This window comes from Mustela putorius, unplaced genomic scaffold (assembly GCF_011764305.1).
Source record: "Mustela putorius furo isolate JIRA1106 unplaced genomic scaffold, ASM1176430v1.1 tig00003845_pilon_pilon_pilon, whole genome shotgun sequence".
Classification (NCBI taxonomy): Eukaryota; Metazoa; Chordata; class Mammalia; order Carnivora; family Mustelidae; genus Mustela; species Mustela putorius.
The window spans coordinates 92,172,651-92,749,366 of NW_025421998.1; the positions used below are offsets into that span (position 1 = coordinate 92,172,651).

At 45.2% G+C, this 576,716-nt stretch overlaps 8 protein-coding genes, 3 long non-coding RNA genes, 3 other non-coding genes and 2 pseudogenes across 44 annotated transcripts in view; 10 read left to right on the forward strand and 6 right to left on the reverse strand.

The window, feature by feature from the left end:
* Positions 1-6,292: 6,292 nt before the first annotated feature.
* On the forward strand, positions 6,293-92,263 carry UBN2 (ubinuclein 2). 4 transcript variants are annotated; one of them, XM_045063031.1, is made up of 17 exons: positions 6,294-7,091; positions 12,970-13,062; positions 39,974-40,075; positions 44,290-44,427; positions 45,286-45,389; positions 47,645-48,134; positions 53,939-54,009; positions 59,166-59,295; positions 62,195-62,313; positions 63,029-63,142; positions 63,725-63,868; positions 64,617-64,667; positions 66,787-66,829; positions 70,421-71,968; positions 78,471-78,702; positions 79,132-79,221; positions 81,987-92,263. In XM_045063031.1, exons 1-17 carry the CDS (start codon positions 6,621-6,623, stop codon positions 82,034-82,036), a joined length of 3,990 nt encoding a protein of 1,329 aa, XP_044918966.1. In that variant the 5' UTR covers positions 6,294-6,620; the 3' UTR covers positions 82,037-92,263. The 4 variants fall into 4 exon arrangements, with proteins under 4 accessions (XP_044918969.1, XP_044918966.1, XP_044918967.1 ...); XM_045063032.1 differs by having other exon boundaries at positions 12,973-13,062; XM_045063033.1 differs by lacking the exon at positions 63,725-63,868.
* LOC123387112 lies at positions 29,054-29,108 on the forward strand. Its single transcript, XR_006601470.1, has one exon. It is a non-coding gene; the product is annotated as a U7 small nuclear RNA (small nuclear RNA).
* Positions 45,764-46,052, reverse strand: LOC123387051 (annotated as a pseudogene).
* Positions 92,264-97,296: 5,033 nt separating the features above from the next.
* On the reverse strand, positions 97,297-97,714 carry LOC101683892 (NADH dehydrogenase [ubiquinone] 1 beta subcomplex subunit 3). The gene has a single exon (XM_004741671.3). It carries the CDS (start codon positions 97,654-97,656, stop codon positions 97,360-97,362), a length of 297 nt encoding a protein of 98 aa, XP_004741728.1. The 5' UTR covers positions 97,657-97,714; the 3' UTR covers positions 97,297-97,359.
* Positions 97,715-110,846: 13,132 nt separating this feature from the next.
* Positions 110,847-110,919, forward strand: TRNAR-CCU. Its single transcript has one exon. It is a non-coding gene; the product is annotated as a tRNA-Arg (tRNA).
* Positions 110,920-111,449: 530 nt separating this feature from the next.
* FMC1 (formation of mitochondrial complex V assembly factor 1 homolog) lies at positions 111,450-116,626 on the forward strand. 2 transcript variants are annotated; one of them, XM_013049931.2, is made up of 3 exons: positions 111,451-111,684; positions 111,822-111,966; positions 116,128-116,264. In XM_013049931.2, the coding sequence occupies exons 1-3, from the start codon at positions 111,547-111,549 to the stop codon at positions 116,136-116,138; spliced, it is 294 nt and encodes a 97-aa protein (XP_012905385.1). In that variant the 5' UTR covers positions 111,451-111,546; the 3' UTR covers positions 116,139-116,264. The 2 variants fall into 2 exon arrangements, with proteins under 2 accessions (XP_012905367.1, XP_012905385.1); XM_013049913.2 differs by lacking the exon at positions 111,822-111,966 and having other exon boundaries at positions 111,450-111,684; positions 116,128-116,626.
* A 9,515-nt stretch (positions 116,627-126,141) lies between these two features.
* LOC101680623 (putative RNA-binding protein Luc7-like 2) lies at positions 126,142-187,813 on the forward strand. 15 transcript variants are annotated; one of them, XM_004741657.3, is made up of 12 exons: positions 126,142-126,616; positions 140,145-140,215; positions 141,849-141,943; positions 159,925-160,003; positions 161,893-161,991; positions 165,053-165,163; positions 168,385-168,528; positions 173,116-173,292; positions 175,700-175,791; positions 178,553-178,582; positions 183,011-183,202; positions 186,788-187,813. In XM_004741657.3, the coding sequence occupies exons 1-12, from the start codon at positions 126,556-126,558 to the stop codon at positions 186,963-186,965; spliced, it is 1,329 nt and encodes a 442-aa protein (XP_004741714.1). In that variant the 5' UTR covers positions 126,142-126,555; the 3' UTR covers positions 186,966-187,813. The 15 variants fall into 15 exon arrangements, with proteins under 15 accessions (XP_004741714.1, XP_012905322.1, XP_004741717.1 ...); XM_013049868.2 differs by lacking the exon at positions 140,145-140,215 and adding an exon at positions 129,550-129,633 and having other exon boundaries at positions 126,145-126,616; XM_004741660.3 differs by lacking the exon at positions 159,925-160,003 and adding an exon at positions 129,550-129,633 and having other exon boundaries at positions 126,147-126,616.
* A 46-nt stretch (positions 187,814-187,859) lies between these two features.
* KLRG2 (killer cell lectin like receptor G2) lies at positions 187,860-223,674 on the reverse strand. Of its 3 annotated transcripts, XM_045063043.1 has the most exons (5): positions 222,787-223,653; positions 217,120-217,221; positions 216,377-216,522; positions 210,060-210,163; positions 208,338-209,576 (listed from the first exon to the last, which is right to left on the reverse strand). In XM_045063043.1, exons 1-5 carry the CDS (start codon positions 223,541-223,543, stop codon positions 209,456-209,458), a joined length of 1,230 nt encoding a protein of 409 aa, XP_044918978.1. In that variant the 5' UTR covers positions 223,544-223,653; the 3' UTR covers positions 208,338-209,455. The 3 variants fall into 3 exon arrangements, with proteins under 3 accessions (XP_044918979.1, XP_044918978.1, XP_044918980.1); XM_045063044.1 differs by lacking the exons at positions 208,338-209,576; positions 210,060-210,163 and adding an exon at positions 187,860-187,985 and having other exon boundaries at positions 222,787-223,674; XM_045063045.1 differs by lacking the exon at positions 217,120-217,221 and having other exon boundaries at positions 222,787-223,659.
* Positions 223,675-242,710: 19,036 nt separating this feature from the next.
* Positions 242,711-256,432, forward strand: CLEC2L (C-type lectin domain family 2 member L). Its single transcript, XM_013049303.2, has 5 exons — positions 242,711-243,335; positions 250,474-250,548; positions 252,735-252,901; positions 253,739-253,839; positions 255,768-256,432. The coding sequence occupies exons 1-5, from the start codon at positions 243,146-243,148 to the stop codon at positions 255,877-255,879; spliced, it is 645 nt and encodes a 214-aa protein (XP_012904757.2). The 5' UTR covers positions 242,711-243,145; the 3' UTR covers positions 255,880-256,432.
* A 6,548-nt stretch (positions 256,433-262,980) lies between these two features.
* Positions 262,981-263,529, forward strand: LOC123394833 (annotated as a pseudogene).
* A 785-nt stretch (positions 263,530-264,314) lies between these two features.
* On the reverse strand, positions 264,315-265,713 carry LOC123394834. The gene is made up of 3 exons (XR_006609554.1): positions 265,287-265,713; positions 264,971-265,206; positions 264,315-264,512 (listed from the first exon to the last, which is right to left on the reverse strand). It is a non-coding gene; the product is annotated as an uncharacterized LOC123394834 (long non-coding RNA).
* Positions 265,714-267,334: 1,621 nt separating this feature from the next.
* HIPK2 (homeodomain interacting protein kinase 2) lies at positions 267,335-447,619 on the reverse strand. Of its 8 annotated transcripts, none has more exons than XM_045063049.1 (15): positions 447,202-447,619; positions 389,787-390,870; positions 325,713-325,836; positions 325,326-325,445; positions 323,455-323,541; positions 321,371-321,555; positions 316,969-317,131; positions 313,205-313,331; positions 312,160-312,281; positions 303,252-303,391; positions 300,122-300,301; positions 297,265-297,546; positions 286,614-286,858; positions 280,630-280,787; positions 267,335-279,360 (listed from the first exon to the last, which is right to left on the reverse strand). In XM_045063049.1, the coding sequence occupies exons 1-15, from the start codon at positions 447,218-447,220 to the stop codon at positions 278,704-278,706; spliced, it is 3,693 nt and encodes a 1,230-aa protein (XP_044918984.1). In that variant the 5' UTR covers positions 447,221-447,619; the 3' UTR covers positions 267,335-278,703. The 8 variants fall into 8 exon arrangements, with proteins under 8 accessions (XP_044918984.1, XP_044918982.1, XP_044918983.1 ...); XM_045063047.1 differs by having other exon boundaries at positions 313,205-313,412; XM_045063048.1 differs by having other exon boundaries at positions 303,252-303,394; positions 447,202-447,618.
* Positions 306,772-306,878, forward strand: LOC123387091. The gene has a single exon (XR_006601453.1). It is a non-coding gene; the product is annotated as a U6 spliceosomal RNA (small nuclear RNA).
* Positions 447,620-447,843: 224 nt separating the features above from the next.
* Positions 447,844-450,217, forward strand: LOC123394836. 2 transcript variants are annotated; one of them, XR_006609556.1, is made up of 3 exons: positions 447,844-447,890; positions 449,472-449,642; positions 449,730-450,217. It is a non-coding gene; the product is annotated as an uncharacterized LOC123394836 (long non-coding RNA). The 2 variants fall into 2 exon arrangements; XR_006609555.1 differs by lacking the exon at positions 447,844-447,890 and adding an exon at positions 447,898-449,087.
* Positions 450,218-453,018: 2,801 nt separating this feature from the next.
* Positions 453,019-456,983, reverse strand: LOC101679021. The gene is made up of 2 exons (XR_198641.3): positions 456,686-456,983; positions 453,019-453,193 (listed from the first exon to the last, which is right to left on the reverse strand). It is a non-coding gene; the product is annotated as an uncharacterized LOC101679021 (long non-coding RNA).
* A 22,328-nt stretch (positions 456,984-479,311) lies between these two features.
* The window catches only part of TBXAS1 (thromboxane A synthase 1), a 168,439-nt gene continuing 71,034 nt past the window's right edge, over positions 479,312-576,716 (forward strand). For all 3 annotated transcript variants that reach the window (XR_006601425.1, XM_004741650.3, XM_045063056.1), the window contains exons 1-5: positions 479,312-479,464; positions 494,460-494,708; positions 531,777-531,870; positions 534,475-534,527; positions 565,602-565,698. Coding sequence is in view for 2 of the 3 variants with exons in the window: in XM_004741650.3 (XP_004741707.1) it covers positions 494,620-494,708; positions 531,777-531,870; positions 534,475-534,527; positions 565,602-565,698 (333 nt within the window). In the remaining variant the exon portion in view is untranslated. The remainder of the gene's footprint in view (positions 479,465-494,459; positions 494,709-531,776; positions 531,871-534,474; positions 534,528-565,601; positions 565,699-576,716) is intronic.

The following is a 576,716-nucleotide window of genomic DNA, read 5'->3' on the forward strand; positions in this document are numbered from 1 at the left end:
GATTCACTAGAAATGTATCCTTTCGTAAGGTGTGAGATACAATTATCTTCTTCTGTGGATGGCTACCCAGTCGCCTTAAACTCTTCTTTCCTTACTGATTTGAAATTATTGTACATTCAAGAGACAGGAAATGGAAAATGCACAAGTGGAAAATGATTACAAAGAGGTAATTTACAGGAAACTTAAAAAACAGGTTATATGAAGCAATGCTCAACTCCCTTAGTCAAGAGAGGGATGCAAATCAGAATAATAATGACTGGTTGGAGCATCTGGGTGGCTCAGTCAGTTGGGCATCTGCCTTGGGGGCTCAGGTCACGATCCCGGAGTCCAGGAGTCCCAGGATCCAGTCCTGCATCAGGCTCCCTGCTCAGTGGGGAGTCTGCTTCTCCCTTTATCCCTCAACCTGCTCGTGCTCTCTCACTTTTTTCTCAAGTAAATAAATACAATTAAAAAAATAATGACTGGCAAAAATTAAACTGGATTTGATGGTGGTGGTGGAGTAGAGGGCTGATATAACATAGGAAGTCACATGGACTCATGCAGCCATTCTAGAAAGCAGTCCCTTAATGTGTATGTGTGTCCTAGGACTCAGTGGTTCTCACCTGAGCATATGTCTCCCAGGAATTTTCACACAGATCCAAAAGGGGATATGAGTGTGTTCATAGTTGCACTGTGGGGTGGGGGGTGAGGGAGCAAGAGGTATTATGAGTGTTCATCATTAAGAGAATAGGAAAACGTGCTACTATAGATTAGTACTCTAAAGTTGTAAACCAGTGGGGCACCTGGATGGCTCAGTTGGTTGAGCAACCAACTCCTGATTTCAGCTGAGTTCATGATCTCAGGGTCAGGAGACTGAGCCCCTCAAGTTAAGCTCTGTGCTTAAAAGGGAGTTTGCTTGAGATACTCTCTCTCCCTCTGCCCTCCCCCTGCTCTCTCTCTCAAATAAATAAATCTTTAAAAAAAAGTTATAAACTGGTGTATTATTACAGACAGCAAACATGGGTGGATCTTAAAAATACAGTGTTGAGTGAAAAAGAAACAGAATGAGATGTATAATAATAAATTTACTATTAAAAATATTTGCATATAAAAACCACATATTTACAAAGTCACATAGAAACAAAAAATGAAACTTTATAATTCTGTCACTGGAGATAAGGAATGATGATAAGGTGAAATTTCAGAGAGGGGCAGGGGAGAGAGAGAGAGAGAAGAGTCATCAATGATGACAATGGGCCACAAACCAAGTATGAGTAATTCAATCTTCTTTGCCCAAACCAAACCAAACCAAACCAAACTCAAGGTTACCAATAATCCCCGTTTTGCCAAGTTTTGCCAAGTGCGGGAATCATCTCCCTGTCCTCATCATATTAGACTTGGTAGCATTCAACAGATAGTTGACAAGCCACTTTCTAAGATCATATTACTCTTCTACTTAAAATTTTCCAATGGCTCTGGTTTCAAGTATAATAAAATCCCAACTGGTTACAACATTCCATGTAAGCTGATTCCTATCTCCCTCTCAGATTTGTCTCTTCTATCTGTCCCCCTATTCACTCTGACCTTTCTTCTAACTCACCAAGTTTGTTCCCTTCACAAACTTTGCACTTGCTTTTCTTTCTCTGTTATATTCTTCCTTTGGATCTTCCCAAAATATTCTGGTCTTGACTCAAATGTGCCTTCCTCTGACAAGACTTAACATAAGAAGGATTAACATAACATTGAACTGTGGTCCATTTTACCTTTCTATGTTTTCACTGTTATTGCCAATTAAGCTTTCTCCAATTGTTCAACTCCAAAAGGCAACCATCTTACTACATTCATTTTGAGGAAGATGGGAAACAAGAATCTGGGGACAGCCCTGCTGTTCGGTCTCTAGGATAAAACATTAAAGGAGAAGCATTAAACAGTGGGGTTGTTTTTTACCTTTTCTATAAGTATATGTCTCCACAGGTGCAAGATTACCATACCCTGGGTTGAACATTAATCTTCAGCACAAGATTTGAGAGTCTGTAAAATTATAAAATTGTTGTGCTGAAGATGATGTGGATAGTAATTTTTCATGAAAAGGGTATGGAGCAGCTTGATCTCACAGGAGTTTTATATTTGTTGTATGTTTTATATAAGAAAACAAAATGGCTGATCTTATAGAATTATAGTTAAATAATGTGACTATCTTAGATATCTTTGATAATCTAAAATTTAAGGGATGCCTGGGTAGCTCAGTTGGTTAAGCAGCTGCCTTTGGCTCAGGTCATGATCCCATCATCCTGGGATCGAGTCCCACATTAGGCTCCTTGCTCAGCAGGAGCCTCTGCCTCTGCTGCCACTCTGCCTGCCTGTGCTCTCTCTCTCTCTCTGACAAATAAATAAATAAATAAATAAAATCTTTTTAAAAAATCTAAGATTTAAGACAAAGATATTCTGACTTCGCACTCAAGAGGAGTTGACTTTGACCTCTTCACATCCTCCTCAAAGGCCCTTAATATTGAACAAGAGTATTTAGGATTTCTCGAATTCCCAAGGTACAGCATAGATAGATATGCTGTACCCATAAAAAGTCCCTAAAGCAACAGAATTAATTTTTCCTCACCTATTCAGTCTCTAACTGTTATGGTGGCTATCCATTCAAACCGGTGATTGCAACCAGTGAGAAGCTGAAATCAATTTTTTTTTAAATATTTTATTTATTTATTTGACAGAGAGAGAGAGATCACAAGTAGGCAGAGTCAGGCAGAGAGAGAAGGGGAAGCAGGCTCCCCGCTGAGCAGAGAGCCCGATGCGGGGCTTGATCCCAGGACACTGAGATCATGACCCGAGCCAAAGGCAGCGGCTTAATCCACTGAGCCACCCAGGCGCCCCTGAAATCAATTTTAAAGGTCTAAGCAGCATTTTTTAAAAAATGAAATAGGCTACAACAGAATTTAATTGGGTTGAAAGTATCAGGGCACCTCCCTAATTCTTATTCAAGGCTCAAGTCCAGGAGGGAGAGCTAATATACCGGAATTTCTGGGTAGAATTTTTGGGCAGATAACATTGTACAGTCTAATTTTATTTCTCACAACTACTTCTACTTGAGATTTATGAAATTATGTACAGGGGAACTTTATTGCTGATAGAAAAATCCAGACTTTTCAACTGAGTTCCAATGAAGGACTTAAAGTATGTTTGGGGGAAAGGCGTGTCATCATTTATGATGTATGAATGCACTAAACTTATGGTGTGTGTGTTTGTGTGTGTGTGTGTGTTCTATTTATTAATCAAATCAGTGTAAATTGTTCCAAAGAAGTTGCTTTGTTATTAGAAGGAAAAGAAATAATAAAGTGAAAAATACAGGAACTGTGTTCAGGTGTATCTGCTAGATTTGGAAGTGCAGTGAAAAGACTGAGAAAAAAAATCTTCCTTTAATAATCGGAAAATAGGCTTTACATTTCAAAGAAGGAAAAGGTAACGCATTTCTGGCAAAGGAAAGATGAATATCTTCAAAATTAGAGGACATTTGAAAATATAACATTTAAGTCCCTAAACTAAGTTCTTAAAGAAAAAGGCATAAAGTTACTGGCACAATTTCTCAGTTGCTTCACAAATATTAATGAAAAAGACAATCTTTATGTTTAGTTGTGGCAGAAGAAAAATGATTCGCACTAAGTGCTAAGAAACTGCTTCCTCCAATATGTTGGTGCATATGTTTTTGGTGGCAAAGAGGCTGATAAACTCAAAGCTATGATTCCTGGCAATAGCATAGTATCAACTCAATTATCACAGAACACTGAGAAGAATCAATGATTATCATGCAGTTACAGTCCAACTTGATGGGAGTACTAATACTACAAGTTGTAGTTTTACACCAGATATGTGTAGCAAGCCAATTTTATAGAGGAGTTATTTTCTGTATGGAGAAAAACATATTCACAATAAGAGAACAGCACTTAAGTCAATAAAAAAACCATTGTACAGTTTATAATGGATAAAATATGTTATTCATTATATTAATGGATAATAATATAATGCACAAAAACCTTTATAAAATTTGTAATAGAATTGCAAGTGATAGGACAACAAATATGGTCAGGAAATTGTAGAGATACAAAAGAATTATTGAAAACTACTAAAAACAGAAGATAATTTGAAATATGAAATGAAAATCATAGTAAGATTCATTTGGTTTTCAAAACCTTAAGTAATTGAATTAAAGTTGATGTTCTATGAAGAGAATAAATTGTTGTGGTTTAGCACCTCATTTACACAGAAAAATGATTGCCATACATGAAATCTATCATTATGTTGGATTAAGATTAAAGATATTACCGCTAAGAAGAAAGTGGATTCATGTTACTATCCACAATGCCTATGTGAACTAGGATGTTCAATTTGACCCATTTTAAAAATAAAAAAAGATCAGGCTCAAGAGTAGACCAGATGTACATGCGGCATTGTCCTCATGCATTCTAGACTGGAATAAACCTATGAACAGGCAGAGACTTCCATGGCTTTAAATAAAATCTTTACTAATTTGCTTCTGTACCACTTATATTAAGATTGCTTTCCAAATTGTATTATAAAATACCTTTACATTGTATTAATTTTGTTCTTACTTTATTTTACACAGAACGTTTTGTATAGCTTGTATTTCAAGACATGTATGTGTGTGTATACCGGGTTTCAGTGTAGAATCTATCTCTCACTGTGAGTTGTGGTTTAAAAGTCAGAAAAACACTCAATGCTTCAGAAGTTCGAAGAGGACTTTGGAAGAGTAACACACCTGCAGAAGGATCTGGCCCACAGACCACCTCTTTGCTGTCTGAGCTAAACTGTGGGTGATACTGACTATGCATTCTATATGAAGTACAGAATTTATTTTGTAGGTAAGTTGCAGCTAGGACAAATACTGACATGATAAAAAGTGTTTTAGGGACACCTGGGTGGCTCAGTCAGTTAAGTGTCCCACTCCTGATTTCCGCTCAGGTCATGGTCTCAGGACTGTGGGATTGAGCTCGCCGCTTCACACCCCCACCCCAGCTCTGTGCTCAGTGCAGTTTGCTTCAAATTCTCTCGCTGTCTCCCTCCCTCTCAAACAAAATCTTAAAACAAAAACAAAAAACGTGTTTTAGAAGCATTAATATAGACCCACTGCAAGACTGGCAGGAAGAGAATGGGGACAGAAAATTTACTTAAATGCTGCTAAAACAACCTAGAAATGAGGCCACTAGTGCAGAAGCAAAATGGAAGCAACTGCAGAGAAGATAAGGGAGATAAAACGGCGCGCCAAGGAAAAATGATACCAATTTAGAGCTGGGAGGGACCTTTGGAGACATCCATCCCATCAGTATCTTCATACAATTAGTAAAAGTAACAGTAAAAAATTTTGAGAATTTATCTATGACGTCATACTGACCTAATCAAATAGTCCTCAGTACGTGTTAAACACTGTTAATCCGGTTAATGAAATCAGCAGAAGGCATGAGTTCTCTTCAGGATGCAGAGCGCGGGCCCTCGAATTTGCTTTCTATTTAATGGATTAAAATGGGCAATAACTCCGGTCCTTTAAAATCTGAATTCCAATTAGTTTGCCACGGGTGTGCCTACAAGGCTTCCCCCGTCAAGGCTCCCCTCCAGCCCGAAATGGGTCGTGAAAGTTCTACTTTCATAGAGTAGGTTCCCTAAAGTACCACCAAATCCTCCTGAGACGTTTTCTGCTAATTTCGGCAGTTTATGGACGAGCCCAGAACTATTCATTTACTGTACTCGTTCAATCACCCAACTTCAAACCGGTATTGTGCCTTTTACAACCGCGCCCCACACCGTCCCCACCGCGGCCGGGCGAGAAGAACAGGAGCCGGGCTAGGACCGGGAGGCCTGTGGGCGTCAGTGCGGCGCTCTGCGGAGAGAAGCCGCAGGGCGAGTCCGGCTGCAGTTAGCCATTTCCTTTCTTTCCCCGACACTTCACCGGCTGCGGGGCGCCGGGCGGGCAGGCACCGCGGCTGGTCCTCGCGTCCGTCACCCCTTTCTCCGTATCCGCCTCGCATAACCCGCTTGACAACCCCGATTCTCTAGAGCCGAGGGCGGCAGGCGTGAGCTCCAGCGCCATGATTAGGTCAGTCCCAGGCACATCCAGACGCTCGCTCCTAGCTGAGCCCCACATGCGTCGCCGGTTTCCGGGTGCTAGTGGGAAGCTCGGGAAACCCCAGACCCCTCCCTTTTAGGAAGGGCTCAGACGGCGTCTCCGTTTCCAAGGAAACTGGCCCTGCCACAACGTCACTTCCGCTGACCTGTCTGGACTCCAGACTGTTGAGAGGAAAAGAGGAAAACTGAGCCACAGCCACGACGGTGGACGCGAGCGTCTCCTGTCTGCGCATGCGCCCGCTCAGCGGCCTGCTTCTATTTATGTGGGGGATCCAACATGGCGGCTGCGGCGACCCTGGCGATGGCGGTGGAGCCCATCAGAACATAGTGGCGGGGAAGGGGGCACGGTCCGCACTCACGGTGGCGTCGGCAGAGACGACTGAGGGCGGTGGAGGGAAGAAAAGCGACGGAAAGCGAAAGGAAGGGCGGGCAGGCAGACAACTCGGCGTAGAACCGAGCGCCGGCTCGAGCGAAGGCAGAGGGCCAGAACAGTGGGGATGGCGGAGCCACGCAGAGTAGCGTTTATTAGCCTGTCACCGGTGAGGCGGCGCGAGGCCGACTACCCGGGGGCCGAACGCGAGCCCGAATACCCTCGCGAGCCCCCCCGGCTGGAGCCGCAGCCGTACCGCGAGCCGGCCCGGGTGGAGCAGCCGGCCCCGCGGGAGGCTGCCCCCCGGTCGGACGCGCAGCCCCCGCCGCGGGAGAAGCCGCTCCCCCAGCGCGAGGTCAGCCGCGCCGAGCCGCCCATGTCGCTGCAGCGGGAGCCCCCGCGGCCCGAGCCGCCGCCGCCGCCGCTCCCTCAGCTGCACTTGCAGCCGCCCCCGCCACGAGAGTCGGCTTCCCGGGCCGAGCCGCAGCAGAGGCCGCCGAGGGAGACAGTGCGCCTGGAGCTAGTGCTCAAGGATCCCACCGACGAGAGCTGCGTGGAGTTCAGTTACCCGGAGCTGCTGCTGTGCGGAGAACAACGGGTACAGAAGATTCTCCCTCACCCCCCAGACCCTGGGAGCCTCAGGACGCGTCCGTTTCTCCCAGTGGTTCGCACCTTCCGACGCCGGCTTTGCGCGTCTCGGGTCGCCTGGGAGGGTGGGCTGGAGGGGGCAGGGGCCGGACGGGTGGACCAGTGGTTGGTGCTGCTTTTCCCCTGCTCCCCTGGGTTGGCCAAGGCTCCCACCCGGCTCTACACCCCTCGCCCTCCCCCCCCCCCCCGCCCCGCCTCGTGCGCCCGCTCCAGTTGCCGCTCGGAGCCGGTTTTCCTCTGCACCTTTCGAGACCTCCGAATTTACACCTTTCTGCTCCCCGCACAGAATTTGGGGGCTCTGCAAGTTACGTGGCTGGGTTTTCCTTGTGGAGCTCCAGCAGTCGTTCCAGTAGAAAGGAAGAGAAAACCTTGGGGGACACGCCCCCCATCCGAAGCAGGGAGATAGTGTAACCCCTCCATATCCTCCTCCTCTTCATCACTATATGTTATGCTTGGCGCTGAGATGTGCTTAGGAGCGTAGGGTATTTCTCTTAATTTAGAAGTGCATTTGAAAGTAATCTAAAAATTTTCAGACTAAGGATTCCACTCTAGGAATGAAGAAGAAGCGGCTTGGTTATTTGGTTACTTATTTTTCTCTCTCATCTTGGTATTGGTACACCTACTTAGCTTTGTTTTCTCTAGAATTTGTTTTTACTGTAATTGAATGGGAAGGTGTCTCCTGTTTTATTTGGCGCCTGCTGTCATACTGTCTTATTTGAGTGTATATCATTAGTTTATAAGTCTAGGTTGGAGGATGTTGCACTAGCCATTGTAATTTTTGGAGACCGATGAAACACAGCTTTGAATTTTTAGGAACTGGTTGAAAATATATAAGTATGCCTTTGGTGGAACCGGTGAACATCAGTGATAGGAGAGAGGTTTGTTAGTAATTGTAATTTTTATTGTAGGTTTGGTGATCTTTAGAAGTAAACTAGAGAGGGAAATGATAGAGTAACTAATAAAAGAACAGTTTCCTCTGTTGTTTAGAGATTACGCTCTTAGGTTTTGCTCTAGCACAGGTCTAATGGACTCCAGAAGTCATTTGTTTTGTTTTCATTCTCAACTATCTTTGTACTTGGATGATTCTTAAGTTTAAAAATAATCATATTAAACAAGTCACTGGATTTTGTTTATTTTAAGGCCAATTAATCTTTTTTTTTTTTTTAAAGATTTTATTTATTTATTTGACAGAGAGAGATCACAAGTAGGCAGAGAGGCAGGCAGAGAGAGAGGAGGAAGCGGGCTCCCTGCTGAGCAGAGAGCCCGATGCGGGACTCGATCCCAGGATCCCGAGATCATGACCTGAGCCGAAGGCAGCGGCTTAACCCACTGAGCCACCCAGGCGCCCAAGGCCAATTAATCTTTTGATCATTATTTACAAATACTGCTGTGTGGCCAAATCACTACTATATGTTTGCAGCCACAATGAATTGTTAAGGGTAGAGATCATTTTGGCCATTTTCACAAACATTTTGTCCTTCAGACTCACTTTAGTGCCACTACTATTTATAAATGTGATGTTAGTTTTTTTTCCAAAAGCATTTTGAAAATACTAGATTGGAGCATTTTTCAGATTTGATCTAATCCAAGTGAGTGTGCAGTTTTACTCCCTAACTTTCTTTATAAATTACAGATGAAAAGTATCGTATTTGGGTAAAAGTACATTATGGTAGCCAACATCTACTAAATTCTTCCTATGTGTGTGCTAGACACAGTACTAAGTAAGGTGTATGGCTTATATAATTTAGTTCAGCAGTGCTCCTTGAGATTGGAACCATTATATCTCCACTTTACAGATGAGGAGGCTAAGGCACAAAGTGCTTGTACGTAATTTTATTAGTACTTCTTCCTGTACAAGTACCAATTCTTAGTAAAACAAAATTTCTTAAAATTGTATAGTTTAAATTTGGAGGATCCTGCCAAAATGGACTAAAATTAGAGTTACAGTAGAAATACAGAGATTTCTATTATCCTCCTAATGCTATGATATTCATGTCGTGATTAAGAATAGATATGTACCTTTTAATTATGGCAAAAAACTTAAATTTGACACCCTTGCTTGCTAATCTGATAATATCAGAACTACTAGTTTCATATAATAGGAGAAAGATAAATAATTCAGTTTCATTTTTCTGTTTATACTATCAACTTAGAGGTATATTGGTTGAATTTTCTTGTATATTTAGCTATATATCACTTGTATTCTGAACAAAAAAAAACCCCATTGTTTATACAATGCATCTTTGCGACCGAGTTTTGCCAGATTTACTAATGATTACTCCCAGTGAACATTTATTACATGAGGAATTGTAGAAGATATTTCTCTAAATGAAGTTGTCATATTTCCATGAAAGGAAATCCTAGTAGTAGAAACCAACAAAAAGCTAAATGAGATCAACAGAATTGATCTGCAGCGTGGCAATTCCCAAATTTGGTTTTTCTTCCCCTGAAGGAGAGTCTAGTTATTTTTAAGGATGTTATAATATTTTCAAAATAGTCTAAACTTTGAGTTGTTGTAATTGAACAACGTGTTACAGAGTTTGAGTAGAAAGGGGAGAGAAGGAGATGGTATAAAATGAAAGCAAAAAGATTCTGAATTTTGAAATAGCCATCTGTCACTGAATTAAGATTTTAGTTGATAGGTATAAGTATAAATCTGTCGCATGTGAATACCATCTATATTGGGGTGCATTTAAATCACCCCCTTCATAAATATGAGTAGTAAAACCCAGGTTAACTGAATGCAATCAGAATTTTTTGTATACTCTTATTATTTTTTTAATGAGGAAAAGCACAGTTAACTAAGTGTATGCTGGCAAGAACAAAACCCATTCTTGTCAGTTTGTAAGGACACAGGTTAGCTAAACTTTTAATCTTGTTATCTCTCTAAGCTACTAAGCTCTGATTGAGGTAGTTCAAGATGATGACTGGGGCACTGCCATCCTCTCTATCCTCAAAGATTAATTTGTTCACCATTTCTGGCTAAAGAGAAATAGCACAGTTTAGTAATAAGTTCTGGCAGTAATTGATATGCAAATAATTTTTGTTTGACTCATAGTAAATCAGAGAATCAGTTAACCAGAACATCCACTTGTGAATGTGATTAATTGAGCATTTACTATAAAAAGAATAAGTGATTATAGTGTCAGTGTAGTTACACTGTTCGAGAATTCTGTGTTATTCCATTGTTTGTCATACTGCATATTTTTTATAACATCTGAAAGATCTGAAGATGGTGTTAATGAGTTAATATCAAAGGACAAAATTACAATAATGTTATTGCCTATGGGTAGTTGGCAATTTTGATATTTACTGATTTGCAGATTATCTTTTCACATGGAAAACATAAAGCTCACTTAGAGCCTTGATTGTGGGTAGGAGTTTATTTCTTAACTATGAGAGAAAAGTGAGTCATTTTTCTTAACTCTGTTTTTATAGACTGTGAAGAGTAAGAGATTTACTCTTGATTCCTCTATAAAGTCTATACAGAATGTTATATAATGACATTTAAGGTAATTGTTATTAAAAAATATATGTCCGTGTGTTTACACTTCACATATGAAATGGGACAGCTCAGTAATAAGACTTCACAGTGACATGAAGTAACAGTTGATAATGTCAAGGCATGGGGGTTGCACACTGTCCTTTAGTCTTAAGTTAAGGCGATCTCTTGAACATGCCTAGTATTTATTTCATTATCGGTCTCTTCCCCCTAATTTATTTATTCTTTTCATGTCATATATATTCATTCCAAGGGTAACTCCAACTGGGACAAAGGATTTTGTAAATACATTACTTATTACAGTAGTTAATTTAAAACATTGATTCTAAGATTAATTTTTTTTTTAAGATTTTATTTATTTATTTGACAGAGAGAAATCACAAGTAGATGGAGAGGCAGGCAGAGAGAGAGGGAAGCAAGCTCTCTGCTGAGCAGAGAGCCCGATGCGGGACTCGATCCCAGGACTCTGAGATCATGACCTGAGCCGAAGGCAGCGGCTTAACCCACTGAGCCACCCAGGCGCCCCTAAGATTAATTTTTTTAAGCTTTAAGAATATCCCTTTAGGGTGCCTCGGTGGCTCAGTTGGTTGAGCAACTGCTTTCAGCTCAGGTCATGATCCTGGAGTCCTAGGAGGAGTCTTGAGTCCTGCATCGGGCTCCCTGCTCAGCAGGGGGTCTGCTTCTCCCTCTGACCTTCCCTCTCTCATGCTCATTCTCATGCTCTCTCTCTCAAATAAATCAATAAAATCTTCAAAAAAAAAAAAAAAAGAGTATCCCTTTATTCTAATACTTTAGGTCTGATGAATTGTTTTGTATTCATTCAGTTCATATTTTTCTGTCATATTTTTAGACTAATTGTATCTCAGCTTTCATATCCAGGATGAAGTGTGTCATTTCCAAAGTGTGCCGATCTTTGTCCCCTCTGCATTTTTTTTCTTCAGGTTCAGCCAAACCTTTATCCAGTATTTCAGTTTTTTTTTTTTTTTTAAGATTTTATTTATTTATTTGACAGAGAGAGATCACAAGTAGGCAGAGAGGCAGGCAGAGAGAGAGAGGGGGAGGAAGCAGACCCCCTGCTGAACAGAGAGCCCGATTCGGGACTCCATCCCAGGACCCTGAGATCATGACCCGAGCCGAAGGCAATGGCTTAACCCACTGAGCCACCCAGGCGCCCCAGTATTTCAGTTTTAATATTCTTTATTTTTAATTACTTGAAGAAGCTACTTCATAAAAACACCTAGCCAAGATTAACTTTCTAGTCAGTTGTCCATAATTAGACACAGGTAGCATTTTTATTCATATGCAGCTCCTTGTTTTCCCTTTTTTTGTATTGAAAACCTGTGTGTGTATGAAAGGTGTCTGCTAAAATAGTAAACTTGAATAAAGGTTGTGATTTATCTTTTTGTTTGTTTTAGTAAATAGATGGTAAATGTGGGATCCTACCTGTGTGTGTGGTTTTTTAAAACCATGTATTATGATAAATTTTCATTCTCCCCTGCTAGAAGGAAGCCATGGGAATGTAGTCTATTTGCAACTTTCAGTTTTCTAGCTTTGTTTAAAAGAAGTATGTACTCCCTGAAGGAATACTGATGGACAAAAAGGAGGTGATGTAGACTGAGGTGTTGATGCTGGGCCTCAGCAGAAGGCTATAGCAGCTGCAGATAGCCTCGTGGTAGCTAGGGCATATGGTTCAGGGTTGATGTCGGTTAATAACCTGGAGAGCCTTTGAGAAGCATTTCCTGACCAAAGCAGTTATTTTGAGGGGAAAGATCTCAAACCAGAGTTATAAGTGGGATTTTCATTTTTACCTAATTTTTCTTGGGGCATTTTTGGCCTTTTTATTTTGGATGGGGTGTCCATAGATCATTTTGTAGGAGGAGACAATTTGATTTGTTGAGTTATGAACCAACGAAAACCTTGAGAGTGTGTAAGAACCCATTGAAACTGCAAGTATTTTTGCTACGAACCAACATTTCTTTCTAGTTTTAATGTGTCTAACTTATTTGGTTGTTTTTTTTTTTTTTTTAGATTTTATTTATTTATTTGACAGACAGAGATCACATGTAGGCAGAGAGGCAGGTAGAGAGAGGGGGAAGCAGGCTCCCTGCTGAGCAGAGAGCCTGATGTGGGGCTTGATCCTAGGACCCTAGGATCATGACCTGAGCTGAAGGCAGAGGCTTTAACCCACTGAGCCACCCAGGCGCCCACTAACTTATTTGTTAATATTTGGAAAATTTGACTCTAATTATTAAATTTAAGGATGCATTCAACTCTGGTTAAAGTAATATTAATACTCACATTTCTTTTCCTATTTACTTTGAATCAGAAGAAGCCCATTCACACAGAAGACCCATTTAATGATGAGCATCAAGAGAGGCAAGAAGTGGAAATGTTGGCTAAGAAGTTTGAAATGAAATATGTGAGTATAATATATTCTTCATTTAGATAATTTTACCTTACTGATTTTTGTTTTCCCCCCCTCTTGGTGACTGGTTGGGAAGGCTTATAATATCCATTGCCCACCTTGTTTTGCTCTCATAAATTGAACCCAAATAAATGGTTAGACAAAGATTTTGATAGGTTTGTGGTGGCTAAAATAGTAACCGTCATTTATTGTACCCCTTCTAGAGCCCAGGAAGCTTGCTTAACATATGTTATCTTCCATCCTTCCTTCCTAAAACTACATAGTAAGTAATACTGACCACATTTTACAAATGAAGAAACTGAGGCTCTGAGCTCAAGGTCACACAGTGGCAAGAACCAGGCTGCATAGCCAGGTCTGTCTGCCTCTAATCCTTTGCCTTTTCTGCCTTTGAGAAGGCTGCTTTAATTCCTTTGATGTAGTATTTCTTAAGCCTTCCTGCCTCTTTTGAGTTTAAGAAAATGAACATGTATATTTCTAGCATACACATTCTGGGATCGGAATCAATCCGCAGCAGCATGAAATTTCTTTGAAAGTATCTTGTTTACCTTAAACATTCATGTACATTTTATACCCTATACCATAAGTAGATTGATACTTGTTTTAATACAAAAGTGAATTCTAATTACCTGATTGTGAAGTTGCTTAACATTTTTCTCACATTTTCTAGCATAATTGAGTTTATAGGAAAGCTCCCTCTTTCCCCATCTTTATCCTATGGCTTTATTTCGTGGCACTTTACTAAAATACAGCTCATGAAAAGAAAGACAACTTCTGCTTCCTGTCTGAGTAATGCGGAGTATCTCACAGAGATAGGAGGTCAGCTCACACTAGCCCTGTCATTCTTGTTATCTTCCCTGTGCAACTGGGATCTTGGTTGATAGGTGTTGGCTCCTGGTGCTAATGAATCTGTTTGGGGTCGGGGAAATGTATGAGAATACTTTGGAATGGAGGTCAGGTTGTAGGCCATACTTTGCCATCTACAAATTGTTCTTTGGTAAAGTTATTTAACCTTTTTGGGCCCCAGTTTTCTTTTTTTGAAAATGTTTCAAGTTTCCTTCTGCCTTTATATTCTGTGACTATATAAAAATTTTAGGGATGGATTGGTGGGTGTTTTGATGGAAAGAGTAGCAAAAGTTGTTACTTAAATTGTAGTGTTTAATTACAATAAAATGTTTTGCAAGTTCTAAATCCTAACGTACTATGGCTTTTACTTTTTTTTTAAGGACTTTATTTATTTGACAGAGAGAGAGAGAGATCACAAGTAGGCAGAGAGGCAGGCAGAGAGAGAGGGAAGCAGGCTCCCCGCCAAGCAGAAAGCCCAATATGGGGCTCAATCCCAGGACCCTGAGATCATGACCTGAGCCGAAGGCAGAGGCTTTAACCCACTGAGCCACCCAGGTGCCCCACCCGGCTTTTTCTTTTTTAAGATATTTGTTTTTAAGTAATCTGTACACCCAGTGTGGGGTTTGAACTTATGAGCCCAAGATGAAGAGTCACATGTTCTATTAACTGAGCCACCCAGGCACCCCTATAGCTTTTTTATATAAGTTAATAAATACATTGGTTAAATTTAATGTTTTAAGCAGGCAATATATTTTCGTGGTTCAGAACTCAAAAATTAGAGAGGGAAAAATCTTTCATTCTGTTGTTCACCCACATAATCTCACTTCCTAGAGGCATGTAATGTTTTGGGGATCCTTTTAGAAATGTTTAGGTATATCTATGTATATCTCTGTGTATACGTGTATTAACCCAACCCCCATATCTCTTTACACATTACAGAAGATGCAGTTCTGGTCTTTGCTTTTTTTCTGTTACTATAACTTGGAGATTTTTTCATATCAGTACAAAGAGAGCTTTCTTATCTCTCTCTCTCTCTCTTTTTAGGGCTTCATGGTATTCCATAATATGGACATACCACATTTTATTTAACCAGTCCCCAGATGATCCAAGTTTCTAAAAATTGGCTTTTATAAGTAGTGCCACAGTAAATTACTTAGTAGCATGGCATTTCACATATTTGCAAGTTTATCTCTTGGACAGATTCCTAGAAGTGGAATTTTTAGGTCAAAATATTTATGCATTTATTTAGTTTATTTAGTTTGGTTATATTTTGCCAAATTACCAGTTCCTAAGTCACCAGTTTCCATTCCCTCCCGCAGTGCATCAGAGTGCTTATTTTTCTATAGGTTTTAAAACTAAGGATTAGGATTGCCCTTTGCAAATGGAAAAATTCCTATCATATGATCCTATAAGTAATGTGATTCAGTATGTGATCTACTGCCTCAGAGTTAGCATTAAATCATCTTGGGGAGCCCTGGAATCATTCTTGGCATGGAAAAACCAATGTTCTGAAGAAGTTGGTTGATGTGTAAAATGGAGCTCCAAATAACTGTGATATCTCCAGGCACTGCCATTGTGCAGGGAAAGGTGTTGTTCTTGTTATAATTTAAATTAATGGGCTGTAATTCTTCTGTAGATTTTTATTTTGGCTACTCTCTTATTTCCATTCTAAGCAGAGATTTTAGATGTCCTGTGTCATGAAGTCTTTATATGCCATGAGTATTATAGGCATTAAGTGTGTATATTATAACAATTATAGGCATTATATGTAACAAATGATTTGGACCCTTGTAAGAAGGCCATCCAGCTAAAAGTGACTGGGAGACAGATGATGCTTCATCCAGCTCTAGGCTCTGGGGTGTCACAAAAGACAACTCCTAAACAACTAAGGGTTTTTTGGTGTTCTATATGTTTATTTATATTTATGCATATATTATATGTATATTTATATTTTAAGTAAATAGGCTTTTAAATGCTGCATTTAAAATCTTGCAAAATGTGGGATGCCTGGGTGGCTCAGTTGGTTAAGCAGCTGCCTTCGGCTTAGGTCATGATCCCAGCGTCCTGGGATCGAGTCCCACATTGGGCTCCTTGCTCAGCAGGGAGCCTGCTTCTGCCTCTGCCTGCCATTCTGTCTGCCTGTGCTCGCTCTCTCCCCCGCCCCCGATAAATAAATAAAATCTTAAAAAAAAAAAAAAATCTTGCAAAATGTTAACGCACCAAGGTTACATTTCCCTTAGAAATTTTTTTTTTGGCAGTGATAAAAAGAGGACTTCATTCTTGGAGACTTATAAAACATAAAACTAGCCACCTTTTCCTCTTGCTTTTGTTTCCTTCATATTATACTTTAGATGTTCTTATCATTATTTCTGAAAATCACTTAAGGTTGCTTCTAAGTCATTGTTTCTTAGAACAAGAGGTGCAGTTTTTGGTTAAGTTTTGTGTATAAAAAAAGATTTTGAGCATTTACATTGGACACACAAAGGGGCATGATAGTCGCTCTCTCCTGGAACTTTCCAATTAATTGGGAAAATGAGACATACATATGACTCACAAATGTAGTACCAAGCAGTGTCTATGGAATTGAAAGACTCTGGGGATTTGAAAGTGCATAGAAGGGCCAGTTGAGTCTTGAAATTTGAAGGAATTTTGGAGACTTTGGTGCAGAATCGTTGAATGGATTCTTCCAATCTCCTGTGGAACCACATTTCTCTGTAATCCCTGGAATAGTTTTTCTACCCTTTGTAGGCTATCCAGTGGATAAGAGGCAGCAACAATGTATTGTAGTGGAAGGAGCACAGGATTATGAGTTAACATAGCTGGATTCTAATCCTGTCTTTGCCATATTAACTAGCTGGGTGACCTTAGTACAGGCTCTTGGCTTTTTTATGCTTTGGTATCTGAGGGGAGAACACTATCTGCTTAGCCAACTTTATATTTATAGCACAGGGGTTTTGTCAACATCAGATGAAAAAATAGATTTTTAATGTCGGAAATATTTAAAGTGCTATCTGAATATGAAATACTGTTTATTTAAACATATTACTCTTGTAGAGAACTGCTTGTATTCTATACATGTCATAAATTCTTTTTTTTTTTTTAAAGATTTTATTTATTTATTCGACTGACAGATCACAAGTAGGCAGAGAGGCAGGCAGAGAGAGAGTGAGAAGCAGGCTCCCTGCCAAGGAGAGAGCCCGATGCGGGGCTTGATCCCAGGACCCTAGGATCATGACCTGAGCTGAAGGCAGAGGCTTTAACCCACTGAGCCACCCAGGCGCCCGTCATAAATTCTTTTTAACATAAACATGTATGGGATTTTTTTAACCTCTATTAATTGACCACCCCTTTAATTTTGATCTTTTAGTTTAGTTCAGGCATTCTGTTCCAAATGGCCTTTTTTTTTTTTTAGTCCTTCAATCACTATTTACAGGTTCTTCTTAATTATTAGGGTCTTCTTAAAGACCACAGTAAATTACTTGGAATCCTTTAAGAAACTCGTTGGGCCAACAGTGATGTGGGAGAGTACACTTTGTCCAGTGCTAGGCTCTCACAAAAGATCACTCGTAAATAATCACTGACGATCTTTATTGACGATACTTTACTGTCTAATAGTTCCCTTTAGTGTTCTCTAGTTCAGGAGTAGCAAAGTCAAATGACCCCAAGATGCCCACCAAACTACCAGTGAAGCAGGCCAGTTGAACAGTAAAGTTGGGGATTTATTTGAACTAGGGGACAGCTGCTGCCCAGCTCCAGCCTTTGTCACTTCTGAGGGACCGGGCTAGGGTTGCCAAATCTTTACATTTCTCAAAAGAAGGCTGAAATATGGATTTTCTTCTTTTCTTACTTTGAAATGTTGGCTTCTAGGGAGTCACATCCAGCTCTCAAGGTCTAGTTGGAGACATTGGTATACTTGCTTCACTATTTTTTTTCTTATTTAACTCATCAGTCCATCTGTGCCATTCTCTGTCTCTCTCTCTCTTTTTTTAAATTAATATTTATTTATTTATTTAATAAACATGTAATGTATTTTTAGCCCCAGGGGTACAGGTCTGTGAATTGCCAGGTTTACACACTGCACAGCACTCACCATAGCACATACCCTCCCCAATGTCTCTAACCCCACCCCTCCTTCCCCCCTCCCCCCCAGCAACCCTCAGTTTGTTTTCTGAGATTAAGAGTCATTTATGGTTTGTCTCCCTCCCTATCCCATCTTGTTTCATTTATTCTTCTCCTACCCCCTAACCCCCCACGTTGCATCTCCACTTCCTCATATCAGGGAGATCATGTGATAGTTGTCCTTCTCCGATTGACTTATTTCACTAAGCATGATACCTTCTAGTTCCATCCACGTCATCGTAAATGGCAAGATTTAATTTCTTTTTATGGCTGCATAGTATTCCATTGTATATATATACCACATCTTCTTTATCCATTCATCTGTTGATGGACATCTAGGTTCTTTCCGTAGTTTGGCTATTGTGGACATTGCCGCTATAAACATTTGGGTGCACGTGCCCCTTAGAATCACTATGTTTGTATCTTTAGGGTAAATACCCAGTAGTGCAATTGCTGGGTCCTAGGGTAGTTTTTTTTTGTGTTGGTTTTTTTTTTTTTTTCTGAGGAACCTCCATGCTGTTTTCCAGAGTGGTTGCACCAGCTTGCATTCCCACCAACAGTGTAGGAGGGTTCCCCTTTCTCCACATCCTCGCCAGCATCTGTCATTTCTTGACTTGTTAATTTTAGCCATGCTGACTGGTGTGAGGTGGTATCTTATTGTGGTTTTGATTTGTATTTCCCTGATGCCGAGTGGATGTGGAGCACTTTTTCATGTGTCTGTTGGCCATTTGGATGTCGTCTTTGCAGAAATGTCTGTTCATGTTTTCTGCCCATTTCTTAATTGGATTATTTGTTCTTTGGGTGTTGAGTTTGCTAAGTTTGTTACAGATTTTGGACACTAGCCCTTTATCTGATATTTCGTTTGCAAATATGTTCTCCCATTCTGTCAGTTTTATTTTGGTTTTGTTAACTGTTTCCTCTGCTGTGCAAAAGCTTTTGATCTTGATGAAATCCCAATAGTTCATTTTTGCCCTTGCTTCTGTTGCCTTTGGCGGTGTCCTAGGAAGGCACTGCTGCGGCTGAGGTCGAAGAGGCTGCTGCCTGTGTTCTCCTCAAGGATTTTGATGGATTCCTTTCTCACATTGAGGTTCTTCATCTATTTTGAGTCTATTTTTGTGTGTGGTGTAAGGAAATGGTCCAATTTCATTTTTCTGCATGTGGCTGTCCAATTTTCCCAACACCATTTATTGAAGAGGCTGTCTTTTTTCCATTGGACATTCTTTCCTGATTTGTCGAAGATTAGTTGACCATAGAGTTGAGGGTCTATTTCTGGGCTCTATTCTGTTCCATTGATCTATGTGTCTGTTTTTGTGCCAGTACCATGCTGTCTTGATGATGACAGCTTTGTAATAGAGCTTGAAGTCCGGAATTATGATGCCACCAACTTTGGCTTTCTTTTTCAATATTCCTTTGTCTATTTGAGGTCTTTTCTGGTTCCATATAAATTTTAGGATTATTTGTTCCATTTCTTTGAAAAAAATGGGTGGGATTTTGATAGGGATTGCATTAAATGTGTAGATTGCTTTAGGTAGCATAGACATTTTCACAATATTTGTTCTTCCAATCCAGGAGCATGGAACATTTTTCCATTTCTTTTTGTCTTCCTCTGTTTCTTTCATGAGTACTTTATAGTTTTCTGAGTATAGATTCTTAGCCTCTTTGGTTAGGTTTATTCCTAGGTATCTCATAGTTTTGGGTGCAGTTGTAAATGGGATTGACTCCTTAATTTCTCTTTCTTCTGTCTTGTTGGTGGTGTAGAGAAATGCAACTGATTTCTGTGCATTGATTTTATATCCTGCCACTTTACTAAATTCCTGTACAAGTTCTAGCAGTTTTGGAGTGGAGTCTTTTGGGTTTTCCACATGCAGTATCATATCATCTGCGAAGAATGATAGTTTGACTTCTTCTTTGCCGATTTGGATGCTTTTAATTTCCTTTTGTGATTGTCTGATTGCTGAGGCTAGGACTTCTAGTACTATGTTGAATAGCAGTGGTGATAATGGACATCCCTGCCGCGTTCCTGACCTTAGTGGAAAAGCTTTCAGCTTTTCCTCCATTGCGAATGATATTTGCAGTTTTTCATAGATGGCTTTGATAATATTGTGCCTTCTATTTGATAATATGTGCCTTCTATCCCTACACTTTGAAGAGTTTTGATCAGGAAGGGATGCTGTACTTTGTCAAATGCTTTTTCAGCATCTATTGAGAGTATCATATGGTCCTTGTTCTTTCTTTTATTAATGTGTTGTATCACATTGATTGATTTGCAGATGTTGAACCAACCTTGCAGACCTGAATAAATCCCACTTGGTCATGGTGAATAATACTTTTAATGTACTGTTGAATCCTATTGGCTAGTATTTTGGTGAGAATTTTCGCATCTGTGTTCATTAAGGATATTGGTCTGTACTTTTTTGATGGGATCCTTGTCTGGTTTTGGGATCAAGGTGATGCTGGCTTCATAAAATGAGTTTGGAAGTTTTCCTTCCATTTCTATTTTTTGGAACAGTTTCAGGAGAATAGGAATTAGTTCTTCTTTAAATGTTTGGTAGAATTCCCCCGGGAAACCGTCTGGCCCTGGGCTTTTGTTTGTTTGGAGATTTTTGATGACTGTTTCAATCTCCTTACTGGTGAGGGTCTGTTCAGGTTTTCTGTTTCTTCCTAGTTCAGTTGTAGTAGTTTATATGTCTCTAGGAATGCATCCATTTCTTCCAGACTGTCTAATTTGTTTGCATAGAGTTGCTCATAGTATGTTCTTATAGTTGTTTGTATTTCTTTGGTGTTTGTTGTGGTCTTTCCTCTTTCATTCATGATTTTATTTATTTGGGTCCTTTCTCTTTTCTTTTTGATAAGTCTGGCCAGGGGTTTATCAATCTTAGCAATTCTTTCAAAGAACCAGCTCCTAGTTTCATTGATTTGTTCTATTGTTTTTTTGGTTTCTATTTCATTGATTTCTGCTCTGATCTTTATTATTTCTCTTCTCCTGCTGGGTTTAGGGTTTCTTTCTTGTTCTTTCTCCAGCTCCTTTAGGTGTAGGGTTAGGTTCTGTATTTGACACTTTCTTGTTTCTTGAGAAAGGCTTGTACCGCTATATATTTTCCTCCCAGGACTGCCTTTGCTGTGTCCCACAGATTTTGAACCGTTGTGTTTTCATTATCATTTGTTTCCATGAATTTTTTCAATTCTTCTTTAATTTCCTTGGTGACTCATTCATTCTTTAGAAGGATGCTGTTTAGTCTCCATGTATTTGGGTTCTTTCCAAATTTCTTCTTGTGATTAAGTTCTAGCTTCAGATAATTGTGGTCTGAAAATATGCAGGGTATGATCCCAAGCTTTTGATACCAGTTGAGACCTGATTTAGGACCCAGGATGTGATCTATTCTGGAGAATGTTCCATGTGCACTAGAGAAGAATGTGTATTCTGTTGCTTTGGGATGAAATGTTCTGAATATATCTGTGATGTTCATCTGGTCCAGTGTGTCATTTAAAGCCTTTATTTCCTTGTTGATCTTTTGCTTGGATGATCTGTCCATTTCAGTGAGGGGAGTGTTAAAATCCCCGACTATTAGTGTATTATTATCGATGTATTTCTTTGATTTTGTTATTAATTGGTTTATATAGTTGTCTGCTCCCATGTTAGGGGCATAGATATTTAAAATTGTTAGATCTTCTTGTTGGACAGACCCTTTGAATATGATATAGTGTCCTTCCTCATCTCTTATTATAGTCTTTGGCTTAAAATCTAATTGATCTGGTATAAGGATTACCACCCCAGCTTTCTTCTCATGTCCATCAGCATGGTAAATTGTTTTCCACTCCCTCACTTTAAATCTGGAGGTGTCTTTGGGTCTAAAATGAATTTCTTGTAGGCAACATATAGATGGGTTTTGTTTTTTTATCCATTCTGATACCCTGTGTCTTTTGATTGGAGCCTTTAGCCCATTAACATTCAGGGTAACTATTGAGAGATAGGAATTTAGTGCCATTGTATTGCCTGTAAGGTGAATGTTACTGTATATTGTCTCTGTTCCTTTCTGATCTACTACTTTCAGGCTCTCTCTTTGCTTAGAGGACCCCTTCCAATATTTCCTGTAGAGCTGGTTTGGTGTTTGCAAATTCTTTCAGTTTTTGTTTGTCCTGGAAGCTTTTTATCTCTCCTTCTATTTTCAATGATAGTGATAGCCCAGTTGGATATAGTATTCTTGGCTGCATGTTTTTCTCGTTTAGTGCTCTGAATGTATCTTGCCAGTTCTTTCTGGCCTGCCAGGTCTCTGTGGATAAGTCCGCTGCCAATCTAATATTTTTACCATTGTATGTTACAGACTTCTTTTCCCAGGCTGCTTTCAGGATTTTCTCTTTGTTGCTAAGACTTGTAAATTTTACTATTAGGTGACAGAGTGTGGACCTATTCTTGTTGATTTTGAGGGGGGTTCTCTGCACCTCTGGATTTTGATGCTTGTTCCCTTTGCCATATTAGGGAAATTCTCTCCAATAATTCTTTCCAATATACCTTCTGCTCCCCTCTTTCTTGTTCTTCTAGAATCCCAATTATTCTAATGTTGTTTCGTCTTATGGTGTCACTTATCTCTCGAATTCTCCCCTCTTGGTCCAGTAGCTGTTTGTCCCTCTTTTGCTCAGCTTCTTTATTCTCTGTCATTTGGTCTTCTATATCACTAATTCTTTCTTCTGCCTCATTTATCCTAGCAGTAAGAGCCTCCATATTTTATTGCACCTCATTAATAACTTTCTTGTTTCAACTTGGTTAGATTTTAGTTCTTTTATTCCTCCAGAAAGGGCTTTTAACTCTCCAGAGAGGGTTTCTCTAATATCTTCCATGCCTTTTTCAAGCCCTGCTAGAACCTTGAGAATCATCATTCTGAACTCCATATCTGACATATTACCAATGTCTGTATTGATTAGGTCCCTAGCCTTTGGTACTGCCTCTTGTTATTATTTTTGTGGTGAGTTTTTCTGCCTCGTCATTTTGTCCAGATAAGAATATATGACGGTGCAAATAAAATACTGAAAGGATGGCAAAGACCCCAGGAAAATGCGCTTTAACCAAATCAGAAGAGACCCCAAATCGTGGGAGGGAGAAAGGGGATAAAAAGAAGTTCAGGGGGAGAAAAAAAAATTTTAAAAAGGAAACAGATAAAAAAATATAAAAAAGAAAAAAATATATACATATTAGATAAATTAGTTTAAAAACGTTAAAAAAGAAAAGGGTATAAGTTTTAAAAAATTAAGCAGAAGAAAAAAAATTAAAATAATTAAATTAACCACAAGACTAAAGAATCATGGGGAGAAAGCCAGGAGTTCTGTGCTTTGTTTTCTCCTCCATTGGAATTCTGCTGCTCTCCTTGGTAGGTGAACTTTATCTTGGGTGGATTTCTTGTTGATCTTCTGGGGGAGGGACCTGTTGTAGTGATTCTCAAGTGTCTTTGCGCCAGGCGGAATTGCACCGCCCTTACCAGGGGCCTGGCTAATTAATCTGCTTGTGTTCGCTTTCGGGAGCTTTTGTTCCCTGAACACTTTCTGTAGAGTTCAGGAGGACGGGAATGAAAATGGCTGCTTCCCATTCTCTGGCCTAGAGGGGCCGAGAGCTCGGGTCCCCACTCCTCAGTGCACCCTCAGAGAAAAGAGCCCAATCACTCCCGTCTCCCTGGCTTCTAGCCGCACTCTGAGCTCACCCAGCCTGCGACTGGTTCAAGGTAACCCCGAGCTGAGAGCTTACTTCTCGGCTCTGTTTCTGTAGCCGGCTTCCCCACTCTAATACTTGCGACCCCTGCGACACTCAGACACCCCCAATCTTTCTGTGACCCTGCGGGACCTAGGGCCACGCTCGCCCCACGTGGGCTTCACCTCTGTTTAGCCTCTGGAGCGATGTCCCTCAGTGGAGCAGACTTTTGAAAGTCTGGATTTTGTGCTCCATTGCTCTGCCGTTTGTTGGGAGCCAGCCCCTCCCCCTGTGGTCTATCTTCCCCTCGCTTTGGATTCACTTCTCCGCCAGTCCTACCTTTCAGAAAGTGGTCAATTTTCTGTTTCTAGAATTGCTGTTCTTCTTCTCTTTGATCTCCCGTTGAATTTGTAGGTGTTTGCAATGGTTTGATAAGCTATCTAGCTGATCTCCTGCTACCTGATGTAGTCTCAGCCTGCTACTTCTCCGTCATCTTGACTCCTCCCTGTGCCGTTCTCTTCTGTGAGCAGGGTGGTTGGTACAAGTGGGAGGGCATGCCATTTCCAATGTGGAGAAGAATGCATTTTCAGGAAGTTTCAGAGAACTGAGCAAGTTAAACTCCATTGGGGGTTTCCAGATACGGGGACAGATACGGTGCAGTGAGGGGAGCCTGGGTCTATAAGTGATGTTAGCAATGAATTGAGTGGTTTGTTAGAGGGCTGGGAGGCCAGTTTATGGGCTTCTTGTGGTCTCAAGTATGTGTAGCCATTGCTTGTGCTGGAGAGGAGATGTGTGAAGTGGAACAGCCTCCACTTGCGGAGAAGGAAGGAGAACCGTGGAGCTTAGGACATGTCCTTTCTCTTGCAGCAATTGCATGGGGGAGAAGGATTGAGACAGTCCTGGTAGTTGAAATGCAGTAATAGAAATTATTAAAAATAACACCCTGTATCGAATGGGGTTTTTTTGTTTTTGTTTTTGTTTTTTTCTCCCCTCTATCCTGTCCTGTTTTTATTGCCTATGCCTTGTTTCCTCTTATGTTACTGTTCAGGTAATGTGACAGTGCATGTTCACCATCAGTTGCTACATTTTTTCTTGGGAAAAGAGCAGTATAACTATTTGGTACTTAATTTTACCTGGAGCATACTAAATTGGTTTGGGTACATAAATCTTATTACAGAACTAAGTCCAACTTTGGACACTTCTCCATAGGCTCCAAATTGTTCTTGTTGGTTACTGTAGAAAGGAAGCAGGATACAGTTTGTAGAAGCTTGTGTTCTTTTCCTCATTGGCAATTTTAAGGCTCCAAATGTTTAGGCTAAATATTCTACTTTCCTGGATAGCCTGAATTTTCAGCTCAGTTTTTAGGTGATTTCTAGGTTGTGTACCCTTTTTCTGAAGCCGTATACACCATACATAGCTCAGTGTAACAAAAGCTGTTCGCACTTGTTCTCAGCCTTCTAGGGCATAGGGTAACCTGTGGTGGGTGGAAGATTTTTTTTTTTACTGATTTTTCTCACTGTTGCCCAGCCATCTTGAAACCTCATGCTATTCTGGAATTGGATTTAAATTCAGTAATCTCAATGAAAGTGCTTAGCGTAGTATCTGGTGCCTAGCAGTGGCTCAGCTAAGACTGTTTGAATCTGAATGACCTATGGTATAGGAAGACATGTGTTCTGCCAAGCATTTATTAGCATTTCTGAAATCATATTATGACTTTAAAATTCACTTACTTTACCATATAGACTTTGAATACCACATTTAATGCTTAATTCTATGTGATTTTAAACTCTTAGAGCCCTAATAGCTTCATATTTATTTAAAAAGAGAGGGTAAAAGGTATATTTGATGGTATAAAGTAATTCTGAGCAGTCTTCTAAATAAAGCAGTTCAAATGGAGTTATTACTGTTTTAAATCAGAAACAAAGTATATTTATAAAACGTCGATTTTCTTGTTTTTCGGCTTTTAAAATTGATTTTTGTCCTGATAATGTTTTAAAGAATGGCAATATTTTTAAATTTGATTTTATTTCTAGTATAATTAACAGACAGTGTTATGTTAGTTTCAGATGCACAAAATGTGATTCAACAATTCTGTACTTTACTAGGTGCTCATTTTGATAAGTATGCTCTTAATCCCCTTCACCTGTTTCACCCATCTTCCCTCCACCCCCACCTCTGCTCTGGTAATCATTAGTTTGTTCCTTTATGCTTAAGAATCTCTTGGTTTGCCTCTTTTTTCCTTTGTTCATTTCTTTTGTTTCTTAAATTGCACATATAGTGAAATCATACAGTATTTGTCTTTCTCTAACTGACTTTATGTCCTCTAGATCCATCCATGTTGTCCCAAATGGCAAGATTTCATTCTTTTTTTATGGCTAAGTAATATTCCTCTGTGTGTGTGTGTGTGTGTGTGTGTGTGTGTGTGTACATACACCACATCATCTTTATTCATTCATCTACTGATGGACACTTGGGTTTCTTCCATAATTTGGTCATTGTAAATAATATTGCAATAAGAAAATAGCAATATTTGGAATAACTGATAATTTCCAATGAGTGACTTCTTCAAAGTAAATACTACTCAATTGAGTGGAAAGGAAATATGCTTTTACACTTGAAATAATTCTGGGTTGTTTAAAAAGTGTCCTCAAATATGAGACTGACACAAGTGGATGTGAGAAAACATTTATGCGATCTTCCTGGGAGGTTTAAGAATTCTCTGGTTATTTATATTAGATGATCATCTACAGTTGGTGAGGGGTTAGTGCTTCCTTGGGAACTTCCTTGGCTGGTTTTCCTCTGTATGTTTTGGCCTTACGTTAGGTCTGGTCCATAAAGATCAACATGGTAGGACTTCGAGTAAAACAGGTTGGATAAATAGTTGTTAACACCCCCACAAAGTAAATTCTACTTAATGAAGCACAAGTACCAGTGTACTTAGCTTTTATAGGGCAACTACATTACTATATATAGAGTGATACTACACATTCAGCAAAAACATCATGACCTTTTCAAACAAACTGAGGTTAGGGGGTTCTTAAATACAGTACAGGGGAAAATTCTTAAGTAATAGCTTTCTCTTTTGCAGTTATCAGTTGTAATCGCTTGCCATGACATGCCCTTTCAGTTCCTTGCCCTCTTTGAGTTGAATAAATTCTCTTCAACTTCCTTAAATCCATTAGGAACAATCGAGAATCAGCAGTTTTAGAGTATTTGGAAGGAAGGCCCTGTATCCTAACGGGTGATTAAAGAAATCTGTTTATTCTTTATCTGTGCTGTTAAGTCAGCTCTTGGCGCTCTTTTCACTGACTTAAATTTGTCCTCTTTTCCATCGGTAGGTTAAGGAAATCAACGGAAGTGGAGGATAAGGTTGTCACTGGGCTGGGACAAATAAGGAATCTTGATGACCAGGAGATGTTTTCTTCTCAGTTATAGGACTGGAGTCTTAGCATTCAGTATCATGTTTCCCCTGTCTTCCATAGGTGATCAATGAACATTGCTTATTAGTTAGGTTTCTTATTACCTGGAGGCATCTGCTGGGGGAGGGGGTGTCCTATACTAGGAACATCTTGTTTTTCTTTCTCTCCTTCTCTCTTTTCTTCCTTTCTAGATTATTTATTTATTTTAGAGAGAGAGAGAGCAGTGAGTGGGGAAAAGGAAAGAATATTCAAGTGGACTCCAATGAGCATGGGGCTCAGTCTAACAACCCATGAAATCTTGACCTGAGCCTAAATCAAGAGTCGGATGTCCGACTGATTGAACCACTAAGGTGCCCCTTGTTTGTTTTCCAGCTAGTGTTATAGTGCAATCAGGCAGCATTGGCTTGAAACACTGATTATCAGGTTAAACAGGTACTAATGAGTCAGTAAGTCATTTTCTTTTGAGTCATAGTAAACCAGTACCCTAGGGGAATAGATTTAAAGGGGGTTGTTTTAGGTGTAGCAAAACTCAAGGTTTTCTTTTTTAATTTGGAAAATAAGCTTTGTGTTTTTATCAGAGGCATTTATCATGTAAACTGTGGAACATCAACAACTGCATTGGTCCAGGGAATTTATCAAGTTAAGACTGTGATTCTACTGCAGGCAGTCTCCTTGCTAAGGCTGCTGGAAAAGAGACCAGTCCAAAACAGGCCTAGTGGGGAGGACACTATAATACGATCCTTTGCCAGTCCATCTTGAGTTCCTTTAGGTGAAATTTTAATATTTGTGAATAGTCTTTTGGGCAACTCTCCAGCGTCTGGTTCCAGTTCATACCATTTGCATATCACTGGACTTGAGCATAATTGGGAAGCTAGAGAGTGGAGAATAGAAAAAAGGAGGTGCGGCAAAAAGAGCAAGCCAAGGCAGAAGTGTTTTCAAGATGGCCAGGAGATGAGGAGAAGTAAATTGAGGCCAGAAAACTCTACTCTGCTGGCCTCTCTGATGAAGGAAGGGACTGTAATATGCCTGACAGTAAATGCTTTGGCAGAAAGCCATTGATAGGTAGAGGAAAGGCTATTTAACCCTGGCTCTTGGGGAGGAAATTAAGAACGAGCTACTCAGGAATGAGTGTGTCAAGTACAGCTTGTCCAAACCTTTTTCCCCCACCATTGGACTAGGAAGCAGAACCTAATTTGGAGTAGGGACTAGTAAATCCCCAACATGGGTCTAGGAAGCGTAACCTATTTGGGAGTAAAAACCCGAATGGTATTGAACATTTGGTGATCCAGACCTAAGAAAATAAAACCCTTGAATAGGTGATATGTACTTAACAACAACTCAAAAGGTACAGAGGGAATATGATGTGAAGTAAATCTCCCTCCTGTTCCCAACTCCCAGCTAACCAGTTCTGTCCTCAGAGATAATAATCACTGTTGGAGTTTATTTTCCTAGAGATAGATTTATGTAAGGATTTACATATTTCAAAGATTTTGTTCAATATAAAAGAATATATAAATACAGATAAATGGAAGGAAATAAAAATCACCTAATCTGTAATCCCATTGCCAGCCATTAACCACTATTAATGGTTGGATGTATATCCTTTCAGGGTTTTTAAAAATGATTGTATGCTGGGGTGCCTGGGTGGCTCAGTGGGTTAAAGCCTCTGCCTTCGGCTTGGGTCATGATCTCAGGGTCCTGGGATCAAGTCCTGCATCGGGCTCTCTGCTCAGCGGGGAGCCTGCTTCCCTTCCTCTCCCTCTGCCTGTCTCTCTGCCTACTTGTGATCTCTGTCTTTCAAATAAATAAAATCTTAAAAAAAAAAAATGATTGTATGCTTACAGATGTGCTCTCTAGAACTTAAAAAAATTATTTTTAAACATCCCAGTAATACATGGATACATTCCTGTTATTTAAAATGAATTCAAAGTGTTACAGCTCTTTTACAGTTTGTCTAGGAGGTTTCCAGTTCCTGAACCAAAGGGGAAAAAAATCCAAATAATACATATTAAGACAAAATCTTCCTTTACCACTGCCTCCAATTGTATCCCCTTCCCTATTGGTAATAACCATGTGATCTGCTTGTTAGAATTCATTGAGCATTTTATATACATCTATAGGCACATATTGCTATGTTGTGTTTCTCATAAATGAGATCCTTCTGTTTGTATGAGAATTAAAAAAGCAAGATCTTACTATTTTAATATCATCTCCACAATTACCAGTTAAGTTGAACCCTGTCAAATGCTTATTGAATATTACCTTTTCTGTGTCTAGGCTAACTGTACATAGCATTTGGTAATCTGCTTTTGTTGCCTTCTGTATTATTGAATATTCCTCTTCCGCCTTATTTTTAAATGGCTATTAACGTTGAATGCATGTGTCATAGTATATGTAATTTATACCTTCATTATTGTTATGATGCTATAATTGATAGGATGCTTGGTAAAGATCTTAGACCTGTAAGATCCTTTTTTGAAAGAATTATTATTGAGAGTAATACTGTTACTATTAAGTGAAGCTTTAGCCATTTTGTTTACTATCATTGATTCACATTTACTTAATTAGCCATTTCATTGCATATACTAGATTATGGACTCATAACTGTTAATAGCAGCTACACTTTCCAGTGGTAACTGCTGATCACCTTGACTAGACTTAAATGTTCCTGAATCTCTTTAGTTTTGCATTAAGTTATTTGTACTTCTGCGTATGTGTGATTGTGCCCATTCCAAGAGAACCTGTTTGCATTTTAGTTTTCCCTAGGTAAGTCTTACAGGCAGCTAGTTATGCCTAGAAAAAAAAATATGTTAGGAGAGCAGAAAAAGATCATTTTGATTTTAAGTAGAAAGCATCAAGGAGAAAAGGTTTAAAACTTACTAGTTAGGAAAGGTGGGAGAATTCAAAGAGGAGTAAGAAATTATTCACAGTAAGGGGAAGGCAGAGGAAAGATAAGCGTAAGTGTGTTTAGGAGGAGAATGGACGGAGAGATTGAATGGATCAAAGTGTTCAAGTTGGAAAATTGTAAGAAAAAGTTGGAAAGGTAGTTTAAATCAATATGTAGAAGGCATTTAATTAATGCCATATTAAGTGTTTTGGATTTATTTTCTAGTTGAGATGCTTCTGAAGCATTTTGAGCAGGGGAATGATAGGAACTGGTATTTTATGATTATATTATGCAGGATAAGTTAGGATAAATGAAGGAAGAGAGGCTGATTAAGGCATTCATTGCATTTAAGTGAAAAACAATGGCTGACATAGCAATGACAGATGGAATGGAAAGGAAGTTTTAGATGTGAATGTTTACGTGAACAAAGGTTTGTGGGGAGAGAGTTGAAGTAGAAATCATTTTGAGGGGTTCTAAAAATCAGAACTATGGAAGATAATTTAAGTACATACAATTAATTCATTTTAATTGTACAGTTTTATGGATTTTGACAAATGACAGTCGTATAACCACGACTAGAAACATGTAGTACGATTTCATCTTCCCATAAAGTTCCCTTTTGCCTCTCTACAAATAGTTCTCTCCCTTTACCCCTGGTCCCTGGCAATCTTAGATCTCCTTTGTGTCTGTATAGGTTTTTGTTTTCGTTTTGCTGTTTCCAGAGTTTTCTAAAAATGTGAATCTTAAAGTCATTTGTGCCTGGCCCCTTACACTTAGCATGAATCCAGCCTTGTGTTGCATGTTACCAGCAGTTCCTTCCCTTGTATTGCTGCGTAGTAATCCTTTTAAATGGATGTGGCACAGTTTATCTGTTCACTGGATGATGGATATTGGGTTGTTTCTAGTTCTTGGGTGCTATGAATAAAGGTGCTCTGAACATAAGCATACAGGTCTTTGTGTGAACATATGTTGTCATTTTTCTTGACTAAATAATAAGAGTGGAATTGTTAGGTCATATGGGAAGTGTATGTTTAACTTTTAAGAAACTGCCAAACTGTTTTCCAGAATGGCTATTTCCATTTTGCACCAGCCATGTAGGAGAGCTTATTAGCTCCACATCCTTGTTAACATTTGGTATCATCAGTCTTTTTAAATTTTAGCTAATAGTGGAGTAGTAAGGCAGAAAAATAGGATGAATAAAGTCGGAATGTCAAGTGGGAGAAGCTAATTTGGAGGTGACTTATAGTGGGGACACCAGTTTCAGTTTTTGGTATTGAGTTCAGGTGTCTCCAAGTGGGAAAATGACCCCAGAGGTGCTATAACTTCTCTTATAGAACTTAAAAAAAAAAAAAAAAAAGATTGATTTAGAGAGAACAAGTACGAGTAGGGGTGAGGAACACAGGGAGAATCTCAAGCAGACTCCCCATTGACTGCAGAGCTCCCTGCTTGGGGAGCTCAATCCCACCACCCTGAGATCATGACTTGAGTCAACATCAAGAGTCTGACACTCAGCCGACAGAACCACCCAAATACCCTTCTTTTGTAGAACTTTTAATAGAATGACACTTTGAAGTCAGATAGTCATGAGCTTGAAGATTGGCTCAGTTACTGTCCCTATGGTCTTAGGTTATTTGCCCTTTCCACGCTTTAGCTTTTCCCATTTGCCAAATATGAAATAATAGGTAGTTACACTTAGAATAGGTGCTAATGCGGGGCACGTAGGTGGCTCAGTTGGTTAAGCATTTGCCTTCAGCTCAGATCATGATCACAGAGTCCTGGGATCAAGCCCCGGTTGGGCTCCTGGCTCAGCAGGGAGCCTCCTTCTCCCCTCTCCCTGCATTCTTTCTTTCTCTTTCTCTCTCTCTCTCCCTCTCTCAAATAAATAAATAAATAAAATCTTAAAAAAAAATAGGTGCTAATGCAAAGTTAGCACTTGATGAGTAGTAGCTGGCAGCATCATCATCATCGTCATCACTGGTACTTAAGTATACTTTTAATCCCCCTGTAACTTAGGACTTTCTTGCAAATCTCTTGAATCTTTTCCCTGCCTTACTGATTTCCTTCCTGTCTGTGTTCATTCCCCACCACAACAGTGGGATTCATTTTGTCAAGCACAGACCTTGTCAGGTTACTTCGCTGTTCTAATCCTTTCAGTGGCTTCCTCAAGTGATTACTTCCGTTCATCTTTATCTGGGCATCAGCATCTCAGGAAAGCCTTGGTTAAGTCCTCTGTTAAAAAGATCTAGTACTAGCTATATTTTCCTTTCTACAATTTATCATTACTGTAATTATTTGTTTAATCTTTTTCCTGTCTGCAATAATATAAAATCCATGAAGAGTGGCACTTGGTAGGCACTTAGTTAATTTGTTGATTAGGTTGTCTTATTTTAAGTTTCTTCAGGATGGGAATTTCATACTTAAATTTCAATTCTTTTTTCTATCGATATATTATATTTTATTTTTATTTTTCAAATTTGAATTCTCATTAGTTAACATACAGAGTAATATTGATTTCAGCAGTAGAATGTAGTAATTCATCATTTACATACAATACCCAGTGCTCATCACCAGTTCCCTCCTTAATGCCCATCACCCTTTAGCCCACTTCCTACCCACCTCCCTCCATCAACCTGCAGTTTCTCTGTCATTAAGAGTCTCTTACAGTTTGCTTCCCTACATCTTTTTATCTTAAATTTAAATACTTTCTGATATTTAATATATTACTTTTTTTCTTTTAATTTTAGTTATTTAAGTAATCTCTACACTCAGCATGATGCTCAAACTCGTGGCCCCAAGATCAAGAGCCATATACTCTTCTGGCTAAGCTAGCCAGGCACCCCAACATACGACTTTCTGTAGCATAAGTTCTTAACAAATATTGTTGGATCTAAGTAGTGGTTCAAAATAAGCTTACATAGAATTAATCAGGTCAAATAAGGTAAAAGGTTTTAAAAATTATTTTAGTATATTTCCATTATGACATTAGTACTTCATAAGAAGTTTGGAAAATAAAGAAGCAAAAGAAGAACATGTGAGAGTATGGCAGAATTCTTGGCAGATTCTTTCAGATTGCTTTCCAGAAGAGTTTCTGGTATAATGTTAGTAGCAGTACTTGAGCAGCCCTATTTCTTCTCCAATTTACCAGAATTTAAAAAGTTTATAATTTGTTAGATGATACAAATATCTTTAATTCCATTTATTTGATCTATTAATTACTCTGCACTGAGTTGTAATGTTGCCTTTCTCATGTTAAATTCTTACATACTAGGGTAAGTTTCTGAACATTGTTGTGCATCTATGTTTATTCTTATATTCTTGGTATAATGATTTTAACTCCCATAATTTATTTTTAATTTAATTTTTAAATTTTAATTCCAGTATAGTTAACTATATAGTGTTACATTAGTTTCAGGTATACAATATAATGATTCAATAATTCTGTTTACTGTTCAGTGCTCATCAAGATAAGTGTACTCTTAACCCCCTTCACCTATTTCACACCCCTCCCAACTCTCCTCTGGTAACCATCTGTTTGTTTTCTATAGTTAAAAGTCTATTTTTTGGTTTGTCTCTCTCTCTCTTTTTTTTTTTTTACCCCTTTGTTCATTTCTGTTGTTTCTTAAATTCACATACATGTGAAATCTTATGGTTTTCGTCTTTCTCTGACTTATTTCACTTAACATTTTGCTCTCTAGATCCATCCATGTTGTTACAAATGGCAAGACTTCATGCTTTTTTATGGGTGAATAATATCCCTCTGTGTGTGTGTGTGTGTGTGTGTGTGTACACACACGTACGTATACACTACATCTTTATCCATTCATCTACTGATGGACTCTTGGGCTGCTTCCATAATTTGGCTATTATAAATAATACTGCATCAAACATAGGGGTGCATATATCTTTTTGAATTACAGTTTTCATGTTCTTCGGGTAAATACCCAGTAGTGGAATTACTGCATCAAATGGTAATCCTATTATTAATATTTTGAGGAACTTCCATACTGTTTTCCAGAGCGGCTGTAGCAGTTTACATTCCCACCAACAGCGCACAAGGGTTCCTTTTTCTCCACACCCTTGTCAACACTTGTTGTTTCTCATGTTTTTTATTTTAGCCATTTTGACGGGTGTGAGATATACGTCATTGTGGTTTTGATTTGCATTTCCCTGAAGATACATGATGTTGAGCATCTTTTCACATGTCTGTTGGCCATCCCTATGTCTTCATTGGAGAAATGTCTGTTCATGTCTTATCCCTTTTTTTTTTTTCTTATGCCCATTTTTAAATTGGATTATTTGTTTTTTTGGTGTCAGGGTTTATGAGTTCTTCATACATTTTGGATAGTAACCCCTTATTGGGTATGTCATTGCAAATATCTTCTCCCACTCAGTAGGTTTTCTTTTGGTTTTGTTGGTTGTTTCCTTGGCCTTGCAGAAGCTTTCCATTTGGTTGTAATCCCGATAGTTTGTTTTTGCTTTTGTTTTTCTTGCGTCAGGGGATACATCTAGAAAAATGCTGCAGTGGCTGATGTCAGAGAGAATATTGCCTGTGCTCTCTTCTAAGATGTTTATGGTTTTACATCTCAACACTGTCTAATCCATTTTGAGTGTTTGTGTGTGGTATAAGAAATTGGTCCAGTTTCATTCTTTTGCATATTGCTGTCGAGTTTTCCCAGCACTGTTTGTTGAAGAGATTGTTTCCCACTGTATATTCTTGCCTTCTTTGTTGACGATTGACCTTATAACAATGGGGTTTTTTCCTGAGATTTCTATCCTGTTCCATTGATCTATATGTATGTTTTTGTGCCAATACCATACTGTCTTGATCACTAGCAGTACACAGCTTTGTAATATAACTTGAGATCTGGGACTGTGATACTACCAGCTTTGTTTTTCTTTTTCAAGTTTGCTTTGGGGTCTTTTTGGGCTTCTGTACAAATTTTAGAATTATTTTTTCTAGTTCTGTGAAAAATGCTGTTGGTGTTTTGGTAGGGTTTACATTAAATCTGTAGATTGTTTTGGGTAGTATAGATCTTCTAACAGTATTTGTTCTTCCAGTCCATTGTTTATCTTTCCATTTGCATCATCTTCAATTTCTTTCATCAGTGTTTCATAGTTTTCAGAGTATAGGCCTTTCACTTCCTTGGTTAAGTTTATTCCCTGGTATTTTATTATTATTGGTGCAATTGCAAATGAGACTGTTCTCTTAATTTCTCTTCATACTGCTTCATTTTTAGTGTATAGAAATGCAATGAATTGGGGTGCCTGGGTGGCTTACTTGGTTTAGTGTCCAACTCTTGGTTTCAGCTCCAGTGGATTTCATGGGTCACAAAATCAAGCCCCCTGTCAGACTCTTTGCTCAGTGGGGAGTCTGCTTGAAGATTCTCTCCCTCTGCCCCTCCCCCCATTTGTGCCCTTTTCCTCACTCTCTCTCTATCACAAATAAATGAATAAATCTTTTTTAAAAAAGAAACAAAAAAAGGAAATGCAGTAGATTTCTGTAAATTGATTTTATTTCCTGAGATCTGACTGAATTTGTTTATCAGTTCTAATAGTTTTTTGGTAGTCTTCAGGGTTTTCTTTTCTTTTCTTTTTTTTTTTTTTTAAGATTTTATTTATTTATTTGACAGAGAAGCAGGCTCCCCTCTGAGCAGAGAGCCTGATGCAGGGCCTGACCCCAGGACCCTGAGATTATGACCCTAGCCGAAGGCAGAGGCTTAACCTACTGAGCCACCTAGGTGCCCCTTCTTCAGAGCTTTCTATATATAGTATCATGTCATCTACAATAGTGAAAATTTTACATCTTCCTTACCAGTTTGGATGCCTTTTATTCCTTTTTCTTGTCTTAACTGCTGTGGCTAGGACTTCCAGTACTATGTTGAATAAAAGTGGTGAGTGTGAATTTCCTTGTCTTGTTGCTGATTATAGGGGAAAAGCTCTCCGTTCTTCCTGTTGAGGATGATGTTAGCTGTGGGTTTATCACATGTGGCTTTTTTCATGTTGCTAACTCCCATAACTTTAAATATATTTACTATGTGGCAGAGCTAGTATTCTTCATTTGTTTTTGTATTTTTTCATGTGCTAAGATATTTTTGTATTAGTTTTTATGCATCTTTGGGTTTTTGTATTCTTTTTAGAGCTCACTCTCTGTTTTTTGGGTGAAACAGTCTCTCATGTACTTAATTGCTTGTATGTGACTTTTCTCAACAGAATAACTCCTGTCCTAGAAATACCTCTTTCTGTCCCCTGACTTCTGATTTTGGGTTTTGTTGGAAGGTTTCTTGTTTTGTTTTGTTTTGTTTTATTTCTGATTCTAACGGTAGTTCTATAACCTAGTTGTAAGGGTTCCAGTTTGCAGACCTGACAAATGGGAAATATAAGAAAAATTTATTATGTGTGTTGCGTATAGGCACACACATGCTGTGTATATGTGTGTATATGTATATATATTACATATGTGTCTATATGTTTAAGGTTGCCAACTAGTATTTCTTAAGAAGGATTATTGTTGTGAGCTTATGTCTTTAATGACCTTGCTTAGCAAAATGAAACCAGGGTTGTCACCCTGTGTCTGTCTTCAGAATTGTTCTTGAAATGTACCTGACTTGTAAAATCAAAAACATGGGAACCCACTACTTTATCTCACACCATAATGACTTTCTTGGTGGTAATGATCTAGTGTTGTTTTGTCCCCCAGAAAGAATATGATGAAGTCATAGCTTATGGGGGTTAGGTTTTTTAACATCTGTATGTAACACAAATGTAACATGTAGTCTGAAATATTTTTACAAATTATTGAGAAAGGGATGGTTACCATGTTGGTGACATCTCTCAGCAGGTCCAGCATAACCATTTTTTCCATCAAACACTGAAGCAGATTATTTCTTTTCATGGAAAGAAGATAGAGCAGTTCTTTTTCTTTTTAAAAAAGATTTATTTATTTATTTATTTATTTGGCAGAGTGATAGAGAGCACAAGTAGGCAGAGTGGCAGGCAGAGAGAGGGGGAGAAAAACGTTCTCTTCTGAGCAGGGAGCCCAGTGTGGGGCTTGATCCCAGGACCGTGGGATCATGACCTGAGCTGAAGGCAGCCGCTTAACCAACTGAGCCACCCACATGCCCAGAGCAGTTTTTTATTTAAGGGCCGTGTTGCACACAACTTAACCCATCTTTCACCATTAGAAGAAAGACACACTGAGAATTGAAACTGAGTAAGAGATTCACATCTTTCATCCCATGCTTTCTGGTGGACTTACTCTGGTTCCGTGGTGATATGTTGGTAGACAGAATCCTTACAGCTTACTACTGTTTTCTCTCTTTCTGAACATCTTCTTCCCTGTGGCCCACTACTGTGCTAATTTAAAAAAAAAAAAAAAAAGTCAGGGGTCAAGGGGTGTTAGGGAGGAGATGCTTAGAGAGTATAGTTAAATTCAAGTGAGTATATTTGAATATCTACATTAAGTCTTAAAGATAGAACTAAGCACTTGTTTTAGTAGTGCCACAATAATAGTCCTGCTCACTTAAACTACTTATAACAAGCTTATATATAACTTTTAGCCTACGTGTAACATTCATACCTAAGATAAAATGAGTTCTTTGTAAATATTGTAAAGAATTCTAAACTATGACATGAATAGGGGTGCCTGGGTGGCTCAGTTCGTTAAGTGTCTGCCTTCAGCTTAGTTCGTGATCCCAGGGTCCTGGGATCAAGTCCTATGTGGGGCTCCCTACTCAGCGGGAGTCTGCTTCTCCCTCTCCCTTTGCTGCTCACCCTGCTTGTGCTCTCCTGCCTGCAATCTCTCAAATAAAATCTTTAAAAAAAAGTGGGACATGAATAATGGGATGTACCGTAACAGGCTCTTTTTGTTTTGTTGTTGTTTTACTTTATTTTATATATTTATTTATTTAAAGGTTTGCTTATTCATTTGAGAGAGAGAGAAAGAAAGAGTGGGGTGACCAGCGCAGAGGGAGAGAATCCTCACACTCCCTACCGACCATGCAGCCTGTCACAGGGCTCAATTCCATGATCTGTGAGATCACGACCTGACCCAAAAGCAAGAGTCAAACACTTTAAACAACTGAGCCACCCATTCGCCCTTATTTATTTATTTTTTAAGTAGGCTCCATGCCCAGCATGGAACCCAGTGGAGAGTTTGAACTCACAATGGTAAGATCAACACCTGAGCCAAGATCAGGAGTTGGACATGTAACCAACCGAGCCACCTAGACACCCTAAATTGTTGTTTTTTTTTTTTAAAAAGAAAAATTTCTTTTAGTTTTCATTTATTTATTTAAGTACTCTACACTCAGTATGGATCTGGAACCCATGACCGTGAGATTAAGTCACACATTCTACTGACTAAGCCAGCCGAGCGCCCCTAAAATACTTTTATTTAAAGAGATTATAGGGGCACCTGGGTGGCTCAGTGGGTTAAGCCACTGCCTTCGGCTCAGGTCATGATCTCAGGGTCCTGGGATCGAGTCCCGCATTGGGCTCTCTGCTCAGCAGGGAGCCTGCTTCCCTCTCTCTCTCTCTCTCTCTCTGGCTGCCTCTCCATCTACTTGTGATTTCTCTCTGTCAAATTAATAAATAAAATCTTTAAAAAAAAATAAAAAAATAAAAAAAAAATAAAGAGATTATAGACACAGACCTGTACCCCTGGGGATAAAAATATATGTTTATAAAAAATAAAAAATTAAAAAAAAATAAAGAGATTATAGACTCACGTGAAGTTGCACATATGATACAGAGAGGTCCAGGTCCCCTTGTACCAATCACCCAGTTTCTCCCAATATCTTACATAGCTGTTGTAACCAAGAATAGGAAATTGACATTGGTACAATACAGTTAACTAGATTTCAGATCTTATTCACGTATACCATGTACTCATGTTTCATGAGTATATATATACTCGTGTATATACATGTACTCATGTTTCATTTTCTTTTATGTTTAATGTGTATAATTCTGGGAGTTTAAAAAAATTTATGAGTAGTTTGTACAGAAGAGTTACAAAGATAATACAGAGACTTCCCATATATTTCTTACCCACTCTCTCCCATGATATCTTAGGTTTGTATAGTAGATTTGTTACAGCTAACAAAACAACATTGCCATATTACAATTAATTAAACTCCATGTTTTATTTAGATTTTACTGGTTTAGCCCTAATGTTCTTTTTAGGTACTGAATCTCTTTCAGAATACTGTATCACATTCAGTTTTTATGTCTCCTTGAATTCACCTAGACTGTGACAGTTAATCAGCTTTCTCCTTGTTTTTAATTATCCTTATAAGCTTTGAGGAATACTGGTCAGTTATTTGTGCAATGTCCCTCAGTTTAGTTTGCCTGTTTTTTTTTTTTTTTTAAAGATTTTATTTATTTGTTTGACAAACAGAGATCACAAGTAGGCAGAAAGGCAGAGAGGAGGAAGCAGGCTCCCCACTGAGCAGAGAGCCCGGTGTGGGGCTCGATCCCAGGACCCTGAGATCATGACCTGAGCCAAAGGCAGAGGCTTTAACCCACTGAGCCACCCAGGCACCCCTGCCTGTTGTTTTTTTTTTTATGGTTAATTTGTATGATATTTTCTCATGGTTACCTGGGCATGTAGGCTTTTGTGAGAAGACCACAAAGGTGCCATTTTTATCGCAACATACCAAGGGTACAGCGCTATCAACATGACTTACATGATGTTGTTGCACTTGATTACCTTGCCAAGGTCATGTTGGCCAGGTTTTTCATTATAAAGTTACTTTTTCCCTTCCCTTTCATACTCTACTCTTTGAGAGCAAGTCCCTAAGCACAATTTAACATTCAGAGTGTGTGGGGGGGTTAAATTCAACCTCTTGGAGAGGGGGATTATCTATAGAAATTATTTGGAATTCTTCCGACAGTTATTTTTTTAAATTTATGGAAACAGCATGAATACTGATATCAGTCTGACATATCTGTTTTTTGCAGGGTGGGAAACCCCGTAAACATCGGAAGGATCGGCTTCAAGATTTAATTGATATAGGCTTTGGCTATGATGAGACAGATCCATTTATTGATAACTCAGAGGCTGTGAGTAATGTATCTTTAATATAGCAGCAATTCTTTGTTTGGGGTAGAAGTCAAGGATAAAGTTACTAAAATAGTTCAGTATTTGTTTTTACTAACCAGTCCTTTGTTGATGTACATCTGAATTGTTTTCACTTTTATGTGCTTACAAACAGTTGAGCATCTGTGTATGTTTATCTTTGTGTACTTGAGTAAATATGTAAGATTAATTATAGAGTGCAAATATACGTATAGGATAAATTTCTAGCAGTGAGATTTATTGATCGAGGGTATTTACATCTTGAATTTTTATTGATATTCCCAAACTTGGGCAGGTGTATTTTCTTTCTTTTGCGGGGGGCAGGTGTATTTTCAAATGGCTTTTAGATAAGAACCACATGAACTTGAAGATTGGAGCTACTAGGTTGAAGTTAATCTGGCAGACATTTTTAAAATGTACTTCAATTTTGTTGCTGCTGCCAGCCCTTTCTGCACTGGTGCTGATTGAATGCCAGCCTTTATTGCTGTCTGTTTTGATCAAGCCCTACAGCTTTTCCCCTGGAGTCCTCTTTCTCTTACAAAATGAAGAGGAATTTAGGAAAGCATTTAAGGACTGTAGCAGTCCATTGATCACATAGCAAGTGAAAGTAGACGTACTGTGTTTGGGAGTAGATAAGGTATATGTTCTTACATTCTTCTCAATGCACTAGAATAATCTAAATCCTGGACTTATGGTATCCTCTGCATTGTACAGTGATTTCTTAGAATATACAGAAAGTGACACCAGGGTAAGCATTATAGTACTATCCACAAATTAGTATTTCTTTTTCCTGTGACTACACTGCTTGGTTATACAGATGAATACAAGGCATTCAGTAGTAGGAAAGTGATAGGTAGAACTTCCAGCAGGAGACATCATGGGTACCCTATCATATTCATGAGTTACTTTAGTGTCCTGACATAAACTGGTTTACCATACCAGACAGCCTGGTCTATAGGAGTAAAATACTGACAATGCTCTTTGGGGTTGAGAAGTCTTGTTACCAGAAAAGTTGACAAACCTTTTTGTAGGTTGAAGGATGGAATGTTTTTAAGAGTTTTGACCTTGATATGAAACACAAGTCAAAATTCCTAGATTCTAGACCTGACTAGGTTTCTAAAGATTTCTAAGCAGATCTTTTAACATTACCCAATTTTCTCTGCTATGGTCGGAATATTTGAATAAAGTGTTTTTTCAGACTGATTTTTGCAACCCATAATTGGATTATGTATCAATTTATAGAGAGTGTGGCCAGTATTTTTAATGAAAATGAAGTAGACTAGAATAGGAGCTATCATAGCAAATCATAGTAGATTATGTGAGGTTTTTAATGTGTGTGCGTGTGCATGCACTGGGTTTTGATGTGTATTTTCCTCTTGGGTGGTGGTGAAGAGAATTTGAAAGCTACTGCTTTAATAAATAAGGACAAAGTTTGTAGGTATAAGTTGTTTAAAAATTTTAGAATTAATTGTTGACATTTAGAGGACGAGATAGTTTCCTGTTTTGTAAGAGGAAATTGAATTAGAATACAGCCTGTTTATTGACTTGCCAAATAATTTTGTATTGTTATCTTTAACAGATTATTGGGTTCTTTTTATGAGATAATTCAGACAGACAATTATAATCCAACCAAATGATTTTTTTGTTCTTTTCATTGATTGTATTACCAGTAAGCTTTCACTGTTTGTCATTATTTGATAGAGAGTTAAATAATCTGGTTCTAATTAATTGTCAGAATCATGCACTACTTACTGCTATAAATACCTGAAAATAAATTTTTTTGAAGATTATTTTTAGTCTTACAGATATTGCCAGATTCTCTAAAGACTGAAAGAAAATGTTTTTCTTTATTATTTAATAAATTATAATACCAGGCATGAATAACACTTTTATTTAGGTTGTTTCTTTTAAATTTCACTAGAACTTTCTGAAGTAAGTAATGTTGTCACTGTTACTCAACCCCAAAGTATTAATGTTAAATGATTTCCTCTGGGTCACAATTGCCGTTCATTGCCAAAGGATCTAAATCCAGGCCTTCTGATTTTCAAGTTCAGTATTCCATTGCCTCTTAACGCATTCTACTTAAAGGGCTAAATTAAATATGCATAAAGAGCTTGTTCTCCTGAAGAGTGTTCCGATAGGGGAAGCTTAGTAAAACACTGCAGCATACAGATATGGACAACACCATGTTGCCCTTTAATGTAGTGATGAATGTGTTTCCTGTCAGAAAAGCTGCTTGATATAGTGGATAGTTTGAAATACAGCCAGAGTCTCTACTATAAGCTTTAAAAAATTATTCTGGCAAGGTTCTTAACCTCTAAATTTGGTTTTCACTTATAAAATGGGAATAATACTTGTCTTTTTTTGCCTCAAAGGTATTAGGAGGACCAAGTGAAATAATTTATATGAAGAAGCATTATAAATTATAAAGCAGTGTAAACGAAAAGTACAGATGTGTTTGTCGCAATTACACATTTCCAGAAAATAATTACTACAGAGTCATTTCACTTTTCATTCTCTACTCTTCACATCCCTTTTTTGCTTACAGATAGTACTGGACTCTTTCTGAAGGTTTTACCCATAGATCTTTATAGTAGCCCATCAAATGAAGCAATAAGAAAGCAATTCATTCCTTTTTTCCCCCCTGCTTCATTTCTCTTTGATTCAATGTGAGTAACTGGAAATTCTTTCTTTTTCTATTCACTATTTAATTGAAAAGGATACAAGTTAAAAGCAAAATTTTTGTACTTAGCCTTAGGATTCTTAGAGTAACTAGTACATGCTGTATATTCCTTGTCCATGGCAAAGGATTCTCCTTAAAAATCTGACTTTCTTAAAAATACTAAATATGAAGAGCCTGTAAGTAGAGTTTTGGGGTAGCAGGTATGTAGCTCTGTTAGATAAGTAGTTCCTTTTTTCTCAACCACCTAGGACCCCATTATTTGGTGAAGATTGACCTTCATTTAATGTTTGCTTTTGTCCATTTTCATCAGGTGAGAAGTGATAAACTTTAAAATCCAAGCTTAGAGGACATCAGCTTAAGTGATATTTTAGGTCAGACCTTCAGTCTAGTTTAGGTAATTTTCATCTCTTGCTCAAGCCAAGTACCTGGCTCTTTATACTGTATGCTTAATGAACTGGGCAGTTAGTTTTCTCCTTTTTTAAACACATACTCTGCTGTTTTTGTTTTTAAAATTTCTACCTAATAGCTTAGAGCTAAGACACAAGAAGTAACTTTGTTATTCTTTATAATCTTCTTATGAATAAAATTATATACTGATATGTTGGGAAATGAAATTTATTCTTTGCCTGAATGTTTAATCATCTGTTTTAACTTGATTTAATTTCTCATCACAATCATTTGTTCTTGGGGTGCCTCGCTGGCTCGGCTGGTAGATAGAGCATGTGACCCTTAATCTCTGGGTTGTGAGTTTGAGCCCCATTTTGGGTGTAGAGCTCACTTAAAAAATGCATAAGTAGGGTGCCTGGGTGGCTCAGTGGGTAAAGCCTTTGCCTTCGGCTCAGGTCATGATCTCAGGGTTCTGGGATCAAGTCCTGCGTTGGGCTCTCTGCTCAACAGGGAGCCTGCTCTCTGCTCTCTCTCTCTGCCTGCCTCTCTGCCGACTTGTGATCTCTGTCAAATAAATAAATAAAATCTTTTAAATATATATATAAATAAAGATTTATAAAACAAAAAAAGAATAATTTATCATTAAGAATAGTAGTAGTGATCTTTAAATTTTTCTCAGCAGATGATAGAATTTGTGCTGTTATTCCAGAATTTCCATTATTTATAAATACTGAGTAATCCAGGCTCATTTTTATCTCAGATACTAACTTTTTCTCAATTTATTCCACCAACATCCTCATTGTATGCAGTTTTGTAGTTAGGATGTAAGGAAGGTCCTGACAAGTGATTGATTCTTTGATACATTTATAGAATTAATAATAGGATGTATCTGGGGCGCCTGGGTGGCTCAGTGGGTTAGGCCGCTGCCTTCAGCTCAGGTCATGATCTTGGGGTCCTGGGATCGAGTCCCGCATCGGGCTCTCTGCTCAGCGGGAAGCCTGCTTCCCCCTCTCTCTCTCTCTGCCTGCCTCTCCATCTACTTGTGATCTCTCTCTGTCAAATAAATAAATAAAATCTTAAAAAAAAAATAATAGGATGTATCTGAGACCTTTTTTTTTTAAAATACAGTATGACGAGTTAGTTCCTGCTTCTCTAACAACAAAATATGGAGGCTTTTACATCAACACTGGCACACTGCAGTTTCGCCAAGCTTCAGATACTGAAGAAGAAGATAATACAGACAACCAGAAGCACAAGCCACCCAAAGTAAGTTTATCCAGCATTGCAGTAGTAATGAGTGTTCAGTTAATAGGGTGTACTTTTTTATTTACTTGTGAATATAAGGAAAAATCAAATGCTAACCATTGTTTAATGAATCTGTAGTTATTTACATGCTTTAAGGTAAAATTATGTAGTTAAGGGGAAATTGATAATTACATCAAAGGAGAATTGTATTCTTTTAAAACTTCTCTCTCCATATGTGGTCTTATAATCTGCTGTTTGGGGGATAAGAGTAAGTTTCTAGGATAAGTTAAGACTTGGTATAGAAATGATGAAAAGCGAAAACAAAAAAAAAAAAGGAAGAAAAGAAATGGTGAAGAGCTATTACCTTTTCTAAGATGTCTTTTATAAAGCTAATTGTATGGAATGTATACCTTGTTACAGGAAATGAAGAGTGTCCTCAGTTAAGTGTTTTTTTGTTTGTTTGTTTATAAAGATTTTATTTATTTATTTGACAGAGATCACAAGTAGGCAGAGAGGCAGGCAGAGAGAGATGAGAAGCAGGCTCCCTGCCAAGCAGAGAGCCCGATGTGGGGCTCCATCCCGGGACCCTGGGATCATGATCTGAGCTGAAGGCAGAGGCTTTAACCCACTGAGCCACCCAGGCGCCTCTAGTTAAGTGTTTCTTGAAGTGTGATCAAAGGACTTACTTGTACCAGAATGACCAGAATGTTTGTTAAAAACCACACAGTGCTCGTATACCCCAAGAATCTGCATTTATTACAAGCACTTGTAATGTACACTGAACCTTGAGAGAAAACTACCCTGGATGCTATATTGATACCATCAAAAGAGTAAAGCATTGATACTCAGATAAGTGATACATTCTTCTATCATTTGCAGATTCCCAAAATAAAAGAAGATGACATTGAAATGAAGAAGCGGAAGCGGAAAGAGGAGGGGGAAAAGGAGAAGAAGCCAAGGAAAAAAGTACCCAAGCAATTGGGGTATGTAAAATTAAACATCATAGGGTCATAGATGACCAGCTGCCCTTTTAGAAAGATATATTTAGCATTAATTCATTCAGCTTTGCTGGGTCTAATTTAATACTCTATTTATACATGTCAATGATTGTTAACTTATATTTAATAATATTTATATGTATTTGATATAAGTATTAGTAAGTAGAAAGTTTTATCATCTTAGGTTTTGGGGGTGTTTTTGCACATGTATTCTTTACTAAATTTTACTAGTATTCTTTAAGGGGAAACACACAGACAAGTACATTGAAGAAATCTTATTTTTATAAGAGATTTAAGAAGCCTTTAAGATATTTCCAGGTATTTAAAAAAAAAAAAAGAAAGATATTTCCAGGTAATATCTTCAGTGATGCTTCTTATCTTTATTCTTGGACTCCAGGTAATATTCAGCTCCTACAGCTACCACAAATGCAGCAAATCCCCATTTGAATTCTTTTAATAATGCACCAACAAAGGAAACATTGTTTGCAAAAGCACCGGTGTATCTCCAAGCTTCATTGCGGCCCCATGGGTCCGTGCAGCCAGCTTCTCCTGGACAGTTTCTAATGGTCTTCCTTCTGTCCTCCATTGTTTATAATCTGGAAGTTCCAGTTTGCTATGGCCATGTTCCTGCCCATGTCTGTGGGCCATGTCTGACAGCAGTTGGACCTCTCACGACACTCAATATTCAATCTGTCATCTTCAATTTTAGTTAATTAATATTTATTGATTGATAAGTAGAAGGGCTTAGCATTTTAGAGATTCACAGTGCTTTAGATCAGAGTTACACATTCATTTATTAAGTATTTTGCTCATTACAACTTCTTACCAACAAGAATCAGTTTGAAAAGATGGTATAAGCCGTAAACAGTTGTTTTGAACTTTCTGTGCTAAAACTAAGCTTATTAGATGCCTGGGGATTGAGGATTGGCAGTAGTCTTTGTGTGAACAATTTATAGTTGTTTTACTATTTAAAAAGGCATTTGTTTAGCTCTTCATGCTTATAATTTGAGGTAATGATACTATCTCTAAAAATCAAGTAGAATTTCTTAAAAAGACTTAAGTCATAAGAATAAAATGTTTATACTATGCATTCATAAAATTACCATTTGCTCTTGCTTCTCTATGACTCTTTTTGGAGAACTAAGGGACAGAAACTACGAGAGGCTGGATTTTCTTCCCCTCCTTGCCAGGGGAGGTGCATCTGCATTTTGGCCTATCAGTATTCAAAAGATTGATGTAGGGAGGTATTTACCCTCCTGTAAAATGAGATTTTAGTGACTTTGGAGTCATTAAGTAATTAAGGAAAAACATACAGATTACTAGTGAATATATTAAAAGGTCGTTATTTACAAGTAAACTTCTTTGGGAACAAAGTCTATAATGCCTTTTATTGAATTTGTCATTTTCTCAAATTCATAACTTATACATGCAGCAAATCTTTATTAAGTACCTGTTGTATACCAGGTATTGTTCTATTTGTATTTGGAGTATGTAACGGTTAATGAAACATGGGCTTGCCTTGAAAGTACAAATCATCTTTTTGATTCTGTAGTGCATATAGAAGCATATAAGCCATAGAATGTAGGAAAGATTTCTAGAGAGAGTAGTAACTAAACTGAAACCATCTTTTCCCCATGGTTTCTCTAGGGAGAACATTGTCACAGGAAATTACACGTATATGATTGCCTCACATGGCTAATCCCGGAATGGAAAGTGAAAGTGATCAGAACGCAGCAGCAGATAGAATAGGGTCTAGAAAGATTTTGCATTTCTTTGGCAGCTTGTAGCACAAACTACCTGGAGTATCAGTTTGAAGTTGTACTTGTGTGAGCTTCTCTGGTTGTAAGGCAACTCTGTTTTCAGCGAAAGTGCATTTCTTTACTTGGTTTATTTCTTAGGCGACCACTTTATAGAAGTGCTTAAGAATGTGAACATTCCAAAAACAGTAGTAAGTTTAACTTCATATTCTCTAATAAACCTGAGCTACATTCTGATTTGTTTCTTTGGTTAACTTCAGTCCATTCATTTTCTTCACTCTGATGACCATTTACCTGTCGACCTTTCCTCAGTGCCCATCATCCAGATGATGAGAAAGACGCTTTGATAAAAGGATAATTTAATAAGAAATTTGCTCTCCCACATATCAAATGATTGTTTTAATGATCTATGCCTGCTTATTTATATGGGGCTTTCAACTTTAAAATTCTACATAGCTTAATGGATGACTTTTTTCTTCACAGAGTTGTGGCTCTAAATTCCCACAAGTCTGAAAAAAAGAAGAAACGTTATAAAGATTCTCTTTCTCTAGCTGCCATGATACGAAAATTTCAGAAAGAGAAGGATGCATTAAAGAAGGAGCCTAACCCCAAAGTCCCAGTGAACTTAACATCCTCCTCTCTGAATAAACCCCCCTCCACTGCTGTAGCATTGGGAAATGACGTCTCGGACTTAAATCTGAACAGTGCTGATCCGGACCTCCCTATTTTTGTTGGCACAAATGAACATGAACTGTTTCAGGAAGCTGAAAATGCCCTAGAGATGCTAGATGATTTCGACTTTGACAGATTACTGGATGCTGCTTCTGATGGTAGCCCCCTCTCCGAGTCAGGGGGAGAGAATGGAAACACCACCCAGCCAACCTATGCCTCTCAGGTTATGCCCAAGGTGGTGCCTACACTCCCAGAGGGTCTACCTGCTCTTCTTGAAAAACGCATTGACGACCTCCGTGTAGTAAGTGTAATAATGCCCTTGTTTCTTATTTGCCACGTAAACTTAACAATAAATGCTTTCTATAAGACAAAAGTAATAACCCACAATCCCAGCACCCATATAAACAACTTAGAATTTTCTGTATTTCCTTTTAGGCATTGGCTGTATGTATAGGTCTTAGATTTGAAGTAGGAATAGTTACAGCAACATATATGGGTGACTGTTTTATTATTTTATTTCATCTTAAAATTTTTAAAAAGATTTATTTTAGAAAGAGTGAGAGGATGCTTGCAGAATTGAGTGTGAGGGGGAAGGAGCAGAGGAAGAGGGAGAGAATCCTCAAATAGATTCCAACTGACTATCCTGGGGTCATGACCTGAACTAAAATCCAGACTCGGACACTTAGGGGCGCCTGGGTAGCTCAGTGGGTTGAGCCGCTGCCTTCGGCTCAGGTCATGATCTCGGTCCTGGGATCGAGTCTGGCATCGGGCTCTCTGCTCGGCGGGGAGCCTGCTTCCCTTCCTCTCTCTCTGCCTGCCTCTCTGCTTACTTGTGGTCTCTGTCTGTCAAATAAATAAATAAAATCTTTAAAAAAAAAAAAAGAGTCGGACACATAAAGGACTGAGCCACCTAGGTGCCCCTTATCTTATAAATATTTTTCAGCATGGCTTTCATAAATAACAATTTTTATTGTTAAAAAAAAGTCACATAAAGACAATAGAGGGAAGGGAGGAGCAAATAGTAACATTACAAAAGCATACCTGAACTTGGTCCAAACTATCAACATCTAGTTATTTTTTATTTTATTTTTTTTTATTTTTTTTTAAAGATTTTATTTATTGGGACGCCTGGGTGGCTTAGTTGGTTAAGCCGCTGCCTTCGGCTCAGGTCATGATCCCAGCGTCCTGGGATCGAGTCCCCCACATTGGGCTCCTTGCTCCGCAGGGAGCCTGCTTCTCCCTCTGACTCTGCCTTCCACTCTGTCTGCCTGTGCTCGCTCTCGCTCGCTCGCTCTCTCTGACAAATAAATAAAATCTTTAAAAAAAAAAAAGATTTTATTTATTTATTTGACAGAGAGAAATCACAAGCAGACGGAGAGGCAGGCAGAGAGAGAGGAAGGGAAGAGAGCAGAGAGCCTGACGCGGGACTCCATCCCAAGACCCTGAGATCATGACCCGAGCCAAAGGCAGCGGCTTAACCCACTGAGCCACCCAGGCGCCCAACACTAGTTATTTTTTAATTGGTTTTTTCAGCTAATCACATTTAGTAAGCGTGCATTGTGTTCCTATTAGGCCAAACTTGAGGGCTGAACCTTAGCATGTCACATTAGATACCTCTCTAGGTTGACTTGGATTCATAATGTTTCTTTAACTAGCTGCAGATCCAGATAAGTGTCATCACACTTCATTTAATCTCAGGGAGATAGTATTTTGACTTAAAATAACGTGCCAGTGGACGCCCTGGGTGGCTCAGTTGATTAAGTGGTTTGCCTTCAGCTCAGGTTCCTGGGATCAATCCCCACAGCAGGCTTCCTGCTCAGCAGGGAGTCTGCTTCTCCCTTTCCCTCTGTCCCTCCCCCTGCTTATGCTCGCTTGCTTGCTCTCAAATAAATAAAATATTAAAATAATATAACATGCCCAACCTAGCTTAAAAGGCCCTTCTTGAGTACTTTAACATCTTTTTTTGAACCCATGCCATATTTTAGTCCTCATTTTTTTTCTTGACTACAAAAGTAAATTGCACAGTATTAAATGTATTTTAAATGTACATAGGGAAAAATCCCCCATAATCTGACATTCCCCACTCCCAGCGGAAATAACCACTATTAAATTTTTTATTTTTTTGGATTTTAATCCATTCATTTGCAAATGTTATAGCATTATAAAAAATAATTAATGGGATGATAATGTATGGACTATATAGCTTGCTTCTTTCTCATGGGATTGTAGTACCCAACTTATGTCACATTTTAAAATTTACTAATCATCTTTATATTGTATTTATTTTTCATAACTTTTCCTGAAATTTAAATACCTGATTATGGGAATATTAGATTTATCTAATTTTTCTAGTAACTGGCCTACAGATTTTATTTAGTAATTCTATTATTTTTTTCCAAATTTTTTATTCTTTAGCATTTCTTCTGAAGTTGTGACTTAATTTTGGCTCATCTGTATTTTTACTTATTTTAATGTATTTCATGTTGGGTCCATGGTCAAAGGAGCGAGACTGATACAAAGCAAAGGTCAAGCAAAGCTTTATTTCATGCCAAGCATCGAGAAACAAACTGACCAGCCAGGGCTGTCTCTTGCAAAGAGGTGACCTCTCTCTCCTTCACAGTCAAGGCTTTTAAGGGCAAAGGCCATGTGGTTGGGCCTGGCCACGCACAGGTGACCAGTGAGATTGTAACAGAGAAAGCTGCACAGTCCTGCTAGGTCACACATAAGTGACCAATTGAATTACAGTTTACCCTATAGTAGATATTTGAACTAGCCTGTCACCTTGGTCAGAGTTGGCGCCCAAAGGGCGGGGCCCATACTCCTTTGTAGCTAGGGAGACAGTATGCGCCCCCACCGATTGGATACCTCCACCTGGCCTGACCCATGCCTGTATTTGGGCTTTGTTACCTGGGACTGGTTTCTGGAACTTGTTTTTAAGTAAGTTCCCTGAAGGGGGCGGGAGCAGGGGCAGTAAGGAGCAGCTGCTCTGGCTAAATATTAGGCCCTTACATTTCATTAGTATGGAATTTAGAGAAGTGTGTTAAAATATCTTATTGCCAATATTTCTTAGGTTATGAATTGTGTTTACCATCATTTTTGCTTTATTTCCATGCTGTGTTGTTTGACCCATAAAATTCTTGATGGCTAGATCTTCTTTGTGGTGATTATCATTTGAAGGTGACTTTTTGTGCTGTTACTGCATTTTACCTTGAATTTAGTTTTGTCTGACTTATTGTAGACTGTTTTCTCTTTATTTCTACATCGTAGTTTTTTTCATCATTTACCTTCAACCTCTTTGATTTTATTTTAGCTCTTTTTCTTATAGATAGTGTTTAATTTCTTTATTGGCCTCATCTGAGTCCTTTCTCTTTTAACAAATGATTTTATTTTTTTACAGTTGTAATAATTATATAATTGATCTTTGTCATTTTATTTTTTATCCTGTTACTTATCTCTTTTGTTTTCATTGTTCTGCTATTTTCTGTGCTTATTTTTTGAAAAGTATACAGTCTGTAGATTCGGTAGTAAGCAGTTTTTATTTAATCTTCTCAGCTACTCTGCATAGGAAATATAAGTATTATTTCCTTTGTGTGGTTAAGAAACTTGAGGTAGGTTAAATAGCTTGGTCACGTCTGTGCAACTAGTAAGTTGTGGAGCCAGATTTTCGCCACAAGGGTTCACCTAACTTCAAAGTATATGCTTCTTGCTTTCCCACGTTGCCTATCTCTAAAACCTTTAGTTTCTTATATGTTTTAAAAAGTGTTAGTGATGTGATCCACATTTTGCAAGATATTATTAATAATAATAGTTCTTGGGGTGCCTGCATGGCTCAGATGATCTCCAGGTCTTGGGGTCGAGTCTCATATCAGGCTTCCAACTCATTGGGGAGCCTGTAACTCCCTCTCCCTTATCCCTCTCTCTCTGTCTTTCCCCCTGCTTGTGCTCTCTCTGTCTCTCTCTCAAATGAACAAATACAGTCTTTAAAAAAAAAAAATAGCTCTTGTTCATTTAGCAGAAACCTGTACTCTGTATTGAATGCATTGTTTCTGTGTCTCACATAGCATTTACCATTCGGGGGACAGTACCCTGATTGGGTTTAGTGTGCTTTACCTACTGTGTAGTCTGATCCTCCAACAGTCACGTGAAGTAGGTAGTGATCTTCCATTTAATAGATGAGGAAACTACGGTTCAAAAGGTGAAGTGATTTGCCCAAGGCCACATAATTTTTAAATGGCTGAGCCATGATTTAAGGTCAGCATTTAAAGGCAGGACTGTGGAGTTCCATTGTAGGCAGTCTGTCTGCTATGTTATATGCCATTCATTTTTACTTAACTAAGCAAAATTGATTAGTAATGAGTGTGGTACAGTCTTGTAAAAGCTTTGTCATATCTTATATACCAGAACGTATTTCTCTTTCTCTCTCTTTCTTAATAGTCCTGCCAGGGTTAATACAGGTGCTCCTTGACTCCTTGGTAGGAAATCATCAGTAAGAAGTTTGATTTCACTTGCTGGTATCTATGACTTCTCTTTATGTTTTATTTGAAATATGAGTATGGTATTTTTTTCTTTAGGAGGTGAGAAGTCATCCTTAGCTTTAAATGCTTGTGTCTGTGTGAGAAGGAATTGCGTCTTGTGGCTCTTTTCTTAACTTTGTAATATTCTTCCACTGTTCAACCTCTTGACTTTTTATTATTTTTCTTGAAGTTTAGTTTCCCTGTGCCTTTCATATATTTCCACCCCCTACACATACCCAGTTTTCATGCTAAGAAGTACTGAAGCACATCTTAGAAATTTTCTTCTACTTATTACATGTAAAGTCAAGTAACTTGGTGTGATGGCTGAGTCAGCATATGGCTTGCTCAGATTATTAGATCAGGCTTCTTGGTGTTTTATACCTCATGGACCTCAAGTACATTGTTTGTGATTTTCCCAGTATATTTTCCTTTTGGTGGGTTTTGCTGATAACTTGGTTTCCTGTCACCTGGTTGAGGTGACAAACATAGCAATGAAATTAATCTCATTGTATTAATTTTTGCTTATCCCTTGATAATTACCTTGCCTACGTTTTTTGGTTATAAGTAATTAGGTGGAACCTAAACAGGCTGCAGGAAGCCAGGTGTCTGTACAGGGTGACGGTGTTGTGCAGTCGAAGTCAGAAAGCTTGTGTCTGAGTCCTGGATCCACCACTTATTAGTGGTGTGATTTGGGGGCATGTCATGTAACCTCTGACAGATTTAGCTTCCTTGTTTGTAAGTGGGGGCAGTCATGCCAGTGTCATTGGCATGGTATTAACATGGTAATTTAAACATGATAATGAATATAACCTGTAGAATATCAGGTAGATTCTTTGTAGACACTCAGTAGAAAGTGAGACATCTGCTTGTTGTTATCCTGGAGATCACAGCAATAATTAATAAACCTGTGGATGGTCAAGTACACAAGATACCCAAAGCACTAGGAAGTCTTGTATGTATAATTTTGTTAATTTAGTTAGGATTAAGAAAAATTAAATACAGAGGTAATAGGAAACATTGGCATATATGCTAAATTTGTTACACTCTAATTTCCTACTCACGCCATGTACTAAGCTGGGTATTGAGGATACAAAGTGAAGTAAATCACAGTAGCCCCACCCTCAAGAAGCTTATCCTTTAGTAAATAAATATGGAAACAATGTGTTTATTAAAAGTGATTGGTGGGCGCCTGGGTGGCTCAGTGGGTTAGGCCGCTGCCTTCGGCTCAGGTCATGATCTCGGGGTCCTGGGATCGAGTCCCACATTGGGCTCTCTGCTCAGAGGGGGCCTGCTTTCCTCTCTCTCTCTCTGCCTGCCTCTCTGTCTACTTGTGATTTCTCTCTGTCAGATGGATAAATAAAATCTTTAAAAAAAAAAAAAAGTGATTGGCAGGGCACCTGGGTGGCTCACTTCCTTAAAGGTCTGCCTTGGCTCAGGTCATGATCTCAGGGTGTTGGGATCGAGCCCCACAGCCGTCTCTGGCTTTCCCTCTGCCTGCCACTCCCCTTGCTTGTATGTGCACACTCTCTGTCAAATAAGTAAGTAAAATCTTAAAAAAAAAAGTGATATTGACAATCTTGTGTTTCTCTAGGCTGCCAAACTTTTTGATGAAGAAGGAAGGAAAAAATTCTTTACACAGGATATGAATAATATTCTTCTGGAGTAAGTAATTCTCTTCTTTAACTAAAAAGCCTAGAAGTTATTTATACTTTAATTCATTTAAACATACAGTTGGTTACAGCTTTACAGGTTGAATATTACTTTAGATTTAAATGTGGTTTTTTTTTTTGTCACTTTGTATGAAAATGTCTTTCTGGAACAGCTCTGAGTATTCTTATTAAATTGGTATAATTTTCCTTCTATTTTCATTCAGATTTGAGAAGAATAATTCCATTGGCATCTAGCAAAATTATTTCATACAAACATTTTTAACCAAATGGAAAGTATGGTTTAATGAAGAAATTCTGGTTGTGAGGTAGGAGAGAGGCAGTGTGGAGAAAACAAAAGGAAGAATGGAAAGGGGAGGCTGAAGGCTAAAATAGGATACAGATTATTTAAATTAGTGAGTTTTTCCTCTTACCTGGTATTTGATGCTAAGGAAGCTGCAGGTTCTAAGATTGTGGTCCCCTAAGCTGTTCTCGTAAACCTATTGGCTTTTAAATTTTGACCATTGGTTTTAGAAGTGGAGTGTATAATTGGCTGCAGGCAGAACTGGGTAAAAAAGGCAATCCTGGAGAAAGCAACAGATTTTACTCCTCTCACGTAAAAATAATGTGTGCCTGCTCTTGGTGGTTTGATAGTATTATATACAAAGAAACAAGCAGTGTTTCCAATACTGTGTGTTGAGTCCTGTCTTTTAAATGTGTGTTGGGGGTAGTTTCTCATAAGACACAAAGAATGATTAATTGGTTTGCTTTCATAACTATTTTCTTTTTTGTTTGTTTTTTCCCTCTCCCTTTTGATTATTGTTTGAATTAAGTGCAATCTCTCTTTCTCCAGAATACTTAAAAAATCTTTTTGGTCCCCTGGAGACCCATGAAATATTTAACGTAGTATGCTACTGGTTTGGTGACAGAGGAATTTCTTATTCCTATTCTTTATTTTAGCCAGAGATTTTCAGATTGATTCTCTCTGCCTGGAAGCAAGGCAAATGCTTCCTGCCTGCGCCAGCTCCTTTTACACCCCAGATTCAATAAACAGTGTAACCAGAGCTGTCCCAGATTCCCTAATCAGGAATCTGACTGGCTGCTTTTTCTTTCTACCGGGAGAGCCCCAAGTTTACTGGATCAGGTCCTTTTCCTATGATTAAGACAGTGCTTTTTTATTTTACTCTTCTGTAAGAGGGACTGACTTTTGTCCCCTGAGAGAAAGAAAGGACCATCCTTGGGACATAACATCTCAGATAAGCAGAATATCAGCATTCCACTAACAGGCTTCTTTCTTTCTTTTTCTTCTTCTTTCTTCTTTCTTCTTCTTCTTCTTTTCAGTAATCTCCACACCCTACAAGAGTGTTGAACTCATGACCCTCAAATCAAGAGTCACCTGCTCTACTGACTGAGCTGGCCAGTTGCCCCTCCTGCCCTCTAAAAACTGTTTTTATTTTAAAAATTTACTTTATTTATTTTAAAGTAGGCTCCATGCCCAGTGTGAGGCTTGGACTCATGACCCTGAGATCAAGAGTTGGATGTTCTTCCAACTGAGCCAGCCAGGCATCCCTCTGCCCCAGCAGACTTCCCTTAATCTTCCCTATGTCTATCTTAAATCCTTGAGTTTTGTTAGAGCCCATCTATTTTTTATTTCACAGAGTGTGCCTCCAGTACTATAAAGCTGTAGTGTTCAGAGTTTAATGTTTTCCATTTTAATCACTTATCTATGCCCTTAGCCTCCGTTTCCACTTTCCTAAACAAATATTCCTTGTTTCTCTAGACTGAGAGCCCACGGTACATGATTATTTTGGGAAGTAAATTCTTAAAGAAATTATCCAGGTGTATTGGCTCTGCCTCACCACTGCCTCATTATGCTGGGCAGAAAGGGGTGAATTTGTTGGAATAGGAACACTTTCTCTTTTTGCTTAATTGATTTTGACTTGGATCAGCAAATATACAATTTGCCAGCTTAACCTCTTTTCCCTGTTTCCTCCTTTATCTCATGCATACATTGCTAATAAAATCTTGATACTCTTTGCCCATGATCCCAATCCAACCTGAGTTGTGTTCAACAGATACTCTTAAGTTGTTTAGGGTTAGGAGGAATTTACTTCTCTCTTGTGTGTTATCAATCAACAGGGTTTTGAATTCTTGCTATAAAATAAGAACTATTTTGGATTTTGTATTTAGATTACTGCTCCCTAAGTCCTCAGTTACTGATTTTCAGTGGTTCTGTTATGTGGACAGTGTTGGTAAGATATATGGAACACTAGAGGAATAATTCAGGAAATTAAGTATTCACTTGGAGATAGTTGGCTTTTCTTTTGCTAGTATTTTTAAAATGATTGAATGAGATATATATTCTGGGTTTCTTTTTAAGACTTTATATATTTATTTGAGAGACAAGGCATGAGTGGGACTGGGAGGACAGAGGAAGAGGGAGAAGCAGACTCCCCACTGAGCAGGGAGCCTGACTTGGGGCTGTAGCCCAGGATTCCGAGATCATGACCTGAGCCAAAGGCAGACAATCAACTGATCACCCAGGAGCCCCTATATTCTGTTTTTTAAAAAGAGGGAGAAGGGTGCCTGGTTGGCTCAGTTGGTAGAGCATGTGACTTGATCTCAGTGTCATGAGTTCAGGCCCCACGTTGGGTGTAGAGCGTACTTAAAAAAATAATAATAAAAAGAGGGTTGATAGGATAGGAAGATAGTCATATATCAACTGTGGGGAAATGACTGTTTCTGGAATTCTGTGTGAAAATACAAATAAGACTAAGTATTCCTGAGCCAGAAGAATATTGTTTATAAAGTTGACCATTGCTTGAGCTAAGGATTCCTATGTTTCATTTCTTGGAGGCTTCTTCAGAGGCAAGTGAGAGCCTTGTAAAGAGAGAGATATAAAAGTGGGTTTCAGGGGCGCCTGGGTGGCTCAGTGGGTTAAAGCCTCTGCCTTCGGCTCAGGTCATGATCCCAGGATTCTGGGATCGAGCCCCGCATTGGGCTCTCTGCTCAGCAGGGAGCTTGCTTCCTCCTCTCTCTGCCTGCTTCTCTGCCTTCTTGTGATCTCTGTCTGTCAAATAAATAAATAAAATCTTTTAAAAAAAAAAAGTGGGTTTCAGGGTGCCTGGGTAGCTCAGTGGGTTAAGGCCTCTGCCCTTGGCTCAGGTCATGGTCCCAGGGTTCTGGGATCGAGCCCCGCATTGGGCTCTCTGCTCAGCGGAGAGCCTGCTTCTTCCTCTCTCTCTGCCTGTTTCTCTGCCTACTTGTGATCTCTGTCTGTCAAATAAATAAATAAAATATTTTTTTTAAAAAAGTGGGTTTCACATACCCGTTTGTGGGTTACTCAAAACCCAATGTTTGTCCTCTAATGCATTGTCAGCAGATGGTCCCAGTATATTTTTATCTGTTTAGAACGTGTAGCGATCCATGTGTTCATAATTTATTATTAGAGGTTTGAGACCCATCCGTCATAACTTCCATGCATGGATATTTGCTTTGGGGATAGACTTCACTTAAAGAAGTGAAAGAACCTGGTAGATAGAAGGAGACAGGCTCAGGGAAAGTTTGTTGCTTTAGGGGAACCTTTATTTTTTTGAAATGTGAAAATTACTGAAATTCAAACTTTTCATTACCATGTGTTTTAGGTACTTCTTAGACCTTAGAAGATTGGAATTCTTAGTGAGAAAAAAAAAAGTTAAATGTGTGAGGGATGTGTGCTAAAAATATAACTGCTCTCAGGTAGGAATTTGTATATATTTGTGATAGACCAATGTTTTGGTAACCTTCAGGGATAATATGTTTCTCTAATTTTTACCTGGTATTGGCATAGGAGCAGGGAGTCAGCTCTTTGTGTTTTTGAGTTTCCCCTCTCTTTGGAAACCACCGATTTTTATAAGTGTATATTGAGTCACTCTGTTCTTACTTGGAATCTCTTATTACTTGGAGTTTCTATTTTATTTTCAGCCTTAATTAATCTTTAATTATGTCCAAGCCTAGAAAGCCTCCTACCCAGAGTCTAGACTTTTAATAAAGATTCCTCCTTTAATGTTATTTAAACCAAATGTTTATACACAGAATTCATGACCGTAGTGATTGTATCCCATATGATCCTCTGCATTTGACCTTCTGGTTCTTATAGATTCTAAACATGTTTCCATTCATCTATGTGTTTGACTTCTCTAATACCAAGAATTTTTATTGCCAGTGCTAAGAGCATAGTTCTCCACATTTTGTTGTTTCTGAAATTGCAGTGTATATTGTAAGTGATGGATATACTTGATATGGGAGGGCTTCTTTCCTTCCCCAGATGCTGTTAATTGACTCTTTGGATTCATCTTATATTTGTGAAAATTATTTATTAAATATATCTGCACCTTCTCCTATAAAAGAATGGGATGATTTGGACATAGTTTTTGCCAAGAGCCCCAGTTTGGTCTTGGCCTTCCAATCAATATGCGTTCCTACCTTCCTACAATAGCAGCTGCCAGATAGATACAGTGTCTTTCATCTTAGTAGAAACCTCAGTTATTGATTAGTAGACTTGTCCTGCTGAGAATATATATGGTGGCTGTTAAAACTCTTCTCCTTTTCTTATTTTTTATTTTTTAATAACTATTACATTAAATATCCATTTAACAATTTATTTTTGGTCTAAAAAACTAATTTACAAATGGAAACAGGAAATGAAGAATTGGAATAAATTGAACAAACTACTAAATATCTAGCTTATGCAGTGCAGGCATAAAGGAGGAGACAAAGATGGATGAAAAACAGTCTGTATATGTATCCCGAAGGGTTTCACCTCTTCCAAATCTGAAATTTTTTTAAACACCTGTAAGGAAAAAATACTCTAAATTCATCAAAACTGTGTAACTCTCTAGCGTAGCAATTGCAGTGAGGGAGAGAGGATATGAATATCTATCTGAGGGAATAGCTTTTGGTTAATTGAGTTCCTGTGCTTTATCCCAAAATGTAGACTTTACCCCTGTTCATAAAAAAATTATTCACCCGTTTATTGTTGTATAAATTCTTTCTATATTTTCTCCTTGAAAAATACTGTTTAGGAAATCATGGAAAGATAAAACGAGGGAAGAGTTACTGCCTTTGCCTCCTTGCTTGTGTCAGTACCTGAAGGAAGCTCTGTACTATTTATTTGTCATTGTTTTTGTTCAGCATCGAGTTACAGCTACAGGAACTAGGCCCTGTCATCCGTAGTGGTGTCTACTCCCATCTTGAAGCTTTTGTGCCATGCAATAAAGAAACACTGGTAAAACGTCTAAAGAAGTTACATCTCAACGTCCAGGTAAGACAAGGAATAATAATATCCATATCTCAAGTTTTATAACCTATAAAGAGACTGGTTTCTTTTGGGGGCTTTTGTCTGTTAGGTGCTTTATAGTCTTATTGTACATATGGAATAACTATAGGAGTTGTCAAAGGCATATTGGATCTCTTGAAAAAACTTACATTTTTTAACAGTTGATAAGTCTAGATGAGAATGTTTTCTAAGACATAGATTCTTGGACTGGTAAAATAACTTCAGTTCCACAGCTGATACAGTTTTGCCCTCAAGAAATATATGACAGATTTAGAACTCCGTTTTTTCATTACTGAGCTGGATCTATGCAGATATGTTCACACCTACTTTACACAAACCAATGGAAAGAATCCCAGGGTAAACTTAGAGATTTTTTGGTGTAATCATCCATGTTTTGCTTAGAGTCTCCTCCCCTACAACCTCACTAGGTAATTGTCTAAGTTTGAATGCTTCCAGTGGTCAGAAACATATTTCATTGTAATATCAGAAAATTCTTCCATGCACTGAGACAAATCCAGGTGCTTTCTACCCCATTGGTCCTAATTCTACCTTTGAGTCTATTCATAAATATAATTGTCACCTTCACAACTTTCATGTTTTTGAAAGCTTGTATTGTGTCCCCTTCTTCACTTCATGTAAAATGGTTTTTAGTATCTTCATTGCCCTGATTACACTTCCCTTAATGATTTATTTGATTATATATTTTAAAAATATTTATAACTTGCAAGTAAAGGAAAAGAACTTAAATGTAATTTAAGACCAAAAATGACATTTTTTCTATTAATAAAGGTATTTCATGGAATTAAAAATACAGCCAGGAAGGGATGGGAACTAATAATTTAGATTAACTCTTATTTCTCTCTACGTATCTCCCCATGTCTCATTTTTATCCTTGTAAGTCATCTGAAAATAAGATTACTTTTTTTTTTTTTTTAAGATTTTATTTACTTAACTGACAGAGAGAGAACACAAATAGGCAGAACAGCAGGCAGAAGGAGAGGGAGAGGGGGAAGCAGCCTCCCTGGGCCTGATCCCAGGACCCATGGGATCTTGATCTGAGCTGAAGGCAGAAACTTAACTGACAGAGCCATCCAGGTGCCCCTGAAAATAAGATTACTTTAGTCTCAAGGTTTTATATTACAGAAAAGCCACACACAGAGACTGACTTAGCCCTCTCATCCCAATCCAAGTTCTTGGGTCAGAAAATCTGATTATACTATCTTGGGTCAACCAAAACTTTTCTGGCCAGAGGTTGGGAGTCACATAGCACAACATGGCTGTCTAAGGCCCCCCATGGCTCTAATGGGAGAATGAATGTGGTGCCCTGGACCACTTGTAATGTGATCTGAGAGACATAGAACTGTTTATTATAAGTATTATATAACTGTTAATAAAACAGCCTGACTCTTGGTTTTGGCTCATTTCATGATCTCAGTGTTTTGAGATTGAGCCCTTCATCAGGCTCTGAGCTGGGCATGGAACCTGGTCAGGATTCTCTCTCCCTTTCCCTCTGCCCCTCCCCAACTCCCCATATGCATGCGTGTGTGTGCTCTCTCTTTAAAAAAAAAAAAAAAATCTTCTGAATTGGGAAATCTTTCTCAGTTTAAAGCAGAGAAATAAACAAATGAAATGTACTTGAGATCACATATTTTGTGTCTGTGCCTGGCTCCTTCAGACACTGGCAGTTGGAGCTAACTGCCATACATTCACATGACAGAGTGGGTACCAGTAAAAAAATATCTAGAGGCAGGAGAACATTATCAGATGTTTTCTAAGGAACATATCAGATTTGATATTTGATGTTATTTAGTATTCCTCTTGGCTGTAAAAGAAGACATTTATCTTAGCCCTTGCTTTTCTTCATATGGTTTTAGCATGTGTACTTTTACTCCCTAAGTACCATATTGTTTGATTTTATATATTTTTGAGCTTCGTATAAATGGAGTCACACTGTCTCCATACTTTTCTTCTGCGACTGACTTTTTTTACACTGAACATTATGCACCTCAGATTTATCTGTGTCTTTACATGTGGTGAACTCCCATTTTTGGAGTACATTTGCTGTACAGTGTGTTTGGTGTTCCATTCTATAAATACATCCTAATTAATTTATTCATGTTACTGTTGATGGATATTTGGGTTGTTCCAGATAGTCTCAACTACATAATTAAGAAGTGATCACCTAGGATCCATGATACTGGATGTTTCACATTTTTTTTAATGGAATTTTTATAGCAAACAGTGTCATATTGCTGTTATATTTATTAATTGGTATGTATGAAAATAGTAAGAGTCTTCCAGTTTCCTCTTTGGCCTTGACCTTGCATTTTTGCTTGCAGCATAAGTCATATTTAGTAACAATTTTAAATGAAAGAACAGGATGCCAGCATCCTGTTTGTAGTCTCCCAGATCGAATCCTATGTTCCAGTGTTGCAAAGCAATATTTCCACTTATGGTACTGCTTCCTCTTCATAATAGTGATCAACCAGTAGTAGTCTGCATATAGATTTTGATCTGTATTTAATCTTAAAGTGTCCATATAATTTATTGGCTGGGGCATTTTTAAGACTGTAAAGGAATAAATTGTGTGTCAACTAAATTCAAATAAATCTTAAGAAAAAAATGTCAGGAACACTTAATTATGCTGGGGGTACCAAGCAAAAACTGGGATTCTCGTTGGCGGTCTGGGAAGTATGGTCATCCTAATTTTTTATCCGGTGTGCATTATGAAAGGTCAGTGTGGTAGGAGAAGCATCCACATTTAAATATGTTTACATTAAAAAAATGGGTTTTCATTTCAAATCCATAATCAGTGTCTTTTGTGGATCTGCTTTAATTCTCGTAAATGTGTTTTAAAAAAACTTTTAGTATACTTTCTCCTCAGGATGATCGTTTAAGAGAACCTCTGCAAAAACTGAAACTGGCTGTTAGCAACGTGATGCCTGAACAGCTATTTAAATACCAGGAGGACTGCCAAGCTCGTAGTCAAGCTAAGTGTGCCAAGTATGTACCTCTTCTGTTTGGAGCGGCTTTTGCATTTGAGAAATATTTTTAGCTCTGAAGGATTGGTCCTACGTAGATGTTACCACCAAGTAGAAATCCACATGTACCACTGAAGTGGTGTAATTGAGTGTTTTCTAAATGACACAACACTCCCCCATTCAATTGCTTTTGTGTTAAAAGCAAAAGGTCTCTTGATTTAGTGTATGGGAGTGATCAAAGCAAGAGCTGGCACTGGTCACTCATTTCACACATCAGCCAATTTGGCTGAAGTTGGACACAAATATTTTCTGAACTGAAATATAAGTATTCATGGCCTTATGTTACAGTTTGAAAACCTTATATACCAAATCACCTTATAACACATTTCAAAGTATTACATATAAGGTAGATGTCCCCTTCACTTTCCCCTTTGAGTTAATATTCAGTTAAGCAGTTTATTAAGTGTTTCTGGAGCATATCATAGGCACTGTTGGGCTAAAACTCCGCCTCCCAGGACACCTGGGTGGCTCAGTTGGTTAAGTGTCTGCCTTCAGCCCAGGTGGTGATCCCAGGGTCCTGAGAGTGAGTCCTGAGTCGTCTCCTTGCTTTGTGGGGAGCCTGCGTTTCCCTCTGCCTGCTGCTTCCCCTGCTTATATGACTCTCTCTCTCTGACAAATAAATAAAATCTTAAAAAAAAAACAAAAACTCTGCTTCATAAAATCTTTTTCATTTTTAGGTTGCAAACAGATGAAGAACGAGAAAAAAATGGATCCGAGGAAGATGATGATGAGAAACCAGGGAAACGTGTCATAGGACCAAGAAAGAAATTCCACTGGAATGACACCATCAGGTAAAATTTAACCAAAGCCTTCACTTTTAACCAAATAGATAATGCAGAACTAAGGTTTCTAATAAAAAAGAATATATAGTAAATGAAAGAGTAGATTGGAAACAACCAAAGATTAGTCTGTAGGAAAAATTCATTCAAAGGAAGATTGATTTGATCCTAATATTCTTAGAGTGCTCTCACTTTTATTTTCATATCCTACTTTTTATAAGCTAATCTTCTAATAATTAAGTCATACTGGTTTCAGAAGGTGAAGTACTCCATATACTTGTTTAATCAGTCATCTTTTTTACCAGTATTTCTGTACCCAAGTAGAGGGTTTGGCTACAGGACTATCCCTTTCAATCTTTGGTGCCTAGATGAAAGGTATCAAAGGAAATTGTTTCATATTGGGGATTTGGCTGTAGTTGCAATGAGTGATGTGTATTGGAAATTATTTATCTTCATGTCATCTGAATTCTTGAGATAATAGTCTTTATTATTGCTGTCAGATTTATGTGCTTTTAAAAAAATCTGTTTCAAGCTTAATTTTCCACAATTTTGCAGTCAGATTTATATATAAATATATATTTTTAATCTGTTTAGAACTTTGTTATGTAACCTTGTTGAGATCAAATTGGGATGCTATGAGTTAGAGCCAAATAAAAGCCAGTCCGCTGAGGATTATCTTAAATCCTTTATGGAGACAGAGGTGAAACCATTGTGGCCTAAGGGCTGGATGCAGGCAAGGTAAGAAATATGACATCCTAGATTTTACTTTACTTTTCTTATTATTGCTATTATTAACGATACATATATACGTATATACACCCACACACACATATATGACATTCATTTTACAAAGAACCTAGTCATCTCAGATGACCTCTGCTTTGAAAACTTCAAGCACTTAAAAGACAAAATAGTCACATGGATGTGGAGATACAGAGATAGACATGATGGGTGGTTATTTGTTTTTTTTATTTTTTATTTTTTGGCCAACTCCTTTTTCTTTTTTGCACCTAAATTTGCTAATAGAGAAATGGGAGGAGTAGAAGATGGTTAGGAACTTTGGGAGGGGAACTTCACATGGGTATTGTGAAGATCAGGAACTAAATACAAAATGGAGAGTGTAGAAAAGGCAGTCCCAACCTTAGGTTCTGTTGAAAATAGTCAATGTGGAGTGGTATCTCAGAAGTTAAGAGTAGTACAATTTAAAGTTTAAAGAGTTAAGAATGTTGAAATTAATAGATGTGGCTATCTCTGTCATCTTAAAGCATTCCATCTTCAATTTAAAAAAAGGTCTGTTAAAGATTTAAATAAATAACTGTGCTATAAAACTGACCATAAAATAGATTTTTGAATTTACTGTGCCATTATAACTTTCATTTGATAAATAAGCGAGTAATAGACTGCTGAAAAACCGTGTAACTAAAACGACAAATTGGCTATAAAGATCTGTTACACAAAAATAATCATGTCTTTTTAACTTTTGCAGAATGCTTTTTAAGGAGAGCCGGAGTGTACATAATCATCTTACTTCTGCTCCGTGAGTAAAACAGACTCCAGATTTCTTCATTTATTTTTGCTCACCTTATGTGCTTTAGTAAACAAGGGCTGGTGAAATAGTACTTAAATGTACATTTGAATAGTCTCCCATTTTACTACTGCCTTTAAAAAAAAATCATTTTTACTATTTGTGTAAACCTGAGAACACATTTATTATCCAGAAAACTGAATGTGTGCTGGCCCAAGATTTGTTAGGTAGGAGCCATGTAAATAGGAAGGTTCTGATGGTTTCCTTTGTTCCTGGGCCTTCCTCCCTCCAGTTCTGTGGTCCTTTTTCTTTCTCTCTTAGTGACCATTCATGTAGCTAACCTATAGCCTTGTGCATTCCAAGATGGTTTCCTATACATACCTACCCTGCCTTGCCTTGCAGAGTGTTTCATTCCACAAAAAGTAACTTATTCTTCATTTCTTTCCCTTCTCTTCAAAACTGGGTATTTCCTTAGTGATGTGAGTACTAAAGAAAGGTCTCTTAACCTAAGAGGGAAAAGTAAAAAGCTGGAGTTTTCGTGGTTATATTTTTGGGTGAATACTGGTTGACTTCAGGAATTTTATTTTTACCTACAACTTAGAGCTATTTCTCTGTAGCATAGAAGTATAGCAATAGTTAATAAAATATTAAATTAGTAAGTTGCTAAGAATTTATGGATCACTGTATTTCAGTATTCTAAGAGGTCTGGCTAACAGCTGGGTAACCTTACAGAACTCTCCGTCTCCTTGCATACAATCACAATGGAAATGTTTGCAAGGCTTAGGAAGGACACTTTGTTAGCATACTGTCAGGGTTGTATTGGGTTGGTTATGGCTTTCAGTTCTTGCCATTCTTGTTTATTGCTGGTGGTTTAGTTATCCTGGGGCAGGGGATACATATATATTGGTGTGAGTAATATTTCTGGGCTTTAATTTCCCCACTGTTATAAAATCAAATTTATTACAATTCAGGGTAGAAATAATTAATTCCTTTAAACCTAAAACTGATGTTTACGTAGATCCTCTTCCCCAGTTTTTTTTTTTTTTTTTTTAAAGATTTTATTTATTTACTTGAGAGAGAGACAGTGAGAGAGAGCATGAACGAGGAGAAGGTCAGAGAGAGAAGCAGACTCCCCATGGAGCTGGGAGCCCGATGCGGGACTCGATCCCGGGACTCCAGGATCATGACCTGAGGCGAAGGCAGTCGTCCAACCAACTGAGCCACCCAGGCGTCCCCCCAGTTTTTTTTTTTTTAAATAGCTTTATTACTATTACCAACTCGTGTTTTTAATATCAGAAAGTGGAAATCAATGGGATATGTGGGCCCCAAAGGTCTTTATCAAAAAAACTTTGAAAATTACTGTTCCCTTAATGAAGTTGTATATTGACCATTTTAATCATGATATTTGTTAATTTAATGGATGACATTTCAACTCATTTTCAACTCAGTGAAATGGAAGTACTCAGTGTGAGGTATTTTGGCTTGTTAACCCTTTAATTCAACATTGAATACTTCCTCTTATTATGGAACTGTAAGGTTTTTTTTGTCTTCAAACTTTTTCACACTGGTTCCCAAAGGTTTCCAGGCTCCATGGTATTTTTCTTGCCTTTTTTTCCTGTCATTTTGACATTTTTAATTGGAATTTGTATATTAAAATAATTTTCTCTAAAAACAAAGATTTGTTTTGTTTTTAAAATGTCATCTCATTTACAACTTCTTGGCAGTGGTTCTCCTCAAATTATGGTTTAATTTGAACTGAAAGTTTCTTGAGGCTTTATTTTCCTATAAATAATCACAAATTCTTACCAGTTGTTTGAAGTGAGTCTCTTAGGAAGCTTTGTTACCCTGTCTTGAGGGGTTTTGTTTTTGTTTTTGTTTTTAATTTTGAGCATTTACATTTAATTTTTAAAAAACCTTTGTCTATAATTGGTATTTTGCTAAGGGTGTGGCCTTTCTTCCAGTTGACTGAAATTAGAGGAAATGATACTGTATATTCACATATAAACTGAGCATTTAATTATAGTTCCTTCCTTCATAGAGTTTTCCAAATAGCATAAGAAGTTACCCACGTAATGACAAGATTATGTTATAATTTCCTAATGGTGACCTTTTTTTTAATCTCTTGTTTTAGGGCAAAGAAAAAGGTTATTCCTGCACCTAAACCCAAAGTGAAGGTAAATATTGAACCAAATCTTAATTAATCATAATTGGGGAGTGTTGAAATATATTCTTAAAATGCAAAGAATATATGTATTTGGCACAGGTGGATAGATTCCATACTTTTAAGAAGGGTGTTTTTAAACTTTGTAAAACTCCTAGAACCATTGTATTTCAGAGAATTAAATTGTAAGAGTTAACCTAATATAAATTAGAAGTGTTCTGTAAAAACAAATATCCTTTAATATAACAAATATGCTTTAAATGCATAGTTGAGATTACAGAAATGTAAGAGAAATCCCTAAGGCCTGAAACAGAGAAAAAGCTGCTGGAGTGTTAATCTGTCACTGAAACTTCGGTTGCCTTTAGGTGCATTTGCTGATTTTCATCCATCACTTTATGGTTTATTTTTAAATTTCTTCTCAGACCACAGCAGATAGGGGTTTCTTGCCTTGCATAGGTTAGGAATTAGACTGAAACTCTGCATAAACCTGGGACTTTCAAAGGATAACATCTTTAATAAAAGGAAGGACTTGAAAAAAAAAATCCGTTCACCAGCAGAAAGATTAAGAAACTTGGGTGTCTTGGCCCAAGTTCTAGATTAGGGGAAGGAAGTCCTTCCTGAGAATTTTCCCTGGTTTAGGAGTTTAATTTATACTGCTTCTGCAAGATCTGGGGAATCCTCAAGCGTTGAAAAGAATGCAAAGGTATTAGATTAGTTATTAACCCAGGGCAAATGGCTTATCAAATTCTCTCTGGAATAATGCAGTTTCATCCCAGGCCCCAAAGGCTTACCACATATATACCATGTCAAATATGAGTTTAAAATATGAAAACACGAGGAAATAAGTTGCTATGAGTGAGAGCCAGCGGAAACATCTGACAGAATTAGATCCTTGAGAAGGGCAAGTGATGGATTTATTGGGTTTAGAACATAAAGGAATTTAACTTGTTTAATATTTAAAGAAGGAGAAGGGACAAAAATACCAAATAGACAAAGCAGAGTTGAAAAAGAATCATGTATAATCTATAGAAGTGAAAATTATAATCATGTGAAAGTAAAATTGTAAAGAAAGCCAACAGCCTTTAGGTTTTAGACTTTCCCCATAGCTTTCATCTTTTTTGAATAGATGAGTTTCTTGGCTTATGAGGTTATGGCCAGTAGGTCAGTATTCGTTACTCTGTGGCCTTCTTAACTTTTAGCATTAGAGGCTCTTTGAATACAGAGTAAATAGTCTTTTTTCTTACCTACCTCATTTGTCTTCTAATCCAAATAATAATGAGCCAGTATTGCATCACATGTGTTGAGTTCTTGCTTTGCTTTGACACTTTATTTGTACACTCCTAATACTCGCCATAGAGTATTGGTTAAATTTTGATACATCTATTCAAGCATATGTTTATCCGAATTCTGATAATGACTAGGGTGGTGTAGGGGAATTACCTATTTTGTTTGTGTCTTTGTGATTAAATTACTGTCCTTTTTCCCAAATAGAAAAACTATATTGCTGATTCGTGTTTGCCCTACCACCCCTCAAATACCTATTTTAGTTACAAAGGTAATATAAGGAAATACAGTAGAAAATGGAAATACAGAACAGTAAGGAGAAAAGTAAAAGTCTCCAGGAAAAAAAGCTCTTCCTTTCTGGTACACAACCACCATCCCTCCTTCTGGACCTCTGTCCCTGCCAGCCCGCCTTTGAGCCATCCAAACAGTCATTCATTTATTCAGATTTAATTACCATTTTCTAAACGGGATAACCTGCTTTTTAGACTCATTTATATACTCTCTGGACAATTATCTCTGCTAGTATAAATTTATATAGTATTCGTGAGTAGATTTAACATTAGAAGAAAAAAATTAATTTAGGGGCACCTAACTGGCTCAGTCAGAAGAGCATATGATTCTTGATCTCAGGGTTGTGAGTTCAAGCCCCACATTGGGTCTAGAACTTAAAATAAATAAATAAATAGATAGATACATAGAAAGGAAGAAAATTAAAAATGAAACCAGTTTATCCTTAAAAAAAAAATGAAAAGTTACTTTAAAAAGCAGTGTTCTATTGGTAGTGTTACCATTATTATTCCAGGACATTCCCCACCCTCAGTTTCTGTTCTTTCTAAATAAAAATGGTATTTTCACTAATCATAACTTGGATGGATGGCATGTCAAAGCAAACGTGTCTCATATGTATTACCCATTCATCTTAACAGACAATTTTGAACTTAATGCAGTTATACTACAGAATTCTGAGAGGTAGTGGAGTTTTCCATCAGGGCTTTTAGAATAGCAGCTTAGAAAAATTGCTGAGGAAGTTAGAGTTTAACAGCCTTCTTAACAGCTTCTTTACTGTAATACCTTAGAGGGTGATGGTAAAGATACTCCTCTCCATTCTTTCCCCACTATGGTTAAGGTAAGTGCTGTGGTTATATAAACTGATGTGGAATTCAAGACTTTGGGTTTAGGTTTACTTGGATTTCTTTTTAAGAAACTAATCAAAGAAATTTTGAAGTGGTTTTTATGTAATAATTGTATTTCTTCATTATCTTAAAAATGACATGAGTCAAATTTATATTTGCCTTTTAAGGGAGACAACTTTTTTTTTTTTTTTTAAGATTTTATTTATTATTTGAGAGAGACGGAGGATAAGGGAAGGAAGTGCAGAGAGAGGGAGAGCTCTGCTCTGAGCTCGGAGGCCCATGCAGGCCTAATCTGAGGGTTCTGAGATGGGAACCTAAGCTGAAATCAAGAGTTGGAAGTCCATCCAACTGATACATTACTCCCAGGCACCCCGAAAAAGTTACTTTTTAATTCTTTTGCTGTTTGAATATTTTAAACTAGGTTCTAATTCTCTTTTCTCTTCCTTGAAACTTAAATGTTTTGGAAAAAAAAAAAAATTATCTTAGGTATTCAGAATTTTGATTCCCATAACCTTGTTTTCTTAGTGTACAGTGCCTTGCTCATAGTAGATACTTTAGTAAATATATGTTGAATAAATTAAAATGACCATAATGAATAGAAGACATAGTTGAAGTATGCTTGGATTGAGTCCCAGTTTGAATGTACCATTTTCTCTATGTATTGGCTCTGGGTGGCTAGGGCACCCATGGACAGGGCATACAGCGGCAGAAATACAAGGAGCAGAAAATGTGGGTCAGTATCCCAGCAAAAACCATACTACATTAGGAGGATAGAGTCTTAGGATAAAGGCAGAATTTCTCCTAGGTACGAGGAGAATAAAAAGAGTATAGTCCCTGAACAGATGGATTTGGATCAGTATCGGATGCACGCAGGCTGGGGTGAGGAAGGATTTCACCAGTGATGCAAGTAGTATACGAACGTTCCTTTGGCTTGGTTTCACGGCTTCTTAGAAGAGCTCACTAAGGTATGGCAGCTGTGTGCAATGTATCAGATGCTTATGGCCTAAGAGCTCTGTCCTCAAAACCGTTTCGGTTTTTTCAGTCTAAAGATTTCCAGTAGAATTTTAATCATTGTGAGAAGTTCTTTGTCCTTTTAAGACTTACACTTAGTAGTTTATTTAGACTATACTTAGTAGTTTAGTTTATTAATCATTTAATTTGTTCCACTATAATGCTGTTTATGCTAGGAGTATAGTCCAAAAAAGGACCAGAAAACTGCATCCTTGGCGGCTTCCATTGGTGGTCCCTCAGTGAGCTCTAGCACATCTGCGGTGGCCTCTGCCAGCTCTAGCTCTACACCAGCCCAGGAGACCATCTGCCTTGATGACTCACTAGATGAAGACCTTTCTTTCCATCCACCTGCACTGGATCTTGTTTCTGAAGCTTTAGCTGTTATCAACAATGGGAACAAAGGCCCTCCAGCTGGCTCAAGGATAAGCATGCCAACTGCAAAACCTCGCCCAGGACTGAGAGAAGAAAAATTAGCAAGTATCATGAGTAAGTTGCCGCTGGCTGCTCCTAAAAAACTAGATTCTCCTCAGACTGCACATTCATCCAGTCTTATTGCCGGTCACACAGGGCCAGTACCAAAGAAACCCCAGGATTTAGCTCATACTGGCATCTCTTCAGGCCTTATCGCTGGTTCTTCAATTCAGAACCCTAAAGTTTCCTTGGAACCTTTGCCAGCCAGGCTGCTTCAACAAGGACTACAGAGGTCGAGTCAGATTCATGCTGCTTCCTCTTCACAGACCCACGTGTCCTCTTCTTCCCAAGCCCAAGTTGCTGCCTCCTCTCATGCTCTGGGAACACCTGAGGCCCAGGATGCTTCTTCGTTAACACAAGTAACAAAGGTGCACCAGCATTCAGCTGTCCAACAAAACTATGTGTCTCCATTACAAGCAACCATTAGTAAATCACAGACCAACCCAGTGGTGAAATTAAGTAATAATCCCCAACTTGCCTGTTCATCCCCGCTTATTAAGACTTCGGAGAAGCCACTCATGTACCGCCTTCCCTTATCGACTCCCTCACCTGGAAATGGTTCTCAAGGGTCCCATCCCCTGGTTTCTAGGACAGTACCCAGCACCACTACCTCCAGTAACTACTTAGCCAAGGCTATGGTGTCACAGATGTCCACGCAGGGTTTCAAATCTCCCTTCTCAATGGCTGCATCCCCCAAACTTGCCGCATCTCCAAAACCTGCCACATCTCCTAAACCCTTGCCCTCGCCTAAGCCTTCTGCCTCGCCTAAGCCCTCTCTGTCAGCTAAGCCTTCAGTATCAACTAAACTTATTTCGAAATCCAACCCTGCTCCCAAGCCTCCTGTACCCCCAAGCTCTTCCAGTCCAAATGCACTCGTAGCCCAGAGTAGCCACTCCAGCGGTAACAACCCAGTCCACAAACAGCCCAGTGGGATAAACCTCAGCAGACAGTCGCCCACCTTGAATTTGCTGCCCTCCAATCGCACTTCAGGCCTTCCAGCCACAAAAAATCTTCAGGCCCCTTCAAAGCTCACCAACTCCTCGTCCGCTGGAACTGTTGGGAAGAATAGCTTGAGTGGCATCGCAGTGAATGTACCTGCCAGCAGAGGTAGCAGCCTAAACTCAAGCGGAGCGAATAGGACTAGTCTCTCTGGGGGAACAGGAAGTGGAACACAGGGTGCTACTAAACCGTTGTCTACTCCACACAGACCATCCTCTGCCTCAGGGTCTTCAGTGGTAACAGCCAGTGTGCAGGTATGTATGTTACATACGTTCGTGGGATAAAGTGTAAGATTGTGTGATCTTCCCTTTGAGTCTGTTCAATAACTGTGCTTATGGGTTGTCCCTAATAGCTTATTACAGCTTGTGGCCAAGGAATTTCCTGATGTTGACATCACAGTACTGGGGATAGTTGGTGGGTGAGGTTTTTGTTGGGATGTGGATTTTTTTTCCCCCCGGTAAAGTAGCACATACGTACTTCCGCAATTTTTGAAAAACACATAATGCATAGTTAAAATGATATGTTGTCAGAGTCCAGAACAAAGCAGTAACTTACGAAGTTAACATACCCTCACTTTCTTCCTCTCTCTAGTCCCCTTTCCCCTGCCAACTTTTTGATTTTTGTATTTAATCAAATTTGTACATACGGGTTTTTCTTCTTTAGCCATTTGTCTTCAAATAAACTTTTTATTTGTCATGAATTTTGCAGTTACTCATATATAATTCTTTATGTCAAATTACCATCAATAATCCTTTTATTCCACCGTTTCCCCATTTTAATTTGTTTATCTCACAGTTAGAGGGAGTGCCTCACTCAGAGTCTTTTCAAGAAGGCTAACACATACCTATTTTATCTTAGCATTAGCATACCTGATAATTTCTGACTGTCACCCTTAAGTATATTGACTTCTTGGGTTCATTAACTGTCTCCCTCCCTATGTTGTATAAATACTGTTCCACGAACCTTTGCTTAGTATTGAGGATTATAGGAAATCTGAGGCCATTCCAATATTTGTTCCCTTGTTTGTGTTTTCTGTGCCTAAATGCTAGTAAGGTTTTCTCTTTTTCGTTGAATTTCAAGTATTCTCGAATTAGGCTAGATTTTAATCTGTAAGTTTATAGCTGGTGGCTTTTTCAGCTCAAGAATATTTTTTTCAGTGATTGTTTCATTATCATTTCTGATCCGTTTGCCCTAGGTTTGTTGAGAACTCTTTATCCTTCATGTTTTGTCTCTCTCCTTTCCATGTCATCTTCTCTGCCATTGTTTTCATCTTTCTGCCACTCCCTGTATCCTGAGACTTGTCAGATTTGTCCTTCATGTGACCAGTTTTTTTTTTTTTTTTTTTTTTTTTTTTTTTTAAGATTTTTTTATTTATTTATTTGACAGAGAGAAATCACAAGTAGTCGGAGAAGCAGGCAGAGAGAGAGAGGGAAGCAGGCTCCCTGCTGAGCAGAGAGCCCGATGCGGGACTCGATCCCAGGACCCTGAGATCATGACCTGAGCCGAAGGCAGCGGCTTAACCCACTGAGCCACCCAGGCGCCCCCATGTGACCAGTTTGATTCTTAAAGATTCTTCTTCCCTGTCCCCCATCCCAAAAAGTAATACATATTCACGGTAGGCAAATACACAAAAAAGAAAAGTCCCCCATTCCTGGTACTTTTTTGGATTCTTGTCAAGAAAATGGGTTTCACATAATATGCTGTTTCATAACAAGCTTTTAAAAAAAATACATAACATGTTATGATGTGTTCTTACGTTCCAAAGTGTTTTTTGAAAACATGACTTTTGTTGATTTGTGGAATTCCGTTGTCTTAGAAAGTGTTCTTTTTACTGCTTCCTGTTGATGTGGAATAGGAACATCTAATGAAAGAATTTTTACCTTGGTGTTTATAGATGTTTTCTGCTATTGAGTACAAACAAAGCATTAGTATTCATAAATATATGAAACCCAGATCATTACTCTGCCATTACGGTAGGCTTAGTAATGAATTCATTTATTCCAGAACTCTAATATTTTGTTTTTAATATTTTATTTATTTATTTGATAGAGAGAGATCACAAGTAGGCAGAGAGGCAGGCAGAGAGAGAGGGAAGAAGCAGGCTCCCTGCCGAGCAGAGAGCCTGATGCGGGACTCGATCCCAGGACCCTGAGATCATGACCCGAGCTGAAGGCAGAGGCTTTAACCCACTGAGCCACCCAGGCGCCCCTCCAGAACTCTAATATAAAACAAAATTCAGTTAACTGTTACTTTACTAGTTGGAATCTAGTACTCACTGATGTTTTATCTGTGTAATTTTACTTTCATCAAAAATGAAATAAAAAAAAAATACTGATTAGGGATTGTATGTAAAATTTAAGTTATAACTAACGTCTGGAAGTTAGTTCACATTCCTTTTTGTATCACCTTTATTAAAATGTTGACCATGTTTAACGTTAATCCTCAGTTTGAGTAAAGGAGAGAATTATAACAGAAATTCAGAATTATAACATTCCTGCCACATGGGTCCTCCTTCCCAGCATCAGTTACTTCTACAGTCAAATGCTCTACCCCTGAGCTATACCGCCAGGTATATCAGTTACTTCTAATTCTCATAGCTTTTTCTGTGTTTTTAAATAGTAAGAATGAATGGAAGACAATTATTCATTTTACTATTATCTCTTGTCATGATAAAGCTTTTAGCTGTGTTTATACCTTTGCCATTCTCCTAAAAGAATAAAATTACAACTTTCGGTTAAATCCATGACTATGTAAAGTATTATCTCTGTTGAGTTAAACCATAAACTGTGGTTTCATTTGCTTTCTTATTTTAAGTTTTTGGCTTTTTTCCTCAAGAAAAATGCCTTTTTCCCCCCTTCACTTTGAATTGAACGTTAAATCTTTATCCTTTGTCATCTCCAGAGTCTCTGAGTTCTGTTCCCCCCCTCTGCTGCCACCCCTCACCCTTCCCTTTCCTGCCAGTCCTTCTTGTATTTGATCATCTACCCCAGGAGAACCTAGATGCTTAGCATACCAATTCATTTCAGCAGGGAACCTATATGGCAAAATTTGTATTTCCAAAAAGTTAGCTCCTTCCTTCTGGTTTTCATCCTTTACAAAATGACTATGATTTGAAGGCCTTATTGATCCTGCCTTCAGATCTGATCCTTTTTGTTCTGTCTTACTGGTTTGACTGAAGAAAAGATCAGTAATTGAATAAGGTTTTTTATAACTTTGGGAGAACCTGTGGTTTGTTTTTTGTTGTTGTTGTTTTTGTTTTTTTAACATAGCCTCTCATTGAAACCTTTTGGTCTCTAGATCGTGTCTCTCTAGAACTCTAACACTAAAAGAAGATTCCCTGTCTGTGCCGGTAAAACATTCAGCACCTGTCTGAAAGACATCTTCAGCTATCTGTTGTTCATTTGCGGAATGAAAAGGACAGGTTTAACAAGTTAAAATCTTTCCGGGTTCAGATTATTACCTTTCCCTGCTTTGTATTTAATAACTTCCTGCTCAAGGCTTTCCTCTTCTTTCTTGCCCTTCAGCTTAACTGATGTTCTGTGAATCCTGTCTTTGCCACTTTATAATTCCCAAAATAATTCACTCCTTAAGCAAATGTTTCTGAGGTATTTACTATGTGCCAGGCACTCTTCTAGGTGCTGGGGAGCTAGGGTAAACCCCATACTCAAGGTCTCTTCTGTCAGGGAGCATATATTCTAGGTAGAAAGATAAAAACAAATTTTCTTTAAAAATGTTAAGTGTTATGAAAAATTAAAACAATAATATGGTAGAGTGTGATTGCTGCTAACATAGGTAAGGGATTTGGGGACAGCCTCTTTCAGGTGATAACATTTGAGCTGAGAATTGAATAAACAGTCATTTGGAGATAGGAGGGAACAAACAGTCCAGGCTAGAGAGGTGGTAGGTGTGAAAACATGGAGATAGGAAAGAGCCTGACATGTAGGTATGCATGGCTGGACTAGGGAGAGATGGATAGGTGATGGGGTCTGAGATCAATCAGAACCATGTGATGGAGGACCTTGCAGGCCACAATAAAAACTTGGGGTTTTAATCTGTGTGCAGTGGGAAGCCATTGGAGGGTCTTCATAGATTTATATTTCAAAATATCTCCCTGGTTTTTGTAGAGAATGGGGAGGTGGTTTTTTAAAATTCTCTCTCTCTCTCTCTATATATATATATGTACCTGCATATATATATATATACACACACATATACATCCATGCATAGATATGTAGAACACCCACCACAGGAAGAGCATGGTTTTCCTTCATTTTTTTCCCTTGGAAATGAAATATGTAGGTCATGGAAGTATGTTTGATTATGGAGCATTATCCTGAACTGTTTGCCTGTTTTTGGTTGGCAGCTTCTCCTCTAGGCTTCTGGATGATATCAACAGTAGGATACCCGACCGACTTTTGAAAGGTCTCCATCTTATAGGGAGAGAGAAATTTATGAACACTATGTAATATTTAGATAGTCTGATGTTTCATTTTGGATTTATAAACAAAAGTGGACATGGGAGTTTTTTGAAAATACAAACTGTTACACAGTTATGGCATGACATCATTTTTGATTACTCACTTAATTTGGAAAGTTGCCCTAATTTACATTTTCCAGCTATTTTAATACTTCACTTAGCCTTCTCCAGAAAAGCTTGAGTTCTCCTTCTTAGCAGTACTTAATGTTCCTCTGTAGGGGCCTCCACTTGGGGCACATGGTCTTGGAGTGTGTGCTTCATCTTATCCTGAGATTACAAGAGAATTATGATTTAAAAAAAGTTTTAATTCTTAAATTGATGCAGGATCCCTTCTATCTAAGTTGCTTCAAAGTGTCCTTATTTCTAATTTAGTAATTCTTTCCAGTGAATCCATTTTGTATATCATAGTTGGCTCACTAAGGGAAAGACTAGAAAATAGAATAGTGTCCAAGTCTAAGCATAAAGTAATGAAAATTTGTACTTAAGTGTTGGAGGAAGTGGTGGTTAAAAAAAAAAAAAGAAAAAGAATGGGTATGTTGACAGTAAGTTCATCTTGTCCATTTTTTTATGATGTCTAAAAACTAAGGTTTTAAGCCCTGATGCCCAGAAAGAACGAGACTATTAATGATAGCTGTTGAGCTATAAGGTGGGGGTCACATGATTACAGGAGCTGCTGAGTTCAGTTGTTGATGAGTGTTCCATAGCCAAGTGCCATTCCTCCCTGAGCTTTTAGATTTACAGAATTGAAACCGAGATGAGGATATAAATTTGAGAGCTAACAAAGGAAATAAAGGAAGGGAAGGCTATTAGAGAAAGAGTAGTGAAACCAGATTTAAAGCCTTCCGGAAGGTGTTCTTCATTTTTTGTTTAGCAGTGGCATGGACTGTTCAGTATAAGAAATATATATGCTGTGGCATATAGGTACGGGAGGATCACTTAAATTTTTTCTCATATATTAACTAAGAAATAAAATGATAAGCCCTTTACTAGTAATGTTTACTGAAGAGGAGTGAGCACACAAAATAAACCTGATGATAGTTAACATCGATTACTGACTAAAATTCGAAGAATTCAGTATTCTTGACGGAATTTAGAACTGTAAAAATTTCGGCCAGGGAAACTTAGAATTGGTAAAATAAGACTACAAAAGAAAAGTCACAGTTGCACAAACAATCATAGATAATATCTGATACTGAGACAATTTTATTGTAACGTTAGTTGATAAGTACATGTAGAAAAGAAAGTCAAAATGGGAAAAGATTATTGCTGAATAGAAAATTGTTCAAAGAATTAAATTAGCTTAAGGAAGTGTACATAAGTAATTTCTTAGGGAAAGTTAGTTAATGTTAGCGTATTTCTGATTTAAATGTACTTTTCTTACACATGGCATCAAAGCCCAGATAGAGGAGTGTTAAAACACCTTTTACTGTAAGGAGTCTTTATGTTCAGAAAAGTAATAACATGGAAACCAGCTTTCAGGGGTTAAGGAGAAACTAGGTAATGTGGGGAATGGAGGGTATCATTTAGTAAATTTGATTAACAAAAGGAATACAAATAAGGTTGTTTCTAGGGGGTGAGGAACAGCCAGGAGTAACTGTGGTTGTTTAAAAAAAAAAAAATGAGGTCTCTGTGTATGACAAGACAGAGGCAACTTGGAGAAAGGTATAATACTCGATATTTGTACCAGAAAGTTCAGCATAGGAGGATTCATGGCATAGGTCAGATGGTTAGTTTTGGAGGAGAGGCAGTTAGAGCTAATAAAGGAATAGGAAGAACATCTGGATGGCCTCATTTCTTTAAGGTGTTATGATGAAAGCAGTGGGTATTGTGTTACAGGCTCTGAGAGGGTCCTCATCTAGAACACTAACCCCATGAGTTGTATCAGGAAAGATGGTAAAACAAACAGTGAAATTACCAAGCATTTTCAAAGACCAAATTGAAATTGTTATGGAATTAATGACCCATAGTTCAGATGGAGGGCTTAGGAGCAAAAGTGGAAAAGTGGAAGTCTGAGGTGAGGTATGAATGAACGAGTGGTAATACTGGCTTTAAAATAAGGAGTTTAAACTGGCAATGAAGAGCCGAGTAGAGAATGAATTTCTAAACCAATATGGGTAGCTCTTAGAAATGTATTTTTCACCTCAGTCTTCATTTTCTGTCTCCTAACGTTTCTGTTAGATATAGGACACAGTCTTGCGCCCATAAGGATATTAGATAAAATAAATCAATTCAGGTTAAAGATTTGATTTCTTATGTATTTTGACCCCTGGTTTCTGCAGTCCACAGCAGGAGCGTCATTATTGGCTAATGCCTCACCTCTGACTCTCATGACATCACCTTTGTCTGTAACAAATCAAAATGTGACTCCTTTTGGGATGCTGGGTGGCCTTGTTCCAGTGACCATGCCCTTCCAGTTTCCCTTGGAGCTACTTGGCTTTGGAACGGACACAGCTGGAGTGACAACCACCTCGGGATCTACCTCAGCCGCTTTCCACCATAGCCTAACTCAGAGTAAGTGGGGCTCTTGGAGTTACTGGGCTTCCTAGTGTGACAGAGCAGGAAACCTCATGACTATTCCCATTGAGAATAGTCCATGTGGAGTTAGTGAAGATGACAGAATTTTTTTTTTTTTTAAGAAATGCAATTTATTTCATTTATATGTAAGTCAAATTACTGGAATCAGATTTTATTAACAGTTCTTAAACGAACCATCTATACCACATTTCTATCTTAATGAAACTACTAATAAAAGGGAGTCGTAGTTGCTGGGTTATTTGCATACACATATTTTTATACATATAAATTTTTCAGTGTGCTCTAGTTTAAGAAAGACTCTGAAGTCAGGGGCTATATCGTACATTAGATAAATATCTTTATTTTTGATCTAAGAGGGCTCAAATCTTAGGTTGAAGATTACTGACAGGTCTGTTTTTCTCTCAGATTTACTAAAGGGTTTACAGCCAGGAGCTCAGCATGCAGCAACACTTTCCCACTCACCTCTGCCTACACATTTACAGCAAACATTCAATGGTAAGAAAGCCACCTATTTTTTCATCTTTTAATATTTATATAGATTTATAAATCGGATTACATACCTTTTCTGAAAACTGAATGAGATGACAAAGGTTGGAAAAAACAGATTTTCATATGACTAAATCCTTATTAACAACAAACTCCTTATAAGAAAAAGGAAATAGGTATGAGACCTTTCGTTACATGTGGGAAAAAAAAACCTTTTGAAGACATGTGTTTGCTATATGGAAATGAGGACAAAGAAGAGGATTCCTTAAACAGTGTACAAAAGTCATGTCCACTGATTATAATAATTCATATGTATCGAAGGTTTACTAAGTGCCAAGTGGTCCTGTGACTACTTAATGTATTAGCTAATTTAATCCTTCTAACAGGCCTGTGAGTGAGCTAATGACAGCCCCCAGTTTTATAGATCAGGATAATCCTAGGAAGTGAGCTGAAATGCAAATCTGGACAGTCTGACTTGACCGTCTGTATTCTTTTTTTTTTTTTTTTAAGATTTTATTTATTTATTTGCCAGAGAGAGAGAGGGAGAGCGAGTAAGCACAGGCAGACAGAATGGCAGGCAGAGGCAGAGGGAGAAGCAGGCTCCCTGCCGAGCAAGGGCCCGATGTGGGACTCCATCCCAGGACGCTGGGATCATGACCTGAGCCGAAGGCAGCAGCTTAACCAACTGAGCCACCCAGGCGTCCCGATGGGCTGTATTCTTTTTTTTTTTTTTTTTTTTTTTTAAAGATTTTATTTATTTATTTGACAGAGAGAAATCACGAGTAGATGGAGAGGCAGGCAGAGAGAGAGAGAGAGGGAAGCAGGCTCTCTGCTGAGCAGAGAGCCCGATGCGGGACTCGATCCCAGGACCTGAGATCATGACCTGAGCCGAAGGCAGCAGCTTACACCACTGAGCCACCCAGGCGCCCCCGATGGGCTGTATTCTTAACCATTCAACTTTTCTGTCTTTTAGCAGTGATTCAGTCTATATGATCCAAATTGTATGCATTAGATACTTGCCGGCCAGCTAGATCCGTGTAAATCTGAGATTAGGGATTAGACGCTGGACATCACATATTGGCCTCAAGGTTCTTGCTTTCACCAGCAGTTGACCTTGGTGGACTGTTGATACTATTCTTGAAGACTATTTTCAGGATCTTTTGAACAGAAATAACTGTTCAGCTTTGGGGGTTGACTGGGACCTCACTATTCTTTTTGGACACTGCATTTAAAATGATCTTTGAACAAGTTTATGGTTGACCACATGCAGAAGTGGGAGCTGTGTGGCAATCTCAAGGCAGCGGGTTATAATTAATCCTGTAAAAGACCTAAGTGGTAAGCTGCCCCAGACTCAGCCCTTGAAAGAATGACTATAACTTTTATATAGTCTTTTTATATAGCATATAAACTTCTTGTAAAAAGGCCTAAATAGTAAATATTTTAAGCTTTGCAGGTCACGTAGTTTCTATCACAACTGCTTGACTGTGCCATTGTAGTGCAAAAACAGCCGCAGACAAAAACATCAACATAAGTGTGGCTGGGTTCCAGTAAAACTAGAAAGCAGTGGTGGGCCTCATCTGGGCCTTGGGCCAAACCTTGGTCTAAAGAATCTCACAGTTCATTTAATATGAATGTTTTATTTTGCTAATTTACCAATACCTCTTTGAGCATAGTCCTTCCTTGCCATTTTAGGAATTTAATTTTATATGTCAGGTCAAAATTATTGTCTCTACAAACACAGGCACATAATATCTCATTATAAATGGAAAAGCCAATTCCTTAGATGTCACCAAAATTATTTTAATAGTGTTCCATTTATACAGCTTTTGAAACAGTTATCCTGTCTCATTGATCTAGCTTTTCTTCAATAGAGGCAGTTTTTTGTTTTGTTTTACGGGAGTAATTTAGATATCACATGAATGAACCTAGCAATGTGACTTTCATGGTCTCCTCCAGCCTTAGGACAGATCTTACAGTACGGTAATTTATTCTTTCTCACCTGTGTGTTTCAACCATTCATGCCTTCCCCCGACTTTTTCTCTCAAGCCTAGAAGAGGGAGGCTTCATTGTCCTTGCTAAGGCAGGACTTTTTTTTTTTTTTTTAAACATTCTGTTAGCTCTCAAGCTTACTGCGTCCTACTCTCGCCCAGTTTAAAAAGAGTAACCAACATCTTCCCAACAAAAGTTAAAAAGCCGTATGTAAACCTAGAAACCATTGTTCACAGGAGCAGACTTTCCTTATCACTTACAACTCTAGCCCAGTTAGGACCAAAACAAAAGCTCAGCTGGATTTTTGCAGTGTGTTGCATTCATTTATGTAAATAATTGGGAATTCATTATCAAATGCTGTGTCATGGCAAGAAATTTAATTTCACTCACAGGAAAATGGAATTGGCCTTGTCTTCTAAAGGGATTGAAAGATGTGGTAGGTTCCTTAAACATGAGGATTATGTCTTTTATATTCCTTTATAATCCTCACAGCATTTGTCGAAGTTGGCTCCGAGGTCAATTATAAATACTTGTTGAAAATAGTATTTCAGCTGAAAACCAACTAAACCATAGTCACTTGAGATAAGAGGATCATTTTTGTTGAGTTAATTTATCTCCTTTATGTTACGTTTCTCAACCTAATGCTGTACCATGTAAGATATTAAAGGTTATCTTTTTAGCAATGTCCTTCACATGCAGATTAAAAGTTAATTGTTCTCTTTGTTTTATCTTTTTTTTTTTTTATAACATGCCAACCCATGCCAATTAAACACCTCTTTTCTCAGATGGAGGCCAAAGTAAAGGGGACACTAAATTACCACGGAAATCTCAGTGACTTCCCAGCAAGCAATGGAGATGAGACATTCAGCTGGCTGATGGAATCTACCTGATGGGAAAGTCCTCTTGTGGTCATAGGGCTGCTGTTCTGTCGATGTTTACATTCTCTCGTCCCAAGCACTGTGGTGAGGAGGAAAAAAGGAAAGAGAACGTTACTTGAGTAAAGCCAGGTGCAGGAGGAAGAAATGCATTCGTGCAAAGTTAGTGACCTTTGGTCTCCTCTAAAGAAAGACAAAGTTATCATATTAACTGACTTGAAAGAGACTCAGTTGTCAAACCCACAGAAGTACAAATTTGATTTTTTCCCCGGCGGGGGGAGGAAGAAGGAATCTGAGGATTTGGGTATACTCCATCCATCCTGGGGGTTGGATCTGAACACTTGTAGATATAATTGCATAATAAAAGGCAATATATCTGGAATTAGGCCAGTTTGTCAGGAGTAACAATCATGTCTATTTGAGTGGACTATGCAGCAAATGGCCACACAAATTTTAATGACCCTGTGTCTGATACAGACAGTAGCTGAGTAAATATCATACCCTCACACAATCCTGAACAAACTTGAATCTTCTCCAGTGTGTAGCAACTCCCCGTGTAAATCAGTGGACTAAAGAGGCTTCAGGAAAGTTATTCTAGCACAGTGATATATATTATTAAATCATCAAGATTTTTAAAAGTCAAGAAATTGAGCCTGTTGCTCTTAACAGACGAAACTTAGATGCCCCCTTTTTGTAAAAGGGTCAATTTCGTCTTCCATTCAGAAGCAGGTACTTAAGTCTTCTTCAGGTGATTTGTGCATCTGGTATTGACTGGTTAATTCTTATTTCCATTCTTGATGTTAAAATGTGACTTTGTTCACATTTTTCTCTTCAGAAATGGGGATCTTTGACGTAGGGCTGCGACTTTGGTGCTCTTAGCCCTTGCAGGCCTACCGCTCTGAACTGTAGATTTCCCCAGCTTCCCCGCAGTTCACAACTTCTCCTGGTCTTTTAGCTAGTGGTACTTCAGGTGATATAGACAGGTGTAAGTGTGTACTGCACATGCCTCTTCATTGGTCATTCAAATGGCATATATTATATTTTTGGAATTTTTAAGATAGTATTTTAAAGGGAGGAATTACATTAGATCATGTGTACAAGGGATTATTTTTTATAACAATCACAATGTATTTTTACTCCCTGTATCCAGTGTAGTGAAATGGATTTGGAGCATTTGGGATCTTAAAGCTTTATTAATATTTACTGAGAATATTGATACATTAGTAAACCTGCAGACAGTAGTAAGACTGCTTAGTTATCATCGCTTCCTTATGCAAATACATATTCAACAAAGGATGTTAAGGGAGAAATTTATGGTTCTTTTTGGATACATTTGATTTTTTTTTCATCATCATTGGTCTTGTCTCTATCAATCTCTCTCTCTCACTCTTTTTTTCTCCCTATTTAGACTTCTGAATGTCTTTAAACCGTACCCAAGATTGGTGTAAGCTTGATCCATTTATAACAAACTCACCTAAAAAACGGCATCAGATTGGTAGTAGCAAGATTTTCATGTTTTCATTACAAGTCACCCTATACCTTCAGATTTATTTAAATAAGTGCATTAATGTGGCCTTTTTTTCCTTTTTAAACAAAAGTCCCAAATAACCTACAGGACTGAATGAGTTACCACAGATCTGTTCAGATCTGTGTTACCTGTATTTTGACTTCAGAGTCACATTGGCTTGCTTCATAGTAAAAAGTTAATAAGTAACTGAAAACTATTTCCAAAATGTTACAGTAAGGCAGAGGACTGTTTCAGAGAAATCATTGCTATAATTACTTGCCTCTAAGAATTTAGTTTACCAGTAGAACAAATAAGAATGTTGTGTCCACCCCAGAGGATGCTTCCAAAGGATATTGCGATGTTGCCTAGAGGTTTGACTTGAATTGAATATGTTTGATTAAAGATTGTTTGGTTTATTTAATTAGGGAAGCTTACCCAATTCTTGAGTTATTCCAGTGTAGTATACCTGTTGCTCTTACCTAATGTGGGGGAAAAAAAAAGTCTTTGCTAATACTGTCTGTATAGGGAGTTTGCCTTTGGGAAGCTGACCTTGGTCTCACTTCCCGAACCAAGAGTCAGAGTGCATATTAATCTCTCTTCCTGCTGATAGTTGTGCACGTGTTCATCTGTGTGTATAAATAAATTTATTTCTGTATAAAAATGCATCACTAGTTTAGGTCAGGGAATAATTTCAGTTTCTGAAATCCATCAGTTCTGAATCATGCCATGTGAAGATCCCTGATGATTCTTTTGTCTCCGTTAGAGAAGAACAGGATTATCAATTCTTCCCCCAAGTATTATTTTGTAACTAACCAGTAAAAATATCTGAAGGCCCTTGGCTCTGAGAAGTCCATATACAGGGAGGTGATATTCTGTTCTCTTCGGTCTTGATTCCGTGAGGACTGCTGCCAGCTCCTGCCCTCAGCCCCATACCACATTTTCACTAACTTACGTCCATTTCAATCAAGTCTACCCTTTTGTGTTGTACAGATGAAACAAGCATCCTTTTATTTCTAAATAGATAAGTATGATCAGAGAGCTCCTACCTGTAAATACAGAACTATTTCTTTTCTAGATCATAACATTGAAAATGGTGTCCATACTTTACCGGCACCTGTCTTTACAGTTTTTCTTAATAAATACAGACATATAAATTGGTTATTTTTTAGCCCAGAGACTTGTGACCCATACTGTATTTTTGCACTTAAAAGTCAAATTATGTTATTTTTTAAATGGTGAGTAGTCAGAAAGGATATAGAGCAACGTGTATTTCTGAAGAGCATTAGCAACATCCCAATGCAAAAATAATCAGCACACTTGATTATGTCCCACTCGGCGGGACTCTTGATTCAGGAAAATTAAGCTGTTCGTTTTCAACTGTCTTGTATTTAAATTGCCTTCACTGATGTATAAGCTGTTACTGTACATACAAGTTAATCCTCAGTATTCACAAGCAATAACGGTCAGCGGAGTTGTCTTCAGAGACAGCCATGCTGAGCCTCGGTTGGAGACTGTTTGGGAGCAAAGTGTCAAGCTCATTCAGAGCCTCCAGAATCAATGCAAGCAATAATTCCACTATAACTCAATGATAATTCTTTCTCATATGCTTCTGAGATCAGAGGGTAAAAGAAATCAGGGGTTTAAGATCAGCCTGAAGAAAAACGTTTGGGAAAAAGAAGTGAAGTTAATCTGAAGTCGCAGAATCCTGATATTCTGAGGAAATCAGAGGCTCGTGTTCATACATTCTTTTATGCCTGCCACCCCTTTGATGGATGTTGTTAGCCCAAATTACGTTTTTTTTTTAATATCACAGAAGTTGAGTAGGGTTTCTTGCATCACCAAGGTAGGAGGAAGAACCGGGCACATACTTGTTTGGATACTGTGGGTTTGACACCTGTTGAAAACAACTTACTGGAAAAGATTTTTAACCCAGGATTTTTTTTTTTTTTTTTTTTTTTCCCTTCCCAAAGCAGATCTAAATTGTTTACTACCCAGGGTTGGCAAGGGCAGGCCCCTCTAGTCTTTCTTCCCCGGTTGCCCTTACCACACCCCTTCCCTCCTCTACTTGGTTCACGACAGTTTCTGAGATGGAAACTCTACTGTTATTCCAACTGCCATTGATTGTGAGAACTCTCTGTCCCTTGGGACAGTCTCCTAGAACTCCAGTTGTCTATCATATTTGCTGCTACACTTGTATAATGAACTTTGCCTGTATTGGTCGATTATAATCTGATTTACAGTTCTTTATCTCTAGGAGGTTTTGTCATATAACTTGACCCATACATAGAGTTAGGATACTTTATTTTAGGAGTGTACCATAAAAGCACACTGGTCCCGGAATTCTTTTTATTATCATGTAGGTTTTGAATTTGTGTTGGCTTCTTTTCTTGTTTGTTGCTGTTTTGTTTCTCTTTGTTTTAAATTAGAAATAGCAGAGTGAGAAAAATCTATAATCAGGCCGAACTTGAGACCTTTCCCTTGTGCTTCAGCACTGTAGTTTCTGCTGACCGTATGTTCTCAAAAGGGGCTCTTGTACTTTCTATTGTGCATGTATGATTGTTTTGTTTTGTTTTTTTGCTTTTGTAATAATGAAACAGAAATGCAGTAGTGGGTAAATGACCAATTACAAACATGTTATACAGTTTTATTTCATAAAATTGAAGGGGAAAAGTTTAACTCTCTGTAAATCATTTCTTAGCTCTGGTCAAATGCTTATATTACTCCTCTAAAACATGCTCAATTCAGGCCTTTGTCTTTGTTAAGTGCCTTTTTTTTCTTTCTTTTTCCCCCTCTTAAAAGTGTTCTCAGATATCCTAAGTACAGGCTTATAAGTCAGGGGATTCAGGAGGAAGAATCTCAAACTTGCCAACGTCATGTCATGCTGTAATATTCTTCCTTTTCTTTATATGTATAAGGATATATGTGTAAGATACATAATACATATATATGTGTATATATATGTATACATATGTAATATATATATATATATATAACTAGTAGCTGCTGTACCATTGCATCCTTTCCAAACACAGCCCTTTCGATGTTTGCAAAACTTCTGGCTTGTTTATTCCATTGCTTTTAGTCAATTAAAATGGGTAGATTGGGAAATTGTCTTTACACAAGATGCTATCTTCCCCCTTTGAATATCTGTTTGTAGACATTAACAAAAATACATAAATAGAATAAGTCATTTATTTCAATTTAAGTAAATTTAGTGGACTCATTGACTATTCCTGGATGTAACCATCTGCTCTCTGCCCTTCAGACTTGGCATGAGTAATCCTGGAGAAAGCATTGGAATAATAAGAGTCTTTTGAGGGTCAGGTTGATAGAGGTGCACTGTGGCAGGCAAGTGTAAAGACATGGGGGAGCCAGAGTTAGGAGCTCGGTGTTCTATCTGAGTACATTTTGAAGGAAGTTGGATACTGTGGGTTTGACACCTGTTGAAAACAACCAGCTTTGTCCACATTCAATGTGCATCGTATTTGCTTCTGGAAAATGATTTTCGAAGAATTCATACAGCTGCATATCTGTGAAAAGGTTAATAAACAGACTTCAGATACTCACGTAAACATTCACATAACTATAGCATTCTTGAGAGGTCTTCGGTTTTCTTTTCATTTGCCAGATAATTACATTTGGCTTAATCTGATTTTATAGCTATTTAGAGTTCTCCCTGGAGTGGAATAGTGTAATCTTCAGTATCTAAGATTCATCTGTTTCTTGTTGAAAACAGATAGGACACACAAAGGGAGACTAAGCTGAACCAATCCTCAGAGACCAGTACAAATATATCTAGTAAGTGCCCCCTTTTAAAGACATTTTAATTGGGAAGAGGAGACTGGTGGTTAACAGAAAGCAGTGGCTCCTGGTAGAGTCACTGGATAGCAGAAGCACTATCAGGCAGCCTCAGCTCAGACGCGTTACTCTGTAATTACTGTATTTAACAGGGGGAATATCATTTAACCTTCGTGCCTCAGATTACCCATTAGAAAATTGGGTATAATATTCACCTACCTCCCAGGGATATCAGAGACTTTACTATTTCAAAAATACTTTGAGTTTTTCTAAAATGTCCTATGTAATTAAAAAAGTATTACCATCTTTCCACAGAGGCTAAAAAATGTTTCCCTGTGATGGGTATAAAAGTACCATAAGATTTTTAATTTTAAAGAAAAATCACTGGAATTCTACTTTAGATGCATATTATTTAAACATATTTGTGGTGGGATTAAAATGGTTAGTTTCAGGTTAACAAGGGTTCGGGGGAGTAACACTAAGTTTCTTAATTATAAGTAGGTTTGGGGGTTTTTTTTTTAGCCTTTTATGATGTTAATACACGTGTGATTTTTGCCAAGGTTGTGGAGCTACAGCTAGGTAAAGTTTGGATGATTGGCTTTTGGATTGATAAATGATCCTGCAAGTTTTAGCTGCCTCACTTTTCCATCTTCGCAATTTAATTTCCTTATGTCACTTGTCTGGTGATGGACAGCCAAGCTTTTAACCTTCGAGGAATGAATGCGCGTCTCCTCGTCCTTGTACATCAGAGACTGTGCACTAATCCTGTCACTACAGGTTTATCCACCTTTGTGCCGTTGGGGCAAGCACTACACACAGCTGGGGAGATACTAGCTGGTCTACCTTTGTGTAACTCCGGCTTCTTCCACCCCTTAAAGAGTTAGAGCCATCCACTGCTCAGGTTATAGGAAAATAGGAGAGAGGAGGCAGGATTCACTTCTTAGCTGGGACGTGGGCTGGGAAGGGGAAGGGACAGAAGGAAGCGTGTTTTGCCCGTCTCTAAAGAAGAAATGAAGCTCCCCCTCTTGATCCCCCTCTCATCCTGGCATGTTAGGTAGTGATACTTAGAATTTTCCTTTATCGTTTCAACAACAGCAACAGGAAAAAATGGATGCTGTGTTTGTAGTTCGTGCTAAATGCTAAGCAAAAATTATTAGAGAGTGTGTGTAGATTTAAATTATAGCACATATTCAGGGTCAGGAAAGAGAATGTAGAGGATGAGGAACAAATTACCCAGCTCAAGTGAGTCCAGAGAAAGCCCCAGGCCCAAGCAGACAGAGCATCTGTGTTAATTCCCACAATGGGCCAAGGCCCATTTAATCTAGTGATAGGATGTTTTTGTCTTAAAAATCACCTTTTGGCTTTTTATTGCTTTTTTCAAGATAACGCCTTAGTTAGTAACCTCTAAATATCAACTATGCAGATAAACGTACTCTTTATTTTCCACATTTTCCCTCTTTTTCCATTCTTCAAATACAACTGTTAAATGACTTCTACCCAAAGAAATAAGGCATAAGGGTTTATGTGTGTTTGTTCCTCTAGAGAAAATTAACAGAAGCGTAAAACAGATATTTTGTGTGTTCATCTATCCTGAAATGTGAACTTTATATTGAAAAACTTAAGTACAGATCCTTTTACTAGTGCAAAACTGTAGTGAGAATCATGGAATGTCTTTGGGTTGTTAAGAAGAAATCATCCCAATGTTCAGTTCTGAGAAAGTTCTAGATTCTGTGGCACAGTGTTCAGGTTTGTAGAGCTGAACAGTTGGTCAGACTCTAATTAAAAATGGCTTTGAATATTTAATGTTGAATTCCTTTCTTCCTTCTTCTTACCTCTAGTTTGAGCCCTTAAGTTAACCATTTCATCACCCAGTTGCTAAGAGTCCCGAGAGGAAAGACTAGACTTTCACGTCCTTTTCTCACTCACTCTGGCAGTCTTTCCTGGGTCTCCACTGCATTCAGAAGTGAAGACTGCAGGCACAGTCCAGGACAATGTTCCTGTCCTCGCACAGACTCAGACAGGGACTTGATGGAGGCTTATCATCAGACTGCCTTTGAACAACTTTGAAATGAAAACTTAACATTTTTCTCAGATACTCCCAAAGTATCATTGGCTTAAAAGTAGCTATTTGTGATCTTTATTTAATTTCTTCATACTGTTATTCTTTAACTTCTCAATCTTTCTTACATATTGCCATTTATGGTGAACCATTAGCAGTTTTCCAAACTGTATCCCCAACAGGTCAAGGATCCTTTCAGAAACCTCAGTAGTCTAATTAAAGGGGATTCTATGTCCAGGATTTGGCATCAAGTTCACTGGTGACTGGAATTGTTTTTTTTTTTTTTTTCTTCTCCCTTGTATTAAAAACTAGCTTTCTCTACCACTATACCTTGTGGTTGCTACAATTCATGGCTTCCTCTTGATATTTTTCAAGGTCATTCAAATGAGATGCAGACCTTTGTTAAGGGCTCTTATTTCTCATAATACTCTGCCTTGCTTATTTTCATATCCTTCCCCTGGAATAAACCTGCTTTGCAAAGGTCTGCTTCACACGGGCCATATAATTTCCTAGAACCAGTTTTATGTTCCTCAGAAAACTCTGTATGTTATTTGCTCCCATTTTGCTAATGATAATATAATTCTATTTTATCTTAAATCTAGTTTTAAAATATTTTATAATAGAGCGCTAATGGAAACCTAATTGAAATATAAAAAAGATAACTATTACTCAAGATAACTTGGAAATACTTCTGTTTTTGAAGTTAACAACTCCATCTACCCTCTAAGCACATTTAAGAGTCAGCAGTAACCAAGACCAGCCAGTCAGCATGTTTTTCTGTGACAACCTGCCCTTAATTTGTCAGACCTTGCCTATCTTGTATTTTCTGTCCTTGTGGCCATAACCTTTCCTCATTTTTTTGCTGTTTTGTGCTGTTTGCAAGGTTAGTGTGCCCTGGACTGGCACATAAGAGTTTTTCTTTCCCATACCTGCAAAACTACCAAGGATTACCCTGATTTTGGCTAGGGGCACTAAAAGACAAAGAAGTTATTCTCAGCTGATAAAATCTATTGCTGTTTTATATAGTTAGTTAGAAAGTTGGCCATCTTTGGCCGGCTTTTTAAATCCTGGCTCTGCCTACATAATTAATTACATATACCATCTGAGACCTTCCCATAAGCAAGGGGCCTTTTCCACCAGCAGAGGCAGGTTTCCAGCCTACAAATAATTTCCTCTGATCTACATCCAGCCACAGAAAAGATTCAAACTTTGTATTGTCCTTTTGTTGGCTGTCATTAAAAAATTACAGAAAGTATCAAAAATCTCAAATTGTCCTTAAGAAAGGTATGTTATCTGGGGCTTGCCCTTGTGTTTTGCTCACGAAACATTGTCAAGCTTAAAAGGAAAAGGAAAAGAAATCTCTGGCTGGTGAGAATTTTGTGCCCCAAATAATATGCTAATCAGAGTTTACCGAGGTAACTAAGGGATGGGTGTTCTCGCTCTTTATTACAAGCAAGAACGTTTATTTGCAGTTGTAAAATTATTGTGGAACTGCAGATCTTTTTGCTATTACTGATTGGGTATAAGGATTCTGATTTTTAGTCTGGGTGAGCACATATTTCCAACACGTGGGGTATGAATTTTGATAAGGGAAAGACTTTTGTTTGGTAACAGAAGGAAAAACAGGACTTAACCAATACAGTGAACGTTCACTCTCTAGAGGAACTTCCCTCCAGGTACACATCTTCCTCTTTAGCCGCCTCCACACTTGACAGAGATGCCAACAGGTTCCACAACTGATCTCGAAGGAAGGAGCCTAAAGAATTGCAGCTCCTCTGGGTAAAGGGCACTGATTACTGTCTTGCATTTGTTTCTAGGGAGGTGCGTTTTTGCTAACTTGAAGGGATATACTGTATTTTAAATAAGTGTGTGACTTAATATTTTGGGATTTTTTTTTCCTCCTTTAAAACTGGACCTGAACACAGCTTTGAGTTGATATTTGTAATAATCTCAGGACCTGAAAGATTGTAGCATTTAGTGTGTCTTAAAAATTATGTACTGTACCAGCCATGGATTTTTGTAAATATACCTGTCTCCCTTTTTTGTATTATTTTAGTAAAAAAAAAAAATAATAAATTTAAATAAAAGGGGGTGGTGAGGACATGTGAATGGGTGTGGGTATGTATGTGTGTGTGTTTGTATAAGGCTCTTTTGAGACGAACTGGTGCTTGTTTAATTTCCGGCTCTACTTAGAGCAGGAATATGGACAAACTGCTGCTACTGACCCCTGCACTGAGCCGAGGTATTTCCATTTTGTCTTTTCCACGGTGGATTGAATATGGGCTGCCAGGACATGACTGAGAGGTTAAATTCTTCCCACTGCCATCTTGCCTTTGCATTCTCTGTTCTGCACACCCTCTGAACTTGAATGGTAAAGCTTTCCAAACTCTGGGTGGTTTGGTGGTCTCTAGTTTTTAGAGAGTTCTTGTCACTGTTTTCTAAGCAGAAAGAAGGACAGGTAAATTTTTTTAACCAAAAAAATAACCACACATTTCATAAAACCCTGATGAATTTTGGATATGTGAGAGGGCTTAAACATTCCTAAATATGGATCTGTGAATTTAGTAAATTAGCCCTATGGATATACCCCTTCAGTGCAGGGAATTTTTTTTCTTTTTTTTTTCTTTTCTTTTTGTTTTTTTGCAACAGCCTTGCTCATATTCCAGGTATAGCTAGCAAACCCCTGTTTTAAAGCAGGAGCCTTATTTGATTCAGTGTAGATGTTTCCTGTCTATCCTTCTGTGACAGGACCTTTTACATGAGTGTTTTTTTCTTTTTGTATGTGTTATGTGTTGTATTAAATAAAGAGGAATGTACATATTATTCTCGTGTCCGTTGTATTATTTGGTTAACTTGGGTTTTAATACCTCATTCTAACAGTAGGGTTTGAGGATCTGTTGTCTGTATTGTACTGTGCCGGGCGCTATCAGAAACAGAAGTAAAGGGCAGGGTCCCCACGTCAGTGTATTAACAAACACTTTGCTATCTCATGACGAGTTAAAAGATTACAGTTCAAAATTTGTCACAAAGGTGTGATCCATTGCTGCCTGACATATGAGTTTAGAGCAGGGGAGAAACAGGACTGGAGAGAGCTGAGAAGACTTTGTCAGTTGGATGGCACTTGAGCCGGGTCTCGGGATACTGGGATTTGGCTAGGAAGAAGGAAAAAGGAATGTCCTGAGCAGAGTGAGCAGAGTCAGGAAGAAGCAGGAAAGAGACTGGTCTGGTATGAGGTGTGCACTGGGATTAGTAGAAGCCAGGCTGGAAGTCCTAGAACACAGGCCCACTAGGTTCTTCCTTCAGGCTATAGGGCGTGTGCATACATGCATGTGCGTGCGTGTGCGTGTGTGTGTGCGCGCTGCCAGGCTCAAGGTTTGAAATGTAGACGTGAGAATTATCTGCAGAAGTGATCTTCCATGGGGTTGGTTGGCTGGCTGGCTCAGTCGGTACAGCATGTGACTCTTAATCTTGGAGGAGTGGGTTCAAGTCCCACAACGGGTATAGAGATTACTTTAGAATTTTTAAAAAAATAAAGACCAAAAAAAGGAAGCGATCATTTAAATCCTTACTTGTAGAAGACTTCTAAAAAAAGTGCTAGTAAGATAAAGGGTGGAAAAAGAAGTCAACCTTAGAACTCTGGGGAAGGGGTGGGGAAAGGATAAAGAGATAGAAAGGAACTTGGTGGAGAAGCAGTTTGTCATTTGTGTATGTATATACACGTAGAAAATCCGAAAAAGGACATATACTCCAAAATATATAAAGAGTGGTTATATAAGTGCTTTTTTCTTTTTCCTTATACTTACATGTATTTTTGGTGCTTTATCATTAACATGAACTTTTAAAAGGGTTGGTCCTTGTGCATGGAGAATAGGCTGCAGTTGTTTTTACTAAAAACATGTTAAGGACAGACTTGCCAAAGCCAGTTCTTGGGAAGTAATAACCCTAAAGATAATTATTGTTATTTGACTACACTCAACTATGTTGTCACTGTCTTGTAAATGTGTATTAACACGTTAAAGGTGTTATTGTAAGCAAGATTTTTTTTTTTTTTTTTTTTTTTTTTTTTTTTTTTTAATGTAGGCTCCATGCCCAGTATGGAGCCCGATACAGGGCTTGAACTCATGACCCTGAGATCAAGACCTGAGCTGAGGTCAACCAACCAAGCCACCCAGGTGCCCCTGTAAGCAAGATATTTTTAAATCTATAATTTCCCCAAGCTTATTTGACCACGGAATTTTTTTTCATGTAACTCCAATTAACAAATTATGTAAGGCCTGTAAAGCACCCAGCACAGTGACCCAGGAATCCGCACCAGGAAAGCTTAGCTCTTACCATTCAAACTCGTTCTGTTTTATTATGTATTATATTCTGTGGTTTGAAAAGTTTCTAAGAAGATAACCTAGCTCCAAGAGTTAAGGACTTCAGAATAACCTTTAGAGAGCCAGCAAGTAATCAGGTAGAGAAATGCAACCCATCTTCTAGAGTTGAATGAAGGTCAAGTGTCTGGAAGGTAGGGTTTTTCAAGGGAGTATAGAAAGATATATGGAGCAGGAACTATGTTTTACACTGTCCACGTGGGCAGGAAATGGTGTCAGACCTGAGCTTTAGGATGGGAAAGTGGTTGTCTAGGACATGGACACAGAACAACCACTACAGATGGAGCTCTAAGGCCAAATTAATGGGCGGTAGAGTTACTTTCCTTTTATAAGTTGATTCTAAGGGGGAAATGGATTGTACAAAAATTCTGTGCAGGGACCCCTGGGTGGCTCAGTTGGTTGGACGACTGCCTTCGGCTCAGGTCATGATCCCAGAGTCCCGGGATCAAGTCCCGCATCGGGCTCCCAGCTCCACGGGGAGTCTGCTTCTCCCTCTGACTTTCTCCTTGCTCATGCTCTCTCTCACTGTCTCTCTCTCAAAAAAATAAATAAAATCTTAAAAAAAAAAAAATTCTGTGCAATGATGTAAAAGTTTGAAATAGTCTAAGGCCATGTTAGGATTGGTTAAGTAAATTAAAAATATATTAAATAAAATATTTTTAAAATAAGAAATGGCAAAGATGTCCAGGCATTAAGAAAGAGCCATTATATGTGTAAATGCACATAGGCAAGGAAAAATAAATAGAAAAACTTAACACTCCCCAAATTTAAAGAGTGGTGGTATGAGTGCTTTTTCTCCATCCTTTTACCTGAAAGTATTTTCAACAAACATGGATGACATGAGAAAGGGTTTTTTTTCTGTTTGTTTTAAAGAAACAAACAGGTGGCCTTGGATGAAGAAAGGGAGAGAGATGGGAAAGAGGCTCTTCCTTGTGTCATCACTGGGAGAAGGGAAAAGAAAAGACTGTATTTCTTCTACTCAGATCCTATTAGATCCCAAAATTGGATCTGTTTTGGAGAGAAGACAAAATGAACTGCTTGATTTAAGATAAAGAGTTTTGGGGGCACCTGGCTGGCTCGGTAGAGCACTGGGTCACTGATCTCAGGGTCATGAGTTCAAGCCCCACATTGGACATGGAGCCTACTTAATTTAAAAAATAAAATAAAGGGCGCCTGGGTGGCTCAGTTGGTTAAGCGACTGCCTTCGGCTCAGGTCATGATCCTGGAGTCCCGGGATCGAGTCCCGTATCGGCCTCCCTGCTTGGCAGGGAGTCTGCTTCTCCCTCTGACCCTCCCTCTTCTCATACTTTCTCTCTCTCAAATAAATAAAATCTTTAAAAAATAATAAAATAAAATAAAGATTTGGGGGGGGCGGGAAAAGATTATCCTTGCACTTGGGATAGGAAAAAAAAAAAGTACCAAGTACATAGGCATACAGTGAGTACAAAGTATGTCTTTCGAAGCCATGGTTCTATATCCTTTTCTCAGAGGAGCCAGTGCTACCAATTTTTTCAGTTAATAAATATAAATACATACCTGACTCTTAAGCATAAATTTAGCAAATGTACTTTTTTTTTCCCGTTATTTTGGAGGTTATTCCACATCAGTACATGGGGGTCTGTGTCATTCTTTTTGACAGCTCACAGTATTCCAACTTGTGGTGTCATCACTATTTATTGTATCTGTTTTTAACTGATGAGCATTTAGATGACCGTCACAAGGCTGACTGTGATATCTGTGGAGGCATATAGAAGTTCATCCTGGTGTAGGTAATAATGACCTGACGTACTAGAGGTGAAAGTCAGTGTCTCGGATCTTTGACGTTGCTTCTTATCCAAGTAAAGCTTTGAGAAGTACTTGATAAACCATTTTTTTTAAGGGTTTTGAAAATTGGAAAGCGAAGCAGAAAAGCTGATTCTGGGTGCACCAAGGGTTGAATTACATGGCAAGTGAGATCATGTGATTTTTCAAAGGACGGGTCCCTCTGATGCCAGTATGCCCCGGTTTGTCATGAGGATCCTTACCTCGAAAATGATGCTCTCCCCCATCGGTGTGTGCCTTGACGTGGCTTGTTTTTTCTGTCTGTATAATTACCTCTTCTGTGTCTCTGTGTCTGTCCCTCTGCCATTTCCCCACTCTTTTTTCTAATAGGTGGCATAGCATGAAGGAGAACACGCTGACATTAGACAGATGGGTTCCCAAGTCCCTACTATAAAGCCCTAATTTAGACAAGATGCTTAGCTCATTTTAGCCTGTTTCCTTATATGTACAGTGATGATAGCCAATGGTGGGGGCGTGGCTGAGTTAGAGACTAGATAGGGAAAGCACCTAGCATAGTGCCTAGCACATACAAGCTAATGAATGGTGGCTATGTTATTCTCGCTCTCTGCCTTTTTTCTTAAATTCATTTCTTAAACTCATGCTTCCTCTTGTTCTCCTAACTTCCAAAACTGCAGAGGTGAAGCCGTAGTGTTTAAAAAAAAAAAAAAATCTTTCCCTTTTTTAATACTTAAAGTACAGAAGTGGATAAACATCAGAATTCTTTGATCACAGGTGTCAAACCCCTGGCTTAACAAAGAGAATCTTCTCTAAAAACTAGAGTCTGTTAAACAAAACAGTAAAGGGCATCTTTTGGTTCATGTAACTAATAGTCTAGAGGTGAGCGTGGTGTAGGTGAAAGCTTTACCCAGTGGTTCAGTGTCCTCAACACTGTCTCCGCGCGGACAAAGGGTCAGATTCCACACAGTCTGACTTCAGGCTCTCCCTTTGCAGCCACATGGCCACTCCCACTCTAAACAACATGCATGTGCTATGTGTAGTTTATTTTTGCTTTATTGTACCTCAAATGCAAAGCAATGCGTTAATCAGGGGCCTCAATTCATAGCACATGGTCATCACCACTCAGTACAAAAACTCATTCCCTCTCTTTATTATATAAGATTCAGTTTCTCCTTCCTTCCTTAGTCCCCAGTCCCCCGTATCTCATAGGTGCCCACTTGATACATGGCCCTTCCCATCCATGTATACTTCTAAAATAGTGTTATTTTGTGTGTGTACACCTTTAATTCATACAAATGGTCTGAGGCTATAAATCTTGCTGTTTCCTCCTTTTCTCACTTTTCTTAGATTTGTTTGCGTTGCTATGTGGGCATCCTGTGTGTTGCTTATCTCTGCATGGTTTTCCATACTATATATCCACCACAGTTTTCAGAAATTTCTTATTGGCTACGGATAGTCTTCTGCGAGGTGCCTGTTCATCTCTGCTCATCATTCAATTGCATTTTATCTTTTTGTTGCAGATATTAATCTCTTACCAGGTTGAGATGTGTTTGATATTTTCATCTATAATCTCTCTTTTAACTTTGTCCATGACATCCTCTGTTGAACAGAAAATCTTTATTTATTTTTTTTTCATTGTATTCTTACTTTATTAAATCTTATTTGTATTTTTTAAGGGAAAAACACACAGAGTAGGCTACATTGAAGAAAGCTTATTTTTATAAGAGAGTTAAGAAGCCTTTAAGATACTTCCAGGTACTATCTTCAGTGATGCTTCTTTTCTTTATTCTGGGACTCCAGGTAATATTCAGCCCCTACAGCTACCACAAATGCTGCAAATCCCCATTTGAATCCTTTTAATATTGCACCAACAAAGGAAACATTGTGTGCAAAGCCACCCATGTATCTCCAAGCTTCATTGCGGCCCCATGGGTCCCTTAGCCCTCGTGCAGCCAGCCTCTCCTGGACAGTTTCTAATGGCGTCCCTTCTATCTTCCATTGTCTGTAATCTGGAAGTTCCAGTTTACTATGGCCATGTTCATGCCCATGTCCGTGGGCCATGTCTGACAGCAAATCTGACCTCTCACAACACTCAAGAGTCAATCTTCCAGCCGGCGCCAAGCGGAAACCGAAAATCTTTATTTTTAATGGTCAAATTGATCCATTTTTCTACAGATATGTGTCGAGGGGTTTGTTAGGAGATACTTCCCTACCCTTGGGTCACAAAGATCTCCTCTTACACTTTCTTCTATTAACTTTATAGTTTTAAGTTTGATCTATAGAGGTATTGTTCATGCATTGATTCTGGGTACTCTACAATTGCTTTTATGAATGGCACGCTATTCTCCATTATACACTCTAATAGTGTTCACTAGTATCAGGGAATGCTACTGATTTCTGAAAGTTGAGTTTGTGTTCAACAATGTTGCTAAACTCTCTAATTCAAATAACTCGTGATTATTTTATTAGCTTTTCAATGGAGATGATCATATCATCTACAAAAAATGACAGGGGGTGCCTAGCTGGCTCAGTCAATAGAGCGAACAATTCTTGATTTCTAGGTTGTGAATTCAAGCCCCATATTGGGTGTAGAGATTGCTTAAATAGATAGATACATAGATACATAGATAGATAAGCTAGGGGGAGGGGGCAGTATAATTTCCTCTCCCACTTCTTTCACTTTTGTCTTATCTTAGATCATTACACTGGCCCTTCAATACAGTGTTAAAGAGTAGTGGTAAAAGCAACATCTAAAAAAAGAAAACAGTGACATCTTTGTTCCTTACCTCTATTTTCTCCGTTAAGTGTGGTGTTTATTCTAGATTTTTCGTATATAGTTTTTATGAAGTTAAAGTTCTATTCTGGGATGCCTGGGTGGTTTAGCTGGTTAAGTGTCTGCCTTCAGCCCAGATCATGATCCCAGGGTCCTGGGGATCAAGTCCCAATGGGGTTCCTTGCTTGGCAGGGAGTCTGCTTCTCCCTCTGCCTGCCACCTCCCCCTGCTTGTGCTCTCTCTCTCTCTCTCTCCCTCTCTGATAAATAAATAAATAAATAAAATATTTTTTTAAAAAAATCCTAAAAATCGCTACAATAATTCCTAAAGAGCCCTTAAAAAATTCCTATTCCTGGGGCGCCTGGGTGGCTCAGTGGGTTGAGCCGCTGCCTTCAGCTCAGGTCATGATCGCAGGGTCCTGGGATCGAGCCCCACATCGGGCTCTCTGCTCGGCTGGGAGCCTGCTTCCTTCTCTCTCTCTCTGCCTGCCTCTCTGCCTGCTTGTGATCTCTCTCTCTCTGTCAAATAAATAAATAAAATCTTTAAAAAAAAAAATTCCTATTCCTAATTTTCTGGGAATGTTGGTCATAGGTATGAGTTGGATTATATCAGGTGCTTTCCCTATAAGACCAATAACATGATCTACTCCTCCAGAAAATTTCTTAGAAATGTATTCATAATTTTTTTATTCTTATAATCTTTAATGTATCCTTGATTTCCTCTTTCATTCTTGGTTTTGTTTATAAGCATCACTCCCTTTTTCTCCTTAAGTCTTGCCAGTCTTATTCAATCTTCTTCAGTCTAATTTTTCAGGAAACCATGAATTTTATTGGGTACATCCATGTTCATTACGGTTATATCTTTTTGATTTACTGTTTTTTCCACCAATATATAATGTCTCTCATTTTTCTTTATGATGTGTTTGCCCGATTGTTGTTTGATATCCCAGGTATCTATATTCTGAATAATATTCCATTGTATGAATATATCACATTTCTATTTATCCATTTATCAGCTGATAGACACCGAGGCCATTTGCATATTTTGGATAGGATGAATAATGCTGCTATAAACATTTTTGTACCGTAGTTCCCCCTTATCCAAGTGGTATATGTTCCAAGACTCCCAGTGGATGCCTGAAACCACTTTTAGTACTGAGCCCTACATATACTATGTTCCTATCATACATACTTAAGATAAAGGTTAATTTATAAATTATGCACAATAAGAGATTATCAATAATAATGAATAAAATAAAACAATTATAATAATATACTGTGATAGAAATTATGTGAATGTTGTCTCTTCCTCTCAAAATATCTTCTTGTATTGTACTCACCCTTGCCTACAAAATGCCTACATGATGAGATGAAGGCAGGTGAATGACATATGCATTATGATGTAGCATTAGGCTACCACCCACCTTCTAACGCTGTCGGAAGGGAGATCATCTGCTTCCAGACCATGGCTGACCATGGGTAACTGAAATTGTGGGTCAAGGGGACTACTGTACAAGTTTTTGTGTGGATGTATGTTTTCACTTCTCTTAGGTATGTACTAATAATATCTGATTAGGTGTGGAACTGCTGGGCCATATGGAAACTCTCTGTTTAACTTTTTGAGGAACCACAAAACTATTTCCCACAGTAGCTGAAACATTTTGCATTTCTACTAACAATATAGAAGAGCTTAAATTTCTCTGTGTGCTTGTCAACACTTGTTATTTTCCATTTTTTTTATGAGGGCTATTGCAGTAGGTATAAAGTGAAACTCATCCTTTTGATATGCATTTCCCTAATGACTCGTGGTGTTGAGTATATTTTCAAGTGCTTATTAAGTACTTAGTATATTGGTATAATTATAGTAGATAGCTAAGTATATTAAGAATAAAAGTACTTCTTCAAGGAGAGTTTCCAAACTTTGTGACTTTGTACTGTAACCTTTCTCAGGCCTTGCATGTTTGAACTTACCATTTTTACCTCCTCACATTTATAGACTAGTTTAGCTGGATATAATATTCTAAGTTATTTTCCTTCAACATTTAGAAAATATGACTCGATTGCTTTTTTGTCTCCAGTGTTTGTTAGAAAAACTAATGTCAATCAAATTCTTACTCTTTGGTGGACTATCTGCTCCTTCTTTTAGAACTTTGTTTTTGTCTTTGGTGTTCTTTAATTTCACTATAATGTGTCAAAATTTAGTTTTGCCATATTTATTCTGTTTGGTGCTCCATGAGACCTATGTATTAGAATCTTTTTTATCTTTAATTTTTGAAAGCTCTTATGATTTCTGTAAATATTTTCTTCCCTAAATCTATTTTCTCTCTTTCTGGAACACATATTGTACAGATATTTACATCATCATTTCTTCAATGTTCTTTCATATTCCCCATCTCTTTCTAGTACCTTCTGGGAAAATTCCTTGAGCTGATCTGGACCATTATTCATTTTTCAGCTATGTAGCTGTTCTTGTTTTTATCCAATCTATCCGGTTTATTCACTATTACATATATCACACCCAGTATTTCCATTTGGTTCTCTAGAGCTGCTTATTTGTCATTATTGTCCTCCTATCTCAGGAAGGATCTTTACTATGCTATCTTAAATTCTTGATTTGTTCCATTCTGGTTTGTCTAGTACAGTTTGTTCCAGTTATTGTCTCTCTTGGTGTGACTCTACTCCTCAAATATCTGATTATTTTCACTTGTGAGGTTGTTTTTTCCAGGGTTTATAAACAGCTTTCTTAGCTGGGAATGTATACTAAGGACAGAGGCCAAGGTGGGGCCCTAGCATGTGCTTTTAAGAACCAGGATGGGAGCCTCAGAGGGCATTTCTCAAGGCCAAGTCCCAAGCACCAGAGTCAGATCTTGACCCAAACTGTAGGTCCAGTCTTGTTATTGTTTTCTGCTAACTTGTTCACAGTGGCTTATCTTTGTGTTCAGTGATTTTTTATTATATATCTCTGCACTTTTTAGCTTCATCTATGGGCATTCTTTGAGGCCTAGGTTTAAAGTATGTCCCTCTAAAGAGTATTTGAGTTTGCTTTTTCCTCGCTCCTAGGAACATTACCAACCAAGGACCACACCAAACTAAGCGTTAGCTTAAGGATTTCAGGGCCTCAGAGACAGGATGAATTTCAGCCACTAAAGCATGTGACAGGTTATTGCTTTTGGTTAGGAACTCTTACAGAAGGTTCTCCACCCTGCTAGCCTACCCTGAGCTGAGACTAAGACAGAAAGGTCTCGGGGTGTCTGCCTGGTAGAGCATGTGACTCTCAGTTTCAGGGTTGTGAGTTTAAGCCCCATGTTGGGTGAGTGTAGAGATGACTTAAAAAATAAAATCTTGGGGCACCTGGGTGGCTCAGTGGGTTAAAGCCTCTGCCTGCAGCTCAGGTCATGATCCCAGGGTCCTGGGATCGAGCCCCACATCGGGCCCTCTGCTCCGCAAGGAGTCCGCTTCCCTCTCTCTCTCTGCCTGCCTCTCTGCCTATGAATGATCTCTGTCTGTCAAATAAATAAATAAAAATCTTTAAAAAAAAAAATAAAATACAATCAAATCTTAAAAAACAAAAACAAAAACACAAAAGTCTCTTCTTAGTGAGATCAGGGATATTTTTTTCATTCCCACCAATGAGGTCAATGTTGGGGGTTCCATCATTTTGTAAGAGTTTTTTAATAATTCATTTAAAAAAATATTTTATTTATTTATTAGAGAGAGAGCAGAAGCAGAGGGAGGAGTTGGGGGAAGGGTTGAGGGAGGGGTATGGAGGGGCAGGCTCCCCACTGAGCAGGGAGCCTCACACAGGACTCCATTCCAGGACCTTGAGATCATGACCTGAGCCAAACAAAATTGGTGCCCCAATTTTTAAGACTTTTTGATCTGACCTTTCCCATGCTAGTCTGAGGCCTTCTTTGCTTCTGATGGCCTATGGCAAATTGAAATCCAGACTCTAGGCCATCAGGGAATCAACAGATCTCTTCAGGGCAAATGCTGCTTCATACTCACTCTCCTATTCCTCTTCCTTTGCCATCTCTGGCTATTCTGACTCCTTTACTGTCAGCTCTGTCACGCTTTGAAAAAGTGTTTTTTTTGTGTGTGTATTTGTTAAAATCTCACCCAGCGCTTATGGTGTTTTATATTTAGAGAAGTCTCTGCACATCTCATCTTTCATAACGTCAAAAACAAAATCCTATAAATATTTTGTATAAAATAGTTTATATGTAAATATGTAATATGTACGTATTAATATTTAATATAAAATTATATATGCTCTTTAGTATTTAATTCTCTATTAACTGTACCTTCACAGCCCAGTTCATAAGTCAGACTGTTGTCTGTCACCCCCAGTGCATCAGGTCTCCTGAGGAGAGGACAGGCGTTCCATGAGGAGGAGGGGTTGACCATAGCCACTTCACTTACTAAAATAGGACTCTTTCTGTGTCAGTTTCACCAGAAACCCCAAAGGCTGAGAACAAAACAGTAGGCGCCAAGTCTGTCCACATTCTAAAGAGAGGAGGAGCTAGGTCACCTATGCCGCCCGTGCTAAGAGACTGTGAAATGGATCCTGGGAAGCACTAGCTCACTATTGGGAAGGATTAGCTCGGCATCCACCCCAGGAGATGTAAGAGAATGTAAGAGGATTTCTGTGGACATCCTTGTCAGTATGCTGGATGTTTCCCGAAGTCTCCCCAACCAGGAAAGGGTGGGGCTGCTTCCTCTTTGCCTCGTGCCAAATGAGGGGGCACTTCAAGAGGACCGTTTGAAGAGCTTGACACATCCTGTGGAGTCTGAGGGACACAGGGACCGGTGTCTGACTCCCTCCTAAAAGCCTAAAGACAACCCGTCGGTGGCCAGCTCCTTGAGAAGACGAGCCTGGGTTCAGAATGGAATGGCTTGCACGCCCAAAGCTGCTGAGTTCCTGTGGGCCTGATGTAGTTCTCAAGAAAGGAGTGAAGTTCGCTCATTTTAAGAAGGAATCCAGCTGAAGGGAACCTCTGGAGGCTGGAGATGACATCAATGGCGGGGAGCCTGGGGTAGGAATCCGAGTAACTAGAGAAGGTGTGGCCTACAGAGGAACTTCAGGTGAGAGATGGTGGGGTTGGATAGAGTCTGGAGAACCCAGGAGGAAGCACGTGTGAGGAAAGCTCCTCCCAGAGGACACTAGCACCAGATGGCAGGTCTGCCACTTGAGTAGGGACAGCAGGCCCAGAACAGCCGCCGCTGGGAAGAGGAAGTGTGTGTGGCAAATCAGAATGGCGCTGACCGTGACCCCCGCCCTCCCTCAGATGGGCCATGCTGGGGAAGGGGAGAAGTTGGAAATCAACTGACATTTGAAGTTTTACTAGATGACTGGGTGAGACTTGCCAATGCCCAGGAAGAGAGGCTATTTCTGAAATGACGAGGGGAGGCTGGTCTCTTTTGCAGAGGCTGGAAAAGCCGGAGCTGTCATCCAGGCAGAAGGAAAAAACAAAGCATCACAGCAGGCTTGTAGGGGCGCTCTTGAGAGCATAAAGTGGCTGTCTCTTGACCCCTGACAAGTCTAGCTTGTTCCACAAACAGGCCGTGTGTGAGGAGCAAAGAGCAGATCAGGGAGACGGAGAAGCTGGCCGTGTCCTCCACCCTTCTTGGCCCGGGGCAGCCGCAGCCGACAACGGGGAGAAGTTCTATGGGTGAAGTTTGGAATTTTAAATGTCATACAGCTTGGATTTTCTTAAAACCAAAGAAAAACAGCTAATCGTCCTGTTAGCTCTTGGAATAGCTGCGTGAACCATCACAATTTTATGCTGGCGAGGAGGAATTCAGCCAGGAGGTTTGCGAGCCACGGTGGGGAGAGGAATAGATCGCTGCGCTCTGCCTGCATCGAGCATGTCGGCTTGCTTGTTCATAGTCCCACTTACTTCTTTTACAACATACTGCAGCTTGTAGGCGACAGGAGGTGATTGGTTAGGTTAACGTGATGAAAAGTAATACCTTTCAACAGAAGACATTACTATGTAATGCAAAGTAGCCGTGAAAATCCTATAAACTGCCAAGAGACAGTGATTATCTTGTTGGGAAGTATTCACAGGAGTTTTACAACTGAAAAATTAATTGCTATTTTTCTTTTACAAGAGAGGCAAGTGTTTCTTAATTGCCTTCCTTTTCCGTGAGGATGAGACACGATCAGGGGGACGCTCCTGCGGGGTCCCCAGTCTTTTGTTAGCCAGCATTCACCCCCGCAGCTGTGTGTGTGGCTCTCGCTCTCCGTGGTCCAGGGACCGGAATTATGGGAATGATGCCTCCCATACTCCTTTGCCTTCAAGGTTCTGGATGTACTTTCTTTCTGCTGGTATATGCAGGTGAGATTTTTGTAGGTGGGAGGAAAAAGTGGTATTACTTTTTTCTTTGGCAGCACCTAGCAAAATGGGTAGGTCACGGTAGACTTCAAGTTCTCCTCTAGGGTCTAGTTGATCTGTGAGCCCTCATGTTGGCGACTGGGGCAGATCTGATCAGCAGTGGGGGTTCCTTGCATTTTTCTGACCTGGGTGACCGCCCCAACCTCCTAGTAACTGCTTAGACCTGCTGAACCGTGGTGGCAACTTCCCAAAACTCGTCCAGTCCTCCTAAACATGCCCTAAGCTTCTTAATGCCCTGTTTGCTTGGAAGGTCTGCAGCGGGCTCTCTCTTGCTGATGGACCCCTGATGGTCACAGCGTCTAGTAGCTGGTATTGTGAAGGAAATGAAGCTGAATGGGTCCCTTAAGTTAGAAGTCACTTTTTAAAGCTACAAAAGAGGTATTAACTGCTTTTTTTTTTTTTAAAGAAACGTATGAGATGAAGAGAGAAATTTGAAAATTGGTCTTTAGAAATACTTATCACTATGTGATTCTGTTGCCCTAAATGATGTGTTAAACCAACATTTTCAAAATACTGAAAAGTACTGAGTTACATTGTTTTCAATAAAATAAACACTACTCTTTCTTTGCTGAGAGAACGTAGGACTTTTTTTTTTTTACCGTTAGTAAATAAAATAAAAATATTTTCCAACTGTTGTGTATTTCATTTTTAAAAACAGCCTTTTAATTCTATTTTGTGCATATTTTTAACATATGTACTCTATGTCTCAGTAGTGCATGTATATAGTTTAAAAATAAATGCAAACACTTATGGGGTAGATGCAAGATTTTTACCACTGGCCACCTAATCAAAAAAGTTTAGGGGGGCATCTGTCTGGCTCGGTCAGTGAGCTCAAGCCCCATGTTGGGTGTAGAGTTTAAGTGAGTAAATAATGAAATTATCCTCATTAAAAAATGAGATCACCGCTTTCAGACACACATCTAGAGTGTCACAAGGGATGGAACCAGGGCCTTCACGTGTATATTCTCTTAGATATGCCCTCTTTCATTAGTCCTGGCGCTTTCCCACCAAAAACTCCCCCAGATTCCCATGTGACTGGCCAGGTCGCTAAGTAACTGCTGTAGTTGGAGAGTTAAGACTGAATCCTCTGGGTCTGTTCCCTCAGTTTCACTGAGCATAGAACACTTGTCCCAGAGCACCTCCTCTTCCCTTATGGGGCTTGAAGGACAGAATGGTGGTCTTGTGATTGTTGGGAGAGTGGAGACTGGGTATTTCTACTTAAATGTACAGCCACTGTCCCACCCTGACATATGCACACACACAGGCTCAAGACACTGGATCCTTCCATCAGCTGGATCTCTGCCCAAATGTCACCAAATCGGCAAAGACAACCCTGAATGTATATGAAGCAGGAGGTTGCAATCTGCTGCCCTGAACTTTCCTTTTCTCCGTAGCACTCACCACTGGTTGATAAATTTGATGTTTGATCTGATTACTGTCTCTTTCTGAATGGAAACTTCACGAGTATGGAAGTTTCACTTTTGTTTGCTTTTGCTTCCCTAGCATCTAGAAGAGTGCTTGACTCATAGCAGATGCTTAATAAAAATTCACCGTGTGATCAAATAGTTGCTTTCCCAACCACCCTTGACCAAAACCTAGGAATAGGATCCAGGCCATGCTAATGAGAAGTCCTCACCCAGAATGTGGCGCTTAGGTAAAGATGTTATCTGTTGTAGTCCAAGTAAAAGCACAGAAACCACAGGCTATAGCCAGTGTCCTGGAGCAGCAGCTCTGGTGTCCTGGCACCCAGTTCCTGTCCACTGTCATTGTGTCTGACTTGCAAGCTATTATAGCAGTTGTTTTCACTGGATCGGATCGGAAGCAGGATTCTGGGTGAGATCTTTGTCTGTGTGGCTTCTAAGTCTGGTCTCTGGCCTTATCAGGAAATTCTGAAAATTACCCTGCATCGTTTTAATAAAAATCCATTTTTTGCTATAACTTAAAAAATATATTTTTAAAAATACACTTTGGTGTTAGATTGCCTGGAGCCAAACACCAGCTTTCCACAGACAGTTGATCATGCTGACTAAACCACGAAACTATTCTGAGATTGTTCCCACATTTGTAAGTGGATAAAATGAGATACTATCTCATAGGATTGTGGTGAAGGTCAAGTGAAACATTGCCTGTAAAGTGCTCCGGGATGTCATCATTCACACACTTGCAATCCTAGGTTATATAAGGCCAACAGAAGGGTTTTATTTGATAAACTTTTTAAACATGATCAGTAACATTTAAGAGTTAGGGCATTTCATAAAAATGCTGGATTTAGGGGCGCCTGGGTGGCTCAGTGGGTTAAGCCGCTGCCTTCGGCTCAGGTCATGATCTCAGAGTCCTGGGATCGAGTCCCGCATCGGGCTCTCTGCTCAGCGGAGAAGCCTGCTTCCCTCTCTCTCTCTGCCTGCCTCTCCATCTACTTGTGATTTCTCTCTGTCAAATAAATAAATAAAATCTTTAAAATAAAAAAAAAAAATGCTGGATTTACAATTATTGAAAAGTCAGTGGCTCTGGCAACACTTTCCTACTTTGCAACAGAGATTGAGCTGAAAAGCAGCTAGCTCCTTTGCAGGATGTAGGAACCCATCTGGCCAGTTTTACATTTGTATTACCCGCCTGGTCTCTGCTGTAGGGTTTTGAGTTTGTAGCCTTGCAATTAGGAACCTAAAGACTTTCCAAAGCTGCAAAACTGAGAAATTTGGCTAAATTGTTCCCACAAACTTTTTCAGACTGATTTGCTGTTTTGTTGTTACAGAGTACTTTCAAAACTTAGCGGAATCATTCCCAAACAACAGCCTCTTATCACCTTTAATGATTCTTGGAGTTAACGGGGCTTAGCTGGGCAAGTCTCTGCTCTATCTGGCAGAGACTGTGGTCTTTGCAAGTGCTGCTGGATTAGGAAATTCAAGATGGTTTACACATGCCTTTCTTGGGGTGCCTGGGTGGCTCAGTTAGTTAAGCAACTGCTTTTGGCTCAGGTCATGAGCCTGGAGTCCCAGGATTCAGTCCCACATCAGGCTCCTTGCTCGGCAGGGAGTATGCTTCTCTCTCTGACCCTCCCCCTTCTCATGCTCGCTCTCTCAAATAAATAAAATCTAAAACAAAAACAAAAAAACTCAGCAGAGAGCTCACTTGGTGCTATCTCAGTACTCCTCCACAGGCCTTGGGGATCTTGCAGCCTGGTAGCTAGACAAGACGCAGAAGTGAAAGTTGCTAGTTTTAAGGCCTGGTCTTGGATAGATGGCCTAGAATTTCACTTCTGCTGTATTCTGTTGGTCAAAGCTAATCAGAAGGCCAGCTCAGATTCAAGAGGGGGAGGGGTGGGTGGGATGGTAAATAAGCTTTACCTCTTTTTTTTAAACTGGTGAAATTTTTTTTTTTTTTTTTTTTTAGATTTTATCTGTTTATTTGTCAGAGAGAGAGAGTGTGAGCACACAAGTAGGGGGAGCAGCAGCCAGAAGGAGAAGCCTTGCAGGGAGCCCAATGCAGGACTCGATCCCAGGAGATCGTGACCTGAGCAGAAGGCAGACACAACCCACTGAGCCACCCAGGCATCCCAAGCTTCACCTCTTGATGTTAGGAGCAAATTATGTATAAAAAGAGAAGACTCTTGGAAGCCCATCTTTGGAGGCTAGTGGCTACAAATAGCTAACATTTCATGATTATTTACTCTTTGTGTAAGAATGGCTTAGAGCAGAAGAAAAGGGCCTCTTGGCCATTTAGTAAAAAGGAATTGAGAATTAGTAATTACTCTGTACCACAACATATAAAGTTATAGAAGGCCTATTTCCAATAAATTCTTCCACTTCCTCAGAGCTGGCTCAAATTTGCTATATCTTAGCTGGTTAAACAAATTTATAGTTTAATAACAAATATTCAGCTGACTAAATTTGAAAGATTTAATTGGCTTTATTAATCAAGTCATAAAACAGGTAGCATCCCATCCAGCAAGTATAGGGGAGCTCCAAAGGGCTACAGAAAACGAAAGGCTTTTTAAAGATAGAAATAGTTACAAAAAGGGAATTATTAGCTAAGAATCCATTGTTTTAAGCAATGCTGCCTTCCTGAGGGTAATGGAAGGAGTCTATCAATTTCCTAGTGCTGACCAGTAAATTTCCATACTGACTGGTTATAGGTTCAATTCCTTTTCTTTCTTCTTTCTTTTCAAATTTATTTAACACAGAGAGAGAGATCACAAGTAGGCAGAGAGCGAGGCAGAGAGAGAGGGGGGAAGCAGGCTTCCCACTGTGCAGGGAGCCTGATGTGGGGCTGGATTCAAAGACCCTGAGATCATGACCTGAGCCAAAGGCAGAGGCTTAACCCACTGAGCCACCCAGGTGCCCCATAGGTTCAATTTCTGAGGGTTTCTAACTGCAGTCAGGTTAAGTGTTAATTCTTGGTTTACTGACTTGGGGCCTTAATCTAAGTGAGGCCATTTTCAGCCTGTGGTTTTCTAGTTAACAATATTAAGAAATGAATAACTGATAACATTCTCCCCAAACCCTAATTCATTCATATTAAGTCATTCTAGTCTGGTCTCCTCCTATGTTCATGCTGTAAGTGTCAGGATTCTAGCCGGATTATGAACTGTTCCCTCGAAACTGGCCACAGCTAAATCTGGTGAACCCTGACAAGGACCCAAGAGGAGGGAGCTGTTAGAAATGGGAATTCAGGGGCGCCTGGGTGGCTCAGTGGGTTAAGCCACTGCCTTTGGCTCAGGTCTTGATCTCAGGGTCCTAGGATCGAGTCCCGCATCCGGCTCTCTGCTCAGCAGGGAGCCAGCTTCTCTCTGGCTGCCTCTCTGTCTACTTGTGATTTCTCTCTGTCAAATAAATAAATCTTAAAAAAAAAAAAAAAAAAAGTGGGAATTCATTATCTCAGGGGCTGGGATCAATCCCCCCAGTCAGGCTTCCTGCTCAGCGGGGAGCCTGCTTCTCCCTCTTCCTCTGCCCCCTTCCCTCCACGCTCTCCTTCAAATGAATGAATAAAATCTTGGAAAAGGAAGAAAAAAAAAAAAAAGTGGGACTTCAGGAATCTGACCAGTTGCTTCTTGGAGAGGAGACACAGGTATCCTATGTGTAAGAGGTGCGATTCACACACCCTCCAGAAGCGCGGAGGTTTTAACTTGACCATACTACCCACAAAGGCCTAGGGCAGTTCCTGACCTAGACTTGAAAACGAGGAAAACTGGAAGCCCAAAAGGTAAATAGGAATGTTAACACAAAATGGTTCAACCTCCGGCGCAGAGAGCAACAGGAATGGAGGAAAGACAACGAGAGAAGCTGGGGTACCAGGCGCAAAGGCGTGAGGAAACGAGGAGAGATGACGGTTACGACACAGGAAAGGGTCCGAAAGTTTCAGGGGCAGGAGGGAGCCACTGCGAGATTTTAAAAGAGGAGTTAAGGTTGCTGATAATGAGAGGTGACTTGCCCAAGCTGCACAATTAGGACCAGAGCCGGAAAAAAGAGGTCCTAATTATTTCGGATTAGCTAATTTCCAGCGAATTAATAAATCCCCGCTGTCCCACGTTTATCTTACACCCGGCAACTCTAAACGTAACACACACGTCCCCTACTCGCCAATGGCTTTGCGGAAATGGCCTCAGCGCTTCAACCGGAAACAGAAAGTGACCGATGCGGACGCCACCTAACGGCGGGTTGGGGGCAAGCGAAATCCGGAAAGCCGCAACACCGGAAGGGGCCGCCTGTTTCCGGTAAAAATCCGACGCCGGAGAAGCTCAGAGGGCGAGTCTCCGAGCTTCGACCAGTGTACCCAGCGCGCTCTGCTCCGCGACATCGCTTGCCCACTTTTGCGCAGGCGCAGGGGTACGGAGCAGGCAAACGCGGACGCAAAACCGTGCGCGCGCCCGTTCTCCGTCCGGCTCAGCGGTGCTGTTTCGAGGGTAAAGCCTTTGGAGCTGGAACGCGGGCTCTTGTTCGCCGAACTACAACTCCCAGCATGCCTCACCCCTCATGTTGGTACTAGGTGTGGTGTCTTAGGATAGGTTAAAAGGCGTCCTAGATGACGATGACGTACCAAAGAGGAAAAAAGAATTGAATACGTTGCTGGAGCAACTCGTTCACAGAAGCCCCAGTGGCCTAATGGATAAGGCATTGGCCTCCTAAGCCAGGGATTGTGGGTTCGAGTCCCATCTGGGGTGGTTAGCTTTTCGTCCTCAAAATAACTTTTACCGTTTTTAGAGAACTACATCGAAATATGCTAACTTAATTTTACTTTCTTAAAAATGGGAAGGATATGTGTGGTTTTCCTAGGTGATGGGCTACAGTTTGAGAGAATAAGAATATTCCCATTTCCTTCTTCCGAGTCGTATAGTGCCGTGAGATTTCTGGGAAGTCAGTACTTTGAATTCTGCTATCCCCTCTAGGTACCAAAACGTATCTTTCGTGTTATGTTTAAAATCAGCACCCACTCCCACCAGACGCACTTACTCTCGAGACTCAGCGGTCAGCTAATGACGTTTTAAATGACGCAGTCAGCAAAGAACCTTTCCCCTAGCCCAGCCTTTCTCGCTTTTTCTTACGGACCCGGTGAGTCAGTTAAACTCGGCTTTCGTTTGCTTTTCCCTTAACTCCTTAGGATGCCACTCGGTGTTTGATTAGTAAGGCCCCGCAGAGAAGGGAAGTGAGATACTCCACTACTCTGCATTCGATGGGGGGGACCCAGTAGTCAGCGTCCGATTGTACCATTTAGCGGCTGAGCTGGGGGGGGGGGGAGAGTTAGAGGGGGCGTAGGGCGCCATTGGGCATCGCGCTCCGAGGACGGGAAAATGGCGGCCCTGGGGTCCCCTGCGCGCACTTTACGAGGTCTTCTACGGGAATTGCGCTACATGAACGAGGCCACGGGCCGACCCTATCGCGACACCGCGGCCTATCGGTACCTCGTGAAAGCTTTCCGTGCACATCGGGTACGGAAGCCTGAGTCGGGTTCCTGAGTCCAGCGTCCTTTCCACTGGGGGTGGGAGTGGGGCTGGGGGTGGGAGTGGGTGGGGAGTATGGGCAGGGGTTGGGAGCACTGGGGCTCAGCGCCTGCATTTCATGGCAGCGACCCTCCCACCCAGCCCGGGTTCTGGCCAAACAGATCCAGGCCCTAGGCCGGGTCTCCCAGGAACTAACCAAGGACCAGCCGAACAGGAAAGTGGCCGTGGAATGGAGACGTCCCGAGGATTTTATTGGCTGGGCTTCTGCAGGTGCGGAGGAGAAAGATCAGTGAAGTCGGAGAGATGGGGGAAAAGAAGAGACGTACTTGGAGAGTGTAGGGTTACTAGCTACAGCGTTTATCCACCATTCTCCTCGCCCTTCCTCTAGTAGTTATTCTGAAAACCAGTGTTTGATGCAGAAAAGAGAACTGTAATAAGATGAGGAATAGTAGCTCGGCAGACACTGTTGTATCCCGTACCCCATTTAAGGAAATGGTGCCTTGTAGAGCTGAACTAGAAACCTGCCATGAGATTGTGCTGCCCCAACATTAACGTGATTATCTGACCAGATACATTTTTTTCCTTACATAGCAGATAAATTTGAACATATGGGAAGCCATCCTTGGGAAATTCCTTTGTGAATCCCACACTCCATATTCCCCTTAGGCAAGAGCAGGTGGAAGCGATTTTATTTTTCAAGTGGGACAACTGAGGCTCAGGGACACTGACCAGTGAGGGTACGTGCATAGGAACAGCTAGAACCTCCGTTCACAGATAGAGTTCTTTCGTTTAATTGTTGCCTGTGGAGTTTTGGATCAGGCTTCGAAGGAAGTTGAAAGGAATCTCTGAAATATAGGTTAGAGAGTCACTTTGCGCTCTAGGGTAGGTAGCCTACTGTCATTTGAACAATGTGGGGAAAAAGGAGAACCAGCATCTCGCTCAATCTTTTGAGCCATGGAAGTTAGAGTGCAATATTTTATTTTATTTTATTTTTTAAAAAAGATTTTATTTATTTATTTGACAGAGAGATCACAAGTAGGCAGAGAGGCAGGCAGAGTGAGAGGGGAGAAGCAGGCTCGCCACCGAGCAGAGACCCCGATGCGGGGCTGGATCCCAGGACCCTGGGACCACGACCCGAGCTGAAGGCAGAGGCTTTAATCCACTGAGCCACCCAGGCGCCCCTAGAGTGCAATATTTTAGAACTAAAATTCAAAAATTAAAAATAGGCATATATTTATGTGGGTAAACTCTATGCCCAACATGGGACTAAAATTCAAAATTTTCCTTTTTCTTAAGATTTATTAGAGAGAGAGAGTGGGCAAGTGGCAGAGGAAAAGGGAGAGAGCAAGAGTCTCAAGCAGACTCCACGCTAAGTGTGGAGCTGCCACTGGGCTTGATCCCGGGACCCCAAAACCATGACCTGAGCTGAAAAACCAAGTCTAATGCCTAGCTGACTGAGCCACCCAGTCACCTCTAAAATTCAGAAATTTTTAAAAGGCCAAAATGGTAGGGACTTTAGGAACTTGCCTAAAATTATGAATAAGATGCACATGAATCCTGTCTTTTAAGACAAAGCTTGCAGTCCAACTGAGGAGCCTTACAGCAAAGCACTTAATAAACAATAGGAGGTCCTCCTATAAAGAAGTAGTGGGATTTCAGGAGGAAAGTCAAGGGTGGGGTTGCGGGGCAGAAGGAGAGAGAGAGAAAAGAGAGAAGCAGACTCCTCACTGAGCAGGGAGCCGGATTCAGGACTTGATCCCAGGATCCTGGGATCATGACCTGAGCTGAAGTGGATGTTTAACTGACTTGAACCACCCAGGCACCATCATTCTAAGATTTTTAAGGTGACATGATTATAGTTGTACTTTCTGGAGGCAACATTATTCCCTTGAGAGGGGCTTGGTAATGGCTCTCAAATTCCTTGGAAATACATTTGAAATTCATGCCACAAATTCCAGAAATGCATATGAGGCTATGGGGGATGCTTTCTGTTTCTGCTGGCTCAGAGCTAACTCAATAACCATCTACACTCATTTTCTTTATCTTTTCTTAAACTGAAGGGGTTCATTTAGGGAAGAACCTCTGCTTTCTCCTTAGAGAAAATACAGTTTTCTTTTTTTTTTTTAAAGATTTATTTATTGGAGAGCAAGCGAGATGGGACAAGCAGGAGAGGGAGAGAGATCTCAAGCGGCCTCCGCACAGAGCAGCACTCTATCCCAGGACTCTGAGATCATGACCTGAACTGAAACCAAGAGTTGGGTGCTTACCTGACTGAGCCACATAGGCGCCCTGAGTTTTCTTTTTCATTTGGTCTTTTTTGGTCCTTTTTAGTACTGTGTATACTTTTTTTTTTTTAAGACTTTTAAAAATTTATTTTTGAGGGGCGCCTGGGTGGCTCAGTGGGTTAAGCCGCTGCCTTCGGCTCAGGTCATGATCTCAGGGTCCTGGGATCGAGCCCCACATCGGGCTCTCTGCTCAGCAGGGAGCCTGCTTCCCTCTCTCTCTCTCTGCCTGCCTCTCCGTCTACTTGTGATTTCTCTGTCAAATAAATAAAAATAAAATCTTAAAAAAAAAAAACAAAAAAAACCAGAAAGTGGAATGCCGAGGGGGCTTAGTGGGTTGAGTGTCTGCCTTCAGCTCAAGTCTTGATCCCAGGGTCCTCGGACTGAGTCCTGCATCCGGCTCCCTGCTCTGTGAGGAGTCGTCTTCTCTCTCTCAAAAATAAATTTTTATTTTATTTTATTTTTTTTTTTTAAAGATTTTATTTATTTATTTGACAGAGAGAAATTATAAGTAGATGAAGAGGCAGGCAGAGAGAGAGAGGAGGAAGCAGGCTCCCCGCTGAGCAGAGAGCCCGATGCGGGACTCGATCCCAGGACCCTGAGATCATGACCTGAGCCGAAGGCAGCGGCTCAACCCACTGAGCCACCCAGGCGCCCTCCACTTTCTGTTTATATTGTTGACCCTTCACTTCTCACTCATGATTCAAGCTCAGCTGTGTCAAAATCTGTGTTCTCCTACACTAGTGCAGAATTGCTGTTTCAGATCCTATCAGTTGGGCTTATATAATAGACATGGATATTACCATTTGTTGATATTTGACACTGGTGTTGGTTGCTCATAAATTTTTAATTATAAAAAGTTAAATGATTAAAGATGAATTCTTTTCTCGAGCAGTTGGAGTGCCATTTTCACATATGTGATCTGCACATCTCTGTGTGGGCTCTTCAGATCTTAAACCACAACTTTCTAATTTTCAGATTTTAACCCTACATATTCAAATAAAGAAACGTGAAAGACAGGGGTTTGCATAGGCACTGGTGCCCAGAGATTAATCTGCAGTTAGATATACACGGGCCTCAAGTAACTTGAAGCCATGCACACATCTGTTTCACCTTTCCTGCCCTCTGCTCACAACCTCAGAACACAAAACTAGTCAAGTAAAGGACAGTGTACTAAATCGAGATTAATTATGAAGAAGAGAAAACAAGGTTTGGAGTCATTGGGATCTTCTGAAAGGATATAGTTTCCAGCTACTTACGGTCATTGGAATCTGGATTTGGCAGATGGATAAGTATATAGAAAGTATAGAAAGTATATATAGTAAATTATACTATAGTAATATAGTAAATTAAGTAAATATAGTAAATTATAGAAAGTATAATTAAGTGGCACCTGGGTGGCTCAGTGGTTTAAAGCCTCTGCCTTCAGCTCAGGTCATGATCCCAGGGTCCTGGGATCGAGCCCTGCATTGGGCTCTCTGCTCAGCGGGGAGCCTGCTTGCTCCTCTCTTCTTTGCCTGCCTCTCTGCCTGCTTGTGGTCTCTCTCTGTCAAATAAATAAAATCTGAAAAAATAAAAGAATAAGTAATATAAGTATATGCATATTACTTTTATGTATAAAACCTTCATTTTGTTACTGTTGGGGACAAAGCTATTATTTCCAGACAAAATGGTTTTACTTTTCAGTGAAATGAAAGACCTATACCACATTAACCAAAGTCAGAAATATATAAAGTATACTTTCATTTGAAGAGCAGGAAGTTCTATATTTTATTCCTTAGGTGACATTAATGATTATAGTTCCCCATCTCTGCCAGTGGCCAACCATTGAAGTCTCTCTGGGCTTTAGTTTCCTTATTTGTAAAACATTTGCAAGACAAGGGAGTTGAAATAACTTTTTTTGGGTATTAAAATCTGAGGACCTCAAACTCTTCAGTGATACTCCGCGTAAAATTCCTCTTCAATTAATTGGAGGTCAGCTTTCTCAATCAACTACAGGGTGTCTCTACATATGTAATTAGTATACACATACACATGTTGATATTTCCTCTCTGCATTTACTTTCACTCTAGAGAATGCTTATGAAATCTTTGTGGCCATGTATCTTGGCTGGGCTGCTAATAAAGTCTGTGACCTTGCTACTTTCTAGGTTACCAGTGAGAAGCTGTGCAGAGCCCAACATGAGCTTCATTTCCAAGCGGCCACCTATCTCTGCCTCCTACGCAGCATTCGAGAACACGTGGCCCTTCATCAGGAATTTCATGGCAAGGGTGAGCGCTCAGTGGAGGAGTCCGCTGGCTTAGTGGGTCTCAAGTTACCCCAGCAGCCTGGAGGGAAGGGCTGGGAGCCATGAGAATGGAGAGAGTCCTTGGATGCTGCCATCATACAAGAATTTAATCATCTTTCAATATGTATTTATCATTAAATTTTTGTTTAAGTTTAGGGTTTTTCTCTGTAATTTTGGTGACCGAGTGTTTCTTAGGGAGGTTTCATCCTTTCAGTGAGTTTACTGAACTTCTTGTATTAGGCTGATTGATGCTTCTGATCTACATTTAGAACTATTATTTTTATTTTCAAAGTATGCAAACTTACTGTTTTAAGTAACTCAAATGGTACAGAATATAAAATAAAAGGTGTCTTTTTTCTTATCCCTTGTCCCTACGCTGTTGCATCCCCATTACCAGGTGGAAGCTGTTGCTAACAGTTTGGTGTGTATCTTTCCAGATATTTCCTATATACGAGCATACAATTATATACGTACATACATGCATACATACATATATACGCTTTATTTAAAAATACACAAATATATGTTTAAGGTTCCAACAGAAAGGAGTAACAGATAGGGTTACTGCAGGGAGTTAATGAAGGGGTATATATAGAAAAGTGTGGGCTGAATTACAGTCAACAAGTTGTGAAGCCTCCAGGGGCTAGCACCATTTGGGGACTATTACCTCCACAGGGTGACAGAATTGACCCTTGTCAGTATAGGAAGATGGCCACCACTCAGGCGGCGGGGAGGGAGTCTACAGAGAGGGAGATGGACTGAGCGTACTGACTTCTGCCTTCTAATCTGTGAAACTGCTCTTCCTCTTGAATTGTCTGTCAGTGTGAAAGGCTCTACCATGCCCTTGGCTGACCAAGTAAATGCTGACTTCATTCTGTGTTCTTGTCCCCCTCCTCTCCATATCGAATCGGCACTTTCTGCTTCTGCGGTGTCCTACTGTCCTTTCCCCCACCGGTCCTCATTGCCTCTCTCCTAGTTCAAGCACTGATGATCTTTTGGCTGAACTATTACACTGTTCTCCTCAATCTTCTCTTTGCTTCTAACATCCTCAAACAGAAATTACTCTTTCTGTCAATCAGCAGCAGGCTTTGTACCCACTTCGTGGTCCATGTCAGTGTCTCATAGGCATGTCTTAAGACTTCTTTTTCCCTGGACTGCAGGCTGCTAAAGAGTAAGGATCATGTCTGATTCATCACTGTGGTCTCCAAAGCACCTTCCACAGTTGACTGTACACGTAGTATTTTGAATACACGGCTCAGTGAGTACTACTCACACGGAGGCGTCCGATCTGAACGGATCTATTCATAAAGCAGTTCAAAACACCATACGAGATTAAAACGAAAACAGCAGTATTATGAGGTCAAACAAGCATTTATTCAATTAATGGATCAAAAAGATAGAAATACTTAACATTTTTTCACTTGCTTTATTTCATGGGCATGAGTAGAATATTATCTGAAGATGTTTTACTTTGGTAAAATGAAGAAAGCAGGAGGATTAGAGTAGGTTGATGCTTTGATTTCCTTTATTTTTTAAAATTTTATTTATTTATTTGACAGACAGAGATCACAAGTAGGCAGAGAGGCAGGCTCCCTGCCGAGTAGAAAGCCTGATGCCATGCGGGTCTCGACCCCAGGACTCTGAGATCATGACCTGAGCCAAAGGCAGAGGCTTTAACCCACTGGCCACACAGGTGCCCCATATTTCCTTTATTGTTACAATATTATATATACAATAAAGATTTGGAGTGAAATAGCCTAATTGGCATAAGATATCATGGGTCTGAAGTAACAGAGATTTAGGTTTTAATCCACTTTTATAATTTCCCAGCTATATTATCTTGGGCAGGTTAGTTGACATGAGATTATTTGCTCTTCTATAAAATGGGAATGCCAACAAGATGGTTGCAATAAATACATAAATAAGAAAATCTTACTATTTTAATCATTTTACCTCACTTATTTATCTTACTCATTCTTTAATCATGAACCCTTAAACCCTATTGCCATCTGCCTTCTGGATTATAGACAGGTTTTTTTGTTTTGTTTTTATAGTTTAAATAATTTGCTCAAACCATTTTTATTCATATATATTAAAACCTGTGCCTCTTATGAATGGACTTACCAAAAAGAATTAGCTGAACTCAGTTTTAGAAATACAAGGAAATGATTGGGGCACCTGGGTGGCTCAGTCATTAAGCATCTGCCTTTGGCTCAGGTCATGATCCCTAGGCCCTGGGATCAAACCCCACATCAGGCTCCCTGCTCAGCAGGAAGCCTGCTTCTCCCTCTCCCACTCCCCCTGCTTGTATTCCCTCTCTTGGAGTCTCTGTCAAATAAATAAATTAATTTAAAAAAAATAGAAGAAAATGATTTTGGAACATAAACTATTAAAGATAAACTTTCTATACTGGGAAGTTCCGAGAACTAAGGTTTTGGCACTGTATTAACTTACTATAGTTAGTCTTTTTTTTTTAATCCATTTTAGCGAACACAGGTGAGTGAGAGGGGAGAAGGGAGGAGGGAGAGAGAGACTCTCAAACGGGCTTCACACCCAGCGGAGCCTGACAGGTTCCTGAGACCATGACCTGAGCTGAAACCAAAAGTCGGATGCCCAGTCAATTGAGCTACCCAGGTGCCCCTGCTATAGTTTTTGATGTGGCACATGCTTTATCACATTCTTTCATTTGCTGTCTCTTTTACCCTCTTTCCTTTGATTTCAGCTACTTTCTCTTGCTTAATTATAGTAGCATTTAAACAGTCTCAAGGCAGGGCACATGGGTGGCTCAGTGGGTTAAGTCTCTGCCTTCGACTCAGGTCGTGATCTCAGGGTCCTGGGATCGAGCCCCACGTCAGGCTCTCTGCTCAGCGGGGAGCCTGCCTCCCCCTCTCTCTGCCTGCCCCTCTGCCTACTTGTGATCTCTGTCAAATAAGTAAATAAAATCTTAAAAAAAAAATTAACTGGCTCAAGGCTCTTCCATCTCAGTCCCTCGTGCTCAGAGCAGAGAGAATCTGAGTTTCTCTCTCCTTCACCTTCTGCCTCTCCCCACCGTGTTCTCTCTCTCTGGAATAAATCCTCCCCCTGCCTTTTTAAAAAAATATTTTATTTATTTAACAGAGAGAGAGAGAAACAGAGAGAGAGATCACAAGTAGGCAGAGAGGCGGGCAGAGAGAGGGGGAAGTAGGCAGAGAGCCCTCAGGCTCAATCCTAGGATCCTGAGATCATGACCTGAGCTGAAGGCAGAGGTTTAACCCACTGAGCCGCCCAGGTGCCCCCGCCACCGCCTTTTTAAAAGATTTTATTTATTTATTTGAGAGAGGGAGAGGAAGCAGCAGACTCCCTGCTGAGCACAGCACCCAACTTTGGGCTCAGTCCTGGGGCTCCAGGATCATGACCTGAGCTGAAGGCAGACGCTTAATCCACCAGGCCACCCAGGTGCCCCTCTGGAATAAATCTTTTTATAAAAAGATAAAGATGCTTGGGTGGCTCAATTGGTTAAGTGTCTGACTCAGCTCAGGTCACAATCTCATGAGTCATGAGATGGAGCCCCCACACTGGGTTCCATGCTCAGCAGCGAGTCTGTTTAAGGATTCTGTCCCTCTGCCTCTCCCCCACTCTCTCCCAAAATAAATAATAAATCTTAAAAATAAATAAAAACACTCAATTTTTTTACACAAATACCTTTACAGCTACTACCTCTTCACAAATTAAGTCATTTAATAAATTGTACTCATTTTCTACGTTTTCGTGTTTTTTAAAAGTTTTTTATTTAAGTAATCTCTTCACTCAACATGGGGCTTGAACTCAGAACCCCAAGATCAAGAGTCACATGTTTCTCTGACTGAGCCAGCGAGGCACCCCTCATTTTCTGCATTTTAAAACATGAAATAGGCTGTAGTGACGTATAATTTATATAATAAATATACCCATTTTAAATGTGCAGGTTAGTGAATAAAGACAAGTGCATACATCTGTGTAGCAACCCCATTAAAACTATAGAACATTTCCATCAGACCAAAAGTTGCCCTGTGCCCCTCTGTCGTCTATTCCCCTTCCCCACCCCTGGTTGCTGTCAGCATAAATTAGTTTGGCCTGCTTAGGAATTTCATCCAAATGCACTCTATAGTATGTACTCTGGAGTAGACTTCTTTTGCTTAACATACTAATTTTGAGATTAATAATCCGTGTTGCATCATTTTCTGCATTTTTCACTGCCCAATCATCCTCAGTCCACTGTAATCTGGTTTCTGCCCCTCCACTCTACCTGAACTGCTTCGCAAGGTTACAAATGACCTTCAGGTCATTAAACTCAGGGATCATTCCTTACCTTGCTTGATCTCTAGGAAGGATTTTTTGTTTTTGTTTTTTAATAAACTCTACCCCTATGTGGGTCTTGAACTCATGATATCGAGCTCAAGTGTTCAATGCTTTACTTACTGAGCCAATTCGGTGCCACTCTAGGAAGCATTTGACACTACTGACCATTCTTTTTTCTTGGCTTTGATGACATCACATTCTTGTTTTCTTCTCTTGCTCTAGCCATCTGTCTTCAGTTTACGCTCCTGCATGTCCCTAATATGTTTGCATTGTTCAGGTTCAAGTCTAGGTTGTTACCTCACACGTGATATGCTTTCCCTGGGTGAAATCACCTCTACTTCCCAGGCTTCAATTATCATGAACAGGCTACCTCCAGTCCAAGCCCTCCTCTAGCCCTCTATGTCCAGCTGCTTCAAAGACAACACCACTTAGATGATTCAAAGGCATCTCAAATTCAAAGCATCCAAAATGGAACCTCATCATCTTCCCCTATAAGTCTCCTCTGATACTGACACCTGTACTCAGTCGTTCAAAGCAGAAAACAGGGTCATTCTTGACTGCTTTCTCCTTCATACCCTCAGTTAAATAATCACTGAATTAATTAGATTCTACTTCCTAAGAATCCCCTGAATCTCTCTAATACTCTAGTCCAGACCTCTTATCTCTTATTCCTCTTCCTTGAACCACTTGCTTGTCCCTTGTAAATGTAGCACATAAAGGCACAAATTTGGCTTCAGGGCACTTGCCAGTTGTGTAGGTAATAGCTTTGTATTGAAACTGAGCTACACTTTTGGTGGGTTTTTAGGGTTAACACAAAGTCTAGGGCCCACCAGGGTAGGCACTCTAAAAAATCCGCATCCACTTGAATCTAGAACCCTGAAGTTCACCCTCAAAGATGAACTGTAAGTAAAAAAATCCTTGCCAGATTCTCTGCTGATTTTTTTGTCATTTTGATGGTCAAGAGGAATTGAGGCCTTGAACCTGTATTACAGTGGTCCTTGACTAGTAAGGTCTACAGTTACCTATCAGAAAAATAAAAAGCTTTGGAGGAAGATAGCATAATATCCTACCTCGATTTGTATTATTCCTGTATGTAATTTTTAAAAAAGATTTATTTGTTTATTTATTTGACAGAGAGAAATCATAAGTAGGCAGAGAGGCAGGCAAAGGGAGAGGGGGAAGCAGGCTCCCCACTGAGCAGAGAGCCTGATGCGGGGCTTGATCCCAGGACCCTGAGCCCATTACCTGAGGCGAAGACAGAGGCTTAACCCACTGAGCCACCCAGGCACCCCTCTTATATGTAATTTTTCAAAAATATGGCTCAACATATAAAGATAACCAGACATACAAGAAAACAAAGAGTCCATGAGTGAAAACCAGCAGAAACAACAGGCAACAGAAATATAACTACAAAAAACTTCAGATAATTGGATTTAGCAAACTCAGATTACAAAGAAATTATGTTCAATAGCGTCAAAGAATAGCCAGGCTTGGAAATTTTACCAGGGAATCAAAAACTATTAAGAAATGACATAGTAGACTTGAAAAAGAAACCAATAAAAATTCTAGAACTGAAAAAATAAATAATTCAGTTGATCCATTTAACAGCAGACTAGATACAGCTGAAAGGAGACTAATGAACTATCACATTTGTCATAATATCAAGAAGACAGCTTGGCAAGACAAGGTAGAAAATGGAGACTAAAGAGATTACAGTGAAAACCGTCTAATAAACACTTGGAGTTTCAGAAGTGGATGCGTGAGAAACAATATTTAAGAATAGCTAAACATGGGGTGCCTGGGTGGCTCAGTGGGCTAAAGCCTCTGCCTTTGGCTCAGGTCATGATCCCAGGGTCCTGGAGTCAAGCCCCGCATCGGGCTCTCTGCTCAGCAGGGAGCCTGCTTCCCTTCCTCTCTGTCTGCCTCTCTGCCTGCTTGTGATCTCTGTCTGTTGAATGAATAAATAAAATCTTAAAAAAAAAAAAAAAGCTGAATGAACCCTAAAAGCAGAAAAAAAACTAATCCACACCCAGATACACCATAGTAAAATTGCAGGATACCCAGAGTAAAAAGAACAGAATTTTAAAGCAGCCAACTATCTGCAAAGGGGTGACAGACTTCACAGGAGCAATGGAAGGTAAAAGGAAAAAGAAAGGTGGAATGAACCCATTTAAATTCAAACCTAGAATTTTATACCCAATAAAAATACCCACCTAGAATTAAGAAAGGGAAAAGAAAGATAGTTTCTGATCAACAGGAATGGGACAGTTTCCCATTAGCAGACCAATGTAAAAGCAAACTCTGAAGCAGATTAGGCAAACTTCTGTAAAAAGCCAGATAGTAAATATGTCAGTCTTGCTGGCCATACAGTATCTGTCACAACCACTCAATGCTGTGGTAGTGCAACTGCAAAAGCAACTAGAGACAATAGTAAATGAATGAGCCTGGAGGCAGTCCAATGAAACTATTCAGAAAAATGGGCAGTGGGCTGGATTTGGCCTGTGGACTGTAGATTGCTGACTCATGTCCTAAAGTTTAAACTTCAGACAAAAGGGAAGTGATCCCAGATGGAAAGGCAGAGATTCCAGAAGGAATAAAGAGGAAAAAAAAAGTGGCAAATGAACAGTATATGAAGTTGGGTTTTAAAGAACATAGAACTAAAACACATGATAATGGATACATAACTTCAGGAAAGGTTAATTGGAGTTAGTTTTCTAAGTTTTTTGTATTATTTGGGGGAAGTGAAAAGGTACTGGTTAAGAATGCCTATTATAACTTTTAGGGTAACTACTAAAATAAGAATAAAACTTCCAAACTACTAGAAGGGCGGAAAATGGAATGATTAGAAAGCAGACAGGAAAGGAGAGAAAATTGAATTGTTGAGACAAATAGACAAAATGAACTTTAAGCCCAAACATGTGAGTAATTACATGGATATAAATGAATAAATTCAATTATAAGTGAATATCGGATTAAATTAAAAAAAAAGTATGCTGTTTTTAGGAGACCCATTTAAAATGTAAGCAACCAGAAAAGTAGGAAGTAAAAAACTAAATTCTCTTCATTAACACATTATTCAACGTGTGGCTCTGCTTTTCACCTAAGGATATTGTCTCATACTGTATATATGTATATATACTATACCTCTCTCTAGGACAGAATAATCTGTACACTTTTATTTTTATTTATTTTAAGATTTTGTTTGACAGAAACACAGCGAGAGAAGGAACACAAGCAGAGGGAATGGGAGGAGGAGAAGCAGGCTTCCCACGGAGCAGGGAGCCCAATGTGGGACTCAAACCCAGGGCTCTGAGATATGACCTGAGCTGAAGGCAGACGCTTAAGGACTGAGCCACCTAGGAACCCCAGTTTACTGTAAATTGTTTTTAATGATATTAATAGTTTTGGAGTTGTTGGAATTTTGAGTTCTTTGAATAATTGGAGGGAAACTATTTTGTCAGCTACAAAAGACAACGTAGTTTAAGAAATTTTATTGGCCCAATATGCATTTTAGTTATTTACTTTTTTATTTTTCCCCTAGTAATCTCTACACCCAATGTGGGGCTTGAACTCACAGCCCTGAGATCAACCTCTGAGTCAGCCAGGTGCCCCTTGGCCCAATGTGCATTTAAACGGATCTTGGGACTACAACTATTACTTTGTTTTTTTCTTGCTAATAGATTATAAGTTCCAGGTTGATGCACATAAATTTTTTTTTAATATTTTTATTTATCTGACAGCAAGAGAGGGAACACAAGCAGGGGGAGTAGGAGAGGGAAAAGCAGGCTCTAGGCCAACCAGAGAGCCTGATGCCATCCCAGGATCCTAGGATCAGAACCCAAGCCAAAGACAAACGCTTAACGACTGAGCCACCCAGGCGTCCCTGATGCACATAAAAATTTTTTTTTTAAAGATTTTATTTATTTGACAGACAGATCACAAGTAGACAGAGCAGCAGGCAGAGAGGGGGAAGCAGGCTCCCTGCTGAGCAAAGAGCCCAATGCGGGGCTCAATTCCAGGACCCTGAGATCATGACCTCAGCCAAAGGCAGAAGCTGAACCCACTGAGCCACCCAGGCGCTCCGCACATAAATTTTTTTTTTTTTAAAGATTTTATTATTTATTTACTTGAGAGAGAGACAGTGAGAGAGAGCATGAGCGAGGAGAAAGTCAGAGGGAGAAAGCAGACTCTCCATGGAGCCGGGAGCCTGATGCGGGACTCCATCCCGGGATTCCGGGATCATGACCTGAGCCGAATGCAGTTGTCCAACCAACTGAGCCACCCAGGTGTCCCTCCGCGCATAAATTTTTATAGAATTTTTTTTTTTTAAGATTTTATTTATTTATCAGAGAGAGAGGGGGAGAGAGCGAGCACAGGCAGACAGAATGGCAGGCAGAGGCAGAGGGAGAAGCAGGCTCCCCGCCGAGCAAGGAGCCCAGATGTGGGACTCGATCCCAGCACGCTGGGATCATGACCCGAGCCGAAGGCAGCTGCTTAACCAACTGAGCCACCCAGGCGTCCCCGGCACATAAATTTTTAATGAAAAAATGTTACCATTACTTTTCCAAGTATCTAGGAAGTACCTATGTCTTATTTTAAGTAATTAATATTTTATAAAAAAGTCAAAATATCAAGCTCAGCATTTTCTGTTAGCTTATTTAGTCACAACAATGTTATGAGGTATGTGTGTTTAGATCTATAAATACGAGATTAAGGAATAAATTGCTTAAAGTTCTAGTTAGCAATCACTTGACTAAAATTTTAAATCCAAGGTGATGGCAAGCTATGACCACACAGGCTTTTTTCCCCCACTGTCAGTGCTGCCAATACACTGAAAAGGCCTTATTCTTCAAACTTATCTTTTAAGCAGGAAAAAGAAACTTTCTACAAAATCACCTTTCCTGAGGATACTGCTGAATTTTTATAGTTCCAAATTTAGCCCAACAGCTTCCCGTTAAAAATGATCATAATCAGTCTGAATGGGTTAGATCATGTTTCCTAGTGTATTAATTTCAGGTGATATTTCCTGAACTTAATTTATCCTAATGGGGTGGGGAGTGCTGTTAAGCCTCTATGCATAGAGGAAGAGAAATGACCCGGATTTCACAACTCGAGGGCTCCTTTTGGAGGAGGTCAAGGCAGCAGTGAGGAAACGTGGAGCGTCCAGTATTCTGGGTGAGCCCCTGAAAACGAGTTAATTGGGCAGCGAATAATCATTAGAAATACGCCTCTATTAGCTACTAAGACTGCTAACCTCAGTCGAACCAACGGGCAAGGTCTCCACGCACTTTCGACTCGGGATAGCCCTTTGGCACATTTGCTAATCTGGGTCTGTTTCGGCAGCACAGCATAGTGCCGCGCAGCCCTGGCCCACTCGCAGCTGGTAGCGTGAGGTTTGCAGCCTCGGGCGGATCCGGCTCGAGGGTCGTTTGATAACCAGAGTCTCGCGAGATCTGGGGGGAAGGGGCGGGAGAAGTTCGCGTGCACGCGCCCCAGAGCCGTTAGGGTGGAACTCTCTCCTGGGCGGGGCGGGTGGAGCAAATACAGTTGGACGCCAGTTGGTGGAGCCCCCGCGGGAAACAACTAAGCGCGAGGAGCGTGCGCGCTCACGTCCCGACGACGGCGGCGGCGAGCGGCGTCAGAGCTTGAAGGGGGGGCCGACGGCTTCTGGCGGGTGGCGGTGTTGGAGGCGAGAGCTTGCTTAGCACGTACCGCTTCTATCCCAAGAGCCGACGGAGAGTGAGGGAACGAGGGCTGCTTTCGGGGGCTGCTGCCTTCTTCTTACACATCGTCGTGAGGAGCGCAGTCGGGACTCTCCTACAAGCCCTGCGGCTCCCTTTCCACACGCCTTGAGGCGGCGGCGGCGGCGGCAACTGAGACAGCGTCTCACCTTCCCCCACCCCTTCCCCTGTCCCCCCTGCCCGAGAGGGCCCGGTCTGCGCCCCACCCCCGCCCGCTCGCTACGCCGCCGCCATGTCGGCGCAGGCCCAGATGCGCGCAATGCTGGACCAGTTGATGGGCACCTCCCGGGACGGTAAGTGTCTGCCAGTGCCCTGGGGGTGGGGGAGGGGACGGGGAAAGCGAGAGGAAGGGGCTCCTCGGGCGTACCTGGGCTTGCGTGTGTGGCTGAGTAAGGGGCTCCCAGATTGGTAACACGAGGTCCCGGCTCCCGTCCCATCCAATCAGGGCTGGGCAGGCGGGCTTGGGGGGCGGTGACCGAGCGGATTGGCGGGAACCGCTGCCAATGGGGTCAGGCGGGGCCTGGAGGCAGAAAGGAGAGTTTGAGATTCAATGTTGACTTGTCTGGGACGGCAGAGCCCTCGTCTCTCTTGGCGTAGTCGGTCATCCCGTTTTGTGGCTGATTAGGTACCGGTGAACCGCTAAGGCCTCCTCCCCCTGAATTCCTTAAGCCTGAGCTTTGGGATCGTCCCTCGCCGCCGCCCTCCAGAGCATGCGGAGAGAATTGCCCCACCCCATCCCCCCGCCCCTTACCTGGGTCCGGAGAGAAGCTTCACTAGGAACCCAGTCCCAGAAGTGTACTCTCGCTCCCCACAGAAACAATCCTTCTGGAAAAATCTGACCCAAACCATGGTTTCTTGAAGTGGGTGTGTTTGGCCCCATTTTGTGAAAAGAAATGTTACGGCTTGTTTTTTTCCGAGAGACCTCCATTTTGTTAGAGAATTTAATAAAAGCTTTGTTCAGTAAATATTGACAAATCTTGCATGTGCCCCCAAATAGAACCATTTTGAAAATGTGCCCAGTGAAATAGAATTGAGGGAAACAACGGTCCTTTTAGACACTTAGGTTAGAATTTGTGTAGAAAATTACTAATTGCGGATATTTTTGTCTTAAAGAGAATTTCTAAGTAAAAAGATGAAATGCTTTTGCTTTTTTGGTGATGATGACAATGTATTATCAAATTGAGCTCAAATAATGCTAATACAGAGGAAAGGTCTAGTTCAGTACTTTCTTAAAAGCAAAACACTTGCTTATTTTTATGTTGCTTGTTTAGCAGATCGTTTCTTAGCCATTAAACAAATGCTTTTTTCTTGAAAAGTTACTTAAATTGCTTGGCGTAAGAAAAAAGGCACACTTATATTTTTAAGTTGCTCTTGTAATTTTCTTGAATACTTTGCAGCAAAATATGTGAGTAGATTTAAAAAAATGTACTGAATTGAGGTATTTTTCGCAGTGCATACAGAGAATGGCTTTTCAGGATTCACAGTTCAGTTTTCATAAAAGCCCATATTGGGAATTTGTCTTAAATAGGACGTACAGACAAATAGGTGGAGTTGTGGCAAACCTACTTGTGGTTGTGTAGAGAGGAGGGGAAATTGGGAAGGAAATGAATTTTGTGTAGTAAACCCTTGAAAGTTAACATTAATTAAAATTGCCCCTGGAACTTTTTACATGTTCATTTTTCACTGTTAGATATCTAAGAATGGTTATTTTGTAACTACAGCATGTCTTAACATTGCTCCTTTTCCATAATGAAGACCATATTGGGAAGGGACCTAATTCAGGATTTTAGCCGACAGAGTAACTAGTTTTTGTAATAAAAGTAAGAAAATCATTTAAGATTTTACATGAATCTTTTAATCCTAGATGGGTACCATTTTTGGTACCTTCTGCATGGATTGAATTTTCTAATTTCACTGGGAGGGTAGTTGGATCAAAGTAATTGCTGTCACCTGATATCATCTGATACATTTCCAAATGAGGTAGCCAATCTAGTATTGCAAAGCTACATTTAAAAAAAAAACATATATATATAAATATATTCTTGTGTGTGTAGTCAGCAGAAACATGGATTTCTTAAAATCCATTCTGCTTTGTATACAGATAAATTTACTTTTTTTATGTGAATGTTACCGGATTTTTTTTGCCTCCAGACTAAGAGGATTTACCAATGAACTCATGTTAACGAGTCCACGATATTATTTAGCTGAAATGACTGGATTTTCACTGCTGTGTTGGGCCAGAAGTAAGAAACCTACTACTTTGAAGGAAAAGAAATGAATGTTTTTTTAGATACCCATATTAGTTCTTTTATGTATACAAGATAAGAATCAGAACATTCTTTTCCTGACCAGATAATGAGTTTACATATTTCATCTTACGATTCAGGACCTTTAAATAATTAGGATTGTTCTTCTTTAGCATACAGTCAACTTCAAGTTATCCAGGGGTAGGAGAATACGTTCCTGAATAACACCATATAATTTTAAAACCATAAAATGGAAAGCTTTGTATTGGACAAAGGAACAGCTTACAGGGAATGCTGTTGGGTGTCTTTGGCACTAGAGGTGAAAATGGGGATCCAAGAGGTGGGAGAGAGATGGAAAAGGTAGGTAGGGGAGGGTGTGTTTAAGGCAGTTATGCTCCCCCCCCCCCTTTAAAACAATCATTCCAGAGACTGACTATAAAACAGCTACTGTCTTCTGGGACTGTGTGACTCAAGGTTGTAATAACCCCTCCTCAACCTTTAGTGTCCTGTCTCTGAGGGAATCTGAAGTGGCACAAGAGGCCTAGGGCACTGGGAAAACTTTGTTTCCCTTTCACCTTCCCGTCTCCTCCACCAATAAAAATACTTATTCCTTCTTCCCTTCTCCCAACTCAGTTTTTATTAAGTTCTTTTTTAAGCTCTTTGGAGATGTAAGTCTATTAAAAGTACCTTATTTTGAGTTACTTAATTCAGCTAATCCTGTAGATTACCTAATCTTTATTGAAATTCTCAGAAATAGGAATTTTAGTGTCAGGGAAATGGAGAGGTAATTTTGGATCACTGGGCACTCCCAGAAAGGACAGTCTTGGGTGAGTGGTGGAAGTGGGGGGCGTTGGACACCAGAGGGCAGCATGATGGTGCTGGGAGGCTGGGCAGGGGGTTGACCAGGTGGTGGGAGAGGAATGCATAAGGGTGGTGGGAGGGCCAAAGACAAACTTTGCCTTCTTTGCAATTTTGCCTAGGGCCCTGGTGGTGGCAACCGCCTGTGTGCCACTGAAAATCGTGCCGATGCCTGGCATACTGCATAAATGGAAGCAGGGTACCGCGTGAGTTGAAACATTGGTCACACTATATAAAGTTTGTATATGTGAATCAGTGTAACTCATACCCATGTAACTGGGGGTCTGACTGTATTTGGATTTTTCTGATAAGGCATCATGGGCTAAGGAAAAAGAGTCCTGGGCTGAGACTCAGGAGACCTGGTTTCTAGCCCCAGCTGTACCTCTAATTGTAACCTTGGGTAAGTCACTTAACCTTTTTTGCCTCAAGTTAAATCAATAATCTGTTAAATGGGAAACCAAATAATTTCCTATGTTACACTCAAAAAATGTTGAAAAATAAGTATATTTTAAGTTTCTTTAGGAGAGAGGAACCATAAGTAGATATAAATTAGTATGTTATTTTATCTGAAGTTCGAGGTAAATTAAACTTTATAAATACCTTTTTGTTGTAGTTGTTGGCATTAGTAGAAGGGAGAGGGATAATGTTTTTTTTCCCTGAGTATAGTCCATTTGAAAGGAGGGAGGATCAGCAAAGGAGAATTCAAGCAGCAATTTGAGAATTGTCTATGTGACAGTTGGAGGAACTCGTGTCCTTGCATAGACTAGTTATTTTTTCTGAGTTTGGTTAATTGCAGAAATGTCCCTTAGCTAAAACTTTTGCCAGCAAATAGACTTTGGTTATAAGCCTCTGGTCCTGACCCCTAAAAGGCCTGGCAAGGTACAAGGGAGAGGAATTAAACAAAATTGTGGGCATGAATTTAGATTATATCCTAAGTTTAGAAACCAGGGAATTTAGAGAATTAGTTTGAGGACTCCATATTTTTAAATTACTTACAGCCTTTAAATGGCAGAGATCATCTTGGAAAGGTTAAAACAGGCCGGGAATGACAATCATCCCCAGCATCTTCCCTTTCTGTAGTTCATGTCCCAAGCGACCAGTGAATTAATAGAATGTGGAAAACAATAGAATTTTATTGCAGTATTAGTTGCCCATTATGGTTAGGGAATGTCTAGGGCAAGTTAAAGCTTTCAGATAATTGTACCTATTTTTTAGGGTAATCCTTCTAAACATACAGTGATGTGTTTCCTTAGTTAATAGAGTACATTTAGTCATAATTTGTCAGTTACATTGTATAGTAGTTTTATAGAATGTAAAATAAAAGGTACTACTCATCCTAGGAGGTAACCAGGAAAATAAAGTTCAGTAAATCATTTACTTGTTCCTAATATAAGTTTAGTGATACGTAACTTGAACCTGTAGGATAGTATGACATTGCTGCCTTTCTGCAAAATAAATCATTGAATCAAAGATAGCAGTGTTATCTTCAGTGGATTTTCTTCATAAAGTCATCTTTACTGTAATCTGTGTTTCTTGACTTGTCATCAACATTGAGAGCATTTTTTTTTAAATTTTTCTCATTAGCATAATGAGCCATATTTATTTCTTGGTCAGTTGTATACCATTCTATTCCACTTGGATTGTTCATTATAAGTGAAGGAGGCATAGCCTTTAATGTATAAGCACACATTTTAAAAAATAATAATGGGGTATATCTTACTCCAGAGCTTGTAATTCTTTTAACTTAAGAAATTTTGGCAAAAATAAGGTTAAACAGTAGTTAAACATCAGGCTAAATAAGAGTTCTGCTGAATATTTGACTTAGAGGTTCAGGCATATCAAAGCAGTGAAAGCCCTGTTAACATCCATATGGTGAGTCTATTTTAAACAAAGTTTAATTCATTTTACATTTTGAACTCTGAATATTTGTCTGCAAAACAGTCCAGAAAATAGTAATGGTATCATTTCATGTAATCTTGTTTTCTTCTTGGATTCTCTATAGTCATTTAGCTTTCCTCAAGGAAGCCTATGCTTGTGAGGTATTCTTTTGCTTTGGGTAAAGAATAAAGAAATAAATGGAAACCAAAGAAAAATCATTTTGTTTATCACTACATAAGCTCTGTAAGCAACAAATAAATGCTTTGATTTGGATAAGTGTTACATGAGGAAAAATGGTGGTGAGCTGCACGTTCATCATAGGTAGGAAAGGTGTCATGGATCATGGTCTTAATGAGTCAGATAGTGGTGTTGAGTACTCGGTGGTTTATACAGACATTAAAGCTTGAAGTTGCTAAGAGTTCAGGCAAGCAATGGGGTTGCAAAGATAGGTAGATGGCTTAAAACTGAAGGTCACCTAAGTGTGGGCAAAACTAGATCAGTGAGGGAAATGCTCCTCAAGGATGGAATTCTAGAAAGGTACATGAAATGGATTGAATCCTACAAACCTGGGGCTATTAGTATAGTCTACAAGGAAGTACCTTATAAACGAATAAACGATTGTTTTAACCACTCAGTCAGTCAACTAAGAAATTGTAGACAAGTTGAAGAAAGTTGGAACATTTTGCTGGAGAAGGAATGAGGGAGTAAGAGGGTACATTTCTGACAGGAATCTTGTGAATTCACCTGCAGAAAAGTCATTCTGTACCTTTTTGGTTTAAATTCTCATGCAGTAGTAGCCGCTAGGGTAAAAATTGGAAGCAAGGCCAAAATACATCAGTTAATCAGTTTTTGTAAGGTGACTGAGGTTATAGAGTAGTTTTGTAAAAACTGAGTAAATGGGGACGCCTGGGTGGCTCAGTGGGATTAAAGCTTCCACCTTCGGCTCAGGTCATGATCTCAGGGTCCTGGGAGCCTGCTTCCACCTCTTTCTCTCTCTCTGCCTACTTGTGATCTCTGCCTGTCAAATAAATTATAAATAAAATCTTTAAAAAAAAACCTGAGTAAATGTATTTTGCTCTTTTAACATGGGCTAGCGAAAGGGGTCTTTAAAAATTTTTTTTATTAAAAAAACAAGAAAGTTCACTAGATATTGATCCATATGTTCTAATTTAGTTGTGAACCATGTGCATTGATGTTTGACCTGTGTGATTCAACATGAAAAGAATTTAACCAGATGCCCTTGCTGAGTCTTTTGTCATGTCTCTTGAATGCATGGTAAATTGTTTTGTTTTTATCTTCTTGAGACTTCAGTTTTCTCTTTCAGAGTAAAACTTTCCAGAATTTTACCTTTTAATAAAATAAGTTGGATATTAATTGGTTATTATCTATGGGATACTTAACTGTTCACTGCCTCTTTATTTTGTCCTGTTACTAGATTACGCAGTATACCCTTTTTTAGTTATTTGAAGGTATATTTTAGATCAGGATTAGTACTGTGGCCCACCTGCTTTTTGTAAATAAAGTTTTATATGAATACAGCCATGCCCATTTGTGTACCTACTGTCTTTTGCTGCTTTTCCTTGAAACAGCAGAGTTGAGTAGTTGCAAGAGATCTCTATAGCTGGCGAGTTTGAAATGTTTGCTGTCTGGCCCTTTAGGAAAAAGCTTGTTGACCACTGTTTTGGTGAGTGATTCTCAAAATGTGGTCCGCAGACTTTAGCAGTACCTGGAGACTTGTTAGAAATGCAAATTCTTGGGCTGACTCCAGAAATTCTGGGGATTGGAGCCAATAATCTGTGATTTAAACAACCTTCTACCTGATTCTTATGTGCAATAAAAGTTTGAAAAACTCTGTTCTAGATAAGTGTTTCCCAAGTGTTCGTCTCACATACCACCTTGACTGTTTTTTAAACCCTATTTTCTGTTTTTTAATATTTTCTAAACATAAACTCACTTTCTAAAAACTTAATTTTAAAATGAAAATTTATGTCACCAGAAAAATACAAAGAGAACAACATGATATTTTTTAAAATATTTTTTTTCAAGATTTTACTTATTTATTTGACAGAGAGAGGGAATACAAGGAGGGAGAGTAGGAGAGGAAGAAGCAGACTTCCTGCTGAACAAGGAGCCTGAAGCAGGGCTTGATCCCAGGACCCTAAGATCATGACCTGAGCCAAAGGCAGACACTTAACAACTGAGCCACCCAAGCTCCCCAACAATATGATGTTTTAAGAGATAAAACTTAGGCTCAAAAAAATTCAAGAAAAAGCTTAGACTCTGTTGTCACACATGTTAAACATTACCCTATTAGAGGTATGGACTTGATCGTGTACTTCTAAAGTTAATCATGATGATAATCACTAAATAATTCAGTGGTGCTTAAAATGTTGGTGAAATCCTGTTGGTGAAATTGGATAACACCTAAAATCATCTTTTGTATAAATCTCATGCTTTGAAAAATACCGTTCTAGTGAAAGAAAAAGCTGTTTTAACTACATACCCAAGCCCTGAAGTAGAAATGACCAGAAGAAGCACATACCTGTGAGATGGAGCGATCTAGTATCCCTAGAGGTTCGTCTAGTCCTCAAGGGTGAAATTACTTTATTTAGCTTGAATTCTCTCTCCTCAGTAGTGGTTTGGCCAATGGTAGCCAGCAGTTCTGCAGGACTTCACCAACCTGTTTCACAAGGGGCATGTGGAAAGGTGCCTGGCTCTGGGAAAGGCTACTTATAAAAGATTAACCCCTGGACTAGAAACTGTGGGTGAGGTGGCTGTGGTTTTACCTTGCAGATAGGGGAACAGCAGGACAAGCTTGCTAGAATAATAGTTGATTCTGGAAACCATGTGGTCGTATTTTGAGAAATTCCCATGTTATTTTACTTTCCTCATGGTATTAAAAGGATACTTCCCTGGACATAGTGTTCTCTTTATTTACTGGCTGATGTGTTTTAGAGTATAATAATTGTTAATAGGAATAGAATCTTTCTTTCCTGAATATCCCCAGGTTGCTGATTTGCTTTAGTTACTTCTTTTCCTTAGAGATTATGGACACATGGGTTTCTGTTGTCTTTTGTATCTGCAGTAAAGTAGTGATGTAGGACTCTAAACTGACAGGCTAGTGGGAAATGAAGGTTTACACATGAACAATTATGTTTATTTTTAATTGATGAATTCTATGGTGTTGATTGTATGGGTCTTATTTGGCAAAAACTTAAAAAAATGCAGAAGACTATCAGACACCTATAGGAGTGAACAAGTGTTACTTTGTTCAAACTAAAAACAAAATATTGCAAATGAGGTTCTTCTCTCCACTTCACAGTCACAGTTCTTTCCCCAGAGGCCATCCTAGTGAATTTGGTGTGTATTCAGCGTGACACAGTATTTCTGCTGTTGTTTCAGTAGTTGCAAGGCTCAGTCTCCTTCATTGTAATCTGTTTTTCATTTTAACTTCCTTTATCATTGAGTTGTCTGTCACTTCTGTCCTTTGATATTCTCATTTCTTTTCTTATTTCTTTCCTTCACTATTTTTTGATTTGGGGAGGCTAAGCCTTGGGGAGGCTTAGCTTTTATTGCTATAGCCGGCTGACAAGAATTTGTCTTTTTGATAAATCAACCAATCACTTTCTCTTTGGTTCTTTTCAGCTATTTCTTCATAGCCAGAGATAGCTTTCATTACTTCTGGTTTTGTGTATAGAAAGTTCTGGATGATAGAGGGCACCAGATATTCCCAGTATAAGTGTTACTGTATCAGAATTTGCAGCTCTGCAAGTAAGTATCAAAATGGAAAATTTAGCAGGCTGCAGCTTTTTAATGACCATCTTTCCTGTCTGACATATATCATAAAACACATTCTATATAATCTGCTTTTAGAACTTCATTTTTAGGTAACAGTTTATTCAGGCTTTTCTGATATATCTCTTATATCTAAAAGGAGAAACATGTTGATAGGTATCGTAAAGTGCCTTTCCACCACCAGCCCTGCTGTGGCCAAGAGTCTTTGCTTGTGTAATGAGAGAAGATTAGGGGTGGAATAGAACCCTTGGAATGTAGCTACTTTAGTATTCCTGTTCTCACATCTCCATCACCATTGTTAGTTCTTAAATATCCTGTAAGCTTTTTCACCTAATATCCTGGCTGTTCCTCTGTCTCATTGGTTACAGTTCTGTTACATGGTTATTCTTTTCTTTCTTTTTAAGATTTTATTTATTTATTTTTTTGACAGAGAATCACAGCAACAGAGGGAACAGAAGCAGGGGGACTGGGAGAGGGACAAACAGGCTCCCACTGAGCAGGGAGCCCGATGTGGGGCTCCATCCCAGGACCCTGGGATCATGACCTGAGCTGAAGGCAGCCGCTTAATGACTGAACCACCTAGGTGCCCCTACATGGATTTTCATAGATAAGCAGGCTGGTAGATTTAAAAAGTTAACTTTAGCATTATTAATCTTTGATCATATTCAGTAAGAATGAACTTGTTCTAGCAGTTTCTGCAATGGGCATTGCAGCTCTACAGTGGGCATTGCCTGGGTGTGTTTTGGGGGTTCTCATAGGGGTAATAGTAGTACTTATTTGTGATTATAAACCTACAGACCCTATGGAAAGATTAAGAGGGATAGCTTTCTGGACCATATAGTACCCTTATTTTTGCATTTTCTGGGGAGAAAATAAATTTGCTACTAGTTACTTGGTATGGCTTTGTAAGTTCTGTTAGATAGAAGTGACTTAATTTGGAAGGGACAATGCCATAATTGGTTTTTTCCCCTGCCATCTTTGAGTACATAATAAATACATTCCTGAAGAGTTTGATATGTATCACGTTGTGTTAACTGTTTCAAAACCCCTCTAGTCACAATATATTAAGACATGGTAATGAGTCATTTTACAAAACAAATTGTGTACTTTCAACTGTATAAATATTCAGTGAATTAAACTAAGTGTGTAAACAATGCATGGAATAATAGGTTTTTTTAAAAGGATAATTACAGATCATTCTTATAGATGAGCTTTAGGCTGAATTCTAAAGGAACAGCAAAGGTAGGTGAGAGAAGTTAGTGGAATTGATGTGAAACTTTGAGAAGACTATAAAAGTAATCACATGGGTTTTTCAGTGTAGCAGTCATGGTGCAGCAGGAATCTCCTTTCACCCCTGAAGACAAGGGCTTCCTGGGACAGGCTTCCTGCCCTGTATGAGACTAGAAATTGGCCACCAGTCTTTATAGAGTTTCTGTGTTACTAGGTGGACTCAGTAGCCGATATATTACAAGAAGTGGTAATAAGAGGGTGAAACATTTCTCTACATTCGATGATTCCGAGGGCACAGGGAAATGAGAAACTAAGCTATCGGTATATACCTCTTTTTCTTGCTCTCCTTTCCTTTCACTGAGGGGTATGGATTTTATTTCAGAGGGAATGTACCTATCCTGTCTTAACCCAGTGGTGACACTTGGCTCCTAACAATTGTACCTGTGGGGAGGGGTTTGGTTGTCACATTGGAGAATATGGGAGGGCTTTCTCTCTCCTGGCCCCATTTATAAGCTAGGGGTTGCTTCCATTTGCTTTGTGTGCTATTGAGTTTTTCTCTGTTTTCCCTAAGCTAAGTTCTAAGCTAATTCTATACGAAAGAAATACTAATTAGTTGTTTTTATAAATTGCTTGCCTTAATGCCTGATAATATGCAGTAAAATAAGGATTCTGCATACCATTATATATGTCAAATATTACAGAGTTTAAGGTTCTTTTAATTACAATACTAAACTCAGTTCACTTTTGCTTAGCCTTCACAGTTGTTGATCACATAGCATGGTCATCCACTCACAGCTTAAAAAAATACAGGGAGCATCGGAGAGAATGGGTAAAGTAAAATTTTGATGTTTTTAAAATAGCACCTAAATCTATGAAAGTTTATTTGATTTATTGTTTGTATGGGAGGGAGAGGGTGGTGGCACTGGGAGGGGGGTGGGTATTGGGAAAATAGCATGCACCATGTAAAATGATGTCAGATACCATCTAGGCTGAAGTTTTAAGTGTTACTACTACTGTTGAAGTCTAAGTCAGTTTCAAAAGAGACAGGACCATAAAATAACAGTGTTGGGATTTACAGTGGGCTTATTTTTCTCTCCCAACAAACTGAAGAGGATTTTGAGCATAGCAGTATTTGAGTACATTCTGGGCTGGAGCTGCCTTTTCAGAGTGGCCTATCTGTATTCTCCAAGTGAAACTGCTTCAGTACCATGTTAGGCCCTGTTAACTCATGGAGAAACTTTGAGAAGAATAATAGGCATTCCAGTTTTTGTTGGTATACTTGCAACTCAGGTATTCCCAAATACAAATTACAATGTATGAAACTCATGAAGGGGTTGAAGCAAAGAGAGAACTAAAGAAAGTTGTTAGTCTGAAATTAGTTGCTTAGTAGTAAGTATTAAACAGAAATTTTGATGCTTTCAGTCAAATGAAGGACACTTTGCCTACCAAAGTTCCAAATCAAGTTACTAATTCTAAAAACTTGGATTGTAGTTATGTACAAAGCCTAATTAATAATTGTAGAGGTTACAGGGTAGAGAAACCTCCATGTTTTTATGGGTAGGACACTGTATTGCTGTAACTCAAATAACTTGGTTTAATCTCTGTCCTGTTATTTTTAAACTTTTAAAACTTTGTTTACACATTAAACATCTGGATTGAAGAAAAAAATTAAATCAGGTTTTACTCAGAAAATGCTATTCTGGCCCTAGCTTTGCTATTCCTCCACATGTAGCCATTTGCCAAAGCCAAATTTGACTTGGAGTATTTACTATTCCCTAAATCCTTCTGCCTACATAAGGTTTGTTAAAGATAATACTCCAGTTTGAAATGTTCTTCTTCTTTCTTGTGGTCTGAGTCCTCTATCTTTTCTTTAAATTTTGGCTTCTGCTTTTTGTATGAAGCCTTTTCTAACCTCTCCATCCTTGGTGGCCATTCTACTCTTAGAATTCCTGAAGTACTACTGTTAGAGACATCCATTTGGCTCTTGGGTCATGCTACCTTTATTACTTGTTATTTCATTAACTGTCCTGTTTCTCTATCAACATCATGGACTCCTTGAAGGTAGAGAGCTTGTAATTATATGCCTATTTGTAACCCCATTGACTAGCACAGAGGGGGTATGTGCACTAAGAGGTTTGATTCTATCATTTGGATCCAGTGTTAGTGTAAGAGGGTAACTGTTTTTTTTTTTTTTAACTCAGGTTATTTTTATATGAATATGTGCCCAGAAAATCCAAAGATAAAAGATTTGAATTCATAAAGTGATTCTTTTTATTAAAAGATTTGGTTTATAATTATTTTCTATTAATTGTAGTCCCCCCCCTTTTTTTTTTTTTTAAATGGGCACTGCTTTACCTAGTTTCTTTTGAAAAACATGGTTTGGGCCAGATACCTTGATAGAAACCAAAATTACCAGTATTTTTATTTTAAAATTCTTTGTTGGTTTAGCTAAATTAAGCGTTTCATGGCATAAGCCCAAATAAGTTTATTAAGTACTGCATGGTAATGTAGCCAAATTATTTTAGGATGTTAACCTTAAAGTCTCTTAAGTAAAACTTTAAAAATATCATTTACCAGATACTTAGTTGCTAATCCATCTTGGGATATTTCTGTATCTGAAATTATTAGTGGTTTTATTATTTCTTGGTCTTAGAGGTTTTCGTAATATGTAAGCTGATATTTGATAGCTGTATTTATTGTGTTTGCACTTATCAAATGTTTATAGAGCAAGCACTCTTTTTTAAAAAATATATTTTATTTATTTGACAGACAGACGGAGAGAGATCACAAGTAGGCAGAGAGGCAGGCAGAGAAAGAGAGGCCCCGCCAAGCAGAGAGCCCGACTCGGGGCTTGATCCCAGGACCCTGAGATCATGACCTGAGCCAAAGGCAGACGCTTAACCCACTGAGCTACCCAGGCGCCTCTAGAGCAACCACTCTTAACGCTGTGAGAAGTTACTTTAAAATGCTTCTTGACATTTATAGAAATAATGCTTTTTGTAAGAGCTCAGTAGGGATAATGTTTGCTAAATTCGTATTTGGAATTGTTTATATTGTACCTAATAGCTGTGTCTTCAGGGCACATATATCTTAATGTTAGACTTAATGTTGTGATTTCTGAAGCAAAAACAGTCACCCTACTTCATAAAATGTTTGACTAGTAAAACTTCTAAGAACCTTGGTATTATTCTAAGGCCTGGTTTATAATATTACTGAGCCATTAGTTTGACATAGCATTGAAATAATATTGTTGTTGCATGCTAAAAAGCTTAGATATTGTAGTAGTTAGAATCCTAGATATGTAAGGGTTTTTTTTCCCCCTATTTAAAAAAGTTACATCATCTTTAAAATTCTTAACATAATTTGGGTACAGTTTAAAAATAAGACATTTTTTCTTACATACCAGTAAGCAAAAAAAAAAACAAAAAAACCAAGACTCTAATATATAGCATTGCCCTTATGGTGCTACTTATCATAGTACCATTCTAACGTGAACTTACGCCCGGCCCTCACCAAAGTTTTAATGACATAAAATGTTTAAAAATGCATTTTTTTAAAGCCCCTCTTGGCCCAGAGACCATTTCCCAGAGTTTCAGCATTGGACTTTTTCCTATGGTCAGTCATATTCTTATGTAGGGTTACACTTGTTAAGTCAATATTTTGAAAAAACAAAACACCCTGATTTTGTTCACTTTTGTTTTCATATACAAGAATCTTTACAGTCAACATGTACTTCTAGATGCTGTATTGAAATTGCTGGCAGAGTCTATTCTATACAAACTGAACAATCTGGCCCCTTGTTTTATTTGTAAAGGTTCAATGTATCTATGCCTGCCTACTTCAATCTGCAAGGGAGTGTCAGAAAGGCCCCGCATTCGCCGAGCCGTGAGTTATCACTAACTTTTCAGATGTGTTAATGAATGTGGAACAAAAGCAGTTGTGTTTAAAAGGAAAAAAGGACCATCAAAATAACCTTTATTATAGTAGCAGGCGTGAACACTAAATGATTTATTCCAAATTGTGGTGTCAAAAATAACCTACTTTAACTAGAGATTAGCCTCTAGAAAACCTATTGTTGAACTGCTCTGAAGCTATCATTTTAGCTATAAATTACTTTTCTTAAATTTTATATACCGTGATTACAAATGAGAATTTTCTTTAAGTCTTTTTAACGGAGTTAAAACAATTTGAACAAAATCTTACCCCACCTAAAAATGACATATTTAGTTGACTTCGCATTAAGTTCTTCAAAGTAATGTCATGTCCATGTGAAGTAATGTCAAAGTCCATGTGAAAGGGGCAAAGGTTTAACCTTTCTGTTATTCACATGTGAAAAACAAATTGATTTAAATAATTGAATCACTTCTAGATGAGTTTTTGGAGTGCCTCAAGCATCATGTTAAGTACAGAGGTATTTACAATCTCTTTTGGTACCAACAGTTCTCGCTTCAGTAATTCATCAGTAGGTTTTCATTCATCAATGATGATATCAATTTAAGGCTAAAATAAAACACCTACATTTCTTAGGGCTTATCATTCTACATAGAAAAAATGTCCTTAAGAGTTTTTTTTTTTCTTTTTTTCCAAAGAGATTCTAAGCAAAAAAATTGTAACTAACATCTATATATTGTTACTAGAGCTAGTTACCTTTCTTTTTCTTAGACTCTTTAAAGTTTGAGTTAGATAGGCATATTTGACTAGGAGCTTGGATGCTTCTGTTGCTTAGGAGGTGTATTGTGTTACATGAAGACAGAATAAATTTAAATGTACCAGGTTTGGCCATATGTAGCACAGATCACCTAAAATTTGAAGGTATGGTACCTTTGGAGGCATTAAAGTTAACGTTTCATTTGGGCAATGTGCCTTTGTCTGACTGGTGTGTAAGTCCTTCTTCCAGGTTTGTACACTCTTAAACATGCTATTCTACCCTCTCTAACTCATCCCAGCAGCAAAAGGGAGACACTTCAGCTGGAACAAAATAGTGGAAGAAATGGCGTCTGGGGTTCAGTGGGGATTCGCAGTGTGTATGCAATGTTTGCAAGATTACTTTTTATGTTTTTCAATTAATGTAAATAATTACAAAATAAATCTATGCTTAGCGTCAAGTAGGGAACCCTGTATACCAGTAGAAACTTCCTTGTGGGTCTGCTGCAAGTCACTTAACCTCTTGGGGCCTCAGTTTCATCATCTGCAATGTAAAGGAGTTGGACTCCATAATCTTAAAAGTCCATTCCTGCTCTGTATCCTATGCTTTCCTGAAGTACTCTGTTTAACAGAATGCATTGCTTTCCCACTTTGACTATTTGAATTACATGTGCAGTACACATACTGCAACTGCATGTCTAAGATAGTTTTTCTGTAGGATATTATATAAAAAACTAATCCCTCTTGAGCTGATTTATAAATAAATATATGTGTGTATAGCCACACAGAAAAAGCTAGCGATAGTAGGGCTCTCAGAAAATAAGTATTTTCTAGTTGTCTAACCTTGAATGTTATTAACTTTCCTATATTACAGGAGATACTACTCGTCAACGAATCAAATTCAGTGATGACAGAGTATGCAAGAGTCACCTTCTCAACTGTTGTCCCCACGATGTCCTCTCTGGAACTGTACGTATCTATTAAATTATACTGTTTGATTATTGATATCCTACAGAAATGAACTACTTGAAAAAGACTTAATTCCTTGTCACCTTTTAAAAAGGTTTATAGGAGGGATTTGCATCTCTTATATTGTTTATTGAAGTTGATGATTTAAATCTGCAAAAATGGAATTCCTCCAAAAAGTCTTGTTATCCTTTGCTTTATAATTATTTCAATTCTTCAGAGAAATTTTTGAAAAAGCACTTCTTATTTGGAATATAGAGGCAATTTTTATGCTGTAGTTGCACTTTCAGTTCTGAAATTATAGAAACAACTTTTAAAATAGTTTTCTTTACTGTTGATCAGAATAGACTTACGTCTAGCGCATTACATGTTTAGATTTGTGCACATTATATATTGTGGAAGTCAGAGGGGAAAACGTCGCAAATTCATACAACTTAATTTGCTAGTAGTGTCACTTAAAATGCATTTATATTTCTGACTCCTAATAATGTAAAGCTTACTTAGATTCTATATCTAGTGATGTTGGTTGACCTTGGAGTATTGTCATTTTAATTTGAAAGATAAATCACATGGTGATGGACCTATTTAAATGGAAGAGAGGATCTGATTTTCTGACTTTGGGGTTTGGTTGAAATGATTACTCAGTGCAAGAGCTTTCCTTCACAGGCTACATGTGGTGGTGGAGGAAGACTAGTAGGAGCTAAACATTTAGCTGGTTTTATTTCTCATTTGCCTGGAATGACTGAAATGAAGAAAAGATTTCTGGTCCATTTTCAGACATGATGAGTTCCTGTAGTTAAAGTATTCTAAATGAGTGGTTTCTTCTGGATAGGAAAAGTTAAATAGCTCTAACAGAAATCAAGGGCATATACAATAGGAAACACCTCTGTCTTTTTCCAGTAAAACTGTATTAGGTTAAAAGAAAGAAAAGAGGGGCGCCTGGGTGGCTCAGTTGGTTAAGCAGCTGCCTTCGGCTCAGGTCATGATCCCAGCGTCCTGGGATCGAGTCCCACATTGGGCTCCTTGCTCCGCGGGGAGCCTGCTTCTCCCTCTGCCTCTGCTGCCACTCTGCCTGCCTGTGTGTGCTCGCTCGCTTTCTCTCTCTCTCTCTGGCAAATAAATAAATAAAATATTAAAGAAAGAAAACAGCCCTGCATTTAAAAGTATATGTGATAGCTAATTTTTTTTCTAAGTGCAATAACGTAACCCAGATTCTGAGTACTCAGCTTAGAACTATGATAAGATAATTGACCCTAATTTCTACTCTATTAAGAGTGTATTATTGAGTGTCCATAAAGTATTTTCTGCTGTACTTATAAAACATTTGAAATCTGTAAAATGTATAATTATCTGTAGTATACTTTGATTCTCCACATTTACTATTAAATTTAACAGTCATTTTAGTTAATGGCTAAATTATCACTTCAAGTAATTTTTGAGAACAGGATTAATTAACAGAGTGACAAAGTTAGTTTTTTTTTATTTTTTAAAACTATAAAACCAGCCATAGCAAGTGTTATATTCTTCAGATTTGCCATTAATAATAAAAATCTGACATTACAGTAGTGCTTTATGTTTTATAATGTACATATGCATTTATGCTCATTTCTTTCTTTTTTTTTTTTTTTTAAATTTTATTTATTTGAGAGAGAGCACAAGCAGGGGGAGGAGCAAAAAGGGAGAGAGGGACAAGCAGACCCTGCACTGAGCGCTGAGCCCATTGTGGTACTTGATTCTATGACCCTGAAATCATGACCTGAGCCAAAACCAAGAGTCAGGTGTTTAGGGGCACCTGGGTGGCTCAGTTGGTTAAATGTCCAACTCGGGTCATGGCACAGGTCATGATCTCAGGGTCTTAGGATTGAGTGGTGCGTCAGGCCTGGTGCTCAGGGCAGAGTTCGCTCCGGATTCTCTCTCTGCCTGTCCTCCCCACAACCACACTCCTTTGCTTGTGTGTGCGTGCATACTGTCTCTCTAAATAAAATAAATAAAATCTTTTTTTTTTTTCTTTTAAGATTTTTATTTATTTATGACAGAGAGTGGAGGGAGGGAGCATAAGCACAGGGGAGCTACAGAGGGAGAAGTGGGCTTCCCGCTGAGCAGGGAGCCTGATGCAAGGCTTGATCTCAGGATGCTGGGATCATGACTTGAGCTGGAGGCACAAGCGTAATGACTGAGCCACCCAGGTGTCCCAAAACAAATGAAATCTTAAAACTGTTTTGTTTTATGATCCACAGTTAGCTTTAATGATAGTAGATGAGTATTCAAATTCCCATAGTTCTATTGATTTAAAGTTCAATTGGGACCAGACCCAAGTTTTACTCATCATGTTTTCTACTCTGTAGGGAATCCTTAATTCTTTATTCTTTTAAATGAAAAAGGATGAGTGATTGGTCTTAGACTTTCCTTCTTTTAAGTTCTTGCCTGGTGGATTTATAAAATGCACATTTTCTCAAATCTAACATCTCTGAAACACACATTTTAAAATGATAGAAAAACATTAATTGGTAACATTTTCTTATGGTACAGAATTGAATGTTGTGGCTTAAAATTGTCAGTGCTTGGATTATATTAAAAACGGTTATTGAAAACCCTTTTATAGGCACTATGCCAGGGAAACTCTGGATGAAAATACCTCCTTTTGTCAGTGTAATAGACCTGAGATTGCCTTATGTAAAGATGATATTAAGAAGTTATGAACCTCTGTGAGAATTGAAGCAGAGCTTGTAGAGATGGCTGTGGGGCTTTGTTAAGACTTAAGTGTTAGAGAGTGGTCTCCTTGATAACTCAAAACCATACATGTTGTTACTTTCTCATGACCCTTATTAGGAAAAAGCTATAACAGTTCATCCTGTGTACAAATGGTTTATAATTACAGACTTATGACTTAGCAACCAGTCTCTCTAGGACTACTTTTTTGGCACAGTCTAACAGTTCATACCTCTTTATGTTGAAATGTCTGTTTCTCTTTTTCTTTCTTTTTTAACATGATAGATGAAAAGAACTGAATTGTAACTTGATTTTATAATGTTTTTTTCTTTGTTGTATAACTAAAGTTTACCCTTTTCCTGAGATCTGTCACTTCCAGCAGAATATGACTCACCAATACACTAAATTATTTAGCAGAAGAATACACAGAAGTGTATTTTCTGGCATTTTTGGAGATGGAAAGTCTGATTTCTAAAAATGCAGTCATGACTAACTATTGTATGAAGTATTTTTGGAATTCAGTTTGGTGAAAAATGCTCCATAATATTTTACCTTTTCATTAGTCTGATACTCTGGTATAACTGACTCATAAGTTAATAAGTCAGGAGGTTAGATATATTAATAGAGATTGAAAATAATTGTACATATGTATTTTTGGGTTATGGTTTTTATAAGCACGACTTTTCTTGTAACTGAGGAAGCTTCTTTATTTCAAAGGCTTGTGTTATTCCCTTAGTCATTGAGAATATTGTTTTAAGACTCATTCTTCTCCTCCTTTTGGCACACTTAGTTTCTTATTCTAGTCACTGTGCAAAAAGTAGGTAGCACCCCTTTCAGATTTAGCTTCTTGTGATCTGGGAAAAAGGTATGTAGTAGTAATATAGTTATTTATTTATTTATTTATTTATTTTTAAAGATTTTATTTATTTATTTGACAGAGACCGACACAGTGAAAGAGGGAACACAAGCAGGGGGAGTGAGAAAGGGAGAACCAGACTCTCCACTGAGCAGGGAGCCCAATGCAGGGCTCCATCCCAGGACTCTAGGATCATGACCTGAGCCGAAGGCAGACGCCTAGCAACTGAGCCAGGTGCCCCTGTAGCAGTAATAATTTAGAGGCATTAAATATAAAGCAGAGATCGTAACAGAAGCTTGAAATTGAGGTCTGCAGAGGTGAAAATGTATACTCTCATGATGTGCCTGTCCTGAAATCAAAAATGGCCACTACTAATTTTATTACAGCCTTCATCAAGTATAATTGGAGGGTTGACAGACCATCATGTATTGTAATGTAAGGTCATCATTTCATGGGTGGGAAAAATTAAGACTCAGAGAAATTGTGCTTGTCAGATGTCTTACAGAGAATTACAGTATATTATATAACACAGGAATCTTAGAGGTATTTAAATCTAAATACTTTAAAAAATTGTTTTTGTGGCTTTTGTTAGTTTTTTAGATAGCACAGTTACTTAGGTCAGTGACTTTCAAATGTTTCTGATGCATCCTTGGATGTATTTCATGCCTTACGGGGACTGGCCAGTCTTTCCTACTTTAATAGGAATTTTACACATTACAGGTACAGGGATTTTCCATGAAATTTTGTTTAAAAAGAGATTCTGCTGCTCAGAAATTGAATTTGAAGTTTAAAATTGAGGGACACGTGGGTGGTTCAGTCATTAAGCATCTGCCTCTGGCCCAGGTTATGATCCCAGAGCCCAGGGATTGAGTCAGGAAGCCTGCTTCTCACTCTCCCACTCCCCCTACTTGTGTTCTCTCTCTCACTTTGTCTCACACCATCAAATAGCTTAATAAATAATCTAAAAAAAAAAGCTATAAAAAAAATAAAGTTTAAAATTGAGAAATCGAGACAAAGATAAAGTAAAAATTTTTTCTGCCTTTTTGAAGTGATTGAGTAGGAATATTAGTTGTCAAAAATTCTCTGTTGATTTTATGTTGCCCTAAAAGGTTCTAGTTTTTAGCTGAAGTGCAGTTTTTACTAACTGTTCAAAGACTCTTATTGTTTCTCTAAACTATTCTGTTTAAGGGCTGGTCTAAAATCGGTTACTTGGATACATACAAGCCTGAACTTTCAAACTGTTGGAAGTCTCTTTGCTAGTACATATGTAAAAGAGCCGTGGGAGTATGGAGAAGCAGAATAAGTATAAGAAAGAAAGAAACCACAGAATTTTCTCAACCAGACCCTAGAATGTAAGTTTCATAATAAGAGCAGGCATATTTTGTTCAGTGCTAGGTCCTCAGCATCTAGAACAGTGTCCCTCCGTTGTGTTGAATGAGTAATCAGTCCACCCAAAGTAAAACACTAAATAAGTCTGTTATAAAACTAACCTGGGTTTGAAAAATTAACCATTGTTAGTGGGAAATGTGTTACTTTTTTAACACGTAAGGTGCTGGAGAGTGTCTTGGGTTTGTTGAGTTGCTTTTCTAATAATGACAGCAGTAGGGGTGCCTGGGTGGCTCAGGGTTAAAGCCTCTGCCTTTGGCTCAGATCATGATCCCAGGAGTCTGGGATGGAGCCCCACAATCTGGCTCTCTGCTCAGCAGGGAGCCTGCTTCCTCCTCTCTCTCTGCCTGCTTCTCTGCCTACTCGTGATCTCTGTCTGTCAAATAAATTAATAAAATCTTAAAAAAAATAATGACAGCACTAGTTCCACATGAAGATGTGAAAAAATTAGTCTTTAGATACTTTCAACTCAGAATTTCTTTCCCCAAAATGGCTTGTTTCGGGCTAATTTGTTTTTTGTTTTTTAAGATTTTATTGATTTATTTGAGAGGGAGAGAGAGAGAATGAGAGGAGAGATATTAGTGGGAGAAGCAGACTCCCTGCTGAGCAGGGAGCCAGATGTGGAACTCCATCCCAGGACTCCAGGATCATGACCTGAGCCGAAGCCAGTCGCTTAACCAACTGAGCCACCCAGGGCCCCTATTTTTGTATTTTTTAGCAGTTCTTAGCATCAGTCCAGATAACTGGCTTCATTTTTTTTTTCCTTTTCAATTTACATGACAAGTAAATTTCCAGAGCCCCTCAATTTGTAAAAATGCCAGTTTTTGTTTTTTTTTTTAGTGTAACAGTATTCATTGAAAAATGCCAGTTTTAATGCACCCTAAGTTTTACCAGTTTTGGCTTTTTTTTTTTTTTTTAAGATTTTATTGTTTTATTTGTCAAAGGGAGAGAATGTGTAAAAGCAAGGGAGCCCCAGGATGAGGGAGAAGCAGACTCTCCGCTGAGAGTCTATTCTAGGACCCTGAGATCTGACCTGAGGCAAAGGCAGACTCCCAACTCACCGATGCCACCCAAGTGTCCCTAGTTTTGACTTTCGAAGTATATTTTATGTCCTTTTATTAAGCAGATTTTGTAATTTGTGTTTTATTCTTCAGTTACAAAAATGCATTCCTTTAATAAGCATTTCTAGAGATTAATTAAACCCAAACACCTTTGGTGTCTAGGAAGTCGGAGGCACAGAAAAAGCTTCCCAGTGAGTAATTAAACTTTGCTGCTAAATGTTAAAAACCAAGCCCTCAACATTGTTGATAGCATTGTTGGCAAATTGGCACACAAATACCCTGAACTGTTCAACGTAGGGTGCATATGCCTTTGGGAAACTTTTTTCTGCCCTATCAAATAATCTTGTAGTCATTCATTTTATATACTTCAGGCTTATGGAAGTGATATTTTTAAAGGTTTTTTTTTATTTTTTAAGATTTTCTTTGTCAGAGAGAGGGTACGTGCTTAGGGTGCACACAAGCAGGGAGAGTGGCAGAGGGAGAAGCAAGCTCCGTGCTGAACAAGAAGCCTGATGCCAGACTCAGCACCCTGGGATCACGACCTGAGCCAAAGGCAGACCGCTTGATGATTGAGCCACCCAGGCACCCCGAATCTTTAATTTCTGTAATAGAAAGTTTTGACTAGAAGTAGAAGTAGAATTGTATAATGAACTTCATGTACCCATACACCAGCTTCAGTAAATCTTGACCACAAAGCTACCTTATTTATAATCACTTAACCTCCTTGTTTGGTATTTTGAAGCAAATTTTAACTCTTGGATCTGATAGATGAATCTGGAAACAAAATAAAATAGTAAAGACCAATTACTCCCAGGCAAAGTAGAATAAGTTCTGGAAGTCATTGTTATATAAGGCAGATTGTTTTTCATAGTTTGGTACTTCATTAACATATTTTGGTGTCATATTTGTTTTTCTGTACAGTGATTCTCAATAAATGCTCATTACCTGAGAACCTCAGATCGTCCTATGAGTATTCCCAGAACTCTTCAGAACTGTTTTAGAGATGCATACAGTTTTATAAACTGTGTTTTAACAAGGCTGAAGAAACTAGTATGTCTCTGAGGCTATTCAGTGAAAAAGAGAGAGTGGAGTAGTTACAAATGCATCATTTGGAGGATGTAAACAATGAACACAGAGCAAGCACATGATAATAAACGAAACCTTAAAACAAATATTTTTTGTTACTGTACTCAAGCAGAGTCCCAGATTCTCTATCACTGGGAGATTTATTTATTTATTTGACAGATATTTTTAAAAATATTTTATTTATTTATTTGACAGAAATCACAAGTAGGCAGAGAGGCAGGCAGAGAGAGAGGGGGAAGCAGGCTCCCTGCTGAGCAGAGAGCTGGATGTGGGGATTGATCCTAGGACCATGGGATCATGACCTGAGCTGAAGGCAGAGGCTTTAACCCACTGAGTCACCCAGGCGCCCCTGGGTATATTTTTTAAACTGATGAATTTTACCTTGATGTACAGGTGGCAAGACAGATGACTTACTGAAATACTTTTTAGTTTGATGATTCTCACTCATTAAGGAAACTTTTATTTTGACCCATATACAGTAAAACATTGTGAATGTTTATTGTCCCATAGACATTACTAGTCTGTAAGATCAAAAAATATAGGCATTTATATTAATGTATTTGGATAATGTAATTTGTAAAATTTCCACATTTTCGTTTTCATGGTTTTTTTTCCTTTTATGGTATTTATTGTAGTGTTTGGAATAATGAAATTTAAGTAATAACAAAATTAAGAAATTGAAAAAGAAGATGAGGAAGGTAGGCTGAATGGAGAAAGTAAAGAGAATTCACAGTAAAAGTTAACAAAGAATTTTTCTTCAAAAAGTGATTTGTTTGAGGTGCCTGGGTGACTCAGTGGGTTAAGCGGCTGCCTTTGGCTCAGGTCATGATCCCAGGGTCCTGGGATCATCAGGCTCCCTACTCTGCAGAGAGCCTGCTTCCTCTCCCCCTGCCTGACCCCTCTCCCTCTGCCTGCCTCTCTGCCTATTTGTGCTGTCTCTGTCAAATAAATAAAATCATTTTTTTAAAAAAAGGTGATTTAGTTTTTCATCTCTTTGGGAGTGGAACTGATGGTTGAGGTCAGCATTCATTGACTCATTCACTCATTCATTCATTCACTTCACAAGTACTTAGGACCGACTGTGTGCTGTGTTGGGGACACAGAAGTGAACACAGGTTTTTCCTTTAAGTGGTGGGAGCTAGCATTCTGCTGTCAGAGACAAACAACAAAATAATGTGATTTCAGGTCATGATTTAAGTTTCTAGGACCAAAAAAAGCATGGTTAGGTAACTTAGGTAACACCTGAAAGGTGTTAGGTAACACCTGAAAAGGTGGTTCAGGGTGGTTAGACAAAACTTCTGATGAAGTGACATTTGAAACTTAAGCCAGTCACTTCTGAGCAAGAATGAACTTATATGTTGCTTCCTTAAAAAACTTTTGGTGTTTTCCTACTTATTGTACATATGGCCCCAAATCCAAAATCCTTAGTCCATTCTGCCTCTTCCTTGAATGAATAAATCCTTGAAAAATTCCTGTTTTTTACCAGACTGATTTATTCATTGTTATCTCACTGTTTTCCTTCCCTAGCATGATTGTCCCTAGCATGATTGTTGTTTTAGGTTACCTCTTTTTCTCTTGCTGAAGTAACTTTTTTCTTTTTTACACATTTAAATCCTGTCTGGCTTGCTATATGTGATTGTGTGAGCCTATATAGCCTTTTAGCCTCTGAACCCCAGTGTAGCGCCTGCTCTCCGTCCTACTGAATAGGCATTCGTTACTTTTACTTTTTCTTGTTTATATATGTGTTCTCTCTCCTCACTTAGCATTGTCTTTCTAGGGCAAGGACTTTTTTTGTTTTTTTTTAGATTTTATGTATTTGAGAGCATGCAATGGAGAGAGCACAAACTGGGTGGAGGGGGAGAGGGAGGGAGAGAGAGAGAGAGAAGCATACTCCCCACTGAGCAGGGAACCCAATGCTGGGCCTGATCCCAGGACCTTTGAAAGACCAAGCCAGGGGCGCCTGGGTGGCTCAGTGGGTTAAAGCCTCTGCCTTCGGCTCAGGTCATGATCCCAGGGTCCTGGGATCGAGCCCCATGTCGGGCTCTCTGCTCCACAGGGAGCCTGCTTCCTCCCCTCTCTCTCTCTGCCTGCCTCTCTGCCTACTTGTGATTTCTCTCTCTGTGTCAAATAAATAAAATCTTAAAAAAAAAAAAAAAAAAACCAAGCCAAAGGCAGATGCTTAACCAACTGAGCCACCAAGGTGCCCCAGGGACGACTTTTGTTTTAATGTTATCTAGGTATCTTTGCATATCTTGGTTTGGGATGAATAAGAAAATATCTCATGCTGGGCGCCTGGGTAGCTCAGTGGGTTAAGGCCTCTGCCTTCAGCTCAGGTCGTGATCCCAGGGTCCTGAATTGGGCTCTCTGCCAAGCAGGGAGCCTGCTTCCTCCTCTCTTCCTGCTTGTCTGCCTACTTGTGATCTCTGTTTTGTCAAATAAATAAGTAAAATCTTAAAAAGAAAAGAAAAGAAAAGAAAATACCTCATGCTATGTTCTTCAAAAACAATATTAAAAGCTAGAAGAAGAGCTTTATTGTTCTTTATCCACTCAGGGGAAAATGGACTTGGAAGTGGAACATATAAATGGGAATGAGCAGTTAATAAATGGGAAGTGGCAAAAAGCAGGAACTAATCTCTTCATGCCCAGTGTGCCGGTTTTCCTCTTCATCCATCATTTGTGTTGGACTTGTTCATTTGAATGCCAGGATTGGAATTAGGAAAGAAATACCATAATTTCTACTTTAAGACAATGTGGCGGAACTTGAATGCGTACTCAGGTTTTATTATTTCAAGGCTTTTTCCATATTATATTGGGCTTTCTCTTGTTACTGAGCCCCAGGCTTGAATCAAACATTGAACATAGAAGAGAGATTTTACAAATAGGAGGAAAGTTAATGATGGCAATAAGTGAGAATTAAAGTGTGGGTGACTTGTGATTTAGAAAATAGCATTGGCTTTGGAGGGCATGTGGAAGGAGTCGTCGCGTGGTCAGCCAGGGCTTTGTATTTCCCATGCTCTGTCATGTCATTGTTGTCATGTCATTGCTGTCATGTCATTGTTTCACTTTTTCTCCAACTGGTTGCATTCTTTTTAGTACTTCACTAATATTCACTATCCTTCGATTACTTGCTATTTTTGTACTGTGTCTAAATTATTGTTGTATTTTGATGTCTTTCAACCTTTTCTTGAGACTCTTAAAATAGTGTAAGAAAACAATAAAACAGCATATGGGAAGAATGATTCTTTTAAATAAACTAAGCAGTATAAATAAATAAATAAAAGAATTAGGGGCTCTCTGCTCAGCAGGGAGCCTGCTTCCCCTCTCTCTCTGCCTCTCTCTCTCTGCCTACTTGTGATCTCTCTCTCTGTCAAATAAATAAATAAAATCTTAAAAAAAAAAAATTATGGGCGCCTGGTTGGCTCAGTGGGTTAAGCCGCTGCCTTCGGCTCGGGTCATGATCTCAGAGTCCTGGGATCGACTCCCGCATCAGGCTCTCTGCTCAGCGGAGAGCCTGCTTCTCTCTCTCTCTCTGCCTGCCTCTCCATCTACTTGTGATTTCTCTCTGTCAAATAAATTAAAAAAAAAAATTAAAACCAGGTTAGAGAACAGTGAAACTGTTGCTCTAATGAAAGTGGTTTTTAGATTTTAAAATTATGAAGCAGTGGAGTATGTTTTTTGTTTTTTGTTTTTTTGTTTTTGTGGGGTTTGTTTTTAAATCGTAAATATGATAATAGGAATTTATACTGTTCCTCTCAAGTATTCTTCCTCATCTTCACCCTCATTAAATTTCCCTCTGGCAGTACACTGTGATCTTACAGGTGGTACTGTTCTTTAAAAATACTTTTCTATTCTTTCTTTCTTTCTGTCTGTCTTTCTTAGGTTCTGTTTATTTGGGTGACTGGGTGGCTCACTTGGTTAAATGTCTGCCTTCGGCTTGGTCATGATCTCAGGACCGTGGGATGGAACCTCACATGGTGCGGGCGTGGGGGGGGTGGTCTTTGCTCAGCAGGGAGTCGTCTTCTCCTTCTCCCTGACTCTCTGCCTATTTGTGATCTCTCTCTAGGACAAATAAATAAAATCGTTTAGAAAAATACCTTAAAGTATTTCCATTGTTAATAAATTGACTTAGGAAAGTCAGATTTGGGGTTCCTGTATAATTTGTTAAAGAGGGGCTCCTAGAAGAATACTCGAGCTGTAACTCTATAGAGAAATATGTAAAACTGCTTGGAAAACTTAATTGGATAAAGCAAGCCTTTACTGAATGTAATATTATATCTACATATATCTATATATTATATCTATATATAGGATTATATCTACATATATGCCATACTGGACACTGGTGCTTAGATTTCCTGTTGTTACATCACCTTCAGCATGTCCAGAACAAAACATTTCCTTTACAGACCAACTCTTCCATTTGATTTAGTCATTTCTCTTGGTGGTGTCATTGTTTGCTCATGCTTGAAGTACTCCCGATCTTTTTCCCTCTGCACTTCATTTCCAGTTAGTTAATTGGTTAGGCAATAGTTCCATTTAATTAGTTGATTGAGAGGATATTGAACTATATTAAGGACTGGATTTAAATTTTTACTCTGCTCCTGGGTGGCACAGTGGGTTAAGCCTCTGCCTTTAGCTCAGGTCATGATCTCAGGGTCCTGGGATTGAGTCCCACATCGGGCTGTCTGCTAGGCGGGGAGCCTGCTTCCTCCTCTCTCTCTCTACTTGTGATCTCTCTCTGTCAAATAAATAAAATTAAAAAAAAAAAATTTTTTTTAAATAATTTTTACTCTGCTCCTGCCTGCTTATAATCTTAGACTTGTGATCTTATGACTTCTCTGAGCCTTGACTTCCTTGCTGTAGAAAGGTGGTGGAATTAACGATTTCAGAGATCTTCCCATCTTTAAAATGCTTTCATTATTCTGTAGCACTCTGTTTTACCTCCACCTGCTTTCTTTTTTTTTTCTTTTTTTTCTGATTTGACCCTATGACTTTATTTCTGGCTTGTCCTAGTAGCCTGTTCTGCCCTTGACCTCTTTCTTCTTGTCAGTCCATCCAATAATATGGTGTTAATGCTTCTAAAATATAGATTTCATCGTATAGATTTCTGCCCAAATAGTCAAGCATTCTTCTTTGCCTTTAGAGAAAATTCTGCATATTGATACATGTTCAAAATCTTTAACAATCTGGTCAGAATCTGTAATTTGATTGGTGCAGCAGTCCTGAAATATTTGAGAAAAGAGAAGTTCAGAGAAATTAAATGAATTTCTCAGAGTTAAATGGATAATAAGATGTTAAGGGAGGTCTTCTGAGTTGCTAAGTACCCACTCTGTCCTTACTTTATTATTTAGACAATAAAGTTTTCAAGTAAAAGTGGAAAAAGCATAAAACATGAATATTTTCCATTATATATCATCCCCCATCCCAGACATAAAGCCTGTCAACAATTTAATTTACTTTTCTACTCCCCTTTCTGTGTGTGTGTGTGTGTGTGTGCATGTGCAAGTTTTAACAAAGGGTATTATGTTTGATTTTTTTTTTTCACTTGTCTTGGAGAAGTTTCCAAATCAGTGGTTGTTATTATTATTACAAAATAATATTTTGTAATATGGCTGTTTCCTAATTTATTTATTCAGTGACTATTATTGTGTTAACAGTTTTTGGTTTTGGTGCACAGTCTGGCAATAAAATCTTTGCATGTGCATCTGTGTTATGTATTTGCAACTGTTAGTTTAATGTCTCCATTTTTTTCATTGAGAATATAAACTCCTTGATAACAGGGATTATCTTCTTACCCTGTTTTATAATTCCCTTTAGGATCTAGCTCATTGATCTGAGTAAATATAACAAAGCAAGAATATTTGCAATTTTTGAAGTAGTTATAATGCCCAGTTTCTATCATTGCTTTATTCATTAACATACTACTGCCAGTAGTTTATAACTGGCAGTACACTCAAATGTGTAGGTCAAGCTTTTGATTTGGTGTACTCTAATACTTTACTTGTTGATTTTGATTTATAATTTCTGCATGCCGCTGTTCCGTTACTTAATTTTTTTCCCTCCAAAATCAAGTGGCTTTATTGATATTTTTTTTGAGTGTAAGAATAATACGACCAATATCAGACCAGCTTCACAGCAGTGTCTGTGCACGAATCTGAAAATCTGTACCTGAAAAAAATGGCATTTTATTATGTTTTTCTTTACTCTCTATTTTCTCCGTTTAATATCAAGATGATAATTTCTAACGGCTAAATAATGTGTTGTAGGACTATTCCATGATTCAGTTAAAATCCTATGCTCTAAAACATCATTGTTAAAGTTTTGTCCATTTACCTTTGTATACTGTACTTCATTGTTTCTTCACGTTCTTAGAAGTAGAATTCCTTGGGGCGCCTGGGTGGCTCAGTGGATTGGGCCGCTGCCTTCGGCTCAGGTCATGATCTCAGGGTCTTGGGATCGAGTCCCGCATCGGGCTCTCTGCTCGGCGGGGAGCCTGCTTCCCTCTCTCTCTCTCTCTGGCTGCCTCTCTGTCTACTTGTGATTTCTCTCTGTCAAATAAATAAATCTTTAAAAAAAAAAAAAAAAGTAGAATTCCTTAGTTAAATCATCACATTTATTTAGTAGTGATGGGTTGTTTAAACCTGGTCTTTTATGTAGGAGGGAAAAAAATAAGAGAAACTATTTTCCTTATGAAGCTTAAAGTCCAGTTTGAGAAGATAATGTTCATTTTTGAAATTTCAAAAGAACACTTAGAAAAGTGCTTAACAGAATCAGCTTTGTTAAACAGTAAAATGTAATACAAAATGCTAAGAGACTGTAAGAGAAGTTTTCAGAATTAGATGACTTCACAAGGGAAATATATTTAGGATGGAGAAGACAAAAATGCAGAACTGAATTTTTCCAATTAAAAATAAACATTTTTGGGGCACCTGGGTGGCTCAGTGGGTTAACGCCTCTGCCTTCAGTTCAGGTCATGGTCCCAGGGTTCTGGAATCGAGTCCTGAATCAGGCTCTCTGCTCTGCGGGGAGCTTGCTTCCTCCTCTCTCTCTGCCTGCCTCTCTGCCTACTTTTGATCTCTGTTAAATAAATAAATAAGTAAATAATATTTTTAAAAAATAAAAAAATAAACATTTTTGGGGTTCCTGGGTGGCTCAGTGGGTTAAGCCTCTGCCTTCAGTTCAGGTCATGATCTCAGGGTCCTGGGATCGAGCCCCGCATCAGGCTCTCTGCTGAATGGGGAGTCTGCTTCCTGCCCCCCACCTGCCTCTCTGCCTACTTGTGATGTCTCTCTCTCTCTGTCAAATAAATAAGATCTTAAAAATAAATAAATAAATATTTTCCCCATTTACAATCTAAGAATTTAGATGTCTTTTAATTAAAATGCCATAAATAAACTTGTAGGAAGAATGTAATTATGAAGTAAATTCCTTCTTAAATTTAAAAATTCAAAAACTCTCCCTGTGACTTTCATTAGAAATAGAGCCATTATAAGTTAAATAGCCAAACATTGTCTTATGTTCTGTTTGAAGCTCATTTATTTTACAAGAGAAGCAGCAGCAAGTATCTATGCACTGAGTGTTCAAAGCACTACTTAACCGTCAGTGATAAAAGTCAGGATTGATTAGGCTTTTGAGGATTGGTCCATAATTGGTCATAGTGTGGTTCTATCATGGTTCCCTTTGTGGTGGCTTTTTAATTAGATGACCGCAGTCTTGAAGAGCCTTAACACGGACACACTTACCCTTCCCTCACTTTTTACATTGGCAGGTAGTTGTGTTTACTTTGGCTTTCTTGTTCTTTATTTTATTTTATTCTTTTTTTAAAGATTTTTTAAATTTTTTTTTAAAGATTCCATTTATTTATTTGACAGAGATCACAAGTAGGCAGAGAAGCAGGCAGAGCAAGAGGAGGAAGCAGTTCCCCGCCGAGCAGAGAGCCCCATGTGGGGCTCGATCCCAGGACCCTGGGATCATGACCTGAGCCGAAGGCTCAGGCTTTAACCCACTGAGCCACCCAGGCTCCCCATTGTTCTTTATTTTAAATATTCCCTGTGTTTATGACAGTGCCAGAGTATGTGTTTAGTCGCGGTGGTATGGACAGAGAGGAAAATAGATGGATGACCAGTATTTAGAATTCTGAAAATTTGTATATACGTACTGTCCTGCTAAATCCCCAGTGAATAAGCACTGAGGCTATTCCAGGCCAAAAGAAAAAAAAAATTATAGCTAGGCCCTTCCTCCTAGGATTTTGGTGCCCTGCAAATCTACTTTTGTAAACTAGTCTAGACTGGACTGCTGCAGAGCTCATGGCCCAGGGTAGTGTCAAGTCCATGGAGGAGAGTAGCATAAAATACTTAGGAAGGAAAGAAGTCCCAGCAAGATTGATAATCCATGGAGAAGTGAAGAAGACCTTCCCCTCCAGAACTCAGATCAGTTTTGTACTCAGTTGGATCTTGACCACACTTGCTTGTTAACCTCAGGGGCCAGTATGCCACATGTCGTTTGGCCTCTTTTACCAGTTTGAGTCTTTCAGCAAATACGTCTTAAACATCTTGTATACCAGGCAAACTACGCATAGATAAAACAAACAAAAAAAAACACTTTGGTCTTTGTGGAGCTCACATTCTGGTGAGGTAGTAAAACTTTCGCCCTTGTGAAAATTCCTCTCCAAGGCATATATCCACCCTCCCCCTCTAAATTTCATCCTCTTACCAAAACTCCACCCTTAACATTAGTGGTATAATTGTGAGTTGTGTCCTTTTTGGTGTTCATTTTGTTCTTGACCCAAAGAGTTGAATTTTTCCCTTTGGTTGGTTGTATGATGGAAGTTTAATGGTAAAGCAGAGGAAAAGCCTAGAATTCCTGCCAGTATGGGTGGGCAACAGTAATGTTTAGGTTAAACAGACAAGATTTATATATTCCTTTTAGAGTTTTGTTGTTGTTGTTGTTTTAAGGTTTTGTTTATTTATTTGACAGAGACACAGAAAGAGAAGGAACACAAGCAGGGCAAGTGGGAGAGGGAGAAGCAGGCTTCCCGCTGAGCAGCCTGGTGATGGGGCTTGATCTTAGAGGACCCTGGGATCATGACCTGAGCCGAAGGCAGACACTTAATGATTGAGCCACTCAGATGCGCCCCTCCTTTTAGTTATTTTATTATTATTATTTTTAAAGATTTTCTTTCTTTATTTTGACAGAGATCACAAGTAGGCAGAGAGGCAGGCAGAAAGAGAGGAGGAAGCAGTCTCCCCGCTGAGCAGAGAGTGTGATGCAGGGTTTGATCCTAGGACCCTGGGATCATGACCTGAGCCAAAGGCAGAGGCTTTAACCTACTCAGCCACCCAGGTGCCCTCCTTTTAGGTTTTTATTGAGAACAGATTGGAAATCTAGTTAAGCAGGGGATAAAGATAAGGGAGTTAACTGGAGGAAAGGCAGTTAGACAACTGCTTTGGGTATCTATGTGCAGAACAGAAGTCATATCTTGTGTTACACAGAAGGGGCGTTAGACCTAGAAATCAGTGTAAGCAGATTTCCCAGTAAGTATCTGGAATAAGTGTCTTTCTGGGCTTCGGTTCCTTTGTCTGTAGATTAGGAATAAAACTAGATCAGTGAGTGGTTCCTAACACTGTATATTAAAAACACCTGGGAGGCTTTTACAGCTCTGTCTTTGGAGGGTAGGCTTGGATCTATTTCCAGAAGCTTGCATCAATATTATTACCCTGGGTCTAGGTTAAAAACCACTGTATTGGATCAATGGCATTCCCAACTGGCATCATAACATTTTAGGAAATGAGTGTAGCTTCCCATTACCAACTCTAACTATAGAAATACATGTGTAGAGGGAGTTGTTGGAGAGAGTATTAAGATACCAATGAAGAGACACACTTGCTGGGGCTACTGGTTGGCTTCTGTTGGTAGAGTATGTAACTCTTGGTCATGAGGTCATGAGTTTAAACCCCACTTGGGGCATGGAGCCTACTTACACACACACACACACACACACACACACAGGCTGGTAGCAAAGATGGTAACAATGTATTTTGCAACTCTTTCATTACTATCTTATTTTCCTGCATATTTTAGGAGCATTACATTTTAACTTCTTAAAAATGTTGCTTAATAAGCAGTTTTGAATTTCCACACATCAATAGCAAGTTTCACTTGCTGCTTAATGTCACTGGAAGACTTATTTAATCCATAGATTTATGAGAGGAAGGAGTGGGGCCCGAAGGAATCTCAGCATACTCAGCAACAGTGATACGTGAGAGCCATTAGAGGGATGATAACTTATAATACTGGGGAATATTCCTTATTATTCCCAAAGGATAACTTTGAAGACATTGTCTATATTCCCACATTCATTCTTTTATGTGATTAGTAACCCAGGTAGTAGAGTTTAACAGAAAAACTTTTTATTTTTTTTATTTTTTTTAAGATAATCATAAAATGTCAGAGTTGGAAAGAGGAAGCTACTTTAGTAGTTCAGTTCTTTGCTCAGTGTCTTAGAAAAATGGTTGTCTAAACTGTACTGGGATCTTCCAGTTATCTGGGAATTCACTAACTCTCCAGGAAGTGTATTCTGTCTTTGGAAAGCTTTGATCATTAGAAAGTGGGTGGGGGTTTTTTGTTTATGTTTTTAATTTGAGAGAAAGTTAAAATCTGACTTTGAAGTCCCTTGGAACAATATTAAGATCTGTTTCTGCTTCATGTTGAAAAGTTCTTTAGTTAAAAAAGAAAGAAAGAAAGGAAGAAAAGTTCTTTAGTTGTTTGAGGTCTAGGTTCACATTTTGATTTTTCTTGGCTAATTGCATCTGTCCTCCGGCTTTTTTTGTATAGCTTGGTTTTGAAATACTTGGTCTAACTTATTTATATCCCTTTGAAATGTGTAGCACACAGAATGTATCTTTTGGAAGAGAGGTGTTTGCCAGCCTTCAGCAAGAGATTCTTACTTTGTTCATACTATGTCCTGTAAGTTAATTTATCTCAATCATGCCACATTATAACTCTTACTCTTGACTAGTATGTTTTCAAATTTGTCTTAATTTTCTGCTCATAGCTATTTGTAAATTTGTCTTCTTAGATATGACTTCATATTTTTGAGAAATTTGATCTGATCTGTCAATTCTTTTGAATCTTAAAATTTTTTTTGAAGTTTATTAAAGTAATGCCTACATATAACTTGGGTCTCAAACTCACAACCCTGAAATCAAGAGTCACATGCTCTTCCAACTCAGCTAAGATTCTTTTGAATCTTAATCCAGTGAATTCACTTTTTTTTTTTTAAAGCTTGGGATATTGTACAAAATAGACTTTCATATCCTTTGTTGTATCCAGGTTGTTGGCCAAAAAGTTAAGACAGAGTCATTTCTAGGTACTTACATAACAAAGCTTAAGGCCCAGACCTATGTGCCAGTGATTGTCCTATTCTGTTTTTTGCTGCTAGAAACATCCCTCTGCTTGACACTGGCTTTTATTTTTTTTTTTTTTTAAAGAGTAAATCTTCTGTAAAACCTCAAGGATTCTTTTCTTAGCTTTTCCCAAGGTTAGTTTGCTTCCTCACACATCTTAAATCCAGTTTAAATGTATCCTCTTCAGAAAGACCTCCTCTGACCTCCAAGCAGCCTCCCATCATAATGGGAGGGTTCCTGTTTTATTAAACCTCTTAACTGTATTCAGAGACACAATCATGGTTAATTACTTATTTCCCCTCTTCTAAATGTCAACTCCATGAGGTCAGAGACTGTATGTATCTGTGTCAGTTAGCTCTGTGTCCCTACCACATGGCATAAATGGGTACATAGTTAACTGAAGGAATGACTTTACTACTATGTTTGTCGTACTTTATGCATAGTTTGTATAACAAAACCAAAGGCCATATTTACTGTGCCTTTTCAAATTATTGTATTCTCTTTTTACCAACTTTTGAGCAGTTCTGAGACATTCTATTTGATAGGATAGCATACTTGCAGTTGGAAAATCTGTTTTATTTGGATCTCCATTACAGATATCCACATCTGTAAATATCTTTGCATTCAGCCCAATTCCCGCCCCCCCCCCAATTTTCCCCTTAAAGGATTTCCTGAAATATCAGTTGCCCAGATAATGTAAAAATGGGTGGATTTTTAGGAATTTTGGTCTCAGGAGAAAACCTAATTTGGTTAAATAATGTCTAATTGGAATTCTAAGTAGGAGGATCCTAGGTTCAATGGGAGTATATTTTAGATCCCTGATACATGCTTGTAAATAGGATTTTAATTTTTTGTAAAATTATATTGGGTGTTAATAAATTTCTTTTTGCTAGTTCACCTAGAGTCTTATCTGGAATCCTTATCAAGTTTAGTGGTCTTATGTTTGAGAACTCCATCTTTATTTGAAAATCAGAACGTTCAGAGAATATTGATATAATTCAGAAATTTGATTTACATATTCTTTTAGTTAATTTTAAACTAACGTTATCTTTTCTGTGTTAATAGGTTAAGTGAAATTTGATTTGATAAAGAAGCCGGAAGCTTTTTCAGATTTTTAGTTTTTCTTGTCTGTCTGTTCTTGCTGATCTCCGGCTAGCTGAAGTAGTCTCAGCTTGCTACTTCTCCGCCATCTTGACTCTTCCTCCTTGTCTGTCTGTTCTTAAGTACGAAAGTAATCACTGTTGCCATCTGTTGATAGACAGAATTGATGTGGATTTTTTTCTGACATCAGCTTTTATGCTTGTCCATGAAATTTTGTAATTTGAAAGTCCATAAATAAAGAAGCATCTGTAAGACTTAATATGTATTTTGAAGAGAACTGTGGCGATTAATGAAGTTTTGAAAAATGTGTTTACTGTTTCAATAATATGTCTTTTTTCTACCCCCCAGAGAATGGATCTTGGAGAATGTCTGAAAGTTCATGACCTGGCTTTAAGAGCAGATTATGAAATTGCGTCCAAAGAACAAGATTTTTTCTTCGAACTTGATGTATGTAATTTTTCTTTAATGGGTTAGATTATTTTTTTGTAGTAAATGTTTTGAATGTGGATTAATATCTCTATAGGAAAAGGCTCTTAGCAAGTTATCTTCTTTGTGTTTATTTGAAGGACAGTTCTAAAGTAAGATCCTGAATTTTCTTGACTAACAATATTTTTTTTAAAATATAAGGTGAAACTGGGTAGTTTAAAAAAAATGTGTAAAAATCCTTGCAGTGCATATAATCTTTTGAAAAACTGTTCCAGTAAAGTTGTGATGATAAAGGAAACCTCAATTTAAGCACATGTAAACAACAAATTTCTAATGTATTTTAGGCCCTTAAATAATCTACAGAACTTTTATGTTCATTTTTGTTTGTATCTATGAATATGTATAGAGGGAAAGAGGATATTGAGTACAGTGTTTTTTATGTAAAACTGATAGGAGAAATATTAAAAGGTACCACTTACATATCTTAAAGGCCCAAGATCTGATTTATTTATACAAACAGAATCGTTCATTATAAAAATAGGGAAACTTTTTTTATATTTATATAAAACTTACCAATTAGTATTACATAAAAGATACTAATGAACACACATCTTCTGATTGTTTTTACAGTAAGGTATAATAGGTATATTACTTGGTTTGGAAGGTAAAGCAGTCAATAGGCACCTCCATCTACTTCTCTCCTAAGAATTTCTGCTAATAGAAATGAAAATTAGGAGTGCCTGGGTGGCTTAGTCAGTTAAGTGTCCTACTTGGTTTTGGCTCAGATCATGATCTCAGGGTTGTGAGATCAAGTCCTGCATTGGGTTCCATGCTGGGTGTGGAGCCTGCTTAAGATTCTCTCTCCCTCTCATTCTCTCCCTGCCCATGTGCATTCTCTCTCTCTGTCAAACAAAACAAAAAAACAATATCACCTATGTAAACATAATTTAATATGGGACTGGAACAGTTGGGGGAGACATGTTAAATCAACTAGATTGATAAAAAAAAATAAAAAGGCTTAAAATAAAAATAGATTTATTTTATCTGGGCATAAAATAAAGCAGAAACCATCACCTAGATATAGGGATATGGATAATTAAGTCATTTTCCATATTTAACTGTTTTTCTTTAGTGGTTGTGGGCCTTGCAGAATGTTTTTATACTCGTCTCATATATCAGTGCTTTAAAAATTTCTAATGGGTTAATTCAAAAGGGTCTTCCTTGTTCTGAGGTGTTGAGAGTCTCTCATGGTTTCTCCTGGTATTTTTTATGGCTTCATTCTATACACTTAGATCTTTCAAAGAAGTTAAATTAATGCTGGTCTAAGGAATTGAGGTACAGATTTAGCTTTATTTTTCCAGATAGCTACTTGGTTGACCTAACAGTACTGATGAGTACATCTTTTTCCTCTGACTGCTTTCAGATCCCCCTTTAAGCTTCCCATAAATAAATTTTAATAGACCTATCTTGTGAATTTAAAGATGAATTTTAAATTAAAAGAGCTAAATAGGTTTTTGTTTTTTTTTTTTAAGATTTTTATTTATTTGAGAGAGCCTGCACACACATGAGCAGGGTGGGTGGGGAGGGGCGGAGGTGGGTGCTGGTTGTGGAGAAGCAGACTTCCTGCTGAGCAGGGAACCTGACATGGGGCTCTGTCCCAGAACTCAAGGATTATGACCTGACGGCAGGCAGACGCTTAACCAACTGAGCGACCCATTTGTCCCTAAATACCTGTTTCTTTATCATTACAGATAAGAGCTTTTAAATGAACCTGTTGCTTTTTATTTCTAAGAAATTCCTAGAATCTGCTATGTGCTGAGATTTTATTTTTAATTAAACATTTGTATTTTAAATTAGTTCTCTTTCTGTACAGTAAGATATGAAAGTCCAAATTGCTTGACTTGGGAATAAACCTTTAAAGTTTACTTTTAAATAAATTACTATTTTATTATAGACATGCTAATACATGCCTGACAAATGTTTTTAATGTATTTATTGAATTGGATTTTTACAATGTAGATGTTGCTAAAATTCTCAGTGGTTTATTCTTTGAAAAGAAAGCAAGTTTTCCTGATTGTAACATTTTCATTGTGGAAAATCTGAGAAGCATGGAAAAACTAATTATTGAAAATTTTGCATATACTCAAGAAGAATTGCTAAAATTTTATGTATGCTCTCCTTTTTTTCTGTGCTTTTTTTTTTTTTTTTTAAAGATTGTATTTATTTATTTGACAGAGCTCACAAGTAGGCAGAGAGGCAGGTAGAGAAAGAGAGGGAGGCAGGTTCCCTGCTGAGCAGAGAGCCTGATGCAGGATCCCAGGATCCCAAGCTGAGCCGAAGGCAGAGGCTTTAACCCACTGAGCCACCCAAGCGCCCCTTTTTCTGTGCTTTATTTTACAGAGTTGGGATTTTATGGCATATGATACTGTGTAAAATCCTTTTTATTTACAAATCATGAACATTTTCTTGTATCATTAAGTATTAAAACCTTTTTTTATTGGCTGAAGATCAAAATTTCTACATTACCTAGGTATTTAGGGTATTTACAACTTAAAAATAACACTGTGAGGAACATCTTTGAATATTAAGCCTCCTGTATATCGGATTATTTTCTTAAAAGGTATTTCTGGAAGCAAAATTACTAAGTCAGGAGACATTTTTAAGTCTTTTGATACCAGTTACCACGTTGTCTTTTTTAAACACTGCACTGTCTCTTCAGCGGAGTATGAGAGTGGTAGTTTCCTTACAGTTTCACTTTTCTGGGAACTGTTTATGTTTACTCTGCTAATTTAATAGGTGATGAAGTTGTATTTTTGATTCATAATTGAACGTGCTTGCTTTTGTTTTTTTACTACCCTATTAGCACTTCAAAAAATAAAGTATGGGGTCCCTAGGTGGCTCTGTTGGTTAAGTGCCTGGCTCTTGATCTCAGGGTTGTGAGTTCAGGCCTTGTATTGGGCTCCATGCTGGGTTTAGAGCCTCCTTTAAAAAATAAGAAAATTATGTATAATTTTTGAGTGAAGATATTCCTCAATAAAGTTGATTTTTCTAGCAGTAATTTTCTTTTAATTAAATTTTGCAGGCTATGGATCATCTTCAGTCATTCATTGCAGATTGTGATAGAAGAACAGAAGTGGCTAAGAAAAGATTAGCAGAAACTCAAGAAGAGATCAGTGCTGAAGTGGCAGCAAAGGTAAGAATTTCGGTTATTTCATTAGTACTACAAAATACTGTTTCAACTCACTAATTTCTAACTTTTTTTTTTTTTTAAGATTTTTATTTATTTATTTGACAGAGAGAGATCAAAAGTAGGCCGAGAGACAGGCAGAGAGAGAGGAGGAAGCAGGCTCTCCGCTGAGCTGTCTTGTGCAGGGCTCGATCCCAGGACCCTGAGATCATGACCTGAGCCGAAGGCAGAGGCTTAACCCACTGAACCACCCAGGCGTCCCTAATTCTAACTTTTTATTTTGAAATAATTACATCCACAGATTGCAGTCTTTGTAGGGAATTCTCTGAGCTCTTCCTCTAGCCTCCCCTAATGTTCACATTTTTTTCTTTTTTAAAGATTTTATTTATTTACAGACAGAGATCACAAGTAGGCAGAGAGGCAGGGAGAAGAGGAAGCAGGCTCCTCGCTGAGCAGAGAACCCGATGTGGGGGGCTCGATCCCAGGACCCTGGGATCATGACCCAAGCCGAAGGTAGAGGCTTTAACTCACTGAGCCACCCAAGCGCCCCTGATGTTCACATTTTATACGGCTACAGTACACAAGGAATTGATACTGGTCCAATCATGACTTTTTACTCAGATTTTTTTTTTTTTTTAAGATTTTATTTATTTATTTGACAGAGATCACAAGTAGGCAGAGAGGCAGGCAGAGAGAGAGGAGGAAGCTTCCGGCTCCCTGCCAAGCAGAGACCCCGGTGTGGAGCTTGATCCCAGGAGCCCAGGATCATGACCTGAGCCGAAGGCAGAGACTTTAACCCACTGAGCCACCCAGGCGCCCCATTTTACTCAGATTTTGCCATTTGTGCGTGCACTTGCATATGTGTATATATCGCTCGGTGCAGTTTTATTACATTTGTAAGTAACTTGGGTAGTTACCACCATAGTTAAGTTACTTCACTATAACATCATGATGAGAGTCCCTCATATTACCCTTTAGAGCCACATCTATTTCCCCTTTCTCCTGTCTTCTGGAAACCACTAATGTATTCTCTGGCTCTATAATTATGTTATTTTACTGAATATTACATAAATGGAATCAGGTAACCTTTTGAGATGGTTCTTTTCACTCAGCACAGGTTCCTTGATTCATATAAGTTGTTATGTGTATCAGTTCATTCCTTTTTGAGTAATATTTCATGGTATGGCTATGCCACAGTTTAACCACACATTGAAAGATGTTTAGGTTGTTTGCACTTTCTGGTTAACACCAGTAAAACTGCAATAAATATTTCATTTCTTCGGGATTAAAAAAAAAAGGAAGGTAGTTCGGGGTCATGTGGTCATATTATAAGTCCATTTTTAGTTTTGAAAGCAGGTGTCAAACTTTTTTCTAGAGTGGCTGTATGAGATTCTACCAGCAATGTGTTAGTGATTTAGTTTCTTCACATCTGTGCCAGCATTTGGTTTTCATTTTCATTGTAGCCATTCTTAAAGGTGTGCAGTGATATTTCTTGGTTTTAGTTTGCATTTCCCAATGCCTAATGATGCTGAACATATTTTTGATGTGTTTATTTGGCATTTAGGTACCTCTTTAATGAAATGTCTTGTCTTAAACCCATTCTCCAGATGGACTACTCAATTTTTTTTTAATGTTGATTTTTTAGATGTATGTTTTACCCTCTGTTTTTAAAAAGTACTTCTTCATGGGAACATGTGGTGGCCTGAGTTGATTAAGCATGCAAAGGCTGATCGCTCAGCTCAGGTCTTGATCTCAACAAGCCCTGTGTTGTGCTCTATGCTGGGTGTGGAGCCTACTTAAGGAAAAGAAAAAAAATTTTTATATGTGAACTTAAAAACAAAAAGGGGAAACAGGGGTGCCTGACTGACTCAGTTGGTAGAACATTCAATTCTTGATCTCTGGGTTGTGAATTTGAGCCCCATGTTGGGTGTGGGGATTACTTAAATAAATAAATAACGTTTAAAAAGACAAACAGAAAACTGGAAAGAAAAGTACAATAAATCCCAGTGGATTCATAGTTTTTTGCTCTTGTTTCATTGTTCTATTTATTTATTTAAAAATTTTACTTACTTGAGTGAAAGACAGAAATGGAGCAGGGGAAGGCGCTGAGGGAGAAGGAGAAGGAGACTCCTCACTGAGCAGGAAGGCAAACATGGGGCTCAATCCAGAACCCTGGAATCAAGATCTGGGCTGAAGACAGATGCTTAACCAGCTGAGCCACCCAGGCGTCCCTGTTTCATTATTTTAAAAGCAAATTCCAGATGTCACATCGTTTCACCTCTAAAGCATAACCATAATAAATCACATCCAGAAAGTTAATAATTTTTTAACATTATCTAATATCCTGAACGTGTTCATTTTTCCTATATAGAGTTGGTTTGTTCTAATCAGAATCTAAAAAAGTCCATTTATTGCATTTTGTTGATTTGATGACTTAACTACTTTGAAATATTTTGTGCTGTTCAATATAGTTTTTACATTTTTTAAAAGATTTTATTTATTTGACAGAGATCACAAGTAGGCAGAGAGGCAGGCAGAAAGATAGGAGAAAGCAGGCTCCCTGCAGAGCAGAGAGCCCAATGTGGGGCTCAATCCCAGGACCACACACAAACATACACAAGTATGTTCATAAGAGTGTCATTAAAGATAAAAAGATGGCGCAAAGGAAGATTTGGGTCTCTGCTTACGTTTAAGTGGGGGTGAAATTTGGTGACTGATCAAGAATGTTTCACAGAATAGTTGAATCTTGTTGAATGAATATGCATTCATGAGTTCAGACAAGGGAGGTAAGGGACAATGTCCGAGGAAAAGGGATGACATCCCTCTGCAAAGTCACAAATGCAGAAAACAAGAGTAAATATGGGAAACTAGCTATAACTATAGATTGTGTTGTGAAGTGGGGGAACACAAGAGATGGTTTGCCAAGGTAGATAAGGGTAGATAGTGGAAGATAGTGGAAGAAACGGTATTTTATGCTTGGAATACATTGCCAATGCAGAGGTTGTAAAGTAATAGTTAAATTGAGGTCAGTTGTATTTCCTGATCTCCCTGTAATGAGAGGGCAGGTAGGTTTAAACACCCTCATCCCACCAGTTCATTTATGAAATGCTCAGAAAGCATTATTTATCCTCATATTGCCTTGAGTCTTTTTTGAGCATTTATGAAATATTTTGAACTCTGATAATTTATTCTGCTTTTTATTCATGATCTTTTCTGTTTCTTTCTAGGCAGAACGTGTTCATGAGTTAAATGAAGAAATTGGTAAGTTGTTGGCCAAGGTGGAACAACTAGGAGCTGAAGGAAATGTGGAAGAATCTCAGAAAGTAATGGATGAAGTAGAGAAAGCACGGGCAAAGAAAAGAGAAGCGGAGGTAATACAATTTTTAATGGTAATATGTTCAGTCTTACTGTCAAAACATACTTGATTGGAAATTATTGAAAACTTATTGTTAGTACAGGAAATTTAAACTAATTATAAAATTTAATTAGTCTATCCCATAGAGATGGATTATATATCAACATTGGGGGGTTTTTGTTTTTACTTTAGAGGCTTTGATCTGTTGAAGTTTTTAAGTAGAAAATGAAATCAACTAGACTAGCTGGTCATACACAGCAGTCACATACAGAATGCATTTATGCATTTCCTGTGATATCTTCCCTCCCTTGACTTTACCATCATGCAACCATAGCATTCTCTCTTCACTTCACATCTCAGTACAGTTCTGCTAGTACTTCGGGAGCCTTCTCTCATTCTTTCTCTGTAGTAGCACAAATCAAAATCTAATATCCTACAGCCAAAATTCTATTTTGTTTGGCCCACCTCGTGTGTTCTAAAAAATCGGATGCCTTCAGATGGGGTTGTATTCTCCCATTTTGCCATAGTCTCCATTGCTCTTAACTGTATCACACCTCTGTTTAATTTGTTCTTATTCTGCCCTCTTTTAAAATGGAAGCCTAGATAATTGATTTTAGCCCATTTGATGCTACAGATTTTCTTCTGGCACAATTGTAGCTGGATCCCACAGAATTCCATATTTTGTTCTTATTTTCATTCAGTTCAGATATTTTCTAATATTCTTTGTGATTTCTTCTTTGATCTATGAGTTACTTAGGAGTGTGTTTTTATATATTTGGTGTTTTTTCCAAGTAGTTTTCTGATTTTAATTTACTTCTGTTGCAGTTGGGAGAACATTTGTGTGATTTTAGGTCTCTTAGATATTATCAGTACTTATTTTGTGCCCTGCATGTGGTCTTGGTGAAATGTCTGCCTTAAACCCATTCTCCAGATGGACTACTTGTTTTTGTTTTTGTTTTTTTTTTAACATTGATTTGGAAAGATGGAATGGTCCATCTGCATTTGAAAAGAATGATACTCTGCCTTATTAAGTGGAGTGTTCATAAATGTTAATTGAGTCAAGATAGTTGATTGATTAATCAAGTTCTCCATATCAGATTTTCTGTTCTATTTACTGAGAGGGGTATTAAAGTCTCCATCTCTAATTGTGGTAGACTTAAACCCAGTGTACTGGTAATTAAGTTAAATGTAAATGGTCTAAACGTTCCAATTAAAAGGCAGAGATTGTGAGACTGGATTTATTTATTTTTCTTTTTTCTTTTTTTTTTTAAGCAAGACTTAGGGCACTTGGGTGACTCAGTTTGTTAAGCACCTTCTGCTCAGATCTTAAAAAAATAAAAGCAAGACTTTACTATATGTCAGGTACTTTAGGAGCACCTGGGTGGCTCATTAGGTTAAACCTCTGCCTTTGGCTTGGGTCATGATCTCTGGGTCCTGGGATCGAGCCCCACATTAGGCTCTCTGCTCGGGGCGGGGCCTGTTTCCCTCTCTCTGTGCCTGCCTTTCTGCCTACTTGTGATCTCTCTGTGTCTAATTAAAAAAAAAAAAAAAAAGAGCTACTTTAAATACAAAGATGGATCAAAGGTAAAAGGATAGAAAAAGATACACCATGTAGCCAATTCTTGTTAATTTTATTTAATACTTAATACTTAGGATTTCTTTAAATGTAATTAGTATCATTCCAGAAAGTAAACACTATGAATTTTAGTATTTTTAAAAATTTTTAAGACTTTATTTGTTAGAGAGAGCACTAGAGAGAGAGAGAGCAAGCATGAGTAGGGGGGAGAAGGAGTAGTAGGCTCCCTACTGAGTAGGGAGCACAACGTGGAGCTTGGTCCTGGGATCATAATCTAAGCTGAAGGCAGACCCTAATTGACTGAGCCAGCCCTGTGCCCCTAAACCCTATGAATTTTAAAATGCAGTGTATTTTATAGCTAATTTCCTAAAAGACTCAAGTAATGAACCTTAGTAAGCATTATTACTTGCATATTTTGCAGTTTTCATGAAGTTTCATATTTATGTATTTGAAGATTTTCTAGCAGCACACAGTGTCTTAACATTTTTAGCCTGTTACATTTTATTATCAGTTGATTTTTAAGACGGTGCACTAAAAAATTTACTTGCTCATTGTAGATTATGTTCAGGTACACATAATAAAGTCTTAAATGGCTTAACCAAGAAAGGGTTTTCTTTTTTTCATTTATTAAGTAATCGTCATTAGGGAGTCTGGGGCTGGTACAGCAGCTCCATAATTCCATTAAGTACACAGACTCTATTTCTGCCATCCTTACTACATGGATTCATCTTTATACTTACCAATTTGTGTTGGCAGTAGAGCTACCATGTGTAAAGCGTTTTCTTTATACGTAACTAGAAAAAGGAAGAAGAATAACAAGACACTAAAATTGAGTTGACTTGTCTCCTAGTGTCATACATTTGTTTTTCTTTTCCTTTTTTTGTGTGGTTTTATTTGTGAGAGAGCTCAGGAGAGAACATGAGATGGGGGTGTTGGGGGACAAAGGTAGTGGGAGAAACAGAAGCAGATTCCCCATTGAACAGGGAGCCAGTGTGGCTGACCCCAGGACACTGGGTTCATGACCAGAGTCTAAAGGCAGATGCTTAACCCACTGAGTCACCCAGACACCTCTGGTTTTCTTTTTTAAAAACTTTTATTTTGAAGTATCTTCAGAAAGATTTAAGAAATAAAGAATTCCCCTGTATCCTTCACCCAGCCTTGTAGTGTTAACATTTTACCATATTTGCTTTCTCTTTCTCCTCTTGTGTGTTTGTGTGTGTGTATTTGAACTGTTTGATATTAAGTTAGAGATAAGATGCCTCTTTGTCCCCAGATACTCCCATGTGTGTATTCTTTTTTTTTTTTTAAGATTTTATTTATTTATTTGACAGAGGGAGATCACAAGTAGACAGAGAGGCAGGCAGAGAGAGAGAAAGAGGGAAGCAGGCCCTCTGCTGAGCAGAGAGCTCGATGCGGGACTCGATCCCAGGACCCCGAGATCATGACCTGAGCCTAAGGCAGCGGCTTAACCCACTGAGCCACCCAGGAGCCCCCCATGTGTGTTGTCTAAAGACAAGGATATTATATAGCCGCAGCAGAATGATCTGAATCATAAATTAACACTAATACAATACTTTTATGAAGATTTTCCCAATTGCCACAATAATGTCATTTTTATTAAAAAAATTTTTGTTATTTGTTTAAGGCCCAGTTCAGGATCATGTACTGCATTTAGTTGTTAATGTCTTCCTAGGGTCCTTTAATCTGGAACTTCAGTCTTTGTCTGACATGATCTTGACAGTTTTGAAAAGTACAGGCTTCATTTTATAAAATGTCTTCAATTTCTGTTTGTCTGATTTTTCCTCCTGGTTAGATTTTTTTTTTTTAAGAGATTTTATTTATTCATTTGACAGAGATCACAGAGAGGCAATTAGAGAGAGAGGAGGAAGCAGGCTCCTTTGCCGAGCAGAGAGCCCGAATCGGGGCTCAATCCCAGGACTCTGAGATCATGACCTGAGCCACAGGCAGAGAGAGGCCCAATCCACTAAACCACCCAGGTGCCCCCCTGGTTAGATTTTTGACAGTACCGTTCAAGTAATGTCATATCTCATTAGTAGGCACATGTTAGTGATTTGTCCCATTTCTGATGATTGGCCTATTTTTCTACTGTGAAGTTAGAGTGCTTTCTTTTTGTAATTAATAAGTATCTTGGTATTGACATTTTTGAAACTGTAAATATTGTTTCCCATCACTTTCTCATCTGTAGGTGATAGCAGCCATTGGTGATTTTTTTTATTTCAGTCTGTTAACTCCCTTTGAAAGGACTTTCTATAGATTCCATCCAGCAATGTCCACTTGAATATCTCCTTAGCCAAAGGTCTGTGGAGACTTGGGAATGTAATATCTTTTAGCTGGACATACCGCTGGCCTCAAACAAAAGGAGTACAGTGAATCCACAAACCCACTAATACTTGTTATTTCATTACTGAACTTAAAATCGTTTTGTGTAAGACCTCTTTTTCTCATTAAGGCACCTTTCATTGCTTATCTTACAGAACTATTCCTCTCAGTAGAAAGAAAGTCTTATCATTTATATGCCCTGTCCACATTTTCAAAGGAGGAGAAAATGATCTGTGGGAGAGAAGGCAAGGAAACTTAACAGTATCAAAGACATGCATTCTTTCTTTCTCTGCCAGTGTGGGTGACTTCTTCCTTGGTCCTTCACTGATACACAGTTTTGGGGTTGCTGCATCTCATTTTTAACAAAAATCATAGAAAACAAAGCATTGTAGAACACTGAGAAAATTTTTTCCAGAAGTCATATTCTGTGGTAGAAGTCAGAATTCATGGTAGAATTCTTACAGTAGTTCTTCGCAAAATGCACTTGTGTCTTGGATCTTTTACCTCTAGTAGAAGAGGTCCCAAGGACGGAGGATGAGAATATGAGGAGTCCATCATTTTTGTGACAAAAATAGCCGTACTTTAATTATTCATTAGAAAACATTTTTTAATATAAACATAATGTATTTTGTGTAGCGGTATGACTCAGAGATTTATATAAACATTGTTTTTCTCACTCTTATTTAGGAAGTTTATCGGAATTCTATGCCAGCTTCCAGTTTCCAACAGCAGAAACTTCGAGTCTGTGAAGTCTGCTCTGCCTATTTAGGTCTTCATGATAATGATAGACGACTGGCTGATCATTTTGGGGGTAAACTGCACCTGGGATTTATTGAAATAAGAGAGAAGCTTGAAGAATTAAAGGTACATTGGTAAATTAATATCATGTGCTCTAATTTCACCACTCATTGTTTTGATGTATATTGGTTGGCTTTTTGTGTAATTTTCTTAACTATGATTCTGCTAACAGTTCATACTGAATAGTATAGGATTATAAATGGAGATAGTAACTGGTTTAATGGGTGATGTTTGAGAAACAGACTTTTAAATAATGTCCCCCTTATTTTAGGAGGCAGTATTTTGTGTTGAACATGTACGATATTAAATTAGGAGTCTTAAAAACTGGGTTCTTTAGTCTTAAAAACTAATTCTTTCTGGGGTGCTTAGGTGGCTAAGTCATTAATCATCTGCCTTCGGCCCGGCTCATGATCCTGGGGTACTGGGATTGAGCCTTGTGCCAGGCTCCCTACTTCTCCCTCTCCCTCTCCCCTCTTCTTCTTCTCCCTGCTTGTGTTCCCTCTCTAGCTGTCTCTCCCTCTGTCAAGTAAATAAATAGAATCTTTAAAAAAGAATAATAATAAAAACTGGGCGCCTGGGTGGCTCAGTTGGTTAAGTGACCACCTTGGGCTCAGGTCATGATCCCGGAGTCGCAGGATCAAGTCCCGCATTGGGCTCCCAGCTCTGTGGGGAGTCTGCTTCTCCCTCTGACCTTCTCTCCACTCATGCTCTCTCTCTCTCAAATAAGTAAATAAAATTAAAAAAAAAAATTCTTTCATATAAATTCCCCCCAAATTTTTATTTTCTTTGAATTAAAATTAACAGTATTAGTATAATATTATTTTAAAGGAAGATTGAGAAAATGAGACTATTATTTATTTGAAGTATTTTGCAGTTCTTCACTAAATAGCAAGCTTGTATGTAGATCTCTAGTTCTACTTTCTCTTGCTTCCATCTCAGAAAGGAACTAGAATGAAACCTATCTTTTATTTTTTATTTTTTTTAAAGATTTTTATTCATTTTATTTGACAGCGAGATCACAAGTAGGCAGAGAGGCAGGCAGAGACAGAGGGGGAAGCAGGCTCCCCGCTGAGCAGAGAGCCCAACGTGGGGCTCGATCTCAGGACCCTGAGACCATGACCCGAGCTGAAGGCAGCGGCCCAATCCACTGAGCCACCCAGGCGCCCCTGAAACCTATCTTTAAAAAAAAAAAAAACCCACATATGTGGCTATTATAAGAAAGCCAGTATACAGTTCTTACTGTATCATGTGCTGAATTCTTTTGAAAAGATAAGGAAACAGCATAGGGTATTTCTAAAGATGTAAACAGAATTAGTAAATGGATATAACCAGTTCCTTTCCAACAGTCTGATGTGGCCTAATTTTTTAAAAAAATTGCGGCACTGTCGCATTTTGTTGTGAATGAAAGAATGGCTCAGCTATGGCAAACACTAGATAGTGACTTTTATTGCTGAAATTAACCCAAGATCTGTAGTTTGACATTTAAAATAATGAGTCAGAAACACGTAGGGATGTCTCCATATTTATATCAACAGTGAGGTCTTCTAAGAATTCTGAGTAGCTAGGATAATTTTGGGTAAGTTTTTATTTAAAATGACAAAGTAAGGGGTGCCCGGGTGGCTCAGTTGTTAAGCTCTGCCTCCGGCTCAGGTCATAATCCCAGAGTTCTGGGATCACCCTATATCAGGCCCTGCTCAGCAGGAAGCCTGCTTTTCCCTCTCCCACTCTCCGTGCTTGTGTTTCCTCTCTTGATGTGTCTCTTGTCAAATAAATAAAGAAAATCTTAAATAAGTAAATAAAATGACAAAGTAAGTTTCACTTTATCATATGGTTACTGGGCCCTGAATTAAAACTCAAAAATGGTACCTATTTGGGAATCTTTGCAGATATAGACCTAGCAACAAGACTTTTTAGCATCTTCCTGGTATTTTTTGAAGCAGTGGAATTAGGATGGTAATTGGAAATGACAGAAGACATTTTCATTTTGGAAATCAGAGAATAGAAATTTAGAGTGATTTATAATGCTTAATGTCCTTTAAAAAATACAAAATAGGTGCACCTTCCTGGCTCAGTTGTTAGAGCTTGTACCTCTCGTTCTTAGGGTTGTGAGTTGGAGCCCTGCATTGGGTATAGAGATTACTAAAAAAAAAAAACTTGAAAAAATACAAAATAATGTTAGAAAGCATTCATAGGAGAAGATCTTACAGAAATGATTTTGGAATATTAAGTCATGAAGAAATATGAATTTTTACAAGTGTTCCCCAGAAGGGGGAAAGATTTTGGAAATTAGACTTGTAAGTGTAATGATTTTACCCAGCAGAACTTTTAATTAAGTTGTTATTAAATAGATTTTGATGTTTTTTATACTGTATTGGGAACCAGATATGGTAGAGTTTAGAATAATTCTTGTTAATGGGCCCAATAAATAATGCTGCTCATTTTTTATTATTTGGCCTGTCATTGTCTTTTATAGAGAGTTGTAGCTGAAAAACAGGAGAAAAGAAATCAGGAACGCCTGAAACGAAGAGAAGAAAGGGAGAGAGAAGAAAGAGAGAAGCTGAGGAGGTATGGAGTGATTCATTGAATAGTCCAAGTATGTGAAATTGAAGGTCCCTGGCTCTAAAAAGAGATGTGATTGATAGAGGATTCTAGGTGTTAAGAAATCTAGATATGGGAGATTTGTTTGCTTTTGAAAATATTACCAATGTGAAAGTGTTTATACAAATACATTAAGTTATGGCCATTTAAGTCAAGGTGATTTCCTTCAAAATGTATGGAAGGCTAAATAAAGAGTGAGTCACATCCTTATTTTTTGTGAGATTGACTACAAAGCTTTTCTAGCCCTCTGATTTTCATAACAGCTAGATTTGTACTAGATGGGTATAAAACTTCTCATTTTTGTGATGTATTTTATTCTTGATGAAAGATTTGAGTTTTGGGGTACCTCGCTGGCTTAGTTGGTAGAGCATGTGATTCTTAATCTCAAGGCTATGATTTGGATCTCCACACTGAGTGTAAAGATTATTTAAAAATAAAATCTTAGGGATGCCTGCCTGGGTGGCTCAATGGGTTAAGCCTCTGCCTTCAGCTTAGGTCATGATCTCAGGATCCTGGGATCTAGCCCTGCATCGGGCTCTCTGCTCAGCGGGGAGCCTGCTTCCTCCTCTCTCTCTGCCTGCCTCTCTGCCTACTTGTGATCTCTCTCTGTCAGATAAATAAGTAAAATCTTTAAAAAAAAAATAAAATCTTAAGATATTTTAATCATACTTTGATTTTGTAATTCTTCAATTTTAGAAGCTATAAACTATTAAAATTGTATCAATAATAGCCAAATGTATGCAATTCTTTTTATATTGGTATTCATTAGGTGATAAATTTATATTTTTCATATTTAGAATGCTTAAATGTTCTGAGTCACTTTTACCCATTGACAGTAAATTGTATGGCATCATGATGGCAATCTTCTTTGAACTCAAGTACATAACTTTTTTTAACAACCTTACAATGGATAGCTATGCCACAAAAGAATTAACCTGCAGTTCTAATTTATAATGTTCCCTTAATTGTATTCCACATTTCTGAAACTTAAATACTTTATCCCCAGCAGATTTTGTGCTTAGTTAAAACCCTTTATAATATGTGACTTGGTCACACCAGCTTCCCCTAAGATTCGAGCATGTTGTATTTCTTCTATTTCAAAATATTTAAACTAACTTTGTTACATGGCTTGTAGCAGGTAATATTTTTGTAGTATAATGAAAAATTATTTTCATGTGGCTATTTTGCCTTTTTAGGGGAAGTGCTGTCTTACATACATTGATAAATATGTTCTTCATTTACCATAAGTTTTACCTCATAGCTTTATCAGTATTCTCTTTTGTGTACACTGAGTTTCTTTGGGAATAGTGCTCAGCATGGTAATATAAGACCATATAAGGGGCATTAGAAACCTGTTTTTTAAAATTCTGTATGTAGTGCCACTGGTTTATATGATTCAACTGAAGTGATAGTTGAATGAGAAAGAAAAAATTCTTTGCCGTGACTACATTTTCAAATCTATAGGTGACAAGAAAGCATATCACTTTTATTCCTTTGCTGTCAGCTGACAGATTTCTTTTAACATTGGTTATAAATGCAGTGTTATTTCAGAAATGTGTTTAAAATTATTTTTAAACTTGTGAACTTGAGGAAGTAATATAATATAACCAAGAATGAAAGATGAAGAAATTACAAGCAAGTACAGAGTTAAGCAAGGTGGGATTCCAACTATGGTATTGAAAAAGATAGTGATAAAAATCACTGTCACTTATTTAAGTGCCTATTATGTATCAGGCATGGTGCTAAGAATTTACCTACATTAGTTCATCTAATCCTTATAATTGCTTCGTGAAATTTCTGTTACTGTCCTTCTTTGGCAAATGACAGGGAAAGCTTAGAGAAAATTTATAATCTGTCCAGGTCACAGATAGTGGTGCAGCGAGAGTTTTAAAACTTAAATCAGGCAGGGGCGCCTGGGTGGCTTCGTGGGTTAAGCCTTCAGCTCAGGTCATGATCCCAGTGTTCTGGGGTCAAGCCCCACATCGCATGGCTCTCCACTCTCCAGGGAGCCTGCTTCCCTTCCTCTCTATCTGCCTGCCTCCCCGCCTACTTGTGATCTCTGTCAAATAAATAAATAAAATCTTAAAACAACAACAACAAAAGCTTAACGTCAGGCTGAGTCCAGAGCCATCCTTCAGTTGTGCTTTATATTCACCACGGAAGACACCTGTTTCCTAGTACCCATAATGTTAGCCATTACTATTTATTGAGTGTTAATTATGTGCTAGGAAATGTGAAGAATGCTTTAATAAGGGAATCGTGTCTTGTTAAGAAACAGATGTTGTAAGACAGAATTGGGTGTTCTAGGGATTATACTATGAGGTTGCTGTTTGAAAGTGAATACGTGTTTAAAAAAAAAAATACATCTCAGAAAAATTTTTTTCTCTTCCCAGAGGGAAAGAAGAAGTAACAGATAAAAATAACAAATAATCTCTCCCAGGTTGGGAAGTGATTTCTGGAGAATTACTGAGTGGTGATGTACCATGTTCTAGTCTCCTAGGAGCATATTCATTTTTAAGAGCCAGGTATCTTACTTAGGGGGATCTCCTATGCCAATCTGTATCTCCTGGAAATCTGTATAGTTTATGGTGTATTTTGGAAAAATTTGTGTGCATTTATATGTACCTTATATTTATAGAATTAATAAAAGGAAATCAGGAAGAGTAATTTTAACAGTACTTTATCTCACTTAATTCTTTTTTTCTAAAAATAGATATTCTTTTTTTAGGTCTCGATCACATAGCAAGAACCCCAAAAGGTAAGTATACACAAAACATATGAGTAGTGAAGTTGGTTTGTTCTTCAGAGGTAATCTTTATATAAGATTAAATGTCTTTTAAAAATGAATGAGAATTGCTAGTTTAGTACTTTTTAAATTCTTTTGTTGTTCCAAGTTTGGGCATTGTGTGTTAAGATGTAACTGGTTAGAAGGTACTTATGAGGGGCGCCTGGGTGGCTCAGTGGGTTAAGCCTCTGCCCAGAGTCCTGGGATCGAGCCCCATATCAGACTCTCTGCTCAGCAGGGAGCCTGCTTCCTCCTCTCTCTCTGCCTGTCTGTCTGCCACATAAATAAAATCTTAAAAAAAAAAAAAGGTACTTATGACTATATTTTATCAAGGATATATACAGTACTCTGGAGGTAAGGGTAAAACTGAAAATACTGGGGTGCCTAGCTGGCTCAGTTTGTGGAGCATGCAACTTCTTGATCTAGGGGTTGTGAGTTCAAGACCCATGTTGGGTATAGAGCCGACTTAAAAAAAAAAACAAAAAACCCTTAAGAATATTTAAAAAAAAATCTTTAGAAGCACAGGTTAACTATATATAGAATTTATTTATTTATTTATTTATTTATTTATTTTTTAAAAGAATTTATTTTTAAAATCATTTTGGGTGGTGCATGTCAGAGATACAGGTCTAAGAAGTTAATATCTGTTGAAAATATAAATAGGTTAAATAGTTGAATAAGTTTTTGAAAGATTTTATTTATTACAGAGAAAGGGCATTGGGGGGTGGGGCATAGGGCAGAGGCAGAGGGAGAAGCAGAGCCCTCCACTGAGCAGGGAACCAGATGAGGGGCTTGATTCAGGGACTCTGGGATCACAACTTGAGCTGAAGGCAGACATTTAATGACTAACCCCCCCAGGCAGCCCTAGTTAAATACATTTTTGAAAGAGGGATCCATAGTGGGCTGTTGAAGAGAAACTTAAATGTTTGTTAGTTTTACATCTTGATCTTCACTTTCTTTCTTTTTTTAAATTTTAAATTTTAAATTTTTATAAACATATATTTTTATCCCCGGGGTTACAGGTCTGTGAATCGCCAGGTTTACACACTTCACAGCACTCACCAAAGCACATACCCTCCCCAATGTCCATAACCCCACCCCCTTCTCCCAAACCCCCCTCCCCCCAGCAACCCTGGTTGATCTTCACTTTATTTTATTTTATTTTTTTAAAAAGATTTATTTATTTATTTATTTGACAGAGAGAGAGAGAGAGAGAGATCACAAGTAGGCAGAGAGGCAGGCAGAGAGAGAGGAAGGGAAGCAGGCTCCCTGCTGAGCAGAGAGCCCGATGCGGGACTCTATCCCAGAACCCTGAGATCATGACCTGAGCCGAAGGCAGCGGCTTAACCCACTGAACCACCCAGGCGCCCCAAACACGCGGCGGGTGATCTTCACTTTCTATGAGTTTATTACTTTATTCCTTGTACATAGATGACAACTTGAAAGGGGCACTTACAGCCCTAGTGAGGATAGAACAGTTTCTTTTGACTTGTGGCATTAAAATTTGAGGGCTTTTTGAAGATTTTCTTTACAGTTTTTACTAGTTTCTGGTAATTTTTTTCTGAGAAAGTGGGGAGACATGGTGTACGTCATCATTTTTAATATTTCATGTGCAGTTCCCATAAGTCCATCCCCATCTAGAATGTCCTTATTGTCAAGTGCTACCATTTTCCCTGTACAGATCTTTTTGAACCCTTCAAAGTACTCTTACCTCTAAAGAGTATTTATTTCTCAAGAACTTATCCCTATAAAACTAGAGCATTTGTTATGAAAGAAAAACCTGCCCAGTTGTGTCAGCCATTTTATATTGTTGTTTCTGACATCTAGGATGAGAAGTAGAACCATTCGGGCACCTGGGTGGCTCATTTGTTAAAGCTTTTGCCTTAGGCTTAGGTCATGATCCCAGAGTCTTGGGATCGAGCCCCATGTCAGGCTCCCTGCTCAGTGGAGAGCCTGCTTCTCCCTCTCACATTCCCTTTGCTTGGGTTCCTTCTTTCGCTGTCTCATTCTGTCAAATGAATTTTATAAAAAAAAAAAAAAAAGGATACATTAATTGGTGATACTATTCTTATTTACCATTGATTAATACAAATTAGACCCTTTGTTGGTTATTTAAACTGTGTACCTAGAACATATTATTACTATTATTGAGGCCAGAAATCTAATTTCTACCGTTCTGCTCCCAGCCACTTGCCTGGTGATTACAATAGCCTCTTCACTGGTCTCTTAATTTCTGTACTTGCCCAGTTCCCTTCTCCACCTCACTCTGGTTTTTATGCATCCACCAGAATGAGCCCTTTAACAAGTGAAACATTACATCAGCCTTCTGTTCAGACTCTCCAGAGGTATTCCATTTCACTTAGAAGTGGAAATCCTCCCAATAGCTTTTAAGTAGAGTGATGGATCTGAGAGTTGGGGTAGTTACCGGTTTATGTCTTGGGTCAGCATATTAAAGCTTCCCCGTGCTCCTCATGTAATTGATCATTGACAGGATCCTGGTTTGAATTATAAGGTATTTGGTCATCCTGCCTGTAAGACCCCTGAATTATTCCCCTTGTCACTTCATTCCAGCCAAGCAGCTCTCTTTTAGTCCTTCAACATTCTGAACTTTCTTCTATCTCAGGGCCCTTGCATCTGTGCTCCCTCTATCAGAAGCATCCTGTTTTGAGATGGCTGATAGCTGATTACCTTCTCTGTCATCTTCGCTTAAAGGCTGTTTTACCAGAAAAGCCTTTTCTACCTATTCTTTATAAAAATTACCATCTCATTTCTGTCCATTTATAAGATATAATTTCTTAATATATAATATATATTATATATATAATATATGTAATATATAAATTCTTAATATATAATTTCTTTACTAGTTGATCTATCTTTGTTGACTGCCAGCGTATCTGTGGACTTCTTTCTGGAGTGTAACTTTCATGAGGTTAAGGATTTTGCTTTATTAGCTGCTCCGTCTGTTTCTAGTACTGCAGTGTGCACCCAGTAAATACTTAAATTTATTTGAAAGGAGAGTGAGCGAGAGAGCAGGAGGAGGAGGAGAGGGAGAGGCAGATTCCCCGCTGAGTAGGTAGCTGATGAGGGCATGACCTGAGCCACCAACTGAGTCACCCAGGTGCCCCTAAGTACTTTTAAATGAGTAATTGTCTAGAATTTTTAAAAAGATGAATGAAATTACACATTGAAAGACAGATTTATTGTAATTGCTCAAAATGAGTGACTAAACAAAAATACCGTTTAATAAAACTTGAATGAATTTTATGTCTGTTCCTCTGTTGGTTTTCAGAGATACTGTATTCAGTTGTTGAAATACTCAACTGTGCTTGGTGCTGGGCCCACTAATTATGCTTTCTTTGAATATAATGTTGACATAAGCTGAATGCTTTCAAACTTCCTTTAACAAAATCATCACTTGAAAATGAGCTGTTTGTAAATTGTATCACCTGAATATGCTTTTGAATTTATCAGATTATGAGAAAATATCACATTCTTAACATGACTCAAACTTTTTAACAGCTTTATTAAGGCATAATTTACATACCATAAGTTCACCCATTTAAATTGTACAAGTCAATCATTTTTAGTGAATTCAGAGTTATGGAATTATCAAAGTCAAGTTCAACTCATTGCCATCACTCTTAAAATGACCTTGAGAAAAATGTTGCGTTATCTTCTTGTTTTCTCTCAAATGTCTTGTGTCTCTGCAAGTGCCATTCCAACCCTCAGACCACACACACATCGTTAGTTTTGTGACATAGAGGTGGCTAGGCAAGTGTTTTTCACTTGCTGCTGCTGCTGCTTCTTCGGAACGTTTTTCCTTTTCTGTATTCATACTTTTTTCAACTCCAATAAAATTCTCTAAACTGACTTATATTAGTTTTTTCTCCCAAATTAAGGACTGCTTTAATAGAGAATTCTGTGTTGATCATGACTAAGCATATTATGGGTATTCAGACTTACTCTGCTGGTCCTGTCACCTTTTTAATTCAATTAGTCACTTACAAACAATACTCTGTCTTCTGCCTTACTTTTATCCATGTCCATCAGGTACCTACTTTGTTTCTGAAGTATCCCAGAAATATTTGAAGTTTAAATGAAATACAAATCCATAAAACATCTGGAGAAAACAATCCCTAGCATGGAGTAGTGGTATGGATTGTTGTAATTTTTGTAATATTCTTGATGTAAATCTGTGCAATATTGATTGGGCCCTGAGACTAGTGTTTCATTTGTATTTTGGAATTTCAGTATATAGCTAATATGCCAGCATTTTATTTTGCTGTAGGTTGAACTGGCATTAAGTCATGTTACTCAGATACCATAAAAGAGAAGGCTTTAGTAAAGGAGAGTGCATTGCTGAGCAAGCTAAAAACTAAAGCAAATGTTTTGTTGTAGGTCCAGGTCCAGAGAGCATCGCAGACATCGGTCTCGCTCCATGTCACGGGAACGGAAGAGGAGAACTCGATCCAAATCTCGGGAGAAACGCCATCGCCACCGATCGCGCTCCAGCAGCCGCAGCCGCAGCCGCAGCCACCAGCGCAGTGGGCACAGTTCTAGAGACAGGAGCAGAGAGCGATCCAGGAGGAGGTACTGAGGTGTCCATAAGAGGATATGGAACTACCTTTATGGTTTAGAGTTCAAATACTATTGGTTTGAAACTTGCATCTGGTCATATGTACACATTTGTGTGTGAGTGTATAACATTTTTCCCCTGATTATATGGGTAGTTAAAGAATACACTTAGGAGCCAGAGTAAGAAATTGGAACCAATATGTGCTGCAGAGGCTATTGCTTTTTCTCTGCTTAGTGTATTTTGAAAAAAAAGTACTTTGTGGGCAATTTTAGGTACCAGTACTCCATTTTTTCAGTATGTATTGGTGGATTAGGGGTTCTGAGAAGCCCTTTCATTTAAAGAGTTTAGCTTTGCTTGACTTAACTGTTTTCCAAACTTCTTTGAGCTGGTGCACTTTTTCAGAGCAGACACCTTCTGGTATATTGTTTTATCTGCACTATAGGTATACATTGCTACATACAGTTAACTTGGTGGGGCGGATTCAGAATCTTGAGGTTGGACTTTCTCAGCATGAAAATTTGAAAGATGCAAGGAGCGCAGATCTAGGGTGTGGTACATTGCAGGACCTGAATATTTTTTCAGGACAAAGGATTAGAATGTGTGATAGCCTTAGCACTCAAATCTACATTGACCAAGCTCCCAAAACTTCTCAGGTCACAAGATGGTCCTTAAGCCAGTTCATTTCGATGAAACCTATAAACCATGCTTATAATTGCTTTTTTCATTACAACTCTTCTTAAGCATATGTGTAATCTTTTTTGAGTGCCTAGCACCTACTAGTCTTAAATTTTCTATCAATTACTCTCCATAAAGCCCATGATAGAATTCACAGAAAGCTGATAAAAATCTTTTGGCGGGGGTGGGGGAGAGGAGGGAAGCCTTTCCTTGAAACCACGCACACGCAGAGTTGGTGAATAGGGTTTCACTGAGTATTTTCTTTATATTCTTGCCTTGTTCCAAGTAGATCCTTTTCCCTCCCCCAGCTTTACTGAGGTATAATTGACATTTTAAGATATTTAAGGGGTACTTTGTGGTGACTTGATATATATATAGATAGATATATCTATATATATATATGTGTACACACACACACACACACACATTATGAAAAGGTTCCTGCCAGTGGTTAATGAACGTATCTTTCACTTCAGGTGTTTATCATACCCCGCTCCCTGCCCCAGAAAACATTTATGTTCTCTTAGTAGCGAACTAGTTCAAGTAACTCTAGTAAGAATTGTATACTTGCTTCAATACTAGGCCTAGTAAAAAATAACCAAAAAGTATATTATAGTTGAGCAACTTTGTTGTAGTTGAGCAACTTTATTCATGTTAGAACATAAGACTAACATCTTCTATAATAAACAGACTGGTCTAATACTTAAAGTGCTACAATGCACATCCAGAGTAGTATAGAAGTTTAGATGAAGGAAATACCAGAGAAATTAAGAAAGGCTTCAGATAGTAGGTAAAACCAGGTAGTAAAAAGATAATTCAAGGTGGAGTAACTATCACAGACCAATGCAGAGAATGAACAAATTCCCTCTGAGATTTACCTGCACTGTGTATTTTGAGAGAGTCACACTACTGATGAATGGAAGGTATGGAGAGTTTGTTTGTGAACCTGTCCACAGATCATTGTTTCTGGTATCTGTGAACTCTCAAATGTCTTTATTAAATGGTGGTGGGGGTGGAAGGGAGGGGCGTGTCGCCTCACCAGGGTTATGTTATCCTAGTCCCTAATGGTTCCTGCATTTATGAAGTTGTAGAGGAGATACTTCTGTCCTACATGACACACTTAATATTTTCAGCATGTTTATAAGCAGGTTTATTTTTGTAAAACTATTAAAAGTTTTTGCTTTTCTCAAGAGCACTTATAATCTCGACAACTTATTCTCTTTCAAAGCAGCCTTCTGTGTTTTTACCAAAAATAAGTAGGCAATTGCTATATATTTCAGTTTAAATTTCAAGGTAAAGATCCTAGTCACAAGTTTCATGATTTTCTTTTTCCCCAATTGTGAAATATTGGTCTGATATGATTCTGTTGGTGACATTTTTCCTGGCAACAGTTATCTTAATAAATGAGGACTTAACTTGCATTTTTCTACTTCCTGGTATGTTGAAACACCTAGTGGAGTCTTGAGAGTCGGACTACTTGGGTTTAGTGGCCTCGGCCAAGTAATCTCACTATCCTGTCTTTCCCCCCATCTTCGAAGTACCTCTGTTAGGATTAGTGGTAGTTTGAATGACATAGTGTAAGTAAACTGATTGGATGGGACATTGTAATCCCTCACAGAATCGTAGTTGATGCTCATCTCATGGTTATTTTCCAGTTAGTACTGACCTCTGAGACTTACCTGCAATCGTGTCCTTAATTCTTAGGCATCATCTCTCTCCATACTCTATTCTTAAAAAGATTGTGGAGAGGATTACACTGTGATTTTTTTTTTCTCACATCTTTTTAAAATCAGTAGAACATGCTCAAAGCTGATACTAACTTTTGAACCTTTCTGCTTGAATCCTCCTTATTTCTAAAACTGAGTATCATATTTTTTTCCTGCCTTAGAAGTTCAAAGTATTACTTGACCCATGTTCAGAATTAGGATCTGAGGCCTGGTTAAGTGAGATTATATAAAAAGTACCATGTCACTTGTAAAGAACCAAATAAATGTGATATATATTACTGATTCATTCTAGATGTTAAAAGTATAGATTTTATATTCTGATCCCATAATAGCCTTTGATTTTCCTTCTTACTGAATCTCTGCTGTGAGCCTGTTATCACTTAACCTTTCTTAAAGAAACTGGGAATGGAGAGATAGTATCTAGAAACGGTTATGGTTATGGTTAATCAAGATATAGGGTGATGATCATCTTTCTGTGTCTTCCATTCTTATTTTTCTCTGTAAGCTGAATGAGCTCACTCAGGAAGAGTAAAGAGGATTCAAAAATGATAAATGATTATATAAAGCCATGTCATTGACTGGTTCTCTAGTATTTTTAAGTCGTGTGGGCAAACTGTTGCCTGCAGGCCAAATCCGGCCCCATAGCCTGTTCTTTGAATAGCTAGTGAGCTATGGGTGGTTTTTTTCAGTGTTAAAGGGTTGATAAAAAGAAAAGGAAGAAGAATACCCCCTAAGTAATTAGTCTCTGGCCAGACAGCAAAGAAAAAGAGGTTTGCTGACCCCCATTCTAAGTTCTTAATTTCCACCCAATTGGGAACCTGTACTGTTTTTGTTTTTGTTTTTTAAGAAAAATTGAATAACACTTACCCTTTTTAAAGGTATTGTCTATATACTATTTTTTTTATATTAAACACATTTGCCATGAATTGGAAAACCTTTATGATTACCTCTGAGATAATAAGAACATACTCCATTAAGTCATTATTTTAGCTTATGGTTTCTGACCCTTAATTTGTTTTCACCCATCTCCCTTGTCAGATTGGGTAATGCTCTTTTTGGTCAGAAAACTGGCTCCTCTGTCTTCCTTGGATGTATTCTGTATAACTTCAGCTGTCCGTACCTTAATATTTATCCGATTCTTTCATTTGGATATTGGGTTTCCCAACACATTTTGCTCCTCAAATTAATATTTTTCAGATCCTCAAAAGAAAGATTCAGAGACCAAGACTTAGCATCACGTGACAGAGACAGGAATTCAAGAGACAGATCACCTCGTGACAGAGATCGAAAAGATAAGAAGCGGTCCTATGAGAGCGCTAATGGCAGATCAGAAGACAGGAGGAGCTCTGAAGAGCGCGAAGCAGGGGAGATATAATTAGCTGTGTATATATCCTCAATCCTTAAGCTTCCTATGGAGTTACATACTATTGTTTAGTTTACAGCTGTTGGGGGTAACAGTGAGCAGTTCCAGACTCCGATCCAAATAGGCTAGATGCGCAGTATCTAACTTGATCTGAACTGAACTTGTTTCCCCGATGAAGCCTAAAACTACATCCATAGTTTCTGGTGAACCTGTAATGCGATTCTGAAAGTACAGTTTTATATAATAAGATGCTGATATCTTTATTCTTTCTAGTAGGAGTGATAGTGAACGAATTGTGTTGCTTGCCTTGGGATTTTTGGAACATTTGTAAAATGCTGTCTTCCTTTCTAGTCCACAAACAACAGCTTTCAGGATTTTTCTTTTTAATTCTTCTTCCTCTGACTTTTGTATCCCCTAATACCTCCACCCTCTATCAGAGAAAGGGGGAGCAGGGAAGCAATATAACTTCTGTTCTAAGGTTCTGTTCCCATTTATTACTAGCTGATTACAGAGCATTTATACTGGAAAGTGTGCTGGAGAAATTTAAATACTGAGAGTTTTTGTTTTGTTTTACGGTGCCTATTTAGAGTTGGAAGTTGAACAGCTGTTGCATTACCTACTTTGCTTTTTTTATTGAAATTTTGAAATCAAACGTCTTGATTTTTCTGTTCTATTGAATTGCTATGTTCAGGATGTTTTGGAAAGGGGGGTGGGGGCAGGGACTCTTTCATAAGCACTTGTTTTATTTTGTGTGTGTGGAGTATAAAGGCTACAACCTTATTGTAAAAATTAATAAAATGAAACAATCACCACCACCATCATTAAACTGTAACTTGTCTAGTAAATTGTCACTAGAACTATTTGCTGTGGGCATTTCTTCCATTCTGTTTTATCATTATTAGTTCCTTACCGTGCAAGGCACCAAAGGAAATAAACACATACTTCCAAGATGAGCTGTTGCTCCAACGGGCCCCGTGGTGACTGTATTCCAGCTGCTCCAGGGCTAACAACTGCTATGGAGAAGGACCAGACCTGCAAAAGAAATTGGGTTTTTCTGTGTTGATTTTTTTTTTTTCCATTCAGCAAACTTAAAATAAAAACATGGTGTAATCAATGTAACGAGAACAACTTCTCCACTGAAGAACTGTGTACCTACTAGGGATTTTAAATAGTAGTTGGGAGGCATCCCTTTGTGATTCTAGAAAATATAGAAACAAAAATACTGCAGGAAAGTTAGTGTCTGTTTAACTAACATCACCTTCTAAGAATTGTCTTTGGACCCCTGAGTGTGACAACTTTAATATGACTGAGGTACATGGGCCACAGAGGCAAAGAGAAATTAATTCCAAGTCACAAATTTACATCTAAAAAGGGACACTCAGCAAGTTTACTAAGCTGGGTATCATTAACGGAAGGTTTGCTGCCATATTTAGTTCCACACACTCCAGTTTATGCAGAGTTCAGGCTGAGAACCATTACCCTCAGTGGCCCATTTTCTTTTACTCTTGGTTTCTAAGGTTTTTTTGTTTTTTTTTATAAACTCCTTTGGATTTAGTACCTTGGGGTGTGGAGTAAGACCAAACAGGTTAAGTTGGCAGATAAAAGGAGACTGTGACCAAAAACTCCAAAACGTTGGAAAATGTCTTCACATTGTTTAAGTGACGCTCACTACCTCTCTGCCTAATTGCATAAGTACTTATTAGCTGTTAATGCAGTTCTGATTTGTAGGGCAGCACAGGCTACACAACCATCAGCAGGTTAGCAATAGCCAGTGAAGAACATCATCATCTGTGGCTGGGCTACCCTGTTAGAGTGCTTCAGCTGCCTGGCTCTCTAAAAATCTCATTTAAAAAACCCTTTTAGAACAATTCTGTTGCTTAGGTACATCTAGTATTTGGACTTTGGGATAAGCAATCTACATTTTTAATCATCACCCTTAAGCCAGGGCAGCTACTCTGAATTAGAATAACCTTAAAATCTATCTGTAAGAAGGTGGAAGAGTATCTTCTATACTGAGAAGGACTTTATTGTTTAAGGTTTTGTCAGAAGGAAAGTGTGCACAAGCAGAGGAGGGATAGAGGGAGAGAAGCAGGCTCCTGCTAAGCAAGGAGCCAGGTACATTCTGAGAAGGATCTTAAGACCGAAGGTGATCAGGGCATTGTGCAGCTGTCTTCTGCCTCTCTTGTCTAGGCTGTGTTTTCTGCAGCTCTCTGGACCTTAATCCCGGTATCTTCAGGAGCAAGGAGCATGAAGGTGAGGTCACAGCGTAGTTACCTAAAGTAGTACTCCTGGTACGGAGGGGAAGGCAGAGGACCCTGGCTTCCCTCCCCCCACAAATCCGACTATCCATTCATCCTTAATTCCCCCCCCCAAATCAGCCGCAAGACTGGCAGAACAGACTCCACAAATAAATCCAAAGCATAGAGATGGAGTTTGTGGAGAAATGGGTCCTGGCAGCTGCAGAGAGGAGGGAACCCTGGTTATGGAGAAGGCTGAGAAGGAGCGAGAGAGAAAGGAGCACATAGGGGAACGGTAAACGACAAGGTTTCCTCATAGCCGTTGGTTTGGAAAGTGAGAGGAGCTGAATTTGAGTTTGCAGCCAGTGAGAGTTAAAGCCAGAAGTTCTGTTAGCAGGCCGGGCTCCTGCAGAGCCCAGTCTGGAAACATGCAGCTGCTGTTGGAAAGAAGGCAAGCAAACAACCTGGGGACAAATACCTCAATCTCAGCAGTGCTAGCGGAAACGGGGGTGGGGGGGATTATTTTATCTTCTCCGAGTGTGACCAAAGGCAGTATTCACTGTAGATCCCTCTCCAAGAACAAAGAAGCTGGCCCTGCCCTTGTCTGCACTTGCCCTCCCACGTCCCTCAGCATGAACACAGAGCCACCTGCAGGAACTGGCTGCCTAACTTGCTTACAGTAAGCCCCATACCTCTGCCTCAGCAGAACTGCCCTTCTCAGTCAAGCCTGCTCTAGTCCCAAGTGTGGTGAGCCCTCTCATTGAGAAAACCAGCACACACACACACCCACCCCCCGTCCATACCACGTCTCCCAACCAGAGCGTCATTGAAAGTTTCATCTCAAGCATATCAAAGCCCACGCAACTAAAATTCGCCAGCTCAAAACATTTCAGGCCAGGCACCAAACACTGCCCATGGCAGGGAAGGAGAGGTTCTGCAGATGAAGGACTGGAAGGATAGAGGAGCTGAAATAGAACAGCAGAAAACATGCAGCGCACACAGAGACACTCGGGGAAGGACCAGGACCGGGGCACTATAGGACTTCTTCAGACCATTTCTTCGGGAAGCAGGAGACCTAATTGGCTAACCCACAGGAGCAGGCAGAGACTTAGACAACATAAGGCAGGTGAATTTATCCCAAATGAAAGAACAAGATAAGGCCATGAGATCTAAGTGAAATGGAAGTAACATGCCCGATGGAGAATTTAAAGCAATGATTATAAGGATACTCATGGGGCTTGAGAAAAGAATGGAAGACATCAGTGAGACCCTTACCATGGGAGTCCCAGAATAAGAAAAATGGGGACAAAATTTACTTGAAGCAGTAGCTGAAAACTTTCTTACTCTGGGGAAGGAAACAGACATTCAGACACAGGAGACAGAACGGCCAAACAAAACAAAAACAACAAACCCCACAAAAGCAGGCCAACACCAAGACAATTAAATTTACAAAATACAGTCATAACATCTTAAAAGCACTAACACAATATAAGACCATTTCTTATCAGGGGAAACCCATAAGGCTATTGGCAGATTTTTCATCAGAACCCCTGCAAACCAGAAGGGACTGTGGCATGATCTATTCAAAGTGCTGAGAGGGAAGAATCTGCAGCCATCAATACTCTACCCAGCAAAGCTAACATTCAAAGTAAGAGAAAAGAGTTTCCCAGGCAAAAATTAAGGTTCGTGACCATTCAACCATCCCTGCAAGAAATATTAAAGGAGAAACAGAAGAAACAAAAGGTGAGAGTATGGAGGTAGGAAGCAAATGCAGTAAAAATGACTTTATTAAAAAAAAAAAAAAATCCTTCAAGGAACTCAAAAAAGATGCAAAATATGACAACATATACCTAAAATGTGGGGAGGATAGGAGTCAAGGGTCGGTTCAGATTTAAGCAACCATCAACTTAATACAGACTGCTGTATGTAGAAGTTATATGCAAACCTAATGGTATCCACAAATCAAAATAGAAATACGCTAAGAATAATGAGAAATTCAAATTGCTTTAAGAAAACCAGCACACCAAACGACAGATAAAGGGCTAGTATCCAAAATCTATAAAGAACTTAACCAAACTCAACACCCAAATAACAAGTAATCCGATCAAGAAATGGTCAGAAGACATGAATAGACATTTCTGCAAAGAAGACATCCAAATGGCCAACAGACTCATGAAAAAGTTTTCTTCCTCACTCAGCATCAAAGAAATACAAATTAAAACCACAGTGACATTCTACCTCACACCAGTCAGAATAGCTAAAATTAACCAGTCAAGGAACAACAGGTGTTGGAGAGAAAGAGGAATCCTCCTACACTGTTAGTGGGAATGCAGGCTGGTGTACCCACTCTGGAAAACAGCATGGAGGTTCCTCAAAAAGTTGAAAATAGAGCTACCCTATGGCCCAGCAATTGCTCTACAGTATTTATCCCAAAAGTAAAAATGTAATGATCCAAAGGAGTGCCTTCACTCCCAATGTTTATAGCAGCAATGTCCACAATAGCCAAACTGTGCAAAGAGCCCAGATGTCCATCAACAGATGAATGGATAAAAAAAGAGGTGGTGTGTGTGTATGTTTCAAAAAATATTATGTAGCCACCAAAAATGAAATCCTACCATTTCCAGTGACGTGGATAGAACTAGAGGGTGTTATACTAAGTGAAATAAGTCAGAGAAAGACAATTATCATATGATCTCACTGTGGGGTTTGAGAAATAAGGCAGGGGATCATAGGGGAAGAGAGGAAAAAATGAGACAAGAAAATAGACAAACCATAAGAGACTCTGAACTCTGGAAATAAACAGTCATTGGAGTAGAGGGAGGTGGGAGGAATGGGGCAGCTGGGTGATTGCCACGGGGAGAGCATGTGTTGTGGTGAGCACTGTGTAATTGTTTTTAGCTGACTAATCACAGACCTATACCTTTGAAACAAATACATATGTTTAAAAAAAACAAACCAGCAAACCATAAAAGAAAAAGTATCAGAGAAAGTCTCCCACAAATCACCACAAGACAGTAAAATGAAAAGAAATGGTTGTCAATAATTACTTTGAATGTAAATGGGTGACAGAGCGGATTAAAAAACAAACAAAAAAAGCAAGACCCATCTATATATTCCTTCCAAAAGACTCAAAAAATTTTCTAAGATTTTACTTTGAAGTAATCTCTACATCCAACACTGGGGTTGCACTTACTACCCCTATATTAAGAGTCCCATGCTCCACCGAGACAGCCAGATGCCTCAAAAGACTCTTTGAGAACTAAGGACACTTGCAGATTGAAAGTGAGGGGATGGAGAAACACTCAAGAGGATGTCAAAAGAAAGCTGGAGTGCAATATATCGGACCATCTGGGCTTTAAAACAAAGGCTGTAATGAGACCAAGCCACTATATAATAGAGGGGAAAATTCAACAAGAACATAGGACAATTATAGATTTTTATGCATATAACATGGGAGCACTGAAATCTATAAAACAAAGAAAGGAACTAATGAATAACAGTATCAGGTTAGTAGGGGACTTTAACATCCTAGATCAACTGACAGATCATCTGAACAGAAAATCAAGGAAACACTGGCTTTGAATGATACATTGGGCCAGAAGGACTTAACAGATAAATGCAGAACATTCCATCCTACACCAGAATACACATTACTTTTAAGTGTACGTGCAACATTCTTTAGAACAGATCACCTATTAGCCCACCAAACAAACCTCAACAAATTCAAGAAGCTCCGAAGTCCCACCATGCACCTTTGCTGACCACGTTATGAAACAGGAAGTCAACCACAAGAAAAAAGTCTGAAAAGATCACAAAACACATGAAGGTTACCTAGCATGCTACTAAACAATGAAGGGGGAGAGAGGAAGGACAATGAATGGGTCAACCAGGATATAAGAGTACATAGAAACCAAGTAACGTTACACCTGAAGGAGCTAACAAACAAATGAAACCAAAAAACAGCAGAAGAAAGGAAATAATAGAGATGAGAGCCGAAATAAAGGATATAGAAACTTAAAAATCCCAGTAGGACAGATCAGTGAAATGAGGACTTGGTTCTTCTAGAAGAACAACAGAACTGTAAACCTCTAGCCAGACTTAAAAAGACAAAGGGCCCAAATAAAATCATGAAAGAGAGGAGAAATACTAACACCACAGAAATACAAGAGAATACAGTGAAAACTATTCTCATAAGAGAATACAGTGAAAAACTACATGCCAACAAATGGGACAACCCAGAAGAAATGGGTAAGTTTCTAGAAACATCAACTGCCAAAATGGAAATGAAAAAATAGATAACTTACAGAAAACAGACTAATAACCAGCAAAGAAACTGAATCAGTGATCAACTCCCAACAGACAGAAGTCCAGGGCCAGATGGCTTCATAGGCAAATTCTACCAAACACTTTAAAGAAGATTTAATACTTACTCTCAAACTATTTCTAAAAATAGAAAAGGAATAACTTCTACATTCATTCTATAAGGCTAGCATTACCCTGATAGCAAAACCAACACTTAAAAAAAAGAGAGAAAACTACAGGCTGATATCCTTAATGAACATATATACAAAAGTCCTCAATACTAGCAAACCAGATACAACAACGTAGTTTTAAAAGTGACCACAATCAAGTGGGATTTATTCCTGGTTTGTAAGTGTAATTCAATATTCACAAATCAATCAACATAATATACCACATCAGTAAGTTCAAGAACCATATGATTATTTTGATTGGTGCAGAAAAAGCATTTGACAAAGTACAAACATCCATTCATGATAACAACCCTAAACAGAGTAGCTTTATAAAATCCATATATGAAAAACCCACAGTTAATACCTTCTAAATACAGAAAAATTGACAGCTTTTTCTCCTGGGTCAGGAATAAGACAGGGATATCTACCTCCACCACGTTATTCCACAGAGTACTAGAAGTCCTAGGCACAGCAGTCAGATAATAAGAAGTAAAAAGCATACACATTGGTAAGGAAGAAGTCAAACTTTCAATATTTGCAGATGACCTGCTCCACTATGCCGAAACCCGAAAGACTCCTGAAAAACTGCTAGGAATGATAAATGAATTCTGTAAAGTCGCAGGACACAAAAATCAGCGTACAGAAATCTGTTGTAACAAAGAAGCAGAAAGAGAAGGAATTAATCCCATCTACAGTTACACCAAAAATAGTAAGATACCTAGGAATAAACCTAACCAAAGAGGTAAAAGACCTTTACTCTGAAAACTCTAAAAATACTGATGAGACAAACTGAGGCTAACACCAAGAAATGGAAGGACCAGCCCATGCTTACAGGTTGGAACAAATTTTGTTAAAATGTCTATACTGCCGAAAGCATTCAACACATTTAATACAATCCCTGTCATTCAGCATTTTTCATGAAGCTAAAACAATGCTAAAATTTGTATGGAACCACAGAAGAATAGCCAGAGCAATGGTGAGAACAAAGCTGGAGGCATCACAATTCTGGACCCTGAGTTTTGTTTTATTTTTAAAGATTTTATTTATTTGGGAGAGAGCAAAAGTGGCAGAGATCACAGAGGGAGGAGAAACAGGCTCTTCACTGAGCAGGGAGCCTGATACGGGGCTTTATCCCAGGAACCCGGGATCATGACCTGCATTGCGGGCAGATGCTTAACTGACTGAGCCACCCAGGCGCCCCCGGGCTTTGAGTTGTTTTAGAAAGCTGTAGTGATCAAAACAGGATGGTGCTGGCAAAAAAAACCAGACACATAGATCAATAGAACATAATAGAAAGCCCAGAAATAAACCCACAATCCTCTGGTCAGTTAAGCTTCAACAAAGGAGGTGGGAATATTCAGACAGGAAAAAGATGGTCTCTTCAACAAATGATGTTGGGAAACCTGGACCAGCAAGGGGCAAAAGATGAAACTTGACCACTTTCTTAACATCGTACACAAAAACTCAAAATGGGTTAAAGACCTAAATGTGAGACCTGAAGCCATAAAAAGCCTACAAAAGAGCACAGGCAGTAATCACTCTGACACTGGCCATAGATAGCAGTGTTTTTCCAAATAAGTCTCCAGAGGCAAAGAAAAACAAAAGCAGAAATAAACTACTGAGACTATATCAAAATTGAAAACTTCTACACAGCTGAGGAAACAGAACTAAAAGACAACCTACTGAATGCGAGAGGATATGTGCAAATGACCTATCCTATGAGGGGCTAGTATCCAAAATTAATAAATAACTTATTTAACACCCCCAAAATAAATAATCCAATTTAAAAATGGGCAGAGGACATGAAAAGGCATTTCTTCCAAAATGGCCAACAGAGGGGCACCTGGGTGGCTCAGTGGGTTAAGCCTCTGCCTTCGGCTCAGGTCATGATCTCAGGATCCTGGGATCGAGCCCCACATCGGGCTCTCTGCTCAGCGGTGAGCCTGCTTCCTCCTCTCTCTGCCTGCCTCTCTGCCTGCTTATGATCTCTCCCTCTCTCTCTCTGTCAAATAAATAAATAAATGATTTTTTTAAAAAAATGGCCAACAGACACATGGAAAGATGCTGAACATCGCTGTCAAAGAAATGCAAGTCACAGCTACGAGGAGACAGCCCTTCACACCTGCAGAATGGCTACAGTTAACAACACAGGAAACAAGAACTGACAAAGGTGTGGAGAAAAAGGAACCCTCTTGCGCTGTTGGTAGGATTGCAAACCAATGCATTGTGGAAAATACTATGGATGTTCCTCAAGAAAAAAAATAGCACTATCATTGGATCCTGCGATCTCACTACTGGGGATTTTCCCAAAGAATACAAGGACAGTAATTCAGATGGATACATGCACCCGGTGCTTATAGGAGCATTATTTACGAAGGCCCAATTACAGAAAAAGTCTGAGTGGCTATCGATGGATGAATGGATAAACAAGATGTGGGACAATGGAATATTAGCCATAAAAAAAATGTTATCTCCACCACGCGCAATAGCATGGATGGATCCAGAGCGCAATGCCAAGTGACTTAAACGTAGTCCCGGACAAGTACCATGTAACTGCACTTTTACAGAATTTCAGAAATGAACCAAGCAAAGGGAAAAGGCAGGGAGGCAAACCAAGAAGCAGACTCTTAGCTGTAGAGAACAAACTAATGGTTATCGGAAGGGAGTGGGTGTGCGGATGGGGTTAAGCAGTGTACTTGTGAGGAGTACTGGCGGATGTCTGGGAGGGATTATGGAATCACTGTTATTCCATGTGTATGGAAACTAATAGTATACTATGTTCACTGAAATTTAAAGATTGATTTATTTTAGAGAGCAAGCAGGGAGGGAGGGGTGGGTGGAGAGGGAGACTCTTAAGCAGACTCCATGCTGAGCGTGGAGCCTGGGCAGAGCACTTGACCTCATGACCCTGAGATCACCACCAGAGCAGAAACCCAGAGTCGGATGCCTAAGTGACTGCACTACTCAGGCACCCCTAGAATTTATTTATTTATTTTATGAATTAATTTGTTTTAGAGACAGCGCAAGCAGTGGGGAGGGGGAGAGAGAATCTCCAGCACACTCTACACTAAGCCCAGAACCTGATACGAGGCTCGATCTCACAACCCTGAGATCATGTCCTAAGCCAAAACCCAGAGTCAGACACTCAAACTGACTGAGCCACCCAGGCATCCCATGTTAACTGGATTTAAAAACAAAACAAAACAAAACAGTGTTCCTGCCTGTGCGCCAGCAGACAGTGCAAGATGGAAGGCCAAAGATGGAGTCAGTATTGTCAGCACTCCTACACTCCACTCCCAGTATCTTTATGGCCTGTGTAACATCTGTGTGCCATTCTTCTATGACCCAAGAGCCAGCTATGGGGAAATGAGTTCCAGACCTAAGCCACAGCAGCAGTCTGAACAGCAACAGGAGATGCCCCAGCCACCTGATGAAGAGGTCCTCTCCGTACCCACCAGTGGGAGGGACTGTGAACTTCAGCGTTAAGTGGTGATCCATGACAGGAAGATGGTTCCTCATGTGACAGGAAGACGTTTCCTGATGTAAGAGGAAGGAACATCCATGCAAGCCTAGGGACACTAAGACAAATGTCTTACAGGGGTGCCTGGGTGGCTCAGTGGGTTAAGGCCTCTGCCTTCGGCTCGGGTCATGAACCCAGGGTCCTGGGATAGAGCCCTGCATTGGGCTCTCTGCTTAGCAGGGAGCCAGCTTCCCCCTCTCTCTCTGCCTGCCTCGCTGCCTCCTTGTGATCTCTGTCAAATAAATAAATAAAATCTTTAAAAAAAAGACGAATGTCTGAGTCAACAGACCTGGCAAATCTTTCTTGAGCAGCAACACAGTAAGTGTTTGGTCCTCATTAGTGAATACCAGCCCTGGCTTTTCAGCACATTCTTCATTGTTGAGGGGTAGGGGCTATGGCCACTCTCCCTCTGCTGGAAAGGGGCACCCATAGGATTTGACAAGCGAAGCTGCTGCCATCTAATTGCAAACATTCCCTAGTACTAACTTGAAGCCCCAGCCTTCGTGGAGCCATTATTTCGGAACTCTGATGTATAGACTGACCATCTTCTGCATTTCAGAAGGGAAGTCAGTTCCTAGTGGTCTCATTTCCGGAGGCTGTCCTGCCAGTGGGCTTTCAAAGTCCAGCCTGTCATGTGCAACTGGGTAGAAAATTAGCCAGATCTGCAAAGAAACCAGAGGAATTCAGGATCCAGCCTCATTTTATAGGTAATCAATCATTCAGGGATAATCAGAACTAGAATATTTCTCCCATAAAGGCGTTTTACTTTACTCCCACTCTAAACTCTGTCAGAGGTACCTAAATTAAGAATTTCTTATTTGTGAAGCAAATCGTCTTAACAAACTTGGCCCAATTACCTATGGAAGTGCAGCAAGAACAGTAATTGGCCATACAGGTTCCTTTAAATCCAGTTTGCGAGAGCATCTCCTAAAGAATTTCAGATTATGCCTGTAACAGCTTAAGAGCCAAGCCACACACTTGCCGTCAGACTAGCCTATCAGACTTGCCTATGAATACCTATAAAATTGGGTTATATTCTTCTCGAGGTCCCCAAAATATCCTTAAATTCCCGAGCCTGCCAGGAAGTGACAATCTTACTCATCTGGTAGGGCTCCGGGGGGTCTCTGTAATAAGCAAGGTGCCAGACCCATTATTTCCACGGGGCTTTGTGGGTTCCATAAAGTCAACCTTAGTTCCTTCATGCTCTCTGGTCATACTTGAGCCTATGCAGGTCTCTCTCAAATAGGACATTCCAGTCAAAGCCTTGGTCATATAACCAACATTTCTTGTGGTGTCCTTTTATAGAGCGAACATATTCTCATCAGATTTATTCGATTTCCTGTTTGGTCATCACAGCAGGCCCCAACCAAACCCTTCTGGATGTTAAGTTCATGTAATTCACAGCTCACACTGGGCATAAAAGACCCCTAGGGTCTAGTTGTTTGACTACGATTTTTTTCTTCAAGGAAGCCTCTTTTGGGGGGGCGCCTGGCTATCTCAATGAAGCATGGGACTCTTGATCTCAGGGTTTTAAGTTCAAGCCTCACATTGGGTGTAGAGATCGCTTAAAAATAAAATATTTATTTATTTTTAAAGGTGTTATTTATTTGACAGAGAGAGATTACAAGTAAGCAGAGAAGCAGGCAGAGAGAGGGGGAAGCAGGCTCCCTGCTGAGCAGAGAGCCCGATGTGGAGCTTGATCCTAGGACCCTGAGATCATTACTTGAGCCAAAGGCTTAACCCATGAGCCACCCAGGCACCCCTTAAAAAAGCCTCTTGTTTAGCAACCCAATCCAATTGGCTTCCCTTCTTAACGAAGGCATACAAAGATTGAAGATTTTTTATTTATTTATTTATTTATTTATTTTTAAAGATTTATTTATTTATTTGACAGACAGAGAACACAAGTAGGCAGAGAGGCAGACAGAGAGAGAGGAGGAAGCAGGCTCCCTGCTGAGCAGAGAGCCCGATGTGGGGCTCGATCCCAGGACCCTGGGATCATGACCTGAACCGAAAGCAGAGGCTTTAACCCACTGAGCCACCCAGGCGCCCCGAAGATTTTTTATTTTAAAGAATAAAAGTTTTATTTTTTTATTTTATTGAGCTCATGATTCGCATGCTCTACCAACTAAGCCAGCCAGGTCCCCCTTAAAGGCCTTAATAACGGCATCAGCTGGGAAATGCAGGGCCCCAGTAACCCAGCAAGCCAACAAGCCTGCAATCCCTTTATTGTTGAGAGACTGGAAAGGTTTGTATTTTATTGATGACCACCTCAGTCGCACTTTTGCCTTACCCGACCAGGTGATGGTCAGGAGATTGACTGACGCGCCCATCGAATCCTGTCGGTATTTAGCTCCCATCCTAGCAACCAAGTACGCAGCTGCTTGGGACGGAAGATAAGTCAGCACAGGTTAACGTCATCCACATAAGGATGAAGCCCCAAAGCCTGGGCTGTGTGCATTCTTCTTCCTCTCTAGGGAACCAGCGGCTGTATAGCACAGGTTCCCATTTTGCATGACCCACGAGGCTCGATTTCACTACTCAGCTACACAACCAGAATTCACCTGTTGTCTTTAGAGACCGGTCAGGAATGGGGGACATATGTGCAAGAAAGCACGGGGGAGGAAGTCTGCTGATCTTGGAGGTAGAGACTAATTTGTTTGACCTTAATAACTTGTTCCTCCTAACTATCAGTACTCTATTTCTCCCCCAAATTTCGAGGGGTTTCCGTACAGATTAATGTGTATTTAGCCGTATTGTCTATTAGAGCATGGTCTGTTTGTGCTAGACCAATAAATGGTTAATTCATCCTGGGGTCTCTGGCCCACACCTATTTGGGCACCAGAGGACAACGCTAGCCTAATCCATACCTCTAGGGATAGAGGGTTAGCAGAGGGACAACTGGCGACACCCCTGGCTTTTTTGAGCCTTCCTTCTAGGGAGTAAACTACTTTCTTAGGCAGTGTGTCCTGTAGGTGTAGCAAGACTGAATTGGGTTGTATTTTCTCTTGGAGTACCAGATACTAGATCTTGCCACAGTTGTTCACAAGCAACCTGATGGCACTCCTCTCCGCCATTTTGTCATAGGCACACGGTTCTTTTGTTTTCACCCTATTTCCTTTGGGGGTGGGGGATTCTTTCAGTTTCACTTAAGTCAGTCACCACGAAGCTACTGGGAAAAGGCGCTGATTAATCACAGCGGCCAGGGCAGGCGCCGGAGTCCTGTACCATATGTCGCTGGGGCCGACTACCAGACCCAGCCCTCCATGCCAGAGGAACACTCTTCAGCCTCTGAACGCTGGGCGAAAATGGCACGTTGCGTTCCCGCCTCACCTGTCATTGCTTCTTGTAGTTCTAGTGAGCCGGGTTACCTTGATTCTAGTGTTTATCTGAGCAAATTAGCTAAGTGCCTGCAATCCTCACCCATGGCCTGGAGCATGTCTTCCATGTTGCAAGACTGGTTGAGCAGTGACTCGCATTTTTTTTTTTTTTTTTTAACTTGGCAAACCCAGTTAACATACAACCGTCTCCCCCAGGGTCCCACAGTCTGACACCCAAGCTGCCACCCCTTCCCAGCTCTTCTGCCTGCCCCCCATCTCAGGGAGTGTACCTAACAACTCCTTGGGAGTTTTTTTTTTTTTTTAAAGATTTTATTTATTTATTTGACAGAGAGAGATCACGAGTAGGCAGAGAGGCAGGCAGAGAGAGAGAGGAGAGAGAGAGGAGGAAGCAGGCTCCCCGCTGAGCAGAGAGCCCGATGCGGGGCTCGATCCCAGGACCCTGGGATCATGACCTGAGCGGAAGGCAGCGGCTCAACCCACTGAGCCACCCAGGCACCCTCCTTGGGCGTTTTTAAGGTGTCCCCGAACTCATGCGCTGGTCCGAAATGCTCCGAAGACCTGGCCAGGTCGCCCCACGGGGTCGCGGCTGGCCAGCGTGGGATTCTGAACCAGCAGCCAGGCCTCCTCCAACCCCTGCCGGCCCCCGTTCCCCCCGCCCCAAGACAACCGGCTCTCCCCCAGCACAGACCCTTAGCTGAAGCTGGTTTTGTCTTCAGTACCCTGCTGACTAAAAGTGACTTAAAGGTGGAGGAGGGTCACTAACCTAGCCTCCAGCGTCAGAAGACACTGTCAGACCGAATAAACGAAGCAAGCCACCGAGGTTTCCGCAGGCCAACTCAGAGACAGGAGGGCGTGCAGAGGACCACGCAGCTCTCCGCGCGGTACTCCTGCGCTCCAGACCTTAATCGCCAGTGTTTACGGAGCGAGGAACGCGAGGAGCGTGCGGGGGAGGTCCCGGGGCGTGGAGCCACCTGTGCGCCCGAGGGCGCCCCCCCGCCCCGGGAACAAGATGGCGGCCCAAAGATGGCGCCGGTGCTGCCAGCGCGCCCACGCCATCTTCCTCCTCTACAGTTCTCCGCACTGCTGTGTTTTTGTTTTTTTAAGATTTTATTTATTTATTTGACTGACAGAGATCACAAGTAGGCAGAGAGGCAGGCAGAGAGAGAAGGAAGCAGGCTCCCTGCTGAGCAGAGAGCCCGATGCGGGGCTCAATCCCAGGACCCTGGGATCATGACCTGAGCCGAAGGCAGAGGCTTTAACCCACTGAGCCACCCAGGTGCCCCCGCACTGCTGTGTTATCTGGCCCGTGTGGCAGAGGGTGTAAGTTTAGTCACATTCGCAAAAGCCTTCGGTCCTCTGGGGACATCATGCGCAGTGTTTCCTTCCTTAGGCCTTTGTTCTCCTGTCATCAGGCATTTCCTCCAAAGCTGAAGCGCAAAGGGGGAAAAAATCCTCTTATTTCTAAGTAGGCTTGTTTTTTCCAGAAAGACTTCCTCACTCCTCTGATAACCCTAAAACTAAGGTTTACTTTTCTTTATCATTTCCAAGTTCTTTTTTCTCTCGAAGTCTCATTTTAAGCATCTACTTAAAAAAAAAAAATTCTTTATTTTCAGCGTAACAGTATTCATTGTTTTTGCACCACACCCAGTGCTCCATGCAATCCGTGCCCTCCCTAATACCCACCACCTGGTTCCCCAGACCTCCGCCCTCCGCTCCCCCCTCCCCCCTCCCTTCAAAACCCTCAGATTGTTTTTCAGAGTCCATAGTCTCTCATGGTTCACCTCGCCTTCCAATTTCCCTCAACTCCCTTCTCCTCTCCATCTCCCCTTGTCCTCCAGGCTATTTGTTATTAAGCATCTACTTTTATAAACTGTTTAATAACAGCTTCCAGCATTACCCCACTGGGCCTGAGCCAAGTGTGTGCCGCCATTTCAACGCTTCCATCAGTCACTGCTAGTTTGTCCTTCCGGGTGACAAATGAGGTAATTTCTCAGTCTGTGTGGTACCTTGTAAAAATGAGGGTTTTTTTTTTAAGATTTTATTTATTTATTTGACATACAGAGATCATAAGTAGGCAGAGAGGCAGGCAGAGAGAGGAGGAAGCAGGCTCCCCGCTGAGCAGAGAGCCCGATGTGGGGCTCGATCCCAGGACCCTGAGATCATGACCTGAGCTGAAGGCAGAGGCTTTAAGCCACTGAGCCACCCAGGCACCCCAAAATGAGGGTTTTTTTAAAAAAGATTTTATTTATTTGACGGAGATCACAAGTAGGCGGAGCAGCAGGACGGGGCGAGGAGGTGGGGGAGGGGGGGAAGCAGGCTCCCCGCTGAGCAGAGAGCCCAATGTGGGCCTCCATCCCAGGACCCGGAGATCATGACCTGACCTGAAGGCAGAGGCTTAACCTACTGAGCCACCCAGGCACCCCTAAAAGAGACAGTTTTAAGCAATGGCCCATTTTAATGATGGTAAGTTTTTAGACATGTTGGTGACAGTTTTAACAATTAGAATTCTTTATAGGATTTTTAGCATTAAAAATCCAAGTAAAGGGGCACGAGAGGGAGAGTGCCAAGAGAACTGGGTTTTCATGGCAGAGGCGATGCGGGGGGTGGGTGGGGCACCAACCAGGCAAGGCCCACCAGCAGCAGGGTGCAGGGACCTCAGGTAAGAAGGGCCTTGTGGGGTGCTGGCACCAGCGTAAAGGATGTCAGATGTTCTGGATCTACAAGTCCATAAGGAGATCAGACCAAACTCCTGGCCAGCATAGCAGGGCTGAGAGTGAGGCACCCAGCCTCGTGGAACGGGGCTCTCCATCAAGGAACCAGCAGGACGAGGCCACACAGGAGAAGCCAAAGGCTGGCAGCAGCACCAGAGTCTCCTCCAATAGGGTTTTGGAAGAGTGGCTCTCGAGGTCCCCAGTCAGTGCTATCCTGTAGCTGGAGACTACAGACCATCCGTAACATAACATCTGACTCAAATGGGCTTAAACAGGGGTCTCTTGTTGGCTCCTGTGACTGAGTTCCAAGTGACAGCTCCATCCCCGGGTTAGCACGTAAGCCTTACACCCAGATGAAGGGAAACCATTCTATTCTGGACCTCAAAAAGCAAGGCATCTTTTTCTCCCGTTTCTGTTACACAGCCTGGGTTGTGTTTCCACCTGGGATCTAAAGTGAGCAGAGCCAGGACGTCCTTGACTGGCTGGGCTCTGGAACCCAACACTGGCCAGGGGTCTGGGACTGACTCCTTTGCTTGAACATACACTGTGGAGTTGGCAGCCGGATCAAATGCTGGGGTAGAAAACAGACCTTGTTTTCTGTGTCCTCCCATGAGCCCGCTGCAGAGACACAGCCGGTGTGCCATAAACGTGGAATGAATGAAGTGCCTCTTTAACCAACATGATTTCAGTGGATTCATACATCACTTTATCGTATCACTACAGCCATTTTACAGGGTAGGAAGCTCAGCCATGCTAAGTGACTAGTTGAAGTCACAGTGGGAGGCACCTGGGTGGCTCAGTAGGTTAGGCGGGAGACTCTTGCTCTCAGCTCGGATCTTGATCTCTTGTGAGTTTCAAGCCCTGTGTCAGGCTCCATGCAGGTGTGGAGTGTATTTAAAAAAAAAAAAAAAAAAAAGCCGCAACAAAGTTGACACGTTTCTGTTGGTGAGCCTGAGGCTCCTCTTGGCCTAACATGACAGGTATGTCCTGGGCTGGGAGAGGGAAGAGAGGACGAACCAACATCCCAAGAGGGAGCAGAAAAGGCCCAAGCAATCGAAGGTGAAGTAATACACAGCCCTAGGTATAGGACTGTGTCATTTCTGAAACCCTTTTCATAGTGTCATAGTCTTATTTTACTTTGATACTGCCTCCAAAGCTGAGACTAACCAATGACAAGCCAAACTGGGATATACAAATTTGGTCCCCTGAATTTTTTGAGAAAATTTTGGTACAAATTGCTTGAAATCAGTGTTAAAAATCTATCGAGTGATAAATTAAGAAGAACCCAGTGTCACAACCTATTCCTGTCGAAAATGTTTATAGTGAATCTAAGCCTAACTCCTGCAGCTTACAGAAAACGAGAGAAATCCAGAATATCTGTCACTCTACAAGACAACTGGCCTTGTCTATTCAAAAAGTCAGTGTTTCAGAAAACAAGTTCCAGGTTTAAAGAGATTAAAGGGATCAGTAACAGTGCTAAGACCCTGGCTGGATCTTTGTTTAAAATACATTAGTGAAACAAGCAGGACTATTGGAACATGGACTGAATGTGAATTTAACAGTAGTTTCATTAAGTGTAATAATGGTGGAATTACAATTTCACAGAAAAACACACCTATTTTTAGGAGATGCGTGCCGAAGCACATAGGGATGAAGTGTTGAAGTCTACAACTTATTTTCAAATGGTTTAGCCAATTTATACACACACACACACACACACACACACACACACAAAGAGTAAATACGGCAAAACGTTATTTCGTTAGATCTGGGTAGAAAGCATACAGGACTTCATCCTTTTTTCAATACTCCATTTTGAAAATTTTCACAAAGTTGAGGGATATCTTTAGGTTTTCCATTTAAATCATCACTTTAGGGGCGCCTGGGTGGCTCAGTGGGTTAAGCCGCTGCCTTCGGCTCAGGTCATGATCTCAGAGTCCTGGGATCGAGTCCCGCATCGGGCTCTCTGCTCAGCGGAGAACCTGCTTCCCTCTCTCTCTCTCTGGCTGCCTCTCCGTCTACTTGTGATTTCTCTCTGTCAAATTAATAAAAATAAAATCTTTAAAAAAAAATAAATAAATCATCACTTTAAAAATGCTCTGTCCTTCAGGCAGGGTTTTAAAAAATATGGTCTCTCATCATCAATAGGAGAATCACAAAAAGAAAACAGAGAAATGGCCAACAAGCAAATGAAAAGAAGCTCAATGTCAGGCATCCAGCAAAGGCCAATATAATTATAGACTTGTGGTATCACTGCCATGTGCTGAAACTAATGGGACGTGTGTGTCGATGACACTGGATAAAAACAAACGCGAACAGAAACCACACGGAGCCAGCACTACACACCCGCGTGAATGGCCACACCGAAGGAGACTGGCAACCTCGGGGCTGATGAAGGTGTGGAAGGAAGGGCGGGAGCTCAGCTCACACTGTGCCGGGATTATAAAATGGTACAGCTACTTTGGAAAACAATTCAGCAGTTTCTTACAAACATAACCTTACCACACAACCCAGTAATCCTCTTAGGTCCCTAGAGAAAGGAAAACCTACCTCCAAAGACCTGTATGTGAACGTTCATAGCAGCTGTATTCCTAACAGCCCAAACCTGGAGATGACTGTGATATCACCAACCAGAGCAGAGAGAAACTGGGCTCTATACATGCAGAGCAAGCAGCTACGGACCCCTACGGCAACGCAAGCAAGTCTCTGAAACCAAAAATACATACTACACGCCTCTTTTTTTCTACGAAATCCTAGAACAACTTCAGCATACCTGTAGAGACAGGCCACATATTCACCTGGGACTTGAGGTCAGGGAGGATTGGCTGCAGAGGGACACAAGGGAACTTTCTGGGGCCTGTGGGACCTATTCTATATCTTGTTTGGCGGTGGTGACACAGGCAGCTACATTTGTTGGAAGGTACCCCCAAGATCGGTAGATTTTCTTTTGGGCAACTCTATCTCAATAAGTTGATTTATTTTTAACTTTTTAAAAATATTTTTATTTATTTGAGAAACAGAGATCACAAGTAGGCAGAGAGGCAGGCAGAGAGAGAGAGAGAGAGGAGGAAGCAGGCTCCCTGCTGAGCAGAGAGCCCAACGTGGGGCTCGATCCCAGGACCGCAAGATCATGACTTCAGCCAAAGGCAGAGGCTTTAACCCACTGAGTCATCCTGGTGCCCCTCAATAAGTTTTTTTTTTTTTTTAAGATTTAATTTATTTGACAGAGATCACAAGGAGGCAGAGAGGCAGGCAGAGAGAGGGGGAAGCAGGCTTCCTGCTGAGCAGAGAGCCCGATGTGGGGCTTGATCCCAGAACCTTGAGATCATGACCTGAGTCGAAGGCAGAGGCTTAACCCACTGAGCCACCCAGGCGCCCCAATAAGTTGATTTAAAATAGGTTTACAGATCCACCCCCCCCCACCTCCCTGCCCCACCATGGGCTCTTTTAGACAGGGTTTCTCAAAATGTAGCGTCTGGACTATATGCATCAGCATTAAAAATGGTAAATGGTAAAAATCTGATCCACTGAAGCAGAATCTCTTGATGTGGCGGATGAGGAGTCAAATACACCTGACACTGGTGGCTCTTCCACCACTGGATGACCATCTGAATGGACCCCAACCAGTGCCGCCAGTGACACGATGATGTGTGGATTTGACACACTAGCAGCTGGTGGCACCTGGTGGGAAGAGAGACTAGAGAAACTCCTCAGGAGGAATTCCATGCCGTCCAGACTGCTGTGTCATTTCCCCAGCTTCAGTTTTGTACAAAGAGAAAGATGCACTCTGAACGCCTGGCTGGAACCTGTGAGAAGGCCCCTCAGCAAATGAGGTAATGGCAGGCTGCAAAGAATGGTGGCCCCAGGACTCACTTCTGGAGCCAGCAATTCTCAAGCTGGGCTGTGCATCAAGATCTTGTGGACTTTTTAAAAAAGTCTAAATCTTCTTTTCATCATAGTAGTATATAAATACGGGCTCTTAAAACAAACAAGAAAACCAACCAATGAAAACAGCTTTAGTAATACTAAAGTACACATATTTAAACCACAAAGATTGGTCCCTCTGTAATCTTATTCCTGCTCCTTGTAAACACTGGAGTTTCTTAATCTTAAGTATACAGCTTGATGAACATTTATGTCTGTGTCCACCTGACCCTGTCCAGATCCAGACCACTTCCAGCACCCGAGAATGTTCCCTGGGGACCCTTCTCAGTTTATATTTCCCCACATAACTCCTATTCTGACTCCAGGCACTATCAGTTAGTTTTAAGGCAATCACTTTAAATTATTTTTGCCATTTCTTCTAGTACTGTTTCCGTATTTCTTTTTCTTTTCTTTTCTTTTTTCTTTCTTTTAAGATTTTTATTTATTGAGTCACCTGGGTGGCTCAGTTGGTTGAGCGGTTGCCTTTGGCTCGAGTCATGATCCCGACATCCTGGGATGGAGCCCCTTATCCGGCTCCTTGCTCGGCGGGGAGCCTGCTTCTCCCTCTGCCTCTGCCTGCCACTCTGCCTGCTTGTGCACTTGCTCTCGCTCTCTCTCTCTGACAAATAAATAAATAAAATATTTTAAAAAAAGGTTTTTATTTATTGGGTGGGGAGAGGCAGAGGAAGAGGGAGAGAACCTCCACAATGAGTGCGGGGCCCGAGGTGGAACACAATCTCCTGACCCTGAGATCCTGACTTGAGCCAAAACCAAGAGTCAGTCATTTACCTACTGGAGGTGCCTCTCCATATTTCTAAATAATATGGTTACACTGCTGTTTCTTGGTCTGCCTACTTTGGACAGGAACTAGTAGCTTCTTAGGACCTAGGTCAAAAGATCGCTCTTGTTCCAATTCCTCACCAGGTGGAGCCTAAAAACTTTAGGACTTCCAGGCTTTGGCACCACCCACCACACCCTGGCCATCTGTACCCCAGGTGTCCCCCACCTGTGGTTCCTGGCCTTGAGCTAGGAGCAGCCAGACGGCTGCCAGTGTCGGACACACCTAACGAGCCAGGCTCAGGACCTTGCTGAGCGGGACTGTGAGGTGTGAGTGGAACATGTTACCAAGCTCTGGGGTTAAATGGTAGCGGGAGTGAGAAAGCCAGGAGGAACACCAGAGCGTTTCTAAGATTTTTATTGCTTGTCCAGTGTAGGACCCCACCCCTCTCCGCCAGCCAGTCCGTGCGTTCTGTACCAGAGACTGGTGTGAACGGATCAATAAAGGTTTCTGTTCAAGAGGAAGCTGAACGCATGGCCTGCCCCTGACAAGGGAGGTCAGTGGGCCCAGGACAGTCACGTCGAGTGCTTGGCACCAAGGGAACATGCAGGTACCGCCCCGGTCACTGGGAGAGAGATCTGGACAGCCTGCACAGACTAAACCAGTCCTCCGGCCCCCCCGGCCACTCCTTCTGGCCTGAAGGCCCCTCACTGAACCCCAACACAGATATCTTTGGGCTGGTGTCCCCACACCTGTCAGGGGAAGAGCTGCCTCGACCTCCCCACAATTCTGATTTCCTTCCTCTGGACCCTGTGCTTTGCAGCTCCCGGGTTTTCCTGCCCGGGGCCAGGGGTGGGGGTGGGCGCCGGGGGGCGTGCTCTGCATCTTCCCAGCCTTGGGCATCAGCTGCTCAGAGGCCCCGCCAGTGCCACACACTGTGAACCTTACCCTCTGCCAGCTCGGGGCCGGGAAGGACACCCTCCTCTTTCCTCCGGGGACAACCACTTCTCACTTGCCATCTTCCAGCACTGTTGGTCAGCGGTGTCGGCCGTGCACCCAGCTGCCACATTCCAGCCTCGGTCCCTGCGCTCAGGGGAGAACTGCCCGGCAGCACCTGGGATCGCTAAGGCCTCCCGGTCCTCCAAGACTTGGGGGCGGGGGGTGTGCAGATGGAATTTAGCAGGTGAGGGAGAGGATGGGAAATGGGCATTTTAATGAGGGAGAAACCTAGGCTCAAAAAAGCGAAAAAACAAAACCAAAAACAAAACCACACAGCATCCCGAGGTAATCGAACAAATCTGCTCCAGAAGCTGGACGCTCGCAGAAAGCCTCCTTTCCCTTGGACGTGACCCGCCTGAGCCGGAAGTCCAGTCCCTTATGGCTCAGAAAGGGCCCCTGTTGAGCACAGAGCAGGGAGACCTGGAAGTCTGGGTCCAGGGAAGAGGCTACCCCAGCCGGCAACCTGGCTTCCCCTGCGGTGGCTGCAGGCCCCCAAGTCTCAGGATGGGTGGAAGCCAAGTCACTTGGTCCCCTTGGCGCAGACCCACGGTCTTGGAGAGGCACAGTCCAAAGCCACCAGCTTGCCTCCCTCCAGGCCCCCGCACTTGAGATCTGGCTGGTCCTCCTCTTCCTCTGGGAGTCTGGGGAAGGTGAGAAGAGGGGACAGAGCTCAGAGTGACGGCCCCTGCTGGCCTGTGTGCCTGCTGCCAACGCTGGCGTGGGTAACGCTTCATCCCTGTCCCTGCACGAGGTCGGGGGGTCCGGGAAGGGGCCTCAGATGGGAGCCGTGAGGATGCGCCATAGCACACTAGAACCACCCAGATCTCTCTGTGCAGCCCCCTCGTCTACAGAACAGGGCAACGATCCTGCCTGGGTAAGTGCTCTGGGGGCCCGAGCAAGGGATGGGGTGACTGGGACAAGTGAAACTAAGGCTCCAAGCCAGACGGGCCAGGAGGGTGGGGGCAGAACAGGGGGCCGAATCTGGGAACACGTGGAGGCTCCAGATTGGGGTGGGGGGTGTCAGCAGAGAGGAAGGCCCCAGCCCCTCTGTGGCATGTGCTGTGATGTCATTCTGGTCGTACTGGAGACAGAGGGGCCACCCATCCCAGCCCATGGTCACTCACAGCTGGGGCGACAGTGGGGCCCCGTCGATCCACTGCCAGCCCTGGGGGCCTCGCCGGGCTCCTACCCAGGAGTACTTGGGGACTGGGTATCTGCTCAGGAAGTCCTGAAGGAGAAAAGCAGCGGGTCACCCTTCTTCGGACACTAGTAAGAGTCACCTGGGGCTTCTGTGGCCCCTCATCCCCGCCGGACCTCGGGCAAGTTCCCAGCTCACCCAGCTGTCCCCAAACACCAGGAACTGGAAAGCTGTATTGGATGCTTGCCGGTTGCCAGACACTGGGGACGGGAAATGGGGGGATCCCCGCTCAGCCTCAAGGAGAGAGAGCATGATAAGGCCAGTCCCCACCAAGCAGTGTGGGCTGGGTATGGAGGGGACAGAGCAGAGGGCCGGCAGGGCACTGATCAGTGACATTGTATCAGCTCAGCACGTTATTAAGAATATTTTTTAAAAAGATGAGAACAAAGACCATGGAGCCATAAGAAGCAAGTTAAGGGACATCAAGGGTTATGGTGGGTAAAGGTGGCACGAAGGTGGCACGATTACAGTCACGACAAAATGTGTTCGCACAAGAATGCAGATGCACAAGGGGAACGATAAAAACCCCAAGGATGTCCGAGAGCTGTTAGAGATGATCTTCCTCTTCAATATTAGTCCTTGATGTCACACATTAAAGGAAAAAATGGCATTTAAAAATGTTTAACTTGGAAAAAGATGTTTTAATGTTGTACGTCCCGGCACGAGGCCGCGAGGCTGGCGCGGTTTCAGAACTTACTTTGCTGCCACTTTGCACACAAGGTCACACCCTTCTTTCCACTCCCACGAGTGATTCCACTTTGGAGAATAAATCCAAGAACATAAAGGGGAGAAAATGAACTTACTCAAAGATAACACAGTGCGATTTAGAAAGGAAAAATGGAAACCACCCAAATGCTCGGCAATCAGGAAATAACTGGGCCCGTTATGGGATATCAACATGATGGAAAGTTACAATGCTGTTCAGGATGCCAAGTACGTAGAAAATGTAACTATGAAATCACACTGAGTGAAGAAAAGCAGACCGCACCGGGAAGTACACTTTGCTCACAACATCCAGAAGCCTCTATTCATGAGCGAAAATTAGGAGACTGTCCTATGTGAGTTTAGGGTTTGACCAGCTCTTCACAAGAAAACTTGTTTAAGTTGAGAAATCCCAAACCTCGCTATTTAACCCTGGTTCTTAGAAAGTAAGCACGAAAGTAATGCCTGTCCCCTGAAGGGACGTGTGCAGACCCCATGTAAAGTGAGCTGCCCTAACCGGACTCCGGAGTTTGGTGCACAGCGTGTCGCTTTCCCAGAATCTGGCGAGGACGGGGAAGGCACACCCACGGCCACACGTCGGGCTGGACTGCAGGCCGAGGCCCGCCAGCAGGGCCAGGCACAGGGCTGTGCAGGGGAGGACAGGGAACCCGGAGGCGGCTGGGAGCCGAGTCAGTGGGCAGAGTAGCTCTGGGCAATGGCTACAGCAGAGGGGGGCCCCTGCTGGCCGGCACCCTCCTCCTGGGAACGGGGAAGGAACACCGGGGCACAGGGCTTCTCCCAGCACGGGGACACCTCCTATTCAAATTCTGGTCCTGGGGGACCTTAGGCAAGGACACCTTTCTGAGCTTCCATACAGGCCTCTGAAGTCGGGGCACGTTGGGAAGGAGACCCGAGAGGATCTGTATAAAGCCAAGGGCATAGCATACACACTCACTACAGGAGAACTCTGCGGTCTGGGCCGGAGGGTGTGCAAACGCAGCCCCCAACAAGTTGCCAAGAAGCCCCTGTCCTCAGTTCTGGCCCCAGGCCACCTGGCTTGCCCTGATTTCCACCTCTGGGCCTCTCCGAACAGGAGGCACGGCCCGTCCCTGAACACTCACTCCTTTCCACCCTTCCTTCCTCGTAGTGCTGACGCCGTGCACTTGTTCTCACAGCTAGCAAAAACGACGGTATGGGAAAAGCATCATCCACAGATGGAAATTCCAGAAATTCAAGAATCACTTGAGTTCAAATCAATGCTCCCATAATGATGCCGCCGGCATCCCGGGGCCTCCACGGCCTCCAGAGGGCGCTTCTCCAACTTGGCCACGGATGTCGGGGCCCATGGGAATAGGATCCCGAGCAGAATGTACTTGAAATCCCATATCTGGCATCTTCAAGTGGAGGTAAATTATCTGCTCTGTCCTCAAACATTTCTTTTTTTCTAAAGTTGTGGTAAAATACATATCATGGAATTAAGCACTTTCACCATTTTTAAGTGTCCAGGTTGGTGGCATCGCGGTTGTCCACGCTGTTATATGACCATCAGGGCCGTCCGCCCCCGGAACTACCTTCCTCGAGGGAAACTCCCTGTACCTCCAACACCCACCCCCCAACCCTACCAGCCCCACTCTGCTTTCCGCCTGTGTACATTTCCGCTTTCATATGCAAATGATCAATTAGTTAATTGGCTTAATCCTAGGATGGGTATTTCTTCCTGTCTCTTTTCACCTTCCTGCAGTGGGTGCATGAGGCTGACAGTCATGTGCGCACCTGGAGCTCCCTGCACCCCAGGAGACACAGCTGTGTGAGACCAAGGGCACCGACAGCACCTCAATTTTCTCCCTTTTCGCTAATCTGGAGCAAACCCAGCTCTGCAGGAGGATGAGACCTGCTTCTCCAAGGGCTGGGCGAACCACTGGTACCACCAAAATGTCCCCGGGTGTGTGTCCCAGCTCCTGGAGCCTGGCCTTTGCCCACTGCCCCTGCCTGCCTCGCCCTGCCCCAGTGCCTCCTGGAGCGTCTGGCCCTCGTCCAGAGCGCGGAAGGATTCCAGAATTCCGGTCATCGTATTCCAGAATTTAACTGCCTGGGACCCAATCCTCTTTAGTAAGGAACTTACTCAGACACGTATGTCCCAAATAATTGATCCTGAAAGCTTAGTTTTGAAAGACTTCTTTATCTCAAGCTTGCAGTTTGGTTGGGGTAAGCCCATCTGCCCCCTGGAGGGTGCACCTGCCACGGACCAGAGGGCTGAGGTCATTTTGAACTGAACCCGTGTCCTCAGGGGCTGGAGGGCAGAGGCAGGCTTTCCGAGGATGCTTGCTGGGCTCGGTGGGTCCCTGCCAGGCTGGGCCCTCCCCCAGCGCCACCACTGTCCAGGGACCCACCTCTGCTCCCGTTCCCACTGGCTTTCATTTTGCGCACGCCAACAGGGAGGGGCCTGGGAAGGTTCCTCAACGCAGCCGGTTCTTATTGGACAAGTATAAGAACTCCAGGCCTGCCCCAGGCCTCTGGCAAAACCTTTATAAACTGATCTTCTTCATAGGCTACTGTCCCTCTGGCATTTCCTCCAAATTATACACAGCACATATTATTTGCAGAACATTTAGAAAGTTAGAAAAAGAATAATTAAAACTTTAAGGAAGAAGAAGAAAAGACCAGTCATAAATCTTGCCCCCAGGGGTAACCACAATTAGAATAACGAGTATACATATTTCCTTCCTGTGTTTTTTCTTTGCGTGTATCTTTTTATCATACTAAGATCCCAGATTTGGTGTTTTTCAATCTACACTGTATCTTTTTCATTTCCCCATGTTTTTTTGAAACAGAGTGTTATTCCTGATGATCAAATAACTCACTGTATTTCCCCACTCAGTGTTCTATCCACCTCCAGGAACTCTCTCAGAGAGAGAGAAAAAGGCAGGGACCCTCTTCCCTGTTGTATGGTGCAGAGTAGCTTTCAGGTCAGGACTGGGCAGAACAGTCCAAGAAAACCAAATGTCATGTATGAGAAGTCCTAAGTAACATATTAACAAGTCAAATCCAGAAGTCCTGGGGGAAGAAAAAATCCTGGCTAAGTAAACCATCACAAGAGCCCTAGAATATTTAAAAACAACAACAACAATGTAATTCACACAAAAAAGAAATTCGGGAAGGAAACAAAAAGATATCATCTCAACAGACACACAAAAATCCATCCAATGAAATTAAACTCATTCATGTTTAGAACTTTTAAGAAAACAGGAGTAGAAAGGAATTTCTTGAAATGATAACAGAATGGGAAAATAAGATACCAGCACGGGAGATGATAGCAATGAGAAATTTCCAGAGCACTTGGGCATCTGGACAGCCGTGACGGGCTGAGCAGCCCCAAGAAAGTGCTGCGTTTTTTTTTTCAAGGAAAAGGTCAAGTGAGAGGAAGCTGAGAAAGATGCCAGTCTGAATTGAGAAGTCCCCAGATGCTCAAATATTAGAGGCGACAGGTCCTTCTAGAGGCCAAGATACAAGAAAGGGGCCTGGAAAAGTCTGGTGACAAGTCTATAAAAGCAGCAGCGAAGGCCCCTCTCCTACCTCTTCCCACAAAATCCACTCACCCCTCCCATACGGCAGGTCACCAGGAGAACTGAGAGAGAAACCACAGGGGACCAGGGACCCAGAGCACCAAGTCTGGCTGAGGGTTGGAGGAAGTTAGACTAAAAAAGGAGAGGGATTAAGTGCTGCATTCCTCCAAGTGAAACCTTGGCTCTCTTTCCCCACTGCCCCTGGAATGCTGACATCTTAGCACTCACTTAAAAAAAAAAGAAAAAGAAAAAGAATAGTTGAGGCCCAGTGTGATGTCCCCATTGCAAAGCCTGCCCCTGCTAAAGCCCAGTGCAGCCCCTCCCCTCCACCCCCCCACAGAGCTTCTAGCCTGTTCTCTAGTGCCTCACTCTGGATTATAACAGCTAGGGGTTATCAGACATTTCAGGACATTTTCTGACATGAAAAGACAAAAATCCCCCACAACTCAGTACATAGAATAAAAAGTACTGGGACACCTGGGTGGCTCAGTTGGCTAAGCGATTGCCTTCGGCTCGGGTCATGATCTTGGAGTCCCGGGATCGAGTCCCATGTTGGGCTCCCGGCTCAGTGGAGAATCTGCTTCTCCCTCTGACCCTTCCCCTTCTCGTGCTCTCTCTCTCTCTCTCAAATAAATAAATAAAATCTTTAAAAAAAAAAAAAGAATAAAAAGTACTTACAGAAAAAAAAAAAACAGATATAGCACAGGGAGCAGAACAAATTCCAAAACAAAGTTAGCTATATCTATTATCTATAATGAGATAAGAGAGAGGCGCCTGGGTGGCTCAGTGGGTTAAGTGCCTGCCTTCAGCTCAGGTCATGATCCCAGGGTCCTGGGACTGAGTTCCATGTCGTCCGGCGGGCTCCCTGCTCAGCAGTCTGGTTCTCCCTCTCCCTCTGTGTGCATGTGCATTCTCTCTCTCAAATAAATAAATAAATCTTTATAATGAGAAAAAGAAGATATTGCATCCTTGAAACAAATAGGACACCATAAAAAAGGATATTTGAAGAATATCCTTCTTCAAATTTAATTTTGAGTTCTCAAAATTAAAAATAAGGAAGAAATAAAAATGAAGAAAAACACCAACAAAGGGATAGGATTGTTCAATTTCAGGACAGAGGGAGAAGAAAGATGAAAGCCCTGAAATTTGGAGTTGGGGGGAGTTACACACAAAGGATCAGAGATCAGACTTATTAAATGGTAACACTGAACACTGGAAGATAATGAAGCAAAACCAGCACAATGCTAAGGGAAAACTGTTTCCACCCTAAAATTCTATACCCAGCCAAGCTATCAATCAAGTGAGGTTAGAATAAAAGCATCTTCAGACATGACAGGTCTCAAGAAATTTACCAGGCACACACTTTTTTCCAGGAAATTTACTGTGTATGTGCTCCACCAAGAAAAGGCTATAAACCAAGAAAAAGTCTTGAGATCTAGGAACCAGGGATCCCATCTAGGAAAGTGTTAAAAGCATACCAAGGACAGAGACAAGACTCCAAAACAACGTATACCTTGAGCACTGTGCACCTTCCCTCCCGAAGACAGATCAATATAGATTAAACACACATTTCTGTGGTTTCTTGATTAACGCCTGCCGCACTCATGGCTCTGTTGGCCATGTAAAGGTGAGGCCGGGTGTTCCAGCTTGTCCTTAGTCCCCAGTGTCAAACACAGTGTAGGTGCCTGACAAATACTTATGAAAGCACCGGCAGAAGGAATGCTCCCTGTTAACTGCTTGGCCACAGGATGGACAGGACCGTCCCTGCCCCCATCTTCCCTGCTCCGCCTCTACTTCTTGGAGGGAAGAGTAATTTGAAGACCTTGGACCCCTGAGGTCTGGTCCTCTCGCATGTCACGTTATCTCCCCAGGCCTTGGTGATTTTCTCTGTAATGCAGAGATGCACTAGATCTTTGCCAGGAGTCTGTGGTCTGTGACGATACCCACATCCTCCCACTGCCCACCGCCTCCGTCTCACCTGGGTGTGGCTCAGCAGCGGGAGGGTAGCCTGGTGAGCTGAGCAGAAGGCCTGGCTGGCCTCCCAAGCCTGAGCTTCGGCAGAGAGGTAGTAGCAGTTCTCCTCCAACCACATCCAGCCCCGGGGACATGGCCGGCACCTGGTCCCTGCAAGCAGAGAAACCACTATAAAGAACTGAATGTACACACATGAAAAAAGTCAAAATCTCGGGCTCAGTCGGTTAAGCAGCTGCCTTCGGCTCAGGTCCTGATCTCAGGGTCCTGGGATCGAGCCCCCATCAGGCTCCCTGCTGAGTCCTCTCCCTTCCCCCTGTCCCTCTGCTGCTTCCCCTGCTTGTGCTCTCTCTCTCTCTCTGGCTCTCGCTCTCTCTCTCTCATAAATAAATGAAACTCTTTAAAAATATATATAAATAAATAATCAAAACCTAGGCACTGTTTTGAGTGAGAGGGCCAATCTGGAGTGTGGAACGGGTGAGCCCTGGGAGAGCAAGCAGGGTGGGCAGGGTCCCGGGCGGGCTGTGGAGTCTGTGCAGGGCACAGACCACTCCCACAGGTGGGGTTTTGCCAACCCCCTGCTTGTTAGAGCACAGGCTGTGTCCAGCGGGAGGTAGGAGCTCTTTGTCCCTCTCTTTGCTCAACAAGCCCGGTGGGGATGTCATTTTCTAATTCTCACAAAGCTGCCATAAGGAGGAGACGCCCCAGGGGTGGACAGGGGAGGAGAGGGACCGGGAGGAGGCACCACACCTGTTCTAGACGCCAGAGCCACGATGGCGACTGCGGACATGGCCAGGAACACGGCCATGACCGCCAGCGCCCAGCGCAGGGACTTCATGTACATAGGCAGCCCTGGAGGAGCAAACAAGCGGGAGAGACGGGTTAGAAGGAGACGACCCAAGCCACACCCGACTTGGAACCACACTGACTCACATACCAGCACCCAACCCCTTGGCCCAAGACACCACAAAAAAACCCACTCAATTTAGGACAGAACTTCCTATTTGGGAGAAAAATGCTTGAAGATATTCTGCTTCTTAAATAACGAGAAGACCTAAGAGTCTGTTCAAGAAAGGGAACAAATGAGTGGCTGACAACCGTGTGCTGAGCACTGAATGGGCATGAGACACAGGGCACAGACCCCACCAAGAACAGGGCCAGGCCTTTGCACTCATGGAGCTAACGGTACCGGGATCTACCCCTCCAAAGAGAGGGATGCGAGTTCCGTTGCAGCTTGGACAGACCTGGGTTCAGGTCTGGCCTCCACAGGGCCCCCCAATGTGTTTTCAGTTTTTTCTCATTTTGCCAGTGAAATCACCTGCCTCTTCTATCTCCCTAGGTCACTGGAGGCCACAGTGAAACATTGTGCAGGGCGTGCTTTGCAGGCAGGAGAGCAGGAGACAGGTGTGAGGCTGCCCGTAGCTCACCCGAGAAGGGCAGTGAGGCTGCGGGGGGGGGGGGGTTGGGGGGGGGTAGGGGAGGAGCTCCGGAGATGGAGCAGGGAGGGAGGAAAGGCAGTGGCAAAGGCTCGGAGAGAGAACTTGTGCGATTGTCAGATGCTGCCCCGATGACAGAGTGACCGTGGAGACCAGATGGGAAAACGGGAAGAAGAAAACACAGTAAATGGTTAATCACAGCCATCGGCGGTTGTAAGCAGCTTTCCACCCGGAAACATCTAAAGTAACTGAGCGCTCCTGAATTTGATCTCTGCCTGGACACAGAGGTATGAAATCAATTAATGCAAAGAGGCCTCTCTTTAGATGCGAGTTCAATTTAAACTTCCCAATTTAAACACCCAGGTGTCTGGGTGGCTCAGTCGGTTAGGTGTCTGTCTTCAGCTCGGGTCATGATCTGGGGGTCTTGGAATCGAGCCCCACGTCGGGCTCCCTGCTCAGCAGGGATCCTGCTTCTCCCTCTCCCTCTGCCCCTCCTCCTGGCTTGTGCTCCCTCTCTGTCAAACAAATAAAATATTAAAAAAATTTTTTTAAAAAAAGATTTTATTTATTTATTTGTTAGAGAGAGAGCACAAGCAGGCAGAGTGGCAGGCAGAGGCAGAGAGAGAAGCAGACTCCCTGCTGGACAAGGAATCTGATGCGGGACTTGATCCCAGAACTCTGGGATCATGACCTGAGCTGAAGGCAGCAGCTTAACTGACTGAGCCACCCAGGTGTCCCAATAAACAAAATATTTTTTAAAAATTTAAGAAATAAACTTCCCAGACACCTGCTGCCAGGGGCTGGAGGACCCACTCACATCTCGGGGCCAAAGGCTGGGAAATGCCACATGTCCAGGGTAAGAGTCCCAAGAACTCAATCATCATATTTTTGCCAAAACTCAGAACAGCAGAGGTTAATTCTCCAGCAAATATTTTATTATTTTGAAGAGAATGATTCCATTTTTCAAACCATATGCCTATTCATATGTACCTCCATATGAATACACACAACATGTACACAGAGAAAGCTGGGACACATTTCCAAGGTTTTTCATAAAACATGTTTTCAATCATAACTCAACTCTAAAAGCACTTTTGAAGTCCTTGATTTCCAATTTCCATTAGAAAAAAACACTTGCTTCAAAGACTGAAAAGGGAAGTGTGTTACACAGATATATTCCATCTGTGACCTTTTTGGAGTTTGCTTTTTTATTTTTAATTACATAATCTGCTTCTTAAAGGGGTTTGACCCAAATTTTCATCAACTGATAAATGGATAAACAAAATGTGGCATATCCATACAGCAGAACATTCAGCCATAAAAGGCAGGGCTGGTGGGGGCTGGGCTGTGGCTGAACAAGAGAACTTTATGCCAAGTGAAAGAAGCTTGTCCCAGAAGGACACATATGAGTCCATCTATGAAATGTCCAGAATAGGCAAACCCACAGGGACAGAAAGTGGCTCAGCGGTGGCCTGGGAGAGGCTGGGGGTGTTGGCAGCTCAAAGATACAGCGTTTCTTTTTAGAAAACATGCTAAAACCACCTGTGTGATGTGTGATGACTGTGCACATCTGGGAATGTGAAGACCACCAGACCACGCGCTTGGAGTGGACTGTGCGGTTACATGAATTATAACTTGATAAAGCTGTTACCAAAAATTAAAAAAAAAATGACTTGAATATGCTTGGAATCAAAGACACATATAAATTGAGAGTCTTACAATAAAAGCAGAACTAAAAAGCCTGGAGAAGAAAAGGAACACAAATCTACCAGTCCTCTCGGTCAATGCAACAACCGTGACTGTGCGCTCTGGCCTTTCAGAAAAGAATGCGTAAAAGAAATAGAGCAGGTGACACAGACCCACCCACCTTCTGCTCAGGGCTGCATGGCTGCCCTTGGGAATGGCTCCTGACAGAGCCAGAGTCCTCCCAAATTTCCAGACAGAGGAAGTCCCGCCTACCCCTTTCCAAGGCAATTCCTTTCTTTTTTTTAAAAGACTTTATTTATTGGAGAGAGAGAGAGCGAGTCAGAACGAGTGGGGGAGAGGCAGAGGGAGAGGGAGAAGCAGACTCCCCATTGAACAGGGAGCCCCACGCGGGGCTTGATCCCAGGACTCTGGGATCATGACCTGAGCTGAAGGCAGCCGCTTAACTGACTCAGCCACCCAGGTGCCTCTCCAAAGCAATTCCTAATTACACATGTAACCCCCAAACATTCTCCTTACAAAAAAAATGAAAACACACATAAAGCTAAAGCCCCTCTAAACCTGTCTTCACCCCACTTCCAATTCTGGACCCCCTTAAACCGAATCCTCTCGTGTGTGCAAACACACCCAGTCCCACGTGGCAATAACAACACACACTCCTTTCTCTCTGGCACCTTCCCCTCAGCTCCACTCTCTAGCTTCCACCCAATTCCCCTTCCCCCATCCTGGAATGACATCTGTGATGTCACATCCTCTGTTCACTCTCCAACTGTGAGTCCCTCTTAATCTGCCACAGTTCCTACCCGCCGCTGATGCACTGTCTGCTTCCTCCTAGTCAGATCCAGTGGCCTGGGCTGGAACCAGGTTTTGTGGGGCTTAAAGGTTATTCAATTTGAGGGGGAAATCTTAAAAAACAAAACAAAACAAAACAAACAGAAAAGAAAAGAAGAGAATGGAAAAAGAAAACTTCCAAATACAAAGCTCAGAATAGGACTGACTCAGAGGGCTCATGCCCATGAGTGTCCCTTTTGTGTCACTGCTTCAGGTAAAGCTGTTACAAACGTCCCTGCCCCTCCAGCTCGGCCTGACCGTGCTGGGCATCACCCTTCCGGGCCCCATTTCCTCCAGGTCCCCAGCGCCGAGTACATTCTTCCTGCCCATCCCACCAAAATTCGAACTACCTCTGGACTTCCGAGGCCGCCCCACCTTCTCCAAAAGACACCTCCTGGGGCGCCTGGGTGGCTCAGTGGGTTGAACCTCTGCCTTTGGCTCAGGTCGTGATCTCAGGGTCCTGGGATCGAGCCCCGCATCGGGCTCTCTGCTCGGTGGGGAGCCTGCTTCCTCCGCTCTCTCTGCCTGCCTCTCTGCCTACTTGTGATCTCTCTCTCTCTGTGTCAAGTAAATGAATAAAATCTTAAAAAACAAAACAAAACAAAAAAGACACCTCCTCCCCCGGCCTCTGTTCTCTCAGCTCTAGAGTCCTCCCTGCCCAGACCCGTCTGGCTCCAGCCCAGGCTGACCTGTACTTGTACTTTTTTTTAGTCCTAGACTCTTTAATTACTCCGACAAAAAGCTGTAAACTCATTGTGGTGGAGAGAATATCGTCTGTCCTTGCCCCAAAGATGCGCATGACTTAATCCCTGGAACCTGTGAGTAAGTTAGGTTGCATGGCAAAGGGCATTTCAGGTTTTGGTTGGAATTAAGGCTGCTTATTAGCTGACCTTAAGATGAAGAGATTTTCCCGGGTTTTCTGGGCCCAATGTAAACAACAAGGGTCTGTATAAACAAGGAGGCAGAAGAAGAGGAAAGTCAGAGAGGGCAGCAGAAGGAATCAGCCCAACATTGCTTGCGGGCTTGGAATATTCTGAGGGGACTGAACTAAGGCATGCAGCCTCTTCTAGCTCCAAAAGGCAAGGAAACAGAATCCCCCCTTGAGCCCCCAGGAAGGAACACAAGGCTGCTGACAGCTCAGCTTTAGCCCCTCAGACTTCCGACCCACAGAACTGTAAGATAATAAATTTGTGTTGTTTCAAACCACTAAGTTCGAGGCAATTTATTAGGGCAGCGATAGGAAATACATCTTTGGGGAGCCTGGGTGGCTCAGTGGGTTAAGCAGCCGACCCTTGATTTTGGCTCCGGTCATGATCTCAAGGTTGTCAGATGGGCCCCATGTGGGGCTCCACACTGTGCCTCAAGCCTGCTTGGAATTCCCTCTTCCTCTCCCTCTGCCCTACCCCATTTTAAGGGAAAAAAGAAAGAAAGAAAGAAAGACAATAACCATTATTTAGAAAATGTGCTCACGCCAAACTGCAAAATCCCAATCCCGAGTGATTTGTGTCCCTGAACTCTCCCGGATACTAAGATATGGCAGAGCCCCTGAGGCTTTGGGGCCTGTCTAGCTGGCCTGGCCTTCCTCTAACCTGGCCAAACTCTTGGCACACTGCCTCCTGAGCTTTCCAGTTGGAAGGGGCCTTTGCCACCCCTGAATCCTACTCACTTTTCAACGCTTATTCCAGGAAGCTTTCCCATGCTCCCAAGCTCACCAACCACTCCCTCCTAGCTCCTGGTCCAGGATTGTTTATGCTCCTTCATTATTATTATTTTTTTAAGAGAGCGAGGAGAGGGAGGGGAGAGGGAGAAAGAATCCTAAGCAGGCTCTATGCCCAGCACAGAGCTGGGGAAGGGCTCCGTCTCACCACCCCGAGATCACGACCTGAGCTGAAATCCAGAGTCAGGGGCATCACTGACTGAGCCGCCCAGGCGCCCCTCCAGGCTCCTTCTTGTCCCCTGACGAGCCCCCCGCCCCCAAGACGGGCCCCTCTCCGCCACACACCGCCTCCAGCAGTCTGGTCCCCAGTCCCCCCGCAGTAGCTGATGAATGGGGGAGTGTTCGGGGCCCGATGCTCCTCAACAGAGGCGGAGAGAGAAGGGGACCCGACCCGGTTCCCGGTTCCCGCTCGAGCCGCCAGCGCCGTCAGGTGATCCTGGAAGACCTCCCTCTCCGGGAAGCCCTCCCACCTCTGCTTCTCAGCCACGCGGCGCGCACGAAGAGGGCAATGTGGAAGTTCTCGCGCTGGGGAGGCGGAGTAGTGGCGGAAATAGAGGTTTTATTCTCTGGGCGCAGAAGAACGCGGTACAGTTACCTAGCCCCAAATGTTACGGATCCCAGGCCGGACAGGCCAGGTGGGGCCGGGGCAGCGGCCGCAGTGGCCCCGGCGCTGGGCGGCTGTGGGGGGCGCTCAGGCGGCGTCGCCCCCTGCCGGCCGCGCGGGCTTACCTACGAGCTGTATGGCCGGGGGCAGCTTCTCGTCGCCTCCGGTCTCGGCGCGGTGCAGCAGCGCGCCGGCCTCCTCCTTCTCCAGCCCCAGCTCCCGGCAGCGGCCGCGGCACGTGGGGGAGCCCGGGCTCTCCGAGCGCCCGTCGGCGGGGCTCGCCCGGCCCTCGACGTCGAGGCCGCGCTCGGGCCGGGCGGGGGTCCGCGGCAGCAGCGGGTGCGCGGGGAACGCGTGGCGGGAGAAGGCCGGGGACTCGGGCACCGGCACGGTGAGGAAGCGCGGGGACGGCGCCGGCGAGGGCGCGCGGCTGCCGCCCGCTACGCCCACGGACTTCACGCGCACGTCCACCTGCAGCTCCACCGGGGCCCAGGCGCCCTGCGGCGGCTCCCCCGGCACCAGCTCGGCCCCCGGCGCCTCGCCGGCCCGGGGCTGCTCGGCTGAGGCGGGGCCGGGCGACGGCGGCTCGGAGCCCGCGGACACCTGGCGGCGGAAAGCGCCGTAGCCCAGGCTGGGGGGCGGGAGCCGCAGGAGCGCCGGGCGAGGCGCGGGCAGCTTCTTCCCGCCGGAGAGGTCCTGGCCCGCGCCCGCCGCCTCCTTTGCGGCGCGGGCCAGACTCGGGCTGCTCTCGGGACTCTCGAGCTGTCGCTCCTCTGCGGGGACCTGCGGCTGCTCCGGCGCCGCGACCTGGCTCTCCAAGGGCTCCATTGGGACCTCGGCTCCAGGTTGGTCTCCTCCGGACCCTGCTTGGGCCCGATCCATCCGGTGAGCAGAGCGACCGAGAGACGCAGAGCGAGCGCACCTGGGTGCAGGTATGGAGTCGGCTTCACCAACTGGCTCGGGATTGGTCCAGCCTGGTCCCTGAAGTTTTCAGGCCACGCCCCTCTGCCCCGCCCACCCGAAGGGCCCCGCTGGGATTGGCAGTGGTTGGGATTCTGTTGGCCACGCCCGCTCCGCAGGGCTGCGGGAGAAAGGAGCAGAGGACCCGCCCGCGGGGTTACCGAGAAAGAACTGGAAGCAGAGGCAAGGGAGAACCTAGAGTCCCACCTGACTCCTTCCTCCTCTTTGTCCCCAGTTCCACGGTCCTCTGCCATTGCGCTGATTTTGAAAATTACAGTTTGAGCTGAGAGCGGTTGGCCAAGTCTATGAGATGCTGAGACCTCAGGAAATCAAAACAAAACAGCGGGGCCAAAAGAAATTCTGTGGCCTGGGGAAAAGTAGCAGAGCTGGTTGTCCTGCTAGTGTAGTGGGGGAAGAGACACCACACCTAAAAGACTTCCCTACAGCAGAAGTCCCAGGGACAGCCGCTCTGGAGGGATGACTTAGTACCCTAACTCATTAAAAACTGAGGGATGGGGGCGCCAGGGTGGCTCAGTGGGTTAAGCCGCTGCCTTCGGCTCAGGTCATGATCTCAGAGTCCTGGAGTCGAGTCCCGCATCGGGCTCTCTGCTCAGCAGGGAGCCTGCTTCCCTCTCTCTCTCTCTCTCTGCCTGCCTCTCCATCTACTTGTGATTTCTGTCAAATAAATAAATAAAATCTTAAAAAAAAACAACACAAAAAACCTGAGGGATGAATAAGCATGCCCGCTCGTTTTCACAGGGAGAGGAGCCTGGCCCCAGTCAGCCGGTGTGGTGCAGTGCAGGGTTCCCAAACCTGGCTAGTGATCTGAATTCAAATCTCAAATTTGAACCGCCGTTGGCACCAGCATCGACCAGGGCTGAAAGTGCAGCCAGCACTGGCAGCAAGAAGGGGGAGCAGAAGCTGCAGTGGACCCAAAATGTGGCCCTGGCCAGTCCCTCCAACCTGCTTTCTGGATTCTGTCCCCTTTGTGTGCGGTCACACTTTGATTTCACAGACACTTAATGAGCAGGGTCCCTAGCCCGTGGGCACACAACTGGTTCTTTCCCACCATCAGTAAACAGGAGCAGGTGGTAAATGCCTCCTTGGCCTCTCCTCCTCCAGCGGACACTGGTTTCTTCCTTGTACGTCCGACCTACTAGCGCACTTTCTCCACTCCGCCGTCACATCTAAGCCCTCCTTACACCACCGCAGTGTTTCTCGACCCGGCTAGTCGGCCGACATTTGCCTCACCAAGGCCACCACACACCCTCAAATCCCGCACATGTCTTCAGTGCTTGCTTTATCTCGAGGAAGCCACGCATCTGTGGCTCTCCTCACGTGCACTCTGCTGATTTTATCATCTGCTCCCAAAGGCTTCTCACTCCCCATTAGGTCATGGACCGTGCAGCCTCCCTCCAGCCCAGAACTTTCTCTGGACCTGGACCGTATGTAATAGGCCGTGGGGTGAATTTCATCTCTCCACCCTGCCCTGCCCCGAATTCATATGTCCAAGTCTTAATCCCCCAAGCCTCAGAAAGTGACCTTCTTTGGAATTAGGCGGGGACTGTGATGATGTCATCCCAGAGTAGGCGGGTTCATAATCCAACATGACTGGGGTCCTTATAAAAAGGGGATATTTGGACACAAACACACACACACAGGGAGAACACTGTGTGAACATGAAGGTAGAGATCAGGGTGATGTGTCTACTGGCCAGGGAAGGCCAAGGATTGCTGGCAAACCACCAAAGATAGCAGACAGGCCCAGGGCAGATTCTCTTCCCACAGACCTCAGAAGGAACCAACCCTGCTGGCGCCTTAACCTTGGACTTCCTGCCCCCAGAGCTGGGAGTTAATACGTTTCTGTCAGTTAAGCGGCCCAGTGTGTTACCTTGTCACCACAGGCTGCCACAGCAAACAAGTCACCCGTCCAAATGGCTGCCCACCCTGGCAACGGCTCTCTGGACGGATGCAGGTGGTCTCTGTGTCCCCGCTCTGGACCCCTTCCCCCACCGTGGCTGACACAGCTGGGCCAATCCGATTCTCCCTCGCAGGAATTTTGGCACTTGATCTGAGAGACTGAGGGCGGGGAGGTGTCACAACTCCAACAGGGCGGCTCCCTGGAGAGAAGACCCACAAACCCCTCTTCAGGTCCCTGGCGGTTCCCTGGTCTCAGCCCTTCCTGAAGCCTGCTTGTTCATGTGTGTGGACTTCATGATCACACGATCACATGATCCTTCACGGGATCTCTCCCCTCCCTCCCTCCCTTTTTTACCTCAAGTTAGGATATCATTTACCACTCTGACTGCAAGTGGCAGAAAACCCAAATCCTACCACTGGCTGCCTTGGGCTCTGTGGGGCTCCCTTTGGGTGAGAGCTGGGCTCTGTAGCCGTCTCCATTGTGCCTTCCATGGCGAGCCACAGTGGCTCGGTGGTCAGACGGCCACTGACAACTCTGGGAGACGCTAAGGCAGGTGAATTCTCCAGCTGTTTCAAGATTTATCTCCCAGCTGCCCCCAGAGAAGAGCCACTATCTGCTGTCATTTTTCCTTCCATCCTTGTCTCCCACTTTAAATCCTTATTTTTGTTTTCTGCTTATAACAGCCATGCTGTAGAAAGTGATTTCATGCCCCAGACATCCCCGTTGTTAACATTTCAATATAGAGACTTCTGGACTTTCTTCTATGCCTATATTATTTATATTGTTATTATGGGTACATATATTTTATTTCTAAGACTTTACTCATATTATACCCATACCCATACATCACTTACTTAAGCAGTTTCCTGCTGGCCAACACACGGATAGGCAGTCCCCTTTCCACAAAAACCAATTATAATTCAGTGCCATCCTTTTGCCTTGTTTTTAAAAACTCAACTGATGACATCTCTAGAATAGCTTCATCAAAACGGAAATGCTGAGCCAAAGCATGGTCACGATTTCACATTTGATGGACAGTGTCAAAGCACCCCAAATTCTCCATGAGAAGCTGAAGTAACCCCGGCAGAGGGGCCGTTCCCCACAGCACCCCAGGTACCGGATGTCTTTACCAATCTGATGGGTGAAAATACATTTTCCTGCATTTCTTTAGTCATGAATGAAGTTCCATTTGTGACCTGTGTTACTGGGCAGTGTCTTCACCCGTCTCGGGGGCTGTGGAAAGGGCTGCCTCTGGGGCCAGTGCCAGATCCCGGGCTGCTTCCAGAAAGTGTTTCAGCAGGCACCCTTGTCCCGTCTTCCTGCCCCCACGCCATGGAGTTCACTGGTCCAGGGAGAGTGAGGGTATCTGACTTGTCTCAACAGACCCAAGAGTTACAAAAGCATAAACCAGAGCATGGCTGGTTTCTCCCAGGGAGGAAGCAAACACCCTCACCCCCCACCACCCCCAGGCTCTTGGCTGATGTCCCCTCTGGCAACCCGAGCCTTTCCAGGGCTCCTGGCCACACAGGGAGAGGAGGAGGGGTAGTTTCTGCACAGCCGGCCCCCTGGCACAGTCCATGCTCAGCTCACATTCCACCTGCTTAGAGGCTCGGAGGCGCCCCCACCCCCTCGGGTCCCCTGTCCTTCACCTGGGGACTGTCTTCGTAGCACATGAGCACTAGCTTTGGTTACCAAGTTCACATACTTGTTTTGTTGTTTAATGTTTGTCTCTGAATGTTTGTCTCTGAATGTTTGTCTTCTAGAAATCATTGCTATGTCCCCAGAACAGTATCTGGCCTGTTCATCTCTGGTTCTTGGCTGACGTCACCCTCAGTGGCTTAGATAAAGACTGGGGCACAGGCACTGCGTAGGGGACTTGGCCTATCTTCTCATCTATTCCTTTTCTCCCCCATTATCAATGCATTTTATTTTTTTTTATATTTTTAAAAAAGATTTTATTTATTTATATGCCAGAGATCACAAGTAGGCAGAGAGGCAGGCGGGGCTGAGGGGGAAGCAGGCTCCCCGCTGAGCAGAGAGCCCGATGCGATGCGGGGCTCGATCCGAGGATCCTGGGATCATGACCTGGGCTGAACCCACTGAGCCACCCAGGCACTTCTTTGACGCATTTTAAACATTAGGAAGAAACGTTAAGAATAAACCATGAACACGTGCACCCTTTCCTCCTCGCTTCAGCAGTTAGCACTGCACCGTATTTGCTCTTCATCTCCACACACACACACTTTTGGTTGCTGTTTCAGTGCGCTGCAGACCTCAGGAAACACGCCCTCAAACACTGTGCTGCGCGTTTCCTAAGAGTTCAGGTTGTCCTAAATGAGTATACCATTCTCAAACCAGCAAATGAACAGTTAGTCCATACTAGATGATACCAAAGAGATCCTACTTCAATGTCCCCGATTTTTTTCAAAGCAGGATGCAATCAAATTCGTCCGTGGCATTCGGCTGTCGCGTCTGTTCACTTTGTCATCACTGGGAGGGAGGCACCAGAATTCTGACTGTAGTGGTGAAGAACCAGAGTCAGAGAGCTCGAGGAGCTTGTCCAGGAGCCCATGCCTCCTGAGTGGGAAGGCCAGGATGCCGTCACTCGCCCCTGACTCCCAGACTCCTCTTTTCTCCCCCTTTCCTGCATCGGGCTCCCCTAGTCCATCCCTCTAGGTGCCCTGGAGGCTTCACTCCCAGTCTCTAGCTGATCTGGTCCATGCGAGTCATGCGCTGGGCTGAGGTCGAGGTGCCTCCCAGTTACTCAGCAGGCCAGTCCCTCCAGCCACACACCCACTCCGCACCCCTGGGCTTGTCTCCGTCGCTCTCGGAGACCTCAGCCAACAGCTGCGAGTGACAGGCAGTCCTGTCCCTGCCCTCATTCAGTGGCTGATCCACTTGCAGTGGCCTGGGCAGAGGAGAGACCCCCCACGGCTCCCGTGCAGGGACAAAAGGTATGTCGGTACAGCCACAGGAATCAGGAGAACATCCCGCCCGGATGCGTGCAAGCTCATCCGAGGAGACTTCGAGAAGAGCAGACAAACATCTCCCTGAGTCACCCGCTGTTTGCTTTCTGCAAGTCAAGACAGATCCCCTCTTGCCGGGAGCCCCACCCAGAGAACCATTCCTGTGGAGAACAGTGCGCGTGCTGGATGACGAGTAACTAGTGTGTCTGTGCGTGTGTACATATGTGTGTACACGTGTGTGTGGGGGGGGCAATAGACAGACCCAACTTAGTAACATCTGAGGCAGAGCTAGCTCTCCCGTGGATCTCAGCCCCTCCTTAGCTGCTCTCCATGCATCCGGGGCTCAGCATTTGAAACAATCTGCAAGGGGGGCTGGAGGAAGTACCAGGAGACCAGGGGGAGACAAGGCAGGTGGGGGACACGAGACTCAGACAGGCAGCCACCGTCACCTCACATCACAAGCGTGTGGAAGACTCCATCAGGCTGAGGGGAGACCACCATCAGCAGAGTCTGAGCAGCAGATATCCAGGAACACCCTGGTGAGGGGGGCCCCAAATTTGGCCTGGGGGATGGGTCTCTGGCCTGCTGACTACGGATCTTGGGATTTTTTGGCCTCTATCATGGGGGGGGCTACTTCCTTAAAAGATTGTAAATTACAGAGTATCTATCATTCCTTTTAATAGATATAAGGAATTGGCTCACCCGAGTAGAGAGGCTGAGAAATTCTAAGACATCTCCTATTGATTTGATTTCTCTGAAGAACCCAGACTAATTCAGCCTTTGTGTGACAGTCACGGACTCCTCCTCCCGGCTGTCACTCCCCAGCACACCGCACTGAGGCCGCTTCCGCACATCATCTCGTCCCCTCCCCAGTGGGACGTCCTGCCCCTCTTCCTGCCCTTGGGGAGCTGGTCTCTGGCACTGTGGGGACACCGGTCCCTGCCCAGTATCCTCCATCCTTGGGCTGTTCTTTGGACTCAATCCAGAGACCTCCTCTATTCCAGATCTCCTGTGTTATGATTATTTTATAAGCCTCGGCTTTTAAAAATAAAACACTCAACTCTCCCTTGGGGCTAGGAACGCTATCATTTTCAGGACAAAAAGTCCAACTGTCCCGAGAAGAGGAAGAGACACAAAATCCCTCTTTTTCGGTCATGAGTCAGTAGGAGAGGAAGGTGGCTAACTGGGGATCGGGTTAGTCCTACCCACCGGCTTGGTTTCCTCACCATGGTCAAGAGCAGGCCTGACGAGGTGCCCCGCTTGAGGGGGCCTCCATCCTCACTCGAGTTAGAGTTGAGGTGAGCGGAGACCCTGGGCTCAGCCATTCCCAGTCCGCGCTACTGGTGCACAGCCTGGTCAAAGGCCCCGCTGCTGGACCCTGTGCCCGGGGCCCCAGTGGGTGACTCGCTACAGAGAAGAGGTATGGCGTCTTTCCGCAAGACCCCGACTACCCGCTCCAGGCCGGCCTGTGCAGAGCTCAGTGAAGCCAAAGAGCCTGAGGTCCTTTTAACCACATTTGATTCTGGTTCCACCTGGATCTAGAAAATGGGTCCTCCCAGGGAAGATGGGTTGCCTGATGCCAGGCTAGACAGCCGTGCTGGAGCCAAAGAGTGATGCTGGGCTGCTTGGCATGAAGGTCAGACATAAGGCCTTAGCAGCCGCATCGCCAGCTGTGGGTCGGTCTCTCCTGATTGTCCTGGGCCCTGAAATTGGTCTGTCAGAAGTAAACTGACCCGGCTGCCTCTGCCTGTCCAAGGCATGGGGTCACCTGTCTGAGGTGCGACGTTGTCTATCTGAAACGTGGCCCTCCTAGGCCTTGGTCCATCTCAGTCCTGTTCTGCTTCTGTGATGGCTCCCCCTCACCTGCCTCTAACTGTTCCCTCAGCCTCCTCTGCTCACCTCAGTGTAGGTGGGTCTGCTTCCTGAGACCTGCCTCAGAATGTGGAAGGGCCTCGAACACTCAAGGACTTGTCCATGTGAGAGAAAGGAGGGTGCTTCGTGAACACTGTGACTCCCCAGAGATGCCCTCTCCTCTCACAAGGGAACAGCCCCAGACTTCAGGGATTCTCCACACGCTGCTCGTACCTCCCCCCGTCCCTATCATGGCCACTTCCCTGCCAGCCCTGATCTTCCCTCCGGCCTGCATCCAAACCATATGTCCCTCTTCTCTAGGGCCTCAGGAGTCTGACCCCATTTCTCACCCACAGACACAGTCATGCCTCAGGGGCCCCAATGACCCAAGACTGGCAGGAGCAGGGGAAGCCCACAGCTGGGACATTGCTTTACCATGGACATTTGTGCCAGCCTCTCCTACACCCGTTGGGACCGCCCCCAAGGTGTAGTCTCATCCCATCTGACCAAAGATGGCCCAGAAAGAGCCTGAAATCCCCTCACCAACAAAGTGGGAGTTGTAAGAGCCTTCTGTGGCCCACGCTGGCAACACAGGTAATGAGCTTGGCACTTAACGGAGACCAGGAGCACCAGACAGTAACATACACTGATGCTAACACTGCCGCAGGAAGCTTGGCCCGGTCAGGGGTGTCATTAGGCCCCACCCTTGGTGCTCTTGTGCAAACGCTTTCCCAGCAGCAGGAATAATTCCCCAGACGCTATACAGTCCCGCATGGTAATGAGCGTGATTGCCAGACTGTCAAATACAAGGAGAGGGAAGGCCAATGAGAGATGGTCAGAGCACACGGTAAGGTGGGGATCTTCTCGGGGCACTGTAGGTGTGTGATTGAATGACCCACGCTTTCTAGATGACATTAAAGAGAAAATGCAAGCAAGTTGAGAAAAAGAAGCTTCTCTCCCCAAAGTAAAAGCCATGTCCATCAGTTAGTGCAGAAGTGACCTCTACGGGCACCTGGGTGGCTCAGTCATTAAGCGGCTGTCTTCAGCTTCGGTCATGATCCCAGGGTCCTGGGATTGAGGCCCACATTGGGCTCCCTGCTCAGTGGGAAGCCTGCTTCTCCCTCTCTGCTCCCCCCTACTTGTGTTCCCCCTCTCTCTGTGTATTTCTGTCAAATAAATAAATAAAATATTAAAAAAAAAAAAAAAAAAAGAAGTGACCTCTGCAGGGGAGACTACTGATCTCTGGCTGTGAAGGAAATCTACTAAAGAAAATAGTTTTAAACAGTTTGTTAAAACTTCCTATTTTACTTCTGTAAAAGTTGATATCCCATTGTCCTTTTTATAATGCGGACAGAACTTTCCCTACTATGTACCATGACTATTACCCATTATCTCTATCTGTAGATCTATATCTATTCTCTCTGTATGTAATAGGGTAGAGTGGTGGAGGAGGGTCAGACAGATGGGAGCATGACTGAGAGAGAGAGAATATTCGATGAGATTCTGTCCTAATTATAAACAGGTGAATCCTTTGGCCACACAGAAGCCACGTGCCACTCAGCTCTAGCTGACATGAACAAAAACCCTCCACAGAGGGGGAAGGGCCTTCCATCCCTAACAATCTTGGGACCAAGTCCATGGGCTCCATCAAGGTCCCTGCTTCTCCAAAAAGAATAGGCACTTCTATTAGAGGGACCCATCAGAGACTCCAGGCCACAGGGGACCACATCATATGCCAATTCATGGCTATTAGAACCTAGCCTGCACACGCCAAATTATAAGTCCATATATATAACCTTGTGAGGAAATTCAAGGTCCAAACCAGGAGATGGACCACGGTCAAGTTTAAAGGTCTTGCTCCCTTTGCTAAAAATTCTCAATTTCATGATGAACTTCTACATGGTAGAAGAAAACGGAATTTATTGTTTTAGCATAAAGATGTGTGAGAGGAGGAGAGGTCAGTAGCTCTCAATCGGTTTGTATCTAGCTTCCTCTGAGAATGCAACAAAAGCCAGAATCCTTTCCCTTTTGTAGTAAAATACACACATTCTGCAGTTTTCCATTTTAGGGGTTCAGAGATTACAGGCCACCCACAAAGGGCAACGTAAGGACCTCTGGGCTACAGGCTGAAGGTCTGACCAGCGGCTTCCTGATTCTACCACATCTTTGCCCTTGAAGCCTCCCCAGGCCGTCAGTGGCTGGCTCTTCCCCAACTACCTCACCAGAGCCCCAAACTGGGATGACGGATGACTCTGTACGTGACAGATTTAAGTAATTCAAATGCCATGATTGGGATAGCACGACAGCCCCTCCAGCCACAGTGCTGGAGACTTAAACACTGATTTGCAGCCAGAATTAGGACATTTCTGCAAGCAAAACCCATCAACTGAAACAAGCATTTAAGTTATGGTTAACCTTAAGGAGACCTTCACGATGATGATTAAGAGAACTTATGATTTGAAAAGCCAAAGGGGCAAAGGGGCTGTGAGGTCCATGACAGCTTGGGCAGGCCAGGTCTGTGAGGCCCTCTAGGGATGAACATGTCTCTGGCTACCGAGGCCGCTCACAGCCTCTTCTGGTCATTGAAACCTCCCTCTCCCTTATGGTCTGGGAACACATAAGGAAGAGACTGTCTGGCTTATCTGCCTGTCTTGGGGATTTGTTTATCTGGGGATGAGACACAATCCTGATACAAACCTGAGGCAGAAAGAAAAACTTTTTTGCAGCTTTTATGAGCTGAATGTCCCCTCCCTCCCACATCCCTTTTCCTGTCACCAAGGCAGTGGGTAGATGCAGGGGCAGGGGGGCTTTACTGCCATCTTGTTTTTTTTTTTTTTTTAAAGATTTTATTTATTTATTTGACAGCGAGAGATCACAAGCAGGCAGAGAGGCAGGCAGAGAGAACGGAAGGGAAGCAGGCTCCCTGCTGAGCAGAGAGCCAGATGTGGGACTCGATCCCAGGACCCTGAGATCACGACCCGAACCGAAGGCAGCGGCTCAACCCACTGAGCCACCCAGGCGCCCCTTGTTTGGGGTTTTTAATGGTATCAGTTGAATTGTGTCTTCCCAAATTCAGATGTTGAAACCCTAATCCCCAGAAGCTCAGAATGGGACCTTCTCTGGAGACGTCATTAGTCAACGTGAGGCTGTTCTGGGGGCCTAATCCAGTATAACTGGGTGATTATGAAAAGGGGAGATCGGGACACAGACACGCATCCTGGGAGAATGCCACGTGAACACAATGGCAGGTGGGTGTGATGTGTCTACAAGCCAAAACCCACCAGAGATCACCAGCAAAGCCCTGGAAGCTGGGAGAAAGGCCAGGAGAGCCCTCAGAAGGCGCCAGTCCCGATGACTGGTTGATCTTGGACTTCTCGCCTGCCCCCGCATCTACCCACTGCCTTGGTCCACACCACCCAGGCTGTAAGTACTTCCTTGCAGCACCCTGAGGAAATGTGTATGTTTCCCTGGTCCTCTGGTGGGCCAGGATGAAACACCTCACCCTAACCACCTAGATTTTATAGACCAGATGGAAGAAACATAAACCCACCTTTGGGCCCTCCTTAACATTTGTCTGCTGGGATTGTAACGACCTTTCAGTGTAGAGATGTGTCTTTGCACCTAAAGGATTTGGGGAACAAGAGAAACGAGGGCACGCTGTTCACAGCTCGGCTTAAGGAAACAGACCAGAGTCAACAGAACAGTGCAAATACGTGTTTTTTTTTTTTTACCTGAAAAACCTTACAATCAAAAACCAGGCTTCTATAAGTGCACTGGCATTGTGCCCCACCAGTGCCCTGATGGAGACCACAAATACCAGAAAAGGTCTGGCTCTCCCGCTAACACACTGTGGACCTCCAAGGGAGTTTCTACTTGTGGGAGAAGTAGGTGATTGTGGCCCACAGAAACCAAAGAATCCTGGGCTGGGGCTCCACACAGGAGCCTTTTCTCCAAAGACAGCCACCTAACTCCCCAAGGGTTGCAGCCTGCTCCTCTTTGTGCCTGAGAAGGAAAAGGTAGCCCCTGTAGATGGGCTCACGGAGAGCAGGTGAATCTGAAGAGGGCTCCCCTTCCTCTGGGCAGACACAGCCCTTGCCAGGTTGCACGGCTCTGTGATCAGGTAAGAACTGAGCTCCGGATCCCAGTGCCCACCCCTCTACCACCACCAGGTGCCCTTGTGCAGTGAGCAATTTGCACAAACATACATGGCAGCTATGCTTGCTCTCTCTGTTCGTGGTTTGCATCTGCTTCTATTAAGGCACTGATCACATATGGGTGGGAATTTGTCCTGTTGCCCAAGAACGGCAGTGAAGGTCCAACACTGGGGCTAAGAGGTGCTAAATGCCCCATATTCGAAAGCGAAAGAACCCCAGCAGGCCGACCAAGCCAATCTGCAGGGCTCATTGAGTGGTGCCTACTGAGAACTTTCTTTCCCTCCCAATAGAAGATCTTGCAGGGAGGGAGGGCATCCGCCTTTGGGAGTACAGTGCTTGCAGAGAGAAGCTAGTCCCTTAAAGGGGGTGGGTGCCTTTGTAACAGCTGGCCAACCGGTCTTAAGGATTACCTTCCTTCAAGCATATGCCCTCCTTGCTTGCTGACCTAAGTCCCTTGGTCTGTAGTAGGACTAACTTTCTTGGAGATTTGCAAACCACTGGCCTTGGGGATGAAGGACCAGGCTTTCCCAGAAGGTCAGCTGCCGCAGATGCCCACAGGCCTGTTCCAGATCATGCCAACAACAGGACTACACCCCTGCACACCTAGTTTTCCACATGCAGCTCCCTTCTCTCCCCTCCCCTCTTTCTGTCTAAAACCCTCTGGCTTTGCTTGGACGGAGAAGATCATCTTTGAGACATCAGTCCGCCAGCTTTCCAGCTGCTGACTTACCGAATAAAATCACCTTTCTTTTCTTACCATCACTTGTTTTGAGGGTACGGATTTTCCAGTAGCGAGCTCCCCAACCTGAGTTCAGAGCCCGTACTGTCCGGTAAACCTTTCCCTCCACGAAGCCAACCTGGAGGGATGCAAGAAAACCCCTAGTGAAGTTTCGGGGTGATACAAATAGGCGACTGGAGTCTCGTCCCCACTTGTGCTGCAGAGCGCGCTGGTTCCTTGGGTCTGCGGGGCAGCCAGGGCAAGTGGGGGGAGGGGGGAGGCCATTTCAGGAACCTAATTTTGCCCTGAGCTGCCGTCCTCTGGAGGTGGCACTTTGGGAGGGCAGGCCTGTTGGGAGCTGGTGCAGCTAGCGCAGCTAGTGGAACCCCACCTCCGTCCCCTCCGTCCCCCTGAACACCCTTCCCCGCTCCGACAGAGGGTGGGCTTTCCTAAGCCAGACCTACTTGCACACAGGCCGTCTGCCAAGTGTGGGCTCTCGGAGCGAACCTCACTGGCGCCGCGGGCACCTTCTTTTGAAGACCTGTTCACACGGGGCCTTCCTTAGATGTGGCCCAGGCCCCCCCTTCCTCTGCGTTGGGGCCCCGGGCTGCGGGGTGCAGACAGGCGAAGGGCCACCAGTCTGCCTCCCCCCACAGGGCCTGGGAGTGGGTCCAGTCCCCACCCCAAAGCGTTCCCGCACTAACCAGAACGTTCCAAACTTGGAACGTCGGCGGGTTTCCCGTCTGAACGCAGCAGTATACCCTGCTGTCACTAGAGGGCGACCCTGTGTAAAGGGAGCGCGGGAGGTCGCGGCTCCGCGTTCCCGGCCGGGATGCCTGAGGCGGAAAGGGGTAAGCCGGACGCCTTCCCGGCGGCGGGGTCCGCGACTGGGACTGAGCAGGCGCCAGGCGGCTGGGGCGGGCGCCGGCGTGGTCTGGGGCCCCGCCCTCGGAGGCGTGGCTCTGGGGTGCAGCTCCGCCCCCGGGCCCCCATGTGTGCTCCGCCCCTGCCCCTGCGCCGCGCTACCCGGGTGGTAGTCGGGTTTTAGATGAAGCGCTAAGTCCCGGCAGGACGCGAGCCCTGAGAGGAATAGAGAGCAGGTCCCGGCCGAGCAGGGCTCCTGAGGCACAGACCCCGGGCTCAAGGCCACCCCCAAGGCGGGAGCTGTGCATGAACTGCAAGACTCGACCGCAAGAACAGTCTCCTGGAAGCCCCCGAGTGGCTCCCCACCTTGATAGGTTTACTGTCCGTTTACTGTCGGTCCCCACTCCCGCCCCCACGCACACTCCAGCTTACACCGCCCGAGCAGGTGCTCAGTAAATACTTGGACGACGCAGGAAGTTTCCTGTGATTCTCCACACCGGCCCTCACCTGGGGTTTCTCCCTCAATCTCCCTCTGGGTACGACCGCGCTAGAGTCTGCAGTTCTCTGGAAGGGTTCCCTGCAACCACACGCTGCTGCTCCAGAAACCAAGTTCTGGGGTTCTTGTTTGTGGGGCTTCTGGTCCTCCGAGGCCGCTCCCCTTCCATACTGGCTACTCCGTCTGCCCCGTGGTAACTGAATTCAGGCCCCAGGGCAGGATGAGGAAAAATACCAAGTAATAACAAGAGTCCGAAGTGGTTCCTGCGGTCAGGGACAGAGTCCACAGCGGCTGCTTGTCTTCCAGAGAGATACTGCCCAAGAGCTGCTTGAATCTCCAAGAGTTCAAAAATGACAATAGTTCAAGAGACATTAATGATGGTCACAACTGTTTGGGGTTGCTTGTGACATCTAGTGGATAGAAAGTGCGCAGGACCCAACCCTCCAACGCCACCGCCTGACAAGAATCTTCCAGACCAAAAAGTCAACAGTTTGGAAGTTGAAAAACCCTGGACTATAGGGATGTTTATTTGGTTCCTGTGTTGTTCCTTTAAAAAAAAAAAAAAAAAAAAGTCTCAGCCCAGTGCTTTTCCTGTGCTTATTCTCATTCCAGAACCACATTTTCCTTGTCTGCTGTTTTATTTCTTATCTCAGGACCCTCTTCCAAACAGTTGTGTTACCTCCTATCACTTCTGGAACATTGCTGACTATTCAGTGATGTTGGGACAACAGCAAAAGTGCAGTGAGAACTGGCAGCCAGGCTCTGCTCACTAGGTTAGGGGAATGTTCTACACCACTGTCCGAAATTTCACCCGTACACGCCTGCTGACCGTGGACCTTTGGTCACTCACAAGAGGAAAACACTAAGACATACTCAGACTCACTAAGACTCACCCAGAGTCTTATTGTGGTATGTTGTATTAATTTTATTTAAGAAGAGGTTTCGACCGCAGATACTTCTGGGTGAGTTTAAGAATCAGCTAGAAACTGACCACCCCAGCTCATTGCCTAAAGTGGCAGAGAGATCAGTGCCGATGGGTGAGCACAGGTGCTGACATCCAAAGGCCTCCTGGGGGCGCTGTTCTCTCTTCAGAACTGCACTCCCCAGTTGAGGGCTGGTGCTTCCAAGTGTCTCTGGCTCTGTGTGACCCAAACTCACGTGGCATCCACTGATGTGTTCAGTTCATGGCTAATCCTGATGCTGACATCAAAACTTCTCTCACGTTCATGCCAGGGGGACACACCGACTCAGGAATCCGGCTCCGCTGATTTCCTGTCCTAACGAGGAAACCAATTGGAATATTTCCGACCAGGCGGGCCCAACTCCACAAAGCACACCCTTGGGCAAACTTTACAGGTTACTCTGAATTATTAATCCTGTCTATTATTACGCTCTGATCTGCAGACTGTCCGCTTACACAGTGTTCTTCACCTCAAAATCAAGTTGAACCATCTCAGAGAAGTTTTGACCCACTGATTCCACTTCTAGAAATTTCTTGCACAGAAACACTCCTACAAGGGCACAAGATTGTATGTATTAGAATGTTCATTGCAGTGTTGTTTGTACTATTAAAAAATTAGAAACAATTTCAGTGTCCACCAATAGGCAAATAATGAAGTAATAATTTTGATACCTCCATACTTTATGGAATTCTATGTTGCTGTTAAAAAAGAATGCAATAGGGGCACCTGGGTGGCTCAGTGGGTTAAAGCCTCTGCCTTTGGCTAGGGTTGTGATCCCAGGGTCCCGGGATTGAGCCCCACATTGGGCTCTCTGCTCGGTGGGAAGCCTGCTTCCTCCTCTCTCTGCCTGTCTCTCTGCCTACTTGTGAGCTCTGTCTGTGAAATAAATAAATAAAATCTTAAAAAAAAAAAAAGGAATGCAATAGAGCTATATGAAATGACAGAAGAAGCAAGCTGCAGAATATATTAACTCTACTTTTGTAAAAAAAACTATAAGTATTTATTTTACATATATTAAGAAGTACTTAGGAGTACACACTGTATACCAAAGTTTAAAGAAAAGTCATTTTTTAAATGTATACATTGTTTGCATGAAAACATCCTACTTAATCATTTTACAATAGAAAAAGTGTTTATTTTTGTCCTTGTAGGAAAAAAATACAAAATCAGATTTGGTTTTTTTCCCCAGCCTGTACTGGTTTAGTTTTCTGTCACTTGCTGGTTCCTATTACCCTCTAGGGAGCGGGCTAATGCATGAGGCAGTGGTTTTTGGCAGGATCATTATTGAAGACATCATTCCCATCCCAAAGCCCATCTTTTGGCCAAGACCAGCTTTTCTTGACTGCAGACTTTGGTTCCATCAGGCAATACTAAACATAGTTGCCTTGTCACTCTCAGAGCTGGTATCCGGGGCACTCACCCTCGTGGTGAATGAGACCTGGTGGTCTCTCACTCAGGAGTGACCTGAGTCTCTCTAAAGAGAAATAGAGACCACCAAAAGGTCAGCTTCTACCTGCTGGTGGGGCCCTTATCAGGAAGTTCTGAGGGCCAGGACTGGACACACCGTCAACTTCTGTATTCCCAGCCCCCACACAGCTCCCAGTAGGTCACTGATGGTCAATAATTGTTTTTTTAAACCTCACTGAGCAGGAAGCTCAACATGGGGGCTCGATCCCAGGATCCTGGGATCATGACCTGAACTAAAGGCAGATGCTTCACTGACTGACTGAGCCACCTAGGTGCTCCACGGCTCAATAAATGTTGAATGAATTTAAGGAGGAATTTTTTATTCCCGTTGACTTGATTTTCATGTATCATGGGGAAAATGGGTGTCTGTGAATACGGCTGGCAGTTCCTGGATGGCGAATCAAGGTTGTCTCCCCATTTTGTAAAGTTGTGAGCAGGTAGCCTGAGTACCTGAGTGGCACCTGGTGGAGTCAGAACAGAGGAGAGCCCACTGTCCCTGGACTCAGAAACAACACCATGGAGTTGATCTGACACACCTTGGTGATTTGCAGAATGTGCCCGCTACGCATTAACTAGATATAAACAGTAATCGCCCTATACTGATAAGTGGTGTTAATGGCCTAAGCAAACTCCTTGGGACCAGGGTGCCAAAAAAGGGCCCCGGTGGGCTTGCAGCTGCCCTGAAATCCCTCCAAAGACCCTTTGCATCCCAAATCTAGGCCCCCTCTGTTTCCAAAAAGGGGTAAAGTCCCCCGACTTGCGCTCTCAGAGCCAAGCCCTCTGCTTCCCTCTCCTTCTGAAGGTCTTAGCAGCCTCTGCTCCTGACCAAGGCGCATGGAAGTGAGCTCTGCTTTGCCCAGACTGGGCTAGCCCAGGCAATTGCCTCTCAGTCAAAACCTCAGCCAGGTCACAGATTACACGCACGCAGCCATCATCCCATGAGGCAAAAATTCTAACACGGATGCACTGAACGCAACTTAAAGGTGCAACCTTGTTGGTGGGTGTTTAATGAAAATGTGCAGGTACTCAATTAAGCTTTCAGAAGGACAGAAAACAAATAAACAGAGACTTCTTTCCACCATCCACACCCCAGTGCCACTGTACAGAGATAAACACCTGTTCACTGTTTCTCGTGTATTCTTGCAAAAATGTTCACACAAGCACACACTCACACACATCTTGGTAGACGCAAATGAGTTATACATTATACACACTCTCCTGCATACTGCTTTCTTCTAACTTAATTTATCTTGGAAGATTGTTCCCAATCAGCATATGCTGACTGACCTTATTCTTTTTAAACAGCTGTATACTATTCTAAATATACAGCATATAATTGTTTGGTTTTCTTGCCAGCAGGCTCTCCTCTTCCTTCAGGAATATCAGCCTACCTTTCCTTTGGGGAATCATCTCTTCCTCCCTGTCAGTCCTGTGACTTGGATGGGGATGGTTCTGACCCCATCTCTGGCTTGGACATATGGCCTGGACCTTACCGTAATGATTGAGTCAGTGACGGACACGTGACCCTTGTTAGGGCAATGCCAGCCATGGCATGGACTTTATTCAAACTGTTAAGGAAAGAGAAGTCAGTAAGAGACAGAGATAGGACTGTGACTTGAGCAGTAGATGGTTTTGTGACCATTCCACTGCCTTAGAAGCGCCCCCAAATCCCAAGGGAATTGTGTTATCAGAGACACTGGCATGTGACTCGCAGTGGCTGGTGTGAGCTAACCCCCTCCCTCTCCCCTCCCTGCCATCTCCAAGCCCTGCTGCACCAATGAGAAGCAGACTGTGCCTCGGCCCCCCGGGTGCAGAGAAGATGATGTGGGGATTCACCAGCTACCGCCTTGCCCCTCCTTATTGCCGTGGTCACATCCTTTAATTCTCATGGATTCTCATCCTTCCTGAGGACAATCTTTGGAGTAGCTTAGGAAAACCCTGGGCTGTGCCAAAATCTTTGCTGCTTCAAAGATTTATTCACCATTTTTTCACATCTTTTGATGTACGCAGCCTGCGGAGCTAACCAAGGGCGGGCTCATTTCCTGGGCCGTAGTATCATCGGCGGGGTGTCTCACATTCGGCTCTGGGATTGGAAAATCTCTTGCCCAAAGTATTTTGATGATCCCCACTATTTCCCACTCCGAACATTCTATTTGTGTGCTCCACTTGGGGGTCACAGATATGGGCTAGATATTAGGGCATGGCTGAGGATGAAAAAGATTCGAAGTCATCACCTGGCCTGAGAAGGGGCTGGTGGAAGACGCTGGATCACAGGCATCACTGGGAACCTGTTGGTAAAAAAGAGGGGGCAGGGCAGGGGAAGTGGTCCTTTCCTGCTGGGAAGACTTGTTCCAGCAAGATGAGCCATGGGCCAGAGAGAAACACTTGACAGAAGGGAGGCTCTGCCTCAGCAGAGAAACATTGCTTCAGTAGAAAGATACCTGCCCCCCAACCGGGTCCCGCTGCCTTCCTGAACCCAAAGAAGAAGGACCTTGAAGACCCCGTGGCTTGAGCGGAGTAGCAGTGAATCGTACAGCAATACTCACATGGACTTGGCAATGAGAATTTGATTGTTGACAGCCAAGAATAAACTCTGTGAAGGAGACTATGCCAAAATACAACCATGCAACAAAATATGTTCAACTACCAGTATTTAGTTTTTCTTCTTTTTGTGTGGTTTTACAATTTTTCACTTTATTCACTTATGTAAAGTGAAATGATTATAAATAATCCGTTCCTAGCCCTTTTTCTGCCAAGACCTAGGACCTCCCTGGTGTCCCACAGTGATGGGCATTCTGGCTGCAGATCTTAGGTGATTTTGTGGACTTGTGGGCGTGCACCAGTGTGGTGGGAAGGCAATTTGGTTTCTCAAGCCCAATCCAACGGAATAAACCGAGAAACCTACAGCTTGTACACAGATTAAGCTCTCATTCCAATGGAAAAACAGGAGTTGAGGATGAGGAAACAGATGTGGGATTGGGATGGGAGAGGGAACATTCAGGGGAAGGGCCTCAGGTGACTGTTTGTCAGTCAGGGAGGGAGAACAGGTGGAGTGAAGGTCATTGAGGAAGCCTGGGCCTGGGAGTGAGAAAACCCACCGTCCACACACCTGCCCGATGCAGCCTTCAGAAATGCCCTTGACTTCCAATTTTCAACCTAAACCGGGGAGGTGGTCAGCTCATGTCTGTAAAAGTCCCTGGCGCTTGGGGTGCCTGGGTGGCTCAGCGGGTTAAAGCCTCTGCCTTAGGCCCAGGTCATGATCCCAGGACCCTGGGATCAAGCCCCGCATCGGGCTCTCTGCTCAGTGCAGAGCCTGCTTCTCTCTCTCTCTCTCTCTGCCTGCCTCTCTGCCTACTTGTGTTCTCTGTCAAATAAATAAATAAAAAATCTTAAAAAAAAAAAAAAAAAAGTCCCTGACTCTTAACGGATGCTCTCCACCCTGAAATGTTGCCCCACCTGTCCCCATCAGACCTTTGCTCTCTCCTTTGTCTCCTGGGTCAAGGGTCTGGGCCAAGTGACAGCCCTACCCCTCTGCTCCAGCTCCAGGACGCCAGAGGAAAGCCCCTCATTTTCCTGAAGTCTCGCTGCACCATCCCTGTCAACTTTATTTCCTTTTTACAGAGGACAGGCCGGAGGCTGGGAGGGCCAGCCGGCTTAGAGGACAGGTCTCCGGGCTCCAGGATCCGCGCTCCTCTCTCTGCAGCATCTGGCATCCCGCCGAGGGCGCGGGTGGCCGGCGGGGCCGTGGCTGTGGGGCTGTCCCTGCTCCCTGGCGCCTCCTCCCTCCCCGTCCCCCACCCGCACCCCTCCCTCCCTCCCCGCGCCACCCCGCCACCCCCGCTACCGCGCACCTCCACCCGCTCCTCCCCGTGGCCCGGCTCTGCGCGGAAGCTGCGGCTCGGCGAGGGCAGGCGCGGCGCGCACGGCCGGCGGAGGCGACAGCGACCGGACACAGGGCGTCCGGCGCGGGGAACCGGGCTCAGCCCCGGCCTGCGCGAGCCGCGGCCCTCGTCCACCCGAGGCTGGCCTGGGGGGCCCGCAGGGCGCGCGGAGCGCCGAGTGCGCGTCGGGCTGGGCCCCGCACCCCGGCGCAGGAGCGCGGGCGCGGCGCGGCGGAGCGCGGGGCATGGAGCCGGCCCGGGAGCCCCCCGCGCGGACCCGGCCGCCGCCGCCCCCAGCCGCCCGGCCCGCGCCCGCCCCCGCCGCGCCCAGGCCGCGCTCGCCTGCGGAGGTGGAGGGCCGAGGTCCCGAGGGGCTGCTGCGGCGATCCGGGTCGGGTTATGAGGGCAGCACCAGCTGGAAGGCGGCCTTGGAGGGTAAGAGCGGAGCGACCCTCCATCACCCCCCGCGCCCACCCCCGGCCCCTTGGCCTGGGGACCAGGGTACCTGGGGACCTGGGAGGCGGGTCAGAGTCACCTTGGCCAAGCTCCCGGAGGGGAGGGCGGAGCGCCCGGGGGGATTGACTTCAGGGCCCTCAGATGCCACATGGTGGAGGGAGTGGGGGATGTAGCTAGGGACCACCTATGGTTACAACCTTGACCCTACCTAGACAGCTAACTTAGCTTTGACCTTGGGAGCAGGTTTCATGCTCTGAGCCCCAATCTCCTCCAGAACTAAGACGGGGTGTCAGCTACTGAGCGGCTCTCATCTGATGGGCATGTTGAGAGGGCGGCTGAAATCTGTAGTAGTGGAAAGGTTTGGGCAAAGTGACAAAAGCTCTAAGCCCAGAGATGGTGCCCATGCCCCGTGGGAAGTTGGGTGGGGGGAGGGTGCTGGTGGTGATGGGGACACATAGGGAGGGGAGATGTCGAGAACATGCCTTAGGCTCTTCCTTGCAAGGTCATGAGTGCCACATACCCCTTCCAGACAGATGGGCTGAGGGAGTGGCCCCTGGCTAGGGGGTCACTAGTACAGTACAGTTACTAGTACAGTACACTAGTACAGGGAGCAATAACCAAGTGGAAAATGGATTTCAAGTTCATGAGTTCTTCTGGAGAACTTTGTGGCCCCTGGTGGTGTGTGGTGTGGGAGATGCTGCAGCTGGCCTGGGAGAGTGCTGGCCTTCTGGGTCCTCCTGACAGCCCCAGTCCAAAGGCTGAGGATCTGGGCAGTATTAATCAGGGAAGCCCAGAGCCGGCGTCACCCAACCCACAGGGACAAAGTCTTAGAACAGGAAGGCTTCCTGGAGTAGGTGATGTCTTAGGTGTGGAGAGAAGACAGGGTGCGCCAGGCTCAAGGACTGACACGTTCAGGGACCAGGGTCCCGGGACTAGCCTGTCCCTTGTGTCAAACCGAACTCTGGAGTACTAGGATGGGGGGAGGGGTGCGAGGAGATGCATCTGGAGATGCATCTGGAGGGCCCAGACTGTGGATGGCCACCCAGGCTTTGCCAAAGAGTTTGGACTTTGTTCGGCAGGCGGTGTTGAGAGGTTTTAAGCCTAGAGTGAGCCAGTGGGTTTGCCCTTGGAAGAGTGGCCAGGTCGGTGAGGAAGGTGGGGTGGTGGTTGGGGGTGGGGGTGGTCGAGGTGGGCGAGGCCTAGCCATTACTTGCCAGCGCAGGTGCCTTGTCGCAGAGGGAGAGGTGGGCACAGGAATGCCAGCTTTCCACCCAGAGGCTAGAGGGCCAAGGGTGTGGACAAACTCTGCGCTGACTCTGGAGGGAGGGGCAGTCCCACGCCGGGATGGTGATCCCAGACAAAGGAAGCAGAGATGTTGGATCACGGAGTAGAAGAGCCGTTGCAGGCTGGGAAGAGTTGAGCTGAATAAAGGTGGACAAACCCCTCTCTCTGCCGGGCATTGTTGGATCTGCCTGTGATCCCTGCTTCCCTCCCGCCCAAGTTCTTTCTTGAAGTTGCTCACACCTTTTGCCCGTATGTCTTCATTCACTCCTGAGCGCTCCTGCAGGGTCTGCCCTAACCTAACGCCAGCCCCGTGACGGTTAGGACCACTTCAGGGGGGATGTGGCCTCTTTCAATGCCTCTCTGGCTTGCTGGTTCCTATTTTACCTCCTGCCCCGACTTTGACCCATTCTGCTTCCTGCTCCTCACCGGCGCTGGGCCAACCACCTGCAGTTAGGCTGAAGAAGGCAGGAAAATGGCCCAGTGACTGGCTCCTCCACCCCAGCAGAACCTAGCTGCTCCGTGCTTCATGCTACTTGTGTCCAGCCTTCCAGCCTTGTCTTGCCTGTCCCGGTGCGGCTCTTTACCAGGTCTGGCTCTGTGTCTCTTGCCACCTCTGGTTCTCCCCTTGGGCTCCCAGCAGCTGCCCACCCTTGATGCCTGTGGTCCTCGAGGGCTCAGCATCTGAAGCTTATGGACATTTATTTACTTTTTTTTTTTTCTTAAGTAGGGTCCGTGCCCAGCTCAGAGCCCAACATGGGGCTTGAACTCACCACCCTGAGATCAAGACCTGAGCTGGGATCAAGAGCCACCCGGCATGCCACACCCCAGCGCCCCCCAACCATGGGCTTTTTCTACAGTAGTTTTAGCATCTGGGGTCCGAGTCCAGGGTGTTCTCCTCCACTGGTGCTCTGAGGGTCTGCTGGGTGTTCCCTTGACCCTCCCATCTCCTGCCAGAAGAGGGGAGCTCAGGGACCGGGACTGGTCTCTCCAGTGTGTCACCCTGTGGACAGAAATCACAGGACTCGGACCGAGGCAGGTTGGTGAGGTACAAAGAACACAAAGTCTGGAGCTGGGTAAACCCACCTTCCGCCACCATGGGCTAGCAGCTTCTCAAACTCATTTGAGCCTCAGTTTCCTTATGTACCAAACTCGTTAATGATTTCTGCCTCTCAGGGCCACACAGAGGGGTAGGCTGTGCAGGTGACCCCTCTCGCCTGCTCTCTGAGCCTGTGATGAGGGAGCTCAGGTGAAACACTTGGACTTCTGGTCTACCTACCTTGAGTCGGCTTCCCCACTCCAGTCTGAAGTCCGTGTAATGAGCCCGGTCGGCTGACACTGAGAAACACCCGGGTTGGGGTGACGGGTCTGCGGGTCTGGGAATGAACGGCTGTGTGGCCCTTGCTTAGCCAAGTACCTGTCTTGAGACAAGTGGGAGATTTTTGGACTTGACCAAGCTAAACATTAAGGGGCCCTGAGCTCCTTTATTTCCAAGCAGCTGACATCGCAGAAGCATGTGTTACGCCGGAGCCCGGGCCGGGGGCTTTCACGATACTGTCCCATTTAATCCTCACACATACCCTGCTGGGGCTGGTGAGTGTTCTGCAGGTGAGGAAACAGACTCGGAGGGGCCAAGTGTCTTGCCCAAGGACACAGGTTCGTTGCTAAGGTGTGTCTGCCACAAAGGCCCCCTGCCCTGAGAGTTCTTGTTTCATCCCGCGTGGACCAAGGATTCTGGGCTTCGTGAGGCTCGTTGGACAAAACTGAAGTGTGTTTGGAACACGTGTAGCTCTCCTGCCCGTGCTCCCCTGCCATCTCCAGCCTGGACATATTTTCCTTCCTCATGGGTTAAGTGAAATGGAGAACTTCTTCAATTTAAACCGGGATTAGAGCTCAGGACTCCATGACTTTTCTTAGATGAACAATTAGCTCTATAAATAGAAAAACAAACAGAAGTTCTCCTGACCAAGACTTCTCTCCTGGTGGCTGTTCACTTTTCCTTCCACCTGCCCCCCAGCCGAGGGGGAGGGGCTGGGAAAGATGACCCAGCGCTTTGGCCTGGGTTCTAGAAAGACTGGGGTGACTGGAGACGGGGATATTTCTGGTATCAGGGGTGGGATGGAGAAGAGTGGCCTGGAGGCGGGGGGTATGGCAGGGGACAGAGTGATTCTGCATATCGCCAGGCTATAGATTTTCCAGGGCTCACCGATTCTGAATTTTTAATGTTGAAAGTTTCTTGATTAGGCATCAACCCACAACTTCCTGATCAAAACCACACACATGCATTTAGCAAAGTCTTTTAAAAATTTAAAAATTACCAAACTCTACATTTGATAGTTTCAAAGAGTCACGACTATGCTCACCAGACTGTGGCTCTGATAACTGAGAGAGGTCAGTGGTGAGTCTCTTCTGCGCCCTGGATGTGAGGGTGAGGGGTCATCTGTCTGGGTTGGGAGCCAGATTCTCAGCGGGCCCTGCTGACATGACGCTTACATCGCCTACCTTTATAAACACAAGCTACTGCGTCCTCCAAGTCCGACTCTTGTGGACCATTGCCTAGAAGGAATGATAATTGAGTTAGACACATCTTTTAGCTTGAACAGTATCTCCCCCTGCTCTCCCAAAGAGCTGTGTTGAAGAAGCTGAACCACCAGCTCCTGAGAATGGGACCTTATTTGTGAATATGGTCACTGCAGCTGTGACCAGTGAAGACAGGCTCCTGTTGGAGTGGGTATGCTCCTAATCCCACAGGACTAGTGTCCTTATAAGATGACAGTCAGATAAAGACAGAGACACCCAGGGAGAAGGTTGTGGGATGAAGAAGGTGGAACCTGGAATGAGGGGACCGCAAACTGGGATGAGGAAGGTCACCAGCAAACCCTCCGAAGCCGGGAAGAAGCGAGCAAGGACTTCTTTCGTCTTCGGAGGGACTGCGGCCCTGATGGCGCCTTGACTGGGGACTTGTGGCCTCCAGAAGTGGAAGACAAGAAATTTCCGGTGTTGTGAGTCATCTAGTCTGTGGGGTTTGTTACCACAACCCTAGGAAACGAATACGACCTTGTTTTGGATTGTCCGGCCCCACAGCCATCTTCTGCGAGGGCAGCAGTGAGCAACGAGATGGGACTCCCTCGAGTGTCCTTTTTCTGTCCCCGGTGCTGTATCCAGAGCAGTTGTCCCCAGGAAAGAATGAAGAGCTCCTGGGTTCTGGTGGTGTTGGAGAAGCACATGCAGATTCCCAGCACATTTTTCCTCTTTCCTTCCGGAAGCCCGCTGATACGACAGTAAAGGGATTTTTAAAAGGCTGTAAGGACAACAAGAAGAGAGAAGACAATAGCAATACAGTTGGGAGTTAGGCATCGAGGAGGAGTAGCAACTGCTCCCACTGACCTGAGAAGGCTCAGAAAGCCAAGGAGCAACCTGAGTCACATGCAGGGGCCCCCGAAGTATGGAGATGGGGGGCCCCAGTCATCATGGCAGTGAGTGAAGAGAGGTCTGGAACAGGAGGGCTGGTTGAACATTTTAGAAAGGGTTCAGTTGCCAGGTTCTCTTCCCAGTCCTGGTAGGAGCATGGAGCTAAACTTGAGAGAGGGTCTCTAGAGGACAGGACATTTGGGGACAAGAAATTAAGGGGACATTTACATAATGAATGCTTAGGATGACCTCTCAGCCTCTCTTGGTTAAGCCCACACTCTTCAGGAGGGAAACAGAAGAGTCTTCTCCAGGAACTCTGGCCCACCCGAGAAGAAAAACCCCAGAAGGTCAGCACTCACAGCACCTTGAGGACCAGCCCAGCCTGGTCACTCTACTGACACCCCACAGCCGATAAGCCCCTCCCCGGTCTCGGAGGCTCCAATGGACTCTTTCCTCCTGCCTTAACCAGGAGCAAATCACCAAGCATCTCCAGACATCTGAGGAACCTCGATGACATGGAAACTAGAGCCTAAAACAAATGAAGAGAAACAAAACAAAACAAAACAATTTAGAGGGAAAAAGAGACTACGCAGGGAGAAATAAGCTTTCTGCCCACCTTTCCTCTCCTCCCCCTCCAAAAAACCATCAGTAATATCCTCAAAGAGATAAGAGAAAATATGGCATCATTTTTGAAAGAGATTTATTTATTTACTTTAGGGGCAGTGGGGCGGAGAGAGTCCCAGGCAGACTGTGCTGAGCACGAGTGTGGAGCCCGAGGTGAGGCTGTGTCTTACTGCGCTGAGGTCAGGACCTGAGCCCAAACCAAGTCAGACGCACAACTGACTGCACCACCCAGGAGCTCCAGTATGGCGTCATTAGAAGCAGGATGCTGGGGCTGCTGGCAAAGAGAGATTCTAAGGTGGCAGCGAGCTAAGACAAAATCAGACCGTCGCCGCAGAAGGTTCTGGGGGCCGCTGCTTCAAGAACATTGTTATGGACTGGACGTTCATGTCCTGTGTGTCAATCAGCAGATGAATGGATAAACAACAACAGTAAATACACATATATGCATATATACATATGCGTATATTCATACAATGGAATATTACTCAGCCATAAAAAGGAATGTCATTCTGACACACGGTACAACATGGATGAATCTTGGAAACATTAAGGGAAATAAGTCAGACACAAAAGGACAAATATAGTATGATTCCACTCATATGAAATCTCCAGAATAGGCAAATTCACAGAGACTGAAAGTAGATTAGAGGTAACCAGGGGCTGGGGGAGATGGGAACCAGGAGTGAAAGCTTAATCAGCACCGAGTTTCTGTTTGGGTGGGTGGTGAGAAAGTTTTGCAAAGAGACAGTGGGGATAGTCGCACAACATCATTAATGGAATTAATGCCACTAATTGTGCACTTAAAAATGGTTTAAAAAGGGGCGCCTGGGTGGCTCAGTGGGTTAAAGCCTCTGCCTTCGGCTCAGGTCATGATCCCAGGCTCCTGGGATTGAGCCCCACATTGGGCTTTCTGCTCAGCAGGGAGCCTGAATCTCCCCTCCCCGCCGCCTGCCTCTCTGCCTACTTGTGATCTCTGTCTGTCAAATAAATAAATAAAATCTTTAAAAAAATCATTAAAATGGAAACTTTTAAGTTATGTCTATTTTATGACAATAAGAAAAACCTAAATAGGGGCACCTGGGTGGCTCAGTCCATTAAGCGTCTGCCTTCTGCTCAGGTCATGATCTCAGGATCCCGTGGTCAAGGCCTGTGTGGGGCTCCAGGCTCAGCAAGGAGCCTGCCCCTCCCTCTGCCCCTCCCTCTGCTTGTGCTCTGTCTCTCTCTCTCTCTCTCTCTCTCACTTGGTCTCTCTCTTTCAAGCAAATAAAATCTTTTAAAAAGAGAGAGAAACTTAAATAGAGCCAATGTCTAAAATCTAGAAGGGTTCTTCATTAAAAAGAAAATAAAAATTTTCAGTGATAACAAAAAAACATATAAAAATTAAAAAGGGAGAAGGCAAGGGATCGGGGGAGGTTTTGTGAAGAGGATGGAAGGCGGGGGGCGGGGGCGCGTGGATTCCAGGGGTAGCAGTGGAGGAGAAGAGCTCTGGGGGCAAGGACCCAGCCCCTTGGTCTGTGAGGACGGGCCGGGTCATTTCAACGTGAAACCGGGAGCAGGTAGAGAAGCAGCAGGAGGCAAGAACTGGAAAGCTCTTCGGCCCAGAAGGCAGCGAGTGCAGAGGCTCAGGGGAAGGGTTGTAGGCTACAGGGGCATAGATTCTGACCTGCCCCCCCCCCCCCCAGAATGGCGGCCTGGCTTCAGCCAGTGGCAGATTCCCGCGGTATCAGGACCTGGGGCTTGGCAGTGGGGCGTGGTGGTGGGGTGGGTGGCCGGACACTGAACCGCTTCTTTCTCTCCTCAGACACCACCACACGTCTGCTGCTGGGGGCCATCGCGGTCCTTCTGTTCGCCATCCTGGTGGTGATGAGCATCTTGGGTGAGCATGTGCAGGCTGAGAGCACCCACCCCAGCAAACTCGGGTCTCCCTTGGTAAAGAAAGGTTCCAGACATACCACATATTCCGCGGGGCCCAAAGCCTAGAAAACATTGTGCCGTTTCTAGGTGAGAGTTTAGCCTAAGATAATATATTCACATGACAACTCTCTGTGTCCCCTTTACTAAGTCATGTGGGGGCGTGGCTGGGTGGCTTCAGTACCATTCCGTACGTGCTGCGAGGATGCAGAGCCAACTTGAGGTGAGACAGGCCCTGCTTCTTGGAGGAGACGGTTTGGGGACAATGCCGGTAAAGATCACGGTCATTCGTTTAACGCACATTCGTGGAGCCCTGCTGTGTGTTAGGCCCCCTAAATGCAGAGGATAGAAAACAAAAAAAGAAAGGATGAATGGGACACCATCTCCCCTGCCCAGTAAGGAGGTGTCACGGGTAGGGGGCTCCCCATGGGGGGACCGTAAGGGAGAAAGGAATAAAAGAAACGGAACCCTTCAAGGACAGGCAAGGCTCTAGGACTGGGAGATTGGGCTGCTTTTTATGGATTCAAGTCCAAGTGTGTGGTGCATTCCGAAGGGTTTGCAAAGTGGTTTCAGTACCTCTGTCTTTAATCTTTGAGAAGCACCCAGAGGCGGGCGCCGTGGAAGGGGAGAGAAGTCCAGTGGCAGCTTTAGCTCCCACCAAATCCTCCCCTTCGGGCATGCACATTAATCAGAGGATCTATAAGTTTTTCGAAAAGAATATGGTGACCACCGGTGCCAGCTTGGATTCATGTAGAATAATCACGACAAATTAAATGGGTTTCCTTTTGTCCTCACGCTAGGTTGGGGAGGTCAGAGCAATGCGAAGAGAGAGTGTATTGTGATTTTCACAAAGCAGCTGAAATGTACCCATGCCATGGGCAAGACTCCCAGTGGTCTCGCGGCTCACTGAGCAGACAGGCTGGACTGTCGATTATTCGATTGGTGTCGGTGTGGCTATAGGTCTCTCAGGGCTGGGGTACCACGGGCCGGTTCTTGGCTCTGTCCCTGTCTACACTGTAATCAAACACATGTATGGAAACAAAAAGATACCGATGGATTTTGTCGGTGATACAAGGATGCTCAGGGTGACAGATGAAGGGTGCTTAATATGAGAGGTGGGAAAAAAATCAAGACTATAATCTATCTTTCAAAACGCAAATGAGCCAACGTGAATGAGATAAAGGTGGAAGAAATAAAAATAAGACCTTCGGACAGATTTAAAAGGTGACTGATACCTGTTCTGGACACAGGGGAGAGCTGGCTTGGAAACAGATCCCATGAAAACAATCGAAGGGTGTGTTCCGCCCGCCCAGGGAAGTGCACGTCTGCACGTACCCGCCGATTCCTTTCCTGGAAGCGGTCTGCAGACTGGCAAGCCGGCAGCCACTGGAAGGAGTGTGGCCGTCACTGTTGCTGGGCCTGGGGCCACAACTGGCATGTTCCAGTCTGTTCTGGGGGCAGCATTTGGGTGCCGATGTGGACACATCGCAGTGAGCCAGGCAGGATGGAGAAGAGTGTGGACAGTTCCCCTGCAAGAAGCTGTGGAAGAGAGGGTGTCTGTTTAAACCTGGACGAGGGGAGGCTGGTGAAGGTGGGCCGGGCTTGCTCTGGGTCACTCAGAGGCCGATCCTAGGTCTGTATGGCTGCGTCCCAGAGAGGCAGGTAGGACTCAGACCCGAGAAAGAACCTGACAGCAGCGCAGTAGTGGACCAGGTTGAACTGTTAGCTAATGAGGGTGTGGCCAATGAGATCAGACCCTCGGAACCTGCCGAGGGTTCCCACTGTGGAGAGCGTGTACACGTGGCCTCCAGGTCCTTCCTAAATCTGTGTTTCTGGGCTTACATGCCCCCAGGGAGTCTGGGGAGAGAGGGGAGGTCTTGACCCAGGGCTGAAACTGCTGGCACTTCCCCTTGGCGGTCACGCCCCTGCCAATCTCCCCAGTTTCCCTGTTTATTGGGTCACCAACCTTCTCCCCCCGTTGGGCACCGTGAGAGGGGCTCGCCTGGGGAGACGGCTGCACCACGCACCCCCGGAGGGCACCAGCGTTTGGCAGGTGGAGGGAGCGTTGGGTCACCGAGTGGGATTCCTGAGGCGGGAGCCAGGCATGCTGTCAGATTTGAGTCCGTCCCCTCACCCCCGTCTCCCCTTCAGCTTCCAAGGGCTGTATCAAGTGTGAGGCACCCTGCCCGGAGGACTGGCTACTCTACGGAAGGAAGTGCTACTTCTTTTCTGAGGAGCCGAGGGACTGGAACACGGGCAGGCAGTACTGCCACACCCACGAGGCTGCGCTGGCTGTGATTCAGAGCCAGAAGGAGCTGGTGAGCACTGGGCCGGGGGTGACCTCTGGGGACAACCCGACTCCTAGGGTGTGGCGTCCCTTGCGACATGTTTCCAGAGCATGCGCAGCATGGGGTGTGCTGGTGAGCTCCGTGGGGTCCGAGCACGTCTCCAAGGGGCTCCTGTTTCCACCGCCATGTGAAGGCCAACGATTTCAATCCAAGGCTGGCTTGCTGAGCCCAGCTCAGTATCCTAAAGTGTGAGCATCTCCAATTATAAATGCCCTTGTGAATGAGGAACACACTGGCACCTTCTACGCGTCCAAATCAGGGCGTGAGCTCCCGCTGAACACCCAAAACAGTTTTCTCAGTAGGAAAGCGCAAGAAACACAATGAGTCTGTTGATCTGTTTTGGATTTTGAGGGTAACAGTGGTATGGAAATTCAAAGTTGCAGGTAATCGCAAAGTCACTTCTGCTTGTCTCTGATACACAGTGTAGTAGTATCTCCCTGCTGCAGAGAAGGCGGAGAAGCCAAATGAGTGTTGCAGTCTGTCCCAAATAATCCATTAAGTGGGCAATCCCAGGCTTCCTGCCAATCAAGAACCCTGACTGGTTGGCTGGACCACAGAGCTAGGAAGACAAACCTTGTCCAAGGCTTCCTGGTCCAGTGGGCACGCTCGCAACTGCTGGGAGAGGGGTCAGCGTGAGTGCTGGACGCTCGGTGACCCCAGCTCCTTGTTTGCAGGACGCAGTGAGGGATCCCCCTTTCAGGGTCTTTATATCCCGGGAGCCAGTCTTCTCAGCTGAGGTTAGTCCAGGGATGTATGAACAGTTAGGAAACCACAGATGACTGGGGTTTCCCTCTTTCCTTGATACAGGAATTTATGTTCAAGTTCACACGGAGGGAGCCCTGGATTGGCCTGCGCAGAGTCGGGGATGAATTCCACTGGGTCAACGGCGACCCGTTTGACCCGGACACGTGAGCTGAGGCTTCATCTTCTGGCTGCTGATCTTAGGCTAGGGGAAGCCTGGCCCCCCGGACACAGCCTCATGAGGGAGAACCAGTGGGTTTGTGCTAGCTAGAGCTCTAACCTCCAGGGTCAGCAGCGTGTGACCGAGAGAATGATAATGAAGACGGCTTTACTTCTCTCCCTCTCCGCTAATGTCCAGCCTGGTTTGGCAGCTCCACTGTATGTAATCATCAGAGCTTCCTGCTGCGGGGCCCAGGCTCTTTCCATCTTGTGGCTCCCCGTCTGGGGAGCGGCTCGTCTGTGTGGCTCCGTGTGGCTCAGAGGAGAGAGAAGACAAGACCCAGATGTCCCTTGGCGTTGTCCAGAACTTAGCCCCATGACCACAGCTGCCTGCTGGGGAGGGTTGGGATGGAGCCTCTATTCTGGGCAGCCGGTGTTGCCTAAACATTAATCTTATGGAAGAAAGGGGCTCTGACGCCGGGGTACCGTGAACACTCCCTTAGAGAAAACAGCACCTGAGGATGCTGGCGGTGTGAGCAGTGGTGGGATTGCTTGTGTGGCCCAAGGGATGTGGACGTGAGAGTGTGGTGGCATGGCAGGTGTGCGATGACAGGGACTGATTTGTGGAGTGCTGGTGGCAGGGGACGTGCGTGGTGGGGGTGGTGACTGTGTGTATGGGGGGAGCAGTCCAGGCTTAGGGGAGCACGGTGGGGGGCATACAGGGGAACAAGAACCTCAGTTTCTAGTCCAGCCCCGAAGGCTGGAAGCATAGGCCCGGAGGAGCTGAGGGGCGGGGTACAGCGGCTCACCTGAGGATGATGATGCAGGAGGGTCCCCAAGGCAGGAGAAGTGGGAGGCACCCAAGACCCCCAGCCCTCCACCATGGCTGGGAGCTGGTGATCAGCCACTTTCCCATCCAAGGCGGGCTTAGGGCTTAGCGTTCAGGCGATGAGCAATCTGTCAGTGTCTCCCTTCTGGCGCCTGTGCCCTTCGCTGTGCACCCCTCTTCGTCCTCATTCTTCCTTCCTTTGTTTCCTTTTCCTTTTCTCCTTCCTCCCAGATCTATCCTTAGAGCTGCTGAGAAGTCTTGCACTTTCTGCCTCTCTCTCTCTTCTTCTGGAAGCTTCCTGCTCCCTGAACCTGGGAGAGCCCTGGAGGCTGGGGTCCCCAGTGTGCTCACCATCTGCCAACCAGAGGACCGTTAGGCGTGTTGCTCTGGCACTGTGGTGGTCCTGCCTGGCACCCCCTCTTGAGGTCATTTTGGTGTCCTCTTGTGAGACCCCGGCTCCAGCCCTGGCAGGGATGTCAGGTCAGGGTGACTAAGGTTGAGAAGAAATCTTGTAATTCAAAAGGAAATGATTTTAGGTAAAAAGAACCCCCATCCCCCCATCTACTGATGACGTCAGCCAACACCAGGGTGAGTCAGGTCCGCTCCTGTGAGATAGCTTCATTTGGCTCGTCTCTGCTGGGCTCTTCCTGTGCTGGACGCTGGGTGCTGTAGGGGAGCCCAGATGAGGGGGCATGGAGCCCACTGTGTGGGTGCTGACCGCCTGGGGGACAGGCAGGGACAGACGGACACAGGCCTCCATGTCCCACGGTGCCGGCAGCTGCTGTGGGGAGGGAGGCTGGGCAGAGGGTGGTCCTGACCCAGATTCTGACTCATGGGACGAGTGAGCTGACTGGAAGGCTGCGGAAGCAGGATGGGAAAGCGCAGGGCGTGTTCAGGAGACGTCTGTGGGCATGCTCAGGATGGCTGGAGCTGTGGTGCACACAGCAGGCAGACAATGGGGGGACACATTAGAAAGTTCTGTAGGGGCTAAAGGTATTAGAAGGTGGATCCAGAGGGAGGGACAGGTCGCAGGGCCTCCAGGGCCACCCAAAGACGGGCTTCGTGTGCCAGGTTGTAAGCGCCTGCTCTCTTGTCTTCTGGCCGCAGATTCCCCATCTCGGGCCTGGGAGAGTGTGTCTTCGTGGAGCCCACCAGGCTGGTGTCAACCGAGTGTCTGATGACCCGGCCCTGGGTGTGCAGCAAGACGGCCTACACGTGAGCGGGGTCAGGCCAGAGGCGGGCCTCCAGCTGCGCTCCGAGACCGGCCTGGCCCCAGCTCATCTCCACAGCGAAGCAGTGGAGGGTGCCCTCCACCCCCGGCCCCTGGTCCAGGTCCCACAGCCCTGGCTCCTCATCTCCTTGGCCCCAGGCAGGTCCTGCGGCTCAGCTGTTAAATCCCACGTGCTCAGTAGTGTAGGCATTCCCAAGACACACACACGCACACGTATACACGCCTGCACAGGCATGCACACAGTCCCTTCTCAAGTTCAGAGTCCACTCTTGGTCACCCCAAGTCCCTCCCTGGCCCCGCGCTGGAACATGTCTCCCCCACGCGGCCCTGGTGCTTGGAGGAAGGGTGGGCGCTGACGCAGACCGCGTTTCTGTCTGCACCGTCACGTCTCCCCTGGGATCTGGGGAGGCCAGCAGGCGGGCTTCCCCGGCCCCCTCTATCCTCCCTCTCTGCCTGGCCCGGGGTTCTCAGGCAGGCTCCTGCTGTGTCTGTGGTGCTGTCATGTTGGTCACTGGCAGAATAAAGAGAAGACTGGCATCCAGAGGAATCGGCTGCCCTTTGTTCCAGGGTCATGGGTTGGGGGGGTGGGGAACAGAGGCACACATCTCTGGGGGCCTGTCTGCGGGGAGCCACCACTGAGATGCACCCGATCTAGCATGGCAGGTGATGACGTGTAGGAGCCGAGGACCAAAACCCATTCTGTGGCCTCAGGACCACTTAATGTGGCGGGGCTGCCGAGTTATTCTTAGAGGCTCGGGGATGTGCTCCGTCTGGGTCCTTCATCACTGTGCAACTCAAGATGACAAATTAATTCACATCACACTTACCATGTGCCATAAACCACGCCACGCGTGGGGAGCAACAGCTTTATCCCCCAAGGAGCCCACAGGGAGCAGAGGCAACAGCTTGGGAAGCACCAGAATGTTCTAGAACACACTTGAGGGATGGTTTATTCTGCCTCAGGGGAGAAGGAGGGTGAAGTGAGCAGGAGGATTAGCCGTGCAGAAAAGATGGTGTTCATGGTGGGGGGGGGGTAGGATAAGAGCATGTGTAAGTCCTAGGGCCTCTGATCTTCCTTGATCTGCCTGGGGAGGAAATGGGGGTCCAACGTTTCCCCTGGGCCTGTAGAGGCTCCAAGTGCCACCACCCCAACATACACACACACACCTGGAGCCCCAAAGCTCACCCTAGTACAGCCCAGGCTTCCCCAGCCTCCTGTCAGTGCCCCGGGCTGGCTGCCCGCGAGCCGCGAGCCGGTGAATTTGGGTCCTGGCCCACTTTCAGAAAATAGCTCAGAGGGAAACCAGGTCCTGCTCTGCTCTGCTCAGTCCTTTTACTGCTGGGTTTTCAGACAAAACTGTCAGCTTGGTTTTGTTGAACTTTCTGCCTGCTTTCCAGATATCTTAGTAGAATATGGACATTTTTGTGATTTCGTCTTTTGTCTTTAGTGGGAAAGCAGTGAGGAACCTGATGTAGAATAGAGAGGTGACAGCGACTCAGCATGGGGGTGGTGGGGCCCCGTGGGGGTGGCAGGAAGCCCACCACCTCCCCTGTGCATGTGGGAAGCCTGTCTGGGGGCTGAGGACTGAGGAAATGGTCAGCAGCAGCATCGGCTACTGGGGCGTGGGGGTTGGGGGAAGTCTCCTTCCCACTGATTCTCAGTCATGCACAGGCCATGGTCCCTCTTCCCCTCAAAGATGGCGAGGCTCAAAAGCCTTGTAGGTGGTACCCACAGAAATGTCCGAGGCAGGAAATGCTGCCACAGGGGGCGAGGGTCCCTAGCAGGGTCCAAAGGTCCGGAGGAGGGGTCACGGCCTGCCAGGGCTTCTGAGCTGTGCCCTTGTCCTGCGGTGGGGTGGAGGGGGCGCTCCGGTGGGGAGAGCTGAGCAGTGAGGGGGGCTGGGAAAGGAGCAGCGGGATGACAGGGATGGTGAACCCGTGGTATTCACATCCGTCGTCCAAAGCCTGCCACCAGCGGCTTCCAAGTCTGCACTGCCAGATAAGCTCTTCTGACCTTGGGTTTGTCCTGGGAACACACCACAATTCTAAATCAGTTTAGTGGCTAAAGGAACACTGACTCGGGGTCGCCAAGGTTTTCAGAGTTTTCCCATCAGGTGCCTACTGAGGAAGGAAGCACGAGACAAAAACCAAACACTGGCACGCCAGAATCCAGAAACCTCCTTCCCAAGGTTAGACAGCGGCCAAGCTCCTCACTCCCCTACGTGGGCTGAGCCCGCGGGTTTGCGCGGCTGCGGGGCCCGGTGCTGTGCTCTTGGCGGCCACAGGGGGGCAGCACCGAGGGCGGGCACCCCGCCGGTTTCCGACCCTCCCCCAGCCCTTCCCGCCCCCCACCGTCCCTGTCCCCCGCCTTCCCCAGGCCCCACTCCCGAGCCCCGTGCGAAGGTTCTTCCTTGCCGAGGCGTGCCCTGGCGTTGAGAGTGTGCTCACCTTGGAGCCCGGGCCGCCGCTCCCTGGGTGGATGTGAACCCAAACGCCAGTCCGGTCCTCGGTGACGCCCCGCAGCGGGCAGGGCCCCGTAGAAGGCTGAGCACTCACAGCAGGCACTCCTCAGACGGTCTCTGCGGAGACGGAGGGCGACAGGGAGGACTGGGTGAGCGTGCGGGCGCTGGGCCGCCAGGTCAGCCGGTGTCCCCCTCGCGCGTCTCCTGCCCGCCCGCGGTTACAGAGAGGAGCAGACTCAGAGAGGTTGAGGGGCTGCCCCGCGTCACACAGCCACGGGGTGGTGGAGGCAGGGTTTGAACCTACCCCCACCCCAAAGGTCCTTGGGAAGCCACTTGTGTGGCGGGCATGTCCCTTGCCCAGCCCGCTCTGAGGCCAGCTCTGGCGAGGGAGGGTTGGGAGGGTGTCCGTGTGGGGGTGCGGGGCCACCCTGGCAAAACACAGGCAATTCTTTCTCGGGACACTTTTGTCTCCTTCATACGATTTCATTCAAATTAACCACAGCTGGTGGGGGTGAGGCAAATGACTTCTGTCCTTTTCCTTCGTCAAGGTCGGGCTGGAGCCTCCCCCAGAGGCCTTGGGGGAACCACAGCAGCTCCCTTCCCCCAAACCTCCAGCACTTTAAGACTGAGCATCTCCCGGGACCGGAGTCTCCCGGCCTTGTCGTCTGTGACTCCTCTCTGCACCATCTGACTGCGCCGTCATCTGATTGTAAACCGCTGGAGAGCAGGGATTGTGTTGGTGGCCTCTCCTGCCACACACGGCACCTGCTCCGAAGATGGTTCCCATGACAGCAAGATTGCCCACAGCGCCTGGAACCCGTGTGCCACCGCCAGAGGGGGCAGAGGCTGGTGTGGTCACTGTTCTTTAAGCTTTGGTGGCTATGCTGTGGTTTTAGAGGGACAGCAGAGATGAATCTTTAATATGCTTTTTTGTAGATGTTTTATTTATTTGACAGAGATCAAGAGTAGGCAGAGAGGCAGGCAGAGACAGAGGAAGGGAAGCAGGCTCCCTGCTGAGCAAAGAGCCCGAGGCAGGGCTCGATCCTAGGCCCCTGAGATCATGACCTGAGCGGAAGGCAGAGGCTTAACCAACTGAGCCACCCAGGCACCCCTTTAATGTCTTTGCTTCAGTTAAATGAGCTCACTCACATTCCCTCAGCGTGCGCGTCCTGCCTGGGCTGGGGGGTGGGGGGTGGCCCAGTGCAGTGAGGGAGAGCTGCCTCAGCCTCCAAAATGTCCTTCACACACAGAGTCCGCAATGGGGACATGGCTGAGTGGAAACCAGGCTGACTGGGCTTGGCCGCTGAAGGTTCCTGGGCCCGCCAGGATAACCGTGCTAATGTCACTGCATCATTCTGTAAAACATGACCTGGTTTTCAGAAAGGCCCACTGTCTGCTGAGTGCTCACACCAGGAGGGGGTGGAGGTGGGCGAGGGACCTGCCCTTTCTCTCTTCTTGGTCTGTAGCGTATGGGACTCAAGGTGGGGGCAATCTGGAAAGCCTCCTGCCACCTTCGTCAGAGATCCCTGCTCTCTGGAGGGGCAGCCTGGAGTGGACACATGCTGGATCTGGCTCCTGAGACTTGCCTGAGACTAGTCTGGGGCTGCCTCTACCGACCAGGAGGTGTGGAGCCTGGGCCACATTGCTAAACCTCTCCGACCCCAGGCTTCACCTCCCTAAAGTAGAAATCGCACCTGCCCTGTATCCCTCACAGTGTTTTGAGAATTGTACGGGTTAGACTTTCAGGGGTTAGAAATTATCTACCCCATTCTCACCACCCACGAGGCCTAGAGAGGTTAAGTAACATCTCCAGGGTCACACAGATAGTGGCAGAGCTAGAACTCAGGTCTGTGGCCCTCCTGCTCCCTGTTTATCCTCTTATCATTGCACGTGCCCTGCTTTATTTGTTTACTTGTTCATCTTCCTTGCAGAAGTGTAAGTTCCTAGAGGGCAGGGGTCCACTCTCACACTCCTTTGTTTCTGCAGCATCTGGTACATACAGACGGTGCTCAATAAATATGCGTTGAACTAAACTAACCTTGACTGCTAGTTCCAGCGCTCTTTCCTCTACCCATGCTGTCTCTGATCTTAGAAACCTGTACTTCCAGCTCAGTCTCCCACAAAGTATGAAAACTTGCAGATGTGTTAGAAAGATGCTCAACCACCTTCCCCTTCCCATTAGGGTCCTGTGGTTCATAGCACAGAATCCATCTGAGCAAATACATACACATAAGACAAAATTGGAATAAGGGTAACAACTAACATGAATAGAGAGGTGAGTAGGGCCAGGAACTGTGTTAAGTGTTTCATACATGAAGTGCCAGCCCCATGGTAAGTGCTTAAAAAAAGGTACTATTTGAGCACCTGGGAGACTCAGTTGATTAAGCCTTTGACTCCTGATCTCAGTTTAGTCCTTGATCTCAGGGCTGTGAGTTTGGGTCCTGCATTGGGCTCCACAATGGGCCTGGAGGCTACTTAAAAAAAAACAAAAACAAAACTATTACTATCTTCTTTAACTATAATGCGAGTTGAGAAGAATATTAGAGTATGCTAGCAGCTTCTGCCAGGATGCCCAAATTTCAGAGGTTAACAAAGTAAAGATCTTTTTTTTTAAGCTCATGCCATAGACTAAACGCATCAGTGATGGGGAACAGCTTTGCTCTGTCTGGTGCCTTTGGATGTAGCGGTTCACACTGGATGTGTTTCAGAAATTGTGGTAGATGGGAATGCCAGCATGCCTTTTCACTGTCCTTCTGGGCACACGGAAAGATTGTAGTTCCCAGTCTCTCTGCAGTTAGGTATGCAGTGACTTGCTTTAACCAAGAAAAAGCGACACATGTCATTTCCAGGTGAAAGCATTTTTTTTTTAAACTTACTTTTTAATTTTTTATAAACATATATTTGTATCCCCAGGGGTACAGGTCTGTGAATCACCAGGTTTACACACTTCACAGCACTCACCAAAGCACATACCCTCCCCAATGTCCATAACCCCACCCCCTTCTCCCAAACCCCCTTAAAAAACTTACTTTAAATTCAATTAATTAACATATAATGCGTTATTTGTTTCAGGGGGACAGGTCTGTGATTCATCAGTCTTATATAACACCCAATGCTCCTTACAACACATCCCCGCCTTAATGTCCATCACCCAGTTACTCCATCCCCCTTAGCCCTCCCCTCCAGCAGCCCTCAGTTTGTTTCCTATGATTAGGAGTCTCTTACGGTTTGTGTCCCTCTCTGGTTTCGTCGTTTCATTTTTTCCTTCTCTTTCCCTAAGATCCCCTGCCTTGTTTCTTGAATTCCACATATCAGTGAGATCATATGACAATTGTTTTTTTCTGATTGATTTATTTCACTTAGCATAATACCCTCTAGTTCTATCCACGTTGTTGCAAATGGCAATATTTCATTTTCTGATGGCTGAGTGATATTCCATTGTGTGTATATAATATATAGAACATAATGCATCTTCATTCATTCATCTGTTGATGGACATCTGGGCTCCTTCCATAGTTTGGCTACTGTGGACATTGCTGCTATGAACGTTGGGGTGCAGGGGATGCTTCAGATTACTACATTTGTATCTCTGGGGTAAATATCCAGTTGTGCAATTGCTGGGTCGTGGGGTAGTTTTATTTTCAACTTTTTGAGGAAGCTCTATGCTGTTTTCCAGAATGGTTGCACCAGCTCGCATTCCCATCCAGGTGGGAGCATTTAAGAACCAAAGCAGGGGCGCCTGGGTGGCTCAGTGGGTTAAAGCCTCTGCCTTCGGCTCAGGTCATGATCCCAGGGTCCTGGGATCAAGCCCCGTATCTGGCTCTCTGCTCAGCATGGCAGGGGGCTTGCTTTCTCCTCTCTCTCTGCCTGCTTCTCTGCCTACTTGTGATCTCCATCTGTCAAATAAATAAATAAATAAATTCTTAAAAAAAAAAAAAAAAGACCCAAAGCAGACTTCTTCAAATGTCCCCTCCTTTCCCCAACCATGACTTATTTGGAAGCTTCATAAGGTTGAGACATCCTGGAATGCTAAGCCGCTATGTAGAGGATGGGTTTCCTGGACGGTTCTCGATCTGCAGCAAACTGTGTGTGTGAGAAATCAAGCCTCTGAGACTTGCGCCGACCATAGCCTGTCTTCCCCTCCACAAGCCAGGGGCCAGCCAGGAGGTGGCACGCACGCTGCCCACAGACCACTGGCCGGGACAGTCGTGGGAGGCTGAGCAGGGCAGTCTAGTCGATTCTGTGCATTGGTGTCACCGATCAATTTTGGAAAATTCTTCACCTTTACCTAAATAATTTCTCCGGCCTCACCCATCTTTTCTTCTCTCTTCCCGGGACTCCAGCGAAGGCTGTTGGATATTATCACATGGGTCTCTAATGCTTTATCTTTTTTTGTTTGTTTTTTTTGTCACTTGTACCAACAAAGCCGGGATTACACTGGATCTGTAAATCAGTGTGGAGACCTATGCCATCTTAATAATGTGACTATTCCATTCAACAGTGTAGATCTCTCCATTTTTAAAAAGTCTTTTAAACATTTCAGAAACTTGTTACAAGTTTTAAGGGTGGAATTTCTGCATATATTTTTAAAAAACTTATCCTCAAGCGTTTTCAGGTGGCCAGGAAGATGGCAGACGTGCAGGCTGAGCACATCAACTGAAAGCAGTGAACCATCTTTCAAAATAAGAAGTGGGTCCTGCTTGGAGGAACTGGCAAGGAGAAGCTCCTGTGATCCTACAAAAACATCGGTTTGGGCTCCAAGATGCCCAAGGAGGCCACTGAGAGCACCTTGATGAGACAAGAGGGACAAGAGACGCCCCTTTCCTGGCAATGTCTCCATCCAAGGGTGGATTCTGTCCAGTGTGGTGACCACGGTGAAGACACAGAGGACCTCTGTCATCTGCCGAGACTACCTCTGCTACCCCCAAAACTACAAGCTCTTTGAGAAAGGACATAAGCGTATGTCTGTGCACCTGTCCCCTGCTGCAGGGATGTCCAGATCGGCGACATCATTGCAGTGGACGAGTGCCGGCCCTTGAGCGAGACTGTGCATTTAAAGGTGCCCAAGTCACCAGGGCTGCTGGCACCAAGAAACAATTCCAGAAGTTCTGAGATTAGACATTTGCCCACATCCCCAAAGAAAATAATTTCCCAACTAAAAAAAGAAAAACTTATCTTCAAATAATTTTTTCATGCTTCTACAATTAAAAAAAAAATATTTCACAGTCCAACTGTTTGTCACTGGTATAAAGAAATAGAATCAATTTTTGTGTATTGACCGTTCCTCCTACAGTCTTGCCAGATTGACGTGCTAGCTTGAGTAGATCTTTTTGCAGACTGCTTAGGGTTTGTAATGGCAGGATTATGGCACGTTTTATTAAAGCATAACATGGGGCATCACCTTTCCGGCTCCTGAGATCAATTTCCCTATCTCTCTGTCCAGCTGCTAAGCCAATGCTATGTATTCTCTCTGGTTTAGACGTTACAGCAGGACCTCGCTTTCAGGGACTGGTGTCTGTATGAATCGGGATAGCTTAGTTGTTACAATAAACAACCCTAAAATTGCAGAGTCTTAAATATAATAATAATGCTCGTAAATCTAGGGAATGAGCTGAGGTTGCTGGCGTGGGGGTGGGTGGGGGGATGGGGCCACTGGGTGAGCGGCGGTGAGGACGACACGGGATGTGACGAGCACTGGGTGTTCTACCCAAAGGATGAATCACCAAATTCTGCCCCCAAATTAAGAATACACTGTAGAGGGGCGCCTGGGTGGCTCAGTGGGTTAAAGCCTCTGCCTTCGGCTCGGGTCATGATCCCAGGGTCCTGGGATCGAGCCCCGCATCGGGCTTTCTGCTCAGCGGGGAGCCTGCTTCCCCCTCTCTCTCCGCCTGCCTCTGTGCCTACTTGTGATCTCTGTCAAATAAATAAATAAAATCTTAAAAAAAAAAAGAATACGCTGTATGTTAACTAACTTGAAATAAAACAAAAAAGTTATAAGACCATTAAAAATCTATATATAACAAAAATACTTATTTCTTGCTCTTTTGTGGTTTTGTCCCATGTGGGTTTATGAGGCGGTCACTCAGTGTCCTGGGCTGCTTCTGTCTGGAGGCCCCACCGTGTCTAGGCCCTCAGAGTCCTTCATTGGATCTTCCTCATCTGGCCAGAAATGGAGGGAAGAGAATGTGGATAAATGCGTGACCGTTTTTTTAGGGCCCTGTTCCGGTCATATTTTTCTGCAGAGCAAGCGAGGATTTATAATCTAGCTGTGTGTTCAGTAAGAGGAGGGACTTGGCTTTGGGGTTTATGTGGCCAGTCTTTGCCAGATGTAGTATTAAGGCCATTTTACAGTTAAGGAAACTGAGGCTCAAGAGAGTAAGGAATTTCCCAGCTTTCACGGGTCATGGACAACAGCTCCTGGAACTGAGCCCGAATACGGCAGACTCCCACGCTCCCGAATCCTATGCTGTCAATACAACCTTCTCTCTTATGCCTCCCTCCCCGGTTCCTGGGCTAGCTTTCTTTTCTTTTCTTTTTTTCATTTTTAAAAAATGTTATTATTTTTAATTTTTTATCCTTTCTCAAGTTTTCATTTAAATTCCGGGTAGTTAACTTACAGTGTAGTATTAATTTCAGGTGCAGAACTCAGTGAAGCTTCAGTTCCATACGACACCCGGGGCTCAAGGCCTGTGCTCTCTTCAGACCGGAGCTGTTTCGATTTCCTCCCAGCTCGGCTTCCTCCCGACGGCCGGGTTTTCCTTCTGGCCTTTGAGCTACCTGCTGGTGCTTTGTGTTCTCCCGAGCAGCCGGGTCCACAGGCTTAGTCTGCAATGGGTAAGGATCCTGAGAGCCACTGTAATAAAACATAAGACATTTAAACAGAACAGAAGAAGACACAAAAGCTGATGTCAAGTGTTATCCTTCCAGGAGTACCTGTCCTCCTGCGTTGTTTCAGACGTGCTGTCACACGCCAAAGTCTCGTGAGAAAGGACTGCGGGGCTCCTCTAGATCGGCACCTGTAAAACCACAGTGGAAACCTGGAGTTGGATGGTCTCACGATACAGGCTGTCCAGCTCCTCGATGTTTCTTCCCTACGGAATGGGGATTAGGGTTGTCGCTGGGCAGGAGGTTTTTTCCAACTTCAAGCGGTGCCAGAAGCGTAATGGAATTAGATCTTCTGAGGGAGATCTGCTGGAAGAAAACAGATCTCCCAAGGGGAGCTTTGCACGGCCCAAGTGGGACATACTGTGAAGGCGGGGGGTGGTCCAAGGCATCTGCTTTGAATCTCAGTATGGGGGCACCTGGGTGGCTCAGCCGGTTAAGCATTTGTCTTGGGCTTGGGTCATGATCCCATGTCCTGGGATCGAGCCCTGCCTCAGGCTCCCTGCCCAGGGGCGTGTCTGCTTCTCCCTCTCCCTCTGAGATCTTTCTTGCTTGAGCTCTGTCTCAAATAAATAAATAAAACCTTAAAAACAACAAAAAAAAAGCTCAGTCCTGACAGAAAGGAGGGACTGAACAGGTAAGCTCAAAGGTCATGAGGTCACGAGGCCACCATCCCATTAGTGTCATATCTATACTTTGCCTTTAGTGTATTCTCTGGTTTTCCACATATTTAATATTTGCTGAGGCTTAAGTATTCTAGGTGATTGTTCGAAAACAGTGAAGTCAGACTCATAAAGAACATATACCTGGTTGTTTGGGGGAGGCTCCTGGGTGGGCATGACCTCCATGTCTGATCCCTGGTGGTGCGTTTCTAATTTAAAACTATATATTCTGAGCCGAACTATGGAAAGAGCCTAGATGTCCATCAACAGATGAACGGATAAAGAGGATGTGGTGTACATATACAGTGGTGACTGTGCCCAGGGGCTCCCTGTAGTCAGGGCCACAGGGGGAGTGGGAGGTTTCCGACTAGTCACAGAGGGAGCTGACGAGATCAGATGGCCGGACGAGGTCCAAGAGCGTTCCGGGTCTTCTCCGACAGCTCGGGAGCTTGGGTGTCAGAGCAGAGCCGTGGGTGGTAGGACAGGTCCAGCAAGCAGGTGTGGCAGGAGCACGGGCGGCAGGAAGCTGAGGGTGCAGGTGAGAAGGTGGATGCGGTTTAGGCCGCTTGTGAGCTCGTGAAAGCAGGAGGCTCAGCTAACAGGGGCTGGGAGTGGGGTGGTCCTGAGGTCCCCCCGACCCCGGCAATGGAAGGCAGGCTAAGAACGACGGGTGAGAACCCCAGATCCCTGCGCATGGCTGTTGAGAATGCAGAACGGCAGAGTCGCTGGGGATAGTTGGGCGGTTCCGCAAGAAGTTTCCAGATAATCCAGTAATTCCACTCCTAGTGCGCATCCAAAAGAACTGGGATTCCTATTTCTGTACTGATGTCCACAGCAGCATTAGTCACAAAATCCAAACACACACACACACACACACACACACACACACACAGAACAATAGACGAATGGATAAACAAAATGTGGCATTTAGATACAATGGGATGTTACTCAGTCTTAAAAAGGAAGAAGAATCTGATGCATGTTACAAAATTGAACACCTCGGAGAAGACGGGGACAGGAAATAAGCCAGCACCAACAAGTAAAGGGCAAATAGTGTAGGATCCCACTTCCAGGAGGTACCCAGAGGCAGAGAGGAGAAGGGTGGAAGTCACGCCTGGGGGTGGGGTGCGGAGGGGAACGGGGTGGGATTGCTTAACAGGTGCAGAGCTTCTGTTTGGGACGATGACAGTTCTAGAAACAGCTGGTGGCGACGACTGCCCAACGGACCAGGTGGGCCCTTCTCGGGAGGCCCTCTCTCTACAGGCCTCCATGGTCATCTCGGCCGACCGTAGGTGTGGTGCTGTGTGATGAAAGCGTTCAGGGTTAAAGGACTTCTGAAAGGTTAGCTAAGTCCCCAACGGTGTTACTTGGACCAGGAACCTCTTTAGTCTTATAGAACTAGTCTGGTTCTAGAAGAAATAAGCATGCCAGGCCAAGTTTACAGTGATTCCAAACAGTTTAATGTAATTCCAAGACAAAGTGTGATTACATTTCTACACATATACAATATGCATATGTGAGTTTACAAATTTTAATTAATAACTCGTTTCACCTCAGAGACCGAAAAAATGATCAAAAAGAAACTGTGAGTAACAAGCTATAACATAGTTCACCACAACGGGACCCCCCTTTCTCACCCTACAGTTAGTAATATTACAATTAAAATAACTATATTCTTCTATAATTTTTTTCTGTTAAAATCATCTCATAAATTTACAATGCTATTATTAGTTTCCAAGACTAATATAAATTCACTCCATTTTTCTACAACGAAAATGATTATTAATTTAGAAGCACACGACATCATGATGAAAAACACAAGCATTTTAGTAGCAAGGACTTGATCAGTTAAGAATTATTTTTCTTGTAAAACATTCTAAAGCCAAGTAAAATATCCATTCTTATAACATACCTATAATATGAGACTAAGGAATAGGTTACATAGAGGTCTACAACACATTGGTTTGCTTTTTTAAAAAAAGTAGACATTTATAAATAAAAAAGAAAAGAGGGACAATTCACATAGGAAAAAGAGGTACACGAGAAAATACTGTTGCACGCAATAATTTTCACAAAGATTAACATGGATTAACACTTTTCATTACAGAAACCGTACAGTGAAGGAACACAACAGACCGGGGCTTTCATAGGGCTATTGAGCTGAGATGACCTGGTGGAGGAAGATGTAGGCAAGGTGACCTTGGGGAGGGAGCCGTGTTCCTTGGACTGTTGACCAATCACCACCGGGTCTCCTCTTCCCGGCTCTCATTCTGGGGAGTGAGTCTTTCTATCCAGTGTCCGGAACTCATGGGCAGTTGAAAGGTAAACATTTCTACACATCTGTTCTCTTTCCACTCTAATGGATCCCGCTCTTGGAAACGTGATATCGTATCAGAGGCTGCAGCTCATTACATATGGTCAACACAAAATGGGATGGAAAATTCCAGTCGTTCTGATATGCTGCCCCCCCCCCTCACTCATCTGTGCCCTGGAGGCTGGGGACCCAGAGAGAGTGGCGGCCCCCCTCAGGGCCACCTGCCTCTGCTGTGGTGAGGTGGGTGACACGAGAACCCCGCACCAGGCCTCGGGCCCACCTGGGGAAGGGGCAGCCTGGGGCCGGCCCCCCGGCTCGTGGACGACGCCATCGCTGCCTGACTTCTGAAAGCTCCTCTTCCTCCTCATCCGTAAAGCTATACTCGTCCTATCAGAAATTTGGTTTGATATATATATACACTAACATATATATCACCATCTATCTCTACACAGTGGTTCTACTAAACTACAAAGTCTCCTGCCCCAAAGTAGGACTTTCTGGTCTACTTCATTTGGTTACAAAACGCACACAAAGAGGATGAGGAGATGCTTTGGGGGCCAGAAATGATTGTGCCCTGGAAAAGCCACGGAAGACAGCTTTAAATGAGCAGTAACACAAAAGTGAGAGGGAGCGTGGAAGGGTGGGGGGGAGACCCGGAGGCAGAGGCAGCGCCCACGGGACGGGGGGGGGGGCTGCTTGGAAGTGAGGAGAGGCAGTGGGGTGGGGGCCGCTTCGTGTTCCATTCAGAAGTCACAGAAAGCTACAAAGGATGGGCATGGTCAAGTCACTTTCCACTTCCCAAGTTCTTTCTTATAACCTGAGCCGAAAACTATTAAAATAATAATAATAATAATAATAATAATAATTAATAATAATGATAATCATAATGATAAATCCATTGCCCCTTCCACCAAGCAAGTGAGTATCTAACAGGGAGGCAAGACCACCGCTCACGAGGCCAAGTGGGTCCGTCTTCCTGGCTCTTGAGAGCATCCTGGGAGTCCTAGATGCCTGCGTGGGGGGCTGTGGTGGCAGCAGGGGGTGTGTGGGGGTGGCCCCGGAGACACTGACCCGGACAAGGAGTAGGGAGGCCACACCAGGAGAGATCTGTGTGGAGCAGTTCAAAGGACACTAGAAGGAGCCAGTTTCAGATGCAGCGTCCTTTTTTTTTCGAAGCTAATTTCTATGCTTCTAGTTTTTAAACATATGGTTAAGCCCCAAAGACAATGACATAAAATTAATTTGATGAGTTTCAAGCAAAGGAAAAGACCAAACAGAGGGAAAGCAGGAGTATTATTAGGAAGAGTGAGATTTAAAAAAAAAAAAATTTTTTTTACCCTAATGTTTCTTACAAGAACCTGTCAGTCATGAGAACGTACGGTCCACAGGGGTCACAGGGAGAACGCGAATGCATTCAAATGAACACACACAAACAGTTCCCTGGTCCCAGGCGTCCTGCAGTTCGCAAAGTCTTATCTGCTAACGGAATGCCCTTTATCACAGCAGGTCCTCTGCACTTGGGTTGTGGTAGGAGAGAAAACAAGAAACAAACTAAAACTCTTAGGGGAACCAGCATGTTCTAGGTTGTTCCTAGGAGACAGTGGAGCCCACTCTCTGAAGTGTCACAGGGACCATCTCTACTTCGAGGGTCTCAATGACTCACACTCCTCCCCCAGCTGCCCCTTGGTTCCCCAGCCTGTCCCCTGCTCAGCAGCACTTAATAGTCTGGAGGGAGGAATCTAGTGTCCCCTCTCCCACCGACCTCGGCTTCAAATCTGAGTTTGACAAAGAGTAAAAAGTAAACACATCCTTCTGCATTTATTTTGTTTTAAAGGAGAAAAGGAATGAGTGACAGCAGGTATGTGGAAAGCCCAGCCGAAGTATGTGGGCAGAGGGGCGGCTCCCCTTGCAAAACACCGATCAGAATATTGCCAGGGGCCCAGAAATAGCAGCTATACCTTCAGGGCCGCCTAAATCCCAGTGTCTTTTACTGCCTGGTGACTGGAAGTCAGTGGATCAATAGAAATTAAACACTCAGATCAAGACAAAATCAACAAACCGGGTATCTGTTCTCTCTGCCTCTTCCAGGATGTCAAAGAGAAGGCCTCTTTGGAGACAAGCATTGATACAAGGCATGAGGTCTTCACAGCTGGCCCAGGCTACGGACTCACCCCCTTCCCACTCAATCCAGAAATCTTTCACATTCTCTCGCGTTCACATGGAAACCAGTAAGTAACGTGGAGGGAAACGCTCGTGTTGGGCTACACAATGGTACGGGTAGAAAACACCTGCCTTGGAGGGGCATGGCCTCCAACTAAAGAGGCGATTGCTGGGGTCTGAAGATGTCAGTTAGAAACAGAAATTTTCTTTAAAAAGTACCAGTTCAAATGTAAACTATAAAACACTTTAACTATAAAACGTAGCCAGAAATATGCTTAAGTATCCACAGTCAATTACTTAGTTTACGCATTTAAAATGTGGCTCTCTTGATATCTTAGAAGGCTAACAGCATTTTACAGTAGCTAAAAACATATATACTTAACATGTGCATTTGAATATCACATTTCATTACAACACACAAAGAATAATCTCTTCCTTGGTTTAATTTTTGATGTAAAGATCAGCTATTTTCAGAATTCACTTAAGCAACAATGACCAGGGTGTGCATTAATCATTATTTTCAGCCCACACAGAGTTCATAGTCTTTTAAATCCCAAGATCAAGCTGGCTACATGATTTCAAAAAAGGCTAAAACCAGGATGAATGCCCACATTTGAGGTAATTATTGCCATTAGGTCACAGTTTGTGTAAGATAATGTATCTAAAACCTTCCTTAAAAAAAATCTTTAGGTGTTCTGTCAGAATTCCAGAATACCTATTGAAACCAACCAGGATCTCAAATTCTGATGAGCTGGGTTTGCTTCCAATGGAGTCAAAGTTCTAGAAGGTTCTAGAACTCATGTAAACTACCTAAGAATTTAGGCAAACAAGCCTGGAGCCAGTCAATAGAGAAGTTTTTTTTTTTGTTTTTTTTTTTTTGTTTTTAAATAAAAAAGAAACAAAAACCCACCCAACACAACTGAGGAGATGTTTCATAACACATGGTAATAGTTTTCTAAAAAATTAAAAATCTCATCATAAAGCATTTCTAAATTCTTATCACTTTCAACCAAATTAAAAATGCTTCTGCATTACTATTAATCTCATACTGCGGCAAGAGACTCTCCTTCTTTATAACCTAAAAGCTGGCTGATTTTTCTGTTTACATGACCGTTCTCTCCATTTCTTTGAGAAGAGTATCTCCAAAGAAACCCTTATCTGGTTCCTCTAAGAGTCATCTTGGTTTTTCTCCTTCTCTCTCTCTCTCTCTTTTTTTTTTAACACAAAGAAAAAAGTTCCTGGACACCAGACCCACACACGGTATTTACAGATTTGGTGTGAATCCCGCATCTGGTTCTACCCAGAGCTGAAGAGTGGATCGATTATAGAGACCAGAGTTGTCATGATATTTATCAGTGCAGTAAAAAATAGCATTTTAAAAAAAATATATACCTTTAGTATTGCCTTTCTAGAATTAACTATAAGCAAGAAAAAATTTATTATTTTTTTTAAAAGAAGAAAAGAACACTTTTTTTCTTCACTCCTAAGTTTGTTGTAGCAGCACTACTAAAGCTAGTTGGTACACTGGAAAGGAATCGGAAATGAATTCTACTGTGAATCAAAAGAAACGCCCCTAAGATTTTCTCTAAAAGTAAAACGGATTCTGCCCCTTCTGCTTGCATCCAAGTCAGGGCTTCCTCTCATTCAGACCTTCTGCTGGGTTGCACGCATGGGGCAGGGATGGGGAGGGGTGACATTCCTTCAAGGCTTTTCTTTCCACACATACTACACACACACTACACACCACACACACACACACACACACACACACACAGGAGGTGGCCGAGGAGGCTGGTGGCTGCGAGCTCAGTTCTGGAGCTGGGCAGACCCAGGTTCAAGGCCTGCTCCCTCACCAGCCGTGTGACCCTGGTCATGTCACCAGCTCTCCAAGCCACATGCCTCACCTGGAAAGGGACAAATGGGGCCCCTTTCACACCGTTATTATGGAGACTAAACAAAACAAGGTAACCAGTGAGCAGTTTTGAGCACAGTGTTTGGCACACGGTAAACAGAAGTATCATTAGATGGTTTGTCAGAAGGCATGAAGCCACTCATTGCTGTTAATTAAAAAAGTGGAACAAAATGGTATCTCAGTGAAGTCCTGATGAACACAAATTTCACTAGAAACTTGGGAGATTTTGGACCACCGTCGTATTTCCTTTCCTTTAACGCGTGCTTTCTCAGAGCGTTGCTTCCTATGGGTAAAGAGGGCGTCCATGAGGGGCCCATGCGATAAGCTCATCCGGGGCTTGGCCTGGGGCCCTGCACACTGGAAGCATTGAGCAAATGCTGCCTCCAACTTCCTGGAGGGACACTGCACCTTTTAGCAAACGGGCGACAGCCAACACGCGGCTCCAGTGCAGCCGTCTAGGGTAGGGGCCCTCAGAGACCTGTGGGGAATGAGGAAGATCTCTGACAAAGCATCCTCTGCAGGAGGGTCACTTCTCTGTAAACGCTCACCACATCTCACAGGGGCGACTGGCTTGGAGCTGGCTCTCCTGAACTTCTGGAAGCTGCGAGAGAGATGTGATGGACTGCTACTGGCTTGGGCCATCCTGGGGTGCAAGGGTGCCAAAAGCCTTGGGAAGGTTTCTATTGCGTTTAAGGGTCGTTTTGCCATCTTCCATTCTCTAGCAGCCCGACTGGGATTTGACAGAGTCTAGTCTGTGGAGATTAGGAGGGAGAGTCCTAAGGCATCAAAGTGGGAAAGCACTGACACGCCCAGCGCAGCCCCGCGTGCACCCGACCCCCCGAGCTTCAGTCAGTCTCTGGGACAACGCGCCATCAGTCAAGCCCACGTGTTCGCGCGGTGCCTCCAGCTTCCCCAAGCAGCAGCATGTAGGGTTACTGATCTCCACTTCTCTTAAAAGATGAATGCAGTTTGAAATCAATGCAATAATAATAATAAATAAATACAAGTCAGGAGAGAGGTCAAAGAGAGACACGTGGAATCGCATCGCTGACGATGTCATTATTGCCCGGAAAGGAAAGAGGAATGCCATTTTGTCCCTATCTGGAGGTGTCTTTGAGAAGGGTTCTTTGGCTAAAGAAAGGAACAGTTACACCTTCCTCTCCAATTTGTTAAGGACAGCTCTGGCCTGTTCAGTTTTGAGGCTTCCCCATCCGAAACTGGCGAGACACAGCAGAGCCAGAGCAGCATGCAAAGTGCTTCCGGGGCCGGAACGCTTCCTGGCAAAATGGCTCACGCTAGTGTCGTGAAGTCCCAGGCCAGGCCTGCGGAAGGGTCCTCGCCTCCCTGCTGAATTCCCTCTGCTACCTGAGAGCACCTCGTTATCTTCTTTCTGTGATCTGTCCTAGCAGCTCCTGGGCAGGCCAGCGGGGGCCCCACTTCCCGACCCCTGGTCCCAGCACCCGAGAGGGCCTGGGATGAAAGCTGGGGCCAGCTCACGGACACACCTCGCTTCACCGACCACAGCCCGTCAGCAGTAACTCCTTAAGCCTCCTCATCTCCTTCCTCCAGTTTCCAAGAAAGTCTGCTCCACTCACGCACACACACTCACACAACCCAAATCCTCCACCATAAGCTTGTTCAAAAATGAGTGTTCGCCCTTCCAGAGATCTGGTCGAGGGAAAGCAGCCTCTCGGCCGCTGTGCTGATCTCCCCTTCCCTTCCTTACATCCAACAGTCTGGTGTTCGGGCGGGTTGACTCTTCCAGGGTGAAGAGTGCAAGGCCAGCTGGCTTCCCCAGCCTGCAAGCCCCTCACCGCCAGTAAGGCCAGAACGCAGCTTCGGTCCAGGAGACAGCCGCTGGTTCGCCTCAACCCTTCCTCGCCCTCTGAACGCGATCAACCACATGCACCACTTCACAGTTTTAACTGGCATCAAGCCTCAGACTCTCCCACCGGTCAGCCTGCTCACCTTCCCTTGGAAACAGCCAGAACGCCACGAACGAGGCACTAAGTGCAGAAACATGGATGTGCACGCCCAGACGCATCAGCGAGAACCCCTGGGGCAGAAGCACATCTCCCCGACTTCCTGAGGCTACAGACAGCTACATGGTTCTCCTTGACCTGTCCTTCCCAACCTTCCCCTCTTCCGCTTTGCTATGCCTCTTCAACTAGAGGTGGTTGAAGAACAGGTGATGTTCTAGGTCATTTATGGTCTCAAGGACGAGGTTGGCATCCCTCTACTTTAGAGAGCTTGGTCCTAGGGATGGGCAGGCTTTGGTTCATCCGATTTGCTGGGGTGACTCAGAGCCTGGAGCAAGGTACGGGAGATCCGGGCAAGTGCTACGGAGGGCACGAGGGGGCTGGCCTCGCACACGGGGGTCTTTTGATTCTGCAGCTCTGTGCTGGGGACCCGAAGAGGAGGGTGCTGGGGGACAAGGGGGGGATGCATTCCTGTTTGCCGGTCAGCACCAGGGCTGGGCACGGCCTGACCTCAGCCTTGGTAAGCCTCAGTAAAACCAACAGTTCAACCTAAGGCCTGTATTTCTGGGTTGGGTGGGCAGTATGTGGGCATCTCAAGCCAATTTTAAAAAGCCCATCACAAACTAGGTATAGTGCACCAAAGGGATGGCTTTGAGGCCCTGCTGTGCTCCTCTGCGGGCCGACACTTTCCGGAGGCCCTGCCTGCCGGTGTTGGAGGAGCTGCTTGACTTTGTCAGTGCTCCTCTGGCCTCTTATCATCCCTCCACCTTTTTTCGGCTCCTAGTTTTGTCCCTAGAATTGCACGCCGAGAAGAGGTACTGGGGGCGGGAGGGGTAAGGGGGAAGAGATTGGAGAAGTGGGCAGTATGGTTGGTGAGTGGGAGGAGGGGGAGTGAGGCGGAAGGTACCACCTGCCTAGCACCCTTACATCCGCTCATTCTAGCCAGTGGCTTCTAGGAGGAGACAACCTTGTCTGCACTGAAGGAGATAGGAGCCACACCTCCGGGACACTGATGGGAAAAGGACATGTGGGGCAGCCCTGGGCAGAAGGGCTTATCTTTTGCATGACAGGTCAGTATCAGATGTGAAGCAGGCCAAGAATCTAGTTAGCGGATTCTAGAAGCACACGAGAGCACAGGGAATGTGGGAAAGAGCCACAGCGGAGGGCCGGGCCCTGGAGGTGCCGCCTCACAACTCTGCCCAAGCCACTGCGACTCTGGGAGAGTACGGCGTCGATGGTAATTGTGTTGTCAAGAGTCCAGTCTGGCCTGTGCACAGAAAAGGTCTTGATTCCTCTTCCAACTTTTGTTCTGTGGAGGATCTTTCTTAATAGCTCTTTGTGGACTAGAGATGACAGAAACAATTTTCCTAATTCCTGGATCTTTCCTTTTTGTCTTTTGTTTTGTTTAACAAAACTGGACACTGCGTGTCCTTCCTGCCTACTCATACACTCACAGATATAAAAGTTTAAATATTAAAGAGAAAACACGAAGATACTGGGAATAAATGTGCATTTAAAACCCCAGCTAAAATATCAACATGATGATCTTGATAAAAATTACAGTGGAGATAATCAGAACAATTAGGACAATAATATTATCTTTAGGAGCAGCATGGAACGTTCATTCCTGATCTGGAAGAAAACAAAGAAAATCTCAGGTGAAAGAATGAGACTTCCAACTTAAGTCGACAAAGAAATTTTCTTTCAAATGGAAGGCTACGTTGTCTTTTCCCAGAGGAGATCAGATCTAGGAAGGGCTGGGAGTCAGCTATATGAGGGGACCCGGATGCCACCCAGCAAGGCCGATGCGGTCTCACGTGCAGCCAAGACTTCTGTCGCTGGTCAGGAGGAGACGGGACGGGGCTCTGCTGCCATCTGGCTGCTGCCAAGTCAGGACAGGCCGGTTTTCCAGGCTGGCTCTGAGAGGGCTCTGGCTCATGTGTCCTCCAACGACTTTTCTCCCCCACTGTCTCTGGACTGGTCTTAGGGAGATGGCCCTTCCCCATGTCCCGGGAAAGGAGCATCCATCCATCGGTCAGTTGGTGGGTCCCCGAGGAGAGTGTCCTGCCCTGGGGCGAACCTCTTGCAGGCTCACTGGCCAGGGCCTGGGGGCTGCCCGAGCGTGTGCCTCCGGTGGGTCAAGGTGTGTTTCCTTCCGGCCTCAGGCCGGCACTAAGCTGGTTCCAGTTCGGGGATCTATTTCTTTGAAAGACGAGCAGAATTCATGGTTGGGGAGGAGGAATTTCCAGAGTTATTTCACAGCTAACAGCTAAGGTGATGGCCTGGCTTTGTTACCGAATTAAGGTGATCACGATAAAACCATTGTTCACAGTAGATGGTTGTGGGAAACGGCAGGGGGCAGGGAGCAGGAGGTCAAATTGCCCCAACTGGGAGCCATCTCTTTGCACCTTGGAGACTCGGCTTTGGGATCAGTTAGGACTCAGTATCAAGAATCAGACAATTAGGGCCACCCTTTTAAGCCCCATCTAAGATGAGAGTCTCCCAACATTCATGTACTCAGAGTAATTTTGCTATGAATAGAGATACCCCCCCCCCCCCGGCAGTGTTCAAAGCCTGAGAAAACTTCCAGAATGTATCAATGGTACAAAGAGGGCAAGGGGCAAATTTCTTTGGAAACTTAAGCGCCTGTGGGAGTGTTCCAAAGTGCAGTGTAAGACCCACTCGTCACCCTCATAAACGTCTCTCTGACCTTCTGCCCACCAGACCCCTCTAACACCAAAAACGAAGTCGAGTCTTGGGCAGGCCTGGCAACGTGGGGAAAGACGCAGCAGCAAACAAAGGTTGATGGTTGTCTACGAGGGAAGGAGCCAGCAGAACTGGGAGAGCAATATGCAGTCGGCGCGATGAGAGGACAGGGGTGTGCAAGAGTGTGGGGTCGGGGTGAGGGCCTGGGGCGGGCTCCACCTCGCAGACAGCAGGAAGGCTGTGCCAAGCCCGGAGGTGGCAGGTGGCCTCCTCCCCCCTGGGCTTCCGTATCAGGAAGGAGGCAGCCACCTGGCAAGGCCAACATTCCGACAACACGGGGGGACCTCTGCCCCCACAAAGGGTAAGAGCTGGGCCCCCCAAGCAAAACGAGGCAGAGTGGGGGGAGGTGCAGGGTGGGGAGTCTCTCGTGCTCTCGGTCTCCAAAGTAAAAGTCAAGGTTGGTCCACCCACCCACCCATCTCCCACACCTCTCTTAAGCTCCCGGGGGCACCTGCCCATCCTGCCCCCTGCTCCTGTCGACTCCCCGACACCCCCCTGCTAGCAGACAGCTCAAAAAAGACAACAGGTATCAAAATTAACTTAAATTAAATTAAAGTAAAAAGAAAAGAAAACAAGGAAAGACCAGAGTAAAATGCTGCAACAGCACGAGAGAAGAGCTGAGCTGACGGGACTCGCCTCAGTGCGCGTCTTGGAGTACCGCGGAATCCCCCTCACCCCGCGTCTGTGGGTCGGTAAGGCACTAGGAGGGACCGGTGTCAAACCCAGGATGCGAGAGCCGTGATGGCGGCGCCGAGGGACACACGGGGAGGGCGGCATCCGCGCTCACACCCGCACACACTCGCCCACGCTCACACACCTGGACCACCACACTGCTTACATGCCTATGTTCTATCACTTTTTTTTTTTTTTTTTTTTTTGTGCAATTACGTTGAGGAATAGTCTATTGGTATCACTGGAGTTGAACACAAAGTAGAAAACGGGGGTGCTGACTGCTACATTCTACCAGGGTGTCGGCGACGACCGCTAGTCCTATGCTACGTGACTAGGGATTGGTTCAAAGAGAAAATAAACCTTCAGGAAAGGAAAAAAAAAAGAAAAACCCTAAAGTTTGCAACACACAATACTAATGACACTGGAGGAGTAGCATTGCTTAGGGATTTATCCAGAGTGCTCCGGAAGAGAAATGTGCCCTCCTTGCGGTGGGGAGGCGTCCTTCGGCCTGGCCACCCCTACCCCAATCAGTCCTGACACACGAACCACAACTGGGCTTGGCCAACCCCACGCAACCACTCCCCGCAATATCAGCCTCCTCAGGCCACGGCCTGACCTTCTAGAGGGCTGCTGACCCTTCAGAGTTCTGGAAAAATCCCTAATTCTTATGTTCCATCATTAAAAATCTATTGGATTTCCATATCAGGTGTCCCCGACAGCAAATTCTTAAATGTCACTTGCCGCCATATGAAAATAATCTTTGAGAAGTTCATAGATAAAGTTCTTTCAAAAACTGGGGCCCCCCCCCTTCCAGAATCTTCCGTCGCTCTCTTCTCCTCTCCAGCTTGGTGCAGAATGGGTTCGTGAGCTGTGTTCTTTGTTACTGATGCTTTCTTTTTTTTTCTTTTTCTTTTTTTAAAATAAAAAGCATAGAATTCCCCTTCCTCAATCCCTTCTTTTTTAAAATGTTCTCTTCTCTGCTCTAAGTCCCCCACCTCCTAGTTCAAGTTTCATTTGTATCCGTCCCTGCCCCCTGCCCCCCCTGCCCCGTTGCATTGTTTGTGTGCCGCATCTTCAGTATAAAAAGCCCAGCTCCCGCCTTGCCCCTCCGCCCTCCTCCCCTCTGGCCATCCCCCCTCCCCTCCCCTCCCCTTCCAGTGTTTATATGTAAGGGTACTGGTTGACCTTGGCGGGGCTCAGTGGGTATCCAGTGTAGACGGTGGAGGCTGGAGAGGCGCTGATGTAGGTCTGGTGGGCAAACTGGGCTGGATACTGACTCGGGTGGATGGTGGGCGAGGGCAGGACCCGGGGGCCCATGCTCACGGGGACCTGGTGGACGATGCTGGCCGGGTAGGCAGTGTGCTGCACGGTGTGGCGTGCCGAGCCTTGGGAGGCCACCAGGTGGGCCACGGTGCCAGTGGAGCCCAAGGCCGCGGGTGCCGTGTAGGTGTAGAGGTGGGGCTGGGTGGGGAGGTGGGCTGCTGCGGCTGCGGCGGCCAGGTGGGGGTGCACAGTGCCGTGGCTGGGGCTGTTGTGCGGGAAGGAGTACGGGGCCTGAGCCATCGTGGGGGTGATGTAGGCCTGCTGCCGGCGGTGGCTCCCGGCGCGCTCTGCGGTGATGTGCTGCTGAGCCTGGAGAAGGAGAAGCACCAGGAGAGGGCTGCATTGGGGGCCAGACACGCGGGAGGAGAGACAGGGGAGCACGAGGACAGGAAGGGGAGGAGGGAGAAGTGGGAGGGAGGAGGGAGAGGAGGAAGAGAGAGAGAAGGGAAGAGGGGAGCGGGGAGGCAGAGGAAGAGGAGGGAGGGAGGAGGGAGAAGTGGAGAGGGAGGAGGGAGAGAGAGAGAAGTGAGAAGGGGTAAGAGAGGAAGGGGAGGAAGGGGAGGTGGCAGGTGGCAGGGGGGGACAGGGGAGTGGGGAGGAGGGGGAGGACAGGAGGGGAGGCCAGAAGCCACAGGAGTGAGGGAAGATGCCTCTCTTGTAGGCTGGGAAAGCAACATCAGCCTGGCCTGAGAAAGGAACGCTTTCCCGAGTCCCCCGAGTCCCCAAAGTCCCCGGCTGGATGACACACAGACCAAGCCAGCCTGAGGAGGTAAGAGGAGACAGGATGTCTCCTAATGGCCTCCTCTGGCTGGGAAGTGTCAGAGGAACCTCTGAGCCGCAGCTGCTTCCTCCCTCACCGGGAAATCTTGTTCCCTGAAGTCCCAGGCTCTTGGGAACTCTGCTGTGGGAAGAGCCTCTCTTCCAGAGACCCAGGGTCCTGACGACACAGACACGTGCCCTCAGTTTAGCAAGCGGCACCCCTTTGGACAAGGGGTTTTGGAACACAAACTCCCCATTGACTTCACTTCCGTGGCTCCTGTGGAGGAGGTCCCCGAGGCCACTCTGTGGGCCAGACGAGACGCAGACCCTGCGCGCGCACGGGCCGCTGTGCCGTGGAGACTCTGCTCACGTGTAATTCCCCCTCAACGCCACCCACTGTCTCCGAGTCCTCTCTGCCCTCCACTTGGGGTTCCCCATGTGTGGCCTGGTCTCCCTCACGGCAATGGGCCAGTCAGCCCGCCGTTGTCAGCCTGAAGGTCCTCCCCAGGCATCCTGGTCTGACGGGGCCAGGACGCGGTGTGTTAGCCTCTGCCTGGCTGGGAGGGCGAGCTGGGGGCCATCCTGCTGTAAGGCTCTGACACCATGCCACTGAGTGCTCTGTGACACGAGACAACTGACTGTACTCGAGGCTGGCTCTCTGGGACCCAGGGAGACGTACTTCCCCCAGTGTCACCCATGGTGGCAAGAAGGCAGAGGTCCCTCGGGACCCATCCGGCCGCCAGGGGAATGCAGCCCACTGAGCCATGGCCACCTGCTGGGCAGCTGAGGCCGGAGGGGACTGCGGTGATCCCAGATGACTTGCAGGCCAGGGCCGGGCGGCACTCACCTGGCTGAGATTGAGAGGCTGTTGCTGCTGGAAATGCGGGCCTGGCCGCTGCTGCCGGTAGGCGATGGCTCCGGACGAGCTCCCTGAAGAGTGACCGCTGGTGGAGGTCACGTTGCTGGAGGACTTGGACTTGTAGGACGAGTGCTGACTGGTGGTGACTGTGTGGGGAAGAGCCATGGGTCACAGACGGGGGTCATAGGCCCTCCACTGCCCAGAAGACCCTGCCCTCTAGGAAAGCATGGCTGCTCTGCCAGGAAGGAGCTCGTTCCCGGGACCAGCCCTCAACATCAGCAACATCTCAACATCTCCCTGAGACCCGGTGAAGAGTCTACCGCGACGCTGGACTGACCACTGGGCTTTGGAGCAAGTCCCAGTTTGTTGGACTTGGGACTCCCTGTCTGGGGACATTGAAGAGCTCAAAGAGGGTCTAACGGAGGACAAGAGGAGAGGTCTCTGTAGCTCTTCGTGCCCCGTCCAGGGCTGTCTGCTGAGATCCGGAGACGCGGTGATCGGCAGGGTACAGGAAATGGAGCCTCAGGAAAAGGGCCACACACGTCCTGAGGGAAAAACCGCCCGTGGTGGCTAGGGGACAACAGGCGAGGCTGGGCCAGAGGATGCGAAGTATGAATGAGGCTCACATCACAACGAGCAGGCCCTTGACGGAATCGGGTTGGAGCAACTCTATTACGAGTCCCAGGGTAAGGAGATCAAGTCAGAGAGGAGACGGCTGGGGCCGGCAGGAGAGAACACTGATTAACTGCCGAGAGAAACGTGAAGACTGAAGGTCTGGGAAACTGGCCACTTGGGGATGGTGGACTGGGGTGCACAGTGAAGTCCATGGGGAGCCTCCCGGCCCCACGGGCAGCAGCCCCCCTCCAGGAAAGGGAGAGCTGCCTCACGGTGAGGGGGAGCCACAGGGTCCTCACAGAGACCCCCAATCTGACCGTGCATTGGCGCGGTCCTCCCATGCCAGTGGGGGTCCTCCCATCCACCCACCATATCAGAACACCAGGGGAGGGGTGTCTGGGCATCTCTATAGCAACAAGCACCGCAGGAGAGGAGCCTGGCCTGCCAGGCCCTGGAGTATGGAGGCGTGCAAAAGCCAAACCCAGTCAGACTCTCCAAGGCCCTCCGAGAGCTGGAGGGTGGAGGGGTTTGGGGGGACGCTGCCGGGTGAGGGATGGAGAAGGAGTCCTTGCTCTGTAGCAGGTCACAAACTGTGCCGCCGTCTGGGCCCCAGCTGGGGATGCTGTCTCTCTGCTCCTACTTCAACTCTCTGGACATTCTGTGGTAATGAGCCTGAGCTCAAGGTATGCACAGCCTGAGACTGTAAGAGTTAGGAGTTTCAGATGAAATGGTGAGAGAGAGCCCAGCACGCACCTGCTACCACCACTGCGGGGACAGGGAATGGGGCCTGGGTTAGAGCACGAATAAGGACCCCCTGGCTCAGAGATGAAGAGAACCATTTCCTCCTGCTGAGATGAATAAAGTGCCAAGGACAGCAGAGGGCAAGTGCTGAAGGTCAAGCCCAAGGTGTGGCTTGGAGCCATGAGGGACATGCTCTGGTCGAGCCCTACCTGGCTGTTCTCAAAGATCCGCCACCCTGTGGCTCCCACGGTAGCCCCTGGGGGTCCTGCCCGCACTAGGTGAGTGGGAGGGTACTGCAGAGTGTGGGTGGGCTGGGGAGCCGGGCTCTGGCGAGGTCCAGTGCCTGGCCTCAGTCGAGTTAGTTAACCTCTCTGTGCTTCCTTTTTCGTATCTGGGAAGCTGGGGGAATAATGGTAGCTTCACGGAGGGTTGTCTCGAGGTTCACATACGGGACTGTACATGGACCGCTTAGTACCTGTCACATTACGCTCTTAAAAGCGTTAGGTGTGTTAGCTACTGCTAATGTCTTGATTATTGAGCCCTGTCCCCCAGCTAATGCTGCTCAAGAATGGGTGTCCACTCCAAGCTGGGACAACCAAGTCCCGTCTCCTGGAAACGGACAGCTGGGAGGCTGGGAGTCGCTGGGCCAGAGTGAAGCAGTGCTCCGGGAAGCAGGCGTTGGGCTGCCAGTGGCCCGGGTCCCGGGAATTCTGGCTCCGGCCCAGCCTGGGACAGGGCTGCTGAACTTTTCCCTCGGCCTTCTTAATTTCTTCCAGTAAATTGTGTCTTAAAGCAGTGTAGAGTTCATTCTGCTGCCTTCCAGAAGAACCTTGACTAACCCAGAAGACCTGAGAAGGTGGCAGGAGAAATTCCCAGGGCTCCTTCCCGAGCTGAGAGCCACGGGAGGGGAGAGTTGTGCGAGGAAAGGGCCTGTGGCCCGCACAGCATTCTTCCTGACCCGGGCCCGGGGAACACCCAGACTCCAGCTGGGGTGCGGGTCGGGGGCAGCGCTGCAATATGGTCCCACCTTGGCCTCTCTGGGCCAACTGAGCACCAGGACCCCGAGGAAGGCTGCTTTCCTGCTTTTTCTGAGCCCGGGATGATGCTGGAGCGAGTGGTACAGTGTTGAGAAACCGCCCAGGCTGGGGACCAGGAGGCACCAGCATGAAGTTCCTTCCTGCCTCTTGCCCGTCACCAGAAAGACCGCGCAGCATGTCCTCCCGGGGGAAAACGAATCTCTCTCTGTGGCAGAAAATTACACCGCGGGCTTCCCCAGAGACAGCAGCGCCTGGCTGCTTGGAACCAGTAGCCGTACTGCAAAGAACGACCTTCCCCCCTGTTTTCTCTTTTTGGTCAGAAACAGCCCTCAGAGACTCCCAGCCGTTCTTGGGGGAAGGCGGTGGGGTAAGTGCTCAGAACGGCCCCCTGCCCATGTGGAAATGGTTAATGGACCTTGAAAGGCATGAAATACGGTTCCGCAAAGCTGTCCTCTCCCGCCTTTGTGGTTTCCAGACCCAAGGCTGCTGTCATGCCGGCAAAGCCAGCCCTCGGTCTCTGTGCTGCTCTTCACTCGGGGTCGGACTAGGTGGTCTTATAGTTTCAGTTACTGTCCTCACAAGGGTGTCACCTTCCATGGAACGGAACCAGCACCACAGGCGGACGCAATTCCAAGGCGGATTTCTAACCTGTGGATTCTGGCTCCTCTCTCATGCTGATTTAAAAGGCTAAGAAAAATTAGCAGCAACCACCTTTAAAAAAAATTAATTCTAGGGCGCCTGGGTGGCTCAGTGGGTTAAAGCCTCTGCCTCTGGCTCAGGCATGGTCCCAGGGTCCTGGGATCAAGCCCGGCATCGGGCTCTCTGCTCAGCAGGGAGCCTGCTTCCTCCTCATTCTCTGCCTGTCTCTCTGCCTACTTGTGATCTCTGTCTAATAAATAAATAAAATCTTAAAAAAAATTAATTCCTAAGTGACCTCAAGAAAGTCTATCTTGAACCAATTTTTATAGATAATTAACCATATTTTAAAGGGAATGTGACTGTCGCAGCCTCGAGGGGTCTCGGAGGGGCACTCTTGATGTAACAAAACCCACGGTCTTATGCTGTAGGTCTCAATCCCTGATCTAAAATCCTTGGAGTCACACATTTTTGAAATTCGGAATTTCAGATTTTAGAAAGGTTCAGTATGTTAGATTACTCCCAGCACGGCCTTGGGCACCAAACTGTAATCAAAGCCAAGAACATTTCTGCCCCCAAACCCAGGGATATTTTATGAAGCGACACAGAGGACTATGACAAAGAGACTGTCATTAGCCCCTTGCTAATTCAGGTCAGGCTTCACCACCACTGAGTTTGCTGTAAACTTAAAAATTTGGATTTAGGAGGGTTGTTTTTTTTTTAACTTAAAAAAAAATTACATATTAGAGAGAGCATGTGCACACGTGCACACAAGTGAGCGGAGGGGAGGGGCAGAGGCAGAAGCAGATTCCCCACTGAGCTGGGAGCCCATGGGATCACGACCTAAGCCCAAGGCAAATGACCCGAGCCCAAGGCAGATGCTTAACCGACTGAGCCACCCAGGTGCCCCGGTTTTTGGAGTTTTTAAGACTGCAGGACTAGCTCAATAAAAGGGCCAGACTTCCTTAAGGGTTTCGGCAACACAGTCTTAAGACCTTTACTGTTAATTAAGCGGGAGAGCCTTTCACACCAAGCTACGTGCATTGCAACCTGCTATTTAAAAAAATTTTTTTTTTAAGATTTCATTTTTTCTAAACTCATCTCTACACCCAACGTGGGGCTCAAACCCATAACCCTGAGATCAATTGTCACACACTTTCCTGACTGAGCCAGTCAGGCGGCCCCTCGCAGGCACATGTAGGGCTTCCTGAGGACTGGAAAGTATGTGGCAGTAGAGATTTAAAGGGCCAGTCTCCAGATTCTGAGTTTGCAAATGTTATCTTTTCCTGAACGGATTCACCAGCCTTAGCATCCGCTGGTTTTCCTTTCCCACCTTCTCTCTCACATCCATGTGCCTCCCCTTGCTTCTCGCTCTGGAAAGCGGACATGGTGCCCCGCCTCCAGGTGTGAAAAAGCTGACGGACTCCTGAGGGACGGAGAGTCCCTCGCTAGCAAAGCCAGGCTGTCTTGGGTAAGAAACACCGAAGGCTGCCCAGCCTTCCCTTGTTCAGGCTGCAGACGCTTTGGAAACTCCCTACTCCACTGCACGAAACAAAATTCAGAGATGAGGAGGCTGTCACAGGGAAGCCACTTTTGACGGAGGTGAACTAGCTTGGCTGCCCGGCTGATGGCAAGGAGTGACTGTTCATGAGGGGACAAGGCAGTGTCCCCATGGACTGGATGAGTTGAATCTGTAGTTCCGAGGCTCTGACACACATATTCGAAGTACTTCAACAGTGACAAGACATACAACATGACAGAAATGACATCCTTTGCCAATATTTAAACTTAAAAATATGCGATAGATATAGTTTCAAGCAATTACTTAAGGGATATATGAGTAGAACTGCAAGGGCCACTGCTCTAAGGAGTCCTCTCAGTTCTTCTACTCATATATCCCTTAAGTAATTGCTTGAAACTATATCTATCGCATATTTTTAAGTTTAAATATTGGCAAAGGATGAACAACTCCTCAGTGAACAATTCTGTTTGCCTTACAGGTTCCTTTGGTTCTAGAGAATGTTTCTTCCTGCCGAGGTTTCTACTAAAATCCTTGCCTGGGTAAAGAAGGCTCTGGAAAGAGATGTCCTTGTGTCCCACACTATGTAGGCTGGCCTATGGCACTGGGCTAGAAAAGTCCCTAGAGACCCCACCCTCTTAGAAGGTCACTCTCAGTGACAGAACCTGGTGGGCTTATGTGTGGTGACCACCCCAAGAAGGTTCCAAGGCCTCCTGCAGCACATGACTTAGACGGGGGTCCTTCCTGACAAACGGCTCCCTGCATCTGAACAAAATCTTCTTTGACAGTTTGTGGCAGAAGAGCAGATGGCTTCTGGTTTACTCCCTAAATTCTTCCACTGGTGAGCATGAACAAGGAAGTCGCTGAAGGGAGACTAGCAAATCGGGGGGAGCCGCTAAGTGTATTGGAAGGTTATGCCTCAGCCTTCATTCTAGAGCCTAGTTTTCAGGCCTTCATGAGAGGTGCTGGTAAGGAGACAAGCACACTCACTATGACCTCTCGTCCCAACAGCGAGCTCTGAGGGGACGCCAAGGGGAGCCTACGTCACCCTCACCCGCCAAGACTCAGAGAAGGTTCTTTCCACACGGGAAGCTGCTCTGCTTGGTCAGGAACTCTCTAAGCTGGCGTCATACCAGACAAACAAGGTGGAAGCTGGGTGGCTTTTATTTCCTATCTTTATCAGGCTCATCAGTGGGGGAGCCACTGTAAAGGCAGCGAGGTAGTCTTTACAGAAACAAAAACGTTGAAACAGCTGCTTCTACATGGTGGTAAGCAGAATCCTACCCTGGCTACCTGAGTGAAATCCTTGGGTTAGGAGCTACAGTGGCCCAGGGCTTAGGAGTCTTCACACAACACGATGCTCGTCGCAGGACCCAAGGAAAACCGTGTGCGAGAGGCAGAGGGGTGTCCCGGCCCCCGATTACCTGGCACCAGGCTATCACACTCCACCAACACTTCGCTGGCCTGGGTTTTCAGGGGTGGCACGATGATCGTGCGGGGGTTCCCGGTGCAGTGGGTCTCCAGGCCCCCCTTGGTGTCAAAGGTGTTGGTGTGGTGCCCAGCGCGGTGCTGCACAGAGTAGGGGCTGGTGTTGCTGGAGGAGTCGGAGTAGGGAGAGTCGTGGACCGTGACACAGCTGATGACGTTTTTTCTCTGCTTGGAGACAGTGCTGAAAACAGAAAGGGAGAAATCAGAACCGTGAGGCGGCTGTGAAGTGAGATACAAGCAGCATTCCAGAACTGGCTGTGTGAGAGGTCCCTCTTGGTGTTTGAGACAGCAGAGGTGAGCAGAGAGGGGAGAGGGGAGTTGGAGAGGGGGCAGGAATGTGACATCTGTCCTCTAGACCCTCATGAGGAGACGAGGCACACAAGTGTCACCCGTCCAACCAGCAGTGGGAGGAGGAGGGGGCTCATGAAGACAGGAGAAAGGGGCTGGAGCTGGACCCACAGGTGCTTCTGGAACCTAGGAGAAACTTACAGGTAGCCCTGGGCTCTCCCCCTGCAGCAGGGCTTGGCAGAACTGCAGGGGAGGCACCTGTAGCCCACAGCTGTGTGGCAGTACCCTCTGAGCCACTGGAAGGGGACAGCTCTGCAAGCAGAAAAAGCCCAGCAAGACCCTGCAGCCTGAGGTCCTGGGCTGGGAGAGGAGCACCGTCAGCTTAGGCTCAGGCCTTGGAGATCTGGTGAACGCAGGCAGGAGGGAGCGAAACATCCAGGAGGACGCAGGATGCAGAGAGAGGGGTGTTAAAGTGAGGCTCTGAGAGGCTGACCGTACACAGCCCGGGTCAGACACTCTGGGAGAAAGAAATCGGGAGCTGGACAGGACACCCTCAGCCACACCTGTGCTGTGTGGTCTTACATGCAATGACTTTGTGGCACGGGCCACTCAGATGTCTGAGAGTCTCTTCCTTGCAGGAGGCCTGGCCCTCCTGTCACCTTGCCCCCAGCGAGGGCCAAGGACCAGGGAAGGGACAGCTTTGTGTCTCGGGGAGGTCAGAAAGGCTCCCACGGGGAGAGAGTTGCTCAGGATCTCTGGTTTTCCTCTTGTATCTGAAACTTTGTTCTATGCTGATAGAGAGGAACGCGCTCGGATGGCTTGTGGCCAGCACATTTTCTCTCCCAAGATATTTATGTCGGTGCGGCTCCTCTGGGAACCAATTCTGTCTGCCTCCAGGACACGCTGGTGGGATGATGGATATGGGATTTGTTGCTTATTGTGAAGGTTTTAAAAATGGATTTACATCTATTTTTGTATATTGATCATCTATTTTTAAGAAATATCGACTGCCTACGTCAGATGGTCAGTTTCCAACTAATTTGCTAAGAGAAGAAGCTGCTATTTATGGAACGCTTAATGGAACGACCATACCTCCTCCCCCAGGTGTCTTGCCCAAGGTCACGCGGCCAGTCACAGGCCAGACTCTTTCCAAGACAGATCCCTGCCACCCTAAGGGCAGCAGAGATGTGGGCAAGCTCGAGAGCCCTGGACAGCCAAAGAGGGACCTACAAAATGCTGGGAGGTGAGCCCACATAAGGTCTGAGGCCCCTGCTCCCCGAAGCCTGGCACGACTGACATTTGGGCTGAAGATTGGCCACATATTTTGTCCTTCTTGGTTCAGGGTAGAAGGGTCCCTCCCTAACTGTGTCCGTGGCTCAGTACATGGGCCCTGCGGCTAGCACCTTCCGTACCTGCTGGCTGTGTGGCCGAGGGGAGTTAGCTACTCAACCTCTGAGTGACTGTCGCCTTCTCCGTCCAACGTGGGTAACGACAGTACGTACATATACAGGCTGACCTTGAGAACTGAGAACATACACGGAAATGCTTTGGACAGCAGACGGCATGGGGTAAGCGCATACAAGTCAGCTGTTATAATGACCATTCTGGGTTGTGTTACCTCATTTAACACACGAAAACAGGTTTGCAAAAACAGACCCAGGCAAAGTGGATTCTGTCGAGGTACGGATTGGATGGAGAAGTTTTTAGTCTATGAATAAACCAGAAGATCGATATGAAAGGAACGGAAACTCATTAGTTAGCTATCTTGGAGATCTGTGTGACGGTGTGACGGGGGATTCCTGCTCAAAGAGCTACAACGTGTGCCTCTGCCCTTGAGATGATTAAAACTGCAGTGGGGGACTGTATAAAAACATGACAAGTTAAAGAGCAAAAGCTTTAAAATAATCGGTTAAAGAGAATAATGGATGTCACAAAGGCTTCTGTGACGAGCTGTCAAACGAGTTCTGCTGATGACAACTGTTAGGAGCTCAAAGGGAGGCGACGAATGGATTGACTGCATAGACTTACAGCTCTTCACGTTAACTTTGATAAAATAGATACACTTTAATTAATGAAGACCTATGCTTCCTACTTTTAACAACTGAAATGCAAAAAGCCCATACGCTTGTTCCTCAAAAAGCTGAACACAGAATTACCCTAGGACCCAGCAATGTCACTCCTAGGTACCTGTACAAAGGAACAGAGAGTGGGGATGCAGAGAGACACTCGTAGGCCAGCGTTCACAGCAGCAGCACGTGCAAGAGCCCAGAGGCGGAATTAATGCAGGGCCCCTCTTCCGCCATGCATACACCATCACCAAACGGTCCCAGGACCAGAGGAAGAGGCCCCGGAGGCCAGGACTCTGTAGAGAGCCCAGTTCCAGAGCGCTTGAGGGGAGATGTGTCGCCCTGTCCTCCATGCTCTGCCATAGCCAGGTCTGTGTCATGAAGACACATACTGTGTCACACAGTATGCCGCTGTGTCATACACGGTGAGGCGGAGGTCATCTCGCCACACAGATACGTGTTCTGCTGCAGGTGCGCGGACCCCGCGTGAAGAACAGAAGCTGGTTTCCAAATGTGTCCTGGGAGCTGGTGTTCGAGTCCTGGTTCCACTGTCCATTCACTGGTGTGACCCGGACAGTGGCCTGGATATTAGTGTGACCCAGGACATCCCTCCACTTCAACCTGCTTTGAAATCTGTCAGGGAAAGTGCTATGAAAGGATCTACTGGGCGGGTCCCATCAAGACTTATTAGTGAGCTTCTGGACTCCGAAAGATGGCTTGCCGACAAGAGTCTCTCAACGGCTGACAGCTCAGTGTGAATGAGCTGTGAGACTTTAGGGCCCTCTCCTGATGGAAACCCTGGTGGGACTTTCCCTCAGAGGCTGAGGATCCTACATGTCAATGTCTTGCTATCTACAAGGAGTGTGGGGTTAAACATCAAGAAATAGTTCATGGGTCCCGCCTTTTGTTTTCAGAGCTCACTATGCCTAATGAGCAAAGAGCCAACAACACAGCCCAGGGCTAATTTATGTATCTTTTTGGGTTTGCCTATGACAAGCGGAAAAGGTGAATTGATTTGATAGCTCTGTTTTTAATCTCTCCTACTGTTAAAAATCTCTGCACTCTGTCCAAATACACTATGCAGATTTGAGGACAAATGGGAAGCTGTTAAATGAGTCACTTTAAAAATGAGCACACATTTGACATCACCACTACGGATTCTTCTGGCTCAGAGGTATTGATTCCACAGGGGTTCATTCCACTACAGTGTCTAATTATTATCGATAGTTTATTAATCTTGTTACGAATTGGGTAATACAATGGAGAGAGAGAGGAGTAGAATGAGAAACATTTCCTTCAATGTCCTCGGCAGAACACCACTTCTGAGTAAAGAACAAAGCTCCCAGAGTTCACAAATTGCGTTGTGTTGTCATGGCAACAGCTGATTTTCATCACTTTAAAATGATGGGAAGAAATAAAGATCTTGGAAGTACAGAAATCAGCCCCGATGGAGGAACCCCTGCTGGAGGAACGGACACAACCGTGGGGCTCCTGCCCTGTCAGGCCCTTTCTGGAATGGGTTTCTGATTTCTATTTGCCAGTCTCCATCAACCCCATCCTTCAAGACCCAGGTCAAAACTCATCTCCACAGATAAACTTTGTGTGACTTCCTCCGTTGCTCTGCTTCCACAGTCAGTGCTGTAGGGGAGAAACAGCACTCTTCTCTAACTACAACACTGATTAATGACCGCAGACAACATTTATTTGATGTACAACTGCTGGTCAAAGTGCTTCGCAGACGCTGTCCCCCTGAGGCTCACTGCAAGACTGCACAGTGAAGACTGCACAGTGAAGACCATTACGCTACCGGCTAGAATACCTAACAGGAGATCTATTCCCTTAACAAAGTCTTAAGTGCATGGTACAGTGCTGCTGACTTTGGGTGTAGGTGTCACCTAACTCACGCCACCGGCCAGGGAAATCCCACTGTTCAATTCTACGAACTTGACTATTTTAGAAACCTCGGGCTAAGAGCTTTTTGCATATTGCAGAATTTTCCTCTTTTTAAGGCTTGACTAGCATTCCACTTTGCGCACGTGCTGCATTTCCTTGACCCATTCTTCTGTCCGCTCATCTGAGGGACACATAGGATGTTTCCACATCTTGGCTACTGCGAATCATGCTCCGGTGAACGCAGGAGTATAGATACCTCTTCGGTCCTGGCTTCGCTCTCCTGGACGGACACTCAGAAGTGAGGCTGCCGGATCGACAGTAGCTCTGGTTTTAATTTTTTGGAGGAACCTCCATAGTTTCCCGCTATGGTCGCATCGGTTTGCGCCCCATTCCTCCCGGTCTGCCCGCATGCTTGTCCACACCTTCTTTGCTTTTGTTTTTTTGGTAACAGCCATGCTGACAGGTAGACGGTGATACTGTGGTTTTGATTTGTGTTTCCCTGATGATGAGTGATTCTGAGCATTTTTTCACAGAGCTGTTGGCCACTTCGAGTTTTCCTTAAGAAATATCTACTCAAGTCCTTAGTGAACTTCGCAGTCAGGTTACGCTTCTCTGCTGTTGAGTTATTCTGGGCTTGCACTCAGTACATCACTCTGCCGCATCATCTCTCTTATGCTCCCCCTTCCTGCCTACAAGCACCAAAAATGCTAACTAAGTGTAACTCCTCCTTCTGGTGCTGGTGACAGTGGTCTTCTCTAATGGGGCACGGGGCTGGCCACAGGGACGGCTGTCTCAGCTGACGGAGATGAGAGCTGCTGACCACCCACCTTCATGGGGGACGCATGCAACTTGCTGTCCTGTTTCCATTCCCCCTCCACCCAGTTAGAAGCACACGGCTGGGTGCCTTGAACCTAGTGAGGAGAGAGGCCAGAAGCCGATGCCTCTAGGCTAATGAGCTCTTTCCAGTGCAGTACACAGCTCTCAACTTAAAGTCATTAGTGAGGCTACAAAAATCTCCATTTTAAATTTGGTGCATATGTTCTATTCAAGTTACATTATGCACACACTGATATCTGTGTGTACCTCTCTCCTTCTCACACACACACGTACGTATTGCTAGGAAGACTGTCATATGTGACCACCTTCTAGAAAATCAGAAGCAAGGCATGGAAGGAGCCATGGTCCCCCCAACCCTCACCACAGAAGCAGGTGTTCGTCCTTCTTCTGCTTCCTCCTGTAACGGGGCCACTGAGCGCTGCTCCGCCTGTGGGACCTGGCCCTTCCCGCCTGCTCCTCCTGCGGACCCACGAGGCTGCGACTGCACAACCCAGGTGGCTCTGACACACGCTGTGGTGTCAGGGCAGGCTGCGGGGGAGCCTCGGGTGTGGTGTCTCTTCTTCAAAATGCAGCCCCTCCACACAGCACTCCCCCCGCAGGGGTGTTTCGAAGGAACAGAGGATGCGGTGAAGTCCGCTTGACTAAACATCCTTCCGTCTCCCCAGAGGAGTCGGACGCTGGGACTGTCCCTCAACCTGGGGCTACACTGTGACTTAACGCTGCAGAACAACACAGCCCCTGCAGTGACACCATGCGTCAGGCTCCCGCTTCTTCACTCAGGCCTACAAACGAGGAGGGGAGGAAGGAGCGGTACGGTGGCCGGTGACCGGCCAAGGGCATGGGGTCCACTCTGCGCTGACCTTGCCCGTGTAATCATAAATGTCTGTTGCCCTCTATTAGGCTGATGTCCATTTTTCAGGCCCAAGTCTTCGGCACAGAAGTTTAGCAGTGTCCTCACTGTGCCTTTTTTTAAAAAGATTTTATTTATTTATTTGAGAGACAGAGATCAGGCAGAGAGGCAGGCAGGAGGAAGCAGGCTCCCTGCTGAGCAGAGAGCCCGCCGATGTGGGGCTCGATCCCTAAGATCATGACCTGAGCCGAAGGCAGAGGCTTTAACCCACTGAGCCACCCAGGCGCCCCCTCACTGTGCCTTTTAAAGAGAGTAATCGCTCGAGATTTTCAATTTCGTATAAAGAACATCATTTAGGGTCAGATTCCTATTTAAAATACCGAGTGACAAAAATGAATCAACCTTCTTAAAGTTTACACTCTGGCAACCTTGGTGCTGGCACTCGGGATCGGCCGCTCACACGCCAAGTGAGGCCGAAAGCGGCTGTGCCCCGACGACCTCAGGAAAATCAAACCTGTCTTCCAGAAATATCCAGAAAACTGAATGAACGAATACGTGAGAGAATAAGAAGGCCGGACAAAATGGTTTCTACCAGATCAGCTGACACGAGCTGCTTTGGTGACACACTTTAAAAATTACCCTCGTGACCGGAGGCTGTGTGGTACAGCCCCTGAAGGACAATTTAGGCAGGAGGCAAGGCTGGCAAAGGGTCTGAATAGTAAGGCACGCACCTGCAGATGTCGTCCCAGGAGATTTCAAGGGAGAGAAGATGGCTTATTCAGCACAGTCAGGTGCTCCTTTAATCAAAATCATTTGTAAATATTTAAAATAGGACTGGTTCTATTACCCCATCCTGGGGGACCCAGAAAAATTCCAGTTTGGTTTTTCTCTCTCCAGAACAATTCTCCAGCCATGCCCATGGGGCCGCCTCTTCCAACAGCAACTCACTGAGGAAAAGCAGGTGGTGGGGTTTGATTGGCCTCCTCGCTTTAAAACATCTTCTCAAAGAATCAGAAGAGCTGGCCTCTGCCCTCTTCCTGGGAGAGCTCCGGGTCGGGGCTGGGTGGATAGACCGTGGACATGACCGTGGGTGAGCACGGTGGTGGTCGGAGGATGGGGCGGGGTGCAGTTTACCGCTGTCAAATTAAGGACTGAGGAGAAATCAGTTGTCTTTGCCAATCATCAAGACTGCCGTCTTTTCAACGGCATGGGACCTGATGCCTGATTCTGCTACTTAGAACCTTCAATCAGTTGGGGTAAGTCATCTACCTTTCTGGCTTTTAGCTTCCTCGCCTATCAAATGAGACAGCTGTGTGCCTCGTCCACCCCATCCAATGATGCACGGGACAATGCAAATGAGAATGCGCAGCCAAGGTTTGTCAGGATACCCCTCACCCTTAATTTGCTCACACCCAGCCTGCGCCCTCCTCGTCTGGGGTCCTCCTCACAAAGCAGGAGCTGCTGACCATCCCCGCGCTCCAGCAACCAACAGTGCCGAATATTGGGGGTCGGGAATCATAACTCTGCCTCGGCATTCCTCTAAAAATTTCTAGGCAATGTCATCTGGTCCCAGAGATTCCACGACACCCTCAATCAGGTCTAACACAGTGGGTCTGCCTTGATTGATCTCATGCTGCCTCTAAAAGCCACTGGCAGCACAGGCGACTGCCACGAGACACTGTGCTTACTGTCCCGGTGAGTGTCGTCGGCCCCCTCCCTCTCGAGCTGCCGTGCCAGGTCACATTAGCAGAAGCAGTCAGCATTTTCGACAGAGTCAGGGCGCAAATCCTGGGGTGAGCAGCAAATGGGAAACGAGGCTGGGAACACAGGAGATCAGAATCAAGATGCTCACAGCGCAGGAGAAAGTGGGTTTGGGAACAAGCAGCAAAGTCTTGACTGTTTGAAAGGGAACACTGGTGGGTTAGAAACTTCCGGCCAGTTGAGGCCAAGAGGCTCCCTGACCTGCATGTGCGGGTGCAACCTTGTTTTCCCAGCACGGAAGCCTTCACGTGCGCTCCTCGGTATCTCCTGAAGCAGACCACCCTCACCGAAGGGGAGACCCTCCAATCCCCTTTCTATTCTGAAAGTCCCTGTCGTCCCGGCCTTGCCCTTGGATCCACCTGCCCCGCTGAGCTCCGGATCCTTCCGGCCTACCTCTGAGGCCCCAGTGCCGCTGGGGCTGGAATTCACAATTTCACCCCCTCTCCTGCTTATCTACACCCTTTGGACCTCTGACCTTAGAAAGTCCCCTCTTCCCTGCTATTTCCCCAAGCTATTTTCCCTTTGAACAGCCACAGTACTCTTCTGGTTTTTACGGGGGCTGATATTCCATTTTGTGTCATGATTTGTATGAGTCGTATCTCACGTATTACCCTGCAAACGTCCCAAGGGCAGAGCCCGTCTACCTTATTTAATGACACCTGCACTGCCTAGCATAAGGTCTTACTCTGGTGAGGCCAATCAATATTTACTATGTTAAGCTTTATGATAATTCTGATTTCTAAGAACAAGTAATCATATATCCTCCCCCTTTTCCTCTCCAAAAGGAAGTCACAGTACCATGGACACATTATACAGTGGTTTCTCTATAAATAAAATAGCTATGGGCTTCTGTCTGATCCCACTCAGACTCAAATCCACTTTCCTGTCTTCTTGGGTCTTAACTTTTTTGTTAAGGCAACAGTCATCTGACCTCTCCAGAGAACATGATTTATGTCTTTCTGCAAGCTTCCCGTCATAGCTGGACAGCTGGAAGCCTTCTCAAGAACTCCCCGGTTCCCGTGTTTGGTGTAACGTTGCAGGTGGGCCGCTGCATTTTCCCGTTTACGAAGCTCTGGTCCTCAGCAGCCCACCGTCAGTCACTTACTGGTACTTGTCCCTCAGACGAGAGCCCGCCCATCAGCTCGTTCCCAGCCCTCCCCCATGTCTCAGATGATTCACAACGAAGTCCTTACATTCTGCCAAGAATTTCAGTTCTGTCTTTCTGGGGCCCTGGGGAGCACTGGGGGAGAAGTCTATGCTCAGGCCTGGCGCAGTGCTCAGCCAGGCAGCCGTCTGATAGGTGGAGAGATCGCTCTCTCGTTCCTCCCTCCTCCTCAGACACGCTGTTCTCTCCTGAGCACATAAGTGGAGGCTCCGTTGTCAATTCGAATCTCATACTTCAAAAACAATAGGCCCTTCTAGTTGATTGTCAGATTTTTAAATTGCTTTTTCTTTTTCCCAGTTGCAGCAAAGGGCTGTGCGGGGCTGCTGGGCCTGTTTTATGGCCCACTCTACAAACTCAGGGACAGGCTGCTGTGGGCTGGGAGAAGCCTTTCTCTTTGTGATGGGACCACCTGAGCCCAAGATATTCCTGGGCTGGGGGAGGGGGATGTGAGACATTGGGGAGGACAGAGTATTCAATCAACGTGGGGATGTTATCAAGAAAGGGAACCGATGCCAGTCCCAGAAGGGCTCTATGACATTCTTTTCTGAGACACACTGAGGACCAGGCTGAGACACTAAACAGGCAGAGAGGACACTGGAATGAGACATATACTAGCTCTCTCATGAAAAACAAAGCAAAATACTGAGTTCCTTCTAAAGACGGGAAGGGGATAGCCTGGGCAGGAGTAGCGACAGCGAGAGGGTTTTAATTAGCCTATCTGTACATTTGGTAATGATTTCAGGTGTGAGAATTTATTATTTCATCAAGAAGATTTGTAATTACTAATTAGTGTCATTGTATTCAGTCAGGGATTGATAACGGGGGCCTAACTGTGATCGTTAAGCTTTGCCTCGGGTCCCAGGACACGTGCTGGCCACCAGCGCTAGACTTGGCAGTGCTCGGCCTTTCCCTTCCCTGCCTCTTGGTCCAGGGAAAGGCTGGCAGGTTGGAGCCGGGCTTGCGAGGCTTTGGGATCTACAAAGCCCCGGGGCCCCCTGGGCTGCAAAAGGCCAGGAGACCGACTGTTCCAGAGGGACATGGTCCTGGGGCTCGTCAGGCAGCCCAAGTACAAACCGCACTCTATTCAAGTCTGGCTGGAAAATGTAGGAAAAGAGGCTTTGGCACCAGGGCTAACAGTCTTACAGATATAATAAATATTCCTTTTCCCTTCCCAGGAAGCATCCACAGAGTAAAATGAGTTCTTACTACTTTGGAATAAACAGTAATGCTCTCTGGGTTGAAGAGCCAACTGGCAGTTTGAAAGATTGGGTTAATCAGACACCGAGAAATTTCTGATTAATTGGACAATTATTTCAAATTCTGAGAGAGCCAAGGCGATGCTAGAGAAATATCCTGACCAACTGGGAATAAATTCAACGGCCCGAAGCAGAGATTTTGAAGCCTACAGGAGCTGAAATACGCCGGCATTGCGTACCATTGCTTTCAGGTCCCCCAGATGTATAGGGACTGTAACTATTTTTCATGACCAAAGTGACTCAAACTTCTTTGGGCACTGAACAATTATGGAAAATCTGTCAGACATTCCCTTGAAATCACTTCAGGACTCTACACCATGGCAAAAACAGAATGTCGGGGCCAGGAGACTGCGATCACCATGTCCGATGATGGGAAGGGGCCCAGTTCCACAAAGCACTGTCTGTGTGAGCCAGCAGCACATGGTGCACCCCGGCCCTGCTCCCTTCTGGCAGGGGGTGGGGGGGACTCACCTGGTGGGGGCATGCTTCTGTTCCTCCTCCTCATCTGTGTCGCTGCTGATGGTGATGACGCTGACTGTGGGGCTGGGGGTATCAGGAATGACAATCGTCTGCCGCTGTCGCTCCCTGGTGGTGCTGGAGGCCCCGTCACCCCAGCCGCACGTGACCGAGGAGCTGCAGGCCGGGCTGTTGTGCACCAGGGCGCAGCGGGGAGGCGTGTTCTCTTTGACGCGCTTGGACCGCTGAGGGGAGCTGACGGCCTGTGAGGAGGACACTTCGCAGGTGGAGACGTTTCTGGAACGACAAAGGCCCATACGCTCAGGGAGGCCCCTGTGGCTCCTCCCAAGGAGCCCAACTGTCTAGGGACACCGGCTTTGTCAAACCTCTGTTACCAAGTGAGAAGTTCAGGGCACTCAGATGTTTTCTGTAACTGCAGAAGCGGCTGCCCTTGGAGCTCATTCATTCAGTCACTTGCTACACACACGACAGCAGAGACCTGGCCTTCTCTGGGCTCTGGTCTGGTGCCACATGCCTGTTCCCAGTGGGAGAAAGGGAGCAGCCAGGGGCCTGAGAAGAGGGAGAGGGCTTGTGCCCAAGGACTGGGCTGGTCTCTGGGGGCAGATGCAGTGCCCAAGGTCTCAAGGTTGTCTGCCCACCCTCCTATCTTCATGGTCAAGGCCTCACTTCCTGAGCTCTGTCCTGTCATTATGCAAATGTACATGGGTCTTGTTTTGAAGGGAGTTGAAAGAAATGTTATTTGCCACATAGAGCCTTGGTTTTCTTGCTAATGGCTGTTTTGCAACTTATGAAATGAAAACACTCACGTCTTTGACACCTGGGCCTCACAGGAAGTTTACCGTCTGTTTGAACTGTAATGAGAAAAACTGGGCAAAATGCAAGAGGGAAAGGTGTACTTAAATAGGGACCTTTTAATCTTGTCTTTGATTGGCTCAGAACTCCTTATCAAATTAACAAATGTAGTGTCTGCTAACTTAAGGGAAAAAAATACCTTTCCCTCTCCCCTCCCCAGCAACCCATGCTGATCTTAGTTTTATCTGTATAGTGAAGGCCCAGTGAAATTTTTAAGACTCTTCTATGTCCTTAGAGATTCTAATACTTCCTAGCCAAAAGGGAGACACGAAGATGAAAATAATTCTGTAGATTTATTTAATTTTCTATATAGCTAGCGTCAGATGTGTTGCTTGCCCCTTTCTGGGAGCTGGCAGTAAGTTTTACTGATAAGATTGTTCCACTGTTTGCACTTAGCATAAACCTATACATTTGTTATTGTTACTGTGTTGCAATTTTGAGATGATGTTTTCACTACCTCAGCAGTTAATGGATCTCCATTTGGCACTGTTAAAGAATAGGGGGCCAGGCTGTACCACCCAACAAGGGAGAGCCTTCTGTTTTCCTTAAGACATTGGTCTTAAAAATAGGCAAATACAAAAATTTCAGTATAATTATATCGATCTTGAAAAGTACTGGCAATGAGCCTTCATAAAGCCAGATGGGTAATGAGTGGGCAACAGGGAGGGGCTTGTCCATGGGTGGGCAGGCTAAGAGTTCTTACTGCCCCTGCTTGACAAGGTGAGCCTTGAGGATGCTAAGCTCAGCCCAGGGTCAGCCTAGTGTTCCGTGTGACCACCCACACCGCTGGGCATGACAGAGCAAAGGGCTGAGATGGTGGCCCCTGTTGCCAGACAATCTAATAATGACACAGCTGTGTTGTCACAGGGCTGCCAGAGATCTGAGATGAATTTCCCAGAACTGTCAGAAATACTCCAGTGAAGAATCGTGAAGAACGACAACTCAAAGGAAGTCAGCTCTTAGGTTAAACTTCAAAGGAGAATGACAAAAAGGCAAGCCTAGTTTCTGGCACCTGGTTAAGCGAGGAAGTAGGAAACCAAAAGTCACTGGACTATTTTATGTACCGGACTTCTTTCTCTTGAGCAGCCTATTCTAAATAAGCAATTAAGTGCCTCCAAGTCAGTGACTCTGGAGAAAAATGTAGGAGCAATTCTGCACCACACGACCTTGATCGCGATTTTTTTTTTTTTTAAATTTGGAGATCTTTTTAAAAGACAAGTTTATTGAGGTATAATTTACATTCAGTAAAAGTCATCCTTTGGAAGTGTTGGGTGAGTTCTGACAAAGGTACACATAGCCCTGCCAATCCAGAGAACTTTCCTGGAAAGTTCCCTCAGGCTCCCTTTCTGTCAATCCCTTCCTCTCCCACCCAGTACTCCCTGGCAACTCCTGATCTACTTTTGTCTTTTCCAAAATGCCATCTAAATGGGATCATGTAGTATATGGCCTTTTCTGTCTTATTTTAAGAGTTCACTGAGGTGAAACTGGATTGAAAGGGACTGAAAAAGATTATTCTGCTGGTAATATCTATGATTAACCAAAATTATTGCATATTTTTAAAGAAGCAGCTAAGTGAGATTGATTTTTGACCCTGGATATCAAAGAAAGAACATTTCTCTACCGTTCATTAAAAAAAAAAAAAAAAAAACAGTATTATGATTTCCAAAGTGCAACTTCAGAGGCATGTCTGGGTGTTTTATGCAGAAGAGAAAGGGCACAAAGGGCTTCAGATGAAGGCGCTGGACACTGGAAAATCCCAGGCCCTCCCCGTGGGGAGCGGGCACCACAGCGAGGATGGTAAGGCAAGTGGCAGGTTAGAGAAGTGAGACTGAATGTCGCCTTCAAGCCCTAGTGCTGTGCAGTGGTAGGACACATTCCGAAAACATTCTGCCGGCCACTCCCTGTCCCATGCCTGGGACTCGGAGCACATGCCGGAGCACAGGCTGACACTCCTAACGCTAAGAGATCTCCCCGCTCCAGGGCAACTCTCACCACCTACCTCGCAGAGGACTGGTGCTGCTTACTCTTCCGGGAGGAGGTGGTGCTGGTTGGCTGCTGCCGCATCACGTGGGCCACGCCCACATTTAAGGGCTGGGCGGCTGGAAGGGTCACATGACCAGTCAACAGCGTAGGCTGCTGCATGATGGGATTGTAATGGCTGCCGTGAGCGTGGGTGTTCCTGTGTGGGAAAACAATGGTTAAACAAGGAACTTTACTGGTTTTATAAATATGGAGCTGATTTTTTTTTTTAAGGTTTTTAAAATTTATTTGACAGAAACAGAGAGGGAGCACAAGTAGGCAGAGCAGCAGGCAGAAAGGAGAGGGAGAAGCAAGCGCTGTGCTGAGCAGAGAGCCTGATGGGGGACTGGACTCCAGGACCATCATGCCCGGAGCCCAAGGTAACCGCTTAACCCACGGAGCCACCCAGGTGCCCCTGGAGCTTCTTTTTTAGGATAAAGGTTCCTCCCCAGTTAAAAGCCAAATTAAAAAAGTTGACTCCCACGAGCTCATGGGGTTGTTGAAGAGATGAGCTCATCAGATCAGCCTCCCAGGTGCGATGATGTTTAAAGGAGTGGGCAGAAACCCAGTTTGTTGGTGAGTGAGAAAGAGGACATTGCAACTGGGAAGAATGTTGCAAGATCACCTTAAGTTCTGGGGAGAGAAGATAAATAGTCCCTCTACCTTTTAAAGTCCCCAGACAGGTGACTGTGTGTACATTTTTAGAGTTTGTGAGTGACTTTAATGGGTTATCACAGTCTGTGAAGTAGGAGATAATGGCAATGCTATTTTATAAATGAAAAAATTGTAGCTTATATTAAAAAAAAGGAAACAACTTTGAAAACTAGACATTGTACGTTCTTGCTGTTTGGAAATGTTAACATTCTTTTGAATTCTCTCCTGGCTAGCACAATGCTCAAGCATGTAGCAGCTGATCAATTAATTACATGCTTGCTGAATGAACAATTAGATTAACTGAAGGTTGACTAGACGTGTACAGAATTTGGTACTAAGTCAAAATTAGGAAGACACATGTTGATAGAGGTACTACTGGTAGCCATTTTCCTGAAAATGGGTTATCTTTCAAGAGTTCTTATGATCTGGGTTGTGTGGAGCGCAAAGGCTTATTTTTCCACAGAAAGATTAAAGGTGGTGATTAATTCAGAGACTTGCCCTTAAAAGCCCATTCAGCACCTAATAGAATTAAAAGTTGAAGGAGAATTTACTTGAATTTAAAAAACATTATAAAAATCATCTTTGCAACTTGGGGAAAAGGATGAATAGGAAAAAAAAAGGACTATACAAGAGTGTAGAGATTTTGATAGTGTTTTTGGACATTTACACTTAGAAACTGATGTTATGGCTTCTTGAGTTTGTAGCTGCTGTTTCTTCTACAGACATGGCATTCTTTTGACACAAGTCTAGCACCAGTACTTCTCTTTAATTTATTAGCCATGGTTATAGATGTTCTTTGGCCCACACATGAAATGGAGAAGAGACTGGAAACAAAGTGTCAGCTTTAAGCGTTTCCTGTGGTAACCAGGTAAGAGCTATGGAGGTAGGAGGAAGAGGAAAATCTATATGAGTGAGTATGTGAGTTTTGCTAAAATTAAATGAGCTATAAATGCTGAAAGACACAGGAAAAAGTAGTACAGCATATATCTGTGGTCTTTTAGGAGAAAAGGGGGAGAGAAAAAAACCAATTGGTCAGACAGCTTTTCCACTTGGTTGCTGTTCCTAATGAGCTGGAGAGGGAAGACAGTCTCACACAGCACCAGCCAGTGTGAATGGGGGGAAGGGAAGATAACAGATCTGTTTATTTATTCATTGCCTGTCCTACAGCAGATGCTAGTTTAATACATGTTAAATATAGGTCAAGTGCTTTGTATTTTATCTTAATTTAAACCTCCTAGCCATTCTATGAAGTAGGGATTATTATCCCCACTTTACTGAAGAAGAAACTGAGACTCAGGTTAGGTAACTTTCCCCAGGTCCTGCAGAACCAGAACCGAACCACTGCTTTGAAAGTGCTTCCAGTGAGTGGGGATGGACTAGGTGGGTGTTGTCAGTGGGAAGTGAGTCGGGCTGCAGGAAAGAGCCTGTGTCCTCTCTTGTTTCTACCAGTCAGAAAATTAAATGGAGGAAGAGAGGAAGCTGCCTTTGAGGCTTGGCTGGTGGGTGGGGGTGGGGAGGAGGGTTCTGTCTCCACGTCTTTTTGTTATACTGAGAGCGCTTCAATCACCATAGCCTTTTGGATCCGAAAAAGAACCTCAGGGAGGCTCCATGGTTGGTATGGAGTCTGTCCGAAGGTGGAGGGATGCCCTGATGTTTGGGCTGAGAGAGCCCAGAGGGCCATGGGAAGCTGGAACAACCTGGGGATTGCCATTTGGCTCTGCTCCGGTGAAGGGGGCAGTGGTAGTGTTGGGATGGAGAAGCGGAAAGTGGCCATAAAAACAAGAGAGCAAGGTGCTGGTGAGAAAGCCAGTGCATAGGATGGGCGGGGTGCTGGAATCAGATACAGGGCACAGTGGGCCGGTGGCTATCAGCTGCGGGCCTCTGACATCTGTGGAAAATGGACTTTGGTCTATCAGATCTCACTATTAACTGAAGAGACACATTCAGCAAACATGCCAGAGTTTACCATTCCAAATAAAGCCCCATTCTGTCAGGCTTTCCCCTGAGAGGTCAAATTCAACTCCAGTGTGCCCATGTCTCCAAACACCTTGAGAGCACTTTCTAGAATTGCTTTGGAGCCTCAAGGACTCCCTGCTGCATTCTTTTACTGCTGACACATCTTTGTTCTCTGGGAGTGGAATTTAATTCTGAGAAACAAACCAAAAATCATCCAGAGGCAAGTCTGTGAATTACACGTGTGACCAAACGATGTAACTGGATTTGGGGTCGATGGCGGCCAACTGACCTTAAGGTAAAGAAGCTGATTTTCTTGTGTCCTGGTACAGTTATTGAAAAATGAACTCTCATTACACTGCAGTCGTATTCCACATAATCTTCCTTTTACTTTAAATAGTTCTCTCTAAGCCATGGAACTGACAGCATGGGCCTAACCAGGAGCCCTCTGAGTGAGCAGTGGACATGCCTCTCATCCCAGATATGCCTGCTTTCGTGCTTACCTCCAGTCGGCCAACTGCTGGGTGCCTGCCATGGTCTCGGGAATGACAGTCGCGTGCTGCACAGACGTGTGGGTGGCCACTCCGGTCAGCTGCTGCCATGCCGGGGGAAGCAGGATTTGCTGGGTCCCACTTGGCCAGGCCTGCTGCAGAACAGAGGACGTGTGCCATCAACACGTTTGTTAATCACACAGTCTGTCTGCCTGAGTCAAGTCCTGATTGGGCCTGGGGCTGAGCTGGACCCTGCAATGGGTGTTCAAGGGGAGACCCAGTCTTTGGCCTTGAAAACTAAGTTAAGGGGAGATCAAATCGGTGACCTACACAGAAGATAGTAAGTACACGGGCACAGAGTCATATGGAAGGGATTTATTCGCGTGGAAGAATGATTTGTTTAGAAATTCGCTCTAAGAACAATGCTCAAGGTTTCCCAAAGTTCACTTCTGATTTGTGCTGGTACGTAGCTATGTGCAGGAGACCGAAACAGCTGCCTTGGGCCACACAAAGGTAACTTTCTGCCCTCAGGAAGTTTTCCATCTCATATCCTTTATTTTGCCTTTTGTTTAGGAATTAGAATCTAGACCTCCAACTTGTGTATCTTCTTAACCTAAAGTAACATAATTCTGAGATCACCAGACACTTGCCCACACCTGAGAGCAAGCATGAAGTAAAAAATTCTCAGCTGGGGACTTAACCTTCACTGAGAATTACCCTGATCCACCAAAGCCAAAATGACATATAGTTAAGCAAGACACTGCTTGATTCTTCATAAATTTTAAGCTTTTTCTAAGAACTCTAAAATGAACTTTCCCGATTCTTCCTTAGAGTCACTGGCGGGCGGGGGTTGGGGGGAGTGGTTTGCCTGGTGTCTGCACTTCCTGTATTTTTAGTCACTCTTCTGCTTACCTTTGGTTAGTAAATGATTCAGACTAAACACTGTTGTCCAGAGTTGGACACCTAAAGGAACACCGCTAAGGTAACATACTTCTTGGGCGGGTCAAGAATTTAAAGATTCAGTTACATGTTGTTCTTTCCAGTGGGCTGGGTATCACTGACATTGGATAAATTCTCGAATACAGTGCTCCACTGACCTCATCTTTAATAGGTGCATTTTGGCTCTTATGTACAGACAAGCACTTCTGGAAGGGAATCACGAACTTGAGTCAAAACTTAAGAAACAATGATGTGTATAAAATGATGCAACACACTTTAGATCTGAGTGGATGGTCCACCTGGTCCATCCTTTTCACTGTGCAGATGAGGCCAGTGAGATCGCGCCTACCTTTTTTACACTGCCTCTTTGCTTACTGATCTGTTTTGATACAGGCAAAAAGCTTAGGGACCACAGTTTATACAGTAAGTGTTTAATAAATGTTTGTTGATAAAATGAAAGAAGCAAATCTACCAAGGTAATTAATTATCATTAACTATACTCCACGTTTAATGAATTCAGACACGGCAGAAAAATAATTTAATTGATTAAAACAGTTACAAGCTCAAAAAGTTAAATGACTAATAATTTTGTTGCAGTAAGGTTTATACTGACTTGGAGGCTCATTTCAGCTTACCAGAAAAGCATGTGTTTTGACTATTACTTCTGAATTATAAATCTTGATATTAAGTCAAGGATATCATTTTCCCCCTACATTCCCCAAATGGATGTTAACGTTTTACCTCAAAGAGACAGGGTGAAGGCTGTATTTGCCGCCTTCCACTGAATGACAGGTTCAGCTCATGGGAGATGAACTTCACTCTTTTATGATTACTTGTGTACACTTCTATAACTTATGCTTTAGTACTACTTTATAATTTATAAGATTAGAGCTAATATTTTTTTTAAGAGTCTATTTATACATTTGAGAGTAAGTGAGAGAGAGAGAGAACACATGCTCTCACACACGAGCGGGGGTGGGGGGCACAGGGACAGGGAGAAGCAGGCTCCTGGCTGAGCAGGGAGCATGATGTGGGGCTTCATCTCGGGACCCCGGGACCATGACCTGAGCCAAAGGTAGACACTTAACCAATGGAGCCACCCAGGCGCCCCTAGAGCGAATACTTCTTGATGCATACTGTGTGCCAAGAACAGAGCTAAGACCACAGATAGGTATCTGACTTCATCTTTGTGTGTGTGTTACAGATTTTATTTATTTATTTATTTGAGAGAGAGGACAGGAACAGGGGAGAGGGAAGCAGGCTCTGCACTGAGTCCAAAGCCAAACGAACGTGGCGCTCAATCCCATGACCGTGAAATCAAGAGTTGAACGCTCAACTGTGGGGCCCCCCAGGCACCTCAAGTTTCTGACTTCATCTTTATACCAGTTTTGTGAGGTAGGGACTGTTATTTCTCCCCATTTCTCAGACAGATAAACAGAACTACAGAGATGCTAAATCACCTGCCAGAAATGTAGGAAATGAAACATTTATTGCTCTCTTTCTTTCTTTTTTTTTTTTTTAAAGATTTTATTTATTTATTTGACAGTATTGCTCTCTTTCTCTAAACCCAACTGAAATGATAGTGAAGGAATAAATAATATAGAGATCTGTAAGGACAAAGACAACAGAGGAGACAACAGTTAACAAGATCTTAGAAACTGGAAAACAGACGGGCAATTACTGAGTTATCCGAGGTCAAGTCTGTGAGAGTCCTTTACCTTTCAGTTTGCAGACCCAAAGTAGGAGGCTGGAGGATTCGCTCTAGGAAAACTGACTAGTCCAAGAGGAAAAAACTACAGATACTTTGGAGGATCAGGGAATCTGCCAATGAAAATGCTGGGCTCAGTCCTTATCAGACTAGAGAGAAGCCTGCATTCAGTAGTCCGTCCTCACCCTCCTGTAGCTTTCAAATTTAGTTTTTTAGTGCTTCAGTCTTAATATGAATGAACAGCCGGGGCGCCTGGGTGGCTCAGTAGGTTAAGCCTCTACCTTCCGCTCAGGTCATGATCTCAGGGTTGTGGGATTGAGCCCTGTATCGGGCTCTCTGTTCAGCAGGGAGCCTGCTTCCCACCCCCCTCTCTGCCTGCCTCTCTGCCTACTTGTGATCTCTCTCTCTCTGTCAAATAAATAAATAAAATCTTAAAAAAAATACATGAATGAACAGCCAAGGACAACCAGATATTAAAGGAAGCTTCTAACATGAGTCTAAAACAAGAAACTCAGAGGAAACAAAAACAGTGTAGAAAACAGAAGAAAATTTCCCAAACCTTAAACCATCCTCACAGAGTTAAAAAAAAAAAAAAAAAAAGAATTATACACACACACACACACACACACGAAACATGATCATATACAGGAATATATATCTGTTTGTCCATATCTGTATTCAGAGAGTAAGAAAGAATTCTTAGAAATGAGAACTGTTAACAGAAGTTAATTCCATACAAGGTTTTTAGAAAAAGCTGAAAAAGACCTCTTGGAAAGAAGCACAGATAGAATATATATAGAGAAAATAAAAGATGAAGATCATTAGATTCATTCAAAAGCACCAACATCCAATTAGGAAGAATTTCACAAAGAGGAATCAGAGAAAGTGCTGGCTTTGGCGGCACACATACTGAAATTGGAACAATATGGAGAAGACGAGCGTGGCCCCTGCACAAGGATGCCATGCACATTCTCGAAACGTTCCTTACTGAAAGAAGAGAGAGAGAAAATGGAGGGGAAAAACTTAAAGAAAAAATAAAAAACAAACTTTTAGACTGAAAGGGCAAACAGGGTCCAAGACAATGTATGAAAAAAGACCCATGAGGAAGCATATAGTCACACAATTTCAGACCAGTGTGGACAAGGAGAGTCTTAAGAGGGAGGAAACTAAGCCAATGGAAAAATGAAACCACCGTTAACTCCAGGACAAACAAGCTGCACAGGAAAGGAAGAGAATCAGAATATATTATGAAGCTCAGCAGAGAATAGTATATACAACTGAAGATAATAATTATGTAAATAATGCAGAGTGGTTCAAAAAGAAACTTCCTTGGGAAGAATGGGAGAGCGGAAGAGCGTGAGAGAGAGAGACAGAGGGAGAGGGACAGTGCATGGCTGGGCAGGTGCTGGGGGGATGGGGTGGTCTGGGGGCCAAGTCTTCATCTTCCACAGTAAGACGGAAATTCCAAAATGGAAATGTCAGAAAAAAGTAGTTTAAGCATGCTATTTAGAAACTTGGAGTTAAATGACAAAACAGTGAAAAGTTATTTTTGGGGGGATCGGAAATTGGGGATGGGATGGAGCAGGGCACTATTTTCTTGTAAGTTTATTCACTCATTTAACTTTAAAAATTAGGTGCATGTATTATTTTGGAAAAAAAAAATTAAAAATAACTTCCCTAAAGTCACATAGCTGGCAGATGGTGGGACTGGCCTCTGACTTGTAGGCAATCAAATCCCAGAGCTCCTGCCCTCAGCCACCACACTACCTCTCTTCATAGCAAGGATACACAGAAACGATGCCTCTATTGAAGATCAGGGACTCGAGGTAAATGCATGAAAGTAGCATGGAAAAGCCTTCCTTATTCATGAACAATTCAGACACCAAGCAAGACAGAAGCAGAGAGCAAGACAGAAAGGTTAGACAGACTCATTGCTAAAAATGTTACTAGAGGAGGTTTTGAGTGAGAAGCAGTGAAGTTTTAGATTTTGGACAGTTTAAGAAGTTCCAGCCAACTGTTTGTCCTTAGGGGAGCATTTAAAGGGATTCAGATAATAGGACTTGACTGGCTAGAAGGCACCTTAGTCGTGAAAGGCTGTGGTCTTCCATGAACCTCCATATTTTGGACAGGGGTGGGGGTTGGGTGGGGTGGGGTTGGGGGGATGAGAGAGAGCTCCAAATTCCTGTTCCAGCCTTGTTGGAACAAGTCGAAAAGGGTTTTGGACCCCGCCATTTGAAAAGTGAGATAAATTCAATACTGTCTAATCTGAGCCCGTATTTCCCGCCTCTCTGTCTTTACACACTCGTTCCCAACTTCTGATGGTGGTCTGGGTGCGAGCTCTGGTTTGAGGCCTGAGAGGACAGAGGTGCCAGCCGCCGCTGGGCGGTACCAACAAGGCTGTACTGGTAAGAGTCTGGGAAGACCACTCCCAGATCACTGACACAAGAGGGTGTGAGTTCACTCTGGCCTTCGGTGCACATGTCCTTGCCCCCCCCCCCCACCCCCCCAGAGAGACGGTCTCCCTCTGAAGGACGTGAGAAGCGGCTGGAAGGTGGGGAGGAAAAGGCAAAGCAAACAAAACGAATGTGAGGACTGGACTGAGAAGACTCCGTCTCTAAACTTTCACAAATACAATCCTTGGAAAGGTTTAAATATTTGTAAAAAGAATGATGCCCACTTGCTGGATATACTTAAGGTAAGGAATAATATTTGGGAAGCCTCTGCCTGATACCTAGAAATTTACCCAGAGGAACATGAAGGTGCTAGTTTAAATGTTTAGTTACTGCTTTTTTAAAAAGCCACCAAACGAGTTTTATAAGTTAGCTTAACTTTCATCCTTTGAAGGCACCAATTAAAAATACCAGGAGAGCTCTACCCTTCTAGGCTGACATACCGCTGTAGATTAAGTGAACAGAAACAACCAATGGACAGAAAGACACACGGTGACACTGGATAGTACAGGAAGTTTTTTTAAACCTAATATAAGAAATCTTTGCATGTCGAGACACATTGGTCTACCGTGGTTTTTTGTTTTTTTTTAAAGATTTGATTTGAGAGAGAGTGCATGAGCGGGTTGAAGGGTAGAGGGAGAAGCAGACTCCCCGCTGGGCGGGGAGCCTGACTCAGGGCTCAATCCTGGGGCTCCAGGATCATGACCTGAACCGCAGGCAGACGCTTAACTGACTGAGCCACCCAGGTGCCCGTATCGTGTCCTTTTTAATGGCTACATGGTGTTCCATTTTATGCACACACATCAATTTACTTAACAAATCTATGATGAACATTCAAATTGCCCCTAGTAGTTCCGTGTTATAAACACTGTAGAGACTAAACTCTTTGTACAGGTATTTTTTGTTCCCTCTCCCAATTAGAGCTTTAGGTTAAATCCACTTGGAGATTTACAGCACTCTAGGGACTCTCTTTCAAGTAGGCAAAGGTAAAGCTCTTCCCTGCTATGATTAAAGGACAAGCAAATTCAGAAATGCTGAGCCTACAGGTTTTCCCCAAACCGAATAATGAAGAATGACTAGGTTAGCTAATAAGAATGCTAATTATTGTTTCTTTCAGAAATGATTTCTGGCTTGCCAGGGTTAAGTGGGCAAACAAACAAAAAATCTGTAAGTATGTGCAAGTTCTATAGGTTTTGGCTCACAGAGGAGGAGCACCGGGAAGCTGGTCTGGATTTCTGCCAATCAAAGAAAATAAGAACAAGATAGTTGGCCCCTGGAGTGAGCTTATAGTTCTTTCTCTTGATCTTTCTTGGCCTTTTCCGAACTCCCCCCTACCAAACTGTGTGAGCAAAAGGAAGCTCTGAGGACTGGTGAGCGAGGCAGAAGTAGGCGGCCTACTTTAAATATGGAAGGTTCTCTGTTTATAAACTTCCAGCAACACAACTCCGTAGGCCATCAGAAAGTGGTGTCAGTGGTCACTACAGGGCCATTTTGGACACAAGAACAGAGATGAAGAATGATACATATCCACCTTAAATAAGTTGTTCCAGAACACAGAAGAAGAGGGTAATTATATCCAGCATACTATACTGTGTGAGACTGGGATGACCTCGAAGCTCAAATTAGATAAGGATTTTGTAAGAGAAAGAAATTATAGGTGACTTCTCACTTCTGAATATAGATAAAAAACACTAACCACAGTATTTACAAACAATCCAGTATTGTAAAGCGTAAATGCGAATCAAACACACGTGATCAAATGAAGCTCATCTCAGAAATACAAGGACAGTTTAACATTAAAAACCTGTTAATGCAACTTGTCATATTAGCAGATGAATGAACAAAAACCACATGAGTATTTTAATAAATGCATAAAGAACATGTGATACCATTCAAAAGGTAGCAAGCTTGGTAAAGTTTCTGTCAAATACCAATGGCAAACAAAGTATGGCAAACTGAAGAATCCTCTAAAGTTAGGTACCAGTCAAGGATGTCCAGCGTCCACACTGTTGTTGAACGTGGCTTGAGGTGCTGCTGCACAGTGGTAGGAGGATTATGGAGGAAGAAACAAAGCTAGTAAAAAGGTAGAATCCATAAGAAATCCACAGGAATTCACAGAAACAACCAGAACTACTCAGAGTTTAGAAGGACTGCTAGATAGGGGCACCTGGGTGGCTCCAGTCATGATCTCAGGGTCCCGGGATCGAGCCCCGTGTCAGGCCCCCTGGTCAGCGGGGAGCTTGCTTCTCCCTCTCCTTCTGCCCCTCCCTCTGCTTGTGGGCACACATGCGCACACGCATTCTCTCTCAAATAAAAAAATAAAATTTAAGAAAAAAAAAAGGACTACTAGATATAACAAACTGAGTAGAGCCAACAGGTTTCATCCTGGAAACCAAAAGCAAATAATCAGAAAAGAAAATTAATAGAATTATTAATAGTGACAAAACCTGCTAAATATTTAGGAATTATTCCAAAAAAGGGAAACTTTTAATGAAAAGAGTAAAGGATAAATATACAGCTATGCTCTATTTTGTGCATGAAATGACTGAACACCATAAGGATATCAGCTTTTCCTCAGGTAAATACAAAATTTAACCCAGGTCCAGCAAATACAGTTCAGGGCCTTTTGTTTTGTAATGACAGTTGCTCAATGCTGTGTAACTCTGAGCCAGTGATTGTTTTGTTTGTAAGACTGATAGTTAAGTTCATATGGGAAGTGAAGGGACAAAGCTGACAAGGAAATTCTGAAGAACAAAAAGGAAACGAGGCTTTCCCAGACAGCAAGAAGGGTGCCAGCTTTAACAGACAAGACAGCGGGGCCATGAGAAAGGCCAACTGAGTAGGGAGCCCAAGCACATCTTTGCAATTCTGCTACATTAAAATTAAGCCTGGAAACTTCTATTCAACAGAAGATACCATATATGAACTGTCTGTAGGAACACTCTGAGAATAGGCTTTGGGAACCTACTTTATTTACAAATTAATGTGCTTCTAAACTAACAACATTTGGGTTAAGCAATCCTTGCTGTCCAACAATGGAAACGATTCTGTAGAAGGGTTTGTGTCCTGATGCTCTCACCGGATAGCTATGGGACTCTGAGGCAGGGATTGTGCCTGTTTTCTCTATTTGTCACCTGGAGACAGATACCTTACTTATCATGCTGTTGTGGGGATTAAATCAATTAACAACTATAAAGTGTCTGGCATAATGATGATGTATTTGTTTGAGTGCCGTTAAAGACGGATGACTGTTATTACTGCGTCACTCTGTTGCCTTAAATTTCCACAACATGTTACACATTTTCAACCACATTCACCTCTGTGTTCTCATTCTGCCTTCAGAGTACCTATGTGAACAGATAAGGAAGGTTCCAGCTCACAGCTTCTGTGATCCTGGCTTTTCAGCTCCGTATGAAATAAGGAGATAATCTCTAAGGTTCTTTTTGGCTCTAAAAAATCATTTCTATTTTATAAGAAAGAAATTCAAGGCAAAGAAATGTTAACTGACTTGCCTTAGGTCACAAAGTTATTAGCAGAGTTAGGATTAAAACCTATGTCTCCCATATTAATTTGCATTATAAAGCTACAATAGTAATAATAATTTCCCCAGACTCTCCCTGTGTCTAAATTTCTTTGTGGAATTATAAGCAAGATACGTAGGAAGGTGATTCACCTGGGGATCATTCAGAATATTACTGATCTATTCTAATGAGTCAAAGCACCTAACTCATCGCCAAAGAGGGAATTAGTGGAGATCTATCTCTTTTGTGAACAACATTAACACGGATAATGGCAGTACGAGTAATAATAAAGAAAGAATTACCTGGGCGAGCAGACCTGGTTGGATCTGAAGAGGCTGCGCTCCTGGGGCTTGAGTGACGATGGGCACGGCATTCTCCATTCGCACGGAATAGCCAGCGTGCTTCGAGGGCGAGGCCTGCAATCCTGTTCCAGACCCGGGGAAGGGAGAGAGGGGTTGTTGGGGGGTCAGAAACTGCTGGATGTGAAGAACCTTCCTAGCCAGCTGGTTGGGTCTCCTCTGCCCCGCCAACTCCAGTCCTCACCAGCTGTCACCTGGCTCTTTGCAAGTCTCCCCTTTAGTTTCTAACTTAAAAATTTAAAAGCCATAAAAAACCCAACTTTGAACATTTTTGGAGATCAGAAGGTCAAATTAAGGAGTCTGTAAAAGCCTGAAGGGGAACAGTTATGCCAACAAATCACAGTAGAAAAATGGTTTCTAACATGTAAATACACTTGGGGTCTGTCAGAGCCAGGGGTGTCGGGAAGAGTGTACGAATCCACTGGAACGGCATCGACACTGGAAGGGCACCGACTCTGAAACTGAGCCACCACACACAGGTGTACACAGTCGGGGGAGCGGAAATAAACACTTGAGATTTCTGGATACATGGTAACCTTGTGCACCTCAACTCTGGCTTCTTCGAGCTCTCAGAAGAGCATTGGGGGTTGTGTGGCTCATGAATCATTTGGGGGACCAGCCTAGGAGGTACTTTTCAGGGAGATTTGTGTTTTGCATGAGAAAGGAGGCTACACTGGCGGGCAGAGTGGCAACTCTTTCCAGATAACCGCCCAGAGGATATTTTATCGGACGAAACATAAGCTGACATCAGCTTAACAACAGAAGCGCAGACAACACGCTCCTTTAGAGACAGCTGGCCAGGGACCAAGACACCAGCAAGGTGGGGAGAAAAACAACTTGGTGCTGAGGCTTAAGTCCTCTTGTTTCTAGGCTGGCTGAAGCAGGAGAGGGGCCCTCAAGTTCAGTGATGCCAGCAAACTGCGGGTACCAGGGCCCTGGAGGTCCCGCAGTAAGAAGCAGGTGAGGGGCCGCGTCTGCTGGTCCTCACCTTGGAAGCCGGGCGGACACACGATGAGAGCTTGCTGGAAGGGGTCGGGCCGGGCACAGATCTGGGCTGTTCCCGTCTGCAGCGGCATGCTCCGCTGGGCCACTGCGGCCATGGACGCCGCTGAGGGCTGGTAGAGTGCAGATTGGTAGTTTAGTATGGAGACTTCGGGATTGGCTAAGGAAAGAGTGGCACTGGTGGAGGTGGGAGCCTAAAGGAGTGATGGGGATTAAACAAAAATAAACAAAAATAAAAAATGAGGGAGGTGGTATGTATGCTGGGAGCCACGAGTCTAAAGCAAATAAATGAACTCAAAAGAAGAGCAAACGAATAAAAACCAAGAGCAAAAAAGCAAAAACAGAAGGGGGTGGAGACACTGCTGAAGTCCCAGGGAGAAGCGGGCACCTGTAGCCACAACAGAATCACCCTTGGTGCTTCCACTCACGCCAATTCCTAACATTGGCGGGGCTCGGCCGAGAGGGCACACTGAAGCTTGCGTAACGGAGGTCTAAAAATTGCAAAGTTAAAAACCAGGCCAGGAACTATTTATGTTCTGCCTTTCTGCTTTGACAGATGTACTTCACAACTACCTAGAAGGCCAGGTTTGAGTTCAGGACTCTTAGATTGCCTGGGTTCCGCACCGGACCATGGTGATGGGGTGAGGAATGGGCGAGGGCAGGGGAGGAGACGAGAGCTGACCTCCTGCTTCCCTTCCTGCCCCAGCTCCATCCCACAGCTTGGGTGCTCTGGGTGCACGTATGCGGACCTGCCAGCTCACACGTGCAAGCTCTGTTCCCCCTTCCCATGGGGCTGGTGGCACAGTCTGTACTCAGGAGGATGAAGCAGGAGGAGGCCACCTGCAGGCACAGGCACAGAAGCGCGCACACACACACACACACACACACACACACACACACGGAGGAAGGCTGTGGGAGGCCTCGGAAGGGGGCCCTCCTGCTCGGGCCTAAGGCGAGTACTGCTTACAGAGCTGCTCAGACGGCTGCAGAGCATGTAACTGCAAATTAACCCGCTCTAGAAACAGCCAGGGAGAGGGACCCACTGAGCCTGGGGCTTCCTGTTGGAGTCTGGAGCATTCTTACAGTAGTGTTCGGCTCCGAAGGCTGGAAGCCAGAGGGGAGAGGGCCGGTGGGTCAGGAGAATTTAAGTGGGGAGGAGTTAAATAAACTCTGAAATTATGTCCTCTCTCCTGCATCTTTCGGAAAGAGACATCATTTAAGAACGAACGTCCGTGGGAAGCATGGAAACGCAGTTCTGAACTGGAAATTCTCTGGCTTTGCCCCATCTCAGCCTTCTTCACGCTGATCCCGCACACGCTAGGGGGAGCAGGGCGTCTGCGTCCTCAGATTCAACATGGCTTACAAGTTTTGCTGCTAGAGCTTCCGGGGACTGGATAAGGAGGCAAGAGCCACACGGGTATCTTGGACACATGTAGAAATAGAATTTTAAGAAGGTACGTATACATCTCAAAATTGGTAAGAAGGATAAAATCTCACTTTACCAAAAAAACCCCAATTCATTTTACATTTTTATTTGTTTCAATACTTAGACTTTATGGTGAACTTTTGTGCAAAGCAAATTAATCTGTTTGAAAGTAATCGCTACGTTAGGTGACCTACATGTTTGGATTTTAAGATACGTGTTATCACAGTAAGTGGCTGTTTTGGGCTTCCAGGTAGCGTGACTGGGAATGTATGTGGGAGGCGTGTGTGTAAGCACCTGTGTTTCATAACTGCTGACATGCCTTATGTTTCCTCTCTGTTCTCTCTGTGCCCGCTGTCCTGGAGACCCTCCTCCTCATACACATTTCCCGCTGTCCCTTGGGCTTCCCTCCTTGGGGACCAACAGGCGAGTCCCACGAGGGGCAGCTGTGGCAGCTCCTGTGGCCGCCTCCTTCAACTCATCCATGGGACCTGACTCTCTAATCCCGACTTCTTTAGCTGGGGGTCTCTCTCTGGTCTCTCTCTCCTGGGCTCTGTTTAGTGAGTTCTGGCCTCCACTTTCCCTTTCCAGTTCTTCTTGGGGCTGAGGCTAGAACATTCTTTCCAAAAGACTACCTTGTGCCTGTCACCCTCTGCCCCCAAATCTCCAATTACTGTCTAATGAATACTGTCCACGCACTTCAGTCCGGCATGCCTTTCCCATGGTTTGGCCAAACCTCCCCTCCGAATTTATCTCCCTCTGCTCGCTGTGCTCACGGCACCAGCCAGAGTCCACTCACTGCGGGTTAGCGTGGTGCGAGCGCGGGCCCTGCTGACTCACACACAGCCTACGGCCCACAGCGTTCTCTCCACGCCTCTGCGCTTCAGGGTCTCACCTCTGTCCCCTGTGCCCTGCACTGAACCCCCCCCATCAATTTAAACGAACTTCTCTGTCCTATTAACCCATCCAGAGGCACCTGCGTGGCCCAGTCGGTTAAGGGTCAGGCTCTTGGTTTTGGCTCAGGTTGCGATCTCGGGGTCGTGAGATGCAGTCTGCTTGTCCCCCCTCTATGCTCCTTCCCCCGCTCACTCTTTCTCTCCTCAAATAAATAATAAAATCTTAAAACACCCCCCCCCCCGCTTCTGCCAGCTGATGTGATGGGGTTCTGGTGATGAAGGACAGAACCACGGTGGTATTTTGTCAAGCAGCTCATAGGTCTGGCTGTGGACACAGCCTGAGTGCTGGGCCAGGCCCTGGGGGGTGAGGGGCGCATTCATTTCTTTGGAGTTCAGGTCTTGGTCTGGCTCTTCCCCCTAAGGAGAGTCTTAATACCAATAGCCCTGGGGGTGGCAGTCTCCAGGTGGCCCCTCCTGGACATACACAGGGGGACAAAGGGCAGGGAAGAAAAGCTGGGCCTGGGCAGCTCAGTGTGCTGCAGGACTGGCCTAGAGACCCGGGAGGTTGGGAAGAGGAGGAGACCGGGGGCGGGGGCGCTGGTAGCTGAGGTGTTCGCATTTCAGGATTAGAACACAGACACTCCTTTCCTCTGGAGGGGTGTGTGCAGACACACACAGGAGTGTTGTGACCACTGCAGATTTGATAAGGCTGAAAAGAAATCTAGGAACAGTTAGTTCTTTGGGGAAAGTGGGAAGACCGGAATTTGGGAATAAAAGCAAAATTCTCTTAGATATCAGAGGCAACCTGGACTAGGATTTGGAGATTACTTACTCAGTAAATAGTTCCTGGGCATCATTCATATTTTAAGTAATGCGTGAGGTGCGGGGTTCTGCTAATTTTTTGCAAAAAGTTGGAAATGTGTGAGAAGAAAACCTTATGGTTCCAGCTGCTGGGATTCTGGTGACAGACGGATGAACTGATTTTCCCTGTGACTTGGAGAAAGGACGGGTTTTATCTGTCCTGGGAGATCACGTAGACCCCATCGTGCGGGGACAAGGGGGAGGGGTCTGTACTGCACGATCGCCAGCGTCTCTTCCTGGGCTCGAATTCTTTACTGGCAGATGTCAGACACAAAGCCATTAGAGCAGGAGGCTTTATGTTACTCCCACATCGGGACAGAGGGTAACACACAGAGGTGCCATCTCAGAAAGAGCACCCCAAGAGAGTCCTTTCTGGAACCTTTCTGTGGGACCAGCAGTCCATACAGAGTGCCTGGGTCCCTCAAAGGAAGTAAGTTTGGAAGTAAACACTTTCCGACATAGTAGAGGGATTCTGTGTATGACAGTGTCTCCTGTAGGTTTGGGGGGGAAATATGACCCCTGATGCTCACCGGTGAGCCCTGCCCACCTTCCCCTTTGCTCCCCACTCACCTGGTTGTGGACAGTGTTCAGCTGGTTGTTGAAGGTCATGGTCAGGTTGGTGGATGTGCTGGGGGCCACGTGCGTGATGAAGGGGGTTTTGCTCTGGTTCACCGTGTCATACATGTTCACCCGACGCTTGCAAATCTCCATGTTCTGGAAACATGATTTGACACTGTTCGTGCAAAAGGCAGAGGCAGTAGGGAAAGAGAAGAAGGCAATGGAGAGAGGGGAAAAAATGGAGAGAAGGAGAGAAAGGGAGAACATCATTAATGCAGTAAGGAAGAATGGGGGAAGCTTAACTTTAGTCTACATTTGCAAGAGTCCCCTTTACTCAGATGAACCGCCCCCACTGCCTTAGGCTCCCTTCCCCCATGGAGGACCGGTAATGGTTCTCCATAGCCTAAGAGACGTGACGGCTCTCGCTGTATTTTCCTTATTCCCCTGATCTTCTGAACTAACCCCACCGCGCGTACTTCGCCTTCAGGGTGGCTTCTGACTGGGGACATGAAATAGCAGCTTCTGACCAAAGACAACTTCTCGAGCTTCTGGGGCACCAGCGCCATCTAGGGGGTGGCCAAGGAAGGAGCCAGCCCAGCACCTTGTCCCTGTCGTCACTCTTTGACCCCCTGGGATTGCACGTGTAACAGGAACAGTAATGCTAGTGGTAAATAGTAATCGTGCTTAACACTGGTTGAGAACTGTGGCAGGTGTTTGCCAGCACTCTTTCTCTCAGTCCTACAACTACAAGGGAGAGGATTGCTGCCCCTGTCTTACGAGTAAGGATGAAGTTTTAAGAGAGGACAGACAGGTCATCTGCCAAGGTGAAGAGCTGATCACTCGCAGCCTTCACACGTGCCTCTACAGCCTCCTCAACCTCCCGACTCACCCTCCCTTCCGCTTTTCTCACTCTTGCCCAGTTACATGAAATAAAAATGATCTCCGGCACTCTCTCCCTCCAGTGCATCCGTGAATCAAAAGAGAATCCTAGTTAGGAAAGTAAAGTATACAACTGTTGCTGACACCAGCATGGAGGAAAAGGAAAGCCATAGTGGCTTCCACCACTGAGCTCTTGAAAACCCCCCACAGAGGATCCCTCAGAATTTATACATTGTTTCTCATTCACTTCTGTCTTCTCATGAAACTTACTTTTCCTCCAATGCTCACATTCAGGATAGTGAAAGAGCACTTAAATTTCAATTTTAAATACTTATGTTACAAATAATGTAATAACTGGATATAAATATTCATTTTCTACTACTTTAAGATCACAAATGGATCCTATGGGTGTGCTAGATTTGGGGCCAACCAGGTGTATGTGGACTATCCCCAAATATCCTTTCCATGAACGATGTTTTGAACTTGGACGCGCTCAGAGAATCCTTCCTTTCTGAGTTAATGACTACTTACAATGGCCACACTACACACTCGGAATAAACACCTACTGACTGACGACCTGGAGAGAAAGGAAAACCTATTCTGTGGTAGCTAAGAGTTAAAAACTAGCAAGAATGCTGGTGATGCCAGCGTGCTTGAATCATCTACTAAGTACCAAGCAAACGGCTAAGTGCTTTCATGTGGAAGCTGAAAGAATAAAATGATGGGTTTTGTATTCTTTTTGGAGTGTATTTAAATGCATTATATGGTTTTGTGACAATTCTGAAGCTTTTAGACTATGAATTTTCTAACTGAAGTGGTCTGAGTTTTGAGTTTCATGAAGACAGGCAAGCACTTGCACTTTGGGTTAATTCTGTGAGAAAATGGCTTTTAAGGAATTTGTGCACTAGCCCCCCGGTATGGAGAAGGGGTCCCTTTCACCTATTAACCTAGATGTTGGGGCAGCTCTGGCCCAGCCCCAAGGTTGAGCGTGGTCCTCAGCAGTGTGGGCTGGAGGTTTCTTCTTGCCCTATAGTTCTCATGGTCTTCCCAGCCAGTACTAGGGCCCCTGAGGGGTTAGGCCTACTCTCAGGTGAGCTAAGGTGTGCTCAAAGACCTGTCTTTCCTTCTGGGGCCCATTTTCTGAATTCTAAATTGCCAGGGATCCTCTTGGACCTACACCGAATTCTGCACCTGAAGCTGATGCTCATGGTCTCCAAGCTTGGTCTTCATCGAGTACAATGAAGCATTTTATTCCCACTTCCTTCACAGGACCCAAAGATGGGCAGGGCCCTGAGGTCGTTCAACCACGCCACTGACTTTCTGTGGGGGACCATGTCATCATGGTGCAGACGGCTGATGGGAGCCTTCTAGAGAGCAGGACTCCACCTCCTGCCACGCTGTTCCACAAGTGTCTCACTTTGCCCCGAATACGGAGAGATTGATCTCACGGGAGCCCTATCCAGTAACTCACCAAGTGTGCCTTCCTTCTGTTGTACAGACCGACTGCTAGACTTACCCCTCCACCCCAAAAACAGGACAAATCCTGTAATGAGATTCTGCTATGGAGGGGTTCAAGTTCCTTCTTTGTACTAGAGGCTGGTTGTTTCAAACCAAGGAAACACTGGTTGTGGCAATGTGATCTGACTTACTCAGTGTCAACCGATAAGGACAAGCACTGAAATTAGAGGTGGTATGGAGGGGGCCACGTACTCATTTCTTGCCGCTCAGAGAGGGTCAAGTCTAGCCTGAGCACCGGCCGGGACGGGCAGAGGTCTCTCTCATGCTCAGCCTCCCCATGCATCCCTATGCCCTAACCCGAACTAAAATTGGGCACTCTCTCGAGCATATCACTTCTCCCCACACACACTCAGGGATGGGACTTCTTATTCTGTCACATCCCAAGAATCTCGAGGTTGAGAGGCTGAAGTGCTACCCCTCGTCACCCTCCGTTATGGGCTGAATTGTGCCCCCATCCCTGTGTTGAGGTGCTGAGCCCAGTGCTTCAGAATGGGCCTGCATTTGGAGACAGGATGTTTAGAGAGGTAAAATGAGGCCGTCAGGGTGGGCCTCATCCAGTTCCCCGAGGAGGAGGAAATCAGGACACAGACGTGTACAGGAGGCCCAGGGAGGAGGGGCGGAGGAGAGGGCCATCGACAAGCCAGGCAGAGTTGCCTTGGAAGAAACCAATGCAGCCAAACACCTTGCTCTTGGTGTTGGGTCTCAGTCTTCTGGAACACTCCCCTCATCCTGCCACCCCCTCTCGCCATCCGTCACCGTGGCCTGGGCTACCTTGCTCCTCCACTGTGCCCCAGGCCCGGCCCACTGGCGGAGGCTTCGGATATCAGGCACTACGGCTTCTCAGCTACTTCTCAACCCGGTGGCCTGCTGACAATGGCCTTGCACGCCTGGCCCCCATCTGGCCCCTCCGGGAACGTCTGCATCCTTCTCCTCAATCCCTCGCTCACCACAGACACCTTGTGCCAGCATCTGAAACTGTTCTAGTCTCTTCCTATCAGAAAACCCCCCTCGATCCCCTCTAGTCACTCCTGTTTCTCCCCCGCCCAGTCCCGTAATCGGCTAACCTGGCTGCTGCTTCCCCTCAAACAGCTCTCAGGCCACCCGCAACTTCCCCGTTGCCGACCCGGACGGGCCCTTGTCTCCCAGCTCCTCTGGCCTGATGGAGCAGCGGCGGGCGGGTCTCTGTCCAGCCTAACTCGAACCAGCCATCCCTTGCTCAGAAGTGCCTCTGTGGGACTGAAGGATGAAGATCCCCATCCTTAACACGGGGCCCTGCCCGGCGCATCCTGAGGCCTCTCTGCCCCCAGAACCCGGCCCCCTGCCATCCGCACTGGGAGGCCCCACGCAGGCAGTGCCCTTTTTGCCCCTGCCGGCCTCCTCCCTGGTGCCCTGTCGCCCGTCCTCCCGCAGTCACCCCGCAGGGGCTGCCCCACCCGGCCCGGACGGCAGCCTGCTTTCCCTGGTAACAGCTGCTTCTCTGGGGATCACGGGTTTGGTGCCTTTCTCTCACCTACAGGCTGGGAGCCCCAGTGGGTGGCGGCTCCCATCTGCTCTGCCCCACACAGTACCTGCCCGTGGCACAGCACACAGCCCGCCGAATGGATGAACGACTGAACCAACCGGAATCCCGGAAGCCCCACTAGACCGAGGCCACTCCAGCATGGTTCTGGGTGTGACCTGTGGCGCCGAAGGTGGCTCTGCTTCCTGGACGCTCACCTTCCGAGCACTCCCTTTACGCACAGGTCCCAGCAGCCGGTTCATCTCCCCCCCACCACGCTCTCCGGCCTCCACCAGTTCCTCCTTTTCAGTGTAAAGCGAAGTGTGGCCCTGGGCGCCCCATCTGGCCGCTGCCTGTTTTTACAAATAACGTTTGATTGAAATGCAGCCTCACTCACTGGCCTCCTGCTTTCAGCTGTAATGGCAAGAGCTACTATACAAGCCTAAAATATTTACCACCTGGGACTTTAAAGGGAACGTTTGCTGACCCCTGGTGAAAAGCACTGAGCAGGACACCTACTGTGTACTGTGGGGAAAATCGAGTAGGTGTGTCATGGTGACGAAGGGGTGGTTCAGGGTTTCGATTGGAGTGATTCTCTTATCAGCATCTATGGTCAGCATCTTCTTTAACAGGTCGATGAACTCCCGCCGGTCGGCCTTCTCCACCAACATGTCACTGCCTTCCAAATCTGTTGTCATGTTCACCTGGAGGGAAATCGGGACAGGTCACCAAAACCCTGCTGTGCCTCCCCCTTCCCCCGACCGCCCTTACTCTCTGCTCGCAACTCTATCTCCCTCTCACAGTCTCCCCTTCCCGATCCCCAGGAGGCTGTCTGTGCAGGGCTCCTGCCACCTGCATGGGCGGTCACTGACTATAGGTTGTGGCTGCTCCCTTTCCAGGGAAGGCCGAGGGAGGCCAGGGCGCAGGCTGCGGCCGGTACCCAAAACCACGCAGGAGTGACAGGATGTGCACTGTTCCTGCTTCCACCAGCTGAGTTGAAATGTACCTCACATTACACCTCACTGAAAATAATCCCAAGATGGAAAGACTTCTGGGCACTGGCTGCGTAGCAATGTGGATGTACTTGGTACTACCGAATATACTTGGTAGTACTCAATGTACTTTGTACTATTGAATGTACTTGATACTACTGATACTACTGAATTAGATCCTTAACAGTGGCTAACGTGGTCAGTTTTATGTGATGCATATTTTACCACAACTCAAAAACAGTAACTAAGTAGTAACCAAGTAGTAAAAAATGAAATACAAGAAAGGGTTATTTATTTAACCTGCAGAGGCCAATGTGACCTCTTCCTCTGTCTGTAGTGTTTGTGTCCTCTGGCAGTGCCCTGAGTTAGGGCCAGAATTAATTTCAGCCCCGTCTTTACGGGGCTTACCTCTGCCCAAGGCAAGGAAGATATCTGAACACCGGATTTTTCTTCCAAGAGCAAGCCTAGGGCAGATTTTGAAAGACTTGTTTTGTGGTCCTTTCTATTATTTCCCAAGGCATGCTCTGGAAAGCAATTTCAGTTTTCTCGGGCAATCTAAGCTTCTAATCAACCGACAAGTATCCTTTACTCAGTATCATGATTTTTGGTTACACTCACCTTCAGTAAGAAGTGTTCTGAGTGTTTACTGGTCTATAGCTTTACTTCTCATTGCTTTTAAGAAAAACTCTCTTTGGGTTGTCCTGATTTTAGACTGTCTTTCCACTAAAAATAGCTAACGTTCTAGAATTTTCTCTGGGCACAAAGGTGAGAGCCTGTGGTCCCTCTAGTGAGCTGAGAGAGACTGACTGAAGTGGGTTGAGTTGTGTGGCAGCACAAGATATGTTTAGGTCCTCATGCTCAGAACCTGTGAATGTGACCTTATTTGGAAACAGTGTCTTTGCAGATGTCAATCAAGTCGAAATGAGGTCATATGGGGTAGGGTGGGTCCCAAAGCAATGGCTGGTGTCTTCATAAGAGAACAAAGCGAGAGGTTTGGGTGCACAGATTAAGAGGAAAGCCAGGAATAAAGGCCCCACGAAGAAGGACAAAGAGGCCGGGGTGAAGCAGGTCCCCATCAGGGAACACAGAGGACCCCAGGGGCCAGCAGACACAGGCCTGAGGCACGGGTCCAAGGCCTCAGTTTCTCTCTAGAGCCTTTAGAGGGAGCTGGTTCTAGTGGTACCTTAATGCCAAGCTTCTAGCCTCTTGAAGTGTGAGAGAATAAATGTCCCCTGTCTAAGTCACCCAGGTGGTCATACCTTGTTACAACAGCCTGAGGGGATTAATACACTGAATCATGGGTGTGAGACTCAAATGTGCTCGGGAGCTTGAATTCTCCTCATGAAAACATCACTAAGATTGGCCAGTACTTTTTTTTTTTTTTTTTTTTAAAAACAAATGGGAACCAATCAACTGAAACTATTTTTAAAGAGCTAGTGTAAGGTTTTAAAAATGTTCCACCAGCCCAATGGTTTTCTTACTAAGAGTGGTGTGTCATTGTTCAAGGTCAAGGTCAAACACGGCAGTTCCACCTACCATCTTGTATTAGCAGAGTCTTGCTGCACTTGGTTTGTAAAGGGCTAATATTGCATACTCACCCATGGGGCTTACCTGGGCCATGTCATCTAAACAGTTGAAAATGTACTTTCTTGCTTCTTTTGACTTAATTCCCGTCTCTGCTTCATGGTCGTCTGGTGTCTAGTCAAAAGAGGCAAAAGCTGATTGATTGGTCATGTGAATTCTTTCCTCGTCACTGACTCCAACCCTGGAACTTCTGCTTCTCATGGAGAAGTCTTTTCCCTCTTTCAGAGGACACTTTGAGTCTTCTTAAAGTGACCTGCTCCTTCTCCACACAAACCCCTCTCTCTCTTCTCTCCTTCCCACAGACACCCAGCCTGGTACGATCCAGAGGGTTCCAACAAGAATATGCCCCATCCCCGATAACCTTCATTCTCTCCTGAGTTTAAGGGATAAGGTGAGGTTCCACATGTGGAAAAGCAGATGCCCTTTTCCACATGGTTCTATAAATCTCAATTCTATTTCTCAAACTCTCATCCTGAGGCTCTCATTGCATTCCAGGCACTGCTCTAAAGCCCATGAGCTCATTCCATATTCTTCACAATAATCCTAGGTAGGACGATGACCAACCCATGTTCTAGAAGGACAAAGAGGAATGGCAAGCTGAAGGAGTCTGCCAAGGAGACATGGCCAAGAGGTGGCAGCTGGCTGCAGAGTCAGCCTGTGGCTGGGTCATGCACATATGGTGCCTGTACTGGCCTTGGTCTTGGAAGTGGCTGTCTCCAGTTATTAGGGGTTTCTGGACTCATCCATGGATCACAGGTAATTGATCCTCCAAATCTCACTCAAGGATGCCACGCCTGGAGCTGCTAGGCTCTGATCCCAGAGAGGACTGAGGCTCCTTGCTAAGGCACAGAAGCAAATCCTGCCCCTGGCTGGCCTCACCCTCCTCTACCCTGGAACTCTTTTTCCCTGGACCTGACCTTGAGCAGCTCACTCTCGCAGTTGCCAAGTGCCAGCCCTCTCCTCAACAGCCTCAGAGTGTTGCTTAGCTCTCAAATCTCTTTTCTATATCTGCAACCACGGGCCATACTTTATCATTAAATCGTATTAGAATTCGGCTGTGGTTTTTGTCAAAAAAGAAAAAAAACCACACACAACCAAGAAACAAAAAACCCCACCTACTCTTTGCAAAAAAAAGAAACACCTAAAATGAACATAAAACTTCCTTAAGACTTGCATTCTTTTCTCCTTCCCAGGAAAATACATTAATTTTAATTACTAGGCACAGATCAAAGTGAAAGCAAAATATGTTTTCGTTAAAGTAAAACCACCCGAGAGTTTACGGTGTGCAATGGTGCGCTTTACCTCCTGCTGGCTGGGACCAACAGACCCTCCCTCGAGCCTTGGATGCCGTGTTGCTGAGGCTGTTTCCTCTGCCTGAAAGACCCTCTTCATCCTTTCGGGCCTGGCTCAAACGCTCCCTCCAGATCTTCTGTCCTAGGCAGTAGTCTAAGGCTCCCTCCTTATGGCCCCACACTCTGTTCCCACCAGAGACAGAGCCCGTGTGACAGCGGGGGTGGAGCGGAGGGGCTCGGGCTCGCCACATGCATCCAGGCTCCCTTTGGACTGGGAGCTCCTCGAGGGTAGCAGGTGGTTCATTTCTGTCTCCAGCACAAACCCAACAAGTTGTGGTTTACTGGGATTATATCCCAGAGTTTAGCCACCAGAATTTGGGATCTGAGCTTTGCAGGCAGCAGGCCGAGCCAAGCGGTGCTTTTGAATATCCGAATTCATCCATCTCACACATCAACAACGGTCGCCCCCTCTCCCATGCTGCTGACTGAATCAAAGCGAAAGCCACAATCTGTGCGCCGGTGGCCAAAGCTCCCCACTAACTGGACGGTGCCCTTCATCCCCGAGTGTCAGGCATTGGGGACGAGTGGAAGGGACGCTCTTCCTACCTTCAGCCTCCACAAAGGATATGGTGAGTCTGTGTCACGGTTGAAAAACCTAGTTGTCTTTGTCCCTGCGCTTAATAAATATTCAGCTGGCAAACCCTGTGTTTGTGAAATATACCGGATCTGCAAGAGAAGACGGGAACGAGGTCAGGGTGTTTCCTGTCGCTGTACATATGCTGTACTTGTGGCTCTGGTGCCTTTGAGAAAAAGATGACAATTTTATAGAGAAAGAAAGAAGTAACAGAAGAAAAAGGGGCAAGAAAGAGGAATAAAGAAAGAAAAGTGCTGTTCTGAGAAGCAAGGTTTGGGAGACAAGGAAACAGCCTACAAGCCAGCCGCGTGTCAGGCTGTAAAGGAAGGGCTTGGGACGCCTGCCCTGCCTGGACCCACCTGGTCGTACTCGGAAGCCCCCGGATAGAGCGGCCAGCCCAGGAACAGCTCGGCAATGACGCAGCCCAGGGACCACATATCAATTGCCTCACAAAACGGTAAACCAAGGATGATCTCGGGGGCTCTGAAAAGGAAGAATGGGAGAGAGATCATTAGCAATTTGGAAGTGCGGGCAGCTACTTCTACACGAACTCTCCATAAAATTCTATCTTTCAAACCCGGGGTGCCATGACTGCCCCCCTCTAAGGGACCTGTGGTTCTTGTACTGTGTGGGCCGTGACCCCTCCATTCTTGGGCTTGGTCCTCCCTGTAAGCAGGCAGTGTGGTCAGAGGGCCGGCTGAGATGAAGGGGAGGTCTAGAACAGACCTCCAGGGAGCCCCATCCATGACTTCATTGACATTATACTCCAACCAGATGAACTAGTAACCACTTTAGAAAGACTCACGCGTTATCTTTTGTAACTGAAGACCCAGGAAACCAATCTTTAGAGAATGCCTGGTTTTTACAAAGGAATTCTCAAATACAGGTGTTCTACTTTCAGTAATAGAGAAAGCAGGCCTCTACCCAGAATTAAGGGGATCCAACCCCAAATCCATTAATGCCAATGATCCATCTTCTTAGGAGCCTGAATCACACTTTTGTAAGGAAACACTAATTTTTTTAATCATCAGCTTCTAAAAAGGTAGTCTCCTAAAAAGTCCTCTAATAGTGTAATTACAGAACCCTGTTCCTGAATCCATAATCTGGGTACCAGTTCAAACCCCATTATAAACCCGTTCCTGACTGTAGGATTATGTCCCTTCATGTGGCAGACAAGGTTACCTGCTGGAGCTTCTGAAGGAAACTACCTAAATTCAAAGGGAAATTTTCACATGTAGTTAGTAACGAAAACCAAGGAGACCACAGAGCGCATTTTCATTTCTAAGAATGTGTCACGATTAAGCAGGGGTACATTTTGGAGAAAACCAGGTTCAAAGTATGAGATATGAACACAGCTTAAAAAAAAATGTGGCTCAAGGCACTCTGCTGATAATGAGATGCATTAGCCCAGCTTCTGTTTTCTCTGTAAATTTCCCACTTGATTAAGCAATGCCAGAAGACGGCACTCTCCGACCCTTTCAGGAGCCTGGAGTGGGAGCCGTGGGAGCTGCGGGTGGGAGCTGCGGAGACGGCTCCGTCTGGGTTATCCTCACCCAGCCAGCACGGGAGGAGAGAGCCAGAGTGTGCTCAAACCACCCTCCTCGTCTTGGAGTTCGAGCTGAATTCCCCCCACTTAAAAAGCATCGCCCCACCTTGCTCTTTTAAATTTGCTCTCATGGCTCATATTTTGTCTCCATATCATAGTGCTGAAGAAAACCAACAAAAACCAACACGTTTTGTTGCAAAGTCTTGATTCTTTGGGAGTAAAAAGGCGTTTCCTCACTTGCTCCTAGCTGGGGATTCAGCACCGCTGCCAGGTGCTTCTAGAAGGCCAGACTCCTCAGTCTGGGCTCAAAACATCCTCTTGCCAGAGTCGGAGGCCGGGTGGGTCTTTCCCGTTCCCTCAGTGCTGGCGTCCCCAGCTGCTAGGGTTCTGTTGGCGCCTCCCCCTCCCGTGGGGCCCTGTGCCCTCCAGTCCCGGTTGCTGGTGGCTCCTGTGCACGTGGAAGGACGCTGCTGTCCTCCGGCACTCGGGCATGGGGCGGCGGGGGGCGGGGGAGTCCTGTGGCTGCTTTAGGCACATTCCTGCCAGACTGCCCTGTGTCATGGGGCCTTCAGTCCTACAACAGGCCGAGGTCACTGTGTCTAGGGTTGCCCCCACACACCAAGGCTTCGTGAGTCCCCTGGAAGTCCCCTGGCAGTCACCTCAGGCCCCACGGTGGATGGTGTAAATGGATGAGATGACTGCAGGTTGTCTCTAGCGACGTAATCCCCTTATCCCGTATGTGTTGGAATCTGCCTGCCTTTCCATCTCCGTTCTAGAGCGTGTCCTCCCACACACACATCAGGCCTCTCCCTGGTGGGGGGACGAGCTCCTGCCCCGGTTCCGGCAAAGCTCTCTGCAGGCGGGCGGCTGCAGGATCACCCACCCCCACCCCTGTCTCCCCACCCCTGTCTCCAGGTTGGGTCTTGGGAACACACTGGTCTCACAGGGCCGGCTTTCCTAACTGATTAATCACCTTGCTCTCATGCTCCGGAGCAGGCCGTGTGAAACCTCTGGAAACCCATTTCCCAGTTTCTGTTCCCTGAGGATGTACAAGGCCAAAGTCAACATACAAGACGGGTGCAAGGGGGACTTTGGGCATGTTCTCTGGCAGGAAACACCAGATGGGGGTTTTGTCAACTGAAGTTACCCGAACAGGGTCTGTGAAGACCACTCTCAGTCCATTTCCTACTAGAAAATGAGGCGGCGGCCATTCGCCACGCCAGGACCCGGACAGCAGAACATGTTTCTTGCTGTGAACACGATGATCCAATGCTCAAGTGTCGGGCTACACGCCTGGGGGACAAAAGCAATAGAAGGCGGGGTCCTGTCCCCGAGGGGCTGGGAGGGCAACACGAGCCCACGTGACAAGGCAGGCTGAACACTACTCGTGTGCAACACAAACACGCAGACACAAAAACAGCTAATACTAGCGGACAAGCATGCTCTGGGTTCTCCCATTTCAAAAAATAAAACAGAACGTAAGCACAAAGCAAACTAAACACAAAACCAAACCCTTCCTCTATCCCTTCATGTCCCCACAGCCGTGGCCCCATTTCTCTGCCCCTCCGCCTTCACTCTCAGGCCTGCAGAGGCTCCCAGCAGCCCTCAGATGGAAACCTAAATCCCTCCACGGCCCACGCGACCTCAGCGATCAGGACCCTGCCCTGCACTGTCCTTTCAATTTCAGTTTCTGGAGGACCCCAGCTCCTTCTGGACCGAGAGCCTCCGTGCGGCGTTGGCTGCCTCCTCATCCTTCAAACCTCTGCGTAATTGTCACCGCCACAGACAGGCCTCCCCTGACACCAGTTAGTCTCTATCTCCAGTGCCATAAATGTCACTTTATAGCATTTCCCCAATAACCTGCGTGCTGTGTGTCTCCCCTTGCTCCGTCCACAGGGTGGCCTAGCATTTGGTAGCCACTTGATCAATAAGGACTTGTTGATTGAATAAACCTTCGTTAAACGTAAGGAAGTGCTAAAATATGCGAGTCAGGCGGCAAGTTCTCAGGCAGCACAAAGAGGCGAGCAGAAGGGGCAAATCTTCGTGAGGGAACCGAAGCTGGGCACAAGGGGCGGGATGTCACCCGAGGAACAGCTGGCCTCCGTGCGAGCAGGAACCCTGGGAGTGGGGCCAGAGTGACAGGCAGGCTCACCAGTGGGTTCCGACACAAAGTCCAGAGAGAGCGGCAGGGCTTGGCCGGGGGTTCCAGGGTCCTGAGGAGGCTGGAAAGGCCTCATGGCTCAGGCCTCCCAAGCCCATCTCTTCTGAACTCTCTGGAAGCCAGCGCCGCCTTCCGTTTGCTCATGGTTCTTCAGTCCAGGACCCCAGCCCCCTACAGGCCACTTGCCTTTGGTTTCGATCTTTTCCAATCCTTCCTCAAAAGTCTCCTTCACTCCTTTTCTGGCGCACGCAATACCCTGATCACATCTCTGCGACAGCTGGGCCCTCCCCACCTGCTTCCTCTGCAAACCCACGCTGCCCACCCTCCCCGTGCCGGCCACGCTGGGGATGAACTCAGGACTACCAACAACCAGCTCGGTCCAGATGTTCTGAACACACCTTTGCACACGGGCCCCCCCTTGAGCCTCCTGGGGGGCAGGCGGCTCTGGGTCTCGCGTGCTCTGCGAGCGCCTGCTGGACGTCTAGGCCAGGAGCCCTCAGCTAAGGAAGGTGCTTTCCTACCTGGCTGTCCGGAGTCCTCTGGGGACTGAAGACCATTCTGCTGTGATCTCACACCCGCCCTGTTCCCTGCACTACCGGTCCATACGGCTCTGAGCCCCTGGAAGTTCAAAGTGAAGCCTCAAATCTGTTGCACGTCTGATGGTGGCTGAAGCTCATTTACTCCTGACTGAAGTGAGAGCCATTCTCGCCAATGGCTGGTGTGAGCGAGAAGTTGGCTCAAGCTCCGCTCATTCACTCAATTCCTCTCATGTCCAAACCACCATGTCCTAAGTGTCTGTCGTGTGTCATGCACTGTGCTGGAGACCGAAAAATAAATGAACCCGACCCTGGTCCCTCCAGGAGCTCACTGTCTGGCTGCAGGCGAGAGCATGCCAACGGCTAGCATATAAGGAGCAGAGTACGCGCCCAGTGCACAAGGCGGGTAATGCCAGGGGGTTGGGGGAGGGGCAGAGCTGGGAGGGCTTCCTGGGAGAAGTGTGAGCTGCGTCTTGGTAGGTGGACAGGCGGTGGTGGCCTCTGGGGCATAGGGCAGGGTGAATGCAAGCCCCACGCCCGCCCTGTCCCCACGGCATGGCTGTGTCCGCGGCACGAGCACAGGGCCCGGGCGTGGAAGAAGACATGCTCCTTACACGTCTGTAGGAACCTTTCTGTTCCAACCCTACATCCCCAGCGGCAGCAGCTTCCCCTGAAGCTGGCACCATCTCTCTGACGACAGGCCCTATGACAAAGGGCACACCTCTTGGCCTTTTTGCTTCAAACCTGACACACTTAAAAACAAAAAGAAAATATTCTGGTTTCTTCCATGGACGTGGTTTCTGTTCTCGGCTCAGTTCCACAGCAGGTAGGGCTGCTGGCTTGGGAAACGGGCCTTCCCCATTGGGCTCCAAATCACCCAGGTTCTGTTAATGACTCATCCTTCATTTGCCGCCCCACGGAATCATCTTACAAGTCTCCTCGTTGCTATTTTGGGACACCCAGAATACTTTAAACATACATGAAATGCCACATAAAATTTGTACCTAAGAAAGAGAGAGATTGTTCCTTTCGAACATTCCCCCAGCAAGACACAGAAAATTCTATTTTTCTTATAGGAGGAGAATAAACAACTGTCATTTTCAACACGTGAATTATTGAAGCTTTGATATTTTACTGCACTAGCTTTCCTCGCAGCACCCGAGAGGATAGGGTACTCCCAGATCATGCCCAGACCACGTGACCCCATGAGGCAGTGACCACCGCCCCCTACAGAAGTGTGGAGACCACACGAGCTGAGTGGGAATGACACAGGCTTGGAGGCGGCATCCGGTGCCGGCAGGCTCTAGCTGTGTCCTCGACTTCCTGACACTGGTACGAGGCTGAAACGAAGCAGAGCACCATCGTAGGACGCACCTAGCAGAGCGCCTGGCAGAGAACAGGCAATCGGAACATATTCAGTCGCTTATCTGGAACGTGTCTGTTCACAGCAGTCGAATGAAGAGCATCCCTCTTCCTCATTTTTAAAGCCCACTTTCTTCCTTATAGGTGGAAACAGGAAAACTGCCTAAATACATTAAAGCACACACATGATACATTTTTGTCTCATTTATTTCTATAAAAGGCACAAAAATGAGTATTGTTTGCTGTAACCAACAGCCAAATACCTACCACCTCACTTCAGAAAGAAAACTGCCTGGCCACAGACCCCACACTTCCCCTTGGCACAGGGAGATGCTGTCCCGAGCCTGCCTGCCCTTTCACAGTACCATTTCTGGCTCACCTGGCCTCCCTGGCCATGTGGACGCCCAGAGTCGATGTCTCGATCATTTTCACGGTGCCTAGTAAAATAAGTGCAAGGTTCACGGCCACTTCCAACTTGGGCAATAAATCTGCAACACTAATCAGAGAGCCCCGGAAGAACTGTGCATTTCTGGAAAAATGTTACTCAATTTCTCTGAGTTTTTATTTCCCCATCTGTGAAATGTGATTATTAATCTTTTCTTCTCTCAAGTCTCTATAGCAGCGTATGAAGATAAATGATGGTCGGTGGAATTATAAAGCAGTTTGAACTCCTTGGAAGCAAGACACTCTATTAGTCCATGGTATTTTATAATCACTGATATTATAAGGTGTACTTGAATTGAACTGCAGTGAAAAAGCCCGTTCCCACAAATATATGTAGATTGAAAGTAACCTCAGTGTGGCTGGGGCAGAAGCAATCAAAATGTAAAATTGTATTTCAGATGGGTTGTTCAATCTTATGTTTCCACTGCAAATATAAGGGGACTCAGAAATGCTGACATGAGCTCTGAGCCACTATTTGTGCTGGTGACCCGGGGTGGGAGGTAAGGGGTCACATCAAAGCAACCCAGGACCCAAGAAACAGCAGAAATCGGAGGACTGGAAGGAGGCTATTTTAGAGAAATTGAACGGCAAAGCTCGAGGGATCCACACAGAAGACAGCCTGCGGGGTGAGTGCAGGCGAGCACATCTCAGGGCGGCCAGATGGAGAGAGAACCCATCCTCCGGTCCCCAGTGGGCTGCTAGAAAAATGGGGAGCAGCATCCCTGAAGGATGTCTTCATACCACGTCTGGGGTACCCACGAAGGTCCCGTGGAGATCGAACTAGTGATCGAGGCCTGGTGAACCCAAGCCAAGGCCAACTTGGGATTTGATTTTGAGAAGGACACAGCTTCCTCAGTGAAAAGGACATGTGAGAGAAATGGCTTCGTCTTTGACTGGGGAGCTGGGTAGATGAGAACCACAAGAGGACCAAGGGATAGAGCTTCAGGGACAAGCCACAGGGTGAGGCTGGCCAGAAGCCCACTTGTTACGCTGGCTCGCACTCAGCCACGGTGACGAGGAGTCTGGCTTGCAATGGCCTGACCAAGCACTGTGGAGTGTTGAGATTTCTAGACACATTCCACGGAAGTAGCTTTGCCCTGTAATAAGCTGAGGATAGCACCGTGGTGGAGGGCTGCCCTAGGGAGCAAGGCTCTTATTCTAAAAGGAGAGCTAGCAAGGACACCCAACTCATGCTGGGGCAGTGGTACTCATGCAGCAAAGTCACTGCACGGATGTTCTCGAAATTCTACCTCAGGCAACACTGCTGATGTCCAAGACGCTGTGTGCTGAGGAGGATTAGTTCAAGACTCTCGCTGGAGATTCTGTTCTAACTGAATGTCTCCAGCCATCATCAAGAGAAATGCTCAAGACATTAGAACAATTCATTACATCCATATGGAAGGCTGATTATAATAACCACGGTCTGGTCTAGATGTTGTCATTTCTCATGTCACACTCGGAGAGTCTCCCAAAGGAAGCTGGCTTCTTTGATTCAACTGAGCACTTCCAGGGTAATGTCAGAATCAGTGACAGTTTTTTGATCTGTATGGGCAATGAACATCTTGGCTGTGAAGGAGACTTTCCTGGTATACACTCAGTACCTATACAGCTGACCCTCGAAAAACATGGGGTTGGGGTTCCAACTCTCTCTCTGCCAAGCAGTCGAAAATCCACATATAACTTGACTCCCCCAAAACTTAAACTACTTGTTGACTGAAGCCTTACTGATAATTAGTTGATTAACACATTTTTGTACATTATATGTATTATATACTGCATTTGTACGGTGAAGTAAGCTAGAGAAAAGAAAATGTGATTGAGAAAATCGTGAGGAAGAGAAAATATATTTATAGTACTGCATCGTATTTATTTTAAAAAGATAAAACCCAAAACAAAACCTGTGTATAAGTGGACCGTGCAGAGTGCAGCACCAAAATCTAACTTTCCTGCTTACATTCCAGAAGAAAAGGCTGGATCTGGAACTTAATCCCCGAAGCTTCTAATGGTGTTGGTGTAAATTCAAAACCAGGACTCAGATGTCTGGAGTACATTCTGATGATAGCCTTGAAATTCCTTCTAGATCTCAATGAGAAAGGTCCCTAACAAAGAAATCAGCCGAGACCCCACGATGGCTCGTTTCACAGATGCTCACACCGCCCTGTAGTTCCTACTCCGCTGACATACACTGCGTCTGCTTTGCCCGTACCTCCCAGTCTGGTCTCTGGTGCCTCGACCAAGAAGCCAGAAAATGCTGCTGGAAAATGCCTGGTCCTGCCTCCCAGCCCCCACAGGACTATAAGATCATCAGGTTTTATGCTCTCACTTTTTGCCAAAGTATGTGCTCGATAAATGTCTGCATACGCGCCCATCAGCCAGGGAAAGAGAATCGCAGGTTTCTGCACGTATCTACCTAGACCGATTCTTCTCACTCATATGCTGCTCCAGGTTCTTTTTCCTGATCTTTTTTACCTTTATTAAGTTTTTTTTTTCAAAGATTTTATTTATTTATTTGACAGAGATCACAAGTAGACAGAGAGGCAGGCAGAGAGAGATGGAGGAGGAAGCAGGCTCCCAGCTGAGCAGAGAGCCCGATGCGGGGCTCGATCCCAGGACCTTGGGATCATGACCTGAGCCGAAGGCAGAGACTTTAACCCACTGAGCCACCCAGGCGCCCCTATTAAGTTATTTTTTATTGTAGAAGATAAGACACAAAGAAGTACACAAAGCAGAAACACAGAGCTCAATGACTTCTCAGAAGGTAAGCACCAGGGCTCCCCACCTGCCGGGTGAAGACCCAGAGCGTGGTCAGCGTCGCAGAGCCCCGGCGCGTTCCCTCTCATGCGCCACCTGTGGTGGCACCGTGTGGCCAGTGCATCAGTGGGCAGCGTGCACACCAGGCCTCAGAATGCGGGCTCCCCAGACAGGTGGGCTAGAGGGCGGGCTCAGCACCAAGCCCCGGAGCTGGGAAGACGGAGCCGGCTGAGAGAGAACGGAGACACGGCCTCAGACCGTCCTTTTAGTCCCTTTTGTTGATTGTTTTTCTTCTGCTTTGTTGCTAGCCTGTTGACTAAAACTGAGGGTTGAACTGTGCATTGAGAGCTTCCCCGGGGAGCCTGCCCATTCTCAAGTCCCACTGCCACCTGCGGCCACCTCTCAGCTTCCAGAGGCGGCTCCTCTTCTCTTGGCACCAGGAGGGAGTTCAGAATTTCAGTTCCCGGGGATCAACTGCAAACACAGCTCCCCCACTTGATTCAGAGGGTGATGTGTCACCCACCAGCGGAGGGAAAGGAGAGGTCAGGCCAGGGGGGAGAAGGCTGGTCTCTTTCACACTGACAGTCAACTCACGGCTCACCCTCCACCCCGGCTACGAGCATGGGGCGAAGGTAATATCACTTACGGGCAACTTTGCCAATTTAAATGTCAGTAAACATTTGGTTAATTATTTAGCTTCAGCGGGTTCATAGTGAGTCCTCCAAGATGTTTGCTGGATGGACAGATGGACCCACATGGGGCTGAAGAACCCACGATGCTTTCCTGCCAGGGGTTTCTGGGCTCGCCCTGGAGAGGCCCAGGGCTTCACCGCTCTTAGTGAGTGAGCTGAGCTGTAACAAAAGACGAGGCTCATCCTCAGCCCGTTTCCTTTCCTGCCAGCACCATTGGATCCTGCGGTGCATGGGGCTGAATCACCAGGCCTTCTCCACAGCCAATGGCCAAGGATTAAGAAACAGGCACTGAAGATGGAAACCTGGTCCTTCTTGAAAGGGAGATGCACCGAGGGTCACCGAATGGAGATACAGCATTCGAGAGAGCAGAGGCCGGAGACCTGAGCTATGAAAGGGAATCCCCTGAGTAGAGATGCCAAACACAGACGGGAGGGTCAGTTTCCACTGTGGCTATGGGGATGCTCCCACACCTTCCGAACAGGCCTCCCTCCCCGTGTGGCGCTCTGGGGAAAGAATTACCGAGCAAGAGGAGCTGACGCCTGCTAACACACCACCCGACCAGTCTGCAAATAAGGCCAGGAGCTGTGCTGGCCAGTGGGGCTGGTTCTAACCCCGGAGTACAGCATCAGTCCTGTCCCCAAGCACGCTGGCGTGACGGGGGCAGTGGAGCCCGGTGGACAAGGCAGGCCTTGCTCCTGGGGGGCGGGGGGCGGTGCACTGCATGCTGGCCTTGTCAGGAGACCAGACCCACAGAAAAGGGCAGAGGGTGCAGCCTTCACCCAATTCGGTGTCAGGAGAGGCCACAGGGTGGGCTTAACAGTAGCCTGTTCGGACCTGCCACGGTCAGGACAAGGAGGGAGCACCCTAGGCAGGCTGGTTCATCTTCCAGCAGGAGTTTTGTCAAACAAAATGGGCATAAATTTTAGGTCTCCAGCCAAGGGCAGATTATTCAGGGAAACCCTTCCAACACTCAACTTTTCCTAAAGGAGCTGAAACAAAATAGAACAAACAAAGCCCAAGTTGGCTTTCTTGTGTTTGTTTGGGTCATGGAGGGAAAAGCTCCACCGGCTCTTTCCAGCTCACACTAGGGGGTGCTGGAGCGCAGTGGACTCATGCTTGGACACATGCTCGGGAAGGCCTCTCCACCTCCAACTCCCGGGGCCGGAGGGGAGGGCATCCCTCTGGGGAGAGCCGCTGCGCCTCACGGTCAGCACCGCACAGCCACGTGTGGCGCACAGGGGACGTTTCTGTGAGGGGAGGGGGGTAGTGCCCCCCAGATGAAGATGCCACCGCCCTATCATCCCCTTAGCTGCTTTTCTCACCCTAACAATGGGGCTCTGTATAACCCAGAGCCGGTCTCTCCCGCATGCCTGCGAAATGTAGCAGCCTCCAGCGAGAGCCACTAGCATGTTCCTTTTGCTCTCTTGAGCACCAAACACTACTTCAGCCAATGAGCTAACCAGCGCCTGGAATCGGGGAGATGCCACGCATCGGTGGAGTTCAAGGCACAAGGTGAAAAGAGAGGAAGGGGGAGGGAGGCAGGGACTGAGGCAGAACCGTCCAGACTCACCCGAGCGGTCAGGTGGGGACAGGGACCCTCCCCCCCCCGTTGCTCCCAGTTTGCCTCTTTGGAAAGCACCTCTTCTGGCTGCCCCCTGAAGCCTTCAGGGGCCCTCCACAGGAAGCCCGCCTCTTCCAGAAGCTTTCCCTGCCCGGGGAACCCTCCTGCTCTGGGTTCCTATAGCACACCCACTGCCCGTTCGGCTCTTCCACTCGTGCCTGCGCCGATACTCATGATTGTTTAAAATAGGCTTCTCAGTGAGACTGGAAGCATCTCGAAGCGGCAGGTTGCGTTCTTTATCTCTGTGTGCCCCACGGCACCCAGCAGAGTCCAGGGTCCTCCACAGCCGTCCGCTGTCACGCTTCACGCTCAGGGGCTAGGAGAGGCTACGGCTCCATTCTCTCTCCCGGACCGCCAAGCACCAGGCAAGGACAGAGGAAATGCTGGATATGCGATGTCTGTTGAACTGGACAGATGATCTGAGGATGAAACTTACTGTCTGCTTGTTCATTTTAGGGAAAGAGAAGAGGTAGGGAGCAGGCAGCTCTTCTGAGTTCTTCTCTGATAATGGGGATTTCCATGGGGAAATTTGAACAGAAACCAATAAAACTCTATTTATTTTTAATGGGAGAATCTTGGCATAGGAAGTTTGTTATCTTTACAATATATATAAGCAGAGGAGAGGTGGGTGAAAAGGAGAAACTACTTATCTCTCTGGAGATGAAGAAACAAACAGCCAGAGAAAATGCGAAGAAGAAAGGAGGCAGTTACGGAGATTTTTTAGATTTTCAACTAAAAAAACCCACGAGCAATTAAGCGGATGTCTGAAAGCATGGCAGTGATGACTGCTGTGAAGAGCTCAGTTTCTTTTTGGCCAAAGAACAGGAGTTCTGAGACGTCACTTACAGCCTCCGGGTGCCTGCTTGTCATGCTTGCCTCTGTGGCGCGCCGGGTCTATAAGTAGGTCTAGGTGTGCGTGCATTTAGGCCTGCCCTGGATTCCCCCAGGACAGCAGAAGTTCCTTGAGGAGAAAGAACCCATATTTGCTTCCTTCTGTGGGTGGAGGCTGGGCACACAGCAGGTGTTCAATCAACATTAACCGGCTAACCAGAGCTAACCAAATCCTGTCCCTGGTCTGAAAGGCCCTGACACAGAACTGTCTAGTTCCTTTTCATTTGGCCTCAGAAGACTTGGTTTTTCAAGAAACAAAAACAAACCCAAATACCCCCAACATTCAACTCAAGAGTCAACTGCAAGGCTAAGTGAAACTCTTCCGCTGCCTCTTTAATGATGCTTATTTGTGTGAAAAATCAAACAGATCTTCCTTCTTTCTCTCTCCTGGGGTTCCCTGACTTCACAGAGGCTGACAGCCCTCAGCTGATCCCAGAGCCCGAAGTCAGGGGACATCACCAGGGAGTCACAGTTGAGACCAGGAAATCGACAGCAGCAGAGAGGAGGGAGGAGGACACAATGCTGAGTATGACAGGTCACGTGGAGGAAGGGAAGCTCGCAGGGCACACGTTCCCCAGCCCCGGTATTCCTTTCCTCCTAGGATCGCACTGACAGCTTAAATGTGAATGAGCATCATCTCTGCGTGCACGTTAACATCTGGCTGAAATGCCTGTTCTGCAAGCGGGAGCCTGCCGTATCCCTGGCTCCATCATCTTCCTACCAAACAGCCACGTCCCACACATTTCTCGCTGGTCTGCCTGCGCCGTTACCAAGGACCACCCTGCGGAGCGCCCCGCTTGGCCGGGGTGGGGTGGGGGGGCGGACGGAGAGAAAGGATGTTGCAGGGCGATCTTCTTTTCCTGTACGGACTGTGTTCAATATGGACAAATATTTGTGTAGCCTCTGTGTTTACCATTAATACTGGGACAAAGTAATTAGCGGCTACATTCTTCTTTGGGAAGCAGCAAAGCATGGTGGGGGTGGGGGATGGGCAGGGGAAGCAAAACCCCGAACGGAAGAACAAAAATGCTAAAAGCTGGCATCTGAAGGTATTATTCAAAAACAATATGGGAAAAGGCAGAACTGTATTTCCTCTGTTCTTCTAAGGGGAAGTTCAGAAAAAGGTCAGAAAGAGAACAATGCCAGCCATCTATCACAGCAGCCTCTAACCTAGAAAGGTTACTTACAACACTGCAGCCTCATTTCTCAATTCCGTAATTACCACCCCCCCTTCCACCGATCGCACACCACCTCGGCCTTATGAATCATACATTTCATTTCCATTTACCAACGCCCTGACTTGGGGACCACCATCAAGGCGCAGTGGGAGGGGCTCGGTGGTGCTGGACCCCTCCCCAGGTGCGCCCGCGAAGGCTGCACAGCCCCTGCGCCCCAGGGCACACTCCCGGACTCTGCTAGTGTTGACCGTCAACTCCCAGCCTCAGGTTTTGTTTATTGAACAAATAAGCACTAGCTACCAGTGGGGATTTTCCTTGGGGAAATCACGTCAGGGCACCTTTCCTCCCCCTTAACATTTTCATTCAGGTGAAATCTGGTTAAAATGATTATTAAGGATGGTTCTTGAAGAAGGCAAAGGTAAGGTGCAGCCTGGGGGGCGTGTATGTTTGTGTATGTGTGTGTGTGTTCGCACGTGTGTGTGTGTTCGTGTGTGTGTGTGTTTGCGCACGTGTGTGTGTGTGTGTTTGCGCGCGTGTGTGCCCGCACGCGCCCCGGCAGCACCCACTCAGTCCTGCTGCTTGAGCTGGGGTGGGAGGCTGGAAAGGAGGTATCAGAAACAGATCCCCCGACAGGAACTGGAGGAACCCCTCTATCTGTCTGTAGCCTCTGATTAACTGGCGCCCACCCCCCACTAAATTCAGAGGGCCCCAGGGAACCTCTGAGGGCTATTTGTCTTCACAAGGGCTATTAATATATCAAAGGGGTTCTACTCTTTATTCAGGACGCTACTTCTTGGGGATTTTCCTTTCAAATCCTTAAAAAAACGTTAGGTTCAGTAGGGAAGTGTCATTTCAGGCACCTGGGAGAATATCAGAACAAGGCACGCCCCTCGAAGCAGGGAGAGGCAAGCAGTAATTGAAAGGGTTTCCTTGAAAAGCAGCTGGTACATTTAAGTCTATCACTCCAAGTGGTGACACAGGTAAGTTTCCAAAAGTATTTTAAAAAATGAGTTGACACATTTAGGGAAGACGGGTCTAGGATGGGCTATACAAACAGGATACTTAGGGGCGCCTGGTGGCTCAATGGGTTAAGTGTCTGCCTTTGGCTCAGGTCCTGATCCCAGGGTCCTGGGACTGAGACCCGCATTGGGCTCCCTGCTCAGTGGGGGGTCTGCGTCTCCCTCTGCGTCTGCTCCGCCCCCATGCTCTCTCATATGCGTGGGTGTACGCTCTGTCTCTCAAATAAATACAATCTTAAAAAATAGGATATTTAATTTCTGAAGCTGATCCCAAAGACACAACAGTAGATGGGGTAACTGTTACATAACTGTTATTCCCTTAAAATTTTTTGAAAGACTACTCTCAGTGTTGGATCGTTTGTTTACGAGGACTTCCTGAGGGTCCAGGCAGCTGGCCTCCAGGACGGCTCCGCATGATGCTCACCTTCCAGTGTTTTCAACACCAAACAGGATTTTGCAGAAATGAGGACGTGTGACATGGCAGATGAGGTCATAAGGACGCAGCGGCTGCCCTGGTCAGGGAGAAGCCCGTGCCATGCTATGAGGACAACCACTCAAGCAGCCCCATACAGATGCCCACAGGGCAAGGTCGCCAGGACGGCCTGCGGGCCGTGAGTGTGGGCCACCGTGGCGGGTCCTCCAGCTCAAAGGAGAACCTGGGCAGCATCATCCAGTCCAGCTGCAGCACGTTCCCGGCCCACAGGAGCTGTGAGGGAATCCATCCATGTTCACCGTGGTGCGAAGCCACGGAGTTTTGAGGTCATTTCTTGCACAGCCATAGCGGACGCCCAGCTGTGTGTGTGCTTCTAACCGAGGACGGAGCGCAGAAAGGAAGGTGGGGCTCGATCTTTCCTCAAGCCTTAGCTGAGCATCTGCTGGGGACCCAACATTGTAAGAGACACTCGATTTGGTCCCTTCCCTGCAGCGGCAGAGGCTCTGGACAGGAACGAATTGAACCCCCTTAAAATGGGTGGAGGCCTACTGAAAGTGATAAGGGGTAAGGGGGGGGTTTCAAGTGCCCACAGGCAGCAAGGCCTAAAGGGATGAGACAAAGGTTGCCAACGACCCTCCCCCGGAAAGCATCCCACACAGAGCCAGAAACTGTTTGGGCCGCAAAGGATTTAAGTTTTTTTTTTTTAAATTAGTTACTAACATTTGGAAATCAGGTGGTATTTCCTAAAAGCCTGGATTCCCAGCTTCTCCTGAAAATCTAAAGCCCTGGCAAATCTGGGCTACACAAGTGCGCTTGGCAATAATTCACCGAGGCCGACTAGTGCCACCCCTGCTACAGCCCCGCCAGCTCTCCGACGGCACCAGACCGGACCTATGGGCCCTGAGGTCTGAGACCCATGAGGGAGAGACAGAGGCAGGAAGATGAGCAGAGCAGCGAGACAGAATTACCGTTTTAGCAGTATACTGGGGACTTCTGTGGGGCATAAAACTAGTTTTCTCTTATTAAACTACCCCAGAAGCAAGGGACACTTTAGAACTTAGAAGGCCTAGGAAACAATTATTCCGCTTTACATTAAACAGCATGAACTTTAATAGGAGAGATCCCACATTAAGTTTATGCAATGTTTGTTTACGAAGGTCTTCATTATATAAGACCTCAGCTGAGAGGAAGTGCAATGCCAGAGTCTCACTCTGCTGACTTGGCTTTCTACCCTAACAATAATTTACAATAACAGAAGAAAGGAAGGCTCTGGCGCCATAACTCAGCGACTATCTGCCGGATTCTCCCCTCCGACGAGATACAATAATATACCCTTTTTGGCCTTCTCCCAACTCTCCATTTGAAGCAGGATTATAATCAGTTTTCAAAGTGGCTTACTCAGGAATTAACTAGCCAACCACTGAATGAGGGAGTCGTGAACAATTCTATACAGCGCTTTGCAAATTTTTAGAAGAGGAATATAATGTTAGCAGCACCGTGCTCTTAATATCCTCCCTAAAGGGTCAAGGGCTAGACGGGAGGAGGGGCACACTTCTGCTTGCTGAAAATGCTGCCCTCGGTGGTTCTGTATGAGACAGCAGGGGCAAGACACTCTGCCTGCCTCCTCACCCTGACTCCACTGTTCAGGGAACATCACTGAGTGATTATGTAATAAACTCGATCTCAGTACTTACTGAGCTCCTAGTGTGTCCGAGACTCTGCTAGAGGCTGATACAAAGCTACGGTTTCTGCTCTCAAGGAGCTTCCATCTGGTACATGTGTAAAAGAAGAGGAATGCAGACAGGAGCAATAAAGGACAGGTGCCCCAAGACTGCCGGCAATCACTGTCTTCCTGTTGACAAGTGTTTACTGAGCATCTACTATGTGCTAGTTGCTCAGTACTTGGTAATTAAGAAAGAAAACAGTTTCTGCCCTCACACAGCTTAAACTCTTTTGGACTCTTAAGCAGGCTCCATGCCCAGCACGGAACTCGACTTGGGGCTCCATCTCATGACCCTGAGATTGTGACCTGAGCCGAAATCTGGAGTCGGACAGACGTTAGCCACCGTCTGAGCGACTGAGGTGGCCCTGGAGCTTAAACCCTCATGGACCTCGGCGGACTCCCTTCCGGGGCCAGGAAGAACAGGGGTGAGTTCCAGGAGGCAGAACTGCATAAGACCGTCAGGGACAGGCAGACCTCAGAGAGCCCAGAGGAGGGGCAGGGCCTGCGGGCCGAACAGTGTAAGGAAAGGTACTGAGGCAGGACACAAGGAATGTTCAAAAGAATCAGGAAAGGGTATGAGGGGTTCGGCCTGGACGAGTAAGGGGCAGAGGACACCAGGGCAGAAAATACAACCGTTTGACTTCCTGTGTCCTGGCCCAGGGGCCAGACAATAAGCTGTTCTTTGATTCTTTCACTCAGAAGTGCAGATACAAGGGCATCTCTCTCTCCACGTGAGTAACTGGAAAATGCCGTGCTAAGAGCTGTCAAGTGACGTAACATGGACGCGGGTTTAGGGATTTTATGGGACCAGTGACACCTCCCTATGGCCACATGCAGACCTGTAGAAGGAGGCCCCCTGGGAGATGGGCCTCTGAGAGCTGACATGCGAGCAAAGGACATCAACTTCCAAGCTTCAAGCAGCACAGCCTGGGACTCCTGACCCAGCGTGACGGGGCTCTCCAAGTGTCACGTAGCATCAGCAAAGCCTGCCCACCTGCGCAGTGTTTTCTCCTTCCCAAAAGTGGCGGGGAGGGGAGGGGAGAGGGTGATGGGGGGAACAAACCTCACCTCCCAGCCCCCAAGACCATGTCTTTATGAATGCAGACATAGTTTTATCTATGTGCAGCCTCGCGTGTTAAATGACAAAAACGCAAAATGGGGTCCCAATGGTGCAGAGACCCGACAAGACCATATTCCCACAGGCTGGATGGCACGCCCCCCGCCAACCCTGTGCTGGCGCACAAGTCAGGGGCTCCACGCCCCACATGAGAACCACAGCTCTGTAAGGGCTACGGCACTAGGGAAGGAGAAGAGTCCTGGCCGCACCTCTGTCGCAGACTGAGGCTGCACTGCGCCCATCGCCTGGGCCCACGGGGCCCCCCCTGTGATAGCACCCAGCGCTGTCTCTGTGGGGTGGGGGGCACCGATCAGCGGGAGAGCCAAAGCCTGTGCAAGAAGGGCCAGGACCATGTGGAATCTCAAGAAACAGGCAAAATTCTGGTTTTTAAAGAAATTTGTTCATCCTGATATTCCTGGTAATATCAACTCTCAAACCACTTCCAGGATCACCCACCCAGTGTTTATTTTGGGGAACAGTTTAAATCCAGGAAAAAAAAAGCTATTAATAAGTTAAACAAAAGCTGTTGAAGGGAATTCCTTGAGCGGGCGGTTGAACAGGGTGATTTCTGAAGTCCTTGCCAGCACCGGGATGCTAGGATTCTAGCAACACTTTCCTCCTCGTCACATGCAATCGCCATTGATAGGCAACAAAGAGCAATGGGAAAGAATGCATCTGCACCAGGGCTGTTAGGACCAGCGAGGACCTCACCAGGATAAAGATGTGCTGCGGGAATGAAGGTCCTCAGCCTGGAGCTGAGACTCCTGGGAGCCGGTTCCTGAGTTCCCAGGGCCCACGGGGTGCACAGTGCATGTTCACCACATGGAGTTAAGGGACCACAGTAACGAGAGAGGCAAGCCAGGGAGATCTGGAGGGAAGTACCGAGCAGGGAACCAAATCCAAAACAAACAAAGAGATTTTGGATAAATAAGCAAATCTCAGCCTTTGGAACGATTAAGCTGTTAAGTTACAGCGCAGAGGAGGCTCCGAGGGACTGCATGGGGAGACCCGGGGCGAGAGCTCTCTGCCAGCCGCCCCGGGGAGGTGGCTGCCTGCGGGCCTCGGCGGCGGAGGTCTCACCTCACACTGCACTTTCTTTTCTCCTTCTTCCCTTTCTTTTTAAGTGGCGCTGCCTGTCCCCTTCCCTTCCTCCAGGCTCTCCCTGTCTCTCCCTACTGACAGAGCCCTGCACTGACAGTGTACACAACCTTCCTTCAGTTCCAAAGCAGCGCACAAACCCCAACCTAAATGTACCGTGTACCTTAGACTCGAGGGGCGCCTGGCTGGCTCGGCTGGTTTAACCGCTGCCTTCGGCTCGGGTCATGATCTCAGGGTCCTGGGAATCAAGCCCCACAGCGGGCTCCTCCTGCCCCGCGGGGGTCTGCTTCTCCCTCCGGCCTCCCCCGTCCTGCTCGCACTCTGTCCTTCGCTTTCTCTCAAATAAATAAAATCTTAAAAAGAAAAAACCCTAAATGTACCTTAGACTTGTAGTTCAGAAACGTTAACTATTAATTATGATTTTAGAGAAGTGCTCTCCTGACAGGTCCCTGCAGAGCCAATAGAGCTGAGAAGGCTTGGGGCAGGGAGGCTGGAGTCTGGACAAGAGGCCCCCTCGAAGGAAAAGTCGAAGGCAAGGAGAAGAACCGCTCTCACGCAGCACACCTGCCCGCCCTCCATGCGGCTCCCCTGGCCTCTTCCTGGGTCCCCTCCTTCACCTCCTCTCCCTTTGATGACAGATCCTGATGATCTCCAACTACTTTCAAAATCCCCTTCGGTCTGTGATGTGTTTTCCTGGACTGCAGGTAATTTCTCCCAGCCGCCTCTTCCCTGTGCCGGCTCTGGCTCCCTTGCCTTGTCTTGCTTCCTTACTCTGGAGCCCCGTCCCCTCCCTGGGACCCGTTCACCACCCGGCGCCCGTGGTCAGCCAGCTCCATCCCTGGTCCCGCCCTCTCCTTGGGCTCTTGGTCCGCCAGGAATCTCAAAGGTGGGAGTCTCCCAATTTGGATGTCTCTGACTGAACTCTCCCTTCCCTCCTCCATATCGGGTTCCTTTCTAAACTACCCCATTTATTGCAAAGGATGGCCTTCAGGAGTTTCCCCTTACCCCTCAAGTTTCTGCTTTCTTCTCGGGACAGCCCTCAGGGCCGCTTTCCCCCTTCTCAATCTTGACACCCCAACTTCCACGGCCTCACCCCAGTGACTGGCACGGTCTCACAGCTCGTTTCTCTGCCTCTAATCTTCCCCCCTCCAAGCCTGTCCACAGATGCTGCCAGACTGTTCTCCTGACACGACTTGCATCATACCACGCCCTTACTTGAGAACCAATTTGCTGATCACATGAAACCCAAATTCTCACAGGTTCCCAGGTCCCACAGCAGCCCGGGGTCTGTGGACCATTCCTACCTGCCTCTTCTCTCAGGCTGGGGACCCCACTTCTTACTCCAGGCTTCGTGCCTTCTCTCTCCTGTTCAAACCCAACGCCTCCTCAGCGCCCAGTCCGACTGTCCTGTTTACCAGCAGTCTCCCCAGGCTCGGCTGGGCTTCTGTGCTAACCAAGAGCCCCATCTTGCCCCCCACCGCATCACACTAGCCCACAGTTGTCTGTGGGAGAGCATCTCCCCTGGCACCGCAGGTCATGACCATGCTACCAGAGGGGCTCGAGACGACCCAAATGTCCCTTCGACCTAGTCTATTTGATTTGTCACTTCCCTGGTCCCAATCCTCAGGCTTTACCTATGCTGAGCTTTTCGGTCTCACCTTCAGTGTCCTCATCTCTACACAGAGACAGGACTTGCACTGTCTGCTTCGACCAGAAGACCTCCTGGTAGATAGACCATCATGCTGCTTGGCCTCTCCTGTCTCTGCTCAAGATTCACTTTTTTTTTTTAAAGATTTTATTTATTTATTTGACAGGCAGAGATCACAGGTAGGCAGAGAGGCAGACAGAGAGAGAGGGGGAAGCAGACTCCCTGCCGAGCAGAGAGCCTGATGTGGGGCTCGATCCCAGGACCCTGAGATCATGACCTGAGCCGAAGGCAGAGGCTTAGCCCACTGAGCCACCCTGGCGCCCCAAGATTCACTTTCAGTTCTTCCCCCGAGAACCTTCTGAACACACTCCAGAACTCTCTTCTTTCCCTTCACTCACCTTCCATTACACACAGTTGTATGTATGTGCTGCAGTCTGGTCTCTCCAATTAAGCTGTAAGTTTCCTGATGCAAAACTATGGCATTTCCTTTCTTGGACACCCACATCACTGAATGGGGTATGATTATTTAATAGGCGCTCGCCAAGGCACAATGGGTTGAGTTATTTTCTCTCACACCGTATGGCTGGCCACCATTCTTCTAGGGGCAGATGCCCTTTAAGAGTTCGGGATCAGGGACCAGGGATGAGGAGACCTGGATTCTATACCCGACTGTGCCTCCTACCAACTCTGCACTTCCGGTTGAGTCACTTGACTGTTATGTACCTATGTTTACTCAACTTAAAATGGTGAGAACAGTTCCTACCTGATCACCTTATATATTGGGGTAAAGATCAACGGAGTGTCACTATATAAGAAAGACTTAATTATAAGCTTAATTCATTTCCTCGATCATTCCATGTATGCTACAGAAATGGCTATTAAGAGATAATGAGCCAAGAGTTTTCCATTCCACTTAAATATTTTCATAGAAGAGTATCTATTAAAAATCGGAAAGCAAAACCAAATTTTCTGTATAGAAGCAAATTAATGCCAACTCTATGGGAAGTTTGGACCTGGGAGAGCCTTCAGAAGCACAAATTTAGTTTATTAGTCACTAAAAATAAAAGGATTTAATCCTGGGTCGAGAGAGGAGACAAGAGTTCTGATGATAGAGCAAAGCCGGCAGACGCTTCAAAGGTGGGCTAAGATCTTGTCTTGGACGTGACAAATTCCGAGCGTCCACTACCCCAGCTGCTGCCTGTAATCTTCTGCTGGAGGAACCCCATGAGGTCGCTACCGTGTTTGCTGATTACACCGGGAAGGCCTGTCTCCAGTCATGGCGCTGTCAGTCCTTCTCCTGGATGGTTCTTCATCTGAACCACAGAAAATTCTCTGAGTAACTATCAACTTGTAAGGCAGCACCAGGAGTCTGGGAGAGAAGTGGATTCATTACGCACAATGGACACCTTAGGGTGGAGGACTTACTTGTCCCTGGGAAGCCTGGCTGGGGAAGGTCAGATGCTGACCAGTGGCCATATTTCTCGCTAAGCCCAGCAGCATGTGGCTGACCAGAAACAATGGGGCCCCTGTTTCTTTGTGGCCAGCAAGGGCAAGGGGCCTGGGAGGGGTGTTCTCTACTGGAGAGCACCACCTCACTGAGCTCAGCTGCTTTTCTATGGCCCTGGTGTCCACGATTCCCTCATCGCCCTACTTCTTTCCTGGGACTCTCTCTTTTTCTAACCTTTTCCCTGTCACACATCACAATTAAGCCATTCAAACCGAACTCTCAGCCCTGTAAGCATCTCAGGTGCACGGCTCATGCCGCTGAATTTAGTGCCATTCAATTCCTTCTGCACACTTTCAAGTCCGAAGCGGTCCTTCCCAAGTTCATCCTGTAGCTCTCCAGGCTTGAAGCACAGGGGTTAGAACTCCAGCCAGTGAACACAACTGCAATCCCGGGCTGTGGCTGCAGCTTTTTTACGTCTGGAGTGGGAGTCTTGCGCGGGTTCCCAGCCACCCAGGTCAAGCCTCTGGTGAACATGACCATCGTGTCACCCCATGTCATCCTATAGCTTCTGCTATGGGAATGCCGCTCCCCTTTAGTCCCTGACCTTGGCTTGTATCACAGACCTTCCCTTGGAGGGTGTGTCTCCAGCCTGGAAACTCCTGCCAGGCTACACCCGCATTTTCGCTTTTCTGCCCTTTCTTCCTGCCGTGTCCTCATTCCCTTACTCAGCCCTCCTTGACCCTCTTCATGCCCATCGCCAGACTGGGGTAGGGGTGGGGGCTCATCTTCACGTGGTTCAGCTGTAGGTGCGGCTTTACAATATTTGCCTGCACATTAACACCAACACCTAGGATTCCACTCTCTTATTCATAATTCGAACATGGAGACACGGAGTTGCTTACTTCCTAGTTCTAAAATCACCTTTGGATGGGTAATTTTGGCTATAGAAACGCTTATCAAATACAAACAGAGTCACTGGCTGCGAATATGAACTTCACTGAATGGTCTCTCGAAGTAACAGAAGCTCGTATACCTGGTGGTTGCCTAACCACTCCTGGGTGCTACTGTCCAGTCTCTGGGGAAACCAGAGGGGGAGGGGGCGGAGAGAAGGCATCATGGGGGAAAACAGAAAAGCCTCTGGGGTTCCAAATGGTACATAGTAGACATATCAGAAAAGTAAGAACAACCGTTTTTATTTTTTACTTACAGCCTCAGAACAAGCTAAAATAGCAATTTGCATGACCACAGATGAATTTGCCTATCATGTCTACCACAGGACATTTGCTTTTCCCTTCTGTATCATGACTCAGACTTTATGCAAATCTTTTCTTTAAGAAGAAATGAGAAATAAACAACAGAATTAAAATCACTATGTGCTCTCTGCCATAAAGCAGGGGGACAGGGATTGATCTGAGGTCAACCCACACAGCCCGATCATCTGGACGGTTACCGCCATATGGCCTGCAGGGCTTTGTTATACCCACAAGGTGGACCTTGCACCTGCAATCACGTGTTCTCCCAGCCCAGGTGTTTCCAAATCCCATTTCAATGGCTGAATTCATTTCTGATTCCCAGAAATGAATTTGGCTACTTTGGCTACTGGCTGAGAATGGGGTGGGGACCGCTGCTTGCATATGCTGGCCAGTCTAGGGACATAACAAGGAAAGAATTATTCCAAGAAATGGAAGATAGTCGAGTTTCCCTGGCAGATCTGGTAACAGAGAAAGTCAGAGGCCCCAGACCTTGGCAGGAGATAGAAAACGGTTTGCAAACCAACCAGGGGAGCTGCGTACAATAAAGAGAAACAGAATCTGAAAAGTCCAAAGGACGTAATCACGGACGTTCCCTTTCCTAGTCTGCTCTCTCACATTCCGGAGGAGCCCAGCTTCTAACAGACCCTCCTTATTCTGGACACTATTGGTGTGGTGCGTGTACAATGATGCTGGGAGGAGGTGGGGGGGCAGATCCTTAACATCTGGGGACTCCTACGGTCTAAAGGCTGCCCCCTCCCCACCGGTGGCTGCCAACAGTTTTGCTACTAGCTTGCAACATTCCTGTATATGTAACAGTCAGCTCCTGCAAGCTGGTACTAGCCAGCTCCAGCACACGGCTGGATGACATACTAGAAACCATGGGAGTATGACCTTAGACCCAACAAAACTCTTTTCTTCAGAATCCCTGACAACTGCTCATCAAACCTGTTCAATCCTCCATTGATGACCCTCTTGCGGAGTCTGAATCTGCCCGTCCCAGACTTCCCCGTGTGGCCCCAGATGAGGGCAGGATCAATCTCTTTGTTGGTGGGGGTCGGGTCTCCCACGTGGCAACACTCTATACATTGGGAGCTGCTTGTCATGAACCTTGAGGTGCTTCTCCTCCGTGCTGGACATCCCCAGATTTTTCACACTGAGTAAAACTGCTCCCCACGATAAAATGAACATGATCAAAATATGATAAAACAAAATCCTGCGGCATGCTTTGAGAGACTTTCTTCTGACTAGAACAAATCTTTATTCCATGCCCTTCGAGTGGGGTCCTCCCGCCAGCTAGAAGCCACCCAACTCTACCCCTGTCCACGCTCTATTTGTCCATTTTGCTCATGGAATTTCAAATGCTTATCAAATGCTGAGCTGAAATTCAGAATGTACTTTTAGCAGAAAACAACTACACGAAGGCAAGGAATTCTCTGTTGTCCACCCTCCCCCTGCAGATCCGTCCCTCTGAGAATGCTGTGTAGAAAATAAATGGGTTTCATTTTGCATGCTTTTTTCCTCAGGGAGGTCACATGGGCATCTTGTGATCGTTCCATAAACCACTTGCCCAATAATCCCTATTAGAATCTTCCTGGGAATCAGTGACAAGCTTTTCACTCGGGTGCCCACCCGGGGTTCCCGCAAGTCTTTCTCTAGTTCTCTTTCCTGGTGGCAGTTCTAAGCCTGCTGCCTGGCTGTCGGGGTCCTCCGTCACCTGGCCTCCCCACACCCCTGGGCTCTACCTCAGGCAGCCTCCATTCTGACCACGGCTTGCCAGCTCGACACGGCCTCCTGCGTACACCTGCCTCGGCCCCTACTCTCTCTCCCTGCTTTCCGCCTTGCTAATTCCTCCCCCATCTTCGAGGAACACTGTAAGCCCCTTCCTCCAGGAAGCCTTTCCCCCTACGATCTGGTCTCTAGTGCTCTCTGACTTCCTTGTACAGTATTCCTTTAAATGTTTCCAGTCACATATGCATAGAATAATGGCCTTTGCCACCTCCAATACTGGACTGGGGGTCACCATGTCGAGGTCCCTCTCTCCCTCTCTGTTTTTATGTTCACAGAAGCGGCGGCAAGGTGCAGCTGGAGAGCCACAGGGCCTGGGTCTGACGGATGGCTCTGTGGCTCCGGAGCTGGACCGCATCACAGGCTCCTCAGCTGCCTGAGGTTCAGATGCAAAGACTATGATCAAAGGGTTCCAGAAACTGGAAGAGCCACACCGTTTGGGGCCGCAGGAACTATTACTGGTATGCCTTAGCTGAAGGACATAAGCCACAGAGTGACGGAGGGGTGAGGAAGGGGTTTTAAGGCAGGGTTGATCCCAACACTGTTCATACGTGTTAGGGACCCAGTAAACAAACTTTAAATGATAGCTTCTGGTAAAACTGGATTCCGGAGACACCCGATATAACCCCATGTACAAACACAGAGCAGAAGTTAAATTCAAGTAGACTCCAGGGTAAAATTTAACTCTGCGAGATTAGTACTTTCCACTTGTCCAACCTTTGAAGCCTAGAGACAAAGTAACTGATAAGAAGCAACTAGCCCAGAAACCTCCTCAGTTCTCCCTCCGCGTCCTCGCAAGCCCGACTCAAGCCCCGTGTCTTGTGCTGCACGAGTTCTCCGAATGGCCTCCCACGGTCATCGCTCTAGCAGAGGGCGCAGGCAGGCAGCCTTGCTCTCCCACGACTGCTCTCCTCACATTCGGTCACTTGCTTCGGGGCTGGGGCTGCCCCTTCTTCACGGCCAACCACTCAGACTCGCCCCGACCGGAGAAAAGTCCTCACCCTGAACATCTCCCCTCTTTTACGCCATCATCGGCTTTGTCTGCCTTTGTCCTCTTTCCTCAACTGCTCCAGTAAGCCTTTCCCCCCAAAAGCCTCTCCCTTCCTCCAGTGTGGGCTCTGGGTCACAACGTCCTCTTGGGAGGACACTGGGCGTGGCCTCTGCGCCCATCTGCTCTGCGGTGAGGTGAGCCTGGGGGGCCACACGGGGGCCCTCCAGCTCTCTTGCTGTCCCTTCCCCTTTGCCACCATTAACTTAATCCTCCCCTTGACTTTCGACTTTTTCCTCCTGCATATTAACTCATCCAAAGCCCAGAAGACAGACCAATCTAATCTCTGGCCCTAACTGCTCCCAAGTTCTAAACCGGAGTCCTCAGCGGGAACATCCTACTGACACTGGGTATTTACACCACGCCAGGACAGGACGCTCAAATCCCTCCTCTGCAGTCGTCACAGGTACCCTGTCCCCAGCGTATCGTCTACACCACCCCAACGACAGTTTCCGGAGGCTTATACTTCCTTTTGGCTCTACCGCTTCGTTACCCTCCGTCCCGCTTATCCCACATGGCTTCATTAAAGGGAGCAGATTCCTTTTCTGCAAAGGATGTGACTTGGCTGTGCCTTCCCATTCTCCCAGCAGGTGCCCTCGCTGGGCCGGCCCCGACCCAGTTCTCCTGACTGGGCTCCTGTTTTCAGGCCCCTGGCCACGTTAATCAAACAGCCCATTGCTTAGTCACCATTTCTAGTCCACTGCCCACTTATGAGAAATCTACCACTGCTCTTTATTCTCATCACATTGCGAAACTCATCTGCTTTAAATTAGCCCCTGGTCCTTAACTTCCCCTGACATGGGCACGCACTCTGCCCTGCGGTGCCCCGCGCCGGCTCAGCTGGGCTCAGTCTGCTGCTCCTTTGCTCCAGCTCATCCAGCTCTCGGGTCGGCACACGCCAGCGATGTGACCTGTTCTTCCTGGGCTTTGAGAGTGCTCTCTAGTTGGTCTGTTTTCAACCAGACTGTAAGCGCTTTAAAATCAGTAAGCAGATCTGCCTTTTCAAACGCTGAGATGCCCAGATGGTGCCTTCAGTAGAGCAATTACTCACCAGTCTGTACTGCCCGGCAGTGGCTGTGTAGCCAGAAGCCAGGCTCGGAAAGGGCGGGCAGTGACTCGCCGTGCAAAACACATCGAGAATGGGACAGAGATGACATGGGAAGCAAGTTTCTGGAGACGGCAGTATTTCAAAATACTTTATCAGTACACGTGAAGAGCAAGTGTTCTCCCTGCCTGGGCCTTCTCTCCTTTAATTTAGGTCAAGACGAGCACTCGTGAAATCGGTGTTAAAATGGGGTGTGAGGGATGCCTGGGTAGCTCAGTTGGTTAAGCAGGTGCCTTTGGCTCAGGTCATGATCCCAGCGTCCTGGGATCGAGTCCCACATCAGGCTCCTTGCTCGGCGGGGAGCCTGCTTCTCCCTCTGCCTCTGCCTGCCATTCTGTCTGCCTGTGCTCACTCTCTCTCCCTCTTTCTCTCTGATAAATAAATAAAATATTAAAAAAAAATAATAAAATAAAGTGGGGTGTGAATGCCAAGCTGTTCCTTAACCTGCACCCGATGACCGCGGGTTCGGGCATTCTGAGACTGGGGAAGGAGGCTGTCCCCACAGCCACACGGAGAACCCAAGGCCCATGGAACCACAGGCACCCTCTGGCACCTTCTTAAAAGTCAGAGGTCAGGAGGCCAAACGTCAGTTTCTGCTCTGGCAAACACCGTCTTTACCTGGAGGGTTTAAACTGGGCAGACAGGACACCATGGCACTATATCCCAGTCTGTTAACGACTTTCGGGGAGTTGGGAGCGACTGTTAGAAGACACTGCTGTTCTTTCAGGACACTGGGAATGGATGCGGTCACTTGTCAAACGGCACTATCATGCCATGAGGCCCCTTATTGTCGCTGATGTGACACACGTGTGGGCTGATCCCTTCGGTTCCACCTTGCAGTGAGTGCTCTAGGACGGAAACACGCTGAGAAGTGCATTAAGCAACTTTGTAACAATATTAAAAAAGCAAATCGGGGCACCCGGGGGGGCTCAGTTGGTTAAGTGTCTGACTTCTGATCTCAGCTCAGGTCATGATCTCAGAGCTATGAGTTCGAGGCCGGCACTGGGCTCTGTGCTATGTGTGGAGCCTCCCTTAAAAACAAAAACAAAACAGTAAATTAAAAAAAAAAAAAAATCTGTGTTCCTGCTCTAACACCACAGTTATTTAAAATTTTATATACAGTTGTAATCAGTGCACATATAACTTTATGTTCTTCTGTCATTTGATGGTTTATAATTACTCTTGTACACTTCTGGTCTTTACACCCTTAATCCAGAGGCAACCAACTATTAATATTCCTTTTTTTTTTTTTCCCCCAAATTTTGAGATTTCATTGTTTAAGCTGGGCAGACAGGACACCATTTAAAAGCATTCTGATTCTGGTTGTCTCTAATATTCAATTTCTTTTTTTTTTAAATTAAAGATTTTATTTATTTATTTGACAGAGAGATCACAAGCAGGCAGAGAGGCAAGCAGAGAGAGAGGAAGGGAAGGAGGCTCCGTACTGAGCAGAGAGCCTGATCCCAGGACCCTGGGATCATGACCTGAGCTGAAGGCAGAGGCTTTAACACACTGAGCCACCCAGGTGCCCCTTTAATATTCAATTTCTAGAAGAAACAGCTGGATAATAATATATACTCACACAGCTTTAAAAAAAATTAACTACTTGTAATTTTTAAGGAATGAGGTTATCAGGTGAGAGGATATAAAAATATTTATGGCTGCTGGTATGACTTGCTAAATTGACTTTCAGTGGGACTATATAAATATATAGTTTTAAACTCAATTTTATAATTTTTGATCTACCTCCATGCTGAGTCACTGCTGCAGAGTCCTAAAATAGTGACTGCCATTTCAGAAACAGTGCTGACTTGTTGGCTTTTATAATAAGGAAACAACAGCAAAGAATAAGCCCTTTAAAAAAAACTGCCAGAAACCCAGGAAAACATCTGTACATTTGTATAATATACAAAACATAATTTCCTTTGCACATTAGAACAATCTGGTTTTCGTATGCAGTAAGTAGTGAATATATTCCATTTTACTTTGGGTTGTCTTTTAGGTAGGACGGAAGGCTGCATGTATTTGCATATGATACACATCAATTAATCTATAATACCTTAAGGAACAATAGTCAGAGAATCTCAGTATTAACCAGTAAGTTTGACTGATGTTAGATATTGTGGGAAACAGACATGAGTTACTTGTTTATAGCTGGGTGTCTGGTAAGACCGCTTTCATTTCAAGCACTGCTAAGTGTGTTTTATCACATTTATTTTTTCTAGACTAACTAGAAGAAATTAACAAATGAAATCAATTCTGTGAGAGTATAATGCCGTTAAGTTTGTGATTAAAAGTTATGAATGTTATTCAGATTTTCTGGGATAGTCTGGTTAATGTTAGAAACTGCACATTAGACTTGACTAGTAGCTGTTCTATTTTAAGCGGAGACAAAAAATCCAGCTCTGAATCTAAGTGGTTAAAAATGGTGAAGTAAAAAAGGGCTGATGTCTGTCTTTTCTTTCTCCTTGAAATGTAACTATTTACACTGATTGGCTTTTGTCTATATGCCTTTCAAATGTCAAGATATTTTGAAAATAATCAAATAACCATAGAAGGATTCAAGTGGCAGGATCAATTTAACCTGTGCTTTCTCATATAAGGTAGTGAATTTATAGAAAGCCCAATTCAATTTTCTTTCAAAAACAACAGAACCAAGGACATGGCCTTAAAATCCCTCCCTTTGGGTTAATCCCTTTAGCTAACAACTACATCAAAAAAATTGAGGGCTTCTCATCCTGGGGAGGGGGTGACCTTTCCAGAAGAATCACAGTGCCCTCCTCCCACCCAGGAGGCCACTTGTCCCCGGGGCCACTGGGTCACTGTGCACTCCACCTGATTGTAAGTCCTCTAAGAGGAAGAGCCATCAAACCAGAGCCAGGATCTCTCACGTGGAGGAGCTGGTGGTGTGGCGGTGGAGATAAAACCCAAGGATGGAGACAGCTGTACTCACATAATTCCAGACGGAGGGAACATTAATAAGCCCGTTTTTTTTTTTTTCTTTTGTAGACTTAGAGAGAGAAAGATCTTAAAATTGTCTTTAGAATCAGCCTTTCGAGACTCAACTGTGAATAAGAGAATAAGACTGTGTCACAGGTTCTCCAAATATTATCTGTTGAGTACAGTTCTTATACGGAAAACATTTGGCAAACGGAGAGATGACCACGAGGCCACACACACGCGATGGGAAATTCCTTGGTCTCACCAAATGTTGCATTTGCAACAATACCGTCACAGTCACACACACAAATAAGGTACTAAACCCTAGAATAACCCAACGGCTCCTATCTTGTGAAAACTTTCATAGTGCTCAACTACGCCAATTATGATGGGGGGAAAGGGCTACAAACATTGTAAATGTGTTAGTACGGCTTTTAGGGGAAATGGATTAAGAGAAAGAGCTATTGATGGCAGTCATATGGCCATGAGGTCACCCCTGCAGCCAGGCACAGGCCTGCGCCTGGCTGAATTTTAAACTGGGAGAATTAAGCTTTATGTAATGCCCATTATTTTAACCTTCTATTTATGGAAATGCCAAGACACAGCAAAAACACAACACAATTAATAGGTTACATTTACTTCCAGTGGATTTACTAAAATAAAAAATTTGGTTTAAATTACTCCCAAACTGCTTTCAGACATTCGGCAAGGGAGAACTGATAGGATAAAAACTAAACATTTTCAACTTGTTACTGACTTGAGAGGCTGGCCAGAGAAGGTTCAGAAATCATAAAAGGAGGCTGTTTTCTGCAAGCAAACACATGGCTGGGTGGAAGGGCTCAGAGTCAAAGGGTCTCCACAGGTCTGCACCCGAATTAAGATTCTGAACGCTCCTGCCCAGTTCTTTATGTGGCAAGAGCAACATCATGTAATTACTGATCACACCTACTGACGACAGCAAAGGGAGAGGGTCAGGCTGCACCCCTGCCTTCCGGATGGTTACATGGATTCCCCCCCCCCCCATGGATTTCTTGCAGTCAAGTTTAAATCTCCCCTAGTTTTGATTACAACTTGAAAAATAACACTTTTCAAAACCCACAATTTGAAACGATGAACCCAAAGAATAATTTGCCACAGAAAGAATATTAAGATATTTTTATAATACTTTAAAAACAAAGTATTACATCTGGAATTCAGCGGAGTTAAACTGGCACATCAAACAATAATAAAAGATTATACAAGTAAAAGGTAGAATAATTAAAAGAAATAGTAATTATACCAAAGACAGGTTTATAGAAAACAACACTGGTGAACTTTGTATTCATAGACTTCCTTGAAAAGAACTGCTAACATGACATTTTCTTTAATATTGTGATTGCTCTGCACCTATCCTGACGCCAGCCTCTATAAACACTGCTGAATGTAGATCAGAAAATTAAAGCCGATTAAGAACTATTTATATGATCTCTGTGCCAAAGTGGATTAGACTCTCCGATAGTACTTTCAGCAGGGAGTAAAGTTTTAATGAAGCGACTTCAATGCATTTATTAGAAACAGGCATTGCCAGACTCCAGGCATGGAACGCTATCGTTCAGAGAGGCAAAGACTTTTTTTTAGAAGATTTTATTCATTTGGGGTGCCTGGGTGGCTCAGTGGGTTAAAGCCTCTGCCTTTGGCTCAGGTCATGATCCCAGGGTCCTGGGATCGAGCCCCGCATCGGGCTCTCTGCTCAGCGAGGAGCCTGCTTCCTCCTCTCTCTCTGCCTGTCTCTCTGCCTACTTGTGATCTCTGTCAAATAAATAAATAAAAATCTTAAAAAAAAAAAGGCAAAAAAAAAAGATTTTATTCTTTTATTTGAGTGAAAGAGTTGAGACTGAAACAGAGAGAGTGGGGGGAGGGGCGGAGAGAGGCCAAGCAGGCTCCCTGTTGAGCAGGGAGCCCAATACAGGACTCATCTCAGGACTCTGGAATCCTGACCTGAGCAGAAGGCAGCTGCTTAATAGACTGAGCCACCCAGGTGCCCAAGGAGCAAAGAATTTTTAATTATTCCCACTTGTTCAGTATTTATGGTTCTTGTTTGAAATTACACATTCAAATTCTTCTAATTTTTTTTAGTATTAATGTTCAGTTGGCCAGCATATAGTCCCTCACAAGTTTCTGTTATAGCGTTCAACAATTCATTAGTTGCAAAAAACACTCTGTGCTCATCCCAACATACACATTCAAATTTTATTTTTTTAAAGATTTTATTTAAATATTTGACAGAGAGAGATCACAAGTAGGCAGAGCAGCAGGCAGAGAGAGAGGAGGAAGCAGGCTCCCCGCTGAGCAGAGAGCCCGATGTGGGGCTCGATCTCAGGACCCTGGGATCATGACCTGAGCTGAAGGCAGAGGCTTTAACCAACTGAGCCACCCAGGTGCCCCTACACATTCAAATTTTAACACTATAATATACTGTTCTGGATTTTCATAAAGAGATTTTTATTGATTTATTTTAGTTTTAGGTCTATAGCCATTCATTCTTTCATTCATTCAATACTTATGCAGTGACCACAGTGGGTGCTGGCATGTTTTAGAAGCTCGACAGAATGCAGTAAATACATGAGTAATACAACAGACTCATCTCTACCAGACATCCCTGCCCTCAGGGAACTGACATTCTTCCTCAGAACCAGTGAAATGTTAACAGAATTGATCAGCCTCTGACTTAGAGATTTGAAAATGAAATGTTACATTTAAGTTGGAAAAAATGATAAAACATCTTTGATATGGAAGCCCAGTCAAGTTTATAACAACAACTGAGACAGTTCTATATATCATATCAACCAAGTGTTAACTGCTGTAAAAAAGTCAGTTCAAGCCCCACTTTCACAACATGGGGACTTCAAAAACAATTAAAAGTAACAATTTTTATTAATCTTGGGAATTAATTAAGATCATTAGACCAGAATCACAATTTAGTTGATCATCATGGGCTGTCTTTTACATGCCTACCTCATCTTTGACTCCTATCACTATTTATAAAGAATTTACACTTTCACTCTTCTTCGTCATGGCATGATTTAATATTTTTACAACCTACTCAGTATCCTCCTCACAAAAAAATAATGCAAGTTGGAACAAAGCCCATAAGGCAGAATTTACCACCTGCAACAATTAAGACAAATATTTTAATAGCAATAAATCTGTCTAGAACAGAAAGTCCCAGTGGTTAGAACAGAGGTGATTACAGAAGCCGTGGTTAGAACATTTTTTATGAAGAAGAAAAAAAGGGGGTGTGTGTGGAGAGGATGACCACTAAACTGTGCCCGGAACCCACAGAGCAGCCCCTGCTGTGGGCCCCCCAGGGAGATGAAGAGCAGGAAGGGGGTGAACGGAAGGACTGCCAGGAAACACACAGAAGGAACGTGCTGGCTAGCAACAAGTGTGGGCAGTAGCGTGGGTGTCTGACCTTGACAGTGATGTACCCTCATTCTCATTCATACTTCGGTCAGCCGGCAGGGCTCCTGAGCTCAAGGCCAGATGCCCCTCTCTGCGCAGCTGCCCCGACATCTTCTGCTCCTTGTTGTAAGACTAAACCAGGAAGATGAGGGCTAGGGGGCCCCTGGGGACCGAGGTCTGTCGGGCCATCTGTGGGAGGGTTCCGGGGGCTGAGGAGCCCCTCCTGCCCGTGCTCCAAGAGAGGGAGACCCCAGCCGGGTGCACACAGGTTGGCGAGGATTGCCATTTGAATTCTTGTCTTTGCTTCAGGTGGGTCTTCCCTGTCCTCCTACTGCAATGGCAGTTAGTAACTGAAGAAGTCTGTTTAAACATTGTTTACTGCCAGCAAACTGTCTGGCTTAGGGTGAAGCCCATTCATAAAGGGTGTTTAAAAGCTGGTTGATGGCTGATTTGGAGATCTTAAGTGTCAGTGTAGTAGAGAAGCTGTGAGATACATAGCCAACAATGCTAATGACACCAACGGCCAGAATGTGGGTTCCCCTCCACTGTCTTATCCGACCCTCAGAGCTAAGATGAGATCTGCTCATCCCCTCAGTGAGGTCAGATTTCATACCATGTAAAATGGGGGGAGAATTTTTGTTTTTAATCTACTAACCGCCTTCCACTATTCCATACATAAAGTAAAAAGAAAAATTAAGTGATAAACTGTATGGTATTGAGTAGGGTAAAATGGTGACTTAAAGAAGTCGCGGATCCATAAGGGGCAAGACAGCCCGAATTCATCCAAAGGGTGAGCTGTGCACTGAGCCTGAACTTGCAAAATTTTAGAGAGAAAGTGCTAGAGACACGGCCTTCCTTGGTGAAGGGAGCAGGAACGGAAGCACAGGGATGGGGATCAGGCCAGCTGTGTGCAGAGGAGCAAAACTGACTCCGGGCAGAATGATCTAGTCTAGCCCCGAGTACCAAACCCGGCAAGGGCTGAATCCTGGCTCCTTTCCATAGAAGGAAGAGAAATGAACACCATGATCATATTAATCAATTAGTCTCCTGTTTCCAACAGCAATTCCCAGAGCGAATTAGTTACTTCGTTAAGTAGGAGATTCTCCCTTGATTTAGGTCATTAATGAATATTACTAAGTAAAACCTGATTTGCATTTCCAAAACTTTTGCATTTCATACCCTTGACAGGCCTGAGGGCCTGGGAAAGAAGTGCTAGGTGTGAACTTGAGGTCCCAGACCCGCGGTCACCTACCCTCCATCCACCAGGCTCCTCCCCCTCGGAGCCCTCTCACGGAACTGTCCCTAAAGGCCAGATGCTTTAGCCTTCTGCCTCTCTCAATCTTAAAACAAACACTGGGATAAATGCTGTTGTCTTGACTGGATTTATGCTGTGTCTAATTTTAGTTTTATTGTACCCAAACGACTGACGAGGGTTCAACTACTTTTATCTGATGGGAGCTGGTGCATCAGACAGACAGATGCTTGCTCTTACCATTACTGACCTGATGGATTCTGACTAATGTACGGAATGAGACAGGGTTTATTTCCTCCAAAAACACATCCTGTTCAATGACTGTATCAACATTTAGAAAGGTCTAGTTATTGTCCAAAATATCAGCTAACCACTGAGAGACGTGTGGCCAAAGCCTCTGGCCTCAGAGTATGGACAGGTTTTGATACAGGACACACAACTTCGTGCAAACACTAGAAGTGAGAGAGAGCCTGACCAGTTAGGTGGGGTTAACTTGAGTTTTCTGGAAGGAGCTTTGGGGTGGGTCTGCAAATGAGTGACACAAACTGGCAAAGGTTTCTAGTCCTGGGGACAAAGTGTGGCAAGTCAACTTTCAAAGAAGACTCCAAGTGATGGGCTCTCTCCAGCAATGCCCGACTAGATGGATACTGTAATGTCCTCCTAACTGGTTCTTCTGCGCCAGTTCTTTTCCAGAAGCCCTGCCCCACTGAATCACTCCCACACAGTAACTTTCCTAAACCACGCCTCTGACCAGGTCAGTCCCCTGATCAGGACAACCCAGTACACACTGCTATGTTACCATAGGGTTCTCAGCTAACTCCACCCATCCCTGTGGATTCCTCTGGAGCAAAGGTCAGCAAACTCTTTCTGTGAAGGGACAGATAACAAGTATTTTCAGCTTGGTAGACTGCGTCTGACAATTAGAGTTCACCCTTGAACAACATGGGTTAGAACTCTACTGGTCTACTTACACACGGAGTTTAAATTTTTATTTATCTGTTTATTTAAAGATTTTATTTATGGGGGGGAGGGAGGAAGAGGAGCAGAGGCAGAGGGAGAAGCAGACTCCCCACTGAGCAGGGAGCCTGACTTGGGGTTTGATGGCAGGACCCTGAGACCATGACCTGGGCTAAAACCAAGAATCGGCCACTTAACCGGCTAAGCCCCCAGGTGTCCCTACATGGATTTTTTTTATAGTACAGTACAGCAAATGTATTTTCTCTTCCTTATGATTTTCTTAACAACATTTTCTTTTCTCTTGCTGACTTGAATGTTAAGAATACAGTATATAACACATCTTAAATATACACAATATAGGTTAATTGATTATTTACTGGTAAGGCTTCTGGTCAACGTGGGCTATTCGTTGTTAAGGTTTGGGGAAGTCAAAAGTTATACACAGATTTCCAACCATGCACAGGGTTGGTGCTTCTAATTCCTGCATTATTCAAAGGTCAACTGTGCTCGTTTTGGCCAGTGTAGCACCTAGTGAGCAGTGGATGAGGCTGGTTCTGCTGACCCCTCCTTAAGAATCGTAAGGTTCAACCATGCTGAGCTCTCTGCCGTTCCCACTCCAGGCTCTCCAGACTAAAGACTGGTCTCCTTACCCGGAGCACCCTCACACTCACTGATTGTCAAGGTCAATGTCCTACGGCGTCTTCCGTTCACCTTGCAGCCCCTGCCTCATAACACCTTTCTTGCCGTGCCCGTCAGCTCCTTCATCAGACATCTGTCGGCTGCCCACTGGGCACCAAACACTTGCTAAGTGTTGAGTATACAAAGTGACTGTGTGTGAACGTTACAATCTAGCAGAGGCAAGGACAAGAAGCAATCTAGCAGGTGACAAGAAGTCGCCTGATTCTTCCTTCAAGAGAAGGTGAAGCTCCCCTTCCTCTGACGTGCCACGAGACACCACAGGCCTGTGTTTACACCCCGCCTCACACAGGAGGTACTCAAAAAACACCTCTGAAACTGAATTAAGGTAAACAGAAATCGACAGTGCCTTCTGTCCCACCTGACCCAGGAGTTCATGTTGCAGAACCTTAATGTTTCTCGGTGTGTAAAATAATCGTGTCAAGGTGAGGACAGACTTCTAAAGGACAGGGGTGTAAAAGACGTAGGAAACAAACAGGAGCTGGAAGCTGACCTGCTTTTCTTTTTTACAAATATCTTAACAATAGCAGCAACCTTGACCATCCTTCTTGCCAGGTGAGGTGACTTTCCATCCGGCAATGACGATGATTACACTAGAGAGACGGGGCTACTGTGAGTCCATTAGAAGGGAACAAACAGCACATGCCTGCAGGTCCTGATCTCTAACTTACACCTCCTACTGAACCACCTTCACGGGGCACTGCTGGTCATCAATGTGCTCTACCCGACGGGAAGAAAATTCCAGGAGAGCTTACAAAACCTCGCTAGAAGCATTAGCAAATCCTAACCCTTTCATTATTTGTCATTCGGCGAGTGCTAATATTTCTTTTTGTGTTCCTACTGAAGCTTGAAATTAACATGGCTTTTTGTTTATTTCTTCATTTCTGCGTCCTTGTCAGCTCAGCTCAGGAACCCAGTTTGTTAGGTGGCTGCTGCAGAGCCAGATAAAAAAGCCTAAAGACACTCCCACACTGACTAGTTAAAGGCTCTGCGTGAAAATACATTTGTTTTTTTAACCTCTCAGAAGTAGAACATTTACCTTAAAATAAATACTTAACACCTAGGATGCCTTTATTAAGAATCATTTCGATGCGGACACTGGGCTTTCTCATCCCTGAAGGCAGAAAGGGTGTGGGGCAAAGCTTCCTGCAGATCACAACAAAGGAGTGTGGACGGGGGATATGAGAAGGTGGGGAAGCAAGGGTGAATCCAGAATTTTCTACAGGTGAACCCTTCTCCGAAGAATGGCCCTCCACCCCCCCCCAAAGACTCCTGCGGCAGATTTCAACGGATGTCTAACATTTTCAAACCACTCTGCCCTAGGACTGCTTGTGGCAGACCCCATGAAGCTGGCTCGCCATTCCCTCTCCTGAGGACCAGCCTCCAGCCGGTCCTGATTTATACCCCAGCTTTGCTGGTGCCCAAACAGCTCATCAGGCAGCAGGTGTGGGGCCTTGGGAAAAAAAGTTCCCCCACCCCGACCCGGGCACGGCACTTTGAAGGAGAAGTGGCCACAAACTCTGACACTAGGTACCTAATGCTGAATTTATGTCACTGACTTAAAATGCTGCCCCACAAGATGCCTAGAGTGTTGAGGGCAAGCTGTTTTAAGAGGGTGTTTATGAGGCAAGAGATGTTTTTTAAAGTACAGACCATGACAGACATGGGTTATCTCGAATATCCCCAGGAACAGAATTATCCGGGGCTGTATCCTAAACAGGCTTGAAGAAATGCCTCGAATGTGGAGAATCACTTTAACTTCATGTTAAGATCAGCTGAGTGTCTTCGGAAGATAGAATCCTTTTCACGTTTGTGGGCATGTGTAGGCTTCGATGCGCTTCCTGAATGTCCCAACCAGGACAAGAGGGCCTGGCCCTTCTGTTTTGGATCACAGCCACCTGACAATTCAGCGGATGTCCCTCCAAGCTTTGTCTGACAAAGCTTGGAAGGCGGCCTGACAGCAGTTCCGGTGACCCTCTGAAGCTTGCTTCCACGGGCTATGTCTCCAGTCCGTCATGGGGCCTGGGGGCCCTGTTACACCCCAGGGCCGCTGCCTTACACGGCACCCCCACCCCAGTGTGCCTGCCTGTGAATCTCCCGTGCAGAATATCACGATGCTATATCCATCCTTCCTCTTGGCTGCTACTGACTCACTAGATGATAAAGTCACTCTTCCATCTCTATTTTGGGTAGACTTTGCACTTTGGGGGAGCTGGTAACACACCTTTCCTAATATAAACGTGCAGACGAGGCCATTAGATGCGGCTCTCTGATGGAGCCTCGAAGCTTCAATTGGGTCAATGTCTTGGCCACCACGTCACATCACCAACATGAAAAAGGAAATTTGCAAAGTTCTCTCTGGCTTTAGCTTTTAAGCTTTCTCTTCCTCAGCTTGTTTCTGAGTTAGAAGCATGCTGCCATCCCAAATGAGGACTGTGGACAGGCTAGAGGTGAACGAGGGAGGTGGGAGGGAGCAATCTTGCTTTCCAGTTGTCTTTATTAAAAGCTGATCTTGAAACTTCATGGTGAGTTTTCAGAACACCAGGCACCTCTATAAATAAACAGAAGCACATATCCACTTCCACGGCCAAGACTCTGGATTACCTGCCGGTCCACACTCCGAGGCCTGGGAGCTCTGCCCTCCTAGGACTGAAAGGCCTGAAGTTCTTTGCGCTGGAACCTCCTGGTATCTCTCTATCCCATGACTCAGGGCCCGTTTCCAGGACAGTCTCTCCGTGGACCTGAGTTGCCCCAGGCCACGGTGGCTTGGCTTGAGTCGGCTCTACTCTTCCCAGCCCGACAATCACAGAGGCATTATTCATGTCTGGTTTCTTCCCTTAATATGCTGCCTCTGTTAGCAGCACACTCTTAGGATGGATCCTGGGCCATGCTGGGGCTCGGCTCTCGGTCAGGAACCGAGCCGGCTGTCCTCCAGCTTCCGCCCTGTGTGTGGGGCGGACTGCGGGCTACACTGCTTCCTCCCTAAGGGAAACGCCCTCACTGCCAAGGACCTGTAACATTCATGGCATTCCAGATGCTTCTAATTCAGTCCAACTTGCCAACCCGGGCTCATCCTTCCTTAGAACCAACATACGTTCATTCATTCACTCATTCACTCATTCGTGAGCATCCCCGGAGGGACCTACAGTGAGTTGAACACAGTGCTCGGTACCAGAGATCTAAGTGGGGGAAGGGCTGGCCAGACCTGCAAGCATGTGGGTGCAGTGGCGTGTCAGATGAGGGCCTGGGGCTCCAAAGAGGGAAACATCGATTCTGCTTCCTGCAGGGCCCAAGGGAAGGCTTCCCTGGGCCCCCTGGGCTGTGTACCTGCCCTGCCCCTCCTCTGGGTCCTTCTTGGGGGCTGGGTAGTAGTGACCAGGCTCTGTGCCCCCCCCCCCAAACCATGAGTGAAGAGCTCCTGAGACCAGGAACACTTGTTGCTCTGGTCCGCGCTCTCTGTTGCAAATGGCTGGTCCACAGTGCGGGCTCTGTGCGTGTTAATTATCGATCTGAACGCACCCAATGGTAAATCTCGGAATCAGCATTAACAGCAAATGTGCCGAACACAGAACACTTAATGTTACTGAAGAATTTCTGTTTTAATTTAACAAAGGGCAAGAGTAGTTTATTACCCCCACTTTCTGTCTCCCTCCCCCACCCACGCCTCGAGTCTACTGCCAGGCATCCCTCACCAGCCCCTGGGGAAACACTGGTCTCCTGGACCCTTAAACTCGCAAACCTCAAGCAGTGAGGGGGGGGGTGTCTGATAACTAGTCCCTCCTGCCCTAAACTAAACAAAATTCTCGCTAAAACTGCTCACCTTTGTGTTCGATAATGTTCTGAGACAGTTTTGGAGCCCGCGGAGGAGTGAGAGGGCAGGAGAATAATGCAGATACGGGATGAAACAGAGGCTCCCACAGAGAGGGCGAAGATCTCTGGGGAGAAGGAGGCCTCGCGTCCTTCCAGCCAGGCTCTGGAAAGCGGAGTCTGAGCACATCCCAGAGTAAGTCTGCCCTTGTTCCTGAGCACCTCCGACCTTCTGTAACATGCTGGCAAGGTCGGCAAACAGACGGCCTATGAGGCCTGGAAGGAGAAGTGTCGCGGGCCACCATGTTTGCAGATGCGCGTGCACAGACACACACACGCACGTTGTGTACACACACACACGTGCACTGCCGCTCACTGCCCCCGAAGTCTGGCCAGACCCAGCCCGTTGAGGTCCTGCTCCTTCCTGACCATGTGAACCTGGTGCTGATGACTCGTCGATGCCTGAGATGCCCCCGCCTCGCCTTCTCTGGGCTCTGCAGGCTCCTCGCACTCCTGACCACCGTCCTTCTCAGTTTCTCTCCTGGCGGCTTCCACTAACCAGGAAGGACTGTCAGGTACACGATCACTTGACCTCTGAATGTCAGCAGCAGCCGAGGGGCCACCAGGCACTGGAAGACACAGAAAGGTCTGCAAGAGCTGGCTTCGTACTGTCACCTCTTGGGTCCAACTCCGATATTCAGGGCTGGGAGGTGGAAGCTGATGGCTTGCGTCTGGTTCTCTCCCAAGGGCTTTACTGGGGGCTCTGATCCCAGTTACAGGTAAACATCTCAGAGGGCTGGTCTCCTATTTACTTTCTACTGCGGCTTACACTTTTAGCATCAAATGCTTCCCTGCATAATGTGGTAGGGGATAATATTTGTGTATCAATTGTATATCTCTGGTGACTACTATTTTTAACATCAGAGATGAATTCCCATGTAAAATTACTTTCCCTCTTACCACCTCCCACTCAACCAACATCCGGACGGCAAACTTAAAAATACTAACGTTCATTACAAGGAGAATTCTGCCTATGTGTATATATTTAATGCTACCAGTACAGAACCTAGGAAAAAAAAGTGAAGAGGACCATTAACTCTGAAGACTTTGGGGTACTTTCAACAGTTTATATGTACTAAAATATATTGCAATTTCATTTCTAGTTTGATTAAGAGCTCGTATCTTCTGGTACCACTGCCAAGTCAAACCCTAATATTCCCAAGGCATATGAAGAAAAATTCTCCAAATGAAAACGTTCCTAATTATCAGTTGGCGACCCAGAGCAAGAGCTAAAGACTGACCTTGCTGTAGCTTGGAGGGGCCTGCTGAGCACGATGAATGCCGTGGTTGCCTCTCCGACAGGCCCACTCTGCTCTGGGGGGAGTCTGACCAAACCAGACATACACAATCAGACAGAAGGGGTTTGCCTTTTGTTGGTATTAATGGGACGGCCTAATTCAATGACCACAAGGAAGTTCACGGGCAAAAGAAAACCTGGAAGTTCTCACCATTATGATTTAGCTAGTTTAAGTGCGTCCTATCGAAGTTACTTATGGTACGTACTCTCCTGTGAGAGAGAATCGGCTTGCTATCCGATTTGGAATGAAAATAATTATTTCCCGTGAAATAGCCCAGAACTGTCTTCATACCACATCATTTATACGCAGCAGCTAAACCAGTGAAGTCGCCTAGTACTCTGCCCGCTGCAGGGGAGTGGCTCCGAGGGCTTTCTCACCTAGCGAGTCCAGATGGCTTTCCTCCCCGGACAGAACTGCCCGCCTTGGCCTGTCACCAGCTTCCCGCTGGCCCGAGGGTAATAGCTGACCTCACATTTAATCATGTGGCTCAGAACTTCAAAATGACGGCTTGGATGTTGCCAGACAAGAGTCAAGACTAATTGGGGTCTAGAGATTGCTGACTCTGAAATTAGAAAAAAAGGAGGAGGAGGAGGACAGAGTCCAGAGAAATGTGCTAGTCACCCTGGGAGACAGAGTGTCCCTGACAGGGACAGGGACTGCGACAGCAGAGGGGCACATGGGGCCCAATGCCAGGTACCCAAGGACCAGGGAAGAGCAGAGGCGACAGATTTTAAAGAGACAGCAGGCAAGAGCTCGGGAAGGAGCTGTGCCCGGAGCAGCTCCACAGCACCACAGGACACCTGCTGGCCGGCACGAAGGAGCAAGGACCACATCAGCCCATGGTCCACTTGTCAGAGAACGGCTGTCTGTGTTGTGCGTCATGAGTACTGGACTCAGAGTCAGGCATCTGGTCCCGCTCACAGCACGGGGGAGGGGCACCCAGCAGGCCCCTGACCAGTCAGGCTTCTGAACCTGGCCAGTCTGCCTCAGGGGCCTTGAAATGGCTCCTCCTCAGCACTGGGCCCCGGGCCTGGACCGTGTATGTGTTTGACATAAGGGTGTCAAGCAGGATCTGCCCCAGAGGAGATGCGATGAGGTCACTTCCAAGATCGCCTTTGGTGCCCTAACGCTTGGATTCTGCAGAAAAGGCCCGCCTCAGACCAAAAGAACACTCCCCTCCTTGTCACCCTGGCCTGGTCCTGGCTCCACAAGGGGTTGGCCGCACAGCCTAGCTGACACGTCCCTGTAGTTGCGGAGTTTCTATTGTGCAAACATCTGGCGCTGGTACGGATAAACCCAGCATCCGACAACATGGCGGCTGCTGGTGATTTAGCACTCAGATGCGCCCTTTACCATTATCGCTAATGAACTTCAGTGTTCGTGTCTAGGGAGGGAGCGCGGACGAACGCACGTCCTCCTCCTACACAATAAGCCTATGACCGGACAGCGGCGGAGTCACCGAGGCCTGCTCGTTTGAGGTTTTGAGGGTTTTTTCCTCCCCACCAGTATTATGCTACGTGGAGTCATTGACACTCTGACCTGGCATGACCGTATACAATACAATTTCTGCGTAAGAAACTGGACTAACATGGAAGCCCGGTGCTGGATGAGCTGGCGGGGGCCGGGGTGGCTGGCCGGACTCCCTCCTGGCTCTGTGTCCAGCGAGGCAGCTTCTCAGTTTCCACATGTGTAAGTGGGGATGAAACGGAGCTGTTCTGATGATTAAACGAAATAGTATACACGACCGGACTCCGTAAATGATCAAATTACATATTAAAAATAAATAATGAATTAAGAACTGCGTCTTATGAAACGAATCCAGAGATTCTTTAGAAATAAACTATGAGGTACAACTTCTCCTTTCAGGGAAGGTACTGACTCTATTAGGACCAGACTGTATGAAAAGGGAAATTAAAAAAAATATTTCTATATTCAAAAATAAAATTTGTGGAAAGTTAAAAGACTTTAATGCACCAATGGGTATATCTGCATACAGCCAGTTACTACTTTCTAATTAATTATTTATTTTTTAAGAGTTTATTTATTAGAGAGAGTGATAACACATGAGCCTATGCACGGGCCCATGCAGGGGGAGGGGAAGGGGGGGGGAGAGAATTCCAAGCCAGCTCCCTGCTGGGTGCAGAGCCTGATGCAGGGCTCGATCTCACTACCCTGAGATCATGACCTGAGCCGAAACCAGGAGTCAGACGCTTTACCAACTGAGCTACCGAGGGGCCCCTGCTGCTGTTGTTGTTTTAATATTGTATATATTTATTTGACAGAGACACAGAGCACAAGCAGAGGGAGAAGCAGGCCCCAATGTGGGGCCTGATCCCAGGACCCTGGGACCACAACCATAGCTGAAGGCAGATGCCCAATGACTGAAACACCCAGGCATCTGGTTTTTTTTTTTTTTTTTTTTTTGAAGTTTCAATAAGCCAGTGCTCAGAGAAATGACCAATCTGATTGACCAATTTCTGATGAGTACCTGAAACAGTATTCTCTTTTTAGTAGAGATATACAAATTTAGCGGTGGTTGGAGCTCATTTATTTGGCATCAACAATTAGGAGAACATAATCCAGAATTTGGAGGTAAACTCCAAAAGGCCTCTAAGCACCACAAACAGAGGTCCTAAAGTCCACACACGAACCTCACTTGCCCTGGCCGTGGAGATGCCTCCTCCAGGAAGAGCCTGCTTCACCCCAACACCGTTCTGCACAGAGCCGGCTGTGTCCCCGCATCCGAGACACGCACAGCGATCCTACTGAGGTGTGTAGCACGGGTGCTCCCCCTTCCCCCAGACTGCAGTCCTGAACATTCAGCAGAACTTCAGCCCCATCTCTCAAACTGGGGGTTGGGGGGCAGTCGAAGCCACATGGGAGTAACTGTACTTTTATTAGCTTCAACAGAAAATACAAAATGCCAAAAAAGCTATGGCACCCACATAATGTTTTTTCAATATACTAATCAAAATAGCATCTATGTGCATCAGAAAAGAAAGCTGTGTGCATATGTACTAAACACAACTCAGCCTACACACATTATGTGGACAGAGCACACAGAAATTCTCCTCTGTGTATGATAAATGCCTGGGCAGGGAGGCAGGGACTAGGGGTTTACGCTCCTAAAATTCCAGAAGTTATTGACATGCTCAAGGTCACATGTTCAGCCCGAAGCCAGACACCAGGTCCTCTGGCTCGTGTGCACTATTTCTTCAGGACCTCTAACAAGTTTGGTGACTTGACCCTGCAGTCCTGAGCAGGTTGGGACATCGCATTGCTGGGGGGAGGGGAGGATAGCACCCTGACAGCAGGAAGCACAGACGGCTGAACCCTGAGACCACAAGGCCAACTGCTCTGGGGAAACATGACAGGTCTGGAGGCAGAATGACCCAGCTCTGTACCTTCGTGGCTATGGGATTACGCGCAATACCCTTAACCTCTCTGAGACTGTCTCCCCACTGGCAAAACAGGCAAAATAGTTAGCTACAAGAGTTGGCGGAAGAGAGATGATGTGTGTGTGTTTATAGTTCCTGGCATATAATAGGCACTTAATAAACAGCAGCTCTAGTTATTAAGAATTCAATGAACAGAGATAACAAGAGCCTTTTTACTTTGGAGCAAAGAGAATTAAGCATCTAACTAGAATGCATACGTTGCATCTCTACAGAGAGCACATTTTGGCATACGTAATGATAACCCTGAGGGGTTAAGAAAAGGCTCAGTGGGGGCGCCTGGGTAGCTCAGTGGGTTAAAGCCTCTGCCTTCAGCTAAGGTCATGATCCCAGGGTCCTGGGATTGAGCCCCACATCCGGCTCTCTGCTCGGCCGGGAGCCTGCTTCCCCTTCTCTCTCTCTGCCTACCTGTAATCTCTCTTTCTCTCTGTCAAATAAATAAATAAAATCTTAAAAAACAAAAACAAAAACAAAAACAAAAAAAAAGAAAAGAAAAGGCTCGGTGGGGAGACGACACCCCTTGGCAGAAGTGTGTGTTTGGGAATCAGCCACGTCTGGTTCAAATCCCAGCAGCTACTTACTACTAGCTTTGTGGTACTTGTCAGCTGCTTTCTTGAGATTCAATGTTTTCATCTACTAGGTAGGAATAGGAAGGGTTGTCAAGAGAATTAAATGTAGGCCTGTGGCCACCAGCAGGTGGATCGCTAAAGCCCAGGGTTGCTCCCCCTTCGTCCTCTAATCTCTGTCACAAGGCAGTGGGGGCTAAGGTGTCTTCTGGTCAGATTTCTGTCTAGAAAAGGGGTGTTGAAATGGATAAGTTTGGTGTTGAAATGGGTAAGTTTCAGTCACTTTCGGTCACATGGGATATTCTTTATCCTCCAATATTGTGACTCATGACTATTTCTAAAAATATCTGCATTCAACAGAGTATTAAAATACAGTATTCCGCATGTAGTAGGCACTCAATAAAGAGTGCTGCAAATTGAAGACATGAAAAGGGTGATAATCCAATTCTAAGAATGAGCAAATTCTACATGCACGAAGCGTATAGTCTTTCTGTGGAGTAATTCTAAACTGAGGTAAAGTCTGGAATTGAAAAAGCAGGAACACACTTTTCCCCCTCCTCTTTAGTAAGTAACCAAAAACAGTTAAATTTAAATATTCTCCATTCCTCACCACTTTGGGTTTCCTAGGTCTTCTGACCTGGCTGAAATGCACCACTGTATTTCAAGTTAGCAGCACTGCGTCTCATCTTCCCGGCTCATGAAACAGCCGTGTTCGGTTAGACCTGTCCCCTACAGCTCTCCACAGTCATGGGCCACGCTGCCAGAGACACGTGTGCTCCCACGCTGCACAAGACACAAGGTTATGTGGCTGAGGCTCTGTCACCCGGCCCAGTGAGGAACATCTCCATCTCCGCCACAAAGACGATGGGGCCTGACGGCCACACAGCCCAGCCACACTCAGCTCAGAGCTCCAGACAGCACCCCCGCGCAGGGAAGGACCAAAGGGATTACTGAGGGATGGCTCTTGCCCCGGCATAGGACCACCTCCCGTCTGTGGAGCCACATGGGAGCTCCGTTCTGGTCTGTCTGGGTCTCAAAGGGCCACCTGTCCCAGTCCAGTGGCCTGGACGAGCCTACTCTCACCTGCTGGCCTGGTGGCATCTGTGGTCACAGCAGAACAGAGACAGACCGAAAGGCCTGAGAGGTGGGGGAGGCGTGTCCACTTTGGTTTGGTGGAGAGATGTCAGACAAGTCATGGAAGGGGGAGGGTGAGGACTGTGGGGTCGGGGCGGGGGCGTGGAGTGGAGGGTAACCCTCCCCTGACAACCCCGGGGGGAGGTGACGGAATCACCTGGTGGGGGGCACTGCTGCAGCCACATGAGAAATTCCCCACAGAACGGCTGAGTGACGGTATTTATCGGCCTCTGATGGTAGCTACAGTATAAAAATTCACAGGTTCATCCCATTTTATACGGCCGGCCATGCTGACAGGCGTTTTCTCCTCCTAGCTGCTCCTGAACACACCGCTGCCTGTGGCTGCTAGGTTCGCCATTTTGTCAAGATAACAAAACGCCTGTCTATAGCTCAGCGCCTGAACTCCACTCACAAACACCATCTCCATGAAAACCTAATAAAAAAGCAATAAAAGTGAAATACAGTTTATTAATATTCATACTGTCTCCCACGGCCGGCAGCCGCATGTGTGCGACCATTAAGGAGGAGGCTGCTTGCAGCCTGGCTTCCGGCCAACAGCGGTCCTCGGCATCAAAGTGACCATCACAGTGGGCAGCCCCGACACGGACGGAAGAGCTGAAATATAACCTCACAGCCTCGGAGAGATCCGGGGCATCTTCCGTCCCCCGCTAGCTGGGGGACCATGGGGGACCATGGGGGACTCTCCACGCCACCTCCTGGGGCCGCCTAACCATGCAAGGGGGCCGATAATGCCAACGCAATTGGCATCAGTGCGACAAGGGAGGACACGCGTCTGTGTCCATGAAACGGAAACGGATATGTTTGAGCCAGAGGACATTAAAAAGTTTCCTAAGAGGCCAGAGAAAAGCGAAGAACCAGAAGCCATTGGAGCTGTTTGACATAAACCAGCACAAACTTCCAGGAAAAGAAAGAACACGCTCAAGAGAAAAACTTAGGGAAGGGAGACTTACAAGTCACAAAGCATACCCTGCAAAAGATGTTTTGGACAAATTACCCAGAATTATGGAAGAGCATGCCTGGGGAATAAAATGGCTACAGAAACAGAGTTTAATGAACTCTTAGCCCCGCTTAATACAGCTTTGCTGGGATCACAGCGACTTCTCGTTCTCCTTGAGCCAAAGGGCCTCCTGTGTTCATCCCGGCGCACCGCCCTGCGTTTAGTGGGTGTCTGAGAAATGCTTCCTGGATGAAGGGGAAAGAGAAGGAACGACAGACCGAGATTTGGAGAAGAGTGGACATGTGACTGGTTACGACTTGGGAGAACTGGCCAGAAGGGGTGAGTATATCACCGAGTAACAGATGCCAAGGCAAGGAGAGGGTCCCTGGAAAGTCAGTGATAATGTCATGTTTGTTGAACTTTGCTTTTCTTGATAGCAGTGGGGAGAGAAGTCAGTGTGTAAACCCGCACATGGGGATACGTCCATTTCTTTCTCACCTAAAGGCCCGTGAGAATGAAATACCACTATCCACGTGGAATCCAGGGGTTGGGGGTGGGGGTGCAGGAGTCTTTATCGATTAAGGAGGACAGTGGATGAAAGACCAAACAAAACCCAGGTCCTCTGCACTTCCCCTACTCGGCAGCGCAAAGAAAGTGTGCGATACCTGGGGACCTCGAGAGGGGGTCCCACACGGAGACTGAAGGGAGCCCCCGAGCTCCCTGGAGTCAACCCTCCACGGATGACATGCGGTCGCAGCCTTTGCCTCTTCAGACAGGCTCCACTTCCTCGGCGCTGCCCCGTCCCAGAACGTGCGCGCTTCGCTTCGTTGGGCCGTTCCCGAGCCGGCCCGAGTGTCCCCAGGCAGGGACCACAAAGCTGAGGCACAGGACGGCTTAGCAACCTGCCCACGGACACGGAGTTGGGAAATGGCAGCGCTGGGGCTTCATTTCAGGGCTGCCAACTCAAAAATCAGCTCTACTGTATACTTTAGGAATACTAAAATACCACCAACAAAGGTCTTTTTCTCCCAGGCCAGGCCTGCCCCCTTTATAAGACAGAGCGAGAGAGGGAGAGGGAGGAAAACAGAGGGAGAGAGAAAAAAGGGAGAGAGAGAAAGAGAGAAAAACAGAGAGAGAGATGGGGAGAGACACTCCCCACCCCCACCACGGAGGCTCTGGGAACTCCTGGCTCACTGGGCAGATGGCGCCTGGCCTTCAGGTAACATCCTGTTCATTAGGGCAACACCAACTCCATTGTCACACGCCAGGCGCCGGGGGAGGGTGGTGTGGTGGGCAAAGACAGCTACAATAAAGCCGTTTCTTCCCAAGTCAATGAAAAAAAAAGAGAAAACCCCCAATTTACTTCAGTGTTTCAACCTAGCACCAGAAAAGTATAAATCATCCTCAAAATTCTGCTTCTGTAAGGATTTTTAAATCCACTCCTATCGCTACCACACAAATACAGCTCAGAACTACTCCTCTCCTAGCTGGCATTTTTAACAAGTCTAGGTCCCAGGTACAAACACACCCAAAAGGGCCTAATCCTCCGTCCACAGTACAAGCTCATCCCATCGCAAATTCTCAGCCTGCAAAAGTTCTTTTCTTCTTTTTAAATATTTGATTGAGTGATGTGAAATCCACAGGACGTCAAATGAACCGAAGCACACCATTCAGTGGCATCGAGTAACCTCACAACATTATGCCACCATCACCTCTATCTAGTTCTGGAACATTCCCATGGCTCAGAGGTAAAACCCCTTCCCCGGCAGCTGCGCCTCTCTCCCCTACCTCCCCCAGCCCCTGGAAACTGGCAATCTGCATCTGGATAAATTCGCCTATTCTGGACATGTCACAGACAAGAACTCCAACACCACACGTCACGTTCGGCTTCTTCAGCCCATCTCAGACGCACCTCTGCTCCTCCACGAGCAGCGCACGTCCGTACGGCTGAGCCTGGAACAACACGGGTTCGAACTGCATGGCTCCACTTTCGTGGGATTTTTTTCAATAAAGTACAGCACTGCAGATGTGTTTTCTCTTCCTTACGATTTGCTTAACAACATTTTCTTTGTTCTAGTTTACTTTATTGTAAGTATACAGTACACAACACTGGTAACACACAAATTACTCAGTGGCTGTTTATGTTATTGGTCAGTCAGGCTTTGGACAACAGCAGGCTTTTGTTGTTTAGAGGAAGAGGGAGAGAGAGAATCCCAAGCAGACTCCACGCCCAGTGTGGACCCTGACCTGGGGTTGATCTCAAGACCCCGAGATCATGACCTCCACCAAAATCAAGAGTAGGATGTTCAACTGGCTGAGCCCCCAGGTGCCCCAATAGTAGGCTTTTAGTAGTTAAGTTTTCGGGAAGCTGAAAGTTAGATGGGGATTTTTGGCTACAAGGGGTGGTCAGTGCCCCTAACCACACAGTTTGAAGCGTCAGTTGTGTTCTCCTCCTTTCTATGGCTGAATGACACTCTGTTGTAGAGAGGGACCACAATTTGTTCACACATTCTCCCACTGCTGGACATCTGGGCTGTTGCCACCTTTTGGCTATTTGAATAATGCAGCTGCGAACATAAGGTACCACTTATCTGTTTGAGTCCCTGCTTGCAATTCAGATGCATACCTCCAAGTGGAACTGCGGGGATCGTACAGAAATTCTACTTTCTGAGGAATCTCCAAGTTGTTTTCCACATTAGCTGCACTATTTTGCATTCCCATAGGCAGCGTATGAAGGTTCCAGAAAGAGCTCTTTTAAACACACCCAAATTATTAAAAAAAAATTCCTGAAATGATTTTCATTAATGCTGACCTTTGCAGCTCATGAAAAGCTTAGGGGATTTATAGAACAGCTTTCCTTTAACAGGCCTTGTGAAATCGCTAATCCTCAACTCCCCCAAACAAGTATGGAGAATATGTTAATCGCTAGAACGGACACCCAGGACATTCACAGTCTAGCTGTTTGGCCAAGACTAACACACAGGTCAAATTATAAAACGAATGGAAGTCCAAAAGTTCCCTCACATGCAAGAACGCAGGCATAAAGTTATGTATTTCAAACACAACGAGAATTTACAACGGACGAGGGAGAGATGTGTGGAGAGCAGAGTGGCCCGGGGAAGCCGAACGGGGAAATCAGACATGAGGAGGTCCTTGAAGAACTGTTATAACAAATAAGAAAACCAGTAACTGCGCAGGGCACTCAGCCCCACAGAGCACCTCGATCGGCTCCAACCACCTGCCTCACCGACGGGGACACCGAGCTCCGGGAACACGGGGTAGCCGGGATGGAGAGCGCCCTGTTCAGGAGACATGACGGGCTGGGACTCCTAGCCTCTCTCGTCAGCTCTGGGCGCTATTGCATTTCCTGAGGATGGCAGGGGGCACATCTCCTGCAGCAGAGCCCCCCTCCTACCTGCTAGGAAAGTCAGTGCTGTCATGTTTTGTTAGAAATGTTCAATTTCTGTGGCAAAACCAACCCAGCAATCTGCATGCTGTGCAGGCAAAATTGGAAGTATTTAAGTGCAGTGAGTCTTGCTTGCTAGATGGGAAGACGGATAACATGAGTATGTGCAAAGTGCCTCCTGCCTCCTCTGTGGTACCCGGGAGAATGTGACCACAGCTGAGCCGCATGAGCCCTCCTGCCACAGCAGGAAGGGAGAGTCAGTGCCGGGGAAGGTCTACGGAGATCAGGTGCAGCCGGGGGTGGAGCTGGGCCCGGGGGTGGGGGCAGCACCTGACCCTTCCCATCACAGTGGGCTGCAGACATCCTCCTCATTCTTGGGCCTAAGCTCTTGGGGCCAAGGCAGACCCAGGCCTGGGTGCACAGTGGGGTGACGGGGTGGGGCATGGCCCCTGCCATCTGGCCTCTGACCTGGACGTGTTCCTTTGACGGTGGGTGCAGACACTGCCCTGTCTGGGGGCGTCAAGGACACCATGTTCCACCATCACCAGGACCAGAGGGAGCAACGAACAAAACCCAAACATCATGCGAGTCTGCAGTGTCTGTGCGGAACCAAGCACTCCGCTAGGGAGGCCCAGCGTGACAGGGTAAGGACTTGGGGCTCCTTGGCCCTCTCCAGAGGACAGGCCGTCTGTCTGGACAAAGGGAAGGAGGACAGACAGGAGACGGCTCCCCTCAAACTATTCCTGAGGCCTACCCCAGCCCCCCGGCCTGCCTAGAGCAGCTCGAGGCCGTCGCGCGCCATCCCTTGGGGTTCCAGGATGCAAGCCTGGAGGTCCTCAGCACCCCTGGCTTTCTGCAGCGGGGCAGGAATCGTCTGGACAGAGTAGGACATACAGGCTGCCCTCGTGGGCTGGTCACTGACACGTGGGCAGCCCCAAGAGAGGCATGAACCACACAGTGAGACGGCGATGCTCGTGCTGTCTGAGCTACCTTCAGAGTTACGATGATGGTCACACAATGCCACGCTCCTGGGCCGCTCAGAAAACATGAATGACCATCAGAAACCAGAGGCCTGGGCAGACACAAACTATCACTTGCGCTCACAGAGAGACTCCGGTTCACTCGGCACTTCGGCTAATTTCTCTGGAGCCTCCCATTCCTGAGGTTGTCACCCAAACGTGTGTGCCCATAAGAGATGTTCTTTCCGAGGAAGTCACAGTCCCCTCCTCAGAGCCAAGGGCAGCGTCCCCTTGGCGTCTGCGGTGACTTCCTTGCTGAATGGAGCTTATAAAGCAAAGCAATGAGATGCAAATATGTGCCTTTCTATACAAACCATGACGCAGAATATGAACATGACAAGTTGGGAGAAAACTTTAAATGGCACATTTCTGAGAAAATCTATCTTCAAGCTCACAGTTTCGGTCGGTGCCAGCAGAAACCATACTTGGATCTGCATGGCCTCCAACCCAGAGTCGCACTTGAGTACGTTTCTTACGGGGGTGACCCTGACACGGGACAGGAAGGCAATCAACCAGTGACATTCAGAAAGCTAAAAGGGTCGACCCCTTCCAAGCATGTGACGCCCAGACCCGTTCCCATCACTATGGGTATGTCCACCTGGCTTACCTCGGGAGTACCCTGGGAACACAGGGAGAGGGGAGGGAAAAAAAGGAAGAGAAAGAAGAAAGTGAGAATCAACAACCGAGCCAGGCAGCCCTGACACTTGAAGAGACTTTCACGGTCCCCAAGGCCTTTATGGAATATTGCGCGACCCAGACGCTAAGGAAATGGCTAAGACTCGTCCCGCGTCACACGGCGGGTGGGATGCTGGGACCCAGGTGCCTGACCCCTGTCACCTCCCTAGGTTGAGCCAGTGTTGGTGAGTGGTTTCAGCTCACCATGAAACTGCCTGGAACGCCAGCCCTGCTTCCTCCAGAGGCTTGAAGAGCCAGGCTCTGGCCCCAGGAGGTGCAGCTTCCTTGAAGATCAAATGGACGGATGGCTAACTAGATGCATTACATTAAACCCAAATGTCTTGAGGAAGGAGCGATCACTTCTGGTCGTGGCAGATCTGGCCCTTGAGTTTCACAAGGAGAGCAGAGTGGGGTCGGGTTCGGGGGCCCAGTGTCCGGGTGGGACGGAGGGCAGGGGAGTTCTCCTAAGTGAAGGCGACAGTGTGGGCTCCTGGCAGGCGCTGAGGCCTCATGGGGTGAGGGGAGGGCTGGGGCCCTTAAAATAGGCATTTGAATCCCAGGTTAGGACCTGGGATATGGGAGCTTAAGTGGGGAACAGAGGAAGAGCACAGAATTAAGGAAGGAGATTTGGGGAGCATCTTCCGAGAAAGAAAAGGGAACACTTAAGGGCGAGCGAGGATACCCCAAAGCTGCCGGAACTAATGCAGAGAGAGCAGCAGAGCAGCACAACAGGGACAAGGCAATCAGGCACGGTGTGGCCGTGAGCTCCCGTCTCCAAACTGAAGGACCTCTCGCTGCCAGGACGGCCAGAGCAGAAGGCACAGTGACACGGCGTTCACATGCTGGTGACCCTCTTGCTTCTTCCAAAGGAGGAAGGGAAACGCTCCTGTCAGTGGGGAGGGAGAGGAAGGAACGTGGCTCTGTGCCCAGCATGTGGCCTTGGGCCCTGGCCCAGTTACTGGGGGGCATGACCCATGTCCTGCTGTCAGAACTGGCCTCGTCATGCCTGGGAGGGCTGCCGGGGACAGGGGCCCCTCTCCAAGGTCCGTCACTGAGACGCAGAAGAGATAACCACCCACTGCGCCCAAGATGGCATGTGGGCACCCGCTCTTTGTGAGGGACAAAAGAACCTTCCGGCAAAACCTGCTACTTCTCTGTAATATGCATGAAAATCTCCTCAGATGGGCGGCCTGCCATTGGGGAAAAACTGGTTTGGGGAAAATGGTTTGTTTCAAACATGGGTGAGCTGGCCACAGCCACAATGGTGGGACAGCCAAGGGCAGGACCCTGCAGGCATAATAAAGCTGGGGGACCAAACTCCACAAAGTCTTCTCTTCTTTTTGGATTTTGACACTTCAGAAGGATCAGAAGAAACAGTGTGTCATTTCTCTGTTCCTGGAGGTCACTGTCCTTATGTGTTAGAGGACAGGTCGTGACCTACACACAAAGCAGCACGTGGAATGAAGAGCCAGCGTGAGAGAGGCTTCCGTCCCCGGCCGCTGTTTACTCCCCAGAGTCGTTTCCATGGGTCCCCCCATCCGGCCATTTCCAGAAATGACTGTTACCCTGTTCACCATCCTGTCACAGGATGAACAAATTTATCTCTTTTGCCCCAACGTACCACAACACAACAAAAACAGGAAGAAAAACCAGGCAAGATAAGGTTTAAGGGTTTAATGTTATCAACAATTTCCTTAGAGGTCTTTAAGGATAAACAGATTTAAAATTTTTATTTCAAACATTTTTATTTAATTTCTTGATGCGAGACCTCTGTGTTTTAGTCCACGTATGGGTTTGCGGCACGATATCCATCCACAACCAGGACGCGGAGCTGTCCCATCTCCCCGAGGCCGCCCTGCTGCTGTTCAGGGCGAATATTCCATGTTCACAAGTGAGAACAGCAGAGCTCAGGGCCAGGTCTATTTATATCCTGGGGGGTCACGCTTACTGCATTTTCATTTGCTAAGAGAAGTTCCAACTGACAAAAAGAAGAGCTAGAACTCCTTCACTGGAGGTCAGCAGACGACAACGAAGGGACACCAATAGCTCGTCCCTTGCGTTCTGGCCAAAAAACTTTGAATTTCCAGTCCACCTTTACATAAACAAGGTTGTGAGCTAGACAGTACACGTCCCCAGTCACGTGAAGCAGGTCCAAAAGGGGCTGAAATAGGGGGATCCCACAGGCAAGTCTACCTGCTGCCACTGCGCTGGCACACCCAACACACCCACACCAGTGCACACGCACACAGCACACACTCACATATTCAATACGCACAGAGCACACACTCATATATTCAACACACACTCACACATCTAACATGTATATACAATTCCACTCATAGCAACACACATCCATACCCACACACACAACAATACTCATGTACAATATACACACCAAACACATTCTATACCCACAAACTCACACCAACACACTCATACATCCAATATCCACACACGCCAACACCAATACACACTCCATGTCTAACACATGTACAATACACACTTACACATACCAACACACCGGCACCAGCACCCATACTCACAAATACCAAACACACATTTCAACAGACACACTCACACCGAAACTCACACATCCAATGCACACATACCAGACACACATTCAATACACACCAACACACAGTCACATATCCAACACCCACACCAAAACATACTCACACGTCCAACACATGCACACACATAGCAACACACGCTCACACAACACACACACACATGCCTCGGGGGGATCCCTGAACAGTTTGGCTCCCTGACTTTCCTGATGCGGGCAGAGATGGGGAGCGGGTGTGGGAAGTCACGGCAAGGGTCGAATGCAATCTGACCTTGCGGGGCTTCTAGTGTGCATTCCCCATTCTCCAGTGCAAGACCGCACAGCCGTCCTCAGGTTCACCGGAGCCGCAGGGCAGCAGCCCGGGCCCTCAAGTCAGGAAGAGCACCCCCTGCCTTTCTCGCCACACCAACACAGTTCTGTCACCTCCCTCCCGACGCGGGGGGAGACATCGTGCCTTTCCTCAAATGCTGACCCCTTCACTGTGGAGCTGGACACTGTCCCTTCCTGATGCCGAAGGAAACCCAGCAAACACACTCCCAGCACGCAGCCCCCGCACCGACCGAAGGGGACGCGTCGTGCTGGGCCTCGACGTCCACAGAGATGAAAAAGAAACCGTGCGTGATCCCCAGGAGCTGGCGAATGCTGGGGATGTCGACAGCTAATGACACGCAGTCCAAATTAAATAAATGCTAAGTCAGAGGCATGTAACTGTGAAAAAAGCACGACAGTCAGGAGAGAGGCAGGCGCCCCGGGCCAGGCGAAGTTCCCGCAGGTTCGTGCTGCTCCCTCCCAGAGTCCTTCCAACAGCTTCCACAATGGCTGTGATTTTCCCCTTGTAAGAGCAGAGGACAAGGAGCCTCAGAGAGGTGTGGGAATTTGCCTAAAGTCACACAGCTCTAAGGGAGCAGAGCTGGAACTCAGAGCCAGGCCTGCTGCCACATACAGTAACGACGAAGAGAATGACACGCACAGCAGCTGTCGTGGGACAAGTATGAGCAGCTCACGCTCCCTGACAGCTTCGCACGTGCCGAGCACGCGGAGCAGCGGACCAGCCCCCTCTCTCCACGGGAAATCTTCGTTCCCTCGGCTCACAGGTCGGAAGAGCAAGTTAGGGGAGTCCTGTCTCTCAGGCGTGGGGAGGCCCCCAGACGGAGCGGCGGGGAGGAGGTTGGAGGCCCGGAGGGACGGCACCGTCTCACGCCCCCAAGGCTCTCCAGTGAGAAGGTGCTGCCCTCGGCCCTGGCTCCGCGCCCCCGTGGATAGTCACTTCTAATTTTCTGCAGAGGTAAAATGGGACATGACAGATGTTGGCTGATTTCAGGGAACTAATCTGTAAAAAGCCGAGTCAGCTGTCTTCGGGTTTTAAATTGAAATCTCACAGGTGGAAAGGCAAGATGGGATGAATGTTCCTGGTGAGACGTGGATGTTCCCGAAGGGGTCCCGTCGGATCCAGGGCTTGGAGATGCGGGACGCCACAGGCCCAGGGTTTAGGTGACCAGTGAAAGACCGCAGGAAAGTGGGTGCGTGAGAGCATCTGCCGTGTGGTGGCGTGAGCTGGGCCACTGAGGCCATTCATTCATTCCCTGGGCCAGTTGGCCATTCACTCATTCAACAGTGGAGCCGCAGGGAAAAGTGTCAGGTCCCCTGCTAAGGGCACGCAGACAACACAGGAGAACAGTAGTTCCCGGCACGTCCCTCCACTGTTTCTCCCACAAGCTCCGACTTCAGACCCCATGGCCCTGCCCCGGCCTGGGTATTCTCTCCCAGACCCAGCCCGGCTCCCACCTCCACCTGGCACCCAACCAGCTACAAAAGGTGGAGGCAAGATTCATGAATTTTAGTTTGCTTTATTTTGTAATTAATTTTAGATTTTAAGTAAGATCTTCAACTTCCAAACAACCCAAACGTTTAGAGTTCAACTCTGAATTCTTAGCCTGTAGAGTCCTTAAATTTCTCTAAAAGGGCATTTCCCTTTTATTCTCTTTCCATTTAAAACCATGGCACAGGTAAGTGGCGGGGAGGCCCTGGGTGTCTCTGGGCAGAGCGTCACAGAAGACACCTGAAGCTGTGCCCTCTGATTTCAGCCACCGTCACCGAGGACCTCTCTGTGCCTCATGTCACCTTGCTTTTCTGCTTCAGCTTCCTCTCGGCCTGCCCCAGCCCACCCAGCCCCAGCCTTCTACCCTTCTGGGGCCCAATCCCAAAGACCTTCATTGGCTCCCTGGAAGCAGAATGGGGCAGCCCCTAATTTTGGTATCACTCCCCCATTCCCTTGCTCCTGTCCCCTGAGATCTCCCAAAAGGACTCTTGGCACCCAAGCCCTGTCTCTGGCTCGGCCTGCGGGACACCCAACTTAACACCTTCATTTCCACAATGCCACCCTCTCCACCTCTGTCTGGGAAAGAGGGCCACAGCCCAATACACAAGACCAAGAGCCCTGACTCTCCACGGGGGTTTAAGCCAACGGGGCTGAGGGAGAAAGGAGACTCTGGGTTTGTCTTGCACACGCTCCCTTGTCAGTTTAACGAGAGATGTCTACACTGGGCGGACAAGGACAGGGGAGCCTGGCACACCCAACGAACGGCTCCCCAAGGACAGCTCATTCCATTACAGACATAGGGGCAGAACCGCATAGCTGAAGGCACTCCTCCCACTCATTGCTTGAAACCTCAGCACAAAGCACAGTGTCTGGCACATCTTCGGAATTCAAACAATTATTTGCTCAATGCATAAATCGGGATGATAGTTCCAAACCCAGCTGTGGCTGCAGGGAGGGCCCGGTCACCACCCGGCAGTCAGTGCTACGTCTACTGGAAATCACGCAGAGAATGACACGTACGGTCGTCTCTGCTGCTCGTCTGCTGTCCCTCCTGCCCCCCAACCAGCCCACCTCCTCCACCCCCCGCTTCCCGGGTCACGTCATACTCGCCCTCTCCTAGCTCACTAGCTATTTTTGGATCTTCTCTGTCACCACCACTGGGGCAAAAGGGGTCTGACCACAAGGCAGGCAGTGACTGGGCCCCACAGAGGGGCTGTGAGCCGCTCAGGTGACCGATCCACAGCTCAAAGCCAGGCTGTCACCAGCAGTCCCGCTTCTCCCATCTCAACGGGGCGTGTGGTCCACCCGCGGTGGGGCGGGTGCAGGTGACCTATTCTGGAAGCCCTGCCATTTAGAGCAACCACAGCTCTCAAAGGATAAAATCATGATGATGATGAACAAAGAGGATGGGAGGGAACTTCTGGAGGTGATGGTGTGTTCATGGCATAGACTGGGGGACAGCCTCATGGTGTATATTGCGCTCAAACCCATCAGGTTGTACACATTACATTCGGACTGCTTCTGGATGCCATACCTCGGAAGTAGTTTCAACAGCACAATTAGCTGTCGGGCTTGTCTGAATGTATGTCGCCTTGCCCCGCAGCCAGAGGGCCTGGTTCACTCATTAGATTTGTTCTACAACCCAGGGATCTCCGCTTTTGAGAGGGACCCGCGTGGTTCTGCAGCAGGAGGCTCCCTAGATTACGCTTTGGAAACACCTGGTTTACCCCTTGAACGCCAACATGGTTCCAGTCCCACTGTCCTCAGCTTTGGGGACATGTGGTTGGTATCCCTGCTGCAAGGCAGAAAATGGGGCCATTTCTGGGGCATTAGGGCAGCTTCTGCACTGGGTCCTCAACCCCACCTGCGTGTGTGTGGGTGAGGGGGGTGCGTGTGCATGCAGGAGGGGCCCTCAGGCCGACAGACCAAGTAACACACAAGGCTTCCCACTCCAGCTTCCCACTAAAGAAAGCTTTAATTTCAAATTTTTCTCTGCACGGTTCAAGGTCCTGGAGCCAAGTAAAGGGAAACTGGAGATAAGCTAACAGGCAGGTAGGTAGCCTAGTGGTTATTCTCCTCGGAAAAGCCGCAGCCCTGAAAGCTTTCACATATTCATAACCGTCGCCCTCGGTGGATGAGCTTGCCAGTGGCACGACTGTTTCACTTAATACCCTCAAGGGGCAAGCTAGAGCCTTTTCCTGTTGTATCTGTCTGCTGGTAATAAATGTAAATTAATTTAAAAAGCTAACGCCTGCAATGCGACTCCTTTCAGGGCTCTTCTCAGTCAAACCGTACTTCTAGTCAGGTACGCTTTATACTTGATTATCTGCACAAATTATGCCATTTTTAAAACTACTTACGCTTATGGCTTTAGGAAGCTGTGCCCCTTTTCTGAAGTGACGCATCGTACGGCATTTTGGAATATGCTAGACCCCCCGTGTCCGTTACTGGTGGGGAGGAGAGAAGAGGGGGCTTCCGGTGTGGGTAAGGAGGCCAAGCTCAACCCACAGAAGAAAAAAACCACAGGCTACCCCTCAACTCTGAGGAACCGTATGACCAAACGCAGGTCCTGGTCATAATGGGATCAGGCGCAGGAGAGTGGAGAGCTCACACTGACGTTCTCCCCATGACTCAGTGGAACACGGTTAGCTGGAGACACACCGTGCTGGGATCGGACATCAGGTTCCAAAGAGGCCAGAGCTTCAGAACTGTGCCTTAGAGAAAGCTCAATTAACAGAAAACTGTCGCCTCTAGGCCAACGACACAGCCACGGTACCTGGAAGGTTAAAAGCACTACGAGCGTTCACGTTCCTGCTGCTGGGGCGGACATTGTAATCCAGGGCCTCCTCCCTTTATTCCTGAACAATGACGATGGCCTCCTAGCCTCTAGCTTCCCCCCAACTTTTGTTTTCTATTCTAATTGATTAACTTCATTAAATTACTGTTATTAAATCCAAGCCCCAACTCCTACCTTAATAGTATCCCCCATGAGACCTCACTCCCCTAACCCCTACTCCAACCCAAGTCTTCATTCAAGTCCTTCCAGACGTCACCATCTTGCCCGATTTGTGCCCATCCCAGTGGCTCCCAGGCTCCCTCACCCCCAGCTCTCATTTCCTGTACGACCCACGTCAAGATTCGTACGATACAGCTCCTGCTCTAGAGATCCTCCCTATTAACCGGTCTGGCCAATCTTGGGCTAACTCTGAATTTCTTTCCCTAGTTTTTCTCATGATTCGTTCCCCTCCAGGCTCAATGAACACCTACAGAGTTGTCAAACATTTGCGCTGTCTAAACACCCGAATTCCACTCTAGGCGATTTGTTTCGGCTCTTGGTCACTTCAGAGAGGCCATAAACTCAGGATTAGACCTTTTCCTTTACCTCCTTTCCTTTAAGAGATCCACCGCAGGACCCCCAGCAAGACCCGGCAAACACCTGATCAACTGAACTGAGTTAAAACAGATCTCCGCCCGACCTCAAACGACCATGTAACCAACCGGAAGATAATCCCTGCAACCCAAACAATCAGCCAAAAAAAGGGTTAGATTATTCTGAACAAGGAGATTACTGGACATTTTTATGTCCTAAATTTTTATGCCCATTTTTTTGAGGTCTTAGTCAAGGTCTTTGTTCCAAATTAAGTCCAGAGTATTTTGAATAGCCCAGAGCAGACACAAACAAACAAACAAACAAATCTACACATTTTAATCACTATCTTCTGCCTGAATGGCAGGTCTTTTGTTGGTTTTTCCGGAAAGTAGAGCTTAATATTTGGTCTTGTTCTTAGTTTCCTGGCCTCACCAATGGTGGAAATACCCCCACATCAATTTATTACTTGCTCGCTCTCCACTGAAACAAACAACAACAAAAAAAAAACAAAAACAAAAACCCCCCAAAAAAACCCCATTAAAAACTGTCATCAGTGTAGACTCACATAGGGAAATGTCAGGGACTTCCAAGGTGAGGTAACAAGGAGAAAGAGAATTCCCTCCGACTCCGTTTCTCGGGGTGTGAGCATGGGAAAGGGACACCACTGAGGGAATCTCTTTCTCCCCAGCAGTGTTTCTCAGAGTGGGCTGAAAACCACCTACACAAGCTTGTATACAATTCCCTGCAGTAAACTGTGTGTGTGTGTGTGTGTGTGTGTGTGTGTGTGTACATGCCCAGGGTGGAGACCTTCTTGGGAGCACTCCTCTGGAAACTTCTGATTTGGTGGGTCTGGAGCAGGACCTTGGTGGAAACGTGTTCTTAAACAAGCTCTCCTGGTGGTTCTCATGCAGAATCCAGTTGGAGAATCAGTACAATGTGGCAGTTGCCTACGTAACAGACCTTCAAGTTGGAAGGTCAAGCAGGAAGGGGATACTCATGCATCCGAGGTAAAAACTCAAGAATGGAGCCTTTGTTTCCTGAAAAACACCCCGTCAGGGTTGCCTCTACAGTAATATGCCCCCAGCCTCGGCCAAGCAAATCCTGGAGTTCCTCTCTGTGACACCACCGATTTTTCCATGTACCTCAGGCTGAGGACAGGAACGTCTCTCTATGTCATACCGTTTCCATGTCACTCTCAGGGAAGAGAGTAAGGGAAGATATTTAATACTGTCCCATTTAAAATAAGGAGGGACATGGGAGTGTCCTCCCCTTCGAAAGTGAGAGGTCCCAGGGGATAATGCAGCCAGCACAGACACAGGGGGAACCCCAGGGGAACCAGGCCCTATGGAAGGACAGATCCACCGTGTGCTGACTTCCCCACCCCAAACACAGACATGCTCTCTCAAGAGGTGGCTGAAAATGTCTTCCTTCTCAGATCAACAGTGGACAACTGTAGAGATTGTTCCCGGTCCCAGCCCCTATGAGAGGCAAAGCAATTGGAAAAATCAACTTGGTAATCGTGGCCCAGAGTTGGCTGTCCCTCACAGAGAGCTGGGGCTGACACAGATGGAGCCTAAGACCGTCCGGAAGCACCTGCATTGCTCTCTGTGGCAGCAAACCACTCCGAGGTTCAGAAGAGGCCTGGGGAGGGCACGGAACGAGGTGACCAACGTCAAGAGGATGCAGCACCTGAGGTAGAACAGCTGGGCTGGCTCTCGTGGGGGCTGTGCCCACGAAACCAGAGCCAGGCACAGAGGCCCACCATAGAGAACCAAGGATATGCATCTTTTTGGCCAAAGGGACTGTGAGGAGGAAGAGGTTTGCCTGCCCAGAATGTTAGGCAACAGTCATCTAAGGGTTAAAGAAAGGGGTGCAGGGGCCAGAGGTACGAGATGGGGGAGGGGAGCTTCGGAGAGCCCTGACACTATGTGCAAACAAGCCTTCCACACCCACAGACTCCCTGGTCCCAGGCATCAGGGGCAGAGACCACTGGGTGGAGGCGGTGGGAATGTCGGGCGCGTGCAAGGGGCACAAGGCGGCGAGAAGCCACGAGTACATAAAGAATCCCTAAAATCAACTTCGTTCACCCATCAAGTCTTACTCTCGATATGCCATGCCTTTCTGGAAGTTTTTAAAAAGTCTCTTGACAAGTCGCCATGCTCAATTTCTAGTGAAGGTGAATAAAACCGGTATCTGTTCGTTAAACAGCAATTTAGGGTAACCGAGTATTAGAAGCCTGAGCACCAGCAGGTCCTTCCGTGACCTGTGAAGGTGACCCGTTAAGACGCCACCCAGAGCCACCTTTCAAAGAAGGGTACCTCCTGAAGAGAACCTGGGCTTGCAGTCCTCCTCACACATCCTCCTCCTTCAAGCCTGCCCTCAGGGCTCCCGCAGGGCCTTCTCCTGCAGGCTCCAGGCCCAGGTCCCCTTCCTCTGTGGCCACAGCACCGGGCACCGGGCTTCCCTCTCCATGTGGCTTCAGAGCAGAGGGGCCCCCAGCAGACTGCAAGTGAGTGAGCAGCAGAGGGGCCCCCAGCAGACTGCAAGTGAGTGAGCAGCAGAGCCTTCCCTCCTAGGGCTGGCAGAGAGGGAGGGGGGCGGGGAGCAGGGGGGCAAGGGAGGCAGGGGGTAGGGGAGGCGGGGGGCGGGGCAGAAGCCAGCGGAGGCTGATCCTCAGCAGCGGGTGGACGAGGTGGAATGCTGGGGAAGGACATGGCTGGGGAGGGGCTGGGGCAGGAGTGGAGTCTGGAAGAGCTACTGTGGTTCAGGAGTTGGGGGCTGGGGCAGCGGCAGGGACACAGCAGGGCCTGTTCCCCTGTGAGGAACAGGAAGGGGCATGGCCTGGGGCCCAGAGCGCTCAGGGCCTGGGTGGGAGGTTATCTACTGAGACCCGCAGGGTGGCGGGGGGGTAGACGGGGCCGGTCAGCCTCAGGGATGTGAGCGGTCAGTTGTGCTCACACAGCTCTAGCACCTTCTGCAGCCTTTCTCTGTGGCCTGGAAGGAAGTATGGAGAAAGCACAGCCCAATCGGAAGGTCAGGGCACAAGGGCTCAGGCACAGGAGTCCTGGGGCCCTGTATTCATGGCCTGCATGACAGCCTCGTAAATGAGCCCACCTGCTGTGTCCCCCAACTGCTCTCCTGCTTCCCACTTCTCCCCACTCCTCACGCACCGACCCTGAGCTGGACAGCGAGGGAAGCTCTTGGGCTGCGTAACGCAGTCCCCTGTCCCAGCAACCCCCAGGCTGGAGACCAGACTTCCCCAGCTCATGGGTGAGGAAGAGAAGGCACAGAGGTACAAGGCGACAAGCCCATGCCACACAGCTTAGCGAGCGGAGGTCAACCCGGGGTCTCTCAAAGCCACTGCCGTATCCTGGCAGCTAGCACTGCACCCGGCACGTGCCAGGAGCGCGGTCAATCCTTGTTGAGCGAGGGAAGGAATACAAGCTTTGCACTCCCTACCCAGGCTGCCACAGACCCGGAGCTCTCCACCACAGGCGTGTGCCGACTGGCCCCCTCAGTCCTGGGACCACACTGCTCCCTCCCCCTCCTTCCTCCCTGGGGACACAGAAGTCATCTTCTCAGCAGTGCTCAGGTCCTGCTACCCTCCATTCACCACCCTGCTACCTGTCCCGACGCCTCAGTGCTTGCTCCGTGTTTAAGGATACAGCCGCAACCCCCTAGTGGAGGATTTAAGACCCCAACCCCCAACCCATCCTTTCTCTCATATCCGCTGTCACCTACGGGACCCCCGCTGTGGTTGCGCGCGGCTGTCCTCCTGGTCTCCGGCGCAAGTGTTGTGTGTTCCCGTGGCAGGGACTTCAATGACGCACACCCCTCCTGCCCCCCCGGCCCACGTCTGGCTCCCCACACCCGCCAGGAACTGACGGCCCTGCCATGCCCTTCACCCCAGCCTCCAGAAGTCCCTTCGGAGCCTGAACACCTACGCCAAGCTGCTTACTTGGCTCCACTCCCCTGTGGCTTCTAACCATCATTTTCACGTGCATGTCCTCATTTTCCAACCAAACGATGGTCACGTTGAGGGCAACAGCTGGAGGCGTGTAATTTTACCCCCAAGCCCGCCCCGGAGACCCCCGCAGCACACTCTGTGCACGCCAAGGGCACTCGGCATCTCCTGTGTCCGGACCAGCGGTCTTACCTGTAGTATCTGGACTGCAAGTAGGTGGAACACACAGCCTTGGACACATGACTAGCTGACCCAAAGTCGATGACCTTTACTCTGTACGGTTGTCTAGAAGGATCTACCAGCATGATGTTCTCCGGTTTGAGGTCGGCATGGATGAGACCAAGGCTCTTCAGTTTCATCAGGGCTGTGGCTACCTGCTGGAGGACGGGGCGAATGTATTTGAGGGGCAAGGGGCTAAACTTGTTCTGCTTCAGAAAGTCATAGAGGTTCTGCTCCAACATCTCAAACACCAAGCACGTGTGGTTCTTGTGCTGGAAGCACTCGTAGGCGCGAACAAAGTTGTAGTCGTCGGCGCTCTCCGTGCTCAAGCGGGCCAGGATGCTCACCTCGATCTGACCCTGCCGCGCATACGACGGGTGGTTCTTCAGGATTTTGATGGCCACGATCTCATTGGTGCCCCGCTTCCAGCACTTGACCACCTGCCCGAATGTCCCTCGGCCCAGGAATTCCAGAACTTCATAAGTGTTGGTCATGGAGCACAGCACCTCATGCTGGACCAGCTGGTAGTCCCCTTCGCTGTTGGAGCCACTGTTTTTGGACGTGGCAGTCGATGTGGTGGCAGTGGCTACAGTGGCCCCACTCGCATTGTTCTGAATCATGGGTGGATGTTCTTCAATGATCTGCACGCTGCTTGTGTTCTCAATCTCCTCGCTCTTACGCTTGAGTCCACATTTTTGGTAGGTATCAAGGAGGCTCACAGTGCTTCGACGCATTAGGTTATGTGGTCCGCTGAGGACTTGCCCAGTGACAGAAGTGCTACTTGCTGATGTTACAACTATGTGGCCGGTGCTTCCTGGGAAGATGATGGTCTGCTCGTAAGGTAGGCTTGGGTTTGGGATCGGCAAGGAGGTGCTGACGGTTGTGGTGGCTGGCTGAGAAGGTGGTATGTTCTTGCTCTGGCTATACACTTTGCTGTGGGAGCCGTACCCAGTCATGTCCCAGGTGGAACTCGGCTCTACTTTCAGTTTCTTCACACTACAGAAGGCACTTGATTGAAGGGTGTGAGGGGAGAAGACTTGCACATGTGAGGCCATACCTACAAGAAAAAGGAAGGGGAAGAGAAGGATTTTAGTCACCCTTAAATGAGTGAATCCAACAGATCCAACACATCCGCCCAGTGGCTTGGGTCCTAGAGAATATTTTCCTCCAACCTCAAAGCAAGGCGGGGAAAAGCCAACCTACTCCCCCCGGAAGCACATTGTGGCCACTCTGTCTGTGAGGCCAAGGAGTCTGAGTGTTCTAACGGCCATCATTAGGAGAATGGAAGAGCCGTAGAGTCAGTCAGGAACACAACCAAGATTCAGATACAGAAAGAAGAGTATCAGAAGTCTGTTCATTACTTCTTTTTAAATAAATGCTGTGACAGGAGTGCCTGGGTGGCTTAGTCAGATAAGCCACTGCCTTCCACTCAGGTCATGATCCCAGGGTCCTGGGATCGAGCCCTGCATCAGGGAGCCTGAGCAGGGAGCCTACTTCTCCCTCTCCTTCTGCCTGCCGCTCTGCCTACTTGTAATCTCTGTCAAATAAATAAAGAAAATCTTTTGAAAATAAAAATAAAAATAAATAAATATTGTCTGTGATAGAAACAGATTCTTCCTCAATTCTCACTGGGCTACAATCCTACTAAAACTGAGGACCTTATCAGGTGGCCCAGTTAACTGTTACAGACTAAGTTGTCCCACATGGTCTACTGCTCCCTGTCACAGACCCCAGGTTAGCTAAGATGTCTTCCCACACCGGTCCAATCGTGGAGTCACTCATGAACCACTGGCTTCTGGATGAACTGTAATTATCCTCTGGGATCTTAGTCATCTTAAATGAATTCTGTAAGGCTGAGGAGAAGAGCAGTCAGTCTGATATCTTCATTTAGATGGCCTCAATAAAACATTTTATCATCTATTTTATATGTTTTATATCATTAAAGCATTTATGTATTTGGGGGGAGGAGGAGGTAGCACCATTCATGGGCTCCACTCACTAACTTTCCTGCTCAGTTCATCTACCAATGTGTTTATCTAGAAAACACTATTATTTCATTCCAACATCTCAGCCACAGTTGAGATAACCGCAGAAATCTGTAAGAGCATTAACTCTGGAATAGTACGATTTACAATTATGGTGATTCTAGACACAAACAAAAATTTATAAAAAACTATCAAGAAAAAATAAGAGAACGAGAAAGGCAAGTTCCTAGAGGTGAAAGTGGAAACAGACACTGCTCACCAGCTAACTGCAGCTGACAAACGTTTCTCCTGGAAGCACAAGGACAGAGGGGCTTCCTCAAGCACCACTGCTGTTTAGCCATCCTCGTGTTCGTGTCTCTGATCCCTTCTCGTTAGCCGGAGTGGTCATTTAACCCCCCTGGTCCCCTGTCACCCTGGCCACCCTTTCTCTCCCAGCAGACACCTGCCCCTTTGTCCAGGAGCCCACTATCAGCAGCCTTGCTTTCCACCTTTATTCTCTTCATTTCAGAACATTCCAGAATCTACATGCACACGCGCGCGCGCACACACACACACACACACACACACACACACACACCCCTGCCATCCTTTCTTCCTTCTCTCTGGTCTCAGAGGAAGCGGAATCTCTCCTTTCCAACACAAAAATTTTGTCTAATTCTCATGATTCCTCCTCTCTGGTTCCCTCCCCGGTCCTTTTCTTCTCTTACAGCTTTCAGTTCCTGCCTGTTAATTAGTTCCAAGTCCTCAGTAGGCACTTAATAAAGTTTTGCCCAGCAAATCAATGACTTAATCTTTTCCTTCTGCCTTCGTGTGTGTGTGTGAACATACTCCCAACTTAAAAGCCAAGAGGAGTAAGAGCCATACTCTTCCCCGTTTAGTTTTTCCTTCTTCTCACCTGTAATCAGTGGTTTATGCTCCCTTTTCTTCAAGGCTCATTCCTTAAGCCACGCTCCTCCAACCCCCACATCCTTACACTATAGTTCTGTGTTCTTAAAGGTAAACGACTTCCTAATTGCCTAACCCAAGGGCTTTTTTCAGCCCCTGTTCCCCCTTGACCTCCCTGCAACAGCTGATACACTGACCACAACTTCCTTCTTGATGCTCTTATCTGTGCTTAGGAGAATCTGTAATCTCCTCCTCCAGTGTCTGATTGCATACTGTGTGCCTTGGTGGTTCCTTTACCTCTTTCTCCTTTAAAATGTTGGCATTTCCAACACTTTATGACTCTGTTCTCTCTGGAAGACATTCATTCAGTCTGACCTGTCCTGTCTATGAAGGTGACTCCTGCCTTCACCACAGGCCAGACTCTCCCTCTTACCTTCCATGAATATATTTCTGCCCCCTGCTACATGAAAGACTATCTTCCAAAGCTGAACTCCCTTATCTTCTCCTAAAAATTTAACCACCTCACACCCCTTTCTAACATCCCCCTTTCTGTTCATAGAATATTCTTCTAGTCACTTGGTTCCAAAAATGTGGATTTACCTTTGATGAGTCTTCTTTTATCCACGGACAAGAAGGTGCTGAGTCTTAGTAATTTTTCCTTCTTTCAAAATGTCTTTTGTATCCATCTCTTTATTTCTGTTCCTGCTGCCACTTCCAAAATTAAAACATTTATTGCTTTCTAGTAGGACTAGACCAAACAGACATCTGGTCTACCTGAGCAGTCTCTTTTCCTCTAATTTCTCCATATTGAGCTGCCAGATTAATCTTCCTAGAATATTTCTAAGCATGTTACTCCTCTGTCCAAAACCAAAACCATTTTCTTTCTTTCTTTTTTTTCTTTTTTTAAGATTTATTTATTTTAAAGAGAGAGACAGAGACAGAGAGATAGAGTGCGTGCATGTGGTAAGGAGTAGAGAGAGCCTTAAGCAGACTCCAGAGTGTGGAGCCAGACCTGGGGCTCAATCTCACAACCCTGAGATCACAACCTGAGCCAAAACAAGAGCGGAACGCTCAATGAACTGTGCCATCCAGGCGCCCTGTCCAAAAACTTTCAATGACTCCTTGGTGTCTACAGGATAAAGTGGAGGACTCTTTCATTTAACACCATCAAATTTGACTTCAGTTACCTTGCTGGCTTCATCTCCAACTAGTAACTTAGTAACCGTCCTCAACCTCCAACTTGAATTAAGCTGCTCTACTCACTGTTTCTAGAATGTCTCTTATACGCCCTACCTCTACGCTCTTACACCATTCCCTCCTCTGGCAGGCTTTCACCATTTCTCTCAATTTATTCAAAGACAAGACCATTCAGATCCCTCCTCTTCCCAGACCTCTCCAACCCACAGTGATCATATCTCTTTCCCTACGGCACTTACCATATGTACTATCCATTTGGCCACAAATTGCACTTGTGACTTGCAAAATGTCTTTTGTCTTGTTGAACTGAATTACTTATCTTTTGTGCTATTTCACTTTTTACACATTTAGGTCATGGTTTCCATAACCAGGCTATACTCCGGGTCTAAGAACTCCAGTTTATACCTCATCCTCATGTTTTCCCCAGTATTAAACCAAGTTTGTTACCCATGGTAGACACTCAGTTGATGGAACAAAGCACTCTGAACTGGCCCGGCATCCCAGAGAGCTTAGTTTTCTGGCTTCCGAGCAATGACCAATCACAGGCACCTATGGAATCAGGCCTCCCTCTGGAGAGTAAAGAAAAACCTCCCACTATTTTCCCACCCAAACCAAGATGTTTTAAAAATAAAAACAAGGCAGGGGCTAGGCAGCTCCTGTCCTGGTGTCAGTGCCCACTTTGTCTATACTTCAGCCTGGACATGCTCTGACTTCCCACAAGCAGCCTCAGCCTGACACCCGAAACATGCTCTGAACCCCACCTTCATCCCACAGATCTGACAGAGCCTTCCCTTCTTGTTTGGATCCTGAATTCTAGTATCTACCAATGCAAAATGATACCTCCGTAGATATCCTTCTGTCCAACGAGACCATTCTGGCGTGCTCATTCAGAACCTACTCTACCTGTTTTTTCCTATTGCTCTTTTTGTTCGAGTCAACCTCCCCCTAATTCTGCAATAACACTGAAAATGCTTTTTCCTATAGTTATCGGTATTAAATATTCATACTGTTTTAGATGTTGTGTGCAATATAGAAATAACCAATCCCTTGATTTTTAGTAAATTGGCCACTGGATACAAAACAAGCACTTCCACTGTTCTTTGCTACCTGGTTTGCCCCTCATTCCTCAACCCTCAAGTACTTGGGGAGGGAAGGGCTGGGGGCAGTAGAGGAAATACACTGATGTTACATTAAGGAGAAGTGGCTCTTTTTTCTACTTTTTTCCTGTTTCAAAAACATTTTGGTAGAAAGGCCAGGGTGCAGAAGTGGAATTTTACAGATGGAAAGAGGATGGCTTGTGACTTATTGGGATGACAGCCAAGGGTCATAAAATTGTGGAAATCATCACTGGCTACCTCTGGTGATGGATGCCCGGGATCAGAGAGGAGATGTGCATGGCTAGAAATGCCCCTCACCATGCCGGCTGCCTCAGACTCAAACACTGTTCTTCGGGGTTATCACAATTCTCCAGATCTTAAAATCTTGAGCACCTAGCACATACTAGGATACAAGCTGGATGTTTTATGGACAGGAGGAGCACACACGAGACTCTGTCTGGCACAGTCCAGAGTTACCCCTTCCAATTCATTTTCACAAGGGTCCCACTTTGAAAGCTAGGAAGTCAAGTGATGGGTTTAGGCTCCTAGGATAAGTGGAAAAATCAGACCCTGATTCTAGAAGTTCAAATCAAGGTAATTCTATGTGCCTCGTTGTCTCTGTCTTAATGATTTAATGAGAAATACAGTTTTCTAAGGTTAAGAGTAATTTTTTCCACCTAAAAATAAAAATAGCCAAAAATCTTCATGATTTTCCTTAAGTCTTAACTCATAAGATTTCTTTTTTTTTTAATGTCATTTATTAAAGGACTGGCCCATTTAGTCCTTTCTTCTCCCGACTTATTTGCTTAGTTTCTTCATAATTTTGTATTTCACAACTAGATGAACTGAAAAGTTGCTTCACATCTGAGTACATTTCCTTTCCATTTCACCACCCCAAAATTATCTACTGGAAGATCATACTCTGGTGAAACCACGGAGATGAGTGAGGGTTCAACTATGATTTAAAAAGAAATTACACTGAACTCAACTTCACTGAATTCTTCCAAAGCTTGAGAGAAGGAATTATAAGTAAAATAATGGCACCATTTCCAGCAGTGGATTAAAGTTTCATTGTGGTTTGGCAGATGTGAAACAGGTTACCATGCAGAATCCAGTTACATTATGAAAAAGAACACAATTGTGAGGACCTTAGTGTAAGAGGTACAAATTTCCCCCACTTCCCCAAATCCTCTGACACATGCTTTTGCTGAATAATGAGTATTTGATAGAAACAATCAGGAACTTGAAGGATTAAGTCCCATATCCAACGGGATGCCATATTTGTCTTAGAGATCACATTACCTAATACGATATTATAAAGGTGTAGAATACATCAAAAGGAATGTCAAAAATATGTGAATGTTAGAAATATGCACCTGAATGGACATTTTTAGGCAACCAGAAAAGAGTTAACTTGAAAAATCTCTTGATTACCCTGTATAACATGGTAATTTGATGCCTCAGGAGTTGAAAAGTACTAGGAAAAAAATGTCTTCATGGACATGCAAAACTATATTCATAAAATTTTAATGACAGTCATCCTGCTTATCAAGTTCATATTTTACAAGTAGTGCAAAGATAATTTCAGATTAGCCAATTTTAAATGATACATTTCCAAAATAGTGTATACTAAATGTCTCTGGGGCTTTTATATTGTTTTCAATCAAAGTCTGTTTATCCACTAGTTATATAATGTTAAATATATAGTGTATTCCATCAGAGCACAGTTTAGGATCAGCCAAAGCTCAACAGAATTCCTCCATCAATAATAACAATAACAATACTACTGATTCCACCAAGGGTCCTCTCTATAAAAAAGAATGGGGTTGGGCACAAAAGGGAACACAAAGACGTCCAACACATCGGCACCACCCTAAAGGAGATTAAAACGCCATGGGCGATGTCAAGTTCATTGCAAATTAAAAAGAACAACTGTCAATTCTAAGCAACTTGCACAAGTAAGTATGACAGGAGCATAGAGTAGTTAAGACTTGAGCTGAGGTTAGAAAAATGGTGTTATCTTTTGAAAGGCAGGACACTGTTCCGGATCCTGCGAACAGATGTGAGCAAATTGTGGGGAGCAGCTAGCCCTATGGACTATGCCCTCAGGAAGTTTAGGCTTTGCTTAGAGACAATATAGGAGCACTTACATGCTAGCAACACAAAAACAAATGCAAAGCCAAGAAACAACTATGTGCACCAACAGCCTACTTACCCAGAATTGTCATCTTCTGATAACTTCAATCTTCTAGAGAAGTTAAGTTGGGAATACTCAATGAAGCCCGCATGAGGCCCTACCACTACTGCCACTCGCTTTAAACCTTCTGCCTTCACCCGGTCTTAACTGATTGTCCTCTAACACCAAGTACACTGTAGAGAGACTGTCATTGACTCTGTTCTCTGGGTCAGACTCTAAGGGCTTATACCCCGCAACTGCAGGGTGAAGTGCATTCTCCTTGTTTTACAGCTGAGTAAATGGAGTTTTGGGAGATGACCTTGTTGGTCCAAGGTCACGTTGCTACTAGGAGCAGGGCTGGGACTTGAACTGAGGTCTGACTGACTCTCAGGTCTATGCTACTAAGCACTCTGCTTCACATTGTCGGTTCTCGGACTAGAAGCACCAAACCAGGAGACATGTACAACGGGCAAGGAGAAACAGAAGCTGACACACGAGAGGCAACAGATGTACAGGACAGAGCACAGCCAACGGCACCCCACCTGCTAAGACGATGGGCGCTTGCGACGGTGATCCTGGGTCATCTACAGTTTCTGTATCATCTGCTTCTGAGGATGTCTGAGAAATACGACCATTTGAAATTGTTCAAATAAACTAAATTTGCCTCAGTAAAGAGATAAACTTCACTTATCTGATGCATAGAGGCACCGTGGACAGATGATCTGGGCTTGCACAGCAGTGTGGGGTGGGGGGTGGGTATGCAGTGAGGGTCTGGACTAAGATCCTCAGAAAGATCCTAAGATCCTAAGAAAATAGGAAGGAAGGAGCAGAAACATACGACTTTGTGGAGAAGAAAAGGGAAGACAGCACTAACAGGTGAGCTGTAAGAGCAAAGGAGAGAAGAATCAAACGTGTCTGGGAGACTCAGAGGAGTGGGGTTCCATGATGGTGACAGGAAAGATGGGACGTGGAGCCAAAGCTGCCTATCTTGGGGGGGGGGGAGGGATAACAGAGCTGGCTGTCCACAAGTTGAAGTACGAGCCCTGACAAGGTATCCAAGCTGAAATACTCAGTGTTGGACTATTCATCCTGAAACTCTGAGGCAAGGGATTGCTTCATTTGCGAAAAGTTAAGATGTCAGGGGCCCCTGGTCATGGATAATCAGCATCTAGTTCCCATTTGCTGAGATGAATCTTGACTGAGGACAAACCATTTTGAGAAGAGAATGGGTTTCAATAGGATGCGTTAACCCAGCACAGGATTCATCAGAGGGGGGAGAGGGAAGAGTGATCCTGAATCAGCTCGTGCATCAGCTCGTGCATACGCCAAAGACAAAGGGACATCGCCAAAAATATTGCTAAACAAAGATCAGCAGGATGAGGTGACAAATATACCAAAAGGGGAAAAGACTGAAATCAAAAGTTCACATCCCAAAGAGACTAAGAAAGGAACGGTGCTGCCGATTTTGGGAGGAGAGTCCAGCTGGAAGAGCTTTATTTTGGATAGATTTCATTGTAGGCATTTATAAGAACATAGAGGAAATGTTCTCTATGTACCGAAAAACAAAACAAAACAACACACACAAAAAACCCAGGACAGGAGAATGGACAAGAGGTCGTGGCTAAAGAAGTTGACCTAAGGACTGTCATCAACAACACCTAGATGGAAAACGAAGCCATGTGGGTAAAGCTCTTTCCCAGGAGAAATGGTGTGGAAAGAAGAGCAGATGGCAAATAAAGAAATCCTTGGGGGCACAGACGTGGTCAAATAGCATGAGGAGGAAAGTCTGAGTCACAGGGAAAAGTCCAGGATAAAATGATGATAAACACAATTAAGGGATTGATCCCGGAGAATGAAAACAGAGAAAGAGCTATTGGACCTGGCCAGAAATAAGCCAACAGACCTTTTTTTCCACAGGGTCAAGAGGAAGAGAAAGAAGGGGTGCTCTCCTGGGAAGAGAACCAAATGTACCATGTTATCTCCTGGCTTTTCCAAGAAATGTGATTCTCTTCAGGACTTTCAAAATCTACCTACCTACTGGCTCATTATGTGTCGAAATCAGCTCCTCTCATGTTCAGACTGACTTCTCTTTCTGAAAAGTTGCTAACCTCGCCTATAATAGCTGCGAGCCTCTCTCAGATTCACCTTTTCCATGACTCTGCCACATTGCCTTAACTAAGCCATAAACCGCTGGGGATAAACCAGCCTTTCACTGCAGTGGTTAAGTACATGGGATCCACAAAGGGACTGTACCGAGGTCGTGTTACCAATCTGCCAATCTGAAAGCCACCAATCCAGTATAAGGCATACATGCTTTTAAAATTTTTTAATTTAAATTCAATTTAGTTAACACATACTGATCATTGGTTTCAGAGAGTTCAGTGATTTCATCAGTTGCCTAGAACACCCAGTGCTCATCACATCACACGCCCTCCTGAATGCCCGTCACACAGTTACCCCATCCCCCCGCCATGGCTTGCTTCCCTCTGCTTTTATCTTATTTTATCTTCCCTTTCCCATTGAAGCTTATCTGTTTTGTTTCTTAAATTCCACATATGAGTGAAATCCTGTTACTTGTCTTTCTCTGACGACTTATTTTGCTTAGCACAATAACCTCTAGTTCCACCCATATCACTGAAGATGGCAAGATTTCATTCTTTTTATGGCTGAGCAATATTCCATTGTATATATGTATACATGTATAGATACACCACATTTTCTTCATCCATTCATTTGTTGATGGACATCTGGGCTCTTTCCATAGTCTGGTTATTGTGGAAATTGCTTCAATAAACAGATGCCCCTTCAAATCACTATCTTTGTATCGTTCTGATAAATAATCTAGTAGTGCAATTGAAGGGAAGACACATGTGCTTTTCAGTTTCTTTCTCTAGGAAACTGGTGGCATCAATGAAAGGAAAAACAAAGTAACTCACAAACTCCTTTTTAAAAACTATAGTTGCGTTAACTCTGAATTGTTTTAAAAAACCTAAACTTCTACACCTAAGAGTATTAGTTTCCTAGGGCCGCTAGAACATGGGACCACAGACTGGGTAGGTTAAGCAACAGAAATTCCAGATCAAGGCTGCAAGTCAAGATCAAAGTGTTGGCAGGTTTGGTTGCTTCTGAGGACTTGTTCCCAGGATCTGTTCCAAGGCTCTCCATGGTTTGGAGGAAGCTGTCTTCTCCCTTGTGTCTTCACTCCCTCTTATCTCTATGCAAATCTCTCTGTCCAAATTTCCCCCTTTTTATAAGGACACCAATCATGTTGGATTAGAACGCACTGCAACAAACAACCTTATTCTAACTTGATTACCTCTGTAAAGATTCTATCTCCAAATGAGGTCCTATTCTGCAGTGAGGAATAAAGCAAATTTGGGGCAGGGGGAGGGGAGGGTTAATCAAAAGCATTTTACTAGAGTATAATTTTCTCAGGATATAGAGTCAGGATATTCCAAAAGAACTCTCTTTGCTCTTCCCTCCTTGGAGAGAAGACATTTCATTTCGTGATTTCCCTATATTTTGCCTCAAAGGACCTACAAGGGCATTTCAATTAGTCAAACATTACATACGGAAACAAGCAAAAGCCAAGTGGTTATTTTAAATTCAATTCTGCCTCAGTGTAAGTTGCAGTGCTTCTGGAAAAGGCCGTACAGGGAGGTACTTGTAGTGTATATTGAGGAATAACTGTAGTCAGTTTCGGTGTAAAGGAGAATTGGCAGCGACCCATTAACACCATCAAAGTGGGCAAGAGCCAGCTGCGTTAATAGTGCTTACTCTGGGTGGGTCAAACATTTCTGAAGTAGGACCTGAGAAAGCTCAAAAGAGAAATCATCTGTGCGCTGGGCAGGGGATGGAGGTTTCCTTCTCCACTTCCTCCTTGGGACAGTCTTATCTCACATGCACTAATTCTCTTCTGCAATCCATACTGTCCTTTTATTTTATTTTTTTAATTTTTCTTTATAGATTTTATTTATTTATTTGAGCGAGAGAGAGAGACAGAGAGAGCGCTTGCAGAGGAAGAAGGACAAGCAGGCTCCTCACTGAGCGCAGAGCTCAACATGGGGCTCTATCCCACAGCCCGGAGGTCATGACCTGAGCCAAAATCAAGCGTAGAACGCTTAACCGAGTGAGCCACCCAAGCGCCCCACACTGTCCTTTCAGTGCAGACTCTGTAGAGGCTGTTACATTTCTCAACTTTGCATTTTTCCTTCCAACTGAGGATCTCAAGAAAATAACCCTTCTAAACAAACTTGGTAGGATTAAAAGGGTAAATATCCATAAAGTATACAAGCACAATCAGCTAGTCTTCTGGTTTCAACATGGATGAAAGCTGTTCAAATACACACTTCTCAAAGATCTACAAGGATACTCCTTTTGTTCTTGAACGTTCTGAAGTATTAATTTGCAGGTGTTTGTGTCACAGATCTTTGCAAAAGCCTTGTCCCTGACTCCTTCCGCCACTCCCTCTCACTGGCATCCCTCTCCCTTCACTACTGTTCCAAAATCATGACTGACCGCCTCAAGAAACGAGTCAGCCAGAGCTAGAGCAGGTACTGGGGAGGCTAGGTATATGTCTGGCAACGCTACGGGAGCCTCCCATTCAATTTTTCTTTTTTAAAGATTTATTTGAGAGAGAGACAGGGAGAGAGAGCATGAACAGGGGTTAGGGGTAGAGGGAGAGGGAGAGAGACAAGCAGACTCCCCTCAGTGTGGAGCATGACGTGGGGCTCGATCCCAGGACCCTGAGAGCATGACCTGAGCTGAAGTCAGATGCTTAACTGAGTTACTCAGGCATCCCATCAACTTCTCGATCTTTCAGAAATGTCTTATAAAGTCTAATTCAAGACCAAAAATCTGGAAGGCTTTTTACTCTTTTAAGCAAAATAGAGTAAGTTATTCTTCAATGTTTGGTATCATGTTGCAAAGTAAAATCAAGTGTTTTACTTACTTAACCCTTACTCATTCCATGCCCAGCCCACAATGGATTTGTCTTTTTGAGCTTACGTGGGTTCACCTCCAGAACTGCTTGGCAGGCTGAGACATCAGCACTGGAAACCTACTTTACTCTTCTCCGTTTGGTATTCTAATACTGTGCCACTGCCAATTCTCTTCTACACCAAGAAAGTATGTAAGTTCCATTCCTCCATGTAACTCTATTACCATGCGCCCCCTCAAAAGATATGCTGGAGTCCTAACTCCCAATGCCTGCACATGTGTCCTCCTTTAGAAACAGGGTCTTTGCGGATGTGACTGAAGTAAGATGAGGCCATTAAGGTGAATCCTAATCCAGCATGACTGGTGTCCTTACAGGAAGAGGAGGAAAGATACAGACACACAGATACAGAAAGATACGGCAAGAGGTCTGTGAGGAGCAGAGGTCTGTGAGGAGCAGCCGTGAGCCGAGGCCTGCCGAGGGCCTCCAGGAGCCACCGGAAACTAGCAAGAGGCAAAGAAGGCCCCATCCAGGGTTTCAGTGGGAGCCTGGCCCTGCTGACACCTTGATTTCAGACCTCTGGCTTCCAGAACTATGAGAGAATAAACTGGTCTTGTTTTAAGCCAGTTTGGGGTACTTTACTATGACAGTGGTGCTAGGAACCTAACACACTGTCATACAATTTGAGACGTATTTCAGTGAAAAAACGTGTATGTCTGCAACTTGTGACATAGTATCGTAACAACTGTAGAGTCACACCGGAGGACTCCCTCAGGGTCTGCCTCTGCCTCCTCCTGCTTGAAAAGCACTAGAAGCCTCCTGAGCTTTATCCCTTGTTTTAGTTACCATTCCCGCCAGGGTACAAAACACCTCCTCTTTGTGCACAAATGCATTTGCTCATCGGGACCCACGTTCTGACTTCAAAACTACAGAACTTGGTACTGAAAGCCTGCGAAAGTTCGCTGTGTGCTCAGTGGCCGTGCACCAGCGGTGGAGGGGCCAGGCCGGCGGTTCCCCAGACCTGCCCTGTTCCAGCCTCAACTGTGTGCCGCGCGACGAAGCAAGCAGGACAAAGGCCCGCCATCCGCAAGCTGCCCCCGGCCGCACCTGTCTGCTGCCTCCCCGACTCATGTTTATGTATGTCTTTGAGCCTCTCTCTCCGAGGCTGTTATCTCCCCTCGAAGAGACCTTGGTGGAAGAAGTCATGCAGACGGGGACACTCCGATGCCAGGTGCACGCAGGCCTCTCCCTTGGGTCCTGTGCAGACTGGGGATCCGGCCCGCCCTCTTCTGAGGACGCGGAAACCAGGGCCCCTTGCCCTGCGGCAGACGGCCGCTCCCAACAGCCGCTCTGCTTGCTGCTGAGCCTCTTCACTCCCCTCTGTCGCTGTGCCTGACATCTGCCAAACCGCAATTAGAGATCGTTCCGGGGAAGGGAGAGGAAGTGCCGCTCCTACGGCTGGACAGAGGAGCGGAAGTGGGGAGACACCAAGGAAGGAAAGTCCAAGAGACAGGTGGAAAGCAGGTGGGGGACGCTGGGAGGAAGGGCGTGGGAGGGGACAGGGAGACAGGAGCGCCGTAAGGACGGGGAGTACAGGCTGGGCAAGTGCGAGCGGACCGGGAGCTCGCGGGGAGTCACAGAGCAGCACGACCCTGTGCTCTGTACGCGAGAACCACATCCACGCGACACGGTCTTCTTCACGTCACCCCAGCAGGTGTTCATGTGGGGACGCGCGGGTGTCAAGCCGGTGGAGGGCTCCCTTGGCGGGGCAGCCAGGGGCCGGGTCCATGCTGCGCAGATTAAAGCAGGCTCCTTGGTCTGCTGCAAGGATGTTTCTATGCTCTGAGTCATGGTCACCCAACCGGTTCTGGTGTGGTCACCAGCCAACGACCACAGCGCTGGGCCACCCACATGCCGCACTGAGCGGAGGAGCCTGATCTGACCGTGTGGGCTCTTGCCCCGGGGGAACCCTCAGCATGGCCAACGGTCAGGAGAACCTGTGTCCTGCCTTCTAATGCAGGGAGGCACCTGCCGGCAGGGGGTTACCACTGGTCTCTGCTCCTGGAGCTCATTCCAGATGGTGGCTGGGTTCCCAGCAGCCGGGGCTCTGCCCCTTGCTGGCTGTGCAGCCTCAGCACGCTACACAGCCTCTTTATGCCTCAGTGTCTTTATCTGTGAAATGGAGGCAGTAACAGTTTCTCGGGAGGTCCTGGAGAGGGTTAGGGGAGTGAGCATACTCAAAGTGCTTAGAACAGTGCCTGGCGGGAAGCAAGCCCTGACCAAGTATTTCGTGGAAGGGGAGGACAGAGAGTTGGCTGGTTCTCCAAGGCCTAACATACAATGCATCTTGGAAAACCGGTGCTCCCAGTACTCAGCACAGTGCCCGTCATGTACAACGGGTCCAGTATGCTATTTTCCAACGGACAAAGGACAATAGAAAAACAGTGAAATGGGACTCATCTCAAATGCGATTCCAGGAGGAAAGGCAGGTTTGGTCAAGAAGAAAGCAACTTCCAATGACTGCCATAGAGGACGCCCAGGAAACTTTAGGAGCTTGAGAAGATACAGACACAGAGTCTGTATTTTACCCACTTTACCTAAAAACGTTTTTTACAGAAGTTCTACCCTGGGGCACCTCAGTGGCTCAGCTGGTTAAGCATCTGCCTTTGGCTCAGGTCATGATCTCAGGGTCCTGGGATGGAGCCCCATGTCGGGCTCCCTGCTCAGCAGGGAGTCTGCTTCTGCCCCTCCCCCTGCTCATGCTCACTTGTTGTCTTTCTTTCTCAAATAAATAAATAAAATCTAAAAAAAAAAAAAGTTGTAACCCTGGTCATAACTAGGATGCAGTTCCTTTTCTTTTTTTAATTTACTGAGGTATAACTAATAGGCAATATTCGTGTCTGGTGCAGAACACAGCAACTCAACATTTGCATACATTGGGAAATGATCCCCAGCTAGTCTAGTTACTGTCTGTCACCTTAGCGTTAATACAGTATCACTGACCATCTTCCCAAGCCATACATTAGACGCCCATGTCTCATTTTATAACTAGAAGTTTGTAGCTCTTAATCCCCCTCACCAATCCCCCCACCCCCCTCCCCTCTGACAAAAGCCAATCTGTTCTCTGTATCTATGATTCTCGGTTTTGTTTTGGTTGGTTGGTTTTTGAATTTTAGGTTCCAAATATAAGTGAACTAATGCGGTATTTGTCTTTCTCTGTTTGACTTATTTCACTTAGTATAATGCCCTCAAAGTCCATTCATGTTGTAACAAGTGACAAGATTCATTCTTTTTTTATGGCTGAGTAGTAGTCCAGTGTGTGTGTGTGTGTGTCTGTGTGTGTGTCACGTCTTCTTTATCCATTCACCATCTGATGCACACTTAGGTTGTTTCCGTATCTTGGCTCTTGTAAATGCTGCTGCAACGAACACAGGGGTGCATATATTCTTTGATTTTCTTTGGAGACACTACCGAGTAGTGGAACTGTTGGGTCATGTGGTGGCTGTATTTTTAATTTTTTGAGGACCCTTCATAATGCTTCCATTGTGGCTGCACCTGAATTCACATTCTCCCCAGGAGTGCATGGGGGCTCCCATCTCGCCACATCCCCTGCCAGCACCTGTTGTCTTTTTGAAGGTGGCAATTCAGATGGGCGCAAGGTGATGGGACCCAGTTTCTAGGTAAAACATATTCACTGCAGGTTTTTATCTATTACATAAACTATCTTTTTTGATTGAGCACTTGATTAAAAAACTGAACACTTCTAATATAGGAGATATTTACTTTTACTAAATTATAGACGTGCTATTCTACTACCATAATAGGCTTACTAAAAGCACAAAAAATAGAAAATTTTAAAGGATGAGGTAAAAATGTATGTTTTTCCAACATTTTCTTCTGTTTGCCCATAAAGTGTCCTGAGCCCTTCACTTTGAAAGCCCCTGCCATGACTCAGATACCCCAAGCCACAGAACTGAAGAGCTAGCCTTGGCCTCATGGTTAACTTCGGCCAGTGAAAAGTGCGTGTCAAGTGTCGTTTCTGGGCAGAAGCTCTGCAGAGCCTGCGTGTGATCTGCCCACGATGACCCGGGTGGAGGCTCCGAAGCCTGAAGATGGAGAAATGGGCAAGGATGAGGGGCAGGGACCCCAGCCAAGCCCCCACGAGGCACACCAGCAGCATGGTAGTGAAACACGCCTCGTGTTGGGAGTCCCTGAGCAGCGGGGCTGTTCGCGGCCGCAGCGGAACGCAGCCCATTCCAGCGAGCACCGTAATCCTCCTTAAGGCTGCTGTCCCACACGAGTCTGAATCAGTGAGGTCGACTGCAAATATATTTTGATGCTTATCACACTCGCCCGTCAAAAGCAGAGCACATGTTTTTCGAGATGGCTTTAAAAGTCCCAAGTGGTTCAATCCCTACTTTCCACATTCAGGCGTCACTTCTGTGCCCTGCGGAAAAGCTTCGTGGAACAGCTACGATCCTCAAAGACGTTAGTGATTTCCGGTGCGCACCCGCTAACCCCCACCCAGTAATTTTCCCAAACCAGGGGATGCCACAGGACCCTCCGTCCCACAGGCCTTATTTGGTCTGGAAACTTGGGAGACAAATGACATCCTAGTGTCCAAAACGGGCAGCTGCTCTTCACACCGGCCACGGGAGCTCCGTGTAGCCACGCTCAGGCTAATGCACCCTACCAGGAGCAGCAGCTTATGCCCTCTGCGGCCTTTCTCCTGGGAAAAGCACTTCTTACGCCCTGCCCCTCACTGCATGATGCAATGCTTATGTTCTTGGTAAAGAATACTCAAGTTCTGACATCATAATGATCATGGGTATTAGTCATGATAAGCTCACAAACCTGGCAAGGCACATTCTGTACCCTCTTTATCACTGAAGTCAGCAATGGGCTTAAAAATAGCTTTGGCTCCCACACCCAGGGTACCACTGATTCACTAATGGATGGACAGACACTGTTCCGGACTCCTTACTTATAGGGAGTTTTAGACTGAGACCCCTAGAGCTGACGCACACAGTGTTAGGGTGCGGCTATGCCGTATTGACCTAGGAACAGAGGTCTGCAGATCCCAAAAGAAGGAATGCTCAGGAATTACAAAACCAAGATTTAAGGTGCTGTCATGCTGGTGACTCAAACGTGATCATCCTAAAATGTCATTACTTGGGGACTGTAACGTGCTGAACATACCAAAGAGGAGTGATGTTACAATGGTAAGTGGCAGTCGTCTGTGAAGACTATAAACAAGTCTGAAATTTTTCATTGTTAAGGGAGAGAACGGGTATTTGATTTCAGGGGCCTGATTCAGGCTCTTTGGAGAGAAATATCCCTAGAGAGCGTTTTCATAATTTATAGTTACCTGTAAAAATACATAATACCTTTTGCTCAAATTCTATGTTCCATAAGCAATCTAATGTCTTACTGGGATTCCACAAAGGCTTCTCTGACCGAGAAGGAAATACCTAAGCGTGCCTAGCCTCTCTCTGTAACGATCCAGATTGATCAATCAGTCTTCTAGAGGATTAGTTACTACAAGTCAGTCCTTCAGAACCTCATAATCCTCGATGTAGTTATGAAGTCACACTTTCAGGTCTGCCAGGTGGAGGGTTCGAGAGGCCATGGTGGGCATCCAGAAACGTCCTGAGAGCCTACTATGTTCAAGCAGCACCCCGAGGGCCGAAAGGACAGCATGAGGAGACAGGGAATGTTGAGAACAAGTAACTGACCGCAGGGGCCATTGTAACTGTTACTGAGGATATGTCGTGGGGTTCGGAGGGAGGATGGAGCCCAGGACAGAGCATCCCAAGACAAAGCAGGGGTGATCTTAAGCAGTGAGACCAGCACATCAGAAGACACATATCTCTGCTAGGGAATAAGACTAAATATTTTTATTTAAGGTTTACAAGCCATCGACCTCCCCAAGGACCTGGACTGCTTTGCAGACACAATATAAAAATAAGATCACTTCAGATCCGACAGGAGCAGCCCTATCTGAAGGGAACATGAGGAAGAAGAGGGCGCCTGAACACAGTTGAGGGCTCCCGCAGGGAACAGCACGTGCGTCTGGAAAGACGAGCTATAGGCAGGTCTGGTTTCAGCTTCACCCTGCAGGCCACAGGGAGCCAGGAGCGGTGTCTATAGAGAAGGAGAGGAATAGTCGGGCAGCGGAGTGGAACTGGCCTGCGGGGCCTGGGGCCGAGAGGCTCCCAGCCCGCCCTGGTGGAGAAGCACCTGTGAGGGGGTGAGATCCTGAACAAAAGGATGACTTGGTGGCAACATAAGCCAAGGCCACAAACAAGAGACTGAAGCAGCAGTGTAATGCCTGATGACCGGTAGGGAAGGGAGAGGACAGGAGAGACATCTGGCATGCTGCCCAGCCAGGGTGACAGATGACAGAACCAGGGGCCCTTGCTGGTTGGGAGTGGTGAAGAAGGCATGACCCAGGGTGCATGGCCAGGCCTGGGGGCTCTCTGAATCATCAGGATGCTCACAGGTCACTGTGGCAGAGACCCCTCCAGTCTCCCAGATTCCCTGTGAGTGGATCTCCAAGGTCAGAGCTGATCTAAAATGAAATCTGCTCTTAGACACTCGATCAGTTACTGTCCCAAGAAGATGCTCTCCCCCTGTAGCTGGGAGGACATGAGCAGGGAACAGGTAACACCTTAACCCTGAGGCTGGGGGTCCAGAAGTGACAGGGACCTCCAGCCCTGGAGTGAAAACACTCAGTAACGCTTCTAGAAGCACATAGGTCAATCAAACCATCTAGCCAATGAGGATAGCTCTTGTTACACACGAGCTATTAAGGGAGACCATCCAAATTTCTGTGTTCCTTCTGATGGCAGATGCCCTGAGAGCTCCTGGTCTTTCACTAGCATCAAGTACATACACTCCATCTACTGCCCCGCACCCCCCACCGCAAAGTGTGCCAAGCGGACCCAGGGCTCAAAGTCCTCTGTATGTCAGTTCTCAAAAGGTGGTGAAGGACGAAACTTCCCCGCCATCCAGCGCCACATGGCTCTCAACTGCTTGCCTTGTGGTCTTGACCCTGCCAGCCAAGCCCTTTTTATTCCTTTTTAGTTAAGCAGAAAATGAACCATCAGCTCCATTTCCACTCTCTCTGCATGAATCCTTTTCCCTTTTCTTTCTTGGCTCAAACTCTATGGCTCATATAGGAATCCCACCGTGTTCTTCAGTGACTCTTACCTTGCTAAGTATTCTTTTCTTCTAAGAAATGCTGAATCCAAATAAAAGGTGGGAGAGAGTATGAGAACACATTCTAAGGGGCAAACACAAGCAAAGCAGAAGAATAAACCTGTTGATTTCTCATTCCCCAGCTCTTACTCCCACAAAATGCTAGAAATTACTTGGGGGGAGGTGGGGCCTCTATGGAAGTGAGGTCAGCAGCCCAGGAACCTGCTTCCTATGCTTACTCATGCCGTAAAATCCCATTAAGTCACCAGGACTCTTGGGGAGAATAAGCTCTAATACCAGTTAGTTCCAAAGCAGAAACCGCTCTGCAATTTGCTCTTTACCCCCCCACTCCTCACCCAGAGCACAGACGAGAATCATCAAGAGTCGGTCTCTCCCCAGGCCTGGAAGTAAGCGAGGTGCCAATGGCCAAGGTCATGGTGGGCAGCGCTTGGAATGTGTGAGGGGCAGCGCTGGGCCTACAGACCTGGCCTCCGCGCACAAGGACTTGGGGGCAGGAAGCTCCTCCATGCCCCCTCGTTCCTGGGTCCCACCAAATGACTCAGAGCTGTGGGATCACAACTCAGCCATAAAACAGAAAACAAACGAGGAACAAGACAAGCCTCTTTTTAGATGCAGGCTGAAATTTGGGGAAAAGTTATCAGAACAAAGAAAAACAGTGCCTGCTGGCAGGCCGGTTTCCTTTTACTCACAGGAAACCTTTCCTGCCGACCTAAGAGACAGCCCCACCTGCTTGGAGACTGACTGTCGGTACAGAAGGCGAGGGAAACGGTACCGTGAGTTAACCAGTGACAGACACCAAAAGAATTCTGAGCCGGGGAGATGCAAGCTGGCTCCCGCACGCGCGTCAAGTCTGCGGCAAGAAGGGCCCTGGCGAAGGATCACCCGCATCAAAGCTTGACGTCTTTAGCTCAGACGCTTTCCCTGGGCACAAGCCACACAGATTGGGGCCATAGATGGGACCAAAGACCTCATTCCACGAGGAATGAGAACATGACTGGGTCAGTTGACAGAACTGGGATACAAACTGTTAGATACAAGCTCTTGCATCAGTGTCATGTTCTCTAACGGTGACTGTGCCGCACTGCAGAGAGGGCACCCCGCTCTCAGGAAACATGCAGGACGCTCGGGGGAAAGCGGCACCACACGCTGGAACTCTGTCATACCAGCAAGGCCCTCTGACCTCTGCTGCCCGGCACAGGGGCCACTAGCCTCAGGGAGATGCTGAGTAATGAAAATGTGGCCGGCGTGGCTGGGAACCGACTTTTACTTTTTATTTCATCCTAATTTAAACAGCCACGTGTGGCCTGTGGCTCGTGTATTCGATGGTGTAGAAATAAAGGGCCATGACACCTCGAACATACCCTCAAAATCATGCCCTGCAGTACACGTATATGAAAATAGAGATATGTACACACACACGCACACACACACACACGCACACGCGACAAAGAGTGAGCGAGTGTGCATCCCTGCAAGCAGCAATGGGGTAAAATCATAACTGGTCGGTCTGGCTAATGGTATGGGGCTAGTCTTTCTAAGTTTTTGTTTTTGCACATTTTTAGTAAGCTTACAATTATTTCTCAACAAAACATACATTTTTAAATGTATGAGGGTGGACATTAATTAATCAATGAAATCTAACAGGATCCAGCCAGAGCTTCCTTGGGGTGAGGAAATTCAAGGCATCCTGAAATTCTGAGCGAACACAGTACATCCCACAGAAAACTCAGTGCGTCCCAATGTGTCATCCAAACGCATCACCTGCACCGCTTTCCAGCCGCAGGATCAGTGCTGCTCCTCCCCCGCTGGGGGCCTTCCCACCTCCTTCCGCTCAACCCTTAGCCTGCACAGGTTCGCGAAGGACCTGACCACAACGGCAAGTTCAGGGCAGTTTTCTCTGAATAGTTTTATCGACATAAAATTCACATCCCATAAAAGTCACCCTCTGAAGATGCACAGCTCAGTGGTTTTAAGCGCCTTCGGCGTGTGACCGCCCTCACTACCCAACGCCAGACTTTCTCACGCCGGAGCCCCCCGCCCATCAGCAGCCGCTCCCCGCTGTCCCCCGCCGCCCAGCCCCTGGCAAGCTCTCCCCTGCTCTCCGTCTCCATGGACTGGCCTATTTGGGACATTTCATACAAATGGTACGGTATGACAAGTGGCATTTTGTGTCTGTTTTCTCTCACTTAACATAATTTTTTCAGGGTTCACCTGTGTCATTGCATGAGTCAGCACTGCCTGCCTTTTTATTGCCAAATAATATTCCGAGCGGACAGGGCTCGTTCGTTCACCCGCCCCTCAGCGGAGGGCCACCTGGGCTGCGGCCGTGCACAGCGCTGTGAGCCCGTGGACCGGAGTCTGCGGGGATGATGTCTGCCGCTCTCCGGGGCACAAGCTCCCAGTGGAGCTGCTGGGTCGTGTGGCCCCTCCAGGCTTGACCGCTGGAGGAGCGGCCACCCTGGGCTCTGACGCGGTGTCCCGACGTCCCCAGGAGCTGTGCCACAGAGCGGTCCCCGTGAAAGCCCGCAGATGGCCGCTCCACAGACACAGCCGCCCTCCTGTCAGCTGTGAGCTACCACAGTCTGCATCCGAAGCAGGAGGCAGGCTCTGCTGGACTTGCGGGACATAAGCGAGGGAAGCCGGGCCTCGCTGGCCACCAGCCTTGGGCTCGGTCATCCTGGCGCGGCCGCCGAAGAGGAGGCTCTCTGTGGGGGCAGCTGCGGTGGGGGGGGCGAGCTGGTGCTCGCGGGCTGTCCCCTCGCCGTGGCAAAGCTGTTGGTGCTCCCGGTCAGAGTCTCGGGGGGAGTTATTTACCCCCAGACAGTATTCCTAGAACAGCTTGGCGACACCCCGGCAGGGTGGGGGCCTAGAGCCGGGGGCAAGGGCCACGAAAAATCCAGACGTCGAAAAGGCTGGCCCTTTGGGGCCTGACGCCTGTTATCCCTGGGACCTCCCAGAACGAGGGCAGGGACCAGTCCCCTGAGATGGGAGCCTGGGAGGCAGCCAGGCCTAGCCCGGATGCAACTGGGATGCCCCACCGGGCACGTGGCCCCTCCGAGCTGGCGGTGAGCAGACGCCTGAGCTTCATGTTGGGGCGCCGGACCGAACCGCTAGGCAGAAGTCTGAATTCCAACGCTACCTAACCAAGTTTTGAGGCTGGAAGATGGGCTGGGGAGGCAGGGATGATTATTACGGAGAAGGGAAGGAGAGATGTCCTGGAATGGCCGGCTCCCCACTCTGCTCCCGTGAGAACTGCGGGAGCCCCCAGGAGCCAGAGGGAGCCCTGCGCTCTGCACTGTCTGTCCATTTACCGTGGTCCACCATCCATCACTGTTCCCGCCTCAGGACCAACTCTGTTGCCAAACCTTTTAAAATAAATTCTATTCCAAAGGCCAATGGCTGCCGACTTCATAGAGACTTCGACCACGGTTTTGTGCTGTGGGGATGGAGAAAACGCAGCTGGCCTGAGATGCTGGATATGTCCTACCTTGGCCACAGCCGTCCCCAAGGCCCCCGTCGATCTACACGTTCTAGCCCATCTCTCCATCATTTCTTCCTCAGCTCCACAAACAGCGGTTCCCTATAGCTCTGAATGCTCCCAAGTAATTACTCCTAACTCCTGCTCATTCATTCTTCCTGCCATCATTCAATAAATATCAGTTATGATCTGTATTCACTCTTGATGTCTAATATGCTCAGCCTTACAAAAGTCCTAGGTAATGGGGCCCAGTCCTAGGTAATGGGGCCTGGGCTGCTGAGAGCAGGCAAAGAAACACAGACTTGATCTTCATGCTTACTGTCTCAACTAATCCCCACAACTGCCCCTCGAGGTCACTACTGTTATCCACACGTTACAGAAGAAGCAAGACACTCGGAGAGACAAACAGGCTCAGCCGCCCACGGTCACATGATAGTCAAATGGCGAACCGGGCTCCTATGCACCGCAGCGTTACTCTGAAGCCTGCCTTTTTGTCATTAGTAGTATAAATGACATTTCCAATGCCACACACCCTCATTCAAGCGTGACAAGATTATTAATTGTAAAAAGAGCAATGGATCAAGAGTTAGAAAACTTGGTTTCAAGTCTGGCTCTGTGTTGTTGACTTTGACCGAGTCACTTAGTATTTCTGAACACAGGTTTCCTTGTCTGTGAAAGACACAATGTTTCCCGAAGTATGCGCCCTGTCCTGTGTGAGCTATTAATAATTATGGAAAAAGAAGAAAAAAATGAGATTCAAAGCACTGTGCATCTCCAAGAGGGGGCCACACAACATACTCTGTGACCCAAAGGTCTTTACCAAAGGAAAACAGGTTTTCTCCTCCACACAAAGTATTCTTGGTCAAGAAAGGAGATTAGCAAATACTGAACTGATAATCCCCAAGGACCCTCCCAGCTCTAACACTGAGTAATTATCTGATTCATCTCCTCCTTCCAACTAGATGGCACACTTTTTGAGGGCAGGGTGTGCTTTCACTTCTCTGTGAAATCATCAGGAGGGCGGCCAGGTAGAGGCAGGTCCAAATAAATGTTCAGAGGAGCAAAGGAGCCAGAGACAGCCCCCTGTGGACAGTCGTTCCTAGAAAGGACGAGCATACCAAGAGGTACCTCCCATCCCTTCCTGACTTTTTAATATAAGTAAGCAACATCCAATCCAAATGCAACTGGGCTGGCTTTGTTCCCCCAAAGCAAATTTTCTGGGCATTAACGAGATTTCAACCTGTCTTGAAGGACTTAAGAGGAGGGATCAATATCATCTGTCCGTGACCCTTCGAAGCCACATCTGAGTCTTTAGGGCAAATCTGTGGGTTGGCAGTTTCACAGATTGGTGGAGATGGCTCTCTGGGGTGGGAGCAGGGGAGGGGGTGCAGTCAGGCCTTCACTGCTTGGCAGGCACCCTTCCCCCTGGAGTGCAGGAAGAGAGGGTCCTAACTGAAGAGACCCTGCTGGGCCCTGAGGGATGGTTACACAGGCCAGGCTGGAGGAGTGGAGAAGGAGGATGACAGGTACAAAGGTGAAGGGGCAGCAAAGTCTAGATATCTCGAGACACCAAGTACAGTTCTCAGAACAGAGAACAATTTCCAGGTCTTCAAAGGTCTCCCATAAAACTCCCTTCTTTTTATAGCAGACCCATGATTTTCCTCGGGACATTTTTATATATGACTTAAAATTGCCAGATCACTCTTGGAAAATAGGCTACTCATCTTGGTGGTGGCACTGTGGGAAGAAGCTAATGTTCTCAGATACAGCTCCACGTGGTCCTCAGCCCCAACTTCCAGATGCCCACGGCACAGAACAGAGGATAACCTGGTACAGGAGCAGCAAGAAACCAAACCAAACACACACACACACACACACACACACACACCAAACAAACAAAAAACCCAAAAAGCAAAAACAAAAAAGCACTGCACAATTACCCCCCTAAGGCCTCCATCTAGAAAAAAAGCCCAAGAGTTAGAGACAGAAATAGCCACTATCCCCATAGATTCACCCAGAGCTCATTTCCAGACCCTAGGTAACCCCTGCTGTTGCAGGTTCCAGATTTGGGCTTCAGGATCAGAACGGCTCATCAGACTTGCTCGATGCTAAGAAGAGCTCCGGTGAAGACAAAATGGTGGGGTTTAGACTCATGATACTGGGGCTTCAGCATCTGAGCAATTAGTTCTAAATGTCACCTCATAGGTTACAGGCTTCTGTGAGAAGCCTGGAGAGAGGAAGTGACAATGACTGCATGCCTACTTAAAAGTGCATGTCAGGGGACGCCTGGGTGGCTCAGTTGGTTAAGCGGCTGCCTTCAGCTCAGGTCATGATCCCAGCGTCCTGGGATCGAGTCCCACATCGGGCTCCTTGCTCGGCAGGGAGCCTGCTTCTCTCTCTGCCTCTGCCTGCCATTCTGTCTGCCTGTGCTCTCTCTCTCTCTCTCTCTGACAAATAATTAAATAAATAAAATCTTAAAAAAAAAAAAAGTGCATGTATATTCTGTACCCAGAATATATTCAGAGCTCTCAGAGCTCAGCAATAAAAAGACAAATAACCCATTTTTTAAAAGTGGGCAAAGAATCTGAATAGCCCTTTCTCCAAATACACATACCAACAAGCACATGAAAAATGCTCACCATTATTAGCTGTTAGAAAAATGCAAATCAAAACTACAATGAGGTACCAAGAAAACTGAAAATATAGGTCCATATAGAAACTTGTACACAATTGTTCACAGGATTATTCGTAACAGCCAGAAAGCAGAAACAGCCCAAATGCCCATCAGGTGACAAACGGAGAGACAAAAATGTGGTATATCCATTTCAGTGGAGTACTACTTGGCCATAAAAAGGAATGAAGTGCTGATCACAGGAAAAAGGTGGAGAAACATTACACCAAGTAAAAGCTGGACATAAAAGACCATCTATCATATGATTCCATTTATACAGAATGTCTAGGACAAGCAAGTCCACAGAGACAAGAGGTAGTGAGTGGTTACTAGGGACTAGGTAAGGGGAGGGAGGATGGGGAGGGACTGCTAATGGGTGTAGACTTTCTTTCAGGGGTGAGAAGAATATTCTGGACTTAGGTAGACGTGACCAACGCACAACTTTGGGAATATACTAAAACCCAATGAGTTCAGGGTACAAAGCAAGGCATTTCAAAAGGGGTGACCTTATGGCATATGAATAATATCTCAACAAAACTGCTGAAAACGGGGCACAGGCACAGCTCCTTGACGCAGAGTATGACTCAATGACCCTGAAAGGGGTATTATCATCCCCTTTTTACCAGCGAGGAAACTTGAGGACTGGGCAAGGAATTGGAGTGGCCAAGAGTTGCACAGCCAGCTGTGTGACAGAGGGGTTTTAAGCTTGGGTCACTGACTCCAAAGGCCACGTTCTGACCACCCCTCCACGCTGCTTCTCACCAAGGTGATCAGCTAACTAGCAACTGCAGAACGGTTCCTATGGAAAAAAATAGCACTCCCTGGACAAAGGCAGGCACTGACCGACATAAAGCACTAGTGTGGGAAGTCGTGTTAAAGGGCACCTCGCCAAATCCCTTCAATTTACAGATGAATGAGCAGAGCTTCAAGGCAGTCCACTGACCTGTCCGACCAAGGCAGCAAGGCTGGTGGGAACGTGCACCCCTCTCGTCTTACAGGAGACAAGCTGGTGCATTGTTCACTGCGATTAGTCAGGAATCAAAGGTAGACGAAGTTCACCCAGTTGGGGCACGCGGGTCAACAGGTATTCGGCAGCCTTCAAACACGCCCGTCTCACATCCAGATCCCAGCCAGAAGATCACTCAGGCCGGTTATAGCTCACACTATTCTGCAGTTACCCTGAAATTTCTCTCCCAACCCCAGGAGTGCTCTGAAAAGTCCCACCAGGGTGCGACTGTTCCAAGGATCCCTCAGAGCTTTTGAACTACTTGGCAGGAATGGGGAGTTCTGGATTTAGCATTCAAGTGTGAGGATAAAGGCGCAGGAGACTTGAGCAATGTTCCCCCGTCAATCTGCAGTGACTCTAAGGGGAGCCACCTACCAAGGTAAGCCGAGGAGAGCTGGAGCCACATGAACTCCCTCTGTATTATGGGGCCCTGAGTATTCCCAAACTGGGGAGTTTTAATGCCTCCTAACTGTCTCCACGGGGATGTCCTGTCTCCTACTTAAAATGTCCCAAATCGAGGTCATTACTCTAGTCTCACCCCACAGACTTACTCTTCTCTTGTATCCCTGTCTTGGGCATCCCCGCAGCAGCGGGGGTGAAGCACCCGGCTCGCCCATCCCGACCTTCCCCTCCTCTGGCCCTAACTCCTCCCGCGCTCCAGCCGAGGAGGAGTGGCCAAGAGTCGCACAGCCAGCTGTCCGCTGGAGTCCGCTTCCTGTGCGCATGTGCGGCGGGCCGTGTCCTAGACTCCGTGCGTTTACCGCACTGAGGTCGATCCCGCCCACGAACCAGACAAGTCCTTCACAGTAAGTAGCAGCCAAGACTATTTAAACACAGAAAAAGAAGAGATGAATGACCTCACATGAATAGGTGATGGAGAGGTTATTAAATAAAAGAGCCAGGAAGAGCAGAGCAGATGAGGCCGTGAGCTGCTCCTTGCATGGATTTTGCTGGAACGGAGAGGCACACCGACACACCACGGCTACGGACTACATCTGCAAATTATTAATGATTTCAGGGTAGTCCCTCTGAACTCTCCATCTGCCAACGGCAACTACAGTCAAGTACATACGTTCAAATGGAAAAACCTGTGACCTGTGACTTGCTCTGGTCTCACCAAGTTTGACACCCACAGTCCCCCAGCTGTGCCTTGGGCGCCACTGCCTGGAGCAACCCCGGGCTCCCGGGTGCCCATCCAAATCAAGGCCATCCTTCAAAAACCAGATCAAATAAAGCATCCCTGGTCACGTGGGACCCTCAGGGTTTTCTCTTGATGGGGCTCATCGCAAATTACCTTGCATCACTTGGTATCTTTCGTTGCTTTGTCTAATCCTGGCTACAATGAGTTTGCAAGTTCTTGAAGAGAGAGCTGGTGCTCAAGTGGGCTAGTCCCTTGGGGGCACGGTACGGGCATGAGTGCTACTAGCCTCCATTGCTCACTGGTGTCCCCCACATCCTGGGCACGTGACACCAAACGTGCTGAAGGCTGACGAGCAGTTTTTCCTCAGTTTCTGCTCAAACAAAACCCCTGCCCTCCAAGACCCAGAAACTCCGCTGAATATCCACCTGCTCCCCGTTCAGTCAAACATACCGCCCCTTCCTTCCATCACTCCCCCTGCCCTGCTCTGAGACCGGTCCCCCAGAGTGAAGGGGGAGTGTGGGGAGAGGCAGGCACTGTCCTGCCACACACTATCTCTGCATGCACCCATCATATGTCGCAGGGGTTAGAAGAATCCAAGACTGATGGACCCTTACTTCTCTGTGAAATCAAAATGATAACTATGTAGAGCTGGAAAAAGAAGCGATTTTTAAACTATACTGGGCACTGAGCCAAAGCCAGTGGTGACACAATGACAAGTCTTTTGTCCAGGGCTGGCCAAAAACATTCAGGGGGTGAGCTCTTTTTCACATAATAATGAGTGGATTGGGGTTCCCTTTTTGATCCCAAAATGTCCCCTGTGCACTCCCTCCCTAACAGCACCCTGAGATCACACATCCCATGCGGGGGCTGCCAATGCAGGGGTGGGGCAAGGGGGCCCTAGGACCCTGTACTGGGCCTCTGCAGCCAACCAGTCTAATACCAAAGACTCCAAGGGAGGCCCCCCTGCCTCCAGAGAAGGTAGTCTCATCTGGAAATCACTGCAGTCCTGACACTGGGACTACTGGTCCCTTGGGGCACCTCAAGGCCCACACACATGGCCTGAAAACAAGCTCAGTCTACCTGGACCACAGACCCAGCTTCCCCATGTCCTTCCCACAATTGTTAATCTGCAACCCCCGCCCCAGCACTAAATATTGTATCTGGGCTCTGAGGAGCAACATCAAACAAAGCCCTGTATTAAGCATCTTTTCAGTAAAGCATCTAGAAGATTCTGCCGTGTTCTTCACTTTCACTCACACCAGAGCCCCGTCAGCTGAGAACAAGACCATATATGAGGGTGATCAGTTGGCCCATCCTTCCCAGCAGCCTTGCTGAGGCTGCTTCTTCTCAGGTTCCTCTGGCAATGCTCTGCTTCTGTTCTAGATCCACACTTCCACACTGTCCGATGCAACGGCCGCCAGCCACAGTGGTGATTTAACTTAAAATTAAATAGAATTTAAAACTAAGTTCCTCAGCTACACCAGCCAGGTTTCAAGTGTTAAAACGCCACAGGGGGCAAGCGGCTACTGTGTTCGTGAGTGTGGATCTACAACACAGTCAGTGCAGAGTGCTCTATCAGACAGCACTGTTCGGGACGTGACACCGACACTTGTAGGCAGGCAGTTTTTTAATAAACCGTCACCTTGTACTCTTGAGGAAACAGATTTCCAACCCCCAGGGGCAAACTGCTTCACCTAAAACACCCAGTGAGCCAGGCCCTTCACGTAACCAGCACTCACATTCTTCAGACCTCGGTCTGCTTGTCTGTACTGCTTGTCTTCCCTCTGTTTCCTGACTCTCTGCCTTCCGTCCGACTCCACACTCTGATAGAAACTGTAACCGGAGCATATGAGTGACTCCCGTTTCTCTCCGGGGTTGGGAAGTCACCACCTCTCCACGGGCTGGCCCTGTTTGCATTCGCCAGGGCTGCTGTGACCCTGAACCGGAGACCAGCGGGCTTACCCAGCACTGGTTCAGCTGTCTCCCCCAGCTCTGGGGGCTGGGAGTTCAAGATCAAGGCATCAGCAGGGTTGGTTTCTTCTGAGAATCTCTCCTAGCTTCTGGCGGTCTCTGGTGATCTTCGGTGTTCCCTGGATCATAGGAGCACCACCCCCACTTCCACCTTTGTGCTCTCATGCCGTTCTCCCTGTGTGTTTGTCCGTGTCCAAAATTCCCCTTTTTTATAAGGGCACCAGTCATATAGGATTAGTTCATTCCAGTATGAAGTCATCTTTAATTACATCTGCAATGACCCTATATCCAAATAAGCTCACATTCTGCGGTCCTGGAGGTTAGGACCGCAAATATAAATGGGGGGGGGGGGTGGTGGTGAGGTGAGGTGGATGCAGTTCAGCCCATAACAGGCCCTCAAAGCCTCCAAGAAAAAGCACTCCTCCTAGCACGCCATCTGTTCCCCATTATTCTATTAATGCAAAAAGATCAGTAAGAAGTCACCAGCTCCTCAGCTTTGTGGGCGCAGGTGGTGACCCCAGTCAGGAGCTTGTACTGCATACAGCTATCTCCATTATACATAAAGTCAGGTCAAGCCCACCATACTGGATTTAACAAGGGCCAAAGACAAAGACAGAAACACAGACTTCGGCAGAAGCACAAAAGGAACTATGACAACTGTCAACGGTCACGAAACACAGTGCTGGTAAGCTCGGCCGTGTTCCTTGGCCGCAGGACCTGACTGCACAGGTCTGTTCTCCAGGGGGCGTGGCCAACCCCACATGGGAAAACCTGTCCTGGGCCAGACCCCTTCACAGGGCGCTCAGTCGCCACAATCATCACACAAACCACTGCCTGAGCTTGTCAGACGTGAGCACAAAGAACAGAAAGTCATTCACCAGCACGGCGTGCCCAGAAATGTGCTTGAGTTCACTGCCTAAACATCTCAGGGTGGGAGAGGAGAGCTAGTCACCAATTCGGGTAGCAAGGATCAAAGAAAACCCAACAGCCTCCAGGGCTAGAAAACCTAACCAGGTTGAATCCTAGCATTGAGACTTCCTAGATGAAAAATCGTGGACAAGGCAGTTAACTAACATCCCTGAGGCTCAGTCTGCCCATCTGTAAAATGGGGAGCATGAGATCCACCTCACATGATGTGAAGAAACTAGTAACTACCCTTTACTGAGCGTTGGTGGTATATTCGCAACACCTCTCAACAAGTCTGTGAGGTAAAGCACCATCTGCCCTGATTTTTCGAATGAAAGAACTTGGGCTTAGAGCCTGGAACTGGGTCCCTGTGATGGCAAAACCACACTCCTAACCATGTCATGATATGCCTAGTACACAGCAGGAGCTCTGTAAAGGCTTGTTCTCTCTGCTTTCCACCCTTACCCCTCCCTCTGGCACTGTGCTGTGTGCAGCAATGCAGGCCGTACTAGGCTGTGTTCTACCACGGACCACTCAAATCTGTACAAGCACAGGTCATCAAAGTCACTTGAGACAAATATCACTGGGTCAGGACAGAATTATCTCACGTGTCACTTCTCCAAACCCTCTTCCATAACCTTTTTACTATATAACATTCCTGGCAGCAGGTGGTGTCACTTACTACCCCCCCACACCCCGCCCCGCTGCCCTGCATCAGTGTACCTGCTCATTCCCACCTTCTGTCTATAGGCTTGAGGCAATGGACTGGTCTGGCTGTTTTGACTTCCCCATTCTTTTTAACTGCCAGCCTGTACAGGGAGGACACTGTCCCTGGGTAAATGGTGGTTTCTTGGTTATGGACTCATGGTTTTAACAGTTAGGCTTTGTCCCTGGGAGTGGTTAAATAAAGATAGATATTAGCACAGTTTTCCACCCAATTATCCTATTTACAAAAATAGAACTCTCCTCTGTGAGTGTTTCAAATAGAGTCCTTAATTTCTACAGAAGATGTCAACCTTCCCAGGTCGATGCCTAAAGCCTCAATCAGTGAGCAAGAACACAGTATGGTCCACAACAGCATATATCCCTGAGCCATCTCTCCACATACACATACATTTACACACACACACACACACACACACACACACACATACACACAGTATTATCTGAGTATACATAGATACACACATCTATCTATTAAAAGAAGTAATGCTTATGAAGGCTGTCTACTGGATATGGAGACCAGCAGTTCTGCTGAAAGTTTCGGGTTCTAGCACTGCCCTGAACCACACCTGCTGAAGGCTAGAATTTCTTCTGCCCAGCTGCATTCTGAAGATCTGCCTTGAGCTTCCAATGAGGACAACTGTGAGAAAGAGCTGTGAGAACGCAGCTGTCCATCGGCTGTGGGAATGTTACACCCTGTTCATGAGGCCACCAGGTTCTTCTAGATAAAAAAAAACCCCACAAGCAAAATTTAGTTTAAAAATGTGGATAGAGCACGCAACTCCTGATTCCGTCTCAGGTTCTGATCTCAGCGCTGTGGGACTGAGCCCCATGTCGGGCTCTGCACTGGGCCCGGAGCCTGCTTCAGATTCTCTTCCTCTCAAAGAAAGGGTTGGGGTGTGCACCTGGCTGCCTCATGTGGCAGAACATGTGACTCTTGATCGCATGGTGATGAGTTCGAGCCCCAAGTTGTAGGGGAAGTTAACAAATACTCTGCTTCTCTTAGTGATTCAATATATCTTCTTTCTCTGGCAGCAAGAATTACTGAACTGACCACACGCCCCCCTTCCGTTTGACCCTGTGAAGCTCGGGGACAATCTGGGGCTCAGCTAGAGCAAGGCAGAGGACTGCTCACTGACTGCAGACCTGTGATACTCTTCCTTCTGGTTTTGAACTTTTACAATATCTGTATTTTTCCCGTTCCTGTTCTTAAATTCTTTTTTGTAGTGTACTGGTTATTATAGTATATGTGTTCATACTATAAGACAAAGCATAATTTGTAGCATAAAGTGAGGTATACTTAGTTGAATTGAACTCAATGGAAATAATGACCAGAATAAATAGAGCCAAATTTAGAGAATGCCCATAGTTTAAAAAAATTCAATGTAATCAGAAAAAAAAAAGGAAAATAATTAATATGTTGAACCAGACACTGTAAGTTGCCTTCCTAATAGCCATTCCTGCTTTCTCCTCTGGTGGAATCCTGATTTGGTTCAAATGTCACCACCAACACCACCACCACCTGCAATCACCTTCCCTCTAGTGGCTCAGGAGCCTGCCTTGATCAGTGTAAGCTAAGCATTTCCTGTGCCTGGGGGGCACTGAAGTGGACGGGGCTGTTACCAATTCTACCCAAGAGAAGGGAGACGAGACAGCTGGGGGCCTTTAGGGAAGGCTTCCTTGTTTGATGAATGGTTTATTTGGATGGACGGACGGACGCATGGATGGATGGACGGACAGACAGACAAACATGAATTTCTGCAGGTCCAACCAATCTTTAGGATCATTAAGTGCTAAGCACTAACCCCAAGTTTGGGAGATGGAAGATGGACGAGAAATGACAGAGGCTGGACGAGGTGAGTCCCAGAACCACACCACTCCCAGGAACACTCCTCCGAAGCAGCTCTCGCGTGCTCCCCCGAACCACAGGAAGGCTGGAAGGTTCATCTCGGATCAATGCTTTGAGGAATTCCCCCGAAGTAAAAATCCCGCACCACTGTCTAGGCGCAGCTCTTGCTCTTCCTCAGAAGAGGGGGAGGGAGGATCGTGGTGACACTTGCTGTCCGTTTCAAAGACAACTGCGCTTCCTCGGGGCCAGGGAATGGTGCTTCCACACCAAAGTGTGACTGCGCTGGGGGCACCGGCCATCTGCTTTCTCTCTCCGAGACCCCAGACACACGTGGGCACCCCCACACGCTGTGGAACTATTTTAAATGTTCTCCGACCCACCCACTCGGCTGCCCCCTCCCACACACAGAAGCAGCTTCTTTTGGAGGAGCCGGGACTGAAGTCCAAGTGCTCTCTGTCTCTCCCTCCCCGCCGCCCCCCTGTTGCCGCGCCCCCCAGATGTCCGCGGTTCCTAGCCCAGTCCTTGCCTCTCCCGCAGTCTCGGGGACACCCGAAATGGAATGCGTCGCACGGCTCTTCTCCACGCCCACAACCGTCTTGCACGCGGCCACATAAAAGAAAGTTCTCTCAGATTCCAGTCACCTCCAAGGGCCAGACTCTGCAAGGCCTCCCCAGGCGCGTGAATTCCGTCTGAGGCCTTCTGGTCACTCGAGGCATCTGCGTGTGATTTCCCGCTTCCCCACTAACCTCTCCCTTCGGCACCAAATCACAGCCGTCTCACTCCCGAGCTGCAGGAAACCCAGTCTTCCTGAGCGCAGCGAACCTCCTGAGGTCAGGACCACTTCACCCACTATCCCGCCAGGCCTCCTACCTTTAGGCTTCTTTTGCTTTTTAGGACGTGGTTCTCCAAAGCCACTTCTGATCAAGCAGATCCCTGTTCTCACAGACCCGGGTTTCCTCACAGCAGGAATGCACACCGCCAGCCGATGCTCGCAGTGCACCTGCTCTGCGGGGGGAAAACGGGGCTTCCTCTGCCGCCTCTCCAGCCCGCCGAGACCCCGAGTCTGCTGCCACCGCTGGGGCCTACGCTTGGGCACATCATGTTTCATCACCGAGGGGGTCTGGGCAACCAACGAGGCAGGCGTGCGCACACGTGCGTCCCCACTGCCAGGAAATCACTGCACCCTGCCAGTGCGCGCTCCCCCAGACGGCGTCTGTCCCCGTGCTCAGGAGAGCCCAGATGGGCCTCTCTCTGTCCCAAGGCTCCTTGTCCATCCTTCAAGTGCCCCCGAGGCACAGTTATGTTTTTTCTTCCACTTTCCACTACACCACCTAGCGCACAGCTTCATACATACTGGCCTCCAATGTCGCTGCAGGTCTGACTTCTGAGCCAGAAGGGCCTGGGGACCGTGGCTGTCTTCATGGAACAGAGGGCTGCGGCAGTCACAGGCGCACCCAGAGAGAAGCCTCTGGTTTACACCACGTGCCAGGTCATAAAAACCCAGGTTCCAAAGGAGCTCAACCGAAGGGGCCGGCTTGTCACTGGACTGGAAATCAGAGGATGAGTGACCCCAGAAGGCCCCCCACATCTCACTCTGTCCTCTGAGCCCAGCCGCAGCTCAGTAGATGGGGAACACTGTGGTGTGCCTGAGGCCAGGAGGTCAAGACCAGAAGGGGAAAGATCAGCAGAGAAGGATACCACATGCCACGAGTGATAAAGCAAATTCAGACTTGGGGCCATGCAGAGAGAGGAGTATCTCTCAGCCCAGCATGCACTTGTTCCAGCAAGATACAAAAAGCTGTGTGCATACAGTAGCAAGCTTGCTTTAAAAAACATGTGTTTTTGGTTTTTTTTTAGGTTGAGCACATAGAGGAAATACAAAAGTAAAACTCATATATATCAATGACTTTTTTTAACGATTTTATTTTTAAGTCACTTCTACACCCGTCGTGGGGCTCGAACTCACAACCCCGAGCTCCAGAGTCGCATGCTCTACCGACTGAGCTGCCAGACCCCTGGTCTATGACTATTCACACTGCTGAAAATGACCACTTCGAGGACCGAAGCACAGGGTATTTGTGCACATGTACACTCGCATCCACATGAACACACGCACACACCCACCACGGGCTCCAGCCACCCACCTCGATCAAGCACTGTGCAAGCAGTTAAAAAGGTGAACCAGTTCCTTTAATGATGCCGATCATGAGGTAGGGAAGGCGCCAGTTGAGAAGGCATTTAAAGCAGATTGCCCCGTTTAGGGAGAGAGGATTCCTGGAAGTGAAGACTGGCACTCTTCCTAGACTGGAGCTTGTGCTGAGCAACCACGGAGCAGGAGGCACCAGCACTGAGCCCGCTGGGCTGCAGTCTGACTTCAAAGACAAACACACGGGCCGTAGGCTGTGACCTGCTCCAGGTGAGGGTCGAGGCCTGTCGTCTGAGCACACTTCTGCCTGGGAGGCGCCCTTCGGAAGTGGGGGGCTGCTGCTAATCAGGCCTCAACTCAAGGGCTGGGAAGAGGAGCTAGGGCCCATCAGGCCCTGGTCTGTTGACACCAGAACCATTTCAACAAGAGCTCCTTTCTCTAAGTCTCCCACAGCAGAAGGAGCACATGGGCTCAGGAAACGCTGTCACCTGGCTTTGGGTCAAAGAAACACCTGACCGGGGACGCCTGGGTGGCTCAGTTGGTTAAGCAGCTGCCTTCGGCTCAGGTCATGATCCCAGCGTCCTGGGATCGAGTCCCACATCGGGCTCCTTGCTCCACGGGGAGCCTGCTTCTCCCTCTGACTCTGCCTTCCACTCTGTCTGCCTGTGCTCGCTTTCGCTCGCGCTCTATCTCTGACAAATAAATAAATAAAATCTTTAAAAAAAAAAAAAAAAGAAACACCTGACCGAAGCTTCATTTTGTGTTGCTAGAAAATAGCACTGGATGTACCAAGACCTTTTTGTGGACAGCGCGAGGAACAGAGATGGAACCACAACCTTCAGACATGTTCGAGCCTATCAGGATGACTATCTTCACTCTCAGAAGGAATTTTAAAGGTCATCTAGTCCAATCATCCATCTTATACTGGACCCTACCCTCTAGCAGGCCCAGCAAAAGATGCTCATCTTGAATTCCTCCCAAGGAATCACTCTCCTCCAGAACCGTCCATCTGTGGGGAAATTTCAGCATCATAATGTTCTTCCTGCCAATCTGATTAAATCTACTCCCTGCGGGTTTCAGATCATTGGCTCAGGTTGGATCCACAGCTACCTCTCTTGTTCCTAACCCATCGCCCTTCAGGGATTGCTTCTGTCTCATACAGTTCCATTCTCGGCTCCTTTCGGGCAAATGCTTCCTCACGGCAAGCGCGTGCTTCTGACCCGCGTCCTACCTTCCCCGTCTCTCAGGCCCACACACTTCAGGGAAATCAATCCGTCTCAGTCAATGAATGAAGAAATAAATCAGTGAATTAATCAATCTTTCTCTCCCTCTTATCCCCAACCTAAACATGCTTAACAGTATACGGGTAACAATTACGTACAAAGTTACATATTTCGTAGAAAACTGCGGCGATATAAAAATCCAGGATTCTCGGCCGCTAAATAAATCTTTGGACAGTGTCCCAAAGTCTCCTGCAAACACACACACACTCTAACTCTCTCATCTATTTTTATAATTAAAACATCTTTCTTCATACACTGACATTAAGGAAAAGTAATCATTTCTTATTCAAGATTATTTTTCTGCCATTTCATTATTTCCTATAAAAATAGGTATTTTGGCTATGTTCTTAAAAAAAACAAAACTTAACATAGACATTAGGTTCAAAGCAAAAATGAGCAGAAGGTACAAAGATTTCCCACATACCCCTTGCCTCCACACACACATCAACTGTGTTGTTAAATATTCTTTTCGTTGTTTGTTTTTTTAAGATTTATTTGCGAGAGAGAGTGAGCAACCAGAGAAGGAGAGAAAGATCTCCAGCAGACTCCCCGCTGAGTAAGAAGCCCAAGGGAGAGCTTGGTACCAAGACCCTGAAATCACGCCCTGAGACTAAACCAGGAGTTTGGGTGCTCAATGGACTGAGCCACCCAGGCACCCTATGCTGTCAAAGAGTCTTTAAGGCTAGCATGAGACCTTAATCTTATTTGATGCCACTTTTTTCGATTGTTAAAAGCAATCTGTGTCTACGCAGCTACCTTACAAAGGAAATTCTGGAACACAGTCCTTGGTAAACTTGGGGCTTCTCAAAAAATGTAAACTGATTGATTTAATTCAAAACGCCCAGGCCCCAAACACCTTTACCTAATTTCTCACCTGTATTTTTTATGTGTTGCCAAGTAGTCCCCCAAAACAACTGAGTCTACAGCTTAAAATCAGCCTCCTGATAAGAGAGTAAGTCTCCTAGACATCTGTACCAGCCACTGTCACTCATTCATTCTAATCCAAGAAAAAAAAGTGCTGATCATCACAAACCGTAGACCATACAGAATTGCCTTTACTGGGCTGTTAGATTAACACATGACTTTCCCAGAGGAGGAGGGGAAACACCTTCTAATTGTTTTGCTCAGGGTAAAATAAAAATTAATTTATAGGTGCTAAATCACATTTTAACTTTAAATGGCCCAGAAATATGACAGAACCAGTCATTCACTAAATAAGACTTTATCAAATATTTGCCAGGCATTATGGTAGGCACCTGGGATTTAGAATCAGAACCCTGCCCTCATGATGTCTCCGTGGGGGGGGGGGGTGGCAAAAGGAAACGAAATTCATCAAGAAACCGGCAACTTAGAGCCACAATGAGATATCACTTCACACCAACAAGGAGGGCTATGATAAAAAAAGACAGACATACCTGAAACAACATGGATGAACCTTGAAAACATCACGCTAAGTGAAAGCAGCCAGTTGCCAACAACAACAACAACAACAAAAACCCCCATGTGCTGCATGATGCCATTTATAAGAAATTCCAGAACAGAAAGATTAGTGGTTTCCAGGGACTGAAGGGAGGGTGGGGCAGGGGAATGACTATGGATGGGTGCAGGATTTCCTTCTGGGGTGTGAAAATGTTATAAAATTGGATAGTGATGAGGACTGCACAATTCTGTGACTGTCCTAAAAACTACTGAACTTTACATTTCAAGTGAGTGATTTATGTGAATTATGTCTCCATAAAGCTGCTTTAAAAAAAAAAACGCATTGAAATCAATAGTCCTCATAGACACAAACAACCAGTTAGAAGGCAATGACTTTGTTTATATGAATAAAGTTAAGATCTCTGCATGAGCTCTACACAAATAACTTCAAACATTAGGAAAGTGCAAACAAAAAGAACACATTGAAAGAAAACATGATCTTAGATGAGAAGACTCGACCTTGTCATTTGTAAATTCAACACCATCCCAACAGAAATGCCAACAGGTTTTTCTAAAATCAAGACATGTAGATTCTCAAAGTCATATGGAAAAACAAACAAGAAGAATAGCCAGGAACACTCTGAAAAGAACGAGCAATGGGGAAGAACTTCCGTATCTTTCAGATATTAAGTAAAAGACCGCATACACCTCAATATAGACAACAGATGGATCAATGGAAAAGTATAGTCTAGAAACAGACCCCATGCTATAGGAATTTAGTACACAATAAAGTAGATATTACGATACTCTGGGAAAAATACAAGCTTTTCAATAAATGGTGTTGGGACAACTGAGTATTGAAAAAACATAAAAACATAAAGTTGGCTCCAATTCTCAGAACATACCCGAGTAAACATCACATGAACCAAGATGTAAGTAGAAAAGATGAAATGACAAAGTGCCAGAAGGACTTAAAAACCTGAAATAGGAAATGTCTTTCCGATTCTGACTCAAAATACAAACGCTGTAAACAGAAAGATAAATTCGATTACATAAAATTAAAAAGACTTTCAAAGGGCAAAGTCACCACCGTAAGGAATCAAAACACACACACAGCCAAATGGGAAAAAATATTTTAACTCATATCACAGGCACTATATAAAGAGCTCTCAGAAATAAAAAAAACCAACAACAAGGTAGGAAAATGTATAAAGTTCAAAACCCAGTACACAAAAAATATATATAAAATGACATTTAAACAAATGAAAAGATGTTCCACCTCACTGATAAAAGAAATATAAATTAAAACTACATCAAAATATCATTTTTTACCTATCAGCAAAAATCCAGAAGTCTGACAACAGATTCTGTAGGTAAAACTCTAGGGAAATAGGTGTGTTTTCCTATTGCTTGTGTGAGTGAAAAACAGTGCAAATCCTAACAGGTGGAATTTGTCGTTATCTTTAAAAAAAAATTATAGACGTTAAAAAAAAATTACAGACGTACTCACTCACCCTTTGACCACACAATCCCACTTATAGGACTCTTTGACCCAGATACACCTGCATGAGTATGAAATGACACGTATATACAGGTGTCATTTCATACCATACAGGTGGTTTGTAAACAGCAGAGGAGTGGATTCAATCCAAGATTGTGTTACTGTTCCATATCCCATAGTATGTCAACAAAATTGAGTACTTTGTGACCATAAGACCGAAAATAATCTCTATGTACTAACAGGGAGAGTGCTAGAACATATTAAGAGAAAAAAGTTAGTATGTAGAACCATATATAAGGTATATCACCTTTTGTGTAAACAAAGGAGAATAAGAATACACACACACACACACACGCACACACACACACACATAATCTGAACCTGCAAAATGAAAGGGTTAATGAACAAGACACTAACAAAAATGGCCATCTGTAAGGGGACAAAGCAAGAGCTCATTGTGCATATCTTTCTATATGCAGTTACTCCTCCCCCATCCATGATTTCACTTTCTCTAGTTTTAGTTACCCAAGGTCAACTGTGGTGGATAAGCCAATAATCTTCCTTCTGACGTATGGTCAGAAGGTCAGTAAGAGCTACGCAGCAACATCTACAGCCCCCACCTCGCAGGCATTTTAGCATCTCACATCATCCCAGGAAGGGTGAGCATAGTACAATGAGGTACATTGGGAAAGAGAGACCACACTCCGTAACTTTTGTTATAGTACGTTGTTACAATTGTTCTATTTTACTATTTGTGACCCTTGTCATTCTTAATGTGCCTAATTTATAAATGAAACTTTATGACAGGGAAACATCATAAAATGGAGGACATCTTAGGGTTCAGCACTATTCACAGTTTCAGGCATCCACTGGGCGTCTGGGAACATGTCACCCACCGATACGGGGAGACTGCTGAACTTTAAATTTAATTATTTTAACTTTCAAACATAAAGAAATGTAGAGGAAATAACTTAACAAATCCCTATCTACCTTTCATCAAGATGTAATACCTACATAGGGTCAACCTTTCAGTCATACAAATGCATTCCCTATCCCAAAAAAAAAGCTAAACTCAAAAATTTCTTAAACTGAAAAGAAACGAAAAGAAATGAACCTAACATATGTCAACCTGGTGACACCATCATCCTGAGGAAGAATTTATTTTTAGGTGCTTTAGAACACAGTTTTTTAATTACACATCCTTAGTTGGAAACATTCTCAGGACAACAAAAATCATAAAGATGTCTTAAACCTTCCTCTATAGTTTTTGGTTATTTATAATAATAGTATGTATTGGTATTTCAAAACTTTATTCTTGTAAGTGAAACAAAAAATAAAGACTTTCTGTAGAACATAAAGGACTTACAATGATAAAACTGAAGAAACTGAAAACACAGGGAAATGTCAATCAAAACTTTTTAAAAATATATTTTATTTATTTCTTTGATAGAGCACAAGCAGAGGGAGCAGTAGAGGGAGAGGGAGAAGCAGGCTCTCCGCCCATGGTACTCTATCCCAGGACCTTGGGATCATGACTCGAGCTGAAGACAGAAACTTAACCGACTGAGCCACCCAGGTGCCCAAAACTCTAACTTTTTAACAACATATATTTTTTAGTTCCATCACTGGAATTCCCTAGAAACAAGTCACCTCTGTAGCAATAACCACCCCTAATGCACGGACTGTGGTCTCTAACACCACTGTCTGAGACCACCGGAAAGTCCAAGAAGAGCCTGGGGCATCTTGTGCCACTTAGTAAGAAAGCTTTTCGGGTTTATGAAGGTCCTGTCGAAACATCACAGCAGCTAGCTGACGGTGTCTCACCGCCTGAAGATGTAACAAAAAGATGAACAATTAAAACACACCAAATCAACGAGAACCCACGCCTGTACAATGATAAAAACAGAAAAAAAAACCCTCATTCCTCACTATTTGAAAAGGCTATTTATTACACAACTCCTTTCCTTGAAAAATTAATGATCAGGGGAGAGAAGATTAGCAAAGATCCTGCCTTTCCCATTGGAACCGCTATTTCAGGGCAACCAGAGAGCCCCTGAAGATGAGAGCAAACTCTACTTTATCCAAGAAGTGAAGGAATTACAAAAAGTATCATTTCACAAAACCTAATGAATGTATGATGATAGGCAGTACTTATGTGGTACAACCATTTGGTAAGTCTATATACCAAAGTTATACAACACAGGTCACTTTTGGTGTCAAAAGGAGAAACGACAAGGAGTTAAATGAAATGCACTTTACTGAAATACAAGGCTGGACACTCGTCATTGAAAAAAACGATTATAAAATAGCACTGTACCTAAACTTGGCTTCTCTAAAAAAGTATTTGTACATATACACACACCAGAAAGACCTGCGAGGTAGAACAGTGGCCATCTTGGTAGGCAGACGCATGTGCATTTCTTGTGCTCTGTGTGCCTTTATTTTCTAACTTTTTTATAATGCAGAAGTAGTACTTCTATACCAATACATTAGAAGAGAAGAAATTAAATGGGCTTTAAATCTCACCATGCTATGGGTGCCTGGGTGGCTCAGTGGGTTAAAGCCTCTGCCTTCAGATCAGGTCATGATCCCAGAGTCCTGGGATGGAGCCCCACATCGGGCTCTCTGCTCAGTGAGGAGCCTGCTTCCCTCCCTCTCTCTCTGCCTGCCTCTCTGCCTACTTGTGCTCTCTGTCTGTCAAATAAATAAATAAAATCTTTTTAAAAAATTAAAAAAAAGATCTCACCATGCTAATCTACAAAAGGCCATCTAAGAAACGATGTATTATCCTTCCAAAATATGCTGCCTGCCCACCTCTAATATGCAGGATCGGTGGGACGACCCGGGAACAATCTTTAATGTGGAATTCACTGCGAAAATGATTCTCTGACAAATCAAAGCTCTCCCCAGACTAATACTATAGGCAGTCTTTAAAAGAGGCGGCCAAATGCCTCCTCGAGCATACTTGACCCCCACTTCCCCATGAGAAGACATTACCGGCAGAGTTCAAAAACTCTCCAGGAGCAAAAGGCAGCCTAACAGGACTTAACACAGCACTCAAGTCCCAGGGAGAAAACACGGGACTGCATATACCTGTTGGCAGAACAATAAAGACACCTTCACACCCATTTACAAATCCACTTCTCAGGATGACTTTTCAACCATCACTCTCAATTTTAGAAGATATACTGTGCGCTCTAAACGGGGGACTTTTTCAGGTCTCTGTGTTGTAGCATCATACAAAAATCCATATGAACAAGACTGGGCTGCGTGTTCCGTCGTGGAGTTAGCAAGTCTCTGGAAGTGTGTGCAACGTGTGTGAAGAAGGCACCTGGGGCAGAGAACGGACACACCACGGGCGTGATCTCACCCTCACGGAGCCTGCAGTCTAGAGCGGGGAGGCAGGTGCCAGACAAACCCTAAGTGCTGTGAAGGAGAACAGGGTGCCTCGAGATCAGAAGAGGGGCGTCTAATTCACGCAGGAGGCAGTGACAGTTTGGTTAGGACTGCGGGGTGAGCGGCAGGGAGTCAGGCAGGAGGCGGATGGGGATTCTAGGCAGGCAGACTGGTGGCCACGGTGCCGGGGCAGGAAACAGCTGGAACAGGCACAGGCCCAGGGAGGCCGGGACAGCGCCGAGAGGGGGAGCAACTCAGCAAGGAACCGTGCTGGCGCCGTGATATGCAAGAGCTGGGGTTTCATCTGAAGTGTGATGGAAGCGGTTGTCCATCTGACGTGGGAGAGGGATCAGATCGAATGTGCATGTTAAGATCACCATGGACGTAGGCTGGAGGCTCGGGAAGAGACACGGGGGACAAGCAGGTCAGGAAGACCCTGCAGGTAAGACACCGGGGTGGGTTGGACTGGGCTAGCAGCGTTGGAGTCACGGCCTGAGGACGGGTCCAGCCAAGCCTGTTCCTGGAACCCAGTCCCAGCCGCCCAGGGACGTGCTGTCTACAGCTGCTCTCACCAGCACAGAGCTGAGCCTTTACCACACAGACTGGCTGGCCCACAAAGCCTGAACTACCAGTGACCCTTGAACAACGTGGGTTTGAACCACAGAAGTTCACTAATATGCGAGGTCTTTTTTTTTTTTTTTACAACAGAGTCCCAAAAATGTATTTTCTCTTCCTAATGATTTTTCTTAATCACATTTTCTCTTCTCTAGCTTAATCTCCGGTAAGAATGCAGCATATAATACACATACAAAATATATGTCAATCATCTATGTTATCAGTAAGGCCTCCCATCAATAGTAGGCTATTAATCCAGTTTGGGGGGGGTGTCAAAATTCATACATGGATTCTTAGCGCTGTGTTTTGATGCCCCTAACCCCATGCTGCTCAAGGGTCGACTGTACCTACTGTCTGGCCCTCTCCAGAAAGAGTCCACTGACCACTGGGCCAGAGGATGGCAGTGTAGAGAGAAGTGGACAGGTTTACCATACACAAGCAGTCCTTCATTATTCACAGATTCCATACTTGCGAACTCGACAACTCATGAGAATTTATTTGTAATCCCACAAACAGTAATCAGAGGGCGCTCTCAGTCATTCCCAGCCACGCCTGATGCATCTGTTCCCAGCGGAGGCCGCACCAGGCCATGCTCTGCCTTTCCACTGTCTTATTATCACCATGTTGCTTGCATTTTTGTGTGTGTGGCTTTTGTTGGCGATTTAAAATGACCCTTAAGCACAGTGCTGAAGGACTGTCCAGTGTTTTTCAATGCAAAAAGTCTATGATATACCTTACAGAGAAAATACTTGTGCTGGTAAGCTTCATTCAAGCACGAGCTAATAGTTCTACAGCCTGTTAGCTCAGTGTTAATGAATTAACGATATGTATTAAAGAAGGTGTCCTTAAACAGAAGCACACATAGACAAGGTTATGTATTGACCGGCTGACGAAAATATGACCAGAGGCTTGCAGGAAGCTAACCTAAGAGCATTGTTTCAGTATTTGCTAATTCAGTGTTTGTGGCAGCTTTATAGAACATAACTCTGGCGAGAAACAAGAATGGCTATATTTGGGAGGCAAAAATCAATACAATTTGGGGATGGATTAAATGTGAAGTAAAATGAAGTCAAGAATGACTCCCAGGTTTCTGATGTCAACCACTGGAGGGAAGATGATGCCATTTATGGAAATAAGGAATTCTGGAAAAGGCCTGTATTTCAGAGGACTGACCCAAAGGTTTTCTTTGTACATGTTAAACGTGATACCTGTGGGACATCCAAGTAGCGATGGCAAATAGATTGTTGGCTCTATGACTTTGGAACTCAAAATATAAATCCAGGGAGAGATAGAAGTTTGGGAGCTCCTGACACACACAGATGGTATCGAAAGCCCTTGGGAATGAGGAGGGCTGAGCCCCCGGAGCCATGAGAAACTCTTCCTTCCTGAATGAAGAGGTGGGTGAACTTAAGGCTCTATTTGTTTAATATGAAATTACTTTGGGGAGGAACGTAATCTTGGTGGCACATATCTAGAACACGATAAATGTTCACACCCCTGGACTTACTAATTCAACTTTGGAGAATCTATCCTAAATTTCGGCCACACCTTGTTACACTGAGTAACGCTAAGAAACATCTCATGATAGTAAAACCAGAAATAACCTTAACATTTGGGGAACATTACGCTGACAACACTACTGATGTTTCCCTCTATAATTTCTTCTACAGATTCTAAGCTTAGAAATTTCAACTTCTCCAGAGGTTTAATAAATATCCACTTCTATTTCTTTCAAGCTTTAATCAAAATAAACAAGCAAAAAACAAAAAACAAAACCAAAAACGAATTCTTTCCCCTGACCTACTGAAACGCAAACAGCTTCGGGGCCAGGGTCTTGGCCTGTTTTGTCCACCGTGGGGCACACAGCACTGAGAACAGCACCTGGCATGTTGAATGTGCTCTGTAGACTTTTGTTGAATTTAACATTTTAATCACGTAGAACTGATGCTGGTATGATGATGTGAGGTGAGAATACCCACTGGGAGTGTTCAAACTGCTATCATGTGGTCCCGCTCCCATTGTTCAATCGGGCTTCCTTTCGCCCACTGCCTCCTGGCACCTCCTTCATCATCTATTAGATGCTCACTGACAACAGGGCCTTAAATCTGGCTCACGCATTCTGCCCCATGGATGGGTCAAGCTTCGTGCCAAATCTGATGCTTTATGGCTTCTTTCGCGCACGGCAGAGCTAGCCCCTTCGCTCCTCTCTCCTCTTTCAGGCCTGCACCACCTTGTCTTTCAAGAAGACCCACAGAAGGCAGCCTCTCTCCCAGCTCCATGGGGAGTCTGCTTCTCCCTCTGACCTTCTTCCCTTTCATGCTCTCTCTCACTGTCTCTCTCTCAAATAAATACATAACATCTTTACAAAAAAAAAAAAAAGAAGTTAGCTTCTCAAATTTTAAGACCGTTATATAGGTTTTGATTGGAACGAAGAACATCTATATTTGGCGAAAAACCACAAGCACATTCCATATTTTAGGCCCTCACTGAGGATTGGGACTCTAGCCTGGCGGTCCAGGGCACCAGCTCCAGATCCGGATGGCCTGGCATCGGGGTCAGCGGCCATGGAGCCTTCCTGAGCTTCCATGCAGCACGATGGTAGCATGACCTACCCTACAGCAAGGCTTCGAGGATTCAGGGAATTAATGCAAGTGAAACTTCATAGCAGAAGCAGCAGCACCCAGGGCCCGACAAGCATTAGCTGTCATTTTCATCTTTTTATGACACGTTTTCTTCCTTAGAGGTCTCAGCAAGATTATTCTCAGATGTTTTATCTGTTCTGCTACTCAAACGAGTTCATGTCTCAGCTGCCTGTTACTATATCCATCCTGTGGGCCAGCCACCAGCCTAAGTGCTAGATCATCAGGTCAACATGATCCTGCTTGATGAAGACGAGGCAAATGGGACAGCAGAGCCTCAGGGAGGTGTGTGAGACATTAACACTCTAGAATCATCCGCCCCTTCCCCCGGGATCCTGATTGCGTATCTCCCTGTCGCGTGGTGCAAGGACCACTCCGACTCACCTGTGAGGACAAGACAAGGGCACGTTCTGGCATCAGCTGGGGCACAAGCCCCTGCCTCTACCAGCTGCTGCTCGGGAGACCCGAGACACATTATCTAACATCTCTAAGCCTCACTGTCCTCTTGAACAAACAGGGAAGATCACAGAGCTCTTTATGTTAGTTAACAGAGATGTATCATTACCCTGAGAATGACAGCTGCCCAGTACACTCTGGGACCCCAGGGCCAAACTAGATGAGCTACAGACTGGCTGAGTTTGCTGGGCCAAGAGGCAGTAGCTCAGGCCGTGGAGAAGATGGGGCCTCAGCTCTCCCAAGCCAGAGGCAAGAAGGCCAGGGGCCGGATCTGTACATTGTCCTACGGCTTCGCGGCCACAAAAGGGCAAGAGAACTAAAAATAATGCTAACGTCAGGTCTCTGACTCTCACTCTTTCAAGGGAAGCTCTAATCAAAACAGCTACCATCTTGTTTGAAACAGGTACTGATTTTTCATTCTGAATGCATTCATCCTAAAACCGGGGTTCTCAATTAGAAATGCAAATTCTCGAGCCCCACCCCAGACCTACTGAAACAGAAACTGAGGGCGGGCCCCCTGATGAGTTTTAACAAGCCCTCCAGGTGACGGATGGTGCCAGGATGGTGCCAGAGTCGCAGAAACGCCTCTCCCAACAGGGCCAGACACAAACGGCCCCGGACAAGGGTTTCAAGGGTCCCTCCGCTTAGACCCTCACACCTACGAGCACGTCGGGGTGAAAACACAGCCAAGATACACAAAGTCAAAGAACAAACGGGCAGGCTGAGGAGCCTGGCTGTGGGCTGAAGAGTGGGAAGTAATAAGTAGGTGGAAGCAGAGACGTGAGATGACATCAAGACGAGGAGAGGCCGCGTACCTCAAGGGCTCAAACAGACAGAACAGAAAAGCTGTAGGATTTACTAGGCTCTCTGTCAAGTTTCGCTGTGGGAGGGACAGACACACTGGTTCCGGAGCTACCTGAGCAAGCAACAGGAAATGGGTCAGTTTCATCAACTCTGCTTTATGGAGCAACCAGAGTCTGAGATCAAGGTTCAGGAGGGAAAGAAAGGAAAGCTGAGCATCCAGTGAAGCAATCCCCAGCCGTGACCTGTATAAACAGGAAACATTTCAAGTTGCCTTCGTTGCCCCAGATTTTACAGCAAGAAGTCCCCTTATCAGCACTGCCCTTAGCATGGGGGAGGGGCAGGGCTCCAGCTGCAGAAAGTATGAAAGACCCCGTACTTTCAAGGTCCCAGGCCCGTGCTCCCAAGGTCAAGAGGACACGGAGGACACGGAGGGGGCACGGGTTTGAGCACCGCGCTCTTCTGATTATGCTCTAGGTCCCTGGCACCCAGGCCTTCCCCAGGGCCCCTGGGTGCATGTTTTGGTTTTCTGAGAAAAAAATGACTCTACACTGTACCTGGAAGATTAGAATTTAAAGAAAAAAAAAAGAAAGAAAAAAAAAAGCTGCTTAAGGGCTAGAAGGGACTCTGAGGTCCTCTGAAACTCATTATGGTTCCACTGGTTTCTCTTCTTGATTTTTCTGTTTTTGTTAATAAGTAGCTCATGATGACAAGCTGCAAACTTTCTCAGAGAAACAGGAAGAAGAGCTTCCTAGGAGAGGACTGGAAGCCATGGAGCTGACAGGTCAGGTAACCCTGCTTTCCTCGGGAAAGGGGGAAATACTCCCTCGGGAAAGGGGAACGGCAGGAGGTATCGTGGGCTGCATGAGGACCCAGGAGAACCCTCCGCATCAGCCCCCTTACAGGCAGGTCTGGGGGACAAGGTGAGGGCTCTGAGAGGCTTGCAGGAACCACACACCCTGGACCTCCCACTGGTAGCACGGCCCAGGGAAGCCCCCACCCCCCCACCTCACTGTTCTGAGCCTTTTATGCACACCGCCCTGGGGGCTGAGAACCCCAGCTCTGCCTCCTCCCTTCTCTCCAGGCAACATCAGGGCAGTCTCTTCACTGCTCTGGGCCTCAGTTTCCCCGTGTCAAAGGTTGATACTAGCATGTGATGATCCCACCAGGTATACACTGTGCCCAGTAAGATTCTGAGATACTCTAATCTCAATGTTGAAGGTGAGAGACCCTCTAAAAAGAAGAGATTCTTCAGAAAAACAGGATAAATAGCATGATATTGCCAATCCCTGCAAGATTTCCTGATGGCCACAAGGTGTGGGGAGGAGAAGCGAAAAGGAACAAATATGTACTGAACCCCTGGGTCAGGCCTGCTGAGAAGGGCTCTAGGCACGTTTTCCTGTGTGACCCCAACCAGAGCCTCTGTTCCATCTCACAGCGCTCGCAACTCCCACGGCAGCACACGGCCTCCCGGCACGGCTCACCCTCTGGCTGCCTCGTTCCACTATTACAGCCAAGCCAGGAAAAATTACCTTGTTCAAGTATCATTTTGATTATATTGGTCCCCTTCTCCTCACCATAAAATGTCTCTTGAATTAGAACCCCTTTTAAACCTTCCAACAACTGATCCCAAACACTTACCATTCTCGTCTGCTGCTCTATTTTGTGCTTACCACTCCAGCCAAGCAAAAATTACTTTGCAAATGAATTCCATTATGCACCCTGCTTATTCACCTTGTTAAGCCAGCACAAGAGTTTTGACTGGTTCTGTTGTCTCTTTGTACGGGAATACCTCGCTTATCCGACATCCGTGGCAATGAGCTGCTCCACAAAACCGATCTACATAAATTAATTTCCTATCTTCCAGAAGTTTAACCCTTGAGGGAGCCCTAAATCCTTTTTGAAGTTGTGCTATAATTAAACGAGAGTTTCTTTAACTATTTTCCAAAGGAAACATTTCTGTAATGTATTAGAGAACCTCCCAGTCTTGGTTAACGGAACATAATGAATATTGATTGATCTTCCCTGATGGTGCAGGTCACACTTGATGAGTAACCCTAGGCACAGCACTGGGGCTGCAAGTCTAAGCGGTGCAGGGCTAAAGCTGAGCGCGCGTGGAGCGTGCTCACGCTCTCTGCCTGTAACGAGATCCCCTGAAATTTACTTTCCTGCACGAGGCTGCTCTCAGCCTGGATGCTGGGGAGGAAGTGCAGTCACAGAACCCAGGAGGGTGTAACGTGCTGCCTTTCCGCACAATTTCGGTAATTTACATGCTGCTTTTTGTCAGAGCTCTGTAAATTCTTCATCAGGGGGAGAGGGGGGGGGGGAAGCATGGACTTCCACAACCAGCAATAAACCAGGGTTTTCCAAATCTCCTTACCAGAAGACTTTTCACAGGACTGCCGGGCCACTTGCCATTAAAATTTGTTCTTTAATGCCCTGTGCAACCAGAAGTTCCACACAGAACTGGCATGACGGATCCCTTTGCTTATGACAAGCTCTTGGAAAATACCTTTATTTTTTTAAGATTTTATTTATTTATTTGACAGAGAGAGAGAGAAAGATATCACAAGTAGGCAGAGAAGCAGGCAGAAAAGATGGGGGGGGGGGAGCAGGCTCCCTGCTGAGCAGAGAGCCGGATTCGATCCCATATCCCTGAGACCATGACCTGAGCTGAAGGCAGAGGCTTAACCCACTGAGCCACTCAGTGACAGGAAAAATCTTTTTATGTTGTGAATCACAACTCCACAGGCTGAAGCCCTGAGGTGATACTGATAAGGAGGAAAACAGTAAAAATACAGGAGGCGACCTGATGGCATCAGGATGCAGACACAATCTGGAAAGTATGTGACCCCAAAGTGCTTTTCTAACCAAAGTTAGGGCCGCTTCTATGGTGCTCTCTCCCCGAGGACGGCGGCGGCACACAGCCGCACACCTGAAGGAGAAGGCCCTCATGCGCTCACCCAGCGCTTTGGCGGGGAAGGTTTTAGAAAGTCTACAGCATTAGCACATCAAAGAGTCAATCCATCTTCATTCTGCTTAAACACAGTGGCATTTAATTAATCAGAACGAATGAAAGCAAAAGAAGTTAGGCAAGGATTGCTAAAACAGACCACTTTCAAAACACTACAAATCTCTTCAATGCCATGTGCAGAAATAAAGTGGCTGTAAAAACCACAAAATTATGTGGCAGTTTTCAAGGTTTGCCTTTTTTTCTTTCTTTCTTTCTTTCTTTCTTTCTTTTTTTTTTTAACTGGCAACTATTTCACTAGCTTACTTCCTAATGGTAAAATCCCTCGTCAGAAAGCCATAGGCTGAATGGCCTTGTCCATCAGTATCTTCTGCCTTTTCTGTTGGCTTTAGACCAAAGACAGGGAGGAATCCTGGCTGTTAAGGCTGACTTGAAGCCACTCTCATGAACACTTAGCTTACTTGTCACAGAGAACCTGGAAAAACAGGTATGGCTTTAGCTGACTCAGAGTCTCCAAAGAATTTGACAAACTTTCCTTTCTAAACCTGGGCGAACTGATATTACACGGAATCAAAATTCTTGTGTGTGTTCTCTTCTCTTCTTTCGATGAGCTGTTCAGCTTCATATACGTGAGTCCTCTGCATTCTGTCAGTTCTGTAGGAGACAGTAAGTAAGGTTCTAAAGAGCTGGAGGTAGAGGGGTGACTTCAAAGTGACCAAGCACATTCAGAGTCAAGCAGAAGGTGGCACTGTTGGGGTGAAGGCGGGCCAGGCATGTGCAGAAGGCACAGAGACCCCGGTGAGAGCAAGCCAACTGTTGGTCACCAACCCAGGGCTGGTGTAATGGAAGTTATTACTTAGATGTATTAGGAAGAGTCAATTCAGCAAATATTTACAAAGGGCTACTAGCTTTAACGAACTGCCCAGCTACTGTGGGGGATACAAAGATGAATCAGATTTGGTTCTCCCCTCCAGGGGTTCACAATGATGCAAGAACCCTGAAGTCATTTTTCTTGTGTACGCTGTACTAATGAGACCATTATTAAAGAACTGTATTCGGTTTCGACCACCACCATTTCCTTTTAATGTGGACAAACTAGAGACAGCTCAGAGGGAGAGGACGCAGAACAGGCTCCACGAGGAAGTGGCTGTAGAGACTCACTTACTATCTCCAAATACATGAAAGGTTCTAGGGGAAAGAACTGAGTAAAAGAAAACAGGTTTGAATGCAGGCAGGTGAGAATCAGGCAGCCCCAGGAATTTCTCAGCAGTTGGGTTACCAGAATCCTGGAACTGGTTACTGAGGGGGCTCCTAGTGTGGCCTTTTCTGGGGGCAGGGGACTGTTTCGGCGAACTGTCAATTTAAAGTCATGGACATTCACCTTCCTGAAGGCAGGAGGATGAACTACACTTCCCCCAAGGTCCTCTCCTGCCCTGGGTCCCAAACTCCCAAGATGCCGAGCTGGCTTTTCTTCTACAACTCCCTGAGAGATCTGCCGAGTGACCCTCCGGATCTAGATCCCTTCTAATAAGCACCACAAAACCACCTGGAATACAAGATAGCAGCTAGGCAGCAAAGCCAGGAATTAAAAAATTCTCCAACACCCACAAATAAGGCAGGGGTCCATCCAGAACGCAAGACCCTAAATACCAAAAACGAATCCTCCCAGTGGTGTGTGCAAATTAGAAACATATTTGCGTTTACAAGGATACAAAATGTGAGTAATGAAAGAGGAAGAGATGGTAATTAGAGAGGGTGATTTCTAAGGAAACTTGTAATAGGAATTTCCAACATTCCAAAATACTTGTTTGGTCCAAATTAAAATATATATATTGTTTCCAGAGAAAATAGGGAAATGGGGTCTTCCCTTTACACCTGAAGAAACACTAGTTTGTTGAGAATTAAAAACTGGCGCACGTGGGCCGCCTGGGTGGCTCAGTGGGTTAAAGCCTCTGCCTTCCGCTCGGGTCATGATCCCAGGGTCCTGGGATCCAGCCACCCCCCCCCCGCCCCCTCTGCTCAGCAGGGGGCCTGCTTCCTCCCCTCTCTCTGCCTGCCTCTCTATTTGTGATCTCTGCCTGTCAAATAAATAAATAAAATCTTAAAAAACAAAACAAAACTGGCACACATGCAGGCACGTGCACACACACACATCCCAGCTTGAGTCAGGCCACTGTCCGGAAAGCCCAGAAGTACTTTTGACTCTCAATTCCCATAGCCCCTGAATTCCTTGAAGACAGGGACCCTACATAAATGCTCGCAGGTGATGTCATTCAAGAGGTGCCCTGTCTGTAAGACAGGGGTGACAGCACTCACTTCAGGGATCTGTTAGGACCGTGAGTTCACGGAACTGGAGCGAGCAACACGGACCAAGTGGAGCCTCGGTCATGCTTTGTGCTGCAAACTTCACGTCTCAGTTTCTTTTAGAGGAAAAATAAAGACCTTCCTATACCAGCTTTTCAGTTTTCTTCCCCGCCCCACCCCCACCCCCTACTAGAGTTCTGCCATATGAATTGGAACTATTACGAGTTTGGGCCTTTGGGGTTCACACTCTATCGGTGGTTATATAAAGTCGGCTGGCATTATCCTGAGTCCCATTTTTGATAGCTGCCTGAAGTGCCCGAATTGCCACCATAAGACTACCAGAAAGCTCTGGCAAATTACACGTTTAGAGAACAATACAAAATGGTTACATAGCATACCCTCTTGATCATCACTACTTTGTTTCATATAAACTTCAAAGGTGGTTCCCCAAGATTAGTCTCTACAGAGGAAGGAAGAGAAATGAAACATTTAAAAAAAAATTTAAGTATGAAGACTAGAAGCAGCTGTAACTTGCATAAGGCACCACATTTTTTCTTCGAGGAAAACTATGTTGAATACACGATGAGCCAGACCCTGGCCTGGGACTGAGTGGCTGCCGCTCCTCTGAGGAGGTCCTGGGGGAGCCACCTCTGGCTGCTCCCTCTCCGGGCCTGCCTGGGGTGGGGGCATGGATCTGGGTCAGGGGCGAAGGTTATCTTTCCTACTTCGGGATACTTTCACGGAGGCACAGCTGCAGCTCCTGAAACTGCTCTAACGGTTTGTTTCCTCATTTTTAAAGTGGCACAGAATGTGAGAAATTCTCTACCTGAAACCAGCAGAAACTCAGTGGGAATAGAAATCTAGAAAGGTCACAGAAGGGGTCAAAAAGGCTCTTTCTTCTGTGGCCATAGGGGGTTTATTGTTGCTGGTGCCCAAACTGGAGGGGGAAATAGCAGGAGATTAATAATTGAAATGTTGCTATTATTGGTTTTCTAAACTATATGTGGGCTAGTCCTTCCCTGGAGTCATCATGCCTGTAAACAGCCCCCCAAAATAGAGGAATTTAACGCATGCCTAACAAACTAACAAAATACCTCCGACAGCCAGGCACTTCACAGGCACTCATTTCTGATGGAGTCCTTGCCCAGCCCAATGAGGCTTAAAACACTACAAAATTCCGAGAAGTTAAGTAACATGCCCAAAGTCACACAGCTAGATTCAAACCCAGGTCTCTCTGATTCCAGTACTAGACCACACTGTCCGGAACTGAGGGTAAAATTAATGAGCCTTGATTCACTGCTCAAAAGTAGTGAGAATGAAAACAATATTTATACTTACTCATTTTAAAAATATAAAACACAAACACAGGAAAAGATATTTTAGAACATGTGTCATCAAATTCTTTTAATGGAAGATGATTCAGAACCCATTTCTTGGTAGGCATTTTGGTAGGTGTCTTCAGACCCATCTGACAACTTTGAGTATTAGAGTTTGGGGAAGTGGGACTGTGTAAGTCAATACTAATTGACATGACACATCTCGGGTATGGCGGAACATGATTAACTTGGATTTTAGGGTCCTCTAATTCAGAACCCATGGCAATATAGGCCTGTGGTTCTGTGTGGCTGGCCTTTGCACTACATACTGAAAAAAAGGCTTGCTAAGCAATTTGATGGAGTAAACACAATCGCAGGGCAAATGTTTAACTTTCTAAAGAAAATAAACCTTTTTTAAAAAGTCTAACTTAATCAGTACCAAGTTACTGAAAATGAATGTGCTATTTATAAACCTAACCTTAAAAGCAAGTAGCAGGAGACTGGTAACACTTTGCTACCCATTAGTGTATTATCAAACATACCCTGTTTCAAAGACCACGTTTCTCCCTCAACAGTGGGCAGTTCAGAAGGCCCCACTGCTGCATTCAGACCTTGACCCAGTATCCCAACTTGGGGCAAGTGCACTCCATTCAAGGAATGAGTGCGCTCCCGAATTCCAGCTGAAATGCCTCACCTGTCATTATACTGCTCCTGAGAAGAACCCCATGTTTGATTTTTGTGGCAGCTTGAAAACGATTAGGAATCTTCTCGGCGAATTCCCCAGGAAAAGCCCTGCTCCTTCAGGATACACAGCGGGAGCCCATGCATTCTGACGGGGATATGGTAAAAATCAGGCTCACTGAATCCAGTGGATCTCGCCAAGGAGGGAAAAAGGAGGTCACCAGAGTCTTAGATGCACTCATCACACTAAGTGAATGTAGGTTCCAGCAGCACAATCCTTTATAGAGGTCACCTGTCTGTTTTAGAGCATGACCAAGAGTCTCCTTCCAAAAGACCCAGGCCTGAGCTTGTGCCCGGGGAGGCTGGACTGGCTGGGAAGGGAGAGGAGGAAGCCTAGGGAACTAAGGATAAAGAGGCAGGGAAACTCCAGCAGAGTCGAAGGGTATGAGGTGTAGGAACAGTTAAGACAGCACACAGACAAGACTGAGCGAAACCCAGGGTGGAAAGAGGTGACCAGGTAGGTCATCTGGAACAGGGAACGGAGCCTGCAAAGAAAAACAAGTGAGCTCCCGAGACCTTTGAGATCCACGATTATGCTTAAACCTTAACACTTTACCCACCCACAATTCTTTATCTTGTGTAATGCACGGAAAGAACACTGTAGTCCAACTAGAGTGCCAAGTCTTAGCCTTGGGGGTATGGCCTGCATTCCATATGGATTTAGAACGAAAGGAAAGGGAGAGGACCCGCACAGTTTCCGAGATGGGCTTCTCATAAAGTTGACAAAATACATCTCAAACGCACGTACCCAGGCCCTTATAAAACGGAAAGCAGCGTTTACTATAGTTCTGAATTCAATGCCAAGTTCCCTCCCTAATGCACACGCAGAGTGTCCAGCAGAGGGAGTCTCAAGGAGGTACTTAATAAAGAGAAAATTGTTTCATTTTAACACTCCATAGACAGTGGGAGCATTGACTGTAGCCCCCTCCCATAGACACAGACGAACAATGACTGCCCAACATGGGTTCTCCTGCCCTGTTCACAGGGCCACCGGCTCGTTCTATTCTGCCTGGTGGAGTGATCAGAAATTTCGTTTTGTTTTGTCGAATGGTTAAATGGACCTTGTGTTCTTCAGAATCAAAGAGGAAAGACCCTGGAATAACATCTCTCTGTTGCCTTCTAAACAGCCCCTTTGTTTCTAAGAGAGTCTGAAAAAAAATATTTACAGTCCATAGGTTATTTACAGCCTCATTATCCAGGGCCTGACTGGTAACTTTATTCCATCCAGAAACCAAATTCATTTGGAGCCCTGGAACTAATAACAGATTTTCTTTTCAGATAAGTTTTTTTTTTTTTTTAATCTGCCTCTTGTAACAGAGATAAAACTATTAATGCGTTCCCTGTCTCACTCGCCAGCACTGTTCTCGGGATTTATAGAAGGATTAAAACCTCCTCTCCCAGCCCCTCCTCTCTGCTCCACACAAACCCTTTCCCCTCTCATTTGCCATTTCATCCACAGAACATCGGAACAAAACCAAAAGAAAGCCAGATGGACCAACGCTAAAAGTATGTAAAGGCTGCTATTTCAATGATTTCATGAGAAAAACATTTTCACGACGAAATGACTGAAAAAAAATCGGGCACCCTTCGGTTTAAAATTCCTTCTACTACAAGCACACAAAAACACACCGAAGTGTAAAAACTTAGTTGATTCTGGTTTGATTTCTGGCTGGAAGCTGACAAGAACTGACTGAAGAGAAACCGGAGAGAGAGAGAGAGAGAGAGGAAGGGCAAGGGGAAGTGGAGTGCATTTGCCCTCCGCTCTTCTCTTTCTTCCTAAAGAGTCAAATGAGAAAAACGATCCCATGCCAGGTGAAGGTGCACCACGCAGGTTTACCCAGACCGACCGAGGAAAACGTCTCGGCCGCTCCCCCCCCCCCCGCCCCGACTTGAAAACCTAAACTATATTTTCCCTTACACACGCTAATGCGGGGAGATTTTAGCCAATTTCATTGTTCTGCCTGGGTCTGAAATGGACTTTTCCTCCGTACCCCCCTCTCACCACCTAGCCCCATACATTCCCATTCGACAGCCCCCCCAAATCGGAGGCTCGCGGAGAATAAAGGAGTGTGGGGAGGGAGTGGAGAGCAGTGGAAAGGGGAGCCGTGGGGACAGAGTGGAAAGATCACCCTAAAGGTAATTTTCTTGGGGGGTGGGGGGGGGAGGAGGAAAGCTAAACCACATCACCTTTATTTATTCCAAATAAATGAAAAGCACAGTCACGGGTCTGTCTTTTCCCAGGCGCCCCCTCCCAATTTCTTTTCTTCGGGCAGTAGCCCACCCTCGCACCCCCCCCCCCCAAAGCCCCTTTTCTCCACCCTGGAAATAAGATCCTGTTAAATTCCGGATCCCGGCCGTTCCGTGGGCAGAGGAGGGGGAGGCGGGGAGGGGTCGGGAGCCGGTTAAAGCCCCGGGGGTGGGGCGCCGGAGGCCGGGCGCCCGGGGGGCTGCGGGCCGGGGGCTGCCCGGCGAGGGGCCGCGGGCAGAACAAAGCTGCGGGGGCCGCGGCGGCCGGGCGGCGTTGGGCGAGCGGGGTCGGCGGGCCGGGCGCCCCTTACCTTCGTACACGGGGGCCATCGGGGCCGGGGTGTCCGCGATTCATGGCAACGGAGAAGGGAACGCGGCGCGCGAGCTCGGCCCCCCCAGCCTCAGTCGGAATCTGCCATCTTGAGCCTGTGTCTCCGCTCTCGGCGCAGCCGGGGCCGCCAGCGCCCGCATCACCGCCTCACTTGGCCGGCGCCGGGGGAGGGGGCCGGGCGCCGCCGCCGCCGCCGCCGCGGCCGGGGCCCTGCGCGGGGCTCCGGGCGGCCGGGCGGGCGGGCGCAGCGGCCGAGGCCGAGGGGCCGGGCGGCCGCGGCCCCCGAGCGGGTCCGCGGTGGGGCGGGAGCCGGGGCGGGCAGCGCGCGGCCAGTGCCCGGCCGGAGCTCAGCTCAGCATGGCTGTGTGTGGGGGCTTCGGCAAAAGTTGCACGGGAGGCGGAGGAGGGGCGGGCGGAGCCGGGAGGAGGGGCGGGGGCGGGGGGCGGGGGGCGGAGGCGGCGGGCCGAGCGCGAGCGAGCGAGCCGCGGAGCGCGGAGTCCGCGCGCAATCGAGCGCCGATGGCACGGATGCGAGGCGGGGAAGGCCGAGCCGAGGGCAGGAGCGGCGGGCCGGGGCGGGCGCGGGCGGGGCGGGGCGGGGCGGGGCGGGGCGGGGCGGGGCCGGGGGCGCGGGCGGGGTTCGGGGCCGCGGCCAGGCTCGCGGGCAAGGTGCGCGCGGGGCAGTTCCGACCGGCCGGGGACCGCCGGGCCGCGCGGGGGGGCGGGGGCAGCCAGAAGTTTGTGTGCGCGCGCGAGCGGGGCGGGAGCGGAGGGGCGCGCGGGGGGCGCCTCGGGCGGGCAGTGCAGCCGTCTCGCTCCGAGCTAGGTGTGGAATGAATGGAGGGAGGAGTGGGCGCTCGCCGGCCTCGGGGGGAGGACGAGTGAGGGGAGGAGCTTCTGGCGCGCCCGGGAGGTCGGAGGTGCGGAGCCATTCCGCGCACGCCCCAGACAGGCGGCCCCGGTGGTGGCCGAATCCCTGCGGGAATCGGGTTTGCACGCCGCGCTCACGGCCGCGGAGTCCTGGGGGCCCCCGACTCTGCCGCCTGGACGGTGGCTCCCAGGCCTCTGCCCTGGTCCTCGCGCTCCGATCGGGGCTTCAACTAAACATCCTCCAAACTCCCCAGCCCGGAGTCTCTCCCGGTTCACTTCAGCTCCCTCCTGGATTCTTTGAAAGGATGCCCTGCCGTCGCCTCCCACATAAGAAGACTCGGGTCCACGCTTAGGCAGTGTTTTTGAAGCTGTGGGTCGCGACACATTAACTGATCGTAAAATTGGTTCCGTGGATGGCGACCCCTTTAAAAAAATGCGATGCAGTAGAAGCGACAGTATTAGAATCCATTGTCCTTTAGTGAGGGTCACTATGGTTTCAGAATCCTTTTGTTTCAGTTGTATATACTGGACAACTGTACAGACCATGATGTAAATTTTTTATTTCCTACTGTGGGTCAAGGGTCAAAAGTTTAAAATCTGTACCGTGGGAGCTGTAAAGTAACGATCACTGTAACTTTCTTAAAAACAACCATGATTTTCTCACTACTTCTTATCCTTCCCAACCTCCATACCCCGTGACGGCACCCCCTCCCCCCCAAAAGTAAGCCCTTTCATACACTTAGCTAGTTTGGGTGGTAAGTGCATAGTTCCCCCTTCCTCTTAGGGTGACCTTTGACTCTGCCAGTTTCTTCACCCCTATATCCAGTGCAGCGCTCCCTACTGCTTCTCTTAGCCTAAGGTTATTCACCTTTGCAGAATCCTAGATTACCACTGCTGGAAACACCGTCTGGGGCAGCCCTCCCTTTTAGAACCGAAAAAGGGAGGCCCCTAGAAGCCAAGTGCATTGCCCAGTATTGCACACCATTCACTCTTAAGGTAACATCGTTTGGCCCCTTTGGTGCTCTCTGCTTCACACCATTCATTCACCCCTTCCTTTCTATCCCACCTGCTGTCCTTAATTGGTCTCGGGCCAGTTCACCCTAAGTGCTGCCACTTCCCTAACACACAGTTCTGACCCTGCTGTGCTCCTGCTAACATCCTTCACGGAGTCAACCTCTGCTGACAGGTACCCAGCTCCCTGGCTCTTAATCAAGGCAGGCAGGCCTGAATTAGCATCCCAAGTACACGAGTTCAGCAAGTCACCGCCTCCAGCAGGACTGGTTCCCTTGCGGTCTTCCGCCAGCCTTGCCCACCTGTGCCTTTGCCCAAGGTGCGACTTTCCCACCAAGGGCGCCTTCTCTGTCTTTTCTCTTTCACCAGATTTTCTACCTGTGCCCGACTTGGGTCCTTCACAAAACAGCCAGAGGCAGCGTGAGATGAAGATAGATCTGGGTTCAGAGCCCCGTTCCTCCACTTCGTAGCTGTGTGAGCTTGGTCAAATTGCTTCACCTCTCTGAGCTGCAGTTTCTGCATCAGCATTACTATGAGATCGTAAGGAGAACAGCATTCTTCCCTTGTATCTGTAAGAGACTATCCTGACATTTACTATACATGTATTGTCTCTCTTCCCCTTCCCAGGGCTACCTAACAGAACTCGTTGCATGGATGGAAACATAACCATTGGTGGCTGCTGAGCACATGGAATGTGATTAATGTGCCTGAGGAACTGGATTTTTCATTTCCACGGCCACATGTGGCGGGCGGCTACCATATTGGATGGAGATCTCTAAACTGCCCATTCAGCAAGGGCAAAAGCCACATTGATCTTAATTCCCCAGCAAGGAGCATGTTGCCTGGCATAGGCTAGATCCTGCCCAAATATCTGGGGAGTGATGGCAGCCCCCATGTATTGTGTGCAACTTTGCAGCACGCACAGTGCTAAGAGCTGGGTTTTAATTATTTTGTATAGTGCTCCCCATGGCCCCTGAGGTGGGGTTGGAGATAGAGCTAGTATAGAGTGCTGGCAGATAAAAGAGATTCAATAAAAGCTTGTTGTTGGGACGCCTGGGTGGCTCAGTTGGTTAAGCAGCTGCCTTCGGCTCAGGTCATGATCCCAGCGTCCTGGGATCAAGTCCCACATCGGGCTCCTTGTTCCGCAGGGAGCCTGCTTCTCCCTCTGACTCTGCCTTCCACTCTGCCTATGCTTGCTCTCGCTTGCTCTCTCTCTGACAAATAAATAATAAATAAAATCTTTAAAAAAAAATAAATAAAAGCTTGTTGTTATTATTATGAAAAACTCCATGTGACCCATGTAACTGATTTTTTTTTCTTTTCAAGAGAAAGTGGGGAAGGGCAGAGGGACAGGGAGAGAGAGAATCCCAAGCAGGCTCCATGCCCACCATAGAACCTGACGTGGGGCTCAATCTCACAACCCTGAGGTCATGACCTGAGCTGAAATTAAGTGATTGTGTCACCCAGGTGCCCCAGTCATACGGATATTTCTCTCTTCTTCTAGGCTCCCATAACAGTTCCTCTCACACATGCTCTGCTGTCACATGGCATACCCAACCCTAGATGGCTGACTTTCCTCTTCTTTGGAGGTGGCCTCTCCCCACAACTGGGCTGGCCGCATCTTGAGGCAAAGTCCATGGTATACTTGTCTGGATGTCCCTCAGCTTAGGGCTTGCCCTGCTTCATATTTAGTAATTGCCTCTCACCTTGTCCCAGCTGCTGTCAAGCCATGAGTGATTCCAGGCAGTAGTTCTCTCTGGAATATCCCCTCTGTCCTTCCAAAATTCTTATGTTGAAGTCCACACCCCCTGTGCCTTGGAACGTGACTGTATTTAGAGATAAGGTCTTGAAAGAGGTAATGCAGTTAAAGTGAGGTCATTTGAGTGGGCCCTAATCCAATACGTTTGGTGTCCTTATAGGAAGAGGAGATTAAGACACGGACATGCAGAGGGAAGACCATGTGAGATGCAGGGAGAAGGCAGCCATCAGCAAGCCAGGGTAGAGGCCTTAGAAGAAACCAAACCTACCGACCCTTTCACCTCAGACATCTATCCTCCAGAATTGCAAGAAAATAAATTTTGGTTCTTAAGGACACACGGTCTGTGGTAGGAAACTAGGAAACCCCCCACAGAAGGTGAATTAAAATGAAGAAAGATCACTTGTGTCACCTGAAAACATCTTAAAGGTGGACTGCTTCCCACAGGCCCACCTTGGGTATGGAAAGTGAGTCCCATGAAAGGAAAACAAGATGGAGACAAGCAGGCAAGATGGCTGCCTTTTCTTTAGACCGCTAAGAGTAAACTCTACCTGTGTGATGCTTGACTGAAGCAAAAAAAGAACTTTCCGTTGAGCCAGCATACATGGCATCATGTAGGTGGGGAAATGTTATTTAAATGAATTTAGATTTTTTTTCTCATGAATGGGCAGATTGATACACCTCTCTGTCTCCCTTCCCTCCTGTGATCACAGTCATGTGGCATCAGGATACAAACCTAACAGCAAACTGCCCCTGAAGGAGAGCGTGAGAGCAGTAAGGGGACAGAACCTGAGACACAGCCCCAAGGAGCACCAGTATCTGAAGTGAGGGAAGAGGAAAAAGAACTCCCTGTGGAGGAGAGGACAGGGAAGCAGGAGGACAACCTCCATGTCCTTAGGACAAGACCACCCACCACAAAGGAAGGTGTGGTCAGCAGTGCTCCACGCTGAGAGATCACATGAGACATGCGACTGGGGGAGACAGCCATTGGATTTAGCAACAAGGTTACATTTGTGACTTTGGTGAAATGGAGGGTTCTTAAATTCAACCGGAAAAGAACGTGCAGTGTTTTGAGAATAGAGGGAGAGGAGGGTTATCGAGGCTCCAGAAGAGGGCGCTAGAGAGCATTCCTGGTAGAAACCGTGCGACCCAAGTCTCAGGGTAAGACAAGGACCTGGCTCCAGGGGCTAGCGCATTTGGCTAGGTTAGTATGCCCCACATTACATTTATTTAATAAACACATTCGAACTTAGTATTCTTAGAAGTTTACAAATATTTGCCCATTTAATAAATCCTTTTCTTTTTTTCCTTTGGCACTGCATGGAACTCTATGCTGCTGAAAGGCCACGTAACTTTAGTGCCTTTTGAGAAATGCCACGAACACAAGAGAACTGGAGAGGAATTGGTAGCCATCTACGTTACCTTTCCTCAGTGTGTCTTTCGACAAATGGTATGAGTCATATCTTCCTCGGGGCTGACCACACATGGTGGTGGTGGTGGGGTTTCTGACCTGGTTTCAAGTTCATTTTGCTTATAGGGCAAATGACAAACATCTTTTCTCATTTATGCCTACCGTTGTGAAAATGCGCAACATCCCAGTACCTTGAAGGCCATAAGATGTAGATGTTTGTCTTTGGGGTGTATATCTTCAGGTCTTTGTGTCTTGTTATCACTCTCTGGGTGTTTGTAGTGTGATACCTGTGCAGGTTGTATCGTATCTGGACTTGATAGGCAAGGCTCTGGTTTCCTTGCCTGGTCCTTCTGTGTCGAAGCCTCTGGTCTTGCCTTTGGATATGCCTGGGAAGAGATGGTTTGCTTTCTCAGGATCTTTTAACAACCTGCCTCTCTCTTGGTCTCTGGCTCTGTGTATGTCTGTTTTTCCTCTCTCTTGCCAATGTATCTGCCTCGTTTTCTTTTTCTGTGCATTTTCCTATCCCACACACAATTCCTTCTTTCTCTCTTTCCCTTTTATGATTCACGTCTTAGCAAGTCATAATATCAACCTACATTTGTTTTAGGTATTCTAAAGAAATTACATCATATTTTGGCTTTACACCTTTGCTTAGCTTAAATGGGATATTTTGTAATAGACAGTTGGACAACTGCATGACTCCCCCAAACAAAGTCTTCACTGGCAGGGCAGGATGCTGACAGAAGACGTGAAATAGTAGACATTGCATTTAAATTAGGAACAATCAGAACGACAGCTTTAAGGGCAAAGGGTAGAGCAAGGCTTGGCAGGGTGAAGGGAAGCTGTGGAAATGGCCATCCTGGAGAAGTTGCACTGGCAAACTCAGGGGAATACAGAAACATCATTCATTTTCTGCTTCTGCTCCTAGAAGAAGAAGAAGAAAAAAAAAGAAGATCAGACACCTGATCTGGGGACACAGGAAAGGCAAAGAGAGGCAGGAACAGTACTCGATAGAAAGGAGTTATTGTCAGAAGAATAAATGCCATGAGCCTACGAGTGTGAACAGAGCACAGGAAGATGGGGTGATTTTGTTGGAGGTTTTGGAAATGGCAGATTAGGACGGATTTGCACATGAGAAGCAGTTCACAGAAGCACTCCAGCTCTGCAGAGAAATTTCCATGATGAGGGGAGATGGATAATAGCTTGGTTTGCCTGACATCAAGTCCAGGCCGAATGTGGACAAACTAGGCCGAAAGAGCATAGGGAGAAGCCTTCAGCCCGAGTGGATACAGAAAAGAGAGTAGGCATAGGAGAGCTCTTTCAAAAGACTGAGGATCCAGTTAAGCCAAGTTAAGCTTAACTCGCTGATTAATCAGTGGACCCATGCATTTCTGGGCTGTGTCAACTTTGTATGGTAGAGTTCCCTCCCATGGGCAGGAAAGAGCTTGCCCCTATGTGGCAACCCCTGGGGGGAGGGGGATGGCCCCAATGGCAGAGGGCTTTTTGGACGCCCGTCATCTGAGGCTGCCTGTGACCTCTCCCATGCCAAATTCAGGGCCCTTTCTTGGCCTCTTCCCTGCCTGATCTCTAAACAAACATTAGTTAGCCACTGTTAATCCCTTCATCCTTCTGGAATCAATCCCCTCCCTTGACTTCTCATAACAGTGCCCTTTTAAAATTTCCTTTCAACCTCCCTGGCCATTCCTTCTCTCTTTCTTTTTTTTGCCCACCAAGAAATTCAATTCATCAAATGGTCAGTGCCTGCCTGCTTACCATGTGTTAGAGTCTAGAGCAGGAGCTGGGAGTATAAAAGGGAATAAGCCACCGGCCCTACTTTCAAGGAGCTCAAGTTCAAAACCACCAGGTAGAGTATAATACATTATAGTGAATGCAGAAGTAAAAGGATGCACATTGTCAAAAGCTAGCACAGAGGGACAAATGGCAGAGAGTGTGTTTACAGGGAGCGAGGAGATGGCCTGTCTGTGCCCAAGAGCGTGAATCCTGGCAGGGAGAAAGCGTGTAGAAAGCCATGGGTGTCTGGGATCTGTCAGAAGTCAGAATATTGCTATACACCAAGAATGAAGCCAGGGCAGTGATCAGGAATGTGGCTGGAAGAAAAGGCAGAGTCTCGTGCTGCCAAGACAAGGAATTTGTCCTTTATTCTATATGCACCAGGTGTGGGGAGAAAACGAGTTCAATTTTGAACCTGTTGAGTTTAAGGTGCCTGTGAGACACGCAGATAGGGATGCTCATTTGCCAAGTGAGTGTAGGAGGCTGGAGCTCAGCCAAGAGTTCTCGGTAAGAGAGAGAAATGTTTTTGAGCCATCGGTCTGTCAGGGGTGGCTAGTTCATAGGAGCGAGGAGATCACATGGGAAGAGGGTACTTTCCCTCTTCAGAGCTCAAAGTGTGGGCCTTGGGTCACCCATATCAAAACCCCAAAGGGACTTTCTAAAGATACTCCCTGTGTAGAACCCCAGGCCAGCTGACTCAGGAATCTCTGGTGGGGGTGCCTGGAAATCTGCATTTTAAAACTACTCAAAACAGAGGTACTCAACAGCCACCAATATGGACACCCACTGGTGTGGGAAGCTAAGAAGCAAAAGGCTGACACTCGGAAGGGAGAGACCCAACCATTTAGGGGCGGTGTGGTTTCCTCTAGGGTTAGAGGTGCCAGCCCAGAGTCCTGACATCGCGGAGGTGAGCCACAGACTTCCAGGTTGAGAGAAGCTAGGTCTTTATTCAGTACCTCTAGCCGGGCCTCCTGCTGCTTGCCACTAACAGCATCTTAATTAATATAAAGAAGAATTTAATTTTGTGATTTCCAGATAGTGTTTCATCATAGTCCACGTGTAGCTCTTTAAAAATATTTCAACAGCCTCGAAGTGTAATTTTTAAGAAACAAAAGATCTTTGGCATACAATTCTGAGCATTTTCATTGTATGTGTGAGAGGAATTTGAATTTTTAAAGAATTTCTCTACAAATATGGCAGTATCTTCAGCTTGCATTCCATTTGCCCTAGGTGATACACTTAATCAACATTCAGAAACTGCTGATTTGCTTATCTTTTCTGTAGGAGACATATACTGCCTGCCTGATTTGAGCCAGTTTGGCTGGCCGAGCTGGATGTTTAAATAGAAGGCAGAACAACAGAGATTTAAATATACATGCATATACATATATATGCACATATATAATTATCATGTGTAATAATTATTATAAATATATAAATATATAATATAAATAACTATAACATGTATTTATATATTTAAATTCATACAAATTAAATATTTATATGATTATATATCCATATATTTAAATTTATATAAATTAAAGACTTTATATAAATTATATATTATGTAAAATATATAAATTAAATATAAAATAAATATATACTTATTGGGGCACCTGGGTGGCTCAGTGGGTTAAAGCCTCTGCCTTTGGCTCAGGTCATGATATCAGGGTCCTGGGATCGAGCCCTGCATCAGGCTCTCTGCTCAGCAGGGAGCCTGCTTCCTCCTCTCTGTCTCTGCCTGCCTCTCTGCCTACTTGTGATCTCTGTCAAATAAATAAATAAAATATTTTTAAATAATAAAATAAATATATACTTCTATAAATATGTATATTATTTATATTTTTTTTTCTTGGATTTCCTTGTGCTCTTTTGACAGTATTTTGTTGATTCCAAACTTCCAAATGTTAAATCCTGTGGCAAGTAACCACTGAGAGGGTAAGGTGGGGAGCAGGGAAGGGCCAGAGTTCTTACATCAGGGAATAGGCTGGCATTGCCCAGAGCCTGAGTCTGAGCTCAGGGCAAAGCCAGGGCCGGCTGAGGATGAACATGGCATTAGCTATGAGATTGACCTCGCTTACCCTATTCATATTGCAGCCTATCGCCTCTCCCCCACTGTCCTCCACTGCACCTTACTTCCCCTTACCTGGTGGTCTTAACTTTTTTGGTTTGTGAACTCATTTGGCAGTCTAGTGGAGCCTAGGGACTGCTTCTCACAACACTGTTTTGTTTTGTTTTGTTTAAGATTTTTATTTATTTGTTTGACAGAGAGATCACAAGTAGGCAGAGAGGCAGGCAGAGAGAGAGGAAGCAGGCTCCCTGCTGAGCAGAGAGCCCGATGCAGGGCTCGATCCCAGGACCCCAAGATCATGATCTGAGCCGAAGGCAGAAGCTTTAACCCACTGAGCCACTGAGCCACCCAGGCGCCCTGCAACACTGTTTTTAAATGCATTAAAAAAACACACAAAGTTACCAAAGAAACTACTAACACTGAGATACAGTTACCAAATATATGTTTCTTTATTGATACATTAAATAACTTGATGGAACTGAAGGTCCAATAGCTACAAAGTAGTGAGGAGTAGAAACAATAGTTCAAGGTAAGGATATAATGTAAAAAAATACCTGTAACTTCCACTGGGAACAAACTCAGAGCCACTGCAATCCCTCAGGTGTCTGGTTGCCTGCAGTCAGATTCGAAGTTTAAGGTTAATGAGAATAAAGAAGTCATTTTTCTCCCACTCAAGTTCACAAACCCCCCTGAACTCTAGCCACAAACCCCTTGTGGATACGGGGCTCTAAGATAGAACCCCTGTCCTTATCCTGTTCTGCTATTTCTGCATAGTATTTACATCTTCCAACATCATATATGATTTATTTATCTTTTAAGTTTGTTTTTTAAAATTGTCTGATTCTCCCAATTAAAATGCAATTTCCACAACGTCAGGAGTCTTTGTCTATTTTATTCACTGATGTGTCCCGAGTATCTTAACAGTTCCCAGCATATACTGGAAGCTTCATAAAACCCTGGCCAATGAGTAAGACCAGAATGCACCAGCCTCTGAGTTGGGGCTGGGTGGCAAAGAGTTCTTTTGTCTTATTTTTCTTTCTCCTCTCTTCCTTCTCTGTTTTCCATCCTCTTGATTTCATCTGCATAATCTCTCTCCCCTTTCCTTTATTTCTTATTATCGTCTTTCTGTTTCTCACTCAAGAAATTCTTTTGACAGAGGGGCGCCTGGGTGGCTCAGTTGGTTAAGCATCTGACTCTTGATTTGGGCTCAGATGATAATCTCAGGATTGTGAGACTGAGCCCCATATTAGGCTCAGTGCTCAGCCCTGAGTCTGCTTGAGATTCTCTCCCTTTATCTTCCTGTGCCCCTCCCCTGACTCTAAATAAATAAATTAATTGATTAATTAAATAAAATCTTAGAAAAAGAAATTAAGAAATTCATTCAACAGGGATTTACTGAGAATACAACGGTGAAAAGAGAGACCCAGACTGGGGCTCCTAGAGCTCACCACCCAACAGGCAATGGCTGAGAACATGGCCTTTGGAATTATGCCAACCCAAGTTCAATGTCTGCCTCTACATAGTACTTGTTCTCTGACCATGGACAAATCTCTTAGCCTCTTGGTGATTTAGTTCTTTTACACCATTTGGTCACTCATCATATTCATTAGAGGGCTTACTATGGGCTTGGCATTGTGCTAGTCACTTGCAATCTAATGGGGAGAGAGAAAAGGCAACACACAATGGTATGACCAGTGCTCTGATGGACAAAGGACAAATGCTATAAGAGGGCAACTCCTGATGATATCTTCAATCCTATGAAATCTGGTCATAGTGCACTGCCATAATCAAGGACAGTTCTTTCTTTCTTTTTTTCTTTTCTATTCTTTCCTTTTTTTGCATTTCTGGAACACTAAGTGCAATTCAAGTTCATAGTGCAGGACAAGCATTATTAAATCATCCTTTATTGTACCCAGACTTCATTTTCTTCTTCCAGGCACCCCAAGATTTGATTGTACAGATTGACTTAAATTCTTACCTTGCCTTTGGAGTGGAAGGAAGGAGGTAGGGCAGAAATACCAGGACTGGGGCACCTGGGTGGCTCAGTGGTTGAGTGTCTGCCTCCAGCTCAGGTCATGATCCCAGGGTCCTGGGATGGAGCCCCGCATTGGGCTCCCTGTTCAGTGGGGAGCCTGCTTCTCCCTCTCCCACTCCCCCTGCTTGTATTCCCTCTCTCGCTCTCTCTTTCCACCAAATGAATAAATAACCTTTTTTAAAAAAAGAAATATGAGGGCTGAAGATTTCAGGGTTCTCTTTGGCGGAGAGCAGAGAAGAGAGGGCTGTGTAGGCCCCCTTTGCACTACTTTTGCCCAGAAACAGGAGCACACAGTGGGGTGGAAATCCTGAGGGTAGTGGCATGTAGGCCGCATACTGAAACACGAGGAGGGCAGGGGAGAGCTCCGGAAAAGGTCTGGAAAACAAGAGCTCTTAACATTTAACCGGGGGAAGTTCAGTCTGCCTGGAGCATAGGGAGGAATAAGGGGCCTGGCGAGAGGAAGAGTGACGGGGAAGGTGGACGGGAGAGGTCGGAGGGTCGGGGGGTCGGGGGGCCAAGTCACGCCAGTTCTCATAAACCTCATCAAAGAGTTGGGATATTTCAAGAGATAACGGGAAGGGAGGCAGTGACAGATCCAACCAAGGTTTTAGAAGCCCCTGCCGGCTGCAGAGTGTGAATACGCTGGAGGGCCTCAAGACTGGGAGATGGGGAGGCCTGGGTACCGGGATGGCAACAGGAAGAACGTCTGTCTGCAAGACGCGTTCCAGAGTTGGAATCTGTAGGACCTAATGACTCTAATTAGAGCGGCGAGGGAGAAGTGTTAGGAGTTTAAGTGTGCCCACCCCCCCCCCAACAAAAGAGACATGTTTGAGATCCTACCCCCCATTACCTCAAGATGACTTTATTTGGAAATTGGGCCATTACAAGATTTTTTGAATTATTATTTATTTATTTGACAGAGATCACAAGTAGGCAGAGAGGCAGGCAGAGAGAGAAAGAGAGAGAGAGAGGAGGAAACAGGCTCCCCACTGAGCAGAGAGCCTGATGCAGGGCTCGATCCCAGGACCCTGGGATCATGACCTGAGGTGAGGGCAGAGGCTTTAACCCACTGAGCCACCCAGGCGCCCCGGAAATTAGGCCACTGTAGACAGAATTTGTTAAATTAAGATGAAGGTGTACTGGGGGCACCTGGGTGGTTCAGTCAGTTAAGCTCCTGGCTTAGGTCATGACCTCAGCATCCTGGGATCGAGTCTCATGTTGGGTTCCAAGCTCAGTGGGGATCTACTTATCTCCCTCTCCCTCCGCCCTTCCCCCTGCTCTCTCTCTCTTATAAATAAATACATCCCTTAAGAAAAGAAAAAAGAGGAGAATGTACTGGAGTCGGTGGGCCTTCATCCAATATAAGTGGCATCTTTGTAAGAGGACAACGTGTGAAGACAGAGACACAGGGAGAATGCCATGTGAAGACAGAATGGGAGAGTTGTGCCTACAAGCCAAGGAGGGCCAGAGAGGGCCACACAACCTCCGGAAGCTAGGAAGAGGCAAGGAAGCATTCAGGGGAGAGTGGCTCTGCAGACACCTTGATTTCAGACTTCTCACCTTCGGGACAGTGCGACAAGAAAGTTCTGGTGTTTAAGCCCGCTCATTTCATGGTACTTTGTCAGAGCGGCTAAGAAAGCGCACTGGTACAGTGAACATTTAGGCTACTCTGAACTAGAGCAAGAAGGGTTGGGGATGAACAAACAATATAAAAGAAAAATTGAAAGGAAAACCAGAAAATTGATCTCAGTGAATCCGAAATGCCTAAAAACCCACAATGGCTGCAGGCACTCGGCGTCCTCCTCGTCCCCAAGGTAGGCAGGCGGCTTTAGATGAGGCGATGCTCGTAAAATCGCTTCACACACATAAAGGGCTCCAGGTCAAGTTCAACCTTTGTCTTCGTTTTAATTAAATAAAAACACAAGGCCATGTGTCGGAGTAGCCCACACGCATAGTTTCCACCCACAGGCCTGGCGGCGCAATTTGTGGAGCCCAGGACAAAATGAAGATGGGGGGCCCTTCTTCAGAAATTAAGAATTTCAAGAAATTGACAGCCGTGGATCAAGCCAAGCTCTAGTCATGGTCCCGTGCTCTTGAGTCCATGAAGCCCTGCCCTTGGCCAGGAGCCAGACCTGCGTGGTCTCAATGCTAACCTCCACCCAGGGCACCACAGGACTGGCCGTGTGGAGGAGCGAGGAGCAAAGGCTTAGGGCTGGGAAAGAAGGAATGATCAGGGAGCACTGCGGGGGGCTTGCCCGGTCCCACCAGGGGGTAGGTGTTGGGCAACAGGGGATTAAAAAGTACATCTCCGGTTAGATGGGCCTGGGTTGGGGAGGGTCTTTGGTACCAAGTCTATTTGCACAAGCAGAGGAGAAGCATGGAATATTTCTGAGCAGGAGTCCAAGAGGGTGGAGAGGGAGAAACAGGAAGGACTGGAAAACAAAAGCTGTAAGGTTTTAAGTCTGGGTAAGGACCCACCTTATAAACTGTTACCGAAAGAAGATAGAACACTTCCCTCCAGTTCTGTCTGTGCGACCCCTGCCTGTGTGCGGAAGGAGTCCGCGGAGTGAAGGCGTATCACTCCCACCCAGACTGGCACCCATTGGTCACACATATTCACTTTTTGGTCTCCTTTGTCATAATTTGAGAAATGACAGAAAATGCCTATAATTTTTAGTATGTTTAATGTCTTTGTTAGTAAAATGTGTGATTCAGTGGCGAGGATCTGATCGTCTTTTTACCATGGTCTCAAATCACTGTAATCCTGTGAGCATTTTTTTTTTTTCCTAGATTGTGTCTAGGTCTTTTCATGCAACTTTTCCATCCGCCCACTGCTGCCATGCAGCCTCAGGAATACGGTCAGTGAGACCCGTGGACGACATGCCAAAGTCACCTGTTTACACCTGCCATTATTTCCTCCTGGCCACAAAGCATGCGTAGCCGTCCACACTAATTCCCCTTTATCCCACATACCTGTGACCAAGCGGGAACCCGTCTATCCCACGCTGCTGCGTCAAGACCTCAGGCTCGCTAAACGGTTCCTCTTAGCTATAAAGTCAGAGTTGCTTTAGCTTAAAATGCCAGCAGGGACCACGAGGAGCCTCTGGGCTTCATGTCTGAATGAAACATTCAAACTTTTACTACTCCTCACTCTTACCACCATTACTAACAGTATTGGCATGGCTTTGGGAAAACGGAACAATCCAGGTCCTGTTAATTTGCTTTAATCCCCCTTTCTTTCACTCTCCCCAATTGTTTCCTATAACTCTTTTATCCTCCTTTAAAGCGAGAAAAACTGAAAAAATTATTGACAAACTTTCCATTCCCGTCAAGACAATGAAACCTCTGCAGTGCAAGTCATCAGGCAAGCACGAACTGACAAAAAAGACAGGGTTCCAGAAGAAAAATGATTCCTTAAACTCTTGGAGAAAAGAAATCAAACTAACTTAAGTTCCACGGGAAGCAGGAAAATTTGTAACGTCAGATCTTTTTTTCCCCCTTGTACCTATGTATTCGTTCTCATGGATAAGGTAGGCGGGTTAGGACTCTGTATTACATTTGTATCAATTAGTCAATATTAAGAAAGTGTGTAATAATAACTATAATATAGTTAATACGTTTTATATATGTGTAATAATAAATATAATAATAGTATTGATTGATATTGGTTCTGGATTTTATATCTGGTCATTCATTAAACACACACACACACACACACACAATGCAGGAACACTATTGTAGTTAATTAAATAGAACACTTAAGTGGCACAAACTCCTGGAACAGAGAAATGCTCACAGTGACCTAACACAGTGGAAATTTATTTCTCGCTCTTGAAAGCAGTCCAGAATGGGTGCTTAGCAGGCGGCCTTCCACGCGGTGATTCAGGGATCCACGCTTCCCCTACCTGCACATGGGACCTCGGAGTCCTTCCCTGCTTCCCAGATTCTTATGGGCCAGGCAGGGAGTGGTATCCTGTCTTCCGTCCACAGTCCACGGGCCAAACTCAGTCATGTGGCCTCATCTAACTGATGGTTAGGTGGTTGGCGAATGGGTCCATCTGAGCGTCCAACGGAAGAGAACGTTCTGGTGAATGCCACACCATCCCCACCCCTGCGGCAGAAAGCTAAGCTGTCAGGGGTCCGAGTTCTGCCCTGAGTCACATTCAAACAGAGGTTCAGCCTCAAGAAATAATTAAAATGAGAAATTTCAATGGGAACCCTGGCTGCCTCATCCAACAAAGCTTCAGAGAAGAACTATAGTCTTAGTGCACCAATTTTGTAAGTCTTCTCTCATCTGCCTCTTCTCATGTGTGTATCCCATATACACGGCTGTTCTACCTGCCCAAATCCTCACCTTCCAACTCTGAGCTCCCAGATTGCTTTGCAACTTAGATCACTCAGACTTTTTCCTCCCTTACACCCTAATTGTGCCTCATTTAACCCTCTGGGCTTCAATTTCCCCATCTGTGAAATGAGAAACTTACACCAGATGACCTTTGTGTATTGAACACTCAACAAATATTTATTAAGTGCCCACTGGGCTAGGCCAGCTCAAATATTCTCCCATGCTATGAAATGGGCAAAATGCTTAAATCAGAGGACCTCTCCCGGTGTGGCTGAAGTTTTATAAGAATGCATATCCCATGAGTCTAACAGCCCCTTCATGTGATTAGGAGATGCAGGTTTCTGATAAGAATAAAGTCCTTATCTTTCTGTCATTAGGAAATAGTCAACAAAATTCACTGTAACTTGTGTAAAACAGCTTATAGAACTGGAATTACCATTTCTTTTGGAAAAGGCATTGATGCACCTTGACCACCAAGTATTTTCAAACTTGATTGTTTGTATAGTGGCTAAAGACTAGAATTGCCCGGAAGTAAGACACTGGGTACATCCACCCATTCCGTGGAATATGATGTAGTTATTCAAAATAATACGTTTAAGTTCTATCCATTGACCTAGGGAGAGTGACCGTGACACATCAAATGAGAAGAACTAAGTCTGAGATTCAAGTGCATTGCAAAACCCCATATTTACAAAAGAAACGTAAAAATCCCTAACTATGCTGTGTATCTTTGTTTGGCCCAAGTGAAAGGAGCAGAAGGCTGTACCCGCAGAAGGAAGACATTCCACAGTTGATAATCCCCAACTAAATATGAGCACTGAGTTGGGAATGGAGACGATGGTAGAAATGTGAGAGGATGCACTTTTTCTTTACACGTCTGTGAAGTTTTTTTTTTTTTAATTTCTTGCATGATCACATAGTTTGTAACTAAAAGAATTTTAAGTATAATTTTAAAATATTGACAAAGGACATTTTCTAATGACATCGGTGAAGGGATGGTAATCCTCATGAAACACAGAAAGAAGAATTGAAGAAGAAGAAGAAGAAAGAAGAAGAGAGCAGAGAAGAAGAGGAAGGATGTGTCTGTGTTTCTCCACACTGGAGGATTCTTTTCCCTGGGAAGATCTTTTCCAAAGCAGGGCAGGGCTTGTGTGTATATTAAGTTGCACTATTCCTCGTAGAAGTATACCCCAAGGTTCTGATTCCATGCTTAGCAAGCTCTCTCCTCCTCAGAAATATAATTTATCAGTTCCATGTGTTTCAGAAGGTAGGTGTCCTGAGCCCAAATAGTTGGGCCCTGGAAGGATGTATCTCTCACTCTAAAGTAATACACTGGAGCCGTGGATAGGGAAAACAACAAAGCCAGTCTGTGGTTTGGTTAGAATGAATCAACTCGTTGGCTGCTGATAGCTCTTGGGTAAACTGATAAAACGGAGTTACCAAAACCACAAAGCTGAGACATGGACCCCTGGCTCCACAAGACTCTACAGAGATACAATCCCTCTGAGATTGAAAGACCCATCTGGCCTCACCCATTATCATTCTGTGGCTTGTTTCTGACCTGTGTTATCACTCACTCCCTTGTCTATTCTTTCTGCAGTTCCCAGAGGTTGATGACCTTGTCTTTTAAGTCAAATTTAGCAGAGAATTTGGCCCAAACATCTGCCTACAGTCTAGTGACAATAAAACCAACCAATCAACTGAAGGGTAATAGAGACATGGGTGGTTACTCTTCAGGAATTCCACCAAGTGAAGGTGGGTGATTGAATCTCAGTCACTAGGGATGAGGCAGCTTATGGGTTTAGATGATTGCAGGTGCCTAGGCGAGGTTTTAGCTATGAAGGCAGCTCTGCTGGGGTGGGCAGATGAGGGGGAAAGAAGGGGTTGCTTTTATGCTTCTCCATGAGATCACCTTAGAGAATGTATTTTTTGAGTTGTAAAAATCATTGAGTATCATTTGAAGCTTGGATAATAGAATGTTAATAGAAAACAAGTCCAGGGGCACCTGGGTGGCTCAGTGGTTTAAGCCTCTGCCTTCAGCTCAAGTCATGATCTCAGGGTCCTGGGATCGAGCCCCACATCAGGCTCTCTGCTCAGCGGGGAGCCTGCTTCCCCTTCTCTCTCTGCCTGCCTCTCTGCCTACTTGTGATCTCTCTCTGTCTATCAAATAAATAAATAAAAATCTTAAAAAAAAAAAAAAAAGAAAAGAAACCAAGTCCAGTTGGCAAAGGAAAAGAAGAGCAAATACAAATACTTGGGGTGACATTATCTGACCTATACCATGTGGGTCATTTGTCTGCAACCCACCTAATTCAAGGCCAACTAGGTAAGATGTTCAAATCGGATCACAGTTTCTAAATACATAACTAGTTATCTACTATGTGAATGGCACAAACTAAAAGTTCACGAGGAAGAAAAACAGCATAAAACATCCCAGCAGGAATTCTATTATTAGTCTTTAGTACATTTAGAAAGTATGTATTGAGCACCTACTCTGCATCAGACACCATTAGAGTGTAGAGCGTCCTTTGGTGAGTAGCTCTGTCTCACAGCCTTGTAGTTAAAGACAAAAGAGAGACCAGGAGAAATGAACAAACAAAGGAAAGCTTGAATTTTGAGCCAGATTCTAGGGATGGATTTGGCTGGGAAAGGCAGAGAAGAAAAGGAAACCTATTCCACACCAGATGGGCCAGCATGATAGTGGGGACATTTACCAAGTGCCTTACAGTTTGCATGGCACTCTGTCGTCCACGCTACGGAGGTGAAAATGAGCAAAGCTTGCCCACTGCTGAGATCAGCCTGAAAGAGCAGAGATAATCATGCCTCCTTGCCCCTCTGCCCTTTCCTCTTTCCTGATCAGGGTTCATGGTTTCATATTGACTTGCTAATCTAAAGCCTTTTAGAGAGGGATTTGTCAATACAGAGCTGGCAAAGGATGTGTGTGTGTGTGTGTGTGTGTGTGTGTGTATGTAGTGTTGCTTCTGTAAGTCATGCATGTGTGTGCACCTGCACCCTATGTGTCCACTCACACGTGGCATGGGACACTTTCAATTGGCGGTGAGCAAGACATTCCACAGTTTATAATCCCCAACTAAATACCTCCTTGACTTTGAGAGACTTCCCTTTCATAGCCTGCCTTACTCCTCATCCTTTGCTTCACCAAACCATATCCTACCTCCACCCTTTGGTTTTCAGATCAGCCCCTACCATCTTCATGCGCTCTTTTCCAGCTCTGAAAGCAACTGATGATGATTCACACCCCTCCTCATTTTTGCAGGGGTTCATGACAGTGGGAGGAGGTGTACTACATCCCTTTGAAGATCTGATGAATACCTTGGGCCTTGAGCACATACACACAAAACATCTATGCCTAATTTCGAGAGATTTATATTCCCCTGGAAACACTGCTTTTCTAGATCCTATTTGTTGGCTGACAACTATAAACTTTGATGCATTAAAATATACTTCTATACTATTTTGCCTAACATATATCTTATCTTCATAATTAGAGTAACCTTGAAAATAAAGCTGTTTTAGTTTTTGTTTTTTTTTTTTTTTTTGGTATCCCTCACCGAACTAGGTAGAATGTAAATGGGGGTATTTAATTGAAGAAAGAAAAGGACTGAATAAACAAACTGTGGAACGACCATATAATGCAGTATCACTCAGTGATAAAAATAAATGAGTTATCAAGCCACAAGGAGACATGAAGGGATATTAAATGCATATTAATAAATGAAAGAGGCTGGTATGAAAAGGCTGTGTGCTGTATAATTACAACTACGTGACATTCTGGAATAGGAACAGGCAGGACTATGGAGACATTAAAAAGATCAGTGGTTTCCAGGGATGACCAGGGAGAGCAGAGGGGATTTTTAGGGCAGTGGAACTGTGCTGTCTGAGGCTGTGATCGTGGGTACGTCATTTTACTGCTGTCAAGACCCGTAAAATGAACAACACAGAGTGTGAACCCTGGTGTGAACTGTGGGTTCTAGTTAATAATAACATATCAATACTGGCTTGTCAATGATAACAGATGCACCACGTTAACCTAAGATGTCAATCACAGCGGAAGCTGCCAGGGTGCGCAGGGGTATATGGGAACGCTCTGTGTTTTCTACTCATTTCTCTGTGAACTTAAAACTACACTAAAAAATAAACTCTATTAATTTAAGAAAAAAAAAGAGTTTTAGATTTCTGACTGCAGCCTCTAATGACTATTGGGATAAAGACTGTTCATCTCCCCCAAAGCAATGTATGTATTTTAGTTTTCCAAAAGATGTGTCTATTGGTGTGAAACCTGCTGCTTGACATCGTGTCGACACAATATGCAGGATTTTTAAATGAACTAACTGAATGAGTAAGATATGTTCTCATGATACAGCCTCAGTCCAATCCTAATGTCAATGGAAGCCTCAACACTGAGCACGCGAATTTCAACATGAAAAAAAAATCCATTAAAGTATAATTAGTGAGTCTTAGACATAAGCGGAAACGGGCCTACAAAGACATTGTCGTCATTTAAAATAGTTCTCTCTTCTTGTTCTATCTTTATATTCTCAACAGACAATTTGAGGAAAAGCCCTAACCACCTGGAACAAAAGGAGTATTCGGAGCCCCAGAAAATCAGTTCAGTGAGTAATGGGACCAAATTCAAATGGAGCCAAACTCAACTTCGAAGGAACATTGTTGGGGGGCGGCTGACCCAGGTGACTCCCCCTCCCCCCAAATTGATGATTCTGAGGGCTGGCAAGGGTTTTGGTCACACGATTAGCCATTTGCTCCCAAATTCCCTTACATAACATTTTCTTGCCTGGTTAGTAAAAAGGCTGAAATGATGGCAGGAGTTGTTCCAAAGTCCTATTATTCTGTCAAATAGGTTGGGTTAAACATGTAGTGATTCAGCTTGTTGGGCAGGAAAGTGCTTCCTTGTGAAATGGGAAAAGGTAAGTTTTCCCTCTATCTGGAGCCATCTTGTCCTATCTCCAGCAAGCCCGTGAACTCTAACTCTTTCCCTTCTTGTTCGCTCTTTGGCTTTGAGGTGAAAGGAAAGAGAGAATATTAAAGGTCAGCAAACAAAGACTCACAGGTGGTAAGTGGGCTTCCCTCAAGCCCCCCGTGTCCATTCCCAGCTGAGAACCACACGGCACCCGAGCCTCCTAAAAAGGGCCCCCCGGCCCTCACGAAGACTCCTTTGACCTCAATCACCGATCTGGCCGCACGAAGCATTCGTTTGACACCATTTCTTACCTTTATCCATAATTATAAAAATAATGCTTTCTAGATAAAACAAAGAGGCTGCTGGTTAAATTCTTCTCCTCAGCACGCTCATGATATGCATTCAAAGTGCGTAGCCTGGGGGTCGCCATTGTGTACACACAATAAATCTTAGTTTATCTGGAATCCAGGCAGTCATGAAGCTTGGATGACAAGAATTTTTTTTTTTTTTTTTTTTTTTTTTTTAAACAGACAGAAGTCAGGGAGGGCAGTCATTGCTCAGACAATGAGATTCAAGCAAGTGCTGTTCGGAATCTATGAGCTCCGTGGGGGAGAAGATGGATGCAGCAGGCGCACTGAGAAAGAAGGCAAGCCAGAAGGGAAAGAAGGAAGGAGGAAGCGGGGAGAGAGGCGGACACAACAAGGGAGAAGCAGAGGGGGAGAAGGAGACTGTCAGCAGGGGAGGCGAACGGGACCGGGACACGCAGGGAGACCGAAGGGGCGGGGCCGTGTTCACTGAGCCCCGAGCCAGCAAAACCAGGTAAACCGTTGTGCAGACCACATTATTAGCTGCCTACCAGATGGCTTCCGAGGGACGTGAGAACGGAAAGGCAGAAAACAAAATGTTAGTCAGTTAACACTGAAAACAAAAAGATCTGGGTAAATTTTGAGAAGCGTGAGACTAGAAACCTGGTAGGCAGACGACCAGTGTCTATACATCATACGTGATGTGTAGGACCTATGATATAGAGCACATTTGTCCCCAAACCAAGGTGACGCGATTTCAAATAAGGTCGTTTCGAGCCAACCATAATTCATGCTCCTGATGGTGACCCAGAAACAGGACAGGAACCGAAAGGAAAGTTCTAAATTTTCAGAGAAAGGTGAATGATATTTGTGTTTTGAGGAGTGAATGCAGTTTGCATGGGAAGTGTACGTTGCTGTATTCTAGCTTCTGGAAAACTGTGGATCCACGCATGGAAGACAGACGAGGACAACGATCCAACAGCCTGAACGGGTGTGGGGAGGAGACCCCGGGCGGCGAGGTGTCCTAACAGGGAATCATAATTGTTCTCATCAGTAGCGCCAGCTGGAGACCAGGCCTGGCTGTGACTACTTCCTGTGTATTTCCTTACTCAATTTCCACAATATCTCTATGCAGTGTATTTTATCATTAGCCCAATTTTGCAGACTGAGGCTCAGTTGGAAGTAAATTATCCGAGCAAATCATTAGGAGAACCAGGATTCAGACCCAATCTGGCTCAGGAATCCATGTTCCCAGCTCGTATGTTATATTCTATGTCACGGCTGCACAGTCTTCGTTTATACCTCGGTCTTCCTCTTGCATGTTTGTTTGCAAACTGACCCCCAGACCAGAGAGCAGGCCGACACAGAAGAAACAGAGCTGCCTCTTCTGGTGCAGACTGCCAGGCGGCAGGTGTACTAAGCGGGGAATCTTACCTAGAGGCATGTCCCCGGCGACACGAGCCAGTGGCTCTCAGCATCCTTAAGGGGCCTCACTCACATATTCAGAGCAGGCCTCAAGAACACCTTGAACACAGCTCCCACTACCGAACCACAGGCAGAAGGCGCATTCCACGGACAGGGGACGGGTGAGGTGCTCCAACTGCACACGTCCAACTCACGGATCCTGTGGAGGTCATGCCTTCTCGATGACCTTCTGCAACACGATCGGTTGAAATCAGCAGGTGGGGTTGCTCAGGATATTTGAGGGAGGTCAGCTGCCCGAGGGCTTCCTTCCTGGACTGGCCGTGCCTCGTTCCTGACTCTGGTGGAGGAAGGATGCGTCCTTCTTTGGCAGCCTCTCCCGGGCCCTCCTCACTTCTCTACAGAGGCGTGAGGCTCCCTTGGTCCACTTCCATCCCCGGACACACACCACTTTCTGGTAAGTTGAATTTTGGATCTCCTTCTCATTTGGGTTCCCTCCTTGCTCTAATATCAAGAACAAATCGTGGCTTTGTTCTCAGTGGGGCATCCACTGGCATATTTTAGTATTTCCTTGCCACAGAGCAAGAGTTGCCCCTATTTTTATTAAAGAGATGGTTTCGGTCCTCCCAGTGGTTTCTGGGGCTGGGAGCCGAACGCCTGTGCTCTGTTGCTCTCCCACCAGGTCTCTCTCCTCTCCCGCCTCCCCTTTCTCTCTCTGCTGGTTCTTGACACATTCTTCTCTTTTGTTGTCCAGTACGCTTCTTTCTCATGGAGGCTCTCCAGATGACCTCTTCCCGTACTCCTTTTCCATCCTCTGCTCCCCCAGCCTCTCGTACTTCTTCCTCTAGACCCTCTCCTGGTGGCCCTGTGCACTCAAGTTCTTGCCACCATCCTCACGTCCATGGTACTCGGTTCAGGGTCTCCAGCCAGATGAAGCTGGAGACAATTTTGCACATCCAGCTCTCTTCTGGGTCTCATAGACCAGAAACCACACAAGTCCTCTGAATCCTCTAGCTCCGGCTCTTCAACGTGGACCGGGTCCTATGGGATTTGGTATCCTCTCTCCCTGTTCCCTGATGCACTGTGTCCCCTGCTTTCTGCCCAGCTCCATCTTGAATAACCTCATCCCCTGCCTGCTGGTAAGTAGCCTTCTGGGTAGGAAATATTACCTGATCGGTAGCATGTGAGGCCTTTCTGGCATAAATACTCCCACCATAGCCAACTGCAAACGTATATGATGTCGTTGAACGTAGCGTTGAGAAGAGGTGGATAGTAGCCACAATTAGACGGTGTTTTCACCAGACATGTACGATAGGAAAAAAACTCAAGGGCACAGATGACCGTAAATTGAGGCAAAATAATCAGGGAGCGGTACATTTTTAAATATTTATTGTCTTCATTTTTAATATGATTTATTCAATCACAAACTTACATAATTTACGTTTTAGTAATTATAATTAAAATAATTTTGATGATTTACTATTTAATAATTCATGACCGCATGTAACAGGCTGCTTGCAAGATGCCTGAACATTTAATGATTGGTCCTCATGAGCCCACTCAAGCCAGCTCCAGGGCGCCCATGACCCCTTTCTCAGAGACCCCGCCTCTCCACCGACATCTGTTCAATGCTTATATTTCCTTTAAGAGTCAGCTCTGCTCATGTTGGGAATACACCCGTCTTCCGTCTCCATCATTGCTCTTACACGGCTCATGTGGCCATGATCTGTCTCTCCACCTGTCTCTCCCCTCCTTCTGCAAGAGCTTCTTGAGGGCAGGAGCAGTGTCCCCTTCATCTTAATCCCAGTACAGTGCCTGGTACCTAGCTGACGCTCTGTGAATTGTTGAAAAAACTGATGATGTCTTTCCTGTTCGCTTCCTCCTTCCCTCACCCATCTCCCTTCTGATTCACTAAGGCTATGGGCTGCATTACAGAACAGTGAGCCAGGTCTCAATGAAACCAATGTTTCATTGGTTCATCAACCTGTGGGTTGCATTAGCTGACACAATAGACTAGAGCATCTGTAGCTATGCATAGTTTACTCATATGTTGGAGGTAGGAAAGGGCATATTCTCCCAACCAGTCGCCAGACATGGAGTCCCCTTGTCCATGACTGCCATATTTGTGCTGTAGGATGCAAATTTACCACTTGTGGGAAAAGGATCATTTAAAACAGTTGTACATTGGATGTCCTTCGGCCCTCTATGCTCAAACCTAGTCTTTTCCACTGAATGAGATGAACATCTTAAGTCATCATGCTGACTGACAGAAAACCAGAACAGTCCACCAGGAAGCATTCTCTGGTGGGCCTGAACAGAACAGCGAGTAAGCGTCTGTTATGTAACAGGTGTATTAGCAGTGGGAATGGGTCAGTGGAAAAGGAGTCTATAAATGTACTCATGGTGCTGGTGATGTTTTTTCAATTTTTCAAGTGAGCGCTTGTTGTTTTAATGACACAGACTCTAATTCCTCCGCATTTTTCGAGTTGCTCACATCTCTGGTAGCTGATTAACCGCCTAGGCTATTATCTCCGGATACCGAATTCACCGCACATCTGCAGAACTTAGCCCCAGCCTCACAGGGAAGTGGTAGCTGCGCGTTCTCTAGAATTGTTATTTTATGCTTCACTGGGATGACTTGTTTATATAACGGAATCTCTTTGTTTTCTAAGAAGATTCAGCAGTTCCATTAAGCAATAGCAGAAGCAGTAGTCACTTCTTCAGAACAGACTTCAATGTGAGCAAGATTTATATTTCACAAATAAATATTTAAAAGCAAATCATAACAGAGTGAAAACCAACACTATCACACATACCCAAACTACGCCAGCTAGTCTGGGCCCATGTCTCGTAGGAATTAAGTGTTTATAAAACCTATGTCGATTTTACTCTGTCTCTAAAGACAAGCTCAGTGTCTTTAAGATTCTGCCTGCACACACATATTGGTCTGAAAAGCGACCGCAAAAGCCCGAGGTCACACGAATTTCATCTGAGTGACCTTAGCCTTTTGGTTTTAATTTTTTGAATTTAATTTGAATTCGAGTAAGTAGAATTTGAAAGAACTGGACTCGACCTGAAAATATTGAGACTTCTTTAAAAAATCTGTTTTTATAGGGAAACATTATTTCTTGCCTCTGCTGGGTATAAATGTGTATGTACTCTGCGCATACAGTCGCTCTTTGTTACAGTGGATAATGGGTCACACCTGAGGTGAACAGAAGTTTCCCAAGAGTCTGAGGTTCACGAGCAGAGGTGTGGTGTGGGTGATGGGGGTAAAGTTGTTCTCAGTAGACGTTTCAGAAAGAGAGCTGTGCCTCATAATTAGTCTGAAAGCCAAATTATTCCCACTGGAGAAGGACAGAAAGGCATGCACAGGCTCTTCCCACGTCTTTGCAAGCAACATCTTGGGAGACCTGACTGTTCATTCTTGTCATTCTTGACAATTCTGGACTAGAGATGATCCCATGGCATGACTGGGGCTCTTGAAAAGGGAAACTGTGGAACGTATTTTTGTGAGGAAAATCTAGACACGGTCTATGGAGTCAATAACTAATTGTTAAAGCAAGGAAGGAAGGAAAAGAAGAACTAAAAGGAAAGGACTTTTTCACTCAGACAAGAGCCACAGGAGTACTTAACCCTAAAGATGGAAACAGCAAATGACCTTTGGTGAGGGATATTTTCTGAACGTTTCAAGCAGGATTTGACTGCTTGATGACGCTTCAGACGGCTTGGAAAAACCGCTCTTGTGAATGAGAACTACCCACCCACCCCCACTTAAAATGAGCAAAGCCTTAAATCAGACAGTGTCTCTGGCCAGGTGGAATATTTCAACCACGCACTTCCTGGCCTGCACCCTTTAGAGCAATTGTATTTCATAAATTTCAGGAACGTGCCTGGAGCTGGTGGGTGAGACACGGGAACGTCATAAATCTGGGCACAGTGGCTTCTCGTTCCCAAATTCAAGGCTCTCAAGTGCTAGTCTTGGCACAACTAGAATTCATGCCACAGAGCAGTCTCCTGCAGGTGGAAGCTCAGTACCTTGGATTTATTTCTTGCCGCCATCCTTGAGAAGCGGTGGCGTAGAGGAATGCGGAGAGTGCTCTCCTTTGTCTGCGCCCCATAAAAAGCTACACGGAGGCGCTGTCCAAGGCAAAGATACTTCAGTTGGAATGTTCCACATTCTGTGGCCAATGCTGGGTTCCTCCTGAGCAGATACACACGAGCACAGGGAGATGACACTGACCCCCTATCTTCAGGGTGAGGCCCTCGGAGAAACGGCGATGGAGTGACCGAATGCCTTCCTTGCACCGTTGGCCTCATCTCAGTTGCTCGCAGACCAAATCGAACGTTTTTCCAGAACTTCCCCTCACCCCCATTTACAAAAGTAATACATGTTCATTCTGGATTTTTGGAAGTTCAGACAAGTATAGGAAGAAAATTTCCTTTGCTTTCCCCATGGGTCCACGCAAAAACACGTCTTTTGCCATGTATTGCATTTTGTGGATTAGGCGTAAAGAGAGTACTCTTCTTAGAGACTAGTTTCAAGATGACTAAAAGGACCTGAAAGGAGTGGAGGGGGGCTGTACCACTTCACCACATTTCCAACTCTCTTTTGGGGGGAGAAGATGGGGATCCTCGGTGTCCTGGCATTGATGAACATGGTACACGGTTAGCTTCCCGTGAAATACAACAGTTACTACCCCATTCAAAGCGCTTCAAATGTCTGCAAACACTTGACGGGTCACTTGGTGCATCTTCTGAGGAGGAACCCATTCTGTTTAAGGACAATGAGTGGAGAAGAACATCTTGGGCAAGCCATGGACCTTTCATATCCAGTCCTCCAACATGCCATGTTCCAGAGATCTTCCAGGACTGGGTCAATGATGTCCTTGATGTTTGACTACCCTCCTTGGAGGCAGTATATCATTTCCTTCATGTGTCAGTCATTCCACAGTACCATAGAAGGACCAACTGCATGTTGGCAAAGAAAACATGCTTCTGGTCAAGGGGCTGAGGAAAATCTATTGCCCACTGGATTGCTAATGGCTTCCTGAAAAGTGTCAGAGATGAAAGACAAAGTGTAGGGTTCTTTAGGTTAGTCCCAATGTTTTTTTTTGTTTTTGTTTTTTTGTTTTTTGTTTTTTTTAATACTCTGCTTCTTAGGAATAAAAACTTCCATCATAGACTTATGGACGATAGCCACTGAAACTGTCCTCAGACCTTGGACTGGGGCTCCCGAATCCCACATAACTGTTTCTTCTCAGTTATGTAACTGAAACTATCTGACCTTGTGTCAGGACCCCTAGAACTCACGGACTGTGGGTTTTCTAGATCTTTTTTTTTAAACTGTGTTAGATGTTAACAGTCACTAGGTTCAATGAGGACAGGTAGAAAGTACATCATTTTCGGCCAACAGCAGGCATGAATCAGAGTTGTGATACTTGGGACCCAGACTCCAACCCAGCCAGGATGAATGAGGCGAAGGCAACACAGGAGCTGGCTCGACCCATCTCTTCTCTACTCTGCACAGCGATGTCTTTGCGACCCGTCTGTTGGTGTGGATCTGGCTGTCATCTCTCTGTCTGGCCTCCTGTGGGTGGCATTCCTTTTGGACTATTCCTGTGGCTCTGATGCTGCCTTCCTCCAGCGCCACCTTTGCTCCCTGTCTTTCCTGGGTGAGGCACAATGACATTGAGAGAGTGTCAGCCCTTCCCTGAGAAGTCATCCCAGCAGGAAGAAAGAGCCTCTGGCTCCATAGCTCTAGCTAGAGTTGAAGAGCTGGCTTCCCTTTGACCCTCAGCTCGCTTCCCCTTTTCACCCAAGTTTGTTGGGAAGGTCAGTAGTGCGGTACATTTTGAATTCAGAAATCTGGAGTCTGGATTGCTCTCAATGCAATGGCTGAGCTGTATGATTAAAAAAAAAAAAAAAAAAAGTTAGGCCAGGAGTTGAGCAGCCCTAGTGCTAGTCTTGTCTTTGCCAAGAGTCACCGCACCTGACTGAGATGGAGTGTAACTGCTTGGTCAAGTGGGCACTCTGTGCCTGAATCACAGGGGGCTGCCACTCTCAGACGGAAGAACAGATGTGGGAGTGACTGTTCAGGTGAGGAAATGGCCTGGGGGAAATCTTGAGCCTCTTCTAAAGTTCTGCAGCAAGGGAATGGCTGCCTCACAAGGAAGTGATTTCCTCCCAAAGTGGGAGGAAATCAAGCAGAGGTCAGTTGACTAGGTGCCCAGGATGCTATAAAGGTGGAAGACTTGACTAAGAGCCTGTACTCTTTCGTTGGTTTCCCAAGACGATTTTCCTGGCTTTTGCCAAAGGTGGTGACTCTTGGCACTGACCTGGAGTCCTCACCCAGACTCTGCATCCTGTGGTTTTGCCTCAAGTCTGGAGTGCTGGGTCGCCAAGGGGCAAGGTCCCTGAGCACAGGGCACTTTTCTTATCTACCCTCCTCTCCTGGCGTCTATTCCTGAGCTCCTGACCTAGCGAAAGTTCCAGACTGTTTTCTAAACGGTTAATGGCGTGCTGGCTTCTTTGATCTCAGTTGCGAGCTAACTCCTGTCTCAAATCCAAGGTGGCTTGACTCAGTTACAAAACCTGTTGGGAGAGGGGAAGGGGTCCCCACGATACCGACAATGAACATCATTTGAATCTCAGTTTTATCATCCAGGTGTTTTGATGTAAGATAATACAGATTCAAGGCAGACATTTCAGGCCTGTGAGGGTAGCTTATGGAGCAGGACAGATGGAAAGACAGGACAGACACGAGAAAGCCCGTCAGCCAGCCAGCTGGACGGGGAGTCGTCCAGCAAAGCTGCCAGTGGTCGAGAAGCCCCAAGGAGCGATCAGCCCTTATCTTGGCAATTTCCCTAGTTTTGAGGTAGCCTGACTAAGCAGACAGAGAAACACGGTCACTCCATGAGGGGACTGCCTCTTTGGAGATATATTCATGGTTCATTTGACAAAGCAAAAACAGGGACCAACACACCCCAAACTGATTTTGTTGGTAAACATCACCCAACTGTTTTCTTATTAATTTACCTTGGCAATACCTCTCCATTATGTAATTATGTGGGATTTCAGACCCATATTTACTTCTATCCCACACACACCTTATGTTACCTCTTCTTTCTACTACCATAATGAGAGAAAGGACACACTTTTTTTTTTTTTTTTTTTTAGTTTCTGCAGAACCTCGAATAATCATATTGTCAGGTGAGACAGATGTCTACTCTGAAACCCTGGGTGACTGGAGAGTGCAGGGGTGAGACCAGGGTTGGGGTAAGAGGAGGTCATGACCGAAAAGAGAAGCAGCGGAATGGGGAACTCCTATTCAGCAGGTAAGCAGTAAGCAGGCATGTCCTGCCCACAGGATGTGCAGCATAGATGTTTCTGGAAAATCTAGAAGATATCTGGAAGAGCTAGAAAAAGCAAAGTGGCAAGTAGATAGTATGAAAGAACATAGTTTCAAATAGTCACATTGCTTCTTAGGGAGGACTGGACAGTTCTGGGCCACTATGGTGTCTGATCAGGGAAAGAGGGGAAGTTGAATCCTCTCCTGGGGGAAAGAGGAGAGCATTAGAGACAGAATGGGGGAAATTCAGGAACAGAAGCCAAACAGTTTGCTAGTATACTGCAGCTCTCTATAGAGCAGCATTCTGACCTGAGCTGTAGGGACAGGGAGGACATCCAGGAGATTTTCTTCACCTGGATTCTGATTCATTTGCTTTGGGTAGGACTCTGAGAATGGTCCCAGAACCAGAAGCATCTGCATCACCAGGGAATTTGGAAGAAATGCCTATTCTCAGGCCCTAGTCCAGACCTGCTAAACCAGACACTTACCTCCCAGTGTTTTAGCAAGCTCTTCCATGTGTGTGTGATGCCCTCCAAAGTTTGAGAACCACTGTGCTAGAGATGTAGGAAACTCAGGATGCTCCTTCTCTTAAAAGCAGCCCCCCTCCACTGTTCCTCAGAAATGCCATCCCAGTCCTGTTTCCCGCATCCAGGCTTGGAACCCTGAGGGTCCCACCCCAGTGGAGCAGGGCAGGCATAGACCGACTCACTCAGGGGCCCTAGTCACCTAGGAGCTTTGCAGACAAGACGGTTTGACAGCAGGTAGAAGTCGAGTGTCCTCGAGAAGACAGCCCTTTTTCTCATTTGTACAAAGGCAGGGCTTAGTCCAACAGTGGGGCTCCTTGCGAGACTCTCTTCTCCCCCTCTGCTTCCCAACCAGTCGTCCAGTCCTGCAGCTGCGCTATCTGCGGAACTGACCCGAATCCACCCGGATGTCCGCTGTCCCGACCCCCACAGTCAGGTGCCTCGGCCCTACATCTTAGGTTGCTACAGTGACTCCCTTACCCCACCCCCCGCCCCCACACGGCCGCCCTTGCTTCAGTGTCCCCCAGCCCCACCGTCTGTCCTCCACACCGCCCGGCACCTGTCCGTCCCTCCCCACTGCAGGTCCCCTCCCTCCCGTGCATGCTCGGCACCTGCCAGCACGCGTGTGCAGACGCGCGAGGCACAAGAACCTTCGCCAGGTGGTTCATTGCGCTTGGGGTAAAGTCCACGCTGCCCAGCCTGGTGTCCGGAGGCCTCCTCCCGCTGGCCTCTCCCTCCCCCCAACCTTATCTCTCACGAGCCTTCATCAACCCTCCTCCCCAGCCAAACTGGTCCACTGGCAAACCCCCGATAAGATAAGCAAGTAAAATTAGAGCCGGCGAACCCGGAACAGGTACAGGCAGCCACGCGGGGGTCAGGCGGGGACAGTTTCAGAAACTTCACACGCTCAGGGGTCTGGACGCTCTCGGGCCTTCGAGTTCAGTAACTCCATACTGGGATCACGTGGAGAGGGGTCCGTCCTAAGGGCGCAAGGGCTCCACGGCTCTTTCTCTGTACCTTTTCCTTTCCGTATGGGCTTTGGGGAGACTTTGTGGTTATTTCAGCTAACTGGTACATTTCACAGAAAGACAGTCAAGTGCTTGGATGATGGGGACAAACCTCAATTTATCTCGGGTGCTCCTGCAGAAAGCCCGCCCCTTTACCTTCCTAACCCGAAGAGCGCTATTGCCATCTGGTGGCTGCTACCTGAAACACAGGCATTCATTCCTTCACGCCTGTCACCAACACCTACTGAGTGACAGCAGGCTTTCTCCTGGCCACTGGGGCTACACTGTAGAAGCTGAGTCACATGCCCTCTGTTCTCAGAAGGCTTACATCTAGAGTACAGATAGACAACTAGTCAGGCAACATCAATGGAGAAAGCCTGGGATGGTATGGCAGCACACAAAAGCACAGCTCATCATCGTGGGTAGTCCTGGAGGGCTTCCTTGAGGAGGTGACATCTGAGTTTTGCAGACAAGATGGGGGTTGGGGACATGAGACTATAGAATGGCACAAGGCCTGTCATGACTCCAGTGGGCAGGGAAAAGGCAGCCTGGGACCTCATCACACAAACCAGTGTGGATGAGGAGGGTGGGGGGAAGGTAGTACCAGTAAAGCCAGAGCTTGACAGAATGTTCAAGGTACAAAACTGACTTCTTCAGGTGGAGTAAATATGTCTGATTCACATAGTCCATTTGGGGCGTGGGGGGTTGATTCAAGCAGAGCCACATCTTAAGACAGTCTAGTTAGGCGGACTAGTCTAGTCTAGTTGGTTCTAGATGAGAATCTTACAGACACGGCTCCGACGGGTTCACAGAGCTGTGGGAAAGCTCCTGGCTGAGACTTCAGCACGGAACCGCAGCTGACAGCGAGTGCCATGGGACATGGGCTGGGGAGAGAGCCAGAGCACCGCCAGACAGCAGCATCCTCTCATCTTACAGGCTGCTTGCCCTTTGTCCCTGATCCTGAACTGACTATTGGGTTTGGCCTTTTTTGGGGGGAAGGGGGCTCAGTCATGCCACCTTCCACCCTGTTCTAGTAGCTGGCTTCCTCTGCAGAAATCGTTGGACTGAGAGCATACCCAGGATGGGACCTACCTGGGACAGGAATGCTATGTGTTCGCCAGACTTCTCTCTCTCCATTTCCAGCCTCCTCTGCAGGTAGGTGCGGCCACGTCTGAATTGTGGCCAAGGACATCAGGATAGCTGATAAACATGCCACTCCCAGGCCTGACCTGTAAAAACCTTCCTCACACCTTTTCTCTTCCCTTTTCCCCTTCACCAGCTGGTTGAGGACGACCCAGCAGAGGCATCTGCCGGGTAGTGGGTGGCGGGGCCCCAGAACGGAAGGAGCCCGAGTCCCCAGTCACTGAGCGGAAGGCTGTGTGAACGCCCACATTTGGACTGTCAGGTGAGTAAGCGATAGATTCCTGTAGGGTTAAGCCCTTGAGACACGGGGGCTTCTTGTTACTATTTCTATTCTATCCATTCTCTTTCCCTTCCCGCCCCATCGGGATTCCGGTCTTGTTTCTGTATTGCTGTTCTGGGGCCTGGGATCCCACTACTGGCTTATGTATCTATTTCCTTGAAAGCACTGCTGCCAAAACTCCTGATTAACTTCGGCTTTGGGATCCCCATCATCAGGTCCCGCGCATGTGTCCCCATGCCCTCTTTCCTCGGCGTGGGGACTTTGCGGTACTGACTTGCTGGGAATACCACAGAAGCCATGCATCAGACTCTGGATTCTGCTTGTTGGGTGGGCAGGCAGTTTGTCTCCACAAGGCCTGCCCCACCTCCAGTGATAGGAGGTGAGAAATGGCTGATCTGGGCACTGGCTTGCCTGAAAGTTCCAAGACTCGCCTTAAGGCAGTCAAGACATCTGCTGACTCTCCACGTTCACAGGCGCAACACTGTGAGATCACCGACATGTAGCCACAATCAGCCACACGGCATGCCAGGAGAGATCCAATGATAATTTTTGGAAGTACTAACATCTGACGAGCTGAGATCATGGGTGACACAAATTGACAGAGAAGCGGAGATGTGAAAGACATAGAGTGGGTCATGTCTGATTAGCGGTATCAAGAGCAGCCTGTGGTCAAGGGCATCTCCCGCCTTCTGATGAAAGGCACAGTCAAGGTCTGAACGGTAGCCCAGCTTCAGGGCCCCCACTGTGTGACTGGGGCGCCTGGTGACCTGTGGATGTTAGACTGTCATCTGATGAGCTCCACACTCATTTTAATAGTGAAAGCAGATGGGACAGAGTTGGCCTGAATAGCATTATGTCACTCTCCTGCTTGAAGCCTTTCCTTCAATGGCTCCCTGCTCCTTTTGGAAGGAGGGAGTACATTTTTCACAGGCCCCAGCAGATCTTAGGTGTTCTGACCGCTAGCTAGCCTCCTGCAGCTGCCAAAGACTTCCACTGGCACTTGCTGGGTGGGCCCCAGTCTTGCTGGCCTCTGCGATCTTCGAGCACACCCAGCACGGTGCCAGCACCTGGCACAGACTCAACAGAGAAACACTGATGGCTACACTGAAACGCACAGAGCCCTGAGAAACCACTGCAGTTGGGGTCGGGGGAGCAGAGAGCGGTGACTGGAGTAGATCCTGCTCTAGATACGAGCTCTATGAGATTGAAGACCTGTAGCTTGTTTGCCTCACGAGGGTGTTCCCATCGCCCAATGCCGGCCACTTGCCAGTGTGTTCGTGGAGCCAGTGGAGTGAGCGTAAGAACGGACGGGTGGGGCACCTGCATGGCTCCGTCGGATAAGCGGCTCTTGATTTTGGCTCAGGTCATGATCTCAGCGTCCTGGGATCAAGCCCCGCCTGGGATTTGGGGATCAGCTGGGAGGACTGCTTGGGGATTCTCTCTCTCCTTCTCCCTCTGCCCTTCCCATTGCTTGCTCTTTCTCTCAATGAGTGAATAAATCTTTAAAAAAAAGTGGATAAAGGGAGTAGTGACCAGAATGAGCGAGACCTCACAGGTGGAAACAACAGCAGTCGGTGATTAACGGACGGATGTGGTGGCGGGGGGGGGGGAGGAAGAGTCAAGGATGAGCCCCAGTTTCCGACGTGGAGCAGAGTGGAAGGAGGAGTGACTTACTGACATGGGGAGCACGAGATGAGGGTGAAGTGTCTGTTAGCGTCTGTGGGATATCTGGGAGCAGGGCACCGGCAGGCAGGGGATGAATGTCTGAGCCTTGGCCCCGAGAACGGGGCTGGGAGAACAGATTCGGGACTGACCGGCTCACAGATGCTAATTAAAGCCGCGCGAGTGTACGCGCTCGCAGTGTGACAGGCGGTGTGGTCGCACAATGATACGTGAAGTGTGGTCCCTGCCCTCACAAGCAACACAAAGTCAAGATGCGACATAGATCTTACAACTGTTCGCGAACCTGTCCGTGTCTCCATAGCAACCTCGAGGAGAGGAGAGAGTTCTGTCCTCATCGCGGGAGGGGAAACCCGCACAGATGGCCGCTGTCCCCCACCCCCGCCTCCTGGTGCAGGAGGTGGCTTCACTTCACGCGGGTCCCCCCGTAGTGGCACCTGGAAATCCTGTTCCAGTCGGTGCAAACCTGCATCTTTTCCCACCTCACACCTCTCAGGCATGGGGCCGAAGAGATGACGGAGAAGGCTGCGTCAGCCCTGCCCAAGCCTCCTTCTCCCTGGTTCTGCCTCTCCACGCCCGCCGCTCGGCCACAGCCATTCTGGGGGTGGCCGTGATGACCCACGTTGCCAAATCCAAAGATGCTTCGGCAACCACCTCACTTGACCCTTCTGCAACATTCACGCCCTTGGCCATTTCCTGCTCCTTCCAACCGTCCTCCCGTGGCTTTGGTGAAAACATCCCCAGACCGCATATGAAGTGCTCGCAGTGTGTCATGAGCTCGGCTGAGCAGCCCCACGGGCACCCTGGTTTCCTCATGACCACCTTGGGAAGCGCGTACCGCTGTCCCCACTTCACAGATGACAAACTGAGGCACCGAGGGGTTCAGTAACTTTCCAAGCTAGAGGACTCTTCAAGGAGCCGGGTCACTGGAAAACCAAGCGCTACATCCTCGCGCAGGAACACGGGGTCCCTCTGCGGGGTTTCCTGCTCTCTCAGACCATCCCTCTCCTCAATTGCTTTTCAAGCTCCGTTTGGACACCATCAACCCCCGCTGCCATGCCCCCGCTTCCCCCAAAGTTGCTGTTCCTAGTGTTTCTCCCATGACCTGCTTTTAAACACCCGACCTGTTCTCTGTGGCCATGTCGTCCTTATGGCGGCACCCCCTCCACGTACAGATGGCTCTCGAAACGAAAAGCCTTGCCTGCTTCAGAGTTCTCTCCTGATCCGGCTGCCTTCTAAGGACCTTCACCGGTGTGGCCACCAGGAGCTCGGCAGTCTCACCCCTGAAGCCACACTCATTCCGTGGTACTCATTCCTCTTCCCCAGTCCTTTTTGTGGTGCATGGCACGCATGGTCTCAAGCAACGGAGCTCGAAATTGGGGCGTTATCCTCAACAACCCCTTCTTCTTCACTCCCATACTCCATCAATGACCAGCTACGGTCGATCCTGCCTTCCCAGCCATCCCAAAGCACAGTCTTCTCTTCCCCATTTCCAGCTCCACGGCTTCATGCAGGCCAGTATCTCTTACCTCGATGGCCAAGCAGCCTCTTTGCTGGTCTCCCCACCTCAGGTCTGACCCATCCCATCTGCCTCCTGAGGGAAGTTTCTAAAAACAAGTCTCATCGTGTTATTGCTCGACTTAGGTCCTCCTCTGGCTTCCCATGGATCCTAGAATAACGTGTAAACTTTTTGGCATGGCCCGCAATGGTTTGCGTGACCTGGTCTCTGAGCACCTGCCCCTTCTCCCTACTTGCTGCGGCTTCCTATACCTCAGGGCAAGAGTGAGCTGTGTTCTCTCCGCTAAGCACATCTGTCCCATTCTCATCACTTAGTGACGTCACCTGTCCAGTCTAAAGATAACGTGTCGTCTGTTCAAATTTTTACCAATCTTCTCCCTCCTGTTTTTGCCCCCCACCCCCACCCCGTACATACTTGTCACAGTATCTTTCACACTGAGGACACTTAAATATTTACATTTCTGCTTCCCTATCCTGGGAGGAACATTTGTTGGTGGCGAGACCTAGGTCTTCTACATTGGGATTCAATTCCTGGAGCCCAGGACTTAGCAACTGTTCAATAAATGTTTGTTAAAGAATGGATGAGCCCCCCTCCTCTGACCCCACATTCTCAGAAATTGGACGGAGAAGCTCTAAGATACTGGATGGAGTTGAAGAGCTTGTTTTCCCCTTCCAGAAGGGGCCCTAGTGTCATCTGCAAGGAGATAAAACAGCTCATGGGTGCACACCATTCCTGCATCTTCCTTAACTGTAGCAGCTCTGTGCCCCAGGGGGGAAACATAAAGATAAACTGTATCCCGACCATGGGCTGGCTTGGTGAACTATATGCATTTTTAAGCCAAAATGTGACTTTAGATTTAAGGGCAGAAATATTAGGTTTCAAGCCAGAAGATGGGGGCCTGAGCCTGGCCTCCAGATTTCAGTCCTGTTACATCTCTGAGCTCCAGCCTCCTGCTCTCAGAGCCTGGGAATGAAAGGTCTTGCTTACCTACCCCTCTGGGCTGCTCTAGGCTGAAATGAAGTTCTGTGTAAATGTTCTCTGAACTTCTATGGTGCTGGATAAGCACCCATTGTCCTTTCACTCAGGGCCCTACTGGGCAGGGAGAATGTCTCCTGTGCCTCAGACCGCCCTGAGACATCAGGCTTCGGGCAGGCCAGCTGGGAGCCTTCAGCAGAGAAGGCAGGCACCACTCAGACATCTGCATAGGCAGTTTTTAAACACAGAGAACATGGAGGAAATACCACAGAATTTATGGAGTGAAAGCTTTAAAAAGAAACACAAGACTTAAGTCAAAACAGTTGACTCAACTCTGGGGGAGATGTCTGCCTGGATGTAGGAAAAAAAAGGGATGGACTTGGGGTGGGTTGAGACAGAAGGAGCAAAATTCTGTGGGGTGTCCCACCAAGTAGGGTAAGTGGGCAGCTCGACACACAGCCTGAGGGAAGGAGAATTGAAACTACCTCTGGGTGGGGGGGGGGAAGCATCCACCAGCCTCTTTGGAATGCATATCTTTGGGTGCCCCCCTCCCACTTCGAAGACTGTCGCTTGGGATGTCCTTCCCCAAGGCCATAGCGATATGTACAAGGATGTTCATGGCTGCCTCATTTGTAGTTGGGAATGATTGGAAACAATTCAAATGTCATTCGGCGAAGTCAGGCTGAATGAGTCAACACGACTGTTCTGTGGGATCTGAGGAAGCCAGTGATGTACATCTATCTCTAGGTGTGACGCAGAAGGCTATGCATGCCATAGTAAGTGAAAAAGACGAGTTGCGGGAGGGCACGAGTATGATGATCTTGTTTTTATAAAAACTAAGAATATACCTCCATTTGTATTTGCACAGAAAAGGATGTAAGAGGATATGTGCTAATTTGTTGACAGAGTTCATCTCTAGGAATTACAGAATTTTTTAAGAGAGTCCTAGAAAGTTGATTTTTTAAAAATAGATATACCATTGAAAAGAAAATTCAGAGAGTAAAGGCCTAATGTTTAATTATAATAAGCATCTTGGCGACAGTCTGTCCTTCACTGTGGAAAACCCCCAAAATGTCTCTGCATTGCATCATAGATTTCAAAATTGTGATACATTCCTAATCATGTTACTCTCTGATAAAAAAATCCTTGCTCTTGTTCATCTCTGATCCTTCCACTAAATTTTGGCTAATTTACTATCTGGAATCACTGAGTTTTATCTCTGCTTTGATGCTGGTGTGGAAAGGGGGGGGGTGCTGATGTCTCCCAGCCTTCACAGCTCTCCCAAATCACACCTCACATAGGAAGGGCTCCAGAAATACCAATCAGAGAAAGGAATGAATGAACTCAGTCACTTGGGGAGCTGGCAACCCCGCAAGGAAGTCAGACAGCTCTGAACTGGCCACTGGGATTCAGAGATGCTCTGGGAACAAGGTAGGACCTGTGCCGGCTCAGGCTGTGGGGTGAGCAGCGTGTTCCAGATGAAGAGCCTGAAGAGGGAGATGGGAGAACCACGTTTTATCCCTACGGGATTTTGTGCCCGTCACTTTCCCCTTCTGGGTTTTTATTCCCTCTGTAAATGAGAGTTGGGTTCCATCACATTTCTCAAAGCACGTTCCTAAGAACCACATCCGGATGTGCTCATGAATACCCCTTCACAAGAATTCTGTGGTCACAGAACGATGCCGTTCCCTGCATGCCACTCTCTGAGCTTCACAAGGCACATTAGCAAGTTCAAGTCTCTGAAAGGTGGCTCAGGAAATACGCTTACTTATCGATGCTTACACCAGCATATTCTCATGTTTATTTCACTTTGGAATCTTAAAAAAAAATTTTTTTCCCCTGAGCTTCTCTCTGATAGATACACCGGCCTTAGTAATATCTGAGGTCCTTCCAGCTCTCTGAATCCACGGCCACAGTGATGTGCTGCTTCTACACCTGCTAGCTCTGCCCCCAGGCCCCATACTGTGGCTCCTGTGATTGAAAGCGCCATACTTCACCGGACCCTAGATGGAGCCTAGCTCTGTTTTGTTAGGGGAGGAATACACAGATCCCTTATATTCTCAGTGTAGTCCTGATCAGATATGGACCGAGGAGATGTAGACTATGGAGAGGGGAGTGGACATCAAAAGGCCTGGGCTGGAGTGTGAGGTACATAGGTGTGGCTGTTGGTGGCACCTAAATGGGGATGAAAAACAGGTAGGCACGGCACATGGCTGGAGAGAAGGGAAGTACTGGGAAGGTCCCTCGTCCTTGTGTGCTTTGCTATCCTATTTGTGGCTGTGGCTTCCCTCTTCCTCTGGATTTAAATACTATTTGTATATTGTGCCTTCCATATTTGCATATAATCTTTTGATTAGGAAAATGGGCTTTGGAGTCCTACATTCCATGTCTGAGTTTCTTTTATAAAAGGGAGTTATTACAAAGCTTTGCAGGACTGAGTGAGTTAACACATGTGAATGCTCTTAGAATAGTAACTGGCCCATAGTTGCTACTCCATAAATGGCATTGTTGTTATTCATTATTATTATTTTTGTTTTCAGCCAAGATTCTTCTCCAACTTGATAGCTCCACTCAGATGTCTCCCAGGCATTGTAGACTAAACAGGACCCAAACTGAATTCTTGATTCTTCCCACCAATATCCCATCTTCCCCATCTCACTGTCACCTCTACACATTGACCCACAGCTCGAGTCAGGAGCCTTGGAGTCAGACTTGTTTCCTCCCTCCCCTTTCCTATCATACCCCATCCACTGGGAAATTCTGTGGTCTACTACTAAATATCCCCCCCATCTTTTATTTATTTATTTTTGAGAGAGAGAGAGGCAGAGTGGCAGGCAGAGGGAGAGGGAGAAGCAGGCTTCTGGCTGAGCAGGGAGCCTGACTCAGGGCTTGATCCCAGGACCTGGGATCATGACCTGAGCCAGAGGCAGATGTTTAACCTGGGTGGGGGAGCCACCCAGGTGCCCCCTAACTATCTTTCAAATTCATCTACTTCTTTTTCCTTCCATCCCTGCTCTATCCAAGCCGGCTCATCTCGGGACAAATCAATGGTCTAAGTGTCCTTCTTGCTTTTCCTCTTGCTCTTTTCCAACAAATTCTCCACGTGCGGCCAGAATGCTTTTGCCAAATATAAATACGAGCATGTTAAAACTCTAAGAGGCACATAAAATGAAACCCACGCTTCTCACTGTGGCTTTGTGCTGTCTAGCCTCTAGTGACCATCTCCACCTCTTAGGGAAGAGATGCCTCCCTGAGCTGGTCCACGCCACCGCAGCAGGACTGGCCTCTTTCCAGTTCCCACCCCGGGAATTCCTTCCCACCTTAGAGCCTCTGTCTGTGTCACCCTGTTTCCCCAGAAGGCTTTGCCCATGGCTCTTCAATGGAGAAACTGAGCTTCAAGCTTTTCCTTTCCACAGAGATTTCCCCTGCAACACTCCCTCAGTGGGTCTCCCTAGTTGTTCTTAGACCTAGCCCTGTGTTCATGACCTTCACAGCACTGCTCTCAACTTGCAATTACTTATTTATTTGTCGACATGTTTATTGTCCCTCTCTCCCCCGAGGCATTTCCCCAGAGCCTGGGTCAACTTCCATTTTTCCAACACTGTCCACTTAGCCCAGAGCCTGGTCCCCCATACATATTGAACGAATGGATGAATAGCATGGTGAGTGAAAGACTCACTTTCTGATACACCCTCCCCATTATTAAAAGTGTAATACACTGACTAATTAGCAAAAAATGATTCAGTATACTTTGGTCAGATAAGCTCAGAGGCAGAACAAAGGACCCATGTCTATGAGCCTATGCACACAGCAAATCCTCCAACTCAGGAAGAGAATGCAGACACAAGGCAGGATCTTTGGTCACTTCCAATGGCCAGTCACCAAGGACCCCTCGGGCCCCAGGAACCAATGAACTTTGTGAGATGATGTCCTCAGGGTCACCAGCATTTTTTCTTTTTTTTTAATAAACATATAATGTATTTTTATCCCCAGGGGTACAGGTCTGTGAATCGCCAGGTTTACACACTTCACAGCACTCACCATAACACATGCCCTCCCCAATGTCCATAACCCCACCCCCTTCTCCCAAACCCCCTCCCCCCAGCAACCCTCAGTTTGTTTTGTGAGATTAAGAGTCACTTATGGTTTGTCTCCCTCCCTATCCCATCTTGTTTCATTGATTCTTTTCCTCCCAAACCCCCTATGTTGCATCCCCACTTCCTCATATCAGGGAAATCATATGATAGTTGACTTTCTCCGATTGACTTATTTTGCTAAGCCTAATAGCCTCTAGTTCCATCCACATCATCGCAAATGGCAAGATTTCATTTCTTTTGATGGCTACATAGTATTCCATTGTGTATATATACCACATCTTCTTTATCCATTCATCTGTTGATAGACATCTAGGTTCTTTCCATAGTTTGGCTATTGTGGACATTGCTGCTATAAACATTCGGGTGCCCATGCCCCTTCGGATCACTACATTTGTATCTTTAGGGTAAATACCCAGTAGTGCAATTGCTGGGTCATAGGGTAGTTCTATTTTCAACATTTTGAGGAACCTCCCAGGTGTTTTCCAGAGTGGTTGCACCAGCTTGCATTGCCACCAACAGTGTAGGAGGGTTCCTCTTTCTCCACATCCTCACCAGCGTGTCATTTCTTGACTTGTTAATTTTAGCCATTCTGACTGGTGTGAGGTGATAATCTCATTGCGGTTTTGATTTGTATTTCCCTGCTGGTGAGTGATGTGGAGCATTTTTTCATGTGTCTGTTGACCATCTGGATGTCTTCTTTGTAGAAATGTCTGTTCATGTCTTCTGCCAATTTCTTGATTGGATGATTTGTTCTTCTTTGGGTGTTGAGTTTGCTAAGTTCGTTATAGATTTTGGATACTAGCCCTTTATCTGATATGTCGTTTGCAAATATCTTCTCCCATTCTGTCAGTTGTCTTTTGGTTTTGTTTACTGTTTTCTTTGCTGTGCAAAAGCTTTTGATCTTGATGAAGTCCCAATAGTTCACTTTTGTCCTTGCTTCCCTTGCCTTTGGCGATGTTCCCAGGAAGAAGTTGCTGCGGCTGAGGGTCGAAGAGGTTGCTGCCTGTGTTTTCCTCAAGGATTTTGATGGATTCCTTTCTCACATTGAGGTCCTTCATCCATTTTGAGTCAATTTTCGTGTGTGGTGTAAGGAAATGGTCCAATTTCATTTTTCTGCATGTGGCTGTCCAATTTTCCCAAAACCATTTGTTGAAGAGACCGTCTTGTTTCCATTGGACATTCTTTCCTGCTTTGTCAAAGACTAGTTGACCATAGAGTCGAGGGTCCATTTCTGGGCTCTCTATTCTGTTCCATTGATCTATTTGTTTTTGTGCCAGTACCATGCTGTCTTGATTATGACAGCTTTGTAATAGAGCTTGAAGTCCGGAATTGTGATGCCACCAACTTTGGCTTTCTTTTTCAATATTCTTTTGGCTATTCGAGGTCTTTTCTGGTTCCATATAAATTTTAGGGTTATTTGTTCCATTTCTTTGAAAAAAATGGATGGTATTTTGATAGGAATTGCATTAAATATATAGATTGCTTTAGGTAGCATAGTCATTTTCACAATATTTGTTCTTCCAATCCAGGAGGATGGAACATTTTTTCCATTTCTTTGTGTCTTCCTCAATTTCTTTAATGAGTACTTTATAGTCTTCTGAGTATAGATTCTTAGCCTCTTTGGTTAGGTTTATTCCTAGGTATCTTAGGGTTTGGGGTGCAATTGTAAATGGGATTGATTCCCTAATTTCTCTTTCTTCTGTGTTGTTGTTGGTGTAGAGAAATGCAACTGATTTCTGTGCATTGATTTTATATCCTGACACTTTACTGAATTCCTGTGTAAGTTCTAGCAGTTTTGGAGGGGTGTCTTTTGGGTTTTCCACATATAGTATCATATCATCTGCGAAGAGTGAGAGTTTGACTTCTTCTTTGCCAATTTGGATGCCTTTAATTTCCTTTTGTTGTCTGATTGCTGAGGCTAGGACTTCTAGTACTATGTTGAATAGCAGTGGTGATAATGGATATCCCTGCCGTGTTCCTGACTTTAGCGGAAAAGCTTTCAGTTTTTCTCCATTGAGAATGATATTTGTGGTGGGTTTTTCATAGATGGCTTTGATAATATTGAGGTATGTGCCCGCTATCCCTACACTTTGAAGAATTTTGATCAGGAAGGGATGCTGTACTTTGTCAAATGCTTTTTCAGCATCTATTGAGAGTATCATATGGTTCTTGTTCTTTCTTTTATTAATGTATTGTATCACATTGATTTATTTGTGGATGTTGAACCATCCTTGCAGCCCTGGAAAAAATCCCAGTTGGTCATGGTGAATAATCCGTTTAATGTACTGTTGAATCCTATTGGCTAGTATTTTGGTGAGAATTTTCCCATCTGTGTTCATCAAGGATATTGGTCTGTAGTTCTCTTTCTTGGTGGGATCCTTGTCTGGTTTTGGGATCAAGGTGATGCTGGCTTCATAAAATGAGTTTGAGGGGGTATAGCTCAGTGGAAGAGCATTTGACTGCATAAAATGAGTTTGGAAGTTTTCATTCCATTTCTATTTTTTGGAACAGTTTCAGGAGAATAGGAATTAGTTCTTCTTTAAATGTTTGGCAGAATTCCCCCGGGAAGCCATCTGGCCCTGGGCTTTTGTTTGTTTGGAGATTTTTGATGACTGTTTCAATCTCCTTACTGGTTATGGGTCTGTTCAGGCTTTCTATTTCTTCCTGGTTCAGTTGTGGTAGTTTATATGTCTCTAGAAATGCATCCATTTCTTCGAAGATTGTCAAATTTGTTTGTGTAGAGTTGCTCATAGTATGTTCTTATAATTGTTTGTATTTCTTTGGTGTTAGTTGTGATCTCTCCTCTTTCATTCATGATTTGATTTATTTGGGTCCTGTCTCTTCTTTTTGATAGTCTGGCCAGGGGTTTATCAATCTTATTAATTCTTTCAAAGAACCAGCTCCTAGTTTCATTGATTTGCTCTATTATTATTATTATTTTTTGGTTTCTATTTCATTGATTTCTGCTCTGATCTTTATTATTTCTCTTCTCCTGCTGGGTTTAGGGTTTCTTTCTTGTTCTTTCTCCAGCTCCTTTAGGTGTAGGGTTAGGTTGTGTACTTGAGACCTTTCTTGTTTCTTGAAAAAGGCTTGTACCACTACATATTTTCCTCTCAGGACTGCCTTTGTTGTGTCCCACAGATTTTGAACCATTGTATTTTCATTATCATTTGTTTCCATGAAGTTTTTTCAATTCTTCTTTAATTTCCTGGTTGACCCATTTATTCTTTAGAAGGATGCTGTTTAGTCTCCATGTATTTGGGTTCTTTCCAAACTTCCTCTTGTGATTGAGTTCTAGCTGCAGAGCATTGTGGTCTGAAAATATGCAGGGAATGATCCCAATCTTTTGATACTGGTTGAGACCTGATTTAGGACCCCGGATGTGATCTATTCTGGAGAATGTTCCATGTGCACCAGAGAAGAATGTGTATTCTGTTGCTTTGGGATGAAATGTTCTGAATATATTTGTGATGTCCATCTGGTCCAGTGTGTCATTTAAGGCCTTTATTTCCTTGTTGATCTTTTGCTTGGATGATCTGTCCATTTCAGTGAAGGGAGTGTTAAAGTCCCCTACTATTATTGTATTATTGCTGATGTGTTTCTTTGATTTTGTTATTAATTGGTTTATATAGTTGGCTGCTCCCACATTAGGGGCATATATATTTAAAATTGTTAGATCTTCTTGTTGGACAGATCCTTTGAGTATGATATAGTGTCCTTTCTCATCTCTTATTATAGTCTTTAGCTTAAAATCTAATTGATCTGATCTAAGGATTGCCACCCCTGCTTTCTTCTGATGTCCATAAGCATGGTAAATTGTTTTCTACCCCCTCACTTTAAATCTGGAGGTGTCTTCGGGTCTGAAATGAGTTTCTTGTAGGCACCATATAGATGGGTTTTGTTTTTTTTATCCATTCTGATACCCTGTGTCTTTTGATTGGGGCATTTAACCCATTAACATTCAGTGTAACTATTGAGAGATATGAATTTAGTGCCATTGTATTGCCTGTAAGGTGACTGTTACTGTATATTGTCTCTGTTCCTTTCTGATCTACTACTTTTAGGCTCTCTCTTTGCTTAGAGGCCCCTTTCAATATTTTCTGTAGAGCTGGTTTGGTGTTTGCAAATTCTTTCAGTTTTTGTTTGTCCAGAAGCTTTTAATCTCTCCTTCTATTTTCAATGATAGCCTAGCTGGATATAGTATTCTTGGCTGCATGTTTTTCTCGTTTAGTGCTCTGAATATATCATGCCAGCTCTTTCTGGCCTGCCAGGTCTCTGTGGATAAGTCTGCCCTCAATCTAATATTTTTACCATTGTATGTTACAGACTTCTTTTCCTAGGCTGCTTTCAGGATTTTTCTTTTTAAATATTTTATTTATTTGACAGAGAGAGATCACAAGTAGGTAGAGAGGCAAGGCAGAGAGAGAGGAGGAAGCAGGCTCCCCACGGAGCAGAGAGCCCGATGTGGGGCTCGATCCCAGGACCCTGGGATCATGACCTGAGCCGAAGGCAGAGGCTTTAACCCACTGAGCCACCCAGGCACCCCATGCTTTCAGGATTTTCTCTTTGTCACTAAGACTTGTAAATTTTACTATTAGGTGACAGGGTGTGGACCTATTCTTGTTGATTTTGAGGGGGGTTCTATGCGCCTCCTGGATTTTGATACTTGTTCCCTTTGCCATATTAGGGAAATTCTTTCCAATAATTCTCTCCAATATACCTTCTGCTCCCCTCTCTCTTTCTTCTTCTTCTGGAATCCCAATTATTCTAATGTTGTTTCATCTTATGGTGTCACTTATCTCTTGAAGTCTCCCCTCGTGGTCCAGTAGCTGTTTGTCCCTCTTTTGCTCAGCTTCTTTATTCTCTGTCATTTGGTCTTCTATATCACTAATTCTTTCTTCTGCCTCATTTATCCTAGCAGTGAGAGCCTCCATTTTTGATTGACCTCATTAATAGCTTTTTAAATTTCAACTTGGTTAGATTTATTTCTTTTATTTCTCTAGAAAGGGCTTTTATATCTGATGAGAGGGTTTCTCTAATATCTTCCATGCCTTTTTCAAGCCCAGCTAGAACCATGAGGATTGTCATTCTGAACTCTATATCTGACATATTACCAATGTCTGTATTGATTAGGTCCTTAGCCTTCGGTACTGCCTCTTGTTCTTTTTTTTGTGAATTTTTCCGCCTTGTCATTTTGTCCAGATAAGAGTATATGAAGGAGCAAATAAAATACTAAAAGGGTAGCAAAGACCCCAGGAAAATACGCTTTAACCAAACCAGAAGAGAGACCAAATTGGGGGGGGGGGAGAGAAAGGGGATAACAAGAAGTTCAGGAAAAAAAGAAACAATTAAAAAAAGAAAACGAATAAGAAAAAAAACAAAAAGGAAAAAAATATATATATTAGATAAACTAGTTAAAAAACGTTAAAAAGGGTAAAAGTTAAAAAAATTCCGCAGCAGAAGAAAAAAAATTAAAAAAAAACCAACAACAAATTAAATTAACTGCAAGACTAATAAATCATGGGGAGAAAGCCATGAGTTCAGTGCTTTGCTTTCTCCTCCTCTGGAATCTGCTGCTCTCCTTGGTATTGAACCTGCACTCCTTGGTAGGTGAACTTGGTCTTGGCTGGATTTCTTGATGATCTTCTGGGGGAGGGGCCTGGTGTAGTGATTCTCAAGTGTCTTTGCCCCAGGCGGAATTGCACCGCCCTTACCAGGGGCCCGGGCCGAGTAATCCGCTCGGGTTTGCCTCCGGGAGCTTTTGTTCCCTGAGTAGAGTTCTGGAGGAGGGAATGAAAATGACGGCCTCCCAGTCTCCGGCCAGGAGGAGCCGAGAGCCCAGGGCCCCACTCCTCAGTGCGCCCTCAGAGAACAGCGCCCAATAACTCCCGTCTCCCTGGCCTCGGGATGCACTCCGAGCTCACCCAGGCTGCGACCCGTTCAAGGTAACCCCGAGCTGAAAGCTCACTCCTCGGCTCTGTCTCTGTAGCTGGCTTCCCCACTCTAATACCTGTAAGCTCTGCGACACTCAGACACCCCCCATCCTTCTGTGACCCCGCGTGGGCTTCGCCCCGGTTTAGCCTCTGGAGCGATGTCCCTCAGCGGAACAGACTTTTAAAAGTCCTGATTTTGGGCGCTGTTGCTCCGCCGCTTGCCGGGAGCTGGCCCCTCCCCCCGGGGTCTATCTTCCCGTCGCTTTGGATTCACTTCTCCGCCAGTTCTACCTTTCAGAAAATGGTTGATTTTCTGTTTCTAGAATTGCTGTTCTTCTCTTCGATCTCCCATTGGATTTGTAGGTGTTTGCAATGTTTAGATAAGCTATCTAGCTGATCTCCTACCTGATGTATCCTCAGCCTGCTACTTCTCCGCCATCTTGACTCCTCACCAGCACTTTCAATCAGGCTGATATTTGATTCCATTTTTTTTTTTCTGGGACATTCAGAGTCTCCAGACCCCATATCTTCACTGAATTATGAGTTAATTTTTTGGAAGGGGAGTCTTTCTCCATAGACTGCTGCTCAGAGTAGAAATCTATGGTTGCAACCATTTAGTGTCTCAACAAACATGGGACCAGTCCTGCTGCTACTTCCCTGGGAAGTTAACATAAATGTTTATTGACAGTGCTGTCCTCCAGAAAATAGTTGCTGATTCATTGCCTTACACTGAAACCCTGTGTTTTCTCCTTCTCTTCCTTCCTCTTTATAAGGAGACACTCTGACTGAGAGCGCATTTTGGGGACCCACTTGATGTGATGTGGTCTTGGTTGCCTGATCCTTCTTCCATCTGTGGATCGTGGTCCCTGTGACAGCAGGGGGTCAGCCTCCCTCTTTCCTCCGGAAGATCACTCTTCTAGGGACTCAGCAACAATGGAAGTCTTGGGGTTTCTCAGACTAGACGTGAATGGCCCCATGGTGGCAGCGGCCCTCTCAGCGGTCCTCTTGGCCCTCCTGAAGTGGTAAGTCACCCTGCAAGTTCCCACGACCAACCGTGACATTGTCAGCATCAGCTGCCCTGGAGCCTCGCTAGAGCCAGGGCGGGGGATGTGGGAGTGTTTTTCTTCTCTCCTAATCTAGAGGGAGTTGAGTATTAACACAGCTTCAGAATTAAAAGCAAACAGCCAGGTTAATCTTTTGCTAAAATGCATGAGATCGAGGTGTCAGGAAAGGCTGGTGATTCAGTGACTGAGAACGCTACACATAATTAAGTTTGAAAGATGGAAAAAGAAACAAATTGGAAAGGTTTGGGGGGAAGCATTTCCTCGTGTGCATCATATCTTCTCCCCTTGCTTTTCTGAGATCTGCTCCCCATGATGGGGATACTGTGGATTCAGCCTCTTGGTTCATGGGACATTAAAAACGGGAGGGACGTAGGAACTGTCTGGCATAGTGGGCCACTTTGCAGGAGGACACGGGCAGGGATTTCTGTGGGTTTAAGGACAAAGTGGTGGAACTAATTTTCTAGTTTTCTGCTATTTGGTAGAAGGGAATGGATTCTGGTGATTGGAGTACACGAGACCCTGAAAGGATCTCGGATTTGAACTGAGAGTAGCTTCCTGTTACCTGGTTAATTCCATAGGAGGCTTTCAAAGTCCAGCTCTGCCGAAGACCTATGCCTGTCGAGGGAAAGGCGCACCATATGGGCCCATTTATGCATATGCACCCTGCTGGTTTAACTCACTACAGTCACCCACTCGATCCAAAGCACCTGGATTTACGTGGCTCCGGTTTTTGAGGAGAAAGTGGAAAAATTAATGGAGAACTTGAGTTTGAGCAGAATTTCAATTTATGTTTCCGGTGGTAATAAAGCCTCCCCTAGATTAATAACTGGGAAAGCACTTTGAAAAGCATCAAGCATTATGCAAATGCAAGGTATTATTCTTTTGGAATTTGCATAGCTGAAAATGGAATTCACGTTTGATGTTCTGTGATGATGAAATGACTTCCTGGAAATTGGCTCTGAAACTCAGCTTCAGTCCCAGTGCTGTTTTTGCTTTTTAACTGGTTTAATTATCTTTTGAACTTTTCTCAGTGCAGCTTATCTTGCCTTGAAACCAGCCACATGCAAAACCAGGAGCCACGAGTTGCTCCTCCTACCCCCCACCACCCCACTCATCCATCTCAAAGTATTCCTGTGCTCAGGGATGCCTATACCTCAGTCTGGACACATTGTAGGTGCTTAGTAGATGGCAGCCACCATCATGTATGCTAAAGCAGAGGAAGAGAAGTCTTTAGTGCTTCAGGTACATATATATAGTTTTAAAAGATTTTATTTATTTATCTGACAGACAGAGATCACATGTAGGCAGAGACGCAGCAGGCAGAGAGAAAGGAAGGGAAGCAGGCTCCCCGCTGAGCAGAGAGCCTGACACGGGGCTCCATCCCAGGACCCTGAGATCATGACCTAAGTCAAAGGCAGAGGCTTTAACCCACTGAGCCACCCAGACGCCCCTCGGTATATTTTAAATTTCTTCTTCATAGGATTATGAATCTATTTTCCCATCAATAGCTATGCTCTGACTGTGGTTCTCAAAGTATGTCCCGTCTGAATCCTCCAGGCCGTTTCACAGCATTAATGTTGGTATTAGACACTTTTCTACACGTTTCTGTCTCTGTTGTGTTTTTTTCACCCCCCTCAGCTCCCGGCTCAGTGCCTGACTTATAGTATGGCCTCGATTAATGTTTGATGAACGAATGAGTGAACTGCATACGTTAGTGTCCTTCTGGTCATGGAAAGGGGCATGTGTCCTGACTGATAAGCTGCTGTAACTGGATGGGTATCATTCTTGTAGATCAGGAAGTCGCGGACAATAACACCGCACCATTCAGCAAGGCAGCTGTGCGATCCACTCCTGGGGCCATATTAATAACCTCGAGCAAAGACACAGATTAGACAAAAGCATGAAGCAGCCATGGTAAACAGGAAGTGAAAGCTGACTTCCGTTTGTTATCTTAAAAATATTTGTTGATCTGTTAATGTATGCCAGGCCTGGAGTAGAGGCTTTCTGGTACAAGGTCAGGAAACAGGGGGTCGGGATCGGATGCCCGAGGCAGGGGAGACATGGAGGCTCTGGGGTAAGCATGGTGTCTGGAGGGAATCATGCTGAAGGAGAGCAGGCAGCAGAAGACGGTGGCTGCAGTCGTGACTCTAGAGCTCCAGGGTCCATCCCTTGATCCAGCTCAAGGTGACCATTCTTGGGCTCTCAAGCCTCCTCTTCCAGGCAAGGCTATAGGGATCCTCTTAGCAACTGACGCCGGCTTGAATGAGGTGGGATCTCTCCTCCTGCTTCCTTCTCCTGAGGGGTACTTGTGGAGAGAGAGCAGTGCTCAGGGAGAGCTGGGGGTAGACAGATCCCCATAGCCATCTTGCTCCCAAGAAGACACTGTGGAGGATGGCTCATCTTGATCATTCAAACTCCTTTGCCTTTCCTTTGAGAGTTATCTTTGCCATTGGGTCATATAGGAGTGTCAGGGAGAGCCCAAACTCTGAGAAAGTAGAATTAGGAGGTTTGCGTCTTGCCTTGCGCATTGGCCTGTGAGTTCCTGCCAGGGAGGGGTGAGGTCTCATGGCTCACTGCAGTTCCAGAAATCTCTATCCATGGCACATATGTCCTTCTAGCATTTGGTTTAATGGCAGTAAAGGTAAGAAGTACACATTCATGAGCCCAGCACCCAGGACTTAGGGTTTGGCTCTTGCCTCTTCAGTGGCTTCCTCTCCCCCATAACCTGTTCTGAAAGTGGTCGTGTTGCTGCCTGTGTCCTTCCATGCTTGGAATTCCCTTCCTCTTCTCTTTCCTTCAGTGCTCAGGTCAGGGGCATCTCCTCAGGGGAACTCTTCCTCTTTGTCCAGAGCACTTAGGAGTCCCCACTCAGTGCTGCTTTTATCACATCTCCCATCACACTCCCCCCATACCCCGGTGCCCAGCCTGTGGCACTGGTGCATTGCAAATGCTAGCTGACGGCTAATTCCAGCCTCTGATCTCTGTTGGTATTTTTCTTGCTGGTTCTTCTCTTAGCCTTCCCAGATCACCACAGATCTTAACAGTTGTGCCCACACGAGTCACCCCTTTTCCTGAAAGCCTGTTGTGTTTTCAGTTTGTACCAACTCAGTGACCCCTTTTTAAATTGTTGCTGTAGGCCCAGACGCACTGTCAAACAGAGACCATGAGGTCTACTAATAAAGACTTCTTAATCATGAAGTGCATATGTGAATTTGAAAGAAGAAAGCAAAAGAGTCAATTTCATTCAAAAAGAGACCATTATAAAACAGGCATAGTATATTTCTATAGTTTTCCTCAAAGTGCATTTGACACAATTTTCAACAACACGTATTTAAATCAACAGTTGATGGGGTATCAGGAGATCAAGGCTGCCCCACTGGAGCTGGAGCTGGAGCTGGAGCGGAAATGTAGAATATATTAGCCAGAAGTACATGAAACACACACAAAGGTGATTAGCTCACATGACAAGATATTTTCAAAGCTCATTTTTTTTCTGGGTAAAATTGTTTGAAAGTTTTACTTCTGGAAAAGATTTAATGTATAAGAAGTAAGTTGTATGAACTGAATATTGCTAGAGACAACTTTAACTTCTAGTGTATTTAAACTTTCAAGCACACCTAATACTTGGCAGCTGGATTCCCGAAGGCAAAGATTGCTTTATTCTTTAAAAGAGCATAAGGAAGTGGCCCAAATATTAACACCGGTTTTTCTTCCTTGGTGGGATTATGAGTGATTTCTATTTCTTTTTTTAGTCTTTTGACAGCTTCCATATTTCTTTCATGCATATGAGTTACTGAGCAAAAAATACAAAATAAAAAAAAGAGAGAAACTTTACTAAAAAGAAGAGGAAATTGCTCTTCTCCAGTAGTGAAGAGGAAACCAGTTTTATGCTTTGGGCGTAGAAGTCTTCAGGATGATAATCTCATTATTTCTACCAATAGAGTAGAATGTACAAGGGGAATTTGGAGTGATGGGAGAGCTTCTTGGCTAATTAGGCAGTGCAAAAAGTAAACTGTAATGGTTCCATTAAGTAGCTAAACAGTCGAAGAAGGTAAATGTATGAATACACTGGAAGGTGAGAAGGGCTGTCTTGGAAAGAGGCAAAGGCTTTTAATGCCAGGCTGCATTTAAAGCTCAGGAGCCCAAGACTCAGAAGGTATGAATCAACTGGTTGTTAAAACAGGCATCAGGCTGCTTTAGGGTTCTGATCAAGGCTCATTCTAAGACCAGGTTAAGGTAAAATGTTACTGGTGATAATTTTTTAAAAATAATTTATTTATTTATTTGACAGAGATCACAAGTAGGCAGAGAGGCAGGCAGAGAGAGAGAATGGAGGAAGCAGGCTTCCCGCTGAGCAGAGAACCTGATGTGGGGCTTGATCCCAGGACTTCGGGATCATGACCCAAGCCAAAGGCAGGGGCCTTAACCCACTGAGCCACCCAGGTGCCCTGTTACTGGTGATTGTTAAGACTTACAACTATAATGAAAATCACTGGACCAGAAAGTATCATGGTATCTCTTGGTCCAAGAGAGCTTGCTTTACATACGGGAAGACTAGATTCTAATTCTAAGCCCAGACTCTATCCAGTAGTCTAGATAATCTAATCCTAGACCATATTCAGAAGAAACCATATCTCCCTGGGAGGCAAGGAAGACTTAATATCCACCAATCACTTGACATAAAACATTGCACTAACAGAATGGAGCAAAAAAAAAAAAAAAAATCCCATATAATCATCCCAATAGATGCAGAAAAAGCATTTGATAAAATTCAACTTCCTTTTCTGTTAAAGATTTTCAATGGATTAGCTATAAAAGGAATATACCTCAGTATGATAAAGACTGTATATGACAAGCCCACAGCTAACTTTATACTTGACAGTGAAAAGATGAAAACCTTTCTCTAGGATCAGAATAAGACAAGGATGCCCACTCTCACCATTCCTATTCATTATAAAGCCAGAAGTGTTAGCCAGAGCAATTAGGCAAGAAAAAGAAATAATAGGCATCCTAAGAGGAAAGAAAAATGTAAAACTGTTTGTTCATAGATGACATGATCTTATGTATAGAAAATGCTAAAGACTACATCAAAAAGCTATTAGAGTTAATAAATGCATTCTGTACAGTTGCAGGATACAAAATGAAACATACAAAAATCAGCTGCATTGCTTTATACTGGCAACAAACTATATGAAAAGAGATTTAAAGAAAACAATCCCAGTTACAATAGCATCAAAAATAGTAAAATACTTAGGAATAAATTTATCCATGCAGGTAAAAGATCTGTACACTGAAAATTATAACATTGATGAAAGAAACTGAAAAAGATACAAATAAAAGGGAAGAGACCCAGTGATCATGGGTTAAAAGAATTAATATTGTTAAAATGTCCCTACAACCCAGAGTAATCTATAGATTGAATGTAATCCTATCAAAATTCCAATAGCATTTTCCATAGAAATAGGAAAAAAAATCCCGACATTTTTATGCCACAAAAGCAATCTTGAGAAAGAAAAACAGAGCTAGAAGCATCACCCTTCTGGATTTCAAACTATATGACAAAGCTGTAGGGTCAAAATGGTATGTTCTGCATAAAAACAGACATATAGACCAACGGAATAGAAGAAAACATGCAGAAATAAACTCATGCTTATATGCTCAATTAATTTTTGACAAAGGAGCCAAAAACACAGAATGGAAAATGAATAGTGTCTTCAATAAACGATGTTGGGGAAACTAGATAAGAACATGCAATAGAATGAAACTGGACCCTTATCTTATACCACAGCAAAAAATAGCTCAACGTGGATTAATGACTTAAATGTAAGACCCGACACTGTAACATTCCTAAAAGAAAACAGAGGGTATAGCCTTTTGATAGTGGTCTTGACAACGATTTTTTTTTTATATGACACTAAAGGCACAAGCAAAAAAAGCAAAAATAAACAAGTGAGACCACATCAAGCTAGAAAGCTTCCACACAACAAGGAGAACACTTAGTAAAGTGAAAAGACAACCTACAGAATGGGTGAAAATATTTGCAAACCGTATATTTGAACAGGGGTTAATATCCAACATATATAAGGAACTCACACAACTTAATAGCAACAAAACAACCCGATCAAAAAATGGGCAAAGGGACACAACAGATGTCTTTTTCAAAGAAGACATACTAATGGTTAACAGGTATAGGAAAAAGTGATCAACATTACTAATTGCCACAGAAATGGCAAATCCAAGCCAAGAGTAGTCACCTCAACACTTGTTAGAATGACCATCATGTAGAAGACAAAAGATAACAAGAGTTGGCGAGCACGTGGAGAAAAGGGAACTTTCAGGCACTGTTGGTGGAACACAGATTGGTGCAGCCACTATGGAAATAGGGAAGTCCCTCAAAAAATTAAAAACAGGGCCACCACGTGATCCAGCACTCCCACTGCTGAGTACATATCCAAAGGAAATGAAATCAGCATCTTGAAGGGATATCTGCACTCACAAGTTTGTTGCAGCGTTATTCACAATAGCCAAAAGATGGAAGCAACTTTAAGTGTTATTGACCCATGGATGGATAAATTGTGAACCAAATGGACAAGCTATATTATTCAGCTTTAAAAAAGAGGGAAACCCACCATTTGTAACAATGTGGATGAGCTTGGAGGGTATTATGTTACATGAAATAAGCCAGACACAGAAAGACAAATATGGCATGATCTCACATAGATGTGGAATCAAAAAGTTGACTCATGTAAGTCGCAAGTAGAATGGTGGTTGCCTGGGGCTGGAGGGTGGGGGGGATGAGGAGATGTTGGTCAGAGAGTACAAACCTTCAGTTATAGGACGAACAAGCTCTAGAGACCTAATGTACAGCTGGGTAACTGCCGTTAGTAATAATGTCGAATACATGAAATTTCCTAAGAGGTTAATCTTAAGTGTTCTCACCACACACACACACACACACAAATGGTAACTATGTGAGGTGATAGAAGAGTTAGTTAGCTTTATTGTGGTAATCATTATACAGGTATACCTATTTCAAACACCAAGTTGTATACCTTAAATATATATAATTTTCATTTGTCAATCTTACATCAATATGCTTAAAAAAAAACAACAGATACCATTGGGCTGGTTTCAAGGTAAGAAACCTTGAATTTGTCAGAGCAAGGAAGCCACGTAGTATTATCAGAAGGAGAGAGAAAGAGGTATAATCAGAGGGAGGGAGAGAGAGGTGTCTAGCTGCAGAATAAGGGTATTTGAAGATCAGTTTGGCTACCATTTTCCAAGTTCTATTCCTAAAAATGTTTGGGGAATGAAGTAGGCAGTAACCTTCTTGGAGATTCATAGCCTATCAAAGGTCCCAAAAGTTCTGCAGTCAAGAAATGTTTAACTTCACTTAACCCAGTTTTCCTAAGTTTATTGGATTAAGAAATGCTATGTATGGCTATGGTGAAGGGCGATCTCGACCAGCTAAGATATTCCCTTGCAAAGAGCAATCAGATGTGTTGGTGCTGGTCAGGCAGCTGCGTAGCCCGGTGGAAACGGGGAGTAAAATATATGTGGAAGATCCCTCTACAAGCTCCGAGGCTCCAGAGTTGATGATGTTTACTTCCGGCCATAGAGGGTATGGAGTCTAGAGGGTAAAGGAGCGCCAGTGTGCAGGCTGGCTCCGGTTCAACCTTGAAGTGAACGGAAAAACACAGTCCTCCGACGGTGGCAGGAATGCTGCTCCGGGGGGTGGGGAGCATCCCTCCTCATCTGCTGGGAATGCCACCAAAGCACTTCCTGCATGGTGTGGGTGCTTGGCCCCCGTGAGCACTGAATGCCTTCTGGATCTGGACTCTATGCAGGGGCTAGTCTGTACAGGACCAGCCATAGCTGGTGAAAAGCGAGTCAGATAAACACAAGTGGTCCACTAGGAACTGCTTGCTCTTCTTCCCAGACACCCTACTCATCCTCAGCAGTAGTTCCGGGGGAGAGGAGAGAGGGTCCCAGGAGCTGGGAAACACTCTGACAAAGCAGCTTTTCAGGGCCTCATTATGGCTTCATGCACGACTCTCTTTTGCCTTCCAGCCCTCGCTCCTCAGACTTTATGGGTCGCCAGCCTGTCTGGGGTGGCTATGGGATGCAGAAGGGTCTGGGGCTGGGACTGGAAAGAGAAGGAAGAATTGACGTGGCAGAGGAGAGAAGGGAGAAATTTCGGGTGAGGAAGTGTCACGGTTTCAGGGTTTGTACCATTTGGTGGAACAAAACATTAACGGTGTGAATAATGGACACATTTTAGAAATACATTTTAAAGGCCATGGATATTTTGCAGTGCCCCAGAACATCTAGAGAAGGATGCATGCTATTTCCCTTTTTGGTTTTTTGTGCTTTTTGTTTAGGATATGATGGGTCCTTTGGTTTAATAACTCAGTGATGGGCTTGGGATATAAAATTGAACCTGCTTAAGAAAACTAGGTCTGTGCTTCCTTGAGGACCATTTTCACAGAATATGATTTTTTTTATTTTCTCTCTTTTAAATAGTTATACACAATATCCCTAGCCTTCCCCTCACTTTATTGATTTTCCAGAACGAGAGTACGAGGCGTGACTATAAAGTAACGTGACTGATTATTTTAGCATACACACCAGAACTTATACAGCCAAATGAATTTTATGACCTTCAAAGGCTTTTTCCTGATAGGCTGAACCTTTACTGCAGATATGCCGCTATCAGAAATCACATTCTTAGCACTTTTCTTTAGGAATGGCCGTTGGTGTCTGGAGGCAGTCTCTCGACAACCTCAAGGCAACCAGCTGTCATCTTTTTGAGAATGGATTGATTTTTTTTAAAAAACAGTCCAAATTTTGGCAAATAGGTGATTAGACTGGGCAACATTATTTTTGGCTCAAAATAAAATGTGATTATAAAACAATAAGGCTTCTTGTTGTTCACTCAAGAGGAAGCCTGGGGTTTCTGGGGAGGGGCCCCTCTCATGGGTCATATGCATTGTTCTTAGCTTTTTTGGTTTGTTCTGTTGTGAAGAAAACAACACCAATAATCTTAATACTTGAGGTCATACTTCTCTTATCTCGCGAGAGTTCAGGCTTCTCATAGCATCTACTCTTTGGGCAGGGATAAAAGCAGAATCTCATTCGTTCTATAGACAAGGCAAATAATCGCATTTATGCTGGCACCTTACTGTGATTCTTGAGCATATGCTTGGTGCTGCTTTCCCTGGGAGAACCGTGGCTCTTCCAGAAATAAAGTAACTGAACGACCCCTTCCCTCCACCTAGGCTGTCACTTGCCACTGGGGTAAGTGCCCTCTCTTTAGGAACCTGAGCAGCATGGCAGGGATTTCTACATATAACATATTTCTACGTATAATGTATCTCTGAACAGAAAGTTCAGAGTTCAAAGTTCTGGGGATGGAACTTTGGCGAGAGAAGGAGCAGTCAGGGCTGCTCCGCATTGGTGCTTCCGTTATGAAGAGCCACCTCATTCCTGGTTTGCCAAAATATGTGATGTTGCATAGCTTCTCTGGGAACAGGCAGGGGTGGAGTGTGGACTGGGTGGGGAGATCCCAGAGCCCTGGGCTCTCGGTTGTCTTCGGTCCCCTGGCAGAGTCCGGCATGGGGCCACGCTGCTGGGCCACCCTCCACTTCCATATGTCCTTACAAAGGTGTGTCTTGGTTTTCACCACAGCAGAAGAAATTCCTGAACATGGTCCCAGAAGGGGGATGGCCCTTTCTTTGCTCAAAGATGTCTGGAAAAAAAGGGTCAGACATGGCCTGAAAGCAAAGCCAACCTTGATGAATAGTGGCTTCAACCAAAACCGTTTTCTGAGCACCACACACGGACACCCTAGGGACAGCCAGCCCTGTGCACCAAAAGCAGCCTCAGCCCCCACATGTCAACTAAAGGTGCCCTCAGATCCTCCTCCGCATCTCCCCTCTACCTGCACACAATACGCCCCTTCTTCTCCCTACTCTTGCTCCCTCACCACAGTCCCTGCTGTGTGAATGTCCTCCTCTCTCTGTGGACACCCCAGTCAGCCTTTCAGACCTTGCCCAATGCCACTCTTTTTGAAGGTGACCTTAACCAGCCAGGCCTCAGGAGCCCGGCCCACCTCGAACTTCCCTAGAGCCCCGCTGTGCCTATGGCCATCTCGGTACTTACTGTATTATCTTATTGTGTGTTCATGTGTCCTGTCTTAGCCTGACTCCAAGCCCCTGAGCACAGGGCTGAACTTGAGCCAGTGAGCGCCTTGTGCATAGTAGCTGCTCAATAAACGTTAATGATCGTCCCCATCCCTCAGGTCACTGAGATGCACGTGTGAGCCTGTGAGCACCGGGGATGGCAGGATCAGTCTCCCTCAGACTCACTTGCAAGCTAGGGGCCCTGTGTTCCCAACACCTAGCAGAATGCCTTGCACGTGGCTTGCTGAAAGTAAATAAATGATTTCTAAGTTCACACACTCATTGAATGCTGAAGGTTTTCAAGGCTGTGTGCTGCTTCTCCCTCATTGATGTGCAGTGGATCACATTCTCAGGAATGCAGACAGATAAACTGTCACATGAGAAATTAAAAAGCAGGGCTCGGATGCAAAAAGGAAAGGATGGGACAGAAAGCAGGACACAGCCATGTAGAGGTGGCATATGGGGATCTTAGAGCTTTTGGGGTCTGGCCAGGATACCCTGACAATAGTGCAGGGGGACAGGAGGTATCCAGTCCCCCAAAAGAGAGGCATCAAAGGACAAATACCTCCTCTTCCCTGTTCTATTGAACACTAATCCCCACAGTTTAAAGCAATGCAAATACCCACTGTTGATATTATTTCCACATAGGTCCCATTGTCTAAATAACAATGCATATTTAAGTAATGATTGGTTGATTTTCCCATTTTAATCATTCCAAGACAATGATAGAAGCTCTGCCAGTGAGAACAGCTGATCAATGAGATAACCAGCATTAGCGTACCAAGTTATAATTCCACTCCAAAGCAAAGAAACTTGGTATTTTCGTTAACCTGCACGATCTTACTGTCAGTAACTGCCTGATTTACATCAGACTCTTTGAAATGCTGAAAATATCTCTTGTACCCCCTTCCTACCTTCGCAAATCAGTAGGCATCTGGAGATGCCAGGCCATAAGCATTGTAAAGCACAGTCAGTTATACATTTCGGGGCTTGAACTCTATTTGTAAACAGAGAGTGACCAAAATAGGGAGTGTCATCTCATGACAAAAAGGATGATATAGGAAGGTAACTGGGGAATATCTGGAGAAATATGGTACCATGGGAATCAGCTAGGCCTTTACAGTTTAGGACAGATACACTTTTTCCACCAGAAAAAAGTCATTCCATCCTTGCTAGTTTCCTCATTAATAAGAAAGGGCTGACAGTCCCTGCACCTCGACATATGACACCTTTCCACCTGGCCACCTAGGCCAGCTCTCGCTCACCCTAATGTCCAGCCCATCTACATTCTTGCCAGTCTCGTTTCCTAAATGGTCCTTGAATTATTATTCTTTCCTCTTTCTGTCTTCTACTACTGCCATCCAGAATTTCAAGAGCATCTCTTGGCTGGAAATAGCCTCCCGACTGACTTCCTTGCCTCCTGCCTGTGTCCCTCAACTGTGTCCTGCAACTCTGCAGCCAGAAGCACACCACAGGAGCTCACCACTGTCCTGCAGAAAACCCTTCCATGGCACCCGCCCCGCCTAGGGAATGAAGGCTCCAGGGCCTGCAGCCACCCCTCCCCCTCTCTGACCTGCTCCCTTCACCCTCTGCCTGTTCATTTCCCAGCGATTCTCACCAGACCCTCTCCTCTCTGGTGCTCACAGTTCCTTCCAGACACCATGCTGTTTACCACCCATATCCCTCTACTGGGGTGCCCTCTCCAGCTCGGGTCAGGTGGAAGCCTCTGCCATTCCCTATGCTCCTGGCCCCACTGCATCTGGTCCCTTCTCTCGCTTTCCACTCATCTAAGGTGAGCTCCCCAATGGCAGGGCTTGGCCTTACACACCTTCCATCTCAAGTGCCCAGCATTGTGCCTGGGCCACATGATACATTTCTATTGGGTAAATAAGCACTCAGACTTCTTGTTGAGCTAAACCGAATTGAGAGAGAACACACATAGAATTCAGTGTGGCCTGGATTGGCATATAGGGACTCCCAGTACAAACTAGCTGTTCTTTGCTGCTATGGATATTATCATAGAGAATTTCCACTCTTTTTTTTTTTTTTAAGATTTATTTATTTATTTATTTGTCAGAGAGAGTGAGCACAGGCAGACAGAGTGGCAGGCAGAGACAGAGGGAGAAGTAGGCTCCCTGCTGAACAAGGAGCCTCATGCGGGACTCGATCCCAGAATGCCGGGATCCTGACCTGAGCCGAAGGCAGCTGCTTAACCAACTGAGCCACCCAGGCGTCCCTTCCATTCATTTTTGACCATGTACCACTGCAACAAGCTACCACTCTCATTTGTTATATAACAAAATGTCACCGACTTGAACTCTGGATCTTAATAAAAGATTCTGTCTTTATAATTCAGGCGAGCCTGGGCTGTGGGAGAATTTCATCTCTGCACTATTGATAAGGGAAGGGTTCCTAAACAAAATCATCATGCAGAGGTGACTATGGCACCCATCTGGGAAATCCAAGGACCCTCAGGCACTTGAGCAGCGTGTCAGTTCTCCAACATGGTCTTTGAAACCTCACCAAAACCCACTTCACTCCTGGCTGCCTTTCTGCGCTTGCACAGTGGTCCAGAGCATGAGCTTTGGAACCAGATTGCCTGGATTCAAAAGCCCTGGCTAGCCTTGCAAACTTAAGCAAGTTGGTAAGGTTTCTGCAGCTCAGTGTCCCCATTTGTAAGATAGGCACAGTAACTGTGCTTGCCTCCTGGCGTGTTTGCAAGGGTCAGTGAGTTAAGATATAGAATAGACGGGCCGGGCCCAGTAATGTTCGATAAGTGATAGCGAGTTATTACGGGATCGCTGCAGGCTTATACCCCATAATAATGATGTAGATCCAGGGGAGATGGCTCATGAGTTTGTTCTCAATTTCAGTCAATTGATTAAATAATTTTAACACCCTTCCGAATTCTCCCGTGCTCTTCAGGAGGGCACTGAAGTGAAAAAGTGTGGACAGCTGTATTTCAAACAAGTGGCCTTGTTGTGAGTGACCTTGGACTTCTTTCACCAGGTTGCTTTTTGACCTTGAACAAGTAAGATGAGGTTGCAAAATACTTGTTGGATTTAGCGACTAAGAAGTGTTAGGTGCTGTTGGAGATGGCCATGGATGGGGTGGTGGGGACGGGCGCCAGAAAATGCAGCAGGTTTTGAAGCAGCCAGGAAGGAAGGTGAGGGAGAAGAGATGGGAATAAGCTCTGAGATGTCAGCCGCCTTCCTGAGCTTGAGTTTCCAGTGACAGAGTGGAGACAGAGTCCTCCTGCTCTTGTCTCCTTAAAAGGGGAGTATGAGTACCTCATGATCGATACATCTTCTATCCACATATATTATTAGTCTGCCGATGCCAGTTTGTATCTCCTAGTTGTAGGTGTTTAAAAAGAGAAGAAAATCTATTTCTTGAAAAGTGCTTTATAAATCAAGCTTTAAACCCAATGTGCTTTCCAGAAACATGTAAAATTTTCCTACGACAAAATTTACATTTCTCCTCTGGTCTGAACAGTACCTGCACAATTCCCTTGGCCATTTCGTCTTTGTCTCACTGGTTGACACCTGCCTCGCCCATGGGTTTGAGAACTGGAATGTAAATGAGGCATATCAAATCCGTACATAAATCCTGGGAAGTTTTCCTCTACTCTCTCTCACAGACCAGACCTTTTGTTTCCTGCACACTCCTGTCTAAGCCCTCACCTTCATTACCCCTTAAATATGACACTGTAATGTTTCCTTGCAGATTTTAATCCCTCTCATCTTAAAACACCCAAGTAAGCCAGCCAGCCAACCAACTAACCGACTCACCATCTCTTCTTTGTCTGCGTGCTTCACTCAGCTACCACTGCACTCACCCTTCTCTTCCCAGCCACGAGGCTAGAAAGAGGACCCCACACTTGCTCACACTCTCATCTCCCATTCACCCGTCAGCCCCACTGAACTGACCCCCCCGAGGCCACTCCCAAATGGAATCAACATTTCCGCATCCTTCTCTTTCTTTAGAGATTTGTAATATTTGACTCTGCCACATCTAGTCTCTGTTACTGTTGGGTGCCTGCCAGAGACTTCAGTAGCGCAGGGGTAGAAAAGAGGCGGAGTACCTTGATTATGATCCAGTGGCCTCATATTACAGATGAGGAAGTGAATGAGCAGAGAAGTCAGGAGAACTGACCTGTATTAGCTACAGCTGCAATGCTGTGTAACAAACCACCCTAAGCTCATTGGCAAACAACAGCATTCGTTTTTCTCACAGTCTGTGGGTTGGGGGGTAGTTCTGTTCTAGGCTGCGGGTGGGGTTCAGATCTGACCCATATGTGTTGGTAATGGGGCCCAGGCTGAACAGGATAGGTGGGGGGAAAACTCTACTCCTGACAGATCACAAGAAAGCACAGGATGCCAGGGGAAATGATGTCTCTTGAGGCCTCAGTCTGGAAGTGGGTTAATGTCACTTCTGCCTGTATTTCTCTGGATAAGGTAATTGATATGCCCAAGCCCAACATTCATGGGAAGAAGACGCCACCCACCACAATGGGAGGTACTTGAAAGCTGTCCAGTAAAGGGCGGTGATATGGAATTTTGATACAGGGAGGGCATGAAGAATTGCAAGCAGTGATTCAATTACCGTGTGCTCCAAGATTTCACATCTGGGTTCTGATCTCTGGCAAAGCAGAAAGAGGCCATGAGTAACAAAACAAAATAAGAAAAATAAAAACAAAGAATCAACAAACAAAACCTTAAAGCTACCAGACACCTGGATTTTTACTGTAAATGAACACAGTGACCTCTGAAAAAAAGAGCAGACATTGGTGGGGAAATTGGCAGCTGAGACACTGAGATGGCGGGTCTCGGTGGGTCTCGGCCGTGGAGTGACATGCTGGCACCAACAGTACTAACGTGGGGTCATGAGCTCAGGGGAGGGGCTCAGGTTGACCGGAACCGAGTCTGGAGATGTGCCTGGGAATTTCTGGTGAACAGGCATTGGAGGCCAGGGGCAGACGACAGAGGACGGTGCTGGAACATACTCTGAGAAGAACAAACAGTGATTCAGGAGGTGAGGCGGGGAAGGGAGTGGCTGACCCATCGGGGACCCAACTCCAGGCTAGAAAAGCAGGATGGAAGGGAGGCACTGCTTAAGTCCAGAAGACCCGAAGAAGCCTGGGTGGAGAAAACCGAGTGTGTCCACCCTATCCTGAAATATATTACAGCCAGGGGACATCCTTGTAAATTGTGAGCTGCAGTGTTTAGGATAAATTTATTGTTCTTTGCTGGGCAGTAAATCTATGGGTGCTGTTATACCAAGACATGGCTATGGCTGAAGACAGAAATAGCTCCAGAGCTATTTTAAATACTCTCATGGGTGCTAAGGCCTACTGTGTTATTAAGAATATATATATGTTTTAGGATTATCTCTTGCCCTTCAAGAAAGTAACCCTTGGTGCTGGCTGGTGGTTATAAGATGAAAGGGTGTAACCCAGTATCACAAGGCCTGTCACGCAGGGTGAGTTTCACTCAGGTTTTCAAAAACAAAGAAAGACTTTAAACTCACTTCCGGGCCCTTCCCAGTCATGTACTTGTATACACTGTTCACTACAAAGTTGTTGGCAGAGCTGAACAGGGACTCCTCTTGCCATCCGAAAGCAGCCACAAGATTTTGCTTCCTTTTTCCTTATAAACCGAGAATGCGGAGTAAAACAGCTAAATACAGAGGAGTTCAAGTAATGATAAATACCAAAAGAGCCAGGGCGCCTGGGTGGCTCAGTCGGTTTAGCAGCAGCTGCTGGTTTTGGCTCAGGTCATGGTCTCAGTGTCCTGTGATCAGCTGCATGGGGCTCCCTGCTCAGCGGGGAGTCTGGTTCCTCGTTCCCTCTGCCCTTCCCTCACTTGCCCACTCTCTGTCTCCCTCTCAAATAAATGAATAAATCTTAACAACAACAACAAAAATCACAAGAGTCCCCATATCCCAGCTGGCAACCAACAAAGCCTAGCTTTCAGAATGAGCTGGGGGGAAAAATGTTTTTGAATTAGTGTCTTCTTTCATTAGGGTCAGTTTCTTTCTATCTCCTTTTTTCCTGTGCCCAGAGTGGCCAGGAAGATCTGTCCCCACCCACACACACACACATGGGTTTCTCCCTTCAGGCTTTTTTCAGGACTGCTGACAGCTCTGATGGTCTTTGCCCTGAGTTGAGTAGTGTCCCCCCAAAATTCACATCCACCAGGGACCTCAGCATGTGGCCTTAGTTGGGAATACGGTCTTTGCAGATGCAAACAAGTTCAGGAGAGGTCACAGTGGATTCGAGTAGGCCCTAATCCATGAGTGAGTGTGCTTTAAGAAGAGGGACCCTGGAGGCAGACACAGCCAAAGTGAAGAAGATCTCAGGTCACAGACACACAGGTGACAATGGAGGCAGGCTTGGAGGGATGTGGCTGCAAGCCAAGGACTCTAGGGATTGCCAGCAACCCCAGAAACTAGGAAGAGCAAGGAAGGGTCCTTTTCTAGAGCCTCAGAGACCATGTCCCTTCTGACACCTGGATGTCAGACTCTAGCCTCCAGAGCAACTAGAGAACATAGTTCCGTGGTTGTAATCCCTCAGTTTGGGCTGCTTTTCTTTTCTCTTGCTCCTAGGAGACTCCTTTAGTCTCCTTTTTCTTATTGGCCTTGCTGAGCCAGAGCAGACCCATCAGAGGCCTGGCTGGAGGCTCAGGCCCCTCCGTCAGTCAGACCAAGGCCTGTGCCCCTGGGGCCAGGCTCTAAGCCTCAGTTTCCCCATCTATGTGGTGGACATAAGAATGTGGTTGGAGAGGAAAGGGCACAGTGCATGACACAATGCCTAATCCATAGCAAGAGCTTGGGAAATGTTTCCTGTCACTGGCCCTGTCTTTCTGACAGCTCTACATCCATTTTCATCCCCCTTCGCTAGAAACTTTCCCTATTTTATTCTTCAGTAAAAGCCAAGAAGGTCCTACGTATACGCTTGGTCAGGAGAGAGGGCATCTGGCCCAGTGCCTAGCACAGAGGAGGCACTAACTACTTAGGGGAATCAAGAACAGAGCAACCAAAGCTTGTTTCAATCTTAGGGAAGAACAGCTTACAGACTTTACAAGGCTCAGTAACCAACTTGAAAAACGCAAGGTGAAACTTTGGAAGAAGGATGTACTTGAATTAAATTGTCTCACACTGGGGCAAGGGCAAGGTGGCAGCCAGTTCCCAAGATGACTCCTAATGATCCCTGTGCCCCCTGCCTCCGCCATTTTCACAGGCTTGCACAGTCCTGTCCCCTACTCTATCAGGATCAGGCATGTGACCAATAAAATACAACCAAGGTGACGATCTATCACCTCCAGGATTAGGTTGTAAAAGGTTGAGGCTGCCATCTTGGGCTCTCCCTGCCTCCCTTAGACCGCTTGCTCAGCGGGGAAAGAGATGGCCCACGGACCAGCCCTACAGAGAGGCTCGTGGGTGATGCCCACCAATAGCTACATAAGTGAGTGTGGAAGCAGATTCCCCAGGCCCAGGCTAGCCTCGGACCACTGCTGCCTCAGTGGACAGCTTGACTGTAACCTAACGGGAGACCCAGAGCCAACACCACTGGGGGAGCCCGTGCCCAGATTCATGACCAGCACACAAACACTGTGTGAGGTAATAAATATGTGTTGCTTTAAGCCACTTTGGTTTTGGAGCAATTTGTTACACAGCAATAAATAGCCAGTACAAATGATGAGCTAAGAATGGCCAGGATAAGGCTGGGGCAGGAGACAGTAATTATACAAGAGACTATAAGGTATAGGAGGCAGGTAAGAGGCCTAACCCAGATGGGCTGGCTATGGGGAAGGTCAGGCTGATTCTGTAGGTCTGCACCTCTGAACCAGGTCCCAGAGCCATAAGAGCCAGAACCAACCACGTTGAAAAGCAAAGGGCATCGGGACTCTTGGCGATCTTAGACTGGAGCTGTCATTGCCTTCTGACCTTTTCCATACAATTTCCAGTTGGTCCTGTGGTTCTTCACCATCGCGAGATGAGCAAGGGCCACAGGGTCAACTTGCTAAGAGTTAGGTCACTGCAGAGATGTGGGGACTATAGTAACAAACAAGATGCAGTGGGATTGTAAACATTTTGAAACACTCCCAGTAACCTTTTGTTATCTCGATTGCCTAAGCATTTTAAGCCATCTGCAGAGCTGGGAGACAGAATTGGGTTTCCCTGGCCTGTTCCAGGCTATTGGGCAGGTCGCAGTTCAATAGAAAGATGGCAGTATTGGCTGGGTTCATGAGGACATAACCTCAAATCCAATTGGCAAATTTATATATTTTTTAAAGATTTTATTTATTCATCTGAAAGACAGAGATCACAAGTAGGCAGAGAGGCAGGCAGAGAGAGAGGAGGAAGCAGGCTCCCCACTGAGCAGAGAGCCTGATACGGGCTCAATCCCAGGATCCTGGGATCATGACCTAAGCCGGAGGGAGAGGCTTTAACCCACTGAGCCACCCAGGCACCCCTTATTGGCAAATATTTTTTTGAGTGCCTACTAGGCAAGATACGAAAGAACAGAACCATTCTGTGCACCAGTAACCCGTGCTTCTGTGTACCAACCTTGGTTACTTAGAGATACTGAAATTGGGCTGGCCAAAGAAACAGCCGGTCTACCCTGCATAGGCCAGGCTTCTCTTCGAGCTCACCAGTCCTTACTTCAAGTCTTCTGGCCTTGCTGACTCGGTTGCCAGTCTGATCAACTGATTTGATTCCAGGGGATAATGGCATCTGCCTATTCACAGGCGTCTCAGAGTCCTTATGCCACTCTCTAGTAGACGGGTTGGGTTGTAGGCGATCGGCTGCTCCATAAACATAAAAAGGAGAGACAGTAGAGGCTGCTAGCTAAGAGCACAGACTCCAGAACCAGACATTCTCAGCTGCTTACTAGCTGTGTGACCTTAGGTGAATCACTTAATCATTCTGAGCCTCAGTTTTCACATCTGCAAGATGAAAAGGATCATCATAGCACCGCGTGCACAGAGCACGGAGAGAAATAAGTGAGTTAACATGTGTGAAACACTTAGACCAGCTCCTGGCTTGCAGGAAACACTTCGTAATTATTCGCTACTATTATGCAGGGCACAGAGATGAGAAGAGCCCCCTCTGTCCTCTCTGGGCTCTAATTTAATTGTCTGTTAGGGTTCACCCAAGGCAGATGTCACTCTTTCACAACAACATCTAAAGGGTTCTTTAAGGACTTCATAAAAACAAAAGGATTAACTACAGATGACTAAACCCACATGATGGAAACAGAACTAGGTACAATAAATAATGAACTTGGGATTGTATTCCTACAAACAATACACTGAGCTTTCCACTCTTCATTTGCAGTCCCTCCTCATTAGGGAGCCCTTGGCCAAGGAGATGGTCTCTATGTGTCAAAGACAGTCTGGGAGGGCTCCTGGAGGAGGCATCCCTCTGGCAGAGACCTGGAGAATGATCAGGACTTTCCAAGTGGAGAAAGAGGGCAGACACACCAGGCAGGGAAGAGTACTGGGACCAGGGTGAGGTAAGCAGGCATCTGGGACACAAGACTTAAGAAGGCGCTCACTCTCAGGCTTGCACATCCCTGAGAGTGAGTGCCTCCTTAAATGTCACACCCTAGATCCCTCGCTGTGTCACCTTAGTCTTGGCCCTGACGAAGAGCGTGCGGGAAAAGCCTGGAAGGATAAAACAAGTCGGCATAACCAGAAATGTTCCAAGTTGTGCAAGATTGCTAGAGTCTAAAGGCAGGGGAGAAGAGTCCATTTGGAGTGGCACTGAAGAGTCAGGCCAGGGCCAGATCATCCAAGGTCCTATGTGCCAGATAAAGGAGCTGAGTGTGTCTTGACAGGGAGCCAATAGAGAATTCCAAACTGGGCCACAGCATGATCAGATTTGTGCGTTAGCAAGATTCTTCTGGCACTGGTGTGGATTGGCGTGGACTGGATTATTGGATGAAGGGAGAAACCAGAGGCTGGAAGGCCAGGTCAGGACACAAAGGAGGGGCCCATGCCCCAGGGAGACAATGAGAGTTGAAACAGGGCAGTGCCAGTTAGAAGAAAGGAGAAGAAGACGCCCAAGATCTTCTGAAAGCAGAACTGACAGTACTTGACGATTGACTGTAGACAAAGATTGATGGAGTCAAAGACGACACTGAGGATACCAACTGGGGAGTTATTAGGTAAGATAAGAAGTACTTGGAAGGTTGTTAGTTACCAGGGCTTCCCCAAGTCCAAGAGAAATCCCCCCTTCCCCCATTGGTTTTCCATAGGATATACTCTGGGGGGCGGGGGTGCTGGGATGTCTTACTCACCCTCTGTATGGTATCTACATTCTGTAAGGATTGCCGAACTGGACTGGCAGCCTTCCGGACCCCATCCCCTCACCCTGCTCGGTGGCTTACAAGTAGCATTGGGGGTGTCAACGTTCTTTTAAAAATGGCAGTGCAGCGGGGATCAGGCCAACACGGCAGTGTGTCCAGCCTGACCGTGGCCTGCATGACCTTGAGTCAGGGCTGCAGTATGGCTGCAAGCCAGGGCCGAGCCCGAGCTGGCCCGGGGCTCTGGGAGGTAGGGGGAGGAGGGGGAGAGGCCAAAGGCAGTGAAGACCTGTGGAGGAAGCTGGGGAAGCTTGAGCTTCCTGTGAAGAGAGCCATTTTGAGGTCGGAAAGTTGGCCAGAGGGCAGGCTGAAGGGCAGCCGCGTTGAGGTAAACCCAGAGAGGCTGAAGTAGTTGAGCTGGGGGGAAGGGGGAAGTGTTCAGCAGCACCCCAGAAGCCAAGCCTGGGTAAGAGGAAGTGCTGAGGCCACAGGGCAGCGTTCGGAGGCAGACGCACAGACTGACTTCCTCTGACCTGGGCTCAGCCACACACACTGACCCTGTGGTTAACGAAAGCCCCCAGATCCTTCTCTACGAAGCCCGTGAGGCCAGGCCTCACTCTTCTTGCTCTGGATGCATTTTGTCCCAGTCTCATAAACATCAAGTGAGTAAAAAAGCCAGTCTGAGCTCTTTGAAATATTAATTAAAGACACCACAGTTTCCTTATTTAACTGAGGGTTGCTACCTCATTTGGGATTATTAACCAAGCAAGACAGCCTTTGTTGTGCTTGACAAAGTGATTAATTCAGACTCTAGGTGAATTTCTGGCTTTCTCAACATCTTTTGATGTGCTAAGATTCCCTAGTGAGGACAAACACCATCAATTACTTAAACAAGCCATTACCTCGAGAGCACAATTATCAGTGAGGTCCAGTCTACTAATTGGCAGATAGAGAGATAAAAATGAACTCTGGGCTCTGGCCTGGACCCTTACCTGTCCACGAGGAACAAGAGTCCTTTCAGTTGTCTCCTGGTGATGCTTCCACTGACCTGGAGCCACCTACTTCTTTTTCCACCTCTGCAAAAATACATCTCCGGTGACTTGTGTCTCTAGATCTAGAAGCTGCCTGTGCCTCTCTGATGAGAACCTCATTCTTGTAGGCAAGGCTGCAGAGCTCAGCAGTGGGGCAGCTCGGAAGATGGGAGTCCCCAGGAGCAAAACTCTTTCTTGACAGGAGTTTGTAAGAAATGTGGGGAGGACTTGCTTTTTACCTCTCAGGAGCTATCTATCCTCCAGCTTCCGGTGAAGCAGGATGAGGTCGGGGCTTTTGTAAGATGCCACGTCTGGGCCTACGGTCCCCTCACACATAAGGAATTCAAGGCCCAAATACAGGAGGCAGCATTTCCTTTTCAAATGTATAAACATATAAAGTTATATGTGAATTGCTCTGTATTTAAAATTGATACGTTTAAATATGCCATAATAAATATAAATGTTTTATTTAAACATACTTATTATGAATATTTTTAAATGCATTAAGCCATTAGTCTTTTTTTCCCCTTCTCCATGCTGGAAGAGAGGTTTGAGGGGAAGACGTCATGCCTGCATTTATATAGGTCATTGTTTTTTTCTCATGTGTGTGGGGGGAGGGAGGCTCAGACTAGTTAAATTCAGTCAAATAATCAACACTTTAAAAAAAAATCCAGAAGTGCTTCATAAATAGCACTTAACTGATTTTATGACATAATTCAATTGCTTTGCTCTATTTTTCAAACAAAAGCTAGGTTGCCTGTGTTTTCACCTTGTGAAACTTCTCTGTGCTTCTCCTTAATTCTCGCTGGTGCAGAAGGGCAAGGCCCACTCCCAGAATCTCTTCGCGGCCACCCGCGTGGCCTGGAGGAGAGGAGTGGAGCAGGGGCTGAGGCGGCTTCACTGTGCCGCCTCCCTTCCTGACCACCAACTCTGACTCCCTGCCCTGTGCTGCTTCTGCCCGAGGTGCCAGCTAATTCCTGCTGGTAGGTTTTCTTGGGGTGGGATGGGCATCAGAAAGCCTGAGAAAGCAGGGCCCCCTCCGTGCACCCCGTGCTCCCCGCTCACCGGACCTGGTTCCCCAGTCCTTCCAAAGCAGCGCAGTCTTCCTGTGCCTTCCCCTGCCGTAGGCCAGTTTGACTCCTCTGTCCTCAGTTTAATGGTTTTCAGGAGACCGGTCGTCTTTGGAGGGTCCTGTTGCCTGAAAACTAGCCATGAGGGGAGGTAATAAGCACAAGGACCGCTTGTCATTTGTTCTCAGCTTCGACAAATACCATCCAGTAGTCGGACGGAGGACGTGCTAAGTTATCAAAACAAAGTGTACATTTCAGCTGGCACGGATGCTTCTTCGAGGCAAGGATCATAACGTAAATGCGTAATTAACTGCTTGTCACAAGCCACTGAGAGTCTGTCCAGTCCACTAGGCTGTACATGCCACGTCCCTGTGGCCTCCGTGGCACCGGGAGCTGGGTCTGCTATGAGACATACAGGGACTGCGTGTCGACCCAGTGATACTCTTCATTTGTGACATGTCAGTTCCCATTAGCCCTAACAGTGATAACGCGCTTCACCACGAGGACATCTCCCCTTCGGGAGGGTAAACTACTATCATAGGGTTGAAGCAGACCAGCAATGGCAAAAGCAGACCAGCTCTCCTCGGTTCTGAGAAAGGGAAGGACAGGATGATGGCATTCATTCACTCTAATTCTGCACATGCATCCTGGGAAAGATGCTTCAGCATCCTCTGGCTGTGCCGTTACGCCATTAGCTGAGCTGGGGCAACTGAGACAGAGCACATTAAAAAAATGTCACCTGCTTGGGCCATCCTTGAGAGCCGGGTCTTTCCACCAGTGGCCCGTAGAACAACACAGTCCTTCTAGGGGGTTCACAGACCTCAAAAGTTTTCCATGGTAAGGTGTTGATTTTTACCATTACTTTTTCTTTTTGGAAGTGGTAATGGTTTTCATTTATGGCCACAACATAGTTTCCTTTTAAATGAATGCATTTAAGTTTATTTAAAGGAAATGGGGAAGCAAGTAATAGCAGAGGAGATTTGCAGATATGACAAAATTGTAAAGATGTTCTACAAATGACTGAATTTAGAAGTTTAATGTCTTCATACCGATTGAGGTTTATTGACTCAACCGACTCTCCTGCTCTGAAAAGATGGGATAAAAATGGAAAAGTTAGCTCTCTGTGCTATAATAGTCATCAACCGGATGACTTATTCTTTGTTTAAAGAAAATTGTAGTGTCTTCTTTAAAATATTTATCTGTTGGCTGTTCAGGCAGTAGAGCCAGCAAAGCCTAGTTCAGTGATGGCCCAGACAGAGGCTGTGTCAGATGAGCCTGGAGTTTGCCTCTGCCCCACCCCCAAGGAGCTGTACCACCCAGTTCTCTCTAAACAGGAAGCCCTGATGATCTCACTGTCCCCACAGAGACATTTCCCCTTTTCAGGCATACTCCAACATAAAGTCAGGATATATACACAATATAAGGTGATGTGGCAACTGAATAATGACTCCCAAAGATGTCCAGGTCCAAATCCCTGGAAACTGTGAATGCCATTTAGATGGCAAAAGGGACTTTGAGGGTGTGATTAAAGCTCTCAAAAATGGGGAAGGTGTTCTGAATTCCCCGCATGGGCCCTAAATGTAATCACAAGGGCCCTTATGAGAGGGATGCAGGAGGAGTCAGAATCAGAGACATTAATGTGGTTACTGAAAGTAGAGATTAGAGAGATGTCGCCATAAGCCAAGGAGGCAAAGAACTGATACTCCTCTGGACAGAAAGAAGCAGCCCTAGTGACATCTTAACTTTAGACTACCAAGACTGATTCTGGACTATGAACCTCCAGAATTGTAAGATAATACATTGTTTTGTTTTAAACCATCAGCTTTGTGGTTGTTTGTTACAGCAACACTAGGAAACTAATACAGCTAGGAGAGCTTACTTTAAAAATTTCCATCACTTTCTTTTTCTTTTAAATTAAATTAAATTTTTTTGTGTGTGTTCCAAGATTCATTGTTTATGCACCACACCTAGTGCTTCATGCAATGTGTGCCCTCCTTAATACCTGCCACCAGGATCACCCAAGCCCCCACCACCCTCCCCTCCAAAACCCTGTTTGTTTCTCAGAGTCCATAGTCTCTCATGGTTCATCTCCCCCTCTGATTTCCCCCAACTCACCTCTCTCCTTCACCCAATGTCCTCCACGTTATTCCTTATGCTCTACAAGTAAGTGAAACCCTATGATAATTGACTCTCTCTGCTTGACTTATTTCACTCAGCATAATCTCTTCCAGTCTCGTCCATGTTGATACAAAAGTTGGGTATTCATCCTTTCTGGTGGAGGTATAATACACTTTCTTTTTTAATTTTATTTTTTAAATTTAAATTCTATTAATTAACATATAGTGTATTAGTCTCAGAAGCAGAGTCAGTGGTTCCTTAGTCTCATATGACACCCGGTGTTCGTTTTATCACACGCCCTCCTTAACTCCCATCACCCAGTGACCCCATCCCCCATCACCTCCCCTCCAGCAACCCTCAGTTCATTTCCTATGATTAAGAGTCTCTAATGGTTTGTCTCACTCTCTGATTTGATCTTGTGTTATTTTTCTCTCCCTTCCCCTATGATCCTCTGTTTTGCTTCTTAAATGCCACATAAGAATGAGATCATATAACTGTCATTCTCTGATTGACTTCTTCCACTTGGCATAATACCCTCTACTTCCATCTACGTCATTGCAAATGGCAAGATGTCTTTTTTCTTTTCTTTGCTGGCAGAGTAGTATTCCATTGTGTGTGTGTGTGTGTGTGTATCACATCTTCTTTATCCATTCATCTGTTCATGAACATCTGGGCTCTTTCCGTAGTTTGGCTATTGTGGACGTTGCTGCTATAAACATTGGGGTGCATGTGTCCCTTTTTTTTTTTAAAGATTTTATTTATTTATTTGACAGACAGAGATCTCAAGTAGGCAGAGAGGCAGGCAGAGAGAGAGGAGGAAACAGACTTCCCGTGGAACAGAGAGCCCGATGTGGGGCTCGATCCCAGGACTCTGGGATCATGACCTGAGCCAAAGGCAGAGGCTTAACCCACTGAGCCACCCAGGTGCCCCGCATGTGTCCCTTTGTACCTTTAGGGTAAATACCAGCAGTGCAATTGCTGGGTCATAGGGTAGCTCTATTTTCAACTTTTTGAGGAACCTCCATACTGTTTTCCAGAGTGGCTGCACCTGCTTGCATTCCCATCAACAGTGTAGGAGGGTTCCTCTTTCTCTGCAACCTCTCTAACATCTGTCATCCCCTGACTTGCTGATGATTTTAGCCATTCTGATTTGTGTGAGGTGGAAAAATTCCCTCACTTTCTAATAGGATTCACCATACTGATCTTTTCTGTAGATACCACTAGACATTTAAAATAATACTAATTACAGAGGAGTCAATTAAAAAGTTTCAGGATCTATTTATGCTTTTGAATAGACATTTATGTGATTGAAGTATCAAAATAGTATCATGAAGTATCACCAAGAAGTACAGTGAAAAGTCTTTCTCCTCTTAGGATCTCTAGAGATCATTTTCCACTAAACAGAACCAGGACTTTTTGGGAAAGTGGATAATCTAGGTCTAGGGCAAGAAATGTACAAGATGAGCCTGGAGCATCTTGTCATTTCAGAAAGCAAGAAAGACGTTCTATCAAAAACACTCAGGAGCAAACTTATAAATGCTCCCACTAGCCAAAGATGGGACAATTTGATGAATAAAATGATGATTGCAATGGATCAAAGAGCATCAAATATTTTTTAAATCCATGAATTCATAAGAATACAAAATATCATGAGTTACTAATGTAAGATGTTACAGAATCAACTCATTATTTTGAAAACTAACAATAAAAGGAAAGACTTGAACATTGATCCTACTTTTCTTATATGAACAGTTTTTCAGAGTAATTGTAGCAGTAGAGGGTAAATTTAGAATTATTCCAGCTAATAAGTGCAGAAGGAATATCAGCATTTTGCAGCTTCTAATGAATTAATAGATCTAGGTGATAATCCTCACAGCAGCTAAGATCACAATAAAAGAGAAAAACAGACATTATCAATCTCCCATAGAGCAGTCTTGCAGAAGAAAGAAGCCACCTCTGGATCAGTGGTTTCCAAACCTGGAACACCACAATCACCTGAGGATCTTTTTAAAATTCCAGAGCTCCAGCGACACCCTAAATAATTAAGTCACCACGGGGGGTGGGGGTGGGACACAAAATGAGAATATTCTGAAGGTTCTCGGGGTGCAGACAAATTCAAGAACCAATGGTTTAGATCTCACTACCAGACTGGGACTGAAGAACATGTTGAACTACACCAGAGGAAGCAACCAGTGAAATTCAGACTATGGGAAAACCTAAAAGACACAACCTGTTCTGTTTATAAAAAATGCAAGAGGAAAAAAGGTGGGTGGGAAGAAGTTGAGGGAAATTTAGAGACTTGATACTTAAAAGGCCTCTGACCCAATTACAACATATAGAATTTATTTAGGTCCTCATTTGATAATCATACTGTAAAATTATGAGACAATTGGGGAAATTTAAATGTCGACTATAGATAATATTGTGTCTTGATGACTTTCCAACTTTGCTGCATAGTATACTATTCAATATGCATAATGATTTATTTAAACAGCCCCAAACTGACAGATATCTAGGTTGTTTCCAGTCTTTCCATGTTGTAGAAATGCTGAAATGAATACCCCTCAACATACGTATATGTTCAAGTATATGAGTAGAACAAATTCCTAGAAGTGAATTTGATGGGTCAAAGGGAAATGCATATGCTAGACACTAGCAAATCATCCTCTTATGGGCTTGTACCAGGATAGAAGCAGTGGAGATGGAGAGAAGTGGGCAGATATGATAAGAATGTATGTAAAGAAAGAAAAACGAAAAATCAGGTCTAGTATCAGTCAGCTTCAGGTAAGTTTCACATGGATAGCAACTGCCTCCAATCTCAGTGATTTACATCAACGAATACTTATTTCTTGCCCCCACGAAATGTCCACCATGAGCCACTTTCAACTCTGGTCCTCCTCATCTTCAAAACAGGACCCAGGCTTCTGGAACAACTCTCACTTGGGAGACTAGTGGTCTCATGGTATAGGGGAAAATATCAAATGGCTCACCACGTGCTGCTCTTTTGAGTTCTGCTTGGATGTGGCACACACCGTGTCTGTTTGTGCTCAGTTGGCAAAAAAAAAAGTCATATAACCCAGCCTACTGTAAATGGGCTGGAGATGTATAACCCTCCCCTAACCCGGGTAGTCATATTCTAAACAATCACACACTCGACCATGTCTCAGATGTTTCTGGCTTGAGCAACTGGTGGATCGTGGTTGCAACAGTGACATAGAGATAACTGGGCAGGATGAAGTTTAGAGGGAAAACTGAATTAAGGTCTAGATATGTTAAGTTTAATGTGCCTAACAGACATTAAAAGGGTGCAGCCAATTTGGCAGTTGGATAAAGAAGAGGTCAGTGGAGAGAATGGAACTAGACGTGGAAATGTGGAAGTTAGTGATGTATAGGGGTATATAAGCTGATGTGACTATTAGAAGGAAAGGAGCCAGCGAAGACACCAAGAAGCAGCTGCTGAGGTCGAAGGAGTGCCGACAGGGAGCATGAGGAAGAGAATGATTCAGGAAGAAGAAAGTGTTCATCTGTGCCAGATGCTGCTCAGAGGTCAAGTACAAAGACTGGCAAGGAAATCACTGATTGACCCAGTTAGGATTATGGGTGACCTTGACAAAGGCAGTTCCAGTGAAGTGGTGGGTACACAAAACGTGGTTGAAACAGTTGGAGAAGAGACTAGGGGTGTAGAAGGGAAGAGAACAGGTCTAGATAATGCTTTCCAAGGAAGTTACTAGCAAGGAAGGAAGAAAAACAAGGCAATAACTAGAATCGAAGGAATTTACCTTTTTCCTCCAAGATGGAAGATACTGCAACATGTCTGTATATGGATAGGAATAATCCAGTAGAAAAGGAAACAGGAACACAAGAGAAAGAAGAAATAGTTGAGCATTCTGAGTAAAAGACAGGTAAGAAACAGAAGTGAGGGGTTGGCTTTTACAAGGACAAAAGCTCTCTCATCACGATCGTCAGTTAATTAGTATCTGACTGTTATTATTGTACTTTGGGTTTCTAATAAGCCTGCCTTTGTTCTCGGCGTAGTCAGTGTGTTCTCATGTGGTGGCTTATCCGCAGCATCCCGGCCACGAGGACGAGAAGGAACAGGTTAGTGGAGTGAGTTGCTACCAGCACCTGTTGGAAATGTGGCCGACCTGGTTTCCACTCTCACTCAACTGTGGCAGCATCACCTTGGGTACATTCCCTGGCCTCTTTAAGATTTAATTTCCTAATCAGCAAGATGAAGATAATATTGATTTCTACCTTTACATGATTGTTGGAAGGCTCATGTAAGACAATGTATAAAAAAGTTCTTAGCACGGTACCTGGTACATAGGAAACATCCAAAATTATTATAAATTATAATAATAGTAATGACTGTATAACTTTCTTTGCATGTCTGTATAAATGTATTTTTCTTCTGTTGTGACAAAGCTGTCATCAGTTTAACGATTACAATGACTAGGCTTTTGTGGTTCTTACATTATTGGGGAAAGAACTGCACATCAGTCAGATACTTCAGTATTTGCTCAGTACTCCTTCATTCTTCTACCTCCAGAGGAGTGAAGATTAGAAGCAGTTCCCTTTTCCAGGTCTTTGGATTCAAATTATAATGAATTTTATTTACTATGTCTGTGGATAAGGCTGGGCAGAATTGAAAACAATTGGAAGGTCTTACAATTCTAAAATATCTCCCTGAGTTTTGCTTGTGTGCACCTTACAATACTTTTTTTTTTTTAAGATTTTATTTATTTGAGAGAGAGAGAGAGAGCATGAAAGGGGTGAGGGGCTGAGGGAGAAGCCGGCCCCCTGATGAGCAGAGGGCCTGATGTGGGACTTGATCCTGGGACTCCAGGATCATGACCTAAGCCTAAGGCAGTTGCTTAACCAACTGAGCCACCCAGGTGCCCCTACAGTACGTTTTATATTATATTCAGAAGTTTCCTATTAGAATGTTATTAGACAATGAAAGCACTACATTTCAAAATGTGTAGGATGCAGGTCAAGAAGTCTTTGGGTGTGTGTGGGGGGAAGTACTTAGAGTAGGATTTACATCCCTAACTACATTTATTTTTTAAAAATACTGAAAAAAAGTGAGTTATATTGTTAACTTAAAAACTCAAACAAAAAAAACAAAGAAACAAAGAACAAAGAGTCGGGGCGCCTGGGTGGCTCAGTGGGTTAAGCCGCTGCCTTCGGCTCAGGTCATGATCTCAGGGTCCTGGGATCGAGTCCCGCATCGGGCTCTCTGCTCGGCAGGGAGCCTGCTTCCTCCTCTCTCTCTCTGCCTGCCTCTGCCTACTTGTGATCATCTCTCTCTGTCAAATAAATAAATAAAATCTTTAAAATAAAAAAAAGAACAAAGAGTAAACCCAAAGAAAGTAGAAGAAATACCACAATAAAAAATGAGTATAAAATAATGAAATACAAAACAAACAAAAAAATCTAGAAATGATCAAAAAAAGCAAAATTTGGAGCGCCTGGGTGGCTCAAGCCGCTGCCTTCGGCTCAGGTCATGATCTTAGGGTCCTGGGATCGAGTCCCACATCTGGCTCTCTGCTCAGCAGGGAGCCTGTTTCCTCCTCTCTCTCTCTGCCTGCCTCTCTGCCTACTTGTGATCTCTCTCTGTCAAATAAATAAATAAAATCTTTAAAAAAATAAAAAAAAGCAAAATTTGATGCTTTGAAAAGATTAATAAAGTAAACAAGCTTATAGCAAGACTAATCTAGAAAAACTCTCTAAGCAAACTAGTAATAGAAGAAATGTCTTTAATCCAATAAAGGATATCTGTAAAAACTCTGCAGCAAAACCTCACACTTGATTTTTTAGATACACTCCATAGTCAGGAGAATGAAAAGGATACTCTCTTTTATTGCTGCTTTTAAACATTGTACTAGAGGTCCTAACCAATGTAATAAGAGAAGAGAATGAAAAATGAGAGAACAGGATTAAAAGAATAGAACTGATATTATTTGTATAAAATATGACAGTTAGCATAAGAAATCAGATATTCCACAGGTGAATCAGTAGAACTAAAGAGAAAGTTTAGGAGGATCCTTGATAAGATTGGCATAAAAAACAAATGGTGAAATCATATGGTATTTGTCTTTCTCTGACATATGTGGAATTTAAGAAACGAAACAGATAAACATAGGGGATGGGAAGGAAAAAATAAGACGAAAACAGAGAGGAATAAAAACTATAAGAGATTCTACTGAGGGTTGCTGGAGGGGCGGTGGGGGGCACTTGTAGTAATGAGCACCGGGTGTTATATGCAACTCATGAATCACTAAACTCTACCTCTGAAACTAATAATACACTATATGGTAATTTTTTTAAAGTCCAAATGGAGTTTCTACACATGAGCAATACCAATAACAAATGCATGTAGATGGCAAAAAGATACTCTTCTGTGCATAAGATTAGAAAATGTTACTGAACAAAAGAGATAATGGAATTAATGGAGAGCTACAACACATTCACAGGATGAGAATACTCAATGTGGTGATAACGTTTGTACTCTAATTTATAAATTTAATGCAATTCCAATAAAAATATCTCAACAAAATTTTTCATCAAACTAGACTAATTAATTCTAAAATATAAGAAAGTAAGATATTAAAAAGTATTACAGAATTATAATAGCTAAAATAGTGAGGGGTTTCCACAAGCCAGACAAAAGGATCAGAATAGACCCAAGCACCACTAGTACTAAGGTGTATGACAGAGGCGGCCAGTCAGCAGGGAAAGAGGAGCAGGACAGCAAACATACTGTCTCTTGGCCAACTGTTTCTAGTGGTATGCTTGGCTTTAGGGCAGGATTATTTTACCAGGATCCCAGGGACATAGTTGTTTGATGAGCCCCCTCTCATTATAGAACCTGACTCAACATGTTACCCTCTGATGATAGATTTGGTGTCTCAAGTACTTGGAAAGGAGGGACTCTGAGTAGGAACATCAGATTCTTGTTCCTGGAAAAGGACACCGACTTTATAGATTAGTGAATGAACATTCTGCTTTGCAAGTTTTATCTTAGTAGATAATCTAACTAGTACTACTAATGGAGACATGGATGAATGTACACCAGATGATTTCCAGCCCTGAAGTCAAGCTGAGAGCAAGGTCTTGAGGGAATGGGTTCCAGGAAAGGGGACTGAACATGAAGCTAAGGATGCTGAAACAGAGATGAGGTGCTGACAGGACAACTGGAATGACCTCTTCTAGAAGCTTCGTATTTCCAAGGAACTCCTGGTGGGAGGCACGACTGAGGCAACCGCTATGCTTACGGTTTCTGTGGTATAAATGGGGCAAGGAAGGAGAAGAAAATAGAATTTAAAATCAACTAACAGGCAATGGTGAGTTATTTTCTAAATAAAAACTATTCAGACTTCATTTGCTTATCTTCCTCTCCTTGTCCAAATGTGTGCTTGGAGTCAGCCTGCAGTCACCTATCAATGACTGCTCAGTTTCCAATTAATTATTTAACCAGTCAGTGTGGCACAATTGTGCCTGCCACCTAGATAAGCCATGGTAGGAACAGGGGGGGAGGGGGCGAGGAGAATCATTTTGAAGTTGGGAAATATTTTTGAAATTACAGGAAAAAGAGATGGCAAAATGTATTCTCTCTCTCTGTCTTTCTCTCTCTCTCTCTCTCTCTCTCTAATAATGAAAGAAATGCAGACATCAAGATACATTGACGTGTCTACAAAATTAGAAAAAAATTTCATGAGAGCCTTTGGTGAAATGGATACATACACAGTGAGACTTGTTGGGACAAACTTTCTGGGAAGCTTTGCGTACCAGTGTTTGAATCCGGTGACCCATGGATTTCAGGTCTGGGAAAGCTCCATGGAGAAAGTGCCGGAAAGGCTTGATGCACAAAGATATTCATTACAGTAGCATAATTTAAATTAGCTAAAAATTCAAGATCACCCTGAATATTTAATAATAAGAATAGTTTAGTATATTAGGATATGTCCATAAGAGGAATATCATATAGCCATAGAAATAATATTCATAAAGAATTCATGACATGGAGATTTTTCTTTATATTAAAAGAAAAAAGTAGAAATACAAAGAAATAGAAATAGAAAAACATTATAGAAAATAGAATCTCAAAATTAGAAAATATCCTCAGAGAAAAAAACTGGAAAGAATTAGAGTAAAATGAAAGTAGGCCATATCTCCAATAGTTGGTAATATTTTTTGCCCAAATTTCTGTCAAAGCTAGCCAACATTGCATTCTGTTCCTTTGTCTTAAGACCTTTTGGAAGCTACAATTTAAAGTCTTAGTTTCTAATAACATTTCCAATGTGGCCACAATTTTTAATGGAATTGATGGTTGTATGTGTTGCAAGTGTAGAGAACCATGACAAAGGGCTTTTCTTCTCCAAAGAGCAGGACAGATGGGCTACCTGGCTTCACTGGAGGATCACAGTTTTTACCCCAGGAGATGTGCTCTTGCCAAAGGAATATTTCAGCATTTCAAAAATATCAACAGCCTCTGAAACTCATCAAGGAGAAATTCTTTGATAGTGTTAATGAGAACGTCATGGATGAACCAGGAGTTGGCTCTTTCCAAGCACACTGCAGAGAAACCACTTCCTCTATGGTTGCTTAAGATATGCAATGAGGGAAATCTTGGAGGGCAGGCCATCATTTGATGGTCTTCTCTTGCTCCAAACCTCAATCAACTTGACTGTCTCTTTAATGAATGAGTCATCAAAATATCCCCACAATTTATCACAAGTGGCTTCTTGGGCTAACCAGTGTATTGGCTGACCACTTCTGTTGAATCCACCAAGAAAGGGCTTTGTCTTGGGGAAAATGAAATGCTGGGGAATTTCTAGGCTTTAAAAATGAAATCTTACTTTGAAATTGATCCACATGGTTCAATTTATTTAGAGACTGGCAGTGTAAGGCACACCATTGCCATTGCAGGGGTGTGTGTGCTGTACCAAGAAACAATGGCTTGAGCTTGAAATGAAACCAAACGATGCTATCTGAGGCTACTGCATATGCTTTCTGATGTCATTTTCCAACATTAGTATCCTTAATGTAAGCAATAATAGATGTCCATAATCATAATTAAGGGATATTTGCGTTCATTCCCATCAAAGAGGGGCGCCTGGTGGCTCAGTCGTTAAGCGTTTGCCTTCTGCTCAGGTCATGATCCTGGGGTCCTGGGATCGACCCACATCGGGCTCCCTGCTCAGCGGGGAGCCTGCTTCTCCCTTTCCCACTAACCCTGCTTGTGTTTCCTCTCTCGCTGTATGTCTCTCTCTGTCAAACAAATAAATAAAAAATCTTTTAAAAAAATTCCCATCAAAGAGAAGCTGTTCTAAATATCACAATATGGCGGCCACTTGGTCACTTATTACCTTTCACAGTAGCCTCCCAGGCCACCTGCACTTTTCTGATGGCACAGGACTTAATGGCACGATTTGACATAAAAAAAGAAATTTCCTCTGCAATGACAGTTTTTAACGTAGTAGGAGGACATTTTAAAAATCTTTTAACATTGACTCTCTAAAACTCATTCAGGGGTATTCCTGGTGTTTTCCTTTCCTAGGGGTTGTCATAACAAAGTACTACAAACTGGGCTTAAAACACCAGAAATTTGTTTTCTCACTGTTCTGGAAGCTAGAAGTCTGAAATTATGCTTTTTGCAGGACTGTGCTCCCTCTGAAACCTGTAGGGGGTACTCCTTCCTGGCTTCTTTCTAGCTTCTTTCTAGCTTCTGCTGGTTTGCTGACCATCTTTGGTGTTCCCTGGCTTGTAGCTATGTAACTCTGGTCTCTGCCTTTGCTGTCCCATGAAATTTTCCCTGTGTCTCCATGTCTTCATGTGGCTATCCTTTTATGAGGACACCAGTCATGGGGTAGGGATCCACTCTACTTGAGTATGATCTCATTTTTTTTTTAATTTATTTATTTGCCAGGGAGAGAGAGCTCGAGAGTACACAAGCAGGGAGAGCAGCAGGTGGAGGGAGAAGCGGGCTCCCTGTTGAACAAGGAGCAGGACTTGATCATGACCTGAGCTGAAGGCAGACGCTTAACCAACTAAGCCACCCAGGCATCCCAACCTCATCTTAACTAATCACATTAGCAACCACCCTCTCTCTAAATAAGATCATATTCTGTGGGTTAGGGGTTAGGACTTCAACTGATTTTTTTGGGGGGTGACAGATTTTCAAACCATAACACCTGGGGTCTATGAGTTGTCCAAAGAGCCTTTTATTTTTTATTTTTTTTATTTTTTTTGAGACAGAGGGCAGTATGGGAACATTGGGATCAGAGAGTATGAAACAAGGGTGCAGAGAAGTAAGTGGGAGCAAGACCAATGCAACCCACTTTGCAATTCTGCCTGGAAGTCTCGTGGCAGTGGTCTTTCCCCCTGATGATTTTGGTGCAAGGACTTTGGTTACTGATGACGAGTTGTGGCCACTTCCCAGCTGAAGATGCTCAAATTCTATACTTGAGTATGGGTTGCAAAGTGAAGTTTATGGTTGTGTCCAGAACATTCTCTGCTGATGCCATATGTTTGAAAATGTCTGAATTTTGTGCAGAGACACACAAGCCATGTTTTTGTAAGTGGAGTTACATAATTAGGGCATGGACTTGCATTATAATTAGCACATGTAATTAGGCACAGACTTCTTGTCCTTTAATTAGACAATCAAGACATCTAATTACAAAATTAAGATGTAATTATGTGGCCCAAGATCGACATATTTCCTTCCATCCATTAGAGATCACATTTAGAAAAAAATAATTCACAAAAACTGATGAAGACATGAACCTGGAAACCAGATTCAAGGATGTTGAGGCAAGTCTTAAGAGGGCTGATAAGTTTTCTTTGGTCTTCCCTTTTAGGTATGAGGGGAGTTATTTAAAATATCATAGTCTACTTGAACAAATAATTGTACATACTATGCTATCGACCTTTGGTACACACACTAATGAAGAGGAATGTTGGCACGACTAATCTGTATAATTCACATGTGGCTTCAGAGGGTGATTTGCAATTACACTTGAACATGGACTTCCGTGTGATGTTCTAGGAATTCATTCAAACCCAGTAAAGCAGCCAGATGGTGGAAACCTCCTTCCCATTCTTGGTTCTCCCTTGTGACTACTTTAGAAATAGACCCATTGCTCAGAATAATGCAAATCAGCACTTGGGTTGGGTTGTCCTTTCCCTGAATATTTGAATATTTGATGAAAAGTTCTTATTTTAAGTGCTCCTTATTGGACTATAGGTGGGCAAAGGGGAGGTCGAAGACTATAGCGAACATTCCATCTTTCTAATGATAAGTGAGTGATTTTTTAGAGCAGCATTTTGTTCATCTAAATTCTAGTGCTCCTAGGAAGCTTGGCTGTAATGATATGCTCTATATTTTTCCTTGCTCCTAAATTGAGATTTGGCTGATCTCTGCATGATGCTAAACACCCAGTTTGACTCATTAATTTTTCTGAACTAACTGAACTTTTGACCTAATTGGCTGGCTGATTAGGGATTATAGCCATATGTCCAGGTTTTTCTAAGCCAGTTCTGACTTTAACTCTGTTATCCCACTGTTCCCATAAACTGGTGAAATATCCTAGTAATTCCAATGTTTTGACAGCTACGCTGCACTTCTCAGACTGCTGCTTTCTCCTGGAAAGTGGCATCAAAATCTGTCGGGCCCACGTTTCCTGATTTTTGGTTAAGAAAATATGCTTCCCATATGGTTTTGGGCCATGAAAACAAAGACACGAAGAGGTTATAAGCAGTTGGCGATGAGGTTTTGTCTCCATGGTGTGTTCTCTGCCTCCCTATTTCTGTGTTTCTCTCTTAAGCCATGGAATGTGATGAGGGACAAATTATGTGCAGAGGGCATTTTTGACCAGCAAAACACATAAATTTGCACAGAGAACTTAATTTTGCCATTGGGACTTTTTTTTTTCCTTTGTCTTCTGATAATTGTTCATGGTTGATGTAGAAGCATAGGAATTGAACTGGGGCGAGGTACATTTTTAAAAAACAACATATTGATGGTGGGGAAAGGGCATTTAGAAGACAGCCTCGCCAACGTGTCTCCCACCTCTGAGATTTTAGGATTCCTCCATCTCCAGCCTGCCATGGGATCGGAAGGAATTTCCTGGGTCCATTCTACTCTCGCCCTCTATGCCTCTATCGCTTTGGTCCTTAGACACTGTCAACCAGAAACCACTCCTTCCACTCTACCTTGAGGAGAACTCACTAATTCTGTTTCCCAACAGAGTCAACATATGAATGAAAACTTCAATTTCTTGGTTTTTAAGATTTGCTTTTCCCCTCAGGTATTCCACATCAGCGTTTTCAAGACTGGAGAAGCTGGGCATCAGACATCCCAAGCCGTCTCCTTTTATTGGAAATTTGACATTTTTCCGCCAGGTAAGGGCAGCCTTCCATTGTCTTCCAGCATAAGATATGCTGGGCCCAGGGCAGCTTCTCCCATGGAGAACTGTGTCCATCTAGGTCACCCACACCTGGGTGGTCTATATGTGAAGGCACTGTGTGATGAGCCTTCCCCTCCTTGAATGAAGTCTCACATGACGACAATGTTCCATTGATTATCACTCATCAACATGTGTTGAATCCTGCCATCTGTCCATTCCTCCATTTACCCCAAATCCAACTGACTGAGTATCTAAATGTGCCAGGCCCTAGGATGTGGAAGAAGTAGAGAGATTACTTATGCCCTTAAGCGTGCGCATGAAATCATGGTGTTCAGCACTAGACGGGATGTACCCTAGTGCTAGATTAGGTGAGAGAGATGGTAGCTGTGGTGTCCTTCAGAAGAGAGGAAGATCTGTCAGGGCTAGAATCACCCTGGAGGACTTCCTGGAGATGGAGGTCTGGCAGGAGCAATAAACACAAGGGCAAGAATGCAATACCAGGTGAGGAACAATAATATGTGTGTTTGGACTTAAATGAGAAATAGGGCACAGCTTGATGAGTAGCCTGGATTGACTAGAAGCCAAAGATGGGGGAGTGACAACCTGGGTGGCTGTCATTCTAGAAAGGCCTGTGTACTATCACTTGTGAGCAGGAGAGGGACCCTAAAGTGGAAAGTCATGCTGCAGGGGAGAAAAGTTAGTTTAAAAAGTCTACATGACGTGGTAAGGGCTTGGCTCAGGTGGTGAGGGTGAAAGAGAAGGATATTGGGGGCAAAGTTAGTAACTCCTAGGATGAATTCGGTGTAGAGAATTCAAGGCAAATAAGCCAAAGCGTCTCTAAGTGTTGAGCCAGGTTCACAGGGAGAATGGCCATGAGTTGACAGAAACAGAAGGTCTGGAGGGCAGCTGGTCTGGGGAGATACCTTTGATTGGCCGGAAAGACATGCAAGTGGAAAGGTCCTGTAGGCATTTGTAGATGGAGACCCAAGATACTATCTTCTAAGAATATTTTTGTTTCCCTTCACTGGGTTTTCTCAGAAGCCAGATGGTTTAATCTGCGAACTCATGGTGGTGCTACCACCAGACCCTGCATCAGGAGCCGACAGATCCCATGTGTGAAGAACCGCTGAGCTGAACAGAGACAGGAAGGGCTAACTGGGCCAATCCTGGTCATATCTATTCGATGTCGTTCTAGGATTTCCCCACCACCCCCCTCAGAAAGGCTGGCCCTCAGCACCGCACAGATAACAGCATTCGCTATTTCTGTCCTTTTCCCTCTTCCTCGGTTTCTTTTCCTTTCTGTCTCTGTTCTCTGTCTGACATTCTCATTCCTCTTTATTGTTGCTGTTGCTCTCTTCCTAGTGTTTTAAATACCTTCTCCCCACCTCTGTCTCAGGGCTGGCGCGCTCACAACACTAAACCCACAAACAGCGACCTCATTAAGGCTTCCGGTGAGTCCTTGAAGCAAGTGTGAAGAAATTTCTAAGTGTCAAAAGAGAACAACACGCTGGAGAGGAAATTCAAAATAAATAGATTTCACATATTTCTGGGAGGAGGGAATGATCAGTTGTATTCAGTTGAGTAATTTAGTACTAACATTCTGAGGAAAAATAGTAGAACTGTCGATACGAAGAGAACACTGTGCTCCTGCCTCTGGTAATTTCCACATATGCTCCTTTTCAGCTCGTCATCCTTGTATGTACAAACCTTGCCAAGATCCTTCTAGAACATAGTAATTTCAGCGACTATTTTTATATTCATAGAAGCTTTCCTTGATGTATGGCAAGCTTAGACTGTGAAAGTGGATGTAATAAGGATGGGATGTATTTCCATTAAGGACATCCACGTCTTCTACCCGCCACCTCCCAACTGTCTCCTCTCCCCCACGCCTCGGTTGTGTCTCCTTTATACTGCATTCCCATGACACAGGGATCTAGCAATCTCCAGACCCTCACCCCTACAGTTCCTCTGTCTATATTTGCACACAAACCCCATCCCCACTACATGACCCCAACCCTGCAGCACAGTGGCTGTGGCATTTTCTGACATCTGTCTCCAGGTATACTTGTTTCCCATGACAAAATGTGTCTAATGTTTTGTCCCATGTGAAGCTACTCTAAGGTTCTTATGTTCTGACTCCATTGATTTTAGTCAAAAATTTCACTTGGATCATGATATTCAGAATTTGTGATAATTCGGATAGATTCAGCAGGCGTTGACACACATAGTGGCTGTCAAAGGGGGCTTTGCCAAAATTAATAATAATATAAACCACACTGCAGAGGGGAATGTTAACATAGTTGAGAAAGCAAACAGTTTTCAAATATTTTAGCAGCAATTACACGCAAATACTTTAAGTAGAGATGATCTCCTTCCATCCATTAAACCAGAGTTGACCGAGATTTTTCCTTGGCAATACGTTTTTTAAGCTATTTGTTTATTCTAATACTTCAAAGTACTTGAAAGCAATAGAACTTGAATTATTTTTTTATTGTTTATGTAATTGTGTTCTCACGGTTCTGGACTTTTTCCTGAATAAATTTGAATACTTGAAATACTGTTTAATCTTATTCTTACGATAGTGGTGTGTTTTCTGCAGGGTTTCTGGGAAAGCCAGATGGAGCTCAGAAAGCTATACGGACCTCTGTGTGGGTAAGAGGGAACTCCACTTTTCTACCATTTATCTTGATTTCTGCATGTTCTGATAAGGAAGTAATAACCAGAATGGGGATGTTGCGTGCGTTTAGGTCTTTCGAGGACCCACAAAGCCAGGGCCTAACTGTACAGATGAGGCTCCTGGAGGCCCCAGTGTTGCCCAAGGGGGCCCCATGCTAGGCTGAAAGAACACCATTTCCCAGCCTTTAAGACCCTGACCAGTTAGGTCAGACCCTGGGTGCCTTGACCATCTCGCACTACTGCTGCAATTGGACACAGGGGCCCTCCATGCCTCACTTTAGTTTGCCTTGAGAACCCATGACTGGTCTTTTCTCATGAACTTACCAAAACCTAACTTGGATCCATTTTGTTCAATTCTGTGGGTAAAACATGCTGTCAGCTGCATGACCATATAATCTGCCATCCAATACAGTACACTGTGCTGGCCGTGAAAGGGGGCGATATTAATAATTATCCCAGGCCAACAGTGGACATGATGACTGTCCAGGATATACTGGGACATCTGGTCATTCTAGTTCTCTGCCATGTAAAGTACTAGAGCCCTCTTGTTTTCTTGAATTTTCCCTTGTTATGTCTCAGATAATGCTCCTTCTTTAAAAAAAAAAAAATGAAATTCCAGAATCTGGTGAACAAACATATGTTAAGACCAATTATTTTATTCAAGATTTGACAGACTTGAGTCATATTCTCAACGTGCATCTTTCAACACTGGAGTCCTAATCATTTTTAGTCTGTTTCTGTACCGCTCCTCCTCAGCCATGGGGTGATTATTAGCAGCTTTTTTCCAGACCTCCAGGTCTGTGACCACTGTGTTAGGTGCAGTAAACTTCTGTTGTGTTCCTAATGTACACGCTAATGGGGTCCAGTGGTTTGGGAACCCTTCTATCCATAAGATCCGTGATGCTTCTTCTCCCAGTGACGATTTTCAAAAGACTGACTTGTATTTTATGGAAAAGGCCCTACCTGGGAGTTTTGGCTGGGTAAAGTTTTGGCCAAGTTGTTAGCCAAAGTTTTGGCCAAGTTGTTCTCACTGCCCTTCAGTTTGCTATATGATCCTGCAAAAGTAATAAATTGTCATACTAGATGCTCTCTGAATTAGTTTGTTACTGCTGCAGAACAAACTGACCTAAAATGCAGGGACTTAAACAATAAATTATTATTCATCACATGTCTAAGGAGTGGCTCAACTCAGCTGGGCTTGCTGGTGCATCTGCTGGTCCTCTGGGAAGCCAGCTCACTTAGGCTCAAGTGGGGCAACTCTGCTCTATGTATCTCTCATCTTTCTTGGAATATCAAGGAAACCAGGAAAGGCTCTTCTCAAGGTGAAGGCACATATTCAAGAGAGCATACCTAAGAGCACAAGAACATTTTAAGTTTCTGCTGCATCATGTCTGATAACATCCTATTAGCCAAACCAAGTTCTATGGCCACTCAAAGGGCAGGAAGCACACTCTGCCCGCAGTGAGGCCAAAGCAAGTCACTTGGCCAGGCCTGACACGGATGGGGCAGGGAGGTGTGTTCCTCTGATGGAAGGGCAGGGAGACGGTGCACATCTTTCAATAATAATTAACTCTATGTAATTCTCTAAGATATCCTTTAGCTTGGTCTTCAGTTTTTTCTTACTTGCATAACTTCTTGCTTTAAGTATGATAGATACTTAATAAAGGCTCAAAGGATTAACCCATTTACCTTTCTCTTACTCTTGTGCTGTTCTACTGCTTTCTCAAAGTTCTCATTCCAGTTCTCTCTTCCCAACAGTCTCAATCTGTGGTTGACTTGACACTGACCTTGGAGATCGTCCCATACATTACTGAGACATAGCAGTGACTCAGAATGACAGCAGCTTCCCTAGAATTTAGGAAAAGGCCTCTCTAAGTTTGAATTCTAGGAATCCATCCCCTGGAGTACTCTTCTGGTACAGATTTTTCAGAGTAGAGCACTTGGGTATTTTAAAATAATTTAAAAATGTCAGATGAAGAGTTTAAAGGGCACTGTATTAACTTGTGGCTGGTGTGGTGTGCATGCCTGTGTGAGAGGTGAGGGGCAAAGAGAAAGAGGGGAGGAGGGAGAGAAAATTAGTCTCTTTGACAACAGGATGTCTAATCAACTCCACCAGCCCAACTTTAACTAACTTAACACCATTTATCATTTTCATTTCAAGAAAAAGGGAATCGAAGAGACTGATTTCTGATGAGGTTGTAGAGATAGAAACTGCAGTATCATCTCCACTCTTTGTTCCCACCTCTGGTAAAAAGAGAAAATAAGAAAGGGGATGAAATAATTTCTTCCTATAGGACTGCCAACATTTTTCTCCTTTAGAAAAAAAGGTGAGCCATAAAATGCTGACTTCTTTTTAAACATGTCCACTCCTGGATTTGGAGTCAAGACGGTGATGGGGCCAAGTCCGGCCTGAGCGCTGTAATCTTGATGAGAATCGGTGTGCTCACCTTTAGAAATGAAAGGGATGGGGACACCTGGGTGGCTCAGTTGGTTAAGCGGTTGGGAATGTCAAGGATGAACTACGTTCAGTAAAAAGCCTTTCTTTTATACAGTGATTTAGTTGAAGTTATATTAATTTTTAGATCATTTTTATTTATTTTTTAAAAGATATTTATTTATTCATTAATTATTATTTTGGGGAGAGAAAGCGCGCATGCACAAGCAGGGGGAGTGGCAGGGGGAGCGGGAGAAGCAGGCTTGCTGCCAAGCGGGGAGCCCAATGAAATGTGGGGCTCAATCCCAGGACCCTGGGATGACATCCCAAGCCAAAGACAGACGCTTAATGGATGACGGAGCCACCCAGGCATCCCTCACTACTTTTATTTATTTATTTATTTATTTTTAAAGATTTTATTTCTTTATTTGACAGAGAGAGTGAGCACAAGCAGGGGAACAGGCAGAGGGAGAGGGAGAAGCAGGCTCCCTGCAGAGCAGGGAAAGCACGATATGGGACTCTATCCCGGTACTCTGGGATCATGACCTGAGCTAAAGGTAGTGGCTTAACCAACTGAACCACTCAGGTGCCCCTACTTTTATTTTTTTAGAAAATATTACCAAGCCCAGATTGGTCCTCTTAAAAATTAAAATGATAGATCGACGCAGCATCTGACAAGGGAAGCCCCACACTGTTGATGCCATATAGAGAGGCACTGCCTTGCTGGGTGTCGGGACAGTACTCCATGTTGGGAGAAGCGCGCGCAGAGAGGACCTCTCTGCTCTGGATCTGAAAGCCAAATATGGGGATCATGATGCTTTTTATCTGGTTGTTATCATAGCAACTCAGTCGGAGTCTGGGTCCCCAAACTGGAGATCGGCTCCTTATCCATCCTCCCTCCCACTCCCTGCTATGGGGAAGATACTGCTCGAGAAGCTTTCTGCCAAGAAGGGTTGACAGCATCACTGTTTATTGTCACCGCCACCACCACCGAGAACAAAATGTCTTTACCAAGTATCTAATTATGTAGCCTGCTTTGCCACGCGCTGTGCAGATAAAACTACACATGTTGTCTCTGCCTTCTTTGAACTTGAATGTAAAGCAGATGGACGGCACGCGTACCTACCCAGTTTTTATTCACAATACTTGGTTTGAACTCTTTTGAATTGCACGGTAGGACCCCTGACAACATAATAGGAAGAAAGTGAGGCTTTACAGCTTTAGACAACCTGCCGTCAGTTAATGATTACTGGTTAGCTCCTTCGGTCTGAGTGTGAGCCCCCAGTTGGATTTATATTCCTTCCCAAACCCTAAAAGAACAGCATCACCATAACCATCAGACACTTGTGATTGGATAGAAACAGGATGGAGATGATTTTCCTCCAATTTGTAACTGGCTTGATAATCCAGGGGATGACAAGCCTTTATTAAACTCTTCCTATTAATTACTTTTAAGTACTTACGGCACCTAAGTTTAGCTCATTTGTGACTCCTGAAGTCTCCTATCCAAAGCTTCTTTACCCTTCTCTTAGATGTCTTTTAAGGGATAGTTCTGTAGCTGTTCTTTTTAGCTCCGTCTCTATCTCTTCTTGCCCTTACTTTATTTTGACCCTTCATTTCTAGTATAAACTTTACTCCCTCTTGTTGAATTTGATTCTCGTGCTTCTTGGCCTCCATCCTTCTCCACCCGTCCGTTTCATTACTGCCCCCTCATTCCTATATCCCTTTAACAAGCCAGATTTGTACAGTGATCTCACATACCCTCCTTGGAATAGTATGTTGTAAGTAAGTAAGCATGCATATTGTACACAATTCATAAAGTACAAACAAGTATTCAGCAGAAAGTGAAACTGACACCCTTCTTGGACCCTTAGCCACTCTTTCCCGGAAGAAACCTCTGCTATCAATTTCCTAACAGTCAGATGGATAATATATGCTAGATGCTGTTCTTTATCTTGCCTTGTTCATTAATGATATTTGTGAAATTGTCCCATTTCAGTACATTCATTCTTGTTAATAGCTATTCTCTTTTTTAAGATTTTATTTATTTATTTAACAGAGAAAGAGATAGTGAGAACAGGAACACAAGCAGGGGGAGAAGGAGAAGCAGGCTTCCTGCTGAGCTGGGAGCCCCATATGAGGCTCGAACCCAGGATTCTGGGATCATGACCTGAGCCGAAGGCAGACATTTAATGACTGAATCACCCAGGTGCCCCATAACTGCTATTCTGTTTTTTAAGGATTCCATTGTATGGATGTATCTGAATTCTAAAATTAAGTTTTCAATTGATGAACATATTTTGTTCTCATAAATAATATAGCAGTGAATATTCTTGTATATACATCATTGCTACCTTATGTAAGTATGTCGGTAGGATAAATTCCTAAAACAAATTATTAGGTCAAAGATTATCTACACTTCTAATTTTATTTTAAATGGCTCTGTCTAGGAGTTATATCAATATACATTCTCATAAATATGTATATGAGAGCACCTGGTTCTCTCACGTGATTGCCATTAACATGTGGTGGTGGTCATCATTTTAAGTCTTTAGCACTTGATGGTAGTTTTGATTTGCACTTTTCTAATGATGAACAAGCTTGGATATCTTTCATATGTTTAAAATCCTTTTTTTTTGTTTATGTTTAAAAGCATTTTTTTCCTGAAAACTCCTCTGCCACTATTGGATTAGTGATCTTTTCCCAATTTCCCAATTAGTTGTAGAAGCTCTTCACATATTAAAGAAAATAGCCCTTTACATCTAACATACATTGCAAATATTTTCTCCTATATATTGTTTAACTTCATTTATTGTGTTTTTTTTTTCCAATCAGAAAACATTTGGTTTTTTAATGGTTGAATTCAATCAATTTTAATGGTCTCTACATTTTGGATCTTACTCAAAAAATATATGTTTTTAATTTCCAGTTTTCTGGTGTTTTTTATTTCATCTAAAAAATTTCAATATTTAATACCTTGAGAATCTACTTGAGAGTAAGGGTAGGAGGAGGCATTCACTCTTACTTTTTTCAGATGGTAGTGTTCCATCTGGAAAGTCATCCTTTTCCAACTGAAATGAACATCACTGTTATCATTTACTAGTGCCCATATCTACATATTTGTGACTTCTGTGCACTAATCCCTTTCCTAATTCCATGTCAGCGCTCCACCAAATAATCTCATGTGGATATCATGAATGCAGTACCTTCTGGTACCTACCAGCAGTAGAATGTTCTCAGAACATCTTTGCAAGCCTCAAAATCTGAAGCAATCTCTCAGGGATCCTTGAGTCCCCAAATTGAAAAAAAAAGAAAATCAATTTAGCAAACAAATAAGGCTTTGGTAGAAAAGACCTGGCACTCAGACATAAGGTTCATGCCCATGGGAGGTAGAGGTGTCTCATATGCTTCCAACTTGGAGGTTTTTAGCACCGTTTTTATTTAATTAGCCAGCGCCCATGAACTAACAGCACCTCGTCACCAGGCAGTGAGGAAGTTGAGAACTTTGGGATGCATATGGGAAAGCAACGAAAACAGGAAGGTCATTTCAGTGTTTTTTCAGGAGAGCCAGCACTTCGAACAGAGTAGGGTCTGGAACATTCGCACGTGAGAGCTCCAAGCCAGTGAGCTCACGTGCTAGACACGTGCAGCAGCAGGATGGCGCTGAGATGGGTTGGCTTAAATGCAGGCAGATGGCTGTTGTCATCAACGTGCAGGATGTTTGCTGGCCAACCTGAAAAGACCTAGAACTCTGGGAATGAAAGGGCTCCGAAGGACTCAGTCTGCTACAGCCCTGCGCCCCCTGGTTGTTCTCTAACACAATACAAGACGCTTGAACACAGGGAACTTGAAAACGTGGCAGAGTATGGCGTGGGCTGGAACCCATGGCTGCTTTGTTCAAGAAAATAGAAGCGTTCAGACTCACACCTGGGCAACTGATAGGGGGCGGAGGGGGCAATATTTGGGTCTCCTGACTTGGTAAAAGTTGAGTCTTTGAAGAAAGTGTGGAAAACAAAGCTTAGGATCACCATCTTCAAGTGATGTGAGTCTGAAACCAAAATTAATATGAGACCTGGTGGTCTGCATGCCATAATTATTGAGAATCAGTCTGTGAGTTAAATATCTGTATTCTCGCAGGTCAAAAGAGATCAGTTGCTAACACTCAACTTGCAAGGGCCCATTTTTTTAATGAATAATCACCCTGGTGTTGCATTTTAGGGTGGGGTGCATTTTTTTTTTATAAAAATGAATATAATTGGCTGATTTTTTTTTTTTTCTTAGGAGGGCTTTAAGAGAAGGAAGAAAGTTGTCAGCAGGAAAATACATGATAATTACCACCCACTGAAGCATGTAGCCTAATAGGTAGAATTATCAAAGGAACAGTTGTCCTAAGATAAATAGGCAATCTAGACCCAAAAGGACAGGAAGATTCTATTAGCATCCCACTTCTCTTGAATGAGGTTGCTTTTCACCTCTCCTATCCCTATCACAGTCTCTTGTTACACCTGAGTTACTATAAGGCTTCTATTCTTCCTTATGACTTAAGAGTACTCTTTTTCCCTAGTCTTCATCCAAAGACCCTTCTGATGTTTACTGATTTTTTTCTGGACTTCGAGTCTCTTCTTTAACACACCATTTCTCACCACTTCCCTTCCCCCATTCTCATTCTATGACAACCCATCGGTGGGGGTTACTGCGCAGGTCAATGACTCCTACTGTCCAGGTCTTTGGGACCTACACTCCTAAAAATCAGGAGCCCATATGAATTCCCCTTTCTTGGGTAGAAAAACATCAAACAGAGCATGCTAACTTACAGGAGAAAACTGGGGTTCACATTCCAGCTCCAGCTCCCCTATCTGCCCCCTTGTTACCTTGATGGATTTAAGCCAATCTCTTCCCCTCTCGAAACCCCAGATTTCTCAAAATAAAATGAGGGATATGGACTCTATCAGTGACTTCAACACTTGAATTATGAGCCTTGGTGAATAATAACATTTTGCATGGTGATCCAGGACACGCACACTTGAAATAAAAGTCTTACAAAAGAACATCTTACTACTGTAAGATCCACATTGACCTATTCTATTCTATTATTTCCTGGAAAGCAAAACAAAACAAAACAAAAAATACAAGTTTGTCACGGCTCACTGAATCGGTTTCATAACCACTAGTAAGTTAAGATGAGCAATTCGAAAACCAAAGGGCCAGATGATACCTGAAACCCTTGGCAGCTCTAAATGAGGGAGCTGCAAACCAATGGCTCGACTCCAACAGTCATCACTGAAAATGTGATAAGCCCCTGTTTTTATGGTGGTTTCGGACTATGAGACCCCTGGACAAAATCAGTGGCTGAAATAGAATATAAGCTGAAACCGTCCCTCCGTGGGGGGGGCGGGGGGAGGGCATCCTGCTCCTCACTCAGCACTTGCTGCCCAAGAATACCTTGCTGTTGCTTCTTTAAAATCACAAGTTCAGGCATTATGACAATTACTGCCCAGGCTTAACCCAGAATCTTTCAAGCGAAAAAGCGTTAACAGAATATATGGGCTGGCAATTTAAAACATCTGTCGGCACTATTTTTGCACTGAGGGTCAATATCTAAGTAGTTCATGGGAAAACTCTGTCTTGGTGAGGTATGGCTATCATTGTGTGCTTCCAAGGGATGGGGCAGCAGAGGGAATGACCCAGACATTCACTGGGGTGGCCAGGTACGGAAAACTGACCAGGCTGGGGTTGCTGATGGAGGAGGTTCCAGCCAATGAGCAAAGCACAGTGTTTAAAGGGTTAAGAAATTGGCAGCTCCCCATTCCAGCAAACATGGCCATTGTGAACAGTCCAGAAGAAGGGTGCCCAAAGAGGAGGTCAGTTGGACAAGAATCAGGCATCCAGAAAAGCAGAAATCAGGAAGACCTGTCAGTGGACATGAGGCCCCAACAACGGGGTGCCGGGTCCTGAGATGGGCCTCTGGGAGGAGGAAAGCAGGGCATCAGCGGGGGAGAGGCCTGAGGACACACACAGGCGCTCACACACAGGTGCTCAGTCTTCAGACTGGGAGCAGAATGTGAGGTCCAGGATGCAGAAACCAGACCCAGTCCCTGCTGCCAGCTGGGGACAAGAGATCCATCCTGGGGGCAGCAGATCAAGGTTGAGGACGGGATGTCTGGGGTTGTTCCACATCTGGGGAGGGGCTGGGACTGCAGGTGGGGGACAAGCACTTGGCTGGGAAGAGTGCAGGGCTCAGAGGCAGGGAAAAGTCAGCCTCAGATTTTCAGTTTTACACTCCTTCATGTGCGTTCCCCAAATCTACCAGCATAGCGGGTTCAAGACGGAAGAGAGCTCACCCTTCATCAGTGACAACCACATAACGGCATCAGTGACTTCTTTATCCCTCAGGTGACAGCCCTGTACCAGTGTGCCCCCGAACAGTAGAACATCTCAAATTAAAACTGCATGAAAGCTCTATTTCCAACTAATATTTTCAAATAATAAATTCCATATTTAATTGAATTGTACCTGCAACAAATCCAAGTTGTTCAACCCAAAATGCAAAATAGAATTATGTAACCTAGTCATGAATCACTGTGGCATTTGCCAAGGCATTCTCCCATCTGGAAGCAGGTCCAGATAACACATGGCGTTAGCAGACATCTTCTGTCGAGAACTCTTCTGCACAGATACTCTCAAAAATTGCACACGCTTACCCAATTCTTATGGCTCTCAACCCTAATTAATTGAGAATGCAAATAGCATCCCTATTCTGTCCAAAAATAAGAATGACACACTATGTTTGATTTCACGATGTAAAAAAAAAAAGTCATTTCTAAATTCAAAGGAGCAAATTTCCGAATTCACACAGAGCTTCAAGTTCTTCTTTGTCCCGATTTTGGGAGCAGAGAAACTTTTTTCAAGTTCCTGGAGCCCTTGAATGATTAAAAAAAAAAAAAAAAGGGCGAACAGTTTTGAATCTTGCTACATAGGGCAGAAGGCAAAGGCATCTAAATCACTACACCAAATTAACTCTGGATATATAGAACTTTCAAACAAACAAATCACGTATCGTCTCACACGTTTGAAATTCTACTAGGTTTTGGGAATGATCAAATTTTATCTTTAAAATGGACCATTTAGGGGTGCCTGGGTGGCTCTGTCGGTTAAGAATCTTCCTTAGGTTCAGGTCATGATTCCAGAGTCCCAGGATCGAGCCCCACCTCAGGCTCCCTGCTCAGCGGGGTGTCTGCTCTCTCTTTGCCTCAACCCCTCCCTTCTGCTTGTGCTCTCTCTCTCAAATAAATAAAATCTCTTAAAAAATAATAAAATGGACCACATGGGGCCCCTAGGTGGCACGGTCCATTAAGCAACCAACTCCTGGTTTCAGCTCAGGTCATGATCTCATGTGGTAGGATTGGGCCCCATGCCAGGCTCCACGTTTGGCATGGTTGAGGGGAGCAGGGACTGCTTAAAGATTTTTCTCCCCTTCCCCCACTCCCATGCTCTCTTTCTCTCTCTCTAGATAAATAAAGTCTTTATTAAGAAAATAAAATAAAATGGACCATATTCTCCTTTCCTCCTCAAGACCCCTAAATCTTTTAGAGTTTGGGTCTTTTACTATGTAATACATAGTACATACTATGTAATACATAATACATACAATTATTCCTGGTCTGTCTTAAGTGGGAGACTTCTGCCGCTGGGCACACAAAGTAATTCCTAGCAAGGGGCGGCCAGGTTTTAGGATGCCTGCATGCCTGGAGCATGATCATACGTAGCAACTTAATTACTAAAATTAGGTTCCTTGATTATTGTTCTTATCTCAAGACCATGCTCCTCACAACTTCTCCCCCATCACACCCCCAGACTGTAAGAATTTTGCAACCTACTATATGAAATTTCCTACTCCGAGTGAGGCTCACAGTATACTGGCGTATTGACAAAGGCCTGACTCTGACTCGTTGCCCAGGCTCCCCACATGAACCACTAAGGAGGCACTGTGAGCAAATGATGCTATCTTTGTCCCTGTTTCAAGAGGAAATTATAACCTCTGCCCTGGGCCTTTGGCTGGTGGATGGCCCGTCGCCACGTGGTAGGTGGACGTGGTGAGTGTGGTCTTTTGTTGTGTTCCAACACCCACCAGCACCGCCTGGTACTACTCAGGCTACAGGGGAAGTGGGCATCTGGTTATTGATCATGGTTACTGCCCTTCCCAACAGGACCCCTGGGGAAGGAAATCCAGGTCCCATCAGGGTCATCTCCTCCATCTTCTCCAACGCTAATGCAGTGCTCGCTGTGGATGAACCTCCAGAGAGGCCACTGTTGAGTGGCCACTTGCCTTTGAGACGTGTCTGTAACTCTCCAAGTTCTCTTCTCAGATTCACCGCCAGACTACAGCTTGTCCCTTGTGACTCACGTGGCTACTCGATCCTTCCGAAGGACTCCAGCCTAAAGATTCTTAACGGCTTCCCTGAAGTTTTGGATGTCTCTGCTAGAGTCTGGGTCCCTCGGACCCTTTTAGTTCTTTGTCCTCCTTAGCCCGGGACCCCACTAGGATGTGGTCTCCTGAATGCACACTTAACCTCCTGAGTCCTGCCCACCCCCATATCTATACTTGTTAACGAACAACAGGCTTCAGTGTCCGAGACCCCGCAACCGACACCCACAGAATTAAGATTTCATCGTAATAGATGGAATGGGCTTTCGTGCCTCCGTACCGCGTGGCTGTGGGATTAGTGGGTCCCCGACTCCTGGTCTGACCCAGGTGTTGAGGTCGGCATGCATGGAGGACATTTGACTGGAGGGCTCTTCTTTTGTGGTAAAATACAATGTCAAATTTACCATCTTAGTCCTTTTTAAGTGTGCAGTTCTGGGGCATTAAGTACATTGAGACTTCTGGGTAACCATACTACCACCCACCTCCAGGACGCTTCTCCTCTGGAAAAAAAACAAACTTTGTACCCATGAAACAAAGCCTCCCCCGACCTCCTTCCTGTCGCCTCTGGCAACCACCATTCTACTTTCTGGCTTTATGATTTCAACTGTTCCAGGAACCTCCAAGAAGCAGAATGACACCACAGTTGTCCTTTTGGGACGGACTAATTTCACTGAGCATAATGGCCTCAGGGTCCCCCCACGTTGTAGCAGGTGTCAGAATTTCCTTTCTTTTTAGGGCTGAATGATATTTTAAGTATAAACCATGTTTTGTTTATCCATCTATCTGTCTGTGGACCCTTGGGCTGCTCCCACCTTTGGGCTATTGTGCACTGCGTGGCTATGAACGCGGATGCGTGAGCAGCAATTCGAGATCTCACTTCCAGTTCTCGCATGGAGAGATCCAAAAGCAGAAACACTGGGCCATGTGGTAATTCTCTTTTTCATTTCTGAGGCGATGCCCTACTGTTTTCCGTACTGACTGCACCATTTTACATGTGGACAACATTCTGTCCCAATGCTTTACTATTCCCTTTGACCGTGGCTATGTGGCCGTTACTTTTGGCCTCCCAACCTTGAGAGGGAACCCCAGGAGAAATGTAAACTTCCCCATGTGCTCTGGAACCCAACTGGTCAGTGTGAGCCACACATTTCTAACTGGAATGCGTGGCCCCAGTCATCTTGCCCCAGCTTCCTGTTGACCATAAGCCAGCGGGCACATTCTTTACCAGACTAGCCCTGTTATCAACAAATGCCTGAGCTGCACCATCAATTTAGTTCGTTTTAATAAATTCCCAGTAGTCCCCCTCCCGGAGCCCCTTCTCTTCTTATCTCACTCTCTGCCAAACCCTTCACAATTCATGTGTTTACTTTTCGGTTCTGCTTTCAGCCTCTCCAAGCTTCCTCCTCGCCAGGTCACTGTAGCCTTTGTGTCTCACATAAATTTAGTCCTCAGTGTCTGGGACTCCTGCTGACGTCCACTCGCTTGTTCACGAGGCCACGTCTCCTCTCCTGGGCACTGGCCCTTCCCTATCTGGACTTCACACCTCAAGGAACTTTTCAAGATCATGGCCTTGCTTTGTGACGATTTGCTGGAGGAGGCCCGTGGAAGTCCCCCTCGGTCCTTGCGACCTCTGCACAGAGTGTGCGCTCACGGAGAGGGGCCGAAGGCCTTCACATCGGGTCCCGTGAAGGAGAGATGGTGTGCCCGGGTGCATAAGCTTGGGAGGAAGTTATGGGGTTGTGGCTGAGATGGAGAAAGGGAGTGAGTACAGGCCAAGGGTGCGCTAGGCCAATGTGATCTTTGGGACAGTGACAGAGAGCATGACCTTGGCAGTGCGGGAGAGGAGACAGACCAAAGCCACGGTGCTAAGGAAGTGGGTTCCTGGGAGGAAGTAGGTGCCCGGGGTCATGGTGGGGGAGGAAAGGGATGGAATTTATAAACAAACAAACAAACAATCCTTCTAATGGCCCGAGTGAGTGATGACAGTGATTTGGCTCATCAGAAATACAAGGTCTAAACGCGAGGGAGAACTTTATCCAGGAAACATCCTGTAGCAGCAGAAGTGAACGACGGACTGGTCCATTCTAAGGAATAAGACACGACTGACATTCATCCCTGGGCTTGGAGTTCTGGAGACAAAAAGGTCCTTCCCCCCATCCTGAGGAGGGGAGCAAGGCAGAGGGAAAGGCAGATCCATCTCTGCTGCGATCAGTGGGAGCTACGGATGAGATACGGGATCCCCGGTGACTTCAGGACAAAGCACCCCAGGCACGGAGCCGCATTAGGAAGGAGATGGGAGGTGTGAGTCCCAGAGTGTGCTTGCAATCTCGAGTCTCTGGCCTTCTGGAGTCTCAGCCTCCGACATCCTTCAACAATCTAACGTGCTGTTTCCCACAGAGTGTCCTTTGGACCATTTCCACGGACAATAATAATCGTTACATGGAAAATAAAAAAGGGGGCGTTCCCCCCTGGTCAAATGCGAGAAACACTGGGTTAGTCAAAGGAACACAGGTCTCTTGATCGTGGGGCTTCTCCGAACCCTTCCCGTACTGACGTGCTGGAACACCTCCAAGGGAGACGCTTAGCACGCAGGGTTTATTTGACCACAGAACCTTTTTTGTTTGTTTTCCAGAATGTCTCTTGGGACTAGAATATAGAGAGCAGGCTCTGAGAGAAAACACTGATCTAACAAATAGCATTTTACTCCCAACGTATTCCCCAGGAAACACAGCCATCGGTGACAGCTGCTCACTTCCCCACGGTGGATTATCCGTGTTGCGACCCGTAATTACTAATTACCACCATTTCAGAATGTTCTCCCTCTGTCTGTCTCTGTCTCTGTCGTCTCTCTGTGCGTGTGTGTTCATTCTGAGATGCCGTGGAAAATAGGGAACACGCTGCCACGTGTTCTGCATGTGTATTTATTCCCTTGTATCCTCGTACCGTTGTCTCCCCAACAGACAACCATTCCATTGTCCTTAACTTGCATTGTTTTGGCACGCGTTCCTGCAAACTGTGTATTCGTGTGTATTAGCCTTCGCTTATCCCGATGGCTTTGTCCCCGTTCCCTGCTTTGGTTTTTTCACTGAGCGCTCTGCTTTAGGGACCCTCACATCACAGGGCTCCCACAGAGAGTAGGGCTCCACTCTTCCTGCCCATCCCTGTCCCCACTCCTCAGTGTGTGTGTGGGGGGGGAGGGAGACACGCCATGGCCTCCAGCAAACAGCGCTCCCATGGACCTCCTTTTATGTTTTATGGACTTGTGTGCGCAGGCTACGGGCATGTATCTTGCTTTCATGACTGTAAGAGACATGTACCTTTGTTCCCTGGGGCTGCTTATGGAGTAAGTACCAGTTGGTAACTGTTTTCTGGTCTTCTATTTGAGTCTTGTCCCTTTAGGATAGTATCCCCTGTGACCACCCCAACAACTCTGGGGGTTTTGGTTGAGCTGATTTCATTATCCTCCACTTATATGGAAACACACGACAAAAATAGTACGTGGTTAGCAAGAGCTGAGTGCAGGGCTGCGCAGGTTCTCTCTCTCTCTCTCTCTTTTTTTTTTTTTTAAGTAGGCTCCCTGCCCAACATGGGGCTTGAACTCAGAACCCTGAGATTAAGAGCAGCGTGCTCCACGGACTGAGTCAGCCAGATGTCCCTGGTTCTCCTAGTTCCAAGCCTTTTCTGTTCCACAGTCCCCTAGTGTTGTTCCTCGGATGTTCCCAACACTCCCATCTTAGGACATCAGACCCAATGACAAGTCACTTCATTACTTGTTTCCGCGCAGCTCTCAGAATGCACGCTCTGTGCGGACGCGCAGTCTGTCTCCCGTGCGGGGCTATTCCCAGAGCCCACGACGGTGCCCGACACGTAAAGAGGGCTCAGGAAGCATCTGCTGAGTGACCAGCATGTACCTTTTAGGATAAAACCTCAACGGGTTGCTGATTGGGATAATTAGTATTATTTCCTTGGGGTGTAACGAAAGGAATTGGAGGAAAGGTTCTCATATTAAATCAAGGTTTGGGGCCAACAGTCTATAACCTTTCTCCATCAGTGACCATGGCCGTCAGTTCAGTAGCGAGCCCGCAGAAGCACAGAAGTGATTTGCACGCGCCAGTCCAGCCTGGGATCTGCGGGATAAATAGATGAGGGAGGGGCGCCGCTCTCATGACACAAGAGCGGGGCTCCCCTCACTCTGGTCATGCATCAGGTTCTTCGGGGGCTACTAACCCATGTCCCCCTCCCAAGAGGCACCCTCTCCCCTAGCCTAACCCTTGGGGGTCTGCCCACGTTGCCCAAAAGAGCACTGGATTGCCAGCCAGATCTGGGTTCTGGTCTTAGCTTGGCTGTTTGCAGCTGTGGGACTAGAACAAGCGACTGAACCATTGTCCCCAACCTTCAAAAAGAAAAAAACATGCACGTGCCTGCTACCTCCCAGGTCTGCCCTGAAAACCGAAGGAACCATGAGTGCAGCCTGCCCTGGGTGCAGTGATGATCCGTCCGCTCCTCAGGTCAGTCTCTGAAAGGTCTTACACCAGCAGGTGCCCCCAGGGAGAGCGCCAGCTCCAGGAGCCGTCCCTAGCTGGGGCTGGGGCAAGCTTCCGTCCCCCTGCTACAGGTCCTCAGGAAAGTCAGGCAGCCGTGTCTCTGGCTTTTTGTGGCTCCCAGGGAATTCCTGACCCTCCCCTCCTCCTGGCCGTGGCAAGTGTCCAGGTGGTGCCCACGGGTCATCTCTCCTCTTGGGTCCTTCATTTTCCTCAAGCTATGCAATGGGGGAGGGGAGTTTGGGCTAGAAAGATCATCTTGGAGCTTCCTTGTCTCTCTGAAAACACTGTGATCCGGGCCTGCCCCCATCTCTCCCTCACTGTGCCTGAAATCCTTCTGCCACTGAACTCTCTGATCTCTGCCTGCCCAGGACTGCGGGTGCGCCATCCCGGCACTGGGGCTCCTCCCCGACCCCATTGTCTTCTTTCGAACCGACTCTCCAGCATTTGCGGAGCCTCACTATTCATATTCTGCACCCACATGGCAGCCGGGGAGAGGAGATTTTGCTAGAGTCTCGCACCAATATATGCCTTGCACGTCCTCTCTACACCCACCAGAATGCGCGCGCACGCACACACACACACACACACACACAGCCCCCTCCTGTGCCCGGGAACCGACATGCCTGGGCATCACTGTGTGGGCGCAAATATTCAGGGACAGCCAAATGACTATTTTAATGTTTCTTTGTCCCTGCAGTGCCATCTAACTATTTATTTAGTAGCTTGATGCTGTTTGCATCAACAACTTTGCCTTATAGGCTGTTCTTCACGTTTATGATTCTTACTGTGAAAAAAATTGCTTGCCTAACATCTGTTCTGAATTTGTTTTTTCTTTATTTTTATTTATCTATTCCCTGTTGAATTAAATTTGCACCAAGGACAGTAACTCCAATTGGACTCTTCGGTGTCCTTCAGGATTTCTGTACACTTCAATACGTCTCTTAATTACTCTTTTTTTTTTTATTGTTATGAGCGAGACATATATACCCATGCTCACACAGGCAGACTGGTTTGTGGCTTACCTCTGCCTGTCCCCCTCTGGGGAATAAGTTTTATTAACTGAATAAATTAAATGGGCGGGTATATTCAATAGAGTAGAGAGGTTTATTGTTGTAGGTTTGTTTCAGATAACTAACCGCCCCCCCCAACCCTGCTGCCCAGCAGTTCCCTTTTTCTGCCATAGCTCTGTTCTGGAGGAAGCGTGACGGTAGCTTGACAGAGTCACAGCTCACCAGGACTGGAAGGGCCACTTCATCTTACAGATGAAGAAGCTGAGGGTCAGGGGAGAGGCTAACTTCCTGCCCCAGAGCCAGAGACTCATGAAAGTAGAGGAAAGCTTGAACCCGCATCTCCTGGCTGCCAGCCTGGGGTTGTTCCTCCGCAGCGTGAGGCCTCCGTCTCCCAGACACCGCACCAGCGCTGTGGACCTGGGCCCCTCAGGAGCAGGCATTGGCCTGTTTTCCATGGGTGTGGCTGACACTGCTTGGGTGAGGGACCAGTGGGAGATGGTCTGCAGGCGGGGAGGGTCACAGGCGGGCCTGGCTCTCATGGACTCCCCTGGGGGGCGCTGTGGTTCTCCAGCCTCTTCCAAGCCGGCTTGTGTGAACTCTGCCAAGCCCTCCTTCACCCCCTACTGTCACTACTAGAAACCCACAGTAGGACCTACGACGCGTATTCCTGGTAGGAGCCAAGAAGGTCCGTAAGGAAGGGTGGGGAGACCTGCTTTTCCACTTGATACCTGGAAAATCTACTGGGTGTAGGGACTGTGACCCTAAGATTCAAGGGACCAGCCTAGAGTTACAGCATTCTAACTCCATACGCAACACCCTTTCAGCCGTCACTTCTCAGCTCGTCGTGGGAGCAGCGTGCCCTTCTCTATGTTCCTTATGACCTTTTCCACACTCTTTTCGGGGTCTGGGTCCATTTCTTCTAATGGCAGAGAGACAGAGGGGACAGTTTCCCCATGGCTGGAAGAATTCACTGCTGGCTTCAGCCCTGGCATTGTCCACTCAGCAGATGTTTTAGGCTCGGTTATGCGGGTAGCACTGAGCTGACGGCAATGGGGAGATCATCCCGCCCTTCCACAAGAAAAAAAACAAAAACAAACAAACAAACAAAAACCAAAAAAACTCTCACTCATTTCTTGTTTCCTGAAGAAATTTGGCATCTAATTTAGAAGAAAAACACAGACCTAGGCCAAGTTGTACAGAATGGCACAACTGAAGCCATGAACTGGGTAGACTCATGGGCCAGGGAAGGCAGAGAGGGCTTCCAGGAGGAGGCAGTCCTTGAGTTTGGTCTTGAGGGATGATAACAGGGAGATGAGGAGGAAGAAGAAAAAGAGTTTCCCCTTGTAAGAACAGTTAGAGAAAGACTTTGAGGTGGGAACGGTTGGAGCACGAGAAGTTGACCATCTGGACCGGGGGACAAAGATGGAGCCACAGCCTGGTCCATGTCGCCCAAGACCCAGGAGTTAGAGTGGAGGCTCTCTGCTGACTACGCTGTCAATGGCAGGCTAAGTCCTCCCCTAAAGGGGGATCTGAGCCACTCGTCTCAGTGTTACCATGTCATGGAATCTCTGATTCAAGTGAAATCATTGGGCAAAGCCATTGGGCAGCAGTGCGGGGGGGGTGGTGATCTAAGAGTTCTGCGTGCTCAGCGCCAACTTCCTCCCGCCCTCTGGCGCCCAGATGACAGTGCATAGCCGTAACTGAGATCACCAGCGCCAGCCACAAAGGGACACACACTGGTGAAGAAGCCAGTAGAGCGGCCCTCCATGCGGACACTGCTTCCATCACGGTGGGAGAGAAACAGAAACAGGAAGACCTGTGAGGTTTTGGAAGGAACGGGGACCATGGTGGCTTTTGGAATGCAGGATAAAGGGACACAAGGCTCTGAGGCTTCAAGCCTGGCTTCAAATGGGCCAGTCGCAGGAACTGGGAAGTTAGGAGCATACCAAGTGACTCCCCAGAATGAGAAAGGCAGATTCCGAACCATCCCCCCATTTACTCCTATGTAGGGGGAGCTCTGCGGGCCTCTCAGGGATGCAAGGGAAAAATAAGAATAAAGCTTTATCCTCAAAGAATCCATAGCAGTAAGGAGCCTATCGATAAATAAAACAGAATGAGATGTAAATAAATGAAAGAGTGGACCAGGCGCTCTAGATGTCGCAAGGAGGGGTCTGAGAAGGGTCCAGAGAAGAGCGGACAGGTGACCCAACTTCAGAACGGGGTTTCCCAACAAGGTGGAGACCGCGATATCACACGGAAAATTGTGTGTGAAAAGAATGGGGCATGGGGATAAGCTGCAAATCTGGGGAACCACAAATGATCATTTTTTGAGCAACTGTATGTGGCTGTGGTTCCCAAACTATGTGCCTGAGGCAACCCAGGGTGCCACCCATGAATTTCCAGGGGCTTCTTGGGGTATTTTAAATATTCATGGGGAACACAGTGACATCTTTTGGACACTGTGAGAAGTACTTTCAATTTATGTGTCTTCCTTTTCCCAATGTCCACTGAGTTGTTAGAACATGAATAATTATTGAGTTGTTTGGACTTACCTGCTTAAAAAGGAGACGCTTGGGTACCTCCTTCAGCCTTGGGAGGCTATGTAAAGCTCCTAAGTCAGTACCCGTGCCACAAATTGAGAAAGTTTGTGAACCTTGGTAGAAGAGGAATAAGGTAGGGAGAGAGGTTATGGGCTCCTGCAGGGCCCCTGGTGACAGGCCAAGAAGCTGGACCTATTACTTCGAACAATGGAGAGCCATTAGAGGCTTATCAGGCATGTGACAACATAGTCAGCTTCTGCTTTCAAGGGTAGATTTGGTCTTGAGGGAGGAGCTGGTTTGGAGGAGTTGGTTTAAGGGCTACTGCAATGGTCCTCCCCAGAGAGACGGGGCCTCTACCCTGAGGCCTTAGAGGGTGGGGCTGGGATACACATGCTCCATTAACATTACTACCACCTGCCCACAACTGTAGTCAGTGCTAAAGGCCAAATATAAATAAAAAAAGGTTCCTTTGTTTAAAGCACTCAGAATCACGAGGATGGACAGCCAAGCACACATCTAACTTCTGTTAGTGGAGAACTACTAATAGTCAACCAGGCAGGAAAATGAGAAGGAGGGATGCTGTTCCAGAAAAGCGGGGGGAACAGCATGTGCAAAGGTGTGGAGGTGAGGGATGATGGGAGGGTTCAATGAATCAGGGTGATCATCCATCCATCCTGGCTCTTGGGGTGATGGGGAATAGGGAGGGATGAGGCCGAAGAACAAGGCAGGGGCTACATTTTGCAGTCCGAGCTGAAGATTGCCCAAGACCTTGATGGTGACCAACCATTGAAGGGTTTAAGATAATGGAGTGGTACAGTTAGATTTGCATTTTACAAGGTCCCAGGTGCATAGCTGAGTCGGGACCCATGTGTAGACAAGCAGCAGGTTGGGAAGACAAGCCAATGATTGTCTTGTCTGATGGAGACATACATCTCTGAGTGGGAGATCCAAAGTCCAGCCAGGAAGTGAGAGACCAGAGTAGGAGGAGGGCAGGAGGAAGACACGGAGCTGCCCCAGGCCCCACCGAGAGGGGCAGGGCTCCTTATAAAAGGCTGAGTCGGTCCATCAGGCTCTGTAGGGCTGAGGTCAGTATATGCCCCCCAGCACGTGTGCAGTGAGGCGTCCGCACACAGGGGGCACACTCCTGCTCCCAGTGACTCCAAACTCCATGGGCCTGTGACTCTGTCACTGCTCCTCTAGGAAGTGTCCCTGGCAGCTTGAGTCTACTCTGCCTCTCTGCTAACTCAAGCCTCCTGGGCTCTAATGACAGTTTGGATAGCAAGATGCCCCAGTGAGCTGAGCTGGGACAGACTCCCAGGCCTCCTAGGGCCATTCTTTCTCCCAGCACCATGGCCGCTGCCCAGCCCAGAAAGCCAATGACCTAGGACAACTGGCAGTGGACTTCTGCCTTTCTAGCCTTTCTCAGAACTTTCTGGAAAGTGAGAGTCTAGGACTCATCACAGTGACCTCCTTCAGGCTCTGCACAACCCTCTGCAACTGTGTGCCTACCTCTTCCACACCTACGGGGGGCCAGAGGTTAGGCTTAAGGCTAAGCCAGCATCCCCCCACGTGCCAGGAAATCACACTGTCACCGAGGCAAGGATTTACCAGATGCTTCATCGATCCTTCAGACCCTCCCTGGAAACCAGGAGTCTCTGGATAAGTGTCCAGGCTCCTTCTGCAGACGCTGGGGGCTGGGGGCCAGCAGTTTATCTGTCCCCCCAGGGGCATGCCTCACCCAGCCTCTTCACCCCCTACAAGTGGCTCTACCAGGGTGCGGCCCACCTGCTGGGGCACGCAGGGAAGGGGGCTCACACTGCTGATGGAGAGGTGATCATAACCAGTGCTTACCTAAAACTTTACTGTGGGCAAAACATTCCCCTGTTTTTCATCCAACCCTCCTAGCACACCTCCTTGATTAAGAAACTGGTTCAGAAAGTTGTGGTTTGCTCACGGTGACACAGCTGTGAAATCACAAGGCAGGGCCTTGAACCCAAGTCCAGACAGTTGTGTCACTGCCAACGCCCACCTTGACTCTTAAAAAAGACACCACGGGGCCAATCCGGCGAGAAATCCTTTTTTTCCCCCCCGCTTTGGTCTTTTTCTTATTAGAAAAGTCATACGCACTCATTATAAAATACATTAAAAAAATAAAGACAGCATGACAAGTCAGAGCCCCCCAACATTTCCTGCTTCAGATACCAGCACCGTGGGCCAGTACAGCTTCCTCTAGACTTTTTCTAGGGATATTATTAACACGACCCAGCACTGTGCCTGACACAGAGTTTGGCTCAGTAAATGCTTGTTGGGTGAACTGATACAGTTGGGTGGGCTAGTATTTATTTACACAACTACATGTACTAGTTTACAATGTGCTTTTCTGTTCAGCTGCATAACCTGCCCATCCTCTCATGGCGGGTCCTGTAGGCACCTCTGATGAACAGCCTGGAGAGCTGGGCTGCCCCTGACAGGTGCAGGCCTCCTGGCACAGGGCCAGGCAGTCCACAGGCTAATACCAGCAGGCTACCTCATTTCGGTGACCAGAAGGCAATTATCAGCTATCTTGATTGAACTGACTGGTCAGTTAAAAAAAAAAAAAAAGACCACAAAACAGAAAATTTGCCAATTAAACAGTCAAACAAGTGGGTTTTCTTGTTTGCACAATACTTCATGATTGGCCTAAATTTTCTCTTCAACCAGTTGCTCTGGAGTTCAATACACAGATTCTTATGTGCATAAATAAACATAAATGAACATAATGGCTAAGAACTTTTACCAAAAGGTGAAGCAAGAACTTACCTTTGTAACTGGGCTGGCAGGTGGGGGCTGGGGGTCTGGTCAGTGAAACAAGAAGCTGGTCTGTGTTTCCTCCTCGGAAAGAACCCGTCGGCGCAGCTGGTGGCTTGGTGGCTTCCTCTCACTCACCTGCTCAGCGTTGAACAGCTCCACAGATCAGGCGGCCCTGGAGTAGCGCGTCCTTGGGCAACTTCTTTCCCTTAGCCTCAGTGTCCTATTTTGAAAAGTGGGTATAGTAACTACCGCATCCACATCCCTTAAGGATAAGACAAGATCATATGGGCAACGCACCTAGAACAAGGCCTGGCAGGTGGTAAGTGTGCAGTGAATGCTAACAGCTTTGGTTCATGCAAAGGTCCTGAGGACGGCCCTCAACCCGGTCCAACACCTCACTGGCTCATTGCACTGATCTAGGGAGTGCCTTCACACCCTATAGAGAGGAGACTTAACATTCAAAGACCATGATGTAATTTTCTTTTTAATTCATAGGAATTACAGGCTTCAAAGCCACACCAGACTGTAGAGATTATCATGTTTTCCTTCCATATTTCAGAGACAAGGAAGCTGGAGCCCAGAACTAGTGTCTGGGTGGGTAGCAACACTGGCTGATCCCAGATCCAGCCTCCTGGGCTCGGGTGCATATTACTGGGCAGTAGGTGCCCCCCATCTCAGGGAGCAGTAAGACCCCCCCATACCTTCACACTGATGTACCAAACTGAGATCAGCCCCCTTGGGGAAGTACATTTTGAGAGGCAGGAGGGTGTCAGGTATTCACAAAGCTAAGGAGGAAAGGGGGCACCATCTTGGTTAGGACTTCCGGCTAACAAACGATAGAAACCCAACTCACATAACCTAAAGCACCCACGCTATGACTGAAGTGTGGGGAATCCGGGAAGGACAGCAGCAGGCAGAGCTTCGAACTGGACTTTGTACTTCCTTGACACCCCCTTTGTCTGAAATCTCTGCTTGTTCCTGTTTGCCCCTTCTGCGGACAGTTCTTACCACACGGTAAAAAGATGGCGGCCAACTGCCCTGTTCCCCTTTATCCCCAATTTAGCAGCTCTAGGAGAAAGCTGACGCTTTCTCCCTGCAGTCTGCATGTATAGATCCAATGTAGGATTCTGACTGGCCCCGACTGGGTCATGTGTCCACCCAGGACCAGGCAGTGTTGCCAAGGAGATGAGTCATTGTGATTGGCATGCCTGGGTGGCGAGTCCATCCATGACCAGACGGGAGTGGACTTGGTGGTGGAATGGCAAAGTGCTATCATCAACAGCTCCTCCAGTACCACACGGAATAGGGGAGGCCGCCTCCTGAGGCGGCACTGGGCAGACAGGAAGGCCAGAGCCCTCCCAGGTACCCAAGAGGGGACCCCGAAAAACAATCTTCATTACATTTTTCTCTGTTCGAAATCTTTCTGGGAGCTCCTCAAACTAGAGATGAGTGTTTGTGTAAATATAAATTCACAAGATTACGCAATTTACATGTAAAATGGGGCCAGTTTTCTCACGAGGTTCATAAACAGTCTCTGAAGCAATTCTAAAGGAATTGTGACAAAATTGTTTTTAGCATTAGCAATATTACTAGAAAAAAGCACAAGGACTCCCAAGGTGCCCACTTGGAAGGACAACTTCCATTTGAATATAGAAGCATTATTTTGTTGTTGCTGTTTTTTTAAAATCCAGATCACATGTAAAATTATTTTGGTAATAACTAAATCAATACAAATATATTGCCAGAATATGGGTGCACCCTAATGTAAATCCTTTTGTTTTAGGTCTAAGAATATAGGGAAATGAGAATGAGTGTGAACTTCGGTTAAATATAGAGCAGGATTTTTAGCTGTGGGTCCCCAGGCTGGTCACCCTCGGGACCTTGTTAAAAGGGACCGGATTCCACCCCAGAGACTCTGGTCAGGCAGGTCTAGGTGGGGCAGGCATTGTTTTCTGAGCGCTCCACAGACAGTTCTGACCAGCCACTGAGGCTGAAAAATCACCCCCTTCAGAGAGCATTTCCCAGAGTGTGGGCCTTCATTGTCTCCTGGCATCAGAATGTGGAGAGCCTGTTAAAAATGCGGATTCTTGGCCCAGCCCAGGCCTACTTGGTCTGACTTGGGGAGGAGCAGAGTAGGGACTGTGTACATCAAGCTCCCAGGTGACTTAAAACATTTCACTGTTTTGAGAGAATTCTAGATTGATCGGAAGTTGCAAAAAAGGTACAGAGAGGTCCTGTGTACCCTTTACCCAGTTTCCCCCAGGGATGACCTCCCAAATAACTTGTAGGACATTATCAAACCAGGAAACTTACTGGTTTGATAAACTGGTACAACCCACAATACTTATTCAGATTTTATCAGGTTTACACGCACTTGTGTGTGTGTGTGTGTGTGTGTGTGTGTGTGTACAGATCTATGTGGTTTTATGTGTGTGACCACTGCCAAAGCCAAGATACAGAACTGTCCCTTTACCCCCAAGGCTCTCTGGCACCACTCTTTGGAGCCCACATGGGTCCCTCCCCACTCCTATCCCTAACCTTGTGGCAACTACTAATTTCTTCTCCTTCTCTACAGTTTGGCAATTTCAGAAAGGTTATACAAGAAGAATCACATGTCACCTCTCTAGATTAGCTTTTCTCACTCCCATAATTCCCTTGTGATACATCCAAATCATTGTATGTATCAACAGCTTGAGTTTTCGACTGCTGCATAGTATTCCGCTGTAGGGATATACCACTGTTAACCTTCCATCTGTTGAAGAGCATTTGGGTTGTTTTCAGTTTTTGCCTATTATGAGAAAAGCTGCCATGAACGTTCATGAATATGTTTTAGTGTGAACATAAATTTTCATTTATCTGGGATAAATGCCCAAGAGTGCTACTGCCAGGTCATATGGTAAATGCACGTTTAGTTTTACAAGAAACTTCCAAACTACTTTCTAGAGAGGCCGTACCATTTTACATCCACCTCAGCAAGGCATGACTAATCTGGTTTCTCCACATGCTCATCAGCATTTGATGTCCTTATTATTTTTTATTTTAGCCATTCTGATAGATATATATTGATGTCTCATTGTGGCTTTAATTTGCCTTTCCCTAAAGACCAATGATATTGAACATGTTTTCATGTGCTTCCTTGGCATCTGTATAATCTTGGGTGAAATATTTTTCCTGTCTTTTTGCCCATTTTGGGGTAAGATTTTATTTACTTACTTACTTACTTAGAGCATGCTCAAGCAGGGGAGGGGAAGAAGGAGAGAGAGAATCCCAAGCAGATTCCTCGCTGGGTGTGCAGCCCAACATCATCAGGTTCAGTCTCACTAACCCTGAGATCATGACCTGAGCTGTAATCAACAATCAGATGCTTAACTGACTGAGCCACACAGGTGCTCCTGCCCATTTTCTACTGGATTATTGGTATTTTTTTTTTTTTAACTATTGAGTTTTAAGAGTTCTTCATATATTCTAGATGGAAGTTCTCTGTCAGATAGATGGTTTACACATACTTTCTCCTAGTCTGTCAGTTGTCTTTGCATCTAGAGAGCATTTTCAAAGAGCAAAAAATTTTTATTTTGATGAGGTTCAATTGATCAATTTTTGTCCTTTATGGATTGTACGTTTGTTGTCAAGTCTACGAACTCTTGCCTAGTCCTAGACCCCAAAGATTCTACCTTTTTTTTCCCCTAGAGGTTTTATGTTTTACATTTAATTGTGTGATCCATTTTGAGTTGATTTTTGTAGGTGTGAGGTTTGTTTCTTTGCCAGCATACCTCCAAGTATTCCAGCACCACTTGCTGAAAGGCCATCCTTCCTCCATTGAGTTGCTTTCGTATTTTTGTCAAAAATCAGTTGATGATATTTGTGTGGGTCTATTTCTAGGCTCTCTATTCTGCTCCATTCATCGATGTGTCTATTTCTCTGCCAAGACCACACATTCTTGGCTACTGTAGCCAAGTCTCAGAATCTGGTAGACTGATCCTCCCACTTTACTCTTTTTTTTTTCCTCCAAAATGGATTTAATTATTCTAAGTCCTTTGCCTTTCCATATAAATTTTATTTTATTTTATTTTTAAGATTTTATTTATTTATTTGACAGAGAGAGAGATCACAAGTAGGCAGAGAGGCAGGCCGGTGGGGGGAGGGAAGCAGGCTCCCCGCTGAGCAGAGAGCCCGATGTGGGGCTCGATCCCAGGACCCTGAGATCATGACCTGACCTGAAGGTAGAGGCTTAACCCACTGAGCCACCCAGGCACTCCTCCATAAAAATTTTGGAATAAGCCTGTCTATGCCTACAGAAAATGTTTGCTGTGCTTTTGACAGGAATTGCACTGAACCTATGGATCCATTTTGAAATAACTGACAACTTTACAGTAGGGTCTTCTAACCCGTGAACATGCTGTATCTATTTATTTAGGTGTCCTTTATTTCCTCTATATTATAAATGGCACTGTATTTTAATTTTGAATTCAACATGTTCATTGTTGGCATACAGAAATATTATTGATTTTATGCGTGTATGTGTTCATCTTGAATACAGCAACCTTGCTGAATTCACTTATTATTCAGTATTTTTTTTTATTTCTTAGGATTTTCTATGTGGACAATGATGTCATCTGAGAGTTGGGACAATTTTGTTTATTCCTTTCCAACCTGTATGCTTTTTATTTATTTTTCTTGCCTTATTGCACTTGCTAAAAGTTCTAGTACTACATTGAGTAACAGTAGAGAGGGTAGATGTCCTTGCCTTGTTCCTAGTCTTAGAAATAAGCACTCTTTCATCATCGAGTGTGACGTTAGCTGTTTTTCTGTAGATTTTTTTTTTAAAGATTTTATTTATTTATTTATTTGACAGACAGAGATCACAAGTAGTAAGAGAAACAGGCAGAGAGAGAGGAGGAAGCAGGCTCCCCGCTGAGCAGAGAGCCCGATGCGGGGCTCGATCCCAGGACCCTGGGACCATGACTTGAGCTGAAGGCAGAGGCTTTAACCCACTGAGCCACCTAGGTGCCCCTTTCGGTAGATTTCTTGTAGATACTTTCTATTTTAAAGTTGAGGAATTTCCCCTCTTCATAAGAATTTTTATTGTGAATGAGTGCTGGATTTTGTCAAATGCTCTTTTCTGCATCAGCTGAATGATCACATAGTTCTTTTTTATCCAATTTATATGTGGTTCATGTTGATTTTTTTAAAAATATTGAACCAGCTTGGGGCACCTGGGCGGCTCAGTTGGTTAAGCATGCAAATCTAGATTTTGGCTCTGGTCCTAATCTCAGGGCCATGAGAGGGAGCTTGATGTCAGGCTCAGTGGGGAGTCTGCTTGAGGTTCTCTTTCTCTCCCTCTGTCCCCCACAACTCGTGCTTGTTCACTCTAAATAAATAAATTACTGTAAACTCTTTTTAAAAAAATGTTGAACCAGTAGAGAGGGTAGATGTCCTTGCCTTGTTCCTAGTCTTAGAAATAAGCACTCTTTCATCATCGAGTGTGACGTTAGCTGTTTTTCTGTAGATTTTTTTTTTAAAGATTTTATTTATTTATTTATTTGACAGACAGAGATCACAAGTAGTAAGAGAAACAGGCAGAATGTATACCTAGAATAAATATCACTTGGTTGTGGTGTATAAGTCTTTCTATAGATTGCAAGCTTTGGTTCATTGATATTTTGTTGAAGATTTTTGAATCCAAGTTCATGAGAAATACTTATGTAGTATTCTTTTTTTTGTACTTTTTTTTGGGGGGGTGGGTTGTATCAGGGTGATACTGGCTTCATAAATTGAGTTGGGAATTGTTCCTCTTTTATTTTCTATAAGAGAGCATGTAAAATTATTAATTAGTCTTTAAATGTTTAGTAGAATGCTCCGCTAAAACCAACTGAGTTGGGAGGTCTTTTTCAAGAAATTTAAAATTGTGGATTCAATTTCTTTTATGGTTATGGGATTATTCACATTGTTTATTTCATCTTGGGTGAGTTTTAGTAGTTTGTGGTTCTCAAGGAATTGGTTCATTTCTTCTAAGTTGTCAAATTTATTAAAGTTGTCACAGTAGTCCTTTATTATTTTAATGGCTGTAGCATCTATAGTGATTCCCATTTCATTCTTGATATTGGTGATTTTTGTCTTGACTCTTTTTATCTTTGTCAATCTTGCTAGATGCTTACCAATTTTATTGATTTTTATCCAAGAGACAATTTTTGTTTCATTAACTTTTTGTTTTTCTGTTTTCAGTTTTATTCATTTCTGCTTTTTAAAAAATTATTTCCTTCCTTCTATTTGATTTAGGTTTTTTGCTCTTCTTTTTCTAGATGCTTGATGCAGGCACTTATTCATTTAAGGTTTTTCTTTTTTCCTAAGACAGTACTTAATGCTATAAATTTCTGTCTCAACACTGTTAGCTACAAACACAAATTACAATTTGTTATCTAATTATAATATTTATAATTGAGTAATGCATTTGTTTTTTTTTTCTATTTCTTGTTTCACTTGTCTTTCCTTCTTGTGGATTATTTGAACATTTTTTACAATTCCTTTATGACATTAAACATTTTTTTGTATATCACTTTGTATAGTGTTCTTAGTGGTTGAATAAATATACATATGTAAATTTTCAGTTTATTGGTATAGATGCTTTACCTCTTTGAGTGATGTGAAGAAACTTTACTTCCATTTTGGTCCCTTTACCCTGCTTACTTCTTAACTATAATTATCTTAAGCATTATCTCTAAGTATACTGAACCCCACATCAGATCGTGTTATCATTGTTGCTTCAACTATCAATATGATTTGAAAAACTCGTAAGAAGTCTAGTCTATTACTTTTTAGGCATTCTGCATTCTTCTTTTCTTTCTGAAGTTCCAAGCTTTCTTCTGTTATTATTTCCCTTCTGTTTGGAGAATTTCCTTTAGTCATTGTTTTTTTTTAAATTATTAAGTATTTTTATTAACATAATGTATTATCTGCCCCAGGGGTACAGGTCTGTGAATCGTCAGGCTTACACATTTCACAGCACTCACCATATCACACACCCTCCCCAATGTCCATAACACAACCACCTATCTCTATCCTCCCTCCCTCCAGCAACCCTTAGTTTGTTTTGTGAGATTAAGAGTCACTCATGGTTTGTCACCCTCCCGATCCCATCTTGTTTCAATTTTTCCTTCCCTACCCCTCAGACTCCCTGCCCTGCCTGCCAGATTCCTCATATCAGAGAGATCATATGAAAATTGTCTTTCTCTGATGGACTTATTACACTCAGCATAATACCCTCTAGTTCCATTCACCTTGTTGCAAATAGCAAGATTTCACTTCTTTTGATATCTTTAGCCATTCTTTAAAGGTAGATCTGACAGTGACAAATTCTGTTAGTATTCTGTCATCTGACAAAACTATTATTTCTTCTTCTTTCCTGAAATATACTTTTTCTCAGTATGGGACTTGTGATTGATAGTCTTTTTCTTTCAGCATTTGAGAAATATGCCACTTTCTTCTGGCCTCCATGGTTTCTGATGAGAAATCTGCTGTCCTTTGAATCAGTGTTCCCTATAAATAATCCATCCCTTCTCCTGGCTGCTTTCAAGGTTTTTTTCTGTTCTTGGCTTTCAGAAGTTTAACTATGATATGTCTTGGTGTGGATTTCTTTGGGTTCCTCCTATAGGGGAGTCATTCAGCTTCTTAAATCTCTAAGTTTATGTTTTTTGCCAAATGGGAGAAGTTTTCAGCAGGTGGCTTTTAAGCACATTTTATATTTAAGAAGCTTTGCTCTACAGTGGGTTTTAGGGGTCCAAGAGCCACTCAAATTGTATACAAAATGCTGTGAATGTCCATGTTTCTTAGGAGAATGTCTGCAGCTTTCACTAGATTCTCAAGAGTTCCATGACACTCCCCTTAAATTTTATGAAAGTATTGGTTTATAGCCATATTGTGGTCTTCTTGATTAAAAACAATAAAAATTACTAAGTATCATTTCTTTCCTTCTACCACACCTGTTGAATTCCTGTTTCCCAAAGATTTCCCCTACAATTTTGGAAAATATTATCACTCAGGTAAATATTTTCTGAGTGCCTAATAAGTGCCAGCTATATATATATATACATATATATATATATATATATATATATATATTTAAGGTCATTTTTAGCTTTTGAAAAGTTCTTAGTAACTAAAAATTCAGAATAAAATTTGCTGTTTTCATATCTTGTGGTTTTACCCTTTAAACTCTATTCCGTATTGCTCTAAGCTGGATATGGTAGTGATCACATTACATCCTAATAGTATAATTTCATAGACTAAAGACATGAGATTATGCAGTGAATCCATTCATCATCACCACTTGGGTTTGCTTCATGTGGATGGTAGCCAAGCACTCCTGGTTCCCCCAAGCACACTTGTCCCTGGACAGTTGCACAAACAGATTCTTCTGCCTGGGATAGCTTCACTCCCTTTGCCACCCACTTTTCTGAACTAACTCCTGTTTATCTTTTGGAACTCAGTTTGAGAAGCACCACCTCTGGGAAGTTGGGTGTGCCTCAATGTTATCCCTGCTTGCCATATGTCATGCTGTGTGCTGATTAGCTAACTTGCACTCACAACAGACTGCATGACCCTTGAAAACTGTGACTGGGTCTTACTTGCTTTTGTGCCCCCCAGGATTTTGATGAATATAACCAGACGTGTACTCAAGTGCTGCCCCCACTGAGAGTTCACTACCACCAGTTGACTGGCTGTTCCTTTCCTCCATTTCTTCATTAATGTCAGGAGCATCTGTTGAACTTTTTCACGCACGGGGGTGGCAACCAGATCTTCACAAGGACGTTTGATTCTTCCTGAATTTTTGCAGCATTTATTAATTCACGTTAGACTTTCTCCAAAGGATCAATTTATAAAAGTTTTGGCCTTTTTTTGCTAGAATGACTGCCTCCGCATTTAGGGACAATATGGACAATGCTGACTGCTGCCATTTTTACTTACTCCTGGACCTTACAAGTTCCTTAATATTGTGTTTACATTTACAGATCTGTCTTTTCTATTGGGCTATGAGCTCCTTGGGGGCAGGGACTCTGTCTTATTTATCTCAGAGTTTCCAAGACCTGGTGCAAGTTGGAATTCCAGAAATGTCTGTGGAATGAAACCTGATAATAGATCATCACAGCTATACTATTCCTCACGATTAGCACACACATTTCTACACCTTCCCCACATCTTTACTTCCTATTTGTCTTTTATCCTTCATTCTAAGCATGGTGAATTCTTTTTGGAAAGAAGAAATGGGTAGATAAATACAACACATTTTAAAGCCATCTTTTTATTCCCCCAGGTACTATCTTGGTCGCCGGATGTTCATTGTTATCTCTGAGCCAGACATGATTGAGCAGGTGTTGGTGGAGAAGTTTCATAACTTTACCAACAGAATGGTATGTAGTTTTCTCTCTGCGTATGGATGAATGGGGAATAATTTCAAAGATTCAAGGACTGCACATCACATCTAATAGGGATGTGATTGGGTCTCTTATCAGGTTTAGATCAGTTTGACTCAAAACAGCTCTGCAATGAATTCAGGTTTTCAAAAGAGATGCGCAGGACTGGTAGAAAAGAATGGCATTTGCATTTAAGAAACGCTTCAAGAAAGCTCAAGCTCAAGACAAGTTCTGGCTAATAAAAATGCTAAAACCGGAAGGGTTTTTTTAAAGCTTGTGCTCAAAGCTAAAGGAATCCAGAGGGCATAGGTCAAGTGACTGAGGAAAACAGAGGAAGGTTAATGAATATCAGAGGGAAAGCAAAATTCAAGCCTCTTGTGCTTACATCTTTCCCAGAGCGTATAAAAGTCTTAATGCCAGAAAGGAGGACCAGCAGCATTACAAGGAAAATTTGTCCCCTTGTAGCAGAAGCCTGTAAGAGGGCTCCCCGATGTCAGCTCAATCCAATCCACTAAGGAACGTGCACATTCCAACTTTTTAAAAAAGTACATATCCTACTTTCTGTCTTTGACGAGAACTACCCAAGAATGAGAGAGGTGACTGACAGAGGCAGATGTCAGGGCTGTCCCTATTTTTCAAAGATGGGGAGGATCAGAATTCTACAGAGAAGACCAATAACCTTTATGTTGATTCTTGGAAAGGTTCTAAAGTGAATTAATAAGCACTTGCTCATAAGAATTCACAATCCTTTGGGGGGACAGAGGCAAATTAAACCCAACTTCCATTCTGACAGGAATAGGAGGTGATATGTTCACTTTTCTTTTCTTGGTTATGTGGCAAACCTTCACATACCCACCATATGCCAGGCACTGTCTAGGAGCTGATTTTATTTATTTTAAAGATTTTATTTATTTATTTATTTATCTATTTGACAAAGAGAGAGAGAGAGAGATCACAAGCAGGCAGAGAGGCAGGTAGAAAGCAAGGGGGAAGCAGGCTCCCTGCTGAGCAAAGAGCCCCATGCAGGGCTCCATCCCAGGACCTGAGATCATGACCTGAGCCGAAGATACAGGCTTTAACCCACTGAGCCACCCAGGTGCCCCTTAGGAGCTGATTTTAAAGAGACAGAAGATGCGGGCTTGCCCTGAAAGAGCTCACAGTCTAGTGACAGCAGCAGATGGGCCAAGAGACCAGTACGATATGGTCTGGATCTGCAGTGTGCTGTACTAGAAATCTCTGTGCCATCCGGGATGGGGCGGGGGAAGGTTTATTAGGTAGATCTCTGGGGCTGAATCTTAAAGACATCAGCATAGCTCCCCTGTGTTCTGTGCTGGTTGAACCACCCAGAGTGGCTTTTTTTCTCATTAAATTTCCTAAGAACTTAGGAGATTGGTACAATTACCATCTCTACTTTCCAGACAGGGAAACTAAGACTCAGGGGGGTTAAGTGACACCCCTGGTCATGTGACTAACAGGAGGAAGAGCAGGGATTCACGTGCCACCTCCTGACTCAAGTCCTTACTGCCTCCACTATTAACAGCTGCCTCGGGTGACAGTTCTGATGTCACTGAGTAGCTGGTCGCTCACCCCCCAAATAAGCTCATCTTCCGGCCCCAGAGTGTCAGACACCACATGGCCACTAGAAGGAGGTGACAGCCTGGCCTGCTAACACTCCCACCTCAGGGTGGCTGAAGGAATTGCGGAAGTTTAACTTCTCTGCTGCCTCTGCATACTCCTCCCCAAACGTGATGTTGCTACTCTGCTGTTCAGGGACCCCTGAAGTTCTCCTGTCCTGCTGGGAGCTTAGGGACAGAGTCTGATGTAGCACACAGCTCTGGCAGACTCAGTAAGCAATGCCGATTAAAGAAGCAGGGGACCCAGCACCTCACAGGGCCTGGACCCACAAGCTGCGTTCCAGCAGGCAGAGAAGGCACCCCTTGAGCTGCCTAAGCCACCCCCCATCCCGGGTAGTGACATGGGACATGGCAGCCGTGTGACACCTGGGATGTCACCAGGGCACGAGACCCCAAATGCTGACCTGGGAGAGGGCTGTGCTCTACGAGACGTGCTGGGGCCCGGCATATATTCAACATGCAAGTTCGAGCAGGGGCACAAAATAAAGTTGCCTCAGCTTCAGCCAGGTTCTCCTCCAGACCAGTTGTCTGTCTCAACTTTTTCCATCTCCCAGATTAACTTTTTGCTACTTCCCAGACTATGATCCCCAGAATATGGTTCTGTTTTCCTTCTTCCACTCCACACAGTGCCCTCGGGATAAAGTTCAAGCTCCCCAGAGGAGACTGGAGGGTCTTTGTCATTTAGATCCCCTGCACATGCTCCAACCTCCCCAAGACAGGCTGTTCTTGCTGCAGCGGGACCGAACCCTCTGTTCTCTGTATAACCTGCTCTAGAGAGTCCTGCCCCGGTGCCTTTCCTCATGCTGCCTCACTCACTAAAACTGGAGGCATCACAACAGTGGGTCCGTTTACCAGCCATATGAGCCGGAGTAGATCATTTACCTTCTTCAAGCTTCTCATTCCTCCTTCAGAAAAGGAGCATCCGATCGACCTCACTAGGCTGCAGTGAGGCTAAATGAGATCACACAGACAAGTCCCACCTTCCACGAAGGCGAGAAAAGCACCCTGCTTGCATTAGCTGCTGTTGACAGGAAGATCCTCCACTTCTTCTACAGCCACTCAACCCCAGCCGTTCTTCATGGCTCTCCTCAAATGCTGCCTCCTCCAAGAAGCCTTCCCTACTTCAGTCCACATTTACCTCTCCCCTTGTCTGAACCCTCACGGCAGGCATTTGTCTCACGCACCACATCATCACTGACCTCACGGTGCCTTTTGCCATCTACAGTTAAATGAAGGTGTGCTGACGCAATGATTGGCCCCTTCAGGGTCTATGTCTTTGGAATACCTCATGGTCCAAACCCATGATGACTCTTCAGTACCTGATACATTCTTGTTCAAACCAAATTAAATCCCCATCAACTTTACATCCCCCTCTGAAGAACCATCCTCTGCTACCTGAACCCAGAGATTCGATATACACTTGCTCTTCTAGATCATTCATAAACACGTAAAAAGACCTATCAAAGATGAGATTTCTAGGAAACTCCCATGTTTATGGTTTTCCATCTGGGACTGTATTCACTTATCTTTAGCTTTGTTTATGGTCTTTCAGCCAATTCCATATTCATGACAAAACAATCCTTAGTGACTCAGTTTTTTAAAAATCATCTTTAGAGTGGGATTTTCTCACAGGTTTTTTAAAGTCAAATTAAACCGGGTTCTGTGGTTCCCTCTTATCCATATGCTTATTTATCTGTTCAAAGAACTCAAGGAGATTAGTGAGGCGTGCTCTCTTCATACCGACACCATGCTGCCTTCCCTCTAATAAGCCATGTTTACTTAAGTGTTCAGCAATTCAGCTTTATTATACATTCATTCAGTAAACATTAAACGCTTACTCCATGCAAGCTTCCACCAAATGGTCCCTTGTGATACAGAAAATACCTCAGCATATTAGTTTGATACATTAAGTGAGAAGGAACTTAAATAACGCATGGCTTCATTTTTCAACTGTGAGAGCCCATCTCTGCTCGCAAATTCAGGCTTGACTTACGCATGTCCCAGAACAGCCTGGTGTGGAACGGCTATGATATGGGAAGCTGGGTTTGGCTCTAGAATTTGCTGTGAGCTGTGAGCATCCCGTGAAGGACTGACGGAGCATAGTGGCCGGAGGTGGAGTGACACCACAGGGTACTCGCTGACACACATCCGTATGGAGCAAAGATTTGAATTCAAACTTGTTGAGTGAAACATTTTTTCCACCTTGAGAGGCCTGGGCTGAAGAGACTGGGGTCAGACCCGGGGTGGCGGTTCTGATATCTGTTCCTTGAGGCCCTCACTGTTCCTTGAGGCCCTCACTTCCATGTGGGGTCCCGGCTGCGTCTTGCCCCTTCTCTGGATGGACTCCGTGGGCCACTACCACGGCCTTCAGCCCCTCCTGAAGCACCTTTCTGGGGCTGCAGCCACAATTCACTGTTAAACCCAGATCAATCTTCTCAGCATTTCTAGGACCTCAGTTGTCCCAGCACCTCAGGATCTGGGGGTTTAAATTTAGGTATTTTTAATTAGCTCCCCTTTGCTACTGGGTACTCAATGAAGCCATGGGGCAGCTCTCTCTCTCTCTTTAAATATCTGTGGGGACTGGAGCTGGGCCCACATGACTCCACAGAATAGTCGTCATCAGCAGTGGGACTTATTTCCGGCCTCCCCTCAGGGCCTGGAGTCAGGGAAGCTGCGGGAAGTCTGTGGTCTGTGTTAGATCGGCGCTGTTGGATGGGGGCATGAAGACGTGTGGTCAGTCACCAAACTGCTACCAGGGACTGTGTGTTCTAGTCCCGAACGACAGCATGGAGCTTGGGTCGGGCCACGGGCCTGCCCCTCCCCGTTCTGCCGCCTGCATGCCGAGTGGGGGCGGGAGGTGCGACGGTTACAGGTGTGGGACGTGCGCTCCAGCCCTCACAGGCACCACAGGGGCGGGGGTGTCTCCCGTCCAGGCACAGGTCCAGCCACACCATTCACTCCCAAGAGTCACGCCTATAGCCCCATAATGGACTTGGTGAGTGGTTTTACCCAGAACCATGAAGACCCAAGTGTCTGGGTTGCCCCAGCCGCTGCCCCTCCCCACATGCACACGGGAATCACTGGTTTCGCTGTGAAACCACAAGCTTTGGCTGGCAAAGATTACAGAACTTCGGAGCAAATGAGTCACTAAAAACCTTATGACCCCCAGCATCTGCAGCAGCGCCCCGTTCCACAGGACCCGTGGGCTCATTGCAGAGCTCATCAGCACAGAAAGCTCCGGCCAGGGCTGCAGGTGGAGCGGGCCACCAGGGCTGGGGCCTGGGGACCTGCCTGCTGTGCCCGCAGAGGTGGGGTGGCGGCGGCGGCGGGGGCAGGGTGGGGGAGGGAGTTGGAGGAGACTTGGCGGGTTTAGTCCCTGACACCTGCAGCTGGTACCTCCCTGCTGACAGCTTTTGGAGACTTGCTCCTCTAGAATTTCTGAGCCCCTTTCCCTTAAATAGAATGTTGAGTAAATGAAAACATTCAGGCTTTCAAATGCGAGCAGTAAGACTTACGCTGGGAGAATGTCAAACCTCCAGCGCTGTTTTCAGCTTCATGGGTTTAAGTTTTTATTCAAATTCCTGTTAGCTAACGCACAGTGTAATATTAGCTTCAGGTGGCCAATTTTGTGATCCAGCACTTTCAAACAACACCTAGTGCTCGTCGCCAGTGCACTCCTGTTATTGTTTGGGTTTTTTTTGGTTTTTTTTTTTGTTTTTGTTTTTTTGAGCTAGTCTGATTGATTTATTTTAAAGAGATCACAAGGAGGCAGAGAGGCAGGCAGAGAGAGAGAGGGGGAAGGAGGCTCCCTGCCGAGCAGAGAGCCCGATGCGGGACTCGATCCCAGGACCCCGAGATCATGACCTGAGCCGAAAGCAGAGGCTTTAACGCACTGAGCCACCCAGGCGCCCCTGATTGATTGATTTTAGAGAGAGTGTGTGGGCGTGGGGAGGGGGAGGACGGTCAGAGGGAGAGGGAGAGAAGGAGATGGCGCTCTGAGTGCGGAGCCCAGCGTGGGGCTCAATCCCATGCCCCAAGACCATGACCTGAGACCAAATCAAGAATCAGATGCCCAACCGACTGAGCCCCCCAGGCGCCCCAAATGCACTCCTTAGTCCCCATCACCTATTTCCCCCATCCCCCCACCCGCTCCCTCTGACGGCCATCAGACTGTTCTCTATAGTTAACAATCTGATTCTTGGTTTGTCTCTTTTTCTCCCCTGTGATCACTTGTTTCTTTCTTTCTTTCTTTCTTACATTTAATTTATTTATTTGACAGAGAGAGATCGCAAGTAGGCAGAGAGGCAGAGAGAGAGGAGGAAGCAGGCTCTCCACGGAGCAGAGAGCCCAATGCAGGGCTCAATCCCAGGACCCTGAGATCATGACCTGAGCCAAAGGCAGAGGCTTTAACCCACTGCGCCACCCAGGTGCCCTATGTGATTGCGTGTTTCTTAAATCGCACATATGACTAAAATCAGATGGTATCTGTCTTTCTTTGACTGACCTATTTCACTTGGTAGCTTTGCCTTTCTTAAGAAGGGGTCAATGCACATGATAGGTCCACGGCTGCAAGTAAGGCAAAAGTTCATACGTAAAACCCAGACAGCCAAAACCAGGAACAGATGTGTGCAACCTTATTTGCCCGAGCCTTGTTTTGAACCAGGATGCCATGCCTTTTAGGACACACTGTGATATGTGCCGGAAACCTTCCAGCCTGAGCTAGGAGCACCTCATCCTGGGATGGGCTGCCCGTGGGAGGTCCCAAGGGACACCCACGATGAGGCGCTCACTCCCTGTAGGCCTCCCCTTTCACCGGCTTTTCTCAGGTCCGGACGTGGCTGGTCCTAAAAAAGCCAGGCCCAGGGAATTGCATTTGGTCTGTAAAAATGCACTTAGCTTCACGTTTCCAACTTGGTTAAGTGTGAACTTTAACATTTTTCAAGGCCCTGAGTACATCACGAAGCCTGAGGAAGGCAGGAATAGTGCTAAGTGGTATTGATTTGGATGCTCAAATTCTCTTCTCTCAGTGCCCTGAAGAACTTTCTAAAACTCCAAAATCTTGCTGAAAATGATTTCATAGTTCATGTCTTACTAGGACCCTTGCTTCAACAGGAAGCCATCTTTACATTTTTCAAAAAAGAGAGAAGTAAAATCTTGTTCTTGTATTTGTACCTCCTTTCCTTAACTGTTGTGTCAGCGGAAGTAGAAATGAATGTGTAAACCAGGAGATTAATATCCAGAATTTGGGGGAGAGAATAATAAATAAGCCACAGAAGCAATTTTGGTGTCTCAGGGGTTATATTCCTGAACATCTCGTGAAGTCAAGTCCTTGTGCCCAAGTCCTGACCCTCACGCTCCTCCTTTGCCCCAATCTCTCTCTCTCTCTCTTTTTTTTAAGATTTTATTTATTTGACAGACAGAGATCACAAGTGGGCAGAGGAGCAGGCAGAGAGAGAGTGGGAAGCAGGCTCCCTGCTGAGCAGAGAGCCTGATGTGGGGCTCCATCCCAGGACTCTGGGATCATGACCTGAGCCAAAGGCAGAGGCTTTAACCCACTGAGCCACCCAGGCGCCCCAACCACAATCTCTTTTGATCTCGCCCTGTTTCTTCCCATCTTCCCCCACCTTCTTACAAGTCATGCCCCAGCAGTGTAGTGAAAGGCACGTGGCTTAAATTTAAAGAAATGAAATAAGATTCTGGATTTGCGGGATGCCTGAGTGGCTCAGTTGGTTGGACGACTGCCTTCGGCTCAGGTCGTGATCCCAGGGTCCCGGGATGGAGTCCCACATCGGGCTCCCAGCTCCACGGGGAGTCTGCTTCTCTCTCTGCCCTTCTCCTCACTCATGCTCTCTCTCAAATAAATAAATAAAATAAAATAAAAAATAAGATTCTGGATTTGCTGCCTTTTATTAGCTGAGTGACATGGACCAGTCCTTTCAATTTCTCTGGGCCTCTTTCCTCTTGTATCAAGTATGAGCCACAGACAAGCTAACTACCAGGTGTGTTTGGCTCCCAGTGCAGGGGACAGTCAGTGCCAATGGGTAATACATGGTCTCCTGCCAGCATCCCAGAGAGCCATTTTGAGCTTGGGATGTAAGCATCCCTCTTCGGGCCCATCAGGAGAATTTCTTCTCCCAGCCAAGCATGACAGGTGCTGTATCTGGGGTACCTGTCTCTCCTTAACACCGCTTCTGTCAAGAAACTGCTGAGAGCTTTTGAAGGCATTCCTCAGAAGACTTAACAAACGCCCGGACCCTCTTTCCAGTCAGGAAGAGCCCACACTGTGGGGCATGGGGCTCACAGAAGCACAGTTCCAAGCTTGTGGTTTCCTCCTCTTTGGTGGATAAAATTCTAGGAACCCTGTATCAGGCCAGGCCAGCAGAGTCCACATTAGGACTCTATCCAAATTAGAAGAGGTCCCCTTCCTTCCACCAGCTGATGTCCGGTTGGCAGAAGAAGCCCTATCTGGGTTACGTCCCCTAAGCCAGCCCCCTAGACCCGTCCCAGTCTAAGTCAGAGTGAAGGAACAGAGAATGTCCCTTAGGATCATTTTCTACTGGCCAAGAGTCAATGGATGAAAACTCTCCAGTGGACAGAACACTTTTGCTATACCAAAGCACCAAATGTAAGCCCTGTTTGGTTGAAATGTTTTTATAGCCAAAGAGCAATCATCATAGGTTGAAAGTAACGTTTTCCAGAATATCCAGGTGAGAACATTCTATCCAGGCTTATCCAGGTGAGAAAATTCTAGAACTTTTGTTGATTCATATAATATGGGACCGCGCAAGAGGTTTCACAGACACAGGCAAGAGAGAGACCGGTGGTACCATAGAGCTTCCTCATCTGCGCCCGGTTGTGTGAGAATTCAAAAGTTTGCAACGGTGGGTTCAGCATCTTGTGATCACGGCACGCTTTGGTGTTCCTATTTTTGTAGCCTACTTGACATCCTTTACACTGAACGGGTTGGCAACACTGGCCTCGTGACCAGTGATCTACAACCATATTCCAGAGTCTTCGGAAGCGCCCCCCTCTGTTTGCCTGTGGCTCTGCGTGGCTGTTGGGAAATGGTTGACTGCCTGGCCAAGGCACCACAGAGATTGTACGCATCTGAAGTCAACATCCTTGCAGATGCCAGGACGCAAAAAGCGTTGTTGTTTTTCTTTTCGTGTGGCTCCAGCTTCACATTCCATTAGGCCTCCTCAACATTCTTTATCACAACATCGCAAAGAGGCACTACATGCATGTGGCAGCATTTTCCAGAAAGAGTTGTGTGGCTCCCTCAGACCAGTTGAAAACCACGGGTTTGAGCCACGCTCAACCCCCAGCGTGGGATGCTCTCTTCATGGGAACACAGAATGACGAGGTGTTGGTTTTCCTTAATAACTTGTGCCTCGGGATTCTGTGATTCTTCAACCTTAAAGCTTATGCTTAGCTGGTTTAAGAAGAAGCTGGACTCAATTTTAAGAGATCTTAATTGAAAAGACAAACACATTCAACTGTCCGCGGGAAACTCAGGGGAGCCACGAGGCCACTACTGAACCACTGCTGCTTGCCAAGACGGTGTTTTCCTCATTTCTGGAGAATCACCCCAAGACGATTCTCAAAGCACTTCGTTAGCTTTGAGATCAACAGACACTGGTTGTAAAGCACCCCATTCCCAGCCTCCAAGTCAACTGTGAGCTCCTTCGAGGGCAAGGATTCCATTCTTTGCCCGGATAGTTTCAGTGCTAGCATCCCACCCGGCACATAGTAGGTGCTCAGTAAAGGGCGGCAGTGTGGTAACTCTGCAACTGGCTGGATTTTAGCTGAGGGAGGGGGGACAACTCCCAGTTTTAGGGGGTTTAGGTTAGCGTAGGCTTTTTTGAAAATTTTTTGACTGTGTGAAAACACACTTCACATCATGACACAGAGTACACACACACACTCTATCACACTCTCACATGTGCGTGCTCTCTTTCACACACACACACACACACACCCCTACCTTGAAAACCAAATACTTATTTTTACTTTGTGAAACACTCCTCAGAGTATCTTCTACCCTGTTCGACTCCTTATTTCCCTCGACTTTCATAAAATGCTGCTTGCCATCCACTATCTTGATTTCATGGCTGGTTGTGGCCTGGAGTCTGGAAACCCCCTGGCTGAGGGCTGATTGGAGGGACCTGCACCGAGACTCAGGAGACAGGGCTGGGCGGACAGATGGGAGTCTAGAAAGCCCTGTTTCTCTGGCTCTTCCTTCCTGAGGCTCGTGGGCATCAGTCAGTAAAGGGAGTCAGTTATTATGGGGAAACAGGGCTGGGTGAGGCTGGGGAAACAGTTACTATGGGGAAACAAGGCCAGGGAAGTCAGTGCTCCAAAGGCACAGAATTTCAGTTGTGTAAGAGGAAAAGCGTTCTGTGGACAGACGGTGGAGATGGTTGACAGCGTGAATACACTGTACGCTTAGAGACGGTTATGATGGTCAGTTTTACATTGTGTGTATTTTGCCACAGTCGGAAAGTATATATATACTTGTGTGAAAACCAACATTCCTGCAGCGGTCCCCTGGAGATAGAGCCTCAGGATTAGAGGAGTCCTTAAGGGTCATTTAGACCAATCCTCCCTGGACGCTCAAGCCTCTGGCGTAGAATTTCCCCCAAAGGGACTACAGTCACCAGGAATGGGGCCTCATCACTCACCACAGGTTATTTTATCTTGGGACAATTCTGACGTGCGACTGTTCAGAAGTTCTTCTTTGGATGAGCTGGAATTTTCCCCGCAGCCTCCACGATAGAAGCCATTTCCACCCCTCAGGGTCACTGAAACAACCTTAATCCCCTTTTCCACAGACTCTTGCACAGTTCAGGAAGTATTGTTTCAGTGCATCCTAAGCACCACCCTCTGATCTCCCAAGTCTCCACTTTCCAGCTTCACCTTCCAAAATCTGTCCAAGTCTCCCCTCACCCTCCTCTGAAGGGACCTGTTGGCCCCCCTCCCTCTTAGAGTCATCTCTCGAAACGAAATCATGACTCTGACCAATGCCCCGAAATGTCCCATCACCAAACGGAGAATTCGGCTGTAGGCTGAGAGGACAGCGCTGGCGTGGCAGGCTGGTGAGGGAGTGAGCTGAGGACAGCGCTGACATATTACGTGCAAGATTAGATTTGTCCTCTGGGTGCCAGACTAAAAAAATCTCGTGGATCCAACCCTTAGTTCTAAAGGACAGATGCAAGATCCCATCAACCACGACTCTTACCTCTAATATATTCTGTTCTGTCAGAACCCTATAAAACACCACCCAGCTCTCCTTGGAGCCAAATGCTTTATTACACGTAGCATGGCCCAGGACTGGGTGCTTGCCAATATGCAAATTCACACAATGTACCACTTCCTCCTTTG

Excerpts from the sequence above, each read along its gene's own strand:
- UBN2 (XM_045063031.1), top strand. The coding sequence starts at position 6,621 with ATGGCGGAGCCACGCAGAGTAGCGTTTATTAGCCTGTCACCGGTGAGG. Across the intron at positions 40,076-44,289 it reads TTATTGATAACTCAGAGGCT|TATGACGAGTTAGTTCCTGC; the intron begins GTGAGTAATGTA and ends TTTAAAATACAG. Across the intron at positions 48,135-53,938 it reads GCATTGACGACCTCCGTGTA|GCTGCCAAACTTTTTGATGA; the intron begins GTAAGTGTAATA and ends GTGTTTCTCTAG.
- LOC101683892 (XM_004741671.3), bottom strand. The coding sequence starts at position 97,656 with ATGGCCCACGGACATGGGCATGAACATGGCCATAGTAAACTGGAACTT.
- FMC1 (XM_013049913.2), top strand. The coding sequence starts at position 111,547 with ATGGCGGCCCTGGGGTCCCCTGCGCGCACTTTACGAGGTCTTCTACGG. Across the intron at positions 111,685-116,127 it reads AAGCTTTCCGTGCACATCGG|GTTACCAGTGAGAAGCTGTG; the intron begins GTACGGAAGCCT and ends GCTACTTTCTAG.
- LOC101680623 (XM_045063036.1), top strand. The coding sequence starts at position 137,016 with ATGTCAAATATTACAGAGTTTAAGGTTCTTTTAATTACAATACTAAAC. Across the intron at positions 161,992-165,052 it reads ATTTTTTCTTCGAACTTGAT|GCTATGGATCATCTTCAGTC; the intron begins GTATGTAATTTT and ends TAAATTTTGCAG. Across the intron at positions 178,583-183,010 it reads CATAGCAAGAACCCCAAAAG|GTCCAGGTCCAGAGAGCATC; the intron begins GTAAGTATACAC and ends GTTTTGTTGTAG.
- KLRG2 (XM_045063043.1), bottom strand. The coding sequence starts at position 223,543 with ATGGATCGGGCCCAAGCAGGGTCCGGAGGAGACCAACCTGGAGCCGAG. Across the intron at positions 216,523-217,119 it reads GGCTCTGGCGTCTAGAACAG|GGACCAGGTGCCGGCCATGT; the intron begins GTGTGGTGCCTC and ends CTCTGCTTGCAG. Across the intron at positions 209,577-210,059 it reads GCCCCACTGTCGCCCCAGCT|ACTCCCAGAGGAAGAGGAGG; the intron begins GTGAGTGACCAT and ends CACCTTCCCCAG.
- CLEC2L (XM_013049303.2), top strand. The coding sequence starts at position 243,146 with ATGGAGCCGGCCCGGGAGCCCCCCGCGCGGACCCGGCCGCCGCCGCCC. Across the intron at positions 243,336-250,473 it reads CTGGAAGGCGGCCTTGGAGG|ACACCACCACACGTCTGCTG; the intron begins GTAAGAGCGGAG and ends TTCTCTCCTCAG. Across the intron at positions 253,840-255,767 it reads GACCCGTTTGACCCGGACAC|ATTCCCCATCTCGGGCCTGG; the intron begins GTGAGCTGAGGC and ends TTCTGGCCGCAG.
- HIPK2 (XM_045063046.1), bottom strand. Across the intron at positions 325,446-325,712 it reads GGGCTTCCGAGTACGACCAG|ATCCGGTATATTTCACAAAC; the intron begins GTGGGTCCAGGC and ends CTTCTCTTGCAG. Across the intron at positions 321,556-323,454 it reads GTTTAGATGACATGGCCCAG|GTGAACATGACAACAGATTT; the intron begins GTAAGCCCCATG and ends ATTTCCCTCCAG.